Below are 507,470 nucleotides of genomic sequence, written 5' to 3'. Positions count from 1 at the left end.
CCTTCCCCCCATGCCCTCGCCCATGCTCCCAACTTAAGGTGAACCCAAAGAAAAACATATATAGATCCACCTGGAAATTGCAAGCAGACAAGATTGCTGGGCAAAAGTTGGGAGCTTGAAATTCTTATAAGTGAAAATAACTAAAAAATACAACTTTATTCACTACTGTTGAATCTGAAACAAATAGAATAAAAATTCAGTGCCTAAAAATGTATATCGATTTCTCTCTCTCTCTCTCTCTCTCTCTCTCTCTCTCTCTCTCCCTCTCTCTCTCTTTTTCTCCCTCTCCTTCTTTTGGTTTTTCAAGACAGGGTTTCTCTGTAGCTTTGGAGCCTGTCCTGGAACTAGCTCTTGTAGACCGGGCTGGCCTCGAACTTACAGAGATCCACCTGCTTCTGCCTCCCAAGTGCTGTGATTAAAGGCATGTGCCACCACAGTTTGGCATGTATTTCTCTTTGTAGGCATCCGCAGGAGACTGAATCTATTTAAGAAATATATTAATATTTATTTCTTATGCATCTGTCAGAGGACATGTATAGGAGTCAGGTCTCCTTTGCCATGAGGGTCCCACAGGTTGAAGGTTACCAGGGACCATACTTGTTAGTCTCCACAGGAAAGAGAAGCCACACTTGTAGTGGGAGCTGCGGGCTGCTTCCTGCCACCAGCTAGCTTTATACCTGAAATAACAACACACAAATTATATTCTTTTAAACACTGCTTAGGTCATTAGTTTCAACCTCTTATTGGCTAATTCTCATGTCTTGCTTTAACACATTTTTAGTAATCTGTGTAGCACCATGATGTTGTGGCTTACAGGGAAGGATCTTAACCTGCGTCCATCTTGGAGAGGAGAGCTATGGCGTCTGTGTCACTGCCTTCTTCCTCCCAGCATTCTGTTCTCTCTATACCTATCTAAGCTGCTGTCCTATCAAAAGCCAAGGCAGTTTCTTTATTAAATAACCAATGAAAGCAACAGATAGATGACTCACCTACATCACACACTGAAAAGGGCTACTGAGGGAAAGTCTTAAGATATTTTTATTTTATTTTGAGGTAAGGTCTCATGTTGCCTAAACTGATTTTGAACTCTCTATTTGGTCATGGATGACCTTGAACTTCTGATCCTCCTGGTCACTATTACCCAAGGACTTCACCTGGAGGTGGGCACCACCCGTGAGTGCCAAGGATTGAGACTAGCACCCTATGCAAACACTCTACCATCTGAGCTATACCTCTAAGCCTTGTGGGAAATTCATTACGAGGGCACTCGGTATAAAGGCAGGAATCTTACAGGAAACAAACAAAAAAAAGGGACGGTACTTCAGAGTGAGCAGTAGTTGAGTGAACTGAGGTGGTGAGAGGCCAGGGACTCTTTTCTCCTCAGGTTTTGAAAGTATATTTGCCGAAACAGCTACTTAAAAACATTTAGCAAGATGAAGGTTAATATTCAGGAGGATGCCTATATGTTTTTCTTTGGGTTCACCTTCTTATTTAGCTTCTCTAGGATGGCGAATTATAGGCTCAATGTCCTTTATTTATGGCTAGAAACAAAATATGAGTGAGTACATCCCATGTTCCTCTTTTGGGGTCTGGCTTACCTCACTCAGGATAGTGTTTTCTATTTCCATCCATTTGCATGCAAAATTCAAGAAGTCCTTGTTTTTTACTGCTGAGTAGTACTCTAATATGTATATAGTCCATACTTTCTTCATCCATTCTTCCATTGAAGGGCATCTAGGTTGTTTCCAGGTTATGGCTATTACAAACACTGCTGCTATGAACACAGTTGAGCATATACTTTTGCTGTATGATAGGGCCTCTCTTGGGTATATTCCCAAGAGTGGTATTGCTGGGTCCAGGGGTAGATTGATCCCGAATTTCCTGAGAAACCGCCACACTGCTTTCCAAAGTGGTTGTACAAGTTTGCATTCCCACCAGCAATGGCTGAGTGTACCCCTTTCTCCACAACCTCTCCAGCAAAGGCTATAATTGGTGGTTTTTTTATTTTAGCCATTCTGACAGGTGTAAGATGGTATCTTAAAGTTGTCTTGATTTGCATTTCCCTGATCGCTAAGGAAGTTGAGCATGACCTTAAATGTCTTTTGGCCATTTGAACTTCTTCTGTTGAGAATTCTCTGTTCAGCTCAGTGCCCCATTTTATAATTGGGTTGATTAGCCTTTTACTGTCTAGTTTCTTGAGTTCTTTATATATTTTGGAGACAGAGACCCACATTGGAGCACCGGACTGAAGTCCCAAGGTCCAAATCAGGAGCAGAAGGAGAGAGAGCACGAGCGAGGGGGTGCACCCACACATTGAGACAATGGGGATGTTCTATCGGGAACTCACCAAGGCCAGCTGGCCTGGGTCTGAAAAAGCATGGGATAAAACATGACTCGCTGAACATAGCGGACAATGAGGACTGCTGAGAACTCAAGAACAATGGCAATGGGTTTCTGATCCTACTGCACGTACTGGCTTTGTGGGAGCCTAGGCAGTTTGGATGCTCACCTTACTAGACCTGGATGGAGGTGGGTGGTCCTTGGACTTCCCACAGGGCAGGGAACCCTGATTGCTCTTCTGGTTGATGAGGAAGGGGGACTTGATTGGGGGAGGGGGAGGGAAATGGGAGGAGGTGGTGGAGAGGAAGCAGAAATCTTTAATAAATAAATGAATAAATAAATTAAAAAACATTTAGCCAGCATGTGACCATTCAATAAAGAGACCATGGTGGGAACAATGATTCTTTTCCTTTCTTGTTTGTTTTATTTTTGAGACAGTTTCACTGTGCAGCCCAGGCTCCTACTTCAGCTTCATTAGTACAGAAATTACAGGCATGAGCCATCACACCCAATTTGGATTTCACTCTTCTTTTTCTCATCCAACTTGAAGTCAGAAGACAGGGGCTTTTGATGGGGTTCTTTAAGGCACTGGACACAAGTCAGCAAGGAGTCCATTACACAGTAACTTTAGCAGGGCATGGTCTCCTTCAGGTTGCTGCTTCAATCTGTGGGTGATTGCAGTTATCTGAATGGTGGGAGCCAGGTCACACTATCTGTGGTCCCAAAACAGGAAGAGAAAACTGAGAAAAGATATAAAAAAGCAATATAGCCCAGGACCAGAGATGGTATCCATCACTTCCGCCCCCCTCCCGGTGCTAAAACCTAATTACATGGCCATCCCTACTGACAGCACAGAGAGACAGGAAGTGTCATACAACTAGAGAGAAATGTGCTCAAGGAGAGGTACACAATAAATTTTAGGGATTGATTCATCTGCATCTCACAATTCAGTTCTCCCTTCTCACCAAAGCTCCAGCTAATGTCTATCTGAAGATAGCTCAAAGTTCAAAACCACTCTATGATGTTCTGATGAGCATGTTGGTTCCAGATGTTTCTGCGGGTACAAGGTTAGAAAATAGAAACCTTGTGTCCAACACATCGAATTGTAATAGTGTGACCTCTAAAGCTACAACAGTCTGATTAACAAAATGAAAAAAATGAATATATTCAACAGTTTGCAGTACCTAGCAACAAGCCTATCCCATCATAGAGAAACTGAAATGCTTCCCCATCCTAGCCATGAAGTGTTCTCCAAGGTTCTCTGCAATTCCAAAACTCCAGATATTTTCAGGTCCATTGTGCTTCAAGGCAGAATCTGAAGAGGATCTGGGAAGACTGGATTTAATAGCCTGCTTCCTTGAGGCGTCAGTGTGAGAGTCAAGCATGTCTAGGCTCGCCTCCCCTGGAGTTGCTTCTGAAGTACAAGCACCTCAGAAATAGGACAAGCAATCTAGTCTGCTTATTTCCAGCTAGTGTCTGTGCCAACAATGGCACCCAGATTTCATTTCAGAGCTATGTGCTGACCTTAGTTGTTGCTTTCATGATCCGTTTCCTATTTCCTTGTTTAAGTTATATCTCCTTGAAGGCTGTCTGAATAAAGCCTGTGCAGAAGAGAGAAGTTTGCTTTTTTAAATTTCCATTGTTTTTATTGAGCTATATATTTTTTTCTGCTCCCCTCCCTTCCTCTTCCTTTCCCTTCTACCTCTCCAATTATCCCCATGCTCCCAATTTACTCAGGAGATCTTGTCTTTTTCTACTTCCCATGTACATTAGATCCTCTTTGTTGTCTAGGTTCTCTGGGATTGTGAATTGAAGGCTGGGTTTTCTTTGCTTTAGGTCCCAAAGCCACTTATAAGTGACTACGTATGATATTTGTCTTTCTGGGTCTGGGTTTCCTTACTCCATATGATGTTTTCTAGATCCATCTATTTGCCCACAAATTTCAAGATGCCATTATTTTTTTTCTGCTGTGCAGTACTTTATTGTGTGAATGTACCACATTTTCCTTACCCATTCTTCAATAGAGGAGCATTTAGGTTATTTCCAGGTTCTGGCTACAACAAATAATGTTGCTATAAACATAGTTGAACACATGTCCTTGTGGTATGATTGAACATGCTTTGGGTGTATACCCAAAAGTGGTATTGCTGGATATTGAGGTAGGTTGTTTCCTAATTTTCTGAGAAATCTCCATACTGATATCCAAAGTGGCTAAACCATTTTGCACTCCCACCAGCAATGCAGGAGTGTTCCCTTTACCCCACATCCTCTTCAGCATAAGTTGTCATCAGTGTTTTTGATCTTGACCATTCTTACAGGTGTAAGATGGAATCTCAGTGTTGTTTTGATTTTCATTTCTCTGATGGCTAAGGATGCTGAGCATTTCCTTAAGTGTCTCCCAGCCATTTGAGATTCATCTGTTGAGAGTTCTCTGTTTAGGTCTGTACCCCATTTTTTAATGGATTATTTCTTCTTTTGATGACCAATTTCTTGAGTTCTTTGTGTATTTTAGACATCAGCCCTCTGGCCAATGTGGGGTCGGTGAAGATCTTTTCCCAATCTATAGGCTGCCATTTTGTTTTGTTGACTGTGTCTTTGGCTTTACAGAAGCTTCTCAGTTTCAGGATGTCCCATTTAGTAATTGTTTCTCTCAGTGTCTGTGCTACTTGGGTTATAGTTAGGAAGTGACCTCCTGTGCCAATGCATTCAAGTATATTACTATTATTACTATTAAAATATTATTTCTTGCTATTGAGACATTGAATCCAATTTCTATTTTAGATATTTTCTCTAGTTTTTTTAGCTTCTGTCTTATTTGACAGCATTGAGGACTGAACCCAGGGCCTTGTTCATCTTGTTCATGCCAAGCAAATACTCTACCTTTGAGCTTCAGCTACAGCCAGATTTCTCTCCTGTAGTCACCAGACCTTACCTGAGTCCATAGCTTTCTCGTAGTCCTCTGACAGAAACATCAGGCAATAGCCAGGCTGGCAAACATTCTGATCATTCTCCGTAGACGTGACCAGCCTCTCACATCCCTGCAGGCTGCAGTCGTACTGACTGTGTTGTAATGACAAAACAAGGATCCCCACTTTTGCAACTATGAGACACTTCAGTTCTTCCAACTCTCCTTTGAACTTGTGTTTAAAGTTTTGTAAAATCCCACTTCTATACACATATTTCAGTAGTGTACTTTCCCAGATGAATGAGGCCCTGGGTTCTACTCAATACTGGATTCTACTCAGCACTGCAATATGAGGAAGGTAAGAGAGTGACCAACTGAAAACAAACCAAAGCCGGAAAACAACCCAAGTCTGACATATCCCATGACTCAGAGTCTGCTGGCTCAGACATTTCTTTTCTTTTCCTCTTGGCTCATGACCACTCAAAAGTCAACTATACAACAAAGGGCCTGACACTCTGAACAGCCATTTCTGCACTCTAAAATATAAACACATGCTCAGTTTATACTTGAGGATGCTCACTTCAGACCTATGGCCACCATGCTTGCACTACGTAACTAGGGGCATTGCCTTATTAATCTGTAAATCAGAAAAAGTTCTTTTCACAAGGGCAATAGAGAACTAAAATGTGTGTAGTGCTGGGAATATAGCCTAGGGCTCCACCAATGTCACACATGGAGTGATCCACCTCTGGGCTATAGCTCTGAGCAGGGATGAGACATTAAGTCCAGAAGGAATCAACCATGAACGAGTAAGAATGAACCAGGAAGCATCACAAATGATACCCAATCAATTCATGACATGATTATAACCTTGCGACCACATAGTCACATGCTGAATTTTAAACATAATGGCTGTGTTTTACTTAGTGAAACAAATTTGAGAATTAACTATAACAAATTCATATAATTAAAGCTAAAATGATCTCAATTAGAATTAAGTTTGATTAATTCATAATTTTCAGCCCTTCTACCCTCTGCCTTCATTTATTAATGTGAGTAATAATAATAAGTGGATTATTCACTGACATTCAAAAACTGCATTACCCCAGAGAAAACCTATGTGTGGAAAGAACCTCGATTGCAATACCCACTCCCTGTAGGCGTTGCAAGAATTGTCATAAGTCCCTTTTCACTGTGCTGCTTCTGAAATATCCGCATAAACAGACCTAAAATAATCCAGTTATTAAGTGGATTTTTTGCCCAAATATACAACCTTAGGAATATCTACTAGAGAAATACATTTCTTTCTGCATACAGATATTATTTGTTAATGATGGAACCCAAATTATTTTGCCATTGTATCTTTAGTGTCTAGTAGTTGAAGGAATTCTATGGCCATCATTTCATTAGATTTTGGTGACAATGTTTTCAAAGTGTGTTTCTTTTCATTATTGTAGCTGTTGTTTTACTTATTAGAAAATGAGCCATTTGTCCCAATTACAGTAGTTTAAATTGAGTCCACTGTTTTAAAAACCAAAGTCTCACTGTATTGCCTTCATGAGTCCAAAGTTCACGCCTTAAATGACCCGACTTTGCTTTCTTAGATTCCCAAATAGCTAAGACTAAAACTGTGCACCCTCATGTCAAGTCCAGATTCCTCTCCAGTTCCCTCTATTTTTAGTATATACTGATTTTACAATGCAATTGATTTTATTAGCATATTTTCATAAGCATATAGTATATATTTTGATGAAGGCCTCTACCAGATCTCCATTCTGGGCTGTTTCATTGGTCCCTTTCCCTCTTCCAGGTGCTTTTACTTTGATGTCTCAGTTTTTAAAGATGTCTAGACACCATCTATTAACAAAAGGTGCCTACTTTTCTGAGTTTGGTTTATTTTGCTTTAACATGAAGAGATGGGTTACTCTGTTCTCAAATTTTTAGAAGAATAATTCTATACATTCAGCAGTCTGGGCTGCAGAAAGTAGAAGAATTTGTCTTTGGAAGAAACATGGCAATTTTAAAAATGCCTATAATAGCAAAACTATTAGACCAATATAACAATTAAAGATCTAGGTAATGACCAAAATATTTTATGAACAAAATCTTTTCACATAATATTTTGTCCTCAATGGCAATAATTGTTTTAATTTAGAAAAAGTGGCTCATGATAGAAAGACACCACGAGACAGAACTCAGGTGGAAGGCTTTTCATTGGGGAAAAGTGAAGGGAAATGGGGGAAGAGGAGATCAGCTTCTGGAGACAGGAGTGGCAGAAAAGAAGACAGAAGCAGAGAGAGAGGAACAGACAGAGGCAAAGAGAAAGAGGGAGAGATAGAGGTGAGCAGGGCCCTTTTAAAGGGGAACATAGTGAACGTGCACAGGAGGTGCTCTCAGTGGCTGCAGCTGAGGACGTACACCGCGAACTGCCAGTGCAGATGCCTGAATACTAACAACAATTCCTTCTCTAATTGCAGACACTAGGGTTTTTTTGAAGTATTAATACTGTAGTGCCTGTTTGTGTTGACAAATGTAAATTATGGAGTTCATTTTAGTAGGCTACTGTTTATACTTGATTCTTTCAATAAAGTGTACAAATTCAAAAACAAAAACAATCATTTCTTGATTGTTACCACACAGCTGTAAATTATTATGCACACTGCCTCTGCGTCTAACTCCAGAGGTAAATTTGTATGCTAATTTGAGTAGTTTATCGGTAGGGTCAGTTGAACTCTCTCCACACCAACCATGATCTCTGTGAACAATGAGCTTCTAGATCTTTCCACATGGTGAAAGCTGCTCCTTCTCTTCCCTCCCATTTAACATGAGTGTAGGAGTAAGTGTTCTCATACAGGAAGGCTTTGCATTTCGTCAGTCTAGGGTTTACTGCAATGCTCCCTTTCGACAGGTCTCTTTGTCTGATTGTTTAAACACAATCCATCTATTACAATTTGCTAAGATTTTTACTATAACGTGTTTATTACGAATTCCTTTTCTGCGTCTGCTGAGGTAATCCTACTAGTTATCTCTTTTATCCTGTTAATTATAGAACTGATTTAAGAATTCAATCCAAATTTTTACCGTTAGCATGTGTTCCCTTGAGTGCGATGTTCTTGCCATTTTACGTTTAATTAATATATTTTTCAAAATCCTAATGTCCACATTCGTGAAAAGACTGGTATGAAATTTCGATTACTCCCTATTTAATAGGTTTCCCAGGTTTTCATGTCAAGGTTATATTGACCTAAGAACTAAGAGGTGTTCTTTCTATTCCCTAGTAGAGTTCATGTAAAAATTATTATTTTCCCTCCATGAAGAATTAGAAGAGTACCAAAGACTGAAGATATCTGTTAGGGGGACTTTAAGGTCGAAATGAGATGGTTCATGGGGTGAGAACATCTGATGTCCAAGAATGATGCCTTGAGTTAGTTCTCCGGAGCCCATGTGAAAATCCAAGCACTGCTGTTGTGCGAAGAGACAGGAGAATGGCTGGGGCTTGCTGGTTGCCAGCAGAGCTCCATGCTCAGTAAGCGACCAGGGGTTTGGGCAACAGAGCAAAGTGAGAGGTCAAGGCAGGTAGCCCTTTACCATCCCCAAGTGCATGTATACACACATACACATATGTACAGCATGAACACGTGCCACACACATGCAAAATAAGGTAGAGATTAAATTTTATCAGCAAACATTATGCTGTGTTTTTTTTTTCTGTTTCTTTTTCTATCTGCTTTAGTAACTTTGGGGGTGCATTTTTCATCTAATATTAAATTTTTAGCAGAATAACGTAGTTTAAAAATAGCATTTTGCTGTTTTTAAACATCCTTGAACCTTGTTATGATACCATCTTTATTCTTCCTAGTATATAAAATTTGTGTTGCTCCCTCCAAATTTAGTTAGGAATTCACGAATTTTATTACTTCCCCAACCCCTCTGGCCAACTTTTAAATACCCTTTCTGTTTAAAATAAGTGATAAAATTCATGTAATATAAAATCCACTGTTCAGCTCTTTTCTAGAGTAGAATTCAGTAGCATATAGGCGTTCAATGAGCGACCACCTTTACTCTCTTCTGCCAGATTATTTCATCAGCCCCGGAAGGAAATCTGTCAAGTATCTCTCCCACTGTCCACTCCCTGCAGCCCTCGCAACTACGAGTCTGCATGTTTCTCCACACTTGCCTGTCATAACGACTTCACAGAATCGCAGTCCTGACATACATCGCTGTTAGTGTCTGGCTCGCTGTGTGTAGCAAGGCTCAGACATGCCCTGGCATGAATGAAGACCCTTCATTCTTACGCTGAATATGTTTATTTCCTCACACTTATGTTTCTATTTCATTAAGTACTTGTTGTTACTGTTTCCATTCCTGCTATTATCGTTTAAGTTTTTCAGCTTTTTGAGATGACTGGGTAACTTAAGGGAAGTGGAATAGATTAATTTGTTTTGATTTTAACATTTTGAAGTGCTAGTTTCGGGTGAAGATAGAGTCAAAAACTTATCAAATCTGGATGTAAAAACTTGGAGCTCTCACACATTCTAATGAGTCCACATAACATAACAATAGTAACACTGGTTTCATTTTTACTGGGAGATTGCAAGGTAGCATACTTTAAAGAAAAGAAATAAGGACTAGTGGAGGCAAGGGAAAAAACTAGAGATTTTAAAAGTCAAAGTGTTTTCTTGTGAGCTTTAAAAATATTGTATTATAAATTTCTGGTGAGAAAGCAATGTTAAGCTCAGAACATTTCTATGACTCCCCATGTATTTATGTTTTGATATTCCCTGGACTCGGTCTTATTTTCTCATTTGAATGGCTCTGAAATAGAAAACTTGTTTAGCTGATAGTTTTCAAATGTGAAGAAGATCAACTGAGAGCCATCCTTTCCTTGTTGTGATATTTTGTTTGTGTTCTGGGAAATAAAGCTTGCCTTGAGATCAGAGGGTGGAACTAGCCCCTAGTTAACCATAGAGGTCTGGAGGTCTGTACATACAAACTGGAAGTGCTAAGGCATGGCAGAGTTAGAAGCTTGGCCCTTTTGTGTCTGAGAATTCATAGAGGTAAGAACTCTACTGGCTGCTGCTTCTCTGATCTTTCAGCTTTTATCCCGATATCTGATTCCTGGGCTTTTATTATTAAGACTAATTAGAATTGCACCTCATTTCCTAGTCATGCCTAAAGTGGTAATAATTATTATTACATATTTAACATTGTTAGAATCTGGAAGTCAATTCAAGTATTCAGATATGCTAGAAACTTGTGTATGGTTTTTAATCTTTCAATCATTTATATATTTGAAAACATTTATTGGGTGTTTTTCCTTGGCTGGGTGTTGTTTCAAAATAAGGCTATATCCTTAGCAAGGCACTATTATCAAATAAACTCACAATCTAGTGAGAAAAACACAAAATCAGAAAGCATTAATAGCATGTGGTGGTGGTGCCTGTAATCTCAGCACTCGGGAGGTAGAACTAGGTGGATCTCTGTGAGTCTGAAGCCAGCCCGATCTACAGAGCAAGTTCCAGGAAAGCCCAGGATGCTACATAAAGAAAGCCTGTCTCAAAAAGGAAGAGAAGAGAGAAAGAGAGAGAGAGAGAGAGAGAGAGAGAGAGAGAAGAAGGAGGAGGAGGAGAGGAAGAAGAAGAAGAAGAAGAAGAAGAAGAAGAAGAAGAAGAAGAAGAGAAAGAAGGAAAGAAAAAAGACAGAAAGGAAAGAAGGGAGGAAAGGAGGGAGGAAGAATGGAAGGGAAGGAAAGGGAAGGAAGGAAGGAAGGAAGGAAGGAAGGAAGGAAGAAGGTTAATACTGGCATGAGAAGGTATCATTTGGTGATCAGGAAAGGCTAGCAGAGGTAAATTTCAAGCTAGTACCTGAAGGAGCAAAGAAGATTTGGAAATGTCAAAACCAGAAAAGGATTTCCTGGGGACTTTAGGGCACTCTATCCAGGGAAGCAGGGAGGCTAACTGCTGGTTTCTGATCTGCTGCTCTCTCTGTCTGCTTCTCCAAAACCCATTCATTCCCCAGGCCCATGCCTTTTTCTGTAGCAGGTAACCAGCTGCCATGTAGTTTCCAGAACATCACACATATCTTCTTCTCCTACCATCCTGTTCCCAAGTCATTGCTTTATCCTAATGTATACATACATGAAGGTGACCTAAATGAAATCTCCAGATAATGTAGAGACAGAGTTCAAACTGGCCATTATTTGTCATCTACATAACTTACTGAACAAAAAATCTGCCTTGTATCTGCACAGAGCCTTCAACACTGTGTACTGGTGTCTTTGGTACAGGCAGGTACTCTGCCATCTGCCAAAGGAGAGACATAAACACCAAGCCAGCCACAAACTTTTTGCTCTACATTGGTGTCCTCCCTGAAAGCGATGCTGGTAACGTGGCCAGTCGATAGCTAATCTAACACAAGATGGTACTCATATTGACAGTGCTTTGATGGTAACCAGTGGATATCTAATCTAACATGAGGCCCACTCCATGAGATGGTACTCATATTGACACTTGGATGGCCAAGAACCTGAGACTAAAACCAAATACCCTGGCTTTAAAAAATATAGCAATAAAATGATTTCTAATGACACTGTACTATACTCATACACCAGCGCCCTCTTGAGAAGCTTCCTCTTGCAGCACTTGGGAACAAGTACAGACACCCTCAGTCAGACATGATGGAGAGAGTAAGAGACCCTGGAATGTACATCCCTAAATGGGAGGAATCACCAAATTCCTTCCTTTCAGGAAGAGGAGGCAAAAAGAGTGTAAGAGCCAGAGGGGATGGATGGTACCAGGAGAACAAGGCCCTCTAAATGGACATGATTGATGCTCCGGTGAACTCACAGAGCCTGAGGAGGCACGCACAGGGCCTGCACGGGTCTGCACCAGGCCCTTTGGGTTTATATTTGACTTCCAGGTTAGGGTTTTTATGAGATTCCTGAGACAAGTGAGTCTCTGATTCCTGTGTATTCTCTTGGGCTCTTTTCCTTTTTTATGTTTCGTCCAATGCCAATGAGTTAATTTTTGCATTATCATACTATATTTTTATCCATTAGAAGCCTGTTTTTTATTATCATGAGAGACAGAAAGAGAGTGGATCTGGATGGGAGGGGAGGTAGAGAGGAAATGGAGGGAGTAGAAGGAGGGGAAACCATAATCAGGCAACATTATGTGAGAAAAAAAAATCTATTTTCAGTAAAAGGAAAAATTCAAAATGGACAAAGGTGAAGCAAACACCCTCATATACACACATGCGCACACAAATCAGAAAGGAACAGGTGAGAACAGCTCCAGGACAGTAGTTCCAGAAGTGTTCATGGATTGAAAGTCATTGCCAGGCCCCTGGGTGTCTGCAATTATCCGGGAGTCTTCACTTTTCTTCCAATCAGGATTCCCAGTTTACGGCCTGGTCAGAGCAAAAGTTGGATGCGTGTGGTGGTGCTGGTGGAGGGGGATGTGAGTGTTATGATGGAGCTCAAGACGGAATTAGCTGCACCCATCTGAATCTCAGAGATAGTCAGATACCAAGAACACTAAGACTTCCTGCTTTGTAGCCTGTTTCTTCCCAGCCTATATTACCGTTGTCTCCCTGGCATCTCATGTGGGTCCACTTTCCTTTCACTGGGCAGCCCCACCCCACCCACGCTCTTTTTCTCACTTCTATTCCTCTCTTGCTCCTATTCTCTCTGCCACTGCTACAGCTGCTGGTCCCACAGTAATGGGCAAAACTTGCTGGATCTGAGGAGGCGGTTCCACTCTTAGCCCTCACTCCCTGCGGCAACTGGCGGCAGCTGGCACCCGACTGCTGGCAGCACTGAGTGATTTTCCTGTCTGCTTCATGTATGAAAGAATGTGTGAATGATGTGGCCACACGGATGTAATTCTGTTTTAAATGTATGTTCCATACAACCTCTATGTCTCTCCTGTTATTTCTATCTGTTCAAAATTCCCGCCACAGCTCTGAAAACGCAATTTCTCCATACAACACGTGACCACCGCCACTTTGACTAAGGGCAGGTCAGATGACCTCACCACCATCTCGACTAAGGACAGGTTAGGTAACCAAGTCACCATCTTGACCGAGGTATTCCTTACCTTGTCTCATGGTTTGCTTATGCTTTTGTCTCTCAATTCCTCTTACTGACTCCGATACATGTGTGTTCTGCGCAGCGACATGCTTTCAGTAGGGACCACCAAAGAATCCAGTTCACCCAACTCCTGTTTAATATATATGTGTGTGCATGCATGTGACTTTTGAGTTAACTTTATATATGAACATAAGTTAGCTTTAACTCTGTGTGTATATGTGTATAAAACTTAAATTCAATTGTGTTTAAATGCACATATAATTAGTAATAAAAATGTTTTAAATAATTTGTTCCTTATATCTCATTTCAGACTAAAAAAGCAATGTCTCATATTTTAAATTGATATGTTCTTCTAAACCTCTTATAAAAAGACTGTATATGTGATCCAACACTGCTTTAAAATATATTAAGCTGTTCTTCACTATTGTCAGTTCTACCAATAAGTTTCTATTGCAAACAGGTTTTTTTTTTTCTGTTAAATTAAAAACCAATGCAGTCAAACTTGGACCCAGCTCTCCAGGCAGATCCTATGCTGTAGTTATAACTTATCTATACCTGATAAACAGCCCTCGATTGCTTAGAGATCTGAGGAATATGGCATTTAAAGGTTTAATTATTAAAAGACTTTTCATAACAAAGAAGCAGGTTGGCTCCCAGCAGCAGCATCCCATTTCCTCCAAAAAAGACAGAAAACAGGACACAAAGCAAAGTCCATTCTCAATTTGTTTCAACTGCCAAGCGCTGACCACTGGGAAAACTGCCTTTCATCTAAACTGAAGATCTCCAGACAGTAGACAGAATCATTGGAATCAACTGACTAGCTGCTCAGGCCAAGGAAGGCTTGTCTTCCTACAGATTTCCTAATCCACAAGTTCCTCTAAAGTCTGACAGGCCCTGCTTCTAACAACAGAAGACAAATACAGTCCTGATGCCCTTGCCCTTGATGACCATGGAGAATGCTGAGGAATGGCTCTAGAGTACGTCCTCTGTCATTTTTTGATCAATAATTTAAGTAAATCTTTCTTTTTTATTGATTTTATTGAGCTCTACATTTATCTCTGCTCTCCTCTCTTTTTTCTCCTCCCCTTCAATCCTCCCGCCAAGGTCATCATGCTCCCAATTTACTCAGGAGATTTTGTCTTTTTCTACTTCCCATGTAGAGTAGATCCATGTATGTCTCTCTCTTCTAGGGTACTCATGGTTGTCTAGGTTCTCTGAGATTGTGAATTGTAGGCTGGCTTTCTTTGCTTTATGTCTAAAAGCCACTTATGAGTGAGTGCATATGATATTTGTCTTTCTGAGTCTGAGTTACCTCACTCAATATAATGTTTTTTGATCCATCCAATTGCCTGAAAATTTCAAGATGTCATTATTTTTTTCTGCTGTGTAGTACTCCACATTTTCCTTATCCATTCTTCAGTTGAGGGGCATATAGGTTGTTTCCAGGTTCTGGCTATGACAAACAGTGCTGCTATGAGCCTAGTTAAGCACATTTCCTTGTGATACAATTGAGCATCCTTTGGGTATATACCCAAAAGTGATATTGCTAGGTCTTGAGGTAGGTTGTTGCCTAATTTTCTGAGAAATCTCCATACTAATATCCAAAGTGGCTAAACCAGTTTGCATTCCCACCAGCAATGCATAAATATTCCCTTTACCCCACATCCTCTCCAGCATAAGCTGTCATCAGTGTTTTTGATCTTGGCCATTCTTACAGGTATAAAATGGAATCTCAGAGTAATTTTGATTTTCATTTCTCTGATGGTTAAGGATGTTGAGAACTTCCTTAAGTGTTTTTGAGCCATTTTAAATTCCTCTGTTGAGAGTTCACTGTTTAGGTCTGTACCCCACTTTCTTTATTGGATTATTTGTTCTTTTGATGACCAATTTCTTGAGTTCTTTGTATATTTTGGAGAACAGTCCTTTGTCTGATGTGGGGTAGGTGAATATCTTTTCCCATTCTGTAGGCTGCCACTTTGTCTTGCTGACTGTGTCCTTTACTTTACAGAAGCTTTTCAGTTTCATGAGGTCCTATTTATTAATTGTTTCTCTCAGTGTCTGTGCTACTTGGGTTCTATTTAGGAAGTGACCTCCTGTGCTAATGTGTTCAAGTGTACTCACTTTCTTTTCTATGAGGTGTAGTGTGGTTGCCTTTTTGTTGAGGTCTTTTATCCATGTGGAGTAATTCAAGTAAAATTTTTTTCTTCTCAAAGATCTCTGATACAGTTTGACAGCTGAGAGGCTTTGTCAGTTTAAAAAAACAACCTCATCAAATAAATTTCAGTATAACATCTTAACATGTTCTGAATAAAAGGTGTTTTAAGATATACAAATGCAAGTTATTAAGGTGTGTACTTACAAGTTACAAAGGTGTGAGTACAAATACAAGTTATCAAATTTTTTTTCTCATGCTGCCTTTCATAGTCTTAAAAATATCTGTCACGGTTATTCTGACATAAATATGCTACTGTTTATGCAATGTTTATGCCTAAACCTTACGTTTTTACCAACTCAAAAATTCCAGGGAGCTGAATTTAAAAATCCACCTTAAACAGGTCAGATATATCCTGAAAAAAAATTTTTTTCTTCATAAACTTAACTTTGTTCTCTGATCTGCCAACACTCTGCCAGGTCCAAGAGACACCAGATAGTTTCATATCACAAATCCTGGATAGGAGTAAAGTGACCAGTTACCCCCTAGGATGTGACCTGCACCCAGGTTTCTCAGGCCTCTCAGGAAAGACTTTGATGCCTTCAAATAAGCAGGAAGCAGTCTTGAGAATCCATCATCCCAATTCCCTCAGCGTGCTATGCCTAACTCCCCACCTGTTTATTATAAGAAAAAGACCGGAATGTTGTAATCTGCTAACCTGGTCTGTCACCTGGGTACCCTGTCTCTTTAAAAGACAAGTCCTGCCCATTCCCAACCTCCCCTGCCCAGGTAAACAATTCTCCCACCTCTTCTTCAGCTCTCTCTCTCTCTCTCTCTCTCTCTCTCTCTCTCTCTCTCTCCTTCTTTCCCTCTTCTTCTTCTGGAGAGGTAAATTCTGCCTCTTCTTCTTCTTCTTCTTCTTCTTCTTCTTCTTCTCCTTCTCCTTCTCCTTCTCCTTCTCCTTCTCCTTCTTCTTGAGAGGCAAATTCTGCCTCTCTCTCCCTTCTCCCTATTCTTCTTCTCTTCCCCTTCCCTTTCCCCTCCATAACCTACTAAATAAACTCTACACCCAAACTCATTGTATGGTATATCTATCTGTCTGTCTCCTGCCAAGGCCTTGGCTGTCCCACCACCACCCCTCGTGGGACGGGTCCCTGCACCAGCTCTTTAGAAATGATAACACATACTATAAGTTTTAGCTTTAAATATTGATAATAAATCCATTTGAGCAGAGCCTGTGTTTATTCTTTTCTAAATTTATTTTCAATTGATAATCAACAATTGTATGCTTATATCAATAATGTTCAAGGTGGTATTTTGTGGTGTGTATGCACTGCTGAAAATGCACCCCCAGTACGATGTTTGACCTTTTGCTGTGGTGACACTAATCAACATCTCTTCTCTTCCCATTTTCCAGCAAAACAGTATCATGCCATAGTCACCTATTTGTATTATAGATCTCCTAAGCTTATTTCCCCCACATGACTGAAATCTTACGTTCCTCACCATAGATCCCCCCAACCTCCCGTTCACCATTTCTGCTGTCTGCTCCTGTCAGTTCAGTGCTTCTCGATGTTACGTTTAGGTATTTTACTTTCTCACTTGGAGTATTGCATTTAACATATATTTTGTGTTTTTGTAGGTCATCTGCATTTTGTAGATGTTTTCTTTTTAAAGGTCACTTAATATTTCACTGTGTTTGTGCATTCCATTTTCCTTAATGGGCCTCTGTTAATTCATACTTCTTGGCTCTTCATCATTGGCCTCTGAAAAACAACAGAAATGCTTTACATAAAATACATTTTTTAAGAATTTCTTACTGGATTAATGTTTCCCTATTTGCTCCAGCAAAAACTGAGCATGATTCTCCTTCAGAAAATGAATGAGAATATGTAGTAGCTTGGTTATTCCCTGTATGATGTATCTCCCAAAGATCAGTTTAAATCTCCACTCTCCCCTCCTGTCCCTGTCGTTAGGAAATTCAGCTCCATCCGGGAACAATGGATGTACCTCTTCTGATTCTGGAAGCTGTGTTGGGAATCTTGTTATTATGGGAACTTTGGGGGCAGGAAGGAACAAGTCAGAAGGAGAAACTGTGAATGAGGTGACTTATCCACGACTTCAGGACCTATGATTAATCTGCAAAGGGACTGAGGAATAGTGAAGGCCAGATCCCCATCTGGATGGGACACATTTCAAGATAACAACTGGATTCTGGTTTCATAGATTATGTGTACCATGTAAGAGAGTAAGAACTCAGAAAGCACCCTCTATCTTGGCAGACACCTCTCTCTTTTCCTTCCAGTGAATCAGCCTGTGCGTGCTGTGGGTGGTAAGGGAGATGGGAAGACTCAGAGGAAGAAAAATGTGGAGGTCACAACAAGACAAGGAAAAAAAGGTCTCTGTCAAAGTAGCTCAGCCCACATTATCTTGTTCTGCAGACTGATTTTAGATAAACCTTTCTCTTGGCTTTGTAAGAGATAAGCAGAGTGGGCAAGGAAAGAAAGACAAGATGGGTTGAAAAAAGAACGAAAGGACACAATCAGGATAAGCAAGCAAGAACCTGGAGTGAGTTCCTTATGCTAAGAGAACCACTTGGCTTCTTTGTTGGCCACAGGACAACGTGGTGGTGAGACTCTTCAATCCCTTAGTCCTCATCCTTTGTCATTTCTTCATGCTTTACGCATGTTTGAGCAACTGTGGAGTTCCAGAAACTACTGTAGGAGATGATTGATAGACACAGGGTGACTAGCAAGTCAGTCGGGGAGGATGTCCCCTTCCCATAGGTCACAGCTTGTTGAGAGAAGTCGAACTGTAGCAGATGAGCAAATGAATAAGCAAGAGCAGAAGTGTGGTCAGAGTCCAGAACCATAGGCGTGCATGGCCCTGCCTCTATCATCACAACTGGACAAAGTGCTATTTGGAAGCACCACAGAGAACCTGCTGTTCCAGGCAATGGCCTCGCAGCTGCCTGTTGTTGTGAAATGAAGAGAGGAGTCCCTAGAGGTGGTAGAAGATTGTTCATGGAGCTTGAGGTAGTGGTTATTTACCTATTTACAAACCAGCATACAAGGAGTTTATCATCTTCACTACCAACTCCTTATTGGAAACAACCATCGGATATGAGCTCTGTCGTGTCAGAACCTGGTGGTAGCGATGGGACTGGAGGGGAATTTGCAGGAGGCTCTCCAGAGAGCTGTTACCGTGGCTAGGGAAACTAGCAAAGGCCTGTCAGAGACAGTAGCAAGCAAACAAATCCCTGGATAGCAAGAAGCAAACCGCAAGGGGCAGTCAGCCAGTGAGCAAGTGAGGGCGAGGGGCGAGCATTCTAGCCAACAGCCAGAAAGGCTAAAGAAGAAGAAGAGAAGCTTGACACACACATGGAACCAGAAGGAGCAGCGTGAAGCTGAGGCAGCTGGCACACAGGGCAGGACTGGGAAGGAACTAGAGGGTTAAGACCAGGTCTTGGGGGGCTTGGTAGGCTGTGACAGGAACGTGAAACCAGTAGCTGTGGGAGGAATGATTTGAGGCAATGACCTGGCATAATCTGATTTACATTTTTGAAAGATTTCTTGTGCTATGGTGAGGAGATTCATCTGGGGATTGGGGAGAGAACAGAGAAAGGGTTGTTCTGGTCTGGAGATAGTGACTGGAACACAGGGCCACTGTGGAAAGGCAGAGGGGAGCTGACTGAAGACGTATTCAGAAGCTGTGGTGGTTTTAAAGCTTCTTGTGTACAACTTCCGTGTGCCTCCTCAGGAGCAGAGGCTTACTCATTTCTGCCCCTCAGTGAGGACTGGAGTGTCAAATGTCACTTTCAACCTTAGGCTTTTTAAAAGGTGAGGGCTTCTGATCAGGGTTCAGGGCAACTTGCTCTTTCACTCTGAAAGATAGCTCACTTTAAGAGAGAATATCTGTGTTGTTCTGCCATAGTTCTGGGTACGAGCCTCTGAGGCAAGGGACTGCTGTCTGTAAGGAACTCTGTGACTGGAAAGCTGACTTCACCTCTACTACCTCAGCTGAACTTTGTGAAGATTCCAAAACCCTGACTGCCAGTTTTGCTGCCAGCTTGAGTGACGTGGCAAAAACTGGCCTGACCAAGAGACACTTAAGGTCATGTTCAACTTCCTTAGCGATCAGGGAAATGCAAATCAAGACAACTTTAAGATAGCATCTTACACCTGTCAGAATGGCTAAAATCAAAAACACCAATGATAGCCTTTGCTGGAGAGGTTGTGGAGAAAGGGGTACACTCATCCATTGCTGATGGGAATGCAAACTTGTGCAACCACTTTGGAAAGCAGTGTGGCGGTTTCTCAGGAAATTCGGGATCAATCTACCCCTGGACCCAGCAATACCACTCTTGGGAATATACCCAAGAGAGGCCTTATCATACAACAAAAGTATATGCTCAACTATGTTCATAGCAGCATTGTTTGCAATAGCCAGAACCTGGAAACAACCTAGATGCCCTTCAATGGAAGAATGGATGAAGAAAGTATGGAATATATACATATTAGAGTACTACTCAGCAGTAAAAAACAAGGACTTCTTGAATTTTGCATGCAAATGGATGGAAATAGAAAACACTATCCTGAGTGAGGTAAGCCAGACCCCAAAAGAGGAGCATGGGATGTACTCACTCATATTTGGTTTCTAGCCATAAACAAAGGACATTGAGCCTATAATTAGTGATCCTAGAGAAGCTAAATAAGGAGAACCCAAAGAAAAACATATAGGCATCCTCCTGAATATTAACCTTCATCAGGCGATGAAAGGAGACAGAGACAGAGACCCACATTGTAGCACAGGACAGAAATCTCAAGGTCCAAATCAGGAGCAGAAGGAGAGAGAGCACGAGTAAGGAACTCAGGACTGCGAGGGGTGCACCCACACACTGAGACAATGGGGATGTTCTATTGGGAACTCACCAAGGCCAGCTGGCCAGGGTCTGAAAAAGCATGGGATAAAACAGGACTCGCTGAACATAGCGGACAATGAGGACTACTGAGAACTCAAGAACAATGGCAATGGGTTTCTGATCCTACTGCACGTACTGGCTTTGTGGGAGCCTAGGCAGTTTGGATGTTCACCTTACTAGACCTGGATGGAGGTGGGGGTTCCTTGGACTTCCCACAGGGCAGGGAACCCTGACTGCTCTTTGGGCTGATGAGGGAGGGGGACTTTACTGGGGAAGGGGAAGGGAATTGGGTGGCGGGGAAGAGACAGAAATCTTTAATAAATAAATAAATTTATAAAAAAAAATGGCCTGACCATGCCTGGATTCCTTATCTGTAGATATTAAGATAACGGGAGGTCCATCATCTTTTAGGCTTGGTGAACCAGTGATTTCACTTGGGTGACTTACAGGAACATGGATGCCTCAAGGGCAGTAATGTCAATGAAAACTCCAACCAGCATTGGTGATTATACCTGAAAGCTGAGTACCTGATACTCACTGCCCAGCTTGCGAGGCTGCTCCAAAAAAGTGCGTCTTCATCTCCAGCAACTGCTTGATGCTTACATGATCTCAGGGGGAAGGGCTAGCCTGCCTTGTGATCCCTAAGATGTAAACAGATTGTTCTCACTTTTTTGAAAACTTTCTATGTGCATATAATATATTTTGATCATATTTGATCGTAGTCACGCTCCCCCAATTCCTTCCAGACAATTCCTTCATCTCTACCTGCTCTGAACTTCTATTTCCTTCTCATTCTAGTCCAAGTCCAGTTTGTGTTACATAAACTCATGAGTGGAGGGCCACCAGCCAGAGCAAAGTTCACTTATCCAGGCCATACTCTTAAGGACAAGTGACTCTCCTTTCTTAAGTAGCCATCGGCTGTCAGTAATTCAGCTGCGGGCGGGGCCTCGTAAACACCTCCTCCATGCTGTCTTGCTCCATGCTCCATGCTCCTCCATGCTCTATTCCCTGTCTTGACTTTGCACACATCTTGTGCAAGCAGCCTCAGTTTCTGTGAGTTCTGGAATGTCCAGAGTTTCTGTGAGTGCAGTGGTTCTGGGATGTCCAGAAGACACCATTCTACATCAGCACTCCCTGCCTTGGATCCTAAAATCGTTGGGTTCTGTCTTCCCTTGTAGGGAAGCTGTTGATATGTGCGTCTGTTGGTAGACACTGCCCACTAGACCCCAGTGGCCAGACCCTATTGGTCATGGGATACATGTGACTAAGCACTCCGGAGACACTCATTCTCCTCGCTTTGACCCGCTGAGAATTTTTCTATTAACCAAAGTCGACTGCACAAAGAAATTTCTCCAGTGAGGTCTGGGAGTTGCAATAATATATGGGTCGAGAGATAGGAATTTAGATAACAGTTTGATACTAAATCCATTTTGCAAAAGTCAAGTAGTAAGTTCACCCCTGGGCACTGTGAGCTCCATGGGTTCTTGGCTGGAACAGACACGGATTTCTTCCTGTGGAAACATCTGGTTACTCGGATAACACTTATGCTATAATTGTGCCTGTGTATATCTCTTGTCTCATCAGCTCACAGCATTCACCACTGGGTAAGAGTGCTGAGACTCCTCCCCTGCCCCGGCCTGCATATTACCTCCTGGTACTATGAGAGCTACCTAGAAAGGACACTTCCTCGTCAGAACCAATCTGTGTCCTGTGACCAAACTAGGTGGTGTCTTCCATAACAGGGTCTTATCATCAATTCTAGTGGGCAACCAAGAGCAATGCCAATTACCTGTATTTTGGGAGATCTTTGAAAAACTCCTGGCTAACATTATTTTTAGCTATTAGGTTAAGCATAATATAATTTATTTAAAATAGATCAATAGATAGAGACTCGTTTGGAAAGGGCCACTTTTTGGGTGTGCGGGCATATTTATGTATGTGCAAGTACTATAGTGGCATTTCATTTGTTTATTAACAAATAAAGCTTACCTGAAGATCACAGAGTAAAACAGCCCCAAGGATCAGTCTTACAGACCAGGCAGTGGTGACACACACCTTTAATCACAGTAGCCACACGAGTTGCCATAGAAACCGGGTGATGCATGCCTTTAATCCAAGTGGTGCATGCCTTTAATCCAAGTGGTGCATGCCTTTAATCCAAGTGATGCATGCCTTTAATCCAAGTGGTGCATGCCTTTAATCCCAGTACTGGAGAGGATTATAAAACAGGAGGAGATAGCTCTCTGACACAGTCTTATTCTGAGATTCCTGGAGGAAGGATAGCCATGTTGGGACTATGGTTGAAGTAGGAGCCAGTGGCTGGCTATTTTGCTTTTCTGACCTTTGTGTTGAACCCCAATTTCTCTCTCTCTCTCTGAGTTTTTATTAATCATGCTTCAAAGTACCTGTGTGCGGGTGCATATGCACATGTGTGGGCATGCCTTTTAAGTTCAGAGGACAATGTCAAGCATTTCTCTTCAGGTGCCTCTTTTATTTGCGGCAACATGTCTTTCTGATCTGGCATGCAACAAGTTAAGATTCAACTGTGCCAGGGCTGGGATTATAAGCACAACACCACCTCACACAGATTTTTTTGATCATGGATTGTGAAGATCCCAGTTCTGTCTTCATGTTTGTTATCAGATGAACTGATGGGTTCATTTGATGCAAGAAGGTACGGGGGAAATGTGACAGATGATAGAAATGTCTAGTGTCGTTGTTGAAGCACCAAGAACTTGGAGAGGCATGACAAGCATGGAGGTAGATCAAAGTTCTGTTTTGAGGGAACTAATGAGATGGCTCAGCTTGGGAGAGAACCTCTCTCCAAGTTCAATGACATAGAACATACAGGTGAAGGAGAGAACTAGCTCTTACAATTTGTTCTCTGACCTTCCCATGCCTACATTTACACAGACATGAGCACACACACACACACACACACACACACACACATACACACACACACACTAAAAATAAATAAAGTTGAACTTTAAAAAATGATTCTTTTGTACCTCTTTTGGAGGAACTGCTAACTATCCCACTTAGATCATCAGCTAGGCAGCTTGCTGAGTCATCCCTAAATTTCTTAACCATGGTTTATCAGCATAAGATGGTTGTAGAGATGACTAGCTCTCCCTCTCTTCTTCTCCTCCTCTCTCCCTCTCCTATACACATCACACTACGCTCACACAATAATAATAGTTATTACTAATTAAAAATAAAAACATACAGTGGAGAAAGACAATAGATTTTTGCCCTTTGTATGTGCCGTTGGATTCATTCTCTAACACACATGTACACACTCACATACATACACACACATAGAAAGAAAACTTGTGTGGAAAGTCCTTCTGTATATTGTAGGGCCATATTATACAGACCCATATTTTTACGTTTTATGGTGGCCAGACTTTCAGGCCATAGTTTACCACACAGAAGGCTAGGTAGCCTTTCCAGACAATCTGACGCCATCCTAAACAACGGGTCAGGATATGCTAATGTTGCTCTGCTCCTTCTTTGTAACTGTGGGAGATGGCCTGGGGAAGAGGTGTTAATTCAGTTCACATGACAGAGCAGCCATAATTGTGGATGTAACATAAGTCTCGCTACCCCGAAACAGAATGCTAATTAACTTCCCCCTCAGTTTACCTTTTGATATTAAAGCTGATTGGATAATAAATGCAGGTGATCTTCAGGATTTGAATGAACCTGAGACTCCCTCCTGATATTGCTTTGTGAACTGTGCCTCGATTATTCCCACGCCTCTACATTGGTCTGAGGGATAACTTATGTCGGGGTTGGACCTCAACAGTATATGTGTTACTTTTATTGGTTAATGAATAAAGGAGCTTACTTGTCGTGTGATAGGACAGAGTAGAGCTAGATGTGGAGGGGGGGAGTCTAAACTGAATGCTGGGAGAAAGAAGGTGGGGTCACAAGATGCCATGGAGCCACCAGAGGGGAAAGATGCAAGCTGTCAGCTGGAACCTCGCTGGTAGGCCATGAGCCTTGTGGTAAAATATAAATTAATGGAAATGGGTTAATTCTAAATGTAAGAGTGTTATGCCCAAATCCACAAAGTCTGCACAAAAGCCAACAAGGAGACCGAGTCCCATACATAAAAGCAAAGAGCCTTTATTATAAGCATCTTTACAAACTCGATCTCCCCACATACCCAACATATTGGAATAAACAGAGAGCCACCGAGTTTAGTTAGAATAAGGTTTTATATTAGTAAAGGTGGGGGTGAGGGGTTTCTGAGGTTTAGGACCCCTGATTGGCTGACATTTGTCTAGGGGTGTCCTGGTGAGTGTGTGCTAGCAGGTGATCTTATCTACAGTGGTTGGAACATTAGGCATTTTCTTTGGATGGTCTGTTCTTGGGTGGTGCTCAGGTAATCTCAGTTTGTGGTCCTTCCTGCAACCAGGTATTGCCTCAAGGTAAACTGAGACCCAGGCCTTTTGTTAAATTTATTGATGGCTAAGTCCTGCTCTGGTAGGTGATAATGGTTGGAAGTAAAGAACTTCCTTTGGGTGACTTAGCTTATCACGGCTCGCTCCCACAAGAGCTAGCTAGCAATGTGCTTAAGCTGTTGGCCAAACAGTACTACAAATAATATAGTTTTGTGTGATTATTTCAAATCAGGGTGGACAGGAAATGAACTAGCAACCTCTGTCAACAGTTGGGGAAATTTCTCTATTCTTCCATTCTTCCATTAACCTATTCTAACATGGCATGGGTTCCTTTGTCTCAACTGCAGAATTTGTTCTAATTAAACCACCCACAGAACCCACGTCATCAAACCCATTAACTCCTTTTCTCTCCTTATAGTCCCAATTTACAAACACATTGGATACATTATTGCTTCCATTACAACACTTTCCCATCCTGGAGATGATGGCCCTCTTCTCTCGGGTACATTGCACTGCTCCGAGTGTTGTTACACACAATGCCTCAGCCTCTGGCAGCTGGTATCTAGTCTTTCCTAGAGAGTTCAAGAAGGCTTCTGTTGTATCTCTTTCCACGGTGGATATGGAAAGAAGACAAGGAGTAGCTGGCCATCTTCCCTTTCCTGTAGATCCTCCTGAAGGATGGTTCAGTTAGTTAAACATGAAGCTCAGGTTTTAAGTCAGTGTTCCCAGGGGAGCAGAAAAACAGGGCATTGGTGAGGTTGTAAAGTCAAAGGCTTTCCCTGAGAACTATGGGTGATAACTAAAGCACATTGACTTCCGACAGAAAAATTCTAGAAAGGGTACAGAGATGAATGCTGCAGAAGAGAGAAAGGACAACCGGGACCAAATGACTTGAGAAGAAAAGAGACACAGAGCAAAGGGAGGGGCTGGCCCTGAGTCAAGCAAACAGTCCCAGACAGAGGAGAGAAGAACACTGAAGCAGGCGAGCGTGAGAACTCCTCCCACCCGGCTTCACTCCCCTTACTACTCTCATCTTAACTAGCCCCCTTTGCACTCCCCTCTTTCCCAGCTTTGTTTTTCTCCATGGCCCATGTGCACATCTCCAGTACACATATCCCTATTCACAGCGTTATAAATGCCATCTTGAGTTTCCTCCTTCCTTTCTTCCTTTCTTCCTTCCTTCCTTCTCTTCGTTCTTTTGCTTTTTAGAGACAGGGTTTCTCTATGTGTCTCTGGCTGTCTTGGAACTAATTCTGTAGACTAAGCTGGCCTTGAACTCACAAAGATCTGACTGCCTGCCCCTGCCTCCTGAGTGCTGGGATTAAAGGTGTGCACCACCATTACCCGGCTTTGATGTTTCCTTAAATTTCTCTCTCTCTCTCTCTCTCTCTCTCTCTCTCTCTCTCTCTCTCTCTCTCGTGCACACGCACAAGTGGAGGTCAGAGGACAAACTGCAGAGCCCGAGTCTACTTCCACTGTGCTAGTCCTAGTTATGGAATTCAGAATGCCAGGCTTGGTAGTAAGCGCCCAGCGCCCTTACGTTCTGAGCCACCCCACTGGCCCCTCCCCAGAGTGATGATTTTTTTTTTTTTAATTTTTTCTTCCCTTACTGGATATAAGTTCCACAGAGACTTGTCATTTCTCAAACTGTGCCTGGTACATAGCTGATACTCGGTTTAATATCAGCCAGTGAGGAAGCTGCGGAATGGTGGAGCATTGTGTCTCAGAGCTGTACCCTGGGAAGTGGCCCTGGGAGAAGGTGAGACTCTGGAATGATGGTGCTGCAAAGCAACAGTTCCATGGGCCACTTGGCGAGAACAGCCTCTATCTTAGGGGTGTGACCACAACGCTCTCTTCTGTGTTAATTGGCTGCTATTGTGATCAAGCTCCCAGCCCCTCTGAGCCGCAAGGATTAGGGACATTTTTTGTGGCACAAAGTGAGTGAAAGGCTCACCCTCCTGGTTCATTTATTTCCCATGGCTCTCTGTTTCCACTAAGTGGCTTAATCCCTTTCAGACCAGTTTCGGCACCTGTTCTGCTTTTCTCTCCTCAGAGTTGGGGCGTGGATTAGGGTGGACAAGGGCAATGAAGCACCTGACCAGGAGACTGCACCTAGAGGACTCTGGCTGACCTGGAGCAGTGGCACTGGGGGCGGTCCCCGGGCAAACTCAGCTTGGCCAATCCAGAGTTCTCCAAGCCTCCAGGCTGCAGGCCTCAGAATTGATCAGCGTCCCTGAACTCGTCCATCCTCAGTCTATCCGTCTGTCTCAGCCATGGCGAAGCTGATAGGGCTCACCTTCATGGGACTGCTCTTGGCATTTTATAAGAACCACCAGTCTTCCTATCAGTAAGTTTGTTACAGTGGATTGGGTGAGTGGGGTGAGTGGGATGAGTGGGGTGAGTGGGGTGAGGGCTGCAGTGCCATGCACCTCACCTCTGCTAGCTCCAGGAGCACCTCAACACCCTAAAGTAGCTCCAGGTGCTTTAGAGGAAAATCTATAGATTTAGCAAACCTTCCTTTCTGGCTTGGAGGACGTCAGTTTGAGGCTCACTGAGGGGATGGGGAACAGAAAGCCCTGCTTGTGCACTGAGCTGCATAGAAACAACTGTTACCTGGCGTGGGCCACATTCTCCAGTGGGTGCCGAACTGGAGAAAAGGGGGATCATGTATGTGACTATTGGTATGGCTTCTGCTTTGAGAAAGGTATCTTGGGCAAATCATTTTGCAACTCATTGAATGTGCCAATAAACTGGACGTAGTGACATATACTTATATAGAAAACTACCAACAAGGAGCCTGGGAGTCAGCAGCTATTCAGTGGTGTTTGTCTCTGCTCTCCTTGAAAGCTTGTAATAACCCACCAGGGTGTTAATGGGCAGGAGACTGAGAATGTATACAAAGTTTCAGGATAATCTTTCATAAGGGTTCAAAGTCTAGACATCATGCTACTTTAAAAGGCTTAGTCAATATTATTGTGTTATTTACTCTGAGCTAAAAAAATTAATCAGTGTGTACTATTTGGGATTAAACAGTTATATAATCTTATGGACTAATTGGAATCTCACCCACAGAGTTGGGTTTTGTAAATTATTATTTCCTAAATCGCAAAATATTAGAAAAGTATTTGGGTTTGAAAACCTTGCATGTGTAATATGTTAGTTTGTGTGGATGTCTGTCCCTGCCCATGTATGCACTGGGGGAGGGGCAGAATTGGTGATAGAAATCTCCCACCACTTGTGACCTCAGCTTTTGAGGTGGGGTCTCTTAAAGAAACCATCGCTCCCTAGATTGGCCATCTAGGGAGCCCCAGAAATCCACCTGTCTCCACTCTGTCATGTGGAGTTCCAGGTGCACAGTGCTCTCACCTGCTTTTTCCATGGGTGTAAAGGCTGAGAACATGGGGACTCACACTTCTGTAGTACGTATTTAACCACAGAGTCCGCTCTAGCTTGCTTTGGGCCTTTCCCTCCTGTAAAACTTAGTTAAATTACAGATAGGAAAATGTGTGCAAACTCTCCTGGAAGATCTCCGACAGGAGAAGGAAGAGAAACAACACTCACTGACCAGAACCCCCAAAGCCTAGGCACAAACAAGGATCAACAGGTCTAAGCGGTACCCAAGACCTCCCTCAATAAGCAAAGTTGTAGGTCCCCCTTTGCATGATTGAATCTGATCAGTCTTACTTAGCAAATGCCCCCATCTCAGGAGATTTGTATCCTCCATAAAGGATGCTCAGACCCTGCCTGTTGGAGCCACAGCCACAGGGCCTCAGGGATGGATAATGACCTACCCCCGTTTTGGAGACAATGCACCTTAGACTCAGGAGAATCATGAATATGCCTAGGGAAGAGAAGGGAGAACAAGCAACTGTGTCCTCTCAACACATGATGACAAGTCCTGCACCCAGAGTAGACACAGCCATCTTCATAGATGGACTGTATGTGAGCTGGGATGCGGTATGCACATGAGGAGTTGGGAGGCCACAGGAATCTGTGCAGGACCAGAGAGTGCCTTGGAGAATTTCTTGAACATCTGATATTGGAGGGGAAGAGAAGAACAAACCAAGGTGCTGGTTCATCCTTGTAGTTAGATCTGACTTGTGGATTTTCATGATATTTATCCTGCGAATCTAGACAATGCTCAGGACAACACAGAACATTTCTTGAGGATGTGAGGGACCAAAAAGTCTGCTTCTTAGATCTGCTGCCATGATGTGTAAGATCTCGGTGTTTCTGTCTTGGGATGGGAATGGCCCCGCTAGCATTAGCTCCTCAGATACCTCTGCTACCTTACACTCGTGCTAGATAGCGTGTCCTAGAGGCAATGGTGGTGGCAGATTCCCAGGAGCATGGAAAAGATCTCGTGTCTGCAGCTTTCAATTTATTTTAACATGTTAATACTAAGCAAAGTTACAGCCTGTTTCTCTACCTAAAATTCAAGGAAAAATAATACACACCACACTAGGATATATAAAACTGGGCACATAACAAGCTTTCTGCAATCATTTGATTTCATAATTGTCATATGACCTCAAAATCCACCCCAGGAGTCTGGTGAATGATACTTGGTGTGTTAGTCAGACCTTCCGTGACTGTGCAGAAAACCTGAGACCAACAGCTTAACCAAAAATGACTTATTTTGGCTCAAGGTTTTGGAAGTTGAAGCCCATGGTGCTGACCCATTGCAGGGGGCCTGCTACAAGGACTATCAGAATGCGTGGGTGTGTCTTAGAATTTCTACCACCGTGAAGAGACATCACGACCACAACAACTCTTACAAAGGAAAACATTTAATTGAGGCTGCAGCTTATAGTTCAGAGATTTAGTCCATTATCATCATGGCAGGAGGCATTGTGGCACGCAGGAAGACATGGTGCTGGCTATATCTTGATCAGAAAGCAATAGGAGAGACTGTGACACTATGTTGTATCTTGAGCATAGGAGACCTCAAAGCCCTTTCCCACAGAGACACACTTCCTCCAACAAGGTTAGACCCCCTCCAGCAAAGCCACACCTCCTAATAATGCCACTCCCTATGAGACAATGACAGCCAATTCCATTCCAACTACGCAGGAGGTAAGAGCAGGGACAGAGAGCTGCTTATGATGTGATGGCCGTAAGCAGAGAGAAGCATCTAGAGTAAAAAAAGCTTGAGGAACAGGTAGACTTTCAAATCCCATAGGACCAAGAGGCCTCCTTCCTCCAACTCTGCCCACCTTTCATAGTGTCCATAATCTCCAGAGAGTCCACTCAATTAGACATTCATGAATGCACTGCTCTATCAAATAGACCAACACTATCATGACCCAATCAAGGCTCATCTCTTAAGCATTGCACTGAGACCACATCTCCAACAAATGAGCATTTTGGAGATAGTTTATATAATATTACCATAATTTTTGACACTATGGCTAAAGCTAAATTGCCTTCCAGCCCTCCTGGTCCCATCAGCATTTCTATACCATTTTCTGTCTGACGTAGTAAACTTATAGTAGAACAACCCAGCAGACATCGGTTGAGTTCCCTCTGCTGTGAGTTCCATGTTCACATTGGAAACCACATTGAAAGTAATGTGGTGTAGCACGACTCACTAATCTAATAATGTAGACAGAGCAACAAGACCAAACAGCAGCATGGCAAGGGATGTGATAGACTTGTGTATCACAGTGCATGAAAATGAGTGAAGGAGTTACTGGTCCCATTACAGGAGACCACAGGAGGCTACGGAAGGCAGGACACAGGCTGTAGGTGACGAGGGAAAGGACATTCAAAGTGAAGTAAAAGTGTAGGCTAATGGAAAGGGTACCAAGGAGAAGTAGGAAACAGTGCTTTGTATCTTGACTCCTGATTTCATATCTCTGTTGTCCCTTTTAAATCAAGGGATCACATCCAAATGACCTGGTGTCTGATGTTTTTACATACAGAACAAGGAAAATGTGTTTGTGTGTGTGTGAGAGAGAGACAGAGACATAAGAGAGGACACTGCAGAGATTGAATCCAGGACATTAAATACACCACGCAAGTGCTCTATCTCTGAGCTATAACCCTGGTTTGGAAACTTGAATCTTTATTTTAAAAATTACTTGAAGGAATAAGTGAGGAAGTATGTGTAAGTTACCTTAGCATGGGATTTGGCATGCAGTAGTCTTCATAAAGAATTCCTGATGAATGAAGAATGCTTGGCAACATGAGGACGTACCTGGACCCAGAGTACCAGCATAGTCTAGAGAGCTGTGGCAGGGAGTCAGGGTCTATTTGTACAAAACAGTTCACAGTGAAGTTTATGTGAATTTTGGATGGACTTCAGAGGCTTTGGAATCAGGGACGTATCTCGGACATTAAACTTTATTTACGAGATCCAGAACAGCCACAAAGCTGAGAAGCCAGACACAGGCTTGCAGGCAGATGAGTATCTAAGCGCATCTCTGTAATGATGCAACCTGTAAACTTCGTCCCGTCAAAGGACTGAATGCAGATCTGCTTTCATGTTTGTCTTCCAACCTTGGCTCAGTCACTTCATAACTGCTTAATCTTAGCCATCCGTAACTAGGGAAGAGAAAACCGGAGCGAGGTGTTTGAGATTTCAAAGAGGACACACACAGGATCTGAAGTGTGGTGTCATTGACATCCTGCTGAAACCTGGTTTGGTTGGGCTACAAATTGGAACCCAGAGTAACTGGGTCAAGACCTTCTCTCTTCTTGCCTGCTCTGGGATCTGGCTCATGGTGGTTATTCTGATGAGAACAGCTGAGCCAACCGGCCTTTCTCTGGCCTGTGCAAGTCAATCGTATTTAATGGACGGTGTGAGCAAGTACCACCCTTCCTCTTCTTGTGTACTTTTGATTCTCAATAAACTACTGCCTCCTTCCACAAGTTTTAACACATTCAGTGATTTCGTGTGCTTGAAATCCCTCTCAGTGATCCACTTTGCTTTGTCTTAGGACCTTTGCCCTTAATATCCTGAACCTGCCCTTTAGTCCTTTATTGAGGTACTCTAAACATTCACTGTATGTTCCCTCAAAAAGTGTCTTTTCGAGTGGCAGGTATCATATGAGCTTGGTAATCATGACAAACATTTTTAAATTGAGTGGAAATGAAAAAAAAAACAAACAAAAACCTGTACTAGGAACATAGCACATGGGGCCAGAGACACAGCTCAGAGGAAAGTGTTGTCTGTCATGTGCAAAGCCCTGATACAATACCTAGCCTATGTGAAGCCATTTTCAGGTGTGTGTGTGTGTGAATGTGTGTTTGTGTGTGTGTGTTTGTGTGTGTGAATGTGTGTTTGTGTGTGTTTATGTGTATGTGTGTGTGAGTGTGTGTGTTTTTATGTGTGTGTGTTTGTGTGTGTGTGAATGTGTGTTTGTGTGTGTGAGTGTGTGTGTGTGTGTGTGTGTGTGTGTGGTGGAGTTGCTTTAAGGTTTGTGCAGGAACACTGTTTACTTGCCCCATCTAAACTATTTTTTCCCAGTGTGGACCTCTGCAAAGTTTGTAAACCACCGCTGCGCCAGATTTTTTATTTCATTATCAGAAGCTCTTATAACGACAATGTCAAATTGTAGTCTGGCATTTTTTGAATTTTTCATTCCTGAAATGCTTCTTAGTTTGCCAAGTCACAGGACTGGCCCCAGCTTTTCTCTGGAGTCTGCTTCCCGAGTTAATTCCTGTCACTGAGGGCGCGCAACCTTCTAGCATGCCCTCATTTCCTATCTGTTTGGTTGTGTCTGCTTCTCTCTTATCCATCCCAGTGGGTTTCCATCTGGTAGTGCACTGGGACAAACTCACTCGGGGGTCCCCACAAAGGAGAATAGTTGGCTGCCTTGCACCCCATTTGTCCAGACTGTACTAGACTCTGGAACTGAAAGTCACTAACATTAGGGTAGCGATACTCAATTCTCCCTTCAGAAGAAATGCCCCAGGCTCTGTTATTACTCCCCTTTGCGCCTGTACTCACTGCGAGGAAGTTTTACACAGTGTGTGCTCACTCCTGGCTCATCTTCTCCGAGAGAAAGGGCCAGGAAGGTATGAAGAGGAGTTCTCAGCTCATCACCAGCCAACTAAAATTCCTAGGAACTCTTGAATGATTATCACTACTTATCAAGGCTATACGAGGTTGTTTGTTGAAGAAGCTGCATAACTTTCTGTCTGGCTCTCTTGCCAACATTGTGGTCTGCTTCTTGCAAATGCCCCATCAATGGCTTTGCTCTGGTTCAGGAACTTGCTGGCAATTCCTCCTCACATCTGTTTGTTTTCCTTTTGTTCTTCACTTAAACACCCCTCCCCCGCCCCGCCATGATGCTTATGTCCTCAAATTCAACAGATTGCTTTTCTGCCTGGTTTCACAGTATGTGTGTAGGTTCTTGCCCACATTAGCGATTACCCACATGCGCTATGCCTTTTTGCATGCTGTCCTTGGATATAACTTTCTGAAGTTGTAAATACTTTTAAAGCACACCTGCATCTTCATATCTGAAAAGCAAGTACCCCATCTGGGACACATAGCTGGCAGAATAGAAAGTACATATTCTTGAGGAATGTGGAAGATATCCCCATTTTAATGGAAGCGTTCGAAACTGTTTGTTTTTCTAGTATGGCTTTCAAATGTTTAACTGATCTGGAACTATAAAGTAGCATATGTATTTGGAGTTTACATGTTTGAGAAATAGCAAGCTCTTCCCGTGAGAAGCTCTCAGACATCAGGGGCATTAACTGGAGTTTTGCTGCCGTTCAACCTAACTCTCCACATTGGAATCCAAGTACAACTGATGAAATAGTCATGGGGATTGCCTAGAGGACACCACATGCCTCCTTGTGTATCCGTCCTCCTCTATACACAGCAGCCCCCACCCAACTGTATGTCATACCCCAGGGTCCCCACTGGTCATGAAGACTCCTGGCTGCCCAGGAACACTAAGTCAGGGAGTATATCCAAAGCAAAAGACAATTAAAGATTACTTTGTGGGCTTACTTTTGCACCTCAACTCTACCTTCTGAAATATATTATTCTTTTCTCTTTTCCAGAACAAGATTAGCTGCTTTCCGTGAAGTAACTCCTGTAGAACTTCCTAACTGTAATTTAATTAAAGGAATCGGTACGTATACGGATGAAGAAGTGTCAAATTTTAAATGCAAGGACATTATCTCACTATATGTTTTGCTAGTGCTCCAGCTCAGTTTTGTCAACAATTACAGCATTGACTCAGGAGAGTAATATAGGGTAAGGAGTTGCATACAAATGCCACGTGCTTTGACTTTTGACCTCACAGATGTATTACCAAGATGCTTCAGATTGGATTGGGCTTTGTTTGGTCAACAGAACAAAAACTGTAAACATAGCAGTGGTTTTGACGGTAACAAAACCCAAGGAGCTGGCAAATGGGAGAAGGAGGAAGAAGATCAAAGCCTAAACTAAAAAAATAATGTTTCAATGAATGCTCTCACAGGCAGTTGCCTCAAGGCTTTTTCACGTGCCCCCTTTGTGAGTGTTGCTTTTCCAGAAGTTCTCAGCAGATCTCTCTTTAGATCTCGTTAGGCAGAGCTGGGGGGACGGGCTGATGTCGAGTTACAAAGGAAGCTGGGAAGATAATTACTGCTGTCTGTCCTGGGAGGCAAGACCCTGTCAGCAAAGATTTAAAAAAGGGTGGAAAAAGAGGTAACCCCTGGTAACCAACTGAGTGCATCCCAGAGCTCAAGGGTGCATCTTGTTCAGCCAACCAGCTAACTCCATTAGTGGAGGCCAACTCATTTGAGACCCATGCTTTTGCTACATTTGGGTAGGGGTTGTTGGCTTTTGCTCTTAGAGCTATTTGTCTGAGATGACTTATAGTCCAGAAGGCAAGTCAAGAAGGCTCATTTCAGTAGGGTTCTTAAACATGTTGTCTTACAGCACAACACTTTTTCTAGGAAATTGTAACATTACTGTCAGATATCCCTGGGTTTCTGAAAAACATACATACCCATGAGGAGTATGACTGCAGAAACAAATATTTCATTTGTTTCCGTACTAATTGAAAATTTTAAAAATTAAATGTATTTAATTGAGATATTTTTTTGGTATTTACACTTAGCAAGTACATGCTACCAACTATCAGTAAAATATCCCCACTTCTAAAAATCAAACGTTGGGATTTGCCTGTATTTCTGACATGGTTTTCAGACATGGAATTGATTTGGAACTGTGATGCAATGTATGTACTTGGTATGCGTTTACGGGTTTAGGAGTTCACACTGATACCAGCTCTTTCCAAATAATGACACCTTTGATACTTTGTGAATGTCCAAGGATTTTATATGAGAGATCTTGATTCTGAGGTAGAGAGCCATCAATCTGAAACAAGTAAATGAAATGCAAATTGTCATTGTGCTTGTTGATGATATTAATTTTTTTTTAATCAGATCTCATTCTATGTGGTCAAACTAGGCATGGTGGCACATGTCTGTCTTCCTATCACCTATGAGGGTTATCCTCAATTTACAAAGTGAGTTCAAGGCTAGCCTAGGTTATGCAAAACTCGGCCAAATAAATAAATACAAAATTCATTCTGTTTGTTTTGGTTTTAATTTTTCAAGATAGAGTTTCTCTGTGTAACAGCCCTGCTGTTCTAGAACTTGCTTTATGGACCAGGTTGGCCTCTTGCAGAGATTCAGCTGTATCTGTCATTCAAGTGCTGGGATTAAAGGCACGTGCCACCACTGCCTGGCTAAAACTTACTCCTTAATGTTCTTACGATCACGATCAACAATATGAGTGAAAGGGAGAATTTTTTCTGAACCTAGCAAATATGAGCTCCAACAGAGATTCATTTTCAAGAGGGAGGAGAAAAACGAGAGGATTGCCAATGTCCTTCAGTACTTTGAAACACTTTCTCTTTTTGCTTTCCTTCCTGCAGAAACAGGCGCTGAAGACTTAGAGATCCTGCCTAATGGACTGGCTTTCTTCAGCACTGTGAGTGTTTGCCATCACTGACTGTGTCCACTCTCAAATGAGATGGGCTCTACTCTCTCATGGGGCTGGGAGCTGTTCTGTGCCTACACATGACTTGATGAAGGTGTTGTGACCTGTGTATGGGGATAACCACAGAGGAGCTCATGGCTTCCAGAGTGTCCCGTGGGCCTGTCACACAAGTCAGTCAGTTAAGAGATGGCCCTGCGGTCACCTGTGGTCCAGAGCAGTTATTGTAGACACACATGACAATCAGAGCCTCTCAGCTCTTGATGCACTGTGATATACCTGCTTTTTCTCCACTATTCTTTTAAGGGACTAAAATATCCTGGAATAAAAAGTTTTGATCCCAATGCACCTGGAAAAATACTTCTGATGGACTTAAATGAGAAGAACCCAGCGGTATTGGAATTAGAAATGACAGGAAATAAATTCGATAAATCATCATTTAATCCTCATGGAGTAAGCACATTCACAGATGAAGGTAACAGTTTATATTGAGGAAGAAAAGTTTCAAAGGGTAAAGTATATCCAACAATGAACATTTCTTCTCAATCTATGAAACACTAGTCATGAGTAATTTTTACGGATTTTGACCCTACCTTTTGTTTTTAAGTAAGCAATTCTAAAATCATTTCAATGCCTGAAAATGCTACACTTGACAGATTTGTAAAGCCACTGATTTCATAAACTAGTAGTATTCACATTATGCCTGTATTATAATTATATATTCAGCTTTCACTGCAAAAGGTTTTCTCTGTTAAACAATTGAAAGATCCGAGCATCTGCAGCCGTAGTGTTTCCAGCCCTCAATCACATGAATCAAAGCTACCGCAGACACGGTGACACTACCTTCCTGCACAGCTTTCTCGGGCCGTCCTTGGTGCTCTGCGCTCTGTTTAGAAGCTCATTTTCATTTGGATGCTTTCAGCTGCACTTCTTTTTCCCCACCCAGGATGCCTTGATCCCTCATCTTTCCCCATGTGTTTGGTCCCGTTTCCTTTGCAGGGTAGTAATTGTTAAATTCAGTTGCACACAGAAACACCTGGAAATGTAAAAATCCCAGTGTACAAGTTTCAGCCCAGGAAAATGAATTCTGCTATTTTGACGGTGCCTGGGGCAATGGTTAAGAATTGTCCAGGTGACAAAAATGTTCATTTATGTTCTTTGTCTCCATTTCCTCTTCCCTTCTCTGCTTTCCCCCTCTCTCCCCCTTCCTTTCTCCCATCCTTCCCTCTCCCACCTCACTTTCTTCTTTAAGAGCGTCGCCCCTACCCGATGACCCAGCTTCTGCTCTCCCTGCCAGGGTCCCCCTCCTCAGCCACTGCAACGTTTTGCTGCCTGTTTATTTCCCGCATCCAGATATTTCACACTAATGTCGCTGTCTGTGCCTATATTCTAGGAGAATATCCCCCAATAATGGTTATTAATATTATTTTCCCTTTAGATATCTTCCTAGATACTTCCATTTGTGTTCCTCTTCTTTGACCACTGTAAAATGTCAAAAAATGATTATATATGTGTGCATATGTATGTACTCGTTGATGATCTTTCTATACACTCACCCCAACCTTTGTCATTTGATTTCCCTTTCAAATCATTTCGAAATGGACCAATGAATGAAATTTATGCCCTGGCAGTGCTGAAGCACACATGGGCAGCCCATATATGGCGGTTCTGTTGAGCTTGTCCATATTGTGTTTCGTGGTCTAAGTCGATGAGGATGACTGACCAGGTCTCTTCCTCAAGACGGCGCCAGATCTCATTACAGATGGTTGTGAGCCACCATGTGGCTGCTGAGAATTGAGTTCAGGACCTTTGGAAGAGCAGTCAGTGCTCTTAACCACTAAGCCATCTCTCCAGCTCCTTGGAAACATTTTAGATGCAATGAAATACGGTGGTTGCCATGTGTATACTTTTTAAAAATAAAAACTGTGTAGTATTGGCAAGCCCTCTTGGAGGTAACTGCTGTTTTCTGCACTGCATCCCAGGCTTCTTTTCATGCCTGTGCTTTTAGACCCACTTTTGGGGCTCCCAGGTTTAGTTGTGTGGGGGCCCCCGAGCATTTGCTTGTATATAAGGAGGTTCTTTTCACTTTTTTACCTCTTCACAAGCAGTTCCAGGGTGACATTCTTGCACATGGACCATCTATAAACAGTTTTGAGAATAACAACTCAAACTTCTAGTAAAATCTTCAGTATACAATATGAATTCTGGTTCTAATCCCCACTTGGAACATTGTCTTCCTTGATCTTCAGTTGTTACCAGGGACTTTTGATGTGCCAAATAGCTCTAGTGTACTTTCCTGTCATTGGGGGGGGGGGGCAGTGTTATACTGTTAACACGGACTCCTCTTTCTAAGTGGAGATCCTACTGCAGTCTCAACTCATGTTATTCCTTGTTCATGGTCCTAACTGGTTAAACCTAGATCCTGCCCTAATGCCCTGCAAGGCTGTTCCTGCCCCTCCCTCCTTGGCCTCAGCTTCTTCACTTTCTCTGGGCTCTAATCATAACTTCACTATTATGTGAATGTATCAAGGAACCTCTGGCCTCAGGGCGTTTGTAGATTTTCTTCCCTCGACTTGGAACATTGTTTCTCCAGATAGACACACAGTTTACTCTCGCTTCAGTTAGGTCTCAGTTCTGGGACCCATCTTGCTGGAAAGAAGTTACCCAGCTGCTAAGAGGACATTACCCTCCAGCTCTTTAGCATATTACACTATTCCTTTGCAATATTTAAACCCAACACCAATTAAAAATACATGCTTGTTGGAAGGGCCAATCAAAAATATCTGAGCTGGCTTTTCTGTTACTAAACATCTACTAAACAGAGTCTCATTTTCCTTTAAATACCAATTTGATAATGTTACGGATTTCCAGAGACACCTCACTACTCCCTTTTCTTGTTTTCTTCTTCCTTTTCCTCTACTTGAGACAGTTTCTTACTCTGTAGGCCTAAAGCAACCCTCCTGCCTCCACCCCCCAAATACTAGAATTAGAGAGTGAACCCCCACTGCCTTCTGACCTCTTCTTCAGGCAAGTAGCATCTTGTCTCATTTTCTATGATCACAGCTTCTTTACCACTTAGAGCGCTTTCTTCATGCCCGAAGTCCTCCTCTCTCTCAGACATTCTTCAGGAGGCATTGTTCATCTTCCACTGTGTAAATTACATGCAAGGCCACCATCCGCTCACTGTCCACTGTGGAAATTACTCTCAAGCATCCTGTCTAGTCCAATTCCCACACCCTCGATCCTTTCCCCTCAACTTAGTGTCCCACAAAGATCACTTGAGCTATCAAAGCTTCATAAGCTGTCTGAAGTTTGGGGCTGGTTCTGTTCATTCTGAAGTTCGGGGCTTTTTTTATTTTCTCCTGTGAAGTTGTGAGTTTTTAGAGGTTGTCACTACTTTTTCCTTTAGCCACTTTTCTTAGGAGCAATCACAAACGCTTTTCTCTACAAAGATGAAAATATTCCGTCTGCCTGGCAGCCTAAGTACTGGTTGGAGGCGGGTTGAAATTGCTTTGGGGAGACAGAACTGACAGGTGAGAGCTTCGCTAATGCTTCAATTTTTTTGTTTTTCATCTCCTCAGACAATGCTGTCTACCTACTAGTGGTGAACCATCCAGATTTCAAGTCCACTGTGGAGGTGTTTAAATTTCAAGAAGAGGAAAGATCCCTTTTGCATCTGAGAACCATCACACATGAGCTATTGCCTAGGTAATTAGTAGCCTTACGCACACAGCTCCCTGGACTAAGGAAGATGGCTCATTCACATTTAGCGTTTCTCCTGGGTCAGGGCAGAGTCAACTATTCTGAATGTTCTTCAGAACTTATTGAGACCCCGCAACCCTAAGAGTTGGCTCATTCCCTTCTCCCCTCATCTATCCCATTCTGGGTGGACACTATAGTCAGTTTCTATCCTCAGGATCTCTATCAAAGCATTCTGAGACATTAAAAAGCAAAACAGCACGAAACTGCTTCTTTACAAGACCAATCTCAGATGGTGCTATGAGCTCCAGAGATATGTAGGAGAAGATCCCAAACTCGGTACATCTTAGACATCTTTCTACTGAAGGCACTAGTGCTGTGTTGTACACAATTGATACAAATATTGGGTTCCAAGTTAGATTCCTGGACAATATAATTCATGGGACAAGTAGACACCTGAGGATATCAATTCTTGTCAACCCATCAAAAGTCCTTAGTCTATGAAGAACTGGTCTGTGGGCCCAATGATAGCTTTCTCCCCAAATAACTTTGGCTGTAGTGTCCTAGACTTGGTTCCCCTCCTTGTATAATTCAGGAGCTCCATTCATCCAGCTCGCTCTTGGTGCACCAGGTCTGTACTCATCGCCTCCCCTTGCAGAGTCTTGGCATTGGTGTACACCGCTTCACCTGTGTGTCCAGGCTCCAGCCTCGTGTGAGGTGTGCAGATGAGGCCACTGAGAGGGGAAACAATTAAATTACTAGATAAATCTCCACTAGCTAGTTATTGTAACCAAGTAAGTTGGAACCAAGGCCCAGGCTTTGTGCATTCCTAGGATGAGATCAAATGGACAGACTAGTTTAGAGCTAGAAGTTTGTTTATACAATGAGGGTGTTTTAGGAGCTGGGGTGTAGCCCAGCTGAAAGAGTGCTTGCCGAACGTGCACAAAACCCTGGGTTCAGTCCCCAGCAAGCATGGTGCATATCTGTGGTTCCAACCATTGGGAGCTCAAGGGCATCCTCAGCACATAAGGATTTTGAGGTCAGGCTGAGATACAGCGCGCGGGCGCGCGCGTACACACACACACACACACACACACACACACACACGTATATGTGTGTTCTCTCTTTAAATATATGTATAAAGTATACATTATTATATGTGTGATTTATATGGCAAATATAAGTAATTTATGTGCTAAATATATATAAAATACATATATAATTATACATGTAATTTTAAAGAGAGAATGAGGCCTTCAAGTATCCAAAGAACCAGAGACTATTTAAGGGAAAGACATGTAAAATGGAGAGGCTGGTGGAATGCTGGCAACAGTAACAATGGAAGGAGTCTCAGCTAGAAGCCAAGTGCATATGCAGACTGCCTTAAACGCAAGGTTCGTTGACTGCTTGGAAACAGCTTCTTAGTTTGGCATTATACCATATGTGGATTTAATTGTTCCTGAGACCTGGCCTATCTGTGCAGTTGCCTCAGATGACAACCTCAGCCATTAATATAGCTGGGATAAGCTTGAAGCCAGAGCCGGCACTGAGTCCACGAAATCATGAAAATAATTATTATTTTGTTTTTTTAGCCACCAGTGTTTCCGATTTTGCAGAACAGGGATTTTTTTTTTCCTCAGTCAGATGTGAAAATATTGTGAATTGGCAGGATAGAACCGGACCACAAATAATCAGAGCGCCACAATGAACTAGAATTTGGCTCTCTCTACCTGAGGATTAGTCACACACAGTTGTGGCTTTGTATTTGAGGGTGTTTATAGTATTAATATTTGAATTACTAAGACTGTCATAAGCTAATCATGCTAATAGCAACAGCATGGCTGTTATTATTGGTCCTTTATGCGTGCCAGGCATGATGGCAAGGCCTTTATAGTCACTGTTCCTTTCCGTCTCTACCCAGCATGCCAAGCTACAGAAAGAACACTGAGTTTCAGAAAGCAGCTCAAAGTTGGGAGACGTGCTGTGGTCCCACGCCGTGACCATAGCAGGCAGGCTCAGATTCAAACAGTAAATCAAATTTCAAAGCTATTGCTCCAAACTGCTCCCATCTGCTCCTTTGTCGCAGAGAGCTGCACACCAACTTCTAAAATCTGCTTTAAAAAGAGAGAAGTAAAAACAGCTTGATAGTTTTTGCCCCAAACCTGCGCAGACCCATCCTGACTGCACGGACATTTTCCACTGTGGTAGCAGTGGCTGCTGTTAGTGGAGGATTCAGTGAGTCGGCCAGTACTGTCTCCTTGTGATTCCCACTGTGATTCCACAGTGGCAATTCCAACCATAAGCGTAGACTTTTCTAATGAGCCATGAGACATTGAGGGGAAAACGGATTAAGCTTTTTTTTTTTTTTTTTTTTTTTTTTTGCAGATGAGAAACTGAGGCTCAGTGTATATATGGCTCTCACCCCGGAGCCCTGGCTGCGTCAGAGCTGACGTATTTGCCATTATCCTCTCTAAAGTAGAGCAAAGATAATTTTCCTTAGATCATGGCCCCCAGGGAACTTCCGTTACCTCAGTCAGCAAGAAATGACTCACTTACGTGTTTGCTAAGTAATAGACTCATGTATCTGACATTTGCAGCAGCACAGAGAGAGTCTTAATCAGCAAGCAAAGAGCCAAACATCCTGTTTCGAACATTTTTGCGCATGAACTTGTTCAGTTAAGAGACAAGAAACTTCATGGCATATGACAGAAGAGACCAGCACCCTTTCTTTCCTGAAAGGCTTGAGTCTCACTTGGGTTACACAGCTAATAAGGCTGGAACCACAGTGCTACCTGATCAATGTTTTTACTCCCTGTTACAATGGGCTTGACTTAATGGGACTCTGTGTCCTTTGTGCAAATTCATCTTGCCCTGGTTATGATCTTTGACTTCATTCAGTGTTTACTGTCTGCACAGACACACAGGCACACATGTGCATGTGTGAGCGCGCACACACACACATATGCACGCCAGTACATTTACACTACATGTAATATGATTTTCATGTCCTTAGTACTAATAGCCAGATCTTATTACCTTTGGGGATTGGCTAGGACTGATGCCATGGTGATTCTGGACTATCCCTGCTGGTGTGAGGACTCCATCCCATTTTTTGACTTTAAGGCTAGACTTTAATAAATACCAAATATGTAATCCTATAGTGTGTGTTATCTTTCTGTATATAATCATGTGTGTTTTTAATTGCAGCATCAACGATATTGCCGCTGTTGGACCTGAGAGCTTTTATGCCACAAATGATCACTATTTTGCTGACCCATACTTAAAGTCCTGGGAAATGTACTTGGGTCTCTCGTGGTCCAATGTTGTTTACTACAGTCCTGATAAAGTCCAAGTGCTAGCAGAAGGATTTGATTTTGCTAACGGCATTGGCATTTCCCCTGATGGCAAGTATGTGTGCCTTCTATACCACAATACATTTATTTGGATTCTCCTTATATAGTTTTAGAATATAGTATTTTCCAATGTAATATATTTATCTGTAGTGTTAGTAAGATGAGAGTGGAATAGTGATTTAGGGGAGTCTCTGATGAGTGAATGTAGTAAGTAGTGTGGTCTAGATTATGAAATGGCCTTTGTGCTAGAATGTATAGCAAGACAGTGGTTCTCTCATCAGGAACTCTCTTAGTTATGTTTTTATTGCTCTACAAAAGGCATGCCAACCAAGGAAATTTATAAAAGAAAGCATTTAATTGTGGGCTGGCAGTTCAGGATGAGTCTATGACCAGCCCTGCAACAGGCAGGCAGGTATGATGCTGGAAAAGTAGCTGAGAGTTCTCTTGTTGAGACAAAAACCACAAGGTGTGTGTGTGTGTGTGTGTGTGTGTGTGTGTGTGTGTGTGTGTGTCAGGGGCGGAGGGGGGGTGCTAACTGGGAATGCCACAGGCCTTTGGAACCTCAAAGCCCAACACCAGGGACACACCTCCTCCAACACATCTCCTAATCTTTCCCAAGCAGTTCAACCAACTCTTAAATAACTGTTCAAATAAATGAACCCGTGGGGTCCGTTCTCATTTAAACCGCCACACCTACTGTAGGAAAGAGTCAATGCAGCTATTAGTGGTGTAGACGACTACATTGATCTTGCAAGCAACAGCTCACAGATCACTATTGGTCTGGGCACCACACTCTGGGTAGCACCGATGAACGTATAAAATTTGTCCATCGTCCACCTATACCCTCCCTTGTCTTATATTATCAAAAATTTTAGAGCATCAGTAACACAGAGAAAGTAACATAGGCAATTTTCTGTTGTCCATGTTGTCTCTGATTCTCACAGAATTAGCACACCACTGCTGTCGTTGTTCTAGAATATACTACGCTTAGTCTCCTCAGGAATATTTATGGTGTATGGTGTTACACCTTGTGTAATTTACTAAGCTCATGTGTAGTAACTCCGGTTACAGAACAGGAAGAGTGAAAGACTTCTGTGCATCGAGGCCAAACCTTTGTCTTCTCTCGTACTTTCTCTGGTCTGAAACGGAAGACTATCATCGAGAGGGCTTCCTGATGCCCCCCAAAGCCTAAGCCCAAACTTACACCCTCTGACATGTAGAACCTTGGGCTTGCCACTGGGGTTTTGACAAATCAAAGGCATCAACGTACAACGCAAATATTAAGAGCAGTTGTTGGCTTTAAGTTCCTTCCCTTCTGATCAAGGACGAGTACCTTGCCACCTCTGGTAATGACTTCCCAGTGATTAAATGTTTCATATCCTATAGAATCACTGCGTTCTTTGCAGCTGAGTTTGCTTTGAGACAGATTCTACTTTCTAGTGTCTAAGCAAAGCTCCACCCCAACACGAATTATCACAACTTACCTTTTGGCATCACTTCAAGCACTTTGACGGAGCTCTTTGTTCTTTGAAGGCATGTCTATATAGCTGAATTGTTGGCTCACAAGATTCACGTGTATGAAAAGCATGCTAATTGGACTTTAACTCCATTGAAGGTAAGATGTATTAACACTATACATTTGCAGAGTGATAATTAGATGCTAATTGATTTGTGAAATTAAAAGTGAGGAGAAAGGGATTTTCTAATTAGAGTGAGTGAGAAGCAATTCTTCACCTATTTATTAAGTGCCATCAGTATCATCATGCGTTTGTTGTTCACTTTTGCTCCTTGCAGAGTGGAAATCAGCAACCCAGGCATCTCACACAGGAAACCTGGAGACGTTCTTTTCCGTTCTTTTCCAGTCCCTTTTAAGAGGGGCCGTTTCTCAGTTCCCTTCTACTTCTTTTCCCATTCCTCTCTCTCTTCTTCTCTCTCTCTCTCTCTCTCTCTCTCTCTCTCTCTCCCCCCCCCCCCCCCTTCCTACTCCCCTCTGTAACAGCCACATACTCACAATGGCTGCCCGTGACCTGGCTACTTCCAGATCTGATCTGCCCTATTGCCACCTCTCCTTTCTCCAGCTGTTATGAGGAATTCAGCAGCAGACTCTGAGCCCTTGTATTCCTGGTCTCTGTGGCTCTCTCCTCTCTTTCATTTCTGACTGATGTGGCACACTCCAGTGAGACCTTCCCTAACAACCCCAACTCCTAACAGCGTCCTGCTCCCCACTGTAGGTCCTGACTTCTCGGTGGCTTTATTCTTGATTTCTGGTTTTGTTCACGCACACTACACACCTTACTAGTCTTCTTTATTGTCTATAGGATTCACCAGGACTCATTTGGTTTTCTGTTTTTCACTGGAAGAGTTTCTAACATCTACTGAGCACTCAGCAAACATTTGTTTAATGACTATGGTGGGGCTGACTGCGTATCAGGGCTTCTTCACCTTCTGCCCCTACTAATTCTGGTCTTGGCTAAAAGTTTTGGTCAGAAAGTGTAATTGCTCAAAGGGGAAGAAGAAAGGCTTATGCAAATAGAACAGTATGAGGTGGCCCCTGTCCCTGCAGAGCCACAAGGCACCATGCTGCCCACACCCGTGCCCACAGCATGAAGCACCGTCACTGCCAATTCCACGACTGTCCCTGTCACCATGTCCCAGGGACTGTCAAAGGAGGCCTCACTCAGAGAAGGCTGCCTCAAAGCAGCATCAAATCTAACATCCCCTTTGACATTAAAAATGATTGGCAGAGCTAGGTGAATATTAGCTGCAGAGAAATGAAATTTCACACACTCCAACTGGTTTGGGGAATAAAAACAAACTGTGCTTATAACAGAAGATACTTCCGCAAGGTGAAAGTTAGGGAATTTTGTAATAAATCCCAATTCAATAGACACACAGCATGGACTATGAGGGCTAGGGGCAGGGGTCAGGTCTGGCTTCTGCATTTGGTACCAGAACAGGCCATCTCTCATCATTATAACCAACCTAGCAGAAGTAACACTGTCAAATATAGTGATACTCATTCTTTAGAGGGATTATGTGAGTTAACATTAGCTCAGTAATGGTTCAGGATGCTAAGAGATTTGAGCAACTTCTTGAGGCTAGTTGTCAAATCTGGGATGAAGACTGTGCATGTCCTGCCCCAAACATGGTGACGTCATACACTGGAACCATATTCAGTTTTACAAATGGGTGAAACTTATGCTAAGCAAAAGAAGCCAGCCACAAAAGCCCAAACATCATGATTTTACTTATTTGAAGTACCTAGAGCCAGGCATGGTGGCTCATACCTGTAATCCCAGTATTCAGGAGGCTGTGATGGGGGGATTCCGAGTCAGGGGTCACTTTGAATTATATAGCAAGACTCTACTCCCAAAATAAAATAGTTAACATAAGTTTAATATTTTAAACTCGTTGGAACAACAGAATGGTGGTTACCAAAAGCTGAGAAACGAGGAATGATCATGTAATGGTTGCAGAGTTCTTAGCAGTGGCTGAGAGTGACAGTTATGGACATGAGCCTGTGCCTGCTACTACTGAGTTGTCCTTGTAGAAACGGTTATGATGGTAGGTGACATCTTACCAGCATTTTACCATAGCAAAAAAACATTCGCCTGTTCCCCACAAGTCTAAGACTAAAAATTTGGCACACTTCAGTCAGCTGAAATTCTCAAAATTTTGCAGTGTTAAGATAAAAAACAGCTCCTTATTTAGGGCATTTCTTTTAGGTAATCCTAAGGACTGCTGAACCCCAGGCCCTGTTAGGGAAAGGGACAAGCACTTTGAACTACCTAACCAACATTCCAGTTTCTTGTTTGGACTTGAATATCTTGCGCATGTCTTTGTGGGAACATGAGGTGGGATCCAGATATCCCCTGCGATTGTTATTATTATTAGCATGGCTAGGTATTGGATATTGCCAAGGCATGCGTTTGTTTCTGGACCCAGAGCAGGCTGCCTGACAGATGGTGGCTGGGATCAGCAGGAGCTCTGTCTAGTCCTCCCTCTCACTGCAGGTGTTGAGCTGAGTGCCTTGCAAAGTGTGTGGTAATTGCGTGCAGAGTGGATGGGCTCCAAGGCCTTCCTGTCTCGCTCTTACCTCTCCGGGAGTTCTCAGCAGGCTTCCATGCACCATGGAATTTGCCGATGACAAATTCCCTGCTCTATGCTAACAGAAGAACACTAGATAACACATTTCCTCACTTTAAAGAAGCTAATGTCAGCCTGTACATAGAGAGCTGACACTGGGTGGATGGCTCCTGGGGGCTGGAGAAAGCCACGAATAGGTTTTGGCCTGGGACTGCTTGCTCAGCCACCTCCTGTAGTATAAGGCTGCCAGTTTCTAGGCTGAAGGGTGACGGCTCTCCAGTGAGGTTCTGCCACATTGCCCGAGCCCTCAAATCCCTTCGGGGATGTGTGGGGACAGTTCTCATTTTGAGCAGGAAGCAAAGGGCAATGGCAACACATTGCAGTTGCCTTTTCGGGGAGTCCTGACCCGTTATTTCCAGGGTCCCTGGGAATTGAAAGAAACCACTGGACTCAAGTACACAATAAATACTGTTTCTTCAATGAGAGTTCGAGATAAACAAATAGATGGGATTTCTTCCCAGGAGAAGGCAGCCAGGACGACGAACGGTGGAATTAGGAATCGTTGCTATTATTTACGACGTCAGTACAAAGGCACGACAGCAGTCTGCAGCAATCATGCGTTTGCAGCTCATATTTAGAGAAGAAACAGCAAAAAAAGCAGGGAGCTGAATAACTAGGAAATGAAAGAACAAACTTTCCCTGAACTTCAAGGCAAGGATTAGATCCTGGCGATCATTTCTTTCCTCGTTCCACAGTCTATGATTAACTATGAAGGAACTTACATTTCCTCAAGATTCCTCCCCAGAAATGAATCTACATTTCTCATTTGTTCGGAAGATATTTGTAAACATATCACATGCACATGCCTCTTTAGGAAGAATGGATTTATCCTGCACTTTTTTTTTTTTTAAGTCTTAGGTTCATGTACAAATGATTTCATTTAACTCCCAAGAGTCAGGCTTTGTTTTGTAAATCATGCCCTGCACCCAGCTGGTCTTTGAGCCCAGTGAAATGCTAGCATAGACAGACAGAAAGCCAGAAGCATCCCTGCAGTGAAGTGGAAGTGGGAGTGGGAGGAATTGTGCCCAGGAGCAGCTTGTGCTGACCTAGGGCAGGAGGACAACGCCTCTGATGAATCTCTGGCCAGCTCAACATAGGCTCACTTTCCTTTCTTACCTCGGCAGACCCTCGACTTTGACACCCTTGTGGATAACATCTCCGTGGATCCGGTGACAGGGGACCTCTGGGTTGGCTGTCATCCCAATGGAATGAGGATCTTCTTCTACGACGCAGAGAATCCTCCTGGCTCAGAGGTTAGTTGCACGATGAAGTGGATGCAGAGCTTGCTCTCACTACTGGTTTTCAATTGAAAACAAAATTCTCCTTCTATGTGCAAACGACAGAGGGCACATGAACACATGATCGAGGGTCTCAGTCAGGTCTGAAGGTGAGAGCCCAGGAAGGGTACAGGTAGTTTCTTTATTACTTGGTAATTTTTTTTTTTTAAACAAAGGGATGAGGCTAGTATAGGGACACCAACAGGTGCTGACACAATAACACAGGGCTCTCTCTCTCTCTCTCTCTCTCTCTCTCTCTCTCTCTCTCTGTGTGTGTGTGTGTGTGTGTGTGTGTGTGTGTGTGTTTGCAGGAAATGGCTACCAAAGCCAGAAGTGAATGTATATTTTTGGGAGGATAGGTCAGTGGCAAACACTTATCTAACATGTGTGAAGCACTGGGATTGACCGCAAGCACTGGAAAAAAATAAAAACAAAATAAAATGAACACACATACACAAACAGAGTGCTGTTTGGAGGAAGGTGGACACCTTGCTGACGATTTAGCCAGCCAGAAATCATTCAGGGGAAAAGATCTTCCAAGCATGCAAGAAGTCAAGCTGGAGAGGCCCCTGCACACAGGCCTTGGTGCAGGCCCAGGGAATGTGGGCCTGAAGCGCTGTGTTGAGGACACCCAGCACTGGGGGGTGCTTGTGGGGATATTTTGTTTGTGCTCTACCGAAGAATGCCTGTGTGGAGGTCAGAGTGTGGAACTAGGCACTAGTTAACCACAAAGGCCACGCAGTGGTGGCACACACCTTTAATTCCAGCATCTGGGAGGAGGAAACGGGAAATGATGTGTCTGGGCAGAGAGAGGAAGCGACTGAGGCAGGGTGGAGACAGGAGTTTGACCCTATTTTGACGGAGAGGTTGGTGAAGTAAGAAGAGGCTGTGGCTTTACCCTGATATCTGACTCTGGTGGTTTTTTTTGTTTGTTTTTTGTTTTGTTTTTTTGGTTTTGTTTTTGGTTTTTTGAGACAGGGTTTCTCTGTAGCTTTGGTGCCTGTCCCGGAACTAGCTCTTGTAGACCAGGCTGGCCTCGAACTCCCAGAGATCCTCCTGCCTCTGCATCGCTGGTGCTGGGATTAAAGGCGTGCACCACCACTGCCCGGCCTGACTCTAAGTTTTGTTGTTAAGAGCAGTTAGAATTTCTGCTACAGGGGCCTACATCCTTATCTCAGTAGTGAGTTCCTTCAAATTGGGAATTCATACTAGCTTAAAAACTACAGTGGTGCCACACTGCTGGGCCGTATCCGTTTGTCATTCACTTTACAGTAGGACTTCCCCTTACCTGGCTCAGTAACCTATGCAGGGCATCACTATAGCCCGTCTCCACGTCTGTGATGGCCTCCTTCTGTGAAGCCTGTGCACACAAAACCCATAGATGCTCAAGCCCCTTGCATATCCAATCCTCCTGTATGTGTTACTTTCATGTATTTGTGTGAGGTTGTGTACTTGTATATATGTGTACATATCTGAGGAAGCCGGAAGACAATGCTGGCTATCTTCTTAACTACTTCCTCACCTTACTTTTCGAGAAAGGGTTTCTCACTGAACCTGGAAGCCAGGGATCCTCCTGTCTCCACCTCTCCAACACTGGGATTCCCAGGTCTTTCTGTGGTCCTAGGGATCTGAACCCAAGCAGTCACGCTTGCATGGCACGTACTCTTACCACAGACACCTCATTGTCCCCTCTTACGTTTTTCTTTTCTATTTTTGGTTTTTCAAACAGGGTTTCTCTGTGTAGCTCTGACTGTTCTGTAACTCACTCTATAGACCAGGCTGGCCTCAAACTGACAGAGATCCACCTGCCTCTGCCTCCCTGAGTGCTGAGATTAAAGGTGTGCGCTACCGCTGCCCAGTTTGTCCTACATATTTAAACCTCTCCATATCACCTAAAATACCTAACACACAGCAAATGCTATATAATTAGCTATACTGATTTGTTTATGGGATAGTGAATGTTGACAATTGACACACGTGTGTAGCACACACACACACACACACACACACACTAAATAACCTCTCCCTATATATTTGTATTGAAATAAGTCTAATATGAATGGTTCCTGACCTCTTATGATTGCGCTTGTTGCCAATCTTTCATTAGTCTTTTGCTTTCAGGCTTGATCAACTGCATTCTAATAGACTGAAGAACTGTAAGCTGCAGGGTGTTCAGTATACAAGCTGAGCAGAATGTTCAGTTTTAGTTGTTCTTGCTTGTTAGCTCATTTGGTGAATTTGGGTCTTTGCCCTACCAATGATTTGATTTGTTTTTCTGAAAAAAAAAAAAAACTGCTTCCTTTCTGATGATGGATTTGGTCAGGGAACCAGAATGCAGGACTTGGAAGGCACTAACTAATGCATTGCTCCCATAGACCGAGTTCTTGGGAATGAGAGGTTTAGCAAACTGAGGTGCACCCTTAACTATTTTGTAAAGTAATGTGTTAATAATTCAGCAATTCCGTAAGACTTTATTTGTTAGCTATAGAAGTCATTTGGAGTTTCCCATTGATCATTTCATGCCCAGGCGTTGGCTTCCCTGACCTGCCACAGTGGATGTTCTGTGATATACGTTTCTTTACTTCAAGTCACAATATTTTATCATTGTCAAAAGAGAATTTAGGAGTAATTTGGTGTCGCCCATCCAATTCTGCAGTGAAGGGCACAAATGGGAAATAAAAGATTCGAGACTTGATCCATGTCCACTGCCTCAATAAGATGATACCCTTCATATTAGGTTTTGCTATATAAAATTATTTTATTACCCCAAAGAACCAAACACTAGCTTTGCCACATGGTGAATTTAACATGGATTGAAATACATGGTCAATAATGATGTAGTTAAATGTCTCAGTGAAGTGAGGGAAATTAAACTTAAAAATCCTTTCGACTTCTGCTCAAGTGGATAAATATGCTACAGAGAGGTGGCTTCTTGTGTCATGCTTTCAATTTTCTTTGTTTGCATTGTAAACCTGGATATTTGAAGGCATGGTGCTTATGCGCCTGTAACTCTAGCTTGAGACAAGACGGAAGGGTGCACGTACAAAGACCATCTCACAGGCAGTCAGCCAACAGACCAATCAAATTGTGACTCCCTACAACCCCCCCCCCCGCACCCATTTCAGTGTAAGCATCCATGCTTCTAATTAATTGAAAATACATAGAACAGACCTAAATGCCAGTCAGGCAACTATATAACTACTGCTCACCCCTCCCCCATATTTACTGTGTTCCCTACTATGCTTTAATGTCTACTTTCAGGCTACATTGTTCATTTATATGCCCGACCTTACCCATGTGTGTTCATATGCTCATTAATGCTGGTAAAGATCATGTGACCAAAACCTGACGCCATCACATATGAGGAAACAGTTGCCTTCAAATAAGTTTAGAAGAGAGCACAGTCGGTGTAATCATGTGAGATAATGTGGCTAAGGAAGAACGAACTTCAAGTTTAAAGTTAATTTAAATGACAACAAAAATATTAACCTCGTGTTATTTATTTGATAGGTGCTTCGGATTCAGAACATTTTATCCGAAGAGCCCAAAGTAACTGTGGTTTATGCAGAAAACGGCACAGTGTTGCAAGGTACTACCGTTGCCTCTGTGTACAAAGGAAAACTGCTGGTCGGCACCGTGTACCACAGAGCTCTTTACTGTGATCTGTGACAAGCTGGCAGCATCCATGCCGTGGAAAATAAGCCCACCATCTCCATCCTTCCCCATGTCAAAGGCGCCTATCACAGTGCGCTCTGCTGCCTACTGGATGTTGACATTAAACTTAGAGATAAGAAGGTGGGAGAGTGTTTACTGGCGACAGATGTGAAAAGCAAGGATTTCTTTAGTTTGTCTTGGACTACTTAGAAGATCTCAGTTACTAATAGAAACTCTTCCACCAAAATGATTAAATTTGTCAAGTCTACATAATTTGTGCTATGTTTGAAATGTTCCGACAGGTTTGTATGCTGTATCTTTGGTCCTTAGCTGGGGGGTGGTATTTTTGGAGGGGTTGGCAACTTTAGGAGGTGGAACTCCACTGATGAAAATTTGTGTCAGGGAGGAATGTGCTCACAGATTATATCTGGCTGACTCTCTGCTCCTCTCGGCTTCCTGTCGGCTTGAAGGTGGGCTCTAACCAGGTTCCTGGTCTGAGCTGCCGTCTTATTGTAGGCCAAGAAAGAGTGGAGTCAGATGTGGACTGGGCCCTCCAAAATGAGCCAAAATAAGTTTTATCTCCTCTTAGTTATACCAGGCTATCTGTCAAGGCATCGGGAAAATCAGCAACACCTTGTATGTAACTCAAAACACATTTCCCCAGTAATATTCAAGATCCCTTAAAGCAGATGAGTGGACTTCTGCCTCACCGTTGTTGAGAAAACAAGAGAGTACGGCCAACTCTGGGCACTCTTAGGTCACTTAGGGACTCTAGGGTCACCAAAGTGTCACCATGAAGACAACTCTCAACACCTCATGAAGCCAATGCTGCCAGACTGCTGGTTTCTCCTTTTCTGTGTGACTTCCTCCAGAAATAGAAGCTGCAGTTAGCTCCTGTGCCTTTTCATTGGGCTTTTCAATTTTCCCATAGTTATGTCATATAGGAGACTCCTAAGATCTTTGGAAAGGTTCTCACACTCAAACATGATTTCGGCTCTCTGGACACACTATACATTCTGCTTATAAAGTCCCAGAGAATGGAGGGATTTGCTTCTTTTGTCATGACTAGATTCAGTAGTCTATAACCCATTCCACGTGGTGCTGAGTGCCCTCAGGTCCATGTTGTCCAAATGGTGCCAGGGATGGGTTTTGCTTTCTTGTTTTTTGTTTTGTTTGGCTTTACCTACGCTAACTTGCTGTGGAGACTGAAAAAAGGATGACAAACATTTAAAAACAGAAAGATCAACAACCTTTGGCGATTTTCTGAGAGGAAAATTTCACTTTTCTTATCTTGGCTGTGAAACAAGAGATAGTGACACATCATTTGCCTGTTTTAAAGACAGACCCTCCAGGCTGAATGACTTCTCTGGGACATTAAAGCAGCCATGCTTTATAGACAATAGCCATGGCATTTATCTGTTTTTTTTTTTTGGAGGGAGGTGTTTGTTTGTGGGGGGTTGATGAGAAACTGAAAAATTGTCATTTATGACAACACATTGGAAGTATAAAACACAAACAGTTTATGCATCATGATGTATCTATAATTTTAGACTTAGGATACTGTGGCAGTGAGATCATGAAGTAAAATCTCATCTCACGAAAACCAAAATAAAAACATATAAAATTTATTTTCATAAAAGAACCACTTTATCACAATGGGATTTAAGTAATTTTAGTCAGTTTAGTACAGAGCACCAGGTATCTTAGTGTTCTGTTAGTCAGTGACGGCAGTTTCACAGCCCAGGAGGTCTGACTCTCTGGAACACTGGTTATGACCATCCATGAACGTGGTGCTTAAGAAAGCAAACCTCACGTGATTTTTTTTTTTAATGTCTTGACTAGCTAGCCATCACCATACCATCAGTGAAATGACCACACCCTCTTTCTGTTTATTGGTGACTCAAGCTGATTCTTCAGAAAAAGAGAAGGCAAACAAAACGAACTGGCATGCATCCAAGACTGTCCAGAGAGGGCAGACTCTGGTGGGGGTGGGGGGCATGCATCTAAGGCTGTCCAGAGAGGGCAGACTCTGGTGGGGGTGGGGGGCATGCAAGGCTGTCCAGAGAGGGCAGACTCTGGTGGGGGTGGGGGGCATGCAAGGCTGTCCAGAGAGGGCAGACTCTGGTGGGGGTGGGGGGCATGCAAGGCTGTCCAGAGAGGGCAGACTCTGGTGACGGGTGGGTGCATCCAAGGCTGTCCAGAGAGGGCAGACTCTGGTGAGGGGTGGGTGCATCCAAGGCTGTCCAGAGAGGGCAGACTCTGGTGAGGGGTGGGTGCATCCAAGGCTGTCCAGAGAGGGCAGACTCTGGTGGGGGTGGGTGCATCCAAGGCTGTCCAGAGAGGGCAGACTCTGGTGGGGGTGGGGGGCATGCAAGGCTGTCCAGAGAGGGCAGACTCTGGTGGGGGTGGGTGCATCCAAGGCTGTCCAGAGAGGGCAGACTCTGGTGAGGGATCATTAGCACACATTCCATAAAGGGGAAAACAGGTTCACTTCACTTATTCCGTGAGGTCAAGACAGAACGCAACAAATAGCCTTCCTTTGTTTTATTCAAGCTTCCTTGGACTTGGAGAGCTTAGAATGAAATGGCTAAAATAACCTGGTGCACGGGGCTGGACTTGCCTGCCCCTGTTATGTGAGACTGACTGCTCAATGGATGTGCCATCCGCCTTTCTCTGGCCGAGGGGCACTGGAAACTTGACGGCGAAGCAGTGACAGAGGACAGGAGAGGTGGACAAGGCGCTCCAGCTGGAGGCCCTGCTCTTTAACTTTATGCCCAGCTCCATAATTGTGCTTTCAAGTGTAATTCTAGCTGCCAATTTACACTTTGCCAGAGTTAAAACTTATTTTTAGATTCATTTCCATGAAAAATGTGCACTTTGCTCTTGATGGATAGATATGTTTTGATGGTTGATGCAGGATTGCCCAGTCAGGGCTTGCTTCAGTTGAAGGTGAAAATGGAAGAGGAAAAAAAAAAAAAGAAATATATACTCTGGCAGATGACTGTATTTCCTTTTATTGCATTCATTATCTAATAACAATAATACTCATTGGCAAGAAATATATTTACACTAACAAATTAAATTTAATCACAGGTATATTTTTCAGATGGTCAGAAAACAATGGGCCACTTATATATAGTTTGCTTTGAATGCCTCTGAAAACAAAGAGTAAGGAATGGCATTTGAAACAGCAGACACTAACCAAGCACCAGAGAATAGATCAGATGTGGCACTATTGTCTCTTCCATGCAAACAATCAGACCGCAGAACATACAAATTAACATTTCAGGTATTATGCTACCCATACTCACCAGACTCAAATGGTTTGCAAACCACTTCTTTCCCTTTAGCAATATATAGCGAAAGATCAAAACAAATAGCATCTTACGTGACACCAATTTTATGCTCCTTCTGGTTTCCAGCTGCCTAGTCTTGTCAGTGATATGTAGTAGATGTACGAGTGGCTTCATCAAAACATCATTGAAAAAATGCAGAATCAGTAGTTATGACATTAAATAATACTGGGGAGGGTATAGTACACACACTTAGAGATTTTATTAATCGCTGTTTGAACCTAATGTTGCTGGGAGGTGTTATTTAGCATGACAATCACTTTGGAGGTGTTATCTAGCTGATTTTTTTGTAAAGATAATTTAAGGTTTTTTTTTGCTAATTATTATTTCATGAATGAATACTTAAATCCTTAGCAAGAAATTTATGTGTGCATCAAACAGCTGAAGGTAATGGATGTACATGCCTTCCAAAGACATATACTCATAGCTCATTGTGTTATTTTGATGGCAACCAAAATGCCATTGCAGGCTGATGGCATAGGAAGTAAATAGTGGTCACATGACAGAAGTACTTGTCACCAGAGAGCCAGTAGTTAGTGACATAAGCATCAAGGCTACTGCAGACCTCATCATAGAGGAGAGAGAGCTGACACCCAGGAACACACAGTGCAATTTCTAGCAAGGAAGCTGTGGTCTGCAATGGGAAATGCCCAAAGCTGCATATCTTCTGATTCCTAACTCTAAAAAAAGTGCAATCTGGACATCAAAGCATTAACCAAACCTTTGAGGAAAATTTATCTTACTAAAATATGATACCAAAGATCTAATAAATCAGTTTTACCAAAATATATAAACATTTAGAAGCGTAAGTGCATTTAGTAGGATACTTACATTAAAATAAAAAAACTTCTTAAAAGCTACGAGCCATTCAATGTTTACACAACACAAGAAGTGGAGATAAGGCTATGATTGCAGCCCAGGGTCCTAACTATCATCACTGTAGTCCATGGATAGTGTATTTTTATGCCACGTGCTTATGGTATATATGTGTGTGTAAGAGTGGGGACATAGTCACACGGTTCTGACACCTACAAGTGGCATGCACACAGCTCAGAATTTGTGGCTCGCTCTCTTATTCCTTATGTCTTGCACGATGCTGGATCCCTAATGGTCTGAGGTTGATGGGGTCAGGGCTAGGAAGCATGGAGTCTCTCTCGCTCCCTACTCTGAGGATACAGAAACAGGTCCAGGTGCTTACATGTGTGAGTCTTCAGTAACATTCGCCGACAATCCCACACAGACAGCCTTGCCCAAACAGGTGACAGGACCCTAGGCCTCCCATGATGGAACTGCCGTCACTTAGCCGGGCAGTTAACTGTGTAGGCTTTTCCCTTTTCCTCTAGCTGCTCAGCCTAACTTTTTCCAAGTCATGAAAACGTGTTTTCTCTGGTGTTATCCCTGCTCCCCTCCTCTGATGTTGTAGCTCAAAACTAAATTTCATGGGACTTTAAATATTCCAGACAAATGCAAACAAAGACAGCCGGCACACTTGGTCCCACATTAAGGGCCGAATCAGTGAGACAGATTTCCTGCAATGCTGTTTTCTATTGAGTCTGTCCCCTTCTCTGTCCTATCACAACGAGGACGACTTTGGAAGAAAGCATGGATGCTTTACTCCTGGGCTTCACCTGCACAAGCTCACCTTTAGAACTGGACACAGGTAACCCTGACTCATAAGTAAGAAAACACACAAAAGTCAGTTCTGCCGTTCCCTAACTACTTTTCATTCAGGTTGTCTTAGTGTGGAAGCCTGTGACTTGCCTGGCCCCCAGAGTGAGATCTTTCTTATCACCAGCTCCGTGTTAATTCTGAAACACAAGAGGGAAATGTGCATCCAATGGATAGAAGTTTCTTTTCGAATCATCTGTCCTCCCCTCTTCCAGAATCATCGCAAACATCCTTGCTAAATGTTGATGGCCCTCCTCAAATTTCTCTCACCTTTCAAGTTTATAAACGACTTAGAACAGCTGTATAAATGCATTTGTCTACTTCTTATATACTTTTCAGGCACAAGTTAATCCTATTGGACAAAGATCCTAGTTGAGAATTTTTTATCTTCAGTACAGCCCATAGAGACTCGGGCTAACTCCGAGCTGTGGGCATTCTTGCAGCTTAGGCCTGAGGTGTTCACGATTCTCAGGTACATACCCTCTGGCGTGGAGAGCGGCAGGAGTCCCCACTTCTCTGCCACTTCATTTCCTAAAACAAAGGAACACAAGGTAGGTATGCCCGCTTGGTGCCTGTTGGAAGCTGGGTTTGGCATCAGCTCCTGTCATACTGGAGTCAAACTGCTGTGGTGTTTTAAAAGTCTACACTAGGTGGCAAGTGGGAAGTCCGTGTGAACGCCAGCTCAAGGGCGACAGAGCCCCTGAGAAGAGCTTTGAGGTCATGGTGGTGAAGGCGGAGCCCTGCAGTGGATAAAGCATGGCTCCCACTCTAACAGAACTCCCTTGACTTCGGGGAGGAAGGGGATGATTACACGCATGCGCACCACTGAAAAGGAGTTGGCCTTGGCGTAGCAACACGCCACGGTGTTCTTTACTGGAACCCTGACCCGGAGCATGTGCCTATTCTACCCACGGCAGCGCCTCGCCAGGTATCCCCATGCCCAAACATCACCTGTACCCCAAAACTCTTCCCGTGACTGTTGAGTACTTCATTGGACTATAGTTCATGGTCAGCAGACATTCCCTTTTTGTTCATTTGTTGATCATTTAAAAACCTTCCAAAATCTTTAATGTCCACAAAGCGACAATTCTCTGTTAAATTAATTGAATAAACCCAGAAAACTACAGTATTAAAGAAGGAATTGTGCAAGACAGCGGAAACTCAATTATTATCATGCACCACAGTCAATAATAAAACTAGACGGGAAAATAATTGCTCACAAGATCTGAGGGCCTTCTCTTTGCTGTCACACACACCAGCCAGCATATGCCCATCCTTTGCTGAGCAACAGAGGAATCAAGAGCCTTTTACAATTTCACCAGTTTTTAGTAGCAACGTTAAAGGAACTCATTTTGGTCTAAGATTGTGATAATTTAACTTAAAAATCAAAATGGTCGAAATCTAAACTAAATGATGTAATGAGAATAAATTTGATTTCTAACTATGATATAAATGCGGATCCAAGCGCTGAAGTGTTCATAAAGTTGCAGTAAGAATGGTGTATTTAAGAAATGCAATATAACAGATCATAAGGTACAGGCAGAGACAGTCTATAGACACTTCAAATATATACATTTTCAATTTCAAATCATCAAAGTGTAAACACGACTGAAAATGACCGTCCTTCTGTTTTCGCTCTTATAAATGAACACAAAGAAGCTTCCAGTGCAATCCAGGTTTGTTTTTCCTCAAAAGAAAAGAAAACCAGGTAAAATTTACAATAGCAAGCATTAGTATTGCCTGATTTTTGCTAGTCTTCTGGTCTTAGGAAATGTTTGCTGAGTCTCTTGGTTTCTCACCACAATGAGTGGCCAAGCATCAGACATCCGAAGACATAAACAGGCACCCAGTACTTGACCCCAAACAAGAACCACGAAGCAGGTCTGGCGACTCCGAACACACAGCTACTTCTGTATCATGTTTAGGACTGGTATGTCTGTTTCGGAAAGACCAAAACCTAACAAGAATGCTGTGGGCCAGAAAAAGGAGCAGGCCCTGGGAGAAAGAACGGGATTAAGTTTCTAGCTCAGATAATTTCAGAATTTATATGCTTCAAAAATAACAATAAAAAGTCACAACGTTACAGTTCAAAGTGAGGTCACAGAGGCAGCAGAGCCGCAGCCTCACAGACGCCTGGGATAACTCTACAGCCTGATGCAGACTCTGTGCATCCAGAGGAGACATGCACGGGGCTGTGGGCGGAAGGGCCTGGTGGAATGAAGGAAGTAAAATAGGTGCCAAGGATTCGTGTAGCCTCCAGCCTCACTTGAAATTTGTTCACTGTAAAGTAGGCAACGTCAGCTTTGTAGGGTCAATGCAGCAGCGAGAGTTAGATACGGAAGCCAAAAAGCAAAACTAAAGGCAAGCAAACAAATAAAACCCTCACGGTTTGAAATGTCTCAAGACCAGCTTGTTTTCTCCTCTTCCTGCCCAACTCTCCTGAGTTAGCTTGGGTTCTTAAAATACTGGAATCCTTAATACTGGACTTAAGGATAAGATCTTACACTGCTAGCGTCCACCCCATGCCTTACACACATCTGGGAAGCTCTAGAATTGCTTAGAAAAGTCATTCCAAATGTCTCTGAAATGTAACCGACAGCTGTCCTTCACAGGAAAGAATCTTGTGTGCTCAAAAAAAAAAAAAAAAGTTCCTGGTTGACTGTTACTCAAATCTCAATCTCCAACCAGTATTTCTAGTTTTAAGTTCTTAAAAGTGCATTTGTTCAAACACTAACTGAGCCCACTTGGGATATTCTGAGTAGAAAAGACCTGACAAGTCCCTGACTGTGTCAGAGGCAGGCTGAAGACAGCCAGAATGTGTCTCAAGAGAGGAAACCTGAAAACATTCTTTCCTTAAAATCAATTTCCTGTCCAATCTGTCGGGAGGGAGGGGCTGTATTGTTTGTCAGGGCCACCGCACCCTGAGCTCGCTGGGCTGGCCAACACACCAGCGGGTCTCAAAACCCATGGCTGCACCAGGCTCTGATATTCTGTTCTTTGTTGGGCGATTCATGAAGGAAAATGCTGCCCCTGCCCCCCGCAAGCCCCTTAGGACACCCACATCTGGGTTCTTAAGCCTTTTTCATTTCTTCTAGAGTTAACAAATAACTACTATTTTCTCTCTTTCTCTGATTCCAGCAAATGGAACAACACTTGCTCTTTCTCTCATCTGGTAATTATGAGCTGGGCACCCACATTCCCACAACGGGACTGACTTCTAACATCGGAATTGAAGGGAGCCTCGTTTACACACTGTATTAGGATCTGCAACCCAGGAGACAGCAGCTCCCTCGTCTCAAGGCAGGCGTCCTCTGCACACAAACAGCCATAGCTACTATCTCAGTTTTAGGGGCTCTCCCTGCAAACTCTGGGTAGTCCACTCACAAGGCCAGAGTGAATCCTGCTCTCACTGGCTGGATCAGGCTGGCTCTCTATGGCACGATACACTCAGCACAGCGCAGAATGTTGGCTAAGTAGAAGAGAAAAATGAGATTTCTGGTTTGTAATTAATCAATAAATTAATAAACCAAAGGTGGCTTGGGGTTATTATGTTAGAGTTAGGAGTGAATCCAACACACAGTATTTTTTAAACTGCCTACAATGGCATTATCCCCATCAGTTTCTTCTTCATTCTCTGCAGGAGAAGGGGGACAGGAAGGGGAGGGACTTCCCTCAAACTTCCCCACGGGATTACTGCTCAGTGTTGGGCTCTGTCGTGGATGTCATCTTTTCTGATTTTTTGGACTTCCTCTGCATTTGTTCTTGTTCCCTTCTCCTCAGTTTTTCTCTCTGTTTTTCCATTTTCTCGTGGGCCTTCCGAGCCTTCTCTAGAGACATCTTCATTTCCTTCAGTTTTTTTTTAACCAGTGCCCGGTCCTGGGATGACGTCATCCCAAGAGCCTACAAAGGAAGCACACGTACAAACTGAATCTGAAAAACTGCTGACCTCTTTGCTTATGATGAGGAAAACATCATACTATGCTTAATCTCATGACCTTAGTTAAACACGGGAGGAGGAGGTCAGAGCGGAGGAAAGGCAGGCTATTCTTGACAAATTCTGTGTGCGAGGAGGGTCTGAGCTTTGTCCTTTGAAGTTCTTTGCAAAACACACTCTAGAAGTCATTAATAAAATGTTTTTCAAATTGGTGACTAATGAGTGAATAAATGAAAAGGGCACGATCCTGCTTCAACCTTCCGCTAAAGTCATCAATATCTTCCAAGGGAAGCGGAGAGCACCTGCCGTCACAGAAGGCTCCAAGAAGGGCAGGAGGAAGCGAAATGGCCTCTCTATTGCCAATGTAGTTATTTACACCCAGAACCAAAAATGTCTTTGAGACCAGCATGCCCATCTCTCTTCCCAAAGGCAGACCTATAGAGGAAGCCCAATTAAAACTATGAGGTTGCCGGATGAGTTTAGAATTCAGAATCAGGGAAGATGGCTGTGTACTTGAAATGTTCCATGACCTTCAGCATCAACAGCAGGATGCATCTGCCTCCCCAACAGGGACAGCCTTGTCGATGGGGCCTTCATATTCACGAGCTATTGATTGATCTCTAACCTTTTCAAAGACTGCCAAGAGACACTCATCAACCTCGCAGGAGCCTGAAGCAGTGGGGAGGGGTGTGTGGAACTGGCCTGTACCCTCCTCTTACCCTTTCTCCATAGGGTTGGGCACCACCTCAGTCTTTAAGAGAGATGGGCTGGATGAGTGGAAATGAAGGTGCAATGGAGGTGGGAGGGAGGGACGGCTTGCATATACTTGAGGGAGAAAGTTGGGGCCTTCATTTCAGTTGTCAGGTAGTAGGTAGGAGACGGGGCGTGAGAAGAAATGAAGAAAGAAAGATTCGCACTGGCCATTACTAAAAGTTAACAGTAGGATGGGAAGTGAGTAGTGCTAATACAGAGGTCCTGTGTTGCCATGGGAAGCAAAGGAAGGGTCCCTAACCCTCTTGGTCAGCAGCCTATCCTGAGTCAGAACCCCTGATGAACTTCCTCAGGCTTCATTTCCTACTGAGAAACAATTCAGTATCTTTTCTGCTCAGTACTAACAAAAATTACCACATGGATATGTAGAACACTCTCAGCTAATGAAAGTGTCAGGTGTTACAAGTCATACACACAACTGGTAACTTAGCACAGACAGAGAATCTTTACCTTCAGTTTATTGCCATCCAGCTGCAGGAGCTGCTCCCCAGTGATGTTCTGGGCACTGAATTCAGACACATACTGGTCCAGGTTTAGGCTCATTAACCAGTGAGAAACCTGCTGCACGCTCCACTCATGAATGGCCCGATTCAGACTCAGACTGTGTTTGGGAGATTGTCCATCATCAAGGATCTGAGGTAGGAATGTATGCAGTATTGTTAAATGACCAAAACACCATGGCTCATAGTATGCTATCTCAAGCTACAAGAGCCATATTTATTTATAAATCATAAAATGATAATAGTTCTACTTTTGTTAAGAAAAACTTGTCTATTACCTAGCAATTCTGGTAGATGGAAAATTAATAATATTCCACAAATAAAGCACCACTACAAATGAAGAAAGTTAAAAATCGAAAAAGTGCACACTAACACTGATGATTTTATAATACATAAGTCTGGAGATATTATCAGAGGTAGAAAATAAATGTTTTATATATCTCTATATTCAATACAACACTTTAAATTTATTCTGTTAGAAGACACTAAAGTTACATTAAAAACACATTAAAAATATTGTCTCCTTCACTTTATAGAAAAAGGTCGTAAAGTCCTCAAGCCTCCTTAGGGAGATTTCACAACCATCACTTCATCTGAGCGAGAAGCAAACCTGGAAGGATGGTAGGGCACTAACATCCACAATTAATTTTAAGACAGGAGAAACCTAAGGCAGAGAGCTTCCATGATCATTTTTAGACAAGGCATTAGTAAGTGGCGTTGTTTAACAAGAGGCTCATTGCAAATTTCAGGCTCTGTCTTCTGTCCACTATCCCCTTTATTTGTGCAGAGGCAGGAGAGTGCCTAGAACCACTAAGTTGAGAGAAGATGAAGTCATGATAGGGTTCAGAGGAAAGACAGGAGTTTCCCTGGAGAGTTACTTGAAGAGTAGAGAAGAGAGGAGGGTGTAAGCTGAGGGGGAGGCAGTGGATGCAGGAAAGAATGGAGCTTGTCAGCTGATGGCTATGGGAGATAAATGAGGGGCCCTGGAGGGGGACTCTGCCTCTTGATCCAGGAACACCTCTTACTAAGACGTAAGGAAGTGCGATCTTTCCGTCCTCACACAGTGTTCTTGTAGTGTTGTAAGGAGAAAAAAAGCAAGTTCAAACCAGACAAGGCACCACACACCCCACAGATAGCTCACCTCATCATCTATCATATCCAGGCTCTGGGTGAGCAGCAACAAAAGAACCAAGAAGAAGAGTGTTACAGAAATGGGACACACAACATCCACAGTGCCCTCTTTATTACATCAAAAAAGCCCGCTAGAAAAACATGATCAGAAAAGTTTAAAAGGAAAAAATGGAGTCTTGTTGCATAAAACTCATGTTATAAAGAAATAAGACCAACTGTTTTACATGTAAGAGGAAACACATTTTAGTTACATTATTTCCTGCCTCACCCCCGACTCTCGCCAGTTTTTAACCAGGCAATCCCAGCATAGTTTTCTGCTGTTCTCTGCATATATATTTCCTGGTAATTCTTAGCAAGGCTAATCCGCACTGTGGCATCTGGATAGACGGGTCTAACTCTATTTTCTTTCCGGAACTGTGCCTAATGGTTGCAATGATTCAACTGGACATATCACGTTCAGAGGACTGTCAAGAGCCTGGGGGAAGGGGCAACTCTGGATGAGGGAAGCAAGAATGGATAATCAACAGCCTCCGAGGAGAGGTAAACTGCTATCTAGTCTTGTTCTCAATGCCTAGACTCCCTACCACATGTTCACGTACATAACGGGAGGGCTAGGAAGCTTCAAAGGGCTCAGAAACTAAACTTTTCTTTAATGTTGAAGAAGAGTCGGGTGGAATCATGAGGACCTTATGCTAAACATAAAACTTCAGTGCTGATCATTCCTATGCTAAATCTACCATCAAATATCTCCCCACGGTGGGAAATGGACGGAATGGGTCATGAAAACTCAGCTCTGCCATGGTGCCTCTCCAGTACCTCATCTGAGGACAGTGCCAGGGACTGGGAGAGCCCTGGTGTCTTGGGTTCTGCTCCTAAGCCACTCAGGTCTGCCGAGCTGGTACTACTTGGACTGAAGTCATCATTAAAGGTGAAGTTCTGTAAGAACAAAGAAAACAGTGTGATGGGAACGCACAGAGTGAGCTAGAGGCAGGCGTGCTTCCAAGCCCTCATCTGCTTCACTTCTGTCAATTTTCTTCAGAGGAGACTTGACTTTGGTTTGGCGATGATGGCCTTCAAGTGGGCACAAGCAGAGGATGCTGTACCTTTTGAGACAAACTGGAAACTCCAGGCACTTTCTCCATCTGATGCAGGGATAGGTGTTGTAGAGAAATGATTTTTCAGTTTCTCTCCAAGGGTACAGAATTCATTATCCTCTGTAACAGCTCAGAGGAGTGATATTAATAAGCCCATCTGCTTTGACCCTAATTTGTGATGAGGAACAGAGCAAGTAGAAAAACAAGATGCTGTGCAGAGGCTGAGTTATCAGGAACAGATGGCAACTCATATCAGGAAGGTAGTTGGAGCACCCCTGGGAAAGACGGCGTGGGGCTGGCTGTGATAAATCCTGTGAGAAGTGACAGGTCCCCTCGGGGATGCACCCTTCAGACACAACACTAGTTACATGTTGGAATATAAGCCAAAGGGACTGCATGGGATAGACCCCAAGTCTGCATCAGCTCCTGGGGTTCGGGAGGTGGAGTGCAGGAAATCATTCCCCAGAAGTCCCATAACATGCTTAGCAGATGCTAAAACAACTGGACGATGGCCACAGAGCCTCAGTGGTGAAAACACTGTGTACTGAAACTCTCTTTAGTGTGAGATAATGTTAGATTCACTCAAGTGAAATTTAAGTCTCAGAACAACACAAAAATTCCAAAGGGTTGATTATGACCAAAACGTCTTTGCTACTTGTAGAATGACTGAATTCTCAGGAACTCAAGTGACTACCCAACACCATTTTCCTCCATACTACACTTCTCTAGGAACTGGACTGTTATTTCCACCAGGTTCCTTTGCTTTACTGAGAAGGAATACCATGCCAGAGACTGAAGAGTTTAGTACCAGACCAACTCCAAGATTTGATAAATCTTCCAAAAAGAGTTGAGGCTGGTAGAACATACAAGCTGTAAGGTATTACACACAAAACATTACCCTTGTATTACCATGGGAGATGCAATCCTCTAGCCCCTCACTCAGAACATTTTGAGCTGATGAACTCAAGGAAAGAAATAATCAAACAAGATTAATCACATATTTCTGTTTGGGAAAGAAGAGTGAATACAAAAAGAAGAAGCCGGAAGAACTCCAAGGTTAGCCACTGTATATGCTTCAGTAAAACGTTAGATAAGGTTTGCAGTGTCATGCTGGAAACAACCATCAAGCATTTTAAATGCATCACACCTATGCATATATTTTCTAATTCTGCTAATGATAAAGAACTTTGGCGACAGAATTAGAACAGGAGCTTTGCGAGTTCTACAAAACGTAGCTTCAATACAAAAAGTAAGATGCTATATGCCAGTGGTTTTTGTTGGTTCCTTCTGTTTGTTTCTCTTAAATGTATTGAACACAGTCAGTTCCAAATTTATCTGTTTTCCAGTAAATCTTGACGAGCACAGTGAAAGAGTTTCATAATGCAAATTAAAGAAGAACACTTAGTAAACATCTAGGACACTGTTTCATCATTTGAATGCTCCTTTCCCAGCATGGCTTAACTGTCAAACTGAGATTTAACAGCGGTAAGTGAAATGACAGGCAAGTGAAGAGAAACACACGCTAGAATGGACAGTGTTGAAAAGGGTGCTGGTTAGGTAAGGCATTTCTCCCCACAAAGGAAAAACCATGCATGCCTGTGGCAGTGTTAGCACATTGGTTCCTGAGACCCAGGGTGTACACAAAGGTTGAGAAGGCCTTCCAAAAATTGAGAGGAGATAGGAATGGGGGCTTTCTTGTCAGCTTTTTTAGTCCAGTTGTCTACCTTGGACCCTGTTTTATCTGAAATTAGGGTCTCAGGAGAAGGCGGAATGGGACTCGGAACTGAAGGCAGGTTCCTGAAGGAATAGGATCCTTTCCGACTTTCAGTAAACCATGAGAAAGGCATGCAAGGAGAGCGAGGAGTGGCCTGAGCCGCGGGGGGAGGCTTGGCTTTCCAGTTCTCCAACTTGCTTCTGAAGACCCTGCAGTGTGAAAGAATGACCACGTTAGACAGAGAATTGGCAAAATTCATACTGACCCCAATTCCAAAGAGACTCTCTGCACAGGTAAAAACTGAGAAACTGTTCTATTTAGGATAGTAAAAATGGAACTATTTGGGCAATAGCATTAACTTTAATACTTTCCTTTTTGCATTTTAATGGAAGCAATTGTTTTGAACATTGTTTTGAACTGCTATTTCCATAGCAAACTTGTACTAAATGTGCCTTTGTAAGAATGCACGAATGAATTAAAATCAGAGTGGCAGTCTTTCAGAGACTGCTTCTAAGACAGTCATCAGGAGAGTGGCACTAGCCCATAAGCATCTTTCTTCCTACCTACCTCTGGATTCATCTCCCTGTGTCTATGACTGAAAGATTTAGTGATTTGGAAATTTTGGAGCATGTGTTATGTTAAGCAGAACATGAAGGTTTTTTTTGTTTTGTTTTGTTTTTTGTTTTTTGTTTTTTTTTTATCGAAAGCTTAGTCTCTTTTCACAGGAGGAGTATAGGGCCTGAAGTCATCATGGATTGCTTGGAAACTGAAAGCCTAACACCTCCTGAGCGTGTGGCCTCAGGCCTTCTCTGTCCCTTTGTCCCCATCTATACAAAGCAAGTATTTTGATGTATCTCACATGTGATTTCTATGAATTAAGTAGGTTAATATTTGTTAAAGAGCCATGAAAGTCACTTAAGGTCTAGAAATAGTTAAAGGCTCAAAGGCAGTTGAAAAACAGTTTTTCTTTTTTAAACTTAGTATAGGTACTATCATATTTGTATTCATCTACTTGTGCAGAAGCTAGAGAAGAAAATGCCTGCGTGCATTTGGAAGAGGTGAAGCTCAGTATCACTGAACAAATGACATTGTATGGAGCCAATTTCTGGGTAATTGCTGATATTATGACAACAGGAATCCCTTCAATTGAAAATGCCTTGATACCATAGACTTCAGATGCTTTCTAATCCTAGTTGATGCTGGTTCTCAATCCCTTTGGACCCCATTTCAAGCACATTTTGAAATAGAATTCAAATTGATATAGACAGAATCAAGTCTTAAACCTTCGGGCTTATCTCCAAATTGTATACAAGAACCAAAAGCAGCAATCCTCATGCAAGCATCCTGGAGACTGTAGGTGATAAACAGACGCAAAAGGTTGCAAAAATAGCTATGAGAACAGAAACCCTGTGATGCTTTGGAAAAACTTACACAGCAGGATGAGCAAATGATGTAGGTGGTTCTTCTTTCTATGTGGTGCTTTCATTGGTTAATTAATAAAAAAAAAACTGCTTGGCCTGATAGGTCAGAACATAGGTGGGTGGAATAGACAGAGTAGAATGTTGGGAAGAAGACAATGAGGCAGACACCATAGCTCTCCTCTCTGAGATGGATGCAAGTTAAGATCTTTCCTGGTAAGCCACCACATCGTGGTGCTACACAGATTATTAATGGGTTAATCAAGATGTGAGAGTTATCCAGTAAGAGGTTAGAGCTAATGGGCCAAGGCAGTGTTTAAAAGAAAACAATTTGTGTGCTGTTATTTTGGGTATAAAGCTAGCCGTGCGGGAGCAGGACGGTAACGCAGCCCACCGCTCCTCACAACAGGCAAATACAATTGATGGTCATATACAAGAATCCAGAAGACATGGTCATGTTATAATGTCTTTGTGTGTGTGGGGGTGTCTTAAGAATAACAGAAATCAAGGTGAGACAGGCTGACCTTGAACCCCATCTTAAAGCTTAAACTAAATGGCAATCTTGTATTCTTAATCTAGTTACTCATTATCACCAGACAGCAGAGTCCAGCAGCTGAGCCAGAGTGGCCCTGTGCTCTTCATGGGCACTTTTCACTCTTTGCCATGGACCAACTAAAGCTGGTACAGCTGCTAGAGTCCACAACTCAGAAGAGGAGAGAAGTTGGTGTGGCGTCAGTATGTTAACACAGGTCTGAGCTGACTCTTTAAATAGCCCCATTTTCACTTATGATTATCTCGAATGCAAGTGCAACACAAGTCATTACAGACAGGAAACATCAGTGATCACGTACGTAAAATCGCTTCCTGGCACTTTGAGTCCTCGAAGCTTTCATACCCCCGTCTCTAGTGAGGTGAAGGATTCTGGAAACATAATTCTGGATGGCAATAAAGCAAATGGACAGATGTCTGCCTCCCTTCTGGGAGAGAGGGAGAAAGCTTATCTCCATAAGGCAAACAATCTCAGTTAAAGTGTAAACAAATACTTCTAGGAGGGCAATAAGATTAGACCCAAGCTTTATCTCAGCAATAAACTCTTCCCATCCCCTTCAAATGTGGCCCTGTGCTACCTGGGAGGGTAGCTCTTTGGGGCTCTCACTTAACTTTTAGGGCGTGTCTTCAACTACGCCCCTACATTTTAGTAAAAATGCCCATAATACTGTGTGCAGAAATATCTCTGTAGTTCCACACCTCAGAGACCGGACACAGGAAGGAAAAGATGGTCCTGAAGGTCACGGAACTGACTTTGGTCACTAGATAGCCGCCCTCTGGGAGTTTGCGGGGAAGCTATGTGACAAAGGGCAGCATGACACCTCATCTTACTCCCATAGCAATCGTCTTTGTAGCTGTGGTTCTAGATCACCACCACTACCTTAAGGGCATGAAAGGGAAGGGGGTGAGAATGCTGCCACTCACTGGCTTCATTTGGAAGGGACTTTAGGGAATCTCAACCTGGAGCAAGCAACAGCTGAAAACAATCTGAAAATCCCCGGGAAATATTAAATACTAATAATGAGCATGCATATTTGCATATAGTATTGAGGATGGGCTCCAGGCCATGCTGTTCTTATAGTGAACAAGGTCAAGGAACCCCAGACTCAGACAGAGGCTCTCTTTCTGCAGCCTTACACACAAAGATAATGGAAAGTTGGGGAAAGAGTTGGCAGGAAGCAATGACACCCACTTCCAGGGTAACAAGGATTGTCTCACAGCTAAAATCTGGAAGATTCTGGACTTTTGTTTTGTTTTGCCCTTTCAGCTCTCTGTGAGTCTGGCTGTGCCCTGTTGTGTCTATCTTCTGGTCTCATTATTAATTACCTATAGCTTTAAAATCCACGACTGTGTAACTAATTCCTGTATGTAACCTTTCTTTATTCTCAAAGAAAAGAACTCACTTCCATTTGCCTGGACCTAGAATAACAGAATATGCATTAAGACACCCAATACTCTATTCCGTTAAAATTATAGATGCAACCGTCTACCAGGCATCTTCACTAAAGCAAACACCAATTTTGTCCTGGATAAATTGAACTCTTGAGCCTATGAAGGAGCAGAAAGGGCTTGGTAGCTTGAGTTCTGCTTTGGCTGCCTCTTATTCTCCGTCTTACTTTGTGGAGAAAATGTTCAGAACAATACAGTATCCCACCTTCTTCCCTCTACACCTCCTCCCTTCCTTTTTTCTTCCCTCTTTCTTTCCCTTTCTTCCTCTCTCTTCTAAGTCAAGAGTAGTAGAGTGGATAATTAATGGACCCGAATATGACTTCCAGAGGGTCTAAGGAGCTACATTTTTACACTTCCTTCATCTATGGTAGTTTATACACCAAAAGCTTATCATTAAGAAAAAAAAAATCAGAGAATCAGAAGTCCTTGTCATTGTACTTCCTTACATGTTTTATTTTAGGTACTAGAAGAAATAATTGTCAACAAATTTAATTTTCATAAGCTAAAGATGTCATTGGACTAACCTTTCCTGGTAGTCAAATGGTTTGTGGCTAATAACTTTCTTAACTTTCTATTTAACTCATTTACATATACTCTGGAACCCATTTATCCTGGGGTTGGTACCCTAAAAATCAGCTTTTTAAGTTAAATACCCACAGCGATATTTGTTATTTTAACTCTGCAAATACGGTATGTTAACTACTCAGAAACTAGTAAGATATCATCAAAATATCATTTACAGTTCATAAACTGTCAGGCAGCAAGAGCATAAGGAGCCACGGAACTGTGTAGATTGCAACAGCTACAAGAGGAATGTATGTGAATGCCCACTCATCTAAGTCAGATGAAGTAATTTTGAGACGATCTAAAATCCACTGAAGAGACCGAGGCTGTGAGGCCAGACCCATCCACAGGGAACTTAGAGATGCTTCTGGGGAGCATTAGAAACATGTACCCATCTGGCACCCGGGCACTGTCACCCTGGACATCTGGCTGGACTTTCTGATCAGCAGCCAAGAGTCCCTCTTAGAGACACAGTAGACAGCTCGGCCCCAACTCCCAGGAGATGATCAAACCGTTCTCTCTCCTCTGCAGGCTTTCAGCTGAATAGCAAAAGGATAATAATGTAGATCCACACTCTCGAAACAGATGTTAATTTCTGGACAATAAATCCACCGCTTGGGTATTCAAGAAAAGTGTGCTATTCTAAATCTGAGCAAAGTGTGGCTTCTGGCTCTATTAAAATTCTATTTTCATTAATTTTTGTGATTGGGTTTTAACCAGAACCTTAGGCAGGCTAATCACACATTCTGCATCTGGCATACATGTTTAGAAATTTAAATTCACTTTAACGACCTGCACCTCTTTTTTTCTCCTTTTTTCCTTCCTCCGTCCCTCCCTTCCTGTGATGTATGTACATGAACATTTGTGTGTGTATGTGTGTATGCAGAGGCCAAAGGTTGACAATATCAGAAGTCTTTCTATGCCACTCCCACCTTCTCTTTTTTGAAGCAGGGGCTCTTGCTGACTGTGGAGCTCACCGTTGTATAGGCTGGTTAGCTAGGGAGCTCCAGAGGGCCACACAGTCCGTTCCTTCCGTGTTGGAGTCTTAGACCTGCACTGCCACAACCAGCTCTCACACGGGTGCCAGGGACCTAAACTTAGGTTCTCATGAATGTTGGCAAGTATTTTACCGATTGAGCCATCTCTCCAGCCCACCAAATCTCATTTTGGATTTGTGTTTTTATATATAAGGTCAGCCAAACTGACAAAAGCAACGATGCTTACTTAGAGTCTGCCTTACAGTTACAAATTTAATATAGGGTATTGAAATGAAAGGTTCTCTTTGTTCTGAAGCAGAGTATCAAGATCCCCCAGCTGGCCTTGAACTTGCTATGTAGCATCGGGAATGATCTGGAATTTATGATCCTCCTGCCTCCATCTCCCAAGTGCTGGACCCAGTTTAGGGATAGGGGTGAAACTCAGGATCCCATGCATACCAGGCAAGCCCTCTATAACTGAGGTATATGGCCAGCTCAAGACCTTTTTTTTTTCTTAACATCATTCAAAAGTGTTTCCTTGCTAGGTATGTACTTTTTTATTCTTTGAGAGTCAGACTATGAAGCTGACATGTCCCAGAGGCGGTATAAAGGTCACTGCTCTTCACAGGGCAAGGCAGGCAGAAAGAGAGGGTGAAATCATTCTCTGCAGCTATTTCCTCCCAAGCCCAACTGCACAGGCAGGAGCAATATGTCAGCTTGCTCTGGGTTAACTGGCATGATCGCTGGTCGGTAATAACCTGTTAGATAGGAAATTAAAGAAAGGCAGATTTCAATCACAATAATGGGAACTCTCTAAGCTGCTTCTAATTCATCTCCAAGCACTAGCTTTCCATTGCTAGATTAAAAACAAGACAGCAAGGGCCAAGTGTGTAAGGGATGAAGATGCACAGCTTCTTGGAACCACGGTGATGTTAAAGATGGAGCAATGGCGGGATCTTTAAGCTGACCACAGAGCTAACGGAGATACTGATGACAGAAAATCCCTCTCTGGACTGCAGCTGAGGAAGCTACACCGTAAGCTGATTTCATTGCTCACCCTCTCCATCCCACACTGAGGTCTAGCCACGCCAAGCAGCTCCTGGTTGATGACAGCCAAGGCCCTCACTGTGATGGTTACGCATTTCTTCCTGGTGGCTCTGAAAGTATGGGGTGCAGTTTCTGTGAGGAGGTACACACCACCCTTTGACAAGGAACAAAGGTTATGGGGTTCTTTCTCTTTGCCCCGTGTTTTCCATGGCACACATTCTTCTTCTTCACTCTTTCCATCTGTTCTCTCAGCCACCGCCAAGATCTCTATCTCACTCCTCTTTCCCCCTCTATCTACAATAAGATTGTCACTGAGATAATCACCATGCTTGCTCTTGAATTATTTTATCAACTAGACCGAGCCCTGCAAAGGGGGCTCTGCTCCCCACAGTGGCACTCACTCTCACTGGGCCCAGCCTAGCACACATGAGGGTTTTCCTTTATACACTCAAGCATGCGCCTCAATCGCCATTGTGCTAATGGGTGTCTATGTGCTCAGCACGGACGGCCAGCAAGGAGGCTCTTGCCTTACCCAGCAGCAGGGCAAAGCGGTCCTCCGGGATCCCTGGTATGCTAGCATTTATCTAACGGCTTTGAGAGAAATTTTGTCAGTGAAAGACTGCCTGTAATACAAGGAAAGTCATCCTTGGATGGACAAGTCTGTCAGTATAATATACATAAGGGATGTTTTGTTTCCATCCAAACAAACTCTCTCTACATATTAGAAATGATGCTGACATAGCAGTGTATACTTGTTAGAGAACTAACATGTACTGAAATATTAGCGCTCACAGGCTCCCCAAAAGTCTGTAGATGGTTACATGAGGAATGGGTATGACTCCATTTTTCAGATTAGAAAACTGAGGCCCTGGCAGGTTCAATAACTTGACTAAAATAAATGGCATAACTGAGTTTTGAACTTAGGCTCTGAACTTTCCGTATGCCCTCGGTTTTTACTGAGAGGCGAACATGGTGGTTACTATGAAGTTGTTGCTAAAGATGCTGCAGTTTAGCTACCAACTATACTTTTTTTTTGCTTTATCTTACTTTTTTCCATGTTGTTTATTTATGTTATGTTATAAAACACATACTTCTGAATGTAAACAGAATATTTTGAGACTAAGAGTAGAATATACATAACTAAATGAAAGAACATATTAATTACAGGTCAATATCATAATGATTTGGGATCTAAGGAACATTTATTTTTCATGGAACAATACAGAGCAGCACCATAGAATAGACTCATAGTGTGGGTCACATGTATAGATTAAAATTTTCTAGTAGCCACATGAAACGATACAGGTAAACTAACTTTAGTAGTAAATACATCTACAACTCCAACTGTATTTTAGAATACAATTAATATTAGGAACACTAAGATGTTTATTACTCCTTTTCCACACTAAGGTTCGAAGGATGTTGCATTTTCCACCATGCATATCTCACCGCAGACCAGCTCAGTAACCACAGCTGACGGTGGCAGCCATAGCAGACGGGGCACAGAGACGGATGTAAAGTTAGACGCCATGCACGTGCATTGGTAGGAAGCCCAGGTGACATACTGAAGGTAGAGTGAGGACCACTACCTTGAACTGCATCTCAGGCTTCTCGTCACTGTCCATCCCTTTTAGGGAAATGCAAATTCATTTCCAAAGAGAAGAGCCATCTTCACTCTCAGTCACTTCCCCAACATACTGTCGTCTACCTTTGTCGGACACACACACACACACCCATTGACTCTAAACTGGAACTTCTCAACAGTGTTCCAAGTAGGTGCTTCACTGACACTAACCAGTGTTCACTGCTCTTTGGTTCCGGACAGGCTATGGCTTATCCTACAGCTCAGGTGTGTACCTCTAAGGGTTAACAAGCTCTGCTAACCTGGTGCTGCTTCTGCTGGCTCTCTCTCCAGTGCTTGTGCAAATCAGAATGTCTACTGTATACACTAAATCCTAATTCTTCCCTGGGGTTATTTATTATGGCCATCATGCTCATCTATTCTCTCCGTGTCTCCTGCTGCTCATGTATCTGACTTATTATGTCCTCACTAGAAACACGGAAGAGTAAACTCTGTGGGGAAGAAAAGTGACAACCAAGACTAAGTTACTGAAAGTCTTATTCTTTCAAGTCTAACAGCACAGGTTAATGGGAATCGACAAAGAGCCCAAGAGATGAGATTATTAGCTCTCTCTGAGGCTCTTCTGCTGCCTTGCCTGAGAGAGCTGCATGAGGTAGGGTCCATTCCCCTCTCTTCGCCACGATTGCCCTGGATGCTCTCTGCAGCCGCTGATGTTTTGAACCCCACCTGCATGAAACTCCCACAGGGTGGAAATGCTGTTCGTCTGGGGATGTGCTGTTTAAGGCCCTGGGTCCATTATCAACCCATACAGGAACAGAAGCTCAACTGATTAGCGTTACCAATTACTTCGGTAGCTCAAAACTTGTTTTTGCGAAATGGAAAAAGTTCTCTGTTATCTTGTTTTTCTATCTCAATTATATAAGCTCATTTTTTTATCCTACCAAAATTCTACTACTAATAATTATAAAATTACAATTCTAGTTGAAAACCATTTTGTGTTGTCGGCATATATAGAATTATTTGTGTCCAGTGAAGCAGTGGGTATCGAGAATTTGTATTTTACAAAGACGGAGCAGGAGTGACAGCTGACGGGTAGCCCAGGTGTGGGAGAAAAATGGCCTCAGCAGTGGTAGCCCTGGTACTGGTGACATCACTTCCAACCACTGTGGTTGTTCCTATAGTGCAGTCAGCATCTACCTACACCACACTGGAAATGCGGTCACTCCCCCTTCTGTGGGATTCCGTGCTTAAGCTTCTCTTGGGTCAAGAGGACAAGAGCACTCTACGCTGACAGATCAAAGGAGGGGAGTGCCTCTTCCAGGTGGAATCCCCTCAACTTCTGCTCTCCTGGCTTCATTATTTTCTTCCTGAATATGGTCAATAGTGCTTGGTTTTAATGTTCAAAACAGGTATTTTTACACTTCTTTAAAAATACACAGAAAAATTAATTGCTTGAGTTGCTTGTAGCCTCACAGGTACTTAATTTTCTTGAGAGTCCCTCAAAATATGGAGGGCATAAGTAAAAACCAGACTAGCAAAAACTAATTAAATTTGAAATTCTCTCTCCTCACTCCCAAGACAATGAAGCAACAGTGTACAAGCGAAGAAGTAGGCAAGTGATCCCCCAAGTCTCTCGGGGTTCATGTTTCTTTCCTAATCTATGACACCAAGAGAAACGCTGAGCTGACACCAGCGTAGAGAAATCCAGTCACTACCAGATGTGCTGGCGTGCTATGCTGAAAAGCCTAGAGTAGAGGCCCGAGCCCCATCTCAGCTCTCACTGACTTCTGCATGACCTCAGGAAAACGGAGCAAATCGGATTAAGGTACAATTCTTCATCAAGAAAGGATGGTACTACTATCTGTCTGCCCAATCCTAGTAAAAGGGTAAAATGAGGTCGGGAAATATAAAGCCACAACACCAGCAATTTGTCATCATTAATATTATTTTTAAATACTGCCTATGTACCAAGTATAAAGAAAACATTTACGATGTTTCATACACACTCTTATTTAATGTTCACACTACTCCTATAAGAATTGTTATCACACTCATTTCATATGAGAAAACAGAGGCAGAGATGGCTGAACAATCTATCCAGGATTTAAAAGCAAGAACTAGAAAACTAAAATTTAATCCAAGACACATGGGCTTCAGAGCTTTATGATTTGCTGCCCCCTACATAAATCTATCTTAAATTATATAACCTCAAAATAGAACAGGGAAAACTTGCCAACATGCTGTTCAAAACTTAGTTCTCTATAAAACAAAAATGTTTACTGAAAGGTAAGTGTAGTCCACAGTTCTTGCAAGTCCACTAAACTGCAGAGTCCAGCCAGAGATTGGTGGTCATTCTTACATGCATGTAGAATGTCAGCATGGTGTCAAATGCAAAATTAACCTATTACATGAGGATGTGGGAAGAGGAAACGCATTAACAGTGTGACTAACCAGGCCAACAGAACAAAACAAAAGACATCAACCAACCAAACCCAGTATAACAATAAAGAAACCTGAAATATGTCTAAACTATCACACAGATGCATTTAGATAATTATTTAATGGAATTGTTCATATGATTGTAATTTGGCAGTTAGTGACCAATGGACTTATTCAAAGCTATAACTAAAGACAGCCATAAAATAATGGCTCAATTATTTATTTATTTATTTTGGTTACAACTCTGGGTTCATCAGGTGTGTTTAGAAACACTGACCACTGATCTTGGTTAACAGTAAGAGGGATGGAAAGAAATGTACATTCTTAATCGCCCACCCGTACCTGCTACCTGCAGAAAACCTACTGGCTTCTTTTTCTTTCCATTTCTTCCCCTTGTTGGGGTTCCATCGCAAAGGTGCCCTACAATAACAGGATACAGTCATGAAGAGAAAGGTAACGTCTTCTTTTAATCTTGCCTCATGGAGAACCACTTTCCCAGAAGGAAAAGCTTACCCCAGATCCACAAACTTCAGCTTAATTTTTCCTCCTTGTACCATGAATGAACTGGATGTTCTTAGTGATTTAGGACAATTGGCACCGTCTAGGACATAGACACATAGGAAAAAGATATGTTAGCATTATATTTTAAGCCATGAATCAAAAGTCAGTGTATCTCTGAAGCTAAGGGTTTTGCCTGAATTATTCAACGTATAAGAACATGGTGTTTGTCCTGTCTAGAGGACACAGAAACTCAGCAATGATGGCCAGAGTCAGCGGAGCAGCAAAGTCCTACTGGAGAGACAGGGAAGAGGGAAGTGAGCGGAATAAACACTTTCATTTCCCAGCACGTGTGTTGATGTCTGCCTGCCTCTGGATCTACCTCCAGGCACCCAAAGCCTATTTCCTTCTTCCACAGATTTCTTGGTTTGGGGTTCTCCTACATTCTGAAGAAGCCCTTCTGAATCTCAAATCCAAGTAGAAAATATCACCTCTTAAAGTTTGGGAGCTGAAGATAGCAACTGAATAAAACTTTCCCTTTGGTGGGTGGAAAATTGGCTAAGCAGTTAAGAGCACTGACTGACCTGGGTTCAAGTATCCAGACCCAGGGGACTCAACACCCACGGCAAAACACCAATGCACACCTTTGTTTTCCCTTAAATTACCTCCTGAGATCTCCCATACTAGTGGCCCAGGGCTAGTTCTGCGACAGGGTAAGGAAGAACATGGGGAAACCTTTTTTAAGCAGAAGCCAAATAGATCTTTGAAAGGTTCTTTTTAAGAGCTAGTTGGAACACAACTGTTTGGCCTACCATGAGACAGAAAATACCCAAATCTTCCAAGGACCTGTAGCTGACCGAGTTGCTACTCCATAAATGATGCTGGCACTGTTCTGCAGTGTCGCAACCATGAGGAAGGTGTGAATGCAGCGCCAGGTTCTACCGGTGGTATGTACTCCACCTTTGATAAGGCAGATGAAACCGCAGCAGAAAGTGATGGGTGCCACATTCCAGCATCTTCAATCACCATGGATGATTGACAGGTAGTGTTTTAAATCAAATGTGATTGTTTGTGCAAAACTTCCTTGTTAATTGCTGGTGTCTGCTTCTAGCTTTTTTTTTTTTAAGGTCTAGAAATTCTTGCATGGAATGTATAGAAAATGGGCATCCCAAGACAGTGTTCAATTAACCTTAATGGTTAATTTTGTTTATGATTTTTGTTTACCTCAGGACAAACTTCTAAACAGATACCAGTACACCTACCCGTTCTTCAGGGAGGCTCCAAAGCTCTTACTCTAGCACAGTACATGGACAGAGACTCCAAGCATTCCTAGCTATGAGCTTTTTGTATTGCTAGTTAATGGTTCTCAGCAGATTACAATAATTCTTTAAAATGTACATGATGAAATACAAGAATCAGATATATGCCTGTGTCAAAAATTCACTTCTTGCTTCAAATGTTTATTATGAATATTTGCATCATTATTCTTCCACTAACAGAATTAAATAGTCATAGATGTGGCTCAAATCCATATTTAAAAATGGATACCTTGTAAGGTGATTTTGCTAATGGATACCTAAAAAAAAAAAACAATCAGGTTTCAATTTTCTAAATAGAAGCCAAAGAAACAAATGAGATGAATTCTTCCGTTTCAATCCTAAAGAACTCTTAAGGGCCAGGACAGCACCTGTTAAAAGAGCTTCCTTAATTATTTTCTGAATTAGTGCAGCTAGAAGATGCTTTAATGAGTGGCGAGATGAACCCCGAGACAATGTCACTGAGACTCTCTGTAACCTGTTCCTGTTGTAGTCATTTGGACATCTTAGCACTAAAAGCCGGGTTCTGCCCATCACAGAGCTTGCTGCTAGGCAACCTCACATCATTATCTCACACATTTGCCAAAACACATTTCAAGCAACACTGAAATGAAGAGGCGAGATTAAAGAATAGTGCCCCTTGCCATTTAAATCATTTAAATTAATTTTTAATGTATGGTAGAACTTTAGGTCTGCATAAAACCTAACATGGGGTTGGTATGTGCTGAAGAAAGGCACATATTGTGTTTGTGCATATTTATTTATTTGGTGTTAGGAAAGATGTCCATTAGGTTTTAGAAACTGTTCCTATATGACTTTTGTGACCCATCAGAAGCTCAGGCACCCACACCAAGCACTTTGACTTTAAGCTTCAGCAACTTGGCTCTTGCTTCCCCAACAAACACATCCTGGTCTCTAAATCCCACAGTCCCTCCTTAATGACATCAATCTGCTCAATCAGACACTTGACTCTCCCTTCTTTTATGATGGGATTTTTCAGATCCACTTCCTGACCTGGTTTCTTTCCTGGATTCTGGACTTCCTCTATTTAAAAAGAAATTAATCATATTTTCCATACAGTGTTTTTGATTTCTTATTTTCCATTAGTGATAAAGCATGTGTTCTGAAGTCCCACGCCTGTGATGAGCTTTGGCTCACCTTCTTCGCACTATGATCTAACCACATAGGTTTCATGGCTCTTGTGTGAGTCTCTGCCCAGGCCCAGCAGTGCCAGGCTCCCTGTTCACAAGCATTCTCCCGAGAGTCTCCTCACTCAGTTCCCGCACGCTCATTGTCCTTTTCTATTTATTCTCTTCTGAGAATAGTCTGTGGCTCCCTAGCACAAGTATCCAAGATACTTAAATTATAGAGCAATAGAAAATAACACCTATTGGCTTTTACACTCAGTCAGGCTATCCCGCAGAAGCAACACGTTCAGTCACTGAGCTAGCCCACTGCTCCGGACTCCTGGACATGTCTGCTCACAGGGACACTCTATCTTTCCTTCCGTCTTCTGTACAGCCCGGGTGGAGCCTTCAGTTGTATTTTCTGCAGTGACCAAGCAGAGCATCTTCTCCACTCTCCGCAGTAACATGGCATTTATGCACACACGCAGAGGCCTACTGCAGTATATGAAGGAGAGGGCAACTGTAGGAAGACTTTGCCAAGCTGGAAAGTTCCTGAAAGTGCTCTATGTCAGGCAGTGTGCCAACCGTCAAAACAGAAACTTAGAATACTGACTTCTAGAAGTTGAGTAGAAAATTGATAGTGAGTCTGAATTTGCTCACTAACCTTGACTGGACAAAGCCTCACTGCTATGTAAGCCAGAGACAAAGCCTCAGTATAAAGCTGCTCCTACAGGGGAGAAAGGAAGCATTTTCATGCCTTCATGGTCACAGAATCCTGTTCTACAACCCCTGGAGATATACTGCCCTGGCTTCTGCTAACCTAACTGCCACTCAGTTACAGGTAAACCATTGAGGTGGTGGTGGTTATGGGATCCCTCTGTCTCCATTCATACTGATGAGGGAAAACGATGGCATGCAAACGGAGACACCAACACATCTGGAGAACTTCTAATTCTAGTAGGGTGGCCAGAGGCTATCGTTAGGGTTTCATTAATACACAGTGATAGATTAGCCATCTTTATAACTAACTCAATAGACAAAAAGTGATGATGTAAGATTTCTTTAAAAGCCAGGCAGATGGCAACCTGTGACATAGCCATATCCAGAGCTCACGACACAGTGCTGAGCAGGATGAAGCACACTTGTAGGCCAGGCATCAGGAAGATTCCCCCATCCCCATGGGCAAAAGAGTAAATAGTGTATGTTGAGAAGAGGTTCAGTTTCTCATTCAATCACCCTGCTCTGCCAAAATAGCTTGAAGGGATGCTTACGTGGCAGAAAAAGTATGGCCACATTCTAGGAACACTTCCCTTCCAAACAGGCGGCTGTTGGGTTTGGCTGGCGAACCCCACCCAGATGACTGTATTACTTGTCTGGAGAGGCAAACTTAGTAATTTGTCTAGCAATGTTCAAGCGTTGTTTATTTGTCACGCTCTTTCTGAAGAACCAAGAAGAACAAGGATAGTAAGCTACGAGAGAAAACGTTGGTTCACACTAACCACCAAGTCAGTCACTGTACACAAAGGAGCGAACTCAGAAGCAACTGTGGAAATCACTGTGGAATGGGGTGGCTGGCCCAAGGCCAAATTAAGGAGGTGAGATTTATGTTGGGTACAGTGTTAGCCAAGAACATAAACATGAGGTCAAATTTGTACCTAGGAGGATCACAAAGCCCCTTTGAGTAAGCTCCCTCACTGGAAAGTCAGGGAGTGCTAAGAGCCACACACTGAGGGTGCCAGAGATTGGCCACACCAGAATTTTCACATCCAGCTTACAGTAAAGAATCTGTGTCTCATAGAGCAAGGAATGCAAGGCATTACAGAGCCTTATTCTCTGGAGTTCTGATTCAGTGAAGGAGGATTCCACTTTGTTAACATTGGTTGGATGCACTGCAGCAATATGATCAAAAGGGAGCAATGGGATTTCCCTACTGTTTGAATGGTGCTTAGGTCTGTTTGTCTGGAGCTGGGTGGGAGAACCCTGAGGGATGTGAGAAGCTTTAGTGAAAGGGGCAGGCCATCCGCACATGAATGGCACATCCTGTGTACACAGCCAGTTAATGTGATTCTAATTTTATGCTCACTGAGTAACTTTGTGTTTTATGAATCCACCACCAAGGAGAAAATGGAATGAATGAAGGCTAGTGGTTATTATGTCAGCTGATCCCTCCAAAATAAGCTAGAAAATTACTGTTTTGGTACAGCATGTTTTAAAAGATCTTAGCAGCATGAGACAGCACCCTGTGCTTGATTAGATGTGTGTAATTGCTGGAATTGGGGACATAGAAAACTGATGATCAGAACCGTGTTCTTCAGAGCACTGTCTGACAGTCAGTGGCTGAGATGTCTCTGGCATCCTTCAAGGTGTGGAGAACTTGAGAATAGAATGCCAAGGAAGCAAAGTGCTTTTCGACATGCTGACTGTGGCTTGGCAAGGGGTCCCAGAGAGGACAAGTCGACCACCAAACATTCTTTCTGTGGGGCACAGACAGAATGAACACGAACATCAGAAACACACACAGGGAGAAGATGAAGACACGGACTTTGGTATGCAGCTCCCTGAAGGAAGTGGTGCAATTCCAACAGTCACTGAGGACACACCTGGATACACATTAGGTGCTCAGCAAGTGTGCAATGGACACGGGAATAAATGTGAATGAATATGAAGGCACAGGAAACTCTAGACTACAAACTTTAACAAGGAAAAGAAAGGATGAAGTGCCAACACCACTTTTCAGTTAGTATGTGAGGTTAATCTCATTATCAACCTGACTATATCTGGTAACAGGTTTGTGGGGTATTGCTGGGACAGACCAGACCATGTTTTTTTGGTGAGGATTGTGGAAGGACTTGGAAATTTTGGGCTAGAAAAAGCTCTGTGGGTTGATCTATAGGAGCCTGGAAGGTAATGCTGGGAGCAACCAGTAAGCAAGCAGCACTCTGCACAGCAGCTGCATTGTTCCTGCCGTTGATTCGTGCCCCTCTCTCTTGCCTTGATTTCTCTGGACAAGACACTGTTAACTGGAAGTAGAAGAGGAAATGAACCCCTTTCCCCTCGTGTTGCTTTTGGTCATGGTATTTGTATTATAGCACTAGAAACCATGATTGAGACAGTAGGTTACAACAGTCATACTTGTCCATTTTCAAGGCTGGCATTTGAAAACTGTTCAATGAACTGCTCTGTTTAGTAATGCAAAGTATGGCCAGCCCAGAAGGACTGAAGAAGGGAAAACCCAAGATCTTGGTCTCTGGAGAAGAAACGACCTGTGTCTTGCTTTTTAGTCCTGGTTAATTCCAAAGCAGACACAGATGCAAACAAGGCAGCTCTGCTCTGTGGAAACGGAGAGGTCCTCAGACCGCTCCCCATTGCTGCTTAGGAGCCCATGGGGCATCCTTCCCATCTCTAAATGACTCCTCTCCCAACTTCAAAACAGCATCAATCAGAAGAAAAGGGCAGCATGAATTCAGATAAAACTGAGCTTTTAAAAGTCTCCATGAGTTTTCCCAGGTCAGAGGTCCACTGTCTGATCATCGTGCCTTTGGATAGCACGTCGTGGGGCGAGGATGCACTCAGCAGTAGGATGCTCGGCTAGCATTTGCAAAGCTCTGAGTTCAGTCTCCAGCACTTCAAATAACCAAACAAAACAAGCCGAACAACAACATCGACTCACACAATGGGACTCCAAAGAAAGAGTTTCTGCTTTGGCCTTCTCCCAACAACAGTCTGCACGCTTAGGAGATGGTGGAGCGCTAACTGCAAGCCTATCTCTATAAAGGCACTATCATAACCATTAATCAAAGTTCTTTTCAACGTAAGCCAACTTCACAGTCAAGCTGTTCAGCAGCCTGACTACCATGTTGGATTGTGTGGTGAGCCTGACAGAATTCTCTTGCCTCCTCTAGATACTCAATATTTGTCTCCCAGGCTGCTTCTAAAGAGCTGTGTGCAGGACTGTCTTTGGAAGATAACTGACAGGCCCCAGCAAGGACGCTCAGGAGAACGCCAATGCTGACCCCAAGTCACAAAGCACCATGGGTCAGCTGGTTTCTGCTTCATAAGCGTCTGTAGGAAACTTGTATTTTATAATCTGGCAGACAACAATGCATGAGGACCTTTGAAGGCACAGTGTTATGCAGTTGTACCTGCAGTGAGCGAGTCTGGTGACTTCCACAGCTCATGCAGTCGGGCAGACTCTTCCCAGCTAGTCTGAGATCTGGTGACTCTGGCAGGTAATTCAAAGGGTCACCTCTCTGATCACTAGTGAAGTTGTTCTCTTTTTCATAACTTACAAACCAATGTTAATCTTTTTTTCATGGAACTGAGAGTCACTTTTGACTTCTTAAAAAGAATCAGTTCTTCGGAGTTATTTGAACATTAAAAGACCACCCATTAACTTTGTATTTTGGGTTTTTTTTTTGACAGCTAAAATCCAGAATACTTATGGCATGGGCAGAGAATATCAGTAAAAGTGAACAGAAGAGCCTGTGGCTGCTCCTGCCTCTGCTGCACTGTGTAGAACCGAGGTCCCTCACACTCTTCCCACTACCACCTCCTGACCCCTCCTTCCAGGGAGCAGACTTTGTCCTTCCCATTGGTAAAGAGAAATTCTGTCTACACTTCTAAATAATCTACCAACTTTGCTCTTTACAAATATAATTGGATAGCTCTTGTAATCTGGCCCTGTTGATGTCTTCTCCTGGAGATCTGCAGTTATAAAGATAACTTTAGTTATACTTTAGTTGACTGATTTCCTGCAGCATGGGTTCATTACATAAATTCACAGCAATCATTTATCCATTTTTCCAGCTTTGTTAGCACACACCAGGGCTGCCATGATTATTTTTCCCTATGTGTGTGCATTATGAGAATATGTGTATATGTCTGTGTGCATGTTACGAGAGTATGTGTGTATGCCTGTGTGTGTTATGAGACTATGAGTGGATGTCTGTGTGTATACTTATCTCTGTGTGTTTACTTATGTGAGTGTGTATACACATCTGTGTGTGTGCTTATGTGAGCTGTATGCATGTCTGTGTGTGTTTATGTGAGTGTGTATACACATCCGTGTGTGTGCTTATGTGAGCTGTATGCAAGTCTGTGTGTGTTTATGTGAGTGTGTATGCATGTTTGTGTGTTTATGTGAGTGTATGCATGTTTGTGTGTTTATGTGAGTGTGTATGCATGTCTGTGTGTGTTTATGTGAGTGTGTATGCATGTTTGTGTGTTTATGTGAGTGTGTATGCATGTCTGTGTGTGTTTATGTGAGTGTGTATGCATGTTTGTGTGTTTATGTGTGTATGCATGTCTGTGTTTATGTGAGTGTGTATGCATGTTTGTGTGTTTATGTGTGTATGCATGTTTGTGTGTTTATGTGAATGTGTATGCATGTCTGTGTGTATTTATGTGAGTGTGTATGCATGTCTGTGTGTGTTTATGTGTGTATACATGTCTCTGTGTATTTATGTGAATGTGTATGCATGTCTGTGTGTGTTTATGTGAGTGTGTATACATGTCTGTGTGTGTGCTTATGTGAGTGTGTGCGCATGTGGAGGCTAGAAGCCAGTATCAGACATCTTTCTTTAGTTCCTTTCCACCTTCTTTTTGCGACAGTATGGGTCGCTGACTTGGCTAGATGGGCTGCCAGTGAGTTCCACAGATCTGCTTGTCTATCCCCCAGCTCTGAGATTATAGATGTAAACCACCATGCCCAGCTTTTTCCTTGTTGCCGGGGATCCAAACCTGAGTCTACATGCTTTGGTTGTAAGTATTTTATCAATTGAGCAATCTTTCCAGTCTCTGCTTTGAGTATCTTTACATATAATTCTTAATAGACGATACAGGATTTATATATATATATATATATATATATATATATATATAGCTATTTTAATATAGTCATAAATAGGTGCCAATAAAATATAATTTGTAAAATAAAGTTTCAGAGTCATGTGATTTGTTAGTGTATTTTTGTAAAAATGTAAGCATATAAACCAAAACATATATAAAAATAATTTCTGTTCTGTATATGTATACATTATATTACTTATACAAAAATAACATAATTCTACATTGTTACTTTAAAGGATTACATCATATGTAAAAGGGGTGCAAACTTCATGTTTTATATTTCTCTGCACTGTTTAATTTAAACACAGATTTACTGTTTCTATCTACCAAAATAAATTATTAAAAAGACAAGTATAGGGGTCGGAAAGGTGGCTCAGTGGCTAAGAGCACTGGCTGCTCTTCTACAGGACCCGGGTTCAATTCCTAGCACCCACATGATGGATCATAACCACCCACAACTCCAGTTCCAGGTATCTGATAATTCTCTTCTGACCTTTGAGGGCAATGCATGCACATGGCACACAGACAGACCTGCAGGTAAAACACCCATGCACATAAAATAAAACTTGAAAAGTCAAGTCTACTAACTCTCTACCTGCTCCGCATCTCTTCCCATTGCTCTTCTATCACACACACGGCAATGCTAATCCCTGCAATGATTACTACAGTGATAGCATCACCATCATTACTGTGAAAACTTGGTTAAATAAAAATCAATCAACTGGTAGCGGCTGACATCATCTAATCTTCACATTTTCCCTACGTGGCTGTTTGTGTTCATGAAAACTCCAGGCTCTAGTGTACACAACCTTTAGACAGTTTCCAGAACATTCCCTTAATAGTCAACATGGAGAAAGCTAAAGAGATAAAAATACCAGACTGCCAGGCAAAACTAAAAACAAACAAAACAAAATACATGGAAGTGGGCATTCTCTCCTTCCCTAAGATAGAAGGAAAGCAGTGTTTAAGGCTCTACACCTACGAGAAAAACCTAGTTTTATACTGTACAGTTGAGGTATTAGTGATGTCAGATGAAAGCCAAATGGAAAAGCAAAACAAAATCCAAATACCTTTTTCATGTAAGGTTTTCTTGGTTGCTTGGCGGTGGCAGGAAGCGTCTTCTGTATCATGATCAGATTTTGAAGGCGACGAAGGTGAAGTGTCTCCCGAGACGGAGGACAAAGTGTCCCTTTCTGGAAGCCGTAATCCTTCTTGAGACTCAGTCACGTGGTGCGATGAGAAGGCCCCATGGCTAGCCACAGGGGTGAGGAGTGCGACACCAGAATCTGATTCTGGAGAAGAAACTCTCCAATCCTTGGGCAGAAGCGATTTGGTAATGTGTGGGGTCAGAGAGACTGAAGGCTGTTGGGCTAAGAGGTCACACAGCAAGTTATGGCAGTGAGAGTCGGTGCTGTGAGACACCTACTTAGAGATGAACTGGCCTTTGCTCAGGAAAAGGAACCTTTGGATGTTGCCTTACTTCTGAGAATGCACAGCTCATGGCTACTCACCAATAAACAATGCAGCTACCACAGCCACCTAAGCATGTACAAACGAGTACTTGAATGGTCATTACTTCCCACAAGATCAAAACTAACAGCTGAATACCAAAGGTACCATCAAGAAATATGGTAATATGGATAATGCTCTTGGCTATGGTACTGAATGAATAGAGAAAAGAAATAAATGACAACCATATAGCACATTGAATATAAATTCAGGAGACAAAGACATAAAGCACTGTAGTTCCTTCCAAGGAGGGAGCAAAACTCTATTAGTAAAATAGCTGCCACGTTTGCTACTCGTCTGATAACCAGGAGCCCTCACCTTCCGTTCCAGGCTGTCCTCTCCATCCGTAGAGCTGACACTGTCATAGAGCCGTGTCCTCGTGGGCCTCTGGCGCCTGTTCTTCACAGAGAGCTGGGCCCGAGTTTTCAGTGCTTTTGAATCCAGGCGCTCTGTCTCTGGGACGGCTTCATTCAAGTCTAGGAAGAATATTGCAAAATTACCTGTGAGTGAAGACGTTGGAGACGACTGGCAGAGACACTGAAATCCAATCACTGGTTATCAATGACCAGGGGCACAAGTGGCACCAAAAATCTATCACCCTGAGAACATAAGGCCTTTCTCCAACATAACTAAAAAGCAGAGGTTCGCAGTTACTTATGGACACACATGTTGGGGGATGATAAGTTATAGGAGACCTTAGAAACTCCATGAAGGCTAAGTTGCCAAAGTCAAGTGTGGGTAAAGGTGACCTTGACTACAACAGCACTGAGAGGTTCTACAACTTCATTCTTGATAGCGTGTGTGTATCTAACTTGTTCCTCTTTGAACTCTATTGGAAAAAAAATACTAGGACAGAATGTATTTAATGTGAGCAAATTTAGGACAAGTAAATCTATTTCCTGGTGACATAAACAGATAAGCAATTGAGCTACCCAGTGTGTAACTCCTGGCACCATGAAGGGAGAAGGAGAAAGATTACATCTTCTGAAATTAGTTTCTAGGTTACATTCTCAAAGAGAGGAGGAGGGAGGGAAGAGATGGAGGGAAACAAACGAACAGACAAAACCAAGAGTAGCAGCTGTTGGGTACGGCAAAGCCCGACTGTCATTTCTGCGCTTAGGAGGCTGAGGTACGAAAGCCACTCTGCATCCAAGGTTGGCATGGGTGAGTCTCTGTCAGAAAATTCTAATGCAGGACAGGATGAGAAAGAGGCAGGGGACAAGGAATAATGAAACTCTCCTAAGAGCTTTCCTGCGATCTTCTCTAACTGGCTCTTAACAGTTATACCTTGTTACATGCATGCGGGGGAAGAGAATCCACCTATTGTGTTAGTGGTGTATGAGTACTGATTAGAGAAAAAGTATTCAAGTGGAGGGACTCTTTACATAGATACTCATGATCATTTACTGTAAATCAAATACTTTGATGATTAATCCCATTTCATCTTTTCAGGATGGCAATCATTAAACAAAGTCACTTTGGAAAAAATTAATTAAGTGACCCCGAATTTAAATTATTAAAATAAGCAAATAATTCGGTTATAGAAAACTGTGATACACTTGAACTGAAAAGAATTTCCCATGAGAATAAGTATTCTGAGCAATTCCTTTGCACAGCATTATCTTAAAGTATCATAAAATACAAACATTAAAGCATCTCAGGTGCTTTCTCTCTTACTTATAAAGCTGAGCACTTGGCATACAGTTCTAACAAACAAAATTCAACACACATTTGTCCAGGAGACACATCACCGAGTGACAATATTTACAGAAGGGCTGACTTTTCATATCTTATACTTGAGTGAAGAATGAAGACCGGGAGAAGCCAAGCCACTAGGTGAATACAGAGAGTAACTAGATATTTTCTAATTAGTAGTCTCTTTACTTTTTACGTGCCAATGGAGGAAAAAAGTCGCCTTCATCACTTTAATTTCCTCCCTCGAATAAAATCTATATTTGTAGCTTCTCATTAAGAAGAATTCATTAGTTGTGATAATTGGGAGAAAGTCAACCTTACAATCTCTGTTTATGAATAAACATGCAGCACACCATACAGATGAAAGCAATAACACAATGAAAATATCACAGTTTATGCATGTCTTCCATCTTTTCTGTGTTGGAGTTGGATTGCATGCTCTGCAAAGCACTGTCAAACGCTCCACCTTGTAGGTTCCTTATTATAGACCCATGAGACAACAAGCAAGCAGATGCTTCCTCTCCTGGAGCCCAGAAACTTGGAGTAGCTTGCCCTCCTCTACACAGCTAGCTGGAACTGCTGTGATTACCCCAGGGCTCTGACTCTCTGGCTACTAGCTAGCCACTCCAATTTAGTTTGTGTTGAAAAGTCAATACCGTAAGATTTTAATACCATGGAGATGTGTTTTTTAAGTTAGGAAATCATGTACGATGGGACCAGCCTAGGAAATCCAGCTCTCCAGCATCTACTCCATGTTTGTTAGAGAACGTGGGAGAGGGAAGGCTGGTGGAAAACTGCAGACAGTTAAGCCACAGACAGCCTCATGACTGGTTGGTTTGGTAACAACTTTGGTTAGTAGATGACAAAGTAACCCGAGGAAGATGTCTATCCCACATGTGTCAATATGGTTCCTTTGGCAATAGAATCCTGGCTTTTAAACACAGCACAGCATCCCGCCTGCAGGACTGCAGAAGCTTCCCTAATTGCTTGTACTGAGCAAATGAAACAAGGGGAATTGAGGAGGACTCGTTAGCAGGTGTAAGACTGTGAAGAAAGTAGGGACCACTAGTCCTGTTACTATGATGGAACCTGCCTAGCGTAGCTGTCAGACAATCTTGAATGGCATATGGAACATCTGCTTCAGCATTCCCCTCTCTCATCAGGTGTAAACAGATTGAGCACACATGCAATTACGTCTAGCAAAAATTCACTTGGCTCAAGTCAAAGGCAGAGCTTTAACTGTGCAACCTGAGTAGACAACAGTATACTGCCTACAACAAACAACATTGAGAGTCTGAAAACAAGCACCAGAGGCACTTTATAGCAGAGATTACAGATTACAAACCAGTATTTTATTTTCCATCCTAAAAAGAGAAATGGTTTTTTTTTAATTTTTTATTGGCTTTATTGAGCTGTATATTTTCCTCTGCTATCCTCCTTTCTTCTCCCCTCCGCTTTAACCCTCTCCCATGATCCCCATGCTCCCAATTTTCTCAGGAGATCTTGTCTTTTTCTATTTCCCATGTACATTAGATCCATGTATTTCTCTTTTAGGGTCCTCAATGTTGTCTAGGTTCTCTGGGATTGTGAATTGTAGGCTAGTTTTTGAGTATATACGGTATTTGTCTTTCTGGGTCTGGATTACCTCACTCAATATGATGTTTTCTAGATCCATCCATTTGCCCTCAAATTTCAAGATTTTTTTTTCTGCTGTGTAGCACTCCACTGTATAAATATACCACATTTTCCTTATCGATTCTTCGGTTGAGGGGCTTTTTAGGTTGTCTCCAGGTTCCAGCTATGACAAATAATGCTGCTATGAGCATAGCTGAACACATGTCCTTGTGGTACAATTGAGCATCCTTTGGGTATATGCCCAATAGTGGTATTGCTGGGTCTTGAGGAAGGTTGTTTCCTAATTTTCTGAGAAATCTCCATACTGATATCCAAAGCGGCTATACCAGTTTGCACTCCCACCAGCAAGGCAGGAGTGTTCCCTTTACCCCACATCCTCTCCAGCATAAGTTGTCATCAGTGGTTTTGATCTTGGCCATTCTGACAGGTGTACGATAGGATGGAAAAGCAAAAGGTCGAGGGCAGCCAAAGCAATCCTGTACAATAAAGGAACTTTTGGGGGCATCACAATCCCTCACTTCAAACTCTACTACAGAGCTACAGTACTGAAAACAGGCTGGTATGGGCATAAAAACAGATAGGAGGACCAATGGAACTGAATAGAAGACCCGGATATCAATCCACACACCTACAAATACCTGATTTTTGACAAAGAAGCAAAGAAATATAAAATGGAAAAAAAGAGAGCATATTTAACAAATGGTGCTGGTATAACTGGATATCAATATGTACAGTAATGAAAATAGATTAATATCTATCACTATGCACAAAACTCAAGTCCAAGACCTCAACATAAAGCCAACAACACTGAACCTCATAGAAGAGAAAGTTGGAAGTACACTTGAACACCTTGGCACAGGGAACCTCTTCCTAAATATTACCCCAGCAGCACAGACTCTGAGAGAAATGATTAATAAATGGGACCTCCTGAAACTGAAAAGCTCTGTAAAGCAAAGGACACTGTCAACAAGACAAAGCAGCAGCCTACAGCATGGGAAAAGATCTTCACCCACCCCACATTGGACAGAGGGCTGATCTCCAAAATATACAAAGAACTCAAGAAATTGGTCATTAAAAGAACAAATAATTCAATTTTAAAAATGGAGTACAGACCTAAACAGAGAACTTTCAACAAAGGAATCTCAAATGTCTGAAAGACACTTAAGCCATCAGAGAAATGAAAATCAAAACGACTCAGGTTTTTAAAAGAACCGAGAGTGGGGTGGTGCTGAGAACTGTCACATGGATAGCACTTACACAGGAAGAACACTCTCTCTGAGAAGATGACAATGACAGCCAAGAAAGGTCCTCTGAAATAGGGGACACCAGCTGCTGGGTAGCCAGGTATCTGTCTTTGTTATCCATCATATGCTATCTTCTTCCACTATGTGATTTAAGAATCACAGTATTACAACTGAAAAGAATCTTGGGAGTCTAGTCAAACTTCACTCCTCAGAGGTGCAGACTGAGGCTCAAAGGCAGCTGGCCATTTGTCTCCTGACTTGTACATATGGCTGCTCTGTGGAACAGCCTAGAAAGAGCTCAGATGGACGGGCCTATGCTCCTTCTACAGTCTAGAAGTGAACTGCACGTGCAATCTTGTGCCTGCCGCAACCACTCTTTTTCTATTTTACTTTCTGTTCCGTAAAGAAATATATCCCCAGTGTAACTCTGCAAAGTCACAGCAGCATAGCACACCAGAGGGAACACAACTCTAAGGGATTTTATTTGGCTGTGTATATATCCCAGGAATAAAATCCTTCCCCTAAAGAATGAGCTGTCGTTTTAGGTGGTGGCAGTGGAAAAGCACCTGGCTCAGTCTCTTAGCTATGCACTGTGAGATGGAAAGGATTACCTGGCCCTGTCTGTCACTTCTTCCTAAGAGAGCTCCTCATTGCTATGGTAACATGGTTTCTCAGCCCCAGACCTCAGGCATCCCTTTTCCTCTTCTTTCTGCTGTGTCTTGTTTTGCTGTTCACAAACAGAGGAAAATTGCTTTTTTCTCTCCTGCTTTCTGATGTATTCTTTCCTTCAGATCCTCCAGTCTGTGAAGCAGCCTACCACTGACTCCAGTGCAGGCAGAAACACAAATGCAGAGCAGTCTTAAACAGACCAACAACCGCAGATGGATGCATTCAGAGCCGCCAGGCAGGACCTAACGATGGAAGTCTGAGTGAGTGGGACACGGCTGTACCTGCAGCTCAAGAATGCCTTCAATATGGCTTTCAAGTGGATCCTTTAAAACAACTTAATGGACTTAATTATGATTTTAGTAGCTGGTATGAAAACGCGCTATGAAATTAGGATGTTATATAACCTGTAACATGGAGACCAGTTCCCTACAACACCGCTGTGACTCATTCCGTTTTTCTTCACCGTTTTGATGTACGTGGAATGCTGCTGGAGGTCAGACCCAGGCAGCGGGGAGAGCAGGGATGGAGCTGCATTAAGAACAAAGTCCACTATTCACTCAGTCATGCCCTGGGTCCAATCATAACCGGTTCTATCTGGTTTCTGCTTTTGTCAACTGAAATGCTGGGCATAATGAGACACTTTGTGGCATTTTGAAACTTAAACGGTATCTGCATATTATTTACAGTGACTGCAAGTTCATAAAAGATGGACCCTTTGGGATTGGGGGCTGGTGCATACTGCATTCAGGTGGTAGAGTTAAGCATCCCAGAGAGCCAGTGTAGATAGTCAGTGTCAGAAGAGACCTACAGTTCGAATCCAGAAAGAGCTGCCATGCCATAAAACTGGGCAATTTACCCAGCTTCTCAGCACTCCCCGAGGATCCTCAACGGCAAAATGGGAGTGATAATGACATAATACAATCACCACATTGTTATGAAGATTAAATGCACTAACAGACCTCAAAACGCCCAGAAGAATGAATTCTACATAATACACCCTTCATAGCTATCTTGATTTGCTGATATTGAGCAGATTAGAAAGAATAAAACGAGCTATAGAAAATCATGTGCACTCACTTAAAATATTTAGAAATAGTAACAGATACGTTTCTTAATGGCAAACCATGCAGCAATGGCACATCAAAACCAAGATGCCATCCTTCTTCCCAGACTACCGGATTAGGAGGTGTGGGCCAGGTAGCACTTTAATACTTAGAAATATTCAAGTTTTGTATTAAGCATTTTTTGTGTAATCCTATGGGTTTCCATATTTGTGTAGCTAAATTTTATTTAAAAAGAGAAAAGGGGCACACTTATGTTCTTTTTCACTTGGAGAATTCTTAATACCACCCTATTTTGGTTAGTTCTGCTGTTTCAGGTGTTGATAGAGACCAGGGAATTTGGAGAACGTTCCGCAGACCTTCTGCCTCTCCCACTAAAACCCTGCTGTTTTTCGCATGTGACACTGCCTGACTGCCTGATGATATTTCTACACAAGGCCTACACAGTTCGCCTTCTAGCCATTCCTGAAGAAAAACATGATACTCAGAGGTACAAGAGTCCACGATTCTATTGGTCATTTTGTTTGGGGACCCACTCACAGGAAACTTCCACCCTTAATTCTGTTATTTCTTTTGGAGTATTTCAGTAAATAAAATAATTTATATTATATTATAAATGTTTTTATTGAAATAAAACTATATAAATTATTTATATTTAAATATAAAGAAATACATATATGAAATTTTCTATGTAGTTGATTTCTTGTCACTTCTGAAAAAGATTATTTCTACTTTTTAATCATTTCACTGGGTTAAATTTACTGTTGTAAGAACTATAGTTTATTTGCTAATTGCTGAAACAATATGTCTGAATTTCTTTTCATCCATAACTACAACTACAATTTCAAAGGACTTGGAAATGCAATTTAGTTATTTTTGTTAGTGCAGCACTCTCTGGGTGTGGTTCAAAGCTGATTTAAGACGAGGCTCTGAGCTTATAATTGGCAGACAGAAAATTTGAGACTATGAAAGATGAAGTATTTAAGCTTCCTTGATAAGTAAGGAGGAACTCAGTACCTAAGGTTCAGTAGAAAGTAAAGCCTGTTACCTTAGATGGACATTGTTTACCTAAATGGAGAAGTACTGTTCAACTGTAGGAAGACATGGCTACCGGCAGCATTAGAAAACTTGAAGTTATAGCAAGGCAAGTGGTGGTGCCTGCCTTTAATCCTGGCACTTGGGAGGCAAACCTGGTCTACTGTGAAGGTTCCAGGACAGCCAGGGCTACACAGAGAAACCTAGTCTCGAAAAGCCAAAAAAATAAAAAAAAGAAAGAAAGAAAGAAAGAAAGAAAGAAAGAAAGAAAAGGGAAGGAAGGAAGGAAGGAAGGAAGGGAGGGAGGGAAAAAATAAAGAACAAAAAAAGAAAATATGTGGATTTTTTTTTTTTGGTGAGGGTTCTGTTTGCTTTTCTGGTGTTTAAATGCCTCTTAGGATCATTAAAACATAACAAAACAAACAACATCAAGACAACAACAACAAAAAACAAACAAACTCATAAGGAGCAGAATTTTCAGTGTGCAATTATAGAAACATCCCATTGTTGTTACAATTATTTTCCATAGATATCGGGCATACTTACTGTACTAATTATGCAAAATATTTGACAATTATCTTTAAGAAGAACTCAGCCATAACTTGTGGTTAGTATCCTACTGAACAGGGCCTTGATATTGTATTACTAAACCAATACAATACAGTTGGGGTGTTTTTCTGTACCATACTTAGAGGTGAATTTGCTGGTCATAACTAGAGACAGCGGTTGTGTTTCAGTAGTTATGTGTCTGAGGAGAGTACACCGTTGTTATTTAGGACCCCCTCCAACCTTCCAGTTGAGCAGAACCTAGGGTAACAGATGGTTCATCCTCAGATCCCATAGTATCTTCCTGTTCTCAGATCCCCACTAGAATGTCACAGTCCAATACCCATTAGACCACATGTCTAAACAGAAGAAATATTTGGAATATACCTTCCCGGTAAAGTTCCCTCAGACAGGACATTAACCACATTTAGGTTAAAAATGATCTTTACTTTTAGAAGATCATAATCAATCTTGTAGTTCTATCAAAGTCAAACAAAATTGGAAATCCAAAGCAAAATATTATGAATTACACTTTTTTTTTTACTAAAATGAGCAGAAAATTACTAAAAGTACATTCTAACTTTTCATTCTAATAAGCCAGCTTTTGTATGCTCTCATACCCATGTCCATCTTGATGAAGCTGAGAGATTTGGAGAGGGGTCTGGAGACTTCCATGAATTTATGAAGACAAAGTGAGAAATGCAAACCAAGAAAAGCCCCACTCACAACTCCACATCTCCCTTGGGTGTCCTTGCAGCCTGTCATGGCTTCACCTATAGACAGGCTCAAAACTTCCACCAGCCTCGATAGGCAATTTCATTGCTTGTGTTTTTGAGGAAGCAGGCTACTTTTTACTTTAATTGTTTGCCAGAAAAAAGTCAATAAATATTGATTTCTCATTCATTTGGCTTGTTCATTAAAAATTTCCATAGTGATTTACGAGGAACGTTCACTCTCTAATTAGTGAGAATCAATAGCATTGCAGTCAAACTATTTGTTGAGCAGTGAAGAAGATTAAAAATAATTCAAGATAAATGACAAATTATAAAAATTTACCAGATTATTAAATTTATTTATACACGACTAAAGAAAGCTTGATTCTACTCCAGAATTAGTCCTGGCCCACTTTTGAGCTAAACAATGAGACAACAAAACAACTACTTCATTGCCATACATCTAATATTCTTATAGGAGACATTCTTTTCAAAATGCTTATTAGATTTATTTATTAACTTATTTATTTGTGTGTGGGGACACTCTGCACGTGCCAGGGTTACTGTGGAAGCCAGAGGACAAATTGTAGGAGTTGGTCCTCTCCTTCCACCATGTGTATCCTAGGAACCAAACTCACCTTGTCAGGTGGTAGCAAGCACCCTTATTGGCTTAGCTATCATGCTGGATATTATATGAGACAGTCTTCATAAAGAAAAACAAGTGTTCATTTTAATGACTTCTCACATAACGAATTCCATTTTTAATTATATCTTTAACTTTAGTTTACGATTCTGGCCTCTTGTGCTGAAAGTGAATGCTTAATACACTCTCAAACTCTACCAGGGTATAAAATAGACGTTACAGTGAAGGTTTGACTGGTGTGAAAGACCCAGGTATCTGAAGAGCTAATCAAATAAGAACCAAGAGAAAAGGGACGGGGAAGCGAAGAAACATTTCTCAGGAGTCCAGTGATCTTAGGAACCTCCTTATTGTTTGAAGTGTCTCCTAATAGGATCCTTCTCTCTCACTCAATCTTAAAAGCATGTTAAGTCTGAGTGTGTGTGTGTGTGTGTGTGTGTGTGTGTGTTTTCTCCTCTTTAGTCTCTAGTTATGGGGTTGTTTGAAAGGGAGTGGCACCATTAGGAGGTGTGGCCTTGCTGACGGAGGTGTTTTATTGTGGGAGTGGACTCTGAGGTCTCTTTTCCTCAGGCTTCTCTCAGTGTGGCAGTCAGTCCTCTTCCTGTTGCCTGCAGGACGTAGCGCTCAAGTCCCCAGCACGTCTGCCTGCTCTCTGCCATGCCCTCCATCACGATGGTAATGGACTGAACCTCTGAATCGAAAGCAAGCCACCCCAATTAAATGTTTTCCTTATAAGAGTTGCTGTGGTCATGATATTTTTGTGACAGCAATATAAGCCCTAACTAAGACAAGTTATTTTGCTTGAAAAAAAAATCTTCTTTTCCTTTTTGTTTGCTTGCTTTTTGTTTTTTGCTTTGAGATAGTTTCTCACGTGCTTTAAGAAAAATTGCTTTAAAAATTTAATCTAGTAATTCCCCGTTAAATTTTAATAATCCACTGACTTCTGAGTTTTTATGTATTTGATTAAGACAAACAAACAAACAAAAAACCCAAAACAGTACAAGTAATAACCACAACCTGGGTAGGGTTTGGAGGGGAGGAGGTTGATTTCATCAAAACAAATTATATTCTTTCATAAAATGCTCAAGCAATAACTTTTAAAACACAATGCATTATAACTCTGTTCCTTTCTTCTATATTCTTGCTTGTTTACTTCACTGGCTTCCTCTGGTATCACTTGCTAGAAATGCAGGTCAACAATGGAGAGAAAAGGGAACGGTGCTTTTAATAAAGCAACACTGAATGCATTTTTAATTTTGTAGAGAATTCCTGATTTCAGCATTTGTTATGCATAGGAGGTTTGATGAAGACTTTTGTTACTCTCATGATATCAAGTTAAGGAAGTTCTTTTACAGTTCTAACTGGATAAAACTTATTATAGATAGATAATACTAACTGTCCATCTTCAGTCACTGAAATAACTATATTAAATTTTCTTTTAGCTAATATGTGAAATATGAGATCATATCTTTCTTAATGTTAAACCAACTTTTGTGTTCTTTGCACAGGCTTACTGTGGTCATGATACATCATATTTTAAGTTATATTTCTGGATTTGGCTTGCTAATATTTAATGTGGGATATTGAAAGTTTTTAGATCAACTGGATTTTCAAGGTCTGAGCCTTGAGATCATTTCTGGGTTTGCTGCTTTCCTTCTGTAGTGGATTTTTTAGAAAAAACATGAAGGGTCATTGGTACAAAAATATCTACATTTTGCTTGCCTGGGATATAATTTTTGCTTATTTTGTATTTTATTCATTTTTTCATTTGAGACAATTCTTCCCGTGTAGAAGGCTGGCCTCAAATTTGTGGTCCTGCCGCTTTTGTTTCCTGAGGGCTGGGGCTGCAGATGACAAACTTCTTCATCATTCTTAAAGGCACTGATGCTAAAGTCAATAGGTGAACTGTACACAGGTTTGCTTTGGGCCACCAAGTGGCAATAACGACATAGAGACTTCTTATTAGTTATGAAAACTTGGCCTATAGCTTAGGCTTATGTCTAACTAGCTATAATAACAACTTACCCCTTTTCTATTCTACCTGCTGGCTCATGGCTCGTGGCTCTTACCATCCCTCATGCGTGTCTTGTTCCCTCTGAGTCTGGCTGGTGACTCCGCTTTTCTTCTTCCCTGAGATCTCTCTGTCCCCTGTATCTCTCTGTCCACCTATATCTCTTCTTGCCTCGATTGGTCATTTAGCTCTTTATTAAATCAATCACAATGACACATATTCACACAATGTAAAGGAATATTCTGCAACAATACACAGTTAATTTTCTTTCAATATTTTAAAGTTAGTATCCTGATATCTTCTGGCTTCTACTTCAGAAATTTACCACTGTATTTTTTATTGGATAATTTTATTTTATTGGAGATATTTAGACTTTTAAACCACCTGCTCTTTAAAGCGGCAATCATACTTCTGGATATCTATCTAAATATTATAACAGGTTTAAAAAGGGGACAACTCATCAGGTAGTGCATTGTGTCATTATTAAGAAGTCTTAACTTATTATCATATACATTCAATATAAATTCTAGCTTTCTTAAACAGGGAGTTTTCCCTGTTTCCAGACCTAATCTAAGACCAGTGCTGACTACAAAATTTCATTTACTTTGTGCTTGGTTTGACATTGTGGTCAAATATGTTTCAGACAGGAGATAGGACTCCAAGACAGAAAGTGCAAGTGACATTTGGGATTCTCAGACAATAGGGATTCTGAGAGGAAAAACGCTAAAGCACACACTTGAGATCCTAGGACTTGGGCCACCAAGACAGGAGGGTCACATGTTTGAGGCCAGTCTAGATGTTTCAAAACAAAATAAAACAAAAGCAATGAACAACTACAAAAAAATATTAAAGGGAGCAAAGACTTTTTTTTTTAATGAAAGCAAATTTGGCATAGTTGCTGCGAGTCAGCTGAGTCAACCCTCTCCCTGCCAGCTCTACTGGACGCTCCCAGGCTCGTTTAGAGCCCAGGACGGGGCAGGTTTTGTTGTGTTTTTAGGAAGATGATGTGATTTTTTGAGTGATGGTTTACAATCTTTCACCTGCAGCATTGCCATTGCTGGAGCTGGGTAGACGGAATACACACAATGTATAGAATACATAGGATATACCATGTTGGGATTTCTTTGATGAGATCTTTGCTATGTTTCATTGTTTCACCCTCAGGGCTGCATAGGAATTTCTATAAAGGGACAGCTGGACATGTTTGCTGTCAACACTACCATGGTGGTAGCCAGCACTAAGCTCTGGCTGGAATTAGGCCCTGCACCAAGGACTTAACTAAGATGATTCACGGAATTCTCCTATCAGCACCATGCATTTATTCTTTCATAGCTTTTCTGCTTTTATAAGTAAGCAACTAGAGGAACAAGTACTGTGGGTATGGAGGTGTGGATGTGGGTGTGGCTGTGGATGGAGGTGTGGATGTGGGTGTGGATGTGGATGGAGGTGTGGATGTGGATGTGGATGTTGATGGAGGTGTGGATGGAGGTGTGGATGTGGATGGAGGTGTGGATGTGGATGGAGGTGTGGATGTGGATGTGGATGGAGGTGTGGATGTGGATGTGGATGGAGGTGTGGATGTGGATGGAGGTGTGGATGTGGATGTGGATGGAGGTGTGGATGTGGATGTGGATGGAGGTGTGGATGGAGGTGTGGATGTGGATGTGGATGGAGGTGTGGATGTGGATGGAGGTGTGGATGTGGATGGAGGTGTGGATGTGGGTGTGGATGTGGATGGAGGTGTGGGTGTGGATGGAGGTGTGGATGTGGATGGAGGTGTGGATGTGGATGTGGACGTGGGTGTGGATGTGGATGGAGGTGTGGGTGTGAAGGTCACTGTTGAGTGTCTTTCTCGACTGCCTTCCACTTTCACCTCATTGTTTGAGACAAGGTCTCTCACCGACCCCTAGCTTACCCATTGGCTTAAATGGCTAATGATCTCCGGGAATCTATTTGTCTCTGCCTGCTCCCAGGTTCTGGAGCTACAGATTTGTTAACATTCCCAGATTTTCACACAGGTGCAAGGGATTCAAGGCCAGGCTCTCACATTTGGGAAGCAGGCACTTTAGCAACAAAGCTGTCTCCTGAACACGAATGGTGAAGTACTTTATGGAACCCTTGTATTTACACTTGGCCACAGATGAGATTCAGCGTGTTCTAAGCACGAGCGTGCCACGGAGGAGGTAAATGTGAGGCGCATCTAGTAGCCATGCCTACCTTCTACGGCGACCTCCGGATTACTCACATCCCTTTAGGCACCTCCGTTCTGTTCACAACTGGTGGTGACATTTACGATGCTAGGAGCCAGAACATTTTTAGGCAGTCAGAGCCCACTTTATCCCAAGGCTATCTCGTGCCAGTTCAAATGACCCCATTTGTATTAGAAACATCAATTAGGGAGGAAAAAAGTCATTTTGATTTTAAGCAACTTTTATCTGAATTCCCCTTTTCTCTCCAGATGTGTAAATGATATGGTGACTTAAGTTCCACATCTGTCTATCTCTTTCCCATGTTCAATTCCATTCATCCCACAAATTATTTTTGTTACATATTTGCCATTCTTTCTACCTAGTAAACTACCTTTCTCCTTATAAGTCTCTGCCACTTCAACAGATACTCGGTGTTCTCATGACTTTCAATAAGATTGCACTTTTCTGTATCCCTTTCACTATAGTAACAATCGTTTGCCTGAATAGGTAATTCCCTCTTATCCATCCCAGGCTTTCTTTCAGCGCTCTATGGAACATGCGTTACCCCTCTCTAAAAAAACAAACTCTAAATATTTGAAGCTGAAACAGCATCATCATATGAATCGTGAACTATGTGGGTGCTCAGGATAGACATTTTGAATTTCAGAGGATTTTCAAGGAAAAGTATCAGAAGTAAGTTAAACCTCATAATCTAATGATAAGGCAACATGGTAGCTCAGGCCCTGATGTGACCACCATCCCAGAGTCGAAGAAGCAGGGTAGAGAACTCATGCATACCAGTGTTAATGAGGTACTGAGCAAAGGTAGTATGGAAAAAAAAATCACAGTTTTTATAGACGGAAAATAATATTTGTCAATTACACAGTGTAAAACAGAGGTGATTTGAGATCTGTTAACTATTGATGAAAAATTATTCAATTGTTTTCTATAATTATGGGAGAATAAAGAACTAGAATATATTAAAGAATGAATTTGTACGCATAATCTTTAGGTTCCTCTCTCTGCTGTGGCCGGCGTGGAACTTGCTATGTAGACTACACTGGCGTGGGACTCAAAAGGTCTGCTGGCCTCGCTCCTGCTCTCTGGGAGCTGGGGTTAAAGCCCTGCACCACACGCCTGGCCTTGTACCAAAATATTAATAAAATACCTGCCTTGTTTTATTTCTGACCAGGATACATTCAAATACCATTAAAAGATAATTTAAATGTGGTGAATTTTTGTAAGGTTTGAAAATTAGTTTCATTCCTCAAAAATGCCTGGAATTCCAATACTGAGTGTTGACCCAAAGTTTGGCAGGAAGCTCCATCCTAGGACATGGGTCAGTGGGGAGGAATGGGGGCTTCCAGCCCGCTCCCGCTGCCTCTCCTTGCCTCGCCTTCCCTCTGTTTCATTATTTTGTTCTGAAACAGTTTATCATTGACCTACTTCAAGAGCTGCCTCAAGCCCAAAACACCGTTTAACTCTCCAGACCTGGGAAGCAGATGAGAACTGGACAGTCCTAACAGACTGCCCGATAACCCAACACCTGTTACAGGAAGTCGCAAAGGTCTGCCAGTCCCGAATGGGCTGTTCGGTCTGCAGCCTCCCTCCTTTAGTGTTCCCTGGCAACAGAAGCAATTTAGAAAAATACTTTCCAGAATGTTCCACCTAGCTCCTAGCCAAGCCACTTATGTCTATGTGCTCACGTGATTGAAATTCAAGATCTACCATTGGCTGTCTTTGTCTACAAAACTGGAAGAACATGGCTTGATGTGTGTATTGCTAAAGTCTGCAGTGACGATTCCACCTCGACACAAGCAGGGTGGCTTTCAGGAAGAACGAGCAGTCACCACATCTCACTGTGAACCGACAGTGTTGCTAGGGAAACTGGTAATTACTTAGCAAAATGGAGGGTGCAGAATAGAAAAAGAGTTCAGAAGAAATGTAAGGTTTTGATCCAAATCAGCATGTTAATAGCACAGTTTGTTGATCTTCTGTAGTCATATAATTTAATAAATGCCATTAATTATATGTTTGACAAGATACCAATTTCTAAACTGAAAGAAATGAGAAACGGGGAAAGTCTACTGGTTACTGGTCATAGCCTGAGTATACCACGGAAGACCCTGTATTTATAGTAAACTACAATTAAACTTTAGACACCCATAAAGGTTAAAAACCTACACTGGCTTGGTTTCTGTGTCTTCTCTTTTGACTTCAATTGTACGCCTTTTCGGGGATAAAAACTGTAGCTGCATTTGCTGAGAGCATGACTTACCTTTGCAGCATAGTCACATGGTGCCAAGAATGGTGGCTGGCTGGAGAGGAAAGAGTTGACACCACTTTTATATTTCACATAATAAGGCAGATCCAGAGCAGGTGGGGACCCTCCTGAGACAGCCCTTGGTGGGATGGTGTACCCTCAAGGCTCCTCCCTGCCAACTGACTTCAGGCAGTACTTATAAACGATCCCTTACTTAGGGACAGCCCAGCAGAGAGGCATAAACCAAGGGAGTGCATCCAAATCTTTAGACACTGACTTCATTAAAATGAACATTTTTCAGTTCTTTGCACTTTTAATGATTAAGAAACTACATCTGAAGTTAATGCTACAATATAAATAGCTGCTTATTAGAAACATCTATCTGGAAACGTCTGTGTCTGTGTGTGGTACATGCGTGTGCATGTTTGTGCGTATGTGTAGACATGCCAATGAGTGTTTGTCTTAGTGTGAATACATGTATATTGAGCTCAGCTATCATTCCTCAAGAAACATTATTTTATTTTACATTATTTTTTTATCTGGATCACCAGTTTTAATTGTTGAAATATTTTTATGACAATAGCAAACAGATAATTATTGGTGCATTTTTTTTGTGCTTACAAACAGAACTGCAATGATTATTTATCATGCAATGCAAGTTTATCTATTTTCCAATAGAATTCTGGATCCTTTTTTTTTTTATTTTTACTTAAAAATTTCCACCTCCTCCCCTCCTCCCATTTCCTTCCCCCTCCCCCCATTATTTTAGAATAGGTCTCTCAGTGAACTGGGAGTTTTGATTCAGCTAGGCTGGCTGATGACAAGCCCCAGAGACATGAATTCTTATCTCTTGCTCCTTGTCCTAGTACTGGGATTACAGATGTACACCCTGCACACGGCTTTTTATGGGAATGTTGTGGATCTGAGTTCAGGTTCTTACACTTGTGTGGCAAACACATTACCAGCTGAGCCATCTTCCCAGCCCTGAAAATATTTTAATAGGAGAAAAAGATCACCAAAAAAATGAAACAGCTCCTAACAGAGTTTTGCTGCAAGTCAGGCTCGTGAGTGGCCAGGTCGCGGTAACACTGCTCTTGTGTGGCACTCGCTATAAATCCATGAGAAACGAAGAAACCAAGTCTCCCAGGCTTCATATTTCTGTGTACACAATCTCTTACATTTTTAATGCACTGTTTAAATGAAACATTCATATGGACATACACATAAACTCTACATACAGAAGTGACATGTGGATTGTGGATGTGTCTGATGCTATGGTTTTGGGCAAGATGGACCAAGTACAAGCAGGACCGCACATAAAGAAGAGAACTGAAGAGAGAATCTTAGATCAGGTTGCCAGCCCTCTGATGCATGGGCAAGATACTATTCTATGGGTGGGGACCAGAAGAAATGGACTATTATTTCCAATGCCGTTTACGAAGGGCATTTATTCCTGACACTTGGGTTTGCTTCAGTTGGAACTGTCATTTACGCTGAAGTGGTCATGTTTGATACGAGCTAAAACGGACAAGTTCTTATCCTTATAAGCTTTAGAAGGTGGCTTGAGCTTTGGGATCTCCAAGTCAGAAAAAAACTCAAGTCCTATTACTCTGTCAGCACAATGGTAAGGAGAGACCAACCTTGACTCAAGCCATCCTGGCAGGACATTTGTCTGACTTCCATGTTCTCCACTGTGTCTGCTTTGGAGCCCTCACCCGGAGACGTTCTCCTCTCAAAGATGTTGTTGTTGTTGTTCACCTGAGTCCCACTCTGCTTCAGCAGCCTGAACACTTCAGCCTCCAGATCTCTAATCTAGAAAACAAAAGGCCATTCACAAACTGAATGCCCAGCACATTTCCCTCTGGCAGAGCCGCCTCCCCACGCCTCCCCACGCCTCCCCACGCCACTCACCCGGACTTGCAGGCCTTGCACTTCCACCAGGTGAGCCTTTTCCACCTCTTCCAGCTTCTTCCTTTCTACTTCCTGTCTCTTGATGAAGTCGAGCTCTCTAAAGAAGAAAGTAATAGGTTCAATTGTAGATAACGTTAGTGAGGGAGAGCTATTTAAATAAATGAAACTCAAATAGAGTTAGGAGGAAAGTTTATGGCAACAAAAGAAAAGACATCTTTAATGATTTAATCACAAGTACAGGAAGCATTCTGATTTTCTCGGTGTGCTGTTCACCTGGTGTGAGTCCTGATAGGGAGCATGCACACACATGTGGACAGGAGTGACTGCACCAACGACTCTGTGGGGAATTTAATGGTGATAATTTCCTGTCAGTAGAAGTGATTCTCTATTTCCAATACACAAGGCAACAGATGGAAGTGAATGGTAAGAGCTGAAAAGAGGTCGTTCCAGCGAGAAAACCGTGGGCACTGGGACACAACGCATTCACACCTCCATGGGTAATCTTGGAAAAGAGGGTACCCCTCCATTCTGAGAGTTTCTGATGGAATATGCAAATCTAGTCATTTCTTATAGATACAGTGTTGTTAGCAAAAAGCTAAAACAATAATGTATTGAGTTTACACTAACAGAGTACTGCTATCCTCTCTTAAACAACTCGTTAAAGCTACCTGTTTCAACTATTAAAATATTATTTCCAAGACAGGAAAGAAATATGATGACGGTGTCACACATACTTAGCTTCTAAAGTTTGTCACAGAAAACCACGAAAGGACTGGTGTTTGTCTAGAGTCAGAAATAACTCATAAAAATCTCTTTGGGCATGCTCTCTAAGATTAAGTCATGGCCCAAGAGATGGGAGGAAAACAACCACAGCTCGGAAAGGAGCTGCTGAAATTTCATATGAGGATGTGGTGAGGGCTCCAGGAACAGAGGACGAGCAATGCAGAGGCAGGGTGGGAGGTCCGGCAAGTCAGTGTTTACGTGTCTCCAGAGGCAGTGTCTACGGTCACTGCTTTTGAGGACAGACAGACCCCACCTGCTCTCTGCATGGAGCATGTCCAACTGTCTCCCAGCTTGTGAAGGATTAAAGCTACACTGCTGGTTTCTAGAACAGAGATGCTTCCAAAAACTCCAGTAAGTGTAAGTGTTTTAATAGTTACTATCAAAAATTAAGAAGGAGTCAGATGAAAAAATATATTTCCATGAGAAAAGTTGCTCTCCTAATCTGTGGGAACCCCCCCTGCCCTTTGCACACCTCAAACAGGATCAAGCATCGGGGATGTGTCCTCTTCAGACATGCTCGGGTTCAAACTGCTATTTGGAATGCTTACTTTTGTTGAAAATCCTTGATCAACTTCTTTGCTTTGTTGTACTTCTTTTCCAAGGCCTGATACTGGCTTTGAGTCTCTTTGAGATGCTCATTCACAGTGTGGCACAGCGTCTGGGCCTCGATCCAGTAGGTCTCCAGCTTCAGCATTCTCTCCTTATTCTCTTCAATATTCTGTTGAAGTTGGTTCTTTTCTAGTTCCCACCTTACTTTCTCATTTTCTGCTGCTTGCAGCTGGAGAAAACAAATGTCAAGGCAAAAATAATTTAGGTATGTCTGCAGCAACTATTGCTCCATTCTCATTTGTGAGTTTACCCCTAAATAAATAACCGTCTCTCTCTCTCTCTCTCGATTCTGAGCTAGTGCGCCATTTCTTTTCAGCGTCCTTCTTCAGTCCGCACCACTAAAGCTTGGTGTAAATATAAGTCTATCGTTCTGTACATCAAAACAGCGTGGGACGAGAAGATCAACAATTCTTTCCATATCTATAAAGGATAAAATGGGAAAAATGACTTGCTCAGGGTTATCCATCCAATAAATGATGAAACACAAACACTTTCTTTGATAGCATGTAGTTTCCTGAAAGCAGGAAGAGATGTCTAGAGTATCACTGATTTGGTTCAATATATGTCACCTCCTTTCCTGTGGGAGCATATTAAATAAAATGTTGGACAATAAGTTGAAAATTAACTAGAAAAGGAGTGGGGTGGGGCAAGAGAGGAGGAGAAGCCTACAATGCAGTAGAACAGTGGTTCTCAACCTCCCTAACGTTGCAACCCTGTAATACAGTTCCTCAGGTTGTGGGACTCTCTTAACCATAAAATTATTTGTGTTGTTGCTTCATAACCATACTTTTGCTACTTCATGAATTGTAATGTAAATATTTGCATTTTCTGATGGTCTCAGAAGACCCTGTAGATGGGCCACCCCGAGACCCATGGGTTGAGAACCACTGCAGTAATGGTTAAAATGGGACTCAGCTTACATTTGTTATTTGCCTTAAAACTTGGACAAGTAGTCCAAGTTCCTAAGAGTCTGTGTTAGCGTCTACACAGCGCCCTGTGCTTGCACCGCTCAGCATCCCTGCAACACTTCCTGGGCTTCACGATCATCCAGTAACCTTCAGCTGTTCTTCCTTTTTCAACCCTTTAGATGACGCTCTTAGGTTCCTGATTTCAGTTGACACAAACACAGTCTGTCTCTCAATATATTACAGGGAATATTAAAAATGTCTAGGTCTTTATAAACCTTAATTTACACCAAGCATAAAAGACAAGGATAAGTAAGGGTATAAATGGTTGTCTGATTAATCTAAATCTCTGCAATGGCTTGGAAGATAGCTCTGTGTTGTTATTGTTTCTAGGTATTTTTAGGAAGATGGAATGCAGTTTTCTCTAGGTCTGTAGGCTGAATTCGAGTGCAGGGAAGATGTTGATACATGTTCAGATGAAGCTTACAGGGCACTAACAACAGCTACCTGCCCTCAGAGTTGCTGCTCTCTCTACTTTCTGTGCCTTCTTTAAACTTATGAGTATTCAAAATGAAGACATTCTGACACTATGTAGCACTGAACATATGGAATACACATTCACACGAATATATATATATATTTATATATCATGGGTAATATTTTTTTGAAAACTTTTTACTAAATACATTTGGACAAGAGGTTACAAAGTAAAAATTACTTTGAAATGAAAAAAATCTAACATGGATAAGAATCACAATTACATATTTTCAAGTGTGAATATCATATACCAATCTAGGAAGAAAAATATAAAATAGTAATTTGCAGTCTTTTCTAAATTAAATCTTCGTAGTCAAATGCCTAAGTCTGTCTGTGAAAGCATTTGTAAACACAGGCCTCCTTTCCCTATCTGTAGCCAACAGCTGAAGAAGATCTGCTTTTCAACATCAGGAAGCAGCTCCCGGGTCAGAAGGACTAAGTGTTTACTGCATCTGTAATGAAGAAACATTCATGGCAGCTGTTGATGTGCCCTGCTAACGGAGAACTTAAAGTCACAGTGTGAAGCTGGCACCATGAAGGATGGATAAAGACGCTTTGACTAAAGAGTTTCAGAGCGCATTAGTTGAGAATGCAATAACCAAAGGAGCCCGGCTGATTCACCCCCTCTAAAACACACGGGATCCAAAACAAGCATTTACTGTGAGTGAGAAAACAGATCAATAGTCATGGGGATAATTTTTATCTTAATTTTAAAGAAATCATGGAAGCAATACAGAATAGTTTGAAAGAAACTGAAAAATACTTTTAAATCTCTGAAAATATACATTTGTTAGAGCTGAACACAATAGCTAGAACTGTATCTCGTACAAGAATTTTACAGTTTTCTTTGATGTCTTATTTCATAAAGATAAAATATAGTCTATTAATACTTTTTCCCTTAACAAATTTAAATAAAGCAAGCTAAGTATGTCTCAAGATTTCCAGCCATTCCTGGATCTAAATCAATTACACAGTGTCATAAAGTGAGTTTATAATATTTAATTCTTAGACATGGGAAATGTTTTTGTAAAAAGCAATTAATGTGCCACATTAAAACAATACATTTCTTCTATATATTAGCTAAAAATAAATCAATCTCTTTATTATAAGGTAAATTATATAAATGATATTTTATATACCAGCTAGTTTTTAAAAATTAGTACATATTTCAGATGCTTGAGCCATTAAAAATATTATTTTTGAAGAAATTTCAGAGAGAATATGCATAAGTATGAATCTATTTAAGACATGAAGTTCTATGTGGCTTTCGCTGGGGTGAGTGCAGTGTGCTTACTCTCCCGGAATTCTTTCTGTTTGTGTACTCAATGGTGGACATGAAACTGTCATGTGAGCGCGCTCTCAGTGCACAGGAGCACACCCGTTTGTCCTCGGAGTATCCGGAACTCAAAGAGCACAATTCGAACACCACGGAGCGGTGCTTACCTTGGTCTTCAATTTTTGAATCTCTGCTTCTGTAACTGCATGTTTGATTTGCAACTGAAAATTGAAAAGAAAAAAATCTCAACTAAGAGTGTTTCTATATTTTTAAAGACTCAGCAGCGAGAAGAATACCGTTTGACACAATAAAAGCCTAGCAACCTGCTGCACTGCAGCAGGCTGTAAATTACAATGTCTAGCGTGTAAAATGACTCACTGGGTGCACACTAATTAAACACAGGGTTTATGGCTCGCAGTCTCTAACATCCGATTAAGTTACCAGTTTAATTGTTCACAGGCCAAATAAAATAAAACCCATTTTTTGAACTCTGTGGCTCTTCCTTTATGATCTGAGCATCCCGGAGCTGTTTCTTGCTGACCGGCTTGAGCCTGTCAACAGGCCTGGCACAGCGTGACGATGCAGTCCCACATCTTGCGGAAAGGTGGCGCTGTGGTTCTGTCAGTCTCACATTCCGCAGTGGCTCTGCTGCAGAGGAAGGGGGTTACGCAGTGGCTCTGAGAAATCTCTGCGTTTGTTTTTCCTCCTCCTTCTTTTCAAAAGCAGGAAAGGTACAGATTCAGATTTATGCCCTCCGAAATATCTACCTGTATGAAGACTCCAACCTCAAAGGGCATTTTCTACACCATAATAGTCGCCTTTGTCATTTGTTTGCGTTGCTTCCCCTCCCCCCACGCGGTTTTCTTTGTAAGAACATGTCTTCAATGCGTCATTCATTTCTTTAGGACTAAACGCCCTCCCTGAACTTAAGGAAAACAGTTTTTGGCTCACGATTTGTTCTCTGAAGTCCCTGGGAAAGGATGCTTTTGGAATTCCCAGTTCTCCCCGTGTTAGAGGTTAAGACAGGCACCTTCCATCAGTCGTATTTTGCCAGCTAGGGAGTCTGGGAGGGTGTCTCTCTGCAACTAAATTCACGAACATTTCCGCCACACTATCGAACATTGGTAAACCCTATGTGGCACCCTGCTTTTTATTTATTTATTTATTTATTTATTTATTTATTTTTTGGTGCAGAGTACTTTGGAATTAGAACTGTCCAGGAAGGACTGTAATCTTATGTTATTACTACAACCAAGTAAATTTAATGCATTTTACCAGTCAGCCAAGGAATAGCTGAAGGAAGGGCCTTGAATTACAATGGGAAGTAACCTTTGCCGCCAACAGCACCTCCTAAATGGCTGCTCTCTGGGTCTGCGGCATGTATGACCTGCTGCGGACACATGAGAAGGGATAACAAGGGAAAGGAGGAAGAATCAAAAGAGGATGGACGAAACATCCAGCATCCAACTGAAAACAGTCAGCCTGGAATTGCCAGGCACGGTGCCCCAAGGTTCTCCTCAGAGCTTTGTCAGCCCTGCTAGGGACAATGCCGGCAGCTTAGCTGTGGAGGGTGACCCTGACACTTTTAAAAAGGACTGAAGACCACCCTCTCTGAACTGAGATGGCCAGAGGTCTGTGTCTCGTGATTTCATACCATTGGTCTGACTCACTTTGCAGATGCCAGGGTGGGAGTGTGCCCGGGAAGGAAACCACATGAACCTAATGTTCCCAGTGACAATTCTGTGGAAGGCCATTTCTTCTCCCCAGGAATCCTGGTCTAGATAGGTCTTCCAGATGCTGACAATGCTGGGACACCCAGGCTCAATACCTAGAGGGTCCACCTTCTATCTATGAGCCCACAGTGAGCACAATGACCTAGAGTCTTCATGCGCACAATTTGGGGAAACTGAGGCTCAGAGAAAACAATCAACCTGTCTAGTTAAAAAAAAGAAATCAACGCTAAATTAGTCTGGGTTTTGATCATGTGCCATTTCTCTTAAAAACTGGAGATGAACTTTATAATCATCTACGCAGGAGGAGCTCTATGTGAGCCGCGGTGAAGGGAACATGTCCTCTCTCCAAGGAAGCCATGCTAACCTCTCCTGCCAGTAAGAACGAACATCACAGAAGGGCAGAAGTGCTGACACACTGAAGGTATTCTTTATGTACCGCATGGAGACAGATATAGAACTACAAGGAACTATATTGAGAGATATTATACTGTTCGACAGTAAATCAAATTTACATGCCTGGATGACTGTTTTCCATCCATCATCGACACGAGTAGCTACTCCCTGCTGTTTAAAACATATTAATATGAAAAGTTAGGCGGCTCAAATTCATCATATTTGTCACGTGATGTGCAGCAGGGACACTGCGTAACCTCTCACCAGCACTGCTGTCCCAGGTGACCATTCTTACCGCGACACTACAGGAGGTAGTCCATATAAGGCATTCAAAGCACAGTGGCCGAGTAAGAGTTATCAATACAGTCTGCCAGGACCAGGGAGAATCACCTAAATCACTTCCCACTTAACCGTGTCAAACGGCCCCTGCAGTCCAGTACTCAGATAGCAGAGGCCAAGAAAAACACCACAATGGCATCGGAAAAAGAGACCAAAGGCATTAACTGGCATATACAAAGACACTCCTGAAAGAATCCCTGGCTCTAGCCAAAGGTCAGCTCTACAGCGCACACTGTATTATGGGTGGTGCACACACAAAGTTCCTCCTGAAATCAACCGTTCTAGCCAAGGGTCAGCTCTACAGTGGACACTGTGCTATGGGTGTGTAACAAGGTGGGCCAGGCCTGCTTGTTCTTGTTGGCTTTTGTCCGGCCCGGTACCTCACAGCTGTTTAGCCCCAAAGAAAATCACACATAGGTCTCCATAAATTATAAGCTGATTGGCCCATTAGCTCTAGCCTCTCACTGGCTAACTTTTACATCTTGACTAACCCATTTTTCTGATCTATGTTAGCCATGTGGCTCAGTACCTTTTTCAGTGGGGCAGGTCACATCCTGCTGTTTCAGTGGTCTGGGCAGGAGTGGGAGGAATCAACTTCCTCCTTCCCAGAATTCTCCTGTTCTCCTTGCATCATTTCTACTTCCTGTCTGGTTTTCCCACCTATTCTTCCTGCCTGGCCAATCAGCATTTATTTAAAACATGATTGACAGAATACAGACAATCCTCCCGCACCATTCTTGATGATGGACTCAAAGCATATGGCTTCACATGTCGTGGGACTTTAGACATCTTTGCTCATTACCACTTGTGACCTCTGCCAGTTTCTCACCTGCACCTCAGTTTTCCAAATGAAAACCGAGAGGACTAGATGGGGAGAGCCCCCACCAGCACCCACAGACTTCCACATTGGGCAGCTATGGGTAAAAAAAATATGGGCCAGCTATATTAGCAATGATCAGAGTTCAGAAATTCATATCACAAGCATCTTCTCCTTATAGGGTACATACTAGGCCAGTAGCTCAAACTGTGGATGAACCTAAGGAGAAATATGAAGTAGCCCACACTGGTTTCTGATGTGGATGCCCATCTGTATATGTGTTGCATTTATTGGATAATGAATAAAGTTGTTTCAGCCAGTGGCTTAGCAGAGTAAAGCCAGGTGGAAAAATCCAAGGAGAGAAACAGAGAAAAAGAAGGCGGAGTTAAGCAGATGCCAGCCAGCTGCTGAGGGAAGATGACACGTAGAGAATGTTGTACTGCCACGACCATGTGGCAATACATAGACTAATAGAAATGTGTTCATTTAACACGTAACAGCTAGCCAGAAATACGCCTGAGTCATTGGCCAAGCAATGTTGTAGTTAAAAAAGTGTCTGAGTTTTTATTCTGGTACGAGCAGCCGGGAAACAAAAGCACAGTTTCTGTGTACAGGTCTCTAGTTAGCTTGAAGTTCTTCTCACCAAACAGGTAAGAGAAGAGGGCTGAGCCGATTAACAATGAGGTGGCCACAACCCATGAGAGCTTAGTGTTAGGAAAACTAGTAAATTCTTCAGATCCAGAATGAAACGTGCGAATCTGGATATCATTCAAAAGATAAACAATAACTCTACTGTGAGGTTTCCTAGTTGATACAGCCCTGAAATTACAGATATGCAGTTATTTTAATCCTGGGAGCAATACACCTTTCAGGGAATTTTTATATATCCATCACTATTAGTAGGAAAGAAATAAAAATATACAAGTTGAACCTTTTCAATTTACACAGTAGAACACTGTACAAAAGACTTTAAATAGGATAGCTAATAATTGCCAAAGTCACAGTTGTGCTAATATAGGATTTTTTGTTTTTGTTTTTTGGTTTTTTGAGACAGGGTTTCTCTGTAGCTTTGGTGCCTGTCCCGGAACTAGCTCTTGTAAACCAGGCTGGCCTCGAACTCCCAGAGATCCGCCTGCCTCTGCCTCCCGAGTGCTGGGATTAAAGGCGTGCACCACCACTGCCTGGCTTTAGTTTTTTTTTTTTTTTTTTTTACATTATTAGAAACCTGCTTGCTTTTCTTCGGCCCCCTATTTGCTGCAAATGGCTCTGGGAAGAGGCGGTCAGGTCCTGTTCAGTTCAGATGAGAAAGACGCTGAGCAACGTCACTCTGCATCTCACAGCTCCCCCGGGAGTACAGGGCGCAAGACAACAACCCCAAGCCTGGCTTCTCTGCTTCTGCCCAGCAGCTTGCCTCGCTTGTTTCCTCGATGCATGCATTTCTCATTCATAATAAACTCAAGGTGCACGTGATCGTCGCTGCCCTAGATGGGAATCATGACTCTGACTGGGCAGTCTCTGTGGATCCTGACACTGATAATGCTGCCAGCATCTGGAGAGCTGAGCAGGTGGCTCAGTGGCTGAGGTGCTATGCAAGGAGGACCTGAGGGACGGTCCGCAGCAGCTGTGCACAAGACCAAGAGCTCTATGTACCTGTGCCAATGACTCTGGCTGGGGAATCAAGAGGATCCGGGGCTTTCTGGCCAGCCAAACAATGAGGAGGACAGTCACAGAGAAAGGCATCCATTGCTGACCTGACCTCCATATCATTCATGAGTGCACATCCCAATACATACAGAGAATCTGGCCTCCATATGGTGCATGAGTGAGCACCCCAATATGTACAGAGAATAAACATAAAAAAGAAAAGAAACTTAGAATATGTCCATTATTAAACTAATATTAAGTTAGTGAAACTGTATGCCTGGTACATAGTCATGGAGGCCACAAGAACACGGCAATCTCCCTTGGAGGTATCTATGTGTGACTTCCGGAGCCCACTTTCTGCAGCTCCATTAGCATTTTCCTCCTCTAACTAGGCCAGAGAGTCTTGGTCTTTATCTTTTGTATCCAAGTTAGCCGAGACTGGCTGGAGACGCCTGTTTCACAGGACAGACCAATGCACTGTGCCAAGGGATGAGGGAACTAGGCAAACGCAGTGTGACTAGTAGAAAGTGGAGTTTTCTTCCTCTCCACGCTTCTCCACAAGATTGCAGGCTCATGTCAGCTTGTGAGACCAAGTTCTGCCATCTTCTCGTCAGCTCTAGCATGCACACGGCCAGCGTCCACCCTGGGATCTCAGCTGACATAAACGTACAATTCTACACGGAGCAGGAAGCCTCACTTCACATCCCATAGGCCTACTGCTGTGTGGGGGCTGCTTATTGCTTTCAATGAGATGGAAGTGGAGTGTGTACATCTGTGATCGAATCACAATGTCCACATATGAGCAGCAGAGACGGGCAGCTGAAGGCAGAAAGCAAATCAGCTTCAACTGCTGCACTCTACTTAGCCGATGCAGGCATGGATGACACTTTTGGAAGTGAAGAACACTATCTTTGCAGGGTTCTAGAACTTTTTTTCTACTCAGATAAGCCCAGATTCTCTGCTCTCACTGCCCAGGGGTGGCAATGCCTGGCATCTGTGCAGAGCTCCGTGAGATGGCTTCAGCACTGCACGGATTCTTAGCTCGCTGTTTTTGCACTGGACTGAGGTCTGTACTGTCCACAGTGAAGTGGGCTCCATAGAAGGAGCTGGGGTGTTTCTCCCGAAATATGATGCTATTAAAATGAGGCGGTGGCAAATCTTTGCCATTTTTGCTCAAGGCTTCATGGTGTCTCTCTATCAACAAAAGTGGATTTTATTTTCAGGAAACTACATATGCAAAACAAGCTGGAATTGCTAGCTGGGCAGGGACCAAAGTGCGGGGCAGCTCTCCAACACGGCCACTCCGGGTTGGTTCTCAGAATGTGGGTACTAATGAGGAACGTGTTGGTTACTTCGGACAGCCATTTGTTACAGCTCCTTTAAAAACAAACATCTGTTTACTACTGAGGAGGTAACAATCACAGCTCCCCACTTGCTAATAAAACTCCCATAAAGATGGCTTTATTTATTCTCCGGGGTATTTATAACTTTCTAGTTTATTTTTTTCACAGACTTAAAATCAAACACGCCACCCTTCAGACTGGCTTTCCCTAAAGAGGAAGGCAGATTCGTTCTCACTGGTGCGGGCAATCTTGGCTCTCGAGCAGTGCCGTGGGCGAGCCTGAGTCCCGTAGAAAAAAGCACCCACTCTGAAGCGGCCTCTCTGCTTCCCACCTGGGAAGTCAGTCTGAAAAAACTCTCAGCCCAAATGGCAGAAACTAAAAAAAAACAAAACAAACAACTGTTCCCTGACTATATAGCATGCAGGAACAGGAATTAAATCTATGTAGTGGCTGGAGAGCTCCTTGGAAGTGTTTCGCTTGCTAGCCTACCTCCAGATTTAGTGAGAGACCCTGCCTCAAGGGAACAGCAGGGAGAGTGAGACACTGGACATCCTCTGGCTTCCTTGTGAACATGTGCGTCTGTGCACACATGTGTGTACATACCACAGATACACTCACACACAAGCAGAATAAATCTAAACAAACAAAACTCAAAATCAGGAAAGAAAAATCTTATCTCAACTTAAACTGATAGTGAAAATAAGGTACCAAAAAGTGAGCAGGGAGCTTCATCTGATGTCAGGACACTCTCCACTACTGACCTGGCTACTGGAGAACCAGTCTACTTTCCTGCTGGAGAATGCAGACTCAGGGCAGCTGTCTGAGCAGAGAGAAGGCAGGAGGTACTGACTTGCTGCACACCAGTAGACACAAGAGAGCCACACCTTTTAGGATGCCCAATATGGTCTGGTTTTTCTTCACTTGCCTTGGAATGAAACAGCAAGCTTTGTGTTTGCAGTTATCAACTATTCACCTGATGAAATTATGGATCTCACTTTGAGACTTCAAAGTGCGGGAAAGGACAATTAACGTCCATGTGTCCATAGGAAAAAGTATCTTAAAATTATTCCTGGAGACACCAGGAGAAGAGAGAGTAAAGAGTAATACATAAAAGAAAAACATGGAAGAAGCTGACTACTTTATGAAAGCAGATCACACAGCCAGGGGTGCAGCCCCAAGGGAGTCGCAGTTAAAGCCAAATCTAATGACACAAAGCAGATGACGGGACTCTGGGCTCAGACGTGTGGAAGGAGGTGAATGAAACCCCCGAAAACTAAGACATTCTGATGACTATTTTCAGAAAATCAAACAAAATGTAACCCACCAAAACAGAGACTTCTAATGGACTTCAGCATGAATAGAACAGTGTAAATCTTAGTCAAAGCTACCGCAGTAGAAGAGGGAGTCTGGCTGGAGCCCAGCAGCAGAGCGCTGGCTGCCCTCACCCAGTACTCACCCAGCAGCAGAGCGCTGGCTGCCCTCACCCAGTACTCACCCAGCAGCAGAGCGCTGGCTGCCCTCACCCAGAACTCAGGTAAGGGATATGAGAAAAGAAATAGTGCTACGATGCCTACTTCTAAGAAATTGTGGCAAAAACTAAACTCAGGCTGAAGAGGAGAGAAGCACCCAAATCTGGGCTCATATTAGACCTTTTGTTCAAAATGTGCTTAAAGCAGGGAAGCTGACCAGACAACATTTTCAGTTAAAAACTGATGAAAAAAATGTCAAGCCTAGCCAATTATCACAGTGTTACAATAATTAGGACATAATTCTTGGTATGAAAAACTCACAAATACAAACACCTAATAAATTACTCAGAGACACTCTCTGAGAAATTAAAAATTAAAAAAACCCAAAAATTAGAAAATAATACTTTTAAAGGAAAAAAGGAAGAGCATAATTATTTACAAATATATTATAAAGCTACTTTAAATCTTTTAAAAGTGTAACAAATTTCTTAAAATTCAAGATTTTATCAAACATCTTCATACACTGAATGCAAATGGTAATTTTGCTCTTAATTTTTAAAATGATGAAAAGAGAATATGTTTTAAAGCCTTAAAGATAACCTATATTAACAGCCAACAAATATAAAAGCAACATAAAGCATAAAATTATTTAAGCATAGTAATAAACACCTTGAGTAACTATTATAGTAAGTTCAAACTGAAAAAATTATCTTAGTAATAATCTTAGATACAGAGTGTAACATTGTATATTTTTTACATTCCAATAAAAGAAAATGTTTCAACAGGCTTTGTTAGATATAGGTAAACACTTGGTACTACAACAAAGTTGTCAAATATTAACATCAAAGTATAACCTAAAAGAAAAGGGAAATTATTGCTAAATTTCATGTGCTTCTAATATAACATCGAAATAGACAAAAATAATATGGAGGTATAATTAACTTTAAATCATATTAATTACAAGGTTTGAGAAAAATGAATAAGGATTCATAACACTTAAAACATCAATTTAGTCACAAACACCCATATTAATCTACAATAAAAGCATCATTTTTCAAAAAATTACTTGAAAAAAACAGTATCTGATCACAATTCAATAAAATGATTAATAAAGTTACAGATTCAAAACCATTGTTCCAGTTATGCAAGTCAAAATGAAAATAAAACAGAGAGAGTGGAAATCACAGACTATTTCCAAAGTGACGTCAGCGAGAATGCTAACCAAGTGGGAGCCGGCAAGAGGCGCAGTTCTGAGGGTCGGGTCTAACTGCCTGCCCATCACAACGACACAGTATGACAACCAACTGAGCACACGTGGTCGGGCGCTGGCACATGAACAAATCAACACGCCCCAGGAAAGCAGATGATAGTATTAATAAATACACCAAGGCGAGCATGGCCGAATTAGGTAGGGGGAAACTTTCTGTTGGGTTTGCACAGCAAACTAACAAAGCTCTGTCCTTCCTCTCCTGAAAGCAATTTGGATCTATGTGCTTCAGGCTACCATTCATTAATCTAAAAAAAATAAAAATATAAAGAAGGAAGGAAGGGAGGTTGGTTGTGAATGAATTCTTAAAAACAGAACACATGGGGGTTCTGATGTTGCAAAGGTCAAGACCTGCAGAGGAGGAATGCCAGCTACCAGGAAGGAGCCAGTCTGTAATTGGTCCTCACCTTTCCCACACAACCCTGCTAAGTGCACACCTGGGGGAAAATCAGGCTAGCAGGCTCCACACCCTGAAGCTGTGACCTCCTGACTGCTAATTTAACTTCTGGGCCATGTGACAGGAACCTCTGGCGCTGACGGTAGGAAGGGAGCCACAGAAACAGGAGTAAATGAACCCTGCAAAAGTGTCTCATCATAGTAAGGGCGGAGGGAGCTGGAGACAACCCCACTGTAACAGGCAGACTTGTCAGCATCCCAAGCTCAGACTCCTGAAACACAAGACAGGTGGCCACAGAAGAGTTCACAGGTAATATGCTAGAGTTATCATTTTGCTAATGATTACTGATACTGATCTACTTTCTATATTATACTTAAAATTGACTCAAACTACTGGGAAAGTAAAATAAAAAAAAAATAACATTCAGGCAACAGATAAAAATTTGATATTTATGATGACAGGTAGGAAAAAAGAAAAAGGAATATAACTATCAAGCCAAGAGGGCAAAATTTCTAACAGGCATTTAAAGAAAACATAAATGGACAATAATCACTAATGAAGTCACATAAAGACTCCCATAATAATGTATTTAACAGTGAGGTTGGGAACTAGGCTGCTGACAGAAAACACATTTGAATAAAAGTATACAGAATGGATAAAAATAAACAAACTCAGATGCTATGAAGGGAATGTCAGGCAAAAGAAACCCAGTGATGAGTTTTACTATTAACCAAAATAGAACTGGGGCAAAGTAAATAAATAGGATGGGGTAACAATGCTGACTGTAAGTGCAGCTAATAAGAAAGTTAAAATACATAAAACTAGAAGTGACAGGATTATAAGGATGGATAAAGGGCAGTTGCTGACTTTAACATGGACACCTTTCAGAAATTGGCAGATCAGTGGACTCAGCTGTGGAGGAATAAGATTTTCAGGTGTGTGACTTTTGTTTATGCTGTATTTATTTAACTCCGAAGCTGTGTTACTGTGTCTGTCTAAAACACCTGATTTGTTTAATAAAGAGAGGAATGGCCAATAGCAAGACAGGAGTAAGGAAGGTGGGGCTAGCAGGCAGAGAGGATAAATAACAGGGGAACTCTGGGAGGAGAGAGAATGAAGAGCAAGACAACAAGGAGAGGAGGACATGGGGTCAGCCACCCAGCCAGTCATGGAGTAAGAAGGAAAGAAGGGTATACAGATGCAGAGAAGGGTAAAAGCGCAGAGGCAAAAGGTAGTCAGGATAATTTAAGAAACGCTGGCAAGAAACAAGCCAAGGTAAGGCCGGGCATTCAGAACTAAGAATAAGCCTCCATGTGTGATTTACTTGAGAGCTAAGTGGTGGCTCCTCAAAAAGCCAAGAGAGTAAAACATGCCACAAGAGTCAGCTATGGAAGGAGAGGGGCTGACCAACCCTACTGCTTATGCTCATTTCCTGGAGCACCAGGTTCTGGGAGAGAGAGAGCCAGAGCCTCTAGCTGTGTGCACACTGGTGAGCACACCAGGCTCTGATAGCTAGCTCTAAACCAGAGTCACAGGGCCCTCGTTAAATCCCATGGGACACAAGACAAAACAAAATCAGAGTATAGAGAAGATTACTGTAAGGAATTAAGGGCGACAGGAAGAGTCTATGGAAAATCAGGAGTGACGGGTGGGGAAAGTGACAGATGCATTACATACACACATGAAATTATCACAGAAAAAAATTCACAAGCAATTTCAAATGAATGAAAGACTTTTTCCACAAAATGCACAAAACTCAATATGACAGAATTTCAGGATCAGAACTCCCTATCTTCAGAAACGATGAAGCCACTTGAGGCAGGTCGTGTTTGACACAGGAAGTGTCTCCCTCACACTGAGGCTAGACAGTCTCTGTAACAGTTTTTAGTTATGGCAGTCACTCCTTCCGTTGCCTACAGCTGGGGAGTCAGGCAACAGTGAAGGGTGTGCGCAATTCTGAGGGTTTGGAGAAAACACTCTAAGCACATATTGTTATAAACTTGAATTAAAAGAGTATTAGCATAAGAAAGATGTCATTTGCCCACAAATCAACTTACTAATTTGAGTACAATAAAATAAGAGGGAATTAATAAAGTGACCCGTTTCCTTGAATGAGATGAGACTAACGTAACTTTACAGAGAAAAGCTGGCCTGGAGATGCACAGGTCAGCGGTAGACACAGGGCTAATGTCAATGGCCCTAGGTGCGACTTCCCAGTACCAGTGAATGCTCAGGCCCAAACGAGGCCTCTCAATCCCCCCTCCCCACACAGGTCTCAGGGAACACCGAGGAATAAGGGGTAAAGAGAACACAAGAGCCAGAGGAATGTTGTAAAATGCTGTCATCTGCAGATGACACGGTCATTGCACTCCTGAGCCCACTACAGTTATGGTTATGATCTTAAGACCAGGTCAGTCAACACTCCAGCAGGCAGCACTAACGGGAACCTGTGTTTCCTCAGGCCCCAAAGGAAACAACATGCAGATAGGACGGGGTGATAGTCCTGGGTGGGATCTGAGGGTAACGGGAGGGGTGAACTGGGTGGCTAGGATCAAGGTATATAGTGTACATGCATGAAATTGTTAGAGAAAATAAACAGATGGAAAGTTAAGATGGACTTTCTTTACTAGTCACTGGCGCTAACATCTGAAGAAAATGGCAAAGCCTTCTGAGCAGAGGAAACAACCCTTAATATATGTGCTGACCATGGTGTCAATTACGTGAAGAAATCAAGTCAGGCGCACTATACAATGAATTCTCAGTACATGCCTGATGCCAATTAGTGAGTATTTAACTGCTAACTAACTGGCAAGAACTGTGCAAACACAGAGGGCACAATCTGTTGAAGAATCATGATCATAGAATCAAATTGGAAAACATAGCTGGCCTAAAGTAAGACTGGGTAAGGTAGTCACAGCTTGTGGCTTTGCCAAAGCAACAAAATGGATATTTTTAAAGTAATTAAGAGAATCCCTCAATACCAGACTTGGGGGAGAAAAATCTATCTGGTTCTCTAACTGCACACTAAGGGTCAATCCGGGCCTTTCTTGGACAGAAGAGCAAGCTCTTCAGTCCCAAGACTAGCCTAGCAGACTCCCTTGCCTGGGCGTGGATGAAGAGGATTCAGCAGGAGGAAGACAGTGGGCGGGATAGGTAATCATCACCCTTAACCTCGATGCAATTTTCGGCAGGGCTGCATCTTGCAAAGCTGCGGGTATCGAATGGATTCTTTGGGGTAGAGGAGGGTGATGGCTTCCTGCTGTCCCCGTTCCTTGGTGGTTATATTATCTGTTCAAGGTCTGCTCACTGAACTCTTCAATGGAACCCTTTGGGCACGTTATTCTTATTAGAAATCTGTCTACTTCAGGAAAACAAAAAACAGCTTTCTAGAGAAATAACTGCACTAGAAGAAAGAGAGTATGGCCACGTGCCAACGCATCTGTAAAAGTAAAAAATATACATTGTAACCTGGATGTGTCCGGAAATGACACCCAAAGTTACAAACTACTACTGCGACAGGTGACAAACATCAAAATTGGTGATAGTAGAATGCAACCTGCTAACATTGTACTCTCATATTTAAGACTCAGACAATGTTCTTGACAAACTTTAGTCAGGAAACAGATGATTCTTGGTTCATTCCACAAATAAAAACACATTTAACCATGCAAGGAGCAGGCACAAGCAAACGCTGTGCAGGCCAGAGCTCACCTCTTTGAACTTGTGACTGAGCTTGTTCGTGTCCAGGTCTGATGGGGAGAACATGTCCTCATTCTCCGGGAGCTCAAAGACTTCAATGGCCATGTCACCACCAGGAAGAGTGGGCCCGACCTCCTCCTCCTCCTCATCAGTAGCATATTCTCCAGTCTGAAAGGCAGAGGATTTCAGAAATACAGCTCTCCTTATCCTACACGGAATTGTTATTAAAACAATCATTTTTGTAAGAGAAAAGCATGTCACCAAATGGCAAGAGTGTTAATGTTTAAATCAAGCATGCCTCATGCACCCAATGTTATACACAAATGTTAGTGCAGAGATCCAAACTACCGCAGAGACATGTGCGTTGAACAGTGGACAGCATCAGCAGTGAGAGCTGCTTCTCACTCGAAGCATCTGACAGTTTTACTAAATACAATCACATTGCTAAGGAAATAATTTCTTTATTACGTCTGTTTATGTGTGTATATACATGGGAGGGCACATACACGCTACAGCACATAAGCGGAGTCTGAGAGCGCTCTATGGAAGAACGTTCTCTGCTTCCATTATGGGCATTCCAGGGATTGAACTCAGATCATCAGGCTTGGTACCACACACTTTTACCTACTGAGCCATCTCAACAGCCTCAGGAACAAGTAAGGCCTTTAAATTCCTACTTCCTAAGCCATCTACTATCAGGAGCAAGGAGGAAGGGACCAGAGGTCAAAGATTTACAGAGTCGGCAACCTTAGCAAATAAACTTCCATCACTCCAGAGTCCGACCACTCGTGTTCTGTTTGCTAATGACAGAGGCATGAGCTGGTGAAGGACAAACCCAGGCCTTCTAACCATAGAAGGGCCACGTTATACCTGCAGAGGACTCCAATGAAACCATCTTGTCACATCTTAGTCAGTCACCTAAGTGTTTAGATTTCTAGATTTTTCTTGGAGAGCCAAAGATCTGTTCACACTCTAAGACCATCTCTGCCGTGGTGGCCAGCTTAGATGGGGCATTCACCCCCTAGCTCACAACTTCATTAACTAGTGTGCTGCTCTTAGCTTGCTCCTCTCGAAGGCCAGGAGAACCCTGTAGTTATTTGAGTTCATGACCTATGAAATAAATGTATGTCTCTGTCACTGACTTCCTCAACATTATTGGAAAGTAACTCCACTTGGCAGCACCAGGGTATGAGGCTATAATTCAAAATAATTGCCTGACATCTTTACCTTATGTAATTTAAGGATAAATCACAGATTCCATGGGTTAAAAAGACCAAATTCATATAATTCATCCCTGCTCCTGCAGGAAGTAGCTTTTTCAACACAGAAAGTGCAGATATGAATTCCCATTGCCTTCAAGCAAGCCTTCATACACAATGGGGTGATGGATTCCTTTGATTAAGCAGCCTCAGCTCTGTGCATTGCTCTTCCTGTATGCTGTGCTCGCCCTGCCACTGAGGGAGATGGGTTTTTACCTTGGCAATGAAGGAAATCTGGTCATTCGCCTCCAAGTGATCCTTCCTAGTCAGGAAGGCCAGCATTCAATTGCCTTCAGACGTCTCTTTTCCAAACAAAATAACTGCACTTTGTCAGCAGTACAAATTTCTTTCTCTCTAAACATCATGGCTGTCCTCTGATTTCTTTCCTAGTGCCTCAGCATTTCTTTAGCCATGGATCCGAGAAGTGGACAATGTCTACTAAGATACTTGTGAGTCACTGACGCGGACAAACTGCCTCAGTACCTGCTGGACCCTTCTTCCTCACACACGGACTATTAACATGGAGACCACAACCTCATGGCATTTGTCTCAAGAAATAAGGTAAAAATTTTTCATGTAAAAACGGCAGTTTTAAAACCAGCCACAGGAAAGCTGGGTCCCTTCCCTTCCTTTCTCATTCAAGTAAATTAAAGACATCTTAACTGGAAGGAAAAGAGGTTAGTATGAGCTACTCATTCCTTTGAACATGCTAGATGTTTAGGATTCTTTAGACACTAGCCTCAAAAGGCAGGTCTAACCTGTGCCTACCGCCCAGGCCACATGAGGACAACTATATAAATGGCCAATGCAAAATCATAAGCTTAAACTATTATGCATTTTCTTTTGAGATTCTTTTCTATTTAATTCAATTTCATGTATTTTGAGCATGAACCTTGTAGATTACAGTGTCATGTTACAATGGCACAAAACATTCTTGCGTCAACTTTAAGTACTATTCCAAGTATCTTTGACACTACCCAATGGAACACAATGATGTAGCCTATTGGTTTTAGGTAGCTACTAAGACACTCTTCATCAGAATCAAAAGTGTTAGCAATTCTTACTTCTGAGAACAGTTCTGGCCTTGTCTATGATATCCCTCACATAATTATCTCTGCAAAAATATGTTGTTAAGATTTCTACATGCTTATTTTGTATGCTTTTTAAAAATTTTATTTTTACATGCATGGGTTTCAGGTTTGCTGTAAGTGGAGTCACAGACAGCTGTAAGCTGCCATGAGGGCGCAGAGGACCCAGGTCCTCTGGAGGAGCTGTCAGAGGTCTTAAGCACTGAGCCATCTCCCCAGAATTCTAGTTTCTTTTATTTTTGATTTCCCAAGGTTCCTTTCTTCCATAAATCCAAATCACTCCCAGCTCTCCTGGAATTGTAACTCTTTCTACCTTTCCAGTTACTACTGCTCTCTCTTTCCCACCAGGCTTACATGCGTCCCGAAGCCAAAGTATATCTTTCCATGTCTTGAGTCCCCTTTATTGCCCTGAGTCTTATTTCTTTTAAGCCCTTGAGAGTGTGTGGCTTGTAAAACTGTGGAATTTTCTCTCACCAACCATGTGCAATTCCTACTGTCGGGAGCTTTGAATGCTACAGAACATCACAAACATCTGGACGGAGAAAGCTATGTTTAGCAGACAAAGAATAATACACTCTCCTGACTCTTTTATCTTTATTGAAAATCTTAATGATTTTTATGGTTACCCTGCAAAAAAATAAATGCTATGGAACAAAAGATTAGCAACGTGTTGTAAACCTCGAGGCAAGGCCAAACCCACTGTTTGCAGAGAAAGACGAACAATGTCTTACAATACCACCTCTCCCCACCCAAAAAAGCTCCACTAAAGCTTCCTGCCACCACCTATCTCCCTGGTAGCCAGCTTCCTGCCTACTGACCAAATTTAAACTCTTTAAAACAACTGGATTCTTGGCATACTTCTTCTCACTGTGTAATCTACTTTAGATGTGGCAAGGGCAGTTCTCAGTAACTGAGAAACGGTGAACATCCTTCCCTATGTTCTGCTTACCTTGTTCATAATTCCTTTTTCTTTTTCATGGTCTCATGATAAGGTTGTGGAGTAAAGAAAGCATGGGATAAATCCGGACTAGCTGAACATAGCGGACAAAGAGGAATACTGAGAACTCAAGAACAATCGCAGTGGGGTTCTTGGTCCTACTGCACGTACTGGCTTTGTGGGAGCCTAGGCAGTTTGGATGCTCACCTTACGAGACCTGGATAGAGGTGGGCAGTCCTTGAGCTTCCCACAGGTCAGGGAACCCTGATTGCTATTTGAGCAGATGAGGGAGGGGGACTTGATCGGGGGAGGGGGAGGGAAATGGGAAACGGTTGCGGGGAGGAGGCAGAAATCCTTAATAAATAAATAAATTAAAAAAAAGAATCCTACTTTAGAAACTTAATGTTTGTCCAGCAATATGCACTCAACAGCTAGATGACATGGGTCTGAATATGCCATCTAAATTTGGATAAACAGACTCAGAGATTTCACCCAAGGGCCGTCAGTTAAGTTGAAACTATTACCTAACAGATTCCTGAAACCAGCATCCCTCCTTGTATGCGCTGCCATTACCAATCTACAGAAACAAAAACTTGGCAGGGGAGAAAATATCAAGAATATACTTCTTCAACATTTCTTTAAATGTAAAGTTTCCCGGTATGAGCCTGCCGTGTTGAGATCTACCATTCCACAGTTCTGATTATCATTAAATTCATTTTGAAGTTGTGTACATGTGTCTGCTGGGATCCAAAGTCTGGTCTTTGCTTTTCCTTGTAGTATGCTCATCCTGAAGCACAAAAGAAAAAAGAAAAAGAGGAGTTCCCTTTGGGAGGACAGGGAAGCAGGAGCAGCAATGGCTGAGGATTATACAAGAGGGATCACTGAAAATCTAACACATTTTTTTTTTCTCTGAAGTCTTAGGCATGTCCAGCACAGTGACAAATCTCCTGGGCTCAGGAACCTGCTGACTGTTGCTTCATGCTTTCTTTCTTAAAAAAAAAAAAAAAAAAAAAAAACCACACAGCCAGAATATATAATCACTGAAAGTTTGAAAGGATGAAAATGACTTCCGCAAGGGAAGAAAGGTGTCAGATTCCCCTAGTTTCTGTTGTCAGCCTTCACTTGTTCTTCTTACACTTCATTTTATGACCTCTGGTCTCACTCTTCCCAAAATACTCTTCCATCACTGCTTCTCCCACTTTCTCAAGACATGAATGCTTCGGGCCATAGAGATTTTATTAAATGACAATGATAAAGAGGAGCGCCCTGTCAGGGTACACCTCTGGGTAAACATAGCTTCTGCTTGGTAGGAGGAAAAGCATTCAGACAAACTGAGCCTGGAGCACACACTAGAGACGCAGGCATCAGCCCATGTCTTACTGAAGGAACGGAAACTTCCGAATCTAGCAAGACAGTGAAGCAGGGTCCATAAAAGGATCATAGTTGTATGGTCACGTACATATGGGTTCAAATGCTGGTTCTGAGATTTTGCAAGTGAACTTCTAGACCAAAATTTTGATTGTTTCATGTGTCAAGCGAAAAACAAACAAAGCAAACAAACAAACAAAAAAAAAACCCCAAAAACAAAAAACAAAACAAAACAAAACAAACCAGTTTCTTGCCAGGACAAGGGCGTCACTGTTAAATTACAGGGTGCCTAAAAAGCGTTTTACAGGAAGGTCCGGCACTATAGATGGTGACAATAGTTGGTCGTTGTCATTGCTGTTGTTGGGACCAGTGCTACAGTGACTCTCTCCATGAAGTCTCACCCAGCCTGTATCTGGCAGGCAGACGACACTAAGCATTTCTCTTGTAGGATTCCTTACGTCTCCACACACGCATCTTTTGCCAGTACTCTGACATAAACCATTCCTTTCCTACACCGGTTCCTTCCTCATGCTGTAGTATGAACCTGTTACTACCAAACTCAAAAGTCCTGTGTCTCAGCATGTCTCATGACATCCTACCGCCTGTCAGCCTGGTCAAAGACGCATGTGCACTCATATCAGAGCATCCTGTAGCTGTGGCCAGTAAGACTCCCTCCTCTTCCCTATGCCCCAGTGCACACCTTCATCTCTCAGAACACTCTCAGTCACATCTGCCTTTTCCCATCAACTGGAACTTCCTCAACTGTGCCAGGTACCATTTATCCCTCTAATCCCAGTGGCCAGTGACTGTTTGGCATCTAGTAGGCCATGAACAAATGTTTGCTGAATAAATTAAGACACTTGTGGTCACATCTGCACACCATGGCAGAGTCGGATTTTCCTGTTAATCTCAGCTTTCCAGGATGAAATACAGTTAAGCACAGCTGCAGCTGAGGTCTTAATGGCCCTACTGGGGATTTTTCTTGTTAGGTTCAACCATTTGCAGTAATTTTTGTTGTAGCAATGTTTACTCTGGTAAATTCTGGAACACTAAACAGTGTTAATCATAAAAATAGCCCAAAATATGCAGTCTGTGGGAATTTTTTTGCTGGATTTGAATTCAGATATATATATATATATATATATATATATATATATATATGTATTCTCAGACTCACTTCTGAGAAGAAATAAGAGACAAGTTTCTCTGCAGAGAGACCTCAGATGAGACACTGATGCTCACAATTCTCCATCCAGTAGGATTTTAGCAAAAGCAAAGCAAATTCGGAACATAAAAATCCCCCACAAAGGCATCTCTTTCTCCATGCTGGGCCAGTGACTTCTGTGTGGCCTGGTTTTGTAACACTGGGCCACTTAAGACTCCAGACGTTATCTGCAGAGCTGGGAAACACTTTCTTCAGCGACTGTTGTGAGAATATACAACAGCAACACATTCAAGGTTATACCACTGCCAAGAATACACTCAGAGCCCTTTAGTACCTGCTCATTTCTCTAGGACAACCACAAAGAAGTTCAGGAAGAACATGCCACTGGGACTGGAGAGAGCGGGTCTCCAGAAGAGATAGCTTGCATCTCTCGTGGTCTATCTTGCAGAAAACAGGTTACAGATTTCAATGTCTTAGGCTATTGAGGACTTGGGGAAATACACACATGCGATACTGGCCTGTGATGTGTCTTCACGACTCCTCATTTACTCAGTCATTCAAAATGCACCAGTTTTTTTTCCTTTTTTTTTTTGTTTTAACTTTGTAGTAATATTTGTTCCAGCTAACAGTTCTGGAAGAGCAAAGTTAAGGTACCACCTATGATAATGGTCTCCTCAGCAGCCAGAGATACAAGCTGGTGAACAGTGGCACGCGGAGAGCCTTGAGACAGAGGCAGAGTCTGTAGGTGATGTGCATGCACTGGGGACATGCAGATGTGCGCATGTGTGTGTCATTACATGTTCATCGAGTCGCAGTCTTTGCTTCTGGGAATGTTTCTTGCTTTTTATATCATTCTTACTACTTAAGTCTCCATAGATAGAAACGTATTTTAAAGGTCTATTTTTATTATTGTAAAATAAGTGTGTGTGTGTGTGTGTGTGTGTGTGTTTGGGGTTATGAGCACATTACTGTCGAGGCCCTTGGAGGCTAAAGGCATCAGATTCTCCTTGGAGTTATAAGTGGCCGTGAGCCACCCACATGGGTGCTGAGAACTGAACCTGGATCCTCTATTAAAGCAGGAAGAGGTCTTAGCTAATGAGCCATGGTTCAAGCCCTCAGAGAAACATTTAAAATTAATACCTACATTACTCATCTAGTCCGGAGTCCCCAGCTTTCAAGAGCTCAGTTCATTTTACTGTTGACAAATTATGATTCTAGCAATTTTAACTAAAGGTCTGGAAATAAAATCTCTTCCATCTACTCAAATTCAAGATTCCTTTCTTAAGTATTTTCTGTTAATTTTCTTAGCTCATTAATTGGCATTGGATTTTTATGTTTTCTTTAAAGTCTTTATCTTCCAGAAATAGAAGGCATACTCAAAACCAGGGTCACTATTTCCTGCAAGAGTGTCTCCATGGTAAAGCGACTCCCAGAGCCCCTGCTTCCTGTGCTCCACTGGAAACCTTCCTCTCCAGTGCGGACTGAGCCTAGCAACTCAGCTGAAGCTAAACACAAGGGAAGTAACTACGTTAGTTACAGGAAGTGTGGCTTCTGCCTCTTTTGTCCTCTTGCTTTCTCTGAGGTCTTAGTAGTGGGAAGCAGGAATCCATCTTGAGAGCAGGAAGAGGCCACATTACAAGGTAGCGAGATGTCTGGCCACTGGCCAGCAGGAACAGGGGTCTGCCAACAGTCACATGAAAGAGCATGGGGTGGCTCCTCTGCATCCTGTCAGCAGCTGCGAGGGAGTCTGGACGCAGACCCTTTCCCAGCTGAGCACTTAGATGACCACAGTTCTGGCTGACACCTTACTGATGGCCTTGGGACAGATGTAGGCTTAGAAAGATCCAGATGAACTGGCTCAGAGTGTATTGCAGAAATATTTATTGGGGGGAAGGGGGTACACATAAGAAGGGGGGCGGCCAGCAAGTCAGGGAAAGTAATAGGAATGTGGCTTTGGAAATGGACAACGGGCAAAGGCTAGACAGATTCTGGAGGATGGATTTGTCTAGATTGCCCTGAATAGACTGTTATAAGAAACTTGGAAGGCAGGGTTGCTAACATGGCCGAGTGTTCAGAAACAGCATCAGCTTCTCAATGAGATGTAGGAACTATCTAGGAAACGGGAGCATGTCAGCAGGGGAGTTCCGTGGCATCAGGGTGTTGCCTGCCTGCCTGTTTTCCTATTAAATAGGAAGGAAACAAGATGTGACGGCTTTAAAAGCCTACAATTAAGTTTAGAATTAAGAGGTGGCCGCCAAACCCAAGGTCAAATTCAGGAACGGCTTGCCGAACCTAGTTCTCAAGTGGAGGCTAGTTCATTGGGCTTCTGCCTTAGGAAACGCCAATTTGAAGCCCTATCCACAGGCAAGGCTGCCACTGCCCTACAAGAGGCACCATTTCTATTGATTCTAAGGCTGTAGACTTTCACTGAACAGTTTGTTCCCAGGGCCTGTGCAGAAGGGATCTAGGAGGAAGCCCTTTCTCACACTCTCCACGTCTCTATTGTTTGTAACATGTGGGAGACTAGCCCATGAGAAAGGACACACCTGTGGCCGCACTGCTCAAACTGACCAGGAGACACGAGAAGGGGATCCGCTAAGTCTAAGAGCATGGATTTCTGTGGACAGGATTCCAAGACAAATAACACCCCAACCTACAGTACTGACACCATGCATACCCCACTGACCCCCAATAAACAAATCTGTAAACCTTCAGGATTACCGTAGAAACCTGTTGCACTGACATTCTTATTTGTCCTAAGTCAAAAATCCAGGTAGATCAGGGAGCACCAGTAAATGGATAGACGGGGCTTCAACACATGCAGTCTAGGGGCCCGAGACCCTTCCTGTCCACAATAACCGCAGCAGGCTGGAAGAAGCTGACAGGAAAGCCCCCCAGGACCAAGGAGGCACCAGTGATCCCATCTAACTGAACAACTGCCCACAGAGTGCATTAAATCCCGAGTTCTCCCTCAGGAATTCTCCAAGTAAGCAAGGGTAGCAGCATTTTGGAAGGAATCTCTTCAGCCACCTGAAGGCTATAAGACCTAAACATGCAAAACTGCATCTCCTTCCAGTGACTCCTATCACCATGGAGCCAGGTAAGACAGTGAGTTTTGAGCCAGCATCCACAGAACTAGGACGTTTAAATATCCCTCTCCTCCAAACTCTCCAGTAAACCCAGGGTCCATGTGGACTGTCAGGAGGAGTCATCTTAGAGCAGCGGAGGCCAAGATAGAGGAGAGGAGCTAACAGGATTATGGAGGCAGAAAGCAATCCATGTCCTTCACAAGGCATTCTTGGTGCTTAGTGTGGATTCATGCTAATACTGTGATTCACAGACCACCTAACACACTTTCAAAGGCAGTCCGTAACTGCTGGCATCATCACCTACCCAGCTAGGTCTCTGGCTCAGCAGTCCTAACGCTGACTCCACATAGGAACTGGAATGGATTTCTAGCTGGGGAACCCGCTACTGCACTGTTGTGGTAACGGTTCTCATTGTCTCATTTTGATGTGAGGAATGGGTTGCTGTCAAGGGTGATGAGGTCAAGAGCTTTTCCTTCTCTACTGGCAGTTGGAGTCCAAAGATCTACCTCTGAGTTTCCATTGGAGTCTGTCTTAGAGAAATATCCCCGACAGGCCTAACATTCCAACCCCAGGTGTGTGTGTGTGTGTGTGTGTGTGTGTGTGTGTGCGTGTGTGTAATCAAGACAGAGTTTCTCTGTGTAGCCTTAGCTGTCCTGGAACTTGCTTTGTAGATTGGACCGGACTTGAACTCACAAAAATCTGCCTGCCTCTACTCCCATGTGCTGGGATTGAAGGTGTGTGCACCACCATGCCAGGCCCAACATTCTTTTCTAACAGATAACATCCATACAAAGATGTCTGGTTTGAAGACAAATCTAAAATTGCAAGGCAGACCTAACAGACTGCAGGAGAAACAGGGTCGGTGAGCAACCCAATGACGCTACTTTTTCTTATCCTTTGACTTATCATCTGCCCTGTGGACAGGAGTCTCAAGATTCCCTAAGAGTCAAACCAAAATGATTGAAATTTCCCCCCTGTTCATATAGGTGTATGTTTTTGTAAATATTGTCACCTCAGGGTCAGAACCTTCCTCTAAGCCAGCATGTTTGTCTATAATAGTTGAAGCAACCATCAATTTTTTCTGGTCATTCAGCTCTTTACTTCCTAAAGGCAAAAAAAAAAAAAAAAAAGAATACCACATGACTTCTGCACAGGTAGGTACAGAAGGATATTAGCTCTGAATACACTGATGCGAATCTTTTATACAGAGCAGTAAGAATGTTTTCTTGCTCTGGAGGGAAAGGCTATCTTTCTTGCACAGTCTTGGCCAACAATTAAAGAGACAATACAAAGGGCAGCCATAGAACTGTCACCAAAATGTGACAGAGCTCAGCAAATTATTTCCTGATTCTTAGATTTAAAGCAAAAAAAAAAAAAGAAAGAAAGAAAGAAAAAGGAAAAGAAAAAAGAAAAAATGAGAAATTCAGTTGATTTTTAAAAGACTGAAACAGTATTGTTCAATTTAATGGGAAAGCCTCTAGAAGGTCAAGTAATCAGGTAAGAAAGTTCCAGTGCTTCTCTTTCCACAGGGATTTTAACCGTCTCCACCTCCTACACCTCTGGTCTACAGGTAAACGGACGTCACTTCTTGAACAACCCTTTCCTTGTCACAGTTTCTTCTGCAACAGAGCACAGACAGCAAAATCAACCTGGAAGTAGAAAAGTAAGAGCAGAAACCTGTAGCTCACACTTCCATCCTCGAAATCCTCATGGTAAAGGCTCTTACACTATGGCCGCGGGACTCTTTACCGGCTGCCTGGAAAACAGCTTCAATTCTGTACAATGTTTATATACAGTTTTCACAGCGAAATAGCACGCTTCTCGTGACACAAAAATATGTGATCCATGATGCAATCTCCTTAATGATGAATGCTACTTGTCTTTACATTTCTGATAAATATCTACGACACAAAGACACAACCCATGATCTTTTGTTTTCCCACCGAGATCTTGCAGCAACCAGTCAATGGCCAAAGCCGACTTCTGCGATTCAAATGTCACACTGCAATTTCAAACTGGCAGTCTTCCTTGAGTTTCACTTTACTTGCCCAGGAAACAATGAGATATTTATTCCGATGCCAGGAAAACTGTGGGAAGAGTTGAGAGATTTGTGCTTTCTTGAATTTTTAATCTACAGATGTGGACAGTTGGTGACAAGAGGGGTACATGCTACTATTACTTTAATAATTCTGTAGCATACAATAAATAGAATCTCAGAAAATATGTTTGTATTAAAGTTGATTTACACAATTGCAAGAACTATAGCAGACTATCAATTAAAAAAATTACAGCTGCACAAAGTATAAACACCTCAGTGCAGTCAATGCAATTTTTATATATAATGTACACATATACTAATGACAAAAGAACCTGCATGCTCTTCTCTCCTTCTAGAGGGAATATGTATGCTTTGTGGAAACAGTGTTCTTCAGTGTTCCTCGAAACTTTAAGAAGTATAACCCAGGGTCTGATAGCAGCCAGCAGCTTCCTATACCTCACCCCCAGAGCTAGACCTACATACACACCTTGAATTAGTGGCTCTGATGCTGGAAAAGGATATTTGTATTTTTCAAGAAGTACCAATACTGCTGGACATGGTCCTATCACTTGCAATGTTGAGTAGGGAGACATTCCTTAGTTCAAGGCCAGTCTGATCTACATGTTAGATTCCAAGAAAGCCTAGGCTACAGAGTGAGACCTGTCTTTAAAATAAACCAAATAATAATAATAATAATAATAATAACAGTAATAAAAATAAAAGAAGAGATACAGTATTAAGCTATTTTTCTAAGTACTCAAATACTAAGAACTATGTTGTATTCATTTTATATGCACATAATTGTTAAATATAAGATATTGAATATGATGGATTTCTTTTTTTAAGTCCAAGTTGACAATATATGGACAATGAATAGTGACATAACCACAGTTACTGAGCTAACCCTTAATTCAAGAGGAGCGGAATGTCTATGCCTGTGGGTGAGCGTCCTTGACTCCTCATGAGTCACCAGCCCCAGTGCAGAATTTTGTCAGACTATTATCATTCTTGTCATTGTTTGCTTTTAGTTTTACTACATTTTTGTTTAAGCAACATATCATTATTTTGTCAGATCTTTATAATAGTTGGAATCACACTGTATTTTGCCGTGCCTCTACCCAGTAGGACAATTCAGACGGCACTAGTTGCGAGGTGCTGATACGACGCTCACACACTGCAAAACTGGATGAATAGGCCACAGTATATTTATGCATGCTCATGTTAACAGAGATATTGGACGCCTTCTATTTTTCTGCTACAAGACTGTGCTACATAAATTATGAATTATGTGTTTGACATTTTTATTTTACTAACATGTTGAACAAAAGAAAGAAATTTGGAATAAATTTTGTCTGACTGTAACAATGTCTTTCCAAAGTGACTGAGTCAACAAATTTTCCTCCGTGCACAGAACAAGAGTTCCTCTTACCTCTCATCTTCCTTGAACTTAAAATATCCAACTTATTTCAGTTCCACAGGTCTCAGATGGTATTCACTTTGGTTTTCAATTTCCACTTCCTGGCTGCCAGCAACAGCGTTGGTTATCATCTGCCATCAGGGCTTCTTTTGTGGCATGTCTGCTCAAGCCAGGGCCCCACAGGTGGTCTCTTACTACTGAGTCAATTACTATTTTCAATACTTTCTTTTAGTTCCTGACCTTCCATTACACTTCCTTTAAAGTGTTCATTCGATAAATATAAGTTCCTAATTATAATATTACCCCCTTCTCAATCGTTTCCTTTATGGAACTTCCCTTTTTCAAACTAAAGACATACCAACACCCTCCCTTGTCTTCTCCCCTTTAGTTTTACTTCTCATATTTGATTGGCCAATCCATCTGCAATGGAATGTATGGAATGAAATGGGAGCTCAACTTCTTTTCTTTCTCCCATTTACTGATGTGCTTCTGTCGATCATTTTCTCGGCTCGTATAGACTATCTATGCTAATGGCTGCATCTCGATTTCTCACTAATCTGCCTGCCCATTGGCTCTGCTGTCTAAATTACAGCAATCTAAAAATAACACTTGTTTAAGGCATTGATAGGGCTGTCTTACTGCATTCTTCTTTCATATGCATTTTAACAACTGCTTACAAAAGCCACTGAACACAGCTTTAGGGTTTCACTAGAACCCACACCAATATGCAGAAAACGGACTCAACGTAGCTCCGAGTCTTTCAATCCACAGATAAAATTTCTTTGCGTTATATACACTTGATTTAACATATTTCAATAAAAATTGATTGCCCCTTTGAGGACCTTCCATACCCTTTATTTCTTGATATCTAGTAATGTGATGTTTAAATTTTACAATTTTCTCCTTATTTGTAGACATTCAAATACATGCTATATTTTAATAGCCCATATTCAGAAAATGTACTAAAACCTTGCATTATTGTAAAAATAGGTGGTTTTCAAGTTTTCTAACTAGACAGTCTCATTATCTGGGACTGGTACCAGTTTTACTTCTTTGCCAATTTATTTCTTCTCTTCTTGCTTTGTAGCACACTGTCAGGTATTCTAAAGAGGTCGATTTTCAACTGTTAAACTATACACATTCCTGGCTACACCCAATCAGGATGTGCAAACTTTGATGTATATTGTCAGATATGGTTTGATGACATTCTGCTTAAGTGGATTTTGCATAATTTTAATTTAATTTTAAGTTTTATTTCTCATCATTAGGTTTTGTGACCAAGGTTGTAACTAACTAGTTCAGCATCTCACACTCTCCAGATTTTATCACATTTCTGACGCCAAAGCCATGTGACTGCTATTCTATGTCTGAAGACAGAACTTCTGGGGCATTTGCTATACCTGGTAATGATTTACCTTATCTTTCTTGCATTTCTTTTTTCTCCCTACTTCCTTATATGTCCACACCCCTTCCCACCTTCCTTTCTCTCCTCCTCTGCAGCTGTTTGTTACTCATAGTGTTTTCTTTCCTTGTAGTTTATACTTTGAAACTGTAAATTCTTCGCAAAAACAACCTTTAGGATTTAATTGAAGTGAACACACCCAAGAAATGATGTGCTTCTACTTCTTGTGAAATTCAGCACATATTTAAACTGCTTTGGTGATAATTTCTCACATAAGATGTTTTCTTCTTTGCTACTTAGAAATAAGCTCTATCACTTATTTTCCACAGGGTAGATTTATTTCCATCTACAGAGTCGCCCATGGTATTCCAGCTGAATGATGAAGTTCTCCGATTAGCCATTTAACTTATTGTATGGATGGCATTTTGTCCACAATAACTCCAACCGATACCAACCATAGTATCATTAGAATAACTATGTATTAAGGGCAAATGTGATGGTAAGGTGGATGGAAGAAGCCAGATGTAAACAAACACTTTACACTTTAGATTTATTTGATTCAAATGATACTCTAGTACTGGCCAGATTATCCTCTAGTATGAGCAACAAAACTGGATGGTGCTTCTGGTTGGGAGTAACTGCAAGGTAACCGTTTGGGGCAAGAGAAATGTCCTCCAGTGTGGTGGGGAAATCATGCTTTCTTATCAAACTGCTAGCTTTTTAATACCTTAAAGCTGGTGTATTTTATCATGCTCAAATTGTTCCTCATTGAAGCTGATTTCAAAATGGTGCCATAATAAGAGTATTAAATTATACATCTATGATCTATGTATTCCTCTTTTACGTCAGTCTTATCTGTGTAAAATAGCCATTTAAATCCCTTTTGAATTAGGGACTCCAGAACTCAGAGTTGTAGCTTCGATATCAATTTCCAAGGCCTGGAGCACTTGTGGAGGCAGGCAAAGAGCTGCCAGGTAGAAGCCTGCACATATATAATGTTTATAATGCCCTGGTGGGCATCCACTCTTCATTGCTTGTGAAAATTCACTTGTATGACCGAATGTAGTAATAAGGGTGGCGGGGCTGCGTTCCCAGCACCCCAGCCGCCTGCACGGCTAGCTTATGCCCGAAATAACAACACACAAACTGTATTCATTTAAACACTGCTTGGCCCTTTAAGCTCTAGCCCTTACTGGCTAATTCTGATATCCCGATCAACCCATCTCTAATAATCTGTGAGAACCGGTCTTACCGGGAAGATTCTAGCCTAGTCCATCCTGGGTCGGAGCTTCATGGCGTCTCTGCTGAGGCGTCTGCTCCCGAGAGGAGAGCTGTGGAATCTGAGCTCACTTCCTCTTCCTCCCAGCGTCCTGTTCTGCCTACTCCTCCCACCTATCTTCCAACCAATAAAATGGGCCAAGGCAGTTCCTTTATTAGCCAATGACCTTCCTCCATCAACCGAAGATTATTTCTAATTTAACACATTTCTAAGTGGAAGAAGGGCATTCATGTAGTACAGACCTTGACATTATTCAGGTTATTCTGACTACTGTGTTTCTACTGCAAGCATGCAAGTAAAAAGTCCTGTTCACACGTGACGGAGGGAAAAGCTGGTGGTGCCCAGTCCCAGTGCAGCAAGGGTGTGTTTGTGCTTCCAGCCCCGTCACTGCATCCCTCTCCAGCCCCGCTCTGCACGACGCTGATTCTCCTCCTGCTTCCTATGCAGTTCTTTTTTGCTCTCATATTGTCCACTACAAGTAACTCTACCTTCCATTCTTTTCATTTTAAAGCTAAGTTATATGTTAAATGTATTCTTTGAGAAGTCCATATATGTGTAAACTATAAGATCATATGCACCCCTACAGTCTCCCTCCAACCTCTCCAGAAGCAGTGCCCACATGTCCCCTCCAAACTACATGTCTTCCCCTTTTTAAAACAGTAACTCACTGGTCAATTACTGCTGCCACTGAGAAATGGGTGACCTACCGGGGAACACACTCGAGGGGCAGGGAAATCCTCTTTGCCAGAAGCCATCAACTACAGCCAACAGCTCCTCAGAGGGCTAACATTCCTTCATTATAAAAGTCCTGGAAAGACTAGAGATGGAGAAAAGACACCTCAACTTAAAGAAGGCTGTATATGACAAACCACAGCCACCATCATGTCAATGGAGGAACACTTGAGACATCCATCAGGAACAGAACAAGGGCATCCACTCCCATCACTCTCATTTAAAATAGAGCCTGAGTTAAAAAAAAAAATCAGGCAAGGAAAAAAAGGGGGCACAAACAGGAAAGGAAGCCAAAGTAACCCTATTTGCAGATAATGTGACTCTACATATAAGGAACTGTAAAGATTCCACCAGGAAATTCCTAGAGCTGATGTTCTTTCTTGACAAAGTGGAAGATTACAAAGCATTGTGCTCTAATCAGCAGTTACCTTCCTACCCACCAAAATTGCACACTGGAAAAAGAATCAAGGAAATAATCCCATTCACATTAGCCTCAAAAAGAAAGAAAGAATACCTTGGGATAAACCCAGCCAAGAATATAAAGTGCCTAATATAAATACTTTCAAATATTGATGGAAGAAATTGAAGAAGACCTTAAAAGACAGAAAGAACCCCTATGTTCATGGATTGGTAAAATTAATACTGTAAAATATATTCATTCAACCAAAAGCAATGTATGGATTCAGGTAAGGAAGCAAGAAATGGGACAAAATACCAATAATTGGGACTTCATGAAACTAAAACCATCTCTGTACCACAGAAGAAGTTATTAACTGAAGAGGCACCTACAGAATGGGACAAAACTGACAGAAGATTAATGTCTAGAATATATGAAGAATTAAAAAAAACTAAACACGAAGAAAATAATAAATCCAACTTATAAAATGGGCTATGGAACTGAACAAAGAGTTCTCAAAAGAAGAAATACCAACAGGTAAGAGGTTTTTTTTTTTTTTTTTTTGCTTATTTTCTTTTGCTTTTCAAGAGAGGATTTCACTGTGTAGCCTTGGTTGTCCTGGAACTTTCCCTGTAGACCAAGCTGTCCTTGAGCTCAGAGATTCACCTGCCTCTTCCTCTCAATTGTTGGGATTAAGGCCTGTCCCACCATGCCCAGAGATGAGAAATATTTTTAGAAATTAGCGATAAATATTTTTAAAAGTGTACAACATCCTAAGCCATCAGGAAAATGCAAATGAGAGTTATTTTCCAAATTTATTTTTACTTTCTTGATATGATTCAGTTCTGTTCAATTTGGGGCTGGAGAGATGGCTCAGTGGTTAAGAGCACTGCCTGCTCTTCCAAAGATCTTGAGTTCAATTCCCAGCAACCACATGGTGGCTCACAACCATCTGTAATGAGGTCTGGTGTCCTCTTCTGGCCTGCAGACATACACACAGACAGAATATTGTATACATAATAAATAAATAAATATTTATAAAAAAAAATTCTGTTCAATTTTTTGGTTTTGTCTACTTTTCCCAGTGATGCGGTCATTCCTGTGAGAAGTAGAAATCAACTAACCATTGATAATTGTGACTGTCGAGACAATAAGCTAATGGAAGATATTTATGAGCAAAAAAATGTTGGGATGCCCATGGTGCTATTGGCTCATTAAAAACAGAAGAAGAAGACTCTGAGTTTAGCTTCTGAGAGAACCCCAGAGGGGTTGGTGAATAGACCAAGCTCAAACAGAGCCCTGAAAAGCAAAGAAGATGATGTAGACATGCAAGACAACCAAGAATCTCTGCAGTGAATGCCAGTCCAGGTAGACAAGAGAACAAGCCTCCCACTGTACAATGACCGCTCGCTGGAAAGCAAGTGGCTTTCCTTCTGTGATTCAGCACTTCTCAAGTCTTTCGGTTAAAATTACATTCAACTTTGAAAACTTTTTTTTTGAAAATAAAATATTTTCAAAGTTGGATAATATCATCTATATTAGTCCACACGCCACCTCTTTTGACTTCAGGCTCTGTGGTTTTCAGAGTGATACAGAATCACTCACACACACCACCAGGCAGACAAAGTCTATGCTTTCAGATAAATATGTTGGGCTAGAAGGATCTGACAAGTAAGTTTTCTGTTGCTTTAGGATCTAGCACAGAAATGACTAATGTATACTGTGGCAGCCAGAAAGAAAGGGACAGGAAAAATATAATTAAATCATTTCCATTATAATTCTTATAAACCACACAGGTTTATAAGGAAATGAGGTACGAAAGGAAGACCATGCAGAGGCAAAGGTTCCTGCCCTAACTCTTACTCTCCATATAGTTTAAGAATCACAGCCTCTGGACCACTATTAGGATTGAGCTCTGTGCTGTCAGACCCCTCTCATCAGGACCCTATTAACCACACACAAGTCTGTTGGATGCGCCACTATTTTTATGACTAATTAAAGTTCATTACCTATTTTTGTCTGTCTATTCTGTATGTTCATCCAAACATATAGTGAAAACTTAAGAAATCAGTTAATATCAGAAGATTCTTTTCTAAAACAAAAACAGATTTAAGCAGAAAATAAATTGTTATGTAGACTGTAAAACATAAACACAGTCCTAATACTGAGTTTCTTTGTAAAGTTTCCCCTCTTTTTTTTGAATCACAAAACATTTAAAGGATTAGGGGTTAAATATACCCGTGGTTAAGAGGAAGTGAGTCCATCTTACAGACTTGTACATAAAAGGCACATTCTATTTTTCTAACCATGATTTTCAGATTATTATTCAATACACAAAACACACAGCTCCAAAAATGCTTTTCAGGGAATAGGAAGTTAATAAGACTTGTAGAATATTTAATTTCACACACCAAGCAAGAGCGTACAGATAAGCAGATTTTTCTGCCAAAACACAAACCTTAAGGAAATGGTTGTTATTGTTATTGCAGTTGCCAGACATTCCTTGCAATTCAGCCACAGTGCTCTAAAAAGTTGACAGAAACAATTAAAGAAGGCTCCCCCCAAGCCCAAGAGCAGGATAGAAAAACATCAAGGTTCAAGTGTTGGCTGGACCACACACTGTCCAGTACCGAGAAGAGACTGCTGCACCTCCTCGCCCAGTTCCCTAGGTCGCAGACACAGGGTGGCGTCTCTCTGCATTGGCATATGCACAGTGTTAAAAGGCGAGCAACAAACATTGCTATCTCTTCCTCACCTACAACAAGCTGTTTCTAACGAGGAACAGCAAACAGCCTGAGTCAAACTCAGTATTAGCTCTACAATGTTTTCCCCACAAAAAATTACTTTTGTAAACCATTTTTAATACTTATGCAACCACAGTTTCCATTAAACTTTTGCTTCCAATTGTTAGATGCTAACAGAAGCAATAAAAACAAATATTCCTGTGGGTATTTCATACCATCCATGAAAGATCCTAAGAAGCAAAGTGTCAAAATATTATTAAAATGATATGGAATTCTAGCAACAAAAATAAATAATAAAAGAAAAGAATAAGTTGTATTTTAAGACAGAGAGCTGTTTTCTGCTGATGATGAATCATGTTGCCTAGAGAGAGGTTGAAATGTCATTTGTGATATATGCTTTACAATGTGACAAACACTCCATTATCAAAGGATCTTTAAGGAACTAAAATAATCATAAAAAGTTTGTAAGTTGACTCCTTTTAACTTAGTGTGACCATACCTATTTTCTGAACCAGAGATACAAGTGCAGTTAATATTGTTTCCAGCCTCAGCTCACAGCACTTCAAACTGCATACTGTTCTTATGTAGAAATACAGCGAAAATACAAATACACTCCATAAAGTAAATAACAGAGGAGTATCACCTAGCCACTGTCGGGTGAACATCGACAGTTATAGATTATAATGGGAGATTAAATGTTAAATTCTACTTGAAAATTTTACCATAGACTCAGTGTTTCATGGCATGGTGTTAACTGAGGGTTTTATTAAATCCTCCATGGTTACCTTTCAAATTGGAAAGAAAGAAAAGGGAGAAACAAATAAAGGGAAGGAAAGGAAAGGGAAGGGGAGGGGAGGGGAGGGAAGAGTACGGAAGGGAAGGGGAGGGAAGGGAGGGAGGAAACAAACAATCCCAGTGAGATTATCAGTTCTCCTAAAAGCAGACATGCGGTCACCCATCGCAGCCTTCAGATTTCCATCTCCTGCTCTTTGAGGGATCCCCTCCTAGTCTTCGGCCTCCAGGCAGGGCCCCTTGTGCTTTTCCAAATTAGAATGGTTAGCAGAGCGCACAGAAACAGGAATGCAAATTCAAACAGAATTGGCTGTTTGCTTATTGGAAACTCTTCTAGTTCAAATATTTGGAGAAAAGCAGAAGCAGCAGAAATTTAAATAGTTGGAGGATTATCTATACATTTCCAATTCTACTAGAGCATGACTTACAATTTCCTAAAGCGTTACCGCAGATGAACAGAAATCTCATGCACAACAATCTCCCTTCACAAAGGGCCAGTGTCCTTTAACAACTGCAGGAACTATTCTGCATCCAGATGTTTCCTGTACAGACAACTCAAGCAACCTGTCAATGTGAAGTGCTCCGAGTTAAAATGAACCCTGCATAATTTGATCAAAACAGAAGCCTTGCACCCTTCTGTGGGCAAGACTCATCTCCGCCCTCGCTTGGAAAGTGGCTAGTTCAACTTGGTGCTCTGTGTAATCAGAGGGTTTCCTGGCTGTACTCAGGCAAGGTCACAGGAGATATTAGCAAATAAAATGATTCTAAATTTGAAATTACAAGATGATTCTGTGAATTATAAGAAAAGTGAAAAGGCCTGTGACTGACTGTACATGTTCAGGCAGGCCTGTCCTAACAAAGATACGGAAATCAATAAACTGGTCAATTATATATGAAATTAAATCAATTATTCAAGGCCCGTCTAACCACTGGATATCCAATATTGGCCCTTCTCATTTCACTCACTTCTTAGTCATTTTATTTTTCATTAACAGTGGAAGAGAGAAAACAGAAAACAGAGATAAAACCCTCATCCCCCAACTTAATATTTGGTAGCATTAATTAAAAATTTGAATCAAGTGCCACTATTGGAAGTTCTAACAGTGGAGTAAATTTCAATGTTTATACAACTTCCATCTCTGCTGTGAACAGAAGACTAATGGCTGTTTTCCTTGTGACTTCTGTGAGAAGGCACTGTGGAACATCTAGGAAAGGGGGACACTGGACAAAGAGCACAAGGGAAGTCCAACTAAAGAAGGTCAATGTTACCTGCATTAAAACAGTCTTGAGCTCCAGATTTCGACTGTTACAATGTATAAAGGAAGAGAACATTTAACTCAATCCTTTGTAAAACATGTCTCGATCAGCTGATCTCTTTAGACTCTATCGGATGATACGTACACATGGTTGACTACAGTAAAGCAGGTAGCCAAGTTTGCACTGTCCCTATTAATAGTCACACAGAACAAAGGCTCACAGACCTGAGGAACGACAAGAATCACTTTCACACCTTTTGTTGTCCAGTTATCCTTGGTCTGAATAGAGAGAGAGCCATGAAGGGTGTTCTGTGTGCTCCACCTAAAACCTGCACAGCGCATTAGGCTCTGGGGCCAGGGAGAGAGCACCAATCTGAGACTGCCAACAACTAGTCAGACAGCTGGAAAAACACCCTGGTTATTGGAGCTGCAGGGGAATCCCTCTCTCTAGAGTGCTTTAAAGGCTTGATGAGATCGAATCCCAGAAAAGTTTATCATCCCAGTTTCACTCACTCTTCTCCGCCTAAAAGCACATGTTCAACTAGCAAAGAACTCTCTTTGCTTTTCTTAAATAAACAAATAAATAATTCTTTCATTTATTCAAACTATGAATTTAGAGGAAAATCACTTTCCATCTACCCCTTTCTATTTCTCTTCTCTCTTCCCTCCTTCCTTCTCTCCTCTCTCCTTCCCCATTTCTCTCTCTCTCTCTCTCTCTCTCTCTCTCTCTCTCTCTCTCTCTCACACACACACACACACACACATACACACACACAGGGGCAGGGGGGAGAAAGAGAGACTTTAGAAGCTTATGTTGAAACTTTAGGTTGGCTGATTGTGATCAGTCAATTCCTCAAAGTAACTGGAAGAAACATGATTATGAGATAGCGAACTTTAGAGGAGGTTTACAGTGTCTAGATTACTTTAGCAACCCCCCTTACTTGTAAACCTATTCTCTTTAGTTAAACACAGAGAAACAAAACAAAATCAACACCGTAACAGACAGACCTTGGACTCAAGCTCTTCTGTCCTCTTTCCTCGGCTTCCTCAGGGCAGGCATTACCAGCAGGCTCCCACATCTTGGTCCAGACTGAGTGCTTACTTTCTAAGTGTGGACCATGAGCCAACAGGCGTTCTGATGTAGCCTAACGTCTGTACTTTATAGCCAGCAACACAGTGGCACACAGTCTTAGCGGGGCTTCTCTTTTTTTCCACCACTTGATGTTTCTCTAGTACCCAGACCATCTAATACAAAATTCTATCAGAGAGAAGTGAAAATCCACACCTGAAGAAAATGGTTCTATAATCCTACGGTAGGCCTAGATGCTTCTAGTAAAACAGCAAACACTAGAGTAGGGAATTGAAAACTAGGCCAAATATTTGAGGACATCTGTTTAGTTTCAAATTTTTAGATAATGTATTTTTGACTTCGTATTCCAGTACAAGGAAATTGCGGCCAAATATACTCCGTAAGTACAAAATGAAACGGGGAAAATAATTCTAAAAGACTATTTCAGTCATGGATAATCTCTCTGCTGTATCATTCTTTGTCCAAAGTTGAACGATGCCAAGTATGGTGGCTCACACTTGTAATCCAAAAGCAGGGAAGCTGAGGGAAAGAGCTGCTATGAGTTCAAGGACAGCCTGGGCAGGGTTTCACATAAGGTGAACCTGTCTCAAGAAACAAATAAAAACAGAACAAAATAAAATGTTAATTGATATGTGACCTGCAATTTGTTAACATAACAAATGGAGACTATGTCCTCATTATACCGCAAACACATGAAAATTTAATATATATTTGGATTAAGGCCTGCTAAATTAAATATACATGAAAAAGACCTGAATGCCCACTCATTAATCTCTTTCTGTGTCATAGATAAAAGCAAAAACACAGTCTGGATAAATAATATATTCAGGTGCGCAGAAGTTGAAGGTATGAAATCTCCCTGTGCTGTATCAGCTGACATAAAGAATATTTATTTTTTCGGAGCATTTACACGTGTATGAAGTATGAAATACTACAACTAAATTACTGATGAATCTTTTGACATGCCAATATGAAACATATGTACGTTTGAATGTGTTTGTAATAAAGTGTGCTGTCCCAGCCTATCAGTGTGCACTTGGAATTGACATTAGAAACAGCGCAGCGTCTGTGTCTCATTATAGCACACAAGGGTTCCGGAGAGCCGTGTTCACTGGGGGGTTAGTGTTGACTCATTGACTTGATCTTCCACAGAGCTCAGGATGTAAGATCATTCCAATATGTACCTGTGCCATGGGACATACACGAGGGGAAATGCTCTGCTCTGCATTATGTTAGCACAGATCCCTGCAAGCACATCCAAAAAACTTTCTCTTCCTGGGGTGAGGGGGGAGCCTCTGGAAATCCTCAGCCATCTCCCTTGCTTTTCTGTCTATGCTTGTGTATGTGTGTGTGTTCGTTTAAATGTTTTATTGATTCTTCCAAAGGGAAAAAAGTATTACAAACTATTTTAGACCATTTGGAAATGATTGAAAACATACAAAGCAGAAAGAAAAACCATCTAATTCCAACAATACAGACAGCCATTATTTATAAAAGTTCTGCTTGTTTCTATGAATTTTTTCCAATAGTTTGTTAAAAAGTTAAGAATGATTTGCTTCCATAGTGTTCTAGGAATCATGAATCAACTTATAAGAGAATATCAGATACAAGTGGTATTTCTTTTCCAAGCGGTTGAATTTCAGCTCGGCGTAGAAGACGTCCTCCTTCGGAGACTATACAGAGCCTGTGAGACAGGAGCATCATGGTGAGAAGTTGAGAAGAAACAGCTGTGCTCCCTACCTCATCATCATCCGCATCATACTGCGCATAGTGGCGTTCTAGCAGTTCCCTCTGGCGCCGCTCCTGCTCCAGGGTCTGGCTTATCAACTGGGCAACCTCACTCACTTGTCCTGGTTTTTCTCGCCCAATCACAAACCTGTGGAAATGTTAAGAGAGGGTAACGCAGTCACAGTCAGCCAGCTAAGGAGAATGGTCACACTCAAGCCAGCGCAGAGTCTATTTTGACTAGAAAGCACTACTGCTGATAGCTAAGAGACGATCGGTTTACTCAGCCAGGGAAACACTTTCCACACACAGCTAAGCAAGAAAAAAGAAGGGCAAAAATCAGGGACATTCCACGAAGGATGAACACTCAGGAAAGTCATAACAGATGCAATCTGTGCAGTACTTTACACATTTTGATGACTCAAGAAATGGAAGCCAGGATGTAGTCACCTGGACCTGATGATCCAAAACATTTCTATAAAAATGTCCCATAACATTGCAAAAAAAGTATTTTGTAGCGGGCCCCACATTAGGTGCTTAATTGAGGGACGTTGCCTTTTGCTGAATTTCTAGGACTTTGTTGATAAGAAGAAATAGAAGGGTTTTATTGCAATTTGTTTTTAACAAAAAAATTATAGAAAAAGGTGGTAAAGTGTGTGTGTGTGTGTGTGTGTGTGTGTGTGTGTGTATGTGTGTGTGTGTGTTTGAAAATGTTAGGAAGACAGTGGATCAAAAAACAATGGGAAAATATCTGTTGATATTAATTCATATAAGATGCTAAGTTAAAAGAAATAAACTGGAAAAACGTTAACTTTCTTTAAGTCATATCATTTATGATCAACCTTTGTCAGTATTATGTGTTTTATATAGCATGGCATATTCTTTCACATTAACATATGATTCTATTTTCAAAACGCAAATAATATGCCTATAGTATATGGTTCCTAAACACCACTTAGAATCATTATTTTAAATGTGATGCTCAGTATTTTCTACGCTTAATTGTTAAGCATATCCCCTGACTACAGGATGTTGTTTTATTCAGTCTTAAACCATGTAGATCACCATTTTCTGTATAAGGACAATGAAGATCAAATTATTTGTTCTTAGATGTTTCTAGTTAATTCCTTTCCAAAACACTTTCATACAGTTTCCAACAGACCAGACTTGGCTTAGAATTAGGCTCGGATGTTCATCATCTCATTTCTCTTTGGGAGTCAAGTATAAAAAGGATCCTCCAGATTTTCTTTGTCAAATATTATTCATATTCAGTAATACACACCTATTTTAAATGTTTGATACAATAAGAACAACAAACACAAAGGCCCATGATCACTATATCAATGAAAATATGGGCAAAGTCTATCAACCCAAAGCATTTCCTTATATTATTTTCTAGAAAACTTCTTCACTCTGGTCCCACACTAATCTCTGGGAGTTTCACTTATATGAAACTGTGATTTCTCAGAAAATTAGGAAACAACCTTCCTCAAGACCCAGCAATACCACTTTCAGGTATATACCTAAAGGATGCTTAATCGTGCCGCAAGGACATGTGCTCAACTATGTTCATAGCAGCATTGTTTGTTATAGCCAGAACCTGGAAACAACCTAAATGCCCCTCCACCGAAGAATGGATAAGGAAAATGTGGTATAGTTACACAATGGAGTACTACACAGCTGAAAAAAATGATATCTTGAAATTTGCAGGCAAATGGATGGATCTAGAGAACATCATATTGAGTGACCAAGAAAGACAAATATCATATGTACTCATTCATAAGTGGCTTTTAGACACAAAGCAAAAGAATTATGTCTACATAATTTAGACATAATTTACAATCCCAGAGAACCTAGACAACAATAAGGACCTTAAGAGAGACACACATGGATCTAATTTACATGGGAAGTAGAAAAAGACAAAATCTCTTTAGTAAATTGGGAGCATGGGAACCATGGGAGAGGGTAGAAGGGAAGGGGAAAGGAAAGAAGAGAAACAGGGAAAAATGTATAACTCAATATAATCAATAAACACACACACAAAGACTGTTTTTGGCAAACACTGGATTGCTTTATTACACTGTGCAAATCAGTTGATTTTACATTTGTGAGACAACTTCTAGACTTTGCAGTCTTTGCCACCCATATGTGTTTATACTTTTGCCGACACAACACTCCCACGATTGTTACACAGTTAATTTTGAAACTAGGCTTTAAGTTCTTGACCTCTGTGTGTCTTTCCTCTATATTTGCATATAGAGGTTATAATCAGCCTGGCACTTTCTCCAGGAAAGCACAGCAGGGTTTGACCTGGAACTGTTTTGAAAAGCCACCCTGACAGTATGAGCTCATGTGGTCCATGAACACGTGACATCTTTCTTACTTTCTACTTTCTCGGATCACAGGCCTTAAGCAATTAAGTATCTCCAAACAGTTTGTGCTTTCTGAAGTAAATGTGATATTTTTTAAATTTTAGAATGTTGAAATATAACTGAGTTCTAAATATTGGCTTTGTGTTCTACAATCTATCTAAACTAAATCACTATTTCTATGAGTGTTTTGTAGATATCTTAGCATTTTTTAAAGTAAGACTGTATCCACAATTTAGAAACACAGTTTGACATATCACTTCCCTCTGTTTATCTGTACGTGTTTGTAAGGATTGACAACATCTTTGTTTCCTGTTATAAAAAGATTGCTCTGAATTGCCCAAAGATGCACAGGATGATTTAATGAGAGATATTACAGTCACTATAATAAGAGACTTAACATCGTTAGTGCACTAAATTAATCTTGATGTTTGAATTTATGTTTTCATAAATACATGTTTATCAGAACTTGTGTCTCATATTACACTTATAAAGAAATTAAATAAAAAAACCTCATATCCTAGAATGGCTGTTTTAGACAAGCCTAGATTTGCTTTTTATGTGTATTTTTAAAAGAATATTTATTTATGTATTTGAATGCTATTCCTCCATCTATGTCTATGTACCATATATGTCTATGTACCGTGTATGTGCCTGCTGCCCACAGACGTCAGAACATCAGATCTTGTGGAACTGGAGTTATGGATGATTATAAATCATCATGTGGATGCTAGGAACAAAACTACGGTCCTCTGAGGGGGCATCCATTACTCTTTGTTGAGGAATATTTAACTGTGCAAAGATATGCTGCATTTAACTATGTAAAGGCATGCTCTATTTGTTTAATGATGTTAAATGTGTTGCCCTTTTACCTTGCCTGTCTAAGGCACCTGACTGGTCTAATCAAAAGCTGAATGGCCAATAGCAAGGATGGATATATAGGCAGAACTTCCAGGCAGGGAAAGGAGGAGGAGGAATTTAGGCTTGGGTAGAAGAAAAAGAAAGGAGATGACAGGGGCCAGACAGCCATAAAAGGAAGAAGCAGAATGAAAGAAAGGCAAAAAGCCCTGAGTCAAAATGTAGGTGAATAGAAACAGGTTAAATTAAGGAAAAAAAGAGCTCTTCACAGTAGGCTCGGTTCTCATCGACCTGAGCCAACTTCCAGGGCAGCATGGCAGAGGCCTAGCTGCTGCTCGAAGAGTTTAATATTAGTCTCACACAGTTAGAGAAGGCTACAGGTGCATAGTAAAACAGGTACAGACTGAAAAAGAATTTAAACCGTGTGTAGGTGCTTAACAAAGAAAAGAAAGTTAATATAGACAGTCAAAGGAAAACATAAACAAAGATAATTAAGTAAAGTCTTAAAAGAGTATAGTAACATAAAAAAAAAGCAAGCTATGTGAAGACGGGAAATACACAGAGAATCTGGATCCTGTCTGGGATTTGTTGACTTTGAATTTTTGATTGCTGATGAGTAGATGAGAGCTGCTGAGAAACATGGGGCTATAAAAGGCACTGCTGGATTAAACCAGTCTAGAAACCTTAGGGATGTCTTAACTCCAAAAGGAAATTCAGAAAATGTATTGCATTGGGAGAGAGTTTATGCTTTTGCTTCCATAGGAAATGAAAGGGTGTGAATTCCTTTAAATTTAATAAAGACCAAATTTGACTTGGAAAAGCCCTGAAAATCTTGGCTACAGATAATAACGAAATAAACCTAAAAGACAGGAGATGTATATGCTGATCCCTTGATGTGGGAACAGCTCTGAGACTGAATGAGACATAAGATGTCTTGTTCACACAGCCCTCATGACTTATCATTACATGCCATCCTTCATATGGTATGGATAGATGTTTGCTTATCCAGTCCAAATAACTTATAAAGTTGACAGATATATTTTACTTGCTCATACATAACACACACACACACACACACACACACACACACACACACAAAAGCTTTTTTGGCTGGCTTGCATACAATGTGCAGTCCATACTTGTGTTAGTGCAGATATGTACATGACCTTTGAAAGTTTGTGTGTTTTCAGAGCAAGGAGACCAAACACCAATGAAAATGGTAGGCCCAAGTGATCCAGCCTTTCAGAGCGCCTCTGTTGAAGTTTCTTCAGAGTTCTGCATTCAGAATAACTTCAAGGCTGCCGGCTGAGATGGCCCAGTCTCACAGATTAGTAATAGTACCTTAAGCATAACTATGTGGTCTATTTAAAAACACATTAAAAAATTTGTGCATGGCGGCATACGCCTAGGATCTCAGCACTTAGGAAGTATAGAGAGGACACTCTTTGGGAGTTTGAGGCCAATCTAGTCTATATAGTGAGTTCCCAGCCAGTCAGAGTTAGATCATGAGACCCTATCTCCAAACAAATGAAACAGCAACAACAATACACGAAGAGGGTTAGAGAGATGGCTAACTAGTTAAGCTTTTAACTTTGCATAGGCAACCAACTTGCAAAGAAAGACATGAAGATTTATTATTAATCATGAATGCTCAGCTCTTTTTACTTAATTTAACCTGTTTCTGTTCATCTACATTTGCCTTGGTATTTTTTATCTTTCTTTCATTCTGTATGTCCTGCTGTCCTGCTTCTTCCATATCTGTCTGTCTGGCCTCTGGTGTCTCCCTGTTGTTTCCCTTTCTTTCCTCTTCTCAAGTCTAAATTCTTCCTCCTACTTACTCTCCCTGCCTTGATGTTTCTTCTATACCTCCTTCGCTATTGGCATTAAGCTTCTTTTGGTTGTGAGCCTAGCCTTTAATGGCTGAGCCATCTCTCCAGCCCGGCTTTTTTTTTAAAAAAAAAAAAAAAAAAACCAGTCAGGTGCCTTAGGCAAGCAAGGTAAAACAGTGGGGTATCTTCACATATTTAAACAATGCAACACAACTTTACATAGTTAAACAAATATTCAAATAGAATCTAGTCATTTCCCCCCAGAATTAAGTCTTTCAAATGTTTTACAACTGCTGCTGTATTTTCTTTATATTTCTGTTTTTAAGGTGAAAAGGTTTAATAATATTTTAACTTTTAAAAGTAGAAAAAAAATGAGTTTTAGCCCTCACCACCTTGGTCACTTTTTCTTAGTCTATACATTTTCAGGGCTCTCCATTAGTTAGGTATATAACAATAAACAAATTATCTAGTGATATCATATTGTTCTACCTCTGTCTGTTTGATCAGCCATCTATCCATATACCCAATCAACTGAACAAGTGACCCCTGGCTTTGGGAAGTTTGATTTTGTGTGATTACCTTCTCATGAATGAGGAGAGGGACATACTGACTCAATCTTATCAGCTTAAGTACCAAAAGAGTACTGCATTAAATATTTGGTCATGAGCAGATGATAGGTTCTTGGGTACTCTCTTAAACAACTGTATCTAAGAGAATACTCCCTATGCTATAAGGTAACGCTGTAGAGAGGTCCATATAGCCGGCTTTGAGATGGATCACAGAAAAACACGAGAAAATAAAAATTTGATGTTTGGGATCACAGAACTTTTAATGGAATACTAATTATGGAAACCATGTGCAGCACCCAATAGTGGACCAAGATGCACTACGTCCTGCTTATAGCTATAGATTAAAAAACGCAAAAAAATATGTACAAATCCATGTTTGAACAAGAAAAAAGTTCCACATGCATATAATTTTATGGTATTTTTTTTTCTGGTTAAAAAAAAGCAATAGCAATAAAATGTCTTTAAAAATAAAAGTGCACAGCATCGTAAAAGAGACAGATTACTGCTCAGAAAATCAGTTTAAGGCAGACTATGGTTGGAGAGCTCACCTCCTTCACACACTGCCAATGCAGCCACAACAATGCAGGCAATGACACTTTCTAGGTCAGCGACTATCACACAACTTTTAATTCTGTCTTTTGAGGTTATACATATGTCTAATAAAACTGACCACGCTTTCGTTGGATAATCTGATGATTCTGATAACTGCCAAATTGTATAACAAACAATGGCATGAATATGGAACACTTTCATCAGTTCCAAAACACTCCTGACAAAACACTCAGACATGGTTTGTAATTATAGTTCTGCCTTTCTTAGATTACAAAATAAGTATCAAACTGGACCCTGGCTTCTGTGTCTGACTTGCCTTTTCTTCCTTCTTCCTCCTTCTTTCCTTCCTCCTCCCTACCCTTTGGTTTTTTGAGAAAGAGTTGCTCTGTATCTCTGGCTGTCCTGGAACTAGCTTTCTAGACCACGTTGGTCTCTAACTCACAGAGATCCACCTGCCTCTGCTTCTGCTTGGATTAAAGGCGTGCCACCATGTTGCCCAACATGCCTGGCTTTTCTCAGTGTAGTGGCTGTGAGAGTCCTATGGACGGAGATGGTTATCGTGACTTTGACTTTTCACACGGCCCTGAAGCAGTTTACTGGCTGAGACGTAACACATTTTGCTCATTGCATGATTAGTTAAATAACATTTTAACTATCTCTTCTTTCAGCTATTATTAATAATGTTCCTATGTATTTGTGTTTTGTATAGACATGTGTCTTAGTGTTCATGAGTACATAAACAAAAAACGCTAGCTGGCAGGCAGGACATGCATGCTTTCAAAATTATCCAATTAAAGCAGGGAGACTGGGAATTCAAGGTCTTCTTCAGTTACATGGCAAGGAAAGAGAAAGGAGAAGAAGGAGAAGAGGAGAAGGAGAAGCTGTCAAACTTGCAAATTGTGTGAGATCTATTATATTCCCACCACCATTAATACTCTAGTTGATCTACAGTGCTTATCAATACACGAAATCATAAATTTTTAACATTCAGTCTCTGAAACAGTATACAGTAGCATTTCCCTGTTCACTAATACATTGTCCCTGAATGATTAGTGATGCTGGGAGACAATGCATGTACTCAGAACAAAATATCCTTTGGTGAATTGCCCTTCTCAAGTATAGGCATATTTTAATAGGATGATATTAAAACCTAACTATATGTCTACTTTAAAGGTATGACCCTATAAATTTGTTAACTATTGAATAGTAAGTGCTTTAAATCTTGTGTATAATTGTCATAAACCATTTTATAAATACTAATTCTTCTTTAAAGTTTACTTAAATCATCTTCATTGGTGTTCTTATTTTATTAGACTCTCAACTCCTCATTGTCTTTTTGTTTTGCTTTATTTTTGAGGTTGAATTTTAAACACAACATTTCTCCCTTCTCTACCTTCTCTCCACTCTCCCATACACCCTCCCTGCTCTCCTTCAAATTCACAGCCTCTTTTCCCTTGATTACTGTGTATATATGTATTTAGATGAATACGTATATTCCAGGCTATAACCTTTTGAGTCCATACAGCATGACTGCCCAAATGCGAACTGAACAAGAACACCAACAAAGGAGCCAAATTGAAGCCTCAGCCCCCCACAAAGGACTTAGGCAAGTGAGAAAAAGCAGGGTGTGCTCTGAGGGAGAGCATACCGATTGGCTGCGCAGAGACAAACAGTCAGTGCTAAAAACATTCATCTAAGTAACATCGTTAAGATAATTTTAAAGGAAGTTTTAAATTTTAGTGCAATTTACCATTATTTTCTTACACTTTACAATTTTTTAATTAAGTCAAAATTATAAATATTTGCTCACTAAAAATGTCTTTGGTTCTAATTGATACATTTAGGTTTCTTACTGATCATAAACTACTTATTATTTGTGCCATGAGAAAAAGGTCAGGAGTTTTTTCCTTTGGTTTTTTTTGTTTGTTTGTTTGTTTGATTGTTTTGTTTTGTTTTTCAGGACAGGGTTTCTCTGTAGCTTTTGGAGCCTGTCCTGGAATTAGCTCTTGTAGACCAGGCTGGCCTCGAACTCACAGAGATCCGCTGGCCTCTGCCTCCAGAGTGCTGGGATTAACGGCGTGCGCCTCCACTGCCCAGCTCTTTCCTTTCTTTTTAATAGGGCTCTCCCATTCTTCCACATAGTTGGTAAGAACATTATAATTTCTCGCCCTGAACAACTTTGGTATCTCTTTTTTAAAAAGTATGAAACTTAACTGGGCAGTAGTGGCCCAGACTTTGATCCTAGCACACAGAAAGCAAAGGCAGGTGGATCTCCGTGAGTTAAAGACCAGTCTGGTCAACACAGTGACTTCCAAGACTGCCTGGGATGCTACACAGAGAAACCACATCTTGGGAAAACAAAAAAGAAGAAGTAAGGAGCTTTTGGAAGTCTATATTCCAACTTTATTCATTACCTTCACTTTCCATTACTGTTCTTTCACGTAAGCAGACTGCCTTGATCAGGACAGTCTTCAGGCAGGGAATGCCTCCAACTCTGATCTGCTTAAAAAGCAGTAACTCCACCAGGCAGTGGTAGCACACACCTTTAATTCCAGTACTCGGGAGGCAGAGGCAGGTGGATCTCTGTGAGTTTGAGGCCAGCCTGGTCTACAGAGTAAGTTCCAGGACAGGTTTCAAAGCTACAGAGAAAGGCTGCCTCAAAAATAAAAAAAAAGAAAAGAAGGAAGGAAGGAAGGAAGGAAGGAAGGATAAAGCAAGCAAGCAAGCAAGCAGTAACTTCTACGAAATAACCTGATGAGACTTATTATACAGATTAATTTGGAGAAAGTTAAAATCTTAACTATATATATTCTGATGCATAAACATGAAGTATTTCCTGACTCATTTAAGTTGTTTTTTTTCTCATCTGTCCATTGGTTGGTTTCTTTTGTTTTGTAGTTGTAGGACGAGCTGCAAGGCCTTGCACATGTTAAATAGGCATTTTGCCACTGTACACTGAGATAAAGGAAACAATAGCCAATAAAAGAAAAAAAGGAAGAAAGAAAAAAGAAAGAAAGAGAGAAAGAAAAAAGGAAGGAAGGAAGAAAGGAAGAAAGGAAGGAAAGAAGAAAGAAAAAATAGAAGGGTTTTTCCTCAATGTCCTAAGGTCACACTAACTGGTAGAAGATCGGGTACTTCACTGATACCAATGACACTGTCTACTTCCACTGTCCCTGTGTTTCTGTTTGCTTTACACACTTAAACAACAACAATGGACTGAGGATACAGGTCTGTATGATAAGACAGGGAGCAGAATAGAGTGTGCTCTACAAGGGTAAGATCATCAGAGGGTCATGGATGATGGACATGTGGGAACATGGCAATGTCATTAGGCTAACTAAGAGTTATACACAGTAAACACAGTAAACTAAGAAATCACTCGGCCGAGATGTGATTTGAGCTGACTCACATGTATTAGTGAGATATAACTAGCCATGTAGACACTGTGTGTCACAGTGAAGCCACCGGAGTTAAGTCCTGGCGGGAGTCTTGGGCCCAGAAAGTCACATTGCCGATGTCTAAGAACAGGAGAAAGTGGACAACTCCAGCTCAAACAAAGCTTGCATTCTGTCTCCTGGGTCCTCCACCTGCACCCCTAGCACGGCATGATGTCTGTCCCCACTGGGAAATGGCTGCTGTAGATGATTGATGGATCTGATAATTGGTGCTCTATCAGCTTTGTGGGGCTACCTTAGCCCATCAAACTGACTCAGAAAGTCAACCAAAACAGGAAATCCAGGCACGTCGCCAACCCGATTACTGTTATATACAGTTCTGATAGGCTGGTTCGTCTTTCCCGGGAATTGTACATTGACTGGTGATGCACACCACAGTCTTCACCAGGATCAGGACCATGCTCCGGGCATTCTGCAGCTGAGCACCTCAGCAGTCCCGACAAGCTCCAGCCTAGTTTACACATCGCAATATATATTATAAAATGAATTCACTGCTTTCTTCTTTTGAACTTGGATGAACAGGATTTACTATGTTTATTATAGAATATTTTCATTGTTGGATGAAGCAAGCCTATGGAGGAAATGTAAGTTTCTTAAAGTCCCATCACCTGAATGATGGTCGACAGGATGTCACTTTCTCATGTGACATGGCTCCCACTTATGAGGAGGCTCTTCTCATCAGAGTCTGCTTATGCAAAAATAAACATTCAAGGTTTATATTCTATGCACCAGAAGCAATAGGCTTGGTATCTGCATATTCATCTGTTAATATTTCTGTCAGATTTACTAAATATTTTTCTTAGAGAGTCTTGTGTTTGATGGGCCATGTTTAGTTAGAACAAAATTAATTTTAAACCATAATTATAAATCTATTAGAAGAAAATGTTAGGGAGTAGTTTAAAAAGGTAAAAAGCATCTGTGTAACAATAGAAAGACAGTAGAAATCACTACATATTAACAGATTGATTCAAAGTCATACCATTTATCTTGGATATAGAACTTAACCTTGTCTTTTATTTTGCCAGGAATGTCACAAATTTAGGCAAGTGTTCAATCTGTTGTTCACATCTCTGTAGAGAAGAAGAAATTGAGTTGTGATCTACAGCTAGGAAGAGACCACCAAGTACAAGCACAGAGACCACTGCTGGCTGGGGCAGTGCTGATACTCCTGGAAACTGCGGTTCATGGTCAGCCAGGCTATGCACCTTCTCTGGTTTTAACCCTCAGCACTACAACCAACCAATGAGCCAATCAGTATAATTAGAGGTTGCATGTCGGAGCCCACAGAACTGAGTCTGTTCCACCTTGAATAAAGGAGACTGCAGGCCTATTCTTGCTCCTTCAAGATCATTGACAAGAGGTCTGACCTATGGTGTAGCTACTAACAAGATATCTTGATCTAGGGTATGATTACTTGGTGTTTTGGGTATTAAGATCGCTCATACAGCTTGACCTATTCCACCTTGACTAAAGGTCATAGAGTTCATGCCTATTCCTGCTCCTTCAGGGATTTGACTAGAGGTTTGACCAAGGGAGTGGCTGCCTACAGGATGCTTGGCCTAAGGTCCACACCTTAGGTCCCCGAATGGCCTACCTAAAACACAGAATACTTAACTCAGGTCTTCAGGTATTGAAGAGGTAATGTTCTTTCTCTCATGTTAAGGCAGTCTTTTGAGTTCTTCCCTCCCTTTTTGGATTGGAGTATATAAGCATACGGAAATAAATGTGGGATAATTCAGTACTCTCTGAATGGCCCTCCCACCTCTATTCTGTGCCTCTCTATTCTTTCTTTCTGCCTAAAATTTCTAATCCACATGCCCCCTACTCTGGAACGTGTGAACCCTGTCAAGGAAGGACCACAACAATAGCATACTTCTGTAACTCCTACTTAGGAGGTTGAGGTCTGCCTGTGCTACATTATGAGTTCTAGGATAGCCTATCTATATGACAAACAACCAGACTTTCCCACAAAATAAAAACAAAACCAGAGACAAGCAAATGGTATACTAATAGTACTCTTACCCATACCATGGATTCATAAATTCAAGAATCATTATTCACATCTTAGTAAGACAGAGCATATGAAGAGGAAAAAATTGTTTTCTGAAATTATGGGTGAACTCATGGGAATTCAGTGTGACTATGACTTATACTTAAATATGACAAGATTTTTCGTGTAAATTTTCAGGAAACAAAAGATTAATCTCTAATGCATAAAAAAATCACAATCCTGTTTTTCTCTTCTCCCTGTATTTCTAGTTCTTTACAACCTTGAATTCCACATATTTCTATAGGATCTGTGATTTGTGGTTGGACAAAGTCTATCAGAATAGAGACGTTCCTGACAACAGCACCAGATAAAAACACATTTTAATAATCATTAAATGTGACATGTAAGTCTCTAGTTATGAAGAAATATGGAACTAGTGAGGCACATACCTAAACCCAGTAATGTGAGGCAGAAAGAAGAGAATAGTCACAGGCTCAAAGCTACAACATACAGAGTTCCGGGCTAACCAGGGTAACCTACTGAGAGTTTTGTTCTGAACAAAACCAAATGCTAGAGAAAAATAAATACAAAATACACACACACACACACACACACACACACACAAAACACATACACACACATGCGTATCTTATTTGATGATAAATTCAGGTCTAGTTTCTAATTAATATTTCATATAAAAGTACTAAGAAGTGTATTTGGAAGATCTGCATGTTATTCTTACAAAGTTAGGATCATGACGGCACTTTCTCTTGCAGTCAACTAACTAAGACTGTGGATCACATAACTTCAGCAAATTCAGATCCTGGCTAAATAATGAGGATGGAATGAAGGAGGCTGATACTGCCACGCATGCACAAGATTTCTGCAAAGCCAAAGGTGAAATCAGAATTCTCTGTCACCTCAAGGAGAAACAACGGTATGAAGATGGCGGCCATCAGTTAAGTCACCTGAGGCCAAGAAGGGAGTCTGGAGGGCAAAGGAGCTGAGAGCTGTCTAAGATGCAGCAGTTCTGGGTAGAAGACAGCATTTCAAACAGAAAACAGTGACAACAAGAGGTTCAGAAATAATCACACACAAGTCAGGCCTGAAGGACGATGACTGGAACCATAGGAGATCACAGAAACACGAGAAGTACCACCAGATGGGACCACCACCACCAGGCCCAAGAGAGTCAGACTCATTGAAAGTGGCCAAAGAGGAGGTAGCTGTGATGGATCTATGATTATTTCTACTCCTCTGTATTAGATGTATTTGAGATAAACAAAAGATCAATTTATTTTTCCATAACAGCACTTTATATTTTGAAAATTGCAATTATGTTCTCCTACTTGGATGGAATTAAGGTAGAAGGAAAAGAGGAGAGAGTGACAAGAGAGAAACCACTTAAGTGACACACACTTGCCACTTTTCCAGATATTGAAATATTAACACGAATGTCCTGGCCAGTAGGGAGAAAGAAGACAGAATAGGCGTGATCTACCATCCCCTCAGACTTTCCAACTGGGATGTGCTCTTCCCAGTTGAATGTGTATCCTTTTTACTCTTTGAGTTTGTCTTGGTGTCTAATGAGCAGTTTCCAAACAAGTCTTGAAGAACATCCATCGTACTTACCAAGGAGCCACAGAGCTATAGAGCATCACCACAGAGGTATTGGGCACCCCTGGCACCTGAGTGGAAAGAACAGGCCCCACCTACATGTCTGTTTAGGTTGTATTCCTCGAGGCTGCCTGCAAAATCACATGACAAAGCCGGAAGCTGGAAATATGCTGCGTGAGGACACTGGCGCCCTTGCTCAATGACATCACCTTTGCAGTATTTTCAGGATGACTGACAGTTTGATTTCGATGAGGAAGCACTGAGATGCTTTCACAGTTACACTCACTAAATAGTGTCTCCTTAAAGTGTTCATGATATTTTGGCAACGTGCAATACATTTTTACAGTGCCTTCAAAAAAAGTAAATGTCAATCAAGTAAACTGATTTCAAAGTTCAACCAGAATCGTATAAAATGGCTTTCTTATGTAAGAGTCGTAATTCTCACAAGCAGGGCACTAGAAAGAAGTTCCCAAATCTGAAGATTGTACCCTCTGTGTTATTAAGTTAGAAAGACATGATTCATTGAAGATAGACCCTGCCTAACTCTTAACAACAATAAACAGATTCTTAAATACACTGCCTCAAATCAAGCAGCCTGTTTGTCTAATAATACATGCCATTGGTGTGTGCGCATCCACTTCAGTTTCAATTGTTCCCAAACTGTTTTCATTAAAAGGAATTGAGGAGGACATTAATATTTACTAAGGTGGTGACTAAGAAGTCATGGCCATGGTAATTCTACTGTGTAAACAATAAGGTACACTATACAGCTTAGCAATAGCAGAGTTCACACCGTTTTAGTATTCAGACAAGATTGTCATTATAATTATAAATATGTATGGGGAAATTGCCATCCATAAAAGTATGAAGTTGCCAAGCTGCTCATTAGAAAGCCTCAGACTTACCTGACGTTGCCCTTGGTATTTCGCAGAACAGTTGCTGCAAAATTCTGTGTGACCCCCACCAGGCTGATTCCATCTACTTCCACAATCTGGTCATTGACTTGGATCCTGGAGAAAAAGAGAAAACAACACCCACAGTGAACTCATTTGCTAATGCACTGCCCTTCCTAGAAAAGAACTTGACCAAGAACTAGCTGCCTCCAAATGTATCTTCCGCACAATAAGCTGTCTTTTGAAGATTGCAGAGACAGTCCAGTTAGTACAGGATTTGCCTCGAGTACAGGGAACTGACTTTGACACTCAGAAACAACGTGAAAATGTCCACAAGTGGCAAGTGGATCCCTGGGGCTTTCTGGCCAGCCAGCCAAGCCCGTTTAGCAAATTCAAGGCCAAAGAGATATTCTAGAGACAGCACCTGAGGGACGAAACTTAAAGTTGTTCTCTTCCACAAACATATACACATACCCACATAAACATATAAATGTACGTACACATGCGGACATGACAAAAAGTAATTCCACCGAAAGCTGGAAAAGTAATATTGAAAGGATTCAGTTTATCGCACATAGTCTTAAAATGGCAACTATAATGCATGGCAGATGTCTAGCACGTTTGTGTCTAATTGCATGTAATAGGAACAGCCGCAATATCCTTCGAGCCTAACACCTAGTGCCTGTCGCTGCTCTCCTCCCCCAGGGAAAACAGCAGGAATTGCATCAGTGCTTCAAATATGCAATGCTCATGTGTGTACATGTGTATGCTTCTATATGCTCAAAGATGTGCTTCTGAGATGTGTATTATATTAATATTGATAAAGGTGTAAGTACTTCTAAATGTGCACATATGTTTTATATAGGCCGGTTTTTATTCCTCATAAAATGCTTTGGGCATGGAATAATGTGGTATGAAGTTGATAACACACACTCAGCCACCCAATTTCCAGCTTTATCAATTTGAGCACTGTGCAATATTTAAAACATTTTTAATTCATTACAAAAAAGGGGATGCTCCTTAGATGTTTTCCTATAATCTTATTGCCTATATTTCTTCAGTACAGATGACCACATACTGTTTTTCTGTGTGTTTGGCCAATGAATATACAATACAAATGTATGCTTCACAAATTACAAAGTCTATCTCTTATCTTATTACTTTATTCACTCAATATTAAATAGGAGATTTTTCCTCTGGTAATTCTAGCTGTAATTCTATCTAATTTATTTTGACAACTATATCAAATTATTTTTGTGCATTTGCTTTTTGTAAATAGACATGAATAATTTTCAAACTTAGCTATTATAAAGACAGATGTAAAGAATCAATTTGCTATATATTTTTATCCACATGAGCCTTTCCAGGGTAGAGACTCGACTCAGGGTTTCAATCACGGTAGAAATGAAACAAACGTATGGGAGTCAAAGAATCCTTGGTATTTTCAGATCTTTTTCTATGTTGTCAGTCATGGAGTTTCAGGCTCACCCAGCTTTATTATTCAGACATTACTACTTACCTCGAACCTTGGAAAAGACAAAGGAAGTAGGTGTGCTGAGGATGAGCCCAAGGTAGGCAGACAAGCTCTCCAATTCTGGGTTACACCCCTGCTGAGATTCTTGGCTCCCCCAAATACTCTCTGAATCACATTTATTTCTTATTACTTTCTAAAATTACTAGAGTACTGAATAAAATCTTATTTTACATTTATGAAAGTCACCTTTTATGTTCTTCAGGGGGTCACCTGTATTTGAACATCACATTCTGAAGGATCCACTGAAGCTACCACGAGTGCTTACAAAGTCAGTCAAACTGTGGCACTGCAGAGACCCCTACGTGCTGAAGCCCAGTTCCCGCCACATCTCCGACATCAGAGTGATCGCAGAAACAACAGAAATATTATTTGCTGGCATTCATGTCTGCTGGCAGTTTATTGCTCTTTCTTTTTCTTTTTCTCCTTCTGTACCTTGTATTCTCCCTACCCCCATCCCCATTTTTGCCATTCTGGTTCTAGACCAGATGATGATGATAATGGGGGTGCAGTGGCAGCCTTGGCTGGGGAACCATCATTAAAAGCAGCAGTAGGAGGGGGCAGGCTTTTACACCTTGCTCTGGAGAGCTGTGCGGGGTTACTGAACTCCATGCCCTCTTGGGATAGCGGAAGATTCTGACACACTACCCTTCTAATTCTCTTCTGCATTTACCAGTTCAAATCATGGCACAAGCATTTCATGATCCCTAGTGGGGATCAGACTTCACAGAAATGCGCTGTAGACGTTCTGAGTTTCTCTGAGAACTTCATGTGTGGCTATGGTTGCAAACCGAAGCTGTCTGTTCCCTTTAGTTGTGTGACTGAACACAAGTGTCTCTCATTATGTGACATAAAATATCTTCCTAAGAATGATATTAATACATAAAAATTACAAATTCTCTGAAATTATGAATGTGTGACCCAGTTGGATTTTATACTGTAAACAATTCACAATGCTAACTTTAGGTCTGTTTCTGGGTTCTCTATTTTGTCCTGTTGATCTATCATTTATTATCATATCTATTATTAATTATTTGTAAATACCACATTTTCTTGATCCCTGAAGCTTTAGAAGAAAATCTTGAAGGCAGATAATGTCCCTTTCCAACCCCCTTTCTCACCCTTTATGACTGAATGTACTATTTTGGATCTTGTTACTTTCCTTTCATATAAAACATCATACTCATCAGCATTCACTGTTGTGATCTGAATATAAAATTTCACTCATTGGCTCATATGCTTGGACCCATGATCCCCAACTGGTACATTTGGAAAGCATCTGGAAAGCCTTGCTGGAGGAAGTAGGCCACTAGAGGTGGGCTTTAAGTTTTACATCATGGACCCACTTCCTGGTCACTCTTTCTGCTCCCTGAGTCAGGATGTGAAACATGGCCAGCCAGCTTCCTGCTCTGCCTGTACGCCTTCCCTGCCTGGTGCTGTCTTCATCCAGGATGGAGGGCTCTGTTTCTCTGGAACTGAGTCAGGACAATCCTCTTTCCTTCCTGTCTAAACTGGAAACTTGAACAGGCACTGGGCTACACTGTTTTAAGAGTCACACAACTTAATACTTTTAAAAGAAGGCACTTGGGGCAAAAGCAGAAATAAACTGGGGAGGGGTCCTCTTAAAGGAGCGTAACAGATACCAATGAATACACAGAAAAGCCTGGCCTAGACCACAGTCTCAAAAACCCAAACCACAAAAGCACAAAAGCCTGTGGCACTTCAAAGAAAGAAACCCACAACGTAAGGAGAGTGTATGGGTAAAATAAATGAGGATGAAAGAGGAACAGTCAGCTTTACATGAAAGCAATGAAGAGCAGAGTCAATGCTCAAAATGATACAGTTTAAAGGAAGCAGAGAAGCTGGGCGTGGTAGTGCATGCCTTTAATCCCAGCACTCAAGAGGCAGATCTCTGACATCGAGACCATCCTGGTTTACAGAGTTCCAGGACAGCCAGGGCTACATAGAGAAACCCTGTCTCAAGAAAACAAGCAAACAAACAAACAAAAATGGAAACAGAGAAAAGGGGAAAACAGAAGTTAAAGTCTTTTATACTAAATTTGAAATAGAAATCAGATTGTTAGATAGGTTTCAGAAGCCCCATGTCTGAAGCACAGTCAGTGAAGATAAACTAGCAGACGAAGAAGGCAATGGTCCATGAGCCACAGGGTAGGGCCATGAATTTGAAAGCAACAGTTCTGATAGAGAGTTAAGAGTAGGAAATACATATAGACTTTAACAAGTTTAAGTTTAGACTTCCATATTAATTTTGTTTGTTGTGTGTAATTGTTTTGTTTTGTGTTGGTTTGTTTGTTTGTTTGGTAACGCGGAGAAGCAGGGAAGACATTTCTGTTAGTTACATAGTGAGGCAGTTTGCAGGGACCACTTATTTCTGTGGATTCTCACTGAGTCACCAGTGAAGAAGAAACTTGTGAAAAAAAAAACAAAAACAAAAAATATACAACAAATAATTTCTTTTTCAAAAGCAGAAATACAGGTGATCAATGAACATTTAACAGGGCTCACAGAAGGAGCTAAAGCTGAGAGCACTCGCTGCTTTTACAGATGGCTGGGGCTCAGTTCCCAGCACCCTCAGCACAAGTGACTGTAATTCCAGTGCCAGCAAGCATGATGCCTTCTGGCCTCTGGAGGTAGACACATGCTTGTGGTACACAGGCATACATACATTCATACATGTACATGAAGTAAAATAATAAATTGTCAAGGACAAGGGTGAAAAAAATTTAAAAACTGAATGGCAATTACATCATGGCACTCAGATTATTAAAGGTTCTAGTATATCACAACATTCAGTCTGCATGGGGTACAGCAGCTGCCGTGTGGGAATTCTGTTCAGGGGATCACTCACTAAATGATGTTTCTGAAGGGCACTTTAGCTACTTATTTCTAAAGCATTTAACATGCATGTAATATACACTGACACGGTAATGCAAGTTACCATTATTTAATTAGTTTCAAAGAAATAATCAGAGATGTTTCTGATAATTTGTATATAAAAATATTGACATGACTCCCATCTTGAAATTTAAAAAATGCCAAAACATCTATAAGTTACACATACATACAACATACACACACATACTAGTATTGCAATAAAAATGTCTTTAGAATCTATTGTGCAAATGAATCTATTGTACATATTGTTCTGTAATGCGCTATTTAAGTACTGACTGCAATTAGAGACTTAGGTTTATTACAGTCAGCCTTTGCCACTTACTTGTGAGTGTATATAAGACACTTTAGCTTCCTTCTATATGCAACAGAAACAATAAAATGCATATTAAATCATTATTATTAGCAAGAGCAAATAAGTCAAAATACACAGAGCACAGATCACTGCTGTCACAATGTAAGCATTCAACAAATACTCTCCTGATGAATAAAATGTATAAAAACACAAGGCTGTGCAGAAATACCCTTTACCTGTGAACTTACTTTCAATTTCCCATGTTCATCTGCTGTCTAAAAGTATTAAGTGGAGAATTCCAGAAATAAACAATTCCAAACATTTAAATCCCATGCCATTTACTCTAAGTAATAGGATGCGTCCTTCCAGGATGAGAACTGCCCATCTGCCAGGAGTTTCCACGCTGCTATGCCAGTGGCCTGCTGGTCACAGAAGGACTTAGTTACAAGAGGAGCATCCCCAGCCTCACAGCACTTCTGCTCAAGTTCTCTTACTTGAGTTAACAATGGACCCAAAGGACAAGGCAGTGTTGGTCCCTAAGAGTAAGAAGACAATTCAAATACGCCCAAAATAAATAGTGGGACTCCTTTAAGTGAAAGGGTGAAAGCTGTCAACTTGAAAGAGAAGGAAAGTGCGTTTCCATAGAAAGGGCTGCTGAACTCGATAGTCAGAACAAAGGCAGAGCTGTTCTCCGAGATTTGCTGTGGTCATAGTTTGAGCAATCTAGCCTGTGGGAAGCAGGACTCCTGGAGATGTCAGGTCTTACTTTACTTCACTGACTGAGGAACTCCTAGCCGAGCTGCAGTAGCAGAACACAGACAGTGCCTAGCGACATGGGAGAACTTCGTTTTCTTCTTTACGGTCTTCACCATTCATGCCAGATATGTTCTTTATCACCTTAAAACAGCATTTCATACACTGACAGCCATGTAACATTTTCAGAGCAAATAGGGAAACAGTCTAAAAGGCTTTCCTCAGCTGAAGCATTCCAAGAACGACTCCTTAAGCAAGGGCATGGGCAGGACAAGAACATAATGAAGCGGAAGGAAGATTCTGGATTTGAGGGTCTACAGTCTATAACCCAAGGCCAAAAGGAAATTCTCTAAGTGCAACGGATGCAAGATAAGTAATACACATAATTTGGAGCCTTCACACTTCCATGGAAAATGTACCATGTCTAACACAAAATTAACTTAGGAGCAGAAAACCAGTATATGGCATGCTCTAATTCACTTAATGCATCTGTGTAAACATGATGCTCACACATACCCATGTGCCCAAACATGGGGAAAAAAGACTGTAAAAGGTACTATGAAGAAGAAAAGAAAAACTGTCAATCTAGAGAGGATTTATCACCAGGAGTCCAGGGATGAACTGTCAAAGGAGGTCTGTTGAAGAGAAGGCATGACATTAGGTAGAGAAGTGTGTGTCGCTGAAGAAGAGAACATGGGGAAGCTAGAAGAATCCAGGCTGCAAAGCACTCCAGCAGTGACAATCCACAGCAGGGAGCCCATTCTTCAGCTTCCTTCTCAAACTGTCAAGAGGCCTCTGGATGGACTCAGAACCAGTCATAGCTGTAGGAGTTGGGCTACTCTTGGTGTGTTTAATGTGTTCATATAGTTACTTGTTGGCATGGTACTTCTGGGAAGGGAGCTAGGGAAAACTACTTCTCAAGGTGTGTGTCACCAAAGAACAAAGGACAAAAGACAGGGACAGCAGCTGAGACAACATTAATGACCTTCAGGGGATTACAATGCCGTGGAGATACAGATCCAACAGCAATATCCCAACTCCCCAGGAGAAGATCTAATGTCAGTATAAATAATGAAACAACACAGGACAGCAAAATAAATAAAGAGGTTAAGAGAAATGTAGGCCCATATTTCTACATGGTATGGCAGCCAGAATCCCAGGCCATTGTTTGCACCTGAAACAGGAGGTGGTCGGTCACCTAGACTGTAGCCATCCCTAACAAAGGGTCAGGATAGTGTTCTGCTCCTTCTTTGTAATTTGGAGGATGCCTAAAAAGAGATGTTAATTTGGCCTATGAAACAGAGCTGGCATACAGAACAGGAATTCATGACAGCAAGCATAGGTAGATGTGGATGTGACCACAGCCATTCACCTGGTTACCTAGGAAACAGAATGCTAATGAATTTCCCCCTCAGTTTATATATTGGTATATGAGGCTGTTTGAAGAATTAACGCAGAGGAATTTTCAGGATGTGAACTAAAGTATTCATGACGGATCACTGAGGATCTCCCTCCCAATAAAACCATGTTTGTTGTGTCTTTAATCCAACACCTCCCCTCTGGTCCAGAGAAAGAATTTAGGGTATGGGCTGGCACTAGATCCCGACAGAGAAATCAAATTTATTTTTTAAAACAAGTGAGGAAAATATAAAATGCCATGTGTCTGAAACCAGATCTAGGAGCGCTAAATGCAATCTTTTTCTTTGTGCTTTCATTTTGCAATTTTGTTTGAATTTGTGCTCGATTCACTTAAGAGATGATGCATAATCATTTAGTTTTGTGTGGTACTAAATGTAAGGATTATTTCCTATTTCCCAATGACTTTTACAAATTAGTAGATTTTTACAAGTTTAATTAACTTGGAATAAAGGGTCCTTTTCAATGAGTTACATTATATTAATATTTCTCACTTTAAATTATATATACATACATATGTATATACATATGTGTGTATGTATATATGTGTATGTATGTATGATGTATGTATGTATGTATGTATTTCTAGACATAGTTTTTCTGTGTAGCCCTGGATGTCTTGGAATGAAACTTGCTGTGCAGATCAGGATGGTCTCAAACTCAGAGATCTGCCTACCTCTGCCTCCTGAGTGCTGGAATTGAAGGCACTGGCCATTATGCCTAGCTTAAAATTTTGTGTATTATTTATTTTATATTGTGTTTATGTATATATACTCATGTCTGCACATGTGGAAATCAGAAGACAGTTTTTAGTAACACGCTATTGGCACCAATATTTTCCATAATTAACTCAGCATCTTTCTTGAGACCCTTTCTCAAAATAAATAAATTGATTAAATAAATCAATTTGGTACCTACCCCTTTAGAGCCTGATGTATACCAAAAAGTATTTTAGGATTATGAAAGACAGAATGCTGCTACTGTCAGTCTCAAGGACCACGATCCATTGACTTTCTGAGAACATGTGATATGTAATCTAATGTAAGAATGCTATTTATTCAGTGTTCATTGAATCTAGCTGTCAGAATCTGTGTTGTTTTGTTTTGTTTTCATTTCTGTTGTCCCCCCTTTACTTCCAGTTTTCCATCAGAAGCCTGGTGTAAAGTTAAGATGAAACCTTTACATTAAAGATACATTACCTTTGACCCGATGCAAGCTAAAACATTAAGCCATAATTATCTGGAGCAGGCTGCCAGCCTCTGCTCACAGAGAGGTCTCCTTCTATAGGTCCACGCAGCACTCTGGCACCTAGTTCTCTGTAAGAGACATGGAGGAGCAACAGGCTACAGAATCTTAAATTCCCCTCTACTCTGTCCTTTTCAAAAGAACCGGAATTATTACTATTCACTTGAACATTTCTGAAATAAAGTTATATGCCAACTTCCATACATACCATGTTATGGTCCACTTCCCACTTACTAAGCAGATGAATGGACAGAAACAAAGACAGACAGATGCACTGCTCTGCTACCAAAAGGAAAGTAAGTCAAGTGTTTAAACATTCTCACACATCTGAGAAACACTAAAAACAATTTTTTTTTCATGAAAAGAAGATCCCATTGACAGAAATTTGCAGGGACAGTTTCCTCGGGTTCAATTCACAGTCAACAGTATCCAGCTCACCTGCCATCCCGCTGAGCAGCACCGCCATCTGTCACTGTCTTGACAAATATCCCCAGCTTCTCTAGTCCTGCATCAGCGCCAACACCCATTCCAATGATGCTTATGCCAAGCCCATCCTCATCTAGAGAAAGAGAAGACAGTGAGCAGCAGCCTCTGCTCTGTTCTCGCTGACCTAGCTAGTGAGGCTGCTTGTTGTGTCTAGCTTTGTTCTTTATTATTGCACAGGGAAGTGATATGCTTGCCTTCACAAATCAAGGGGACCCAAATGGTTCAAGAGCTTCAGATATTTTCTGCTACTGTTGGCAATCCAGTGTGGTCCCAGGAAAGACAATAATTTGGTTCTTGAAGAATCAAAGAATCTCAAAACAGAGTCTTCCATTATTTTTTACCATGTTTTAGACATGGACAAAAAAACACTCAACAAAAATTTTAATTTTAAATAAATGTAACCCACAGTTATTTGGAATCTTTTCATTTTTATCATCTACTCAAGTTAAGAAGATTGCATGAACCTTGGAGTTGGCTCAGTGGTCCAGCACTTTCCTACTGTGCTTTATGTCCTCAGATTGATTTCTAGCACAATGAAAACGAAACAGAAGAAAAATAAAGAATGGATGTATAACAGAAAACACTCCTCTATGCGCCCATACAAGCATCAGTAACAATATATGCATGGGCACACCTGGATGTGTATACAAACATACACAGGCAGAACACACAGATGTATATTTAGCATTTCTTTCCTTTACACAAATAAGTATTCATTTCTTTAGGCATTACACATTTAAAATTCATGATACCTTGTGGATAAACTTTCATAGATCTAAATCATTTCTAATGACTACATAGTATTTATGACAATATCTCACAGTATATTCAATCATTTCTCTGTTAATAATCAGTCACCTTTATTTCAATTTTATTGGCCCTGTGAGCAATACTGAAAGTTATATTTCAAATTCTCTTACAAATCATGTGTCTATTCACATTTCCATTTGCCCTTTCCATGAGCAAATGTAGTTCCACCACCAATAAAATATGAAGGCTGTGAAGGTTATTTGTCCTGGTAGCCTCAAAGTCTTTGTAATCATGATTTAGCAGCAGTACAAAAGATATCCTAGCCAATCAGCGGAAATGGGTCCAAGATGGGTCATTAAAGGAAAACGAACCATAAATTAAAGAAAATGCAACTAAATAACTTTCAGCAATTGTTGTTATTATATTCATAATGTGCTTCAGAGGAGGGTTAGCCTCAGTGATCATTAGCTATCACTGGCTACTATCTTAAGGATAGCTGTGTTCTAAGTACATCTAGACAACCATGGATCTTGATCCCACGTTGGTTTCTAAAGATGCCTTTAGCAATGCTGTATCCTCTTGGATTCTGTGGTCTCTTCTCTGCACAAGTGGTACGAAATTCAGTCGAAGATTTGATTGCTGGCAGAGGACTCTCCAGGTGAGAACATAAGCATCCACTGACGTGTGAGTGCTCACTGAAGACCACTGTAACCCCTTACACTTACGTAGTTTCTCATATTTATTTCATTCAAATAATTTCTCTTATATAAATAACCTGAACTTGATCCGGAGGATTCTTTTGCTAAAGATTTTCCAACTTTCATTCCACTGTGAGAATTTCTCCCCAGAGTTCTCTAATGCTTGTGAAAGGTTGATGTGTTTCGGCAGGGCTGGCTGGGTGGAGGTGGTTGCATATTGGTCATGCCTGTGGCTTTCTTCCCTCCTGCAAGAATTTTCTGGTGTGTATCATGATAAATGGATGGTTAATGTTATGCACAGATAACGGAGTCCCCCCAAAACCAACCAGGAGACCAAATCCTGTATGGAAAAGCAAAGAGTCTATTCTTACACAAGTTTGCAAACTTGGTCTGTCTTTGCATCCAATGTATTGGAGTGATTCCCCCCTCCAGCTCAGTTAGAGTTGGGGTTTTATAGTAGCAAAGGTGGTGATGAGGGATTTCTAAGGTTTAGAACCACTGATTGGTGAAAAGCATGGGTGTGTGTTGGCAGAAGATCCTATCTACAATGGTTGGAACATTAGGAATTTCCTTTGGTCTCTTTCTGGGTGGACTCAGTTTGTGGTCTTTATTCGAAGGGTAAACTACTGAGATTCAGGCTTTTATAGAGCTTGTCTGGCTGGGCCATACAGCTGTCTGAGTCAAGCTGCGATAGTCAGACATTTTCTGGAGTGAATTTATTCCTACAGTTGAGGGCCTTCCTATGAGGTTCATAGCTAGGTCAATGCCCAAACCTTAAGAGACAGTTCTATAGACACTTCCACAGGGAGGAGTGTAACAGGGTTTCTCTCCACCTCCCTCCTGCTCCCTCTGATGGAGGAAGGTCATTGGTTAATTACTAAAGAAACTGCTTGGCCCTGATAGGTTAGAACATAGGTGGGTGGAGTAAACAGAACAGAATGCTGGGAGGAAGAGGAAGTGAGCTCAGACTTGATAGCTCTGTTCTCTGGAACAGACACGATGAAGCTCCAACCCAGGACATAGGCTAGAATCTTCCCGGTAAGCGCACCTTGGGGTGCTACGCACATTATTAGAAATGGGCTAGTCCAGGTGTGAGAGTTAGCTGAGAAGAGGCTAGATATAATGGGCCAAGAAGTGTTTAAATGAATACAGTTTGTGTGTTGTTATTTCGGGGTATAAGATACCCAGGCGGCTGGGAGCAGGGTGGCAGGAATGCAACCCGCAGCTTCCTCAACATCCCTCCCCAGCCCCAGGAAATCTCTGGAGATTTAGAATTTCTCCAGAATTCTGGCTCTCTTCACTGCTCAGCATGGGTTCTCTTCATTATAATCACCACAGGTCAAACTAAGAGTCAAAGCTCCAGTGTTTATATTCCAAGGTTTTCTCTCCGATCTCCACACTGTCAAGACACTGAATGCCCACAATTATCCTCATGAAAATTTATTTTTTTTAATATCTATTCTCCCTCCCTCGACTTAGAGCTTCTTAATATCCTTTCTCTTCTTTTCATAGCTTCTCTTATTGCTCTAACTAGAAAGTTATTTCATTGTTTTGATCTGTAGAGCATGTTTTGGCAAAAGTATCACTAGCTTGAGACATCTTAAATCTTAATGCAAACTTCCTACAAGAAGAAATGAACAACTGAACAACAAAATATGGATTGAACGGCATGACCAACTCACACAGACGACACTCCTAGAATCTCATCGTTCTCTGCTTATAGGAAGGAGTGAAGTTTGGAAATCACAAACTCTTGGCAAGAAGCCAGTAGTGGGCCAGAGAGAATGTTCAACACATAAAGGTATTAAGCTTGCATCCTAAATTCAATCCTCAGAACCCACACAGAAAGACTGGATTCTGGCGAGGTGTCTTCTGCCCTCAGCACATATAACCATCCCTTTCCTCAGAGATTTAATACATATAATTCATATAAAATGTTTAAAACAGCACAGTACTGGCTCTGAGTACTGGTCTTTCTTCCTTTACACATTCCTGGGGAAATACAAAAGCATTAAGTAGACAAAGCCGTCAGGAAACAACAGTGGGGCCCTCATATTACAGAAGATGCTGTCACCTGACCTGGAGGTCCAGGCTTGATTCCTTTCAGGAAAGAGGCTCTTTGCTGGTACAACCATTGCTTTCATTGCCAGTGAGATTTGAGCCTGTATCCACTGGACTGTGGGTTATTAGATTTCCTTTCCCGTAAAATGCCAGTTTTTGTACTGAATTTTGTGTCTTTATTCTGATGATTTTAAAAGATTCTTAGAATATTACAGTTATTAATTTTGTTAGCTATAATGAAGTTTTTCATTTTCCTATGGATTTTTTCTAACATGATTGTCTTTATCATGTTAAGGCTGCACACAATCAAATTGGTGTCATCTCTTCTAAGTTCTGCCCTCACGTTTTGGTTGTGTTATTCCCACCAACCAACATGATAGCCATTGTTGAAGATTTTATCTAATTAGGGCACCATTCCTTCCTAGCATTTGATTTTCATGTGTTTGGAGTTTCTTACACATGACGGAAGGAAGGTACTCAACTGGGGATTTTAGGTGGATGCTGAATTATGTCAGACTTCATGCCATATTAAATTCTCCCTCATATACATTTTTTCTCCTGTATTTTCAGTTTTGTTCACTGACCAGCCACTGTAAGTATAATTTGTCCTGATTATAAAAGCTTTATATTAGGTCAAAATATCTGGCAAATTAAATCCCTTATATTTTCCCATTTCCCTCAGGTCTGGATCTTTCTATATAAAACACATTATTATTTATACAACACCCTCTTGTAACTTTGTTGACAGTTCTGTCTTTATTTATAAAAATTCAGAGTGAGAGACTGAACCAAGCCTTTTACTCAGGAATATGGGAAATCCACTCGCTGGCTTAAGTTTTACTTTTTCCCCCTTTCCAGTGCCACTCTATATCCACGGACATGGGTATCTGGTCAGGAATCTACCAGATAGTTCAGACTGGCCTTGAACTTATGGTGACCCTCCTTCCTTAGCCTTATCTGTGCTGAGTGAAAGAAATGAATCACCATACTTAAGAAAATAGCTAACATTTGCTGTAGATTAAAATATAAATAAATATCATATTTTAAGTAATAAATATAATCAGTATTTTCTTGCTACTTACAGGAAATATATTAATATTTTACTCTTAAGTTGTGCATATGAATCATGGGAAAACCTATTTATTTTTTATGGATCTGGAGGCAGATCTCCTCCTCCACAAATTATCTTACCAATTCTAATATTTTAAAATATAAATTATGTCTCCAAGATATATATATATAGATATATACATATGCACACATATATATATAAAGAGAGTACATTATCATATTAACATTTTATTTCACGTACAATTCTGAAACTCTGAGTAGGTGATATAGCCTTCATTTTTTAATAGTCTATTAATGTTGGGTAAAATCTCTTACGGGATTTTTGGCGGCATGTGCCAGTTTTAGTTCACTTCATTTTATCTGAAAAAAAAAAAGGGGGGTCCAAACAACACTAGTTTTGTGTGTTCTTTATGCCCATGGAGCCATCTGGGTATGAAGCACTTCAACGTTTTACCGGTAAATACCATTCTAATGAAATGTTTTCATGTTTTATTCAATAGACACTATTTCAATTACTGTTATGTCAACTTGCCAATCTGTTACATTGATTTGGATAATTTATAATGCTAGCAAATAATAAATCATTTCTAGGTACTCACCATTTGAGTCAGAGAAATTCAGTGCCTGATAACTCTCATTTGTATTTATTTACCATATATTACTAATCTGCCTTCAGTCGAAATTTTCAATAGTTGGATCTAGTTGATGAGAAAAACCTTGCACTATTAATTTTACTATTTTTTCATTTCTGTGTCACTTATATTGCTGTATTTATAGTTTCTCCCTGTCTTGTCATTTGTCTTATGCTGTTTTGAACATGATCTTACTTAACAGCCAAAACTTGATTTGAACTTCATACGTTTCTGCCACATGTGTGCTGTGATGAGAGGTGTGTGCCACATCAGACTTGTGCGTGGCGGTTTTTAAAATGACTTGGCATTTTTAAAGATAACATCACTAAGGACTGAAGAGCCAGGGGACCGCAGCTTCATCGTACATTTTTCTTAGACCAGTTGGTGGCTAGGGGAATCTGCTGCTCTTGTACCTTTCTATTAGGGTTTGTAGTTTTAACTGATACAGAGACAAAAAAGGAAAAGAAAAAGAAAGAAAAGAAAAGAAAAAAGGAAAGAAAAGTAAAAAGTACCAAGGAAGACTTGGATCCAAGCCATGCAACACTTTCTGCCATTACTTTACGTACTTTAGTACGTAAGAGATAATTGACTGCTATGCAGTACTCCATTGTGTAAATGTTCCGCATTTTCCTTATCCATCCTTCAATCGAGGGGCATTTAGGTTCTTTCTAGGTTCTGTCTGGCAATGACAAACAAAGCTGTGATGAACATATTTGAGCACACGTCCTTGAGGCACGGTTGAGCATCCTTTCGATATATACTCCAAAGTGGTATTACTGGGTCTTGAGGAAGGTTGTTTCCTAATTTTCCGAGAAATAACCATACTGACATCCAAAGGGACTGTACCAGCTTGCACTCCCACCAGTAATGCAGGAGTGTTCCCTTTATCCCACATTCTCTCCAGAATAAGCTGTTATAAGATCTTGGCCATTCTTACAGGTGTATGATGGAATTTCTGAATTGTTTTGATTTGCATTTCTCTAATGGCTAAGAATGCTGAGTATTTCCTTAACTGTTTTTCAGCCATTTTAGATTCCTCTGTTTAGATCTGTACTCCAGTTTTTATTTTTTTATTGGATTATTTGTTCTTTTGATGACCAGCAGAAAAAAATAATGACATTTGCAGGCAAATGGATGGATCTAGAACACACCATATTGAGTAAGGTAACCCAGACCCAGAAACACAAACATCACATGTACTCACTGATAAGTGGCTTTCAGACATAAAGCAAAGAAAACCAGCCTACAATTTACAATCCCAGAGAACCTAGACAATAATGAGGACCCTACGAGAGACATACATGGATCTAATCTACATAGGAAGTAGAAAAAGACAAGATCTCCTGAGTAAATCTGGAGCATGGGGACCTTGGGAGAGGGTAGAAGGGGAAGGGAGGGGTGACAGAGAAAAAATGCATAGATCAATAAAATCAATAAAAAATGGGTAAAAATCCAAACAGAATATGAAAACTACAAAGATAATTGACTGTTATTAATGCTATTTTATTATAGCAACTGAGTAAATTTAAATGCCATGGTAAATTAAGTTGTCTTTTAATAGCATGTACTTGCATGGTCAGCTGCATATAAACAGCTACCTACTTCAGAGGCTATTTTCCTTTTGTGCTGGAACAGATTGCCTGTCCCCTTTCCCTTTTGCATGGACAAAATCCTCCTTGCTTGGGGGCCAGGGCTAAGTAATTATTTCTGTTGAGAATGTTTTAGTTCTTAAATTTTATGCTTTTTTGATCATAGATGTCAGTGACATTTCATATTTTCAAAACAATTGCATACTAACATGAGAAATGTGGTTGCTTGTGTTCTTACTTTCAAAAAAAGAGAGGTAGTACCATTGTTTCTGTGCTCCCTCAAAGATGCTGTACTGTGGAGGTCCAGACTGAGGGCAACATCCCCCGTGCTCCTAGGACATCTATCAGCCCAGGCATCTCACTACGTGATATCTCCTTTATATTATTTAAGACAAACATTTGTCTGTCAGTCAGAAGAGGAGGGAGACCTGCCACTAGTCCAGCTAAGTGCCATACTTGTCTGGGTCAGACATGGGACACATAACCTTTGGACATTAAAAGAAAAAAATGTCAGCAAACAATGTATAGCAGACAACTGTTAAATTATTAAAAATCAAATTATGAAGAGAAAACTTTTGTGCAGACAGAAAAAAAAGATTTCCATAGCAACAGCTATATGATCAAGAATTATTACTTTTTTATTTTGTCCTACTGTTGACTCCTATCTGTGAAGCCTATTAGTCATGGGTCGGGATGATTCTACTATTCTTTTCCAGAATTTCTTAAACACCAAAAGACAGTTTGGACTGTACATTTGATCAAATTGTTACCTATTTCTTTTATTTCTTTTAAGAATATTTGAATATAAGCATCTGAAACTTTTTTGTTTTGTTTTGTTTTTTTCGAGACAGGGTTTCTCTGTTGCTTTAGAACCTGCTCTGGAACTAGCTCTTGTAAACCAGGCTGGTCTCGAACTCACAGAGATCCGCCTGCCTCTGCCTCCCGAGTGCTGGGATTAAAGTCATGCACCACCACCGCCCAGTGCATCAGAAACTTAAAAAAAAATGTATTTTATTTACGTTTTCAGACTTCGCAGATAAGTGTTTTTTTCTTAAATGTTAATTTTAAAGAAACATACTAATATAACTTTTATTTTGAGGAAGGCTTTTACTGTGTATTTTACATTAAAAATGATATCACTTTCCGATTTCCCATGCTCTTGGTGAGGTAGAATTAACATAGTAAAAATGGCAATCTTACCAAAAGCAATTTACAGATTCAATGCAATGCCCATCAAAACCCCAGAAAAAAAATTCACAGACCTTGAAAGAACAATACCAGCCGGAGCTTTCATAGAATTCAAGGGCAACCTGGGCTACAACAACAAAAACGAAACAAAAGTGTTGGCCCTAACAAATACACAGAATACAGCCACATCATAAAACTACTTATTATACCCCTTCCAACGCTCCTTACTCTTGGTGACAGTGAAACTAATTATTTTATCCATAATTACCTCAAAAACACTAACCAATAAAAAAAAACACATTAATCACCTGTGTATCCTTATGTAATATGATGATGTAATATGATGCTCAATTTTCTCTCGGCTGAATTCAAGTCAATGGAACCATAGCTGAAGGACTTCTCTGACTCCCTGTTTACGTAACAATCACACACGCTGCTGCATGACTGCACTTCAGTGTCACTGACTAGAAACATTGTCATGCCTCAGGTGAATGCGTAAGTCCTTGTCACGTTTGGCTCTTTCCAGAAATATGAGACACAAAGATTCTTTTTCAACATAGCAAAAAAAAAAAAAAATGGAGGAATCACTCTCCATTTCATTGTAACTCCAAATGAAAGTGTCCTTCAACTGGAATCAGGTCCAGTGAAATGCTGGGTAGTCAACACTGTATCTTCAGCCTTATGTCTAATATTTCTTCATCTTTAATGTCTTGAACAAGTCGGCTGTGTCTTTGCTTCCTTGATTGACAGTAAGAAAATTTCTAAGATAACTTGTATTCTTTACAGTTTTAGATACTAGGGAAATCTTTTCTTTCCCCACGAGAAGCACACCACAGTACAATGCACGACAGCTTTCAGGCTGGAAGGACCCGACTCCAGTCATTTCAAAGACCTTTACTCTTTTTCTTATTATTTTTTAAAACTGGTATTCTGTAAGATCGTTAATTTAGCTTTATCTGTTAGGATTTCCTCCACTTTACTGGGGATCCACGTGGCGGTTTCTTTTCTTTTCTCGAGAGAATGCTCTTCTGTTACGAATTATATATCTCCTCTAGTTTCCATTTTTCTCTTCTGTTACGAATTATATATCTCCTCTAGTTTCCATTTTTTTCTTCTATTGTCACAGTTTATGCAGCATTCTTGGTTTTCTTAGGTGTTTGTTATTATTTGAAATAGGTTTTCAGACATTTCTTATACTGGATCTCCTAGGTCTCCAATGTGAATCTCAACATTAGCTATGCTTGTCACCTCAACTTCTGAAGTCAAAGTTTTCAATTGAAAAATCAACGAATTTATTTTTGATAATGTGCTTAAGAATATCTTTTTGAAGCGACTATTTACTATCCCTGAGTATTTCTTTGTTTTATTTTTTTTAATTCTCCAGTCATTTGGTTGCTCTGCCCTTTCTGAAGGCTTCTCAGATCTGTCCACAGGGCACAGTGCAGGTCCTCAGTGGCCATCTCAGCTCCATGTATCAGTGCTTTCTGTGGTATGCAGACTGTCATTCCAAGGGAGAAAATCAGGACTATCATCTGCTCCCTCTTCTGTTTTTCCTTTTCAGTCTTCGATTGGAGTTTTCCTATTTGAAGCTTCTTGAATCTCACCATATTTACTCCAAATCTTCCTAAGCTTCCAGAGAGAGAGCCCATTCCATCACCACATTCTGATCTACTCTGCATGCATACCGCCTCTACTACAAACCAGGAAACTAGAAAAATATTCTTCAAGACCAGCTCTTGGTGGAGACTTACCTCATCAGTCCTCCCGGTAATACCAACAAAACAGTGGGACACACACTCATCATCATCATCATCATCATCATCATCATCATCATCATCATCATTTAGTCTGGATTACTCTTGCTTTTCCAATCTAAAATTCCAAAGTCCTTCCACAATCCTCCCAAAAATAAATGGTCAGGTCTGTCATAGGATCCCATGACCCTGGTACCAATTTGTCTTAGTTTGGGTTATTATTACTACAACAAAGAACCACAACCAAAACCACATTGAGAGAAAAGGGTTTATTTGCCTTATACTTCATCACAGTTCATCATCAAAGGTATCAGGACAGGGCACAACCCTGGAGGCAGCAGGTGATTCAGAGGCCATGTAGGATAGCTGCTTACTGACTGACTTGCTACCTGTGGCTTGCTCAGCCTGCTTTCTTATAGAACCCAAGACCATCAGTCCAGAGATCGCATTACCCACAATGGAATAGGCCCTCCCACTTTCTTATTAATTAATATTTTATAAGCCCGCTTATAGCCCATCTTATTGAGGCATTTTCTTAACTAGTGACCCAGTTTGTGTCAAGTGGATATAAAACTAGCTGGCATACCTCCCATTTGAATCACCATCCGTGCCAGACAAAGGAGTGGGGTTGTTTGGAAGCTGGTAACATAATGGAATCCTTTAACAAATTATCTACTTAGAATCTGCATTAGCCCTTTTCGAAACATGGCAAAATTTGAGGAGAGATACAAACTTTATTCAATTCTTATTAACAGGCTCCATTCTGGAATAGCCATTCCAAGTCACTCTCAGAGACAGGAAGATGAAAATACCAGAATCCTGCTCTACCTTTGATATGGGATTTCCCTCTGTATGCTTCAACAACAATTCCTCCTGGTTGATATGACATCATGATGCTGCTACCACTACTATAAGACCTGTTTGGGGTACTAGCTCCTCAAGATGATTCCAAATTGGTTAAGTGAAATGGTAGCAGCATGGGACAACTGGTTGTCAGAGTCAAGGAGGTAGGGATGACTCCCACCAGGCAGTCTCAGGCACTAACAGACTTCCACCATGTTGGACTGTTCGGAGCAAGCAGGCAGCACTGTATATCCTAGTAATGCTGCAGCTTAAGTTTATAAGAAGTGCTTAGCATTTTAAGAAGTACTACTGATCAGTAAAGAATTACAGATATGCAATAAAGACAAATTCAGATGGAAAAGACCTCTAATGGGTCACAGTGTTGGATAAGTGTACATAGGCTTGGGAGACAGAAGAAAAAGAAAATAGACAGTTATAAAAACAAGTAAATTTTTCTTTTTAAAAAAAGTAAAATCTTTAAAGAGACAGAGTACAGACAGTCATAGATTAAAAAGGAGTAAAGAAAGAATAGCCACATAAAGATGGAAAATTCACAGACAGTCTGGGTTATATATATTATTGTGTTTTCTTTGAATTTTAACTTGAAGGAGCTAAGTACAGAGAGACATTTATTATATGGGCTGCTAAGCTAAACCAGCATGTATGTTACAAAAGTATCTTGACTTCAGAATTTGGGTCTAAGGATATGTTGCTTTGGAAAAAGAGGTTCTTATTTTGTTTTCACAGAGGATGAAAACTTGTGGATTGCTTCCAGACTAATATGGTTTGATGCACAAGACTCCCTGAAATGTTGCTGTGAATACACCCCCAAAAATACTTCACCCAATAAACAGGAGAAAGAAGTTTGGAGAACTATACCCATATTCCCAAATATTGTCTATAAATGTTTGTTTACATTTTAAAGGGGATATGCTATACACAGATTTGCATTGGTATGGATCTGGGTTTATTGATACAAACTTAAGGTTACTTTTGTTATATATATATATCATAAATATATGTTTCTGCTCTTGATTAAGGTATTGTGTTTGTCCAGCTAATTTGAAAATGTAATATATTACTAAGAAATATAGGTTAATAGATAATCATCTATAATAGTCAAACTTGTAGTCATATTAGTTAGGTTTTCTAGATATATAGAGATATATTTCAGTTAAATAGGTATTCTTCAAATCTTTCAGAGACCTTCAGAATATGACATTTAAAATGTTTTAAGAACATAGGACTTTTCATGACAGTGAGATACGTCTGCTCCTGGAAGCACTAATTACTTCGAGAGGAAGATGGGCATTGAAGATGCTCCTTAAGGAGTTTGTTAGCTATTTGGGCAAGAAACTTCTCTTGCCTGGACTGTTTGATGAATTGGGCATGCAGGACCCACAGAGAAATGACTGCTGAACTTGCCTAAAGGTGAGACGATCTTTCAGGGTTTTTGCTTCATGAAAGAGTCTGCTAGACATTGTGCAGGACACAGAAAAATGTGAATGATAAACTGCCAATATAGGCAGAACTGCCTTTGAAATTTGTTGCTTCATGGAAAAGTATGCTAGATACTATGAGCCTATAGGCTGATCATGGATGCCCCAACAGTACAGAACAACTTTGAGTGACTGTCCAGGCAGCAAGATATCTCTTTCAATTCTAGAGTTTTGGAAGGTGCTTACAATGCACTTTTTGTTTACTTAGATATATCCTTTTGTAGTCTTTGATGGAGTTGAAGAATTGATAGTTATAGTTATCCTTAGTTATGATAAAAGATAAAGTAGATATAAATATTGTAACTTGAATTCTTATTTGATAACTGTTTTATTATATGTTAAAATTAAAGCCTCCCTTTTTATTTAAACAGAAAAGGGCAGGTAATGTGGAATTTCCCTCTGTATGCTGTGATTACCATTAGTGAAATAAATAAACTGCTTTGGACCTATAGCAGGGCAAAACTAACTTAGGCAGGGAAAACTAAAGTGAATTCTGGGATAAAGAAGAGCAGGGTCAGAGAGAAGCCATGGAGCCACCAGGGACAGACACCAGATGGAATCTTGCCAGTAAGCCACAGGTATGTGGCAATACACTGATTAACAGAAATGGGTTAATATGTAAGAGCTAGCCAATAAGAAGCTAGAGATAACGGGTCCAAGCAGTGATTTAATTAATATGGTTTCTGTGTGATAGTTTTGGGAAAACTAGCACCCGCCTTACTACATACCTTTCTCCAGTTCCACGGGGAAAAGTTCCAGCTTTTCCACTCGCTTCTCAAGCTCATACTCAGCAGAGGCAGCCACAGGGTCGACTTCGTCATTTCTCCTGTCATAATCTTCATTGGAGTACGTGTTAAACACCTGCAGCAGAAGGTCACCAGTAAATGATAACACAGAAGAGATGCCACTTCATACCCTAAACTACATATCCCGACGAAAAACTGCTATGAGGAGTTTCTTCTTTATTTCTGTTAATTTTGTGTGTGTGTTCACATAAGTGTATGTGTGTGTTAGGAGTGTGGTGTATATTTTGGGTGTGTCTATCTGTGATGCCCACAGAGAATCCAGAGGATGACAGTGAACATTCTGCTGCATCACTCTCCTTATTCACTGAGACTGGAGCTGGGTTTGTTGGCAGCCTACAAGCCAGACTTGGATTTTTATATGATTTCTGGGGTTTGAACTCAGGTTGTTATGCCTGCTCAGCAAGTTCTCTTACCTAGGAAGGTATTCCTCATTACGATGCATTTCTCCTAACAATCATTTGATATTTAAATTTAATCAAAATGTTTAGAAAGAGATAACTAAATTCAAATAAAAATAACTTATAAGTTAAAAATGTATGAGTCACATTGTCAATCTCTACACGTTAAGAGAAATCAGTAGGCACAGACTGCTTCATTTGACTGGTAATATTCATCAAACTTTTTATTCAGAATGTAGTAACTAGTGTAATGCTCTGTGTCCTGGTCAAAATAGAGGAATCCATTGAAGCTATCTTGCCAAATCCCAAAACTGAGCCTGTCCTACAGTATGGACTATACTAGCCCCAGGGGGATAGTGTATCGATGCTATAATTAAATCTTAATCACAGACTTTCTGAAATTGATTTCCATTCTAAACTGCTCTCATCTGTTATCTGTCATTTTACTTGTATATAGATTTAAATTAAATTTTCATTGGGTCTTTCTAAGAAATTGCTATTAACATATTGCTCAAAGGCTGTAAAACAAATAAGATATTGACAGTCTTTTTCAAACTGAAGGCATTGAAAAGACGATGTGAGAACCTCAGACAGAGCCATAATAAATGTGCCTATTTGCAAAGGAACTAAAGTAGTTATCAAGTCACTCAGGACACTGAGGAGCATTGAAAGAAAGGAATGTATCCATTACAAAGTGCAATCAATATCTAGAATAAAAGCTGTCATTATCAATTCAATTCAAAATTTATTTACCATCTAAATTACGTCTAAAAAGGCTCTGCAAGCCTCCCCTCAAAATCTTAAAGCCTGGAAGTAAAAAGTTTTTTTAAATATATATTAATAAAAACATAAAGAAGAATGGATAAAGGTAAATAATGAAGGCAATGTGTCCATGGCCTCCCTACTCCAGGAGAAACTTTAAATGCATTACTGGAATAACTGCAATTTTCTCCTTTGGAGTAAACCAAGAATACAGACAGACAGAGTGCCCATACAGGGGCAGACACAGCAAGAACCTCCTGGGCTTCACTTCTCACTAGCATGTTGTGGAAGTTCTGGACCTGAGTGCCTTCTTTTGTCCAGTCCCCCCATTGCTCTCCATGTTTTGATCTCATGCTTCCTGGAGTCTCACTTCCTCTCTACTAGGTTTTTCCACCATAGTAAATATTATTACATTAGAATGCACATCTCTGTCCAATGGAGTTTAGTGCTTTATTTATCTTTACAGAAAATATGCTTTCTAAGCCCTTATCAAATTATAAAACTCTTGACATTTTCTTAGACCATTTTATCTTTCACTTCCAGCTTCTGGTTGTCTAATAGTTATGAAGACAACCAAATTTTAGCTCACCAACTCAGCTATAGTGCTAGACTTGGGGAGCTAGTTTTCATCATTAGCTCACTCGTGATCTGAGAATCTATATGGGCACACAGACAAAAAAGATATGCATAATTGAAAAAGAAAAGTCAGAATTGAGTATTACAGAATAGCTATTATTGACCTGGAAAAGAAATGGATGTCAACAAACAATAACTAAAACTAACAAGTTCAGTAATGCAATGTTAATATTTAAAGTTTGTAATACAAAACATTAATAACTTTTGAAAACATAACAAAATTGAAAACCTAGATAAAGGCCCCATGATAAATACAATGGTGAAGGATTTCCTTCTCTATAAAATATAGAAAGCCTTATATATAATTCCACATTATTTTTCTTTTTTTTTTTTTTTTTTTTTTTTTTTTTGGTTTTTCGAGACAGGGTTTCTCTGTGGTTTTGGAGCCTGTCCTGGAACTAGCTCTTGTAGACCAGGCTGGTCTCGAACTCACAGAGATCCGCCTGACTCTGCCTCCCAAGTGCTGGGATTAAAGGCGTGCGCCACCACCGCCCGGCCCACATTATTTTTCTAAACTAAAATCTTCACTATTATAAATACTACTGTGACTCCCAATTTACTCTAAATGTCAGTTTGCAGTCATTTGTAAATTAAGTCAATTAATGTCAAAATCACACCTGTTTGGGGGTCAGAGGAATTGATAAGCTGAAAAACATAACCATGATCAAAAAAACTTACATCAAAACTTCATTAGTTAAATATACTTCAATCCTAGATATATTAACAATTTTATATTCTGATCCACTTCTTTTCTATTTAAATTAGTTACAGTGGTGTACTTGATAATATGGATGGAGTTAGATCTCCACATAAATATTAGAAATTCATATCTTTAACAAAAATAGAATTCAGATTGATAGGAAAAGATAAATAGCTATCTATCCTCAGGCATTACTGGGTGTTTGGTTCAAGCACCTCCTACATACCTGGGTATAAAATCTGTAGATGTACAAACAAGGGCACCATTTAAAATTGTTTAGTAATTGTGTATAATCTATACATATCTTTGAATATTCTTTAAGCCATCTTTAAATTGTTATAACCTCCAAAAATGTAAAAGTCGTATAGAGAGTTGATATGCCACATCACTTAGGTAATAACGACAAGGAAGAATCCTAGTTCAGATGCATTACTTCCAAATGCTTTCAGTGTTCAGTCACTGAGTTGATATAAAACATGCAATAACCGATAAAAAACAGAAGAATAACCGCATATACTGTAATAGTGCTGAAAGCAAAATTATGTATAACTATCAGGCTGCAGGGAAGTTTACAGTTATCAGAAGTCTTAATGAAAACTAATGGGTTGGTTAAAAGTCATTGCTGAAAAGCTGGGAACATAGTAGCTGAAGCCTTGCCTGGCAATTACAAGATACTTGGCACAATACTAGCCCTGCATTAATAAAAATTAAAGCTTGGAATGGTGGCACTGTCTGTAGTCACAGCACTCAGAGGCCGAGGCAGGAACATCTCTGTACAATGCCAAGTGAGGGTTACAGAGGGGAACTGTGTTAAAAAACAACAGGAGAAATTAACCTCGCTGACAATGAAATTACATAATGAAGGTACAAAAAAAATTAGGGATTAAAGTAAAATACTGTGATAAAATTCAGAAAGGGCTTTCTCAACTCAAAGAACTGCAACTAACTGAAAATTCAGTGTCACCAACCTTCATCAAAAATTACACAAATGTAAGTTATAGCCAGGAAGTATAGTGTTCTTCCATAGAATTATGGGAAAATACAACAGTGTCCATTTGGTAACTATATGGGAGGAGGAATAAATAACTGAAGTTGAGTGTGATAGCTCACTTCTGCAATCCAGCACTTGGCAAGCTGAAGTAGGACAACTGACCAAGAGTTTTGAGGCAAATCTGGACTACAAAGAGAGTTCTATTCAAGATTATACTATAGTGTAAATCCCCATTAAAAATAAATCCAATTAGAAAAACTGAGCACATCTCAGTGACAGAAGGTTCACCAAAATGCATGAGGCCCTGGATTCGATCTCTAACATATATTCTCTGTCTGTCTCTGTCTCTCTCTCCCGCCCTCTCCCCTCCCTTACACATACACACAAATGATCTGAAAACATAAACCAACACTGAGCTAATGTTATATCAAAATACTCACAGAAAGACCTACAAGTGTGTACAAAGATGCACAAGGGGGGTCATTGGAGTACTATTCGTAACAGCTCGAAGCAAGAATTACCTGAATGTTCACCAGAGAAAATGGCTGGGCGAGCAGAGAATCTCAGACAGCAAGTGACTAAAGAGGCCTGCATCTCTCATAGCATGGAAGACTCTATCACATAGATCAGAAAGCCAAAATCACGGCAGGGATTGGTATCCCCACTTACCTTATCATACTGTCATGGCACTACTTTTAGTCGAATTTAAAACCTCTTAAATTCTCCAGCTATGTAGTTTTTGTCAGCCATTTATGAAATCACATTATGAAATGTGATAATGATAATAATGATAATACCACACCAAAAGTTTACAAAAATGAAATGAGATAATCCATGAAATTGTATTTGGTTCAACATGGGCGGAGAGGCACTTTCCCAAGGCAGTACCAAAGATGGTATTTCCCTAGACACAACTCACTTTAAAGGGAGTTTTTAGTATTTCATCTACTATTGCCCTTAATGCCCTTTAAATAAAACTCCACATAGCTAATTCAATACTAGAATGTAGACTGGACTGTGAATATTCCTACTTGTGTCTGGAACAATGAACTCTCATTATACAACAGGTCATTGTTTGTCCCAATTTTTATTCTTCTATTCTGCCTGGGACAGGAAGACCCTGAGAGGTGAAAGGAAGACTGGGTTAGATAAGTATCTCCTTTTCCGTCTACATTGTCTTGACTCTCTCAATCTACATTGTCTTGACTCTCTCAATTTTCTCGGTGCAGTTGTACTATTTATGGTTATCTTACTCTGCAAAAACAGGGATAACAATCAAATAATCGGAAATTCCTGCACCACCATGGCATTACTGCCCGCCTTTCCCTTTTCTATAGCAGTATCCAAGATCCCCAGAGTCAACAGCGTCAAGATACATATATTTAGTTCAGTCACCTTTACATTGTTCCTGTGTTATTTCACTGAGAAAAGCAAACAAACGGATGTTTAAATTTAAGGCTTCTTGACTCAATGCCAAAAAGCAATATTCTGTTCCTTGATCAAAGCAAACACAACATGACCTCATCTCTGCTTCTCAGCAGTCAGGCTCTCAGGATTAACACGTTTGCAATGAGACTAAGAAAAGGCACTTCTGAGCAGCAACCCCAGGCTGTGAAAACTCAATGAGGGAAGAACAAAAGCTTATTATAAAATTCCAACTTGAACCATTATCTTATTTACATGTTCAATACTTTGAACAACACTTTTTCAAAGTTAAGTAATACATCTCTTTTATTTCCTTGTGATGCATTTTAATCAACGCAAGTCAAAATAAACCCCACATTTCATGTAAATACAAATGGAAGGCATCTCCCACGATGCTTCCACAGGTCACAGCTGTAGCTTCAGGCTGGGTTCTGCTTAATCTTCCTGATAGAACAAAGATGGAAACTATCCCAGGTTCGAGCATGCTGAGCTCCAGAAGATGGCTTTGCAGAGCACTGCTGGGCACAAACTAGGCACTCCCACACTCCCACAAATGGATTTCTCAGCAGACTCACACTTCACCCTTTTGGGATTTCAGTGACCAGCTTGAAGAGGCTCCAATTGGCAACTAACACAAACTCTGGACGATGGCCCCCATCTCCACATTCTAAAGAGAAATTTGGTGGTAAACCAATATCGTCCCTCTCCAGAAACGAGGCCAACTTGCCCAGGCCAATTATTAAGAACAAGCATGTAGACCAAGGGCTGGGGAAGTTCTGTGCTGCGAAAGAAATCAAGCCAAACTGGAGGCCATGCTGTTCAGTGTTGGGATTCAACATTATCAGTCCATGGAGGATTCTAAGGAGGCAGGAGTTTTAGTTTCCACCTATATAAGTCTGCACTGCATTACAATGAACAAAAACCCCAAACAAATTTCTGCTATGTGTAGAAATATTCTGAGCCTGAGGTATAAGAGAGAGGCACAGAAGCCTGTCTTATAAATCCAGCAATGTCCCAATTTCTATGCTTAAGGTATTCGGAAGAGTAATTTGCATAATAGGTTTTCATAAATTCTCTTCAGTAGGATGTGCCCAGCCCCTGTTTGTACCAATCAAGATTCTTCCATAGCAGAGAAGGACCAAGAAGACTACAGCCAGGTACCAGTCCAAGAGCCAGAAACACACTGGCCTCACCTGCTTGCAGTCCCTTTACTTGGGATGTTTTTAAGTCAATTTACAAAAATTCCACATCACCCATTTCACCATTTGTAACTGGCCTCATTATCAAGCTGGCTTAATGGATTTAAGATAGTTATCTTTGAAGTGCAGACTTCTAATTAGAATCTTTCAATGGAATGCTAGTTAGTCCTAGCTTGAATCTTTGTGACTAGGAAACCCAGAAGGCTAATGGCTTCCGACATTAGCTAGATACATGGATAAAATGTCATATGTATTTACATAATTCAGAAGAAATTTCAGGCACTATAAAACTATACAAATTTTCTTTAACTCTAACAATTTTACACAATTTTTGAACAACTCTAAAAATTGATGCAAGGGGTAAGGCAGACATATAAAGACAATGTTTATTTTTCAAAGTTTAGTACTAAAAAGTTGAAAGTCAGAAGACAATACTAATTAGGAAGCTAGCAAGGGCAAGGCTGCTTCACAAATTTTAAGAAAATAAACAATAAACACCCTGAGATTCACACAGCAGGGGGTTGATGTGGGATTCCCTTCTGTATGCTGTGAATGTTTTATTACTATTAGTAAATAAAGAAGCTGCTTTGGCCTATAGCAAGGCAGAATAGAGCTAAGGGGGAAAACTAAACACCGGGAGAAAGGAGGCGGAGTGAGGCAGGTGCCATGTAGCTGATGAATGAGAACACCAGAAACTTACAGGTAAGACACAGCCTTGTGGCACCACACAGATTAATAAAAATGAATTTATTTCAGATGTAACAGCTAGGAAGTAATATGCCTGAGCCATGGCCCAAATGGTATTGTAATTAATATAGATTTCGTGTGATTATTTGGGTTAGGGCAGTCAGGAAATGTAAGCACAGTCTCAGTTTATAGGAGGTAGAAAACACAGTAGGTCCAAAGTCAACAACAACAAAACACTGTTATTTACCATTGTTCTCCAAACAAACAAAAGCAATGAATACATGCATACAAACAAGTAAACTCTGCATATATGACATGTATCTCATTTGATTTGATTTGTGTTAAAGTGGATTCAACAGTTCAAAAATACAAAATCCATATGGCAGGAAGCAGACTGGAGATGGGACAGTTGGTGCTGTAGATGAAGCCCAAATGCCATCTATGGCAGATTTCCTTTCTTTGAAGTTCATCAATTTATGCGCATGGCCCTGGCACATTGTGAAGCATGGGCCACATTAGCCTACTAATTGAAATGTTAATAATATCACCTGGGGAAAAATGCATTCCTAGAAACACATAGAAAAATGTTTGCCCCACACTGGCAAGCATTAGCCTCCTAAATTAACTCCCAAATTTGCTGTCACAAAGACCTTCAATGGAAAATTCTCAGACTTACATAGACTTTGGGGGTCAGAGAAATGCACTTTTCTTAAAAGCATGCAGAAATAGGTCTGAAGTTTGTAGCTATAGTGTGCTCGGATCTTCCTGACAATTACAGCATTTCACATAGATAAAATCAGCATTTCCACACTTAAGCTTCTAAAGTAGTAAAGTCTTTTCGACTACAGCTGGAGAGAGCGTTTTGGAGAATCTACATTCTGGAGTATGAAATGTATCTGGTCATGACCTGGGCCACCAGTAGTGTGGCCAGTTCTCAAGACCTTAGGCATAGAAGGAGCCAGTTTCAACAGTCAGGTTGCTGGGGTCTACAACCAGCTCTCAACTGTTTTGTTTGTTTTATTCTTTTCTCATGTAAACCCAACTGCAGTTTCCTTCTTTCCTCTCCTCCCAACCCCAATCCCTCATTCACTTCTCCTCCATTTTTCTTCAGAAAAGGGAAGACATCCCAGGGATATCCAACATAGCATATCATGTTGCAATGAGATTAGGCACATTCTCTCATATTAAGACTGGACAAGGCAAGTCAGAAGGAGGAAAAGGGTCCCAAAAGCAGGCAAAAGAGTCAGACAGATCCTGCTCCTACCGTTAAGTGTCCTACAAGAATGCCAAGCTACACCACCTTAACATACATGCAGAGAACTTAGGTCAGCACCATACAGGCTCCCTGGTTGCTGGTCTCTGTGAGCCTCTATGAGCCCAGATCAGTTGATCCTGTGGGCCTTGTGCTGCCCTTGACCCCTCTGACTCCTCCAGTCCTTCCTAGCCACTGTATGCCACGCTGAAATAAGTCTTTTTTCATGGTCACAACTGACAGTAAGCTTCTGCTTGTTTTGTTTCTGTTTTTCAGCATTCCCTCATAAACACACAACTCTGTGGAATGTTTGAAGGATGGATCACTAGGACCCACTGTCCATCTATTCTAGTTGAACTCATTATTCTTTTCTACAGGCATGATATTAACATTATCACATTACTAATTTTGTCAATACTTTATCCCTACATGGTTTAGCAGGCATTCAAATGCAAAGTCAAAACTTTATTTCCCTGTTCAGATAAAAAAGGATCAGGAGGGCAACATGGAGAGTTTTTCATTTGTATAAAAGATAATTGTCACAGTATAATTTAGCAAAGCAAGATTTGTGAGAGACCTCCCAATCTCACAGTATTGATTATATAAGATTAATACATGTGAAAAGTCACATCACCTGAAAATGAAGGTAAGAAGTCAAGGCAAGTGTGGTGGCTCATATGTATAATCTCAAGACTCACAGGCTGAGGCAAGGAGATGGCTATGAGTTTAAGTCCACCCTGGCCCACTCTGTGAAGAGTATCAGCCTAGCCATGGCTACCCCTGGCTCAATCCTTCCCCTGAGCCCTTAGAGTCAATTTATGTTTGTTCACATGTGCACCAAGCTCACTTTTATAACCTGCCTGCCATACTGAAGAAAAGTTAAGTTAGTCTGTCTATGAAGATGCTAATACGCTAAGCAATATTTCTAGTCCTCCTCATGGGCACACCTAGGCACTATGTCTCCAACTTTCTCAAATTGGGGTATACTACACTACTGGCTGCTAGTTTCCAAAGAAAAAACCCACAATGTATGTCATTCCCTATCTAAGGTATCTTATTTCAAGGACAAGACCTCCCAACCCTGTTGGCTTCCTGTGCTGCTACCATGTGAGAAATAACAAAGATGGGCCTTCTGAAACTGTTAAGAACACGAGCAACCACAACGAGCAAAAGAGCTTCCCTTTGACTTACCCTGGGCAGACAGCATGAGCAAGACTAAGCATCTGTTTGATCCTGGGATCCATGCACACAATTTAGCTAGCCCATCATCTAAAAGGAGCACCTGCTCATGCAGCATAAGAGCAAAGATCTGGTTTTGGTATAAAAACAGAGAACTGGAGTCAAGAGTGAGATCACAACCCAGGGAGCTCTCAAGTGTGTTAATCACCAGTAGGTGTACCTGTCTGTTCTTCAGGTCAGCTGGAGCCCAAAAGTTTAGTCCCTAGGGGCCACAAGAGGGGCCAGGGCAGTCCAGTCCTTCTCCCAAGCTTCTCCTTAAATACGACCATGATACTTCGAGGTGGCTACTGGTCGTGGACTGGATGCACCTGCCACATGACCCACGTGCTGTGTAGCCTGTCCCTTACAGAGCATGACCCATGTGCCCTGTAGTCCATCCCTTACAGAACATGACCCATGTGCCCTGTAGTCCATCCCTTACAGAACATGACCCATGTGCCCTGTAGCCCATCCCTTACAGAACATGACCCATGTGTCCTGTAGCCTGTCCCTTACAGAGCATGACCCATGTGCCCTGTAGCCTGTCCCTTACAGAGCATGACCCATGAGCCTTGTAGCCCGTCCCTTACAAAACATGAACTACGTGTCCTGTAATCCGTCCCTTACAGAGCATGAAGCACGTGCCCTGTGGCCCGTCCCTTACAGAGCATGGAGAACATTTCTAGGATCAGTTCTTAGCTAAAAGCTACAGAAAAGAATGAGCAAAATGGTGTTCATATTTAGTAGAGATACTGAAAAGTAAAAAAGAATTTTTATTGCTGAGTCTTCTTAATATCAACCTTGATAGTATTATTCTTGTATTAACTGAAATGATGAAAATTGTGATTTCTCTCAATATATTCATAGAAATTCATAGGCAGAAAAAAACCATGATAAAATCAAGCATCCATTTCTGTATTAGTGATGTCATTAACTATCTTATTCTCAGAGATAATTAAAAATAATCAAATATAAAGGATATAAACACTTCAAATTCAAAATAGTTATAGTGACTCTTCAAAAGCCAATATGTACATATAAAGTTAAATCTTTAATATATATGTATATATGCCCACATATCTATACATATTTATAAAAATAATTGGTATTCTTAAGAGCACATACAAACCAATTTTTTTTTTAAAAATTTATTATTGCCAGGCAGGGTTGCACACACCTTTTAGCCCAGCACTTGGGAAGCAAATGCAATAGATCTCTGAGAGTTTCAGGAAAGCATGGTTTATGTGTTGAGTTCCAGACCAGAAAGAGCTACGTAGTGAGATTCTGTCTCAAAAAATAATTCCATAATTAAAATATTTTATTATGATGATTATAATTGTGCACAGTGATGTGTGCACTCTGGCACGCAAATGGAGGTCAGAGCACAGCGCTGTGCAGTCAGTGCTCACCCTTCCTGTTTATGTGTCCTCTGGATAATGAGCTCAGACTGCCAGGCTTGTCCAGCAAGGACAGCTGTGTGCTATGAGCCATAGTGTAGGTCTAGACATTTTCAGTGAAATAAAATTAATCACAAGGTTTCATATCTCTTATGTATAGGAAAACAGAATTCAGTATGATCTATCTCATTTATCTATAAATATCTGTTGTTAAGGTACAGGAAGCCTTTTTTTATGTTCTTATGAATGTAGTTCACAAATAAAAATGTGAATCAACCCAAATTCATGAAATTCTAAGACAAGTCCAAATTAGTGAGTTTTTATATTCCTTAGTGAACAGTTTAACAGATAACTGGGTAATCCACAACTGGTCATGTTTTCCTTGGTGTTTTCAAATTATTATAAACAATTAAACATTGCCATGAGAAATTAGCAATGTTCTCTTTCAGCCCAGTGCATCTTTTATTTTAAATCAGAGACATATGCTTTGCAAGCTGACAAATGGTAGCCAGTATGAAGGAAATTTGTGGCCTTGGTACAGTTCCCAATGGACATATGTCCCCAGCAAAAAAATAAAATAAAATAAAAATAATAAAATAAAAATAAAAAAAATAAAGACTAATTATCCCAAATTATAACTCTTCTGGGGTTGGTCGAGGGCAATTTTTAAAGTGGAATAACTAACCAGTCATTCCCAGAAATGTGTACTTTTTAACAAATTCATTAGGGTGAGCTGGTGAGACAGTTCTGGTCCAGCATTTGTGGTAGCAGTTGCTCTGACTGCGTCTTCCATTCATTGTCACACAGCCCACAGAAGTCCACCAAAAGAGACTGTTCTAAACTCCCCTGAACTGGAAAGCAGTGGTGGTGCGGGACAATTGTCTATATTCTGTTAATTGTGTTTTGAATAAATGCTGATTGGCCAGTAGCCAAGCAGGAAGTATAGGTGGAACAACCAGACAGGAAGTAGAACCAGGTCAAGGAGAACAAGCAAATTCTGGGAAGAGGGAAGCTCCCTCTACAGTCCTGTCCAGACACCCAAGAAGCAAGATGTGACCTACCCCACTGAAAAGGGTACCGAACCATGTGGCTAACACAGATAAGAATAATGGGTTAATATAAGTTATAAGAGTTAATAAGAAGCCTTGGCTAATGGGCCACTCAGTTTATCATTAATATAGACCTCTGTGTGACTCCTTTGGGACTAAACAGCTGTAGGACCTGGTGGGAGGACAGAAACCAGGCAGGACAGGAATCCAGACAACACAAAGGGAGGAAAGTACACTGTGTGTAGGTCAGCCACGAGAAAGTGGGTACCAGCCACACTGACTGAGTTCTCAAGAAATGAAAGACAAGTTCACAGTTGACATACAGAGCTTCAAGGGTTTCTATATCTTTGGTGAGAACTAAGAACTCCAAATTCTAAGGTCTTAACCTTGGGAATGGCAACTCATGTCCAAGATTAGATTGGAAACCAAATAAAACAGCCCATTCAAGGAGATTATTTGAAATACCTAACATGAGAGTAGAACTACCAGAAAGTATATGTTGGCCAACAAGAGGTGAAGAGAATACCAAACCATGAATGGGGCTGACATATCAGCTACTGAATCTGTGATCTGAATCCATCCCCTGTGGTTAAGGTGTCACATGCTTGATCCCTGGGGTGGAAAGCTGGGAAAAGATGCAGAATTTAAGTAGAGTCTAATGAGAGTCTTGGACCACCCGAAGATGCTGCATTTGGAAAGGACTGTGGCATCATGTCTGGTGACCTGATCTCTCCCTTGTGCTTCTGCTTTAAGACCTTCACCAAAACTAAGCTGAGAAAGTTCAGAACTGTGATCTTAACAAACATTCTTTACAAAGTACCCAGCCCATGTATTTAATCATAACAAGGAAAAAAAAATGGGCGGATGGATGGGCCAAGGAAGTAAGTGAAGATCACAAGGTTAATGTCAGTGTAAAGCAAGAGAGGATTGTGACACAGTCTAGTGATAGTGAACTAAAATTGATTCTGACCCTCAGACAAACAGGGCTGAAGACAGACTCCTCAATTACTGTGATGGTCTTTGATGTGTCCACATGACCAGGCTACTGCCCCCAGTTGCTTATTAATATATATGACAGATGGCATCAAGAAGGGACTTTGTAGATAACATTAAACTCCACAACTAGTAGATTTTTAAGGAAAAAAAGAGATCATCTTTAGTGATCTTTATTCATAATTCAATCAGCTGAAAAGCCTGGGGCAGAAAGCTTGGGCTTCCTAGAGACAAAATCCCATCTGGGATTGCTACTACATCCACGCATTGGTGTTCTAGCTTCTCAGTCATTTTCCATCCCTCACAGCCCACTCCATTTATATGAGCCAATTACTTGAAAAATTCTCCTGGCATGTGCCACTACTGGTTTACCTCCCTTGACTCAACTTTGACTGTAACAAGCACTTCAAGTCTTTATTCCTGCAGCAAGGTTTTTTTTTTTTTTTTTTGAAACATCTCTCAAAGTGCTAACTCTAGTCTATACAATTTGTGACTCTATCTAATGGGTCATGAGTAGCATGAGAAAGTTAAAAAGTACAGAATTCAAAACATCAGGTTTTATTCATGTATAAAAAATACTCATTGTAATTTAAAAATTACTTTAAATTTTTTTTCAGTTTCAATTGAACATATATGCACATTTATATTATATACCAAGGTAAAATAGTTGTGATATGGAAATTAAAGACACAAAATAGTTTAAGAATTTAAATATGAGCATCTCAAACTGCTAAGATTTGAATGGTAACCACTGATATAGAAATAATCAACCTTCATATTCTCTCTCTCTCTCTCTCTCTCTCTCTCTCTCTCTCTGCCACTGATTCATTTCAAATTCTGTCGGAGCACCAGCTCCCTGGTTGATGCTGTGCTAAGTACTAAGAATGAGAATGGCCTGTGACCTCAACCCACACAACTCCTGAAGAGGACCACAAGGGGCAATGGCTAAGTCCCTCCAGGGAAGAGGGGGAGAGGTGAACAAGAGAGCTAGCTCTTCCTGCAAATAGTAAACCCCGAGACTTCACCCAGCTCTGGTGACAGTCAGCAAATCATAATTAGGGCAGGAGAAGGGAGTGGTGGAATCTTAGAAGCACATAAAAGGTAGAAATGAAAAACAAGAATAAAAGTACAACACATGAAGCCATTCAAGAGACTGGGAATGAAGTGACACACAGGAAAAAAAGGCACAGGCAGCTCAGCAGAGTGGGGCTTTGGGGCAGATGAAAGACCAACATATAGTTAAATCTCTATCTCCAGGTTCCCCTATTTAAGGCAGAAGTGCTTTGCAGGAAGCAAGACAAGTGATCGTTGTGAAAACATGTGGAAGACGATGCTGTCACATCATTCTTGGTTTAAAGAGAAAACTGCCAGATACCATTAACAGGGGACTAATGGTCAAATCTGGGGATCACTGACCCTTGAGCAAGACTAACTCTAACCTCATACATCTTGTAATCGAGCTGACAACTTTGTAAATACTGTGAAAATCAGTGTTTTAAATCAGGTGATTGCATGACCTCAGAAACTGCTCACACAAAAGACTTCAGCAAGGCTCATGATAATTTTCTTGTTAAAATAAAAGTCAAAGCTCTGATAAAATATCCTGGCACTATGCTCCCTTTTGGAATGGTAATGTATATTCTGTGCCATCATATGCTGGAAGGATGTGATCTGCTTTTTTATTTTGTTTTTATAGTGGTTACATTTAAGAGAATGTCATGAGTTTCAGACTTTGAACTTTGGACTTTTACACATTGTTAAGACTGTGATAAACTATGGGGACTTTTGAAGTTGGACTGAATGCATTTCTGCATTATGTTATGGTTATGAGCCTATTGGGACAGGGAGTGCAATGTGGTAGTTTCGATAAAATAAGACCTCATAGGTCTTTGAAAGTTTAGTCACAATAGAGTTGAACTCTTTGATAGGATTAGAAGGATTAGGAGACATGGCCTTGTTGGAGGAACTGTATTGGTAGGCTTTGAGGTTTCAAAAGTCCATGCTAGGCTTAGTCTCTCTCTCTCGTCTCTCTCTCTCTCTCTCTCTCTCTCTCTCTCTCTCTCTCTCACTCTCTCTCTCTCTCTCTCTGTGTGTGTGTGTGTGTGTGTGTGTGTGTGTGTGTCGGTGTGGATTAGGATGTAGCTTTCAACTACTTCTCCAACACCACATCTGCCTTCTGCCATGCTACCCACCATAATAATAATGGAATAAGTCCCCAAAAGTGTAAGCAAGCCCCCAGTTAAATGTTTTCACTTATAGGAGCTGCCACAGCAATGGAACAGTGACTCCGGTAATTCTAGACTGTTTAAACCACATCGCCATCTGGCATCTTCAGCATAGGATGGGTACTTTTCCTTCTTGTATCTCCAGCACTTGGCATTCTTTCTTCTCAACAGAAGATCCTTGTTGGATGTCTCTTAAAAGGGATGCTGCCGGTAAATACGATTCTCATGGAAACTGTGTAACTTAGTTAACTCCCTTGAATGGGAACTCTATTCATTCAGCAAAACAACGGTTCAAGGCCAGTACTCTAGCCTAAGTAACAGAGCCCAGAGGGCTGCAGCAAGTTCAAGGCCAGTCTGACATACACAGAGAGTTTCAGGACAGCCAGAGCTACATGGAGAAACCATGTCAAACTTACAAAAACACAAGAGCTGTTCAAGTCTTCGGGATAACCTGGCAAAATGGACAAAGAGATCTTCTCCACTATCTGATTAAAACTGCCAGCTTCTTTCTACTCTACTCCCCAGAACTCAGGCTACACAAGACTCTGCCTAGTAGCAGCTACAGTCAGAAGGCATGACTCAGAGTCAGAACAACAGAAAGTAGTATCAGCAATTCAGGATCCACAACTGGCTGAGAAAGCTGCTTCTTTCAGATTGGGCTTGCCCCGCTTTTTGCTCTGCTCCGCTTCTGCTGCTGAACATGGGCGAATGAATGAATACCCATCATTCACCATCCTACACTAGCAAACCTTCAGTTCTATCAGAGGAGCCTGAGCAGAGCCAGCAGGAATGGCACATGCTGAGAATTCCAGCTACTCGAGGCTGAGGCAGAAGGCCCAGAAGTGTGAAGACAGCCCGGTATATAACAGACCCTATCTCTAATCATAAAAACAAGAAAGGGCAGGTATGCAAGTCAGTGGTTGAATGGCTGGCTTAGCATGCACAAGATCCAGGGCTTGGTGTCCAGTTAAAAAAAGGGGGGGAGGTTATCAACAATAGAATATTGACATGGAGGGAAAAGACAGAATCAATTCAAAAATGAAATCTTGAATGACAAAAAGGAATTAAGTCTTTCCATATACTATCAAAGTAAACTTTCTGGATTTCAAATTAATTCATCTATATGTTAGTCATGCTTCTAGTACTAACTTATATCATGAAAACTCATGTTTATAATGATGTGCCCAAGGAACTGGGAACAAAAAGACTTTATGTTTTATAATTATTTTATAATAAAAGCACACTGAGCTATATTTAATATAATAAGATATATTTTCCAATTAGTTTAGAGAATGCTTACAGTCAAGCTGTCACCAACTCAAGAAAGGATTATTAAGCTTTAATCTTAAATATTAACAAATGACCATAGGCTAGATTCTCAACAACCAAACAGAGCTAAGATCTGACTTCCCATTCAAGACAGCTTAGTTAGAAAGTGTTTTTATTTTAATTCTGAGAGTATGATATAGGAAAGTCAGCCTAACATTTCTTGCAGACATCTGGCTGAGGCCTGCTCAGTGGAAAATAACTGTGCATGCTGAGCAAAAAAAAAAAAAATAATACCATGCTTCAGTTGAAATTTTCTGGGCTTAGTTCACAATGGCTTTTTGTATTCATGTTTATGTGGAAGAATTTTTTCACCATATGAAAATAGAAAAATTATTCCCTTGAGTTATAGTGATAGGTGACTGGAACACACTAATCAATCAGAAGAATAAAACTTTATTTAAAATTTAGAAATATTATAATTTTTAAAAGTTAGCCTCTGGGCTACAAAATCAGTTTTACAATTACATGGGCTCCTAAGACCACACCAGGCCACCATTCCCTTCTGCAGCAGACTGTCCAGGAGCTAGGTAAGCAATGCAGTGTATTCCCAGCTTCCTGAATGGTTACCACCAGCTGATCAAGTCAGGAGGAAGACAGAAGAAACACACTTGCTGCATTTAATCTAGCTTCTTGGATTTAGGGCAAAAAGCTCAAATTTACCAGAATTCAAAGTTGGTATCAGATATTCCAGACAGATTAGGATATTCTTCATGCTTACTTGTCTTGTATTCTAATGGAATTTTATTAGAACTCAAGATAAATATATGAGCAGCACAAGACACCATTGTCTATAAAAAACAGGGGCTGTGCCTCACTCAGGAAAGGGTGACTTTGAAAGTCATAGTTTAAACTGAGGTAAGGTTTGTGCCTTGGAAAACATCCGAAAAGAAATATAAAAAATGCTGGTTGTTGTAAGGTTAAATATTTTCTGATATTAAACATTCTCAGAATTTGATTTTATACATTTACAAAAATGTAAATGAACAATTTGAACAATTTTCTATGGAAAAAGAAACTCATTAGCATCGCTAGTTACAAACAGACATTAGCAGAACGACTCAGAAGATCTGCCCTGCCACTCGGGTTATCTTAAGAAAGTTGACCTTCCTAGGTCGCCATTGTCCTCATCTGTAAAAATGAGAACAATAAAGTAAATGATCTCAGATAATGTTCAGCTCTGTGACTCTCTAAAGTTCTACCTACATTAAGTTTGCTATTTGAAGATAACAAACTATTATTCTTGGAGTGGTTTGCACCATTAGCAGAAGTGACTGGGAGAAATTATTGCTTTTCTGTTAAGTTTTATGTATTATTATTCTATTTTACTTTTTTTATTACATACTTTTACCAGTATCTCCAGAAATTCCAAGGTGAAGATACTAGAAGTGATGAGAACTTCCTTTAGTGACTTTTCCCGCCTCCCAGATGATACATATCCCTTAAGAGTCACTAGATACATGATCCCTCAAAGGGGACAGCTGGCAGACCAGGTTGGATGAGTCCCCCAGCACACACTGCCTCACAACCGGGGAATATTCAGCACCATATTCCAGCAGCCTCAGTGGTGACCATGACTACATGACAGGAAAAGATTTTTCTCTTAATAAACCATAAATCCTAGCATTGGCTAAACATATCTGAATGTGTTTTGTAACCCAATACGGCCATCATAAAAACCTGGTCTTCCATAGAAATGCTAACATAGACACCTCTCTGAGTTCTATATATATTTCATCATGTTTCACATTTTCCTATCAAACTCTGTTTTCTTTACACAGCATACACCATGAGCTACCACAGATTAGGGTTCTGCAGCGCTGTGAATCAGTGTAAATGGGGAGTAAGGAAGCAAATTTCTGAGCTACAGCTATGACACATTTCAAGTCTGGAGACATTTACCTCCAAATAAAAGATCAGACTCAGACCTGATTACAAAAAGACAAATCTAAAACACATTACTAAGGTCTCAGTGAGATCGAAGTGAACATCTGGGCTGCGCACTCACACCTGAATTATGCTTGTCCCTACCTCTCAAAGGATGAAGAAATTGCGGCCAAAGGCAGACATACAAGCTCTGCATAGCTACACCAAGTGTGTCAGACATGCGGACTGGAGCTCCCACTACAACAGACCGTCCATATACATCCGGTCTCCCAGCTGTCCTTTCTCTACCCAGGCAACACTTTTTTAATAAATTTTTTAATAAAACCACTGACTTCTGGTTTAAAGTAATATGTGCTGTAGAGGTTTGAATGAGAAATGTCCTCATAGGCTCATGTACTGGAACACCAAGTCCCAGCTGGTGGTGCTGTGCTGTGTGGGGGAGGCTAAAGAACTCTCAACAGGTGATGTGGGAGAATAATTTCTTAGTGAATTTAGGTCCATTTTTCCAGGTTTTTGGTAAATTTCCTTTTTTGTAATTGTATCCTTTTGATTGTCTCTGCCTTCAGGACACAATCCTTCAGATATACCAACAGCCAACTGAATTCTTCATCCCATTTCACCTTTAACAAAGACAGATTCCGCCTCACTCCACTCCCAACTTGCCTTTTACTGAGGACATTCAGTTCCGGGTCAGCACACTGGTGAAAGCGGGCATTCTTCCCTTGTGTTTGCTAATAGGGCCTCTCAAGCATGTTCACACGACCATGTTCACACTACATAAGCATGTGCACTTTCTTTTTCAACAAGGACTTGAAGATGGTGCCTCCGCCTTGTTTTCTAGCTCAGAGTTTCTGAAAAAGAACGTGTTGTCTCAAGTTGGTAAGGTTCCTTTCGTCTCTGATTACTTTCAGTTTTCCACCTGACTGTGCCTCACCTGGACTCGTTCTCTTCATTTTTCCCCATGGCTGACAGGACTGTCTAGATTTGTGAACTTTCTACATTTACCAACTTGGGGGAAATTCTTGGCTTTCTTTCTATGATTTTCTTTCCGCTTTTACCTTTGTGGAATAATGAATCACAGATCTACTTCTTGCTGCTAGTTGCTGTGCTGGTGATCAGCGGTGTTTTGCTAAGTGACTTTTAGATTATTTTTTGTGGTAGGCTGGAGTAACTGCCCCCTCTAGTTCCTGCAGCAGTGCTGCACAGGTTCAGGACATATTTCACTAACTGGTACCCTGGAAGGTGAAGAAACAGCAGCAGTAGGAAGGCCCAACATCCCTCCTTACCCTCTGCCTTGATGGAGCCATAAAGCTAGCCAACACCTAGGACGGACGTTCTATACCCCATTCCTTCAATGACTTGCAAGTGAGATGTTTTGCCTGACACCTGGAGGGAAAGAACAACACAACAAGGAAGAAAACAGCCAGAAACTTCCCAATGAGTTCTTCCAAGTTGAGTGCCGTCATGCACTAATGTTCTACAAAGATTGTTTCAATACGTGCGAAGACAAATTTTCCTTCTCTCCCCTCCCCTCCTCTCTTTCTCTCTCCCGCCTTCTCTTCCTCAGTGAGTATCTATGTATGTAGATGGGTTTAACTAAATAGACTACACTGGCCTTGAACTCACAACCTTCCTTCCTGCCTTCGTGTTCTAGAGACTAGTGGTGTGTGGTGTGTTGTATCACTTGCTACTTCACGCCCTTGTATCAGTAAACCCTGTATTAGAAACATTGGCGATCTCTTATTAACCTACCTCTTGTCATTTTTAGCTATGAATTTTGCCTTGGATAAGAAAAACATTTTGATTTTTTCCTACCTTGTATGCTTTATATCCCTTTTTTTTTTCAGTGCTGTGGATTAAATCAGGGTCCTCACACTTGCTAAGCAAAAGTCCTGCCAGCAAGCTATATCCTTTGTCCCAACCCAACACAGGCCAGGCAGTTTTCACTTCGGGCTTGCGTGACCCCAATTTCAGCCAGAACTAGCTTAGAACCTTTCTAGACATTTCCTAAGCACTCACGGTCAATCAAGCAGAGGACCTTCTCAATTCTCAGGAATATACCACAACGCCTCAAAACTCCCCTAATATCTCATTCCCTAGGCTTCCTTTTTCCTTTTGTCCATTAGCATTTGTGCCAACACCTAACTGGCCCCACTGTGGCAGGCAGGAAAATTTTGTAGGGTTAGTTGGGTAAATTAAAATTTCTCAGCTTTTGCTTCTCTCTCCCCACTGTTGCCATTGTCCTGGAATAAGCATTTCCCAGTTGCTGCAAGCCCGGCATGCAGCAGCACTGTCTCTGGGCTGTACCAGGGCTGTTCTCGTGGAGAAGCACAACCCAAAGGCAGAAACCCCATCTCCCTGACATCATTCCATGCAAGCTTGGCCACCCGTGCCATCCCTGGGTCACTAATGCTCCTTGTAAAGTGGATGACCTGATCAAATACTCGACGGAGTGTCTCATCAGGATCCTCAACTTGTTTTGTTGTGGTGGTGGTGGTGGTTGTTTTTTTCGGGGGGGGGGGGTTGTTTATTTCTTTTAGGGGGATGTTCAAGACAGGGTTTCTCTATGCAACAGTCCTGGCTGTCCTGGAACTCGCTTTGTAGACCAGGCTGTCCTCGAACTCACTGAGATCTGCCTGCCTCTGCCTCCCAAGTGCTAGGATTAAAGGTGGCACCGCCACCACCCAGAAGGATCCGGAACTTGTAGGTTATAACAAAACCACCATTTCCGTGTCAATGAGATGGTTACATACATAAAGTTGCTTGCTCCCAAGCCCAAGAGCCTGAGTCCAATCCCTGGGACCCAGAGGTAGAAGAAGAAAATCTATTTCTCTGCAAGTTGTCCTCAGACCTCCACAAGGACACTGTGAATTACTTTCCTCTTGCATACACTATTTCTGTATTTCTACATTAAACACACTCTTACATTTAAAATAAATAAGTTAAATAAATAAATAAAATGGAGTATCCCTAAGGTTAGCTGAATTGAAATCTAAGTCTTGGATTAGCCCACGAAATGGGAAACTTTGTCTGCTCCTATGAAACAGCAAACCCTGACAGTTCATTTCCTCTTTTGAATCACTGGTGTTTAACAGCTGCCTGAATTTGCTTCAATTGAATAATTTCACAGGAAACCATTGGAAGATCATGGTGGTCTATGTTTACCCAAACGGTTATCTTGATGTCCCTTTCTTAAGCTGGACCTCCATCCAACAATATTCCTTTCAAACATGATTAAGGCCTAAAGCACATCTACGTGGCATAAGAAGTTCTTTCGTAAGACCTAATGAAAGAGACCAGGCTTGCAAGGATTTAAGGTTGGCACACACAGTGTTTGACACTTGGAGTGGATTTGTAGACAAAATCAGGGACAATCTGAAGTTACTTCCTGGTTAACAAAGTGAACTAATTAACTCAATCAATAACCTGGAGAATTGTGGTACAAAGACACCTGTAAACCAGATTGGGAAGCGCATCCCCCTTCACACAAACACACACACGCTTGGGCATGAGTGTGCACACAGCACGCTGGTGTATTCTCTGTGCCTAGAGAGAAGTCGGAATGCGAAAGTATGAGGCATGGAAGAAACAGGAAGGAACAAAATTGTGGCCCTGGAGAACAGGAGATATCTTGGTGTGGTGGCAGCACGGTGCCTCCTGCCACATCAGTGTGACAGGAAAACATCGCAGCACCTCAGCGGAGGAGCTCACCTTGCTCCACTTCAGGTTTTGCTGTGTCTCAGCTGTGGGTTCAGTCTCTAAAGAAGGGGAAATGGTCCTTACTCAGAAAGTGCCAGCAAGAAAAGCCAGGGCGACAGCAGGGAAGGATGCAGCTCACTGGTGAGCACACAACTGCAAAAGAGTGAACACCACAGAACACTATCTTCTACACTCCCTAAAATAATTAGGCCACTGTTATAACTTCAATGGTTCCTTGATTTCTTCCTTCACCCATGCAGCCTAAGGAAGAAAAGCTGGCTCTTTTCCTTGACTACATCTTCTGTATTTATTATCTGCATCCAGAACTTAACTCCTGCTGCCTTTATTATCATTGACATTTTTTTTCTAGAATGCTAAAAGTATAAAATATAAAAGCCAAGCAGTATTGTTAGATCGGGTGTATAACACAGAGAACGCTTTCTAACCTGATTCCACACACGCCTGAATCGTGTCTTCACACTTCCCTGCTCGGAGCAGCTCCCCCACACCTGACTTTTACTACATGTAGGACAGAATAAATATTACTATTCTATAAAGTGACATAAATGCACTACAAGAGTTCTTCCTTCTCAAGCCACTCATGTATATAATTCCCTTTTCCATCATATAACTTTCTTAAGTCTGAAGTTAGTAACCACCTTTGCTTTTTGAACAGCTTTTCTATGTATTTTCACTGCTTCAGATGTAGACATTCCAGAAGGATGAGCACAGCCCCGTACTCCTGGGTAACCTCTGCGTGCTCCACCAGCGTCATGTTGTTTGTTTCCCTTAGACACCCTGCTGAAGTCTTCATAGTAAAGTTTCTATCTGGGATCCAAGTTCTCCAGGCATTTGACCAAATATTTTTCTAAACTTCACTATCACTCTGGGAATTCCCTTCATGCTCTGCTGGATCTCATTTCAGTGATATATCTTCCTTCTTCGTTTATTAATTCCCTTCATCCTGTGGTGTACAATCCTGTCGCATTCTGAGGAGTGTATAAAAATATTTTTTTTCTTGATTTTTATTGAGCTCTACATTTTCTCTGCTCCCCGCCCTGCAACTTCCCTCCCCCCTTCAACCCTTTCCCAAGGTCACCATGCTCCCAATTTACTCAGGAGATCTTGTCTTTTTCTAGTTCCCATGTAGATTATATCCATGTAAGTCTCTCTTAGGGTCCTCATTGTTGTCTAAGTTCTTTGGGATTGTGATTTGTGGGCTGCTTTACTTTGCTTTATGTTTAAAAACCACCTATGAGTGAGTACATGTGATGATTGTCTTTCTGTGGCTGGGTTACCTCACTCAAAACAATGTTATCTAGCTCCATCCATTTTCCTGCAAAATTCAAGATGATACTATTTTTTTTCTGCTGTGTATTACTCCATTCTGTAAATGTACCACATTTTCCTTATTCATTCTTTGGTCGAGGGGCATTTAGGTTGTTTCCAGGTTCTGGCTATGACAAACAATGCTGCTATGAACATAGTTGAGCACATGTCCTTGTGGCACAATTGAGCATCCTTTGGATATATACCCCAAAGTGGTATTACTGGATCTTGAGGAAGGTTGTTTCCTAATTTTCTGAGAAATTGCCACACTGACATCCAAAGGGATTGCACCAGCTTGCATTCCCACCAGCCATGCAGAAGTGTTCCCTTTTCCCCACAACCTTTCCAGCATAAGTTGTCATCAGTGTTTTTGATCTTGACCACTCTTGCAGGTGTAAGATGGAATCTCAGAGTTGTTTTGATTTGCATTTCTCTGATGACTAAGGATGTTGATCATTTTCTTAAGTGTCTTTCTGCCATTTTAGATTCCTCTGTTTAGGTTTGTACTCCATTTTTTTTTATTAAATTATGTGTTCTTTGGTGACCAATTTCTTGGGTTCTTTCTATATTTTGGAGATCAGACATCTGTCTGATATGGAGTTGGTGAAGATCTTTTCCCATTCTGTAGGCTGTCGTTTTGTCTTGTTGACTGTGTCCTTTGCTTTACAGAAGCTTTTCAGTTTCAGGAGCTCACTTATTAACTGTTTCTCTCAGTGTTTGTGCTGCTGGGGTTATATATAGGAAGTAGTCATCTTTGCCAATGTGTTCAAGTGTACACCCCACTTTCTCTTCTATAAGGTTCAGTGTGGCTGGCTTTATGTTGAGGTCTTTCATCTATTTGGACTTGAATTTTGTGCATGGTGATAGATATGGGTCTATTTTCATTCTTCTACATGTTGATATCCAGTTATGCCAGCACCATTTGTTAAATCAGCTTTCCTTTTTCCACTTGATATTTTTTGCTTCTTTGTCAAAAATCAGTTGTTCGAAGTTGTGTGGATTGATATCCCAGTCTTCTGTTCAGTTCCACTGGTCCTCCTGTCTGTTCTTATGCCAATACCAGGCTGTTTAAAGTACTGTAGCTCTGTAGTAGATTTGAAGTCAGGGATAGTGATGCCTCCAGAAGTTCTTTTATTGTACAGGATTGTTTTGGCTATCTTGGGTTTTTTGCTTTTCCATATGAAGTTGATTACCATTTATTTGAGGTCTGTGAAGAACTTTGTTAGGATTTTGATGGACATTGTATTGAATCTATAGTTTGCTTTTGGTAAGATTGCTAATAAAAATATTTTTTTTAAAAAAAAATACAGTTAAGTGTGAGAATATTTTCTCCCATACAGCGTTGACAATACTGGTGTAGATTTGTACAGTATAGCACATGTGAGAATATTTTCTACTACACAGAGTTGACAATACTGGTATAGATTTGTACAGTATAGCACATGTGAGAATATTTTCTACTACACAGAGTTGACAATACTGGTGTAGATTTGTACAGTATAGCACATGTGAGAATATTTTCTACTACACAGAGTTGACAATACTGGTGTAGATTTGTACAGTATAGCACATGTGAGAATATTTTCTACTACACTGAGTTAATAATACTGGTGTAGATTTGTACAGTATAGCACATGTGAGAATATTTTCTACTACACAGAGTTGACAATACTGGTGTAGATTTGTACAGTATAGCACATGTGAGAATATTTTCTCCCACTCAGTGTTGTGAACACTGGTGTAGATTTCGAAGTTGAAATCATTTTTTCAAGGTTTTAAGTTTGCTGTTATGCTTTTGAGTTTCTTTGCTATTACTGAGAAATTCAGTATCATCAGATTTACCAACCAATAACGGGAACGTTTTCCCCTGGGTATCTCAGTTCTCTCTGGCTCTGGTGCAATGGAATTTAACAAGGACCTGCCTTGGCGAAGACTTCTTCCCCTATTGAGCGTCCCCCACATGGTGGCATCCCCACGTGCACTTGTCTCCTCCTAGGCAAGCATCTTTGCATTGCTGGTCTGACTTTTCCTCTGTCTTAATCCTCTGGATTCCAAGAGTGTAGTGTGCTATTTTTTGCCACCTGACTTTTCCTATTCCCAATCTCCTCTCTGTGACTTCAAGAGTCCCTTGGTGTCATCTTCACAATTGTAGAGAAGCCTCAGTAGTTCACTGGATAGGCTGATCTTTCTTTTTTGCTTTTCAGTATCACCGTTTCAGAAAAATTCTATTCTTGTTTCATCAATCAGTATGTTAAAACTTCAAATATTGCTAAAGTCTCCTTCTCCTTTCGACATAATCTCAACTCTATTGTCCACTCTTATTTCTTTGTTTGTTTGCTTGTTTTGGTGTCTTTCACGCTTGGCTCTGAATACTTCATTATTTAAGAAAATAACTTTGGTTTACATGGGACACCATATTAAAACGCAAGATGAGCATGCTTGGCCCCACAAATGTTTTACAATTTCAGATCTTGGTACATTTGCATAGACTTTACCTGTTGGGCACTTTCCAATCTAAAAAAATAGCCCACATATGAAGCTCTGGGTCATTTGGGATTTGGATCTCTTAAACCACATGGACTCAGCGTTGGGTCCTCCTACACCACATGGACTTAGGGTCGATACCACACAGACTCAGGGTGTGATCTCCTATACCACATGGACTTAGGGTCTATACCACACAGACTCAGGGTTTGATCTCCCACACAACATGGACTTGGGGTTTACACCACATGGACTCAAGGTCTACACCACATGGACTCAGGATTTGGATCTTCTACACCACATAGATATTAGGATCTTCTACATCACATGAACTTAGGATTTAGATTGTCTACATCAAATGGACTCAGAACTCGGATCTTCTATACCTCATGGACTCAGGGTTTGTATCTTCTAGACTAAAAAATTTCTACCTGTGTCATAAATTTGATATCTCAAACAGAAATTTATTTCTTCTACATTATGGAAGCCTGATTGTCAAAACAAAGGGAGTCACATGTTCAATTTCTCTGGCTTGTAATTGACTTCTCTGCTGCCTTACCTTATAACATGTCTTCAAATTTCCACTTTCTTATAAGGGCGCTGATTAGAGTAGATTAGAAACGGTTTCATTTCTAATTAAGCACCTACGCAACAACTTCTTTTCCTATTTAGTGTTGAGCTATTATTGCTTAGGGATGCAGCATGCATGTGTAGGAGTTACAAGCAAACACCACTGAGCTCATACCAGCATCTTTCTGCAACACTGCTATTGTGCTGGACCCCTGCACAGGCATTATTATCACTGAGGTGAAAAAGTACACCCATTATCTAGGGGACTTATTTCCCTTGGATTCCAAACTCAGCTCTCCAGTGATTTTTTTTTAAACTTGTTTATTCCTGTTGTTCAAGTGAGGATTATACCATTTGTAGGTCATCACATTCCAGTTAAACCCAAGCCATGTATCTAAATTAAATAACTCTTATCTCTGGAGACAAGTAATTTTTGTTTTTTGTTTTGTTTGAAAAGCAATAGTATATGGTCAACTTATCTAGTAATGGTCCAAATTACAGCATATGCAACCTCACTTTTCTAGAGTATCAAAAACAGTGAACACTGACTGGCCTAAGCTTGGTATTCTTAAAAAATATGTTTTATAAATACTATGTTTAGCCTAATACAGTGGGGGCTCACCATGGCAAGCACAGGACTTGGGAAAACCATCGAAAGTTCAAGACCATCTTGGGAGTTACATGTAAGCAAATTCCACAGTAGTGTAGGCTACAAGATAAAAATTAATAGCAAACAAAAGTAATTTTTAAAATATTACTGGCTGTTGTTACTCTGATAGGTACGTGAACAAATATATCTGCTTAAGAACTATCTAGTTTATAGAGGAAGATAAAAGTAGATTAAAAATCAAAACGTGTACTCTAGTCTAACTTCCACAATATAGTAGCATGTTAACTGCAACAAGCAGTTAATCTATTACAATCTTAGTTTCTTTAACTGAAAGTCAAATTGATAATGGAGCTCAAATACGATGAAATTTTTATAAAGCAATATGCTATGTGTTAATTTCAGTACTTACAAAGGATATTCTGAACCGAAACACAAGTGAAACTGAAGTAGCAGGACCACAAACTCAACCTCAACACAGGTACAAAGGGATGTGCAGGCCAGCAATAGGATTGACCTTGCGATAGAGGAAAGAAGAAATGAAGGAAGAGAGGGATGGGTGGGTTTCCCTACATGAGGATCACTGATATGTGCTAGAATCACATTCAGGATTCTCACTAGTCCTCTATATTCGGGGATTATTCAGGAAACTTCACGAGTTATGCCTTAAGTAAAAAAAAGCTCCTTATAGTCGATTCTAATTGGTGCATTCCACATTTATAGTGCGCCCACTTACTGAGATTAACTTGTATCCCAAAATCAGTATGCACAGCACTCTTATGGTTATTTGGCAGCACAGACTTGTCGCAGAACCTGAGCTGCCGCAGGAGAATGCTTCTCCCTTGTTCCGGTGTGGTGTGTGCGAGTACTCATTGTACTCTCTAACCACTGCTGTGTTTTCACGTGGATGATTTAAAATGCACAGTCGTGAGCGCTGTCTAGTGTTCCAGAGAACGAAGGGCGTGGTTGCTCATTGCAGGGGATACAATTCTCAGAGCAGCTGTGACACGCAGGCCTGAGTTTGCACGCTGGCTGGGAGCACAGTGTTAGTGAATCCATGGATGCACTAACTAGGGCGCTTACAGAACTGATCCACGTGAAACAGAGCCACACAATGATGCAATGGCCAAAGTGCTGTAACCTAAGTTCACAAACTCCAAAGCTGTTTTTCTCCTATGAGTAGTGTTTCCATGGTCACCACTGCTTCAGAAGACAACCAAGATCAAAGGGGAAGTATACTTTAATACTCAGATGGAAAGGAATGCTTCTGATTAGTGCCTTCGGAGTTAATAATTGAAGAAGTTCTAGATACGCAGGACCAAGCAGAGTGGGTCTCAGGAATCTTCTTAAATGCCTAGTTATTTACTCTCCTGACCTGAACTCCCACTGGGGAGAGCTGGCTCACACAGAACTTCAAGACCATAAAAACTATACCTTCGCTGTTACATAGAGAAAAATGACTGTGGTTTATGATAAAATAGTATTTATTTCATTACTCACATATTTCACACTTAACTGCAAATCCCCCAACTTCCCACAATTCACCTCGCCTGATAAAACCCATCCATGTATTCACTTGGCTCTTTTTCAGTTTTAAGAAAGTTATGATTGTGGTGGATAACTCAAGGCAATATTCTGAGCTACACGCAAGCAGCCCCCTCCCCACGCACACAGAGGAGTCCTGGCAAATGAGCAGACACAGGTAAGATGCACTCACCAAGCAAGGTGCATACTTATGGCCACAGGAGATTAGTGCCCAGGATGAGACTGTCCTAAAGTAAGGAAGGAAACCAGTCGTGATAGTTTCTCCTAGTCGCTCCCCAGAGTCCTGCCACGGCTGCAGCACAGCATCCCAGCCAGCGCTCTGCACACAAGTTGCCATGACTCAGATCCACACTTTTGCTCTTTACATTAGACTTTCAGCACTATTTCATCACAGCCAGACTATTTGGCCAGTCAATTTGCAATGGAAGTTTATTCTAACAATGTCCACAAGACAGCGAATGCAGCCCTGCAGTCCCCCATTCGATGAAGCACCCACAGCCACTACTGCTACCTAGCAACACTGCTCCTTTCATGGAGACACAGGGGCAGAAGTCCTCCGCCATAGCAAAGGATCCTGTAGAATTCCCTTGAGCATTCGATGGCACTGTGGGGGGCCCAGGGAGGGGTGAGGGCAAGGGAAATGTATCAGATGTAACAACTTTGCTCTCAGCCTGCAACAGCTGTAGCGCATCCCCCATCTTAAAGCTGAGCTACTTTTCAGTCACGTTCTGGCTGAGCACAGGGTGGTGGTAACCCAGGAGCGCTGGGTGTTGCTCTCATGCCCTGTCAAATTTTAACTGTTGCACACTTCTCACAGAAACAGTGAGACTCTGAGTGTGCTGACACAGATGTTTGAATCTGTACTACAATGAAGAGAATCATGGGTAGACAGCTCCGCTCACCCTGAAAGGTCACCTGATTCATTCCCTGGCTCCACATGTGGAGGAGATCCTCTTCCAGCTTTAGAGGCTACACAATTGCCCTTGTCAGAGGAAAGTGAGAAGTGGAACAATTACCAAGTGAAGTAAGCTGAAGAATTTCTCTTCAATTAAAATGCCTGAACGGAGGTCTAATTAAAAGAGAGGCAGAGGCCCTCGTAGCGCTGCTGTCAGTGGGAATGGGATTTGTCCGCGTCACTTAAGCGTTTTCAGATATCTTCTATACTGACTATCCGGAAGAACCTCTGCCGCTGCTCTTTAAATACACTGTGACATGTCAGTGAAGTTTTATTACATCTTCCATAGCACCGACTCTCCATCGAGTCGTTAAGAGACAGAACATAATGCCTTATTCATTATTTCATCCTGAATACAAAGTCACAATTCTGAACATGGACACATCATTTCAGCACATTAGGGGTAGTATTCAAAAGACTAGGGCTTGCCTGGCATGAGTTCATTCCGAGCACCGAAAAAAATGGAATTTAAAACTACAGCTCTTAAAATACTAACTAAAAGCATTCTCCTTATTCATTTTAAATGTTAAAATGCCAGTTCACGCATGCATTTTTAAATTTCCTATAGGTTTCTAGAAAACTTTCACATACTGGTACTACTGAGTCCTAGTTTAAGTCCAGGGAGGCAAGGAGACATAAAATGTGCTGTGTGTGTGCTTGTGCGTGTGCACTTATGTCTGCATGTTTATGTGTATGTGTCTGTGTTCTTGTCTATTTTATGTGTATATTATATGTGTGTATTTATTGTGTATTTGTGTGCTGTTTGCGTATATGTGTGTTTTGTGTGTATGAGTACGTTTATGTGTTGTTTTCGTGTGTACATGTGTTTATGTATGTGTTTTATGTATCTGTTTATGCATGTGTGAATGTGTGTTCTGCTGCTAGAACTTCCCTTATGATTCAAATAATTGTTTTCAAACCTTTGTTATCCTTGGATTCTACTGCAGCGATTTGCATATTAATTTTCATTTGGACTCTCTACCGTATTCAGTGTAACATCTAATACTGAGAAATGGATTTATGAATTGACTAGTTAACTGTATTCATTTAGCCCAGGCTACCTTTATTTAAAGGAACCAGAGGGCTTATGATAGGCAGATCTACAGAGGAACAAGACTTTTATTCTGTAAGCCAAGGGACAAGTTCCCACACAGGTTGTCCAATATCAAGTGGTCAGCCCTGGACATGGGTACGTTAAAGCAATGCTAAATGGACTCAGAAGGTCATAGACAGTCTATACACACAACAATAGTCCAAAAGGGCATGGATTTTAGAAGGAGAGAGACACAGGAGACGCTGGAGGAAGGATGGACGGGATTGATTCAAATGCAGTGCTCGATGGATGATGTTCTCAAAAAAATAAAGTTATTAAAAATTAAAATCAGCAGCAGCTCTCTTTACTATTTCCAGCATTCGCTGAGCCTCCTCCCTCTTACAAAATCAGTGTTGCAATACAAACCAGAGAGTATATACTTCCAAACGTTCTCCATGAATTTCTAACACTCCTCATCTCAATACAGACCTGAGAGTATATGCTTCCAAAGCTCTCATGAATTTCTATCATTCCTCATCTCAATACACATCTGAGAGTAAAATAGTGCATGCAATACGCACAAACTGAGAATTGCAGCAAAGTCCAGTTGCATGGGAGGAATCAGAGTAAGAAAAGCTCTAATTTTGCCACGGTCCATAGGAAAGCAACAGTCACTAACCTCTGAGCAATGAGTAGTAGAAAAAGAGTATGTCTAGGCTACTCTCAGAATCCTAGCACCATACAGAAATCAGCCTCAAATGACTTAGTCTGGATGACTTGTTACAGTGCAGGGTGAAAACCGCATGAATCCTGTGGCTATGCACTTGTTCCTGGATAATGCAAAACTGGCAGAGCCATTAACAAACGACTCAACTTCGGTCATTCCAATTGAATTACATGGATAAGAACTGTTGGGGCATTAAAATCGAAGTTCTTTAGCTCCGAAATTCACAGGTAGTAAAGATGCCAAAGCAAAAAGTCATTCTTTCCAAAGGATAAAATGTACATTAATCTGAACACGTATTAATGGGAAATTAATCTTGCCCAAATGAACAAGTGAGAGGTATAATATATGGGCTATTCCTTTTGGAAATGTTTAGGTTTTCACCATGAAGATACATTTGTATAGAGCGGTTAAATAGTAATACATAGACAATCAGCGACTACATGAGCTGCTTCCTGTTGATTCCTGCAATGTTTCAAATATGTTCTGTGCCATCCTGCAATATGGCAGGTACTCATTCGGTGAAAGAGAGGATGGGTGTAAAATGGGTTCTTAAGATGTATGGAAACCCAAGACGAGGTGTGTTAGGAAGGGAAAGGTCTTGAGTAGAAACGTATTCTGAGGTAGAGTAAGGAGCAGAAGGAAAACTGTAAAACCAGTGATAAATCTAGGAGACATTATGTAAAATTAACATGATAGGATTTTAGAAATTCCTAAAAGCTAGATCTAAAATTAAGGTATGATCAAACAGCTATGAAAGATCATGAGGTTATGTAATGATTTACCAGAAAACTTATTTCTAAGGAGATGAGCCTGCCTGTGAAAAGCTAGATGAATAAAAGAAAATAAATATGTTTAATGTTATTCTTGGAATCTAGAAAAATTGATGGGGCAGGAGTGCTGGGTGCTAAGTTGCAGCAATAAAACTTAAACTGGAAATGGTTCGAAGGAAGTAGTAGCAGGGCTTAGAGCCTCCACGTCAAGAATGAGTACTCAGTCACTGTGAAGCCTCCCACTACTAACTGTGAACAGAGGCAGCAAATGCAGTTAGACTCTAACTAGAAATGCTCTCTCTCTCTCGGAAGTGGCCTTGCCCACACAGACACTTTGCACTTGTAGGATGGGGTGAGAAATGGAGAGAGGTATTAACCCCACCTAATGGACTTGGAAAGTGAAGTTCAGCAAGGGAAGGCAGTGAGATCTTTAAAGAAGACATGGCTCACACCTCTCAGCCTCCTGTGCCAAGGTCTGCTCCCCCCACCCCCAAAGCAATGTTCTGCTTTTGTTTTTGTTTTGAGACAGGCCAGCCTGGAATTATAGATTTCCCTGCCCCTGCCTCCTGATTGGGGCATTACAAATGAGCACCACCATATCTAGTCTCCAAGGTAACTTTGGTTGTTTTTAACAGCATGATAATGCGATCTATTGGGAATGACTATTCAAATGTCATTGACATTCAGAAAATATATCTGAACCTTATAAACCAGGCAGAGTCTTAAGCTGCTCACTTTTCTCCAAATCCTGAATCTCACTCTTTATTTTTCCATGTACACAAATGAGATTCCTTCAGAGGCAACAGTTCAGGAGGAATTACAAATTGACTCTCAGTGTAGGGCTAAGGTTCCAGATTCCCATAATTCTCAAGTCTCTGCTTTGTGAAACCTGGCAAGCACACATTACTGTCTCACTGACAAGACATCCACCCCTTGGGTTTGTTTTTGTGATAACAAGAGTTTTATTCACACTTCTTAAAATTAGTCTTTACATTCGCCTCAGCCCAGAGAGATCATGACCACAGGAGCATTTAGTGAACGCCCCTCCCCAGCAGCTTTCCTCTGCACCAAGACTCTTCTGGGGCTCAGGCTGCTTTGGAAGAGAAGGGGCTGAAGGCAAGCAGACAACTCCCAGATTTCTGCCTTTCTCCAGAGTTGGAATAGTGAGAGCATGACACAGAGCAGGCACAGTGACAAGAGAAAGGAGTGGAGGCGAAGAGATACAGCAGACACAGGCTTAATGGTGCTTGGCAACCGAGAGCACACAGAAGGTGAGGGAGGAGGAAAGCTGGAAATGGCCCCACGTTTGCTCTCCTAAGTCTCCCGAGCTGTAGCTGATGCCAATAACTAAGCCTGGGAACCAGAGAAGCACTGAGCTTTGCGGCAAGAGACCTTGACAGAACATTACTTTTCACATATCCAGCAGGAAGAGGGGGACCGAGTGACTTGTGCTTCAAATTTTATGACATAGACAACAAAATATGTCCATATCCCGTTTCTCACACGCAACTTCAAGAACCAAAAGATTAAAGTTACCAAACTATACACCGTATAGCATATTCAAAATATGAGCAAAAATCATGGACGTGAAATCTTAGTAAAGTTTACTAAAGCACTAAGTGTCTAAACATTTCTCTGTAACTCGAAAAAGGAGGAATTTTTCCTTGATTCAGGCACTGTACTGGCTAAAGTATATTCAGTAAAAAAGGAACATGAACTCCATTGCTCCTTAGCACCTTTCTATGATTCACAAGATTGACCTTCTAGATTTTAAAGAAATGAGATTTATATACTTGAATCATGCTAATTAATAAATAATTTAAGACCATTAGCAAATCTTACATTGTTCTAATCGAGGAAAAAAAACCATAAGCTCACCATGCAGTATGGAAAAAGCAAGATAGAGCCAAACAAGTTCTTAGATAAAAATAGGATGCTATACAATCAATTATCAAATTACATATTCTGAAAAGGATTTGCCAAAGAAATTTCTCTCTAAACTGTTAACTCTGCAAATGTAAAGCCTGGTACATGAAATAATTTAGCAAATTAAACAGTCCTTCTAGTTCTATGAACTGATATAAAGTGTCTCAATGCAAAATTTTCAGAATCATTTAACAATAGTGTCTGTGTAGGAAAATAATCTCAGTTTAAAAAAATGCCACTATTTTGAGTCAGGCACACATGTTTAAATATTTGCCATTCAGAAAGAATACAACTTCATTTTTCAAATTATTTATTTTGATTTTATATGTATTGGTGTTTTGTTTGCATGTATGTTTGTGTGAGGCTGTAGGATCCCCTGCAACTGGAGTTACAGACAGTTGTGAGTTGCCCTGTGGGTGCTGGGAATTGAACCAGGACCTCTGGAAAAGCAACCCCTGCTAGTAACCACTGAGTCAGCTCTCTGTGAAGAACCTAGAAACTCAGAAGGCAATAAAAGCACCAGACATATCTAGAAATCCCAGTTAAAGTCAGGCCATCAGAAAAGAAGTCAAGCCAGCAAAGACTCAAAGTGGCTTACAAACTACATAGACTTGAATGGACCTACATGTGTTTCCTGAACCCTGCATTTGTCTTCAAAAGTCAACAACTCTCATAGATTCTACCACTTGACAGAGAGCACGTTAATGTTAATGTCCACTGTCTGAGACGGGGGTCACAATGACTAAAAGAGTTGCCATGAATTTGATAACTGTTTAAATACATTTCCATTTCATTGTATTTGGCTGCTTCCACGGACATCTGAACAATGGAAGCACAAATGTGAGTTACGTTTTATCACCTCACAGTCAGAACTGGAGCCTCCCTAACATCGCCTGCACCCACACTCCAAAAGAAATCTGCTGTGTAACTTCTCCCCAGCGGTTCTGATAAAGACAGGACATGGGAAATTTTACAGACATGCTCCTGACTCCCTACACAATCGCTTCTGGATGTGAGGGAAAGCTTGCTGGCGGCATTGCTCGTCCCACATAGCAGAACTTCAGAGAATCCTTCCAGAGCTCCATACCTACGAATCGATCCTTTGTGATGAGGGGTCCAAATTGTTTGTTTTGTTTCTTTTGTTACTTGTTTTGTCTCTCCCCTCCACCTGAGGTTCCCCCCCAATTGCCACTGAACCCCAGCATGCCCTAAAACCTGTGGCATTTCGCTGTTACAGAGAGATCTATGAATCACCCCTAGAGACCTCCTCTTTACCTAACCTCTCTGGACCTATGGATTGTAGCTTACTTACTGTTCACTTAATATCTAACATCCACTTATGAGTGAGTATATATCATATTTATTTCTTTGGGTCTGGGTTACCTACCTCAGGATGACTTTTTTCTAGTTCCATCCATTTGTCTTCAAATTCCATGATGTCACTTTTAAAACAGCCGAGTAATACTCCATTCTGTAACTTACCACATTTTATTTACCTATTCTTCAGTTGGGGGACATCTAAGCTGTTTTGGCTTTCTGGATATTATGCATAAGGCTCAAGAAACATGATTGAACAAGCACCCTTGTTGTCGAATGAAGCTTCTTTTGGGTAAATGCCCAAGAGTGGTACAGATGGATCTTAAGGTAGATTATTCCTAATTTTGATTTCCATAGTGACTGTATAGGTTTGCACTCCCACGAGCAATAGAGGAGTGCTACCCTTACTCCACCAGTCTCACCAGCATTAATTATGGATTAGCCATTCCAACAGAATGGCTAATGGAATCTCAAAGGAATTTTGACTAAAATTTCCCTGTTAGTGATATTGAAACATTTCCTTAACTATTTCTCAGACATTTGAGCTTACTCTTTGATAATTCTCTGTATTGTACCCTATTTTAACTGGATGGTTTGATTTTTTGATACCTAGCTTCTTGAGTTCTTTATATACTTTGGATATTAGCTCTCTATCAGGCGTGCAGTTGTTAAAAACTTATTCAGTTCTGTAGGATGGAAACCCTAGTGCTAACCCTAATCCTTCTGTGTCAAATTGATGGTGACCTTTGACTTAGAGAAGCATCTCAGTTCTGGAGGTCCCATTAATTAACTGTTGATGTTAGTGCCTATGCAGTCAGTGTTCTGTGCAGAAAGTCATCTCAGCACAACATCAATTCTAACGCAGAGGCAGGCAGATCTCTGAGAGTTTCACACCAGCCTGGACTGTTAGACAGAAAAACCCCATCTTGAAAAAGCAAGCAAAAAGTAAATAAAATAAAACTTATCTCCTGTGCCAATGTATTTGAGAATATTCCCAAATTTCTCTTCCATCAGATTCAGTGTACTAGGTTTTATGTTGAGTGTTTATTCACATGAATTAAGTTTCTGGAAAGGTGATAAGTATGGATCTATTTGTACACAGATAAATACAGATAATCTAGACATTTATAGAGATGCTGAGTTTGACAAGCACCATTTGTTGAAGATGCGACTTTTATGCAGTTGTGTATGGGGGACTTCTTTATCAAAAATCCGGTGCCTAGATATGTGGATTTATATCTGGGTCTTTGATTCCATCTGCTAATGTGTCTCTTTTTATGCCAATATCATGCTATTTTTATTATTATAGTGCTGTAGAAAAACTTGAAATCAGGGATGGTGAGAACCCAGGAGTTTATTGTTCAGGATTCTTTTAGCTATTATGGTTTATTTTTTGTTTTTCCATATGAAGTTAAGAATTTTTTTCAAGGTCTGTAAAAATAATGTTGAAATTTTGATAGAGATTGCATCGAACTGCAGATTTCTTTTTGTAGGATGGCCATTTTTACTGTATTACTCTGATGTGGGAGCCCCCTCTGTGTGCTGTGATTACCATTAATGAATAAAGAAACTGCTTTGGACCTACAGCAAGGCAGAAGTTAGGTAGGTGGGGAAGATGGAACTGAATGCTAGGAGAAAGAAGGACTGAATCAGGGAGAAGCTATGGAGCTGCCACTGGAGAGAGACGTGCTAAAACTGTGCTGGTAGGCCATGACCTTGTGGTGATGCACAGATTAATAGAGATGGGTTGAACTAAGATGTAAAACTGTGCTGGTAGGCCATGACCTTGTGGTGATGCACAGATTAATAGAGATGGGTTGAACTAAGATGTAAAACTGTGCTGGTAGGCCATGACCTTGTGGTGATGCACAGATTAATAGAGATGGGTTGAACTAAGATGTAAAACTGTGCTGGTAGGCCATGACCTCGTGGTGATGCACAGATTAATAGAGATGGGTTGAACTAAGATGTAAAACTGTGCTGGTAGGCCATGACCTCGTGGTGATGCACAGATTAGTAGAGATGGGTTGAACTAAGATGTAAAACTATGCTGGTAGGCCATGACCTTGTGGTGATGCACAGATTAATAGAGATGGGTTGAACTAAGATGTAAAACTGTGCTGGTAGGCCATGACCTTGTGGTGATGCACAGATTAATAGAGATGGGTTGAACTAAGATGTAAAACTGTGCTGGTAGGCCATGACCTCGTGGTGATGCACAGATTAGTAGAGATGGGTTGAACTAAGATGTAAAACTGTGCTGGTAGGCCATGACCTTGTGGTGATGCACAGATTAATAGAGATGGGTTGAACTAAGATGTAAAACTGTGCTGGTAGGCCATGACCTTGTGGTGATGCACAGATTAATAGAGATGGGTTGAACTAAGATGTAAAACTGTGCTGGTAGGCCATGACCTTGTGGTAATATACAGATGAATAGAAATGGGTTGAACTAAGATGTAAGAGTTAGCAAATAAGATGTTAGAGCTAATGGCCCAAGCAATGTTTTAATTAATACAGTTTCTATGTGATCATTTTGGGTCTAAGCTATCCAGGCAGCTAAGAAAAACAAGCATCTCCTCCAACATTACTCCTACCAATTCATGAGCATGGGATATTTCCATCTTCTGCTGTCTTATTCAAAGACCTGAAATTCTAATCAAGCAAGTCTTTCACTTACTTGGTTAGTTACCCAAAGATATTTTATATTATTTAAGGCTACTGTGGAAAGTGTTTGTTTTCCTGATTTCTTCCTCAGATTGTCATTTGTATATAGGAGGGCTACTGACTATATCTTATTTTCTCTTTCTTTCCTTTTCTTTTCTTTTTTATTTAGTCATTCATCCATTCATTCATTCATTTTTTATTAATTTTGTATCCAGTTACTTTGATGAAGGTGCTTATCAGTTGTAGGGGTTTGCTGGTAGAATTTTTAAGGTGACTTATGTATACTATCATATTATTTGCAAATAATAATACTTTGACTCCTTTTCCAAGTTGTATCTGCTTGAGCTCCTTAAGTTGTCTTATTGCTCAAGCTAATCCTTCAAGTACTATACTAAATAGACCTTAAGTGTGAAAAACCTTGTCTTGTCCCTGATATTAGTAGAATTGCTTTGAGTTTCTCTGCATTTAATTTGATGTTGGTTATAGGCTTGATGTAAATTGCCTTTATTATGTTTAGGAATGTCCCTTGGATCTGTATTCTCTCCAGGACTTTTATCATAAATGGGTGATGGATTTTGTCAAAGGCTTTTTAAGTACCTAATGAGACGATCATGCAAGTAATTTTTTTTTCCTTTCAGTTTGTTTACATGATAGATTCCACTAACTGATTTTTATATTTTGAACCATCCCTGAGTCTCTGATATGAAGTCCACTTGACCATGGTGAATGATCTTTTTCATATATATAGATTTTGTTTTGCAAGTATTTTGTTGAGCATGTTTGCATTTATGTTCAGGGAAATTGGTTTGTAATTTTTTTTCTTTGTTGAGTCTTTACGTGGTTTGTGTATCAGGAAAATCATAGCTTCATAAAATGAATTGGCATTGTTTCTTCTGCTGTTAATTGTGGGATAGTTTGAAGAGTATTGGCATTAACTTTTCTTTCAAAGCCTAGTAGGTGGGCTAAAACCATCTGGTACTGGGCTTTCTTTCAGGGGGGGGTCTTTTAATGACAGCTTCTATTTCACTAGGTGTTATATGTCTATTTAAATTGCTTATCTGATCTCAATTTAACTTTGGTAAGTGGTACCTATGGAGAAAATTATCAATTTCATTTATATTTTCCAATATGGAAAGTTTCCAGTTTGGGGTATAGGTTTTCAAAGTATGGCCTAATGACTCTTCGGATTTCCTTCGTGTCTATTCTTATGACTCCCTTTTGGTTCCTGATTTTGTTAATTTGGATATTCTCTCTCTGCCTTCACTTAGGTCGAATAAGGGTATGTTTAACTTATTGATTTTCTCAAAGAACCAGCTCTTTGTTTCACTGATTTTTTGTTTTGTTCTCTTTGTTTCTGATTTACTGCTTTCAGCCTTCAGTTTGATGATTTCCTGCTGTGTATTCCTCTTGGCTGTGTTTACTTCTTTTGGTTCTAGAGTTTTTAGGGGTGCTCTTACGTTGCTAGGATGAGATCACTGAAATTTCTTTATGAAGGCACTTAGTGCTATAAACTTTTCTCTTAGCAACGTTTCCATTGAGTCCCATAAGTTTGAGTATTTGTGCATTCATTTTCATTTCATTCGGGAAGTCTTAAATTTCTTTCTTTATATCTGTCTTAACTCATTTTTCATTCAGTAGAGAATTGTTCAGTTTCCAAGAGTTTGTAAGCTCTCTGTTGTTTCTGATGGTGTTGAAATTCAGCTTTAATTCCTGGTCGGCTGATAGGAGTTATTTCAATTTTCTTGTATCTTTTAAGACTTGCTTTGTGTCCAAATAAGTGGTCAGTTTTAGAGAAAGTTCCATGAGATGCACAGAAGAAATATATTTTCTTTTAGTGTTTGGGTGAAATCTTCTGAAAATATCTGTTAGGATTTGGATAATAACATGTGCTAGCTCTAGCATTTTCCCAGTTTAGTTTTTGTTTGGATGACCTGTCCACTGGTGAGAATGGGGTAATGATATATCCAATTGTCAGTGTGTGAGGGTCTATATGTGATTTATGGTGTAGTTCTGTTTCTATTGCAAAGGTGGGTGCCCTTGTGTTTGGAGCATAGATATTAAGAACTAAAATGTCATCTATTGGGTTTTTCCTTTAATAAGTATGTAGGTTCCCCCCATACATACTTAGTTTGAAGTCTATTTTGTTAGATATTAAAGTGGCTATATCAGCTTGTTTCTTAGACATTTTATTGAAATATCTTTTTTCAACCCTTTACCCTGAGGTAATATTTATCCTCGATGTTGAGACGTGTTTCTTGGATGCAGCAAAAAGGATGGATCCATTCTGTTAGTCTGTGTCTCTTTATTGGGGGATTGAGACCACTGATATTGAGAAATATCAATGACCAATGATTGTTCATTACTATTATTTTGTTGGTAGTGGTGGTGGTGGTGGTGGGGTGTGTGTGTGTGTGTGTGTGTGTGTGTGTGTGTGTGTGTGTATGTGTGTGTGTGTATTTCCCTTTATTTGGCTTCACAGATGTGAGATTATTTCCTATGTTTTTATGGGTTTCTGATACTGTGTTACTGATGTTCATCTACGGGGAAAGGGTACATTTTAAAATGCTAACTCTTTAGTTGAGGAAGAAATTCTTAAATCCATAAAATAATCAACCAGAAAATTAGATGGCATTCAGATGGGACAGAAAAGGAGCAGGTATAAAATGTTTCTGTATACTTACAAAAAGAGCTCCAGTTCAGAAGCCACAGGCTGGGTTACAAATTAAATCAGTGATCATGAACACTACTAGGATATCTGGGTCATACGAATCTCTTGTTCTTTATCACCTAAAGAAAATTGTCAGTGCACTGCCTACAGAACAGGAGACCTGATGTCAAAAAGACTTGGGTTTTAATCTTTATCCCACATATTAGCCAGAGACCCTTGGGAAACAATCTGTAAATATCTACTATGCTACTATCATCTTCTATGTATAAGCTATGCTCATACTTGTCATAATACCTGACACAGATGATCACACAAGCATCCATCACTACCTTTCTGTACTGGTCAGAATTACGCTGCTTCAGCTTTCCCAATTTAAGTCTAAAACAAATGATACGCATGTTGAGCCAATGCCTACAATTCAACACATTCTACCCTATCAACACCTCGATATTTTTGCTGGCTTACACTCTTTTGCTTGTAGTATCTCAACAATATTCACAAAGTCTTCCAAGTCAGAAATTATGTGTGCTTTTTATAATGTACTATCACTAGTATTATTTGTGCATGTGGGTGTACTTGAAGACTTCAAAATACAACTTTTGGGACTTGGGTTTCTACGTCCACCATCAGATTCAGGTCAGAACCAAGATCTTTCTGGAGCTGGCCTATCAACCACTTTTACCTGATATATCATCACCTCGGTGACCTTATAGATGGCTGTCAACTTTTAACTGCCTTCCTATGTATCCTTCTGTACTTCCGCTATTTTGCATTCCTTCCATCATGAATTGCCTACTTTCTCATTTTGCTTAGTTCCAATGAATACTCTACAAGCCTGAAAAAGCAATCTTCTTAGATTTCAGGCCGGTTAGTATCTCCTAAAGTTAAAAAAGTTGCTGACATACTATTCCTTCACATTGGCAGAGGCAATCAAAATCAAATGTGTAGATAGGTAGCTGTGTACTAAATAGTATAATAGCCTTAGTGGAATCTTTTGTTTTGTTACAATGTACTTTTATAGTTGGGTTTTTCATTATTCCTCCTGTACCTTTACCTTCTCTATGCATGTTCTGACAACTAAAGCATAAATCACATGGCTTCACAATATCAACCAGTCCCATTGGCTGAAATGTCTTTCCACTCCCTAGCTACTTAAAGGACTTAAACTCACTTTTACAACTGAATGTTCAAAGAGATGAATTCTTTTCAACTTTACCAATAGATTCAACAAAATTAAATTCCCTCTAAGGACTATGCTTGAATGGTGGGTTAGTTGGTTGGTTGGTTGGGTGGGTGGGTGGATGGTTTTTTGTTTGTTTGTTTAAGAAACAGATTAATTTTCAACTTTATAGGAAGAGGCAAATGATATGGAACGAACACAGAAGAAGAACAAAAACGTGTAAGGATGAACACTAGCCACCTTACTATAAAACTACAATGACCCAGACACCATGGTATTGGCTGAGGGATGGAACCCCAACACAGACAATAAACATGAGTGTGGTCAACTGCTCTGGAAAGAAGAACAGAGGTGGCACAGATAAGACATAGTAGTCTTTCCAACAAGTACAGAAGCAAAGGGATCTCCACAGCCACCCCTTCCCCGAATGAGTAACACAGACACTTCAGGTTCGAAATGTTCAACATCCTTAGTTATCAGAGAAATGAAAATCAAAACAACTCTGAGATTCCATCTTACACCTGTAAAACTGGCCAAGATCAAAAACACTGATGACAACTTATGCTGGAGAGGATGTGGGGTAAATGGAACACTCCTGCATTACTGGTGGGAATGTAAGCTGGTACAGCCCCTTTGGATATCAGTGTGGCAATTTCTCAGAAAATTAGAAAGCAACCTTCCTCAAGACCCAGTAACATGACTTTGGGGTATATATCCAAAGAATGCTCAATTGTGCCACAAGAACATGTGTTCAACTATGTTTATAGCAGCTTTGTTTGTCATCACCAGAACCTGGAAACAACCTAAATGCCCCTCGACCGAAGAATGGAGAAGGGAAATGTGGTACATTTACAAATGGAGTACTACACAGCAAATACCAATAATAATAATAATAATGACAGCTTGAATTTTGTAGAAAACTGGATGGAGCTAGGAAACATTATTTTGAGTGAGGTAACCCAGACACAAAAAGACAATTATCACATGCACTCACTCATAGATGGTTTTTAAACATAAAGCAAAGAAAGCCAGCCTAAAAATCACAATCCCAGAGGACTTAGACGACAATGAGGACACTAAGAGAGACTTACATAGATATCATCTACATGGAAAATAGAAAGTAGAAAAAGACAAGATCTCCTGAGTAAATTGGGAGCATGGGGACCTTGGGGGAGGCTGAAACTGGGGAGGGGAGAGGTAGGGAGGAGAGCAGAAAAAAGTAGCAGTCAATAAATATAAATAAAAAAGAAATATACCTAAACATAATAAGGGTAATATATAACAAACCAACAGAAATATCAAATTAAATAGAGAGAAACTTGATATGGGATTTCCCTCTGTATGCTGTGAATAACATTGGTTAATACAAAAAAATCTGTCTTGGCCCGTTGATGGGGCAGAACTTCCATAGGAAGAGAAAAAAACTGAATGCTGGGAGAAAGGAGTCAGAGTCAGGGAGAAGCCGCAAAGCCACCACCGAATACAGACGCACTGAAAATTTACTGGTAGGCCACGACCTCATGGTGATACACAGATTAATGGCTAAATTAAGATGTAAGAGTTAGCCAATATGAAGTAGACCTAATGGGCCAAGCAGTGATTTAAATAACATAGTTTTTGTGTGGTTATTTTGGTCTGAGCAGCCGGAACGACAAAGTGGCCTCCCTACAACAGAAACTTACACCCACTGAAATCAGGAACAAGACAAGGTTATCCACTCTCCCCATATATATTCAATATAGTTCTTGAAATCCTAGCTAGAGCAATAAGACAAAAAAGGAGATCAGGGGGATACAAATTGGAAAAGAAGGAGTCAAACTCTCACTATTTGTTGATAATATGATAGTTTGCATAAGCAACCCCAAAAATTCTACCAAGGAACTTTTACAACTCATAAACACTTTCAGTAATGTAGCAGGATACAAAATTAACCAAAAAAAATCAGAAGCCCCCTTTACACAGATGATAAATGGGCTGCGAAAGAAATCAGAGAAATATTGCCCTTCACAAAGCCACAAATATCATAAAATATCTAGGAGTAACTCTAACCAAACAAGTGGAAGACTTGTATGAGAAGAACTTTAAATCTTTGAAGAAAGAAACTGAAGAAGACACAAGAAAGTGGAAAGATCTCCCATTCTATTGGGTAGGTAGAATTAACATAGTAAAACTGGCAATCTTACCAAAAGCAATCTAAAGATTCAATGCAATGCCCATCAAAATCCCAGAAAAATTCTTCACAAACCTTGAAAGAATGGTACTCAACTTCATATGGAAAAGCAAAAAACCCAGGACAGCCAAAACAATCCTAAACAATAAAGGAACTTCTGGAGGAATCACAATCCCTGACTTCAAACTCTAGTACAGAGCTACAGTACTGGAAACAGCCTGGTATTGGCATAAGGACAGACAGGAGGACAATGGAACCAAATAAAAGACATGGATAACAATCCACACACCTATGAACACCTGATTTTTGACAAAGAAGCAAAAAAATCAGTACAAATGGTACTGGCATAAATGGATATCAACATGTAGAAGAATGAAAATAGATCGTTATCTATTGCCATGCACAAAACTCACGTCCAAGTGGATCAAAACCTCGACATAAAACCAATCACTCTGAACCTTATAGAAGAAAAACTGGACAAACACTTGAATTGGCACAGGGAACCACTTCCTAAATATAATCCCAGTAGCACAGACACTGAGAAAAACAATTAATAAGTGGGACCTCCTGAAACTGAAAAGCTTCTCTGTAAAGCAAAGGACATGGTCAACAAGACAAAACGACAGCCTACAGAATGGGAAAAGGTCTTCACCAACCCCATATTGGACAGAGGACTGATCTAAAAAATCTACAAAGAACCCGAGAAATTGGTCATCAAAAGAACAAATAATCCAATTTAAAATTGGGGTACAGACATAAACAGAGAACTCTCAACAGAAAAATCTAAAATGGCTGAAAGACACTCAAGGAAATGTTCAACATCCTTAGTCATCAGAGAAATGCAAATCAAAACAACTCTGAGATTCCATCTTATACCTGTAAGAATGGCCAAGATCAAAAACACTGATGACAACTTATGCTGGAAAGGTTGTAGGGTAAAGGGAACACTCCTGCATTGCTGGTGAATGTGCAAACTGGTAGAGCCCCTTTGGATGTCAGTGTGGCAATTTCTCAGAAAATTAGGAAATAACCTTCTTCAAGACCCAGTAATACCACTTTTTGGTATATACCCAAAGGATGCTCAATTATACCACATGGACATGCGCTCAACTATGCTTACAGCAACATTATTTGTCATAGTCAGAACCTAAAAACAACCTAAATGTCCTCGACTGTAAAATAGATAAAAAAGATGTGGTACATTTACACAATGGAGTACTACACAGCAGAAAAAAATGCCATTTTGAAATTTGCAGGCAAATGGATGGATCTAGAAAACATCATATTGAGTGAGGTAATCCAGACCCAGAAAGACAATATTATATGTTCTCATTCATAAGTGGCTTTTAGACATAATGCAAAAAAAGTCTACAGTTTACAATACCAGAAAACTCAGACAATGAGGATTCTAAGAGACACATATGGATTTAACCTACATAAAAAGTAGGAAAAGACAAGATCTCCTGAGTAAGTTGGGAGTGTGTGGATCATGGGAGAGGGTAGAAGGGGAAGGGAGAGGAAAGTAGAGAAAAATAAATAGCTCAATAAAAACAATTGAAAACAGAAAGGCACAAACCATCAAAGAGATAATATTAAAATAATCTGTTCTATGAAAAATACTATGAAGAAATTAAAAATACATGTCACAATCTGAAAGAAAATATTTGAATAAACTATACCTAATAAATAACTTCTATCAAAAATACAGTTGTTCTTGTTGGGTTGGTTTTTGCTTTTTTTCTTTTTTGAGATAGGGTTTTTCTGTATAACAGCCCTGAGTGTCTTAGAACTCACTTTGTAAACGCAACTCCCAGAGATTCACCTCCATGTGCCTCCTTGGTGTTGGGATTAAAGGCTTTACTACCACATCTAGCTAAGAATACAGTTTTTAAAAACCTCTTATAAGTCAACAATAAAGTAAGCAACTTGATCAAAGAAGGAAACAAGGAGCTTGGGCAAACACCTCCAAAAGAAGATAAACAGATGATGTGTAAGCAGGAGGAAGGATGTTCCACGCTATGGTGACATTAGACAGTACTCCATGCCTCGCCTTAGGTATAAATGTCCAACCTACAAAACCCTTGACAACACCCAATGCTTTTGAGGATGTTCAGAAATAAATGCTGACTTGCTGTTGGTGCAGCTACTCGAAAAGAACAGTTTTCAGTTCCTTCAGACCTAACAAGACACTGACAACATTGTCCAGGAGTCGCATCCCGGTACTCTCCCAAAGGATGAGGAGCACACGCACAAAACAACTGCATGACGAGGCTTGAAATAATTTTATTCAACTTTGAAATAACAAAAAAAAAATGCCCTTTAATGGATAAATAACTATGGAACATTGGGCGATATCATATTAGTGAGAACTAAACGACACGACCAAGAAAACCATGCAAGGACAGTAAGGAAATCCAAATGTGTATTATGAAGTTAAACTCATATACTAATGACTCCTGTATATGATGCCCTGGAAAGAGCAAATCTGGGGATCGCCAGGGCTAGAGTGGAAAGAGTGGGTGCACAGGGCACCGGACGGGTCCCTGACAGCATTTTGTGAAATTCCGTGGTTGTTGTGTGCACTGCACTTTATTAAGAGATACTGAATGTCTGACACTGAGACAAACTCCAATACAAACTATATAAATACTGACTGTGGGATGTAATGATGTGCCTGCCTGCACAGTTTCACTGAGCTAAAATAAAAGAAAGTACCACTGTGGGAATAGAGGTTGACTGCAGCAGAGGCTGAGTGTCAGAAGCAGCAGACATGGGGGGCTTCAACTATGGGTTTCACTATGAACCTAAAACTGCATTAAAAACAACAACAACAAAAGATTATTTTTAAAAAGAATGATCATTTTTTTCACCTATTTCCAAAATTAGTCACATATGCTCTGGGAAAAGAAACTGACCTCACCCAAAGCAAATAAACTGGGTAAGATCATAAGATCTTAATTCCTGAAATGTAAAAAGAGATTAAATTCTCTGGCTGGAAATGAGTGTATCTCCACAGTGCAGCCCTCTGCACCCTCCTATGCGTCCTCTTCAGCGTGGCGAGTTTGGTAATGCTATGTCCAGGCAGCTAGTGGCCACATGCTAGCAGAGGCTGCAAATCAGACCACTGCAAACAGCAGAAGTGTTCACAGGTGGCTGTAGAGTACTGCTTCCCTGAGATGGAACCAGAAAAGAGGACTTCCCTGATCCAGGTGCTGACAAACCCAAGGGATGATTCTGGAATGTGAGCGTAAGAATAAGAGTAACAGTTGATTTTCATTCGACAATGTGCAGGCCTTTATTGCTGGACGGGATTAAGGATGGTAGACTGCTGTAAACAAGCAGTTGAAAACTGACATCCAAAAGAAAGAATTGAGAAGCTGGTAGAGCTGCTTTTTGGCCTCTTGTCGAGACATAGGGTAGTAGCAAATGAAAGCCAGCTGGTGTCCCTGTAAACTGAAATCCAGGATGGAAAGAATCCTTTGGATCCAACCCAACTGCCTGTGTAGGTCATGGGATTTCTCTCTCTCAAAAATATCTCAAAAAACATGCATATTCAAAAGAACATAAAGACCACAGAAGGAAAAACAACGTGCTTCAGGTGACTTCCGTGAGCCAGCTAGAAGCGGCAGGATGCAGATTGCAGTCCAGAGCTCCACCTTTGCAAGGGAACTCCGCAGTCCTTAGAGTAGCTCAACCCTCTTTAGCTGAGAAACTGCATTAACTTTTGTTAGCTTCTCTGAATTAAACACAAGCTCTCCACTTGATTCTTGACAAGTCAAAGCATAGTGTCAGTATTTCATACGTGGTAACCATGTCTCCTAATTTATTAAGGTAAACCTCATGCCTCTTGGCTTTCAACCTCTGTAGCCTCTGTTCTGCTTTTGAATCTCTGCTGTGTTTCACTCCATCTACTCAAATCCAGCTACCTCCTTCAGAGCGAAATTCATTCCCCTACTGTGCTCCAACTATATCAAAGTCAAGCCATAGAGGATTGCTGTTAACACCGCCTCGTTCTGCATACTGCCTTTTATTTTTCAGTCCAGTTTTCATTGACTCTCTTGTTTTCTACTCATTAGAATCTTTCAAACTGACAACAGAGAGTAGAGATGATATTCTTGGTCTCCATCTATGTCTTCTTTGAAATCGCAGTCACCTTTGCACGTAGACTGGGAGTAAATGCAGCGAAGGTGGAAGAGGAAGTTGTGGAGGGAGCACGCTTCTGGTGGCCACAGTGTGGGGGAGCAGGAGCTGAGAGTGGTGACCCAGGTGTGCTTTAGAGGCACGGCCTGGGAGGAAACCCTTAGAACAGCCACCAACCAGGGACCCCACAGAAATGAGTGACAAATAACTAACCAGTCACCTGGTCCCCACCCTGCAAAGGCATCCTCCTCACTTCTCTCCTTTTAGGTGCAACTTTGAGACACAAAATCTCTGCCCTGCTATTTTCTTCTTCTGAGATAAGCAGAATTTAAGTCTTCCTCAAAACTGTATCTAAGCTACTAAATCTTACATCAGAATTACTTTAAAAGCTGTGAAAATTAATGAATGAGAGCCTTAGTTATTAAAGGATAGAACTAGGGTAAATTATTAAGAGGCAAAATAGAATTAGAAATAAAAACTAATGGCTTGGAACAGGCAGTGAGAAGTTCGAGGTTAGACTTTGGTTTGGAAAGTACTTTTCAAGTCTAGGGGTAGATGAGCGTGCAACACACACACTAACCTCATTCACTGTGTTCTATCACTGTCCACAATGTTATAGTTTTATAGAAAGTATAGTCAAGGGGGTCGAGCACACAGTTATTTAAGGAAGAAGTAAGCCCCCCCTCGCCCTGCATTATTCAAATGATATCACTGTATGAGCAGTGAAGGGAACTGATAATTTAAATCTCCCAAGAACTCACTGCTAGATTTCACTCCTTGAAACTGCAAAAACACGTTTCCAGAACACAGTTCTGTAGTTGGCAGTGCATGGAGACAGAAGGCAGCAAGCCGTCTTGGCTTTGCAGATTTGTGACTCCACAGAAACTAACTCCACGTCTTTCACCTGCACGGGGTGGGGCTAAGATTTTAAAAATCTTATTTAGAAATACTGTTCACTCCTGTAATGCTAGCATTCAGGAGGCTACACAAGAGGACAAGGTAAGGCCAGTCTGGCCTCTCTAATGAGGCTCTGTCTTGTGAAACAAACACAAAACAAACAACAATATGGTTCAAGGAAAAATGTATAAGAAATAGAATGTCTAAAATCTGTCTTAAAGTGCTATTGGGCTTAAGAACACAATAACCCTACAAACGACTTTAAATTAAGAAGAGAGGGTCTGCAGAAGTAGCCGCAGAACCAAGATCTCTTACAGGATGTAGTTACACAGGAGACAGCCAAGGTCTCCCTGACTGCCACCTCCTGGCTCTTGCCCAGCCCTTTCCAGAGGAACCTGGGAGGAGTTTTAGCAGAAGCTTCCTTATCTACTAAAGATGCATCCTCTGAAAGGCGACTGAGTGGTTAAGAGCACCTTCCAGGATTGTATTCATCAAGGAAGAGATTGTGAGTCACAAACGGTGGGTTCCAGATCACCATCTGATCCTGAGACCGGCTAAGACAACATAGCACTTGAGAGACTCTATATAACAAACCTTATTCACCAGAATATTTGTTCCCCTCACCTTCTCCAACCCGAAATAAGGACCAACATCCTGCCCTTTCTATAGCTCAGGATGCACTGGAAACTTCAATCATCTGCTTCTTTTAGTCTTAAATTTTGTGTGAGTCCCATGTGCACGCAGGTGGGTCCCATGCGCACGCAGGTGGGTCCCATGCGCACACAGGTGGGTCCCATATGCACGCAGGTGGGTCCCATGCGCACGCAGGTGGGTCCCATATGCACGCAGGTGGGTCCCATGCGCACGCAGGTGGGTCCCATATGCACGCAGGTGGGTCCCATGCGCACGCAGGTGGGTCCCCTGTGCACGCAGGTGGGTCCCCTGTGCACGCAGGTGGGTCCCATGCGCACGCAGGTGGGTCCCCTGTGTACGTAGGTGGGTCCCCTGTGCACGCAGGTGGGTCCCATGTGCACACAGGTAATTAAAAGGCTTGAGCTCCTGTGACCGTCTACTGTCAGTTTGTCTCACAGACTTAATTACCAAGCTCTCTCAGTGGAGAAACTTTCCTCTCTCCTAGAGAAAACTTGTTTTTTCTAGCAAGAATATTTATATATAAGAGAACACAGTAGAGCTAATCATTGAAAGTCTATTTATTTCCATAGGTAGATTATCTCAACATGGTATTTATTTCAGTAAGTGGATGACGTTAAAGGAATTTGTCAGCAGCTTTCTCCACGTTAAACAACCTACTCACTGAATTCAAGCTTAACACAATGCTTTGCATTAAATTTGGATAATAAGGGATTTCTATCGAATAACAGCATCAATGAAGCATAGAATGGTATTCCAAAGACTTTGCATAATAATGAAAACGATCTCTAGAGTGTAAATGAATCCAGGACATGCATTTTTTTCAGGGCCACATAAGTGTGTCCTTACTAATTAGTTATTCTCACTTAACAAGACTTTAGTGGCACAGATGCCTAAATACAAAAACACAAGCACAGGATGTATTCTTCAACTCATTAGAGGCAGCAAGTCTCTCCGTGAAGGAGCACGACCTCGGGACCAATGAAGCATGACCAGTTGAAAACATAGGCACTTAATTAGTGAACATGGGGTTTTAATTCAATTTTTTCAGAAAAAAAGGGGGGCATTTCATTTTACATGATACATCCATATCATGGACCTACCTAAACATTATTATTTTCATTCCCTCGTTAAGGCTGCATCTTCTGGAAAGGCAGTGTTCACAGTAGAATCTTAACAATCAATGCTTAAGCATGTGTGCATGAAAGTGTGTGTGTGTGGGTGTGTCTGTGTGTGTTGTACATCCACCTTCCTTCCTTCCTAGGCCTGTTGTCCACACCCAGCTACAGTCAGGCCTGGAATGATGGCGTGGGCCAGTAGGATGTGAGGTCTCTCTACCCGAAGGGGTTAACCCACAAACAGCTGCCTTGATCGGTGAGAGTGCAACATGACGTTCCACGTGTCTGCTTCTCACACATGTACTTTGAAGTAATAAGGGCGGCGTGGCTGCGTCCCCAGCACCCCGGCTGTCTGCTCTGCTAGCTTATGCCCCAAAATAATTACACAGACACTGTATTCTTTTAAGCACTGCTTGGCCCTTTAGCTCTAGCACTTACAGGCTAATTCTCACATCCCGATCAACCCATCTCTAATAATCTGTGAGAACCGGTCTTACCGGGAAGATTCTAGCCTAGTCCATCCTGGGTCGGAGCTTCATGCCGGGAGCGGGGCATGATGTCTCTCTCTGAGGCGTCTGCTCCCGAGAGAGCTGTGGAGTCTCTGACCTCACTTCCTCTTCCTCCCAGCGTTCTGTCCTGTTTTCTCCTCCCACTTATCCTCTAACCAATAAAATGGGCCAGGGCAGTGCCTTTATTAGCCAATGACCTTCCTCCATCAGTACTTCTCACGTGTGCACTTCTCACGTGTGTACTTCTCACGTGTGCACTTCTCACGTGTGCACTTCTCACGTGTGCACTTCTCACACATGTACTTCTCACGTGTGCACTTCTCACGTGTGCACTTCTCACACATGTACTTCTCACGTGTGCACTTCTCACGTGTGCACTTCTCACGTGTGCACTTCTCACACATGTACTTCTCACGTGTGCACTTCTCACGTGTGCACTTCTCACGTGTGCACTTCTCACACATGTACTTCTCACGTGTGCACTTCTCACGTTTGTACTTCTCACGTGTGCACTTCTCACGTGTGCACTTCTCACGTGTGCACTTCTCACGTGTGCACTTCTCACATGTGCACTTCTGACGTGTGTACTTCTCACGTGTGCACTTCTGACGTGTGTACTTCTGACGTGTGTACTTCTCACGTGTGCACTTCTCACGTGTGCACTTCTCACGTGTGTACTTCTCACGTGTGCACTTCTCACGTGTGTACTTCTCACGTGTGCACTTCTGACGTGTGTACTTCTCACGTGTGCACTTCTGACGTGTGTACTTCTCACGTGTGCACTTCTGACGTGTGTACTTCTCACGTGTGCACTTCTCACGTGTGTATTTCTCACGTGTGCACTTATCATGTGTGTACTTCTCACGTGTGTACTTCTGACGTGTGTACTTCTGACGTGTGTACTTCTCACGTGTGCACTTCTGATGTGTGTACTTCTCACGTGTGTACTTCTCACGTGTCTGCTTCTCACACATGTACTTCTCACGTGTGCACTTCTCACGTGTGCACTTCTCACGTGTGTACTTCTCACGTGTGTACTTCTCACGTGTGTACTTCTCACGTGTGTACTTCTCACGTGTGTACTCACGTGTGCACTTCTCACGTGTGTACTTCTCACGTGTGTACTTCTCACGTGTGTACTTCTCACGTGTGCACTTCTCACGTGTGTACTTCTCACGTGTGCACTTCTCACGTGTGTACTTCTCGCGTGTGCACTTCTCACGTGTGTACTTCTCACGTGTGCACTTCTCACGTGTGCACTTCTCACGTGTGTACTTCTCACGTGTGCACTTCTCACGTGTGCACTTCTCACGTGTGTACTTCTCACGTGTGTACTTCTCACGTGTGTACTTCTCAGGTGTGCACTTCTCACGTGTATACTTCTCACGTGTGTACTTCTCACGTGTGCACTTCTCACGTGTGCACTTCTGACGTGTATACTTCTCACGTGTGTACTTCTCACGTGTGTACTTCTCAGGTGTGCACTTCTCACGTGTGTATTTCTCATGTGTGCACTTATCATGTGTGCACTTCTCACGTGTGTACTTCTCACGTGTGCACTTCTCACGTGTGCACTTCTCACGTGTGTACTTCTCACGTGTGCACTTCTGACGTGTATACTTCTCACGTGTGTACTTCTCACGTGTGTACTTCTCAGGTGTGCACTTCTCACGTGTGTATTTCTCACGTGTGCACTTATCATGTGTGTACTTCTCACGTGTGTACTTCTCACGTGTGCACTTCTCACGTGTGTACTTCTCACGTGTGCACTTCTCACGTGTGTACTTCTCACGTGTGCACTTCTGACGTGTGCACTTCTCACGTGTGTACTTCTCACGTGTGTATTTCTGACATGTGTACTTCTCACGTGTGCACTTCTCACGCGTGTACTTCTCAGGTGTGTACTTCTCACGTGTGTACTTCTCACGTGTGTACTTCTCACGCGTGTACTTCTCATGTGTGTACTTCTCACGTGTGTACTTCTCACATGTGTATTTCTCCATGTGTGTTTTTCACATGTATACTTCTCATGTGTATATTTTTCACATTTACAGAGGTCCAACACAGAGTAATGCATCTTCCATTCACACAACACCATTTGAGCAGCCAGCCTTTCAATTGTCACCTCAGCTCAAGTCCTAGAACTTGCATTGAAAAGATGTTTAAAGCAATCTATTTTTAATTATTTCAATATGCTAACAAAAACAAGATGCAACACACAATAGCAGCTCTGAAACGTGATTACTTAGTTCGGACTGATACAGTACTGCACAAAAACATAGCAGTCAATCATTGCTGCTTTAGTAAAGAAAAACTGCCAATTACAAAAACTACACACAAAACATACTGAATTGAGCCAAAGTTGGTGATAGGATCATTCAAATAGTCAGAGTGGCCCCTATCTGTAAACCCAACCCTTCAAACACAAAATGACAGAGGGGTCACATGGTGAGGCCCCACTTCAAACAAACAACATACAGAGAAAGACAGACAGAGAACATTACCAAATAATATATGCTTGCGTTTTCAATGTTTAATCTTACTATTATTGGAAGTGAGGGTACACAGAGCAGAGGTCAGAGGACAACCTTCAGAAGTGCTTCCCTTACACTAAAGAAGGACCAGGGATGCAACTCAGGTCTTAAGGCTTGTGTGGCAATCACTTTTATCCACTAGATTATCTTGCTGGTTGCACATTCATAGTTTAGAGTAATAATGAAATAAATAAAAATAATGGGTTTTGGCAGAGAGGGTTATGAAAAAGCAGCACACAATTTCCAAAAAAAATGAAAGAATATAATTCTCAAATCTGCCAAATCATCATGCACACACAATATCAAAAGGAACACAACCAGGCATGAAATAAAAATGAGCTCTTAGAAGACTTAGGCTGTGCCAGTGCAGGCTTCCAGAAACATGGCTGAGATCTTCTCTCCTGTGATTGAGAGGAAAGCTTCCCTCCCATTTCTCTACACAACAGAGTCTTTGCAGATTACAAACAGATGCAGGGGATCACTCTAAACTCTGAGAGGAGAAATGAGCGTGTTGATACTCGGCCACTAATGTCAGTCATGACCTCATATGCAGCTGTCCTGTTCTCCATGCTCATTACTACCAGGATGACCTCAGTCGTGCATTTCCCTCCCGCTCCTGTTCCCGAATGCTCACATTCTTCCTTCAGATCCAAGACTTCTTGAGCGTACTCTGCAAACATTAGAGACCCAGGAGACACCGAGTGGACATATCTGTCTAATGAGTTTGGAAATTATTTTGTTGGATAGCTCCTTCTGGAAATCACAGAATGATACTTTTGAGACAAAAGATGGAGGCCCTTGGGGGGGAAAAAAAGCTAAAGTGGCAGATTTTCTTCTATTGCAATATGAGAACCGTAGCACACTTAGCAGGGAGAAGCAGGGCTGATCCCTCTGTGAAGAATGCACAGATGCTAGGAAGGCAATGGGTGGGGGTCATCACAGCAATCACGGGAAAACAGCCAGGGCCGGAGCTGTGACTACAGACATGAAAAGAACATTAGACAACCTCTTCAGAGAATCGAAATTATATACTGTGAGAACAGATAGATCCTATGGGAAAGAGTAGAGATGAAGATGGCTTCCATTTTCTTACTAGTTTCTCACTGAAACCTAACCTAAGCTGGGGGAGTGAAAACCATGAGTACTGTAAGACAAAGGACAAGTTAGTTTCAGGAGTACAACAGAAAGGCAAACTGATTGCTTAAAAACAACACAAGGGTTAAGTAACATTCACCAAACTTTTGCAACCTTCACAGCATGTTATCTTGTTCTCTTATTAAAATTTTGAAAATTCCAGTGATAATTTACTGTGTTATTAATATTATTATTTTATGCCTTCTATCTCTACTTGATTTTAACTACATAACTGACAAACTACTAGGTATTATTTATTGCCTATCATCTTTCATAAAGCACAACAAATAGTGGGCATTTAAAACATCTATAAAAAACTGGAGGCATTCCTGATCCCATGTGAGTTGGACTTTTCCTTTCTCTGGCCTAGGAAAGGTTTAATCTGACTTGCAGTTTCAACTTTCTGCCACTTTGGTTCATGGACAAGAGCACAGTGGCGAGGATGTGAGAGAGCAGAGCTGTTCATCTCACTGATCATGGCAGACGAAGCAGAGGACACACGCCTGTGTTATTCCAACAAGGTCTCCAGCCCCTTAGTGCGCAAACTAGGCTGGGTCTTCTACCCCTTCTCCCAGGAGAGACCTCACAGCTTCACTCAGAGCTGTAGTTTTGCTCATAATCAAGGCTCCACTGTCCAGTCACGTGGATAGTAAAGACAATTCCCCACAGTCTTTGTCGGGTAACGGCTTGTTCAAGATTTTTCTGTCTGGCTTTCAGCAATGTGAACACAGTGCACAGGATGGGCTGTTGGGCTTTGCTGTTTGGAATTTTTATCTGCTTGCTTGGGTATTTATGTCATCTGGTATATCCTGGGCTTCTGTGTCTACAGTTTTTCCTGACTTTATTTTGGAAAGTTCTTGGCCATGATCAGTCTTCAATTATGTTTTCTTTCTTCTAATCCTTTCCTTCTCCACACATTCCAATTATGGGTAGGTTACACCTCTTAAAATGCCCCATGGTTCTTCAACGTTCTTCTCTACTTTCCATTATTGGATGCTGCTGCTTACATATCGGTTAGGGTAGTTACTATCTACATACCTTCAAACTCACTTTTTCCTTCTTCAGCCATGTTTACATAGTGAAAATGTCTGACATTTCCGTTCACTATTTCTGATATGTAACATTTCCTTTTGATGTTTAAGATCGTCCATCTCCACTCTTATATAACCTAATGTACTTGCCATGTTGCCTATTTCCTCAACCCATACCACACTAATTAGAGCTATTTTAAATTGCCTGTCATGGCCAGCATATAGTGCCATATCTGAGTGTGGTTCTGAGGACTGTTTTCTCTCTTAAGACTGTTTTGTTCTTGCTTTTAGACATGCCTTGGGATTTTTTTTTTCAAAATCAGGCTGCAGTATAACAGTCTTCAGTTTAAGGATTTTTGTTGAGCTGGCTGTTATGTTTAATATTTGCCACAGGGACAGGTGCCAGGCGGGAGGTGGGGGAAGGACGAAAATTCTTCCATTGCCTTTTGTCTCCTTTCTTGACCCATGGGCTTCTTTTCTCCCATGCAGGGAGTCCATGCCTTGCTGCTCTTCCATCTGTAATCCTTATTACTATTCTGGAGCCCGCTTGGTGTGGTGGTAACATGTGGGCACAGAGGAACATTCTGATTAAATATGTTTCAGTGGCCCATGTCTCTCTGATCATGCCAGTTACAGGGTATCATCACATCTTTTTCTCTATTCCCTTATGCAAGCAGCACGATTATTTTGAGGACTGAAAATTGTCAAGAGTGTTGTCCTGGAAGCCTGACTAGATCAACAAGAAAATGAAGAAAGGTCAGACACGCATACGGGGTAGCTGGGATTGGGTGAGCTGTGTGCTCTTGTGGGGATGCAGAAGCTGGAAACATTGGGTGTTTGTTTTATATGTTATTGTGCACAGCTGGACACAAGTCCGTTTATGGGAACAGAGCTGAACCAGGAGGCAGGGTTGCCTAATCTATGTATGAAGTCTGCAGGAGAGGAATCTCAGGCTGAAGTCATCTCAGAAGGTAGAGCTGTAACATGATGGATAGGTTCTGCATATAATGGTCAATCTTTCACAAGCATTCATCAATTGACCAGAAGAAGGCGTTGCCAGTTCCCAAAGGTATGAGCTACTGGGCTCCTTAACATGGCTGTGCTCACGTTTACGCATATTCACTCAGGATTTCCTGCACTCCCTACAGGGGAGGAGTGTCCCGCTCCGAGGATGCTGCGATACGGCTCTCATGAAGTCTTTAGCCAAAGAGAGTCTGTTTTTATGAAAAGGTTCTGGATGTATTTGCAATTACTTCATCACATCACTTGTTAGAGACATCAGGGGAACTCACTTGGACATCCACTGTGAGAGAACAGAAGGGTTCCTCCAGGAAAAACCCATGAACATGGGTCAAGGGCAAACATTTCTAAGCCTCTGCATAGTCAGGCTAGAAAGTTACAACAATGACCACTTAGGCGTCCATCCCTACGAGTTCAGACTTTAGTCTTGTGACAGCGTCTCCAGGTACACAGAGCTTGGCTGACATTATGTGGCTCTCCTGATTCCAGGGGTAGCATCTACATTATAACCTGGCGTGCCTCAGCAAAACCGTGCGTGTCCGGTTTATCTAATTCTCTCATTTTGTAAGGATGCAAATTGTGATTTCCAATAATTCAACATATCAAAGCTGAGAGTGGAAGTTTTAAATCTGCTTTTCTTATTAGCCTAATATTTAAAAACAAATGTGTGTATGCAGGCATGTGTGTGCACTCACCTTATTCTTTCAGACTATTTCTCTCAACACGGGATAAAGGAAGAAAACTATAATGTATTCCTCTGTTCTAATGGTTGATGGCATGTTTTAACAGTACCAAGCTACAACATAACATAAGAGGATACAGCCTGGAGACTTTTCAGATACATGAAATCACATTACATCTGTAATTTAATAACACTAATCCTAATTCATTCAAATGGATGTGAAATCACTTGTCGGTCATACTGTATGACTGTCCGTTATTATGATCCTAAGTAGCACATGTCTTTTAGATAAAGAGGCGAATGGTGCCAGGGCTTTGTGTTTGTGAATGGCTTAGTGAAGCCTCTTAGAAAGACTCCATCTACTTCTCAGCAGAGGCTGTACTGTATGTAGTGTAGCTGTTTCCTTCACTGCTTACCTGTTATGTCTCTCCTGAAGTAAAAGCCACTCATTTTAGTTGAAGAAATATAAGAAGGATGGATTAGCAGGCATTTCACCTGAGACTTAAACACCTAAGGAAAACAACTTAAGGGCAGAAGGACTTGTTTGGGATCCTAATTTCTAAAGATCCCATCCTCCATGGCGGGGAAGGCACGGTGGAGCAGGGCAGTTCCCATTACCACAGCTAGTGTGGAGAGAAATGTAATCCAGGCAGGGTCTGAGACAAAGCCAAAGGGAAGTCCTATCCCTAGGCCCTCCTCTACCCTTCAACCACCTCAGAATAAAGACATGGCTCTATGAGCCACCAAGGGATAATCTGCTCATGAAGCCAGAGACTCAGAATACAGCCCTCTCTGAGACACCCTCACAGACACACCCAGAGACTCAGAATACAGCCCTCTCTAGGACACCCTCACAGAAACACCCAGAGTCTCAGAATACAGCCCTCTCTGAAACACCCTCACAGACACACCCAGAGTGTTTCCCTAATCTAGAAAAAACTCAGTCCAATCAATTCCTCGATTATAATTAATGATCACTGCTGGGCCTGGTGGCACCAGCCTGCAGCCCTGGCAGTTTGAAGGCCGAGGTGGGTGGCTTACAACTTCAAAGCCAGTCTGGAAAACTTAAACACATGCTTATTTTAGAATGTCTAAGAATAACAAAAAGTAACTTTTTTTTGTAAAAAAAAAAAATCTGTTTTCTGGATTTAGCCACACCTTATTCATCAAGGGACATGTGTGCATATCAGTTAGCCTATGTACTAAAGATACAAATGTTCCCTTTTATTACATGGGATACATTAATTTTTCTTTGATTCCCTAACGTAAAAATTTGCCTAAGTTTTTTATTCTTCTTTTATACTATTCTGTCTCTTCATCCAACAAAATGCTATGTTCAGGTCTTAAGTCTATCTCATAATTAAAGTTCACAGGCTCCAGTTTCAAGCAGAGCTCACATCATGGTCTCATCACAAGAGCTTCAAGCACACAGGAGACTGTCCATGCACACCTCCATGTCTTTCTGGTGTTACACTCTACCTCAGAAAGACAATCTGGACGCTGTCCATTTTATTGGCCTTTACCTAAGCAGGAAATGGTATTCAGGCCAGGCAAGTGTTCACATAGCTATGAAATGTTTAAAATGTTGAGCAAAGCCGGGCGGTGGTGGCGCACACCTTTAATCCCAGCACTCAGGAGGCAGAGGCAGGCGGATCTCTGGGAGTTCGAGGCCAGCCTGGTCTACAAGAGCTAGTTCCGGGACGGGCACCAAAGCTACAGAGAAACCCTGTCTCGAAAAACCAAAAAAACAAAATAAAATAAAATATTGAGCAAAGTGACACATGCCTGTAATGTTAGCACCAAAAAAGTGGGGAAAAGAGGGTTAGGAATTCAAGGCTAGCCTTTGCTACACAGCCAGTTTAAGCCAGCCTGAGCTATATGACACTATTAGATAAACAATAACAAAAACTTAAAAAGGGAAAACAGTATTTTTAAGAAATAAATGAAAATAGACAACAAAGAATAAGATGAGAAATTAGTACACCTGGCATCAAAATTTTGAGGTAAATTGCTCCGGTTCTAAGAAAATCCATGTTATCATAAATCTATAATCTGAAAGCTTTCCTTGACCAGACTGGATTTGTTATTTAAACCCCCAGAAACCATACACAGGGTTCCCTCCATCTATTCATTATTCAAATAGAAATAAATACAAGGGAACCAAAGAAAGTTTTAAAAACCAAACACCTTTAAATCTTGTTATATGAACAGTGAACTATATTCACTGTATTTCTAGTTCTTGAGTCCAAAAGCAATAAAATCACAGCAAAATGCTACACAAATCCACAGATCTCAGAGGATAGCAGGTCATAAAACTCCCACAGACTTGGCAAGGTGGCAGGCACTGACAGAATGAGAAAGGTATATAAATATAGGCTAAAATGTTACACTTTCAATCCTAAAAATCTTGTCCCTAAATATAAAATATTTTATATACTTTACAAACCTATAGCATTAATAAGTACTATATTTATCTTGCACATCTCCCTACTATGGAGAAAATGTCTTTAACTAATTAAACTGATTTTAGTGTTCTAAATGAAAATATTTACAAAATGTGTTATCTTCTTTCTATCCTAACGTACAGAATAAAATTGACAATAACAGGTATATTGAGCTTCAGGTTTGTCATTATCATAATCAATGAGCATTTCATGCAAAAATTCTATTCTGCCTTCAGGAGTCATTGATACCAGACAAGTGTTAGACTGGAGATCTCCTTGTTAGACATAGCCTAGTCACATTACAGCATGAACAGGTTCTATGCTGTGATATTGGACAAATTAGTTAACATCCCTGTCCGCAAACTCTATCTGCTATCAACAAGAATTGCAATTAGGTCATTAGATCATTCAAATAACTAAGCAAGAGCATAAACAAGAAAACATAGCAATGCTACAAAATCTATAATATCAAGTGTTTGAGGATTGCAAGGTAGTCACCTGCCACCAAGTCTGACAACCTCAGTTTAATCCCTAGAACCACATACTGCAAGGAAAGAACCAGCTTTTGTATGCTGTCCTCTGACCTACACACACAACAAGATAGATAGATGAATGGATGGATGGATGGATGGATGGATGAATGGATTGATAGACAGACAGACAGACAGATAGATAATAAATGTCAAAAAGTTTGTCAACCACTTCTTACTTCTCAAATAGAATATTTCATAATTCTAAAAACTGGTACCATCTGCAACTTATGAAAAGAGGGATTGCATTCTTTATAAAAATCAAATGCCCTAAACTTTTAGGGCTATAGCATAACAAGGGGACCTAAATTTTAAATATATTTAGAATAAATATTTCCACAAGCTACATCTACACCTAAGTAAACTCACAAGAGTTGGGTTTTCATTTGTAATGTGCACATTTGAGGAACTGTTGATGAGGCTGATGTTGTTAACTGAGGATAATGTTGAATGAACAGAGAAGAACACTGATGAGATGTAGGTATGTATGTCTGGCTGAGATGTGGATATGTCCAGCTAAGGTGTAGGCATGACCAGCTGAGATATGGTAATATCTGACTGTGATGTGTGCATGGGATGTGTGCGTGTCTGGCCTGGATGTGAATATGTCCAACTGAGATGCGAATATGTCTGGCTGAGATGTGGGTATATCCGGCTGAGATGTGGATATGTCTGGCAGGCATATGAGTATGTCTGGCTAAGATGTGGATATGTCTGGCTGAGATGTCAGTATGTCTGACTGAGATGTGGGTATGTCCAGCTGAGATGTCGGTATGTTTGGCTGAGATGTGGGTATGTTTGGCTGAGATGTGGGTATGTCCGGCTGAAGTGTGGGTATGTCTGACTGGGATGTGGGTAAATCCAGCTGGGATGTGGGTATGTCTGGCTGGGTTGTAGGTATGTGTGGGATATGGGTATGTCCAACTGCAATGTGGGTATGTCCGACTGCCATCTGGGTACGTACAGAGGAAAAACAACAAACTGCATCCCAACCTCAACCGTCATGAAAGGAGACAGAACTGGGAATTAGAGTTCGGAGATTCAGTTATTCAAATTTCAAATAGAAGCACTAATGTATGTGTCTCACACACACCCTGCACCTGCCTTGTTTTTGGTGTTGTTTCTGCTGTGCTGGGTATTAACTGGGTATGCACTCTAGAGAAGCACTCTAACACTGAGCAACAAATATATTCCTTTTCTGGATTTTGCTTTGGCACAAGTTCTCTTCCTAAGTTCCCTAGGCTGGCCTAAAACTCGCTGTGTTACTCAAGATCGTCTTGGGTTTGAAATCCTCTGCCTTGTAACCAATACTAATGATTTCAAGGGTGCATCATACTTATCCCTCATGCTATTCCATAGGTGATTATATTTGCCAGTGGGATTTGAAAAGCACAGACTGGGGAAAAAAGACCATTGTTTATAAAATACAAATATGGTAGTGAAAAAGTCTCAGGAGACTTGAATCTGAGCGTGATGGTCTGAGTGAAAATGCCCTCACAGGCTCATATGTTTGAATACTTCGTTACCAGTTGGTGGACCTGTTTGGGAAGGATTAAGAGGTGTGGCCTTGTTGGAGGAGGTGTGTTCCTGGGGACAGGCTTTGAGGTTTCAATAGTCCGTGTAATTTTCGGTTAGCTTCTCCTCTCCACCCACCCCCGCTGTATGATATGAAGATGTCGTCTCTGTTGTATATTGCTCCAGAATCATGTATGTCTGTCTGCCTACTTCTTTGCTGCCACAGCCTTGCCATGATGCTCATGGACTCTAAGTCTCTGAAACTGCAAGCCCCAAATAAACTCTTTCTTCCAAATAAGTTGTCTTGATTATTGCGTCTTATACAGCAATAAAAAAGCAAGTAAGTTTTTGAGTTTCTGGCTCAGTGTCTTTCCAGCTGAATGACTGACTATAGATAATACAGAGGGCAATCTGACCCATGAAGGTCAATATCCTCTCATGACTTCCTCCACTACTTTGTTAATAGCGACTGCTGAACAGAGGCTCCAAGTGTCCTTCCCCCCCACCCACTTCTTGAGTTTCACACTCGGACCACACCATGGACCATCAGTCTTAAACCCCCATGACCTGTCAACTAGCCAATCCTATTACAGCAGTGCGGACTGAGTGCTCGTGCTTGGTGTCAGCACTAACTACTTGGTACTTCTCCATACGAGTTGGGAAGTACTTAAAACATCATTTGTGGGTAAGCTGGAAAAAATTTTAGTAGTCTGCCCACAACCACTGGCGCACATTTAAGACCTCAGACAAACACCTCAAGCAGCAGAAGTTGCTAAGCTCTGTATAATTTTTTCATATACCCACAAATACGTGTAATTTTAAAACTAGACCCAGTAAGAAATTAGCAATAATTAACAATAAAAATTGAATAATTACAGTAATATATACTCAGCCTTTTGTACCACAGGTCCCTGCAGCCAAAACCTCAGCAACATATGGATGAAAAGATTTAGAAAAAATGGTGCCTATGCTGAACAAGTGTGGTCTTGTCTCTCTTAGTACTGCTTCCTAGATAATACAGAGGAGCAACCATATCCATAGCATTTATGTTAGGTAATACAGGTAGTTGAGAGTCGGTTTAAAGTATGTGGGTGGAAAATGTGTGTAGGCACTTTACTTAAGCTACTTGAATATTTGCTATCATCATGCTGCTGAAACCAATCCCTAAAGACACTAAGGGAATTCTATCAATATACATACTCTCCCTCCACCCCTCTATACCCTCCTTCTTCCCCCCCCCACACTATATTCTATTCACCCAGTGTGATAGGATGAATGAGATGAACGGCAGAGAAACTGTGGTCTAATGTTATTTACTGGAACAGAAGCACTGCAACACTCAAGCAGTAGTTCTAGTAACAGAAATTAAAATGTAATATTGGAAGGCTAACATATTTAACATGGATCCAATGAACAAAGCAATGGTCAAAATTTTTATTACATTACTGGAAATGGCACACAACATTTGAAGTCATTAATTGCTGGTGTCTATATATTTCCTCTTAATAATTTAGGCTATTTTGTGAGCCAAGTGATACAGGAAAGAGGACAGACATACATTCTCTGCAGCTTACAGAACGTGTGGCGAATCTGACTTAAGATGGTCTTGTCTTGCAGAATGGACTCACGTGATGATGGACAGTTTTGTACAGGTGATTACAGAGCCGATACTCTTGAGTCATCACTGATTTCTTATTGTTGCTGCCATTTCAATGATAAGAATTTCAAAACAAAATCTTGGACAAGAAAACTCTATTTTGATGACACATAGTATTAGTGTCTAGAAAACAACATTTAAAACATTCAAATTTCTCTGATCTCAGTGCAAAAAATAAAGATATATAAAAAATTTTTAAGAAAACATATTAATAAAGTTTTTCCCTAACCATAGCCTCAGGGGTACTTAATGTAATTCAGGCTGGCACTCCTAACCTGGAATCTAAACCACTGAAACCATGAAACTGACAAGCTTTGGAAACCTACCTGAAGTCTATGCAAACCAGTCAAAATCTGAGAGCACAGACACTCTGGTCCCAAAAGTGTCAGGTGAAAGTTACAAACCCTGTTAGAATCTGCTGGCAACTCAGAATACCACTAAATGCCGAGAGAGTGAAGTCAACTCAACTTGCTGATTTAAACCACAGCAAAGTAAAAATAAGGCTGAATGGTGTAGGACTTTTTCTTACAGGACTGGAAACAGTAACTGTTTAGCAAGCATCTCTCAAGGGCACTCTCACCTTGAGATGTGCAGTCCCTACTTCAGAGAGACCGATGCTCTGAGACAACTCCCCAGTATTACCCACTGGTGGTGTAGATACCCAGGCTGTTAACCTGAATCCCAGAGTTGGGATTTGAACACTGAAACATCCGGAAAAAGAGAAACAGCACAGGACCAGGAACTTAGTGTGGAATAAGGAAACCTGTGATGCTTCCTGAAGAGAACTACCACAATTAAAGCCAGAGAATAATCTCGGGGGTCAAAGTAAAAAGATGCTCATGGCGGGATGCAGTCAGGGCTCCTTTACCTGCAGTGTTGCACTCAGCAATGCCCATATGGTACCTGTGTAATACTTCTTTGTATGATGACAAAAATCTGGCTGACTTCCAATGGGCTTAAAACTTGCTCTCTTTTCTGAATACCAGAAAGTTCCATTGTCATAAGGCATACTAACAATGATAGCAACAACACAATTCAACTATTGTTTAAATGCCTTTTAAAAAAAATCTAGCTGCTAGCCATAAAACTCGTCCTTGCTATTAGAAAAAGACTCTGACAGACAGAGGGAATGTACTTAGTACAAAGAGCACACAGAGCCTCTATATGTTCGCATTCATCAATGCTCCAGTGTCTAGGATGGAGTCTAGAGGGTACCCTCCCAGAGGCAGAAAATATTAAATGAAGCTCTTCAAACAGAAGGCTCAGCTGTGACACACGCACCCAAAACAGAAGCTCTGTTTGCCTTGGCTCTTTAAAAATAACTTCTGAGAATTTCTCCTGAAACCAACTGGCAAACAGACTGTTCACACTGACCTCCTTGTTTGCTCAAGCATGGGCTAGAGAGGGAAACCACAACGTTTGGTCAGCAGAGCTACCTTCCCAGCGCGGGCTCTCTCAAAGAGGGCATTATGTGGATGCGGCCCCACCTCAAACTGTGGCTGCAGTACTAGATTCTTGTCGCCAGGGACCGTCTCTGTACGGGACTTAGTTGTGTATGCTACACAGGATGTTCTTTGTGGAGTAAGGACACTAGAGTAGAACTCATGCACATAGTTTAAGAGTGTGAAACCTCAAAGAAGCATTTGTTTTTAATATCAGCAAGGTAGATTTTCTTGAATCTTGCAAACATACTTCACTGTCTTATTTAGACAACTACAATATTTTTCCTCTAACCCTAGAAAGTGGATCTGATGTTTAAATCATTGTGATTTCAAATTAAAATTTACCTAGGCTAACTACATGTATGTAGCTATATGAATAGTATATTAATAAGCCATTTAGTAAATATTTTTTGCAATGAAGTCACACTATGTAGCTCAAGCTGGCCCTGCTCTTCCTGCCTCCATCTCTCCAATGCGGGGGAACAGATATGCACCATGCCTTATTACATTCTAAATTTTCCTTTAGCACAACATTTGTGCTCACTACTTTAAAATATTCCAAATAATTAATATAAATGCAAATTCACCTTGAATGTTTTCTCCTTTACTTTTATGTATATTCTTGATTATGAATTCCAGCTAGTCCAGACTGGGATTCGCCTTTGACCGCTTTTATTCTGACTAGTCAACGTTGCATTAGATTTTTCTCAAAAATAATAAAATTATAATCTAAAAGACTAAACATCAGATTACTGATTAGATACTATTAATCTGGTTTCAGTGCTCCAAAGCAGCATCCCAGAAGATAACTTATCCACAGTCACAATATAGAATTTCAGGGGCAGAAAAAACTTTGGTGATCTTAGAACTCTAAGTTTACAGCGCAAAAATGTGGGAACTAGTAAAATCAAAATACTTAAATGCTGTCCTAAAATATAAATAAATAAAAATAAATGACAGCAAAAGTAAACCCAAGGGAGATAATTCATTCAAAAAGTATAAAATACATGGGAAGTAAATAAAAATGAAGTTCTTTTGTACGATGAAGTTAAACTTACAGTTTCTCTAAAAAAAATTTAAAAATTTGAAGTAGTTTCCTTTGCCATTTTATTAAGACTCAATCTGAAGTCCTCAGTTGATTTCTGATCCACAGCCAACTGTGAGGTCATCTTCTCAGCCAAGGCAGTCAGCCTGTCTACCAGTCCCCACGCGCTTCTCTGTGAGCCGGTGACAGCTCAGAATCTCCACTGCCAACATGACGGGATTAGAACCCCCTAAGAAATATACATCTGGGCATATGTGGAGTTTTTCCAGAAAGGTTAACAAATGGAGAAAGAGCCATCCTGGTATGTAGACAGCACCGTCCCAAAAAATGAGGGAAATTTTAACTTTGGGAGAAGTGGGGGACCAGCTGGCCATCACTCTAGCTTCCTGGTATCTCCTTCCCCACTCTGAACTCAGTGTCACCAGCAGACTCAAGATCATGCCAGCAAGCTAGACACTCTTTCCCTGCCATGACGGATTGCATGCCCACTGACGAGCCGAATAAACCATCCTTCCATCCTTCCTTAAGCTGCTTTTATTGGTATCTTGTCACTCCACCAAGCAGAATGGCTAACCCATCCTTGGAATCAGTTTCCTCTCTACCTGTAGGCACTGCTACTCAACTTAACATGTCTGCAAACCTCTGCACTCTCGCGCTGTACGGAAGTATGATATTGGATACATGCTCCTTTTCTGGGGATCTGGTTTAAATGAAATGTAGAAATTTATAGATGATGCTTATTCCTTCTTACTGTTGAAAAGGAGGCCACAGGATACTACTTATCCAGTCATTTCTTGATAGCACTTGGGCTGTTTCAAGTTTTGAATACTACAAATAACACTGACGTCAGCATGACATCTCTGTGTGAGCATGTTTATATCCCACTTGAAAACATCAGGAGCGGAACGGTTGGCCTCAAGATCAGGGGATTAGCTTTTCAACATTAACCTCGCTCTCTATCAGTTTTCCTGTGACTCCACCTGCTCACCATTCTAATGATGTGCAGTGGGAACACTGGAACTCCACCACCCACTTCCCTGATGACAGGTTATACTTATTCACATTGTGTACTTATTCACATTGTGTATACCCTCGTCTTTTATGAACTATGATTTCAAAATTCCCATAACGATTTAACTAGTCTGTTTTCTTATAACAGGTTGACTATACCTTATTTAAAATACTTAGAACCAGAAATGTTTTGTATTTAAAATTTGGGAACTGAGTAGAATACACTGTTACTCCAGCCTAAGACGCAGTCTAGAGCCTAGTTTGCATTCTTCACTGAGTGAAGCCGGAAGCCGAAGTGCACACCACAGTTCCAGTACTCCTGCTACAGGGACATGGGAGGTGAATCAGGGGAGTCCCTGACTGCAAATAGCAGAGTGGTAAAGACCAAGGAGGCTGTGTTCAACAAACTGGAAAGTGAGGATTGACACTGGAGGTTTTACTCTGGCACACAGTCCATGTCAAATGGGAGGCCATACACACATCATCAAGAGAAAAACAACTGACTATATAGGAATGGTTCTTTTTCTGTATTCTCCAGTGGATAAAAGTTCATAATAGTTTTGTAAAGTTTTCAAAGGCACAATAAATTATTCAGCTTAGTTTGTAAAATAGTACACAGTTATTATTGTGTATTTTTATTAACTTATTAATAATATTATAATCATTTGGCTAGTTTCTGTCAAGAACAATGTGCCTGCTAGACCTCTTACTGGTTGATATTGCAGAAGCTCTGATTGGACAATAATACAGGGGTCCAGATTGAATAATATTGCAGAAGCCCTGATTAGATGATATGGCAGAAGCCCTAATTGGATGATATGGCAGAAGCCCTAATTGGATGATATGGCAGGAGCCCTGACTGGATGATATTGAGGAACACTGATTGGATGCCACTGCAGGAACACTGATTGGATGACACTGCAAAAACACTGATTAGATGATATTGCAGGAACTCTGGTTGGATGATGTAGGTGCTCATATTGGATGATAATTCAGGAGTGAGGGATATAGAAACTATAGAATAAAAGGGAAGATGGAAAGATAATCAAATCTACTTGCAAAAAAAGGAACTACTAGTCTCAGATATTTTATATTTGTATGGATTTTTGTATATTGAAACAAAATTAAGGTTACATATATATATGTATATATTCTAATTTAAGTTATTATACCTATGAAGCTCATTTAACAATGTAATATAAATTTCTAGTCCTCAAAAGTTATAAATTAGCTAACTATCTAACAGTCAAATTTGTGGCCATGTTAGGTATGTTTTCAAGGTCAAACATATATTTTAGATAAACAGATGGTCTTCAAAGAGTTCAGAGATCTAAAGAATACAGCATTTAAGATGTTTTTAATAACATAAGGCTTTTCACGACAGTGAGACATGTCTGCTTTTGACTTTTTACTTCAAAAAAGATGATGGGTATCAAAAAACCCCTAACACAAAGACTGCTTTCAATCTAAAAAAGCTAGTCACTGGGCAAGAAACTACCCTTGCCTTGACTGCAGACAGTGGGGTTTCCAAAAAGGACACAAATAAAGTGATTGCTGAGCTTTGCCAAAACAAGATAGGAAAAAATTCAAAATTCCTGCTTCATAGAAAAATCTGTCGGATACTCTAGACCTAGAGGCCAAAGATGGATGCCCCAACATTGCTAAGGAACCCTGGGTACTATCCAGGCACCCAGCTTTTTCTCTCATTTCTATAGTTCTAGAAGTTGCTTGTTCTGTACTTTCTGTTTACTCAGGTAATATGATATCTTTCTCCGGTCTTTGAAGGGGTTGAAGACTAAATAGTTATAGTTAAGTTTTCCTTGTCTCAAAAAACAAAATAAATAAAATAAAGATCTGTGAATCTACCCAGCATCAGTATGTAAAATAAACTAAGTTATTTCATGACTAATAAGCACACATCCAAACTATCTCCACTTAAATGAAGACAGTAAAGAAATTGCCAAACTGGAGAGTGAAACCCACAGAACTTTACAACTATGACCTGAGCTGGAAGCTTGGGGCACCTTAAGAGCAAAAACTATTTCCACTTCCTCATCACCTCTCACCGCTTCACCTGCTTCGTTTCTCGATGTCTGGACAGCACCCCATAACTTGTACTCCACATCCAAAAGAAGGTCATGGTCAGTAACTAACTCGTAATTACTTCTTTTCCTACAATGAAAATATTCTAGGATACACACCTTGAGAGAAGCCTGGTCAGTCCAACCAGTATTCAGAAAGTATCACTTTCTACACAACACACATTAATAAAACCTCCCTCCCTGATATTTCTTCATGCTCTGACCTTAACTGTGCCTTTGATCAGAAGGCAGCATGATGCTATGCCCACTGCCAGAAACCTGCCCTTCAAATCGAGTGTCGCCAGTGGTTCAAAGTCCCCGCCCAAATGCCCCATTCCATTCCCTGAAAATAAAATGCTTTTTCCTGAAATTATAGTATTGTTCGAGCATCTGCATTCCAGTTACCTGGGTTTCTGAAATCTGGGAAGTAATCAAATACTACAGAGTATCCCAACAAGTATTCGGCCAACTTCAATGTACATATTTGGAACTCTGATTTAGAAGATATCAGCCCACATCCTATTAATTCTAATGTTCCCCCCCATCAGATTGGAACTCTAGATAGCACTAGCATTTATTAGTCTACTTCCTATCTAGTAAGAAAATACATTTTACCATCTTTAATACATAGAAAAGATGTAGCTACGCTATTTTAAAGTATTTTGTTGAAATTATGTGGCTATTTTATGTATCTTTAAATGCAAACAGACACATCTATTCACATTTTGTGTGTGTTTCTATACACTGTATATCAATCCTTTGAGATAAATTTTTATCTACCATTCATATTTTCATAACCTAAAACTTTGCTCTATACATTTTCCTCTAAGTCACCCACAAGGAAGGGAACAGACAGAACGTACTCTCTTGCCAAGCTAAAGCTGACTCACTGAACTGAGACTCTTTTATAATCTAAAGCAACTCAACTGTGAAGTATTTTAATGGGTTGGTTGTTCCCTCTAATAGAGTAGTTTTCAAATGCCAGTTCTGATAATAATTCCTGATTAGTAGTAAATATGTGTTTAGCAAGCTTTAGAAGAATAAGTAAAACTATAAGGAATTGAAGGGAATAGTTACAGAGAGATGGAGGCAAATGCATAGCTATGGCTATTTTAAAGACTATGCAAAAGGGGCATGAACATATATATGCATACGTGGCTATCATTCTCAACCTCTATCTTAGGTTTAGCTTGACTGTTCTGTTTAAAGAACACCACAAAAATAGGAAGCATATTTATTCTTCCACAATCAGTATCTCATACAGACAGACCAGAATCTGACAAGCTCCCCTACAAAGAGAAAAACTATGCTTACTGAAAGACTAAGCACACTAAAAAGCATTTTTCACATGTTTTTACTTTAACAAGCAATGACACACACAAAAAAAGACTTCTTATAATTTCTGCATTTAAAAGTACAAGCTTAATTTTGGTACAATTAATCCAGATATTTATGTTTGACACTCATTTCAAATTTAAGTATTAGCATGAAATATTTTGTAAGTAATGTGCCAATATGAAAAGTGTCTTTCAAGAGAGGCTAAATTTCAAAAAAGCAGCATTGTTTTTTAAAGAAACTCAGAGCAAGTAAAGAAAGTTCCATTGACAGGGGAAATTCTGTCTCAGGCTACATTTTCTCAGACAGAAACCAATTTATGGCTTTCACCACTTATTGTGTGCAACGCTAATCTTGGTATTGAATTTCTGTGGATAGCTGTATACAAATAAATACGGGGAGTGCAGCATAATAATTCACTTAACAATGTTTATCTTTAAATTATAAAATGGTAAACCCAGAACATTGGAAGAGTAGGAGGGGGAGGAGGGGGAAGAGGAGGGGGAGGAAGAGGAGGGGGAGGAGGAGGAGGGGGAGGAGGAGGAGGAAGAGATGAATAAAAGAAGAAGAAACAAGCCGGGCGATGGTGGCGCACGCCTTTAATCCCAGCACTCGGGAGGCAGAGGCAGGCGGATCTCTGTGAGTTCGAGACCAGCCTGGTCTACAGAGCTAGTTCCAGGACAGGCTCCAAAACCACAGAGAAACCCTGTCTCGAAAAAACAAAACAAAAAACAAAAAAACAAAACAAAAAAAAAAAAAGAAGAAACAACTATGCCAAAGCCTTGGAACCACATAAAGTGTTAATCTGTCGTGCTGGAAACACTCCTTCACTGATGAGCACTAAAGAGACAGACTTCAGCCGGAATATTACGTAACTGTTGCTACAAACTCATGATGAGTGGGATTCGGTGACAGACACCAAAGGGCTGAGTAAAAGCAAAAGAATTCCTCCTCGTGTAAAATAAAAGATAATTATCAAACTTGCAAAGAAAAATGGAAGCTCAAAAATCACAGTGCATTTAGAGGAAGGCATAGAAGTTAATGTCTGTGAACAGTCTTTGATGTTCACGGTCTGGAAACCAGGAGTTTCCCTGGCTTATGCCCCCTCAGTCTAAATCCATGTTGTAAGTCCTCTTAATAAGACACATTATTCAATAAATGATTTAATGTGAAGGCCCTGTGGGTTTTTTCATATAATCAGGTATTCACTGCAAAGTTGTTGCTCATGACAGCAAAATTTGAGGGGTCTTTAACTCTATTTGGCAAGAAATACAGTTTTCCTGGTCGGCCCCTCTGCTTTCTACCTGCCTAGCTATACAGCTTGTAGAAAGAGAACCGCACGCCACATAGCTGGCATCTTGACCTACAAGATTCAGCAGTCCCTGTTTGTTCTTCTCGAGCGCGGCTCGTGTTTAGTAATTCTCGGCTCTGCATGGTTTCACCCACAGATGCAAGCCCAGCATCTGGCTGAGTTGTGCACCTCCCTAGACAGGGTCCTCTTAGATGAGAAAGGAGAAAGTAGCTGTAAGCAGAAGAAGACAAGCAGGCCACACGGGTGCATTCCTTCCTTCGGCTCCTGCAGGCAGAGGAGACCTACATGTGACTAGCTGCCTGAGCACCCGCCTTGAATTCCCCACAATGCTAGGCTAAGACTTGAGACTGTACGCCAAATAAACTCTTTAATCCCTTGTGTTGCTTTTTGTCAGGATGTTTTATCGCAGCAACAGAAATGAAACTGGAACACAATATTGTCAAGAGAGCAGGCTGGGCAACAGCTTCTTTTTCTGGGGAGCCTAAAACAAGAGTCGTAATCCACTTTCACCTTCCCTGTAACACATGTTGCCATGAAGCCAAGTTCTCACCAAAAGAACAAATGAAATTTAAGTGGGATGCAAATGCCCCACCCAAACCACTGTGTTTAAGGCAGCAGAGGCAATTCCATCACAACAGAACATCATCCGTCAGCTGAACAAGAAAGTTAACAAGGAGCGTTAGATTAAAACATCAATTCCTGAAGGGAATTCCCACCAACCTGAAAAAAAAAAAAACTATTATGAGAGCAGGAAATAAGATTTATGGATTGAGCCAGTAAACACTGAGTTTGTTCTGAACCACAGCCTACTCTAACCAACTAGGATTTATACTAACTTAAACAGGATCTGAGGCCCTGGTGAGTGATGATCCCTTTCCGTCAGCAGGGTGTCATGTGTATCTCAGGCTGGCAGCTGCTGAGTCTTCTGCAGGCTAGGATTACTGGCTGCTAGGCTGGTGACTACACCCAGCCAGAACAGAATTTAAAACAGATCTGAGCAACACTCAAAGCCATCGCTTTTGTTTATATAAATATTCAGTTGATATTAAGTGTAGAATAAATATATGAAAGAAATGAATGAAATTTATGCACTGGCAATGCTGAAGCATGCATGGGCAGCCCATACATGACGGTTCTGCTGAACTTGTCCATATTGGGTTTCATGGTCTAAGTTGATGAGAACGACTGACCAGGTCTCTTCCTCATAATAAATATATACAAAATTAAAATCATCATTCCAATACAGTATAAGGACTTGAAATAACTATTTAATTATGTAAATTTAGTTTCTAAATATACATTTAGTTAGCGGATCAGGTGTGGGAAAAAAACATCCACCACAAACCCCCTCTTCTACTGGAGCAGTGACAGTTTTCATTAGAAATTGTGCCCTCAATGGAATATTCAGTGATGTCTAGACATTTTTGATTATCACACATTATCAAAAAAGGTGGCACAAACACCGATGTATAGAGAGCAGGTACATGGATGAATGTCCTGCACAGGAGAGTGTCCCACAGCAAGGCACCTCCCCTGTCACCAATGCCTCTCAGACAAATTCCATACCCTGAAAGCACAATAAAAGTTCGAGAAAGGCATTTAGAAATTTACGATGCTGTTCACTGAGAAAAGAGCAGTCTAAGACAGTAACTGGCTGAGAAATAGTGAATAAAGAAACCATCTTACCTACAAACTATGTCAAAACTGGGATCTGACTAACTACTCTTCACAGTGGAATGGAATAGATGTGTTTGTTTAAGTATTATTCTCCTTAAGAGGTTATTCTCCAAACAAGTAAAAAGCAAATTCCTTGGGTTGTACAAGTATTTTTAGACATTAGTTTTAACAGATCAACACACTACATCACATCAAAGGCCTAGCAAAATATTATATCATAAACACAGGGATGAAGAGCCCGCTAAGATCTGAATTCTTTTTCACCCTCACTTAAATTGAAAATGGTTGAAGCAGTTCAGAACTTTCAGAGGGATTCCTGAGAAAAATTAACAGATTCAGCTTGTGAAAGACTCAAACCACAAAAACACACACTACAAACCTTCCTTCAGAAAACAGCGCCAATACTTATAGACAGTGTGGCCCATCACTAAGATGTTAACAAGCCCTGTCAAGATGTTTTCCATCTCTCAAATAATTCAATCTGCTCATCACCAACTTTCAATATTATTATTAGCTGGAAAATAATGATTATCAATAATAGATAGAAAAGTTGATAAAGTTTTATCACCTGGTCATTGAGGGAGGTAGAAATTCACTATTATCATAGGGTGGTAAGATGTATAGTATTTGCTTATATAAGCTCCAAAAAATGTAGCCAGGACACTTTTCTAAACCAGAGATCTTAAGAAAATTCTATTAGCAGTTCTTTGGGGAGACGCTGGCCATAACCAGATGTGGTGAACATCACCATCTACACCACTCATGGTCCTAAGATGGCCTAGAAATGTATTTCTGAAAATGATGTTTATGTTCAACAGATTAATTTGTAATTCAAAACCATCCTTGAAGTTTTGTCCTTTAGATTTGAAATGTATAGAAAAAGTGTTGATTATCCTTGTGATCCTGAGTGAATTTTCTTACCATGTTCAATTATTTAAGTGCTTATGAAATTGGATAATAAGACAAAAATACGCCATTACCATTCAAGTCATTGTTTATTATTTTTTCCTGGGTCAAGTCATTGTTTTTAAAACTAGTAGCCTCTATAAAAATTAAATCACTTAAAAATATGGAAAGGGGAAGATAAATAAAATAACACTAATTCATAATACAAAGTATCCTCAAAAATTTATAAAATGTCACCAAAGTTAACCTTATGGAATAAAACTACTTAACAGGAAGGAAGAATAAAATTAGTAAACAGATAAAGCATTTTAACATCTTTGAAGACACAAAGTGATCTCGATAGTCAAAATCCCACATAATGCTTAGAGTCTAGGAATACTAACAACAGAACGCAAATTCTAACATAGTCTACTAACAAAAGTGTCATTTGCCCTCAAAAAACCCCACTATCATCTCTGTCAGGTATAATCAGTAGTCTTTTCCCGCTGACCAACAGAAACACATGGTTTCTTACTCACAAAGAACACCCAAAGACCTGTATCAGGGTGTGACTAGCATCCTTGGTAGGAGGCACCATTCTCTGTGCATCCTTACCTCCACTGTAGCAATGCGCAGGAGCATGTGCTGGATGAAGTGTGTGTGGTCACAGACAATCGATCTGGCTAAACTATACATGACTCTAGACTGAACAAATAAAAGCAGAGACTTAACTCAGTCACACAGTACTTAAAGCGAATTGAAAAAGCCGTGTTCCTGTTGGATTCAAATTCTCCAGACAGCTCTACACACATGGAATTCCTTCAATAAATAAGTATCCATTTTAAAATGAACAGAGTTTAAGTGTTTCTCATAAATTTTAAGAGGAAAAAAAAACGGAATTTGGGTGTGTTTTCTCTCCCACTCCTTCTGAAAGCTTTTTATTTGCAGGTGGGGGGTGGGAAAGTTGTCCCAATGTTTTAAGTGACTTTCCTTCAAGTATGTTCAATGACTGGGCTATCACAGTTAAGCCGGGAAGCAAAGAGAAATGCTGTTGAATTTCTTTGCTTTGGAGTGACACACACATATGTTTTCTAATATTACAAGCATAGTACTTTTTATTCCTAAAATACTGGAAGTTTGCAGTCACACCAGCAAGAAATGCACAATCGCATCTAACATGCTAAAAAGTGTAGGAGCTAGTAAGCTCTTCACATAAACTCTCAGGAGAGCAAGAACACTAAAAACAATCCACTTGTTTCCTTCTCTGCTAGCAAACAATGCACCTACAGCCGGACTCTGGAGATTATCTCCAGTACTGACAGAAGCCACACTGCACAGATCACAAACTCAAGGCCTTCCCTTGCTCCCCTGCCCTGACCCTCTGAGCGAGCATGTCTGCATCACTACTACTCTGGCTCTCTTGCCCCCTGCCTCAGGATTACAAGGACTCCAATAGCCTGTTTCTGAGGAGGTAGTTTTAAACTCTAACTGCACAAGAGAATTACCCAAGCAAACCAAACCTGGGCCTTGCTCAATTAGGACCTCTGGCAGGGGACTATATAGGTCATGTCAAGATGGTACTTGTATGATCTGCAGAAGCAGACAGACCAGGAACCAATACCATAGGTTGAAAAGCTGAGGGTTACTTGGATTTGAAAGTTATTTGTCACATTAAATTACTTCTGTAAAAGTTTACATACAAATTAAGAAGTTTTTCACACAAAAAAAGAAGATTCCTGTCAACAAACAAGAATAGTTTCCTCCTGAAAAAGCTTCAGAATATTTTTTTAAAAAATTCTTTTTTAAATATCATGTTTTACATTATTCCTAGAAGAATCTGTAAATAGTTTCACCTGGAGTCAATAAAGAAGCAGAAGTGGCCATGGTTTGTGACAACAGATCTCAGAAGCATTATTTCCTCTTCATTTCGGAGAGGAATGATACATCAGCTACCTTTTCTGCATGAGTCTTTGTATTCAAAAAATAAATAAAGACTGCTCTAAAGTTTTCCATACATAACCTGAATCTAACTCCTCAAAACAAGACAATTTTTTCACCCCTGAGCTCTATTCCGGCATCCTGAAGAGAGGAGACAGTCACACGAAAGTGGATTTCTGCTGAAAGGTGTCCTCACAAGCACCTGACTGACAAACATTCGTTTTGGCTACGAAGTCACTCATGACACCCCAACAAGAAGGCCTCAGGATTGCATCCCACACTCATCCCCACTGGGTAGTGTTACAGTGTGGCCACCAAGGAGCTCTTCTTTCAGACTGTCAAGGCTCTACCAAGTAAAGGGAGATGAGCAAGCTCTTCACAGTGCAAGGTTGGTGGAAGAGAAAAACACACAGTCAGACCCTCGAGTGCCATTCAATCACCTAACTTCAGCTTGAAGACAACTGTCTTTGCTTTCTGACCACATGGTTCTAGGTCACCTGGGAGCAGATATTTTTTTTCTCCTGGTTCATACTGTTTCTCACATGGGGAAATGCAATAGTTTTAAAATCTGTAAACTGTACTTTTATTTGGGGTTCCAATCCCACTAAAGCAACATGAAATCAAAGCTGTAATTCTTGCCTTCCTAAAAGGAATCCCTAATTTTGACCTGTCTTTTGCCTCACCTACTCATCAGAATGTGACATGTCCTAAAAGAAAGTCAGCTCAGCTGCACCTTAAGGCTTCTTTCCTAGTACTTACAGGACACACTTCCAAATACCAAAAAATCATGCTGACCCCTGCTTCAAATGCCCTTTAAACAGGAAGAGTTCAAGTCAACATTGTAGAACGTCCATACATAAAGAAACCTTGTTCTATGGTTATTTTTAAGCACTGCACACAATAAATGCTACAGTCATATTTTAAATATATTTTTGAGCAGTTTTGGAGTTTTTCCTTAACCAACAGGGTGCTATGTTTTGAAATGAATGCCAACCTTCACTCTTACAAAGGTATCCTCTTAAGTCCTTACCAGGTCCCACACAGTGGCCAGTCTTAGCAGCTGGGGGCTGGGGAGGCACAGCATTAGAAGGGCCACTTGGGACAGCACATTACCTGGTTTCTAAAAAGCAGGCTTTATGATGCACAAATATGCAAACATTTCAAATAATTCTGCACATAGTTAAACTTGAAGCAAATATTCCCCCAAACACTACAAATCAGAAACAAGAGAGTTGTTTGTTTCTCAGGTGGGCTTCTGGGAAGCAAGGACTTAAGATTTTAGTAAATTCCTTTGTTTTCCATTCATTCAGAATATCTTTAATGTAGGTTCCAGCTTTCAGAAGACAGTAGAAATTAACTTTTAAATGATTAATACTAATTTAAAAGCTGTGAATATGGAAAATGAAAGGTATTTGGCTGATTTACAGGAAGTGGGCTGCCAGACAAGGAAATACACAGAAATCTCTTCACATATGATCTTCTCCTCACACCACGTAGGAACGTGAGGGTCACAAGGCAATGCAATCACTGCAGCATATGACACGGGTGTGGTCCATGAGAAGACAGACTGCTGCTGACCGGCAACTTTTCTACCTTTTCATAATAATACACATCTATCATTACGATGATTACTCCATGTTCAAGAGAGAAACAGCATTGCTAAGTCTCAACTTTTAACAAAATAAGGGGCTTGGGGTGATCTTGTAAAAAGATTCAAATTTCATTTACCATTCCAGTGCATGTCTGTGTTTACAGCAGCCATGGATCCAAGTACAAGGACAATTTCCAGTGCAAACAATCAGAGTCTCCTGAAACAGCCTCCACTAATCAAAATTCTCATCTGTGAAACATCCAATTCCCACAACATTACAGCAGACCTGGGAATCGCTGTTTTCTCCCTATCTACTCATATCAGAAGTAAGTGATTAAACATGGATGTTACAACAGAGCACAAGAAAGACAATTATCAGTATAATTTTTATAAGAAGTTACAACCAATCTTTCTAATTGTATTAGTTCCACAAAGTTCAAATGCCATTTCCTTAATGCTTGTTAACCAGAATTGAAAGCCAATTCTAATAAAGTTAAATAAAGCAAATAGATCATCTATTTTTTTTAATATACTAACTAATGATAGTACAGAGATGATCAAAAGAGAATACTGGCCTTGGAGTCCTATAGTCCCTGTAGTTAATGGAATAAGTTGAAAAAGGTAATTAGCCTTTCTATATCACATACATACCTTACCTGCCAGCTACCTGATATTGAAGTTAGGGAAGACAACAACATCCATGAAAGCCTTCCAACACTGCCCTACCTTTACACAGTCAAAGAGCTAGGCATTATATTTCTAATAAGGAGGATGGGAAGTCTTCACCTGGAGAAAGTAAATATTAAATTCTGGTTATTTGGGAAATAAAGAATACTCAAGAAAAAAACAAACAGGGATTACATAGGATAAGATCTCAAAATGTCAAAACTACTAAGAATCGGGGAAGAAATGGAATTTCTTGAAATGTGATGTAAGAATCCACATGAAATCAACAACAGTCACAGAACAATAGTTATCCATGATAAGGTAAGCCTGCTATAACAAACACTACAGAGCCACCAAATGCAAGAAACATTGGACCCTCCAATAAACACTTCCTAAATATGGACCATGTGTGAAACATGGCCCTGGGGATCCAGGGTACAAGACAAGTAAGGGCAAACTTCCCTGCACAGCTCACAAAGTTATTACATATACACACACACAAACACAGGATAATTCACCTGCGCTTCCTAACAAGCTACCCTGTTATTCTTCTGTAAAATAACACAACTCAAATAGTTACACAGTGTGAGCTATTTCTTTTTTACATATTTTGTTGGTTTGGTTGAATATAGTTCAGTTGTTCATTGAACAGCTATTCATGAGTATGCAATAGCCTTCATAGATGTTTCTAGTGGACGTCTTAGGCCAACGGCTATCAAAGTACATTTGCATAATTCTGTTACTTGGTGTTTTCTGTTGGCTTACTTTTTAAGGAGAAAGAGCAGTCACCATGGTACAGGCTAGGTTACCTACAACCAGTGTATGGAGAGTGCACTAATGCGCATCTACCCCCTCGACCTTGCTAATCTACAATGGCTGCACCTCTCCATAACATCAGCTATACCCAGAAAGTAAGAGCTGAACACAGAATGCCTTTCAAAATATAATCATTAAACTGTCAATTTCCAGATCTGGATTGCAGACAGCTCAGGAATATACAAAGTAGATTTTTGCCAAATAATGAAGAATAAGTCACTGACAATCCATGATTTCTGCAGGGGGAAAAAACTTCCCTAACAATCCAAAATTTTACAAAGTGTGTGTGTGTGTACACACATGTACGTGTAAGTGACACGAACTATGAGTGGATGTCAGAAGACAACTTATGGATATTGGTTCTCCTCCACACACCATGTGTTCCAGGCTAGGCAGCCGGCACCTTGACCTGCCGAACCGTCTCCTTAATCCATTGTTTCTCATTTCTGGTTCTGGTTCTGGGTTGGTATTGAGCCCAGAGACTCATTCACTCACGAAGGCAACGTCACTACGTACCCCAGCTCACGCAGTTTTAAAGCAGACCACTGTAAGACCGTTTGGACATGTTTAGAAGGCGATGTGCTACACAAAGAATGATGGGAAATGAAGCTTAAGAATTTCATGCTGATGGGAACAACCAAGCCCTCTGAAGGGGGCTGACAGATGGGGCAGACTGAGGGGCCACTGACAGTGACACTGGGATGTGTCTCTACTTGCATGTACCAGCTTCATGAAATCCTATTCTCTCTGGATGTAAACCTTGTTCAACCTAGATGTAGTAGGGAGGGCCTTGGACTTTCCACAGGGCGGGATGCATGGCACTCTCTTAGGGTAGGAGGGGTGGGGGGAGAGTCTGTGGAAGGAGAGGGAGGGGACTCCGAAGAGGGGAGGGAGTGGGGATTTGGATTGGTATTTTTTTAAGTAATAAAAAAAGAATCTCATGTTGAAACAGCTCCAAATCAATGAGACTTTTTTTTAAAAAGTCAAACTGCCTAAAGAAAGTAAGTGAGCATTAGGATACAGGAGGTCTTCTTCCATATACTGGAATGACGCAGAAGCCAGAGAGCTTAAGGTTCATTACTTCAGAACAAAACATCTGACCCTTCTGGGAGTCTCTCTCCGCATATGAAAAATGAGAAAGGTAAATAGTTCACTGGTCTTCAGATTTTATTTTCAGAAGTTCACGACTAATTCAGGGCTAGAAAGACAACATCAAAGAGCTAAACCTCATTTAAATGAAAGCAAGGAGTTTTTAACTATTTTCTATACTGATGTACCATACGGAATTTCTTTCAATAAAAAAGGTACAAAAGGATACCGCCCATAACTTACTTACAGGACAACAAAAATAACCTCAGATTATATGTATTCCAAGCTAAGATCATGATTAAACACCTGTTTTAAAAACAAGACCATTTCTACTTCTGGTATAATGGAAAAAATAAAATTCCGCATGCCCTTCGCTGTAAACTACAAAATTAGGAAGAAAAATAATTTTGCACACACTGAGACAACAGAAAATTTAGCCCCTTAGCCCCTAAGTAAATAGGCAGAATGAAACTTTCCTCCCACCACACACTTCCTGTGTGCGTGAGCATCTCCTCCCATCACGCACTTTCTGTGTGCGTGTGTATCTCCTCCCAACACACACTTCCTGTGGTGCGTGAGTATCTCATCCCACCATGCACTTCCTGTGTGCGTGTGCATCTAATTCCACCATGCACGTCCTGTGTGCGTGTGCATCTAATTCCACCACACACTTCCTGTGTGCGTGAGCATCTCCTCCCATCACGCACTTCCTGTGGTGCCTGTGAATCTCACAGAGCTGAGAGGAGGCATTAAGAAACTGAAGTTTGTGGGGCACATTGTTAGGAAATCTGAAGCAAAATGGAGAAAGTTCCAAATATCTGTGCAGAGATCCCTAGAGTCTATGAATCTATGGTCAACATTAAAGTCTGTGTCAGGAGAGAGAAAAGTCACGAGATTGGGCAGAGTACTAGCAGGGTGCGTCAACTGGATAATTCTGAATGTTCTCCCTGGGTTAGAGCCATCAAGTCCCAGTAGCCTAAAGTATAAGAACTCAAATGCCAAGGAATTCACATAGGGGCAGAGCTAATCTACCCTGCTTAAAGGTGTTATGAGATCTACCTCAAAAAAGCTTTGAACAAAAATCTCCAGAAAATCAAGTTAAACCACAGTAACCTAGAAGGGACTTGAAGAAGATTAAAGAAGAGAATAGTTAAGACACTAAGCATCATAACACAGACTACCCAACACCCATTCTAAATCCGGTAATGAATAAAAAGTGAAAAATGTGGCCTGGTGTGGTGGCACAGGACTTTAATTTCAGAAGTTGGGAGGGAGAGTCAGGCAAATCTGAGTTTGAAGCCAGTCTGGTATGCAAAGCAAATTCCAAGACAGCCAGGGATGTTACACATAGAAACCCTGTCTTGAAAATCAAAACAAAAACACAAGAAACAAAAAGGGGGAAATGTGATTCCTAAATAGGTTAAAAATACAAACCAGGATAACCCCAAGACAGACAAAATAATGCATTAGATGATCAGAAAGATCAAGTACATTTTAATTCAGCTAAATACAAACAGCTTTAGTATTTAAAACAAAACGGGAACATTATTTTTAAAAGAAAACAGAAAAGTAAATAGCACTTGTGTGGATAAAAACATACTAGTCAAAAGGAAAATTCAGTTCAAGCTGAAACTAATAGCAAAGATGGAAACAGATACATGGGAGGCCACGGCCAGGACCTCCAGGTCTTTTTATATTAACAACGAGGGACAGCATTAAACAGTCTGATTCAATTAGAATCCATGAAGCAGAAAGACAGAGTCAGAAAAGGCATGTGAAGAAATAATAAGCCAATCATTTTCCAGATTCTTATAAAGACAGTGTCTTAAAGAAGCTTGAAATGAATTACACACAGTGAAAACCACACCAGCACAAATAACACAAGATCACTAAACACTGACACTCTGAAATCCTGGCACATTTGCAGAAGTTCTTTGAAAGTCTTCAAATGCCTTTTCTGGTCAATATGTATACAGCAAATATTTTTTTTAATATTCCCTAGCTTTCATATTCATTTCCTGAAATTATCTTTTTATAAGAAGGCTTAACTTTTCACAAAGTCAAATTTATCTGTTTGAGTCTTGTGTCCTGTTTAAGACATCATTTCTTACCTTCAAGACTTGAAAAAGTTCTTTATTTTCCTCTAGAAAAGTTAACATTTTAGCTAACTATTTAGATCTATTATCTCATCACAAACTTAATTTCAGAATAGCATGAGCCAGAGGTCAAGGGACATTTCCCTCTAGGATGAATCCATTCATTCCTGCCACACTGGAAAACATCATCAACTTTAAACAAATTAAATACTCATAAATCCCTTGATTCCATAGTAAAGAATAAGTCATTGATCAAATACTGCCTGCCCTTCGCCTACTTTTTAAAAAGTTTAAATCTGAGAGAAATGATTTGAAAGTAACAATAAATACAATTTTTTGAATTTTAAAATTAAAGGATCCAGGCATGATGCTGACATGCCTAGGCCCCACCAGAAGGATCAAGAGTTCCAAGTCACCTTCTACCATATGACAGGTTTAAGCTAACCTGGGATACATGGCATCCTGTTTCAAAAAAGGACCTACAGAAATACAAAACCATCTACCACAAAGGATCCATAATGCCCAAATCTAACCAATAATTCTCAATAGCTTAAAGTAGCAGAGCTTTGAATCATTTATATTGGGGGTAAAAAAAAAAATCACACAATTGAAACCCAGAGAAGATGAACATTTTTGAAATAACAGACAAGGTGGTGAAGCTGGCATTATAAGTGCATCTACCAGGCCAAAATTTTAGGAAAAAGCATGAATAGGAAAGATAATCAGTCTTCAGTAAGAAATACAGGAGATGAAATGAACAACAGAGAAGATGATGCAGAAGAAACATTTATTAAACAACACATTAAAAAATAAAACACATAAAAGAAAAGAAATTTAAGCAATAAAAAGAACATCATGAACAAGACAGTCTTGAGCGACTCCATTTGTGACATGAATCCCAATGGAGAGAAAGGAAAGGTCAGGGAAGAGATGAATTTGGAGACAATAATGACAGACGATGTTCACATTTCATGAATGGTGTAAACTCACAGGAAAAACTCAACAAAGCTGCTCCTGAACAAGGCACATGGAGGAAAGGGCTCCTCACACATTATAATGAATTACTCAAAATCACTTGAAGGCAAGAAGTTCCTTGGATCAGCCAAAGCCTATGAAGGAAAGATGGGTTCGTGGACAATACTGGCAGGAAAAGAATATAGTAATCTTTGAATTAAGAAAAGACAAAAATTACTGCCCTAAAATCCTACAAGAGTGTGAACCCTCTTCAAAACTAAAGGGAAGCTAGACATGGTGGTGCCTCCCACCATTCAATTATTCCAGAACCCAGGCAAGAAGTCCCATGTTTGAGGTCTGTCAAAACTAATAAAAAAAAAAAACCTACCAAAAAATTATAAAATTTAAAACAAAGACAAGAAAAAAATTCTGGGATATATACAAATATGAAAGAATTCATCATTCAAATCGGAAAATTAAATCAAAGAGTATTTTTTCTCTTTTGGTTTTTCGAGACAGGGTTTTTCTGTATAGTTTTGGTGACTGTCCTGGAACTCGCTCTGTAGTCCAGGCTGGCCTCAAACTCAGAGATTCACCTGCCTATAAAAGGTGTGCTCCACCACCGCCCAGCTCAAACAGTATTTTAAACGATAATATATTTTGATCATGTGTGACTTCACCCAAAGATGCACAGTTAATTTAATTTTTTCAAGAATATAATTGACCAAACTAAAAACTTACAATACATTAATGGTCAGCTCAGTACATGGAATATAAGGACTGGAGAGAATCCTGCAATCATTCATAACAAAAATTCCATGATTTAAGAACAGAGGGCACCAGGGTTGTAATGAAAAATGTCTGATGCTCTGTAGAGGACAGGGACCTGTCTCCCAGCACCCACTGTAACTCCAATGCCAGGAAACCCAACACCCCCTTTGGCTTCATCAGCACTGGACCCATAGGGTACACAAAATAAACACAAGCACAACACTCGTACTCATAAAAATAAATATTAAAAAATGTAACTGGGTAAATTCCTCAGTTGACAAGAGCTTGGGGACTCATTGATGAAGAATCGCCTGGTATAATGAAAAGAAATTCAAAAATGCAGTCAATATACTTAAATTATGGAACATCATAGCACAAGGTTAAAATTCAAACCATTATTTCTACTGAATTGGTATTACTCTCCTGCCATAGTAAAATCAAAAATTCATAAATAAATCCATTAACGACTATTTGTACATACAAAACCAAATCCCTACAGATAGCATTACACATCAAAGGGAAGGTCTCAAAGTCATCCCTTAACTCTAACGGTCTCCCAAAGCATGGCACCTTGGTATGAGCAAAGGTCACCGCTGACTCTGACTTCCTGTCCTGCTCCTCCAGCACATCTGTGGCATTTGTGCTGTACTGTACAAAGGGAAGAATAAAGACAGGACACCCTGAGAAAAACATGAAGAGTAAGTCCTGGCAGTGCCTTCAGTTCACCCTTAGATCTACTCTTTCTGTGCAATCTCCCTCTACATGACTGGCCATGTACCAAACCTAAGTATAAATATATGCAGAAGGGCTCAAAGAAATTTGGGGTGAAAAGATGGAGATGTAGCCATTATCCTGATTGCTTTGAAAATCCCATGGGGTACAAATTCTGCACTAACTTTTAATTAGCAAGCTTTATACACATACAGTATATTAGTGGTCAACTGTATTTCAATAAAGGTTTTAAAGAAGAAGCTATTGCCAATCAGGCATTGAAAAGCAAAGGGGAAGATGAGGAAGAACATAGAGTAAAAGGCTCTGAATGAGCACACACATAACGATGTTTCCACTGTGTGATAACCAAAGTTCCCTTCGATCTATCTGAATGCTTAAAACAACTTTGTTCACTATTTGGTTCTATCATTCTGATTTTGTACATAGAAAAAAAAAAGCTAAGTACCAGAAAGCAGGCCCTTGATATCACAAAAGTATTAATCATTACATGCCTTCACTATCATCATGAAGAAGGGGTTGTAAAGAGGAATGAACCGAGACCCATCTCCTAAATCCAGCACTCTTTCATATCGCATGGCCTCCTAAATAACCAGGCCCTCTTCTGCACAAAGCATGGTTTCAGATAACCCCACTATAAGATAAACTAGAAATATTAACATCTAATCAATCAAATATTTTATGAAGCATATTTTTAATAATTATGTCAAAAAATTCACAATTACTTTATTGTTTAGATGTACATACAACTTCTCCAGTCTATAAAAGCGTTAAAAATTATGCCTAGAGGCAATAACACTTGTATGAAGATGTCAGAACAAAATCCATTATTTTGTACGCTAGCTAAAAATTATTTTAATTATAGTCAATGAAAGCAATCTGAACTAAATTTTTCAAATAATGAATAGACTATTTACAAGATAAGGTATAGAGAGAAGAAAACATGAACTATAATATATGAGCTTAACCTCTTCACCACTGCATTAAAAAGTAGTTCTCAGACTTCAGAGTACACCCGAATCACGTGGAAGACTTGGGAAAAGATGAATGCTACCTTAAGACATGTTCCGTAGCAGATTCTATGTAAAAAGAGAAAGAATGTACTATGCGTTATCAGAAAAACACAGCATTGAGCCACAGGAGGAAGAGAAGGACAAATATCAAACACCTAAAAGTACCCTTCCATTGTCCCAACCCACTGCAGAGCCTCAGAGTCACCGGAGGGAGCTGAGAGCAATGCAGATCATTCTTATAGTTGAACACAAAAGAAAAGTCTGGTGACCGAGCCTACAGCTCAGCACTAAAACACGGGCTTAGCAAGCAGGAGGTCTGCGTTTGGCCCTAGCATCACAATAATCAAACAAGTAAATGGAAGAGAAGAAGGAAGGACTCCTCTGTCCCAGGAAGTTCAGTCCACAAAAGAAGTGGATAAAGTCAATTTCATGGCCTCTGTACATTCATTTCAATATTCCTTACTACACACAAATTTATATTCCTTGGATGTCTATGGACCTATTATCTATTCATCAATATTAGTGAAATAAAATCTTCAGTATATATTCAATGTAAGAATTTTTATTTCTATCTATGAGAATGTAGCTGTGGTTTATTCTCTATGTACAGTTGATTCATAAGTTTTAATTTCATTCTTTATAAATAAACTTATCTTCTCATTTCATTTTCTTATTTCTTCCAATAAAAGTTAATAATAGGCCGGGCGGTGGTGGCGCACGCCTTTAATCCCAGCACTCGGGAGGCAGAGGCAGGCGGATCTCTGTGAGTTCGAGACCAGCCTGGTCTACAAAAGCTAGTTCCAGGACAGGCTCCAAAACCACAGAGAAACCCTGTCTCGAAAAACCAAAAAAAAAAAAAAAAAAAAAAAAAAAAAAAGTTAATAATAACAAAATTCAGACATGCAAATTGTGTCTTTATATTCCGAATTTTTGCAGATTACCCTCTTTCGCCTAAACAGATCTGCCGGAACTGCCTCAGCGCACAGTGCACTCGTTACATAGATTCACACTGCTGTCACTACTCAGAAAAATATCTAACGTGTCCAACACAGTAGACCCTTATAAAAATGCTAGGATTTCTTATATAGTTTAATCATCTAGGTCTAAAATAAGCACTAGGATATGGAAATCCTATCAAACTGCAAAAGTTCCCTAATGGTCTTGCTTTTCTCTCTGTTCAGGACAACTAAGTGATCTTCATGGCTTCTAATTACACAGTTGGAATATCCACATCTTCCCAACATCTACCAGCATCTCCAAGGCCAAATATCAGAAGGTAAGGGTTTCCCATGTGGAAACACAGGTGACAAATTCCTTGGCCTCCTTGCCCAGGAGAATCCAGAGTAAAGAGCCAGTGACTCACCCAGTTGTAAATATCCCCATAACTGCTTTTTGAATCAAACCAAGTTTGACATACACCTGAGGACTTGAGGACTATTTTCTTATTTTTAAGATTTATTATTATTATTATTATTATTGAGAAAACTTAACTTGAGAGAGGAACTGCACTTCAAGGGACATGGTGTTTTACCAGGAGAATTAAGCTGGAAATATGAACAGTGATCCAAATATACGTAAGATAAGAAGCAACCTGGAAAACAATAATAAAATACACAAATGCCTGAGGAAGGGGGAAAAGCATTTCCCTTCTCCCATCTGCCAAATCTCCTTCAAAATAAATATTTATCTTTTAATAGTCTTTAAAATTCCATTTTATAGAAAGAAGTGGAGAAAAATTGGAGCAAATACCCAGTCATAACAATAACAACCTAAGTTGGTAATAACAACATAAGTTTCTAGCAGCCTCAATTTCCATTCACAACTGAGAAAATAGACATTAGTTTGAAAAGACCAAAAATAGAAAATTATAATAGGTTATACATGTACGCATACACACACACATGTGCACACACACACGTGCACATATACTTATGTAACACTAATCCTAAAGAGGCAACTGAAATTAATTACTGATCTTTTTCAAAACCCACACAGTGGACTTCCTCCCTCCCTCCAAAGGTTCACTGAAGTTGAGAACACCCCTCATTGACAAGGGGAAGGGTGGCTTACAATAAAGACCAAAACATAATACAGGCTCACATTTTCTCCCTTCAGCTACACACAAATGAGACTACCCAAAGCTGTGAGCAACTCCACCTCATCCTGTTGGCCACTACAGGTGAACAACAATTCAAACTATTTATCTGCTTGTGTATGACGTCTTCCACCAGACTGAAAACTTTGGGAAGCAGAGTTCACTTCCTATTTTTTTATGTTGAATATAAAACAGCGGTTTAGAAACTGACACATTGCTGCCATGCAAATTGACCCATGTGGGATAAATGACTGCATCTCATGCCTACATTACACCATCGGATGCTGAAGACTAGTGAACTTTGAGTAAAACTCATTACTTCTACTAACCACGTGATGTGGGAGTGATTTCTTATTAATAAAGAAACTGCCTAGGCCCATTTGATAGGCCAACCCTTAGGTAGGCGGAGAAAACAGAACAGAATGCTAGGAGAAAGAAACTGAATCAGAGAATGGCCATGATTCTCCCACTCCAGACAGACACAGGTTAAGATCTTCCCTGGTAAGCCACCTCGTGGGCTACACAGATTATTAAAAATGGGTTAGAACAATATGTAAGAGCTAGCCAATAAGAGGCTGGAACTAGTGGGCCAGGCAGTGTTTAAAAGAATACAATTTCCGTGTAATTATTTCGGGGCATAAGCTAGCCATGTGGGCAGCCGGGTGATGGGGACGCAGCCCGGCCGCTCCTATTACAACAACCACGTAAGAACTAAAAACAAGTTAATTTCATGTAAAATGTTTAATAAAACTTCCCTCAGGTGTGCGAGACCATGGAAATATGCTAGACCAGGAAAAGCTATGCCTAGTCGATGCTAAGAAACAAACTTAGGTTATATGTCACACTCTAACAGAGTAGAGAAGAAAGCATCAGAATGCCCTGTACAATACAAATTTTATTTAATGAAACTTATATCTACATATACCACATAAAATAATTAGGACTCGTTAACAAACGTACACCGATATAAAAGTGACTAAGTTGGGGTGTAGAGTGAATTTCTCTGTGAATTACAAGTTGTGGTAAAAGCTCCTAAACAAGGCTTATTCTAGACATCTAGACCAACAGTCAGGTCATAAATTTACAATGTGTATAAATTTTCAGATCTACTATTTTAATCTTCACAGGTAAATATTAATAAGCAAAACAAGGCAAAAAGTTAATAACAACAGGGGTTATATACACAACTATTCTTTTCCCCTTCCCATATCATTTTTTCATCCTAGAAAGTAATTAAGTTTCTTCTGAGGAAAGCACACAGAAATACACAAAAGTGCAGAAGACAGTGACAATTCAAGAAAAAAATCAAGTAACAAATCTTCCTCTTCCACCTAAGCCACCAGGAAGAATGTAATATATTACTTGTGGAAAATTAAGAAGTAATAACTCTATACAAGGTCCAGTGGGATCTTCCATGGGGTGCCCTTTGTAACAGGACTACTAGTAATTACAAGCCAAATGAAAACACTTCTCTAAAAACTAAAATGAAGTTTGTATTATGTAGAAATAACCTAAAATTCCTGCCAGAACTTTGCATTTACCAATAGTGCTCATTATGTTGTGCTAAATTAGAAGGGAGATACAGATACATACTCATCCCATTTGGAAATCTCCAACAAAGTTCATGAAGTGAGAGTTCCGTGACCATACTACCTTATAAGTACACAGTGATGGAGCAATACAGAATATGCCTATTCATTATTAAACTGAAAACAATGGAATTTATAGCTGAAAAATAAAGCTCTGATCTGGAATTGCATAGACGTGGTAGACTTACAAACAAATTTAATTTTACTTATAAACACAGAGGGGTTTGTTCAAACAAGTAAATTCTAATAGTAAACAGACTGTCACTTGAGAATTTGCTCAGAAAGCTCCATAAATGTAACTTAATAACTCAAGTCTTCCATTAAAAATTCTGATGTCTCAAGAGTTAATACTACTCTGAATATATCTATGTCATAATAATAATAAAAATAACTCCATCTAGAATTTCCAGAAATGTAGAAAAGTGGAGGTATTCAGACTCCCCTTGTACTTTGTCACTTTTTCATTCTAAATGTAGTTGGTGTATGTTTGGGGGAAAGCACTCAAGAAAAAAAAAAATGAAGACAGGAAACATCTTGAGGAATTAGCTGCAATGCAGAAGTATAAAGAAGCCTCTAGGGAAAGAAGGGCATAGGAGAAGTACTATTCACACCTGCAATGATTTATCGGGCTTTCAGAAACCTGCTGAAGGGAAAGTCTGTAACATGCACTGTCTATCAAACATTTATCCTTCCATAAGCATTTATGGGCAACATAAAAACTCACTATGCTCCATAATCACAATTTGATTAAAAACATACAGGCACCATATCTACTGGATCTCAGAAAGTGAAACACTTCCTTCTAGATTATTTCTTAGCAAAATGTCCTACACAACCACTTTATTGCCAGGTCAGGAGGACGACCATGAACTTGAGGTCCTCCACTGCCTATACTGTGACAAACTTGTGTTCATAGAAACAACTCTAATCAGACATCACAAGGCCTTGAATGGCCTCCGCCATGATTAATTCTCATACTAGCTCCATAATGCACAGCATTTAAGGAGCCAACGCTCCCCATTTTCTTGAAACATGTTTAAGCTTGGTTTGCAGGGCAGCATCCATTTAGCACTCCTGGATGATAAGGGGTTGCTGTGCTTGCTCTCCTTTGCTGACTCCTGAGCTCTCCACCTTCGGTAACGAATTATATATACCAGGACTTCTGCCTTCAAAGTCTTCCTGTCAAACTTTATCTTTATAATGCAGAACTGTTTTCTTAATGCCTACTGAATATCCAGTTTCAATTCCAACAAGTATCTCAAATTCAATATGTAAAAACAAGTGTTTGATTCCAGCCCCCTGCTCCTCAAGCCTCTGTCTCCTACAATCTTCCCCCCAGTAAAGAAAGATAACTACAAGCCTCCAGTTGTTCGGACCCAAAACACAGCTTTGACTTCTGACTTATTGGATTCTCCTAGTTTCAATCAATCTACTGACTAAGTTACATCAACATTTTTTTCACATTTTAAAGACTTTTCATTTTTAGTTAGCTGTATGAGGAAATCAACTTTGGAGGTGGTTACAGACATATACTCAACTAGAACATGGCCTGAGATTTCAAAAATGGTTGTTTATTTATTTATTTATTTATTTATTAAAGATTTCTGCCTCCCAGCTGGCCTGGGTCTGAAAAAGCATGGGATAAAACCGTACTTGCTGAACATAGCGGACAATGAGGACTACTGAGAACTCAAGAACAATGGCAATGGGTTTTTAATCCTACTGCACATACTGGCTTTGGGGGAGCCTAGGCAGTTTGGATGCTCACCTTACTAGACCTGGATGGAGGTGGGTCGTCCTTGGACTTCCCACAGGGCAGGGAACCCTGATTGCTCTTCGAGCTGATGAGGGAGGGGGACTTGATCTGGGGAGGGGGAGTTAAATCAACTTTTACAAAATATCCCCACACACTTCTTCATTATGATTTAGTCTCTGTATTTTTACTAGCAAGAATATGACATTTGAAGTGACCATGTCTGTTTGGTGACTATAATATTCCAAACTAGAAGAGAACCATATGTATAATAAATATTAAATAAATAAAAAGTAATGTAGATGGTTAAATTAATAAGAGGTTTCTGATCCTTGATTCCTTCCAAGGAAATAACAATCCCTTCAAGATATAGCATTTCATAAAGAGCAACCTAAGAGAGCCTTAATTTTTACTTTGGGGGGGGGATGAGAGACAGCAACAAAGAGTTAACACAGGGTCTCATTTAGCATAGCTCTGCTCCAGCTCAGAGGAGGACCTTGAACACTTGATTCTCTGGCCCCCTTCTCCTAAGTACTGGGATTGCAGACAAAGGCCACTGTACTTGGCTCTTTCTTATCAGTCCTAAACAGGATGTTTTAAACTTAAAAACTGGTAAGGTATGACCAACCAATACAAAATATAATTTAATAATAGAGCATATTCATAACATAACAGGCAACTCAACCTGTGTGGTTCTACAATTCTGCAGAATTAAGACTGATGTAGGATGTCCTTCTGTGTACGTATTGCTTTTATTGGTTGATGAATAAAGCTGTTTCGGCCAATGACTTAGCAGAGCAAAACCAGGCAGGAAATCTGAACAGAGATTTAGAGAAAGAGTAGGCAGAGTCAGAGAGATTCCATGTAGCTGCCAAAGGAGAGAGATGCCTGATGGAGGAAGGTCATTGGTTAAAAAATAAAGAAACTGCTTGGCCCTGATAGGTAGAAAATTAGGTAGGCGGAGTAAACAGAACAGAATGCTGGGAGGAAGAGGAAGTGAACTCAGACTCAATAGCTCTCCTCTCTCGGGCAGATGCGAGGCCATGCTCCCCTCTCCCGGGGGCAGACGCGATGAAGCCAGCCCCCAGGTCAGACATGCTGAATCTTTCCCGGTAAGAATGGTGCTACACAGATTACTAAAAATGGGTTAGGCAAAATATGAGAATTAGCCTGTAAGAGGCTAGAGCTAGTGGGCCAAGCAGTGTTTAAATGAATACAGTTTGTATGTTGTTATTTCGGGTAAAGCTAGTCAGTGGTGGGAGCTGGGTGGCGGAATGCAACCTGCAGCTCCCTCAACAGAAGCCGGGCTGTGGGAAGAGGCCCGCAGCTCCTACAACAGATGCCGAACCTTACCAGTAGTTGACAGCCTCATGGTGATACACAGATTAATAGAAACAGGTTAATTTAAGATGTAAGAGCTAGGTAGAAATACGCCTGAGACATCTGTCAGTATCGTAATTAATACAGTTTCTGTGTGATTATTAAGGTCTGGGCAGCCAGGAAACGAAATGAGAAGTCTCAGTCTGCAAAAAACAAAATACAATCTATAATGCTGTAATTATTTACATATACGTTTTAACATTTCAAGATTTTGACCTGTATAACAGCAATCATCAGCATCCCTGTGAAATAACAATTTATTTTTTAAAAAACAAACTTGACTTTTAAGTCAAGGTCTTTTAGACATAAAATAAAATTACCAATTAGTTCAAGTTCTAGAATATAGGAACACTAGCCATTTCATGGGCAAATTTATACAAACAACCTCTAACTTACAGGAAGACATGATAAAAAAAGACCAAGAAAAGAAACTGAGGTTACCTTCGGAAACAATCAACACATGAACCTACAATTTACTGCTTTTTAGTTGGGAAAAAAGAACTAATTAAGTATAATTAATAAATTCTGACTTCCAACATACCCAGTGATATTTTCTAGGGAGACTCTAGCCAGATAAGCATAAACAGACAACCCGTCTTTTTCAAATGATTTCAATGTATTTTCTCACAGAAACAAAACTGTCAAGTTAATAAAATAAAACTGTACAGTTAATAAAAGTACATTTTGGGTTAAAAAAAAAAAAGGTTTGTGAGTTGGCCTGGGAACACAGCCAATATTCCTTATATTGTTTCAATAATGGGCAGGGCGGGGGTGAGAGGGTCCTGAGTTCCAAGCAGCTGTCTCACACATAAACTTCTGAAATATGAGCAGCTCATGTGCTGGAAACTGTCTGTACAGAGTGGAGGCTTCAGGGGATTCAACACGGCCTGCGCATTTCTGAGTGTGTTTAGGAGTGAGTCCCTTTGCGTTAGGCCTCACCCACTCATGCAGTGCAGTTTCAAAGACAGCCAGCTTCTCCAGAGGTGAGCAGACATGTTTAACTTTTATAAAGTCTGCCCTTGGTGTGAAGGGTCTCCATCTACCAGATTTTTCTTCATCTGTGAATGAGCTACTAGACTAAACTTCCTCTATCACTGTGATTTATTGCAATTTTGAGGATTAAGTACAATCTCACTGATTATTTGATTTAGGGACAAGAAGTTTTGTATATCTACACCTTTTTAACTAGTGCAAAGAAGTATATGTTTTCCAAATTAAGAAAAAGTAGAATTAACTTTTGAAAATGTAAAAATGTTAGGTAAGATTATGTGGAAAGTGCTTTGAGGATCTCAAATACACACAAGGACGAGGACCAGTGACAAAGTGGACAGAGGAGATGCCGAATTCTACATGTAAACAGGAAGAAATGCAGGGAACAGAGCCAAACAAGTCAGTGTTGTGGTCAGAAATCCCGTGATGGTCAGTAGCACTCCATTTGGTTGAGAATTATTTTAATATGCTCTACTGGACAGTCTGAACAGACATCTAGAATAGGTGACAATACTACTTGCCATGTCAAGGCATTTATGTTCATTTCCCAAAAGTTGAGAAATAAACCAAGAATGTCAATGATCTTTTAGAAAGAAACAAGAATGAAGCTGTGTTAAATGAACTTCGCTAGAGAAATCCATAAGTGCCCCAATGTTGTGAGGTAATGAGAAGAAAAGGCCATGTGCTTGCTCTCTCTGCGATATCCTCCTCTTGGATGTCACCCATACTCAGACAAATGTACCCAGCTCAACAGAAAAGATCTACTTTTACCAGACAGCTCTTTCTGCTTGGCTATCTGAGCAACTCCACTGTAGGACAGGAAGGTCACTTTCCACCTGTCTAACACTAACTCCTCTGCAGGACATGTAGGTCACTCTCCACTAACACTAACTCCGCTGCCTGAATGCAAAATTACTCCATAGTTTCTGTCTCTCCATTTATGACAATCCTAGTACCTTCCACTAAAACTGTCTTCATTTACCTCAGAACTGCCACAACTATTTTCAGAGATTAAAAGTGGTCCTCTGTCCCTCCTTCCAAAACCAGAACCTCAAAAGGTATTTAATTTTAACAAGCTCTTCGGGTGATCCATGTTACACTTCACTGAAGAACCTCCAAAGCATACTCAGCTCAGCCAGCCCTACACACCTGATCTCCAAAGCCCCACCATCACCACAGGAAGAGCCAAAACAAAATGGTTCAGCACAGCACTGTACTTCCTTAAGTCGGTATTACTTTTCAAAAATGATTTATTACTTTTATTTCATGCATATGAGTATTTCCTGCAGGTACATATACATACATGAATTTTTCCAAGCACAACATACACGATTGGTTGCCTCTGAGATTAGAAGAGGGTCAGATCTCCTGGAACTAGAGATAAGGGCAATTGTGAGACACCCTGTTGATGCTGGGAACTGAACCTCTGTCCTCTGCAAAAGTGTTGAGTGCTCTAATTGCTGAGACATCTCCCTAGCCCCTCAAATTAATAGTTATATATTAGCATTTTATCTTCACTGCTCCAAAGCATGCGCAGACTTCCATAGCCAAATCAAATCCATATAGAACATTTTACAGCCTCATGTGTATTTATTCAACATGTGGACAAAGACTGAAGTGCAAAACAATCTTATTTTCCAACCCAGGATTCCTTATTCAGGGAGGAATATTATAGGGAAAAAAAAAAAACCTCTCACCTTCGTAAGGTGAGATTCTCTAAATCTAAAGCTGTATAATTTACAAACTCATGCTCTCTCCCTTCCCGCCTCCCTCATCTCCCAGGCTTCCACCTTCTACACTTACAAATGCTCTTTTGATGTGATTATTCTTACTTGATAATTATTTGTGCTCATATTAGTCTGATCCCCTCTTCCACTAATACGTTAAGTTCTCCTCACCTATATTGTCCACGTCTGTCTTATCTAACTACACGTCAAGGGAAAGCTTGTCCCAAACTTCCTTAGCTCTCAGTGCATCTATTCTTTTAACTTATAATACGCTACATCTCCTAAGCTGTCTTCTAACTAGCATATGCTTTTAAAATCTCTCCTTAATAATCAAGACCTAGTTGGTTATTAGGCCAAAAATAAAAAAAAAAAAACAGTAATTTCCAAACCCCAAGGTTCCATCGGGCACATTAAAATCAATCAAATCCAGTTGACCAGAGTTCCCCATGCATGTCCTAATGCTTGATTCTACCCAAGATGCTCTTGAATCTGTAATCTCTTCCCAATCTAATTCCATGTCTGCAGACACAGTTGGATGCCAGCATCCCTGCACTCCACTAACAGGCCCTTGTCAAATGCAGCGCACAATGTATGGCAGAGACCCCCCAGCAAAGAGCACTCCCCAAAATACATAAATATTAGCAGTGGCTTTCACAAAGTGGGGGATGCAGTTCTTACTCTAGTATTTAGTATTTCTTCTTTCCCCACAGGATAACAGACAAGCATCGAAAAGCTCATAAAGGAAAAAAAAAAAAAGAAGAAGATGGAAATGAAATCTCAGAACTGGTTTGAGCCAAGGAAACATAAGTTATTGAGTAATTTCAACTTCCAGTTATTGTTTTAAATCACTCTGGAAGCATTTTCTTGCCTTTAAGCACCTACTCACTTGGTCTTCATACACTTCAAGAGAATGTGAGGAAAAGGAGCCTATGGTGAGGAAGTGTGGAGTAACATTAAATGGGGATAGCTTTTTTATCAAGCCCCTCTACTTTCCAACTTGTGGCCTCCTTGTTGGCATACGAGCAGCCTCATGACGTGGCAATAACATTTGGGTGATGAAAACCCAAAGACATTTCAGGTGCTCTCAATCTATCTTCAGATCAGTCTTCTCGGAGCCATGCCAGCACGCGGGATGGAGAATCGACTTAATTTGCCACTTATTTCTTCTTGCTTAGAGAGGCCAGTGCCTGCAAAGGAAAGCCAAGCCCAGGAAACACAGCTGGAACAAGTTAGCATCCTAGTCTCTCTGCTAATGCTACAGGAATCGTAAATCTATTACTCACGGGATAGCGCTGAGCTACTTGTGACAAATGGAAGGTTGAGAAAATATTTGCACAAAGAACCATCATAGCAGCTAAGGCATGGCCAGCGTAGAGGTCACTGCCAGAGCATGAGCAGCCTGTCCCATCTGTAGTGGAAGAAAAGCATTAGCAGCATAGGTTAGGAATGCACTGCTTCATCTAGGAAAGGCTGTTTCCCTTCTCCCTGGCGATATGTTGCTGCATCGATATAATAAATCATGAAAGCTAAGTCAACGTGAATCTTGCCCACTTATATATCTGCAACTACAATTCAGAACAGACAAGCCACCAAATAAAAATAACACGACCATGAATAATGAGTAGACCAGAAAGCCAAGGATGTAAAAAAAACAATAACTGCACTTATGAATTAGAAGTAGGCATATGGGGCTGGTGCAATGGCACAATGGTGCTGGAGCTTGCTATGCAAGCTCAGCAACCCGAGATTGATGCCTGGGGGATTAAACAAACCTGTTCCTTGACCTTCAAATGCACACTTAAGCATACACACTCACATATATAGCAAACACATACACAAAATAATAATAAACTGGCTTTCAAAATAAAATTCTTTAGGCATTGTATTAGCCAGGGCTCTCTAGAGACATAAAACTGAAGGAATAAATCTATAGTAAGATAGCTAGAAAAATGAAAGAAAAGAAAGAAAGAAAGGAAGGAAGAAAGGAAGGCAGAGCTGGAGAAAGGAGATGTATTAAGAGTATTTTTAAAGGTTACTGTTCAGCTAATCCAACAAAAGTCATTTACCAATGGAAAGTCCAGAAAGCTAATAGTTGTTAAATTGGTATTCACGATCCGCCAGAATCTTGAAGAAGCAGGTTCTAATACCAGCGAAAAAATGGATTTGCCAGCAAAAGCAATCAGGCAAAGAAAGTAAGCATCCTTGTTCCTTGTCCTTTATAGAGGCTGCCAGCAGAAGGTGTGGCCCAGCTCAAAGGTGGATCTTCACACCTCAAAAGATCTGCATTAAACATTGACCTTCAAATCTGAGTAAGAGGTCAGCCTGGTCTGACCAGTGAATTCCATGGCAGTCAGGCTACACAGAGAAACCCTGTCTATAAAAAACCAAATAAATAAAAAAAAGTGTATCATTCCACATCAAATTATTTAATTAAGATGTACCCAGTTGCTGGGGTTTTAGTTAACTCAGACGTAGTCAACTGATCACTAAGGGGAGCCATCACAGACAATAAGGAGCTAGTGACAGCCAGAGTAGAGCCTTAATTGGCTTTCATGAGACTAGGAAGTGAATTTGCAGCAGAGTTTAAAAGGAAATCTGCACTGTCATTCCCGTCAGTCTCCCTCAGTGTGCACCAGGGTAACTATGACTATAACACAAATCTCTCTATTTTAATCTGGACCCAAATTATGGTGACAATACAAGACAGGTAACAGGTTCTTTTGTACAAAAAGAATAGTGTGAGGGGAAAACATTTGTGTTTTTGAGACAGGGTTTCTGTGTAGCTTTGGAGCCTGTTCTGGAACTAGCTCTTATAGATCAAGCTGACCTCAGACTCACAGAGATCCGCCTGCCTCTGCCTTCCCAGTACTGGGATTAAAGGCATGTGCCACCACCACCCGGCTGTGAGGAAAAATTTTTAATGAAGGCAATAAGATGAGGTTTTGTTTTTCCATTTCCTTTGTGAGCCAGGCTAGCCTCAAGTCTCAACCCTCTTGGACTCAGCCTCTTAAAGACTGGAATTACAGGCCTCTAACAAGACACCCAGTCCAAAAACCGGTCTTTAAAGGAAATGAGGGCTTAAAACGGCTGAAAAAAACTTACATGTGGATCAATTTTTAAATTCTGAAATTTTCAACAGATGAACAAAGTTTACCGTGTTTTCCTGGCAGCTGTTAGTGTGGTTTTCCAGGCCCAGGATCCCTTGGCAAGCACTCAGCTGGAAACAATCGCGATGGCGAGGATTCCAGAGGCACACATCTCAGTCAGCACTTACACAAGGAACAGAAATCTAACTTTTTCTGATACCAAAGAGTTGGGAAGGTAACTAAAGTAGTCAGATTTAAAAGTTACTTTAAGTTAAATCAGCAGCGTGTTTCAGGGCTGGGAAGGGAAAGGAGAAACAGTAGGGAAGAAGTGTCACAGCCTTCTCTTGACTGATTACTTTGACAACTAACTCATTCACTCAGAAAGTTAAGCATAAACTGATTTCCAAGTGGCTTTTGTCATCAACTGTCATTTACGCATTAATAACTGGGTGACTCCTGAGAGCTGCTTAAAAATCAATTGTAAGAAATCTACCCAGACTCCAAATCCTGCACCCTGGCCTCCAGTGAGAAACTCCTTCAAGGTCCCCCAGCACTTAGACACTCCTCAGGCATGCGCTGTGCTCATGTGTGACTTGATGGGTGGCTTCTACTGGTTTATCCCTCAAGACCTACAAACAGCATCGGTTGTTCAGAAGACACAAGAAGCTCGAGCTCTTGCACAAACCCTGTCTCAAAGAACACATTGATAAATACTTCCTGAATGAGAACACAAGTGCAGAGGGTGGTTAAAGTTTACCACACTGCTCAGACCTTCCAACCTCATCTGCCACCTAAGAAAGGAGAAGTCTGAAAGGGTTCCCTGCTACGTTTAGGATGAGAAAGCACACATCTTTGTGGAGCTGACAGCACCTGAAGTCCCCAAGGAGCCACTGTGTGAACATGTCTGTGAGGGATTAAATGAGGTAGAAGAGTCACTGTGTGAACATGTCTGTGAGGGATTAACTGAGGTAGAAGAGTCACTGTGTGAACATGTCTGTGAGGGATTAACTGAGGTAGAAGAGTCACTCTCAATACAGGTACATAGATAGCCCCACTCCATGTACTGGAATCCTGTAGGAAGGGAGCTGGAGAGCAGCCTCGTGTCTCTCCTGACAACACATGCCACATGCCCAGCCACCTTGAGCTCTGTCACCACGACTCCCACCAGGATGGACGACACCCTAAACTGTGAGCGGAGTAAATCCATCCCTAAGCCGCTTCTGTGTATGCCACGTCAACACAGAAAGGAAGTAACATATTCTCCATGATAAAATTGACGAAGTATCTATCCAGAAACTGTCTTTAAAGAAAGAAGTTTTAAAAAGAAATACCAATGTTTCCAGATACTAAAATAACGAGATATGCATACAAAAACCGATGAAAACCTATTTCTCCATGAACATCTATATATAAATATTCAAAGAAGTATTATCAATCATAACCAAAAGGGGAATGTTAATCTGAATATGAAATAATGAACAGTATATAAAATAAAGTGTATTTACACAGTGGTAACTTGTCTGACCATAAAAGGGCATAAAGTATCAGTGTATGCTACAGCAAGGATGAACCTTGAAGACATTAAACTAAAAGAAAGAAATACAAAGAGCCATCTGTTACTTGTTATTCCACTTACAAAAACCGTATAGAGCAGTCAGAGCAGGGAAACAAAGGACACCGGCAGCTGTAAGAGGTAGGGATGACGAGGATATAAAGTGACCTGTGCAGTTCCTTTTCAGGGTGATTCAAACTTCTAATGCTGGCAACTAAAGAGTTCTAAAAATACATTAGAAGCAGTTTATGGTCTAAGAAGTGTTTCTCAAGCTGTTATTAAACAGAAATAACTGTTATAAAACTAAGTTACCTGGTATATTAGAACTTAGAAAGTCTTACAAACTCTCCATGTTTGATCATTGCATATTTAATGTTATTAAACTGGTAAATTCAAAATTCCTCCCGAATGCATAAAATGATACGTTTACACACAAAAGGATTGGCTCTCACAGAGAAACCTTGATATGGAGCGTAGTGTCCTTTGCTCTGCTGAGAAATGTCTGTCCACGCATAGAGGCTCTGTGGCTCCATAATCCTGAATATTGACTCCCTAAAACATCCTGCAAAGATTTTTCTCCCCGTGTTAAACAATTTCTTAGATGAATTTTGAATGCTGTGAGTTCATTCCACCGATACAGTTTATATGAAGAGAAAGCAAATGCTCACCAACGATGCTCTCTGTCTGAGCACTCCCACTTAGGGTCCTGTTGCCTATCCAGAAACCGCCAGACACAGAAATTCAAGAAGTGTCAATATGAAACAGAAATAATATTTAGTCCTTCAATGCAGAAGTCAATGACTCAGTGGCCACTCGGGTACCCAAGATCAAGCTTAAAACAAGTCGACTTTAATACCTCTGAAGTACATTTTCTAGATTATACAGGCATTGCTTGATGTATTTTTTAATGAGAAATAATGTTGCTCGTTACTTGTCTGTGTTTTTAACTTGACTTATTTTGGTCAAATCCCACTTAGTAATAATTAGAATTTTGATTATTTTTTCTTGTAAGGAATAACTTCTCTGTGTCTTTAAACAGAAAGCTAACATTTTCTTACGAGGAAAACATTAAAGAAGTTCACTCTAGGGTCACAAGTTATAAACTCTCAGCATGGGAAACTCTTAAATATTTTATAGCTATAAAAATATTGAATCATTTTAATCTATTAATTTCAACTGATATTCTACTATAAAACTATGTAACAACCTTGTTTTATTAAGAAGTTCTTTAAGACCCTAAAGATTGTTCAGACAATTGATAGTACATATTCAGAGAAATTAAAAGCAGCAAGGGATAGAAGAGTTATATGGATCATAAAATTTAGGGATCATAAACAGCACAAAAGCATAATGTGAGTTAATTTAAAGGTGGATTCAACAGAAACTATTGCTGTTTTGTTTTGCTTTTTTTTATTTATTTATTTTTTTTTACCTCATCCACAGTCAAGTATGATGGCTCACACACCTGTAATCTCAGTTGAGGCAGGAGGCAGAGTTTCAACCAGCCGGAGCTACAAAACAGAACAACGTATCAAAAGAAATCAACATCATTAAATAAACAAATAATAAATATTCATGCTACATAAAGAAACAGTAACTGGTAGACTAACAAAGTGGTTCTAGGAAGGTGAATTTCCCCATTATAACTATTCTTGTGTATTAAATGTACGTTATTGGCTTTTCCCGTGATGTACGCAGATACAGTGTTTTAATTGTATCCACCCTCCAACTGTCATCTCTCTCTAGACACAGAATGACTTCTCTCATTCCTGATGTTCAGTAAGATATAAATTAGGGCTAATCAGTCACCTGATGTATGCAGAACCCCAGGAATTCCTTTGTATCTCTAGTAGGTTAACAGGGGATTCAGAAGATCTGCTAGGCACAAAACAAATATTCAAATTTCTCGTAAGATAAGCAAAGACAACCAGCCGGAAGTCCTAAAGCGAACTTGTACTACCAGTATTTGGAAGCTATGGAGGAGGACTCCTGCAGGGCCAGCCAGATGATACCACACCACAAGCAGGTCTCAAAAACAGGAAAAAGGAGAGAAGGGAAGGGAAGCCGCAAACCAAGCACACTGTCTGCATCAACAAGAACCCATTCTGGGATGTGTCCTCAAGTCACAACTAAGACAAAAGCATGGGAAGTAGTAAGCAACAAATCCTATGTGGAGATTTAAACTCGGACTTTAAATAGCAATTTGCTGCCCTAAAGGATAACTCTGTCCAAATTTGGCACTATTTGGTACTGCAATGGCCACACATATTTCCAAATAGTCTTAGCAAAGGGCACCAGTATTTCTAAAAATAACATTGGCTCCTTAGAGTCCTCAACTTCCTAGAAAGATAACCAACTAGAACTCCTACCTCCAAATTGATTTTTATAAGGAACTTCATAGTTAATTCTCCCATTTAAAAGATATCTGGTATCTGCTTCTGCATTAGTTCTACACTCGCTACCCACTAATCTACTTATGAATGAAATGGACATAGCGACTGGGTTACTATTTTGACAGTTTACTGGGTTCTCACAGGAACATGTGATATTGTTAGTCACTCTATTTTGAAAAGCGCAAAGCATCCAACAGAACCAAGATTTATCAGTTATCTGAAAACAGAAGCAACAGCCTTCCTAAGGCTCAGTTTTCTCTCTGAGGGCAAATCTTGCTAATTTATTAGACAACTTTGCTTTCTATGAAGCAGAAGAAAGAAAAGGAAACAATCGGATTCTGGAAATCAGTTAACATGGGGTTTCCCTTCTGAACTAAACATATCATTACTCCACTCTTACCTTCCCCTGTTCAAACTAATTTACACTGGAAAAGCCCATGAGAACCTGCCAAAAGCCCAGCTCAATAAAGTTTGACCACAGAGACAGGAGGAGGAGGGTGCAGGGAGTGAACCTGAGTGGACTTCTTTAGTAAACACACATGGAAAACAACCTGTCAGTCACAAAAAAAAATCTTCAATGTTCACTTTATTTTTATTTCTCTTCTGCAAGACAAGAAAATAGATCAAGATCAAAAATCAAAGAAAAAAATGTAGATTCAAATCCTGGGTCATCACTGACTAGTGACTTCTGGCAAACCATCAGGGCACCGTCCTTTATCTGTAAACCACCATATAAAGAGTTACTGCAAAAAATAAAATCAACTTATATTAATTCATGTAAAACCTGACAGAGTGTAGTCACTTCATATTTCCCCTTTATCCACTCCTATTTCCAAAAAGAGATTCAAATGTTCCCTCTATTTGACTCTGACCCAGAAAGAACAGAGGCTATCCTTTATAAGACGAAAGTTATCATTCAAAGTGGTTTCAGTGTACCTTCAACATAATTCATTTTCTTCTATTAGAATTGCAGTGAAAAAATACGCACAACAGTCACTTTAAAAAAAAAGCCCAGAGAGTAACAGAATTTACTTCTATTACTTCTAATGCTTGCACTCAGCATCAGAACAATGACCTAGGGACTTGAGACTCAACCAGACTTGGTGGTTATTTTGGTTTGAAATTTTTGTTTATTTGGTTGGCTGGTTTGGTTTGGTGGTTTTTTGGTTTGATTCTTTGATTTTTGTGTTTGTTTGATTGTTGTATTTTGGCTTTTCTTGTTTTGTTTTGTTTTGTTTTGATTTGATTTTTCAAGATAGAGTTTCACTGGCTGATGTGAAATTTCCCTCTGTATGCTGTGATTACAATTAATGAATAAAGAAACTGCTTTGGACCTATAACAGGTTCAGAACTTAGGTAGGCAGGGATAACTAAGCTGAATGCTGGGAGAAAGAAGCGGGGAATCAGAGAGACACCATGTAGCCCTGCCAGAGACAGATGCAGGAACTTTAGCCAGTAAGCCACAGTCACATGGCTAGACACAGATTAATAGAAATGAGCTAAATTAATATGTAAGAGTTAGCCAATAAGAAACTAGAACTAATGGGCCAGGCAGTGATTTAATTAGTACAGTTTCTGTGTGATTATTTCGTTTCTGGGCAGCCAGGATGAACAAGTGGCTCCTTATAACACCTGGCTATCCTGGAACATACTCTGTAGACAGAGCTGTCCTTGAACTCAGAGCAACACGCTGCTGCCTCCTGATTACTGTGATTAAAGGCCTGTGCCACCACTGACCACCCAACGAAACATTTTTTATAATCTATAAGGCATCTACACTTCTGTCAGACAGTATGAGAAAGACAGAACCAGAGAGACAGGGAAAATATGAATTCCATTAAGACCAAAGATCTGATAAGATACTGCTTACCTTAAGAAACAGAGTCTAATTATATATTACAGATTAGCTCTGAGTAGAAATATGCTTTGGGATAATGCTTTTGTACCCGGTAAAGATTTGTCACGTGTATTGGTTTAATAGAACACGGAATGGCCAGTAGCCAGGCAGGAAGCATAGGTGGGGTGACCAGACTAGGAGAATTCTCGAAAGTGGAAAGGCTCAGTCTGCAGTCGCCACCCAGACACGTAGGAAGCAAGATGAGAACGCTGCACTGAGAAAAGGGTTAAAGCCAGGTGGCTAAACACAGATAAGAATTATGGGTTAATTTAAGTTGTAAGAGCTAGTTAGTACTAAGTCTGAGCTAATAGGCCAAACAGTTTCTAATCAATATAAGACTCTATGTGTTTCCTTGCGACTGAATGGCTGTGGGACCAGGTGGACAGAAACTTCCATCTACAGAAGCAAAGCAATCATGTGAGGAGAGGAGCGAGAAAGACCTGATCACATCTTAAATAATGTGATCCTGCCAAAATTCTTCATGCAATCCAAATAGTAAATAAAATTCCTCAAACTAACCTAATGCTAAGGATAGTTAGATATGAAACACAGAAAATATTTCCTAAATACAAAAATAGTTATGGGAAAATCAAGCTCACCAACTGATATTTTAGAACAAGAATCAGTTATATTCTAAATGTTTATAACAAAAGATTTTGCTGTTAGGACGACAGCTCATTTATAATCCCAATGAAAAATAAAAATAGAAAGACTGGTTTAGATTCATGGTTATAGCTGTATTATCAGCTCGGTAGCATGGTGGCCAAGTCTAACTTGACCCACTGAAAGTATTTCAGTTAACATTTTCAGACATCTGCTTTATGCACACATGCATGAGTATGAGCGCACTCAAAAGTCAGAGGACAACTTGTAGGAGCCGGTTCTCACCCTCTCTCGTCGGTCCTAAGTCCTCAGATCATCAGGCTTGACAACAGGAACATTTACCTGCTAGGCCAACTCACTGTCACAGAAATTATTTCAGTTCTTATGGAAGTTCTTATTTAAAGAAACCAAATAAATTCATAAAATTTTAGGTACTTTAAGATCAAATGTGGCTGCTCTGTTGACACCCATGTGAGACTTGACCCTTTCTGAATGAAGAGGAGGAAGAGTGGATTGGGGAGCAGGTAGAAGGGAAGTGGGGAACGGGCTGGAAGAGAGGAAGAAGGAAAAACTGTGGTTGTTATGTAAAATAAATGAAAAGAAAATTAGGAAAAAAATAAATGTAGCTAAATAGCACTCAAAACCCTTAAGTCACTAAAATTTTATAAACTTATTACAAAATAATGTGTTTGACAAACTGAATTCAAAAACTAAATATAAATATAGGTATTTGAGTTTGTACCTGACAAATGTATATAAATCTTAAAGTCAAAATATTTTCTAAAGCTGGAATGGGCAAGTTAGGCATATCTCTAAACCTGAACTAAGAGACTAAGGCTGGAGGGTCAGGAGTGCATGGCTCTCCTGGGCTACACAAGACTATGGCCTCAAAATTATTACTGTCATTATCTTCTCCAGGCAGCATTTCTGCCAACTACACTATACTCAGAAGTGACAACCATATAACACTAAGCAATGGTAAGCCTTAAAAGTGGCTACCTTTTTTTTAAAACAGAATCTGAATTCACAGACTCACTCCAGCCATGATGAGCACTAACCACTGAACACATATGTAAATGGTCCCATACACAGGTGAAATGAAATACTAATCTTGAACCATTTTTCAGTGATATACAAACTAAATTTACAGTGTGATGATGAAAAGAATCCCTGGATTTCGTTTGAATGTCAATAAAGTCTTTCCTCTGTCCAAATGGTTGTCCATTTACTTCTATTAACTTTCAAGTAGTTGTTCATTAACTATTTTTCCAACTCTCTGATCTAAAAAATATGTAGCTATAGTCATCCTTGGTATTTTAAGCCAAACACTAATGCGGCGTAATAACCAGGCTGCCCACTGATGCTCTCTTCCTATCCAGTCTCACCTCTGCCCACTGATGCTCTCTTCCTATCCAGTCTCACCTCTGCCCACTGATGCTCTCTTCCTATCCAGTCTCACCTCTGCCCACTGATGCTCTCTTCCTATCCAGTCTCACCTCTGCCCACTGATGCTCTCTTCCTATCCAGTCTCACCTCTGCCCACTGATGCTCTCTTCCTATCCAGTCTCACCTCTGCCCACTGATGATGCTCTCTTCCTATCCAGTCTCACCTCTGCCCACTGATGCTCTCTTCCTCAAATTCTGGCTTCCACCATTCATCACTACTCTCCCAAATACTCAGCAGAATCACGAGCTTTCCAGAAATACAGTGTTATTAGCACAGGCTGGCAAGCAGGCAGACAAGTCTGGAAACAGACAAGGGGATCCCTGATAAGGTTACAGAGGTACCATGAACATAGGTAACTAAACATAGAAACCAAACTCCCTAGGACTCCCATAGAACAGCATTGCACTAAGCACCTCAACATCCCAACTTTGCTAAGTTAACAAACTCAGACGAGGGGGCAGAGGAGAAGGCAAGGCCATCCACAGCTATGTGGAGAATCTGTGACTAGCCACAGCCATGGGGGAAAAAAAACTCTCTGGAAAATCAAAGTATTGAAAAGAAGGGAGTAAGAAGGAAAGGAGGGAGAACATCCCATGGGAACGTACTGAAAATAACTACTCCCTTTTATGGGGAATCTCAGTGCCCAATCAGAGAGGGAACCAATCAACAGTCACAAAACTCGGAGTTGATAGATTTGCTGTGGGATATTCGATCACATTATGAACCCTGAGACTGATTTATTTAAATAAAGTCAACCACAGGCGGGGCAAACAACCAGTTGACTGGAAGTAATCATAGAGAGTGAGGGGAAGTCAAGAGGTCAGAGAGGTAGGTACAGGAAGCAGAAGGGAGAGACATCTGGTTGGCAAAGTTTTGTTGCAGATAGCATAGAAGAGAACTCTCTTTCTGAGAGATGGCAGAGAAGGTCAGCCAGCTGCTTTCTCTGCCTCTCTGAGCTAGCAGGTTTTCACTCCAGCATCTGACTCCCCAATAAAATTAAAAGATAGAGACTCAAAAACAACATTTGCTTCTCTGTGAGGAGGCAGCTGAGGCAGTTGCTGAGGTGGCAACAGCCAGATGGTGCAAAGGCTCCCCTGGGCCAAGGCCACAGATAAAGAACAACATAGACTTTTATATAATACCGATGTTGGGGAAACTGTCTAACGTGAATTAAAAGGAAGAGAACTATCTGGGAACTGGTTTTGTAGTCGAGAAAAGATTCTGCATATCCTACAAGGTGCTCTTGATTATCTGCCCACTAAATAAATAAAATAAATAAGACACATTCCAAATCACACACTGACTGGCACTTGACAAGTAAAACTGCATATTAAGATTGTCTTAGTAAGTCTATGTTTGACCAAAAGAATCAGACAGTAGGCTATCTGAGGTTTCTTCAAGTAAGCATTCAAGTGTGTGTGTGTGTGTGTGTGTGTACACAAACCATACCAGGTGTACTTCTTTAAAGAATGCACTCAGAAGCCAGGCAGTGGTGGCACATGCCTTTAATCCCAGCACTCGGGAGGCAGAGGAAGGCAGATCTCTGTGAGTTCAAGGCCAGCCTGGTCTATAAGAGCTAGTTCCAGAGAAACCCTATCTTGAAAAAAAAAAAAAAAAAAGAAAGAAATGCACTCAGAAAAACAGAAACTAACCCCAGAGATTTAGGATATAGGACTAAATAGTGAGAAAAGAAAAGCAAAAGCAGATGTGTACATGGGAATAAATAACTACATTACTATATTAGTGATATTAATAAGTATGTGATCGTACATATTTAAAGCAGATCTAAATAGAGATAATTTTATAAACATAGGAAAGTAAAAAGATACCTTTGCATGGCTTAATGAGGAAGTGAAGATATTAAATGGCTTTAGACTTTGCTAAGACATCTCTGTATGGAAGGCGTAGTGCACACCTATAACCCCAGCACTTTGAGACAGAACCAAAGGGCCAGGAGTTCAAAGACAGACTGGGATGCATGAGAATTTTTCTCAAAAAGTTAAACAAACAAACAAGCAAAGTATAATGAAGGTTTATCATCCCTAAAAAGGTGATAAATAAACTACAGGTTCAGCTCAAATAAAAATACTTTATTAATAGTAGATGCCAATAATTTAACATTTTTATTAAACAAAATAATTCAATTTTTAGAAAATGTATAGCTTCATCAAAATTGATTCAAAAATGGTTTTAAACTTAGGAGTACCATAACAGTCAAATAAATTTCATGAAAATTTGGTCTCACAGAACAAAAGAAACTGAATGGAACACTCGAAGTTCCTTTAGTCAGTGTTCTGCCAACACATGAGGAAACCCGTTCTCCATCTTACTGTGAGACCAGTGAATCCACAAGCCAGAAAGAACAGCAGAAAGAATAAAAATTAGGAGCCAAGGTGCCTGCAAGCACTGACATAAAACCCCTAAATATAATAAATACATCATGGAACACAAAGATGAAGTCTAATTCAGCAGAGAAGACTCTGCGAGCTGGGACATCATTTCTGTAGCCAAGGGCTATAACACTCATTACAGAAATTCTTGCAGTCTTGGCCTGTAGGCTCAAAGGAACTCTAAAATTAGGTGTTTTGTTTCTTTGAATGGTTTCAACTTTGGTTTGGGTTTGGTTTGGGCTTGGACTGTTGGTTTTGGTTATGGAACATAGGATCTCACAGAGCACAGGTTGGGACTGAAACTTGTATGTATCTGAGGCTAGCTTTGAACTTCTGATCCTCCTGCCCCATCTTAGGAGTGATGCGATTACAGGCATAAGCCACCATCCCAGCTTTAAAAGATGCTTTTAAGGGACATAAGGTGGTTTGGGTATGTTACGTACTCATTTTCATTCAATTCTAGAAAAATTTCTTTTCCTTCCTCTCTTCCTATTGTTCTTAGATTTGGTCTTTTCATGATGTTCCAGATTTCCTGGAGGTTTTGTTCCAGGAGTTTCTTTTAGCTTTAGCATTTTCTTTTACCAAGTTATCTATTTCTTCTATCATATCTTCAATGCCTGAGATTCTCTCTTCCATCTCTTGTAGTCCATTGGTGAAGCTTGCCTCTCAGGTTCCTGTTCAGTTCCTAAATTTCTCATTTCTAGATTTCCCTCAGCTTAGGTTGTCTTTACTGATTCTCTTTCTACTTTTAGGTCTTGAACTTATTTATTCATTTCCTTCCACTGTTTTGTTTGTGTTTATATAGATTTCTTTAAGGAATTTCTCAATCTCCCTTTTAAAAACATCTATCATATTCACAAAGGCTAATTTAAGGTCTTTTCCTTGGGCTTCATCTATGCTGTAATACTCAGAGCCTGCTGGGGTAGGATTGTCGGGCTCTAGTGGGGACAAAATGTCCTGGCTGGGATTGATTGTGCCTTTACACTGGCATCTGGGCATCTGGGCTTAAGAAGCTTGCAATTCTAGCTGCAGGTATTTGCTCTTGTTTTTGTTGGGTGGGTATTTTGTTTCTTGGCTTCTGTTGCCTTCTCTGGTTCTTAGGAATGTGTGCTGCATGTAGGAAACTCTTCTGGAATCCTGATAGGTGTAGCCAGAAGGGGCTTACGAGTAAAATATGTTTTGAGGTGTTTAGAAGCTGACACTTAGGAATGGGGATCAACTGAGGGAGGCTGGGGGCCATCCCATGGAGGGAGAAGAGCAGGTATTCCACCAATATCCACTTGGTCCCCTGGGAATAGAGACAGAACGTGAGGAGAGGCCACTGCAGATGGTCTGCTACAGAGCTGGGGATGCGACTGGGGGATTGGACTAAGAGGAACAGAGGGAGAGGTGATGATTTGTAGTAAATCTATTTGTTTCCCTGGCTGGAGTGGTCTGTGAGCTCCCAGGTAAAACCTGCTAGAGTTGGGAGCTAGGATAAAGCAATGTGGGGGAGCAAAGCTAGGAGGAAGTCTATGTGATCAGCTAGAGATGGGGGAGGAGAGGAAGGGGCGGGAGAAGGGGACTGAAGCAACAGCAGGTAGCTTGCTACAGAACTAAGGATAAAACTGGGGGATTGGATTTTAAATTTAGGGAGAGCTGAAGCTCTTCAGCTAGTCTGGCTGCTTCCCTGACCAGTTTGTTAAAATCTAAACATTTTACTGGCTTAAAAAAAAAGTATGTTGCTAAAAACTAACATTGGGTGAAGCCCTATTATGTGGAGATGATTGATCACAAAACTTTATTCTAAACAGCACATTATAGGATATGTTTTATGTCACTGTACTGGTTGTTGCTTGAACCTGTGGATCCTGGAAGATTTCATAACTTTCTGATTGCCTATGCAAAGGCTAATGTGTTCTCCTATTGAGTCACACTGCAATTAAATGAAGAAAACTCAAAAAAAAAAAAAAAAAAAAAAAAAAAAAAAAGATGCTTTTAAGCAGTTTCATAAGCTGGTTCTACATTACACAGTACAAATCAACCAGAAAACCTGTTCTCTCCTCATGACGCACAGAGCTTGTGCCAGTGCCAGACTGACCTGCAGAGATTAACAAGATGAGTTTAGGGCGCAGAAAGAAAGGTTCCCTCAAAACTGAAGGGACTCCAAAAGGACCTACATGACTTGTTCTCTAAACAATCCAGCTCCTGCGGTATCAAACTAGACAAAATGTGAAGATGTGGAAATGTCAACTTCTTCACCAAACTCCAAAAAATGACACAAAGAAACTCTGTGTTTCTGGATTTTTAGAGCTGCACAGTTGAAGCTAAGCTCTTGTTCATGATGACCTTGAACTCTTGGTCCTCTGGCCTCCATCTCCCAAGCACTGGGATTGCCAGAATGGACACCACACTCTAACCCAAGGTTTTGAGAAAAAGTCTAAGTAACAGCATAAAAGAGATGACCCAGTAGAGCTAGAGACTTTAAAACTACATGCCCTCCACTGTACAGTACACTTGGACATGTGGCATCCTTGAGTTCTAGGTGAGAAAGGCCACCAGCAAGATGGCGTACATCACATCACAGGGACACTAACCACAACGAGAAGACAGAGCCCAGAAGTGCCGCCATGAGAAAGCCAGTGCCTCCACATCACCTGTGGGTCACAGCTCTTACCTCATGCACCATACGCCTGCTCTCCTGTGAGGTAATCCAACATGGAGTACCTGTCACCATGCTCTAACGCTCTCACAAATGTCACTCAGTCCCCACCACAGAGCCACCAACTAGCCAACAGAGCTTTCCAAGCCCTAACACATACCAAAAGAGCCTTCCCTCTTTTATAAATCCCACTCTTGTTTTCTGAAGGGATCACACTTGACTCTAGAGCTGTGGACATTATTTTCTTATTTTATTCCCTTCATGAACTGACCTAAGCATCCATTTCTGCTTCATGTCTTGAGCCAGAATAAGACCCAACAAGAAAATTTATTGTCCTTTTTTTTTTAATCATCCATGGATATTTTGTCTGCATGTCTATCTGCCAGAAGAGAGCGTCAGAACCCCTGGGAGTAGAATTATAGTCAGTTGTGAGTCCCATATGAGTGTTAGAAATTAAACACCCATCCTTTGGAAAAGTAGCCAGTGCTTCTAACCACTCACCCATAGCTCGAAGCTCAGTATTGGCTTTCTTGATAGAAGCCAGACAGCTGGAAATACAGCTAAATCACAGAGAACTTGCTTAGGGTGCTGGAGGCTGTATGTTCCAAATATAGCATCTCAAATAATCATATCAAAAACTAATCTCTGAGCACGGAACCCTCCTGAGGGTCACTTAACGACTCTACCTTTTCATTGTACGGGTGAGTGAACGAAGAACTTGATGAGCTTAGAAAACAAAAGGCATAGGAAGGATGAAAAAAAAACACAGATTTTTAAACTTCCAAAGATAAGTTTATAAATTGCGTTAGCCCAAGCATCTGAGCGAAGCTCACACATAGGCAAAGCTCTCTCTATGAATTCTGTTCACTCTAGTGAGAACTGGACAGAAGCCATGTGTATGGCACAAGTTTGCCACCACAGTACTGAGAGGGCTAAGACAGGAGAACTGTCAGGAGTTAGAGTCAGTCTGAGCGACACAGAGGACACCACGCCAGTCCATATCTAAAAAGGAGAGGAGGAGGAAGAAGAAAGGCCTTTACAGAAATGAGGAATGCATCTCCAGAAAGGGGCCCTCTGAGATGCACTTCTATTTTAAAATATGGTTTTGCTCTCCTGTTTCATGTTTATTACTCTCCCTTAGTATTAAAGAATGTCTTCTTTTAAACTGTGATTTATTCCAGTTATTAATGAAAACACAAATATATATTTATATTCTTATTATATTTCTATTAATATTAAATGTTATTATATTTATATATAATATATAGATAGATAGATATATTCTTGAGCCTGAATGCTAATAAGGCCAGATTTCCTCAACTACATTCTACTACAAAACGCCATATATTTTCCCTGGGATGGTTATAGTTGAAGAGAGAAAACAGACATTTTACCTGGCCCCATATTCTGCATAAACAACTAATACACCTAATGCACCATAGGAAAAAAATCGAGGACTGTCAATGCAGTGTCTTCAGAACACAAGAAACAAGTTGAGCTTCAGCAATAGACAATGGACCACTGTGTCTCGAGATCCCAGGTCAGTTGTGCTGGAAATCTGACAGCCGCCATCTGCATGCTAGAGCCTATGAAGAGCATACAGAGTGACTTTTCTTTTTTCGCTAAAAACAGAGAAAAGAAAGAAGCCAACAAGTGTAATGTATTTCTTCAAGATTAGCTGAAGCAGTGAGACCATAGAGAGGCCCTGACTGAAATGGATAAAGGAATATAAAATGGGTGGTCACATTAACACCATACACGAGTGTTCACGATGATTCAGACTATGGGTTCTCAGAGTGGCACTGGATACAGCTCCCCACACATGGTCTCCATGACAAGCCATAAGGGTCTAATAGTCCTCAACAGGGCAGGGCCTAACCTTACCCTTATACCCACACAAGACAAAGGAATATTGGTACTTAAGTATGTACTTTCATACAGTTTTCCTTTGTTGGAAAAAAATCCTAATTTCCTTAAGCAATACTATCTCTGGAAACTGGAGACACCAACATATCGAAATGCAGTGTTCCCCATCTGAGATTCCCTTCATCTGCTCATTGTGTTTGCTTCAGTGAACGTATCTGCCACCACGGTACATTTTCAGCATTTCCTAGTCTAAGTTTAAAGTCTACAGGTTCACTGTCACATACAATGTTGAGCCTCTTAAGGATCTCTGGTGGTCTCAGCATCGTATTTAGGTTTCAGAACTGATGTAAGCTACTAACTTAAAAGGGAAACATTAAAATATTCAAACTACTGAAACAAAACCCAAAAAGTAAGCCTGTGTATAAGTACATAAGCAAACATCTCTCTTAGCAAGTTATTTGTTTTTGCGACAGTGTTTCATACATGCCAACAACTGTCACTAAGAAAATACTTAGCCGGGCGGTGGTGGCGCACGCCTTTAATCCCAGCACTCGGGAGGCAGAGGCAGGCGGATCTCTGTGAGTTCGAGACCAGCCTGGTCTACAAGAGCTAGTTCCAGGAGAGGCTCCAAAACCACAGAGAAACCCTGTCTCGAAAAACCAAAAAAAAAAAAAAAAATACTTAAACTTTTATACTGTTTGACCAAAATATAGTCACATGTTTATTGTTTCTTATTTGACAGCACATTTCCAAATTTAAGGATGTTTGTCATAGCTGAGCCTATTTTAACTCACAAATATGAATAGAATACCACTGTCTCCTGGCTGGGTTGAACAGCAAGAAGATATTTCAGAACTGAGCATAAGATCTCTTTTTTATAATATAAAGGCAAGACATTAGACACAACAGGTTAAAGAAAATGGGGCAGCAGACTCTCAAGACTGTTTCCAGCTTATTTGTGGGCATCATCTTGGAGGGGGGACCCTGAGGAATCTGGGTGCTGGCCACATCCTGGGGTAGCTAATCTCTTTGCTCCTGTCTGGTGTTTGTGGTATGGAAATGTCCGGTGTCTCTTGCACCTGTTTAAAGTATTGGCAGAACAGAGGACAAAGTTAAGTTTAGAAGAAAAAAAATTAGGACAAGAAAGACTTGTATGCCAAGGACTTTAAATCTTTAAAGAAAGAAATTGAAGAAGACACCAGAAAGTGGAAAAATCTCCCATGCTCTTGGGTAGGTAGAATTAACATAGTAAAAATGGTGATCTTACCAAAAACAATCTACAGATTCAATGCAATGCCCATCAAAATCGTAGCAAAATTCTTCAAAGACCTCGAAAAAACAATACTCAACTTCATATGAAAAACCAAAAAAAAAAAAAAAACAGGATAGCCAAAACAATCCTCTACAATAAAAGAACTTCCGTAGGTATCACAATCCCTGACTTCAAACTCTACTACAGAGCTACAGTACTGAAAACAGCATGGTATTGGCATAAGAACAGACAGGAGGACCAATGGAACCAAATCAAAGACCTGGATATTAATCCACACACCTTTGAACACCTGATTTTTGACAAAGAAGCAAAAAATATAAAATGGAAAAAGAAAGCATATTTAACAAATGGTGCTGGCATACTGGATAACCACATGTAGAAGAATGAAAATAGACCCATATCTATCACCATGCACAAAACTCAAGTCCAAATGGATCAAAGACCTCAACATAAAGCCAGCCCCACTGAACCTCACACTAGAGAAAGTGTGAAAGCATTGGCACAGGAGACCACTTCCTAAATATAACCCCAGCAGCACAGACACTGAGAGAAACAATTAATAAATGGGTCCTCCTGAAACTGAAAAGCTTTTATAAGGCAAAGGACATGTCAAAAAGACAAAACGACAGCCTACAGTATGGGAAAAGATCTTTACCAACCCCACCTCAGAAACAGGTGTGATTGTCAAAATGTACAAAGAACTCAAGAAATTGGTCATCAAAAGAACAAATAATCCAATTTAAAAAAAAAAAATGGGATACAGACCTGAACAGAGAACTCTAAACAGAGAAATCTAAAATGGCTGAAAGACACTTAAGAAAATGATCAACATCCTTAGTCATCAGAGAAATGCAGATCAAAACAACTCTGAGAATCCATCTTATATCTGTGAGAATGGCCATGATCAAAAACACTGATGACAACTTATGCTGGAAAGGTTGTGGGGAAAAGGGAACACTTCTGCATTGCTGGTGGGAATGCAAGCTGGTACAGCCCCTTTGCATGTCAGTGTGGCAATTTCTCAGAAAATTAGGAAATAACCTTCCTCAAGACCCAGCAATACCACTTTTGGGTATATATCCAAAGGATGCTCAATCATGCCACAAGGACATGTGCTCAACTATGTTCATAGCAGCATTGTTTGTCATAGACATAACCTAGAAACAACTTAAATGCCTATCCACTGAAGAATGGATAAGAAAAATGTGGTACATTTACACAAGTATTACACAGCAAAAAATTAATAATAATAATAATGACATATTGAAATTTGCAGGCAAATTGATGGAGCAAGAAAACATCATTTTGAGTGAGGTAACCCAGACCCAGAAAGACAATTATCACATGTACTCACTCATAAGTGGTTTTTAAACATAAAGCAAAAAAAAAAAAAAGCAGCCTACAATTTACAATCCCAAAGAACCTAGACAACAATGAGGACACTAAGAGAGACACACATCAATCTAATCTACATGGAAAGTAGAAAAAGATAAGATCTCCTGAGTAAATTGGTAGCATGGAGACCTTAGGAGAGGGTTGAAGGGGAGAGGAGAGACAGGGAGGGGAGCAGAGAAAAATGTAGAGCTCAATAAAAATCAATAAAATTAAAAAAAAAGAAGTGGGCATAAAATGAAATTACTGTAGTGGCAGTTTCATGGCAATTTCATTCAAAACAAAGACAGCAGCTATTCAGTGATCCGGGACAAGTGCAATGAATCAACGTTAATTAGTTAAATGCTCTCCCTAAAATATGTTCCTGTGCCAGCATAAAATGGTATGGGCTTTTCTGCCTTTTCTAGACTTTCAGACCTAATTATTCAGATAACCCTGGCCATGTTCACTTGACCTCAGCGTTCCTGTCTTTTGTACATGTCAAAAAGGCTCACAGTCTTTTCAGGAGGTATAACCGCCCTCTTGTCAGGGGAAAGAAAAGCAGGAAAGCTAAATGACTTACATAAGAATATTCAATCCTGAATGAAATTAGGGAGCTGGTGTTTCTGAACATTTTTCCCATCATTTCCTACATGTATATTCTTATCTTATAAAATATAAGATATACATGTATAAACTCATGTCATTAAGGCACATATACATGCACTCATGTAAGGGACAGAACGCCACAGATCTTAAAGATCAAGTTTGTTTCTCCAATACCATAACTTCTTAAAAAAAATGTTCGGTCACACCACACAGGAATGGCAGCCCATCACACCGGAACCAGCGAAAGAGTCTGGACTGAGACAGCCCATTATACCCGAACCATCCAGACTATGGATTAAGACAGCCCATCACACTGGATCCAGCCAGACTGTAGACTGAGATAGTCCATCACACCTGAACCATCCAGACTGTGGACTGAGATAGCCCATCACACTGGATCCAGCCAGACTGTGGACTGAGATAGCCCATCACACTGGATCCAGCCAGACTGTGGACTGAGATAGCCCATCACACTGGAACCAGCCAGGGAGTCTGGACTGAGCATCCAAATTCAACCAAGCCTTTCTGTGTGTTGTCTACTGCACACATCTATAAAGCACTGTCTCTATTCACTTGAAATCATAAAACACACCAAAATTTTAGAGCAATTCTTAGAATCTTCAGAGGCATCTAAAATATAAACAACAAATTCAAGTATAATTTATTTGTGAAAAATGAGAGAATTCACCAAAGTACAAAAAAAGTGAAAAATGGGCAAATTTTCTTTGCTTTTTTTTCCCTGGGTTTGAGAGAGGGAGAGATGAAAGGGGAGGGAGAGCAAGTGACCAGTAGTAGTACAAGCTGGAGGACAGAAGCAAGCATACAAGCTGGGTGGTAGGAATCTGACAGGAGCTCAGAGAGGAAAGAAACAAGATTTAAAAAAAAAAAAAAATACACGGACTTCTCAAAGAACTAACAAAAATTGTATTTTTAAAAAATGGCTATGAATTTGTACAAATTAAAAAATCTGTCAAAGAACATGTCTTTGCTCACTGGGGTCAAAGCCTGGTTTGAGGCAAACCTAAACTGTAATTGCAGGGTTAGGAACTGAGAGGCCCCTCTTCCCCTGAAGCAGAAACAGGCCAATTTAGAGTCATTAATGGAGCTGTGGAGACAAAGAACAGCATCTGCTGTCTGCAGAGGTGCCTTGTTTCCACTGCAGTCACCGTGTTCTTCGTTACACGAGATGGTTACTGGGCATGGACAAGGCATGGTGTAGTACTACCAGATTAAAACAAAAGTTATTGGGCATTATTTCATGCTAAGACCAGTAGGAAAACATGAAAGAATAGGTGTTCAAAGGTTCTGAGTAGGAGGGCACAGGAAACAGAAAAGACTGGAATCGGAGGATCACCAAGAAAATGCTATGGGTAGAGAGAAGCGTAAGCTTTACAAGGGAGCCAGAAGATGCCTTCCATACGAAGAAGCATTTATCCACGGGTCTGTCTTTAAATGCCATACAGATGAAGATCTAGCTTTGTTCCTCCGTGTAATTGTTAAAAGATTTCCTTCACCCCATTTCTATTCATGGCAGATCCAGCACACGGCCTTGGCCCCGGCAGTTCAGTGCGGATGGCCAGCTGACTGTGGACACCTTGGAAGCTGCCATACAGCTGTGTTTGCTTGGCACGTCTCCTAGAAGATGACTACAAAACAGCCCTAAGAGGGCAAAAGAAATGATGGATCTAATCAAAGCTAACTGATTTCAGGAAATATTGCTCTCTGCTTTTCCCCCAAGAACATATTACCCCTTGTGCTAAGGAATATTCCCACAATTTCTACAGATCCCAAGTGGCAGAAGCTAGGAAATCTTCAAGTGGAAACACAAAGCATTTGTTTATAGAAACAAGGTTTAGAAAATCTTTGTTTACTTTCTAATCTATGGGCCAGCAATCTTGAAGGAGAGATTTAGAGAATTCAATCACCCCTCTAGGGAAGTGTTTAATGGTCCCTGCTTGCCCCAGAGAGATGGAAACAGATGACTAGATGCTATAAATAAAAATGCTTATTAAATTATCTTAATCAGCAATCTCAATTTGAATAAACTTGGAATTTTGTGAAAATTCACAAAGAATTCTTAAGAAAAACTGAACAGCCCAAGAATGATGAGTTAGAGGTAGAATTCCACATCACTACAGCTACACTACACACAATACAACAGACTCCAAAACACTAGAAGACTTGACAATGAGCATTCCAACACAGTCTTAAATGTGCAATGAAAATATCCCCTAAAGAAACTACCCCAACCTTTTAGGCCAGGATGGCTCAAATACTTACCTCAGGCTTTGCTGGCCACACAAGCTCTGGTACCATTGCTCTGTCTTTGTCATTTAAAACAGTTTCAGACAAAACTCATATGCGAGAGTGTGGATGTGTCCCACACGTTTTACTCACAAAAACAAATGTCTGGAACCACTGATCTAGTTTGCCTGCCTTTTGAAAAATATTTTTTTTATTTCTGTGCATGTCTATGTATGAGTATACACACATCCATATGGGTGCCCATGGAAACCAGGGGCATCAGGTGCCTCAGAACTGATTACAGGCAATGTAAGCGATGCTGACAGGTACTGGGACTAAAGTCTGAACCTCTGTAAAAGTTGCAGAAGTTTTCAACACTGAGGCGACCCTCCAGCCTCCTTACTCCTTGCCTTTCAATATCCACAGCTGTCTGGTTCCTGGACAGGTGCATGTGCTACAGTCACCAGCCCAAGTCTAGGATGCAGAATACAGATGAATTTATTCCCACAGAATCCCACAGCTCATCTCAGCACTGGGACACCTGTCAGTGAGTAGAGGGACTAAGGGTCAGAGAGAAGACGCAATCGAGAAGAGAAAGGGGGGGACAAAGTTGGTACGTAGTGCACACTGGCTCGCAGACCAAAAAAACCTAAGCCCTTTATATTCATTTTATATAACCTAAAAAACTACCTGGAAATTATTCCTATTGTATGCGAGGAAATAAAGATCAAAAAGGTTAAATGGCTTATCAGGTAAAGGTGCAAGCCAGCGAGCCTAACCGTGAGTTCAAACACTGAGACCCACATAATGAAAGGAAAAACCAACTGTTGACAGTGATCTTAGGAAACATGAGTGCCATGCTCACTTGTGTGTACACGTGCACACACACACACACACACACGCACACACATTACACACAATAAATGACAAAAAGTCACAAAGATGAGAAAATGAGAACTAAACAACCAAGCACATGCCCATTCTAACTGGTTTTATATTGCCTCTCTGAAAATATAATGGCATTTTTCTCATTTTCTAGTTGATCTAGAGGTGAGGGAGCTGGCTCAACAGGTAGAATGCTCATAGGATAATCATGTAAGCCTGAATTCAGATCCCTGGCACTCACATAAAAACTAGGAATGGTGGTATACACCTATAGTCCAGAGCTAGGAATGGTGGTATACACCTATAGTCCAGAGCTAGGAATGGTGGTATACACCTATAGTCCTATAGTCCAGAGCTAGGAATGGTGGTATACACCTATAGTCCTATAGTCCAGAGCTAGGAATGGTGGTATACACCTATAGTCCTATAGTCCAGGGCTAGGAATGTTGGTATACACCTATAGTTCTATAGTCCAGGGCTAGGAATGGTGGTATACACCTATAGTCCTATAGTCCAGGGCTAGGAATGGTGGTATACACCTATAGTCCTATAGTCCAGGGCTAGGAATGGTGGTATACACCTATAGTCCTATAGTCCAGAGCTAGGAATGGTGGTATGCACCTTTAGTCCAGAGCTGGGAGGGAAGGTAGCAAACACAGGAGGGTCCTGAGGCTCGAGCAGGTCTAGTCAAACAGGCAAGCTCTGGGTTCTATGAGAGATCCTGTCTCAAAAACAGAAGAAGACACCAGACACAGGTCTCTGGCCTCTATACAACCCGGGTGTGGTAGTCTGAATGTAACTGGCTGCCATAATCTCATGGGAAGTGGCATTTTAGGAGGTGTGGCTTTGTTGGAGTAGGTATGGTTGTATTGAAAGAAGTGTGTCACTGTGGGAGTGGGCTTTGAGGTCTCGTATATGCTCAAGCTAGGCCCAGCGTCTCAGTTCACTTGCTGGTGCCTGTGGATCAAAGATGTAGAATCCTCAGCTCCTTCTCCAGCACCATGTCTGCCTGCACACTGCCATGTCCCACCATGACAACAATGGAAAGAAATTTTGCACTGTGAGCGAGCCATTCCAATTAAATGTTTTTCCTATGTAAGAGTTGCTGTGGTCATGATGTTTCTTCACGGCACTAGAACCCCTAACTAAGTCACAGGGCAAGAAAGTAAACATTAACACATGCGTTCATCACATATGTGCAAAGGAAGGAAAATCGACCTGAAGGGCTATAACATGGTAGCCCAAGGCAGAGGCCAACATGGGCTACTTAGTAACACCCTGTCTCAAAACAACAACTGGTTAAAACGTTACCTTGAGACGCATAAAAGTTATAATCTGGTTGGAGAAAGTGAAACTAACACTAAAATAAGGTTTCCCGGCAGTTGTTAGTTGTTAGGGCACAATCCGTCGAGGGTCACAAATGAAAGTGAGTTTTACTTTTAAGGAAATAAGTCATCCCATGTAAAACAAAAACAAAGCAAACAAAAAGAAAAGAATGTAACAGTTTACTGAAACTAGACATTTAATATCAAATTGTGTTTTAGGAAACTTTACACACACTTCTTTCTGAAACATGCAAACATACTTCCTTGTCTTCTTAAAGAAAGTAACTGAGGAGTTGAGAGTTATCTTGGAGTCCCCTATGACATGCACAAAAACAGATCCAGTCACTAGGAATGAAGATGCGTACAGACGGGAAAGAGGCTTAGGGAATGAGGTACTTGTTGAGCAACCATAAGAACCTGAGTTCAGATCCTCATCACCCATCGCTAAGGCCCTGACCAGTGGCCTGAGCCCATTAATTCCAATGTTGAGTAGGAAGAAAAGGTCCCAGGATTTGCTGCAAGCTGGTCTACATGAACTGGAAAGTGCCTTACTCAATGGAATCCTGTCTCAAAAAAAAAAAAAAAAAAAAGGAAGGAAGGAAGGAGGGAGGGAGGGAGGGAGGGAGGAAGGGAAGGAAGGAAGGAAGGAAGGAAGGAAGGAAGGAAATAAGGAGCAATAGAGGAAAGGGTCTAACACTGACCTCTGACCTCCAGAGGCACAAGCCCAGGGAAGCAGACCTACATATGTTTGTGCACACACACACGCACACACACACACACACACACACACACACACCACAAATAATGAAGATATATGTAAAGATCACTTAAGAATACACAGCCCAGCATCTCTTCACAGCAAACCTGATCTCTGCTTCATCCTATTCTTGTTTGTCCTTTTTGATTTTTGTAACAGCTTCTAAGCTCCTTAAAGCATGATTAATAAAAACTCAGAAATAAATATTGGAGTTCAACCTGAAGGTCAGAAAAGCAAATCAGCCAGCCACTGGCTCTCACCTCAACCTCTAGGAATCTCAGAATGAGACTGTGACTGAGAGCTGTCTCCTCCTGTTTTATAATTCTCTCTAGGGCAGGGATTAAAGGTGTGCACCACTGGAATTCAAGGCTTGCACTGCCTGGTTTCTGTGGCAATTAACGTGGCTACTGGGATTAAAGGTACCACTGCCTGGTCTGTAAGGCTGACCAGTGCGACTGTTCTACTTTCTGATCTTCAGGCGAGTTTTATTTATTAAAATATAAATGAAATGCCACTACACTGATTTATTTTGTTTAAATCACTTTTCTCCATCATTCATCTCTGTGTGTAACTGCCTCGTTACTTCTCAGTTTGAAAAAAATAAATGGGGGAAGGGGTGATGTTTCATAGCAACATCAAAGCAAGTCTAACGCCAGTCCCTTTTTAAGGGGGTGAAAAGCAGGCTGTGTATGCCTGTGGTCCAGGCACACAGGAGGCTGAGGGAGGATGACTGCCAGTTTGAGGCCAGCGTAGACGACACAAGGAGACCCATGACACGCTGCCAGTATGTGGTACATCAGCCCTCACATTTTACAGCTTTTTCTGCTTTACTTTTGCATTGTTCCTGTTTAGAGTCCATTTCTTCTAGGAAGGAGAGGAGCTGGGCAAGGTCTATTTTGCCAGAGCTCACACTGTAAAATTTCTAGTTTCCTGACTTTGATATGGGATTCCCCTCTGTACTCTGTGAATATGTTTTATTACCATTGGTTAATAAAGAAGCTGCCTATGGCAGAAAGAGCAAGACAGGGAAAACTAAACTGAATGCAGGGAGAAAGAAGGCAGAGTCAGGGAGACATCATGTAGCTTCCAAAGGAGAAAGATGCCAGAACCTTACCGGTAGGCCACAGTCTTGTGGTAATAAACAGATTAATAGAAATAGGTTAATTCAAGATGTAAGAGCTAGCTAGAAATATGCCTGAGCCATCAGCCAAACAGTGTTGTAATTAATATAGTTTCTGTGTGATTATTCAGATCTGGGCATCTGAGAAACAAAGTACAGTTTCTTTTTACATAATTTAATTTTTAAATTTTCAACCCATAAAATATCTTTCCTAAGGTTAAAAAAAATCAGATTGCCTCCCATTTTGAACGTTCTTTCATCTAAAATCAATATTGTTATGATTATCAATATTATGTTATTGCTTTATCTCATATGATGGTGTTTAAGAAAATCAGGTTTGAAGAGAAAAGATAAAGTAAATGAAGACATTTCAAGGAATTCTGAGGGGCTTCTGAGTGACTCTGTCATGGCTGGAGGCCAACAGCCCTAGTTCACTTCACTTGAAAGCTTGATTATCACAGCATCATCTTCAGTTCACAGAACAAATGAAAAAGGAGTATCTGAAGTCAGCGGGGAGGAGTTGGAAGGGAGAGGATCACATATGGATTCGACAGGCTAAGCTCACAGCATTTCAGCTGCACTTACGGGAAAGGTGGTGTGCACACTGTACTAATCTTCCTGAGATGGAGGCAAGGAGTAGTGGTCTAGCATTGTGGAGACTCCTGTTGTTCATATGTGAAACGTGAAACCTCAATAGTTGAATCCCATAGGTATTTCAAGAGGATTAATTGAGTTACTGCCTATAAGTTACTTGGGATAGGGCATGATATACTGGGAGAATTCAACTAAGAATGGCCATCATGTTTATGGGTCAAGCTTTTTTCTTACAAATACTGCTAAACCATGGCTGTTGTCTTTTCTTGTCATGGGCTAGTATGTCAGAGGCACCATATCAGGCACTGGTGGTGAAGAAGGACAAACAAAACTGCAGAGATAAAACCTGTCAGTCATTGGAGCAGATCAAGGTGAGGGAAGAAAGAGCATCTTTGTTGTCTACAGTAAAGGCTGGATGAGCTAGCCTTGCCCATGGTGCATCTTATAATCCCTTGGGTGTGAACATATAATATTTGCCTAATTCATGTCCCCATAATTGATTAAATAGTATGCTTAATAATAATTAATGTTGTAACTATCAACCTGACTACATTTGAGAGATGTCTCAAAAAACTATTAAATGCATGTCTGCGTGTGTCTGTGAGGGTGTTCTTAAGGCAGCAAGCACAGCCTGGCTTGAAAGTGAGCTTCACCATCCAACAGGCTGGGGCTGAGCTAACTGGGAGCAGAATAAGGAAAGTCACATGACTCAGGCTCAAAACTAGCATGGTTGTGGTGGTGCTGGAGACTGAACCCTGTGGAGCCTCTGATCAGATACAGCAACTTAATAAATTTAACTTATAATTATGTAAACAATCTATTGGTTTTGTTTCTCTGAAGAGCCCTGCGTCATCTGCTTAACAATATAAATAATTCAGACACTCGGCCTGCTCCATTGACTAAAGTGCTTTACAGTTCACTGGAATGTTGAGCAATAGTTATTTGCAATATCTTGTTTCTGCCAAAAAAGTTATTTACTAGAATGCTTGGAGCACACAGAAGGAAGGAAAATTCAAAGGGGTAACTTTAATATTTATATTTAAAAGAAAACTCTAAACAAGGCTCCTTGACACACTTCTATAATCCTAGCACTCCGGAGGCGGAAGCAAGGAAATTGCTACAGAATTGAGGCCTGTCTGGGCTATGCAGTGAGTTCCCAACCAATGTGGGCCACAGAATGAAACTATCTCAAAACCAAAGACAACAAAAAGAAACGAATTTGCACGTGGATGGTCTCACACTGTTCTAGATATTGCCATGATAATGTATCTCTCAATATAGATACTCTTAATATGGACAATGCTTTTCCATTTCAAAAGTGTCCATATATGCACAGTTAATTCCCAAAACAAACTGTAAAAAGCATCACAGTCCTTTCCCAGCTAAAGCAGCCCAGGCTGCGAACAGATGCAATAAGTCACACAATTAGGAAGTTCCAGAGTCTAGTGCCAACCCTGGGCCTTTAATCTCCCGAGGCTTCACGGAGAATCATCCTCATTCGAGATTAGTGACTCCGTGGCTTAGCAGTTCTGTACAAGTAAACAAATAATGATATATTTGTTTACAAAATATTTATTTATTCCTGTTTAGAAAAAATTAGCCATTAAATACGTCCTTTAAAACACAGAGGTGAGGGCCAGAGTGGTGGCTCAGTGAGTGAAGTTGTTGGCTCAGCCTAAGGGCCCTAAAATTGACATGGTAGAAGAGGACTGACTTCCCCAAGAAGTCACACTTCACACAAGACCTTCACACATGTCACGGTGTGCATATACATACAGACATACATACACACACAAAACACCCGATTCTATGTTGTTCATTTCTGCTTTGGAAGGTGCTTGCAGTTGGCTGACCTGAAGAAATTCACAGCATAGACTGCAAATGGGTTTAATCAAGAAAAATGAGAATCTGAACCATTTCTGATATTCTATCTCATATAATCTAAGTGAGTTTGAAAGAAAACCCATAAAAGAAACCATTCAAGTAACCTACATAAAGGAAGACAACAGAGAAAAACCAAGAAACTATAAGTTCATCAATAGCTGTGCAAACCAGAGATACACTCTCATAATGACAATGGCACTACCACGGTCAGCATGTATTCTCCTAAACAGACATCTATGAAGTTCCAAATATATTTGACTGGGCAACAAATTGAGGAACTATATCTATAACCTCTGCAATGCATGTCAATTACTATAAACTTCTCCTATACCAAAGTATCTTAAAGTATAGAAAAATGACAGTGGGGACCAGAAATTCAGCTTAATATTAGAAGATAAGATTTTCAGTACCAAAAGGAAAAAGAGAGGAAGAGATAGAGAATGAACAGTGGCAACCCCATTTCCCTCGAGGATCAAGGACAAAACGCCGCAGGGATCTGGGGAAGGGTACTAACACTTTTCCTAAAATACGTTCTACTTTAGGCACCTCACCCTCAAGACTCCTGCAATCCAACAAACACAGTGTCTCGACACATACTACCATGTCTGTTTACAGCTGAAGCCTGGACTCTCCTGCTGGGCCAATGGCTGCAGCTGTCTCAGAAATGATGCTTTCCAACACTGCCTTTCAATTCTGCATTTTTTTTAACTCGATCACAATGCTGATTATATAAAAGTTCTCATCTCTGATTTCTAATTAGAAGAATTATCTCAAGAGACTTGTAAAACATTCTTTCTGTAAGAAACTCCACCTGAGTAAATGGGTCACAGGAAGCTTCTGAAATTGAAGCTACATGGAGAAGAGGAGTTAGCCTCCATGTTGGTGGCAGTAGACATCAGGAGAGCTGCACTACAGTCCACATGAAATGGGAAAACATATTATGCAATGTTAAGGAAGTCTATAGAAGATAAATCAGACATGCTAGCACATCCGCAGTCTCAACACTGGGAGGCAGAAGCAAGGGTTCAAAAGTTCAAAGTCACTGTCAGTTGCATAGGGATGAAGGTAGTCTCGGCTACATGAACATCATCTTGATAGAGAGACACAGAGACAGAAAGACAGAGAAAGAAAGAGTGAGGAAAAGGAAAAGACACAAAGTCTAACACTTTGAAATAGAGGATATGGATACTAATTTTCAGGTTTTAAGATGAAATAATTTATATTTGACTATCATGTACTTGGTTCTGGGATGCAGCAATACTATCTATATCCTTCCGCAATGGTTCCATCCATCCTAGAGGGATGCCCAAGGAGCCTTGCTTGCTTAGAAAAGTAATACAAGACCCAGTTCTTAGGCAGGATGGGGTTCCAGTCAGGACCTGGAGAGATCTAAACCCTAGTGCTTACAGATGTACATCAATATGATGTGGGACACCTCTCTGTATGCTGTGAGTGTGTTTTATTACTATTGGCTAATAAATAAGATGCTTTGGCCTATGGCAGGGCAGAATATAGCTAGGCAGAAAATCCAAACAGATACAGGGAGAGAGAAGGCAGAGTCGCGGAGCTACCAGCAGCCACTGGAGGAGTAAGAGGCCAGAGCATTACCTATGATAAGCCACGGGGCACATGGCAATATACAGATTATTAAAAATGAGTTAATTTAAATGTAAGAGCTAGCTAGTAATAAGCCTGAGCCATTGGCCAAACTTTTATATTATGCCTCAGAGCAGCTATTTAGGAAATGGCAGGCAGGAGAAAAACTTGCAGTTACACAAATGTATCAGGATACAGAAAACAAAGCAAAAAGGGGGGGGGACATAATACCGAATAAAAAAAGATAAACTAACATTTATATTAAGAGACTGTTTAAAATGTCCCATAGGCATGCATGATGTGACTTTACATGGACAGTAACGATTTTAATATTAACTGAAAAAAGCAAGAAGCATAAATACAAAAGAAATTGCAATGTGTTTTTATTTCATACATGTAACACTTCCCAAATAGGTCTAAGAACAGGAGAAACCACTTACCAAAAGCCAAAGAAGCAATTAATAAGCAAGGGCAGGTGATTTATTAAATAAACCAGATTTTTCGCCGGGCGGTGGTGGCGCACGCCTTTAATCCCAGCACTTGGGAGGCAGAGACAGGCGGATCTCTGTGAGTTCGAGACCAGCCTGGTCTACAAGAGCTAGTTCCAGGACAGGCTCCAAAACCACAGAGAAACCCTGTCTCGAAAAACCAAAAAAATAAAATAAAATAAAATAAAATAAACCAGATTTTTCAAATGGTATTTTACTATTTGGAAATATTTTCCACAAGTAGTTTAAAATTCTTATTTGAACTGTTACATTACCTTTTAATACACGTACACACACACACACACACACACACACACACACATTCTCTGTATACTTCATGGAAGAGTCTATTAACATCCTTGCAGTGCAAATTATTTCAGACAACTTTGCTGAGGTTTCTCTGTTTATAATTCTGCACCAACAGAACCATCCCACTTAGACCCACTTGGAAAAGATGTGAGAAGGATGCTGTATTTTGAAGAGACGAGGGTACAGGGTGAGAACCGCAGGCCTACTCCCCGGCTGTCCCGGCCCACCTGAGCCTGACCACCATAAAGCACTCTAGAGAAAGGTGGATCGTAAACAAGAAATATTTAGAGATGGAGCTGAGAAAAACCAACTTCAGAGGAGTAAACTAACAGAGTATTTGCATCTCACCAGACCTGCATAGCTACTGATCACCAGCAGGAGCTCAGGGGCAGGAAGGGGAACATCAACTATTCCAAGCCCAGTGTGTTCTCTGGTAGCCAAACAGCAGCACCTAAACCTAGTTATTGGGGAAATTGCTTTAATTTACACTTGATTACTCAAACGGGCTCTCTCCGGATGGTGAAATTGCTGTTCAAAGAATCTTTCCCAAATGTGAACATTCCCTGAAATACTTATTTCATTTTTACCAATATTTAAACAAAATAGAATATTTCAATAGTACAGTTATCCTGGGATGGGCAACACAATGTTAAAACTGATCCCAGCTGATTCAGGATGCCCCAAAAAATAAAATTAAAAAATTAAAATCTAGGCTTTGATTTCTGAAAAGAGCCTGGAAAACTGGTCTGTGTGCCAATATCACCTAGCTCTCTTCAAAGCTGAAGCTGCTTCACCTTAGCTGTACTTTTCACTCTTCTTAGCCCAAACCGCTACCTACAGAGAAGAAAAAATCGCTGCAGCACAGGGCAGCACCCCAGCCTGCCTCTGAGCCAGGAGAGATGCAGACAAAACTCTGAAATGGGTCCCCAGGAAGAATCCCCCTCACTCTCTCCTAAAACCTACACAACTTACTTTCCGGGGTCACTCCCAAAGTCACAGCAAGCCACAGAATGGAGCAAGGGAGGAGGTTCAGAAGGTAGCCTCCTGGTCTATAGGGATAGTCCTGTGATTCTCTGAAAAAAGAGTGTTAGGTAAATACTCCCTTTAAGTAAATACTGAATATAAAAGCTTTAGGAGGTTTTCATTTCAGTGTAAACTGCACTAGGCCCCAACAAACCAGACAAAGAATGAAAATGGAGTTACCAGTGCTAACAATCCAAATTTCAGAACCAAAGTAAGTACTCAGACCTGAGAAACCAGGAGAGTGGTAACAGGCAGATTTCACAAACAGGCCGCCTTCTGCAGCATGGTAACGAGTTCCTATACCTCAGGCTTTGCACAAAGCAGAGGACAATGACACTGGCCATAAGCTACATCTCTGTGTGGGTCGCACCGGGAGCCGGGCTTCAGACGACCCGCTGGTCTTTGTCTATTTCTGCTCTGTGAGTCTCTTTCTCTTGTCGGAACTAACAGCACTGTACGGGATGAAACGTTGGCAGATTTGGAAATGGCAAAATAAAGCCAATCCTAGCACTCGAGAGGCAGAGGCAGGCAGATCTACGTGGGTTTGGTTTACAGGTGAGTTTCAGGACAGCCAGGGCTACACAACGCCCTGAAACCCTGTCTCAGAATACAAAAACAAGAAAAAACATAAAATGTCTTAGTATTTATTATTTTTTTTGTCAAATATAGTTTCCCAAACGTATTCAACAAAGAACTAAGTTTCAGAGCTAAGGACCAATATCACATGCACAATATACATGATCAAGGATCCAAAATCTGTAAGTCCTAAAGTTGAATTATATTGAATGTTTAGTATATAAATATTCTGTCAGAAAGATTGCTTATCAAAAACATTACGCCGAGGCTGGAAAAATGCCCAGTGGTTAAGAGCACTTGCTACTCTTCCAAAGGACCAAGCTTTGCTTCCAGAATCCACATTAGGCAGCTGACAACCTGTAACTCCAGGGCAGCTAACACCCTCTGGTCTCCTTGGGCACAGAAATTCACCCAGTCACACACGAACAAATAAATTCAACAATGAATATACATTTAAATAATTATATCCATTATTCCAGAAACATGAATACTAAGAGGGTAACCTGGGGCTGATGACCAGGTATGACCCACCGTGGCCAGAAAGAGCCTACTCTAGCCAGCCAGCCTGTCTTCACACGGGCAGAGGCGTGCAAGCACCTACACCATTTTCTCTCACACAATGATAATGTAGATTTTGGAAAATTATTTTTAAAAAGCAACCTAGAAAGCTGGAGAAAGAGCTTTAAAAATCATAGATTATAGACTACACACGTTCACAATTCCATAAATTGCTGATTATGGCTATTTTGACATATGTTCTTAACTCCACTGAACCTGTTTAAATTCAAAGGCTAAATCTTTTTTACAAAAGAAAAAAGGAGGTTGTTAAAACATTCTTTTCTATAAACCAGAGAGAACTACCTGGATGCTAAAATCCAGGCTAGATTTCAGTAGTAGCTGAGATGCTCTCAAATCCACGCACCGTCAGGGATCCTGAAAAATGTCCGTGGAGGAGATCCAGAAGGCCTTGGCGCTCTCAGCCAGGATCTGACTTCTCATCGCTAAGAGTGTGCCGCCCTGACTCAGTTCTGCCTCTGAGCAGCCGGCGAGCCTGATCCAAGGAAACACATTACTTACTGACTCTGGTCCACTGCTCTCCTCTGGGCACAGAACACAGACCCAGCAAAAAGCCAAACTGTTGTCCAACAGAATTCTCCATTCAAATGATTCATGGGCCGTCGCTTAGCTTCCTTGCATTTTATAGAGCTAACAATCTGCTTCTAGTCTTTCATGTAAAATATCGGATAGAAATTCTCAGAGGCTAACATAGTGAACATTCTCAAGAAAAGTTAAATGTACTTCATTTATATACCTTTGTACCCAAATGGATTGTTACCTCATGGCAGTCAAACAAAACTTAAAGTTAAATCTTAAAAACCTAAAAAAATAAAAAAATAAAAAAAATAAAATAAAACTTAAAAGTTAAAAGCATTAAAAATACTTTTTGCCAGGGTAGGGTGTCACACCCCTGGAGACAGTAAGAAGAAAATGGCAAATCTGAGGCTAGCCCAGGATATAGCCTGCTCTTTCCAGAGGCAGCCTGGGCGCAGGCAGAGGCAGCCTGAATGGGCCATGTACAGGCCCCCACAGTGCTGAAGGCCTTGGTGCTAGGCCTTCTGATGCCGAGGGATAAGTAGCTGGAGTAGGGGCCAAGGGAATGAGCATCGAGCTTTAAACAGTCCACCAAGGCAAATTTTAGCTCTTTTTATCTTTATCATTAAATACGATCATCCCCGTGCAAGGAATTGTCCAGCAAAAAGGAAAAAGGCCCGTCTCTTCTGGGGTAAGGACCACAGAACACAGCCGTCTTCCTCTTTCTCGCCACACTGGAGCCGTGTCTCCTCGATCTGAGAAAGGAGGAGAATGCCTCCCACTTCCCTTCTATTCTCATCTCCGCCTGTCTACCTAAACACACTCATGACTTAAACACTTTGATGCCTTCATGCTTCACTGGTGTTTCTGCAAATAGTTCAGAATATTTTAACTTCCTGCGGTCGCATTTCTGACTTCTCGGAAGAGAAGGCTCAGCTGAACCCTAAACTATCACAGATAGCGAGCTACAGTAAGTTTAACTGAGCTGAGCTCCTTTTAAATTTGCACATTTCAAGTAGAATCATGGCAAACTACATGTTTTCTAGTTTACTAATCTATCAGTCTTTACACACTAACATTCTCCTGCATGATGCAGAACACATATAACACATACAAAGGGTATGTGTGTAGATATATATATATATCATATATATATATACTTATATATAAGTACATACCAGTGTATACAACAACAAAAATATCAGTGACTGTCCCTGTGTTTATTTTTAGACAAAGTTAATTTTTTACTGGGTTTCCACCCCAGTCCCATCTAAAGCCCCACTGTGATGGTTTCTCTGTTCTGTGACCACCCTCTTCGCTAGTCACCAAGGAGAACAAACTAGAGTAGATGGACAAAAGCCCTATACCCTCTCGTGGTAAAGAAGTCATGTGGCCCCGACAGTGTCCAATCTCTTTGTAAATAAATAGCAGCATACAAGAACTAACAAGATGGCATAGTAGGGAGGCACCTGCCACCAAGCCAGACCACTTGAGTTCAGTCCCCGGAGCCAACAAGCTGGAAGGAGAGAACTGTCTCCCACAGTTGTTCCCTGACCTCCACACACACACACCCCAATGAGCGCAAACAGGAAGTGGAATGAAGCTATCCACCCTCAGATATGGACTTTCTTTGCAAGGTGCCATGTCCTAAAGCTCTGTAACCACCTCCAATGGTTACCTCGCGACAAGTGTTCAGAAACACGAGCCTGTGAAGCTAGCCTGCATTTAAACCCTCACAGGTGAGATTCTTGCAACTCTCGGCTGCTGACCCCGTCCGTTTCGAGCAATCACTATAACAGCACTAGTCTCTTTCCTATTGGTCCAATGTCATACAAAGAAGTCTGGTTCCTGGGAACATGTTACATACTAAAATTAGTCATGAAAGTGAAAGGAGACGGCCCACAGCATGTTCTCGGCACAAGAGTCACGCATATGCTCTGTTTGAAGAATCTACTGCAGGAGTTGGAGCGCAGCTTCCTCAAATGCTCTTCCTCTCTGAGCCCTGCTGTGTTTGCAGGGACAGTGTGTGGGAGTGGCTCCTGTCGAGACTCACCCAAGCTGGCCAGTGCACGTGGTGGAGTGTCCACTCACCTGGCTTTGTCATCCTCTTCACTTGAGGCATGTGTCAGGTTAGGTATCAGCAAAAATAAAGGTAAATTCAATTTTGTGTGTTACGTTTCTTAATCGAGCCTTTCCACCACAGGGTCAGAAGTAGGTCACAGTGTCTTAATTTGAAAAGGTGGGGGTATCATCATTGCTCTCAAACAGATTGGCACTTAACAGATAACAGGGTATTTGGTGTCATTTGGTTACACTGTTCTTTATGTGTCAAAAAGATTGAATTGATATCAATTCCATATCTGGATTCTTTAAAATGAAAGCTGGCTTATGTGGTCTTTATATCTAGAAGCATATTCTAGATTTATAATTTTTAGCTTTTATCATAGAATTCTTAACATACTACGTAACATTATTATTATTATCAGACTTATCATATTATCGTCACTATGATTATTTTTTAAACAGGTTCTTGTTAGCCCAGGCTGACTTTGACCTTGTTACGTGTAAAGCTGATGAAGGCATTCACCTCCTCATTTTCCTCCATTATTCTGATTTTAGGCACGGGCGGCCACAGCACCTTTGTCAGACTTCCTAATTTGTATTTTAAACTTTTATCTGTTTCTTTGATTCTTTGAAACAGTCCTGCCTAGCCTGGTGATGACGATGCTGTCCAGGCTGAGCCACACAGCGTACGGCAGTCCTTCTGAATGCCCGAATGCTACAGTGTGGGACTTGGCATACGCCAACATGCTCGGCTTCACCTCACTTTGGTGAGTGATATGTTAAGATATTAATTCTTTGTAAATTTAACAAAGTTCAGGACGCTAATTCTTAAAGTTAAATATGTGCCTAACGTAAGATTGAGAGAATCTGTAGACCCTGCACTTGAACTTGACTTTCCAGGTCGGCAAGAGAAAGGCGACGGTAGCAGTACTGCACATCAGGACCTTGCTTAGGGATCTACTACCCACCAATGATAACTAGTTATAGCTGGCAGCAGTACTCCACATCAGGACCTTGCTTAGGGATCTACTACCCACCAATGATAACTAGTTATAGCTGGCAGCAGTACTGCACATCAGGACTTTGCTTAGGGATCTACTACCCACCAATGATAACTAGTTATAGCTGGTTTGTATATATGTTGTCTTTTAAAACTGCCTTATCTTGTGTGTGTGTGCGCGCGCGCATGTGTGTGCATGTGTGTGTGTGCATGTGTGTGTGCATGTGTGTGTGTGCATGTGTGTGTGCATGTGTGTGTGCATGTGTGTGCGTGTGTGTGTGTGTGCATGTGTGTGTGCATGTGTGTGTGTGCATGTGTGTGTGCATGTGTGTGTGCATGTGTGTGTGCATGTGTGTGTGCATGTGTGTGTGTGCATGTGTGTGTGCATGTGTGTGTGCATGTGTGTGTGTATGTGTGTGTGTGCATGTGTGTGTGCATGTGTGTGTGCATGTGTGTGCATGTGTGTGTGTGTGTGCGTGTGTGTGTGTGTGTGTACGCGTGTCTGCAGATGAGATTTGATCCTCAGTTTCTTGTTCCTGCTGCCATGCCTTCCCCACCATTGTGGATAGCCAGCACAAAGAAACTTTTCTCAAGTTGCTTCTGGTCATGGTACTTATCACAGCCACAGAAAGTAACTAATACAGCATCTGAGACTCACTAAACATGCAGAACAATATGGATCTAAACATTTACTGGCAATCAGACTTCTCAGTGTGAGTTGAGACTTATAAAGTTGGATGTGATAGTACATACACGCCATCCACACATCAGGAGCCAAACAGGAAGGTGCCATGTTTAAGCTGCACCTTGGAGCTTTGCCTGAGTACAGACAAAAACTTGGAGGAGAAATTATATTGGCTTACTGCTTGTGAAAACTAATATTCCCATGCCCGTTATAGTTCTAGTGTTATAGAGGGGAGGGCGAATGCTGCTGGGGGTGCGGGGCCTCGGGATCTGTAAATGAAGGAAAGAAAAACTTATGGTTAACAATGAATCCACACACTTCCTCAGTGTGTCCACACCAAGGCTCTGTGTGACAGAGGCAAGCGTGACATGGCTCTCCCAGCCTGTCAATAACCCCGGGCGCTGCCCAGAGTTCCTATTTTAAGTCCCCATTACAATAGTCCAGTAGTACTACCCTGCTTTTCCAGAAAGATGAGAAAGTTGTCAGGATGCCTACACCTGCCTTCCCATTCCACATGAGAAGGATTTTCTCTCTGTCTGGTCCATCCGCTCTTTCCAGTCCCTGCCTCTAGTGAACCACAGCATGGCTGTTAAGCCTTTGTAGTTCTTGAAACTCTTTCTAAACTCTTGCCCACCTGTCTTTGAGGGCCACTTCTCAAGTCACCATCCTTAACCTTCATCACTTAGAAGGATCTGGATAACTGGTAAGTGCTGACCAGCAAACTTCAGGCCCTGGGTTCAACTTCCAGATCCGCATAAGAGCCATGATTAAAAGCCACTTTTATACAAAATAGCACTTTTCACCATCTTTTTAACCCAGTTTGCCTTATAGTAGTCTAGACCCCAATTATTAGAAACATTCAGAATGCATCCTGTTCACTTGGACAACTGCATGCCCACCCAGCCCACAGCTGCCCGTACAGTCCATCTTCTGTACAGCCCATTCAGAATGCTCTATCAGTGTTTTCTCTAAGCCTCGTCAGCCCCGCCCACATTCAAAACTCCCTGAGTAAATGACAAATTCTCAGAGAAGTATGAGAAATTGCTTAGTCCAGAACAAAGGTGTCTTTCTGGTCTACCTTGCCCTGCAGCACATGAGCAAAAAAAAAAAAAAAAAAAAAAAAAAAAAACCCAGCCTCCAGATTTCCAAAAGACAACATCTTCTCTCCTCTTTGTGCTCTTCTGTTGTCTCTTTAGCTCCTAGAACCGACGGAACCTTTAAGACAGAGCTTCCCCTCCTCCCAGAGGCTTTCTCTAGCTTCTCTTGGAAGCTGGTGCCCTTGCTCTGCACTCCCAGGAAGCTGAGCCCACCTCCATCAAAGTGCCACTCCCAGTGCATTCGAACTTGGCTCAGGTACCTACCTCTCCCTCAGAGATTTAGCTTCTTGCAAGAGCATGTGCTGGAGGGGTACTGGCACAGTGCAGACCCTAGACAAGACAGTGGCCTGTCAGATGAAACAATATGAAATAAGAACACATCAGGTAATTGAAAGGAGGGCTAGGGTTAGAAGAACATAGAAGATTGTGTCTACGCTGAATATAACACTGACTTTTAAATTGTTTATTATTATACATTCATGTAGCCCAGGCTCTAGCAGAATAATCTTAAAACTCTTGATGCCTCTGTCACCGAAGTAGCAAAACTGCAAGCATTCACCAACATGCCCATCTCAAGAATGCTGCAAAAATACAACTCCAAAAACGTACATTATCCCAAATAAATAAAGTAACTATATATTCAAAACCAAACATACAGAAGCCCTTGGGGTGCTATTAAAAGTCAATTCTACCTAAAGAAAATTTGTATTTAAATAAATTTGCATAAATAAGCAAAGCCATTTCATATTTCATCTTAATAAAAACTGGTATCTGCCAGATAATATAATTCATAAACAGATACACACAAGCAAAACAAGAAAGGAAGGAAGGATTTCAAGGTCTGTTTTTCTCACATAGCTTATTACTATTTACAAACATCAAGAAAAGCTGGGCATGAAGTCCCAGCTCAGTATCTGTAAGCAGGAAGCTCAGGAGTTCAAGGCCAAGTTTGGCTACTTGAGAGACAGTCTCAAGAAAGAAACACAGGGGAGAGAGAAATGTAGGAAGAGACTTGATGAAAGACGCCTGTTCTAGATAGACAGCCTCACACTCAGCAAGCGTTTGAGAATGGGACGCCCAGCCACCAGGGTTTACAGCAAAGCTCTAGAGTCGAAACCACACGCTTCTAAGATCAGTACTATGGGAGTGAAGGCAGAGACAGAACCCAAGAGTGAACCGCCTCTCCAATCACCAAAAACAAAAGAAACATCACTGCAGGAAGCATCATAATTTGGTAGCCTTTGGGAGACAGTGCTTTTATTTTGTTTTCCTGGGACAGTGTCTCACTGTCTCAAGCCCAGGATGCCGTCTATCTGCTGATGCTCCTGCATCCACTGCCCGATTTCAATTACAGTCCTTGATTAGATTTCAATTATTTTCATTGTAAGAATATAAATATATTCACACAATTAAGTTATCAAAGTTCTGGCATGTTAGTGGGGGTTCTAAATACCTTTAAACTCTCTGAGGTAGCCTCAGTTTTCGGATTCTCTCACAACTAATTACAAGCTTGAGTGATCACTCAGAGCAGAAATAAAGTTAAGGCAAAAAGAATATCCCCCTTCTTCCTCCACTGCCATATCATACACAACTAAACATTAATGGCTATTCCCTTTACTCATAAACTGTCTTTACCTTACAGGGCAATAGACTGAGATTTCCCACATGAAAGATAACACACAAGTTTAGTCAACTAGGGCCATGGCTAGAAGAGATTGCAGTCTGTAACGGAATCACTCAGCCTTCGTCCTCAGCAGCTAACTTGAAAGATGTTGCCTATAAATAAATCATACAACCAGTATACATGACAAATGCTATTAGAACCATTCCACCTTGGGCCCTCCAGTCGGGGAGGGAACTAAGACGGAGTGTGTGCCTACTATCATAGTTTTGGAGACATACTACAAAACAGTCCGGCCCTAAGAGCATAAAGGAACTTAAGAAAACCACAGAACAAGGCACCATGGCAGCACCTGTTGTGCCAGCATGAAGAAGGGCAGATGGGAGAATCATGCAAGCCCAGGAATTGGAGACTAGCCTCAGTAGTACAGTGAGACTCAAGAATGGAGCACGGGGACTCACGAGTCACCAGGATCTGGTGCTAACATACGATCTTGCACTAGGACACATGGGGAAATTTCTTTCTTTGGCCAGTTTTACCAAAAATAAATGGAACCAATTCCCTCATTAAGACACATGGAAAAGACATGGTTCTTCCTGGAACAGCTTCAGAGAACATATCACACAACAGACTGACGGCTAACTCCATGGTTGAAGCCTAAATGCTTGGTAATGGCCGATGCATTTTATTTTACTTACTTAGATTTTTGAGGTAGGATCTCATGCAAGTTCAGGCTGGTTTTTTGTTTGTTTGCTTGTTTTGTTTTTTCTTTAAGATTTATTTATTCATTTATTATATGCACAATATTCCTCCTGCATGAACACCTCTATTGGCAACAAAGGGCACCAGATCTCACTACAAATGGTTGTGAGTCACCATGTAGTTGCTGGGAATTGAACTCAGGACCTCTGGAAGCACAGCCGGAGCTCTTAGCTTATGAGCCATCTCTCCAGCCCCTCGGGCTGGTTTCAGGCTCATTATGTAGCCAAGTATGAACTTGAAGTCCTCCTGATCATCCTACCTATACCTCCCAAGTGCTAGGATTATAGATATTTGCCACCATGCCTGACTGTGACAGTGTTTGCATAAAACTTTCTTCTGTGATGTTTTTTTCCAACTAGCTGGAAACCCTGAATAATAGAACAATACTATACTGCTCCCCAGCCAACAAGGAACTAGCCAGCCAGAGGCTTTTTAGGGGCAACATCAGCTTCTAGTGTTGACACCCACTCTGCAGACTGATCTGTCAACCTCTATAATCCTGTGGGCCAGCTAATTCTCTACAGTGAGTTTCTCTGTGCATTCATGAAAGAAAGAGAAAGAAAAGGAGAAAGTGTGTGCTCTGTTGCTCTGGAGAACTTAGACTAATCACTTAACTAAATATTACATATAGAATATGATGCCTTCAGAAATTTTTATTTTTTAAGTTTTTCTGGTTTTCTGTTTATGCAATTTTATTTCCACCTCCCCCCAATAAGAACAGATCCTGATGGCTCTACTGGATCACCTGGAATTAATCAATGTGTTTCTTTCTAGACTTTAGGTAAGAATTTCACATGACAAGTCAAAATCTGGTTACTCCAAATTGAAGTTCCCTGGAGGTACTCCTGCAATGGTCCATCTCCTGGAGGAGCTGCCATTCCCTACAGACACTAATCACTACTCACAGAGGGAGCCAGCAATTCGAACTTCTGCATTCTTCAAAACCTCCAGGGAAGACACAAGGCTCTGCTCAACTTAGCATGTGCAAACTTAGTCAAGAGATGTATCACTGTTTTGAACCACTACAGAAGAAAAAGGTACAGAAATGTATTCAAAATCATAATCAGGAAAAGTACTTTCATCCTTAAACTCTAAAGCCTTTTCCCAATGTAACCATTTTTCTAGAGAGAAGTTAAAATCTTAGATGTTACTGTTTGGGTTCAGGCTTCATCCTAGTCACTGATATCCATATATTCAAAGAGTCTGAAATGTTTGAGTGGAAGTTCAATCCCAAGGCCCCTCCCCTGAGAGTTGCCTCAGTTCAGACTCCACCTCCAAGGAAGCCCGCCAAAGGATGACCCTTCCCCAGAGATGCTCAAGACCACTCCCATAGGGTATTTAAATTGTATCACAGGGAACAAACATGTGCCTTTCCAGTATTCCTTCCCTGTCTCCTCTGTGGGGGCCTGGAGGGCCACCCAGGAGCATTGATATCCATTAAACCTGGGCTTTTTCTAATTTGGTTTGCTCTGATTTAGATTATTGCATCAGCAGAGAGGCTTATCAGAGCACAAAATCTTTTTAACTGGAGCTCCCACCAAGGGGTTGTTTTTCTCACCAGCCCAGGGCCACATGGTGGGAAAACACCCTCCCTTGCACTTGATCTCCACCAGGCTAAGATTGGCTTCGTCTGGGTAAGTTCTGAGGTCCAAGTCATTACCTTAGAGGCCCAGGGCATCAAACAATTTTTGGGATGTTCTGTGGAAGATATGGTCGTACCAGGCACCCAACCTGACCGGGACAAGGACCTGCCTTGTCCTTGTGGGGTTCCTTTTTCAGGAGACATCCTGTTGTATGTATTTCTCACACCCTCTGGTTTTTTTGACCCAAAGTCTATCACAATGGACACACTGCGCTAGGCTATGGGCTCCAGCATAAACTTGCAAAAGGGGTACCTGCAAGTCAAACCTAATCTCCAAATGCCCTTGGGCTGCCTTTTACAATTTCTTTTTAAATTGGGGCTGTCTGACACCATATGTCCTTAATGCCTAAATTTTTTTTGCCAGCGTGAGAACAAGTAAACAAACCCCATATGGCCATGATTTCTGGAAGCTGTGCTCCCTCTCCTCCTCCCCATTGCCCTCCCCACTTCACTTCACTGTTTGCTGTTTCTCTGCCTTCCTGGCATGTGATCTGGTCACACTGGGATTGTCCCTACAACAAAGCCGTTCCCCACTCCTTCCACTCTAAAACCACATCCGTGTTCTGTCCTTATGTTTCTGTTCTCCCTTACAGCATCTGCTGATCTGGACCTCAATGGGACCACCTGTGTGCTTGCCTGGCTTCAGCAGCCTACTGCAAAACATTTAAGTTGGTCAGATGACACAGGTTCCTAAAAAAAAGTTTTGTTCGTCTGTCTGTTAACATATATGTATACATAATGTAGCCATAGTATGTTTGTTTTATGTCTGTGTGCTTGTTTTAAGATCTGTAAAACTTGTAACTCCAGATTACAACAACTCTGGAAAATACAAACACATGGATAGCTGCCATTTTTGGTTGAGGTCAAAGTAAAAAACTTAATGCCATCTTTGGTAAGAGCACCCACATGTGCTGGCCCTACCAAGTAGACATTCTGCCTCCAATACACTTTGGCTTACTAAAATATTCCTTCTAATCTTGCCTTTACTGACATTGATAAGCTGTAACTGACTGGGTAAACTTTATGTCCAAATTTAACTTATATGTCTAAATTAAATATACCTAACAAGTAATGGTGCCCTGATTCTCAAGTGCCTTTACAGATCTAATAGTATGGCATTTAACAAAAGAGCTTCTTATGACAGAGAGACATGCCAGTTCCTGAAACGTCTTTTAGATTTTCAAGAAGATGCATGGTTGCAAAAAAAAAAAAAAAAACCCTTCTTCCCGGAGGCTTGCCTTTGGGTATGGCAAAGTCACCGACAGAGCAAAAAAGCTGCCTTCTATCTCATCAGCTTTCTGAACACTACACCAGGGGATCGATAGTCTCATCCTGCCAAGACAGGTAGACTGAACCCCACCACTACAGGAAAATGTTTGGACCTTCTGGACCTGCACCAAAGACTCTATGGGGACACTGGGATTGCCTGAGGAACTAAAAACGCCGTCTCACTTCTGCTCATCTACTTCTCCCTCTCAGATCTGTCTGATGGCCTTTGATGACTTAAGGTACTGGTAGTCTATTACTTCATTTGCTAAGTTTCCTGCTAAAAATACAAACAGGTGTGCCTCTTTCACAGGCTTCATAGTCCAGAATTAACAGGTTTTAGATGTATTTTCAGAGGTCCAGAGTTTTCCATTTCTTTTGTCTTCTAAAATGTTCATGCCTCTTTTAACTGAAAGCAATAGCCTTTTGCGATGACACCAAGACGTAAATCTGTTCCAGCTGTCTTACAGATACCTACAGGCTCCTGGGAAAAGCTCTACTGCTGCATCAAGAAATCTGGTCTAGTGGAAACTAACGGTCTCCAGAGCCTATTTTGACCCCACCCATTTTCAAGCTTATTTTACAGGTCACTCCTTCCTGGGTAAAGACCAATTTAGAGAGGGCCCTCCACATAACTCCAGCACCTGCACCAGCTCCTGGGACTTCACCATTGGTACCACCTCTCCAGGCTCAAATGGGCATCTACCCAACAACTGAAAACTGGTTTTAAAGGGCATATCTGCTCTCATCTCATTCATTCACCCCTGCCTCTCTTTTACAACCAGGGCACTTCTCCATCCCATTCTTTCCGGCAGTCAATCACCATTCCCATGGCTAGCCCCATTCATAGAGTAGATACTAACAATCTATTTTTTCTCCTAGCCACCAGCCTTCTCATCTCCCTCAAGGAACAGATGCCTGAGGACTCTGGATGCCTCGCCACCCACATCTCCCACTGAGTGTGAGCCCAACAACTCCCAACTATCCCCTCCCCCACATCGTCTCAGGCTGCAGGAAGTAGCCACACTTGAGCCTGTGCCCATGTACCCATAGAGTCTGGAATGTTTGGTTGGAAGTTTACCCCAGCCACTGGCATCCATATACCCAAAGAGTCCAGAATGTTTGGGTTCAGATTTTTTTTTGAAATCCATATATTCAAAGAGTCTGGAATGTTTGGGTGAAGTTCCATCCCAAGCCCTCTCCCCAGGGAGTTGCCTCAGTTCAGACTCCACCTCCAAGGAAGCCCACCAAAGGATGACCCCTCCCCAGAGATGATCAAGACCACTCCCAAGGGGTGTTTAAATTGTACCCCAGAGAATAAACACGTGGTTTTCCAGTCTTCCTTCCCCATCTCCTCTCTGGGGTGGGGGGTACACCCAGAAGCGTTGGTATCCATTAAACCTGGGCTTTTTCTAATTTGATTTGATTTGGTCTGATTTGGATTATTGCATTGGCAAAGAGGTTTATCAGGGTGCAAAAACTTTTCAGTTGCATCTCTTAGTGTTGCCTCTCCCTAAAGTAAATAAAGGTTCTTGCCATTTTATATATTTATATAGAATCAGCCAAGAATCACTACCACAAACTCAGAATTCCATAGAATACTGAGAGATGTTTTTGGTCATGTTAGGAAAGGTTAAAAACACCTAATGAATAATAAAACTCCTGATTACACAGTAAGATGATTTAATTAGGACTCATGAAATGCCAGATTACTTCGAAGTCTAATATCAGAATAATCAGTTAATCTAATTAGACCAGAAGCAATACTTTAAATTTGTAATTTCACAGCTCTGCTACACAACAAATGCATGTTTCTCATCATCTGTATGCAATACTGTTTACTAAAACTTTTCAAAGGTGGAAGCAGTCCAATACATGAGAGGAAGTAACTCTCTGACTCTCTGACTAGGACTAAAAATATTATATACTACAGTCCGCTCACACATCAAACCCTCTCCTCTCAGCCAATGCTTTGTTAGGAACAGCAGGAAGCTATCTATTGGCTGGTGTTATAGGACAGGAAACATGGTCAAAAGGACTCTGGGGAGGCTTAGACTTCAAAATCCTATTTTCAACTGATTGTGCGTTCTTTTCCACTGGCTGTATGTAACCAAGACACTCAAGTTTACCTCTGCATTCGCCTTTCCAGGCAGGAAGCTCACCGAGCTCAGTAACCGAACAGATCAACAGGAACTCACACTGGTAGGCTTTCACCAGACAAATACTTGTTATCTTTAGTTAGGACTGAGGTTTACTGCATTTCAAATCTAGTATATCTTATTTACAAAATAACACTTTAAACGACACATCAGAATACTGTAAAGCAATAGCTGATCTCAAGGGAAACATCTAATGCCTACAGAAAAGGTATAGTCATCACTTAAAAAATACTAGAAACTTTCTCCCCACACCTGAAAAGCTTAGCCACAAACATGAGATCAATTTAATCAAATATTAAATATTATGAACTTGTACTGAGGATATAGCTGAATAATTGAGGACTTGCCTAGCGTAGGCCCGGAGTCCACCCTTAGTCCCAACATCAAACTAACTTAACGAATTTAGCTGGATGTGGTAACCCACACGTGAAACCTCAGCACTCAGTAATCATTCCCAGAGAGAAATTAAAACCTCAGATGTTGTATCTTTCCCCGTTGCCCTCAACTGTGGAAAGAGCTAAATACAGTTTGAGGCAGGAGGATTGTGAGTGTGAGCGCAATCTGGGGATTGCCATAAGTGTACCAACTGTCTTACTACCTTCAACCTTCAAAATTATTTTCTGTGGTATGTCCTTCAAAGAAAACTACACTAAAATTAACTATCGAGTTTTTTTTTAGTGTTTCTGGTTGGCAAGATGGCTCAGTGTGTAAAGGTGCACAATGCCAAACCTAACTGAGTTCGATCTCTGAAACCCATAGAGTAGGAAAGAACTCCCACAAGTTGTCCTCTGAGCTTCGCACGCACCATGGTGTGTGTGCGCGCACACACATACACACACACACACACACACACACACACATGCACAGAATAATACATATAAACATAATAAAACTTAATAAAATTAAAATAATAAAAATTGTTAAATTATTTTCATCAACTTCTTTAAAATGTTATTGCTGCTCAAATTGCATCTGCCTAGCATCATTTTCTATTAAATAAGTTTTCTGTTCAGGAGTGTGTGTGTGTGTGTGTGTGTGTGTGTGTGTAGCTGGTTCTTTCCTTTCACACCTACAGGCTCAAATGATAAGCTCTGTCTCCTGCTGGGCCATTCCACCGTATCTATTTATCTTATTTTTAGAGAGAATACAGGTAGTCTAAGTCATCCTAAAACTCTTTATATAGTCAAGGACGACCTTGAGCGTATGATCTTCCTGCTCTTCTACCACCAGAGTGCTGGGGATTACTGGCCTGAACCACAGGTGTATGACTGAACCCAGGGGTCATTCATGCCAGACAAGTGCTCTCTCAACTGAGTGATATGCCTAGTCCTTGTAGGAGGCAGCATACACTCATTAGTGAAAGTCAGGTGATTCTGGAAGAGCACAGGCAATTTTTAAGCATCACCTTTACTCTTCCTGTCAAACTTTATTCTCTCCAACAAGATACCAGAATTAAGATTTTGATCTACAGTCTTTGATTTAGATACATTTTTTTTCAAGAATAAAATTATTTTAAAAATACAAATTAAGTATGTAACTATCCTACTTGTTAGGATTCCTCAGTCTGAAGTCATCGTAGAAAACATGGAGAGACGGTTCAGAAATTAAGAGCCCTTACTGATTTTGCAGAGGACCTGTGTTTGATTCTCGGCACCCACCAAGAGGCTTATAACTGTTTACAACGCCAATACCAGGGGATCCGCTACCCTCTTCTGGCCTCTGTGGGCACAAGACATGCCTCTGATGCACTGATGTATACTCAGAGGCACACACACATAGAATAAATATCCTATAAAGAAATCATCAGCTACACAACGTAACACATTATGCAGCCATCATGACAAATTCAACCATTCCTGTTACTGGAAATGTAAGTTATTTTTACTTTCTACTAACACAAATAGCATTAGGATGTAACCCTTGCAAACAACCAGTGGCCCAGAAGGCAGTGAGCACAGAGAGCTCATGAAAAAGCCCTTATAGAGTCACTGCGGCCATGCGGGTAAGGTTGATCCATGAGAAAAACACCTACATAGGGGATATGACTCAGTAGGAGGGTAGTTGCCTAGTCTGACTAAGACTTGGGGAGCCATACTAGGCACCTGAAAAAGTAAATAAAGCAGGCCTCCAAACAAAGGAAAGCCTGCACCTGCACCAGTAAATGAGCACAAGATAAGCGGTAGTTTTAGCTACCTGCAGAAAAATTCTAAAATAATAGCTGATGGCACAAATATTCTGGACAAAGTACTTTGATGAAATGTAATGATAACACAGCCTTTCTGAAGAATAATGCATCAGAATATAGCAAAGGATTTTTGTTTGTTCTGTGGTTGAGGTTTCAGTAGGTTTGTAGCCCTGGCTGTCCTCGAACCTGCTCTACAGAGCAGGCTAATCTCAAACTCTGCCTCCCGAGTGCTGGGATTAAAGGTGTGCACCACCACTGCCCAGGTATAAATCTTTTTTGTTGTTATTTTTTCAAAAAAAGATTTCTCCATGTAGCCCTAGCTGTTCTGAAGTTCACTCTGTGAAACTGACCTCAAACTCATAGGTATCAAGAGCTTTAATAAAATTTGTTAAAAATTTTATTTTTTGAAATTTATCCTAAATATTTTTTTAAATTGTAGATGCTACATATAGATGTGTGATACATACATACATATATATATATATATATATATATATGAATGATGTTGGTTCATTTTAAACATTAACTTAGTGTTAAACACTGATACTTAGAATCAGTGAGGACTTGACTCTTATTAATATTGCAGTGGGTTGTGCATACCCTGAAAAATTTCACATGTAGGGATTATAACTACAATTAGATGGGGCTGTTCAAAGGGGACTGCATTACTGGGAGCACCTGTTGTCGTGGCAGTGACCGCAGTGGTGCATTTTGCCCTATGGAATGTGTTCAAGTGCCCTTCACCTTGGTCATGTTATGTGACCCTTGACAAATGCCACCACGACGCTCTCAGATTTTCCAGTCTGTAGACTCATGAACTAAATGAACTCACACTGCTAGAGCAACATAAATGGGCAATTATCATTCTTCAATTCTACTTGTCCAATTTGTTAACATCTGAATGTAAAAGATACTCACTCCCCCCTCGTGTCTAGGACCCTGTTGTGAATACTTGATCCTGAGCCTCCTACTTTGAAGGCTGTGGAGCATTTAGGAGGCAGAGCCTGACTGGTAGAAGGCGTCAGGGTAGTCCTTTGAAGGTGAAGCCTTCCTCTAGTTCCAGCTGAGCACTCTGCCTACAAGTCTGCCACCACTGAGTCCCTCACCATTCAGGCCTCTGCCAAGCACTGCACAGTTCCTGTCCCCATGCCCTCCCACCATGATGGACTCTACCCCCTGAAACCATGAGCCGAGTAAACCCCTCTGAAACTGCTTCTGACAGGCACTCACCCTAGCAGTGAGGAGGTAACTAACATACTACTTCATCGTCAGATTATTTTCATGACTAGTCTAGACTTTACCTTTGTTTTTTGAGACAGAGTGTGACTACATAGCACAGACTAGCCTCCTCCTTTCAATCCTTCTGCCTTCCTGCCTCAGCGTCCTGAGTGTTATCTGCCACCTGCCAGCTTCAGCCTTTCCTTGTTGTTGTTATCAGTGATGATGATGATGCACCTGATGTTTTTGTTTGAGACAGGGTCTCACACAGTACGCTAACCTAACTGTGTAGCAGAAGATGACTTTAAATACCTAATCCTCTTGCTAGAAGCAAAGTAGAACCTCCCAAATTCTGGGATTAACAGGCATGTGTTAAAGTGTCAAGCAGAAGTCTTATTTTGTAAGACCTATTTGCATTTATTTTAAGGGTCACAGCTCAATGTTAATTTTTCTAAGAGAAAATAGATGCTTTCTTCATGGGAACGGTACACATTCCTGTGTGAATGTCTACTATTGATATAAGCATGGCCATGTCAAGAACACAATGAGACCCATAAGAAAGTCAAGGCCTTACCCTGCCCAAGTACAGATGTGGACAATGTATATGCAAACTACCACGACTCTGTAGTGAGGAGCGGTAGGCTGCTTCCCGCCACACGGCTAGTTTACCCGAAATAATTACACGAAAACTGTATTCTTTTGAAAACTGCTTGGCCCATTAGTTTCAGCCTCTTATTGGCTAATTCTCACATCTTACTTTAACCCATATTTAATAATCTGTGTAGCACCACGAGGTGTGGCTTACCAGGAAAGATCTTAACCTGCGTCTGTGTTGGGTGGGAGAATCATGGCGACTGCCTGACTCGGCTTCTTTCTCCCAGCATTCGGTTCTGTCTACTCCACCTATCCAAGATGCTGTCCTATCAAAAGGGCCAAGGCAGTTTCTTTATTAACCAATAGACATATGACCCTCCTCCATCACCACTCCAACCTGAGACTGCTCCCCTACAGAGGCCTCTATGAGATTAGCGACACACCCTCTTGTTCCCCTTCTGCTCCTGCTATATAAAATACTGGGTTTCAGGATCACTGCAGGTACACCTCTACCAGACAGCAGGGTCCACCTGACCCCAGATTTCTATCTGTGTGCTGTCATTCAATCAACCCAGTCAGGTCAGTCCCAAAGCTGGGAAGATCACAGCAGCATGATACATACAACTTCATGCATAATTTATCCTCCATTCATGCACAGACATGTAGGGCTAGTTCTAACATTATAAATACACCTTGTAAAATCCCAGTGACAGACGAAATAAGCAAACAAAACTTTCTCCTGGGATATAAGATTTTTGAGTACCTTTACACATGAGCTGTTTCATTTCTTCATACAGACTGCTGCTTTGTGAAAAAGAAACAGCTAGTTATGCTGAAGACTTAGAAACTGTGCAAAAAATTACCAATACTTCAATCATGCTGAGCTATGCTATGAAGCTATTTCCAGAACAAAGGTGAGTGGAAGCAATTAATATGTCAGCAACTAGATAACCAAAAACTCTTTCTTTCTTCTTAGTTCTTCAGCAGGGGTTTAATATATAGTCAACCCATACTTTCAAAAGTCACACTGCTCTCAAATCCATTCTATAGAAATGACCTCCTTCGATTTAGTATTTTAACCACTCTTAAGATTTTAGTAGAAGTCATGGTGCAAATGGGATTCAGAAGCAATACAATATAAGCTATTCATTTTTAACAGTTTAACAAAGGATACCCTTAAATTTTCTCTTTCAAATGTCACAAATATATCTGATTATTGTCCACTATAGGTACACTTACGATACAACCAAAGAACAACAAAAGTCTGTTATAAGCAATGATCTTATTAAAACCCACAAATTACATAATTTCGATTACATGTGAGCAATCCAAAGCCTCAGGAGGCAGGTTTGTCCACGACTAGAGACTACCACGTTATTTCTCAGAGCCATTTCCATCGCTGTAATTTAATAATGAAGTACATAAATGAGATGCCTTCCTGCAGCAGGGGAAACCAACAATGACAGTGCTTAAGCAAAGACGGGCACTTGCCCATAAAGAGTCCAACCAGCATAAAGAATATTGGAAGCAACAATGAACACGGTAGGGAAGAAACAACCATCCTATCATTAGGGAAACAGTTCCTTCTTCCAAGGGGGAAAAATGCATAATAACAGAAATCAATATCAGCATAAGTGGGCCTATTGGAAAGTCTGTGCTGAGTTAAACACTCTTGTTCCAACAGCAGCCCCTTAGAGCACTAACAGGACTGCACACTGAGAGCTGGTGCCCAAATTTAATCCCAGAAACTGTGAGGCTGAGGTAGAAGGATCACTGCAAGATGGAGGCCGACCTGGTCAACCTCTGGAGTTCCAAACTAGATGAAGCAATCGAGCAGCAACTAGCTTTGAAATACCTCTCCCTAAAAAGAGAAGGGCGTTGTCCTAAGAAGGGAGCTACCCCAGCCATGCTCTGCCATATGATCATACATTTCCCCATTCGCTGTAATACCCAACATCCATCTTTGGAAGCCTCCTTCCCCTTGGAGTTGCCTTGGTCCAGACTCTGCCTCTGGGAAAGTCCACCAAGAGCTGACCCCTCCCCAGGGATGACAGTGAACCAGATACTGCCCTAGCCCCACCTCTCACTGAATGTGAGCCCACCAACTCCTAGCTCTCCCCTCACTCACAGCGCCCCATGCCCACAGGAAGTAGCCAGACTTGAGCCAATGCCCTTTTATTCAAAGAGCGCCTAACATGCTGGTCACAAGCATCACCTCAGCTCCCTGTCACCATTATACAAAGAGTCTGGAAAGTAAGTTACACTCGGCATCCGTCTTTGGAAGTCCCTCCCCCTGGGAGTTGCCTTGGTCTGAACTCCACCTCCAAGAAAGCCTGACAAGCGCTGACCTCTCTCCAGGGAGGGTCAGGACTATTTAGGCTGATGCCAAAAAAAAGAACACATGGTCTCCATGTTTTGCATGGTCTCCTCCCTTTCTCTCCATGTTCTCCTGGCCCCCCGGGAACGCTGCATTAAACATGGGCACCTTTTATTTACTCTAATTTGGTCTGATTGGAATTATTTGCGTCGTCGGAGAGGCTCATCTTAAGAAATATACCTAACATTCACCTTGCATTCACCTCTTTCTCGCTGGACGGAACAACCACAAGGTGAGCTAACAGCATTGGTCTTCCTCCCTCGAGCCTGTCATCCTCTCTACATGGACAAGTCACATTTATAGCAGCTCCAACATTCTCTGAAAAAGCATTCTCCAGACTCCATGTACATGATCTGTCCAGGAGAGGCAAAAGCAATGAAGACAGGAATATATTACTGTTTGCCAAAGGAAAAGAAATCGGCAATGATTAACAACAGGCCTAAAGTTGTTTTGCTGGGTGATGGAAACATTTTAGAATTATATATTAGTGATGGTTGTACAACACTGTAAAAACTGAATTGTATACTAGGAATGGTGAATTTTTAAGCTGTTTGAATTTCATTTCATCAACAACAAAAAAATGCCAATCAACATTCAATACACAAAAACAAGTGCATGGATACCTAGTATGTCCTTCCTTTTAACGTCCTTTTTACCCTCCAAAAAATAAATTCCCCGTAAGAAGAATTATTCAAGCAGAAGCTGAGAGATCATCTGTCAGCAGATGCGAATGATGCTTCCTTGGAGTGACTGGGAACTTAACAGTACTGTAAGTACTTTCAGCTCTGAGCTTCTGTGTTAACAATGTGACAAGATAAACTCTGGGGAACATCTACAAAGCGACCAGGAAGAAAACTATGAGGCAGCACAAAAGCATTGAATTGTTTTCTGAGTCTAGGATAGCAAGGTTTGTTCAGAATTTAATTGGCTTTCTAAACAAATCCCTAAGCTACCGTTTTATGTGTGGTAATGAAGATGCAGATAAGATTTAAATCAAATTACTTTATATGAGCAGGCAGCTGGGCTAATGAGGTAAGCTATGGATGAACATTAACAGTTAATTTCCCCCTAAATTTGGCGTTTTACTTTTAAAGCCCATGAATCCATCCAGTAACCAGTGTTCATGTGAGGAAGTTTAGAGCAAAGACAAAATAGTTATATTCGGAAAAATCCAAACTCTGCTCGAAATGCGAGAAAACATCAAACATAATTTGATGTAGGAAAAAAATCTCTTTTTAAACAAATGATAATTGCTCAGTGAACAAGAACAAAGAGTACAACATAATAATCTTGAATTTTAGGCAAGGGACTTATTTTTACATATATTATTTGATTCTGCACATTATATTCAATTAATTGACATTTTTTCATTTGCCTCCTGAGGAACTATAGTCACTCTATAAAACATCAAACTGTAAGAGAAATCCAATTTCAGTGTTATGTCTTAGAAGTCATACAAATAAAACCAGTTAGGATGACAATGCTTACATTTTCCTCTAGAAGCGTATTGATTCAGATGCCCCAAAGAACGAAAGAAATGGAATTTCTCAGTCAACCACAAACTTCCTCCCCCGTCCCTTTATACTGAAAGCCATAGAAGGGTCTAGGATATAGCATTTAATGACCCAAACTCCTTGAGAATGCAAATCATAATCCACCTTGGCATCCGGAAACAGGGTGCCTTACATAACTGCGACCTAGTTGTACTTTATAGACAAAGGATCTTCTTCCACAACACCTGCTAGCATAGCCTCTCCCGAGGAGCAGACTGCTGAGCATCTTAGGGCCAACTTCTTTTGGAAGATGAGCATTGCATTTCCCACTGAAATCCAAACAGGGGCTTGGGGACCAGCAGCATGGACACCACTTAAGGCCTTGTTGGAAACACAGAACCTCTCTGATGTGGCGGCATACACATGTAATCTCAGCACTTACAGATGAGGCAGAATTGCCAAGAGCTCAAGAACACAATGGGTCACAAAACATGTTTTAGGCCAACTAGAGAGGGCCAAATAAGTTCACCCTATCCCAAGAACAAAATGGGAAAAGAAAAGCAAATATGAACTCTTAGATTCCAGTCCAGACCTACTGTTGAGTAAGTTTTTTAAAATATTAAATTTTAAAATACTAAATTCTATTACAGAGGTCAAGGAGAGATGGAGGCTAAAAGTTTAGTTCATTGGTAGAAAGTATGAATAGCATACCCATGGCCCAGTTCAACAGCCAGCACGTCCCATCCCTGCCCCCGACATCAACCGCGGGAAACACAGGCTTGGGTAAGTACAGATAATGAATATATATACTGGTAGAGCAAAGGCAAAACTCGGAAAACACAATTAAAACAGGTAAGCTAGTAACCTCCTGATAATATAAAAATAGAACACATAGAAAATATGATCAAAAGAAAAAGGCTAAAGGGAGTAAAACATTAAGTTATCATTATGTATCTCTAGACTGACAACTGTCAATCTCCCTATAAATCTACCCACTGCAGACACTCCACGTGGCCTTCTGGAATGGCAGGGGATCACCCAAAGAAAATCAACTAAAACATGTGGCTTGCCAAGCAGTGATGGCGCACACCTTTAATTCCAGCACTCTGGAGGCAGAGGCTTGCCAAGCAGTGATGGCGCACACCTTTAATTCCAGCATTCTAGAGGCAGAGGCAGGTGGATCTCTGAGTTCCCAGACAGCCTGGTTCACACAAAACCCTGTCTTGAAAAACAAAAACAAAAACCCACGGTCATCACCAGGTAAATCTGCAAAGCCACAACTATCCCCAGTGTGTCGGTTCCATATCAGCACCGACCAGGGTATCTTCAGTACATTGATATTTTGGTTCCAATATCAGTACCAGTCTTTAGAGCCACAATGTAGGAAGGCTGGTATAAAAGAGACAGACAGCTTAGGCTACATAGCAAGACTCACCAAAACAAAAAAGAAAAAGAAAGACAGGTGAACACGATGTACCATTGAGGGCATGGGATGGGGTAGGTAACATGAACTTCAAGTGTCAGAGGCAAGCACTCTACCACGAAGCTAAGTGCCCAGCCCTTTGCATCTGATCAAATCTATCAACCTCCTCCATGGCTTTTTCTCTTGCTTCTGGGCCTGTGTTTTAAACTGAGCTGAGAAATTCCAGATTTGATCATTTAACCTAGTTGCTGCCTGCTTCTGTTGCATTGCCTCTGCAATGGCTCAGCACAGTATGCAGGATCAAATCATTGCATCAAGGTAATTTCTCAGGGAACACCTACAGAAACAGAATCTGCATTTTAACAAGATCTCCAAGTGATTCATATGCATATTACAGTTTAAGAAGCACTGCTGAAAGCTTCCACAGACACAAAAAGTTGGGTCTCAGAACTCTGCTTTAAACATTACTACTGAGCAAAAAGCATTCCATGCCCAGGACAGAGACTCTGAGCCCCCATGAGGCAGCGAAGACACTGAGAACCGGCTTCCAAGGCTCCTGTATCAGTGATAAAGGCTCCTCTCCCCTCGCCTGTCCTTCAAAACCCAGGATCGCTGAAGTGCAACGCAGTTGGAGAAAAGCTCCAAGCAAGTATCACAAAAGCTCCGGAACATTAATTCTGCAATCACATACTTGCTGGGAGTTCAGAAAATATCCTCTTTTAGGGGACACCATTTCAAGAATACAAAGCTAAAGAATATTATGGCTTCTAGTAACAAGCGAGGGTTATTTATGAGTTCCTTAATGAGGCTGTGATGGCCTTACAAAGGTCATCACACAGCAGATGAGACAGAAAAGCCTTGTTTAAAGGGATGCCCACCTCCCACCCACTCCTTTCCTAGACAAATGCTCTCATGGATTGTATTCATAATCTTTCTGATACATCCTAGAGGCTCAGTAAATGTTCTAAAATGACAAAAAAAAATTAATGACATAAGCTACTTTTGTTGGCCTTTATTGATATAAAGCATAATTACTTTAATTAAATTCCTTAGTTTTGAGAAGTTTCTGAAAACTAAAACATCATTCTATGCCTCAAATGAAAATGGTAATAACATTCTCCCACCCCCTTCAAGGTAAGGTTTGTACTTTCTATTAATAAACCCATTCTGATGTTCCATGACCCTCCCTATTAAATACATCAGCCTATACAATTAGTAACAATTGTGTCTGTGAAAGATGGGGAAATCAACTGTTAGCCAGCAAATACAATTTTGGATGTGGGGAAGATATTGAAACAGTTTCTTACTTCGTATCCCACGATGGCCTTGAACTTTCAATGCTGCTGCTCCAGCCTTCGCAGTCCTAAGATTATGGGCATGTGCCACCACATCTCAGTAATGTGACCATTGAACACAAGGAATATGGTGTAAAGATCAAGTATTATTTGTTTGTTTGTTTTTTTCTGGGTTCAGATTTAAGACATCTCAAGGTAATATTTATTCAAAATTTCTATAAGAAAATTGAACCAAACATTAGAAACAGTATCACACCCACAAAGCTCATACACAAGACTACTGACAACTAAAGATGTTGGGTATGTTTTGCCTAGGAAAGAAAAAGATTATCGGGAATATAAAACTTTCAAACATTATTTCTGTAAAGAATATGCTCTCTAATGCTTCTTAAAGATAGAGTATTTAAATATCAAAGAAAAAGGCTTTAATCTTATCTTTCTACTACCTACATAAAGCTTTCGGAAGATAAGCAAACACAATGAATGGGTAAATGTATTCTGTTTCAAATAACGTATTGTATCCCTGTCACAACACAAGTAAGCCAAGAACTAACTATCAAGGGCTCAAAAGACACAGGCATTTGGGCACAGTTGTTACTCTGTTTAACCTGAGTTTATTTAAATAAAATGTATGCAAGAACTGACTAGTAGGTCACAGAAGGGCAACTCTTACAGAAGAGGGTGGCCTCTGCAGCTAGCATCATGACAAGCACACGTGATGAACCTACGAAAGTACTTGTTGGGTCGGTTTTTAAATTACCTCCCTCTGAAGCAAAAAAAGAAAAAAAACTTAAATGGGGAGTGAACAAACTCCACCCTCGGTGGAAAGCCCTTTTCAAATGTCCAAGTGTATCCACTTTCCTGTTAAACAAGGGAAGCAACAAGAAAGAGTAACTCTCCTATTCATTACAGAGGAGATAAGGACGGGGCTTCTGCTTACAAACTCAATTCACTGCAAGTTGTCCCTTTAACTGCCCAACGAAAGCCAAATGGCCTCGGGTACTCACATCTTACCAAGACCCAAGTTCTTTCTGAAATGGGCTAAATGCACACACATATTCTCTTTCTTTTCTCTACATACCCCAGTTTGGGTAAAGAAGCAACACACTTTTTACTATAAGCAACAGAAATCAGAAAGTCTGAATTTAAAATTTTTCATACAATGACAGCTTCTGTAACATCCATCACAGGAACTACTACGCAGTTATGTCCTGTGTGCTAGAGGACCCAAATATAAGGCTGGTATCCCAGGAGGCTCAATGGCTGACACTTTAGATGATAAATGTTCAAAATTTCCTATTCCCCTGCTTTAGGCAGTGAGTGGCGAGTTATTTCAGCTATGCATCTCTTGTTCAGTTTAGGACGGTCTAACCTGTACTGACCCCTCTTGTTTAGTTTAGGACGGTCTAACCTGTACTGACCCCTCTTGTTTAGTTTAGGACAGTCTAACCTGTACTGACCCCTCTTGTTCAGTTTAGGACGGTCTAACCTGTACTGACCCCTCTTGTTTAGTTTAGGACGGTCTAACCTATACTGACCCCTCTTGTTTAGTTTAGGACGGTCTAACCTGTACTGACCCCTCTTGTTTAGTTTAGGACGGTCTAACCTATACTGACCCCTCTTGTTTAGTTTAGGACGGTCTAACCTGTACTGACCCCTCTTGTTTAGTTTAGGACGGTCTAACCTGTACTGACTCCTCTTGTTTAGTTTAGGACGGTCTAACCTGTACTGATGCCTTTCTAGGAGGAAGGAAGAACATGCTCAAAGGAATAGTGGAATTTGGGGGCTTGCTGGACAGGCTTGGGAACGGATACCTTTGAAGAGGGTGCCTAAAAGTGGGAATAACGCCATTGACAGGTGAGCAGAGATACAAGAAAGTACCAACACATACGAAAACACAGCTTATTCTCAAACTAAATCCATATCTCGGTTCATTTTAAACATAGATGAACTGCATGTGGCCATTCTGACCCAAAATGTCACTTTATACCAACAAGAAAAACTCTGGCTTATTAACATCTATACAGAACTTCATAGGATATTACTTTATTTCAAAATATTACTTGCTGATCACAGCAGAGGCAGGCATTTCTGTGGGCATTTCCACGGAAGTTCTTGCAGCTTCAAATGCAAGTTCATGGGACGGGAAAAAAGGAACTTTAGGTTTTAAGAAGCCAATGGACAAAGAAGTGGCATCAAATTCCAAATCTATCATCTATACAGCACGTATGCCCGCAGCATGCCCCAAGAAGATAGCATCAAACAACACACGTGAACCAGACCTCCCCAGGCTCCCCACAAGGTGATGCCAGAATCTGAGGACAGAGCTGGTGGGCAAGTGCTTGGAAAAGCACTCCAGGGGACTCTGAAACTCAACCCACAGCCCCTGCCCTTAGTGCCATTTCCCACTAAGAACATCATGCCACCCGCTCCTGAGACACTCTTTGGTCTTCTTCTCTACCAAATGTTAGCTAAGTGAAGTCACTAAAATAAGACATTTGAATTCGGTTGGCATATTCCAGTTTGTAAGAGGTAAAAATCAATCCATGAGTGGAAAGTCAACTATGCTTCCTCTCTCAGAATGTCAGTGCAAAGCTACATAGCAATTCCTGAAATCGAAGTTGTATATAGCCACGGCTTTGCAAAGTATTTATCAGCTAATTTATTAGCTCCATAAAGCAAATGTTCACAACCAAGTAGCAATTCAAAAAGAAAAACTAAAAGTTCAGAAACACCATCCACTTTCACTGAACTAAGGAGTGGTTCATTAAAGCAAGAAAATAAAGAAAATGGTGTCAAGGTTAGCATAAAGCCCCAGTGCACCTTATACCCTGTATCTTAAAATGTAGAGTCAGAGCATGGTTACTGACGGGTCATCTTAAAGAGCCCCGTGCAGAAGTAGCTGTATTTCAAAACCTCCTCGTTTCAGTGCTCCGGCTGCTCAGACTCCACTCTACTGCGATGTGTCTCACAAACTCACAAACTTCTTCACCTTGCTTACGTCTCCCTGGGGGTTTATGGCACCGGCACCGTACATCACTTCAGTCAACCTGATACCTCCCCAACGTCTCACTTCTGAAATCACCGGATAACAGGTGCATACCCACAAACTCAAACGTCTTACAAAATCAAGTAGTTGTCAAATCTATCCTGCATAGGCCACCATGCTGAAAGGGGACTTAGGGAACAATCTGAAAAAAAAAAAAAACATACCTTAATCGGAGCACAACTAAACTTAATTTTCCTATTTGCTGGGATTTCTTCCTCTTCCGGCAACCCGACGATCTCCGAGTACTCCATATCGGGCTCGTAGTCATTGTTCTCGTCGCTGTCGTCCTCCTCGTCCTGCTCAGTGCCCGTCTCCCCCCAGTCCGAGTTGTACCTGGATCTCACCCTATACACGTTATAGTCACTCTGCATGTACACATGGGAACTCTCATAATTATTCGAGTCTTCAAGCACTTCTCTTCCACAGCTGGATGCAGAAGCATCCGGCGAGGTGACATCACCTCCTGCCAGGTCTTTCTTCTGTGGCTGTACTGTCTCACTCCCAACCACATCAGCTTCGGCATCTTCTGAGGCTTCGTTCTGTGCTGGGAGGTGATCGGCAGAGGGCTCCTCAGGGATATCTGTGTCAGTGCTGGCCAGAGTCTCCTGGGGAGATGTGACGTCCTCCGCTCCCTTGCTCAGCTCTGTCTCCTCACTAGGCAGTGAAGCTAGAGAGGCGGCTTTCCGAGCCACTTCTGCAGCTGCAGGGGTTTTCTGAGGATCCTCGGTCTCCACACCTTGCTTGCTTGAAGAAGATCTTGAATTAGAATCCTTGAGGTGGCCGAAGGTATCCAGATTGGTAATGGTAACAGAGGGCAGAGTCAGAGGGTAATGTCCAGTCACCGAGTACTCACTACCCTCAGTCTTCTCAGAAGCCACGGCACTCGGAGACTCGGTGCTCTCGAACACCGCACTCAGCTGGCTCACTGTCGGGGACACCGCTTCAGTGCGGGGGCTCAGGCTGTCCAAGGAATCGCTGCTGCCTCGGTTGGACTTGGAAACCCCCCACTCATCCAGTGCTTCAGTGCCTCCGGCTTTCTCTTTCTTTGGGGAGTAGCGATTATTGTGCCCTGATTCATGCACACTTCTCTCAAACATTTTCCGCGTCTCTGTGAACTTAGCGTACGAAGGGCCATCGTGCATTGTGTCAAATCTACTAATTCGTTCGGAAACAGAGGACTCCAACTTAACCACTGAGCCATCTGTTTTCTCCACAAACTCTTTGGGCTTCATTCTTCTCTGGGGGGACGTAGGCCTACCTTTGCCCCTGGTTTTGGCAAGGACAGCAGCATTCTCGTTGGGTTCCATACCCATCTGCATAAATAGATTTTTAATCCTGTTGACATTGGAGCCATATTTCCTACCCCTGCTCTGCTGGGAGCCCTCACCCTCTCTTGTCTTCTGCTCCCCATCGGACTTGGGTTTGTCAAAAGTACTCTTCAGTGCCTGGAACTCTGTTCTGTATGCGTTTCTGTGAGGAGATGCACTTCTGAGAGTGCTTCGTTCCCCTGAAGACTCAGCTTTCAACATTGTTACTTCAAGGGTGAAAAGCCAGTGCTCATAATGATGGGGGAACAACAAGCGAGGAAAAGACGTCTCTTTCGAATGCCGGGTACTGGGTCAAGCAAAAGACCTCTGGAGTGACATGCCTTTCCAGTAGTGATCCCAACGGGTGTGTTAGCAATGCATTCACGTCAAGAGTTACACAAAATGGCTTTTTCAAAGCAAGGCTAGAGGGTCACCTGGAATAGAAAAGGATGCGTTTCTGAATTCATCTGAATTTCTGTCTAGTCAACTAATCGGCATTTAGCACACACTTTATGTTCCAAGTGGTTGAGTCACAGGGCAAATCCATTACTTCAAAAGCGGTCATTAAGGCCAAGAAGCTAAAAAGTTATTCTGATTGGTCTTTGGTTAACAAAAGTGTTTCAAACATAAGTTGGAGTCTTTACAAAACCACAACCTCCTCTTCCTCCCCACTCCCCTCCACCTGCACCCTACCCCACCCCCCTACTTGATAGTAATGCTTTCGCCTAAGTCTGGATATTTCTGTGAACGACTATGAAAGAACGCCTCAAAAAGTCACCCAAACGGCCATCCCATCTGGGAATTTTCCAGAGTCGTGCAGAACCGGGAAAAGTTTGGCGTCTGTTTCCAAACTCTAAAACAGGCCCACAAGGCTTATCTGGTGGTTCTGATCCAATATTCTCTTCCACAGAATGACCCAAGTAACAATTTCAGTGCAAATCCAGGACGAAACGGACAGAAGTTAGTTCTGGAATGTCAGTTAAGTTCCACTGTAAAGTTTCCTGGCCAAGAGGCTATTACTAATTAGAGTGGGATACAGTCTAGTAGGAATGGACGCACGAGAACGTCACAGCCAGAGAGCCAGTCTACCATGATACTCCCTTCCACAATCCTGATTCTTCTATTCTTTCTGGCCCCTAACTTTCTACAAGCTGGGGGAGAGAAAACAAAAAAACAAAAACGCGAAAGCCATGCAAGCTTGCTGTTCCCCAGCCCACGGCTGGGTTTTCTATCAATATGCCCACACTTCAGGCGCTCAATGCAGCTCTAAACATTCTTTTTTTTTTTTCATTTTGGTTTGGCTTGTTTTGGTTTAATATTAGACCAAACCACATCACCCTCATGCACCATAGGCAGAGGAAGCCCACAGTTTCACTTAAATCAGCTCCAAACTCATTTCCTGGCCCAGCAAGCAAGCATGGCCCATGCAGGCAAACAAGAAAGGCTTTCTGAGAGTGGTGCCTGTGGTTTGGGGGTTTTATGGTGGTTGTTGTTGTTGGTTTTGGTTTTGGTTTGTTTTTTTTTTTTCCTTTATTTCTTTTTTTGAATAGCGTTGACAATATCCTTTTACCCATAAACACCCTCCCCTCTCCCCAACCGGCACACGCCGTTCCCTCCCCCGCCCCTTCCAGCCCGAGGGGGCGGAGGCGGGGGCGAAAGGGCCGCCGGGGATTCAAAACCCTGCCCCTCACAAAAGACAAAACATAAATAACACCAACTTGAGAGGCAGCCGGTCCCCGAGCCCGGTTCGGGACGCAATCCCTCCCTCGGCCCCGGCCCCGGGGTAGGGCCGGGAGAGCAGGTGACGCCGAGCCTAGGAGGTCGCAGTCTAGCTCGGTGCCAGGAAGCACCTGAAGTCCTAACACATTGGCTGCGGCTCCCGGGGGGCTGCCAGGCGGATCCCGGGTGTGTGGCACCGGGAAGAGCCCAGCTCCGGGGCCACCGTCAGCAGAGAGAGAGAGAGCCAAGGCGAGGGGGGTGATGGTGACAAATGCCTCTCTTTTGCCTCCCAGTGTGCCGGGAAACAATAGATCCCACGGAGAAAGCCCCGGCCCCTCTCGCCCCGGCGCTCCCGACCGCAGCCCACCCCCACCGCCCGCGGGTCCGCCTTTGTGCACGCCGCCGCGTCCCCGCGCGCCCGCCCGCCGCCCGCCACCCGCCACCCGCACGCCGCCCCCTTACCGAGCGGCCCGGCCGGGCGGGAGGTCGGACTCCTCCGGCGGCCCCCGCCCGGGGCCCCCCGTGGCCGTGCGGGCTCGGCGCCGACCGTGTGCCCTCCACCCGCTCGTCACGGCGCGCTGCGCGCCGCGGCCGCCTGCACTCGCGCCTCGGCCCCCACGCGCGTCCTGCCCGCGCGGGGCGGCCCCGGGACGCGCGCTGCGCTCCCCGTTCCTCCCCCCCCCCACCCCCCGCCATGGCGGCCCGGCCTGGGGCCCCGACGCTAGCACCCTCGGCTGCGGCCTCGGGCTGGGACGCCGCTCGGCCCACGTGCAGGGGGGGTCCCCACGCCGGGGCCCCGAGGCCCGCGAGGCCCGGTGGAGTGGGGTGGGGGGTGGCGGGGGAGACAGCCTCGGGGGATGAGGAAGGCCCGGGGTAACAGGTGCCTCACCTCGGCTGATGGGATTAACTCTAGGGCCGCGGAGAGAGGGAGCCCAGCAGCGAATTCCCAGGAGAGGGAGAGAGGGAGCCTCTGGCGGCCAACGGAGGGCGAAAAGCACCGGCCCGAGGCAAGGCCGCCCCACCCCCAAGACCGTGGGTGTGGGGGCTCCGGGCTCAGGGCAAGGCCTGCACCTCTGGGGTCTGGCCGATGTGGGTTCCCGCCCTGATGGTGCGGAACCCACAGGGTCTACAGTCAACTTGGAGGCCTGCAAATGGCCTGGACTGGCCTAGAAGGCCAAGACCAAGGCCCTACTCCAGTGTGGCCTCCGCAGAGATGACCCGGCTGGACCTCAAGGCCCCAGTGCTACAAGGAAGGGGATGGAGAGGACTTTGGTCTGTCTCCTTGTACAGCTTTCCAGTTCACACTCCCTAGTTTTGCCCTTGAATAAACTCTCAACCCACCTTCTCCTCCCAAACACGCACGATGTTACATACTTTTCTCCCATATGCGAAAAGGACCTGGACGGTCAACGTAGATCCCATCCAAAAGTTCTATGGGGCAGAAATTACAACTTTTGAAAAGACAAGATCAGGTGTCTTGCCACATATGTGTGAGGTGCACATGGAATCCCAACACAGACAGGAGAATTGAGTTTGAGAATAACCTGGATTAAAAATCCAGCCGTTGTCTGGAGATGAAAAACAGCAGCAGGCCTGTAGTGGCTGAGTGGCTGACCTTTAATCCCAGCACTCACACTCAGGAGGCAGAGGCAGGGCGATCTCGGAATTCCAGGCCAGCCTGGGCTACCGATTGAGTTCAAGTACAGCCAGGGACACGAAGAGAAATGTCTGGCATGGGGGCGGGAGTAAAAACAGTTTGAAAATATATGTGTGTGCAGTAAAAAATAGCAAAATGGAGCCACCCTCTCAATACAGGCAATCTAGAAAGAGACAAAGCTGCTTAATAGTCCTAAAGCACTACAATATTGGATTCAGAATTTCTGCGGTACTGGTAGCCATGCCGAGGGACAGGGGCCTGACTTGGTGCTGCCGCCCTTTGGGCTGACCTATTTCCTATTAGCCAGTACAGAGCAGGCCCGGGGCTTGTTAAAGGACGTTTTAGAGTAGATCTTTAAGCACAGGATGAGTGGAGAGAGCGCTGAGGGCAGTGTGAAAACTCAACCAGAGCACAGATGTGGGCTCCTCAGAGTATGTCTCTGTCCGCCAGCATATGCCAATGCGTACCACTTCTGATATGTACCACTCATAGAAGTGTTGAGATTACTGTCTTCTAAGGGCCACCAGAGGTGCCCTCCAAGTTTCAGTTGATACTGTAGACTCTAGGTCTCTTGAATTTGGGAAGATAAGCTTTTTTGTTCCCTGTAAACGTGGTTAATAATCTTGCTTGAGATCCCTAGGAAATGTCTGAAAAATGGGCTGTGGCCCTCCCGAGGTCACATGGGGTCTAGCTTTAAGCCTGTTTCATAGCTACTTTAACATAGGATTGTGTGTGAAGGTGTGTGTTTATCTGTAGCTTTCCCAGCAGATGACACTAATTCTGCTGGACGTCTTTCCTCTCCCCTAGCAAGTGGCATTAGCTCGGAGATGAATGGCTTCTTTCCCCTCCATGTTCCAGTCATGTTCCCCCATCTTTCTAGCTTACCTTAGAATTGTCTTCAAGAATACATTGTAAGCCCCACCCCACCCCCAGTTTATTAAATAAAAATAGTACTGGACCGCATATATGTGTGTGTGCTTATCCTGCCATACCTAACCAAGAAGTTTAATTTGTAAGTAAGCCACGGTAAATTAGCAATTACAAAAAAAAAAAACAGAGAAATAAAACAATATACTGGAGCAGTTAATTAAGACAGAATTTTTCTAATAAAAGATAATTACATCTTTATAAGATGTATCTATGAGTATGTGTTTATGTATGTGTTTATGTGTCGAGTACGGATGTCCATGGAAGCCAGAAGTGGATCAGATTTCTTGGAACTGGGGTTACAGACAGTTATGAGCCACCTGGTGTGGGTGCTGGGAACCGAACTCTGGTCCTGCGAAGAACAATATAGGCACTTAACCTCTGAGCCATCTCTCCAGCCTGAAGCATCACCGCACACTGCAGACAGGAAAATGGAGGTTATGCCATGTGCAGCATTCACAATCCCATGGCCTAGAAGTGCACAGCAAGAATCTGTGCTGCGGAAGTAAAAACCTCTGCAGCTACTTAATTCTATAGGTCTGATTCACAGCCAGACAGTTCTCTTTCCTTTTTAAGCATCGCCATATTCTCTGTCCTTACCAAGAATGTGGCATTCCCTGTCTGTGAAGTGGATGCCACCTCTATAAGCATGAACAGATGTAACTGGCAGTGTGAGGGGGCTGTGGTTCCAGTCTCCACTTTGGGAAAGAACATTTGTGCTGTCTGGGATAATCTAGTAGAAAAGTTTTCTGTCATTTGTTTGCAGCATGGAAACCAGGTTTTTTGAGAGAATAGCCTAAATAAATGCAGCAAGTAATCACTGGATTCTGTCTGTAGAGGAGGAGGCAGAGTTGGAAAGAAAAAAAAAACAGTCTTACACTTTTTTGCAAAGCGATGAATCATACAGAAAAGGAACCTAAAGACTGCTTGGTTGTGTGTTTTTTTTTTTTCTGAAAATGTGAAATTTTGAAAAAGTCCATGCTGAGGGAATGACAGGTTCTTTAAACACAGTGCTGCTATGTGAAGGCTCTTGGATTCTCCATAATGGGCTCGTATGTCTAATATCTGTCAGCATGTTTGAAGGGTCTACCAGTCCGCACTGATCCAATGCATGTGGTTGTTGGATACATTTTAGCTACAACAACCATAATGGAAAGACTAAGTAGCTAACCGTGGCTAGAGGCCACCCTACTGGACAGAAACAGACATGGAACATTCCATCTCAGAAATCCCCATTGGATAGCACTTTTCATACACGAGAGGCATAAGGATTTTATAAAGGTTTGTGTAGTTCCGCAGCTTATTGTTGTCATGGAGATCAGAGGCATCCTTTTCACTTGTTGCATCTGGAAGGGGTGCTGTGGACTTTAGGGTTAGCATGTAAGGTAAAATGGATCTGCAGTTGGGATTTGCATTTTTCATATCAAAAGGCTCGTAGAGACCAAGTGTGATGTGCATCCTAGCATGGAGGGGGTGAGGAGGAGGATAGTGTTCAAACCTAGCTTGGATCAAAATAACAAAATAATAATAAAAAAAACCACAGAATATTGTGAGCTACTTTCCTTTTGCAAGCAATAATACACAAACTGGGAGAAATGACTACATGATCATAGGGGCCAAGGAGCAAGCATCTGACCTTCCTTCCTATTTTGGCCATAGACCCAGCGAGAGAGCATCTCTCCAGCCATCCCAAACCAAAAAGACCACGTAACCACCTATCCCTCCCTACTCCTTCCTGTGTGTCTCTATCTGTCTTCCCGGCTTTTCCATACTCTTTACGGCTAATTCCTGTCAACTAATTGCTGGCTCTGTCACCAGATCCAAGGTTGATTTTGTTGACACAGTCTCGGGGTTTACAGTGAGATCAAATATCCCCCAACACTTCAACCTTCAGAATCATATGTCATTTTTAAGAGGGGGCACACATGGGAGAAACACATCAATTCTTTCTAGCTGGCGTCAAATTGAGATTCAAATTGAAGGCATTTTAGTGTCACTCAAATGCAAGCATTCTTTTTACTCTAAAGATGCTAAGAGCAGTCGCCAGGCTGTGTAGTAGCATCACCCTTCCCTACACTGAGGAGGGAAATAAGGAGGGAAGACATTCCTAGGTGAAAGAACCAGAAGAGAGGAATTGACAAATGACAGGATTTCGGTCATTTCTATTCTGCTGGTTATCCTTGGTGAATTAACTATTAAAATAAACAAAGAGTTCTATTTGCAAATAATCAAGGGGTTTTTTTGCAAATTTATTCTATTCCAATATAGTTCTAATAAAACCTCCTTGGGAGGGTCTGCGATAGCCCCCCCCTTTGTTCAGAATTCACATTAACACATGCATTTTAACAAACTCTATCACTAAGTTTGTGTATATACTTGTCAGATTTTAGAAATCATTGAACAATAAACTTGCTCTGAATTTCTTAGTATGTTCTCCACAGTTTCCTTCTGTCATTTTGTTTGTTTGGCTAGCTGACTGGTTAGTGTTTTTCTTTTGCTAAAACCAGGCTGCTCTCTAAATCTCAGGCTAACCTTTTGCCTCAGCCTCCCCTGTGTTGGGATGCTAGGTCTGATATTCTGTGCTACCACATTAGACTTCCGTGGTACTGTGATGTGCTTTGCTGTGCTTGAAACAGGGTTTTGCTCCGTAGCCTGGCTGGTCTGATACTATGTAGTCCAGGTTGGCCTAGAGCTCACAGTAATCTTCCTTCCTCAACATCCTGAGTGCTGAGATTACACGCTAGCATGCCTGAACCCACAGGTTTTTAGCAACTGTAATTATAATGTCTACTGAAGACTTTTACCAAGGACTTCCCATGCCCGTATATCCTGCCTTCAGTATTAGGCACTGAACTCAGGGATTTGAACATGCAAGGCAATTCGCTACCACTAACATACATCCTCAATTCTTTTTCTTATTTTATTTTGAGGCAGGGTCTCACTAAATTGCCTGGGCTTCATTTACCATTATTTAAGACATTATTTTTAATGAAGGATGAAAATATCATAATGCCACACATGATTATATATTATTTAATGTCTGAATTATACACATGGTAAATCTTTAGTTGACTCTCTCATTCTGGTCCTGGGGAAACCCTTGATACTGGTAGTACATCTGGGAATGTTATTACTCTTAGAAAGCTGGACTTTTCTTGAATACACTGGTATGTGTAATAAATTCTGAATAACTAGGAGGAGCATATGCTGTCTATCTAGGCTTATTTGCATTATTGGAAGAAAAATACTCCCAACAAAATTATAAGATTTTAGATTTCTAAAAATATACGTGTATAGATGAGGTAAAAGTCATCTAGAGAATTCTGCTGCCTTGTTTTAATCGAGCAAAACACTGTTAAATTCGAGGCTTGAATTGTTCTGTAAAGCATAATATTCTGGGCATAACAATCCCAAATAAAATGAAAGAGTGTTAGCAATATGTTAGTGAACATGGATAGTTTACAGAGAGCATTAGATATGTCAGCTAGATCCACACTCTCTGGGATAGATTAAATGGAACTTTGGTTCTGGTTATTTCCTGGACTCCAATCCAGAGGTCTATTTCTTATACAAAGGTATTTTTAAATGAAATCCTGGGCACTTGTGGTACTGGTCCCCATGAAACAGAAGACAGAATGTTGACTTTGCCATACTGAATTTTGTCACTGTTGTTCCTAAGACCTGGTTCTTACCTTGCAGCCCATGTGATCTTGGAACTTGTGATCCTCCTGCCTCCAGCTTCCTAGGGATCAGATTACAGGTCTGGGTCACCACAGCCAGCATCATATTGGATTTTGTCAAAACATAAATAATAATTAAGTGTCTTATTTCCTTTGTTTATAGAAAAGTTGAAAACGATCAGTTTCATCCTCAGCAGAAATCAAATTTGTATTTTATGATACTGAGAATGGAATGCAGTGGGAGAGGTAAAGCTGAGTTGATATGAGTCAAGCTTACTTTTTGATGATTAATTCCATGGTTGTGAAAATTAAAAAAATATGGAATAAAATAATCTTTTCCCAAGAATATAAATGTGACCTGATGTAGTCTTAGCGGAAGGAAGATGAGCTTGGGAACTGTAAAAGGCTTTACTCTGTTCTAGGACCTCACTAGTGTGATTTTATTGTTGCAGAGCTTGGATCATTTGCTTATAATAGATGACATATATGTGCATACAGTGTGCTCTAATGCAAGTTATGCCAAGTGTTCATATTTTCCAAATTCAAGAGCCTGAAAAATTAAGCAAGGACAGCAAATACCAAATAATAGGCTATCACGTAGTCTCCCAAAGGAGAGTGGGATCAAGGCCAAATGAGGTGCTTAGACGTAAATAAATAGTCATTCATCATATAATGTAGCTGAGCCTATGAAACGCATTGCTCCAGGGAAAAACCTCACACAGAGCTTCGGTTTGTTACTGGGTTCTGGAGGATGAGTGCTGACCCAGAAACACGCACATTTACCTAGAGCTTAGTTTTCAAAATACTCGTGCATTATCATCGCCTTATTAAAGTTGTTCTTATGGCTTCCGTGAGATTTTCAAGTCACAAGGTTACTATTGATTTATTTTACTTTAAATGAAGTTATCTCCACTTACGGAAGATATGACATCTCGGCAACATAGTTGGTACATAAAGCCTAAAAACATAAGCCAGGGACAGAGGTGCTGGGAAAGCAGAAAGAGTGTAGACAACTGGGGAAGAGGAGGGGGACACGCAAGAGGAGCACAGAGACAGGGAGTGGGGGGAGCGTGTGTAGCACAGGGGAGATGGGCAAACACACAGTCACAGATATGTACCAAATGCCATAGTGAATTAAATACTGATAATCAAACTTTCTATGACAGAGAATTAAACAAAAAAGCTTCTTATGAATGAGGAACAAAGAGGGTAATTACTAATTTACTGAATAGATGTGCCACAGGCCATCAAGTTGGTTTATTTTGATCTTATATAGAAGGCAGTTTATTTTATATAAATTTATAAAACTCATAAAGAATTATTGAAAAAATCAGTTGCATATTTGATTTTTTAGTAAGTTTATAAGTTATAAACATCGAATGCTATTTTTATTTGTCTCTTGCTGAGTTATGGATTGTTTGGCTTTAATATTTATTTATGTTTTAAATAAATTTAGTATTTTCATTAAAACCTGAAGTTATATTTATGTAGTTGTGTGTGTGTGTGTGTGTTGGGGTTGCAGATATATCTCGTGGTGCATTTGCAGAAGTTAGAGAGCCGCTTGCAGCAGTTGGGTCTCTTCTTCCAGCATGTGGGTTCTGCCAACTGAGCTCAGGTCTTTAGGCTTACCACTCAAGGGTCCTTACCACTTGAGACTTCTGTCCAGCCCTTCCTTCATCTTCCCCTTCTTCTTCCTCTTCCTCTTCTCTTCCTCCTCCTCTTCTCCTCCTCCTTAGTTAATTTTTCAGTTAGCATACAAAGAAATGAGTTTCACTATGGCATTTAAGGTCATCCTTGCGTACGTAGTGAGCTTAATGCCATCATGGGATGCACAAGATCATGTTTTACACACACACACACACACACACACACACACACACACACACACACAATGCCAAAGCAAAGACAGTGAAAGAATCTGTTACCACTAAAATTTCAACCTTGCACATTTATCTACTGAGGCCTAATGTTCTTATCTCAACAGCAAACAACAGTACTTCTGAATCAATAATGAATCCCATCTTTATTTCTGAACATATCCACCATCTCTGGATATGATATGCTGCCGTATTGTTCATAAAAATGAATAAAGAAGAACCATGCAAATGTATCGAATGAGGAATAAAATGTAGCAGATCTGCACAGTGAGCTATTGGGCTGTGATACCACAACATAGACAAGAGGCATTGTGCTGTGCTAGAGAAGCCTCAGAAATGGCCTTGTGTCACCCAATGCCATTCACATGACATGTCCAGAAGACATAAGCCTACGCAGACAAAATTGCGCTGCTCTGTGTAACCTGCTCTCTCGGAAGTGCAGATCTTCTTTACCTTAGAACAACACAGCAATGCTCACAAATGACACTGATTTGCATTCTGGTCTGTTGTGGTCTAACTTCAGAGGTACAAACTACAGCAATGGGATCTAGCATTTTTCTTAGCTTCTCTAGGATGAAGACTGTGCTACTCTGATTTATCATCATCTGGAGTGTTCACTTTCAACACCTCATACGTTGACTATAAAAATCCCTAGGATCAGGTCAGAGAGATGGCTCAGTACCTAAGGTTTCTTGCCACCAAGCCTGATCACCTCAGCTCATTGTCAAGTCCCATGTGCTGAAACCAGCTCCTGCAAGATGACCTCTGACCTTCATAGCCTACCAGAGGCACACACACACACGCACACACACAATCCTAGAATTATATACATTTCCTTGAATTTTCACTCAAATGATACTCAACACAAAGGCACAAAAATTTGAGAAAGCATGGTGCACAAAGCACACTTCCATTGTGGTTGTCAGTGAGGTAAGAGCCAGGAGTTGGCATATAGCACTCAGCAGGGTCCCTATGAACCAAGCAAACTAAAATGCAATTGTTTCAAGAGCCAGATGAGGAGTGTCCTTATTTTAGCGGGTGATATTTTGCTCAACTAAGATTCTACGGGACTCAATGTATTTTTTTCCTCTGAGTATCAAGAAGGGTCTACCATTGTACAAATTCAGTACCAGCACCATCCCTGACTCCCAGGTCCACCTGAAATAAAATCCATCACTCCATAAGCAAATGTAGAGCTAGTCCAATAATAATTCCAATTATTTAGAATCAACTGTCTGTCACTGAATGGTTCATTTCAGGTACTATATGTATGAGTCAAGGCCAATTTGTATTACAGTCCAAGAATTGTTAAGCTATTTATAAGTGGAATAATTCACATTCTTTCCATTGTTGAGAGTTTACATAGAAAAAAAAACAACCAAAATTAGACCTGAAGAATGTGCTTGCATATATGTGAGAGAACACTAGGACAATGATTTCATTCTCTGCTGGGTTTACAAACAGTTGCAAACTGAAGATATCTATACCTTGTACAAGGTCTTCTTTCTTGAAATATAATGACTACATTAATACATAACAAAGTAAGTAATTCTTAGCCTGATGTCACACATTAGAAATTTAGAAGGGAATATGTAAGGTATCCCAGACAGATAATCTCTATAAATACCTAGCTATGTTTATTATTTTGCATTTATCTTTTAAAATGCCTCAAAGACAAAATTTTTTCTCTACATAAATAAAATAATGTATATATCAGTTAATATGTCTGAGTTTTAAACAAGTATGTCACAAATTTGCAGCTAAACCTGTCATACCTCAAAGCAAATTCCTAAGTCTTCTCAATAATGACAATTTTTACACATTTTGGAAATAAAATTGGGAATTTAGGAACAATCTACAATATAATTAGTAGTCATGTGATATGGAAATTTAAGGGAATGAATATACCTTTTTTGTTTGATCTTTTGTTTTTGTTTTTAACACAGGGGTACTCTGTGTAGCCCTAGCTGTCCTGGAACCCACTTTGTAGAGCTGGAAGGCCTATAATTCACAAAAACCTCCTGCCTCTGCTATGAGTGCTGGGATTAAAGGTGTGTGCCACCACCGGGGGAATGTACTTTCATTAAGTAGTTCCATGACTGCATTTGAAGCCAGTTCACACCAAAAGAAGGGTTTCAAGTGGGAGCTGTTGGTATTCATTGAGAAGGCATATCTTTGGGAAGGGGCAATACTCATTTGGCTATATAAATTATGTATGTTGTGTTTGTCATACTTTAATATTGCCACAGCTACGTGTTAACAGTATATGGAGGCCTGAAATTATGAGAGTTGGGGCTTACCTCTAGTTCCTTCAATGTTATTGTGCCTCTACCTCAAACAAAGGCCCCACCTAGACGTTGAGCAGAGAATTCTACTCTCTCAAGGTCCTTGTCAATCTAGTCCTTGTGCTCCAGGAATGGAGAAGTAGATCTGTACCTACCTCAAACAAGAGTCTAAGGATCCAACTAAGCTCCAGTTCCCTTTATGGGGATACTTTTGGATTCCACCCAGGGGGTTTTGCCTACAGAATGGTTTGGTCTAGGGTGTGAGCGTGACTTGTTTTGTTCTGGCAGCAGAATGTTTTATGAATATAGCCCCAACTTTCAACTGCTCTGTTCATTTCCATGTATCGTGTTAATGCAGTCTCTTGTCTTACTCCTACCTTTTGGTGTCAGGGATTTTTAAACAGTTGGAAATTAAACGTGGCAAATTTTTAGTCCTCACTGGAATGCCCTCCCAATACTATCCTATGATTCTCCATTTTATTATTTTCATTCTTGTCTTCATAGTCTTTACTATATTTCATATCCCCACGCCCTTACCGTAGCGAGAGGTATTTTTGTCAAGGCGGGTCCCCAACAACAATATTCATCATTTACTATAAAAAATGTTTTCCAGATTATTGAGACTGCTCAGAGGTTAAGAGAGCTGACTGTTCTTCTAGAGGTCCCAGGTTCTAGTCCCAGCATCCACATAATGGCTCCCAACCATCTGTAATTTTAGTTGTAGGGTATCCAATGCCTTTCTCTGGTCTCTGAAGACATCAGGCACACATTGGTGAACAGACATACATGCAGGTAAAACATCCATACATATGAAATTTATTTAAAAAAATTTAAATAAAAGAACCAGGTGGAGGTTGCTTTAATCCCAGCACTTGGGAGGAAGAGGCAGACAGATCTCTGACACTTTGAGGCCAGCCTGGTCTACAGACTAAGTTTCAGGACAGGCTCCAAATCTGTAAAGAGAAACCCTGTATCAAAAAACAAAAACAAAATTAAATAAGTATTTTGAAAATACATCTCATTGTAATGTTGTAGTTGGTACAGACGAGCTTCATTGTACAGTTGAACTCCTCATACTAATCAGTACAAAGCAGGTAGCACATAACTTTGCTATGAAGCCAATTTTCATTGTTCATGTTCACTTTTAAAACTGTGAACGAGAGGCTGCAGAGATAGCTCAGCAGCCACGAACACAGATACTTCCCATCCAGAGGATCTGAGTACCATTCCAGGAGTATGCTTTTCTGACCTCCACAGGCACTGTGTGCACACACACGTATGCATAAATCAAAAGATATAATTTTTTGAAGTGTGGACTCACCATGAGAAGAAAACTTAATCTGGAGGCCTCATATCTCCAAATTTTAAAACTTGTAAAGCCACAGAAATCAAAATACTGCAGCACCAACAAAAGACATGGGCCAACAGAACCAATGGAAAACCGTAAAATAATCTTCCTTGTGTTGAGTTATGTATTTACTTATTATAATTTAGACAGAGTCTCACTGTGCAGCATGGGATGACCCCAAATTCATTATGTAGACCAGGCAATCTCAAACTAACAGAGATCCTCCTACCTTTCACTACTAGGGGAAGATTTTTATCTTCTACTGCATACAAAAATTAACTTCCAATAGATCAAAGACCTAAGCATGACCTGTGAGATGATCTAGGAGAAAAATGGAACTATATCTTCTGCTGTTGAACATGACAGTGTTTCCTTGGGCATAAATCTAAAAGTACAAACAAAAGAAAGAACAAAGTTAGTCAAATAGGAAAACAGATAGGACGATATCGAAGTTTAAAACTTATTACAAGAAAGGATACGATTAGCAGAATGAAAGAACAAACTATGAAATCAGAGAAAAGGCTTTATGCTGTGTATTTAGTGAAGTAAGTGTTGATGTCCAGGCTATATAAAGAACTGTAACCCAAAAAGGGAAAGGCTCAATTTAAGTTTAAACTACTAAAGACTTGAATCAGCATGTCTCCAGGGAAGGTTAAAAAGAAAAAAAGTCACCAATAAGCTTAGGAAAAATGTTCAACACTGATAATGAGGGAGGAACAGACATCTGTGCACCAAGGCATCTCCTCAAATCTTCCAGAGCAGCCATATTAAAAGAATGATAAGATAAGATAATAAAATGATAAAACAAACCCAGAAAGTACCAAGTACTGTTCAATATGCAGAAATGAATATGTGGTGTGAATAGAAAATAGTGCGGTTGTTAGATATGGTCCATCAAGCACAATTCTGAGTATATTTTCAAAAGCTGGGTATACAAGATTCTTGTATACCCATGTACGTATCAGCATTATTTACAGTAGCCAAAAAGATAAATAATAAATGCCTAGCTATAGATGAATTGGCAGAGAAAACGTGACATACACATATAGCTGAGCATTATGCAGCTTTACAGGCAGAAAGAAGAAAACCCTGGTATATGATGCCACCTGTGGAAGAATCACAATGGCATTATACCAAGTAAAATAGGAGAGGGGTGCAGAGACGGACCCTAGAGCATCCCTTGTCTCCCTTCCTTTCTCTCCCTTTCTTCCTTCTTCATTTCTTCCTTCCTTCTGTACTTCTTCCTTTCTTGTTTTCTTTCTCCCTTTCTTCTCTCTCTTTCTTCTTCTTAAGACATGGTCTCCACAACTCCTGATCCCCGTGCTTTCACCAACTTCATGCTGGGATTGGAAGTGGGCACCACCATTCCATGCTTACAACGTAGCACCTCTATAAAATATCTAAAACAGCAGAACCGTAGGACAGTGGTGGGCTGGGGATCCCGCAAGTGGAGGGCAGAGTTGTTCAATGACACAGAGTTTTCAGTTTTAAAGCTCTGCTGTATGGTAGTATACAAATACAGCTAACATCACTGCACGCTACACTTCAAGAAGATTAAGATGGTAAACTCTGTATGTTCCTTTTCTTTCTTCCGTCTTTTCCTCTCTCCCACCTCTCCCTCTTTCTATATTTCCTTCTTCACATAATCTCAGATATCTCAGACTGGCCCTCTACTAGCTATGTAGCTACGTAGCCAAAGGTGACCTCAAATTTATGATCCTCCTGCTTCCCAGGACTAGAATTATGGTGTGTCCCTTAATCTCCAGGTTAGGAGTTTGGAGATAAGTGTTCTAGGGATTGAACCCCAGCCTTCATGCGTGCTGGACAAGTATTTGACTAATATAGTAACATCCCTGCCCCCCCCAAAATTAAATTTACATGTTTGATAGACCCTAGAGATTCATCAAAATCAAGGTTAATTGTTGGAGAAAGTAACTTGTATATAAATAATTTTTCTGGGTTTCACTTTTACAGTTTCACAAATGCTCCAGACGGTATGGAAATTACATCCTTAATTTTTAAAAACACTCTATTACTTGGCTGTGCTATCAAGTGAAAGTGATATATACCTGGAAGGAATATAAATGCTGAAGCTCTTTTACTTTGACCTTTGTGTTGATAAATGCATGCCTGACTTCTTACTTTCCTAATGCATGGCAAAAAAGCCGCGTAATTATTTCTTCGTGATTTCAGGTGACATTTTGATTCCGACTCCTCCTCAATATATGGTTTTAACAGACTCTGCATAGCTCAGACTTATCTCACCTCTGATGAAGTGAATATAGTTCATAGTTCTGCCAGAGAGCTGATCCCCTGAATTTGAGTCAGAGAACATTTAATTCTCATTTGAACTCTATAGTTAAGCACGTGGGTGATATGGGAAAGGAGAGGAGGGGAGTGGGAGAAGACAGGAGAGGAAAGCAGGAAGTGAGAAACCATGTAGGTAGCATTCTGAAACTTTTCTTTGCCAAAATAATACTTAGATTGATGTGTTCTGAAGGTAAGGAATTGTCAAAGTAGAAAGACAAATTTTTCTTTCAAAAATTTAAGGCTCAAGGAGTACATGGCCAACTTACTTCCAGCAAAAATGGACCCGGGGACTATTTGTGAGCAAAGCCAGGCTTTTCTTTCAGAAGCTATTGTTCTTAGTTTTTTTTTTTGGGGGGGGGTAGTTCTTTGACCTTTTCCAGAAAAGAACAGAACTTTACCAAAAGAACACAAGGTTTGAAAATAATAATGTTCCTCTGCAAGGTGAACTACTTGCAAAATATCTCCCTAGGTTTGTGCCCTGGTTGCCTAGTTAGACAGTAAGTGTGTCAAACGTTAGATGTTAGCAAGTGTCTGTCAGATCTTTCGCAAATGGTAGCTACATCATATAGGGTTGGCTTGTTCTTAGACCATTAATTCTTGAAATAACTAAATTATATGACCGCATTTGTGGGGGTATTTTCTAGTTCACTGATAATAAAAATGTTTTGTCAGGATATCTCATTTCACTGTGTCTCTTGGAGACTGTACAAAACAGAGTGTATGATACATACAATAAGTATACCAGAGATTAAATTCACAATATGAATAACATACATATGTACATATTTTAGAAGCAATTTTGCTTGTGCCTTACCTTCTGAAGTTCATGGTGACTGAAACAAATGGTTAACTGTCGCTATTGGTTTGCATAGTTATCTACCAGCTCCTTCCGAGCCCTCCACTCCCAGTGCCAGATACTCTGTTTTCCCCTTCCGTCAAACACCCTTTGTTGCCTAACAGATGTCAGCACAATGTCTTAGGTGGTGGCATTTCCTCCCTTCCACCATCAAAATTTATCAATCTACACTATTTGGTACCACAGCTGTAATACTAGTACTCTGGAGTTCAAAGTCATCCTCCACAACACACCAAATTCAAGACCAACCTGGGTACTTGTGAACCTGTCTAAGGAAACAAACAACAGCAGCAGCAGGAATAACAAAACTCCTTTCAAATTGTCATAGAACCAAAAGGACCTTTCAGCTGGTGTTGCCAACATAAACTTGCCCATCCAATAATTGTTGGATTTTTAAAAGTTAGTTTTCTATAGGTCTCATCAATTACAACTGAACTTGAGGCCCATGTGCTGGATTACAATGGATGTAACTCTTGGATAAGATTTGTGGTCTGTTGCCTGAAGAAGGTTTGTGTTTTTTATTAATTGCTTTTAGATTTGAGACTTTGCAAATATCATGAATGCTTTAGTCCGGGTTCTCTAAAGGAGCAGAGTGGAAAGAATGAATACAAACTGAAAGGGACCCAACCAGTTGGCTTACACAAATGGTCTGAGTAGAGCAGTCACGGCTGCATCACAGGGGAGAAGCCAAGAGTCCAGCAGAGGCTGAGCTGCATGAGACTGAAAGTCTCAGCAGTCCGAATTGGATGCAGAAAGTCTGGAGGACTCCTAGACAACGATGCGTGTTCAGTCTATGTGGGAAGGTTAAAGAAGCTGACTCAATGCCAGGAAAGGAATGCTGTGGTGACTGCAACAGAATAGATGATGTTATGAACAGGAGTGTTCATCCTTCTGGGTCTGGGTTACCTCACTCAGGATGGTTTGTTTCTAGTTCCGTCCATTTACCTGCAAATTTCAAGATGTCATTGTTTTTTTGTTTTTTGATTTTCACTGAATAGTAAGTACTCCATTGTGCAAATGTACATTTTCTTTATCCAGTTTCGGCTGAGGGGCATCTAGGTTGTTTCCAGGTTGTGGTTATTACAAATAATGCTGCTATAAACATAGTTAAGCAAGTGTTTTTGTAGTATGAGTGTGCATTCTTTGGGTATATGCTCAAGAGTGGGTCTTGAGGTAGATTGATGCTCAATTTTCTGAGAAACCACCGTAACTGATTTCCTAAGTGGCTGTACAAGTTTGCACTCCCATCAGCAATGGATAAGTGTTCACCTTACTCCACATCCTCTCCAGCATAAGCTATCATTAGTGTTTTTGATCTTAGCCATTCTTACAGGTGTAAGATAGTTTCTCAAAAGTTATTTTGATTTGCATTTCTTTGACATCAGAGAATGTTGAGCAGTTCCCTACGCACTTTTTGGCCATTTGAGATTCCTCTCTTAAGAATTGTTTGTTCAGATCTCTACCCCATTTTTAAATTGGCTTACTTAATATTTTGATATCTAGTTTCTTAAGTTCTTTGTATATTTTAGAGATCAACCCTCTGTCACATGTGGGGTTGGTGAAGATGTTTTTCCATTCTGTAGGTTGCTGTTTTGTCTTGTTTACCATGTCCTTTGCTAAAGAAGCTTCTCTGTCTCAGGAGGTCCCATTTATTAATTATTGATCTCAGTGTCTGTGCTACTGGTGTTATATATATATGCAAGAAGTGGTCTCCTGTGCAAATGCATTCAAGGCTACTTCCTACTTTCTCTTCTATGAGATTCAATGTGGCTATATTTATATTGAGGTCTTTATATTGAGGTGTTTATATTGAGGGAACTTCTCAACATTCTTCGCTATCAAGGAAATGCAAATTAACTCTTCAGAAACAATCTTACACCTGTAAGAATGGCTAAGATCAAAAACACTGATGAAAGCTTATGCTGGAGAGGATGTGGAGTAAGAGCCATTTGGACTTGAGATTTGTGCATGGGGATAGATATGGATCTATTTGCGTTTTTCTACATGTTGACATCCAACTTATGCCAGCACCATTTGTTGAAAACTCTTCCTTTTTTAATTGTATGATCTTAGCTTCTTTGTCAAAAATCATGTGTTGATAGGTGTGTGGATTAATATCAGGGTCTTCGATTCGATTGATCCACCTATCTGCTTTTGTGCCAACGCCAAGCTGTTTTCATTACTATAGCTCTATAGTAGAGCCCAAAGTCAGGGACGGTGGTTACTCTAGAAGTTCCTTTATTTTAAAGGATTGTTGTGGCTATCCTGGGATTTTTTTCTCATAAGAAGTTCAATATTGTTCTTTCAAGGTCTGTGAAGAAACAAAGAATATATTTACTCATAAGTGAATATTAGACATAAATCAAAGGATAAGTAGCCTATAGTCCACAACCCCAGAGAAGACAGGAAACAAGGAGGCACACATGGATGTGATGGGGGAGTGTCATATATCAATCTGTTGATTTCATTGGTTAAGCAATAAAGAAACTGCTTGGCCCACATAGGTTAAAACATAGGTGGGTGGAGTAAACAGAACAGAATGCTGGGAGAAAGAAGCTGAGTCAGGGAGTCGCCATGATTCTCCCACTCCAGGCAGACGCAGGTTAAGATCATTCCTGGTAAGCCAGCTCGGGGGCTACATACATTATTAGAAATGGGCTAGTCCAGATGCGAGAGTTAGCCGAGAAAAGGCTAGATATAATGGGCCAAGCGGTGTTTAAGAGAATACAGTTTCCGTGTAATTATTTCGGGGCACAAGCTAGAGCTAGCCATGTGGGCGGCCGGGTGACGGGGACGCAGCCCCACCACTCTTACTACAACATGGATTTCCCTGGGAAGGGGAAGCATACAAGTTCTGCTTAGTAAATTGTCAGCATGGAGGGGGAAGGATGGATGGTGGTAGGGGAATGGGGAGGGGAAAGGGGGAGTGGAGAGGAGAATATGAGGGATCAGGAAGGTTGAGTTGGGTGAAGGACCAATAAGGAGAAAAAGGAAAGAGATATTTTGGTTGAGGGAGCCATTATGAGGTTAGCAAGAAACCAGGCATTAGGGAAATTCCCAGGAATCCACAAGAATGACCCCAGCTAAGAATCTAAGCAATAGTGTAGAGGGTACTGTAACTGCCCTTCCCTTGGAATCAGATTGATGACTACCATAGAACCTTCATCTAGTAACTGATGGAAGCAGATGCAGAAATCCATAGCTAAGCAGTGGGTCAAACTCCTTGAGTCTAGTAATAGAGAAGGAGGAGTAAAAATTTGAGTCTAAGGATATTATACTTTGGAAAACAGATTTTGCTTTTGTTTCTACAAAGAATTGGTACCTGTGGATTCCTTCCAGGCTAATGTGGATTGATAGAACAAGACCCCCCTGAACCCTAAAAATACTTCGCCCAACAAACAGCAGGAAGTAGTTTGGAGAAAACAGCACTCAAATTCCCAAAATGATTATTTCTAAATGTTTGTTTTCATTTAAAGAGGGATATGCTATAGAGATAAATACTTTGCATTGGTATGGATCTTGGTTCAGATTTAAGGTTGATTCTGCTACACTGTGTATATGTATTTCTGCTCTTGTTTAAGGCATTGTGTTTGTGCAGCTCATTTAAAAAGTAATGTATAATTAAGAAATATAAATCAACAGTTTGCCATTTATAATAGACAAACATGTTAGTTAGATTTTCTAGATATACAGAGATATATTTCAGTTAGATGATCTTCAACAACTTGAAAGACGTATAGAATATAGCATTTAAAAGGTTTTTAAGAATTTAGGCTTTTCTCAACAGTGAGACATGTCTGCTTCTAGCAGCACCAATTACTTCAGAGAGGTTGATGGGCACCAAAGAAACTTGTTACAGAATTTGCCTTCGATATGACAAGGTTAGCCATTTGGGCAAGAAACTGCTCTTGCCTGGACTGCTTGATGGCATGTTGTGTGAACTGGACATGTAGGACCTACAGCGTAATGACTGCTAAACTTGCTAAAAGAAGGTGAGACAATCCTTCAGGGTTCCTGTTTCATGAAAGAGTCTGGCAGACATTCTGTAGGATACAGAAGAAAGTGACTGACAAACTGCCAGTATAGACGAATCAGTCTTTCAAATTTTTTTGCTTCATGGAAAACTTTGCCAGATATTATGCACGTATAGGCTGAAGATGGATGCCCCAACATTACAAAAGAACTTTGAATGACTGTCCAGGCAGCTAGATGTCTCTGCCAATTCTAGAGTTTTGAAAGTTGCTTACAATGTACTTCCTGTTTACTTAGGTAATATTATATCTTTCTGGGGTCTTTGATGGGGTTGAAAACAGATAGTTATAGTTATACTTTTCCTTAGTTATGGTAAAAGGTGAATTAGATATGAAACTTTAGACTCACTAGGAAATATTGTAACCGTAATTCTTGCTTTATGCCTGTTTTGTTATATGTAATTTTACTATGTTAAAGTTAAAACTTTTCTTTTTATTTAGGCAGAAAATGGGAGATGATGTGGGATACCCCTCTGTATGCTGTGAATGTTTATTACTCTTAGTTAATAAAGAAGCTGCTGTGGCCTATGGCAGGGCAGAATAGAACAAGTCAAGAAAACTAAACTGAATACAGGGAGAAAGAAGGCATCTCTCTAGATGCCATATAACTGCCAAAAGAGACAGACATAAGAACCTTGCCAGTAAGCCATAACTTCATGGTGATACACAGAATAATAGAAATGGGTTAATTCAAGATGTAAGAGATAGTTGGAAATATGCCTGAGTCATTGGACAAACAGTGTTGCAATTAATACAGTTTCTGTGTGATTATTTGGTCTAGGCGGCCAGGTAATGAACAATTAGTCTCTGCTTACATGCTGTCACCAAAGACACCATATATTTTGGTTATAGGACATAGAGCACTAAATCTTGAACTGGCCAGAAAATCCTCTGCCTTGGCTAGCTGTTATAATGTTGGGAAATACTATATAGGCTGCTGGATGAAAAAAATCTATCAGTAGTCTTATCTAGCTCTGGACCTTACTTGCTAAAACTATCTTGCCATGCAAGATGTGCCCAGAGTTGTGATCATGGTGTGTCAGTTACAGAGTTGCAAAACAGATTTCTGATTTGATGTATGTTCTATGGGAGAAATTTTATGACTGTACTGTAGATCTGGTCAAAAGTCCATATCTGGGGGAAGTTATAGGTTCCAGGGAGGAACCCATTGTCATTCTTCTGCTTAAGAGTCATATTGTTAAATTACCTTCTAAATATTTATTTTTATACTCACATTTTTTTGCTGGTCTAACCTGGCTCAGACAAGCTTCTCTTTTAGTTGAGTAGTGATTAGTGCAGACATTATTAACTGGTCAAAGTATCAAGAATGAGTGACCATGAATGTTCAGTCATAGATAGATCACCGTAGCAACTACCTCTCATTGAAGGCTCGGGGAGCACTGTGGGGGAGAGGAAAAGAATGTAAGAGCTTCTGGATGAGGATGAGATGTTGTTTTCTGGACATGACATGGCCATTGCATTCATCCTTCATGGCAGCTGTAGCTACCTGTACAAGATCAAGACAGAAGTACCACAGCAGGATTTGCTGGGGGTGGTGTGTGTGCCTGATGGCTATGGACATCTTTGAGTCCCTTATATCTTAATTGATGTTCAGTCAGTCATATGTGTCTAGTAATTTATTAATTTCTTCTAAATTTTATACTTTTTGTAATACAAACTTTGAGCGTACTCTGTAATAGTTCTCTGTATCTTCAGTAACCTCTTTCCATCCTTATTCTTATTATTTTGGGTCTTCCCTCTTTTTAAAAAAATAGGGTTGTCAGGGGATTGTTAATTTTATCTGTTTATTTTTAATGAACCAACTCTTTGGTTGATTCTATATAATTACTTTTAGTGCCCATTTATAATTTCTGCTATGATATTTATTCCTTACTACTTCTTTTGCATTTTGATTTTTTTGTTTTCCTGTCCTTGAGGTGCACATTGGGTTGTTTATTTAGATTTTTATAACCATGAGATTGTTTTTTTCTTGCTGTTGTGATTGAAGTTCTTTCTTCTTCTTCTTTGTATATTGTTCTTTAGGTATTGCCTTCAGCACCAGCTCCATGCACATAACCTGCTTTATACTGTGCTTGTCTTGAAATGTTCTTGTTTCTCTGCTCATTCTAAAAGCCCCGCTTCTTTATCTATTTTCTTTCAAGGCCTGGAGTCCAGTGTTCTGAGCTGCCACGGCATTTAAGTGTTGTGGACAGGAGGGCAGATGTTTTCCTGTGCTCTGCTTTTGTAGGTGGGTTGTTTTTTTTTCCTTTACGTTGTTTCTTTGTGTGTGTTTTTATGGATTAATTATAATACATCATTAGAGGTTTCTATCCAGTCATTTCGATTTAAGATTCTAAATGTTTCCTGTGTTTGAAGGTCTATTTCTTTCTTTCAATTGGGGAAAATTATTCCACTGAATAGATGTCACTGAATAGATTCTGTATGACTTCATTGTACATTTTATTTTCTTCTGTCCCAAGAATTCATAACTTTGGTCTTTTGATTATGTCCCATGCTTTTGCAGTTCTGGTCATGCTCATTTCTTTATTTACTTACTTACTAATTCATTCTTTTTTTTTCTTCCTTTTTTTTCTTTGTTGAGACAGGGTTTTTTTCTGTAGCTTTGGAGTCTGTCCTGGAACTAGCTCTTGAAGACCATGTTGGCCTCAAACTCACAGAGATCTGCTTTCCTCTGCCTCCCAAGTGTTAACTTGTCCTCTGTCCTTGATACTCTTTTGCTGAGTCAACTCTTCTGCTACTGTTTTCCACTGTGTTTTTAGCATCAGTCATTGAATTTTTCATTTCCAAATTTTATTGTTTGTTTAAAATTTTCAATTTTTTGCTATTTTATACACATTTTTAGTTTTTTGCACTATTTTATTGATTTATTAACCCTCTGTGTAACTGACCTTCTTCTTTAGACACTAGATTAAATTCATTTGCTTGCTTGTTTTTATTCTTTTTCAGATCACTTTTACTAGAAAAAAAATTGAACTTTTCATCTGACATTTTTCCCATTGAAGAAGGGACACCATGATATTTTGGTGAAGACATGCTTCTTTGTTTTTTATGTGTTCTTTTATTTCTCTGTTGATTGCGGTGGTTTGAGTAAGAACGGCTGCCATGAGATCACATATTTCAATCCACGGTCATCAGGGAGTGGCACTTCTGGAGAGGGCTTGTTGGAGGACGTATGTCACTGAAGGTGCACTGTGGAGTTTCAAAACCCCAAACTAGTTCCAGGGTGTCTCTCTTTGTGCTGCCTGTGGTCTGAATGTAGACCTCTCAGCTACTTCTCCAGCACCGTGTCTGCCTGTATGACCAATGCTCCCTCCCGTGATGAAAATGGACTAAACCGAAGCCATGAGCCAGCTCTAACTAAAAGTTCTCTTTTATAAGTGGGCCATGGTCTCTTCATGGTCTTCATGGCAGCAGAATACTGACAAAGCACCGGTATTTCAGAATGCTTCAATTTGTATACCACTCTGGGATTGGGAGGAGGCGTGAATACTTGATAAGGAGGAACTACTTTTGCAGCATCAGCAAACTTGGAAACACAGTTAAAATCAATTTCATCTCATGAACACATCCCAAAAATTAATAAAGTATAACAAAATTACCATAGAACACATTGCAAAGCTAGATTTATTTAGAATAAGTAAATGAATCTGAAGGAGGGAAGAGAAGAGGAGAAGCAGCTTTAAAGAGATGAAAGAAAAAATAAGGGGAATAGAAAAGACTATTGTGAACAGAAAGGCCAGAGACCAGAGAAAAGAAAATGAAGAACGATCTTTCCAATAGCAAAGAACTTTTTTTAAAAAGTGAATGTAAAAAGGGATAAGATTAAAAATGTTAATGTACTTCTGAAAAGTCTGTGAGCCAGAGTAAGTAAACCATTAACTGCCCTGCAGGTGAGAAGCACAGGGGCAAAAAAAAAAAAAAAAAAAAAAAAGAAAAGAAGCTAAAGAAAAATAATTTCACTAAGTCAAAAAATTGTTTAAAGAAAATTAGATGAATCTATTAAGTGGAATAACAAATGAAAGTATAAAAGTTTGAAAAAAAACCACAATGTAATGCAAAATTCTGCTGAAAGTGTATCAAAACAAAACACACCAAAGTTATGGGATGAGGCTCACAAACCCCAACCCTCTCTTAGGGTCTGTAAGCAACTAATTATTGTTCCATGTTGGGGAGACATGGGGTAGCCACTGATATGATACCCATGCCCTTGCAAATAATCTCTAGTCCATGCTCCTGTGAGACACAAAGACATGAAAATAGAAGAAAGACTAGTAAGAGAGGGGAAGTCAGCTGACCTAGGGGACTCATCTCCCGCTAGGTTTATGATGTTGTGCCGTCGAGTCTGTATTATACTGCTGTCTATCAGACCGTGGTTCACAGCGATGATTTTCCTTCTTGGCATACCAGGGGTCTGTTCTGGGCACACCTGACTTTGCTTTGTGTAGGCTGGATGGAGTCTTTTTTTCTCCTGAGAACCTTAGCGCATGGCTGTTTCATGTGGGAGGTGTTTCACAAGAGCCTTGGTAGCATGGGAATGAACTGGAGCACTGAGATCAGAAGTGAGGAGGGTCTGATTTTGTACCTTCAAGGCTTCCTGGGTGTCAGTTCCCCTACTGGATGGAGGCATGTGTTGGTATCATGAACTCCTGGAAATTCCAAGTTGTTGGGCTCCTAGCAGTAAACAACAGGGACACTAGAATTTTATCTGCCCACTGATCTAAAGTTCAGAGTTATCCAAGTCCAGGGTAGTTTGCAGTTGGTGAGATCTTTTCTTGGTCACCAAGGGCAGGGCTGTATTTTGTCCTAAGCACTCCCCAGTCTGAACCAACCTCCTGCTGCCTGCACTCCTTGGTCCATTAGTAGCTGGACCTCCTGCTCTCCACAGATGCCTCTCTAGGTCACCCCCCTCTTAAGGTCTCTCACATGCTAATCTGTGTAATCACAGGCTGACCTGTGGATGTTCTCTGATCTCAGACTCCCGGAGTAGCTCAGTTTCTAATAGGTCCACTCTGAAGGTGGTACCCAGTCACACAACATATCACACTGTTGTTTCTCCTCTTGACCTGAAGAAATCTCTGTTGGATGAAAACCTGTCAACCTGATTTGAGACTCATGAGAGCTCTGGCTTTTTCCTTCGGGTAGGACTTTAATCTGTTGGAAGATAGATATTAGGAATTTGGAAGCTTCTGTTTCCCCTCTCCTTTGGAACTGCAAGGCTAAGGCAACACTTGGCTTGTTTCTCTCTGAACAGCACATCTGCTACTAGTCTTTTCCAGAACCCTATGCACTTCTCTCATAGATTTTGAAACTTTTCCATTATTTCTGCCTTTGGAATAAAGTTGAATGATTGTTTGATTGAGATACAAGCCCAGGTTGGCCTCAAACTTGCTATTTAGCTGAGGATGACCTTCAAAAACTAGGATTACAGGACATAGGAACTATACACCACCATGCCAAGCTCTAATGTAAGAGCTTGTTAGTAATAAGTCTCAGCTATTCGCTGAGCATTTGTAAATAATATAAGTTTCTGTATGTTTACTTGGGACCACACGGTCAGGATGGGAAAACTCTGTTTATTCTCTCTCCTTCTTTACTCTCACAGAGGCAGTATCTGTCTTCCATCTTACACAGAACTCCCATGGTTCTCTGTTCCTTTAGCTGCTTCAGCAATCTCTTCGCATAAGAATCCTTATGGGGACAGTGTGCAATGTGCAATATAACAGCAGGCTTTGCTGGCATTCTTCGAGGAGTCAGAAAACAAAAGTTTAACTGAATATGGGTCACACTCAAATACCAGGTGTACAATATCATTTAATGTGTTCTAAATTTTAAAGTAGATATGAATCTTGTTCAAACGGAGATCTTATTAAATGTCAATCTGTTTTTGATAGGTCTGGGATGAGATCTGATTTTCTGTATCTATAACCAAATTCTTCTTGTGCTAGGACATACAATGAGTATCAAAATTATGCAATACTGGTCTTGGTAAAATTTTATGTCCGTATATTCAGGGGCAGGAGGAACTACACATTTTCTTTAACCAACTATGTATCATGCAAACAATGGAATTTTTCTCTTATGATACTTTTCTCTTGTGATACTTTTAAAAAAACGCGTAGTGTTGATAGTAGTACAAATCATTATGGCTTTTCTGGGACATAGAGCATAGAATAATTTAGGCCCTTTCAGGCAAGAAATGACTGTGGATTCAGAATTAGGGTACTAGAAATGTTTGCACTTCCATTACAGTGCTTAAGTCTGATCGCTTGGCACCAATTAGCTTCTTTTCTGTTCTAGGTTTGATTTTCCTCCCTTTTTTGTCTGTTTCAAATATGAAAGTGATGTCTCCCCTAACTGTGCCTTCATTTCCCAGCATGCTTTTAACCGCGGCTACACAATGTGTGACTTTGGTAATGTTTATAAAATTTCTTTGCTACTCTGGGACAAGAAAACAAGAATCTCTGGAAGCGCATCTCCAAGGAGTGGTGTTGTGTGAATTCTCCCGATAAAATTCTACTGTGAGGCTGGAACACAGTGACATACCCATTTCACTTCACTGATATCATCTGAGAAGGCTTTAAAAATGACAAACTGGATTCCTTCCATAAAGAATTCTTGTCCCCTGGACAACAGGATGATTTAAAAACTACAAATTTTGCTGAGTGGTAGTGACACACACCCTTAATCCCAGCTTTTAGGGGAGCAGAGGCAGGTGGATTTTTGTGAGTTCAAGGCCAGCCTGGTCTACAGCATGAGTGCTAGGACAACTAGAGTTATGCAGAGGAACTTTGTCCTGAAAAACCAACCAAGTGACCAATCAAACAAACAAACAAAAAAACCAACCATTTTTTTTTTTTTTACTTCTGTGTTCTGAAGATTCTACTAAATTTGGAATGGATATGGAGCGATTTGGAGGCCATCTACACTTCCACTCCCAGAGAGGTCAGTATGAGTCTGTGGGTGGATTCTCTTTGCCCAGGATTCCCTGAGCTATTTGACCAACCAATCAGCCTCCTGGGGGAAAGTGTTTTTACAGCACCCTCCAGCATCTCCTAGGAGTGCCCTGGAAATGGCCCAAGTCAATGCTGATGTTGAAGGTCCAGTTCAGGTACTCCTGAACCTTATCCCCCAGCATGAACTGATCTCTTAAACTTATACTTATAAAAACTTAAACGTATAAAACCCATGAACATCTAAAGGCCTCGTGGAACACCTACAAATACTGCAAAGGCATTGCACGTTAAACCTACTGCTCCCAGAGCAAAGATTGTTTAATTTTGGCCTAGTTTACTTTCTTCTTCCCAGACCCAAAATAGTGTGGCTGGATGACAGGATAATCTCTTAATGCTGTCACCGAGGCTCCTACTCAACAGAGAATTAAAAGCAACAGGCTTCTCTTACTGTTGAGTCTTTACCAGAAGAAAAGTCACCTTGGAATGCACCTCAGAAGTAGACTGTTTGTTCTTCTTGCCAGTCCCAAAGCCTATTCATCCCAAGGTGCTTGCAGAGACTTTAATAGCTGCCCAAGTTAGAATGAGGACTGCCCTGCATTTAAGGAGAGAAAATGAAGCCGTAAATCCTCATTACTAAGTTCTAATTGTCAAGCATGTTCCTGACCGCCTCCAGGCTTTAGGAAGCTAACATCATTTCTTTGTCTCTTTGAGACATAAATCTTTGTTCGATTGCAACTTCCTTCTCAAGGACCCAGACAGTTTAATCTTTAAAACAAAAACAGCTAAGCACTGTGGCTCTCAGCCTAAAAGACCCCGTGGCTTAACTTCTCAGTAGGCTAAACGGCTACCGAAGGAAAGGGAAAGCGGTAATTGGAAACAGACTGGGTTTTTATCCATTCAGCTGGACTTCGGAATAACTCAGGTTTTTCAAACGGTCCTTGCCCCAAGGTGTATTTACTGCCTACATAGACTACATAGACATATCAGTGCACATGAAAATCTTCAAAGACTTCCGACAAAGATTTGTAAAGAGCAGGTAACTTTGACTCACAGTTTTTAAGCTGTCGGTCAAACCACACGGGGTGGGGTGGGAGGCTTGCATAGCAGAATGTGGGAGTCACTAAAATTACAGCAGGAGTAACAAGTTTTGGGAACACACAGCCACCAGAAGTGCCCTCAGAATTAAACAGCCAGGAACCTTAGGTGTTTGTGGCAGCCCTGGTCCATGCTGCCCGTGACTCCTCCGCAGTCTTGTTCTGAACACACAACTTGGTACTGTGTGCTCCATCCCGTCAAACACATCCACCATCTCAACAATCACTGCCTGAAACACTTGAGTTCGGAGTTAGGAATTTCAGCATTTTCTTGATACACACGAAGTTCTCTGCTCTCATAGAAACATAGGGGCTTAATTATGGAAAACAGAGAGACTTGCAATATTTTCCTACAATTTGATTTTTTAAATCACTACTTGAGTTTCACTTTAAGAAAAGTACTTAAAACTACTAAAACTACTGAAAACCACTTAACTTTTAACTTAAGCTTAGGGCAGAATTTGCAGCAATTTCTGAAATGATCCTAAATACACTTCAATTGCTGTGTACTATGTATTTATGGGAAACATGTGTTCTCAGTGTTGATGAAAATAAAATCAAAATATGCATAAATTCTGAAACATATTGAAGATGTTCTCCATTCTTCAGGATGAAATATCCTGTCTTGGTTTAATTCTATGTGTTAAAAATAAACAAACCCCATTGTAAACAAATTTATTTTTATCTTTAACAAATGGTAAAATTTATAGAAGTTCCAGAATTTTTTTTTCTGGCTTTGCTTGTAGGATTTTATATATATATTCTGATCATGATTTCTCCTCCCTCCCTCTTCCTGGTTCTCCCTGCCTTGCCACCTATTCAACTCTATATTTTCTTTCTCTCGCCCTTTAGAAAACAAACAGGCAAATAAAAACTAAATAAGCCAGGAAAGAAGAAAGCATAAGAAACACACACACAGACACACACACACACACACACACACACACACACACACACACACCTGCATACACCCCCCCCACACACAAACCTATTCAAAACTCATAAAAACAAAAATTCAGAAACTATAATATATAAGTAAAAGACCCGTAAGTTAAAAAAAAAATGTCCAAACATTCAATATAAGAAAAAAAGTATCACTGAGTTTGTTTTGTGTTAGCCATCGACTGCTATCCTAGACCTGTCCCTAAAGTGTGATCTGCTCCTTTGAAGAAAACCAAGTCGTCAATTGGATAAGAACGTCTCTGTTAGGGGCAGGAGCTTGTGTCCACTTTCAATCCTGGGCCAACTGGTTTGGATCTGTGCAGCCCTGTGCCGGCTGCAGCAGTAATCTCTCCGTGTTACTGGGCAATAGTCCTGTTGTGTCTGGAAAACACTGTTTCCTTGGTGTCCTCCATCCCACCCGGCTCTTCCAGCTGCGAGGACCAGCTTCGGCAGGTCAGAGCGACTGGAAAGAAGATATGGCAGAAACTACATCTACACAAAAGAATTTATCTGAGGGGACTAAGCTTAATTCTCTTTATTTCTTTCTCTTCTCATTTTCCTGCTCCTCCCCCTCCTCTTCTTCTTCCTTCTCCTTTTATTTTTCTCTTTATCCCTTTGATACCACCTCCTCACAAACATAAGTTACATACTTTCCAAAAATAGATTTTTCTTCTTTACACAGAAGAAATCTCAGTATGATCACAAATTACACACATGTAATTTTCACAAATGTTTTTCTTAGAAACCCAGTGTCTGAGTGGAAGTGTCACTCCAGGCCTTGACATCCATACACCCAAAGAGTCAGGAATGTTTGCGTGGAGGCTCTACCCTCCCCCCCCCCCGAGTTGATTCAGTACAGACCCCACCCCTGAGAAAGCCTGCCATCTGCAACTCTTTCCAACTAGATATTAAAGGCCTCCACCTCGTGGTTTCTGTTTGGTTGAAAGCATCGCCTCAGCCCCTGTCATTTATATCTAAAGATTCTGGAATGTTTGGGCAGAAAGTTTCATCCCAAGCCCACTCTCCTGGGAGTTGGCTCAGTTCAGAGTCCTCCTCTGAGAAAGCCCGCCAAACAGTGACCCCTTCCCAGAGATGCTCAAGATCACTTTCACAGGGTGTTTAAACAGCAACCTAGAGAACAAACATGGTTTTCCAGTCTTCCTTCCCCATCTTCTTTCTGGGGGCTGGAAGGCCCTCTGGGAGTGTTAGTATCCATTAAATTGATTTGCTCTAATTTGGATTATTGCATCAGAAGAGGTTTATTGTGATGCAAAAACTTTTCAGTTCCTTGTGGCCTCTTCACCTTTCCCTGGGGCCACTCAGGAATGCTGTGATCAGAATAAACCTGGATTTATTAATTTAGGTGGATTGGCTTATTACATCAGTGGTGGTCGATTCCTATTAAGCAGGATTTAAACTCAACATTTGGTAAAGAACCCAAGTAGAGTTGAGTTTTCCGGCTACCAGGCGGCTGTGGAAAACCACTCTCCCATTCCTGCCATTGGACAGACTTGCTCGGTGAATTACCCAATTTCAAACCACAGCCTCTAAAGGGGTTCAGGATGCCTTCCATCTTCAGTCTGCCTGCAAAGATGCAGAAGTACCAGGTAGCTGGTCTGTTCTGTAGTAGAGATAGTTTATACCTTTTGGGCCCTTGTATGAGAGATGTCCTGCACAGGGGGACCCCAAACCTCCTCCTTATTGTGACCACAGGCTATTTCCATCTTAGTCTCCTGGTCTCCCACTAATAGCTTATAAATGGATATTTCCCCATCCAAGCTCTCCATCATCCTATAAAATTTATCCAAACTGGGGCAGAGCTACCATGGCCAGGTTCCTGAACACTGAATTCCTGTCCCATCTCCTCCTACTGTCTGTCTTTTCCCCTAGGCTTTCTCTCTGCTCCTGGATTTTGCCTGCAGGCAATCTCCTTCTTTGTCTGTATTTCACGCTTTCATCCAAGCTCTTCCAGCTTCCCAACTTGTTCCCTTCTTGGATGCTTACTGTAACTTGGCTTGTGCTTCCCAGCCATACTGGGTTTCATGCCCAGCACATCCCCTTCCCAACTGTTATGATCTGTCCTGTCCCTTTAAGAGACAAGCCCCTCCCACTCCCTCCTCCCATCTGCCAAGGCAAGCAGATCCTCCTTCTGCTTCCAGCCTGAGCTCCTCCCTTTCTCTCTCTCCCAAAGAGGTAGCTGCTCCTCTCCTTTCTCCCATTCTCTCTCTCTCTCTCTCTCTCTCTCTCTCTCCTCTTACCCCCTTTCCTTTCCCCTCCAATACCCACTAAATAAATATCCAACCTCACTCTGTATGGTGTGCCTGTCTTTGTCTCTCACTCACCAAAGCGGCTCCTCATGAGACCAGCTGACCCAAGGACGTCTTTCACTCACCTGCTGTGTGGCTCCCTGCTTGGGACCTGCTGCCCCTCATGGCCTGCTGCCCACTGCTCCCCTTGGGGAATGGCACCCATTTATTTCTACCATGACGTTGTTGCTCTTGACTCAGCCAGGCTCTCTCCACATTCCCTCCAGCCTACGGGCAGGCTGACAGAAGATATGTGGAACCCTGGGCTCGGGAACAGGGTTTATTTACAACAGCCCCATGTTCTAACTGCCTGAACCCCAACCTCTAAGCACACCAGCAATTTTGGTGGTGAGTTCTCCCCTTCCAGTCATCTTAACAGTATTGTCCTCAACCACAGCCTTCACAGCTACAGTGGACCCCTTCGCTGACATTCATCTCTGGTTGCTTCCCATAGCTAAAATGTGATCGGACTATCCAGGGTGGTCCTCCCATGCTAGCACTGCCCACACTGGGCAGTGCGTTTGCTTTGCGGCCCAGGGTTCCTCCAATTTTTCTTTCTTTTTTTTTTTCCTTTTCTTTTCTTTTGGACCACTCGTAAGTGGTCCCTTAAGTAAATAAAAGGCTGCTCAGAGTGGCTTCTAGTCTCTCTGGCTTTTAGATCACCTGGACTGGTGCCAGTCAGGCTTCATTAACACCCCACCTGTGGAGAAAAGATGTTTCTCTATAGGCCTTGTGGTGTTTGTTCACTGTTTTTGTGAGGTTTCACATTTTCAACTATGGAATATAAATCCTCAAACTATCAACCACCCGCCTGCAAATGCTCTGCCAGTGTCCCACTGGCTCTGCTTTTCTTTTCACTGGGCAGCCCCTTCCCCACCTGTCTGAAAATGATCTTTTCCTCTTGCTCCCATTCCTTCTATTCTATTCCTGCTGCTACTACTGCTGGTCCCATGGAAACCAACAAGATTATTTGGACCCATGAGGCCGCTGTTTTTAATTCCAGCCTTTGTTCCCCACTGTGGTTTGTTGCATGGCAGCTCATCAGAGACAGGGCAGATCATGCCTCTTGTTCTCTCTTGGTACTATGTTTAAGACTCCCATGGCTTTTCCATACAACATGTGAACACTGCCATTTTGATTGAGATCAGGTGACCTTACTGCCATCTTAACTGAGGTCAGGTGACTTCACCACCATCTTGAATGAGAGCCAGGTCAGGTGACTAAGTCTTGCCATCTTTACTGAGGTATTCCCTGCTTGGTTCCCCAGTGCTGACTCTGTTGCCTGTGTGTTTTATGCAGTGGCATGTCATTGATAGGGCCAACCAAAACATCTACTTCACCCAATTCCTGTTCACTCAGTGTGTTTGTATATGTGCATACATGTAACTTAAATATACCTATTATTTTTACTGTTAACTGTTATAAGTGCCTGTTTATAGTATCTCATTCCAGACTATAAAACAAGTCTCATGTTTTAAATTGGTATGTACTTTTACGTCTCTTATAAAAAATACTATATATGTAATCCAACCCTGATTAAAATATATTAAGCTGTTCTCTACTATTGTCAGTTCTGCTGTTAACCTTCTATTGCAAGCAGTTTTCCTTTCTATCTTTTTACATGTTTAAATCTTACCTGTTAAGTTGAGAGCCAGTACAGTCAAGCTCAGACCCAGCTCTCCAGATAGATTCTAAGACTTATCTATACCCAGTAAATAACCCTCATATGCTCAGAGATCTGGGGAATATGGCATTCAAATGCTTAATTATTAAAAAAAACTTTTCATAACAAAAAGAGATGGGTTGGGTCCTAGCAGCAGCATTCTACGTCCTCCAAAGAAGATAGAAGACAAATGGGCACAAAACAACATCCATCTGCAATTCTCTTCAACTGCCAACAATAGACCACTGGGCAAAACTGCCTTTCATCTAAACTGAAGATCACCAGACAGTGGACAGAACTGCTGGAATCAACAGCCTAGCTGCTCAGGTCAAGGTAGATTTGTCTTCCTAAAGATTTCTTGAAGACCCTGAGGAGTAAGTAGCTCTAGGCGCCAACAAAATAAGTTCTCTGTCAACAGCTTAGAGGTTTGAGGACAACCTCACCAAACAAATTCCAATAAGCTACAAGTTAACAAAATTCTCTCTCACAGTGCCTTTTATAGTCTTAAAAATAATTATTATACAAAAAAAAATCTGTCACAGTCATTCTGATATAAATAAGTTGCTGTTTAAAACTTACATTTTTACAAACCAAAAAAATTCTTGTGAGTTCCAGGGAGCTGAATTGAAGGATCCATCTTTAATAGGCCAGATACACCCCTCTCAATTCCCTTATCCTATTTTTTTTCCCTAAACTTAACTTTGTCCTCTGTTCTGATAGTACCTTAAACAGGTGTAAGAGACACCAGACATTTCCATACCACAAATGCCAGACAGAAGCAAAGAGACCATCTACCCCAAAAAGTGCCCAGCACCCAGTGTTCTCAAGTCCCACCCCCAATATGACACCCAAATAATCAGGAAGCAGTTTTGAGAATCTGCCATCCCAATTCCTTTAACCTGTTGTGTTTAACCTCTCATCTTTTTATTATAAAAAAGAGATGGGAATGTAATGATCTGTCCTGTCCCTGTAAGAGACAAGCCCCACCCATCCCCCATCCACTGAGGCACGTGGATCTCCTCCCTTTCCATCTCTCTCTCAAAGAAGTAGCTTCTCCTCTCTCTCTGTTTCTCTGTTTTTCTGTTTCTCTCTCTCTCTCTCTGCCTCTTTCTGCTCTTCCTCCTTCTCCCCTTCCACCCTTTCACACTTTCTCTTTCCCCTCCATAACCCACTAAATAAATATACACTTCTCTGCATGGTTTGCCTATCTATCTCTGTCTCTCACCCACTGTGGCTCCTCGGGCATGGACTGACCTGTCGAGTCTCTCACTTGCCAGACACATGGCTCACTGCCTGTGACCTGCTGACCCTCATGGCCTACTACTCACTGCTGCCCCTTGGGGAATGGTGCAATTTTATTTTTATCACTACACCAGAAGCCTGGGAGATCCACAGTTTAAGTTGCAACTGGCTATGTCCTCCACATAACTTTGGCCCCTCTGTCCCTCTTTGTTTGTTTCTGCCTGCTTGGTTCCCCTCCACAGTGCCTTCTCCATGCTCTGTGGGCAGTGGGCTGCCCCAACCAGGTAAGAGCTGCCTTACACCATAAAACACCTTTCACTCTTAAGGTTTCTCACTTTAGGATTTATAAGTTGGTCATATGACACAGTGTCCTGGGAAAAGTTTTGTTCATCCTTTTTGTTAAAGTTTTGTTTCTGTTAAAAATCTTTTCTGTTTCTCATGGATGGAATAAAATGTGCAAATAATGTGGCCACAGCATGCTTGTTTATTCCTGTGTGTGTGTTTGCTTGTTTTAAAATCTGTACAACTTTTAACTCCAGATTACCACAGCTCTAGGAAAAACTAAACATGTGGGTAGTTGCCATTTTGGTTGAGGTCAAAACAAAAATCTCAGTGCCCTCTTTACTAAGGGCATGTGTGCTGGTGCATACCATTAGCTACATTGCTGACTGCAGCTCCTCTGACATGGTCATTTGAAGATGGAGGCTATAAAGTAATCCCACTCTAGCTCAGAATTAAGTATAATAATGGGTTACTTATTTAGGTATAGACTCACAGATCACAGTGCTCTGCACAAAACGGGGCACTTGAACCAAATCCAGCAGCCAAGAGAGAGAGAGAGAGCATGTGTTGTGAGAGTTTCTTCAGCCAATAGTCTTTAAGATACCAGCCCTCTTGGGTGTGATCATTAATGTTTGTTATAAATGTAGCTGTAAAGCATGCACATGGTCTCTTACTTCCAGCTCTCATTTACAGCTGCTAGACTTGGTACATATTCCCCATTTGTGCAGAGTACTGTGATCTAGGACAATGATCTGTGAGTCTCCCCTAAATAAATAAACCTTTATTTTACAAAATTCGGAATCAGTGTGGGATTATTTTGCAATTTCCATCATCAAATGGTGCCAATGTAGACAACTGCATCCACACAAAAGAATAGAGTTAAGTGTGGCTTCTTGGTAGCAGCATTTTCTTGAGAGGGCTCTGTTTTCTAGAGGCAAGTGTGTCTCATTGAAGGGAGGCTTCCTAACTCAACTTTAGCTGCAAAAACCTTGCAGCCTTTTTTAAGAGGCTCCATCAAAAAACACTTAAACAGTGTTTAAGACTAGCCAACAGCATGCTTCTTGCTGGTAGCAGGGACCTTGAAGCTCCATAGAGTGGTGGCAATAAACATGGCTCCTGCCAGTACCTCTGCCATGAGGCTAGACTCTCAGAAAGCTAAGGAATGGGGTGGATCCAGCCGTCAAAGCCATGGCTTTAAATTCTAGCCGTCTCGCTTAGCAAATTAAAGACTCATGTGGTCAGAAAAAGAGAGAAATACAGTAAAGAAAAATTCAGATGAAGAAAACCCCTAAATGGTTACAGTGTGTTTAAAAATATATGTAGGCTTGGGAAAGAAAAGAAAAAGGAAAAAGTCCTTTTTAAAAAGGAAGAGAGCAGTTGGGTGTGGTGGCACACACTTTTAATCCCATCACTTCAGAGGAGGAGGCAGGCAGATCTCTGAGTTTGAGGGCAACCTTATCTACAGAGTGAATTCCAAGACAGCCAAAGATACTCAGAGAAATCCTGACTCAAAAAAGCTAAAATTAAAAATAAAAATAAAAGAAATATAGTTTAAAATAAAATCACATAAAAATAAAAAATACACAGAGTCTGGATACTGTATATTATTGTGTTATCTTTGAATGGTTTGATGGCTGAGGAAGGAACAACAGCTACCAAAAGACATTTGATTACAAATGCTATTGGATTAGTACAGAATATATATCCAATATTTTAGAGAACCTCTATTGGAGTTTCCTCTGGGTTCTATACCCAGAACAGTTCAAGACTGCTGGCTGAGATGATTAAGTCTCATAGAATACTCTAGTTATGACTTAATCATAATTCTAAATCTTCTTTAGGTTTCCATAAGATGGTCAACACCCCCAGTCAGCAGGAAGTAACCTGGAAAACTGTGCACACATTCCCCAAAAATTGATTATGGATATTAATCTTTGTTTAGAGTGTTCTTTAAAAGTTATGGATAATGGTCTAGAAAAAAACCTAAACAGAGGACATTAGAATCTGAGTTCTTGTTTTGGAAAAATGGGGGGGGGGGGGGTATTACTGCGGGACCAGGGTCTTATATTGTTTTAATAAAATGCTGATTGGCCAGTAGCCAGTCAGGAAGTAGAGGTGGGGCAACCAGGCAGGAAGTAGAGGTGGGGCAACCAGGCAGGAAGTAGAGGTGGGGCAACCAGGCAGGAAGTAGAGGTGGGGCAACCAGGCAGGAAGTAGAGGTGGGGCAACCAGGCAGGAAGTAGAGGTGGGGCAACCAGGCAGGAAGTAGAGGTGGGGTGACTAGAACAGGAGAATTCTGAGAAGAGGAATTGTTCAGTCTGTAGTCAACACAGAACAAGCAAGATTCTCATCTTGCTTCACTGATAAAAGGTACCAAGCCTCCTGACTAACACAGACAAAAATTATGGGCTAGTATAAGTTATAAGAGTTAATAAGAAGCCTGAGATAACAGGCCAACTAGTTTATGATTAATGTAGACTTCTGTGTATCTTTGGGACTGAACAGCTGCAAGACCAAGTGGGACAGAAACCTTAGTCAACAAGCATGCAAGCTTTATGGCTGCATTTATAGTATAAGTGATCATGCCCAAGTAGGCTGGTATCTTAAAGGCTACTGACTGAAGGAATTACCATAGTACCTCCCCATTTTGTCTAAATAAGAGAGTTCTAAGCATAATACAAAAATATATAATATACAAAGAAAGATCAAATATAAAAATTAGAATTACAACCAACATAAAAAATATCAAGCAAGAAGCATATGCTAAATATTTCAATAATTATCCTACCCTAAGGTATCTAAGTCTTATATTAGAAATATTTGGCCAAGTCATGAGAGGAAAGTAACTATAACCCTTTTGTCTTCAACCCCATTGAAGACCAGAGAAGGGAAATAATATTACTTGAGTAGGCAGGAAGTACAATCAAGCAACTTCCAAAATGTGCAATAAATGACAGAGGCAACTGATTGCTTGGGCAAACACCCAAAGTCTCATTTGCAACGTTGGCACAACCAACTTAGGTTAAGGCCTAGAGTAACTGAAAAATGATTTTCAGAGGCAGGAAAAATTTTAAAACCATCTTACCCTGCCTTGGTAAGGTTTGACAGTCTTTTTTCTTGTACCCTACTAGTCCTGTCCAGACACTATGCATTTTGTCAATGGTCGAGGCATTGACAATTTCTTGCCCAAAAGCCAGTTTTGGCAAGAAGAAAACAAGCTCCAACTGGAATGTCATTGGTGGTCAACATTCTCCAGATCAGTGCTGCCAGGAATAATTGTGTCTTGTGTCAACAGAACCCTAATTTATTTAAATGCCATATCCTACAGTTCTTTGAAGTGGTTGAAGATTACCTACCTATGCATAATACAATCTCTATGTATCTAAAGAACCTGATTAGTCTAACCGTTACAACCATGAATTATTAATCTGTAATGGTAGGGCCATAGGTTACCTTTAAATGTTTGCTAGTTGTTTTGTGTTCTTGTACAGCCTGAATGGCTGGTGATCTTTGTATATAGTACCTTATAATATCCATTCCAGAAACATTTCTTTTTACAGTTTCTGGGACTGTAATTTTCTTAATTTTGTAAAAATGTTAATTTTGGTATTCCATTGCTGCAGCAGGTCATGACCCCATAAATTTACTGTAATATTAATCACATAAGGCCTCAGCTTCCCTCTTTGACCTTCTGGCCCTATGCATTCAACCATATTGTGCTTTGTTTCACTTGAGATAGGGTTTCAATTCATAAGAATTGAACATCTGCCCCTTGAAGAGATCAATTCAGATACCAAGATTCTGGAGAAGTTATAAACACATCTTTGCCTGTGCCCAGTAATCCCTCAATTTCAATGTTATTTATATGCACTTTTAGCTTTGGTCTTTGATCATTTATAGAAGTCTACCAAAATATATGCTTCCTATCTCCTATTGGAATTTTTGTTTTATGCTCAGTGTTTTTTCCATCAATCTGAATAGCATGTGTATCTTTTTTTTTTTTTACAGCAGGCAATGTTTTTTTTTAATTTTCCTGGTGAGACATGTCCTCCACAATGACTGGGAATGACTGCACCATGTTTGACTTGGGGAACTGTGAGAGGCCCACCAAGGAGATTTTCAATTATATCAGGTTGCCTTCTCTGTTTTTAGTTGATCTACATTCATTGCTCCAATGTCAGCCTTTGCCACATCTTCCTCATAATCCACAAGATGGAGACCTTCCATTTTTTTGCCATTCCCAGAGGAGACATTATTTATAGGAATTCCTTGTCTACAATCCCTTCTCAGATGTTTTATTCTACCACAGTTAAAACATTTAGTGTTTTGATGTCTCCTCATTCCTTTGGAACTTGCTTCTCCTACCCAAGCCTCAGTATTATATTCAAATGTCTCAACATTCATTGTATGCAGGATCCATTCATCCATTGGTGATGATCTAACCTTTAAAGGTCCAAATATCTTTTTCATTCTAAGTTTGCATTTTTAAAATCCAGAAATTCAATAAGATCTCATCTAGCTTAAGTGTCTTTTACTCCTATTTGTACAGCCTTAGTTAATCTCTGGAAAAAGTCACTAAAGGGTTATCTTTGGCTCTATTTAACCCTAATATACTATTCAATTCTTTTTCTTGATTCTTGAATCCTGTCCCAAGCATTTAAGTTTGCTGTGTGGCATAAGGACAAGATGTATCCATCATAAAGAGCTTGATCCTATTGGTCAGCATAAGTGCCCTTGCCAGGAATTTGATCTTGGGAAGCCTCAAATCCTTTTGCTTTTCCCTTTTGTTCTATAAAATGTTTTCCTTTTCTCACTAATACCATTTCCACAGTAGTTGTGGCCTGTTTTCAGGATGGCTGAAATTTATTGAGGCTTATTGCTGAAAGTCCATATCTTTACCATCTCCCTAACAAGTGTTGAATGCTAACCATAAGATAATACTGCTTGCTTAATTTCTTTTAGATAGCTCATATCTATAGGTTTCCATCTACATTATTTAAATGTTGTAAAATAGCACAGGCCCCTTGTAGTAACTAGTGAGGGCCCCTTGTTCCATCCCACCCAGCTAGCTTGTGCCCTTCTACACCACTTGAATCCTTTTGAACATTTAGAACTTCATGCTTTCTCAGAGGTGATTACAGGGTAGGAGGCTAAAATCTTTGATAAGTCATCTCTGACTCTGACACATACTGGTGATATTATATTTGCTCATCAGCTCTGAAAATTTCCTCAATCATTTCAAATCTTTTTACTACTATCTTTTGTAAAGCCTGAATCTCTTGGCCTGTATATATTTCTAGTGATCTTATTGATGCACATAGCCTCTGGTCCTCATTCTGCACATGTGATTCCAAGGTATGAAGCGTTTCCTTTAACAATAATGTCTCATCCTTATTTGGACATTATTCGGATAGTGTGCAGATTAACTTTCTGAAGAAATACTCTATCTGCTAACCTATCATAACTTCTTAACAGATTTTGATTGTCAAACTCAATAGAATGAATTCAGTACCCTTTGACTTGGATTGATATTGTCTGTAAATTTAATTCTATCCCTTTCAATGGTATTAAGTTTTTCAGCTAACTTTTGATTTTTGATGGTTTTGCTTCTGTAAGCTGACTATTCACTATTAGTCTGTAAGGACTGTATTATTTCTAAAAGTGCCTCATTCTTCGTTCTGTTATCAAATCATTTTCCTGAGGATGCAAAGTCCCAATACCCAATAAATGGGTGTATGAAAAAAAAAAACCAAATAGTCCTTGCAGAATACCATCCATAGTATTAGCAAAAAGGTTATGAAACTCCTGAATGGTAATATTGTCTGCCATCACATAACTTTCAAATTTATTAATTTACTTACCTCTATTAGGAGATTTTAGTAAATTGTTGTAAGTGTAATAATCTGCATTGATAAGCAGGTGTCATAGCTGCAGTTGCATGGCAGAAAAATGCAGCTGGCAGCAGAGAGACGCAACTAGCATCCATGCAAGCAGTCATGCACTGCTTTGGTTTTGTGCATTGGTGACTGGTTAAATACTGACAGATAGGTTTTGCTTGGCAAAATTAGAACAATTAAATCAATTCCATACACAGAGAGAGTGTTTTTGTGGCCAGTATATCAAAGAGCACAGAGATCACCAGCAGGGAACACAATCCAAAGACTGCACAAGTTGCCACAGGGCAGGGAAAGTGGCAGAGCGGGGAGGGGTTCAGGCAAGTGTGTGTGAGCCTGGGGAATTTCAAAGTTGCTCCATGGTAGCTCCCCTTTGGTGGGGTTTATGCAAAAAAATAAAAAAATAAAAAACCCACTTAGTAGGTGAAATCAAGCCAAGTGGCAGTGGTGGGAGACCTCCTGAACCATGGACCTTTTGGACATTTTGGGCCTCTCCTAGTTGGTATGGAGTTGGGATTCATGCAGGTGTCAGATCAAGATGGATAGTAACTCGAAACTGAATATAATGAAGGGTTATTTATTTAGGGGTATGTAACGGCGTAAACGAATGCAGACAGATTGTAACTAACTATATATATAGTTTAATGTCAAAATAGACTTACAGAACCACCGTTCCAGCGGAGGCCAGGAAAGCAGAAGTGGTGGCTGGGAGCACACTCGCCAAATTTATAGGCAGACATTAGCCCGAGGCCACGCCCCCCAAGGGGCGGGACTTATCCCTACAGGGGTAGACTCACAGATTACAGTCATCTGCACAAACAGGGACCCCGAACCAAATCCAGCAGCTGGGGGTGAGAGTACGCAAGCTTTAAGGCTGCATTTATAGTGTAAGAGACCATGCCCAAGTGGGCTGGCATCTTAAAGGCTGTTGGCTGAAGGAGTCCCCACAGCAGTCACTGACATCTTATAATCTTTCTGCCTCTTCTTCCGCAATGTTACCTGAATCCTGATCAGAGTGTTTGAACAAAGATTTCCAGTTTAGGGCTGAGTATTCCAAGATCTCTCACCCTGCACATTGTCTAGCTGTCAGTCTTTGATGACGGAGTGAGGCACAGATCTATGGTGGGTCTAGCAGAACACTGTTACGAGGCAATTTTCCCTTGACGCATGGTCTGTCTAATCTCATGTTCTTGCCCACACAAAGCAGTATCAGGAGTTGGTTCCATCTCTTGGAGTAGTTCTTAATTCCGATCAGATCGTGGTTGATTGCTCCCACAATATCTTTGCCACTATCGCACCAGCGTATCATATATGCAGGTCACCACTGTAGATCCTAGGGTTTGTTTCTGGATTGGTGTTCTTCTTTCTCCTCTGAGAGCATGCAGTGTACCTTCCAGAACAATGAATAGTATTCAGTACTTCAGTAGCAGTGAAGAAGGCTTTAGTTAGGCACCAGCTCAACCTCAGCATGTTCACAGAGTATCTAAGTGTTGTCTTGAGCAATAGGATCTATTATCAGTTTGTGGAGAGCAACACGTATCTTTGGCAATAGCTTGAGGCATTTGAGGGTTTCCATGGTTCTTCTTTCGCCAATGATTCAATTAGATGTTGCTCATTCCCAGTACTTGTTGTTTTACTTGGTGGTAAAAGATGTTTATTTGGGTCATTGTCTCCATTATTTTGAGATTCCAATGAAATTTTTTTCATATATGTATATATTTTAAGAAGTTTCTACTGTAGTAGGTTAACATATAAACCCTCAAATGGCCCTTAGTGTTAGAAAGCCCTCCCATAATCCTCCCTTATCCCTTTATCATTTTATACTACAATTCTATTCATTTCATCCGTTTGCAAAATTAATTTCATCTGTAATTAAATGGTAAAATTTATACAAATTCGAGAAAATTATTTTAAACCAAACTTCTTAGACTAGACATGGTGGTATACGCATGTAATTCCAAAAGTCAGGAGTTTGGGTCAGGAGAACTATCACAAGTCCAAGGCCAGCCTAATTATATAATGAGGTCTGGGCTACCCATTGCTATTTAAAATAAATTTCTTAGGCCAGGAATGGTGGAACATTCCTGTAATACCAATAGTCATGAGAATGTGATTGGATGATTGCCATGAGTTCAAGGCCAGTCTAATTCCATAATAAGTTATTCAGAGATATGTAGCCAGGTGGCGGGGAGGAGGCAGAAATCCTTAATAAATAAATAAATTAAAAAAAAAAACAAAAATACATTGTTATTTATAATCAGTAAATGTTTGATTCCTATACCATTTTAATGTAACTACATTCCTGGGGGTCACATCAAAATTTATTGGGTGAAAAAGTCTTAAGTGAAACAATTGAAGAATTCCTGCCTTACCCTGTTCCCACTGTGGGAATATACTTTATGTTAAAAAATAGTAGGAGTTAGAATTAACCATCCCATTATATACATTAATCTAGTACTTTATGCTCTGAGCTACCTTACCACCCCAAGAAATACTGGTTTCAAGAGTCATGTTGATTGTTAGAAAAAGGTGGTTATAGAAGTAGTAGGTGGGAGACAGAAGATAGGGGCTTTTACTATAATTTAAGGAGAAACAATAAATAGGATAAAAAAAGGGGCATGGATATTTGGCAACACTTAGTGGCCTGCCACTAACTAATAGCCAATCTTTATTAATGGTGATGCATATACTAGAACTGTATTGAGATCACTATATTAGCTTTGTGTCAATTCTTACAATACTTCCCTGAGATAGGCTTCTCTTTTCCTTACTTTGTGGAAATAAAGCAAAATTGAATCATATAGAGGTTATATAATCATGCTAAGACTGTTAATAAGGAGTGAGCCTAGGGCACGAACTAGCCCAGTGTAATTCCAAAACCCTCTTTATTCCTTAATGACTAAAAAAAAGAGCAAATTAAATTTTGTGGATAAAGAAGAAAAAGTAGCAGAATCTGAGTAGCATTTGTTTTAACTGTGGTGATCAAATTAACTCATCAGCATTTGCTGAGGAGTCATGAATTGTTAATGGGCTTGTGGAAAGACTACTACCTTTGCTGATGTCTACTTGAATATAGCTCTTTAATTTAACTCCAGGGTATTTAAATTGTTTGGCTTCTCAGAAGCTTCATTTAATAGGCCCTGACCTGGAAGTTGGCCAAGAGCTTTTGAAAACAGACATGTCTTCTACTCCAGGAAACCATTTCTTCTAATATTAAGAAGTAGATTGGAAGAAAGATTAATCACTAAGTTTATATTGCTATATTGATCCATTTGATAAGTCTTGCAAGTTATTACTGGTGGGTATGTACCATGAAAAAGTAGGAAGAAATAGGAAGTAAAAAAAAGTAGGAAAAAGCAGGAAGAAAGAAAACAAGAAAGTCTTCTTAGCAGACTGTAGAAAACTATAGATATAATATAGTCTGACTTCTTTCTCTATATTGGCCCATTTTTTAAAAAATACTAATGGAACCAAATAGCCCAAGGGCACTATTAAAAAGCAAATGTGGCTGATACTCTGATTAGAAGCAATTTGAACCGCACAACTCACACTGTGACCCAGACCACCTCATAAAATTGAATTGAAAACATAAGGAAGAAATAATAACTGGTATATATAGGTACACATAAATATTTACCAATCGTGCTGATCATGTAAGAATTAGACAAAATTACATTTTAATGTGCCAGATAAAATATAAATAAATAAGAAAAGTAATGAAGATGAAATGTGAAACTGAGGACCTATTAACTTTAATATCTACCCTAGGAAAAACAGATTATTTTGCCAAGCAAAAGAACAAGTTGTTCTCAAATTCTCCTCCCCCCCTCCATCCCTTCCTTCCTTTCTGTCTTTCCATATTTGTCTCTTTTTTTCTATAATTCTAAAGACTGTGTATAATTCTTCCTCAGATTTGTAAGTCACCACAATGTTGTTCACACTGTATTTTTATATAAAGACAAATACAATGGACTTCTGGTAAATTCTTCAGTATCATAATCAGCATTTTAGATATTTAAATAACTTTACAGATTATCTAAATTTGTGCTTTTCAAATTAAAATTTAGTCCCTACTTGAGGCAGAATAAGGCAGAAAAATTAACAAAAAAATACGTATTTCCAGAATCATACAACTCAACAAACATTATGGAAATCTTGTTGAAACATCTCTTATTGGCTTCCTCATCTTGATTGTTGGCCACGTTTTTTATTGTTAATCATCTTGGAAAACTTATAAATGATTATCCATGGCCATTCTATTCCCATTATTGTCACATTACAGAGAGTTGTATTTATAACTTCTTCCCAGACATACTGTGTTTCTCTAAAAATTTGTATGTAGAAGTCTAACTCTTAGTAGGATTACGTAACAAAGTGGAATTTATGATAGGCAATTAGGTTCAGATGATGACAGGAGGATGACGAACCCATAATGACATTTGTGCTTTTGACTGAGGGGTGAAGACTCCAAAACATCCTTTTTTATACAAGTGAGTAGAGCAAGCAGACAGCCATTGACAATTCACCAGAAGTACTCTCGTCAGAAAGAGGCCATATTGGTGCACTTATTTTAAACTTCCTAGTTTCCAAAATTCTGAAACCTAAGTTTCTGTTGTTTAAGAAATGACTGACTGTTGTCTACACTATTAATATCAGGCCAGTAACAGAACCATGCTGATGAGTTAAAAAAATATTCATCCTCCTTGAAGCTTACTTTTTCCCTCTGAGTTTTTATTTTGATATTGCTGTTTGTCTTGTTTTTTTTTTTGTTTTGTTTTGTTTCTGAGGCAAAGGGACTCTGTATGTATAAGTTGCTATTCAAGTCATAGTCTTCCTGCCTCAGCTTCCACCAATATTTGCTGTGGGATAACCCTTCTGTATGCTGTGAATATATGTTGTTTTTATTGGTTGACAATGAAAGCTGCTTTACCTTATGGCACGTCAGAATATAACCAGGTGGGAAAGCCAAACTGAATACATGGAGAAAAACAGGGAAGAGTTGAAAAAGACAAGCCAACCATCTAAGAAACAAGATGCCAGCAGACTGGTAAAAGCCAGGGCCACTTGGCAAAACACAGATTAATAGATATGGGTCAATTTAAATGTAGGAGTTAGTAATAACAATAGAGGGCTTGCTTATCATACAGAAATTTTTAGGTTCAAGTTACAAAACTATAAAAGGGAAAGTAGCTAAACTTGGAGTTGGGAAACAAAACAGTCAGATACTTCGGCATAATACAGGTCATTGAGGATTTTAATGTTTGACCAGAGACCATATAGTGGGAATGACATGCTATGTATTCTATGTATTCTCTCTCTCTCTCTCTCTCTCCTCTCTCTCTCTCTCTCTCTCTCCTCTCCCTCCTTAATTAATTTTATTTTTCTCTTCTTTCTTCTTCCTCTTCTCCTGCTCTCTTTTTATTACTTTGGTTGTTGTTGAGGCTGACCTCAGCTTCCTGGGCTCCAATAATCCTCTTTAGCCATGGAAGTTACTGGGATGACAAGTATGAGCTACCTGTTAACATTTCCCAATATCTCTATCTAATAGATATGAGAATTACAGAGAATACGATTTCACTGTACTGTGAAGCCTTATATGATTTATGTTTATCTTCCTATTCTCCATCTCTTTGCTCCCTGAACACCTGTAAGTAAAGCTTCTTTCATTTATTGATCTAGTCTCTCTCTATCTGATAAGGTCCTGCTATGGAGCCCAGTCTGTTCTTGAACTTTCATTCTTCCCCTTGCCCCAACCTCTTAAGTTCTGATATTACAGGCAAATGTCACCTTGTCCAGTTTCTTGATAACATTTCTTAAATAATTTTTAAGCATATTTTATCATAATACTGTTTATCCAACTAATGACAACATACATATGTCAATTTTTATTTGCTTTTCAAATTTTTGTTTGAAGTAACATCACATTGTATATTCCAGGATACAATGAATCAATGTGTAGCTCACTCTGGTCCTTGGCTCATGATCCTCTTTTCTCAGCCTGCCACATGCTGACCTTATAGGTGTATATCACCATGCCTAGATACAAGTATTCATTATTTGTGTGAGAATCACTTTTAAAATTTTAAAACTTGTATTTTAACAGTAGACTTTTTAATATTTATGTTGTTATCTTTAGTCCTTTAATCTATGACTACTCTTTTATATTACTTTTACTGTCTCTTTAAAGACTTTTATTTTTACAACTATTTCTTTCTATAACTGCTTATACCTCCCTTTTAAAGCCTATGTACATATTTTTAAACACTCTGTGACCTGCTCAGAGGTTTATTTTTGTCCTAATCAGTCTTTATTTTATATCTGTAATCATTTCTGCCAGGAGCACATTTTTTTAATGCTGAGTGGGTACTGCTAGGACTAAGTCTGAGGCTTTGCCTGTTGGCTCCTCCCTGTCCTACATGGTAGAGGTGCGTTCACCATCTCTGGGAGCCATGCTCACCACCCCAGCGTCAGGGACACAGTGAATCTGTGTCACCATTAAGCAACCTGTAGCACTCTACTCACAAACCATAAGGGCTCTGTAGCAGGACCACCCAAACAACTCAGAATCGTTCCTGCCACCAGCACAAACCAGGAATCTGTCTCCTAAAGGAGCCATGCCTCTGCTTGCAGCCCTCAAACAGAGCCTATCTAAAAAAAAAAAAAAATGCAGCTACCAAAAAGCTGTGCTTGGCCCGATTTTTGTGGTTCTAGAAGGCCTCCTTTTTAAAAAAGCTTTTTTAGATCTTATTTAGAGCCAAAGTAGGCAGTGGATGCTATTTGTAAACTGAGACTGTGCTTTTTTTTCCCTCCCGGCCACTCAGACCCAAATAATCACACAAAACTCATATCAATTGCAACATTGTTTGGCCAATAGTTTAGGCATATTCCTAGCTAGCTCTTACATCTTAAATTAACCCGTTTCTATTAATCTATGAATCACCACAAGGCTGTGGCCTACTGATAAGTTTCCAGTGTCTTTCTCCTTCATCAGTTACATGACTTCTACTTGACTCTGCCTACTCCATATATCTCTGTTCAGATTCCTCACTTGGTTGTATTCTGTTGATCCATTGGCCAAAACAGCTTGATTCATCAACCAATAAAAGCAACACATATACAGAAGGATATCTCACATCAATTTTGTTTGGGCGATTCTGTGAAAGTCACAGATTTATAGCTGTAAAAGGAGTGAGTTGAAACACAAAGGTTATGGATGCTTAGGCCTTAAGTATAGCTCTCTTCTATCTTAAAATTCTTATTTGAGAGATCTCTAGAAAAAAAAAGGAATATTACCTCCCAGCAAATTTTACTAAATATGCTCTGATTCTAAACTTGTAATTCATTTCAATTCCAGGTCAGGTAATCCTAATTTCAGGTGCTTTAATTATTTAATTTCCTCTGCATGTCTACCCTGATTGCAATTTTACTGTGTGTCTATGTCTAAATGCTCCGATTTGTTTGAAGAATCATTCATAGTGGCAAAAACAGCAATCTTAGAAATACCTACATTTAAGTAGCAAATAGTAATTTCAAGTTAAGTGGCAAGCAAAACACACACTGTCACTGTCAAAGTGACAGATACTGACACAGATGACAAAGTTTACAAATTAAACAACAAAAACTGAATACAGTGAAAATAAGACACTTAACAATCTTCTATGACTATACAAATTCTTGAGAAGAAAAAGAAAATCTATTTATTTGATGACTACTAGTATTATATTGTTGTTAAAGTGCAAACACTAGCAACTTTCCCTTTTTTTGAAGCTCATGACAATACACACTACATTACACATTTAACATATATTACTGAATTATTCTTTTATAGTGATCTGCCATCTAAAGCTTTTTCCAAAATTCCCCTTTGTCTTTTAAAATAGCTTGTAAGGACAGAAGTGATACAGCAGAATAACATTTGGTAAATGGCCTAACATCATTGCCAATAAAATCAATCATTTGTAAGCAGTCAAATTAATCTTTCATTGACTATATTACAAATAATCTAATAGGTTACATAATGTCCTGCTCTCAAATGTGAAACATTTATAGCTCTAGGAAGTAGCTGACATGTGAAATGACTCAACGAATCAGTGAATAAAGGTACCTGTTGTTGAACCCAACAACCTGAATTGAAACCTAGGATCCAAGAGGAGAGAATTGACTCCTGCAAGCCGCTCTCTGCCATGTGTGTTCTGTGACCCACTAATATACATACGATGCACATACACACACACTTACACATATGTACACACATGCATACAAAATAAAAGTAAATTATTTAAAAAGAAGTAAAGGCATGACCTAAGATATAAAGCACATTTCATTAAACAGTCCCTATAAAAACTTCAAGCAAACAATTGTTGTAGAGCTAAAAAACAAACTTGTACAGTTTTACTCATTTGGTGTTTGCTTATTTGACAAAGATGGTTTTCTTGTGATCTCCTACTGTGTTAAATTGCTTTCCAGGGATATTAACAGTTCTGCAACTTAGCTAAATATTTTTATATTTTTATTGCAATGTTAATTTTTGTGATTCTGTTGATTAGAAAGCTCCCTTGCAACATTTGCTTCCCTTTCTCATTTTGATTTCAGAAATGGACTTGACTCATTAGACACACAAGTGTTAAAGAAAACCAGTTCTGGTAACTTAAAACCAAGGAGGACCCCAGAGTGAGTGAAGGTGTCAGATACACTCAAAGTGCTACCCTTCACCCCAAAATACAACCCAACTCAACCAGTATTAGTGATTTTCCTTGTCAGAAACTTGTTAGAGAAAACCTAAAAATGCTGTGAAGTGAAGAAAACATGCCTGAAATGTGGCTAGAGATAGGGGAAAGAGACGTAGTTTTTTTTTTTTTTTACATCTATTAATATACTTTTACATTATACTTTTCTAGAAGATGAAGAACCAGTGTTATATCATAGGAGATAGAAATGAGTATAATATTCTAGATTCTGGTTGGAGAGGTAAGATAAAATTTAAAAAAATCAGTATCTTGAACAATTCAATTTAATCACTTGATGTGAAGCCTGTCAAGAATCCCAGAAAGTTCTTCCTGCCCACATCAGCAGCTTTAATACCTGTCATCTGCAATCAATGATCTTTTTGCAAATATACTTCTTATAAAGTGTGAATAAATTGTATTAAAAGTTGGAAGCTTCACTTGGTAGTCCCTGCAGGGATCTATTTTGTCACCATTCTAGTTACAGCATAAGAAATAATTTCTACAGTTTGTATATGTGTATTTATATAAATGAAAAAATACTGTTGGTTATCTTGGAGGAGCATCATGCAACAATGATTAAATTAAATTATTTTCAAAAGGGAGTCTGTTGAACACTGATGATTTATTTCTCCTGTTCATCTAAAAAGGAATGCTGTAGGCAATTACACATTTAGTGTTGTATTCAAACGCACACCTGGAAATATCAGTCTGCTGCCTCTCCTCTAGCCTATCATCAAGTACAGTCTTGCAAATTAAGACACTTTGATTCAAATGACCTTTCATAAATTATTAGGTTTTGAGAGATACCTTAATAATTCAGTGAAACAAATCTTTTAGCATGCCTTGGAAATTCTTTGGAGGGCCAACTGGCCTTGTCTATGACAGGGGGAAGAAAGAAGGGACAAATTGCACCTAGATCACATATATTGGCCTTGTCTATGACAGGGGAAGAAAGAAGAGACATATTACACTAAGATCACATATATTGCTAACAAAGACCCAGAGAACCGGTCATTCAGGTCAGACCTCTCACTGCATAAATGTGGACTGGAGTAGAGATAAAGTAATACCTACAAATTTTTATTACTTATCATTGGTTTTTCTTTATTTTACTGGTTCTGCTCTGTATGGTAAATATCCAGTGTGATCTTTCTGTGGGTTTTGTTTTAATTGTAGATTAAGGAATACAGTTTGTGGCAGTAATGAAATGGAAGCAATTTATGGGGGTTGGTGGGCGTGCCTTTGACCACAACTAGGATGATAAGGAATGAATAAATCACACACACACACACACACACAGAGAGAGAGAGAGAGAGAGAGAGAGAGAGAGAGAGAGACAGAGAGAGAGACAGAGACAGAGAGAGACAGAGACAGAGAGAGACAGAGACAGAGAGAGACAGAGAGAGAGAGAGGAGAAGCTGAGTTCAAGTTCAGGTGTTTTTTGGTGTAGTCCAGCAGCCTGGAAACTCAGCCAGTTTATTATATACCACTGATATATAAGGCACATTATGTAGTTGAACGAGTGGTACATACATTCTAACCTTAGGAAGTCTCATAGGGGAGGCTGTTTTAGGTTGTGGCTATCTTGGTGGAGGAAGCTGTGGTTGATACTTTTTATATATACTAGTTTTACCTAAATGTCAATTATTTCTAACATGGTCTTGGATGAGAGAAAGGCTGTGCTGTCCCTCTGTACCTGAGCTGGGGAGAGTTCTATCATTCCCATGCATCTGAGGCCTTGGGTCCTTGACATGGCCAGGCTCATGTCAATAATACACATTCACCTAGGACTTCATCCGTTGCACACAGTGGGGTGCACACAACCTATAGGTTTATCATAGAGCTCTAAGCACACCGCTTCAAACTACTGCCGAAAGCTGTGCACGACGCACCAGGATGACCTTTTTATGAAGCTGTTTTGATGAAGCTGTGGGGTATACTGTGCTGCATTCTAGGTTGCCACTGTAGAATGGCACAAAACCCCGGTCTGTCACTGCTTTTTAAAGTGCTCTCTCCTTTTCAGGTACAGATGAAATATTTATATTTTTAGGACTTAAAAAAATCTCTCTTGTAGTAATTTTTTTTACTTGATTCTTAATACTTTAAATTGGTGCTTTCAATAAACCACATTTACAGGAGATGGGAGCTGCCTCAACCTGGAAAGCCCCAGTCACATAAGCCAGAGAACCTGAGTTTAGATCTCTAGCAAACACATTAAAAGCCAGGCACCGTTGAGTGTCACCTAGATTCCCAGCAGTGGAAAGATGAAGGCTGGGAGCTCCATAGGGCTCCTTGGCCATTCTCTATAGACAACTTAATGAGTTTCAGGTTTAGTGAGAGGCCCTGTCTCAAACAATAAAGTGGAGAGTGATTGAAGAAGACACATAGCATCAACTTCAGGCTACCACACACTTTGCATACACATAGAAATGAACAATTTGGCAGGTTACTTAAAGTCAATAATAAATCTTGGTGGGTATCTTTAAAGAAAGATTCTCATACGTTCTTGAGGTTAATGTGGAATGAAATTTATTTTGTGCCAATATTTAGCAAAAGAAGAGTGATTAAAAGAACTTAGGGATATACCCCAACATCTAAGATAAGCAATAACACATTAAACCCAAAATTAGAAGGAAAGAAATAATGAATATCATGGAATAAATGACAGAAATTAAAATAACAAAGAAGATCAATTAAATAATTCTTCTTTTTTATTGAGAAAAGGAAAAAAAAAGTTTCCCCCTCCTCCCAGCCTCCCATTTCCCTCCCCCTCCTTCCCCCTTCTCCCCCTCCCCCCACTCCTCTCCCCCTCCCCCTATTCCTCTCCCCTCCCTCTCCAGTCCAACGAGCAGTCAGGGTTCCCTGCCCTGTGGAAAGTCCAATGTCCTCCCCCCTCCGTCCATGTCTAGGAAGGTGAACATCCAAACTGGCTAGGCTCCCACAAATCCCGAACACGAAGTAGGATCAAAACCCCGTGCCATTGTCCTTGGCTTCTCATCAGCCCTCATTGTTCGCCATGTTCAGAGAGTCCGGTTTTATCCCGTGCTTTTTCAGTCACAGTCCAGCTGGCCTTGGTGAGCTCCCAATAGATCAGCCCCACTGTCTCAGTGGCTGGATGCACCCCTCGTGGTCCTGACTTCCTTGCTCATGTTCTCCCTCCTTCTGCTCCTCATTGGGACCTTGGGAGCTCAGTCCAGTGCTCCAGTGTGGGTCTCTGTCTCTATCTCCATCCATCACCAGATGAAGGTTCTATGGTGATATGCAAGATATACGTCAGTATTGCTATAGGATAGGGTTGTTTCAGGTTCCCTATCCTCATCTGCACAAGGAACTAACTGGGGACATCGCCTTGGGCTCCTGGGAGCCACTCTAGGTTCAAGTCTCTTGCCAGCCCTAAGGCGGTTCCCTTAACTAAGAATTGTGCTTCCGTGCTCCCCTATCCAGCCTTCCTTTATCCCAATCATCCTGTTTCCCCAGGTTCCCCCCATCCTCCCCTTCTCACTTTTCTCTCCCCATCTCCCCTTACCCCCAACCCACCCCACCCCCAAGATCCCACTTTCCTCCCCGGCAATTTTGTCTACTTCCCATAGGCAAGAGGATAACTATATGTTTTTCCTTGGGTTCACCTTCTTATTTAGCGTCTTTAGGATCATCAACTGTAGACTCCGTGACCCTTATTTATGGCTAGAAACCAATTATGAGTGAGTACATCCCATTTTCATCTTTTTGGGTCTGGGTTACTTCACTCAGGATAGTGTTTTCTATTTCCATCCAATTGCATGCAAAACTCGAGAAGTCATTGTTTTTTACCGCAGCGTAGTACTCTACTGTGTATATATTCCACACTTTCTTCATCCATTCTTCCATTGAAGGACATCTAGGTTGTTTCCAGGTTCTGGCTATTACAAATAATACTGCTATGAACATAGTTGAACAAATGCTTTTGTCATATGATCAGGCATATCTTGGGTATATTCCCAAGAGTGGTATGGCTGGGTCCAGGGGTAGGTAGATCCCGAATTTCCTGAGAAACCGAAACACTGATTTCCAAAGTGGTTGCACAAGATTGCATTCCCACCAGCAATGGATGAGGGTATCCCTTCCTCCACAGCCTCTCCAGCAAAGGCTATCATTGGTGTTTTTGATTTTAGCCATTCTGACAGGTGTAAGGTGATATCTCAAAGTTGTTTTGATTTGCATTTCCCTGATTGCTAAGGAGGTTGAGCATGACTTAAGTGTCTTTTGGCCATTTGAACTTCTTCTGTTGAGAATTCTCTGTTCAGTTCAGTGCCCCATTTTTTAATTGGGTTAATTAGCATTTTAAAGTCTAGTTTCTTGAGTTCTCTATATATTTTGGAGATCAGACCTTTGTCTGTTGCAGGGTTGGTGAAGATCTTCTCCCAGTCAGTAGGTTGCCTTTTTGTCTTAATGACATTGTCCTTTGCTTTACAGAAGCTTCTCAGTTTTAGTAGGTCCCATTTATTCAATGTTGCCCTTAATGTCTGTGCTGCTGGGGTTATACCTAGGAAGCGATCTCTTGTGCCCATCTGTTGTACGGTACTTTCCACTTTCTCTTCTATCATGTTCAGTGTGGTCGGGCTGATATTGAGGTTTTTAATCCATTTGGACTTGAGTTTTGTGCACGGTGAGAGATATGGGTCTATTTTCATTCTTCTACAGGTTGACAATCAGTTATGCCAGCACCATTTGTTGAAGATGCTTTCTTTCTTCCATTGTATACTTTTAGCTCCTTTATCGAAAATGAGGTGTTCATAGGTTTGTGGGTTAAAATCCGGGTCTTCTATACGATTCCATTGGTCGACTTCTCTGTTTTTATGCCAGTACCACACTGTTTTCATTACTGTAGCTCTGTAATAGAGTTTGAAGTCAGGGATGGTAATGCCTCCAGAAGATTCTTTATTGTATAGGATTGTTTTGGCTATCCTGGGTTTTTTTGTTTTTCCATATAAAGTTGATTATTGTCCTCTCAAGATCTGTGAAGAATTTTGATGGGACCTTGATGGGGATTGCATTGAATCTATAAATTGCCTTTGGTAGAATTGCCATTTTTACTATGTTGATCCTCCCAATCCAAGAGCATGGGAGGTCCTTCCATTTTCTGGTATCCTCTTCAATTTCTTTCTTCAATGAATTAAAGTTCTTGTCAAATAGATCTTTTACTTCCTTGGTTAGAGTTACCCCCCAGATATTTTATGCTGTTTGTGGTTATCGTGAAAGGTGAAGCTTCTCTGATTTCCCTCTCTGCTTCCATATCTTTTGTGTATAAGAGGGCGACTGATTTTTTGGAGTTGATCTTGTATCCTGCCACATTACTAAAGCTGTTTATCAGCTGTAAAATTTCTTTGGTGGAGTTTTGGGGGTCGCTTATGTAGACTATCATATCATCTGCAAATAACGAAAGTTTAACTTCTTCCTTTCCAATTCGAATCCCCTTGATCCCATTATGTTGTCTTATTGCTATTGCTAGAACTTCAAGCACTATATTGAAGAGGTATGGCGAGAGTGGACAGCCTTGTCATGTTCCTGAGTTTAGAGGGATGGCTTTGAGTTTCTCTCCATTTAATTTGATGTTAGCTGTCGGCTTGCTGTATATTGCTTTTATTATATTTAGGTATGACCCTTGTATCCCTAATCTCTCCAAAACTTTTATCATAAAGGGATGTTGGATTTTGTCAAATGCTTTTTCAGCATCTAATGAAATGATCATATGGTTTTTTTTCTTTCAGTTTATTTATATGATGGATTACATTGATAGATTTTTGTATGTTGAACCAGCCCTGCATCTCTGGGATGAAGCCTACTTGATCATAATGTATAATTTTTCTAATGTGTTCTTGGATACGGTTTGCCAGTATTTTGTTGAGGATTTTTGCGTCGATATTCATGAGTGAGATTGGCCTGTAATTCTCTTTCTTGGTTGAGTCTTTGTGTGGTTTTGGTATCAGAGTGACTGTAGCTTCATAAAAGGAATTTGTCAATGACTCTTCTGTTTCTATATTGTGAAATACATTAAGGAGTATAGGTATTAGGTCTTCTTGGAAGTTCTGGTAGAATTCCGCATTGAAACCATCTGGTCCTGGGCTTTTTTTGGTAGGGAGGTTTTTGATAACAGCTTCTAATTCTTCGCGACTAACAGGTCTATTTAGGTCGTTCACCTGGTCCTGGTTTAACTTTGGTATATGGTATTTATCTTAAAAAGTGTCCATTTCTTTTACATTTTCCAGTTTTGTGGCATAGAGGCTTTTGTAGTAAGATCTAACAATTCTCTGAATTTCCTCTGTGTCTGTGGTTATGTCCCCCTTTTCATTTCTGATCCTATTAATTTGCATACTCTCTCTGCCGTTTGATTAGTTTGGATAGGGGTTTATCAATCTTGTTGATTTTCTCCAGGAACCAGCTTTTTGTTTCATTGATTCTTTGGATTGTTTTCTGTGTTTCTATTTTGTTGATTTCAGCCCTCAGTTTGATTATTTCCAGTCTTCTACTCCTTCTAGGTGAGTCTGCTTCTTTTTTTTCTAGAGCTTTCAGGTGGGCTGTTAAGTCTCCAATGTGTGTTTTTTCTGTTTTCTTTAAGTGGGCACTTAGAGCTATGAACTTTCCTCTCAGGACTGCTTTCATAGTGTCCCATAAGTTTGAGTAGGTTGTTTCTTTATTTTCATTGAATTCGAGGAAGACTTTAATTTCTTTCTTTATTTCTTCCTTGATCCAGGTGTGGTTCAGTAGTTGACTGTTCAGTTTCCATGAGTTTGTAGGCTTTCTGGCGGTAGCATTGTTGTTGAATTCTAACTTTAATCCATGGTGATCAGATAAGACACAGGAGGTTACGAATATTTTTTTGTAACTGTGGAAGTTCGCTTTGTTACCCAGTATGTGGTCAATTTTCGAGAAGATTCCATGAGCTGCAGAGAAGAACGTATATTCTTTCCTATTTGGGTGGAATGTTCTATAGATGTCTGTTAAGTCCATTTGATTCATTACCTCCATTAATTCTCTTATTTCTCTGTTAGGTTTCTGTCTGATTGACCTGTCCATTGGTGAGAGAGGAGTGTTGAAGTCTCCTACTATTAGTGTGTGCGGTTTGATGTCTGCCTTGAGTTCTAGTAATGTTTCTTTTACGTACGTGGGTGCTTTTATATTAGGGGCATAGATATTCAGGATTGAGACTTCATCCTGATGAATTGTTCCTGTTATGAGTATAAAATGTCCCTTTCCATCTCTTCTGATTGATTTGAGTTTGAAGTCAACTTTGTTAGAAATTAGTATGGCCACACCTGCTTGTTTCTTAGGTCCATTTGCTTGATAAACCTTTTCCCATCCCTTTACTCTGAGTAGGTGCCTGTCTTTGTGGTTAAGGTGTGTTTCTTGTAAACAGCAGAATGTTGGATCCTGTTTTCGTATCCAATCTCTAAGCCTGTGCCTTTTTATAGGTGAGTTGAGACCATTGACATTAAGTGATATTAATGACCAGTGGTTGTTAATTCCGGTCACTTTTTTAGTAGTAGAGTTTGTGTGTTTCCTTTCTTTGAGTTGTGCTGGTGAAGAGTCTCTAGATGTCTGAGTTATTGTGGTCATTGTTGGACTCCTTGGTTTGTGATTTTCCTTCTATTACTTTCTGTAAGGCTGGATTTGTGGCTACGTATTGTTTAAATTTGTTTTTATCCTGGAAAATTTTGTTTTCTCCATTTATAGTGAATGAAAGCTTGGCTGGGTATAGTAGTCTGGGCTTGCATCCATGGTCTCTTAGTTTCTGCAGTACATCTATCCAGGACCTTCTGGCTTTCATTGTTTCCATAGAGAAATCAGGTGTAAGTCTGATAGGTTTACCTTTATAAGTAACTTGGCCTTTTTCCTTTGCAGCTTTTAATATTCTTTCTTTATTCTGTATGTTTTGTGTTTTGACTCTTAGGTTTGGTCTTTTTATTGTGTCCCAGATTTTCTGAATGTTTTGTGATCAGAATTTGTTGGCTTTGCTGTTTTCTTTGATCAGTGTGTTTATTTCTCTATGGTATCTTCAGTGTCTGTAATTCTTTCTTCTATCTCTTGTAATCTGTTGGTAGTACTTGTCTCTGTATTTCCTGTTCATTTACCCAGATTTTCCATCTCCATCCTTCCCTCGCTTTGTGTTTTCTTCATTACTTCCATTTCATTCTTCATGTCTTGAACCACTTCCCTTACCTGTTTGATTGCTTTTTCTTGTTTCTCTTGGTTTTCTTGGGTATCTTTGAGAGCTTTATTCATTTCCTCTACCTTTTTGTTTGTTATCTCTAATTGTTTATGGCGGTTTTTCACCTCCTGTTTAAAGTCTTCTATTATTTTCATATAATTCACTTTTGAGTCGATTTCTTCTAATTCTTCTAGAGTAGGGTGTACAATTCTTATTTCGGGATCTCTGGATTCTGGTGATGTCATGTTGCCTTTCAGGTTGTTGGAGGAATTCTTGCCTTGGTGCCTTCCCATCTCTTCCTTCAAATGGAGCCAGGAGAGGCCTGGTGTCTTGGTCCAGTCTTTGCTGTGACTGACTCTCTGGTTGTAACTCTTCAGTGTAGAAGCAGGAACTGTCCAGTCCAGATGGAACTTCTCAGCACCGAAACATAGACGCCTGTTAGTCCAATGACCCGCGGACAAAAGTGAGAACTTGGGGGGCAGGACGGGGACGAGTAGAACACAGGACACCCTGCCACAAAAGCTGAAGGTGCGAGTGCTCCTTTTGGGGGGGGGGGGGGTCCTTGAGGCCTGCCTGGTATGCAGGCACTAACCTCTCTGGGTGGGTAGCCTTAGTGTAGGAGCAGAAAACTGTTCCTGAGCAAAGGACCTAGCAGATAATGCAGGCTTCTGGGGGGGGGGGGGGGTGTCGGGTGTAAGAAAGACAGCCCTGCAGAAGGAGCTGGGGGAGGGAGGGGTTGTGGTCTCTTCCGGGTCAATCCGCCCCTGGATCGCACACACTCACCCGTCCAGATGGAACTCCTCAGTACCTAAACAGGGCCACCTGGTAGCCCGATGATCCTGGGATAAAAGGAAAAAACCGGGCAGGCGGGACGAGATCCAGGAGTGCACAGGCACCCCTGGAGCGCAAGCTGAAGGTGCCCGGGCTCCCTTTTGGGGGTCCTTGAGGCCTGCCTGGTAGGCAGGTACTCACCGCTCTGGGTGAGTCGCCTTAGTGTAGGAGCAGAAAACTGTTCCTGAGTAAAGGACCTAGCAGAAAGCGCAGGCTTGGGGGGGGGGGGGGGAGGGTCATGTGTAAGAAAGACAGCCCTGCAGAAGGAGCTGGGGGAGGGGGGCCTGTGCTCTCTTCCGGGACAGTCCGCCCCTGGAAAGCACACACTCACCCGTCCAGATGGAACTCCTCAGTACCTAAACAGGGCCGCCTGGTAGCCCGATGATCAGGGACAAAAAAAGCTAAATAATTCTTTAAAAGGGTAAACAAAGTGATAAGACTTTGGCTAAACTAATGAAAATAAAGAGGGATAATCACATCCCCCCAAAAATAAAATTATGGACAACAAAGAGGAAATTAGGATGGTGGCACACACCTGTAATCCCAGTACTCTGACACCCAATTTAAAAAACTCTAGGACGGCCGGGCGGTGGTGGCGCACGCCTTTAATCCCAGCACTCGGGAGGCAGAGGCAGGCGGATCTCTGTGAGTTCGAGACCAGCCTGGTCTACAAGAGCTAGTTCCAGGACAGGCTCCAAAACCACAGAGAAACCCTGACTCGAAAAACCAAAAAAAAAAAAAAAAAAAAAAAAAAAACCTCTAGGACTGAACATATCACTACTGAATTTCATTAGGAAATAGCAGTCGTTCTCAAATTATTTTGAAAACTTGGGGTAATAAACATGGCTCCCCAATACCTCTGCCATGAGACTAGACTATTAGGGAACAGAGAGAGGAGAAGACAACCACCAGGACACCATGAGGTCAGTTACATAGCTGTTTAAGTTTTGCTTACCCAGGCACAAAAAAGATTACAGATACACAGTAAAAACAAAACCAGATAAGGGAGACTTCTACAAAGGTTGTAGTGTATTCAAAGATATACATACTCTTGGGGAAAAAAAGGATATAGGCAGTCATATAATAAAAAAATAGTTTAAAAATAATAAAGTCATTATAAAAGGAGTAGAGTAAAATAAAAAACATCAGGAGAGAATCTTTATAGGGAAAGCCCAAGGCAAAGGGGAAGTGGGGGGACACTTAGGGGGCCATAAATATGAGTCCTGACAGAAGTGTAGGAGCAGAGACACAGGGAAGGGAAGGGTAAGTGCTGTAGGACAGAATCACAGTCTGAGAACGCACCCAAGGAAGGTGAGATTCCTTATCCAGAAGCCTTGAATCACAGGGTAGAGGTGTCCACGGGATGGGGTACCCAGAAGGGCACAGGAATTGATGTGGTGCACCAGTATAATTTTCAGGTTCCAGGGAAGAAGAGAGAGACAGAGAGAGAGACTTAGTGAGTGGATGAGGAGAGATCAGTGGGTGTGGCAGATTAAAGAGAGAAATGGCCAGAGAGGTGGACTCTAAACTATGGTGGAAGGCAGGAGCTGGCATAAGTAAATGATCTGTACCCAGGAGGGCCAAACTGGTACTTTGGTTTTGTTTGGAGGGGTAAGGCCCTTAGCAAGGGTGGTCCTAGTGTCCGCTCATGGGTTTCACCAAATGTAAGCAAGGTGCAGTGAAAGTACTAAATTAGAGCACTCTGGGGTAGAAAAAAAGGTTTGTTTGCTGCCAAACTGCTAAGACTATCTTTCAAGGCACAAAGAAAGCAAACTATCAGAAAAGCAAGTCGATTTCACATAGCGGGGGGGGGGGGGTGTCTCTGGGGTGATATGGGGTGTTTAGAGTGATTGAGAACTAGATGCTCTTGACCAGGGTAGTTGACCTACGAGGGCCAACCATGAGAGGTATTGGTTTTCCTGGCAAACAGAAGCCCACCTATAAATGGAGACTGTACTTTTTGTTTCCCAGCTGCCCAGAGCAGAATAATTGCACAGAAACTATATTAATTACAATGCAGCTTGACTGATGGCTCAGGAATATTTCTAGCTAACTCTCACATCTTAAATTCACCCATTTCTATTAAACTGTGTATTGCCACATGGGTGTGATGTTAACTCATTTTGTACATGTCTTGTTTCCTCGATTGCTATCTGGAGTCTCTTTGGCTCTGCTTTCTTTCTTTCTTTCTTTCTTTCTTTCTTCCTTTCTCTGTCTTTGCTTAGATTTCCAGTCTTCCTATATTCTGCCCTGCCATAGGACAAAGCAGCTTTGTTATTAACCAATGGTAATAAAACATATTCATAGTTTACAGAGGGGCATCCCACATTATCCACATTCTGTCTGTTCACCTGGTCAGGGTGTGTCACCAGCACAGCCATCTTGGGAGGCTGCTTTGTATCTGACACCCATGCTTGGCTAGAATGTGCTTTATCCACTAAGCAATCTCCTTAGACTTGTCTGATGTATTCTTCAAATTATTCACTTTTTATAATTTTAAACTTTTTCCCCACTTGGTTTCTCTGTGTAGTCCTAGCTGAACTCACTCTGTAGACCAGGCTGACCTCAAACTCAGAGATTCACCTGCCTCTGCCTCCAAATTGCTGGGATTAAAGGCATTAACCACCATCATTTGGCCAAATTACTCACTTTAAAAAAGTATTTATTGTAGAGATCTTTCACCTCCCTCATTAGGTTGATTTTAATTTCTCCCTTCTTTTCTTTTTTCACTTTTTTTAAAAGAAGAAAACCAACTACCTTTTTTCATTTTACAAACCAATTCTATTTCCCACTCCCTCTCCTCTTCCCATTTCCTCCATCTCCTTCCCCACACCCTCTATCCAGTTCTCAGAGGGTAAGGTACATTGCTTTGAGGAAGGACCAAGGCCCTTGCTACTATATCTAGGCTGAGCAAGGAATCCATCCAAAGAAAATATGTTGTAGGAAGGCTTTTTGTTTGTTCCCCACTGTTCAGCCCCAAAATAATCACACAGAAACCATATTATTTGCTATACTGTTTGACCAATAGTTTAAGTGTGTTTCCTGCTAACTCATATCTTAAATTAACCAATCTCCATTAATCTGTGCATCACCAAGAGGCTGTGGCTTATGAGGTAAAGTTCCAGCATCTGTCTCCAGCAGAGCTGCATGGCTTCTCACTGAGTCTGCCTTCTTTCTCCCAGCATTCAGTTTAGTTTTTCCCTCCTAGCTTAGTTCTGCCTTGCTAAAGGACAAAGCAGTTTCTTTATTCATTATCCAATAAAAACAACAAATAGGCAGAAGGGCCTCCCACACCAAAAATAGGTTCCCCAAAAGCCAGTACAAGCAGTAGGGACAAATCCTGCTGCCACTTCCAGTGACCCTGCAGTATGCCCTAGCCATACAACTGTCACCCGCATTCAGAAGGACTAGCTTGGTCCTATGCTGGTTCCTTCCCTGTCACAATCAGAGTTGGTGAGATCTCATTACCTCAGATAAGCTGTTTCAGTGGGTGTTCCCATCATGGTCTTGACCTCTTTGCTCATATTCTCATTCCTCCCACTCTTCAAATGGACTTTGGGAGTTTAGCCCAGTGCTCCACCGTGGGTCTCTGATTTTGTTTCCATCAATTGCTGGATGAAGGTTCTATTATGACATTTAAGATATTTATCAATCTAACTACAGGGAAAGGCCAAATCGAGCACCCTTTCCAATATTGCTTAGGGTCTTAGCTGGGATTTCATCCTTGTGGATTCCTGAGGATTTCTCTAGAGTCAGGTTTCCTGCTAGATCCATAATGTCTCCCTCAGTCAAAATATCTCTTTCCTTGTTCTCTGTCTCTGTCCTTCCCCCATCTCAACTATCCCAATTCTTCAAGTTTTTCTCTCCTCTTCGCTTCTCCCCTTTACCTCTCTTCTTCCCCTTCCCAGGGGTAATCTATATATGCTTCTCTTAGGGGTCACCTTGTTACTTAACTTGTCTAGGGACATGGATTTTAGGCTCATTATCCTTTGCTTTACAGCTAGTATCCACTTATACCCAAAGGATGTTCAATCATTTTACAAAGACATTTGTTCAACTATGTTCATAACAGTATTATTTGTAATAGCCAGAATCTAGAAACAACCTAGATGCCCACTCAACTAATGAATGGATAAAGAAAGTGTAGTGCAGTTACACAATGGAGTACTACAGAGTGGTAAAAAAACAATGATATCTTAAAATTTGCATGCAAATGAATGGAACTAGAAAAAACCATCCTAAGTGAGGTAAGCCAGACACAGAAAGATGAACATGGTATGTACTTTTTTCTCATTGGCTACCCACAATGTGCAAAGTTGTTTATTGACTCCCCTCTTTCCCTCCTTCTTTCCCCTCTCTCTCTCTTTCTTTCTTTCTTTCTTTCTTTCTTTCTTTCTTTCTTATATCCAGTTGCATTAGGGTAATGCTATATTAATAGAAAAAACTAATAGTGCTCTTTTTCATTTAATTTTATAAAAGAGTTTTGGGAACTATCATGGTTTGAATTATAATGCACCATAAACTCATATGTTTAGATACTTGGCCTCCAGTTTGTGGAACTGCTTGAGGAGGATTACAAGGTGTGGTCTTATTGGAGGAGTTGTGTCACTGAAAACCTCACTTTAAATGTTTTCTTTTCTAAGTTGTCTTAGACATAGTCATTTTTTTTTTGCTTTCTGTTTTTGTTTACTAGCAATAGAAAAGTAACTAAGGCAAAAGCTTTGATGCAAGTTAATTTTTAAATGTTTAGCAGAATTTGGCAGTGTATCTATTTGGCCCAAGGCTTTTCTTGGTGAAAAAAAAAAGCTCTTTGCTATGGATCATTGTAGATACATTTAAGCTGTTTATATCCTTTAAATCTAATTTTGGCAAGTTATATGTGTCTAGGAATTTATCCATGGCCTCTAAATTTTCCAACTTTTTTTAAATATGAATTTTCCACATTTTCATGGGGGCCAGATGGATTTCACTGCTATTTGTTGTAAAATCCCCCACCTTGTCTCCAATTCCATCAATCTAGTTTATTATCTCTTTCATTGATTAGTTAGGTGGATGTTTTGTTAATCCTGTTTGTTTTTCAAATAGTTTTTGTTTACTACTCAACTGTTCTTGTATTCTCATGGCACAAAAGTTTCGACGACCTTTACTTATTTCTATCACTGAATAATAAATAACAAAGGAAAATTTGAATGCTTCCTCCCTTTATCTCTGTGTACTTTTGTTTCTCCCATAGGTCTAATGCTTCAAGCCTAAGTACAGGTGGAGAGAATGGAAACCTTCTCCAAATTTCCAGCCCAGAGAAGATGCTTTCAGTTTCCCTCCCACTCACTATAATGTAGACTGCATGTTCTTTTCATTGCTGTTTGCTCAAGTGCGTTTATCATGAAGCAATTAATTTAATGTTCTGACATTTCTTATTTCACTCTATCTAATGAATAAAGATATTTATTTAAGATATCCCTAATGTTCTAAGGAAATCACTCACAGCTAAAAAATATTACAATTTGGACTGTCTCTGCTTTATATCAAATGCTCAGAGAAGTAATGTTTTCCTTTTACTTTGATTCTAGAGTGTCTTATTCTTCCTCAATTTCTATTTTATATAGATTCAAATCTTTCCAACAAGTCTTTTTCTTTTTTTTAAATTTATTTATTTATTAAAGATTTCTGTCTCTTCCCCACCACCGCCTCCCATTTCCCTCCCCCTCCCCCAATCAAGTCCCCCTCCCTCATCAGCCCAAAGAGCTAACAGGGTTCCCTGCCCTGTGGGAAGTCCAAGGACCACACACCTCCATCCAGGTCTAGGAAGGTGAGCATCCAAACTGCCTAGGTGCCTAGGCTCCCCCAAAGCCAGTACGTGCAGTAGGATCAAAAACCCATTGCCATTGTTCTTGAGTTCTCAGTAGTCCTCATTGTCCACTATGTTCAGCAAGTCCGGTTTTATCCCAGGCTTTTTCAGACCCAGGCCAGCTGGTCTTGGTGAGTTCCCGATAGAACATCCCCATTGTCTCAGTGTGTGGGTGCACCCCTCGCGGTCCTGAGTTCCTTGCTCGTGCTCTCTCTCCTTCTGCTCCTGATTTGCTACTCAGCAGTAAAAAACAAGGACTTCTTGAATTTTGCATGCAAATGGATGGAAATAGAAAACACTATCCTGAGTGAGGTAAGCCAGACCCAAAAAGAGGAACATGGGCTGTACTCACTCATATTTGGTTTCTAGCCATAAATAAAGGACATTGAGCCTATAATTAGTGATCCTAGAGAAGCTAAATAAGAAGGAGAACCCAAAGAAAAACATATAGGCATCCTCCTGGATATTAACCTTCATCAGGCAATGAAAGGAGACAGAGACAGAGACCCACATTGGAGCACGGGACAGAAACAAGTCTTTCTTACTACACTTGTGTGCATGTTGTTGTTGCTGTGTTTACAGATGTGTGTATATATAGGTGTGAGCCACTATGTTTACTTATTTTTTTCTTTCATGAACACAGGTGGAATGCACTATATAAGAGCAAGGGAAATTTTCAGCAACCGTTAACTGTAAAACTTTTCAGGAAAGTATGGACGAATGTAGTAAAATGCTGTCTTCTAGATATGGTAGTGTCATATAGCTTTAGTAATTGAGACAGCATGTTGGCACTGTGATAGATAAGGAAAATGATGTAACATTACAAAGTCCAGGAATGGAAACTATCAAACATGGAGGACCAATGGATTTATTTGACAATTAATGAAAAATATATGTACTGAAAAATAAATGATGCTAGGAAACTCTAGAAATACATGTGGAGGAAAAGGCAAATTAGATCCTCATCTCATACCATATAAAATTAGCACAAGAAGGATGATGCCCCGGCTGGGGACATAGTTGAATGTATAATGTGTATAAGGTCCTGAATCCAGCCCCCAGCATGACAGAAACAAAAGCAAAGCAACAACAACAATAACCAAGGAGGGGGAGGGAGGGACCGTGCTGGTGAGAGTGTGGTGAAATTGTAACACTGTATTCTTTTGAGGAGAATAAAACATAGCAGAAATATTATAATGGTTATCCAAAAATATTTCAAATGGGATGGGTATGTATAGATGATAGAGTCTGTGCTTAACCCACATGAGCTCTTGCATTCAATTCCTCACACCAAGGGGTTTTAAAATAAAAAAATTACCATATGGTCCAAAAATTCTATTTCTCCCACTCCCCCTCCCCAACAAAAAGTATGATCTCAAGGATATATGGTATACTTATGTTCATGAAAGTTTTATTCACAGCAGCTAAAATATGAAAAAAAAATTGTAAGAGGTAGGAAGACTCATGTACAAATGGGCAAACATTCAAGCTATTCCTTTGAAATAAGACAATCTCAGAAAGACAGCATATCATTTAATTTACCTGAAATATTTAGAATATCCAAATGCCTGAGAGAGAAAGAAGAATGGAAATTTTTAGGGGCTTGGGTGCAGGAGGAATATGAAGCAGCAGTTTAAAGTGTATAGAAGATTAATCTTACAGGATGAGAAGATAGGTAATATCACTCTAAAATGTACTTATTAAATGTTTAAAAGTTTAGTATGTTTAGTTTTAAGAACCTACATGTTTTAGACAAAATATTAATTTTTCTTAAGAATTTTGGTCTCAATTTCTATGATGTCAGTTCTATTCTCTGGTAGACATTGCTCTAGGCTTCCAAGATAACTGACAAGACTACACCTGGGGAATTTGGCTTTCTCTAAGCTGTTCCTCAGGTTGTGCTTGCTCCTTCTTACCTTCCTTCTTTCCTTCCTTCCTTCCTTTTTTCCTTCCTTCCTCCCTTCCTTTCTTTCTTCCTTCCTTTCTTCCTTTTTTCCTTCCTTCCTTCCTTCCTTCCTTCCTTCCTTCCTTTCTTTCTTGTAGTTAGCAGGAGGAAACACTTTGATAAAATGATTGACTGGTATGATATTTCATAACATGTGCACATTGTGAAATAACAAAAATCCAGAGTAGCCAGTCAGTGGTAAGACATGCCTTTAGTCACCTCACTTGAAAGGAAGAGACAGGCAGACCTCTTGAGTTCGAGGCCACATTGGACTGTAGAGTGAATTACAAGACAGCCCGCGGTACACAGAAAAACTTTGTCTTGGAAAGAAAAATCCAAGCATTTCTCTTCTTAACTCCTTTGTGTTTCAGCCTCCAAGCTCCCCTCTTTCCATTCTTCACAGTATCTGCAACATGAATTACATCTATACCAGGTACCCATTATCCAGCCTATAGGAATCACTATTCTACCTCCAGATCAACTAGTTTTAGCTTCAATATTAGAGAAAGCATGCAGTGTTTTTGCCTTTGGGGGTTTAATTTGTTTCACTACGATCCAACAACTCTACATTGTGGCAAAGGCAGAGTTTCATTATTTGTTATAGCTGAATGATATCTAATCATGTTTATATCCCACAACTTCTCAATATTCACTGATGGATACTTAGACTGATTCCCTGTTCTGGCTAGTGTGACTGGCACTAATAACATTGAAAGTCAGGTGTCCAATCAATGTATATTGGTGTCACTTCCTCCAGTGATATGCCTACTAATAGAACTACAGATTATATGGGTGCTTGTTTTCTGTATCTTTGAGAAACTTCCATGGTTTTCCTATAATGACCAAACAAATGTATATTCCTACCAATGAGACTGCCAATTTCTTTACATCCTTGCCTGCATCGTGTGTGTTGAAAGATTTATTTTGTCTTTAATTGTGTATGTATAGAATGGTGGATTGCTCATGTGTGTGTTGGTTCCTGTAGAAGCAGATGTGTCACCTGGGTCTGGAATACAGCTGGTTGTGAACTGCTTTGTATGGGCGCTGTGAACAGAGCGTGTGCTCTTTCACAGTAAGCATTTTTTTAAATTTTTAACCATTTTTTATTATTTATTTTTGCTTCTGAGTTGTTTTAGTTCCTTATATGTACTGGGTATTAGTCACTTACAAATACAGTTTATAAATTTTTTTCTCCATATGATATTTAATATACGTTTTAAGATTCTTTTTTCTATTTTATCAACTTATTTATTTGTTTTTATTGTTTCTATTGATTTATATATTTTTCTCCACTCCCCTCCCTTTCTCTCCACTCCCTTTCAACTCTCTCCCAAGGTCCCCATGCTCCCGATTTACTCATGAGATCTTGTCTTTTTCTATATCCTTTGTAGATTAGATCGATGTCTGTCTGCCTTAGGGTCCTCATTGTCATCTAGCTTCTCTGGGATTGTGATTTGTAGGCTGTTTTTTTTTCTTTGCTTTCTGTCTAAAAACCACTTATGAGTGAGTACATATGATATTTGTCTTTTTGGGTCTGGGTTTCCTCACTCAATATGATGTTTTCTAGATCTATCCATTTTCTGCAAATTTCAAGATGTCATTATTTTTTTCTTCTATGTACTACTCCATTGTGTAAATGTACCTCATTTTCCTTATCTATTCTTTGGTCCAGAAGCATTTAGGTTGTTTTCAGGTTCTGACTATGACTGTTATTCTCTAAAGCAGCAGGTGGCCCAAAGGCCCAAGGGGCATGGTTCCCTGAGGGGCAGGTGAAGGCAGTGGCCAGCAGTGGGCCATAAGGGCCAGTCAGTTGCCATGAGGGCCAGCCAGTCCCACTACCTGAGGCCTTAGTGGATCCCAGGCAAGGCAGTGGTGGGTGAGAGAAGGACACGCCCATGCAGAGAGAGTTTGGATATGGAGTTTATCTTGTGGGTTATGGAAGGGAAGGGCAAGGTCAAGGGGGGAAGAGAGAGGGAAGGAGAGATGAAAAGAGAGTGGGTAGAAGAGAGGGAGGAAGGAGAAGAGAGAGAAGCCACAGCTACCTCTTCAGAAGAGCGACAAGAAGAGATAGAGAAAGCACAGGCTTGATGAGGCAGAAGATCTGCTTGCCTTGGTAGAAGAAAAGAAGTGGGCAGGGCTTGTCTCTTAAAGGGACAGGGTACCCAATGACAGGACAAGCCATCAGCAGATTATAGCAATGATAAACAATGCTGCTATAAATATAGATGAGCACATGTCCTTGTGATATAACTGAACATCATTTTGGTATATACCCAAAAGTGGTATTGCTGGGTCTTGAGGTAGGTTGTGTCCTAATTTTTTGAGATCGCCATACTGATATCCAAAGCAGCTGTACCAGTTTGCACTCCCACCAGCAATGCAGGAGTGTTCCTTTTATCCCACATCCTCTCCAGCATAAGCTGTCATCAAAGTTTTTGATATTGGCCATCCTGACAGGTATAAGATGGAATCTCAGAGTTGTTATGATTTGCATTTCTCTGATGGCTAAGGATGTTGAACTTTTCCTAAAGTGTCTATCAGCCATTTTAGATTCATCTGTTTAGAGTTCTCTGACTAGGTCTGTATCCCATTGTTTATTGGATTATTTGTTCTTTTGATGACCAATTTCTTGAGTTCTTTGTATATTTTGGAGATCAGTCCTCTGTCCATTGTGGGGTTGCTGAAGAACTTTTTCCATTCTATAGGCTGTCATTTTGTCTTGTTGATTGTGTCCTTTGTTTACAGAAGCTTTTTAGTTTCAGGAGGTCCCATTTATTAATTGTTAATCTCAGTATCTGTGCTACTGAGGTTATATTTAGGAAGCAGTCTCTTGGGCCAGTGCATCTAAGTGTCACAGAAAGCATTCTTAACATTTTAGTCATCTCTTCAGTCCCTATTTTTTGTCCATAATAGACCGAGTAATATATCATTGTGGTTTTGATTGTGTGATAGCCAATGACATTAAATATTTTTTATTGTTTTTATTGAGCTATATATTTTTGTCCATTCCTCTCCCTTCCTCTCCTCTTCCCTGATACCCTCTCCCATAACCCCCACACTCCCAATTTACTCAGGAGTAATGGGGGCCTTGAGAACCAGCCTCAATACCCTCTCACGGCTCAGAATTTGATGTCTATGGCAGATGAGGATCTGAGGATAAGACATTAACTCAAATACATTTCTTCTGCATGTTCTTTATTTTTTGTGTGAGGAGCAAATTTGAAGTAAAGCGGCATGGAGAAGAAGCGCAAAGAGAAGAAGGAGAGTAAGGGGAAGAAGAAAGAGAAGAAAGAAGGAGAGTAAGGGGAAGAAGTTGAAGAAATGGTGAGGAGCAGAAGAAAAATAAAGGGAAGAAGAAGAAGAAGAAGAAGAAGAAGAAGAAGAAGAAGAAGAAGAAAGGAGAAGAAGAAAGGAGAAGGAGAACAAGGGGTAATCTCCATGAGGTTTCTAGTTATTACAGACACAGTTGAAAAATTTTACCAGCAAGGGCAATGATTATGCATATCAAGATTACAAAATGGGCATGTAGAACCTGACAAAACAGTACTTCAGAACAGGTGACATCTCCCATGAAAGAGCCAGCATCCAAGGTGAAGTGCCTGATATTCCAAACCATTAGATAAAGTTGCTAAACATCACTGAATCCTGGATTTATGCTTTCTCCTCATCTAATCTCCTTTGTAATAACCAGCTTTGGGGACACCCAAATTTGTTTGTTAGCAAAGGTAGGGCATGCTGCCTTCCTGCTTTGTGCCTATCTTCTGTAGAAATTTCTATGTAGTCTGTTAGCAGGTAATTTTGTGGGACTGACTCTATGTAAATTTGACTATTAGAACAAAAAGTGAATGCTATTGTTTTAGGGCCTCATGGTGTGTGGGAATGGAGGAAAATCATTCCATTGCCCACACAGGAGAAGTTACACTACTAAGGTGTTTTGGGAATGAATCCCATTTTGAAAGGAAGAATCACAGCTTCACAACAGTTTTACAGATATGACAGTGACTTTTCCAAAAGACAACTCTTCCTGTAGCTGTGCAAAATAAGTTGCCACATAAATTGTACTCTTGTGGGTCTGTCTTTATGAATCTGTAAGCTGTACAATACTGTGTAGTCCTGTGGGCTCCAACAGAGGAGATCTTGTCTTTCTTTCCTTCCTATGTAGATCCATGTATATTTCTCTTAGGGTCCTCTCTGTTGTCTAGGTTCTCTGGGGTATGGACTGTAGGGTGGTTTCTTTACTTTATGTCTAAAAGACACTTGTGAGTACAGTTTTTTTCCAAACTGCTTCCTGTATTTTGTTGGGCAAAGTAATTTTAGGATTTACGAAGACCTTTGGGGGGCTGTTGTTCCATCAAACCACATTAACCTGCAAGGAATCCACAGGTTTCCATCCTCTGTAGAAATAAAAGCAGAACACTTTTTTCCAAAGCAACATATCCTTCGACCCAAATTTTGAAGTCAAGATATCTTTCTGTTGGTTTATGTTAGCAGCCTCCAGAAACAAATGTCTCTCTGCAGTTAAAAATTTCAAAGAAAACACAATAATATACATAATCCAGACTCTTTATGTGTATTTTATCTTACATGGCTTATTTTTCTTTACTTCTTTCATGTATAACTGTCTGTACCCTTTCATATTATTTTACTGTCTCTTTAAGGACTTTTTTTTATCAGTCAACCTGAGCTAATGGGAGCTCATCAACTCCAGCTGGACAGGAAAGGAAACAGCATAGGACCAAACTGGTCCCTTTGAATGTGGGTGACCTTTGTATGGCTAGGGCAGACTATGGGGCCACTGGCTACTGCTTGTACTGGCTTTTTTGGAACCTATTCTCTTTGGATGGATACCTTGCTCAGTCTAGATATAGTAGGAAGGGCCTCGGACCTTCCTCCAAGCATTGTGACTTACCCTCTCTGAGGAGTTGATGGGGGCTGGGGTGGAGGAGTTAAATAGAGGGAATGGGAGGAAGGGAGATAGTGGGAACTGGGATTGCTATGTAAAAATAAAAAATATTGTTTGTTTTCTTTTTAAAATAAACATTTTTTTAATGAAAAGAATTAAAGAACAAACAACAATAACAAAGAGAAACAGTGAGTGCAGGACTTCTTTCTGTCACTTAACTTGCTTTCTGTAACCTGTTCCCCATGCTGGATTACCTGGTCCACCTTGACATAAGGGAAGAAGCTCGGTCCTTCCTCAACTTGATGTGCAATGCTGTGGGCAAGCATATGGGAGGCCTGTCACTTGCTAAATAGATATGGAATAAGAGTAGATGGGGAGAGTAGTAGATGGGAAACGGGAGGGGACAGAAGGAGAGGATGAAGGGAGACTGATTGGTATGTAAAAAAAAATAGAAAAAAAGTTATTTAAATAAAAAAAACTACAGGAAAAAAATAAATGCTTTCCTTCCCCCACCAAATATTTTGCTTATTTTTTTAAACCATTTACTTTTCTATATAATTATCTATGTTCTTTTTCTTCTCTCACCCAAGTCTATGCACATTTTAAAAACATACTATGACCCACTTAGGGCTTTGTTTTTCTCTGGATCTGTCTTTCTTGCATATCTGTAATCATTTTCTGACCAGAAGCACTTTTAAAATGGTAATCAGCTTGGTCGCAGTGCCCTGGATGCTGGATCAACCTTTCTTGACCTTTTAATATGGTGGAGATTAATTAATTAATTAATCCATGCTTATTGCCCTAGCTCCAGGGACACAGCAGATCTATGTCACCATTAAATAATTTGCAGCACTGTGCTCACAAACCCCATTTAAATGCACGACCTCCCCAAAAGAGGCAGAGATTGTGCTGCCAGCACAAACCAGGGAGCCCTTTTATAAGAGGTGGTGCCTCTGTTTGCCACCAGCAAATAGAGCAAATCTGAAAAAAAAAAATACAGTTACCAAGAAGTCATGTTAACTTTGTTGTTTTATGTCTAAAATCCCTTTTATGCTCTCTCAGGTTTTATGTAGATGCAGTTTCCCCTTGATGGCCTTCGTTTTGTAAGCAGAGACCATTTGTTTCTTGGCTGCTCTGACCCGAATCACACACAAACTATATTCATTGCAACACTGCTTGGCCATTAGCTTGGGTATATTACTGGCTAAGTCTTATATCTTAAATTAATCCATTTCTATTATTTGTGTATCACCATGAGTCTTGGGCCTACCATTAAAAGTTCTGGGTATCTTTCTCCTTTCGCAGCTACACGGCATCTCTCTGACTCCGTCTACTTTCTCTCTGTATCTCTGTTTGCTTTCCTGCCTGGCTTTACTCAGCTAAGATGTTAGCCAAAACAGCTTTATTCTTTAGCCAATAACAACAACACATATATAGAAGGACTTTCCACATCAAATTACCTCACTCAATGTTTTTTTTCTAGTTCCATCCATTTGCCTGCAATTGTCAAGATGTCATTATTTTTTACCTCTGTGTAGTACTCCATTGTGTAAGTGTAATGAAAACGAACTTGTTAGCAATTTGCATTTCTTCTTTCAAGAAATGTCTGTTGTCCTTTTAAAATTCTATTATTTATGTGTATGTTGCTCTTGAATTGAGCTCTTTATACATTCTGAATGTCAATGCCTTATAAGAGGGGTTGTTTGAAAATGCTTTGTCCTACTCGGCAAGTTATCACTTTATTCTGTCTCTTGCTCCCTTTACTCTGCAGAAACTTTAGTTTGATATTAACCCCTTTTGTCTATTTTTGTTTCTGTTGAATGTGATTTTTTTTGTGGGGAGGGTCTTATTTCAAAGTCATTGTGGTGATTTAGATAAGAATCACCCGCATAGGCTCATAGATTTGAATGCTTAGTTACCAGGTAGTAACACTGTTTGAAAGGATTAGGAGGTATAACCCTGTTGGAATAGGTGTGGCCTCGATGGAGAAAATGTGGCCTTGTTGGAAGATGTATGTTACTAGGTGGTGGGCTTTGAGGTTTCAGAAGCACAAGACAGGCCCAGTATCTATCTCTGCTTGCTGCCTGTCGATTGGGATGCCAAACTCTCAGGTCCTCTCCAGCATCACGTCTGCCTGCATGACACCATGCTCCCTGCCGTGACAATAATAAACTGAACCTCTGAAACTGCAAACTAGCCCCAATTAAATGCTTTCTTTTATAAGAGTTGTCATGGTCATGGTGTTTCTTCACAATGACTAAGATAGTCACAACATCCAGACACCAAAGTATTTCTACTATCTTTTTCTGTAGCAATTTCATAGATTCAAGATTTACCCTTATATCATTGAAGAATTTAGAGTTGGTTTTTGAACCGAGAGAGAGAGAAAGGGGCTAATTTTTCAAGTTTTTCTAGCATTGTTTATTGAATACTTTCTACTTTCTCTGACAAGATTTTGCTGTTATCTCTGGGTTAGATATTTTCTCATTTGGCATGTCTGCTTTAGTTGCTTGCTGTGTCTGTGAAGCATATTTTGAATTTATATTTTATAGTGTTCTCTGCCAGTCCTTCCTTCAGTGTTTGCATCAAAGAGATCATTTGTTTCCTTGGTTTAACTTAACCCCAGGCACTTAAGTAATTTTTTTCTCGATATCATGTGTGAGGTTATTCTTTTATTTTCTTTTTCAGCAGCTTTTTCAAAGTGTACAGAAAGTTATTGCTGCTTGAATATTGATTTTGTTTCCTAGAACTTTACTAAGTTCTTCAGATCCAATATTTTTTAAAAAGGAATCCTTAAATTTTTTTCATACTTAAAATTACATCATAGGTTCTTCTCTTCTTGTCTTCACACTCCCGTTTGCTCTTACTTTATTGTCGTGAGAGTCCCAGCACTATCCTGGATCCTGTTGCCATGCTGAAAGAGTCCTATCACATGTGGCCTTCACTTTGCTCAAGTGCATGCCTTCCTTTGTATTTACTATCTTTAGAATTTTGACCATGAAGAGAAATTGACTCATTTTTCCTGAGTCTAGGTCATCTCACCTAATATAATACCTCCCAGATCTTTCCATTTTCTTACTAGCTTCATTTTCTTTATAGAAATCATATTTTGTAGTCATTAAATTTAATTATTGTTTAGGGAAAAAATGAATGAATAGCTTTCTCTAAAAACTGTGACAGTGTGACCTACAGTTATTTGGAGGAAAAACACTACTAACTTAAACAAGCCTACTTTATTTTTTTTACCTGTTTTACAAAAGGTCCTATCCCATTTCTAGTGCTATGAAAAAGACTTGCATGCCCCTAAATTGGATGAAAATACAAACAGAAGAAGCTGAACAGCTAAGGGACAGAGTAGGCCTCAAGAGAAAACTTTCAGAGATACCCCCAGTGTCAACAAAAACCATCTGTCTGGGATTTGAAGTTCTCCAGTCCCACTCTGTGTTTATGGATATGTGTGAGGTGAGAATAACCAAACTTCCCTTTTGTCAGTAGAGATGGCTATGACTCTCAGCAGCTCCTTAGTTTTTCTTCTGAATGGTGCCCATTGCTTCTTCATCAGAGCAAAGTGAAGTACTTCTGATGACGCCTCTGTGATCTGTGCCATTGACTCTCTCTAAACACTGAGAACCATGGTGCAGTGCATGAAGCCCCATCCATCATGGCATCCAGATAGGCATTTGTTCTATATTTCCCCAGGGCAGAGGTACATCCTGTCAATCTTCTTGTCAGAGCTACCATTTTTGTTTTGTTTAATCAAGGTGAAAGGCCATTTTGAACTTCTGAGTTGTGAGGTCAAAAATGACAAGCACCTTGAACATATCACTGTGGATGCTTTTTTGTGGCCTTGGAGTTTACACTTTTGCTCTTCATTTGGTGTCTAAACCCCTAAACATCGAGGAGAATTCTGGGAGTGGAGCGAAAATTCGCTGTAACCATCACACTTTCGAGCTGCAGCAGCTGAAGCATATCTTCCAGCCTTTAGTTAGCCAATGGAAAGGAAGCTATGTCATCTGCTAACCGGGTGGGCCTGACTTCACGAGAGAAAAGATACCACTGTGGTCAGTGGGAGATGAGGAAGGATGCAGCGGGATATGCAATGGCTCATTAGCTCCGTTACTGACTTTTCCTCTTGCCCTGCCTGCCTCTCCCTGCATTTCCCTTTCTGCAGATGGTTATATCTGTCCATCACGTGGTTTTACTGTTTATTATACTGCTGTAACATATTATTTTATTAACATGTATGTTAACTGCTTTTGAATTCCTTCCATTATCCACTTTACTATGGCATACAATCATTTTATATGCAGTAAAATTCAATTTTCTGACTTTGAACTCATTCATCGGGCTCTCATGTAGAGAATACTAGGAATATTGGCAGATGCACAGCAGAATGTAACAAATGTATGAGATTTTTTCCTGATATATTCATCAGACATATAATTTTATATCTCTCCCTCCTGCCTCTTTCCCTTCCTCTTTTTCTGTCCCTTCAGTTCTTGTGTACTGTGTCTTAAATGGTGATGTTATTGTTTGTATGAAATATATCACTGAGTCTTAAATGTATCCATCCAGGCTATACCTTTCAATTAAGGAATTTAATCCATTTGTAGTCAAGGTTACCATTGACAAGTAAAGATTTGCTCCTACACTAATTTTCTCCTGGTTCTTTTGCATTCCTTTGTTGGTGATTGCCTTTCCTCTACCTCCCAAATGTTCCGCCTAGTGTTCATGCACCATCCCATTTTCCCTTTCTTCTTCCTCTTGGAAGGTTAGTTTTTAGCTTTGTTGGATGGGGTACTCATGTTGGCAGTTCCCTTCTCTTCCCCTCCTAGTTTACCCTGTTTTCTGCCTGTCTGTAAGGTTCTGCTGGAAAGCCTGTGTTAAGGATCCAGGCATACATGACTTAATACTTTTCTCTTGCTGTTTTTAGGACCTACTTTGCTTGTATTTCTGACAGTTTAACTATGGTAGGCCTTCACTAGCAGCTTTTCTGATTTCATGTTGAGTTTTTTTTTTGTTTTTTTGAGCTTCAAGGACCTAATTATTTCTATTTTCTCAGGACTCGGAGTCTTTGTAACTGTTTTCCTTAAAGAGTTTCTATGCTTTTCTTCCTCCTTTTTTTTTCCCCCCGGAAAGCTTGCTCTGGGATGTTCGTTCATGTTGTGTCCCCAGATGTGAGTGCAGTGCTTCTGATCACTGGCTCCAGCAGATGCGCAGCCCCAGCCCTGGCTGTATTGCTTACACCTCCGCTCACTCTTCAGCATGCAGTCGCAGGACCTTCTGCCTCCATTGATATTTACATCGTATGTATTTATCAATAATTTTCCTTCGGATCATCAAATTTCATTTTTATGATTTTGTTATGTATAGAATGTATGTATTCGGGCTGTTGAAAAATCATTTTTCCTGTCACAATTTACTTTTATATCTTTTTTGTTGTTGTGAGCCAGCCTCTTGCTATGTAACCCTTGCAGGCCTGGAACTCACTGTTTACCACAGGTTGGGCAGAAAGTCATTACCCTTTTGCCTCGGTCCCTTGAGCACTGTTGCTTTTATTCTATGTGCAATGCAATTGCTGGTATAGTTGTAGCAAGTCTACCATATTTTAGCTTACAATGCCATGATAAAATACTGCAAAGTCAGGAAATTATAAACAGTATTTTCTTCATATGTCTGGAGGCAGGGAGTTGTTCAATATCTGGAGACCTATGAATGCATTTGGTGCACACTTGCTTTTTGTCATATATGAAGCTTTTTCTGCATGCTCATGTGGCTCAGGGAAGAAAAGGAAAAGGCTCCCTTAAGCCTTTTATGAGGACATTTTATGACCTAGTCTTCTTTTATTTTTTATTTTTGAGATACAGGGGATAGAACCTAGGGCCTCACACATACTAGGCAAGCATTTTACCAATGAGTTACATCCCTAGGCTACAAAGTGATCCTCTAAAGGCTATACTTTTCAAAAATTATTGCAGTTGGGATTAAATTTAAACATGAACTTTAGAGGTACACGGCATTTTACACATTATATGCCACATTCTTGTTTAGTTCTAAATTTTATTCCATTCATTTTATGTAATTTCTCTATTACCTGTTCTAGATATAGACATAAATGATATAGATATACAATTATCATCAGCTGGTGAGAATATAGGTGGTTGTCACTAAGCTTGATGACTAAGTTTGCTTCCTGGGACCCACATAATAGAAAGAATTGACTTCCATAAATTTTTCTATGACCTGCACACATGCACTGTGGCATGTGTACATACGCATGCACACAAGTACCATATTGACATGCAGATTCATATATTCAGCCATACACACACACCATACACACACACACACACTAAAAAAAACCAAAAATTGTCTCATTTATGTTTTTTGTTTTTTAAGGCATACTTTTATATAAATAATCTTTCTGTGGTTTTAAAGGTACATATATGAGTCTCTCGCCCTTCATGGTAGGACCATCACAGATATCTTTTCTATATTTGTTATATAGTCTGGGAAACATTTGTGTTATTTTCTTAAACTATTATGTCTTTGGCATTTTATTTCTATGTTTTTCTTAGGTCCTTTCTGCTTTTCTGTATTTCTCTGCTTCTATCTTGTTTCAGCCTAGTTTAGCCTGAATTGCTTCCTCTGGTATTTCTGTACGTTAGATGTGCTGACAATTTTCTCAACCTTTGTCTTTAAATGATCCATTTCACTTTCATTTTGAATATTTTTAAATAAAAAAATTTTAATTATTTTTCCTTTCAGTTTATTCTTAAAATAATTTCATATATATATGTGTATATATATATATATGTAAATGTGTGTGCCTGAGTTTATGTGCCTACATACACAGAGAAGGCAGAAGAGGAAATCAGATCGCTTGGTTTACAGTCACAGACAAGTGACTTCTTAGGTGGGTGCTGGCAACCGAATTCAGGTCTTCTGTTCTCTGAGCCATATTCCCAGCCTCCCCTTTAAGATGTTACTGATGTCATTTAATGGTCTCCTGATACCAATGATTACTTTGAAAAGGTAGCTACCGGTTTCTTGGTTACACCTTGAATGCAATGGTTCCTGGTCTATACCTTGTCTCATGAAAGCCTCTTGATTTTTGATTTTGGCAGTTTTATTATCACATGCTTATTGATTGTTTTCTTCATGTTTCCTGGAGATTCTTTTTTTTAATAACTTCATACACACACACACACACACACACACACACATATATATATATATATATAGTGTTTAATAGTATTTATAGTTTCACCTGAATCTGTGCAAGACTAAAAATCTTTTTATTATTATTATTATTGAAAAAATTTCCTCCTCCCCGCCTCCCATTTCTCCCCCTCCCCCCACTCCTCTCCCCGTCTCCCCACTCCTCTCCCCCTCCTGGAGATTCTTGAGGTCCCAGAATCTGTAGTTTCATGCCTTTCATCGGTTTAGGAAGTTTCTGTACATTAAATGTCTGACAGAGTTTCTCTCAGATATGTTTCTCTTGCACTTAGGCCCTTCCTGCTGAGGATCCTCTCGCGACCCGAGCTCACGTCTTCTGCCATCTCTTACCCAGTCCCGACCAGGCTACTGTCACATTGTACTTTCCCAGGGCTGTAATATCAGTTCGCTCATTTGTACAGAGAATTATTTTCCCTGTGTTTTACTAGCGTTCCTTCCTCCATCGCACTCCATGCTCCTCCTCCCGCTCTTTAGCTTGCGAGGGTGACATCCTCATACCGTTTTGAATGCACTCAAACTCGTGTTCCTTCTTCTGCAGACTCGGACGTAGCTGAGATTGTAGGTGCTCCCTGAGTCCAGAGGAGTGGTTCTCAGCATGTGGGCTGTAGCCCCTTTGGGGTCAAGCAATTCTTTCACAAGCGTTGTCTAAGACCATCAGAAAGCACAGATAGTTCCATTAAGATTCATAATGGTAGCAAAGTTACAGTTATGAAGTAACAACACAATTAATTTTGTAGTTGGGGGTCACCACAACTAGAGCAGCTGTATTAAAAGGGTCTCAGCATTAGGAAGGTTGAGAAACCACTGCTCTAATTTTAATGATTAAAAATTTTCCTTTTTCTTATACATTTTACCTTACTTTTTAATTAATTAAAATTAATTTATTTTAAAACTGTTATATGTTAATTACCTATCACCTTGATCATCTCTCTGCTTCTATTTTCTTTTTTCTTTCGTTTTCAGCAACAATTTTCTGCTTCTTTGTATTACAAGTTTTTGTCGCGGGCGAGAAACGGCACAGACTGCCCCTGGTGCTAATTGTTTCCAGGGCCCGTTCGTTCTCTCTTCCTGTTATGCAGGAACTGAGTGGGACTGATTGCTGCAATTCACCCAACCTGGACTGGAGCTCAGGTGGATGAAGTCAACTTCTGGTTTCAGATGTCTTGAGGATAGTTCCTGTGTTTGGATTTGGTATAGGCTCCTTTCTCTTTATGAATTATTCTACCAACACTGTGGTACTATGGGCGACTTCAGTGCGCTTTCCTGTTTAAGGCCCCTTTCACGCTTCTACCCAGCCCAGAACTTAGTAGCTTCCCACAAGGGAAGCAAGTCCTATGTTTGGAGCTGACCTCTTTTCTAGTTTGTCCCATAGCTTTTTAAAATTGTATTTCACTCATAAGTAATTTTAAAAAAAAAAATCTTTGAGAATGCTTGTCCTGATCTGCATTATATAATGGATAATGTCCATCCCTATTTCCTCTCACATGTCAAATATTAAGTTTCTTATTGATAGAAGGCAGCTGCCTCCTCCTCCTCTTCCTCTTCTACGTCTCTGTCTCCCTCTTACTCTCCCCCTTCTCTTCCTTCCTATCCATCTCCTCGTGTGTGTGGTATGTTTATGTGTATTTGTGGGCACATGCATTAAGAGACCAGAGTACAAATTTGGGGGTTGATTCTTAGATGACATTTAGATGTCATATACGTTATTTTTTGAAACAAGGTATTTTATTAGCCTGGGCTTTATGAAGTATATGTGGAAGCCTGACCAGAGAGCCTCACAAATACACCTGTCTCTACCAGGGTTTCCATAAATTCTGGGGATTGAACTCAGATCTTTTTGCTTGCAAGATAAACACTTTATTGACCGAATTACCATCCCCAGCCCCTCATTTAACTTTTTTCTACCCTTTATATGATCTAATAAATAAGTAGATGTTTAATAATTACTTATAAAATTTAGATATCTATTAGCTTAAATGTCTGTGGGTATAATAGATCTTATAATAGCTCTTCAGTAGACAGCATCTACATCCACAGAAGCTTATTTAAATTTTGGTTTCTGGGCATCACCAAGTGATGGAGGAAGGTCATTGGCTAATAAAGGCACTGCCCTGGCCCATTTTATTGGTTAGAGGATAGGTGGGAGGAGAAAACAGGACAGAACGCTGGGAGGAAGAGGAAGTGAGGTCAGAGACTCCACAGCTCTCTCGGGAGCAGACGCCTCAGAGAGAGACGCCATGCCCCGCTCCCAGGATGAAGCTCCGACCCAGGATGGACTAGGCTAGAATCTCCCTGGTAAGCGCACCTTGGGGTGCTACACACAGATGATTATAAATGGGCTAAATTAATATGTGAGAATTAACCTAGAAGAGAATGGGCCAGGCAGTGTTTAAATGAATACAGTTTGTGTGTTGTTATTTCGGGGCATAAGCTAGCCATGTGGGCGGCCGGGTGTGGGGGACGCAGCCCTGCCACCCCATATTACTACAACCAAGAATCTCATTTAATTGGATCTAGGTTAAAGTTAGGGTTCTGCATTTCTGTCAGTGACCTTGAGGATTTTTTCAGACAAAGGTAGTCCTTGGTCTCACTTTGGGAAAGCAGGATTGCTAGCTTTGACAATGTGCCATGGCCCATGCCAGGATTTTTTTCCACTGCAGTTTCTTGAAGACATAAAATATCGTGTTACATATTAAGCATGATAGAAACTAATTCATAACTGTAGTGAATAGAGATTTAAAATGTGGATGCTCATCTTCAGAATTCAAAGTTTCATAAAACTGATGAAATCCAGGGCTACAGGTGTTGCTCGGTGGCAAGATGCCATCTTTTGGTTTGATCCCCAGCAATGGAAAAATTGTGTAGGACACGTTGATAACCTCAGAGGTATTTCTAGAACATCATCAAACGTTGCCAGTTGGGAGAAAACACTGAAACACACGAGACATCCGGTAACTGGAATGAATTCAAAAGAATTTGGATCTGTAGTGGTGCGGAAAGCGGAGAAGTTATGTGAGTCGGAGAGAGAACTTGAACAAAGAGTACGAAGAAGCTAACATGTCTTTATCCTTTGTTTTAGAGGAAGGAACAGATGCAGACATTTCTTGCCATTCTTCAGGAAGCTCTGACCTCTGCATTCAGCGTGAGAGCGCTTTACCAAGCTCCACCTAATGACAGTGTGCTGGTTCACCACAGAACACAATGAATGTCTTTAATTCTTAAAAATTCAACAGATACAGTCAGCCTCTGCCACTCAGCTCACATTGCGTTGCTAAGCAGTTGTATTCAAGCCTAGATTGTGAGATCTCTGTATCAATTTGTTTTGGACGCTATTTTTCAGCTGCCTTGCTTCTGTACAGCACACATACTTGTGTGCAATCGTCATATGTGTTCTCACGCACGTCCCAGACAGCTGACTTCTGGTGTGGTGAATTTTGCTGTCTGGCGTGGGGAGAGTGACTACATTTCAAGACCGGAATGGTAGTCTGACTTCAAGTTCTTAGGCTGAGGGACTGAGAGAGAGGAGGATTCCATTACCTGTCCTGACAAACACCTGAAGTCCTCTGAGATCTAGGGAGCGGTGCACTCCTTGTTATTTTCAGTTATTTCTAGTTTTGATTTACACCAATAACCCAGCCTTTACAATTTCCCTGTAAACTAAATGGTAGAAACTGTTCTAACACAACTGTTTTATTTTTATTCATAACTATTATGATTCATGTAGTTAGAAAGTTGAGCTATGTGATGGAAGACTAAAAATCCTAAAAATCTGTCTATTTATTACTTGTTTCTGAATTTTAGATAAAACGGTTTTTAAAATAGAAAGTTAAGCATAAATGTAAGTGTATTTTAGTCACTCTAGACAAAACAGGTGTACTAACACATTGTGTAAATTTGCAAATTAATTTAGCACACTGAAAATCACACTGAAATGTTACTGAAGCGAGTTTTTTTTTTGTTGTTGTTGTTGTTGTTGTTTTAAAGCCTGGCACTCAGCTCACCAAGCCTAAGAAGTCATGCAGCTCCTCTTCTGGCATTGGCTTCTGATATTCAGCTCAAGGGACCACAGTCTCCTCTTCACCTGAGAAGTCTCCAAGGATTTGTGTGAATTACTTAAAGCCACCACAGTGACTGCAGCGTTCTGCCCAAAACTGAGATGAGCCTTTTAGTGAGTTGTATTATTGACCAAATTTTTCACCTGTCTCTGTAGGGACAATCTGTCTTAGTCCTCTTGGGGTACTGGGACAAATGACAAATGTATTTTCTCTCAATTCTAGGTGTTGGGAAGTCCAAGTTCAAGACATCAACAGCTTCAACCCACGTGAGAATCTGTTTCTTACCTTGCTTTAAAGGTTGAAACATTCCCATTTCACCAAATTTCCGTCTTCCTGGAAAGCACTATTGGGTGACTCACACATCCCATGGATAACTTCAAGCTTTAGTCACAGAGTTGGAAGCACTTAGTTTCATTCTGGGGAGTGGTGGTGCCCACCTTTGATCCCAGCACTTGGGAGGTAGAGGCAGTTGGATCTCTGAGTTCGAGTCCAGCTTGGTCTACAGAGTGAGTTCCAGGACAGCCAGGCCTACACAGGGAAACCCTGTCTCAGGAAAAAGCCAAAACTAAAACAAAAAGAGTACTTGGTTTCTCCTCCCTCAAGTCCACTTTGAATACCCTATTTTATGTTTTCACTTTTCTCCCTGGTTTTGGGGATTTAAACTCAGGGCCGGATGTATGTACGCTAGGCAACCTCCCTACCATTGACAACCCCTAGCATTTCCTTGTCCTATAGGGATACAAATCTCATCACACGATTTCCTCTGCATTTCCTCAGCTATTTCACAAAAGACTCACTTCTTACCACCATCACGTTGAGGGGTGACGATTGTAGAGTATTTGGGGGAGCACAAACATTCACACATAGCATACATAATGCATCCACATGACTTTGCAGACCCCTCTAGTCCTCTCGAGGGGGAGAAACCCTTTTACTTCTCTTAGACGTTGGTTACAGACATAGGGACTTCTTTGTCTGGTGATGTATTAGCAGAACTGCTATCAATTAAATGTATTGTTGTTGATTTTTGCAGTGCTGAGTCTCATACATGCCAGGCAAGCACACTCTAACGGATCTGCACCAGCAGCCTGACAATTGAATTTGAGATGCTATTCAGCCACCAGGCAGTCCTTCCGCACTTGCAGCATGGCCATCAGGGAAACATTTTGCAGCTGGACTTTGGGTCCCAGCGAGGCAGATTCTTCCTGGCTGCCATAACTCAAAGAAGCAGCTGGGCCCACCCTGAGAATTATACAGAGAAGCAAATCTGCCCAGCTGTGCTCCTCTCAGACCCGCTAAACTCCAGGAAATCCACGGCCAAATATCTCAAACCTCATAATTCTGAGGCTTTTTGTTGGGTGGCAACAAGCACAGTTGTCTTACTTCTTTCAACTATATGCTCCTCGGTGGATTCCTGAAATATTCCCACATCTGTTCTTTTTATTTCTTTGCATGGGAATCTCAAAGCATATCTGTTTTCTGGTTGCTAGTTTAAATGTTATTACATTATAATTTTTATTTGTAGATAGCAAAGCAATGAAAGTTTGGAAATTAATTTTGTACTTGACTACCTTACTGAATTGTCTTACTATCATCTTTTCAATATTAATAAAAAAAATGACTGCTTTATGTAGATACTAAATTGCTGGAGTATATTTAAATTGATGCTTCTCTGCATTTAAGTCTGGCACCACCTCTTTCCTCTCACCATCACTTGGCCTATGAGTTTATTTCAAGTCATCTTTCGTAACTGGACCATGTCCTCAAATAGACTGTCTTAATCAAGTCTACACAGACATGCTTCGTGTGCAACAAGATCCACACATTTTCACTGTACAGTTTAATGAATCTTGACAAATGTATACAACTGGGGACCAGTGTAATCAAGACTCAGAATGTTTCAATTACTCTAAAGGGATCCCCTGAGTCCCTTTGAAGTCAGATTTGGTCTTGAACACCCAAAGAGCACATTGAGCTCTTTTCTGCTTCTTTAGGTTAATTCTGCCTTTTCCAGAATTTGGTAAAATAAGAATGATATGGTATGCACTCCTTTTGTGTCAGGCTTCTTTGTTTTAATTCAACCATGTTGCTTGGTATGCTGTTTTTTTACACCATGGAACAGTATTCTGTGTAGGGATAGATCATGGTTTTGTCATTATTCAAATCGATAGATACTTGGTTTACTTTTGGATTTGAGTATGATTATTTCATATTTGTATCCAACTCTTGGTTCTATAATTTTTTTCTAAAAAATAAAGATTTAGAGAGATATTTATTTATTGAGGCTCATGGGAAGATAGTTGATTATGTGCCTTATCTGTGTACATTTGCCCATGGAGGCCAGAAGAGGGTGTTAGATCTCTTGGAATTAGAGTTATAGGCTGTTGTGAGCTGCTGGATGTGGGTGCTACGAACTAAACCGGGGTACACGGAAAGAGTAGTAAATACTCTTAACCGTTGAGTCATCTCACTAGACCCCAATAAACATCTTTTATTGGATTTGCCATGTATTGTGGTTGGAATGAGAATGGCCCCCATACTTTCAGACATTTGAATACTTGATCACTAGGGAGCATCATTCTTTGAAAGGCCTTGTTGAAGAAAGTGCATCACTGGGGTGGAGGGGGAAGGTTGAGGTTTCAAAAAGCCCATTTCCAGCTCAGAGTCTCTTCCTGTTCCTTGTAGAATTCTCAGTTACTTCTCCAGTCCTGTGTATGTCTGTCTGCGAGCCTTCATGCTTCCTGCTCTGATAATGAACTAAACTTCTGATACCAAAAGCAAGCCCCAGTGAATTGTTCTCATTTATGAGTTGCCTTGGTCATGGTGCAGCTTCACAACAACAGAACACAGCCTAAGACAATATGTGTATGGTACCTGAAACATGAGTACCTGAGTCATGATGATATGGGATGCCCAGTGGGACAAAGAATCTTTGTAGCTATATCTTGCGCCCAAATGTTTGGGGATAACCCATGTGGCCCATCACCCACTTCAGTCCAGGTGCTTGTATGTCCACTTGGTGGTTAGGAGGAAAGAAGCTGAGAGCTCACCGTCGTTCGACCACACCCAGCCTCGGCAAGCAGTTGGGTCTGGTCTGCTAGGTGTGCACAGGCAGGAGACAATAGCCGATTCCTGCCAGACACGAGACATTTCTAGGTCCCACAGCACGGTGCATGGCAGATTTATTTTTTATTCAGACAAAAAGGGTTTATGTGCTACACGCTGCTTGCCACAGATGAGATTACAAGCAGGGCTCCCACCTGGTAGTCCCAGAGCCAGCAAAAAAAATGTACCTCAGCCATATTGAAAGCCCTGGGGCCAGTATCCAGGGCCAAAGTGACCACACTGCTTACTATTTTAAAAAATGTTCATTGTCAGAAAAGATTTGAGATACACAATAGGACAGATTCAGATGTAAAAAACCTCCTAACAGATCTCAGTGTATATGATAAACATGGACAGGCTAAACAAAGAGAAAAGAAATAGTAGAAATAGTCATAGATTAAAATAAGGATCTAAAAATTCTTAAAAAGAAATTAAATAATAAAAATACATATATAAAGCCACATAGAGATGGAAAATACATAGAGTGTCTGGACTATGTATATTGTGTTTTATTTAATTTTTTTTACTTCAGAGAGACATTTGATTCTGGGGACTACTAAACTAAACCAACATATATTTTAAAGATACCATGATTTCAAAATTTGAATCTAAAGATATGCTATTTTGGAAAAAAGATTCTGCTTTTGTTTCCACAGAGGATGGGAACCTGTGGATTCCTTCCAGGGTGACATGGGTTGCTTTGATGGAACAAGACCCGTGAAAGGTCTCCATGAACGTTAAAAACACTTTACCCAACAAATAGCTGGAAACAGTTTGAAGAAAACTAGGGACAAATTTCCAAAATAATTGATTATAAATGTTTATTTTAATTTTAAAAGGGTTGGTTATAAATGGCTAATGGTCACAGTCAATTTCTTAAAAACAGAAGGGGAATATTATATAGAGATAAACACATTGGTATGTATGGATTTTGGTCTGTTGATACAAATTTAAGGTCAATTTTGTTACACTATATGTATATTTCTATATATGTAAATATATTTCTATACATATATATTTGTACTTTTGTTTATGATATTATACTTATACAACTCATTTAAAAATGTAATGTATAATTAAGAAATACAGATTAATAGATAGCCATCTATAATAATCAAACTTTTAGTCATGTTAGTTAGGTTTTCTAGATATTTAAATGCAATTTGTACACTGGCAATGCTGAAGCATGGACGGGTAGTCCATAGATGGTGAGTCTGTTGAACTTGTCCATATTGGGTTTCATGGTCTAATTGATGAGGACAACTGACCAGGTGTCTTCCTCAAGAGGGTACCAGATCTCATTACAAATGGTTGTGAACCACCACGTGGTTGCTGGGAATTGAAATTAGGACCTTTGAAAGACCAGGTAGTACTCTTAACCGCTGAGCCATCTCTCCAGTGAGATAGATAATCTTCCACACTTCAAAGACCAATATGGCATTTAAAAGGTTTTAAGAACTTAGACTTTTTCTAAAAATGAGACATGTCTGCTTTTTGTAGCACCAATCACTTCAGAGAGGTTGATGGGCATTGAAGAAACTTGTTATGGAATTTGCCTTCAATATGACAAGGCTAGCCATTTGGACAAGAAACTGCACTTGCCTGGACTGCTTGATGTATGCTGTATGAACTGGACATGCAGACCCACAGAAAAGTGACTTCTGAACTTTCCAACAGACAAGATGCTTCACAGAAGAAACTGACAGGCATTCTGCAGGACACAGAAGCAACTGACAAACTTTGCAAGTGCAAGGTAGAACAGATCTTTAAATTTCCTGCATCACTGAAAAGTCTGACAAATAATATGGGCCTGTAGGCTGAAGGGCGATATACCAATGTTACAGAAAAACTTTGGGTGACTGTCCAGGCAGCAATATGTCTCTGTCATTTCTAGAACTTTGGAAGTTGCTTACACTGCACTTCCTATTTACTTAGGTAATATTTTATCCTTCTGGGGTCAATGATGGAGTTGAAGACAGATAGTTTATAGTTTTCCTTAGTTATAATAAAAGATTAAATTATATACAAAACTTTAAACTCAAAAGATAAGATAGATGATAGAATATATTCTTTAATTTTTGCATAATACTAACAGACTCAATATTATAACTGTAATTCTTGCTTGATAACTGTTTTGTTATATGCAATTTTACTATGTTAAAGTTAAAGCCTTCCTTTTCATTTAAATAGAAAAGCAAAGATGATATGGGATGTCTTTCTGTTTACCTGTTGCTTTTATTGGTTGATGAATAAAACTGTTTTGGCCACTGGCTTAGCAGAGTAAAGCCAGGGGGAAAATCTGAACAGAGATAGAGGAAATAGGTGGAGTTGAAGGAGACACCAGAACATTACTGGTAAGCCATAGCCTCGTGGTGATGCATAGGTTAATAGAAATGTGTTGATTTAGGATGTAAGAACTCGCTAGGACTATGTCTGAGTCATTGACAAAACTGTGTTGTAATTTATCTAGTTTCTGTGTGATTTTTGGGTTTGGGCAGCTGGAAAACCAAAGTGCAGTCTCTGTCTACATCATGAGGCAGGTATATGTGTTACTCAGCTTTCTGTTACAGTTACACGGTGCCTAACAGAATCAACTTACAGGAGAAAATGACTTTGTTTTCTATTGTTTCATTGGGTTTTTCTAATTGGCTTTTGATTTTAGAGAATTTAACTCACAGTTGGGGTCTGCGTTGAGGCATTGTATCCTGGATGTGAAAGACTGTGGAGAGAGATGACTCTAACTACATGGTGGGCAGGAAACAAGGAAACAAAGCACCCGACTGGAGTTCCAGCTACTCCTTCAAGCCCATGTGTCCAGTAGCCTGGCGTTTTCTGAGCAAGCCCCATCTGCTAAATATTCTAAAACCATATGACCCTGGAGACCCAACCGTCTTGTGGCAGTTTGCCCTGAGTCATAACAATATGCTCTATTACTACATTTCTTTTGTTTTATTTTGTATGTGTATGTATATGGAGGTGGGGAAGACAGCGTGCTTGCTGTGACATGCACATGGAAGTCTTGAAATCATGGAGATCAAGCTGCTTTGGCCTCCTAAGCCTTTACACTTGATCATTTTCCTTCTATGAAAAGTATCCCGAAGTCACTTAGACTTTTTTTTAAGTTAGAGCTATTATCTATTTTAAATTAATTAGGTTCAACTTAGGGTTTTTTTTGCATATATAATAAAGTATGACTTAAGTTTTACCTAAAAGAATATAACATTATTTATTGTCAAGTTTTACTGAATTTTTTGGTAGCTTTGAGGTACTAGTTTCATAGGTGAATCTTTACATTGGAGATTATTAGTTTCATTGGTTTGCCCAACTATATGTGGCTATGTGCTACAAATTTCTGATTTTTTTTTTAAAAACAAGTAGTTTTGTTTCTTATGCTTTTCATTTTTATTTTTGTTGGGTTTCTGTATGTATATGCATATGATGTTTGGGTACACAATAATGGTACGTGAAGAGAACAGAAGACAACCTGTGGGAGTCTGCTCTCTCTTTCCACCTCTTTCTTCAGGGTCAAACTTAGGTCATCAGGCTTGGCAGCACATGCCTTTACCTGCTCAGCCATCTTAACTGACCCTCTCCTACTTATTAATTTAAAAAAAAAAAACAAAACTTTCCAGGTCTTTTGCTTTTTTTTTTTTTAGAATATTTGAAACAGTTGTAGCAATTTTTCTTTTAAAAAGTATGGTTGTAGTTTTGCTTTGTATTGCATCGAGTCTATGAAGCAACTTATAGAGCATTGAACCGAAACATTTAGTCTTCCAGTCCATTAACAAACTCCTATTAACTTAGGGCTTCTTAATTGCTTTTCTCCAGTGGTCAGTTCTTCTTAATTACATTTTTCAGTAATGTTTAAAGTTTCAGTTAGTTTTCTAAGCTTATTCTTAATTATGTCTTGCTTTGGATATTACCATAAATGGTATTGTTTTATCAAGGTTAATTTTCTTTGTTGCTAGCACAGATTAATATAATTAAAGTATGTTGACATGGATTACACTATGTTGCTAGTTTTGCTCATGATGACTAGGGGCTTTTTCTAGATTACTAGGTCTTTTCTAGAGATGATCACATTGCGTGTGACTGAAGACTTGCCAACCTGCCAGGCTGCAGTTACAATCTGTATGCTCCTTCCCTCCTTACTCGATTATTTTCACTCTTAATTTTCTCGTGGGAAGGTATTTCATTGGAATTTTAATTTCCTTAACAAATATAGGGAATTTTGACTAATTGGCACCGTGAGTCTGTACTGTAAATTCCTTGCTGTTGCTTTGGAATCCCACAGCCTCATGCAGTAGCCTGGTGCCTGAGCCTGGCCACACTGCCAGCTCTAAATTCCTGTCTGTCTAGTAGAAACATCCTCAACTAATTTCATTTTTCCATTTTTCTTCAGTTTGTTTTGCAATGTCTGTCTCTGTAAAAAAATTGTTAGATGATTGGAATTACTATCACGTATTTTAAAGGAATATCTTGATCTTTTGGTGGCTACAGTATGGGATACCGTTTATTTTTTATGATTTTTTATCTTTTTAATGGAGTCATCCCTTAGTATTGCTATTGTTAAGTGTAGTTGGAGTTTAATTATATTAATATTTTTAGGAAACAGGTCTTTCCCCCTGTTTTGTTAACTTTTATTGATTCTTTGAAAATTCCTTACAGGTCCACATTGTTTGTTGGGTAGATCCCCTGCTGCTCCCTTTTTTCTGTCCTCCCTTGTCTGCTGCTCCCAACTCAGTTTCGTCCTCTTTGTTTCCTAGTCAATTGCACTGAACCTAAGCAAGCACGATTTTGTGTGACCCTATAAAGCTGAGATACTTTAAATGAGAGACAGCAGATGCTATTTGTCTTTCAGAGACTGGATTGTTTTGCTTAATCTGATCATCTCCCATGGCATTCATTTTCCACAAACAGCGTGACTTCATTCTTTTCTGTAGCTGACAAACTTTGTTTCCCCATGCCTCTGTTGTTGGACACCCACCTTTTTTTTTTTTTAACTTCTGCTTTACTGCTTTTTCCCATATTCAATTTGACTTTCCTTTAGTAGCCTTGTCTTAGTTAGGATTTCCATTTCTGTGAAGAGACACTATGACCACAAAAACTCTTACATTAAAATTATTTTATTGGGGCTGACTCACAGTTCAGAGGTTTAGCCCATTATCACCATTGTGGCATGCAGGCAGACATGGTGCTGGAGAGACAGCTAAGAGTTCCACATCTGGATCAGCAGACAGCAGGAAAAAGAGAGAGACATCTGAAGCCTCAAAGCTCAACCCTAGTGACATACTTCCTGCAACAAGACCACACCTACTTCAACAAGGCCACACCTCCTAATAGTGCAGCTCCCTAAGGACCTGTGGAGGCCATTTTAATTCAAACCACTACAAACTTATTTATTTATTTATTTATTTGTTTATTTTGATTTTTTCAAGACAGGGTTTCTCCGTAGCTTTTTGGTTCCTGTCCTAGAACTAGCTCTTTTAGACCAGGCTGGCCTTGAACTCATAGAGATCTGCCTGCCTCTGCCTCCCGAGTGCTGGGATTAAAGGCGTGCGCCACCACCGCCCGGCTCACTACAAGTTTATTAATGGGAAATCTTAAATTATAGATTTCTAAAATCTGTCTTTCTCTTCTTTTTTCCTTACCTCCGCTCTTCTCTTCTTTTCTCTCTCTCTCTCTCTCTCTCTCTCTCTCTCCCTCTCTCTCTCTCTTCTCTCTCTCTCTCTCTCTCACACACACACACACACACACACTTATTTATTTATTTATTTATTTATTTATCTGACAGTGGGAACAAGTTCTCATTGTTGTGGTTACCACATGTTAAGAAGAAAATTAAAACTTTAACTTCCCTCTCAGGGTTCTTAGTTTAATTAATTAAAAAAAGTTAAAACTGACTTTGGGGCCATCTATGCAAGAGTTTAAGTGAAAAACAACAGAACAGGCAAGCTGGAAATCTCTGCAGCTTCCAGAAGAATGGAGATGAAGGAGATGACAAGGAAAATCCATGCCATTTGAATTAGGCTTCCATATTTAGCAATGGAGGGTCAGCCACATGGTGGACAAGCAACTACATTGGTGAGTAAGTAGATAGCCTCAGAGCGTTAAGGGAGCACGACCTGACTTACGCCAGTGCCTGAAAAAACAAAAATGTAAGAATTCAAAAAGGGAAAAGTCGGGACTCAGAAAGGCAGGCAGACGGAACAGAACCTGATGGTGGCCTTGGAGGGAATGCACCCTTTGTGGTGTTTCTGGGAAGGAAAGGTACAGTATCATCCTGAAGAGATTCCCTCCATTTCCTCCGCATGAATTAAGGCGAATTGTCCTTCCTAAAAGGTGGTCTCTTGCCTAGGTGATTGACTGGCCTAACTGGATTAACTCTTCCAGCAGGAGATAACGAAATGTTTCCGCTCAGATGAAGATTCTATTCTTTACTCTCGGAGAAAATAGGTTTCCTTAAAGGGCCTCAAATAGGTTTTTATTGCTACTGCAGTGTTATGTTTTATAGGCTGGCCACCAGTATCACCAGAAACTGGGATTACACCCAGATGACACCAACGTGTTGGGCCTTTTCTTTTTCTACTATGAGAATTTAATGATAAGCGTTTTCCCATAGTTATGTCTTATAGGTTTTAGTATCTTGTTTTATTTTTAATTTTTAGATTTTAGTTCATACGTTTATTTTTAATTTTTGTGGTTTTGATCTATATTCATTCTCATCTATAATGTTTAATTTCTAAATATTTAGGGCTGTTCTTAATATATGTCATTACTGAGTTATAATGTAATATGGTTACATCAGAAGACATGATATATAATGTATAGAAGCCCATTTTGGAGTACAAAATGGTCTAGCTTGGTGAGTGGTCCATTTATCTTTAAGCACATGAACTTTTCCTCTTGCATGGTGTCTCAGTCACTGTCTTGTGGCCACGAGGAAGCTCCACGACCATAGCAACTTTTATAAAAGAAAGCATTTAATTTGGATTTACTGCTTCAGAAGTTTAGTTCATTATCATCACAGTGGGAAAGCATGCAGGCACACAAGCAGACAGGGTGCTGGAGAAGTAGCTATTTTCTGCATCTGGATCCACAGTCAGCAGAAGAGAGTGATACTGGACCTGGCTTGTTCTTTTGAAACGTCAAAGCCCACACCCAGTGACACAGTTCATCCAGTAAGACCACACCTACTCTAGCAAAGTCCCACTTCCTAATCCTTCTTAACTAGTGCCACTTCCTGATGTCTGAGCATTCAAATATATAAACCTATGAACACATGGGGTTTCCTGTGTTAGTGAAGACTCGTTGATTTAGAACGCTGTGCCTATTGCCCGCATACTCCTGTAGCACGATTCATAAAAACCCAGAGACAGAAATTGGGGTTCAATCTGAAGGTCAGAAAAGCAAAACAGCCAGCCACTGGCAATTACCTCTACCTCAGTCTGAAATGGTGATCCTGCCTCCAGGAACCTCAGAATGAGATTGGGTCTGTGAGCTGCCTTAGATTCCTCTGTAGGACTGGGTTTAAATGTGCGCCTCACTGCTGCCCAGTTTCTATGGCAAACTAGTGTGGCTACTGGGATTAAAGGTGTGTGTCACCACTGCCTGGTCTGTAAGGCTGATCAGTGGGGCTGTTTTACTCTCTGAACTTCAGACAAGCTTTATTTATTAAAATACAAATGAAATGCCACTACATACCCCCATTCCTCTCGAGACATGCCCATATGGGAAAATGGCTTTGCTAATTTTCTCATGTGTTTTTAGTCTTGCATCTTTGGCATGGCCAGATCAGCAATCTACCTTTATTCAGGTCTTCCTCTACTCCCCACATCTCCCTTTCTTATTTGTTAGATGTTCAAGATGCATCTTCATACTTACTCCAAGGATGGCTCATTGCAGTCCTGGAAGCCAGAATCCAAAGTAGATAAGATGGAAGAACATAAGAGCTATGCCCAACTAAAACCAAAGGAATGCTTTAGTAAGTTGAAGAGAATATGCCCTTGGAACTCACTGAGTATTGTTTTTGCAGTATTAATAAGAAAACAGTCTCATAAGCCCTTTTCTAGTATATTCCAACATAGTTGGTACAAATACCTAGGATATGGGCCACAGGCAATTCACAATTACAGCTTCTTGTTATAAGGTGCTGCTGACACACACCTGTTCACAATCCATGTTACCTATTAAATCTTGTCTAAATTGTGAAATAGTTAACAAATAGTTCATTGGGACTCCAGGTGGTGAGGATAGACCCCTCCAAATAGGGGTAGGGGTAAGTCATTACTGTAAACTGGTAAGGAAGAATATAATGAAGCCACTGCATAAAAAGGCAGTGGCCTGGGGATAAATGTCCAGTAGGTTTGTGTCTTGAACAGATTTACCTGCATAGATATGATTACCAGAGACTTCAGGAAAACAATCACTTTCCAATCCCAGGCTTCTTCACACTGGACCAAAAGTGTGTTTCACCTCTTTGTGGGAGATACAAGCACGCCCTTGTCCCCCCACATCAGCACGAGGAATAGGTCAAACCATTTTCCCAGTCATGACATCTATTCCTCAGCACCTGAGTGGTTAGGAGCCTGTCCTCAGGCAAACAAGGGCCTTCCAGCAGCAATGACGAGACATGGTCTTTTGTAAGGCCTTGTTCAGAGAACTTGTGAGTTTTTTTTAAAATATTGTTTGAGACATATGTGGGACCTTTTTACTACAGCGTGTCCCTGCGGTTAGTAAGGAATGGCGGTGGCATGAGTTACTTCATGTGGAGCAGGAATGCAAAAGAGCTGAAAGAGGAGCATTGCTGTTTCCAGACAGCCCAGAAAGCGGAGCATTGTTATCTCCGGACATCCCAGAAAGCGGAGCATTGCTGTCTCCAGACAGTCCAGAAAGCGGAGCATTGCTGTCTCTGGACAGTCCAGAAAAGACGCCTGGACCTTCCCCCTTTGTTTGTGTGTCTTAACAATCCTGTCAGCATTTTAAAAAGTCCTTTGCTTCAAAAATACCTTTGCTGTTTTGGGAACAGCTGCAAAAAGCCCCGTAGCCTGCAAGTATGAAGTGAGGACTTGACTGCTCCGAGGTATGGTGTGGGAAAGAGGCGTCTGGAAGAGTACAGAGCAGGGAGAGAAAGCAGTACACTGGCCAAGAACAGCAGAGGCAACTGGGCCAGAGCCGAGGGAGGGGAGCATAGTGGAGGGGAGACAGCAAGAGAGAGGGAGGCGAGAGAGGGAGGCAAGAAGGGGACCAAAAGAAAGTGCATGACTGAAATGGCAGGGTTATATAGGAATGAGAAGCTGGGGAGGAAGGGAAAACCATGAACTGGAGAAGTTTAGGGTAGAGTCCAGGATACCAGTGTGAACTCTGAAAGAGGTATTTACTATACTGGGAGAGCCGGTAGGCCACCATGGGCTTTGGTATGCTAATAGGTACCACAGTTAGCCATTTGTCTGAAGTTTCTTTTGGACGAGACAGCAAGAGCTGGTCTACAGTCTGGATACATTTTTCCAGGCAAGCGCTGGCGAATCTCAGTGAAAGACAGCGTTATTCTGTGCTTTGTTTCCTTTTACTGAAAAGCTGTGGGGTTGAGTCAGGTTGATTAAAAGCCAGGTAGCTACTAAATTTGTCAAAAAAGTTTCCTTCTGGTGGTGCCTCTCTCCCCTCTGTCTTGAAAAGCCAGACTACAACAAGCAGCTTCCACGTGTACCTGCCTAGCAATCACAAATGTCCCCGCCCACAGGTTGGCTTTCTCCTATTGCCATGCTCCTGGGCTCTGCGCTGCAGGTCTTTGGAAAGGCGGAACCCAGCAAAGTCTGCTCACAATCCACACATCTAGGCCATCTGGGCAAGCTCCTCAACGCACCGAGCTCAATTCCTGTTGTGTCTACCACCTGCGCCCATGACTGTGTGTGGGTCCCCTGCCACCTGTGTGCTTCCCCGAGATCGGGGCAGGCCTCCCGAACACAGCCATTGAGTCTGCGGCTATATTTCTCATTTAACCTTTCTTCTCAGCTCCCCAAACGTCTCTCCCATCGCACTATCCCACACTGAGCTCCAGATTTTACATATCCGCAAAATCTCTTTGGAAGTACTGAAAGATGGCTACTCGTATTTTAGAACTGCTTGTTATGTCACGACTTCTGTCCTGAAAGAACCCGAATAGATGGGGAGCAAACATAAGAGGTGTGGTTATTAATGGGACAAGGAGATGGAGGAGTCAGGGTCCCAGGGAGCCCCAAAGGACAGCCCCTCATTGGAATTGGCCCCCTGGAGACCATAGTTTATAAGCCAGTTCAGATTTTGATATTCTCTTCTACTTGGCCAGACTGATTTTCACAGCGGCCACATTGTTCATTGAGAAGGATACAGGTGCCCTCCTATCTTCTCTCTTGTCCAGCAGATCTCCAGTTCTGTAGGACAGCTGAAGCTAGGGAGGTAAGCTGGGTTTGTGCAGCGGTAGGGCCAAGGGCTGAATGGTGTCTGCCAGTTGAGTTGATATCAGCTGGAATGGATCTAGACCATTGCCCAGCCTCCGAATCAGTCACCAGCCTGGTATCAGCTACTGAAGTTTATTTCAGACATGATCCAGAGAACCACAGCCTGCTGCTTTCTATGTGTGACTGAGAGTTTAAAATTCTTCCTTGGTGTTAAAAAGTGAGCTGAGGAAGTCAACAGGGAATCAGGGGCCCCATGGAAAAATACTGTGAACACTAATAAATAATTCACAGCTTGAATTTATGACATGGTAATGACCACTATGGAATATGAAAGTATATGTGCTTCCTTTTCATTGAAATTAAAAACTCAAAAATATTTTATTTAAAATATAAATTATAAAGGAGAAACTTCACCAAATGTACAACATAACTGCCAGACTTACAAACAAAATTAGAAGTCTGGGCTACATAAAGAGTATGAGCTTGTCTTGGGCTAAGTAGTATGACTGCCTCTTAAGCAAAACAACAGAAAGAAAAACAAACAAGCAATAACAATATACATGAAAATGGGACCTTATAAGAAAGCTAAAGTGAAATCATAGAAAAAAATTTCTGAGAAATTAGAGACTACAATATAACCAGTACTTCAACCAAAGACACTAACTAGTGCACACAATAGATATACAGAACGACACAGGAACCAAAGACAATCACTAGTACACACACACAATAGATATACAGAATGACACAGGAACCATAGACACTCACTAGTGCACACAATAGATATACAGAATGACACAGGAACCATAGACACTCACTAGTGCACACAATAGATATACAGAATGACACAGGAACCATAGACACTCACTAGTGCACACACAATAAGTATATAGAATGACACAGGATGGAAAAGATTGAAAAACAGTGATCTATGCCACAGTTTCTAACAGCCAAACAGGATTGAGTCCTGGACTGGTGTTAACGGGGTTGACAAGAAAGAAAAATGGAAAGAAATTACAGCAAAAGATTTTTAGTCAGGTATAGTGTTGTGGTCCTATATGTCCTATAATTTCAGCCAATAAAAAGTGGAGGATCTCGAGTTCAAAACCAGCCTGAGCTATATTACAAGATTATATTGTATATACAAGACTTTGCCTATATTACAAGACTCTATCTTTAAACAAAAAATCTTACCTAAAATTGATAAAAACTATAAATCCTCAACTCCTAAAAGCTGTAACAAATTTCTAGCAGAACAACAGATCTTGAGTAAAATTACTGTCCCAAGCAAAATACGAGGACAGGAGCTTTCTCCGAGAAAGAATGCAGGACAAACACTAAAGATAATAAGCTGTATTACATTTTAAAATGTTGTTTGTTTTTAAGACAGGGTCTCACTAGCACAGATGACCTTGAACTCACTATGTCATTGATGCTGGCCTGAACTCCTGATTCCCTATGCCCCTCCTCTCCAGTGCCAGGCACAAGCTCCACCAGCATATCATGAACTCACCCACATGTGAGTTTAGGTTTTCCTCATGCAGAGAGAAAAGATTACAGATATGCACTAAAGTCAGGTCCAGATAGAAAAACCTCTAAACAGGTTAACGTGTGTTTCAAAATGTACAGAGGCTTAGGAGAGAAAAGGGAAAAGATATAGACAGTCATAGGATAAGAAAAATAGTTTAATAATAATAATGAAGTCCTTAAAAAGGAGTAAAGTAATATAATAGAAAAAAGCCACATAAGATGAAAAAATACACGGGTGTCTGATCCTGTATGTTATTGTGTTTTCTTTAAATTTTTTGATAGCTGATGAATGAGCGATAGTTGCCAAAAGACATTGTTTTATGGAAGCTTCTGGATTAAACCAACCTATATATTTGAAAGATGTCTTGAATTAAAAATGGAAGCCAAGGGCAGCTGTCTGTAACTCCAGTTCCAGAGAATCTGGCATTGTTATAGCAATGTGCATAAAATAAAGTTAAATAAAAATGGAAGTCAAAATAAGTATTGTTTTGGAGAAGATGCTGTGTTTTTGTGCCCACAGTAACAGAAAGCGGTCTAGAGAAAACAACGCCCATGTTCACAAAAGATGGGCTAGGGATGTTTGTCATCATTTGGCGGGGTTGGTTATAAGTTGTTATTGGCCATATTCAGAAGAAAGCTAAACAAAAGAGTTAGATTCAAGGATCTCTTTCTCAAGAAAAAAGGGGATATAATATAGGAATGGTGAGATTAAAGGGTAGATTATTGAATCTATTTTAATCCAAAAAACAGCTATTAACCTAAAAATATTCTACATTGGTATGGATACTTATGGTTTATTGATACAAATGTAAAGTTATTTATGTTATATTTAATGTGTGTTTCTACTCTTGTTTGGGGCCTTGTGCTTATGCAGCTCATCTGAAAAATGTAATGTATAATTAAGAAATAAAGTTAGTAGTCTTCTACAATTATTAAACTTGTAGTCAGATATGTTTTCAAGGTTAAACAGAAATACTTAGATATCTAGATGGCCTTCAAACACTTCAAAGACCTACAGAACATGGCATTTAAAATGTTTAATAGTATAAGGCTTTTCTTGATAGTGAACATGCCTGCTCTTGGCAGCACCAATTTACCTCAGAGAAAATGCTGGACATCAAAGAAACTTCACATGGAGTTTGCTTTCTTTGTGGTAAAAGCTAACTACTGGAAAGAAACTATACTTATTTCAATTGCTGGCAGTGTACTGTCCAAACTGGACCAGCAGGACACAAAGGAAGGGAACTGCTAAACTTTGCCAAGACAAAATTCAAGATTCCTCTTCATGCACACACAAAAATCCATCAGATATTTCAAGGCCTATAGGCCAAAGATAGATTCCCCAGTGTTACAGAGGAACTTTAGGTTCAGGCAGTCAGATGTCCCTGTTATTAGGTAGTATTACACCCTTCTGGAGTTTTGGATGGAGTTAAAGACTAAATAATTAGACTTAAAATTTTCCTTAGTTATGATAAAGGTAAATTAGGTATAAAACCTTAGACTCACAAAGATAAGACAGATAACAGAATATTTTCTCTAATTTTACCAAATACAAATGGACTAGATATTGCGGCTGCAGTTCTTACTTGATAACTGTTTTGTTTTATATATATATATATATATATATATATATATATATATGTGTGTGTGTGTGTGTGTGTGTGTGTGTATGATATATATATATGTATGATATATCATACATATATATACACTTTTACTATTTTAAAGTTAAAACTTTTCTTTTTTATTAGACAGAAAAGGCAAATGTTCTTAAATAATCCTTTGGTTTACTGTGAAAATTGGTCACTTGGATTGGTTGCTAAAGGCTAAATGGCCAATAGCTAGGCAGGTAGGACTTGAGGACAAAATGAGAGTGTGGGTAAAGGAGGCTGAGTCACAAGTCAGATGCAGAGGAAGCAGGATCTGATCATGCCATGTTGAAGAAAGGTACACATGGTAGAGTGTAGACAAGAAATATGGGTTAATCCAACCTGTAAAAGTTAGTAACAAGCCTCAGCTACTGGTTGAGCATTTATAATTAATAATTACAAAGTCTGTGGTTATTTGGGAGCCAGCTGGAAAGATAGAGCTGACTGGTAGTCTCCCAACCATCTGCTGCCGAAATCTTCAAGTGGGCTTTTTGATTGGTCTTCCTCCGTTAGGAGTACAGCTGACAATGGTATCAGAAAGAGACCAACATTCAGAACAGGCAATGAAGCCTGAAGAGGGCATTGAGCCCCTTGGCTTCCAGTTGGCTGTGCAGCCCAAGGTGGCCCAGGGCCCCAAGCAAGCACAGCCATCCTGATACGGTAGCCAGCGGTGTAATGATGCACACCATGTCACAGCACAGGTCCCCTTCTTCGTGTGGGCTCCTGGGTCTTTTAGCTCCCATGGAAGATTTGACAGAATGGACAGTGAATTGGTAAATCATCCAAAGCCAGGATGATTGTTGAGCAGTCGGCCATTCCTTGAAGACACCTGTGCCACACACTGGGGTGGCAGGAGAACGGTGGACTCCAAAACCTTGGAGAATGCAGGGTTGTCAGAGCAGTTGCTTAAGGAGCCAGGGGGCTGGGAGCAGTAGCCTGTCATCTTGTACACAGCAGGGAGGGGCTTCCAGTCCTCAGGGTCTGAGGCCCATGGTCCCAGGATCCTGACCAGCAGCCAGGCTAGGCAACTGTGCAGTCCCCTCTGATCTCTCTGGCCCATCAGCCGCTGTTTTCTCTTCAATATATATGTATATATTTTAAAACCAAGTAAAACTTTAAAAATGAGAGATTTATCACCAATCACCCAACCCTATACAAAGTGTTAAATGGAGTCTCTCAGGTAGAAAAAGAAAAGACATTATGTAGACCTCTGGGAACTACATGGGTGGCTCCATGTAAGTGATCTGGAGTTTGTACCAGAATGCTTGACACATTGTTTATTATTGTGTGCTAAAAAAAATGTCTCTTTTGATGTTTGCCTGACACTTTTCTGCTAAATAAGCATTTCTTTCACTCAAAATTTCTAGCCTTTTGGGAATATTTTCTTTCTTTTTTTCTAATGTACATATTTTCTGTTCTTCCTGTGGTTTGGGGGATAGAATCCAGATATTATACACACTAGGCTAACACTCTACAAAAGAACTACACTTCCATCCCTTCCTTTCCTCCATTTTTAAATTAAAAATTTCAACTCACAAAAGTATCTGTTTCACATGTGTATATGTATGAGTGTATGCGTGTGTGTGGAGTTTGTGTGCGTGTATGTATGTATGAGACCACTCACCCTGTCTAATCTGTCATGCTCAGAATCATCTTTCTTGATAAGTCATCATTTTTATTGTTAGAAAACTTCATAATGTGTAAGATGTGTTTTGATCAAATCCATCCCCTTTTATCGCCTTCAATTCCCCCAGTTCTCTCCCATCACTTTCTGACCATGATTTCGTTTTTATTTATTTATTTTTTTTTGAAACCTATTGAGTCCACTCAGTGCTATACCATTCACTGGAACGTGGGTAACATCTCAGGGGCTGCAGCCCTGTATAAAACTGATTCTCTCTCCCCTTCAGAAACCATCAATTGCCACTTGGTCAACTGAGTTTGAAACTCACTGAACCTCTTTCCCAACCAGGTTTGGGCAGTCTTGATCTTGTACCAGTCTTGGGCATAAGTCATAGTCTTTGTGAATTAATGTGTTCAATGGCCCTGTGGGGTCTGGCAAATAGTTTTTGGCAGCAGATATCTCCTACTTCTTCCTCTTAAATTCTTTCCATGCCCTCTTCTGTGAGGATCCCCAAGCCTTAATAGGAGGGGTGTGATGTCGTTGTGCCATTTAGATCAGGGCACTACACAGTCTATTAGTCTCTGCTCATTGACCAGTTGGAAATCTCTATAATAGATCAGCACCTTCAGTAAGAAGAAACTTCCTGGTAAGATCTGTGAGATGCGCTGACCTATCTATTGTAGTGGTAGCTAGTATAGGTCTAATCTTTTCCTTTGCATTTTATGAAACTCTTGAAATGTTATGTGTCTGGCTTTTTGTTTTGACTGTGTGCTATGTGTATGCCTCCCTGTGGATGTGTGTGTGTGTGTGTGTGTGTGTGTGTATGTGTGTGTGTATGTGTGTGTATGTGTATGTGTGTGTGTGTGTATGCAAGTGTGTAGATATGCATACAGATGTGTTCTCAGTATATGAAGGCGATATCAGGTGTCTTCTCCGATCACTCACCACCATGTTCATCCACACAATTACTGTTATGCAGCTTGGAGCTCATTGATTAGGCTAGCTGGTCTGCCAATAAGCCGTAGGGGTCACCTTTTCTCCTCCAGTACCATCTTATCCAGCTCTCACGTGCTTGCTGGGGATCCAAAGACAGTTCCTCAGGCTTACATTGCAGGCATTCTACTGACTGAGCTGTTTCCCCTCACCTGCACCCCATTCTTTGAAGCAGTTGCTCCTGTAGCTCAGACTGAACTATATCGCCCAACATAGTGCTGAATTTCTCCTGCCTCAACCCTTAAGTGATGGGATTATAAGTGAGAGCTACCACTTTGCTGAGAGCTTATTATTTTATTACAATAACTTTTTTTTATTCAATTTCATCTTTCAGATGTTTTGGTTGCCTCAAGCAATTCTCCAGTCCTGACATGCATGGGGGAGGGCTTGTCTGAGCCTTCAAGTTAGCATCTTCTCACTCTTACTTCTTACTTCACTTGCATTTTGTTGTACAAGTTTTTTCACATCTTCATAAATTGAATTCTACTTGCAATAAAGTTGTATTATCTGACAGTAACACACCAAGTCATATATTCTACTGTTCTCCCTTGTATGATTGTCTCTGAAATGTGGAGTCATCTCTCCTCCCTGGATTTGTGCTGTGATAAAGCATCATGAATAGACCAGGAAGAAAATTGAGAAGTCAGTCATTAGTATGACTGCCTTTTGCTCACGTGTAATCTTTTCTTCTTTAAATGATACTGTACTTCTTAATGTAATGAATGTCTGATAACGCTATTGTATAATCTTGCTGATGCGAATAATGAGAAGAAAATCAGAATGATCCCTTTCCTTATGATCATAGGACATAACTGCGATAGTTGTGGTATACTTCTGTCTTTGGAGTCACATGGACCCATGTTAATGCAAATGTGATTCTCTTAATTTTTTGTTTGTTCAAATCTAACTAAGGTTCCACTTCTTCCGTATGCTCTTCTTGCTCCAACTGGAGCACCTTGTCATATGAGATACTGTTGTATTATACACAGCAACACGCAACTCTTCTTGGGGACAATATGCATTTAATTGTTCAATGTGTTGTCTCAGTATTTTATTCATGGTTATTATATATATATTCAAAAGTAGACTATTTTCATCAAGTCTGTCAAAATTCAAGCTTTTCAGCTTTTCATTAGGCAGCGAGGTGAAACAGCAGCACATTTTTACAAACAAACGCAGCATGAACAAATGTAACTCATCTTTACATGGTTAAAGTAATATTCCACAACATCAATACATCTTTACATAGTTTAAGAAATGTTTCCCAACACTCCTATGGGCACCAGCAGGAGCATCATTCACACACATAATGTAGGCAAAATACACATTAAGTGGGTAAAACTAATTTTAAAAAATTAAAAATTTTTTATTAGTAATTACTGACTTTCAGGAAAGAGCTGAGCCCTCATCTGATTTATGCAAAGGGCATTTTACGGAATGAAAGAATAAGTGCATGAGGCAATAGGGCCTGAAGCTTTGTGTGAGAAGCTCAAAGTTTCTCAGTGTGGGTGACACACTTGGTGTCCGTGAAGGCAATTTGGCCAGCTCTGTCTCAGACTAGCATAATGAAGTTAGCATTCTATCCTCTTGTAGAGCATAGGTGACAGAAGCCTTAAACTCTCTGATGATTACATCTCAAAGAAATGGCTTGGATGGAGATCCTCAAGAACGCTGTATGTCTCCAATAGAGAAAGCATGTGCAATTCTAAGTTTTTCTTTAATCCTTTAGGAAGGAGGGTCAGAAGTCTATTTGTCATGTGTTGGAGAAGGAAAACGGTAGATTATTTTAATGGTGAATTATTTTACAGCCAGAAACTGTTACAGAGAAAAGTCCAAGGGGGAAAATGAGGCCTGTGTCTTCCTTGGGGAAGTCACGTTGGGGCTAATCAGATCTTTTGACTCGAGAATTTAAATGGAACTCTTATGCTGAGTTCCTTGGTAGTTTTCAGATCTTGTTTGTATTTTTTACATTATGCTCTTGATTTCTATGTTAGTTAGGGTTTCTATTGCTGTGAAGAATCATGACCAAGGCTGAGAGTACCACAGGCAAGAGGCAGTGATCTGTCATCTTAGGCATGACTTGAGCGTATATGAGACCTCAGAGCCTGCCTCTGCAGTGACATACTTCCTCCCACAAGGCCACACCTCCTAATACTGCCACTCCCTCTGGCTAAGTGCACAAACACATGAGTGTATGGAGGTCAGACCTATTCAAACCACCACACCTTATAACAGCTCTTCATGACAGGTAATCTAATTAATTTAAATACTAATAGCCCCCTTAGTAACTGAATTCAAATTGTTGATTTCCTTTTTGTTGACTGGTTTGTTCTATGTGTTACTGCATAGATGCCATGGTGGGGGCGTCTTTTATACACTTGACGAATAATCTAGATGAAGGGGTAATGGAAAGTTTAAACCCAGACTGTACTTTATTTGCCATGAGACCCAATACCAGAGTTTTATAGCACACACACACACACACACACACACACACACACACACACACACCTCTACCACCACCATCACCAACAACAAAAATAACATACGGTCTAACATTTTGTTCTGGATATTTGAAATTAAAGCATCTTTCATCCAATATTCTCAATAATTGTCTTGAATTTTGTATTGAGTTTCCAATGGTAGCAGATTGGTTTATTAGGTTCAGGTTTTGAACATTTGAGCACATGACGGAGTCCATTATAAATTTCTACTTGATTTGGATCCAACTGAATATCTTCAAGATATTGGATCTGTAGCCAGGGGCTTCTCAAATATAACTACTGTTTGGTATGCATTGTCACAACCAAGAGAAATAGATTTCTCTCCAGGGAGTGGACTATTGTTTTTATGTTGTTGTTGTTGTTGTTTAGTTTTGGAATAGGGTAGATTAATTTGTTTTTTACAGAGATATTTTTCAAATAAGATGGTAATTTATTTTCAGCAATATGAATTTTTTTTAATTTCATGGGTTTGATTTTTTCTTGTTTTGACTTTGAAATGATAAATTTCTTCAATTCAATAGCTTGCAAGTATTTTGTCCTTCAAGACTGTGATCTGCATGTTCCTCTAAGTTCACCTCACCCCAAGAAAAACAACAGCAATGAGAACACAAGAGCAAATTTACATTTAAATTTTGCAACATCATGTCTTTGGATCTTATATATAAGAAATCGTTTCGAAGAAGCATTTACCATGGAAAGTCATTGCTTAGTCTGCATAGGCTGAGAGAATTTGTTTTAGAGTTTCACTTCCTAGTTATTTAATATAGTATATCTCCTTTGTAAAAATATCTTAAAAAGGTTAAAAGAGCTGAAATATATATATTAGTACCCTGTTACAACCACTATCTTTCAGGTTTTGTGCACATGATATAACTGGCTTTCTTCCAGTTTTTGTTTCCAACCAAAACAGATTCTCATGTCCTCCATCAAGTTCCATAGTAGTAAAATGCTGCCCACTTATAAGAGACAAGAACTCTTTTTTTTCTGTTGTAAGGCTCATCAAAGATCATTCTTCAGTCACCATAGAAACCATCTCTCTCTAAATTTGAGAGGGTTTCTGAACAGCATTGAAATGACTATGCCTATAGAAAGAGCCATATTTTAATTGTTCTAGAAGTGTTTCTATTTATTTATTATTTTGGGGGGCTTACATAATATGCTATATTATTCGGTCAGATCACATTTATCTTGCTCCTAATGATCTGGCAGTTAATACTTAAGTGGAAGAAATTATTTGGGGTCAAAAGAGACTTTAGAAGGTCAAAAAAACCACAAATGAATAGAATTCACGCTTTTAAATCTGAATATTTAAACTGTTAAGACTTTACTATTTACTTCATTGACAATACTAAAAAGAATGGTGTAACGATTCACCTTTGGGGACTGGGAATGTAGCTTAGTGATAGCGAGCCAGCTTAGAGCGGAAGAAAGCCTTACTTCCATCTGCAGCGCTCCCTTTTGTTCCCCCGGGCCCTGTCACAGTCTCTTACAGTGATCTGGCTTCATCTACAACGTCTCAGAAACATAAGAAACCTAGTCTATGTGTGTATGAAATGTGTATTTTATCATGGCCACAAAAAGTTACTAATACATCAGCATAAATATTTTCAGCAGGGAATATGCAGAAAGCAATCACAACTAAACATTTAGTTTGTCATAAATATGAATGAACATGAAACTATAATTCACTTCTTTACAACTGGATCTATATCTTATTAATTACAGTCTCTATTTTTGTTAACATTTCCTATGGCATAAACAATCAAGCATATGTTATATGCTCATATACCTATATGCATGATATCTACCCTGCACCAATGGAAATGACAATATGGCTATCCATTCTAAAAACAATTACCAAGGTTTTCATAAACCCCAGTCAGGAATACTATGAAGACACGATGGACATGGATATGCACATCTTTTGTTGAAAAGAAAGACAAACAAGAACAGAAAGCAGCAACACATTGGGTGTGGAGTTTAAAATCTTTCATTTCAATTTCAACCATATTTCTTGGCTCTTAAAAACTATTTGTAAATTACAGAAATTGGTAAAAATCCTGACATATGAACAGAAGTCAAAGAACCACAGGGTTTTTCTCTAGGCTGGATTTGTACTTCTCTGTCTGTTCAGGTCAAGTTGAGTGGGTAATAACAATTAGGGTTGTCCCACCATCAACCATACTTACATGAAAATAGATACTTTCTATGTTTTCTTGTCTCAGAACACTTGTGAGAGATTCAAAGGTGACTTTCATTTTGAGATACTCTATAAGGATGACTGAACCGCCAAATAAGTACAATACAATTACTCAACGAACAATTGGGCAATTGAACAGTAAGTACAATGTCAAATTGTTCAATACAACTTTCCTATCTGGATTATTCATTGAAGTTTTGTATTACTTTAATACAGTATCTCATCTCATTTCATTTACTGAAAATTATTCAATTCTCTACCTCATAGTATTTATCACAAAAGGGACAGAGTTAAAATTTGATGATGTTAATAATAGTGATAATGTTCATAACTATTCTTCTCCCATAGACACACAGTTTAAAATTTCTTGTGCTTTTTTGAGAATAATAATTGAAGATAAATGAGTAAATACTGATAACAAAATGATTTTCTGATAAAATGTAAAAATGAACGCAGGCATAGTGTTTCCATGAACATAGTTCTAGCGTTTGGAAGTAGAGGTAAGAAGAGTACTGAGTTCGAGGCCAGCATGAGTGGCAATGAGAACGTCCTATCAAATATAAACTATAAGCCAGGAGTGGTGGCAAACACCTTTAATCCCAGCACTTGGATCTCTATGAGTTCTAGGCCACACTGGTCTACAAAGTAAGTTTCAGAATAGGGAAGTCTGCACAGAAACACCTTATCTCAAAAAATGAATAAATAAAAGTGTAAAAAATATGTAAAGCATCTTCTCTACTTTATCTAAGCTTAGATACTGTGAAGTGTGCAATATATTCATTCAACTGTCTATGAAATTGAAAGACAAACTTTTCAAAAGTTAAATCTGATACCATTTTGAGTCACCTGAAAATCATAAATCATGAAGCATCAAAGACAAATTACAGAGTCAGTAATTGTAGCCCTAAGACAATGGATGTGGAAAGCATTGTTCTGGGTGACTTGAGGGCGGAAGAGTGTATGTGCAAAGTCTCGTCTGTGAAAGTACAAATAAGAAATTTTAACCGTCATATTCATACATGATTACTTTGGTTTTGGTTTTGCTTTTTGCCTTTTTTTGTTTCTTTCTTTCTTTGCTTGTTTGAGACAGGGATTCTCTGTGTAGTGCTGGCTGTCCTGAAATAGTTCTGTAGGCCAGGCTGACCTCAAACTCACAGAGATTCACCTCCAGTGTGCTGAGATTAAAAGTATGCGCCACCAGCACCCAGCTAATGCATAATTCTTATACAAATTTAGACCAGAATGTGTCAAAGATGAATTTGATTATTAATATGGATGTCAATTACAATGGTTATATTCTTCAAAGAAAATCTCATAATTATATTTTTATATAAATGTATACTATAAATTTGTTATGTATGTATGTAAGTGTTCATATATGCATGTATGCCTACATAAAGACTCTCTGTGCGTGTATAGAGACAGACATCTCTCTGTGTGTGTGTATGTGTGTATAGATGAGACAAACAGAAATTGATAGAAAGTATTAAGCTAGGAAAGAAAAGACACAGTGAAATAAATTTTACTCAGAAAGAGACAAAAATGATTAATATCCTACAGGGCAATGAAACTATAACTTTTTTGGGTGATCTTTCCTGACAGAAATCATTTGCGCCTCTACTGGAAAAAAAAAAAATCTATGGCATTGACAAGGGCTTCACAGGAACTGGTCCGCAGTCAAAGCTAACTAGTAGATGGAACAAAGGCATTTCCTCCTGTGAATTAGATAATCCTTGGGTGGTCCTGTCAGAAAGTGTTCCCAAGGATACCGAAACTCTGTGCAGCGCTGGCTTTGTCCTGATCTGAGCTAGCATGATTTTCTGTGGTGGTAGCAGTCTCTCTCCAGTTAAAGTCTACTGTCTGTAGTTCTCACGTTGTCTCGCTCCGGTGAAAGCCCCCTATGCTGAATTAAATCCCCCTACAGCAGCACAGAATGTGCATTCCTGCATAACAGAAATAACTTTCTTTCCAGCATTGTACAGAACTTTAATGTCAGGGGAGAACCTTTGATGTTCATAAGTACCCCAATAGATAAAAACCAGGAATCGTTTCTCTGTTACTATAATTATAGCAGACAGACCTTTCACATACAAACGATGAGAACTACAAATTAAAACCTTTATTACTAATACTGTTGTTAATGCTTAAGAATATTTTCCACTTAGGCTGGTCTTCTTGTGTTTTTTCTGCCATATCACCATTGTTTTAGTCCCATGAGAATCCTGTATCCACGCTCTTCATGACATTCTTCACTGCACGGACAGTTTCAACTCTCAGGATCTAAAATGGTGTCCATGTATTTGTCCTATTCTGTGTATCACATGGGACTCGTTTTCCCTTCCTGATAAAAAGTAATATATATGAAACCTGCAATTTGAATGCAACGTTTACTTGAGCATACAAAAGAAACCTAATATTTTGTAACCCCCAAAATAAAAGCACAACCCAGAATGTATTGTTTTCAAAAAGAATTTATATTAATATTGTTGCAATGTACATATCACAGCACAAGGTCTCAGGAGAATATTTTGTGAGCACACATGGACATTCTTGTCTGGAAGTATGAAATTAAGAAACTTAGAATCATTTTATTAAACTAATAAGTCACCCTTATAAATCAAAGAGAGAATAATAATGAATAAAAAGGGATGATGGGTAATCATTAGATTTGTAATAGGTCATACCCACAATCCCAAGCCACTGACTTTTCATACTTCACTTTGAAACCTAGCAATTCCTTAACAAAATTCCTGACTTTTACACAATTATAGATTTGTAAAACCAAGATGAAGTAGAATTTTCTTACATCCTACATCCAGTCTCCCATGTAGATTCTCGTTTTTGTTTGACACACTTATCACAATAAATGGCCTAATGGTGGCACATAAGTGTCAGCTGAACTACACACACACACAATTAAAATTTCCTTGTTGTGTCCAAAGTCCTTTTTTCTGCTATAAAACATCAGTAAGGATGGCATATACTTTTTTCACACCCTTAGACTCCCCATGGCTTTCCTTAGTTTGGGATACTTGAATTTCGAATTGCTTGAATACTGTCTAAGGACACTGGTCATTTGCTTTATGGAAGGACCCTTTGTTGCATTTGAGACATCTGTCCTTTTCTGTTTCATTTTTTATTCAGTATCATTATTTCTCTTTTCTCCTCTAATGTAGACTGTACATAGCAACTTGTTTCTGAGATGTGGAAAGTAAGACATCAGAGCAGCCATGCAATGGAGAAACCTAGCTGGACAAGCCCTGTTTCAGTGAGGGATTGAAGTCAACATCCACAAAGACAAACCATCTTAACCTCAAGGCCATAGAATGTAACATAATGAAAATATTTCCTTAACCTCAGGATTCTTCCTTCCAAAATCTCATAATACCGTCTAACCATGAGAAAAACACCAGACAAATCTGAATACTGATACTCTTCCTGTAGGTTCTTGAATGATTATTTCAAACACCATATTATAACCCAATGTTGCATTTGTTTGATTGTTTTTTATTGCTTGAATTGTTACAGTTTTGACCACTCGGAGACTACTCCTTTGCTTGTGGCCGATTGAAATGCGCTGGTCATGTAGTAGTGTGGCAGGAACATGAAATGCCTTATTCTGGGTCGTGTGCTGAATGCTTTGTCCTCGTTTGCTCATGTTATTTGGGGAGGTTCATAAGGCTTTAGGAGGTGTGGCCAAGCTGGAGGAAACAGGTGCAGATATTTAGGAGTATCTTGTCCCTGGTCCCTTCTTGTCACTGTGGGTTCTCCGTGAGGCAAACAGCTTTCCATGGTCATAACGAGCCTCACGACAGGTCCAGAATCACCAAAGGATTCTGGATGAAAACCTCTGGAGATCTGAGTCAAAGGAGTCCTTCTCTTACACAGCTGTTTGATCGAACAGAATAAAATCCACGGAGAAACGAGGAGGGGCTTTGGTCTTGAGCACTTCCATGATTTTTGACCTCCCCAAATGCTCCACACTCACATTTTTTCAGCTCCAAGAAACCATTTCTCTAAGAAACTCTGACCCATGTCTAGGTGCCGCCATAGCTAGGCATTGCCACTTTTAGCACTCTGAGTTGGCAGAGCAAAGACATGCTGTGCATTAGCCAGACACTGGATATGTGTGTGTCTACATATACCCGTTCGTTTTTATATTAAAGCATGAGCTAATCTGATCTTTCCCATCCTAATTAAGAAGAACTAGAATCCTTCTTGATAAAAAGAATAATTCATTTCAGAGCCACCCTTAAGTTACTAACAAAAATTTGACTTTAACATAATCAATGACTTAAAGAAATTATGACAGTAGCCCTATTTGAACATTTATTTGGCTAATATTGTTGGGTCGGCTTATTCAACTAGGCATATAATGTTATTGATTGGCAATATTTAGATACAATAAACAATTAATCACTGTTAGTTTTATTATTACTAAGAAAGGAGTCCAGAGCTAGTGTGCACTGCTGAGGAAGCAATTATCTTGTTCAGATGTCTGTTTTTAAAATTTCTTTTGACTAGTGATAGATGGAGAGAAAAATCACAGCATAGCAAGTCAATAGCACAAATTCTAGAACTCTACAAAAATAGAAATGGTTGTATCAATTTTATTTTCTTTTATAGCTATCAGAAGATCATTGGCAAGGAATGTGGTTCAAGAGAGTTAAGATATTTAAGTATCAGACAGCAGCCGTAGTCTTAGGTAAGAATTTAACCCAGTGGTTAAGAGCACTGGGTTCTCGTCCAGACATTGTAAGGTCAATTCCCAGCACCCACATGATGGTGGTTCATAACTACTGTCTATAAATGTGAACCCGTGAGAACTGATGCCACTTCTGTGCAGACGTATATACAGAAAAAACACCATATGAATAATATAAATAAACATATCTTTAGAAAAAGAAATTAACATGAATCTGTGATTGGAAGATCATAGGCACATTGTATAATATTTGTAATCCAAATAACAATTTTATAAGAAATAACTGAATGTTTTTAATATGGCAACAAAATTTCGAACTATTATGGTTTGTAACTGTTCATTACCTTAATCTCTTTCAAATTACACTCAAAGTGTCTATGATGACATGGGTGCACGGGTTCAAGTATATAACTCACTCCTGTACCCTGTCCAATGCAAAGAAAGCAATGAAGGAAATAGTTACCTATCATTAAGCTTCTGGATACGAATGGATGGGCTTGCTGAATGACCCTGACCATGGCAGGATAGAAAAGAAGGAATTTACAAAAAAAAAAAAAAAAAAAAATCTGTGAATTTGTTTTTCTTGAAGAATTGACTAAAATCAGTAAAAAAAAAAAACCTATTGCATTTTTACTCAGTATTCTATATTGATTCAACTTATTGCATCTAATTTTTCCCTAGCAATTTTTAACACCTGCTGACAGACCTGGGTCATGGAAATCCATATACGCTCACAGCCACTCAATCCTAAGGTGAGACGCCAAGCTTTCCTTTCAGCTGACGAGTCATTTTCTTGAAGAAACTCCCTGGACTTGCATTTATAAACTCTGTTCTTGCCTGTGGTTGGGTAGACTGTCTTCACAAAAACCATTCTTCATCCTAAATACCTGTGTAGAAGACACGCTCCAGTTCCTGGGACTAATTCTTCAGTGTCGCTCTGTGATCCTTTGCTTAGAAGCAGATGTTTTTTCTTCCATGTACTAAAGTGAATTTAGCTGTTCATACTAATGTCTTAGAATCTCTGATTTTCTTTTTAATGGAGAGATATAAAAATTGAAGGAATGTATAACAACACTGAGACCAGGGAAGAATGATGAAGATGGATGCTATAAAAAGAAATCCCACACAAGCTCAGAACTTAGTATAATAAAGGGCTATTATTTAGGGAAGACTCACAGATCACATTCCTCTGCTCGAACGGGGAACAGCAACCAAATCCAGCAGATGGAAGAGAGAGAGAAGGAGCATGTGCTTTACATGGGCATTTATAGTATAAGAGGTCATGCCCGAGTGGGCGGGTAACTTAAAGGCTACTGGCTGAAGTCTACAGCAACCCCCTTTTTATTTAAATAAGAGAGTTCTAAGCCCAATACAAAATTACATACAATAAGAACAAATACCAAGTATAAAAATCAGAATGACAACCAGCAAAAACAATATCAAGCAAGAAACATGTGATAAATGTTTCAATAATTATCCTATCCTAAGGAGTTTAAGTCTTGTATTATAAATAACTTGCCCAAGTCATAAGAGAAAAGTAACTCCATCGAAGACCTGAGAAGAGAGATAATATTAATTGAGTAAGCAGGAAGTGCAATCAAGCAACTTCCAAAATGTGCAACAAATGACAAAGACAACTGGCTACCTGGGCAATCACCCAAAGTCTCACTTGCAATTTTGAAGCAACCAACATTGACTAAGGCCTAGAATAACTGACAGACCATTTTCAGAAGCAGGAAAATTTTCAAAACTGTCTTACCCTATCTTGGCAAGATTTGACAGTCTTTTTTTTTTTTGTATCCTATTTATACTGTCCGGACAGTGTGTATTTTGTCAGTGGTCGATGCATGGGCAGTTCCTTGCCCAACGGCCAGTTTTGCCAAGAAGAAAACAAGCTCTAAGTGGAGTGTCTTCAGTGCTCAACATTCTCTCAGGAATAGATCAGTGCTGCCAGGAGCAATCGTGTCTCACTTCAACAGAACCCTACGTTATTTAAATGCCATATTCTACAGCTCTTTGAAGTGGTTGAAAATTACCTATCTATGCAGAATACAATCTCTATGAATCTAAAGAACCTGATTAGTCTAACTATAAATATGAAACATAGATGACTATTGACCTATATTTCTTAATACCTATGTATCTTAAAGACTAAGACTTCATGTTAGAATATTAAACAATATTTAAACAACTGTGCAACAAATGAGGACATGATCTGAAAGTGTAAACAATGTATAAGTATCTTGATTAGAGGTTGGAATGAATAGTGCAATATAATAAATATATACTAAAATTGTATCAGTATACAAAATGTCTTAAGCAGAGGTAGAAGCATGCATGCATACAATCTGACAAAATAACTTTGCCTAAGTGTACAAATATTATAGGCAGAAACAGGAACATATCAAATATAATTTAAATTTGTATCAATATACAAGAATCTATACCAATGTAAATTACCAATAAATGATAGCTCACAAGTATTCACTCTATTAGCTCACACTAATCTATCCATTATCCCGTCCAATTTTCCCCCTTTTTCAACGAGATCCCCAAGTCCACATAATTTCCACCCCAACCCCCAGCCCTATACCAGTTATAAACAACCCATAACTGATGTTCCTAATCCTAAGGACAAACTTTGTTAGGAGAGGGGACATTGTTGTCTAGAATTACTTCCAGCTGTCAAGGGGGGTGATATTCTTTCTATGGGATGCTGTGAAAGTAAAATGATAGTTAAGTTTCAAGATTACTATCTGGTATAATTGCAAATAGACTCTGAGTATTTGGTAGAGTTTTACTAAGGTTCCTATTTGGAGTTCTGGCCAGAACATTGTAAAAAGGTGTGCCATTTCAGCTAATCAATTTGGAACCATCTTGAGTGGCTGGTACCTAAAAAAGGTCTTATAGTAGTGCTATTGGCATCATAACATCATATCAACCAGGTAGTATTTATTGTTGTGGGGCCCCATCTTGTAACATGAGGGCCTGCTTGTTGGGGTTTCTGTCTTGCCCAGTTCCCACAGTCCCTAGATCCCAAAGAAAATCACACAGAGAGTCTACATTATATATAAACTGATTGGTTCATTAGATCAGGCTTCTTATTAACTCTTGTAACTTATATTAACCCATTATTCTAGTATATGTTAGCCACATGGCTTGGTACCTTTTTTGGTGGGGCAGGTCCCATCTTCCTTCTTCCGTGTCTGGGCAGGACTGCAGGAAGAACTTTCTTCTTCCCAGAATACTCCTGTTCTCATTGACCCACCTTTACTTCCTGTCTGGATTTCCCACCTATACTTCCTGCCTGGCTACTAGCCAATCAGCATTTACTTAAAACATAATTGACAGAATTGTCCCACACCACCATCTTCTTCCTGGAAACTTCAAAGATTACTGCAGGAAAATTCACTGTTCATTGTAAAAAAAAACTTAAACATTATTTATGCAGACATATATTCAATGAAAGGTATGATAGAGACATAAAGATAGAGAAATGCAGAAAAGTAAAATTTTTCCTAAATTCTTTCTTGTTTCTGTCCCATACCAGATGGCTCCTGAATTTTTTCTTTAACAACATGCTTGGATTTAGACAAGGACAGAGCCATTGTCTAACTCCAAAGCCAGCTTTAATTTTTAAGTGAGTCATGACTATTATTCTAGTTTATGTACAGTGAGTCTTGCCTCAGATGACATGTCCTCATAAATCATAATTCTCTTTGCTTGATGATCCTATCTGGATAACTATCTTTTCCTCTTTAGGCCTCTAGATGTCCAGGGCCTCTTGACTTTTTGAAGATAAGTATTTTTCTGCAAAGACAAGAATAGAACCCTGCCCCAAACCCATATGAAGTTTTCTTACTACTTGTATGACTGTCACCTCTGTGGATGAGCCATCGTTTCTCTTTCTCACGAAGTTTCCCTTTCTTAAACAGAATCTTTATTAATTTTGATGGTATCCATAGCTTTTCTTCTCCTGTAGAAAAAAAGAGTAAAACCCTTTCCTGAATGTAGCACATCTCTTGGTTTCCATTCTGAGGTCAACACTTCCTTGAAATACACTGACTAATATAATTCAGAAGTTTTTTTCTGTTACCCGGTGTCTCTCTGCTGCTGTTGTTCCTTTCTCATTAGCATTAAGAAAATCCAAGGTTAATAAAGCATTAAGAGATCTATTTCTGGGGCTATTTTCCATCTCTTTCTATTTGTTTAACATATTCTTTATAGTTCTATTTGATTTTTCTATAACTGCCTGACATGTAGGATTTGTTTGGTATACCTGTAATATGCTTTGTATTATAATAAGCAAAACCTGTTTCATTTTCTTAAACATATATGCTGGACTACTATCTGTCTTTATTTGTGCAGGTATTTCCATGATATCCATAACTTCTAATAAATGTGTGATTACCAAATCAGCCTTTTCTGAGTTTAAAGCAGTTGCACATTGAAAACCCGAATAAGTGTCAACAGTGTGGTGTACATGTTTTAATTTTCTAAATTCTGTAAAGTGGAACACATTCATCTGCTGGATTTTCTTTCTTTGAGTTCTCTTTGGGTTACTCCCTGCTGGTAATGGTGTTTGGTTATAGAAAGAAAAAGTAGGACATCTCTTTATAATCTCCTTAGCTTGTTTCCATGTAATAGAAAACAATTTCTCTAAACCTTTGCTATTGATGTAATGTTTCTTATGAAATTCTGAGGCCTTCAGCACACTTCCAATCAATAAACAGTCACCTTCTGCATTACCTTGTGCTAGAGGACCTGGCCGGCTGTATGTGTTATGTATATGGGACAAAGCCTATTCCTGATTATATCTCAAGCCTATATGAATAAAGTAATTTTGTATCATCTAGTATAAATTCAGTGGTTTCAATATACAAGACAACTCTTTCTGCATATTGTGAATCAGTAACTATATTGAGAGGTTCTTTAAAATCTCTTATTACCATGAGAATAAAATATAAATATGTCTTTTAAACAGAATTACAAGGGCTTTGTTCCACCTTACTTAAATCATCTGATTTGCAAACTGCCTTTCCTGATTTATTTGCATCAGTATAAAATGTATGGGCTGCAATTATTGGTGTTTCATGTACAATGTGGGGAAGGATCCAAGTAGTTTTCTTTATAAAGTTAATTTTATCACTTTTGGGATAATTGCTATTAATCTCCTCTAAAAATTTATCACAAGCTCTTTGCCAAGGTTTATTGCCTTTCCATAAATTTTTAATTTCTTCAGTATAAGAGGCACTATAATTTCTGCTGGGTCTATACCTGATAGTTGGCAAAGTCTCAATTTTCCTTTCATGATTAATTCAGAGATATTTTCTACATAAATTTTTAATTTTTTACTTATTTTATGTGGTAAAAATATCCATTCTAAGATAATATCTTCCCTTTGCATTAAAATTTCTGTAGGGGAAATTCTGGAAGGCAGTATGACTAGAATGCAATTCATCCTAACCACACATGCCTCTTGTGTTTTTTCTTCAATGACAATCAATTCCTTTTCAGCTTCAGCTGTTCATTCCATGAAACTATTTAAGCCATTGTCACCATCTGGAACTTGATGCTTTTTCAGAGTTGATTACAGTGTAGGAAGCTAAAACCCTGGGTAAGTCATCTCTGATAGGTACTGGCGATGTTATATCCTGTGCTTGTTCCTTCTTTCCCTGCTCATCTGCTCCAATAATTTCCTTAATCATTTCATATCTTTTTACTACTGCCTTCTGTAAAGCCTGAATCTCTTGGCCTCTATATATTTTCAGTGATTTCATTGAAGCACCTAGCCTCTGGCCCTTTATTCTGCACATGTGATTCCAAGGCATGAAGTTTTTCTTTAAAGGTAACATCTCATCCTTGAACATTATTTGGATAGCATGCAGATTGCCTTCCTGGAGAGATACTCTACCTGATAACCTATCATAATGTTTTAACAGATTTTGATTGTCAAATTCAACAGTATCATTTCTTTCAGATAATTTCTCAATACCTTTTGACATGGATTGATTTTTTTGGAAAATTAATGTTATCCTTTTCAAAAGTATTATTTTTTTTTCAGGCAACTTTTGATTTTCCATGGTATTAATCCTATCAGCTAGCTGCTCAGTATTAGTCTGTAAAGACTGTATCATTTCTAAAAGTGCCTCATCCTTGGCTCTCTTATCAAACTATTTTCTTATATTCTTATAATATGAAGAAGAAAACTGAGTCCCAATATCCAATAAATGGATGTTTCACAATAACTGTATAAGTCTTGCAGAATACAATCCACAGTATCAGCAAAAAGGTGATTAAAATTCTGCATGGTAATATTGCCTACAATTATTAATTTATTCATTAAATAGTTACCTTTGTTATGAGATTCTGGTAAATTGTTTTAGGTATAATAATCTTTATTGTTCAGCAGGTATCATGGTTGCAGCTGCTTGGCAAAGAGTTGTGATTGGCAGGGGCACAAAGAGTCCTGCATCACTTTGGTTTTTTTGTCTTAGTGCCTGGTTAAATACTGACAAATATGCTTTGTTTGACAAATTAAAAACAATAAAACCAATTCTGTACATGGATCAAGGAGCCCAGAACTCATGAGCAGGGAGCACAAACCAGAAGCTGCGCAAGTCCCTGTGTGGCAGGGAACGTGGCAGTGGGAGCAGGAAATGTGTGTGAGCCTGAAGAATTTCCAAGTCACTGTGCTTAGTTCTTCTATCGTGGGGTTTTACAAAAAACTGCTTAGTTGGTGAAAGCAAGCCAGGTGGGCAGGGGTGGGAGACCTTCTGGGCCACGGACCTGACAGGGATAGAGTTGGGATCCACACGGGGTGCCAGATGAAGAGGGATGCAAAAAGAAATCCCTCACTAGCTCAGAATTAAGTATAATAAAGGGCTTTTTATCTAGGGGTATAGATCACAGTCCTCTGCTCAAATATGGAACAGGAAGCAAATCCAGCAGCTCGAAGAGAGAGGGAAGGAGAACGTGCTTACATGGGCTTTTATAGTATAAGAGGTCACGCCCAAGTGGGCGGGTAACTTAAAGGCAACTGGCAGAAGGATTTCCTTCAACAGAATGATATACAGACATAAAACCATTTCTATAACATGATAAAGATGGGGCAACACTGAAGGGAGTCATGGAACACAGTGATAATTGGTCTTCAGAAGAAGAAGTATAATGTTTTTGAAGTAATTCCCCATACAAGAAACCCAGTTAGCTTCTGTTATGTGCTTTGAATATGAAATGTTCTCCATAGATGCTGGTGTTCAAGTCTTGGGTGACATTAATTTGAAAGTTCTAGAAACTTAATTATTGGAGGAAATAGGTCACTTTAGAGCATGATCTTGAGGGCTCCCTTTTACCCCCACTGCCCTCTCTCATCTCTATATTCTGTGCACCCCGAGATAAACAGCTCTGCTCCACCACAGCCCCTCTGCCCATGTTATGTTCACCTTAAGTTCAAGCAACAAAGCCCAAAACCTATGGACCAAACCCACTGAAGCTGTGAGCCCAAATGAATCCTTCCTCCTTCAAAATGATTCTCCCAAGTGCTTTCACAGTGGCAAGAGCTGGTGACATTAGCTCGAAAAAGGAGTTTTGAAAGCTGTGAAATTAGATTGGGAGCTAAGGGTGCCTAGCATAACGTGAAAACAATTTAGGATGTTTAAGAACATGATCTACACTGACAAAGAAGCAACTATTAGTGTAAAACATTTTATAGTTAACATTAGTGAGTGCACCTAAGAGGAGGTATTGTTCTCTTCCAACTCTAGGAAGCAGCCTTGGGGAAATCCAGGGACAAAACTGTTAAGAACAATCATAGTTGTGGCTTTCACAGAGCAAAGAAGCACCAGGTGTGAGTGTTCCTTTGATATTTACACATGGCTGTGTAAATGAACCCTGAATACACTGTGCTAGAAGAAAGAAGGCAAGTGCAAAAGATCATCTACGGCATGAGTACATCTCACCAAAGTTCTGTTTCAAAAAAATAACAGTGTTGCAAAATCAGAATGTGCCTGGGTTTGATATATATACAAAGAGTCTGATGATGGTTGCTGCTTGTTTCTAATGAAAGGGATTTAGAAGGAAGCAGATGCTAAAAGTCTTCCCTCTGATACCTCTGCTTCTGCTTAAAGTCCAAGGCTAGTAAGGAAGAAAGCAATTACTTCTAGTCCCTTCCCTGCATTCATTGCCTGAACTTACAGGAAGAGTAACCAAAGCCCGCAGCACACGTGAATCGACTTCTATTATACACTATTGCCTTGTGCCTTGGTTCCATTTAATATTCCAAAGAAAATCATTACAATCTATTGTCTGTTCTATGGAACCACCGCCATGACATGTTTTTCCAAGCCAACCAGATTCCCATAAAATTTCTGAGTTGTTTTTAGAGTATGTTTCTGTCTTATTCTCCTCTCCTGAGAGGGGTATTTGAAGTTCTGAATCACACTGGACAGTGAAGGAATTAAAGTTTGTCATGATCTCTGCCCACTTACTGAGTATGTTTCTTCCTTTCAGTCTGTCTATTCAAGACAGTCTTGAGGAGGAAAAAGGGAGTCTTGTGCCCTACACTGGGAAAGGGCATTTGTGGACTCTCTGCCTCGGTGGAAATCTTATCTCGTTAGTGTGATGGTTATAAATACATTTGTATTTATTCTAACTCATCTATTGGATGAGTTTTATGCATTTTATACATGACAATTGTTTTTGATGCAGCCTTATTGAATAGCCTTATCTGGCCTGGAACTTGATATATCACCTAGGTTTGTCTCAAACTTGTAGCAATCTTTCTGTCTTTGCCTTTTAAGCATTACATGGGAATGCTACGGCACTGAGACCAGTCCATAAATTTTATCTAAAAACAAACAAACATGTGAACATGGCTGTTGATAATAGATTTATATTTTTAGTGGTATGGCTAAAAAAATTTTGAAATGAGGTTTTGTGTATTCTAGACTTCTAGACATTAGAAACACTGCTAAGGACAATTGGATCCCATTTTCCTCACTGTTCATAGTACGGAATGAAATCATTAATTATTCCACCACAAAGTGAGCATCCATTCCAGTAATCCATGAAGAGACATGGACCACAACCCTTGCCCTCTGTTGCTGAGGTTCAGTGGACAAGATTTCATAGTAGCACAGTCACCAACAAATCCTGGTTCTTAGGCACCTTTAACAGGCTCCTCTAGAGTGATATTTAAGTTACAAACAACAACCTTACTGTGGGGTGGGGCTGGAGAGAGAGCTTGAAGGCTAAGAGCACTAGCTGTTCTTCTAAGTGACCATGGCTCAGTTCCCAGCATTCATCCCAGCTCACACAACTGTCCTGAGATCTGATCTCCTGACCGTCTCTGGCACTGTACGTACATGCTGCTACACAAGTAAATTTTATGTAGAAATTTACACAGAAAATTGAACATATATTTATATAAAATAAGTAAGTAAATAAATAAATAAATACATTAAGAAGCCCTACTGTGAGACATTAAGGAGGTGGCTGTAGAGGGAAACACCTCACTACACATGCCGGAGGGCATGAAACACTTGGAAAGAGGAGAATAACAAACAACCAAGAGTTCTCTTCACAAGTCTGTCAGGTCAGGGCTTCTCTTCAATATCTTCTAATATACTTGGGCCGGAAATCCTTCAGGAAATTGATGTTATCTTTGGACACCTATAACACATTAAAGAATTCAAAGAAAAATCCCACAAATATTCTCAAATGAAAGCCTGTAGAGAACATGACAGAGAATCCGCTAACTTAGAAACTCTCTCACTCTCACTGGGAGTGATGTGAATTGTTTGTTGTGGGGACAACGGACATGGATGGAGTAGTAACACGCCATTCCCGAATCCAGCGACGTCTTCCTTCTACTCCACAAATGAAAACAAAAACTAAAATAACTAAAAAGCCATACATTTTCCCATAAACTGTGGTGGTAAAAGCTAACAAAAGATTAAAAATCAAGAGATGGAATTGGCAATGGGCATAGTCGTCTCTTACATCTGGGACAATATGTAGTGTTGAAAATTCCTTAGCAAGATCAGGGCTTTCCGACTGGACACTTTTAAATAAAATGTTGGTATTTTATAAGGAATCCCTCGAATATTATATTTTGCATAGAAATGAACTTAATAAAAATGCATGAAAAGGCCTAATGTACCAGGTGGTGGTGGCACATGCCTTTAACCCCATCGCTCAGAAGACAGACACAGGAATATTTTTGTAAGTTTGAGGCCATCTTGGTTTAAAGAGCGAGTCCCAGGACAACCAGGACCCTGTTACACAGGGAAACCATATACTGGGGGGAGAAAAAAAGAAGGAAGAAAGAAAGTTAATTTTAGACTCTGATGTAAAGCTTAAAAAAACTAAAAGAAGCCATTTTCTATGGGGTCCCATGGGTTAACTTTGGGATAAGTTACACAGTAAAATGAATAATGATTATAATCAATTTAATAAAATAGAACTCCTAATTCCAATACAAAATGTAAGTAAATAGGAAAGAATCTGTAACCCACCTCAGAGAAAATGTTCATAAACACAATGAATCACTTGAAAATAACCTAGAAATTCCAAGACAAGTGTTGGAAGAGTATCAGGCTGTTTCCACGGCCTCCAATTATCAAACTACTTAATCATGACACAGAGACAGAAGATTTCCTTACAGTGGACAAACTCTCAGGTACCATGTCATCCCCATGATCAGAACTAGCATTTATCACTCTTCTCTTCCTCTCCAGATCTGCACTGAGAATCGATATCTCCTCCATGACGCACAGAGCACAAATCTTGTTCTGAGGAAAGATCAGCGATGCCTGCAGGTAAATTTTATGAAAGGTCCCTGTCCTTTTTAAACTCAAAAAAATTAAGAAAAGTTGAGATATCCCTTTTGGTTCAAACAAAATTAAATTTATTTGAAAATTGAATTCACACTATAGAGAGCATTATTGATGATTAGATAAATTTTAATATGAATTATGAATTTGATGTGTGGCAATGTCTAACTTCTAGATCATGAAAGTTATACTACAGGGAAAGCATCATTTTACTTAGAAAATAAACACCCCTTAGAGAACACTAGTCACAGAATCTTCAATTTACTCTCAATTGATTTATAGATGTAGTAGAATCCTTGTGTCTGATAAAGTCCAGCTACAGGGCCAGTGAGATGGCTGGGAGGGTAAAGATGATTGCTGCACAAATCTGGTTAACTGAGGTGGATTCCTGGACCAAGGTAAGAGGGGAGAAGAAAGCCATAGCACACATGTTTCACAGGCGGTAATCGTGCTATTAATGAATTTTAAATTTCAGTGTATAGACGATAACAGGCTTCATTGTGACCGTCTGGTATTTGTCCACATGCAAGCATGCACTTTGGTCACACTCACCTCCCATCTCCTTCTCTTGTCTTCTGACCTTCCTGATGGCACCTTCCTCTTTCCCAACTTCCTTCTTACTTTTATGTCATTTAAATTAAAACAAACAAACAGACAAAAAAAAATTAAAAAAAGCTCCCAAGTTTCCTCATCTGAAGAAAAAAAAACACCACATATTTGTATTCTGAGTCAGGTGTATTTCCCAATAAGTTTGTAAGTATATAGTTTTTTTAAAAAGAGACAAAATATAACTATCTCTACCTAATTTAATGTAAAAGGGGTTGAATAAAAATTTAAGAATGAGAAAATGTGTATGTTCATAATATTCCAAATATTCAAAGATAAAAATACCAACATAACTCTACTGATACATTTGAAAATAATTTTCTGGATATTATAGATGAAACACTAAGTAGCAATAAAAATCATATGATTGGAATATGCGAAATGCAATGACAAGAGATAATTTACAAATAGCCTATTTTAGTTTCACAGAACAGACAAAAAAAATCACAACCGGAATAACCTGTTAGCTGTGATGATTTTTCAAACATAAACACTACTGAGGATTGAATATTGGGGTCTTTCTTACATCTTCCAAATATTAGGGAATACTATGTATAATCTTTTCAGTAACCTCTGTATAAATTAATACGAAATATAAAGAACTAAATAGAAGTTTAAGAATGAGAAAGTCCACGTGGGCATGTTTCCAATTTAAAACCCCTCCATAAATCTTATGAAATATCTATGAAAACATAAATTAGAAAAACATGTGCAATGCCTCTGGAAAGTGAGGACTAGAATCCATCATATATCGGGATCTTGGAAGGATATACACTAATTACAAGCAGATGTTACGGTTTAAACAACTCCAATCATAGCCAACGAATGCTTGGCCTTTTGCCCTGGAATAGGACACCAGGGAATGGACGCAGACCTCTGACAGGAAGAGGTCAACCGTGTGGAAACTGCCGGACATCAGCATCTATTGCAGATACTTTCTGAACCCCCCCCCCATTAACCCATTCTTTGTGTATTCATCTAGAGCGTCTAAAAGACTCAGATAATTTTACTGGGGTAGGACACCGTACCTGGGCAGCTCCGCTTTTCAGTTCAGAGGCAGCTATCTCCAGAAAATCTGAGAATGGCAAAAGAAAGCATTGGGAAGAGGAACAAAGTGATTATTGTCTCATTTAGCATTTTTCCCCAGAGGCATATATAGTAGAGTAAGTGACTTAGGGAAAAAATATTTTTTAAATTACGCAAAGAAAGAAAAAGGAGGAGTACATGATAAAATATGCTAAATAATAAGTGGGAAAGAAGTTGGATGAAACAAAAGCAAAAATGACGATTTTTTTTTTGTTAACTTTTTTTGTAAAAAGACAGGTTGTTGTTCTGAAGAGTAAAGTCAACACTAATACTGACTAGAAAAATCGAAGGGGAAAAGATGGAGGAACATATAGTCGTGAAAGCAGAAGATTATAACATCAGTGGAGTGGAATCAAAAGCGCTGGACGACAGAACATTAGAGTGATGAAAATTAAGTCAGGTTTAAGCAGCAATGACTAATATTTATTTATCAAATAACTAAGAGCAGGGATGTTGGCAGAATAGTTTCCAGTGTAAGTAACACACGGACAGCTCACATCTATCAGCGTAAACCTTTCTTATTTTCCTCTACCCAGAGAACAATTGTAAAAATTGATCTGAAGCAGATGTAGTGTGTTCTCTGACTGGAAAGTGGAAAACCCACTATTAACAGAAAAACAGTGCAGAGTTGCGTCTTCCAACACATGCTTCAGGGGGAAAAGGATTTCCTAATGAAAGTAAAAGCACCAATATGTCAGATTAAAAACAAACAAACAAAAACCTCTCTAGAGTGTAGCTAAACTCCTGTGGAGCAAAGAGTTTCTTGTCGGCCTTGATGCTTTGATAAAGAAAGACTGAGATAAGCTGAAAAAACCGGGGAAAGGCAACAGATTAACAAACTAAAATATCAAAGAAGAAAATTCAGAGAGGTAAAATCTGATAACAATTAAGGGTCACAAGAGATTTTCTCTTTTGCTATTTTTAATCTTCCAAACTTTTAAAAAATTATTTTATTGAATTTGTTTCATATAATGGCCATATTTTTAATCCTTTTCTGTAAAACAATATTTATTTTTATATTTAAAATAAATGTTGATTCTTTACATTTTAATTTATTATTTTTGAGAATTTTATACATGTATACTGTATAAATTCTCACCCCCCAACTCTTCCTATATTCCCCTCCTCAAATTCACAGTCTCATCTTTAATTATTATTTTCCTAACACACGCGTGGGCACAAACACGCACCCTTTCGCACCTACTCAGCATTGCTTGTATGCACATGCACTTAAGGCTGGCCACTTGGAACTGAATAGCCTGTGTGGGAAACTGTCTCTGGAGCAGACCCGTGGGAAGGGATGTTACAGCCATGCTGCAGGAGCAGGTTTGCTGCCCTGAGATAAGTGTTTTTGGAGCACAGCGGCCCCATCTGCTAACATTTGCTTATTTATGTCTGTGGTGGCAGAGCTGTGTGGTTGTGACTCCATATGGACCATGAAGCACATGCATGCTCTATGTGGTCCTTCCTGGAAGACGTTTGCTGGCCCATAAATAGACCGTGGAGAAATACCAGGACGTAGTTTTTCACTGTTCAATGCACGCGCTGAACTGAAGAACACCTGGAAGTGTCCTCGTGTCCTCTTTGAAGATACCGGTCAGGGGAAGCTAGACTGAGGAGAAGCAGGGATGTGTCTGATACATCAAGAATGAGGATGAGAAAGTGTCTGGAACAGGAATAGCAACAACAACAAAGCTCTGTGGAGAACAGATGGCAGGCGGCTGCCATGAAATAGTAGTAAACAAGGAAGAAGGTTGTCTCAAATAATGCTGGTAGAAGCCAGATCCTGCCTGCCTTGGGGGAGAAGTCTAGACTTCATCCCTAGGCACCCCCTCCTGAAAGGCAGTCATACAACTTCAAAAACCACTGTAGGGCTGACGGGATGTTTGGGTTAGGTACTGCTGTTGGCACTGAGTTCATACTCACATTGACATGTATGTTTGATTTTTTACTGGAAGAGTGGCAGTGTTCCATGACCTGTATACTTGAGATAAGGTTTCAAGTAGTTCAGACCGGCCCTGAACTCAAGCTCACAACATAGCAGAGGATTATGGTGAAACCCCTCCTGTCTTCGCCTCCCAAGGGCTGGGATTTCAGAAGTGCATCACCATCTCAGCCCACATTTTTTTTTTTTGCTTTTTTGTTTATTTGGGTTTATTATTGTTATTTGTTTGGGCTTAGACAGGGTCTCACAATGGATCTATGGGTAGCCTGGAACTCACTATGTAGACAAAGGTGGTTTCAAACTTACAGAAATATCAGCCTGTACCTGCTGAGTGCTGGGATTAAAAATGTATTACCACCGTGTCTGTGAGGCCAGATCTTCTGACACAAGCACCTCGGTGATAGACCAGCATTGTCCTTTTGCTTTGGGCTTCATGGGACTTGGGGGCAGACTTGGAGACGAACGTTCCGCGTGGCAGGCTCCACTTCACTTCCTTCATCCTCTCCCGTCACCCTTCCTAAGGCCAGTGGAATGTTTAGCCCACGGAGTACCAGATACAGTGTGGTGATCCTTATCTCGGATATATCTGGGAAACAGTGGAGAAGGCAGAGCTTCGGGTAGCATGGAAATGCCCTGGCTATGAACAAGGAAACCTCTGGAACCTCAAGAAAGAACCCGCCCACTGTGCGTTTCGTGCTGTGTTCTTACTGGTAACCAAGTCTTTTCAGCTAGCAGAGGTGCTATTAGACATGCTCATTGGGAAAATACAGTGCCTGGGTGAGCAGGAGGAAGAATCATAACATGGGAACTGCCTGTAGGGGACCCTGCCATGAGGAAGAGGTGGAACAAAAGAGGAAGCATAGCAGTCGTTCTGCAAGAGAAGTGATGAGACCAACTATCATGCTTGCCCTCCGTCCTGCGGAGTGTTCAAGGGCAAGGCAGGGCGGTGGGCACTTTAGACTTCCTCGGATCTCTGCCATGAGTCTGAATGGTGGGAGCTTTCCTCATCTCGGTTTTAATCTAGGAAGACAAAGCAATTGTTTTTCTGATGTCCTATTGGTTTACAACACTCGAAGTGTCTTTGTCCGAGGGGGTTGGTTGACATGGTCTGTGTTAGTTGTGTGACCTCTAGGGCCACACGTTTAATTTTTAATTTTGGGTCGTGCTTCCTTTTGTTCTAAAACCTTTCAAATTCTTCTGCTCGGTGGCTTAGTGTAAAGAAGGGGCTCTTCCGTACTCTCATGTCTGCTTTTGAAACCGACGTCCAAGTTCATGCTTTGCAGTTTCATGGGCTGTCAAGAAAGCCCACTTTTACATGGACCCATCCTTAGCTTTCAAATGCTGTCCAAGAGGTCTGTCCTGGTTTCTTGTATTTTTGTTCGTTTTCTCTTGGCATAAATCAACTATGGTTCTTTCGGTTTTACTGAAGATATTTTAGATAAGACTCCAAGGAGAGTTTGAGCCTGTTTTTCAGGGTCCTTGAGCTTGTTCTCTGAGAAGGGGTCTCACAGTTTCTTGCTGAGTTGGTCCTGTGAAATTCTCCCAACCAAGGTTTAGCATCTGAGGTCTGAGCAACATGTGTACAGGTCAAGTAAACCCAGGCTGTATTACCCCAAAGAATTTTTATTTATTTATTTCCTCTATTAATTATGGCTGGTTTTATCTGGGTCTAGAGAAATTCTTAACTATAGCACTTAAGTCTAGAGATTCTCTCTCTCTCTCTCTCTCTCTCTCTCTCTCATCTTTCATTCCCCACTTGTCTCCGGTGGGTCTTCAGATAAAAGTAGTATATGTCAGGGCTCATGGTCAGCTTTGGCAAGAGGATAAGGATCTGGGGAGGAACACAAGGAGGAACAGAAGCAAAGAGAACACAGGGCAGGAGAAACTGGAGGACCAGAAAGGGAGAATTTACCAGATAAACGTCTAGTTCATTTTTGCATCGTTGCATTATCTTTAGTCAAAGAGTCTCTCGGTGAGGCAATTTATGATTCAGAATTTGCTTAGAGGCCTATGTATACCAGTGAAGACATGTTACCCTATGGGCTAGATAAGTATCATCCTTTTTTCTTCCCAGAGGCACTTCCTAAGTGAACAGTTTCAGTCAAGTCAAATGTTTCCCCTAGAGCAGCCACAGAAAGCCCTAATCATGCTGGGTAAGAAAATGCCCCATTTGAGAGACTTGTACAAGCATTAGAATATGAGGCATGGGGAAACCTTCTCTGAGTGAAGATTTAGAGCTTAAGAGAGTTGGCAGTCGATTGTGGAAATGAGGTCCTTGTGCAAATCACATACCACCTACCTCAAACCTGATTACCTACGCCATTACCCCTAACCCTGCACACAGTGCTCTTTCAAAATCGGCCAAGCTCTGCAGAGAAATGCCAAGGCAACAAGAGAAACTTATCCACTGAGTGTGAACAGTTTGTCCAAGCAGATGCATGTGCAGTACGCTATGTAAATTCAATTTTTATGAGGTCTGATAGCACTACTGATTTACAGAGTCTGTGTCTGCATGTGACCTGTGATTCTCCTTCTTATGGCAAATCCTCACAGACAGCTCAAAGTAAAACATACATACACAAAGGGCAGCAAAGAATTACCTGGTTCCACCAAAGAAGTCACACAACTGAGAACCAGTGACAGAATATGCCCATCAAAAGGAAAATGGCTGAGAGACTGCACACACCAAGTGTTCAGACTCCATTCTGACTTTTCTACCAGGAGTGCTAAGATACCGGGGCCTCTTTGTTGGTGCACCTAGCTGAAGGCTGGTCTATAGCACCCAGCAGTACAGAATGTATTTAGGGGAACTCGCCAACAAGATGGAAAGTAAAAGACCACTGAAATGAAGATATTAAAGGCAATGTCAGGCTGGAAAGATTGCTCAGTGAAGAAGATCAAGGTTAGACCGCAACGCCATCTATAACTCCACTTCTAGGAGATCTGACCTTCTTCTGACCTCTGCAGGCACCTTGCACAGACATATGTGCGGGAAAAACAGTTAAATTCATAACTAAACTTTTTCTAAAAAGTTAAAAATGTACTGCGTTTGGACCTTGCTGTAGTAAGAGCTGCCAGCATCCCCCTACCCAGTCATGAGACTCCACGGCTTTCCAGGAAGGGGAGAAGGAGGCAGCACTGACTTCATCTGTAAATGGTTGTTTTGAGCCTGCTTTGATTGTGGGATGCTGGCAAAACGAAGGTCCCAGCGAGAACTGTGTGTCCTTCAGGATGTGTTTGTCGGCACATTTGGCTTTCTCTGGTTGGTCCTAAGTTAGAAGCTGGAGTTAAAAACTAGGAGAAAGTGTCAGTCACTGGCCAAGACTTGATTGTTTGGGGCAGATTGCTGCAAAATGTAGGTCAGAGTTGGGTCGTCAATGCGATATGGTCCTCATCCATCTGTATTTTCAGTTCCGCAAAGAGGGCAGTGATGTTTTTCTATTAATCTGAAAATTCTCCATTGAGCTGATATTTGGGTCAAAACCTGTGGTTAGTAAGAGGTATAATTTTGGATAGGTTTCTCTAGTGCCTGCTTGAAATGTTCCATTTGACCGTTAGCCACAGGATTGCTTTGGAGGCAATTTCATTTTTATAGCCTTCTTCTCATTTCCTTCCCTCTTCCCCTACAGAGTGACCCGGTGCCCCGAAGCTGATACACGCATGGCTGCAGCACATTACCGAGGCGGGCCTTGTCTACTCAGAAGCATTCCATATTCCAAATAGGCAGTTAGAAACTCTTTGAAGTCCGAGTCCTAGCCTTCTGTTCCTCTTTCAAATTGTCAATAATATTAACACAGCAATCAACACACAGAGGTTGATCGATAAGTGATTTCTGACTTACTTAAAAAACATACCTTGTGTGCAGGAAAGCTCGGTGCTTACTCAGAAACACTGGCTCGTTAAAAAACGGCATCACACCAGGTCATCCGTATTATCTGCCCCCCACCAAATTATTAAATGCACATGTTGCTAAGCAGGGTGCTTTGCAAAGGACTTAAAAAGGAAGGAAAAATCTATTTTCGATTGTGGGAAAATCTTTAAGAGCCAGAGTCTGTTTCAAACTGCTTTTGCACCGGAGCAAAATTATAAGTTACTCTACTTTAGGAAAAGTGCGAGAAGCAGGGCCGCTGGCGGTCGGGCTCCTGGGAGACTTGGCTCCACAGCCTCAGACACACCCTGGAACCCAGCCTGTGTGCTGGGGCATCAGCTCAAGACTGAAGGGCTGACGAGAGGCTCTATGAGGAAAACGCTGTAAATTCCATTTGTTAAATAGTTAAGACAAACATGGTTTGTTTAGTCCTACCTCAGGGTGGCCCACTGAATTTTGTCTTATTTCTGTTCTGTGGGGAGGGTACCTGATTTTCTCATACCTTATCAGTACTGGAAAACTACTTGCCATAGCCCAGCTCTCATTTCTTTCTTTTCCTTTGTGAAAGATAAACCCAAAGAGACACTGATTACAAAGATACGTGATGTGAGATTCTCCTCTGTACGCCGTGAATTCCATTTGTTAATATAGAAGCTGCTTTAGGCCTATTGCAGCAAAGGAAAAGGGCAGGTGGGAATTTTGAGCAGAATGGAGGAGAGGGTAGGAGGATTCAGAGAAGCCATGTAGCCTCTGGAGGAGAAAAACACCTGCATGCAGGTACTGGCACACCATGAGCCTCGTGGTAAAATATAAAATATTATAAATGGGTTAATTAAGATTTAAGAGCTTGCCGGGCGGTGGTGGCGCGCGCCTTTAATCCCAGCACTCGGGAGGCAGAGGCAGGCGGATCTCTGTGAGTTCGAGGCCAGCCTGATCTACAAGAGCTAGTTCCAGGACAGGAGCCAAAAAGCTACGGAGAAACCCTGTCTCGAAAAAAAAAAAAATATTTAAGAGCTCTACCTAGCAATATGCCTAAGTGATTGGCTGAGGAACATTGTAATTAATATAGTTTCTGTGTGTTTATTTCAGGCTGGGTGGCCAGGAAACATGTGAAACGAACGAGTAGCCCCCGACTACAGATAGGAGTAGTTTTGATCACTGTAGTAGGCAAAACAGCCCAGCATGAACAGAATTCAGCCTCCGTTGCACAGGGGCCACTGGCCCTTTAAAAGTGCTTATTGGAAGCCTGGGATAAAACCGGACTCGCTGAACATAGAGGACAATGAGGACTGCTGAGAAGTCAAGAACAATGACACTGGGTTTTTGATCCTACTGCACGTACTGGCTTTGTAGGAGCCTAGGCTGTTTGGATGCTCATCTTCCTAGACCTGGAAGGAGGTGGGAGGTCCTTGGACTTCCCACAAGGCAGGGAACCCTGACTGCTTTTCGGGCTGATGGGGAGGGGGGAGGAATATGGGAGGCGGTGGTGGGGAGGAGGCAGAAATCTTTAATAAATAAATAAATAATTAAAAAGAAAAAAATAATAATAAATAAATGAAAAACAATGGTTAAAAAAAAAGTGCTGACTGGGGAGGCAAATAAGTAGCGTGGAGAACATCCAAGTTACGGGAGTGAGTGGAAGTGGAGCCCCCCCCCCCCCCGATTGTCACAACTGGTGAATTCTGGCTCCCGTCTTTGTCCAGGTGTTGGGACAGCATCCTGTCTTCAAGGGTATACTGGAACGGTTCCTTATATCTTCACTAATTCGTTTGGCAACCTTAAGATTTCCTCCGCAAGCAGTGTAAGCAAGGCTGGAGTCATCCACAGACACAGCCTTGAGCTTTTAGAGACTACGATAGTGTTCATCGAAGCGGGCCTAGGCTCAGGCCGAGTCAAGGGAAAGGCTCGGAGGCACCTGAGTACAGTTCCGTGAGAGAGGGAATGTTTGTCGCTGTAAGGATTGCAAACAGTAGTAAACCTTTGGAAAGAGCCCAGGATGTCGTACCTGCTGGGGGAGAGCACCGTCCCTGAGCAACCCTTCTGGGTTTGAGGCAGCTCGGTGCCTTGAGCTGGGACTTCCCTGCCTTAACTGCGGAGCAGCAGGCATTGCGTGCATACATATGTCATGGTTTCAGCAACTCCGACAATACTCTTCCTACATAGAAACCGCGAGAGAGGCAGTTAAGTTTTCTTCCGTACACTTCCCTGGCTCAGTAAACTGTCTTCAATGTTAAGTCCTAATACAGTCTGAATTATTTTAAAAATAGTTTAATCATTTTTTTCCGTTTATTTATTTATTAAAGATTTCTGTTTCTTCCACGCCCCCTCCTCCCATTTCCCTCCCCCTCCCCCAATCAAGTCCCCTCCCTTGTCAACTCGAAAAGCAATCAGGGTTCCCTGCCCAGTGGGAAGTCCAAGGACCACCCACCTCCACCCAGGTCTAGTAAGGTGAGCATCCAAACAGCCTAGGCTCCTACAAAGCCAGTGCGTGCAGTCGGATCAAAAACCCATTGCCATTGTTCTTGAGTTCTCAGTAATCCTCATTGTCCGCTATGTTCAGAGAGCCCGGTTTTATCCCAGGTTTTTTCAGACCCAGGCCAGCTGGCCTTGGTTAGTTCCCAATAGAACATCCCCATTGTCTCAGTGTGTGGGTGCACCCCTCGTGGTCCTGAGTTCCATGCTCGTGCTCTCTCTCCTTCTGCTCCTGATTTGGACCTTGAGATTTCTGTTTGGTGCTCCAAATTGGGTCTCCTTTCATCGCCTGATGAAGGTTAATATTCAGAAGGATGCCTATATGTTTTTCTTTGGGTTCTCCTTATTTGTCACTAAGACACAAAGGCAACCCACTTACTGGGAGAAGATCTTCACTAACCCCGCAACTGACAAAGGTCTGATCTCCAAAATCTATAAAGAACTCAAGAAACTAGACCGTAAAAGGCTAATCAACCCAATTATAAAATGGGGCACTGAGCTGAACAGAGAATTCTCAACAGAAGAACTTCAAATGGACAAAAGACACTTAAGGTCATGCTCAACTTCCTTAGCTATCAGGGAAATGCAAATCAAGACAACTTTAAGATACCATCTTACACCTGTCAGAATGGCTAAAATCAAAAACACCAATGATAGCCTTTGCTGGAGAGGCTGTGGAGAAAGGGGTACACTCATCCATTGCTGGTGGGAATGCAAACTTGTGCAACCACTCTGGAAAGCAGTGTGGCGGTTTCTCAGGAAATTCTGGATCAACCTACCCCTGGACCCAGCAATAGTTTTATCATTTTAAGGAAGCTTTTAAAGCCTTACAAATTTTCCTAGAAGACGGAATTCATTAAATTTTCCTGTGTGTTTTAGCATCTTGAGCTAAAATGTTCAGTTTTCTTTCTAGCAATAAAATTGTCATATTTAAACATAGTCTTCAAGGATACTTAACTCTTCTAAATATCATAAGTTAAACTTGTAAATACCTCATGATAATGGATTTTTTTAAAAGAATCTCTTTAAATTTAATAAGAATTCAATTTAACCGAACAAGCGTAAATCAATTCTACAAGTAGACCCTTGAAAATGGAATTACAAGGCTCATAAAACCAAATATACTGGTAAGATTGCTGGAGGCAAAATATCAATACTGAATTTTACTTTCTTAAATATTTGTAAATACTCCTGGTTCTTCCTAGGTATAATGAAGATTCATAGTACTCAAGACTCAAATGCTTAGAACTACTCCCCCCCCCCCCACCCCATTTTACTGTGGCTAAGAAAATGCATGATGTTAAATGCACCACCTTTACCATTTCCAGGACAGAGTTTGGTAGGTAGTATTAAGATATTTAAGGTTTTTATCCCGACAATCACCAGAAACTATTTAATGTTATAAACTGAAACTCTCTGACTGTAAGTAACAGCTTCCCCTAACCATGGCTTCTGGCCCTGGCAACAATTATTCTACTCTGCTTCCATAAATGTAGCTACTACTACTGTGTGTGTGTGTGTGTGTGTGTGTGTGTGTGTGTGTGTGTGTGCGTGCATGTTCTTCTAACGAGGGAGGTTAGAAGTATTAGATTCTCTGGGATCTGGATTTTTAGGCAACTGTGAGCTGTGTGACATGATACTGGACAATAAGTTCAAGTCCTCTGCAAGATCACTGACCCCTCTCTCTAACTTCATGTTTTTGTCCTTTTTACACCTGGCTACTAATATTTGACCTGTCAAAACTATCCTTATGCCTTTAACCAATGTCTAGCGATTATTTTTTTTTTCACTTTGCTGTAGTCCCCTAGTTCCATTCATGTTTTTGCACATATCCAAATCTCATTCTTTTTTGGGTGGCTAAATTTTAGAATGAGTCTTAATAGCAACAACAGTCAAAAGCTAGGGCAGAATCCTATTTAATATTTGCTGTATCTTTAAGAGGAAGATGGGCGATGTTTCTGACAGTTCAACCCCATGCATTTAAATCACACATTTCCAACCCAGTGTGAAGAGATACATAAAGTGCAAACTGATGGCTCTCTTTCTCTCATCTGTTAGGATTTTCCCTGCAGGAAACCTCTTGGCTTTTTAATATGCCTAATATCACAAAAACACATTTGTTTCTCAGTGCATTGTTTTTGGTGATGTGTAGGTGGGAGAAAATGCTTATTAGTGTCCCTAAAGCTCAATGCAATATTTCCTATCAAAGTGATGAGTGGGGAAAACTTTGAGTTGTAATCAAAATAAAAGTGACAGCGTGACAAAGTCAGCATGTCCAAGCTTTGACAAGAATGTCCTAGCATTATTAAGAGGGATGTGGTGCTCACAAAGCCCATGGCATAGAGGCGCAGGCTCACTGTTTCCAGAGGAATGTTGTCGTCATAATAATTTGACTTCCTGATGGTAGGGAGTGGTATTCATATGCAAATGTTTCTTGTATTTTGCAAAACTCCTTGAGGGTTTGCGTTGATGTTCAGCATCTTTTACAATTCCTTACTAAAGGTAGTCAGAGGGCTGAGGAAATGGTTCGACTGTGGAGTGCTCACGGGGAACGTGCATGACTCTGGGTTCTGCCCCAGTAGTGGGAAAACTACAGCGACAACACTGGAGACGGCCGAGCTCACGTTCATAATTTTGTGCATAAGTGCTTGTCGTCTGTGGAGCCCCCTTATCTCCTGAGAACTGGCTGCTGCCACTAAAGAGGGTCAACAGGAGACTTTGTCTTCTCTTTGGGATTTTTACTTTTTTGTACCCTGATATTTTTACATATCTTCCTGTTTAGTATCAAAACCCCGTGGGCTTAATAATACTTGTTGCATTTTTTTCATGTTCCTTCTATATTCTGTGATTGAAGATAGAACTTCGTAACATAAAATTTTCTAAACTACCAGAAGATATCTAGCTAAATTCCAGGCACTTTCATAACTTGGGGTTTTTACACACTGGTGCAGTAAGTTATATCTGCTAACGCGCAGAATTATGTGTCATGTGTCTGTCTCTTAATCTACCCTGTGAAGTTAAAAAATTCTTTGAGAGATGAGTGAGGGAAATTTAAAAAAAATGTTTTTACCATTTAGTGACTCAAATTTAATATTTAATTTTTCCATTTTAATTTATGCCTGGATATTAAAAAGTTAAACTTCAGGCTTCCATTCAAACTCCTTTACTGAATTCTCACTGTCAAAAGTACTTTGCTATGATTTGAAACAACGAATGAGCAAATGTTACAGCATAGTCAAAGTAATTCTGTCATCTGCAGTCTTATCTTTTCGTTACTATTATCTTCCCAGTTGCATTTGAAGGAAAGACGTCAGCCTGTGTGCTTTTCTAAGAGATCTTAAGATGTAAAATTTCTCTCAGCTTGTTTTATTGAGGAAATAAATAAAAATGTCAACATCAGAAGAAATTGTTTTGGACCCTAGAGCTTGAGGAATTTTTGCTGGATGTGAATGCAAACAAGTTAAGGAAGTGCTGGCCAGAAAGCTGCTTCCCTTGGAAGTGGTATGTGTCCAAAGATCTAAACTGGGAGAAAATCTCTTTTAACTCTAATCTGAAAGTCAGTACTCATTTTGCAAGGAAATGGAAAAAGAAACATCAGATCAGTGAGAGAATAACATCATTCTTAGGAAGGAGTGTGCTGTGATGCAATAGGAGGAAAACATGTCTTTGAAAGCCATTGCCTGACTTCTGCATGGTAAATATTCTTAAGGCAATAACATTACATCTGGTAAATTATAGCATAGGCCACACACACAAGGTTCTGAATATTTAGATAGTTTCCTGCTTCAAATGTTTGCTCCAGAGAACTCTAACCATGAAGCTGTAAACTGTACTGTTCATTCGAGGAATTTCTGCAAACTGGTTTTGTACAGAAAAAAGTACTTTGCTTGTTTGAATAAATACCCCTGTTAAGGCTGATAGATGGCTCCCTTGGACAGATGGCGTCTTGTCTGACAACAGACAAAGTAATTAAAGTAATTTGCCATATCCACCAGTCCTACATAACAAACTATACTAGTTAGAGCCAGTTACTTGCCACAGGGAAAAAATAAAAATAAGGTAAATAAGGTCAGAGAGGTAAGATGAAGTTCTTACGCAAGCATGCCTAATAACAGCCACGAGGGAAGACAGTACAGACCCACAAGCTTAAACAGAGGCCCCCTCAACCATTCATAAAAAGGTGTCAGCCAGCAGTGGTCAGTTCTACATTGGGCTGGGAATACTCTTGTATTTACACTTGGGGTCAGTGGTTATTGACTCAAAAAATATGTAGATCTTTTCATTTCAGTTTATAGAACTCCTTGTTCAATTTCCTTAAATGTGCTCATTGTGTATTTTTACACAAGGATTCCCTCTTCTGTGTTCCTTTCTTCCCTAGACAGTATGAAATATTTGTCCTACATCTCAGAAAATCCAGTTTTGTAACTATTGTTCCTTTAAGTCTCCCGTCTGGAAAGACGTTATTAGTGCAGCACAGTATTTGCCTTGCTGCAGAGTACGTGTTAGGGAACTAACAGTTGACAATCTTGGAGGTTCCAAGAACTTATTGAGAGACCCTGGCTGCAGTGCTCCAAGGTCCACTGCTCAGAAACAATACATTACCTTAAAGCTTTTCAAGTGTTTGTTTGAGGATTACACTCTCTATTGGGTCATTCCCTATATAGGCCTCTGATTCATCTTTTGAAACACTTTAATACTGGGTTCATTTTGTGCTCTGGGAATGATGATTCCTCTTTTTGGATAATTTGATTGTTTCAGCTTTAATCAGAAATGTGCCCTACAGGCTAGTATTTGGGAAACTTGTTAAAGATGCATTCACTGTTTTAAAAGACTGTGAAGCCCTTTGGAGGTGGGGCCTAGCTGGGGCAAGACTTTAAAGGCTATACATAGCCTGGTCCCTGCTTTGACTCCTGTCTGCTTCTAGGTTTATTAAGAAGTCTCCAACACAGTCTCTGGCCACTGCATTCCCCTCCGTGATGGACTGAAATCTCTTAAATCATAAGCCAGAATTAATCTTTTAATCTTCTCTCCTGTAAGTTGTTTGTAGCTGATATTTTCATCACAAAGATTCAGCTTTGACATTTTAAAAAAATCAACTGTGATAATGTTCACATTATTGGGAAGACTGCTTTTTTATTAGCCCGATATTTTGGGGCCTTTTTTCTGTTCTTGTCAAACTTTGTTTGGATGTTCTAAAGAAAAAAATCACAGGACCTGTTAGCAGAGGTTCAGTGAGCACATCCTTTTACCACACCCTCCAGAGCTGACAGTGTTCACACCTTTTGAGACTTGTTATCTGTCTTAGGGTCACTATTGCTGTGAAAAGACACTGTGACCAGGCCAACTCTTATAAAGGAAAACATTTGGCTGAGGTGACTTTCAGTTCAGAGATTTAGTCTAGTATATTCATGGTGGGACATGGTGGCGTGTGGGCAGACATGGTACTAGAGAAGTAATCGAGAGTGCCACGTCTTTCACAGAAACAGGAAGTGTTCTGAGACATTGGGCATGACTGGAACACATGTGAGACCTCAAAGCCCACTTCCACAGTGACACGCTCCTAGTAGTTCCACTCTCTTTGAGTTTATGGAGATAATTACATTCAAACTACCATATTATCCTCATGGGTTGTGTTTGTCTTGGGCCATCTTTCCAATCTAATATAAGCGTTCTTTAGTCTTGCTCCTGTTTCTGTGATTACAGCTGCAAGAGTTACTGATGATCACGTTCTCACCAAGCAATGAGCTGTGGTTCGGTCCCCTTTGGCACTCTCAGACAAGCATAATGTTACTTATTGTATTTTTCTAACTTACCTAATTTCACCAATGATGATATCAATAGCTACCACATTTACAAGGGATTTCTAACATAAACAAGATTGATTATTTCAGGAAAATTGATGGTAAGCAGGAAAAGAAACAAGGGAGGGGAACCTCTGCTTCTCCTGTTTATATTGGAAACATTTTTTCAGGGCAAGAAATTTCTACCATCTTTTGATACCCCCAGTTCCTCCATTGAAGATGATCAAATATCGGTGTGTGTGTGTGTGTGTGTGTGTGTGTGTGTGTAGTATACGTGTTTGTGTGCACATGTTTGTATGGGTGCCTATGTGTGCATGCATGTGAAGGTCAGAGGTCAATGGCCATATCTTCCTTGATCACTGTACACAATTTTTCTTTTCATTAATGAATTTGGTGAAGTGGCTATTGTTTGAATCTGTAATCATGCCTTTTCTCTTTGTGTATGTATGTGCAAAGGTAGTTTGGGGTTTTGATTTTTGTTTGGGGGATTTGCTTTTGTTGTTGTTTTCATAGACCTCTGTTTATGTAGTTTGGCTCACTGCTAATTTTACATGCCTCTCCTACTGCCTTCCTTTCACATCTTCCTGTTTTTCTCTTGTCTTTGAGAACCTGGAGATTATATTGTTCCTGAGCACTGAAGTACAATTATGTGCAAACTTCATAAAAATCTGGTACAGATAGGGAGTTGAGAATTTCCCCCCTCAAAAGGAAAGGAAATACTAATTTATCTGTGTTTATTTAGTGTATTTTCCCTTGTCTGAAGTGTGACTCAAAAGAAAAGTTCACTGTGAGTTTACACCCTAGACATAGTTCCTAAGTGTAAGGAAAACTCTACACTTGGAACCATTGGCAAAGGTCCAGTCCTGAGCTGTTAAAAGATATTTTACTATCGCGATTTACCTGCATTTGAAAGAGCAGTAAAAGTTATTCTTCTTAGACAGGCAATTCATTGGAGATTAAAATAATTTTAGTTGAAAATAAATATTATGTCTCTATGCTCATTCCATTATACACAATTTTCAGAACTTTATTTGAGGACATGGTGGGTTTAGCTTTTCAAGGTTTCCTGTGTCAGCTCCATTAGCTCAGGTTTAAAGAAGGTTTAAAATTTACAAGAAAATGTACTGAAAGGTGTCTATTAAGAAAGAATGTTATCTCCGCAGTTCATATTCTCTGGCCCAAGAGGTCCAGAGTGGCAGAGTATCTCACATTATAGATACAGCTGGACTTGTCTCAGGATTTACCATGGCTCCAGAAATTTGAAATCTTGTATGAAATTGAAACATCCTCCAGAAAAGATGTTTAAGTCTGAAACCTATAAACCTATATTATAGACAATATATATAAAAATCTTCATATATATTCTCTATAATATACATATAAAATATATACAATATATGCTCATATATAGATTATGTTATATGATATCTAACACACATATTTATAACACATATAAATGTAACTATAACATTTCTAAATTAAGCATAGAATTTATGTACATACAATATATTATAAATGTAAAGATATATACAATTTTGGTTTCTCCTAGAAATTTTAGGAATATTAGATTTACATAATACTTTGCTAATATTTATAATCAGATCTACACAGCTCTTTCTTTTGTAAGACTTATAATCTAATTTATGAATTTTCTCTGAAGGTAGAAAGATATTTGAAATTACCAAACAGGAGGTGCAGGTTTTTCTCAATCAGTAGAACTGAGAGCAAGCTCTGAGCCTTTGTTCTATAAGCTCAGACACAAGGGAATGCAGACAGAATAAAGGGCTTCATACCCAAGTGTCAGGACCCTCAGCTGTAAGCCTCTTTCACCTTGACTGGAGGGCAGAGAGTTTGAGCTTATTTTTGCTCTCTCAAAGTTGTTGACAATGGATGTGGCTACAAATGAGAGATTCTGACCTAGGATGAGATTAATTAGTATTTTGGATATAAAGATGCATCTGCTCCACCTGTACCAAATGATGGCATAAAACAATCCCACAACCGTTCAGAATTCTTGGTTATAAAAAGGGTTATTTATTTAAGAAAAAAAACTTACAGGTCACTGTCCTAAACAACAGTCCTCTGAGTGCAAACAGAAAACAGAGTTTTGCAGCTGGAACGGGAGCCGGAAGCAAGAGAGTGGGCACACGGTTCCTGCTGCTTTTTAAACTACAAGAGACCACACCCAAGTGGACTGGTATCTTAAAGGCTGTTGACTGAAAGAGCAAAATGTGCTCCCCCAGTACCTCCCCTTTTGTTTAAATAAGAGTGTTCCAAACCCAATACAAAACTATGTACACTAGGAACAGATATCAAGTATAATTAGAATTACAACCAGCATAAACAGTATTTAAGCAAGAAACATATGCTAAATGTTAGAATAAACATTCTATCTTATGGAGTCTAAGTCTTGTATAGGAAATGGCTGGTATCTTAAAGGCTATTGGCTGAAGGAGCAGAATGTGCTCCTCCAGCAACCAAAGGAAGGAGAATTTAAGTCTATTCCTTATATCATGTTAATGAATTCTGTCGCCTACACCTCCCATAATAATGTGGAAAATAAATGAAGCAGATTCAGAATTCCCTGAATGTTCCTCCTGATTCTGTTCTGTGTTATTGTCTCTTATTTCTCTTATATCTCTGTTCTTTTTGCTTACTAATTCTAATCCTCACACTCCTACCCTAGTATGTATGAGTTCTGTTGAAGCTGGTCTTCAAGACTCAAGCACAAAAGACAGTTTTCTTTTCAATGGACAGGAAAGCATTTTCTTAGTTGGTGCCCATGCAAAAATCCTTAAACAGAAGAACTAGCAAAGTTTTTTTTTTACTGTTTCTTAGGTGACAAAGAGTCCCTGCCACTTTTACAGAGATTACAAAGTGACAAATCTATGGAAGAGGTCACCGATCACTATTATCAAGAAGGAACCATGTCCTGACTACACACCAAAGGTTCTGTATACAGAACATACTAATCAGAAGACAAATCAATGCTAGCAGACCCTTTGTCCATCCTCACTTGTGGTGAGGAAAGTGACTTAATCCAAACACTCACTTATACATGACACTGGCAGGGGATATCCACACATTCAAAAAGTTACATTTGGGGGCAGGAAGCCACATTCCTGAGCCCAGGGCTGGAGGGAAGCCTAAGAATATTTTCCATGGGCTCTGAGCAAATCTCTCCTTTGCTCTGAAAAGGAATACCATGTCTTCCAAGACTGTTTGCTACAAACACATTCTGCAAAAGATAACTCAGACAACAGGAAGTCAGTAATTATGGCTTCTATTCATAAAACCCTATAGAAATATGGCAGATGTAGGAAGAATTACCTCTTTATATCAGCAATTTAAAATTAATTCAAGAAACATATGCAAGATGAAGATGCAACTCACTTGTCTAGCATATGCAAAGCCCTGGGTTCATTTTAGGAACGATCTGTTTAGGGGCATTTGAGGAAAGTACCAGGCAAAGTCATACCAGTAATAAATGGCTGGGTTAGATGGAAAACTGGTTACTTCATGAGAGAAACATGTTGACTGGGGTTGCTGTCCTGCTCGGTCCCACAGCTGTTCAGTCCCAAAGAAACACACAGAAGTCTACATTAATTATAAACTGGTTGGCCTAGTAGTTCAGACTTCATAATAACTAATTCTTACATCCTACATCTTACCCCATTATTCTTGTCTGTGCTAACTGCGTAGCTTGGTACTTTTCCTTAGTGAGTGGTGTAGGACGTCCTTCTGTATTGGTGTTGTTTTCAAAGGTCATTAAAGAAACTGCCTTGACCTAGTTGATAGGGCGGAACTCAGGTAGGCGGGGAAGGCAGAACAGAATTCTGGGAAGAAGAGCAGAGTCGGACAAATTGTAGTGTGGAGCGGCAGTCTGCGTTCCTGCCACCCCAGCTCCCGGCCACCTGGCTAGCTTATGTCCTGAAATAATTACACGGAGACTGTATTCTTTTAAATATTGCTTGGCCCATTAATTTTAGCTTCTTATTGGCTAATTCTCTCATTTTGATTAACCCATTTCTAATAATCTGTGTAGCACCACGAGCTGGTGGCTTACCAGGGAGATTCTTAACCTGCTTCCATCTCAGAGAGGAGAGGCATGGCGTCTGTCTGACTCGGCTTTTTTTCTCCCAGAATTTTGTTCTGTTTACTCCATCTACCTAATTTTCTGTCCTATCAAAGGCCAAGCAGTTTCTTTAGTAATTAACCAATGAAAGCAACAGATAGATAAAGATACTCCCACATCAGCAGATGCCATGGTTCTTCTGCCAGAGACGGACACTGGTTAGACTCACACTGATAAGCCACAGTCATGTGGCAATACACATTAATGGAAATGGGTTAAACTAATATGTGAGAGTTGGCCAATAAGGAGCTAGAGATAATGGGCCAGGCAGTATTTGAATGCATACAGTATCTGTGTGGTTATTTCTATATAAGCTAGCCGGGAGGCTGGAACAAGGAGCCCTGCTCTTTACTGCCGATTGGTGCCCAATGTGATGGACTAAATCCACTTAAAAACCTGAGAGGGTTTTAAAAGGAGAGAGAGTTTAACACAGCTTTTTGCTGTTTGTTGGTAGCATGCCACAGAGAGAATTTCCTGACTCAGCAGTCATACCAAAAAAAAAAGCTGTGTGCTTCCTGGGCTGTGCCACAGTACAAATGCCAGCTATTAAGCATTTCAATGGCTTTTGTGGGGCTGGATGTTTGTGTGCCTGCTCGAGATGGGGAAGAAATACTCTGAGACCATGCCAATGGCTCAGTGCTCCCTGCCTGGGCAGACAGTGGGATCAGGCTTTGGCAGGTAGGAGAGCATGGTGGATTCCTGCCACCATACACAGAGGTGTTTCCAGGCTGCACAGTGCTCTGTGTGGCAGATTTGGCTGTAACTCAGAAAGAAAGAGTTTATGTGCCACATACTCAGTCTCAGAGTTAAAGTGCAGAGTGTGGCTCCTACCTGGCAGCCCCAGAGATAGCAGAAATGATACGCTCACCATTTAGAAAGTGGAGAGAGGTGGAGCCAACATCCAGAGCAGCTACAACCAAGCTTCTTAACATTTTAAAAGCTCTTCAAGACAGTAGAGAATTAAAGACAATGCAATAGAACAGATTCGGACAAAAAGACCTCTAAAAGGGCCATAGTGTTAGATAAAGTTGTAGGCTTGGAAGAGAAAAGAAAAAGATTATAAAAAGTCATAAAATAAAGTTAATGCTTTAAAAAAGGGTAAAGTCTTTAAAGAGAGAGTAAGATAGTCATAGATTAAAAAATAAAGAAAAATAAGTCACATAAAAATGAAAAATTCACAGAGTCTGGATTCTGTGTATTATTATGTTTTCTTTGAATTTTTTGACTGGGAAGGAGCTAACTGCAGAGAGACATTTTATTGTGTGTGCTGCTAAGCTAATACAGCATCTATATTATAAAGGTATCTTGACTTCAAAATTTGGGTCTAAGGATATGATGCTTTGGAAAAGAGGTTCTTTTGTTTTCACAGAGGATGAGACCCTGTGGATTGCTTCTAGACCAATATGGTATGATAGACCACACCCTTCTGAAAGGCTGATGTAAACACCCTCAAAAAATTACTTCACTCAACTGGTGACTGAGATGAACCTAGCACATAGAATACACCATGAAAGACCTGATTAACAGCACCCCCATACAGCATGAAGCAGTATGGAGAAAAAACTGTGCCCATATTCCCAAATATTGTTTATAAATGTTCCTTTACATTTAAAGGGGGATATGATACAGATTTGAATAATATGCATTGGTATAAATCTTGATTTATTGATACAAGTTTAAGGTCAATTTTGTTATATGTATATGTATTTCTGATCTTGATTAAGGTATTGTGATTGTGTAGTTCATTTAAAAATGTAATGTATAATTAGAAAATAAAGGTTGTTAATGGATAATCATTGATAATAGTCAAGCTTGTGGTCATGTTAGTTAGATTTTCTAGATATATAGAGACATATTTCAGTTATGTAGTAAAAGGAGCAGCAGGGCTGCTTCTCCAGCACCCCAGCCGCCCACACGGCTAGCTTATGCCCCGAAATAATTACATGGAAACTGTATTCTTTTAAACACTGCTTGGCCCATTATATCTAGCCTTTTCTCAGCTAACTCTCGCACCTGGACTAGCCCATTTCTAATAATGTATGTAGCCCCCGAGGTGGCTTACCAGAGAAGATCTTAACCTGCGTCTGTCTGGAGTGGGAGAATCATGGCGACTCCCTGACTCAGCTTCTTTCTCCCAGCCTTCTGTTCTATTTACTCCTCCCACCTATGTTTTAACCCATGAGGGCCAAGCGGTTTCTTTATTATAATTAACCAATGACCTTCCTCCATCATTTCCCCTTTTTCTGTTTAAACAAAAAAAGGAAGGTTTTAACTTTAACATAGCAAAATTACATATAACAAAACAGTTATCAAGTAAAAATTACAATATTTACATCTATTTTATCTTTATCATTACTAAGGAAAACTATAACTATAACTAACCATTCTTTAACTCCATCAAAGACTCCAAAAGGATATAATATTACCTAAGCAAACAAGAAATCCAAAGCTTTAGAAATGACAGAGACATCTTGCTGCCTGTACAGTCACCCAAAGTTCCTCTGTACTGTTGGGGCATCCATCTTCAGCCTTCAGGCCCATAGTATCCAGCAGACATTTCCATGAAGCAGGAAATTTCAAAGACAGTTCAGTTACTATCTGCTGTGTCCTGCAGAATGTCTCGTGAATTCTTTTATGAAGCAGGAACGCTGAAAGATCATCTCACCTTTAGGCAAGTTCAGCAGTCCTCTCTCTGCGGGTTCTCTGTGTCCATTTTATGCAACAGTCCAGGCAAGAGCAGTTTCTTGTAAAAATGACTATCAAACTCCATAAGGATCCTCTTTGATGACCATCTTCCTCTCAAAGTAGATTGGTGCTGCCAGGAGCAGACGTGTCTCATTGTCATGAAAAGCCCTAAGATATTAAAATATTTTAAATGCCATATTCTGCAGTCTTTGAAAGATATGAAGAATGCCCATCTAACTGAAATATATTTCTATGTATCTAGAAAATCTAACTAATATGACTACAAGCTTGACTATTATCAATGATTATCCATTAACAACCTATCTTTCTTAATTATACAGTACATTTTTAAATGAACTACACAATCACAATACCTTAATCAAGATCAAGAAATACATATACATATAACAAAATTGACCTTAAAGTCCATACCAATGCAAATTATTCATACCTATATCATTACTGTAGACTTGTGGCACTGAATGCGGCTCTGGCTGGTACCTCAGCCACAAGGTTGGAATGGCAGAAAGCTAAGGAATGGGCTACATCTAGCCTGCAAAGCCACGGCTTTAGTCCTACTGAGATTGCTTGGTAAGTTAAAGACTCATGTGGTCAGAAAAACAGAGAGAGATACAGTAAAGAGAGCTTCAAAGACAAAGAAAATGTTTAAATGATTTACAGCGTGTTAAAAATATATGCAGGCTAAAAGTTGAAGTTCTTAAAGTAAAAAACAATAAATAAAAGGAAGAGAGTTGTTGTGTGTGGTAGTACACACCTTTAATCCCAACACTTGGGAGGCAGAGGGAGATTGACCTCTGTGACTTCAAGGTGTGGTAGTACATGCCTTTAATCCCAGCCTCCGGGCTAGCTCATGCCCCGAAATAACAACACACAGATTGCATTCGTTTAAACATTGCTTGGCCCATTATATCTATCCTCTTCTTGGCTAACTCTCATATCTTGCTTAACACATTTCTAATCATCTGTGCAGCACCATGAGGTGGTGGCTTACCAGGAAGGATTCGAGTCTACGTCCATCTTGGGCGGGAGTTTTATCACATCTGACCTGGAGAAGAGAGGCATGGCATCTGCCTCACTTCCTCCCAGCCTTCTACTCTGTTTTCTCCGACTACCTAATTTTCTGTCCTATCAAAGGGCCAAGGCAGTTTCTTTATTAACCAATGAAATCAACTCAAAACAGAAGACCCTCCCACATCAATGTCCAACTGTTGCTATAGTTTTAATTTCAATTGGTTTATTTATAAAAAATATTTTAATATTCTACATCAAATTTTATTTTCTCCTGGCTGAGATATAAGCTGACCATGAGATATTTAATCTGCTTTTAACAAAAGAAATGACGGATTTTTTTTATCCTCTATGTAATCTGAGGATTCAGCAGAAATTCTAGATATCACCACAATGATTTTCTGTAGTTTGTGGTGATTTATTGTTTCTGTAGAAGTTTTTTGCTTCACGGTAGCTAATGTTCCTTAAAATTGTATTACCTTGTTCTGTTTATTATAAAGTGTTCTTATCTCTTTTATTTATATATAATGCAGTCATTGTGTAAAAGCAGTCATTGTTCACCAATAAATGTGTTCTTTTTTATTTAATTATTATACATGTGTGTATCTTTCCTTGCATGTATGTCTCTGCATTGTGTGCATGTCTCGTACCCACAGAAGCCAAAAGTGGACATGAGATGCCCTGTACAGGAGTGATACATAGCTGTAGACTTCCATGTGGAGCCCAGTTCTCTGAAGGAGTAGCCATTGCTGTTAACTACTAACATTGTGGTTTTCAACCTTCCTAATGCTGCAACCCTTTAATACAGTTCCTCATGTTGTGGTGACCCCCAACCCTAAAATTATTTCCATTACTACTTCATAACTGTGATTTTCCTAGTGTTATGAATTAAAGTGTAAATCTGATCTTACATGCAGGATAGCTTTCATTTCTGTGACAAAGTTGTTCGCCTGCAAAGAGTTCACGATCAACAATCATGGTTCAGACCCACTGCATGAGAGCTATTTCTCCAGAAATACAGTCTCTTCTCAACCAAATCACTAAACCATTTTCTAACCATTTTGTGTTTTGTTTCCTCAAAACCAGATCTTGAACTCATAAAAAATATTTGGACAAAACTTCCAATGTTTTAAATTGTAATAAAATATATAAAACACAAGTTTTATCGTTTTCACCATTTTGAATATGAGAAAGGAAGAGCTGACCCTGTTGCGCCTCACTAACACATCCATCCAGACAGTGGGCCCTGCACCTTGCCTGGACAACATAGTAGAGCTGCCCCTGCTGATGTGAGTGTGCGTGAGCTGGACCCAAGGGTTTAAGAGTTGGACAACTGCCCCTGCTCCTTGCTGTCTGCTACACTGGGTGAGTTAGCTGAGCAGGGCTGGAGATGGTTGCCTGTATGGTGACAATAAGGTAAAACTGTCAGACTGACCAATCCAGCTACCACCCAGGCCCAGATTCAAGACTATGAGGTAGCCCACCCCACAGACCCCTCACCTGTGAACTAGATATCCATGACACAGGCAACAATCGGCTATTCAAGAGGAGTCCCAGTGAAGGCCCTGTATTGAGGGTATGACAAAAGCCAGAGGCCTCAAACCAGAGCCATGACTCACAGCCATGCGCACTCGCAGGTAGAGATGTGTGTGGATGAAGGGTGTACTGTGTGACTCACTGGGCCACACCACAGCTTCCATAGCAAGATTATGTTTAATGTTTTTGTTTATTTGTTTTGGTATTTGTTTTTGAGATTCTACTCTTAAATTTTGTTTTGAGGTGGTAAGTTACAAGGTCAGGAAGCAGAAGTGATGGGATGTGGAGATGATTGGGATCTGGATGCATGGTGTGAAACCCAAAGACTCAGTCAAAAAGAAGTCTATCTATACAGGGGCACAGGTGAGCCAAACCTGTGGTTGCAAGAGCAGGAGAGCTTCCCTGCCCCCTTCCTCATATGCCATAGGATTGGCAAGAATAAGGGAAATATGCCCTCTAACCCTTGTCACCTGTCATAGGCAGGAGAATCAACTTCAGGCACAAACAACAGCAAAAAAAACTTTTGATAAAGCGAGAACCAAAACAAAACAGCTGTATACAGTCCATGTATTAACAAATAAGTTAAATTATTTGTGGCATTGTTTTTTGAGGGGTGCAGTGAACTTTATTGATGGTACTCAAGAGAGTAGGGCTCCCTAAGTCCCTCCTGCTATTCTGGGGGTCTGGGATGCAAACTGTGAGGGAGATGCTCAGTGTCAAAGGTTGAGTTAGGACAGAAACTGCTCAGCAGCCGAGGGCCTCTCTCTTGGTGTGTCCTTGCTGGGATGGGTGGTCCAGAGCGGGCTTCTTACTCCTTGGAGGCCATGTAGGCCATGAGGCCCACCACTTTGTTGCTGTAGCTGAATTCATTGTCGTACCAGGAAATGAGCTTTACAAAGCTGTCATTGAGAGCAATGCCAGCCCCAGCATCGAAGGTGGAAGAGTGGGAGTCACTGTTAAAGTCACAGGAGACGACCTGGTCCTCAGTGTAGCCCAGGATGCCCTTTAGTGGGTCCTCGGATGCCTGCTTCACCACCTTCTTGATGTCGTCATACTAGGCAGCTTTCTCCAGGCGGCATGTCAGATCCACAACGGACACATTGGGGGTAGGAATACGGAAGGCCATGCTCGTGAGATTCCGGTTCAGCTCTGGGATGACTTTGCCCACAGCCTTGGCAGTGCCAGTGGATGCAGGAATGATGCTCTGGGCAGCGCCACAGCCATCTCGCCACAGCTTCCCAGAGGGGCCATCCACTGTCTTCTGGGTGGCCGTGATGGCATGGACTGTTGTCGTGAGTCCTTCCACGATGCCAAAGTTGTCATGGATGACCTTGGCCAAGAGGGCTAAGCAGTTGGTGGTGCAGGAAGCGTTGCTGACAATCTTGAGGGAATTGTCATACTTGTCATGGTTCACACCCATCACAAACATGGGAGCATCCACAGAAGGGGCAGAGATGATGACCCTTTTGGCCCCACCCTTCAAGTGGGCCCCAGCCTTCTCCCTGGTGGTGAAGCGTCCGGTCGATCGACTCCACAACATACTCGGCACCAGCACCACTCCATTTGATGTTGGCGGGATCTCGCTCCTGGAAGATGGTGATGGCCTTCTCGTTGATGACAAGCTTCCCATTCTCAGCCTTAACTGTGCCTTTGAACTTGCTGTGGGTGGAGTCATACTGGAACATGGTCTACATGTAGTTGAGGTCGATGAAAGGGTCGTTGATGGCAACAACATCCACTTTGCCAGAAGTGAAGGCAGCCCTGGTAACAAGGCGTCCAATACGGCCAAATCCGTTCACTCCGACCTTCACCATCGTGTCTGTGGAACGAGGCTGGCCCTGCACGAAAAGAAGCGGCTGTCTCTAGAACAGGGAGGAGCAGAGAGCCTGTGGCATTGTTTTTAATTTGTGGGAAGATCTTCAGAGTAGCCCAAAAGCACCGCTTTTGCTTATCAACACCAACAACAAAATCTAACCCCAGAAACTCAAGCTCAGCAGCAATTATAAAGACGAACTACAGCTACTACAGATATCATAGTCTCAACAGATATGTTTGATCATATATCTGTGTGTAATTAGAGACCGAGCTTCTGTTTTCTAGCCACTCAGATCCTAATAATCACACAAAAATTATATTCATTACAACACTGTTTGGCCAATGGTTCAGGCATGATCCCTAACTAGCTCTTTCATCTTAAATTAACCAATTTCTATTAATCTGTGTATCACCACGAGGCTATGGCTTACTGGAAAGGTTCCAGCATCTTTCTCCTTTGCCAGCTACATGGCATCTGCCTGACTCTACCTTCTTTCCTCCTCTCCTTCTGCTTGAATTTCCTGCTTGCTGTATTCTGCTCTGTCAAAGGCCAAAGTAGCTTCTTTATTTACCAATGGTAATAAAACATATTTCCAGCATCATATAATGAGAAACAAAACAAAACAAAGCTATATATAATCCAAATATTAATAAATAAATTATTTTCTTTGTAGCATTGCTTTTAATTTGTGGAAAGATCTTCAAACTAGCTCAAAAGCACCACTTTTTTTTTTTTTTTTTGGTTTTTCGAGACAGGGTTTCTCTGTGGTTTGGAGCCTGTCCTGGAACTAACTCTTGTAGACCAGGCTGGTCTCGAACTCACAGAGATCCGCCTGCCTCTGCCTCCCGAGTGCTGGGATTAAAGGCGTGCGCCACCACTGCCCTGCTAAAAGCACCACTTTTTGCTTATCAACACCAACAACAAAAACTAAACCCCAGATAACCCAAGCTCAGCAACAATTAGAAATGCAAACTACAACTACTGTAAATATCATAGTTTTAATGGATATGTTTAATCTAATACTTGTGTTATAACATTTACAGTCAATAGTGTAACAACAACAAAGCAATCAGGACATGTGATGGTTCAGTGGCTAAAGACACTTGCCCCAAGACTGACAATTGAGCTCAGTCCCCTGCATCCACATAATGGAAAGACAGAAACTACTCCTGCAAGTTGTCCTTATATGTCTGTCTACTCATTTGCTGTGGCAATATGCATAGCTTCACTCCCCAGGTAAATAAATAAAATACAATAAAAATTAAAGCATAATAACAAGTTCACTAAACTTTCAAAGTCAGGAAAGATGCTTCTACTTTTATTTTGATAGATAACATTTAGGTATTTGTCAATATACTTGTAATGTGTCTACAGTGCTCTCCAAAAGCTTATTTTATTTTAAACACTATTTTTGGCAAAGTTGTCTTTGACTTAGATAATTTAAAGAAAATTAAGTACTATTGTTCTCTTACCAAGTAGGAAAAAGTCTGAATTTATCCTTATTTATTGAAAAATTATTTTGTCATCAATATTCTCACTATTTGAAAAGCTGAAAGTGCTATCTTAAATATATATATTGACTGTGTTCTTGGTTGAAATGTTAATGTAAAGTTTTCCTGTTAAACTTACTTTATTGTTTCAAGACAGGTTATCTTGTAGTCCAGGCTGACCTGAATGTTTATTCTCCTTCCTCCACCTCCTGAGTGCTGGGATTGCAGGTGTGGGTAACTATGCCTGGCTGGCTACACTTTTTGTTATATAGTTATAGAAAATCATACAAAATATTTTTCAGAAATTTGAAGAGAGCTCATAACTGAACAGCAGATTGGATGATATTGGGTGGCATAATTACGTAGCTGCTCATTGATAATATGTCTAGTGAAACCTAATCATCCATTCAGCTGCTTCTGAATTTGTAAGCTTGATAATAGGATTGACTTTGATTGGTTATTCACTACTAATTTGGATTTGAGTTGCATAAATTTTAGTTAATGTACAAATTGGTGAGTGTCACTAAGTGATGCCTAAATCAACTAAGAGATTTTTTTTCTCCACTGAGAAAGATGATATGAGATATAAAGTATTATAAAATCTGTTTAGTTTGGGTTCAAGAACAATTATGTGACTGCTAAAATAAATAGTGTAAATATTGTATTAAATGTTTTGATGAGAACATTGTGGAAACTATTTCTCAAGCAGGTTTGTGAGATTAGTCTTCCTAGAGTCCTGTGTCTTCCTGATATTTCAAATTTAGCTGCTTCTATTATTGACAATAACTATTGCAGTCATGGCTCTAAACCTCAGATGCTCAAGCATTTATTCAAAAGCATTTATATGCCAGTTACACTGCAGCTACAGTACAGATGAGATGATAAAAGCCCAGAGAAGGCAAAAGGAAAAGTTAGAAAGGGGTTTAAAATGCCTTAGAGAGTACAAGATAAGTGGGTAGCATAAAAGAGAAAAGGATCATATCTTTCATACGTTATAAAATAAGCGTGTACCAAACACTGGGCGTCGCTCACAGGAGCCATGGATGCTACAGCGATTCAAGACAAGCTCAAGAATCCCATGGGAGTAAGCGGTAAATATCCTACCATCAACTGTCATCAGTTTCCTACCAGCTTATTCTGCAAGAGGTCACAGCAACAGTTTAATTTCCTCTGGACAAAGTTCATCCATCACAGGGACGGCACTCATTGCTTTTCATTGTTTACAGCTCACAAGAATCTTGTAACGGTTCAAAGAGAGGAAAGATGAGAACCCCACAAAGTCAGATATTGGGACAGAGTGATGGAAAGATGAGAACCCACGAAGTCGGATATTAGGACAGAGTGATGGAAAGATGAGAACCCTATGAAGTCTGGTACTGGGACAGAGTGATGGAAAGATGAGAACCCTATGAAGTCTGGTACTGGGACAGAGTGATGGGAAGATGAGAACCCTATGAAGTCGGGTACTGGGACAGAGTGACAGACAACTGTCTTGCCACCCACTGAAGGTGGTCAATAATACCCTTTGGTCCCTTTTAAAGGAAAGACGACACAGTTTACTTTTTGGGAAACTGAGCTTAAGTTGACTCAGAGATTCTATATACAGATCAATATCCCTTATATTTGACACCTGCTAACTGCCATTTCTTTCTCTCTTACGTTCCTTCTTTCTTTTTCTTTTTTTAGCGGAGACTGTAAACAAGGCTCAGAGAATCTTAAGTAGCTTTATCGATCTGATCCTACCAGGCAGGACACAGTGAAATAACGTTGAAAACAAGTTCTCAAGTCAGAAGGTCCAGACTCACTAACTAGCTATTGACGAGGCAAGTTACTTACTTTGTCCTCTAATTCAGTTTGATCAGAGCTAAAATGAGAAAAATTATGCTACTTAATTTACAGGAGCGTTGAAAAGATTTCATGAGAAAATTAATATCGTTTCCTGGTGTACTCCTATGGGTAAACGCATCCTGCTGGCAATTTGAAAAAAAAATGGTTACATATTTCTAGCTATCTTATAAAGAGTATATTTTTGATGTAGACTTAACATAAATCAATAATTTTTTCTGATTACAGCATTTCCCAATTCTCTGCAATTTTTAACTGAATACCCTCTGCCCTCTCACTTTCAGAAACAATTGTACAAGCAGCCCTGGAGATGAGAGAAGGTACCACCCCCCACATAGGTCATCATTCTACTCCTCATTCAGGCCTGAATACAAAGAAAGAGAAATAGATAGGAGAAAAGCTCTCTGTTAACTTAGCTAAAAGCTGGGCATCAATTTAGAAAGTGTGCCTTTCCCTCTCCACCACATACTACAGGAGTTGGAGACTCGACCTTGGGAGGCAAGAGATGCCCCGGAGCAGTGCTTGCCATGTTAACTTATCTTTGGTCTTGATGAGTTCCTCCACATATATCACCTTCCCACAGTGTGCTGCCCTGGCATCTCAGTCCTGTGTCTTGGCACAGCTCTGAAATGCACTGTCTTACAGTTTCCTGTGTGAGTGCTATACAGACTCACATGTGGAATAACCCTATGGTCACTCATCCTGACCAGGGTGGTCCTGTGTGAGCACCCTGCTTGTATGAGGAACCTTTTGTTCTTTTTGTTTTCTTACCTAATTTATAAAACCCAAGTCAACGGTCCCAGTATAAAAAGGAAAGATTAAAAAAAAAATGTCATTTGTACTGATTTAATAAACTGCGGATTGACCAGTAGCCAGGCAGAAAGTATAGACAGGTCAACCAAACCAGGAGAATTCTGGGAGGATTAAAGACACAGTCACCAGCCAGACGCAGAGCAAGATGAAAATGCCTTACTAAGAAAGGGTGCCAAGCCATGTGGATAAACATAGACAAGAATTATGAGTGAATTTAAGTTGTAAGAGCTAGTTAGTAATAAACCTGAGCAATAGTCTAAAAAGTTTATAATTAATATAAGCCTCTGTATGTCTGAGGCCGAATGACTGTGGGACTGGGCAGGACAGAAATTTCTGTCTACTTCTGTCCATTATTGATGTGTGTTTGGTTATTTATGTCTTATTTTGTATTTACAAATCAGGGAACAACACTAAAACTATATATTTGTGTACATGTATATGTTTATATAAAATATTTCTGAAATAAAAAAATAATAAAATAAAATTTTTTTTAAAAAAAACCAATGATGCTAAGGCATCACCTAGCATGGCTCAACTTCAGTCAGGGCAATCTCATAAACATCTTTGAGAAAATGTAAGAACATCTCATTATCTTATTAATGGCAGATGGTTCAGCTAAATTCTATTGCTGAAGAAGAAGAGTAAACAGTGTCATTGAAGTAAAGAAGCGTGCAATTCCTTTTTCAGTTGTTACCAAAACCATCAGCAATCTTAACCGGGTTAAATGCTTAGGAACCAACATCTAAGGGGAAAGCATGGACCCATCCCACTAACTAAAAGTGTCAATGTAACGTGCCGAATCTTGTTTTTTATTCCTTATGTTTTGTTGTGTATCTAAGTTGTATGGAAGGAATGCAATGTTTAGTTAAAAAATAAAAGAGACAAACACCTCACAAGAATTGATATTGGTGCCATTTTAAAGCTTCAAGACATGAGTGGGAAAGACGTAGGCAGAGAAGGCAATATAAACTGTGTCTCATCTTAACTATTTTAGAGTTATGCTAGTATGTCAGAAAAACAAGCACTTTCCTGTGTCATTGATACCGAAAATATTTCTCCCATGTTGGGAATATACTAAAGGGGTATGGAACACCTGGTATCAAAAAAATAGCCAATTTGACGAGAGAAAGACTTGTATTCCCTTGGCAAATATCAGATTGTTATTCCAGCTTTATGCCACAGAAAGTGAACACTTCTGCTAAAGTTACTAGGCTTCTCACTCTTTGGTTTCCATGGAAACCACATTTTGGGGGTGGGTCTATGTGTACAAAAATGTAAAATTGAGAATGGAGCACTCTGCTGCTCTCCCCCACGCCTCGAAGTAAGTTCCAAAGGCAGGGCTGAGACCTGAATGCTGTTGTTGAATCAGCCTTGGAAGGACACATGGGTCTCTTTCTCTTAGTTGTCATGTTTCTCCTGACCTAGAAGGTGCCGAAATGAGAAGAAATAATTAATGAGGAATTTAAATTCCCAAAGTTTGACTTTAAACTGAGCCTGCTGACGGACTGGAGGCTAGAGGCTATGAAAGTAAGTAACTCACAAGGTTTCTTTTGTCTGGTCCAGGGGAGGAATGTGTAGGTTACACAGAAAGGACCTTTTTTCTAGGGCAACAGTTCCGGAGTAAGCAGGTTTTACCTGACTCCTGTTAGCTTCACAAGCGCTTGTCACCTCTACTCCTTTCTTCATGTGTTCTAACAAGATGCCCCTTTATCTGGATGACGTAAGTAGTTGTAAAAATATAAATAAACCATTGTCAGTTGTGAAGTTAATATTTACTCACCATGATACAATAGGGAATGTGCTCATTGGCACGGCAATGATATATCTGAAGTGACATTTAAGATATGGAAGAGGTGGGTCTTGGTGATGGACATATGGATGACAGCACTTGGGATGCTTCTGCAGGAAAGCTGAAGCCAGCCTCAACTTACAGGAAGACTGACAGTCTGCCAAAACTCTGGTGAGTTGAAATGACATCCCTTTATCTGTCTTCTAAAGCTATAGCAAAATCTTACAAGGAAGACATGTAAGCATTTTCTACTCTGGACTGTGTTAAGAACAAAACCAAACAAACATGTCATGCAAAATTAGCCACTTTCAAGAGAATACTTTAGAGCATAAAAAATTTCACTGCTGTGCAGTAAAATCCAGAATGTTTCATCCTCCAATGCAAGTGCTCTGCCCACTGAAGGGCTCCTTTCCCTGGTGCCTATGACCCTACTTAGTTTCTGTGGATTTGACTAATGTCTATTGTTCATAGAAGTGGAACCATGCAAACATAATTTTAAAAAAAAATCACACACCAAAATTATCCAGACTCAATGAACCTCACTACAGTTACAATTGTATTTGGATCAGAATGTGTGAGGCTTCGCATTTTACCTTTCCGTGTAAAAGTTAAATATTCCACAGATAAATGCAATCCTCCCCCATCATCAAGGAAACTTCTCTTTGCCTAACACAGAGACTCTTACAAAAAACTACAGCCAATCAAAATGCGAAGTTATGAAGCCCAGTCTCAATGGATACATCTACAATACGACTCCTGTGCCTAAAGCTCAGGGATCATTCATTGCAGAAGAGGGACCTGAAAGATTGTAAGAGTCAGGGGGACAGGAAGTTTGCTATGAGATTGTGTCTTCTAGGCATGTCAGAAACTATACCAATAAAGTCTCACCAATCATGAGCTGAACATGGATATCACTAATAGACATGCAAATGTAAATGGGTCAAAGTCCATGAGGCCTTAACCCTACCCAAAAAACTATAGAAAACTAAGGAATGCTGAGAACAGTGTGTGTGTGTGTGTGTGTGTGTGTGTGTGTGTGAGAGAGAGAGAGAGAGAGAGAGAGAGAGAGAGAGAGATAAATATACTAGTGGCAACAATTTGCAAGAGAGAAAGAAGGGTTGTATATCAAAGTTCTGAGATAGGAAAGGGAAGGAGGAATGATATAGTTATACTGCAATCTCACAAAATAAAAAAATTGAAAAAAAATAAAACAAACAAAATATTCCTTAAGACAAACGAAAATGAAATGAATATGAAGATGCATCTTACCAGAACCTCTTGAATAGAACCAAGACAGACCTAAGAAGGAACTTCATAGTGATAAATTTGTTCATGTTTAAAAGAATCTGAGAGATATAAAATATATAATAACCTAATGATGCCCCTCAAGTTTCTGAAAGACAAGTAGCTAATCACAGAACGTATATAGCATCACCATGTGACCCTGGCTGGCTTGGGAATCACTATGTAGAGCTGGCTGGTCTTAAACTAATAAAGCTACACATACCTTTGCCTACCAAATGCTGGCACTAAAGGACTGAGCCACCATGACTCATTTATAATTTTTGAAACAGAATCTTGATGTTTAGTCTTCTTTGTCAACCTGACTAGATTTTTAATCACCATGGATTAAGCCTGAGCTACTCTGATTGTGTTTATGACAGTGCTCCCAGGAAGATTTAATTGAGGAGGAAGAATCTACCCAGAATTTGGGTGGCAACATCCAATGGGCTGGGGTCCAAAAATGAGTAAGAAATTTTTAAAACTAGTGGTTGGGGATTTAGCTCGGTGGTAGAGCACGTGGTCTAGCAAGCCCAAGGGCTCCAGCATCTCCTTCCTTACTGATAGCTTAGGAAAAAATAGGTGTCTGTATGCATGTATGATATCCTAATGTGTGTGAAATAACAGCTCACCATAATTATTAAGATACACACACACACACACACACACACACACATATATATATATATATATATATATATATATATATATATACATATTTGAGACAGGGTACCTGTTGACAGAGATTGCTGTCTCACCCTGTCTTGCAGCCATTCAGTCCCAAAGAAATACATAGAGGTCTACATTAATTATAAACTGGTTGGATTAGTAGCTCAGGCTTCTTAATAATTTATTCTTACATCTTAAATTAGCCCATAATTCTTGTCTGTGTTAGCAACGTGGCTTGGTACCTTCATCAGTGAGGCATTCTCATCTTGCCTCCTGCATCTGCATGATGATTCTTCCCAGAATTACCCTGTTCTCATTGGCCCACCTCTATTTCCTGCCTAATCACCCCACCTCTACTTCCTGCCTGGCTATTGGCCAATCAGCGTTTTATTAAAATACAGATGACTAACCTTTACAAAGTACAAAACCATTATCCCACAGGAGGTACTGAGTCTTGCTATATAGTCCTGGCTAGCCTGATGTTCCCTGTGCCTTGGTTGACCTTTAATTCATGCCAATCCTTCTGTCTCAGCCTCCCGACTGTTGGGATGGCATATGTGTACCATGAGCTCTGAGAAGATTTATATTTGTATTAGTGCTTTTCCACTAGATTGTCTGATTTATTAACATTGCCTACAACTTCACCGAATTATCATAGCAAACCTTTGCAAATATTACAAAACTTGGAGAATAGTGCAGAGAGCTCAATAATTCCCCGGGACTCACAGGAAATTGTTACATGGAGAACTGAATCCATAGCTATGAATCCCCTCTCAATTTACGACTTCCTGGAAACAGATAAACAGACTACAATATTTTGTTGTTATTTCTCCACGCTAAAAGTGACATTTAATACCTAATGTGGATGCCACCAAGTTTTTATAAAGAACACACATAGTTTTGTTGTATATTTTCACACATTAACCGAAGAATTATTTTTCTAAACTTCTTCATTGAAAACAGAAATGAAAAGGAAATAATTTTTTACTAACAATAATTATCATAGAAGATATGTCCTTGACAAAGTTTCCTGAAAAACGAAAAGCATCTTGAGTTAATGCCAGAAAAGGAAGTCTGTTGAAATATCCTAGGAAACTCCAAAATAATTTAGTGGAATTCACAGAGTCCATCATTTTTCATTTGTAACATGTTGTATGTATGCTCTGTGTACAATATTTAGTCAAAATTATGTAATAACTGCCAGAATATTGGTGATTTAACTCAATGATAGAACCTGGTATGTACATGACCCAAGGTTTGCTCTTTAGTCCTGACCAAAAGATATAATAGCAACCAAGAAAGCACCAATGTATAGCAAAACAATTCAATACCTTGTGTTATACTACAATTTTCATGAAGTGAAACAAATAAGACAGTTATGAAAATATATTATGTGCATACATGACGCTGTTATCGAACTCATTCATTTGTGAAGCATCCAGGAAAATCTTAAAACCAATCTGAGAAATATTTAGAATGTATTCCACATACACTCACCCATGCCCTCCCCCACAAACATCCATGTTTTGATAAGACTGAGTAAGATGTAAGCACTGTTAAATTCTTATAGGGCACATAATATTTTTACATTCACTAGGCAAAAGCCTATAAGTAGACTATAAATTAATGCAAAGGAACTTTAATTAACATTAGTCATTAAGTCTAGGTAGACATCTTCCCTCAGCACTTCTAAAACCTTGTTTCCTGGATTGACAGAATCTGCATTTCCTGGGAATTTGTTAGAAACTAGAATCATTAGTTTAGATCCCTAACATCAAAAACTTCATGGGGCTGGCAGTCTGTGATCAAGCAAGGCATTCATGTGATTGTGGATATGTGCTGCACGCTGAGGTCCATCTCCCTAAGTTACCCTTTGGTGGATAACGCCAAAGTGTGATGTTAAAAGGACAAGGTATACAACTTTTAGTTTCCTTTTTAATTTTCCCCATTTTAATTTCATAGCAAATGAAACCACTAGTACTTTACACGTGTTAGCTTTGCCAGATTTGGAAAACCGTCGTAATGGAAATATCATTTTTAGGACTATTTTCTATCCTTAACTCAATAAGCATTTTTATAGGAAAATCCCCAAGTATCAAAAGAGAGAAAATGTTAGCTCCAATAACATTTGATTTACATAGTTTAAGAGAACTTCCATGGACATTCTGCTGGAGTTCACCAAGCCTCTGGGAGCTTCAGACGACTTCTCACTGTATAATGCTGCCAATGTATTCTTTATGTGGAAGAAGTGTTATTGCAAAATGAACGGTTAGTACTGACTTTTCTGTTGCACATTGCTCGTCAAATTATGGTTCTCTCAAGCGTGCTGACAGGAGTAATTTCTAATCATTGTTACCTTTTCTCTGTCTTTATACAGTACCGCCAAGCAATAACCAGACAACTAAGGAGGGAACAACTTCCAGCAGTAACATGCTCTATTTCATGCTAATTCTCATGAGTCATACCTCAATGATATCTTTCTTTGAAAGTCAGCAACTGGCAGGGAAAATGAGAAAAGAAATAATTATGAAGATCAGCAGTTAGCCTACCCGCTTTCCTGGTCCAGAGTGCAACTTGCATTTTAAATGAAGATTAAAAACATGGACTATGGTTGTTCTCAAGTAGAAGATTGTGTCGATGTTTTTACATTTAGTTTATACTTTCTAAATTTTCCTTAAAAACATGTATCAAAATAACAACACATTTTAAAGGGGACTATATTAGACATGGTTTTCTTTCAACTCATTAGCATTTAGAAATGTTATAGTAGGCTCATGGATTCACAGAGAAGCAATTGCAGGTTAAAATATAAGATTTAAAAGCAGAAATCAAAAAGTATTAACAGTATTAAATATACATGTTGGATAAGAACAAAGAAATATACAGGCTGTATAAGACTGTGCAGCACACACTCCAGTAAAATGTCCAAATTTAAAGTTTCATAATTATTTCTTCTTTAAGGACCTCTAGGTACAGATATCAGTACCTAGAGTTACAAATGTCTCAAACCTAGATGCCCAGAAACTAGTATAAAAATACAATAATAGCCATGACAATTGTGTCTCCGCTAGAGCCCAGGAACCTTACCACACCAGGTCCTGAGTACTGCAATACAGCTGAAAGACAAGAAAAAGACCTTAAAATAGCCTTCATGAATATGATAAAGGTCCTTAAAGAAGAAACAAATAAATCCCTTAGAGAAATATATGAAAACAGTAGAGGGAATTAAATGAAACCATTCAAGATCTGAAAGTGGAAAAAGAATCAATAAAGGAAATACAATATGAAAAAAATCTGAAAATGAAAGATTTATGAGCTCAAACAAGAATTTCACTGACGTAGGATTACCCTCTGCATGCTATAATGCTTTATTACCATTGGTTAATAAAGAAGCTGCTCTGGCCTATGGCAGGGCAGAATATATCTTGGCATCCAATCGAAGCAGAGAAACAAGGAGTCGGGGAGATGCCAACAGCCACCTGAGCAGTACTGAGCATTATTGGTAAGCCACGGGGCATATGGCAATGCACAGATGAATAGAAATGGGTTAATTTAAATGTAAGAGCTCTCTAGAAATAGGTCTGAGCCATCAGCCAAACAGATTGTAATTAATATTAAGCCTCAGGAACCAGCAGGTGGGAGAGAAAAACCTCCAGTTACACCTCGGAGACAAGAATCACCAAGAGAACAGAAGAGATGGAGGGAATCTCAGGCATCAAAGACATGATAGAAGAAATGGATACATCATCTAAAAAAATCCTGGAAAGGAAAGATTCATGAAATCTGGAATACAATGAAAAGACCAAATCTAAGAATAATAGGGATTTAAAAAAAGAAGAGAAAAAAAAACCAGATAAAAAGCATGGAAAAGTTTTTCAACAAAATCTTGGATGAAAATTTTGCTTCTCAAAGTACAAGAAACATACAGACTCTCTTGCCAACCACTCCCTGCCACAACAGCAACCACTGACCCAACAGCCCCACCCATACCAGGAGGCTCAGGTGAGTGTCTGATATCCCAGATGAAGAGCCCTGCTCTCTGGGCCCTAGCCCCATCCCCCTCCCATAGCACCCCCAGAGACCAGGCAGCAGCACCCTCTCCCACCAACTGCCTCAGTACCATTGACCATCAGCCCCACTGGCCCCAACTACACCTGGAGCAACAGAGATCACCAGCCACACTGACCCCAACTGTACCTGGGGGGACAGTGCCAGTGACCACCGGAGCCACAGGTCCCAACTGTACCTAGAGGGAGAAGTCCCAGCTACATCTGGAGGAAGAGTGACCACCAGAACTACAGGCCCCACTTGTACCGATTGAAGGAAGATGGATCTCCAGAGGCTCAGGCTCAGCCTGCAGCGACTGGAGGAAGAGGTGAATAAATGGCAGTGTAAGAACACATTCAACAGCACAAAGAGCCACATGGCACCACCGGAAATTAGTGGTTCTACACCAACAAGACCTGAGCAACCCAACACAGATGCAGCAGAAGAAAACTACCTTAAAAACAATTTTACGGTGACAATAGAGGCCCTTAAAGAAGAAATGAACAATTCCCTTAAAGAAATGGAGGAAAAGACAAACAAAAAACTGGAAGAAATCAACAAATCCCTTACAGAAAGCCAAGAAAAGCAACAAAAAAATAATCAAACTGGTGAAGAAAAGATTTCAAGACTTGAAAATTGAAATCGAGGCAATAAAGAAAACAAATCAAAGAAATTCTGAAAATGGAAAATTCAGATAAATGAACAGGAACTACAGGTGCTAGATTTGTAGATAGATTTTGCTTACATTTAGCTTCATCATGAAAAGTCTTATTTTCTCCTTCTATGGTGATTGGTAGTTTTGCTGGATTTAGTAGTCTAGGCTGGTATCTGTGGTCTCCTAGAGTCTGTAGAATATCTGTCCAAGCCTTCCTGGCTTTTAGAGTCTCCATTGAGAAGTCAGGTGTTCTTCTACTAGGTTTGCATCTTTATGTTACTTGGTCTTTTTCCCTTTCAGTTTTTACTATTTTTTTTTTTTGCCTGCACATTTTGCACTCTGATTCCCATGCACAGGGGACTTTCCTCTCTGACTTAGACTGTTTGGTGCTCTGCATGACTTTTTTTTCTTTTTTCAAAACATTCTTTTCTCATTTGACATACCAAACCCAGTTTCTACTCCCTCCCCTCCTCCCACTCTTTTCTACTTTACCCCCCTCATCCACTCCTCAGAGAGGGTAAGGCTTCCTTCCCATGGGGAGTCAACAAAGTCTACCACATGACTTTGAGGCAGGACCAAGCCCCCACCCCCCCATATCTAGGCTCAGTAAGGGATCCTCCACAGACAATGGGCTCCAAAATGTCAGTTCATATAGGAGGGAAAATCCTGGTCCCTCTACCAGTGGCACCACAGACCGCCCACGTCACACAACTGTCCCCCACATTCCGAGGGCCTGGTTTGGTCCTATGCTTGCTTCTCTCTACTCTGCCCTTCTTTCTTCTTTCTTCCTCTACCAAGTTTGGCTTTCCTGCCTAGCTATGTAATGCCAAAGCAGCTTTTATTATCAACCAATTTGAGCAACCTAAATTCACAGCTTATAAAAGGGTTACTCCACAGTTGTGTTTTGAGTGAGAATGGCTATCATTAAGTCAGAGATCCGAAGACTTCATCACTTGGCATTATTTGCAAGGGTTAAGAGGTATGACCTTGCTCACCCTAAAGTGGTTCCCTTAACTAAGAATTGTGGTTCCGTGCTCCCCTATCCACCTTTCCTTTATCCCAATTCTCCTGATTCCCCAAGTCCCCCCTCCTTCCCTTCTACCTTTTCTCTCCCCATCTCCCCTTACCCCCATCCCACCCCACCCCCAAGATCCTAATTTTCTCCCCGGCAATTTGGTCTACTTCCCTTAGCCAAGAGGATAACTATATGTTTTTCCTTGGGTTCACCTTCTTACTTAGCTTCTTTAGGTTCACCTATTGTAGACTCTGTGGCCCTTATTTATGGCTAGAAACCAATTATGAGCGAGTACATCCCATGTTCATCCTTTTGGGTCTGGGACACCTCACTCAGGATAGTGTTTTCTATTTCCATCCATTTGCATGCAAAATTCGAGAAGTCATTGTTTTTTACCGCAGCGTAGTACTCTAGCGTGTATATATTCCATACTTTCTTCATCCATTCTTCCATTGAAGGGCATCTAGGTTGTTTCCAGGTTCTGGCTATTACAAATAATACAGCAAGAGATTTGATCCTAGAGGGGCTCCCAAGTGCCCAACATGAGGTTCCCAGTTAGTTCCTTGGGCAGCTGAGGATTGGGAACCTGAAATGACCCTATCCTAGAGCAATACTGACGAATATCTTGCATATCATCATAGAACCTTCATCTGGTGATGGATAGAGATAGAGACAGAGACCCACACATGAGCACTGGACTGAACTCCCAAGGTCCCAATGAGGAGCAGAAGGAGGGAGAACATGAGCAAAGAAGTCGGGACCACGAGGCGTGCACCCACCCACTGAGACAGTGGAGCTGATCTACTGGGAGCTCACCAAGGCCAGCTGGACTGTGACCGAAAAAGCATGGGATAAAACCGGACTCTCTGAACATGGCGAACAATGAGGGCTGATGAGACGCCAAGGACAATGGCACGGGGTTTTGATCCTACTTAATGTGCTGGCTTTGTGGAAGCCTAGCCAGTTTGGATGTTCACCTTCCTAGACATGGACAGAGTGGGGAGGACCTAGGACTTACCACAGGGCAGGGAACCCGGACTGCTCTGTGGACTGGAGAGGGAGGGGGAGAGGAGTGGGGGGAGGGGGAGAAGGGTGGGAGGAGGGGGAGAAGGGTGGGAGGAGGGGGAGGGAAATGGGAGGCTGGGAGGAGGTGGAAACTTGTTTTTTGTTTATGTTTTTCTTTCTTCTTTTCTTAATAAAAAAAAATTATAAAAAAAAAGAAAAAAAAAAGAGGTATGACCTTGTTGATGGAAGAGTGTCACTAGGCATAAACAGAGGTAGAGGGGTTTTTTTTGTCCTGATTACCCAATCCCAAATAATCACACAAATGCTTACATTAATTCTAAAAATGCTTGTCCTATTTCTCAGGATTATTACTAACTAGTTCTTACAACTTAAATTAATCCATTTCCATTCATCTACATTTTGTCTCATGGCTTTGTGACTTTACCTGTTTTCTAGCATGCCTTGTTCCTCCAGTGGCTGGCTCATCTCCTAACTCCACCCTTCTTTCTTCCTTTATCTTCACTTGATGTTTTTGCCTAGTCTTATGCTGCATGCCTATAGGCCAATTTACCTTTATTTATTCATTTATTCATTAATTTATATATTTATTAACCATTGAGAGGAAAACATATTCACAGCATGCAGAAAGATTATCCCACAGAAACTAAGGGTGGACTTTGAAGTTTTGAAGTTTCAAAAATCATTCCAAGCCCAGAGTCTCTTCTCTTCCTGCTGTCTCTGGATCCAGATGTAGAACTCTATTTGCCTGCATGTTGCCATGCTCCCCATTTCCATGATGACAACCAACTAGACTTCTCAATCTGTAAGCAAGCCCCAATTAAATGCTTTGTTTATAAGGATTGCCAAGGTCATGATATTCCTTCACAGCAACAGAAAGCTATGATACTACCAAAAGCAATCTGCAGTTTCTGTGTAATCCCTATCAAAATTCCTACACAATTCTTCACAGATCTTGAAAGTACAAATTTTCAGCTTTATATGGACACACACACACACACACACACACACACACACAAAACAGGTAGCTAAAACAATCCTGAGTAAAAAGAGAACAGCTTGCTTGATTTCAAATTGTACTACAGCACTATGGTAATAAAACAATGTGGTATTGGCAGAAAAACAAACACATGGACCAACAGAATTGAATGAAAGACCCTGGTGTAAATCCATATACCTATAGACACCTAATTTTTGATAAATAAGCCAGATATAACACTGGAAAAAATAACAGCATCTTCAACAAATGGTGTTGATTAAACTGGATGACTACATGTAGAAAATTCAAAAAAATAAGAAAATACTTGTCACCCTGCACAAAACTCAACTGCAAATGGTTCAAGGACCTCAGTATAAAACTAGACACTCTAAACCTGATAGAAGAGAAATTTGAGAGTAGCCTCAAAATTTAATGCACATGAAAAGACTTTCTGAAGAGAACACTATTAGCAAGTCACATTTTTAAAACAACATTTAATAAATGGGACCTAATCAAACTGAAAAGATTCTACATGGCAAAGGACACTGTCATTTAGACAAAGCAGCAACCTACAAAATGGGAAAAGATTATTTTTACCAACTACACTTCCAATAGAGGGCTATTATACAAAATATATAAGGAACTCAAAAAACTAGATAACAAGAAAACAAATAACCCATTTAAAAATTGGTATAGAACTCTCTAAAAAAATGGTTCTCAAAAGAGGAAAGTCAAATGGTTGAGAAATGCTTAAAAATGTTCAACATCTTTAGATATCAAGGAAGTGTAAACCCAAACTATTTTGAGATTCCATCTTACACTTCACAGATTGACTAAGATTAATAACACAAGTTCATGCTGGCAAGGATGTGGAGTAAGGCGGAACACTCCTCCATTCCTGGTGGGAGTTCAAATTTGTATAGTCACTATGAAAATCAGTGTGGCAGTTTTTCAGAAAGATGGAAATCTACCTCAAGATCCAGCTATATCACCATTGGGCATATATCCAAAGGATGTTTCATCCTAGCACAGAGACACTTGCTCAACCATGTTCATTTCTGCTCTTTTCATAATAGCCAGAAACTGGAAACAGCCTAGATGTTCCTTGACAGTAAAATGAATAAAGAAAATTTGGTACATTTACATGATGGAGCTTTGCTCTTGTGTTTAAGGAAGAAAAAAAATCATGAAAATTATAAGTAAATGGATGGAGCTAGAAAAATTATCATCCTGAATGTGGTAACCCAGACCCAGAAACATGGCATATTATAGCAAGCTTTTTTGTTGGGCTATCTTTTGACTGCCAGGCCACATATAATGACCCTGAGGGTTATTATTAATTATGAAAGCTTAGCCTTAGCTTAAGCATTTGTCCAACTAGATCTTATAACTTAATTAACCCATTTTATATACTTTCTCTCAAGTGGCTTGGTTACTTCTTCCTAGTACGGTACATCTGACTTGCTCTGAATCTTCTGGTGAAATCATGTGCCTAGATTTCTCCTCCTAGTCTCTCTCTCTCTCTCTCTCTCTCTCTCTCTCTCCCCAGAAGTACCACCTATTCTCTCTTGCCTAGCTATAGGCCATTTAGCTTTTTATTAAACCAATCAAAAGTTTCCTTGGGAAGAGGCACATCTTTACAGTGTAAACAAATATTCTGCAAAAGTATGTATCCACTTATATGTGGAGATTAGCTGTTAATAATCCATAGACCCACAAATGTTAGGGATAGAATAAGGGACCTGGGATGGGGATATAAATATTCATAGAAAATGCTAATATGATATATAGTTATAGCAGAATGGAAGTGTGGAACTGGAACAGGAGGATCAAGTGGAAAGAAGGAGGGAAGAGGGGGAGAAGAGAGAGAATATGGGGAGATACAGTTAAACTTCAGAGCCATTTGAGGGAAATCATAGAAACCTGATACAACAGAAGCCACCATATATATATATATATATATATATATATATATATATATATATATATACTTGCTAATAAATTGTAATCTAAATAAAATTTCCAAATAATGGGGGAGACAGAGCTTCAACTGGACATCTCTTATCTCTAAAATTGAACTTCCAGTACTCAGAACCAGGGTATATCTATTGAGTTGTTGGTCAAAAGGGGTCTCATGAAAACTCCCAAACAACCCAGGCTGCTGCCAAGTCTGTCAGTTGCTCTCCCAAACTAACAACAAGGACCCATTGCTGAAGATAATACCTTTATACCCCATAGAACATGGAGTAGTATAGCTTGTGCTTACAGAGAGTTTCATCCCTATGTTCTAGCAAAGGTACTTTGCATGCTACCAAAGGGATATCATAAACATCAAACTAACCACAAACCCTTTGATCTACAATGGTGTCCTGTGTGCAAGATATGCTTGGACAGTGGTGGAACAAAGCTTATTGTAGTAACCAACAAATACGTAAGTTGACTCAAGGCCCACTCCACAAGACAGAACCCATACCCAACAGTACTTCAGTGGCTAAGAACCTCAAACAGGAACCTCAGTTAAAACCAAAAACTAATTTACTTAAAACTACAACAAAAAAGAAAAATGTTGCAGGAGCTCCTTCTGCTCCTTCAGCCAATAGCCAATGAGATACCAGGCCATTGGGGCGTGGTCTCTCTCTTTAAAAAAAGCTGCCACTGCCCTCTGTGCTCTCTCTCTGGCTTCTGGCTGCACTTCCGGCGACTAGGCTCCCTTCCTGATTGTGCAGAGGGCTGTTTTCTGGGACAGTGATCTGTAAGCTTTTCCCCCTTAAATAAATAACCATTCTATTAATCATAATTCTAAATGGTGTGGGATTGTTTGTGACTTACGCCTTCATCTGGCGCCCAACGTGGGACTTGCTTGGTGGGATTTCTGTCCCACCTGATACCCCACAGCCGGCAAGCACCAAAGAAAATCACACAGAGATCTTCATGTTATAAAACTGGTTGCCCCATTAGCTCAGTCTTCTTATTAGCTCTTGTAGCTTATATTAACTCATTATTCTTATCTATGTTAGCCATGTGGCTCAGTATCTTTCACAGTGGTGCAGATCACATGATGCTTTTTCAGAGTCCGGACAGGAGTGGGAGGTATCAACTTTCTCCTTCCAGAATTCTCCTATTCTCATCGTCTAGCCTTCTACTTCCTGTCTGGTTGACCCACCTATACTTCCTGCCGGGCCAATCAGTGTTTATTTAAAACATAATTGACAGAATACAGACAATTCTACCGCACCACTTCCCCCTCTTTTTTTTTAAGCAAAGGAAAATATCCATAGTCCATTTTTTGGGAATGTGGGCATAGTTTTCCAGGCTACTTCCTGCTGGTTGGGGGCACTGATAATCTTATGGGGACCTAAAGAAAATTTAGAGTTATAATCAAGTCCTGACTGGAATATCCTGTGAGTCTTGATCATCTCAGGCAGCAGTCTTGGATCTGTTCTGGATGTAGAACTCTGATATCCGAGTTATCTGTTCCTACCGGAAATTTCTCAGGTGATCTTTCTTTATCAAACCTGATTTTTCTTAACTCAGAATGAATCCACAGCCTCTCATTTCCTGTGGAAACAAAAGCAAAATCTCTTCTCCAAAGTAACATACCTTTTGACTTCAATTTTGAAGTCAAGGTGTTTTTAAAATATCTATCTAGGATTAGTTCAACAGCATTTATAAGCAAATATCTTTTAGCAATTGTAGCTCCTTTCTCAGCATTCAAACAATTCAAAGAGAGCATAATAGTATACAGTATCAAGATTCTCTGTCTATTTTCCATCTTTATGTGGCTCTACTTAACCTCTATTTATTTTATATTTACTTTTACTTTTTAAGACAGGTTCTCTGTATATCTTTGTCCTGGAATAACTCTGTAGACCAGGCTGTCCTTGAACTCAGAGATCTACCCATCTCTGCCTCCCAGGCATTGGGATTAAGGGTGTGTCC

At 40.5% G+C, this 507,470-nt stretch overlaps 2 protein-coding genes across 9 annotated transcripts; one reads left to right on the top strand and one right to left on the bottom strand.

The window, feature by feature from the left end:
• The first annotated feature begins 27,013 nt into the window (after positions 1–27,013).
• Positions 27,014–52,167, top strand: Pon1 (paraoxonase 1). Of its 2 annotated transcripts, XM_041675584.1 has the most exons (9): positions 27,014–27,166; positions 33,841–33,911; positions 35,709–35,764; positions 36,077–36,245; positions 39,352–39,478; positions 42,677–42,877; positions 44,356–44,437; positions 48,093–48,221; positions 51,756–52,167. In XM_041675584.1, the coding sequence occupies exons 1-9, from the start codon at positions 27,093–27,095 to the stop codon at positions 51,912–51,914; spliced, it is 1,068 nt and encodes a 355-aa protein (XP_041531518.1). In that variant the 5' UTR covers positions 27,014–27,092; the 3' UTR covers positions 51,915–52,167. The 2 variants fall into 2 exon arrangements, with proteins under 2 accessions (XP_041531518.1, XP_041531519.1); XM_041675585.1 differs by lacking the exon at positions 42,677–42,877.
• Positions 52,168–54,897: 2,730 nt separating this feature from the next.
• Positions 54,898–341,286, bottom strand: Ppp1r9a (protein phosphatase 1 regulatory subunit 9A). Of its 7 annotated transcripts, none has more exons than XM_041675345.1 (21): positions 341,155–341,286; positions 337,404–338,980; positions 180,572–180,704; positions 167,711–167,831; positions 159,132–159,236; positions 145,003–145,138; positions 139,839–139,904; positions 121,222–121,377; positions 108,276–108,329; positions 105,330–105,559; positions 103,999–104,095; positions 103,728–103,899; positions 86,705–86,862; positions 85,948–86,191; positions 76,603–76,690; positions 76,432–76,509; positions 66,075–66,273; positions 64,073–64,192; positions 63,267–63,290; positions 62,076–62,258; positions 54,898–60,820 (listed from the first exon to the last, which is right to left on the bottom strand). In XM_041675345.1, exons 2-21 carry the CDS (start codon positions 338,766–338,768, stop codon positions 60,611–60,613), a joined length of 3,939 nt encoding a protein of 1,312 aa, XP_041531279.1. In that variant the 5' UTR covers positions 338,769–338,980; positions 341,155–341,286; the 3' UTR covers positions 54,898–60,610. The 7 variants fall into 7 exon arrangements, with proteins under 7 accessions (XP_041531279.1, XP_041531278.1, XP_041531280.1 ...); XM_041675344.1 differs by lacking the exon at positions 341,155–341,286 and adding an exon at positions 340,728–340,921; XM_041675346.1 differs by lacking the exons at positions 108,276–108,329; positions 341,155–341,286 and adding an exon at positions 340,728–340,922.
• Positions 341,287–507,470: the final 166,184 nt, after the last annotated feature.

This window comes from Microtus oregoni, unplaced genomic scaffold (genome assembly GCF_018167655.1).
Source record: "Microtus oregoni isolate MIOR12 unplaced genomic scaffold, Mior012 000026F_ref0000081, whole genome shotgun sequence".
NCBI lineage: Eukaryota > Metazoa > Chordata > Mammalia > Rodentia > Cricetidae > Microtus > Microtus oregoni.
The sequence above is the reverse complement of the archived record's forward strand: the minus strand, read 5'-3'. Positions and strand labels throughout refer to the sequence as shown.

Coding starts and splice junctions, on each gene's coding strand:
- Ppp1r9a (XM_041675345.1), bottom strand. CDS start 338,768: ATGTTGAAAGCTGAGTCTTCAGGGGAACGAAGCACTCTCAGAAGTGCA. Junction 180,705..337,403: donor TTAGTTGTGCTCCGATTAAG/GTATGTTTTTTT, acceptor CTTCTGCTGCAG/GTGTTTAACACGTACTCCAA. Junction 104,096..105,329: donor ATCAAGGATTTTCAACAAAA/GTAAGCATTCCA, acceptor TTTCTTCTTTAG/AGAGCTCGACTTCATCAAGA.
- Pon1 (XM_041675584.1), top strand. CDS start 27,093: ATGGCGAAGCTGATAGGGCTCACCTTCATGGGACTGCTCTTGGCATTT. Junction 27,167..33,840: donor AACCACCAGTCTTCCTATCA/GTAAGTTTGTTA, acceptor TCTCTTTTCCAG/AACAAGATTAGCTGCTTTCC. Junction 42,878..44,355: donor GGCATTTCCCCTGATGGCAA/GTATGTGTGCCT, acceptor TGTTCTTTGAAG/GCATGTCTATATAGCTGAAT.